This window comes from Rhinopithecus roxellana, chromosome 5 (genome assembly GCF_007565055.1).
Source record: "Rhinopithecus roxellana isolate Shanxi Qingling chromosome 5, ASM756505v1, whole genome shotgun sequence".
Lineage (NCBI taxonomy): Eukaryota > Metazoa > Chordata > Mammalia > Primates > Cercopithecidae > Rhinopithecus > Rhinopithecus roxellana.
The window spans coordinates 7,769,172-8,243,447 of NC_044553.1; the positions used below are offsets into that span (position 1 = coordinate 7,769,172).

Below are 474,276 nucleotides of genomic sequence, written 5' to 3' on the forward strand. Positions count from 1 at the left end.
TTTAGGGAGAAATAGATGAGAACAGACAAAGTTGATTACACAGAATAAGGACAAAACAACTCTGAACTTTTAACCTGCATGAGTTGTCAGTAGAATCTCAGAATCATAGAATTCCAGAGTTTACAGCAGTTGGCTCAACATTGGCTACACGTCAGAGTCACCTAGGGAACTTTCCAAAAAGTACAAAATACCAGGGCTGAGCCCCAATCCCAGATATTCTGTCTAAGGAAAGAGCCTGGCATCAGGTATGTTTCAAAAGCTCTCTGGGTGATTCTTATATGCAGAAAGGATTGAGATTCACTGGTAGAAATAAGATGCAAGACACATACGTGATTTAAAATTATCTAGGAGCCAAACTAAGTAGGTAGAAACAAATGAAATTAATTTCAATAATATATCTTAACCCAATATGTCCAAAATATTATCATTTGAAATGTAATTAATATAAAAAACTAATAATGATTTTTTTCACAGTAAGACTTTAAAATCCAGTGTGTACTTTACACGTGTAGAACATCTCAATTCAGTTTAGCCACATTTCAAGGGTTCAATAGCCACATGTGGCTAATGACTGTCACAGTGGACCATGTAGTTCCGAGTGATAACAGTAGTGCTAGTCTATGAAAGATAGGTTTCCACCCCTGGAAAACAAAATGATTGTCCATTTAAAGTAGAAGAGACAGTTCAGAAGATAATGAGATGTAATTGAGTATTATTTCTTGCTTGCAAACAGCCTCTTAAAATCATCGCGGAAGTTCAATGAAGGGGTAAGATTTAGAAAGTTCGCAAAATTTCTTCCAAAAAGGGAAATGTCTGGAATTTACATGACAGAGGCCAACCCTTAACGTGGTGCTATGTTAAGGCATATAAATGAATACTGTGCTGAGTTTCTCAGCAAACTATGGTGTTGGGAAGGGCTGATCTTCTGACTTTGATCTAGGAATATAGTCATTGGCTACATTTTCTTTTCCTCTCTTGGAATCAACCATTATGAAGAGCAGGCATCTTTGGGGATTTTGGTGTCTGCACAGCTGAATCAGCATCGGAATCAGGAATGTGCGAGACTAACATTCTGCGGCTTGGCATTCCTGTTTCAATTCCTCCACTTCTTAGAAAAGAAGCGTCACTCACTGATATTCTCCCAAACCAGCTGTGGAGTATAATGAAGACCGTCCTCTTAGTATTAACATTAGATTGGATTCTTAGGATCTAACTTTTACCATGGGATTTTTCCCTAAAGAAATTAGAGAAATCACTTAGCCATTGGCATGTGTTAAACTGTAACCAGGTCATGTAGCTCTTCTGAGCCTGAGGCAAATAAACAGAAAATCTTAGTGACATGTGCTGAGAACTAGGTTAAACAAATTTCTCAGGATGGGTTGCAGAGTAGTTTGATAGTGCTGGCACTGAAGTGTAGAGGCACTTAAGAGGGATGGTTTCTCCTTTCTCTTTTTACCAAAATGTCTTTGCTTCCCTCATAAGCAGTTTCTTCCCAAAGCCGACCATGTTTTTGTTTGCTTATTTGTTTTTTGAGGCAGAGTTGCGCTCTTGTTGCAACAGCACAGTCTCGGCTCACTGCAACCTCTGCCTCCCAGGTTCAAGTGATTCTCCTGCCTCAGCCTCCTGAGTTACAGGCGTGCACCACCACACCCGGATAATTTTTTATTTTTATTTTTAGTAGAGATGGGGTTTCGCCATGTTAGCCAGGCTGGTCTCAAACTTCTGACCTCAGGCAATCTGCCCGCCTCAGCCTCCCAAAGTGCTGGGATTACAAGCGTGAGCCACCGCGCCCGGCTCTGACCATAGTTTTATAAAGAGAAAACGTTGAAAATATAATTTGTCTTTGGTCTATCTAGTTTCTCCATTTTGTACGCTTCTTTCACCTTTGCCAGTAATACCCTTTTCTCTCAGAAGGCCCTGGAATGTTTCTCTAGTGTCAAAATTCACCCCACCAAAGAGTTGTGAACTTAACACCAAAGAGTAACCTGTTTATATCACAGTGTGAATTACACAGAACTATCACTCTTCCAGTGCTTTTGTGATAAAGAAATAAAGCATTATCAGAACAATATCATGCGTCCGCTAGGTAGTAAAGATTTTTAAAAAGTGGGCACAAAATTAGAACAAATGGAACCCTGAAACCGCACTACATAGGCAAATAGCTGAGTACAGATTGAAGTTAGAAAACCCTCCAGGGGTTAGGTATGAATCTGCAATTATGATAGGTGGCCCTCAGGGGGCACTTCAGCGCCTTGGTTGTGTGGTCAAACGATCAGGTTTACCATAATCAGAAAATAAGATAGTTTTTACTTCTTTAAAATAGAGTAGTTTAAATAAAATTATCAATTAGGGTTTAAAGATTATTTATATGAGCAAGTTCTTAAATCAAAGGCAAGGAAAAAATGTGCTACCTGCCTCACTATGCAGTTTTAGTAATTCAGGGTGGCCTTGTTTATAGCCCTAAAATATAGTAACCATGTTCCTTCTCACTCTGATTTCTTATTTGGGAACCATATTCTTTTATTGGGTTAAGGGAGAATTTTTTTTTTTTTTTTTTTTTTTTTTTTTTTGAGATGGAGTCTCACTCTGTTGCCGGACTGGAGTGCTGTGGCACGATCTCAGCTGACTGCAACCTTTGACTCCCTAGTTCAAGAGATTCTCCTGCCTCAGCCTCCTAAGGGAGAACTTTTAAAAGGGATTTTCGCAATTTCAATAGCCCAGCAGTATCCTCTCACTCTTTCTTCCTTTTCCACTGCTACCTGAAATGGAAGGAGCTGCTCGCTGTGTGAAAATGTGGAGATTATTCTGTAAATTTGAATATGAAGAATAGTGTCTTAAGCCATTCTCTCATTGTTATAAAGAAATAACCTGAGACTGAATAATTTATAAAGAAAGAGTTTTAATTGGCTCTCGGTTCTGCAGGCTGTACAGGAAGCATAGTGACATCTGGTCCCAGGGAGGCCCCAAGAAGCTTACAATCATTGTGGAAGGCAAAGTGGGAGAAGGGACATCACATGGCAAAAGCAGGAGCAACAGAGTGAGGGGGGGGGGGCACACACTTTTAAATGACCAGACCTTCGAAGAACTCACTCATTATCTCCAGGACAGTCCCAAGGGGATGGCACCAAACCATTCATGAGCAATCTACCCCCATGATCCAGTCACCTCCCATCAGGCCCCGCCTCCAACACTGGGGATTACCTTTCAATGTGAGATTTGGGCAGGGACCACATCCAAGCTATAACAAGTAGTTACTTTAAAACAAATGAAGTAATCTTAGCTGATATCTGCAAGATATTATAAGGGCTTTTCAGGTCAAATTACTCTGAGGTTCTCATGAGAGAAGTCTGACACATGCAAGATAAAATGTGTGAGGTTTAATCCATCTGAAATTCTACAGTGCTCCTCTTTGCTTAAAGATTAGGTATAGATTATTCTGTCTAATATGATGAGTGTAGGACTCACATAGTGGATTAAGTTAATGCTGAGTGGTAAGGTCAAGACATATACATAAATCTTAACGTTTGACTCAGGAGATTGCATTTAACTTGGCAACTGGTAGGAAACCATTGAAGGTTTTTGAGTAAGAGGGGTGGCATTCATGGAGTAGTGCTTTAGTGTCAGGGGAAATAGAAAGGAGGGAAAAAGCTCAAAAGCTTAGTGGAAGTGGAATCCATAAAACTAGGTAGCAGATCAAATGTAGAGACTAAAGAAGAAAGATGAGTTAAAGATGACTCCGATGATGAGCAGGAGGATGATAGTGTCCTGAAAGAATGGGGAGGCCAAAAGTTGGAGAGAAATATAAACTTGACCTTCAACATGCAGAGTTGAGAATCAGATAAAAAGGTGTATGTGAAGTGCTTGAAAGGGGCACAGGACCATTGTCATGTAATAATGCCATTTAGTAAACACAAGGCAAGTATTTTATGTGTATGATCTCAGATACAGGCTGTGCCCTCATCGTCAGGAAAATGATCTGTAAGTACAGGATAAAGAACTTTAGGGCAGAAGGATAGACTATATCCTGGACTTTTTTTTTTTTTTTTTTTTTTTTTTTAATCAGTTGGGGCAATGAAAAGAGGCAATGAGAAAGCGGCAAAGAGAACATAACAAGTGAAACAACAGGAGGTCACTCTAAATAGCCCAATGACTTGGAGATGACAAGCTTCAATGTGGTAGAAAAGACAATGGGCTTCAAGTAGGACTGGCTGAGTTCGAATTCAGACTCCACAAGTTAACTAGCTCACTTATCGTGGGCAACTTCACCTCTGCATGCTTCAATTTCTCTATCTGTAAAATGGCACTATTTAAAGTATCTGCTCATAGGGTTATTGTGAGGATCAAGGGAGATCATACTTGAAAGTGCTAAAAATAGTGCCTGGAACACCGCCACAACTCAAAAACTGTTAGCTCTCAGTAGTAGTATCTTGGAAGTTAAATCAGAGAAAAAAAAATTTAACTATTATTTTAGGTTCGGGGTACATGTACATGTGTGCATAGGTAAACTTGTGTCACAAAGGTTTGTCGTACATATTATTTCATCAGCCAGGTACTAAGCCTAGTACCAAATACCTATTTTTTTTCCAATCCTCTCCCTCCTTCCATGCTCCATGCTCCAATAGGCCCCAGTGTCTATTGCTCCCCTCTTGTGTCTACGAGTTCTTATCATTTAGCTCCCACTTGTAAGTGAAAACATGTAGTACTTAGTTTTCTTTTCCTCCATTAATTTGCTAGGGATGATGGCCACCAGCTCCATCTACGTTCCTAGAAAAGACATGATCTCATTCTTTTTTACGGCTGCATAATATTCCATGGTATATACGTACCACATTTTCTTTATCCAGTCTACCATTGACGGGCATTTAGGTTGATTCCTTGTCTTTGCTATTGTGAGTAGTGCTGCAATGAGCATATGTGTGCATGTGTCTTTACGGTAGAAAGATTTATATTCCTTTGTGTATATACCAGTAATGGAATTGCTGGGTTGAATGGTACTTCTGTTTTAAGTTCTTTGAGGAATTGCCGCACTGCTTTGCACAATGGTTGAACTAATTTACATTCCCACCAGCAGTGTATAACCACTCCCTTTTCAAATCAGAGACAATTTCAAGGAGGTGGTAGATGATGCCAAACTTTTCTTAGAGTGGTGACGGTGGAGGGCAAAATTTGTCTTTAAAATGTGAAATTTCAATTAGAAGATTAGGGTGATTACAATAGCAGTAACAACAGAAACACTAACTCACATTTATTTCCTTCAGTGTGGCCTTCTGATTGAATTTGTTATACATTGGGGAAATTATTTTCAGTCTTCCTCATGAACATGAAAAAAGTCTGACAAAAAAGTAACAATATGTAAAAGAGTAGGTGTTTAATATTTATAGCATTAAGTAGCATGTTTGCTTTTTCTCAGAAGAAAATTTAACAGTATAATTTGCCAAGAGGAGGTAATCTAATTATCATGTCCACCCTGAATAGCATACTGCCATGCCTAGGACCTGTGCTGGTGAACATTTAAAAATATTTTCTCAATGCACATCTTCTAAACACTGTGTATCCTGCTATAATTTACCCTACTGTAACACTTCCCCTAGGATTTATACTAGGTATAGGTCAGAGATTTAATTACATTTTTTAAATGGATGCTATTTTTAGGATCCTCCTGAGCCTTTAAATTCTAGTTGACTATATGTTGTTTAAACTGTAGTAGTCCGTTCTCATGCTGCTCTAAGGATGTACCCAGACTGGGTAATTTATAAAGGAAAGAAGTTTAATTGACTCACTGTTCCTTAGGGCTGGGGAGGCCTCAGGAAACTTACAATTATGGTAGAAGGGGAAGCAAACACATCCTTCTTCAAAAGGTAGCAGGGAAGAGAAGAATGAGTGAAGGAGGGGAAAGCCCCTTACAAAACCCTCATATCTCATGAGAACTCATGCACTATCACAAGAACAGCATGAGGGTAACCACCCCTATGATTATCTCCCACTACGTCCCTCCCACGACACATGGGGATTCAAGATACAATTCAAGATGAGATTTGGGTGGGGACTAGCCAAACCATATCACCCACCCCTAACACCCCTGTTTGCTTCTAGACCTATAACTATAGACTCAGGTCCTGGCAGGCCCCTGGAGGTGAGGTTCAGAGGAGGTGTACTATGCTTCAAAATAACTGCTTGAGTTGTCTAATTTATATAAGCAGAAATCTGGAGAATAGGAATGGGAATGGATATTAAGGGTGTGGGATAATGGTGAAAGGAACATAAAGTTGGATCAGGCTGAATTTATTGATTTGGGCCCACTAAGCAGGGATTCTGCATTTAATGTTGCAGTGTAGGGAGTTACATAAAGGTTCTAATAGTTTATTTGCTTGGTTAGCTGAAATATAGATGAAAAGATGTCCCACTGTGAGTGACCTAGAAATGCCTGAGCTCCCTTGGTTTAATGTAGAGGAAGGGATCTAAAGGCTTAGGGATATGGGAATACTAGAGTGGGTTAGTTCTCCTCATCCCAGCTGGGAGAGTCCAGAAGACATATCCTTCACCAACACCTTGTAAAACAAATTTGTGAAGGAGGCACCTGCTTCCTTGAAGAGCTCTGTGTTTGTTCTCTATATGCCAGATCTTATAGTGGGAACCACGGTCATAATTACAAAACTTAAATAAAATGGGAATAATTGAATCCCACAGTAGCTGGGGCCAAGTGGCAGTACTCAACCTTCAAAGGCAAGGTGGGCGTAGCTGCCATAATGGACAGCAGAGGCAAAGCGGCAATCAGAATAGTCTGACTCATGTAGAGCTCTGGCATTGGCTAATTAATCACGATGTTCCAGGAAGTGAAATTGATAGGAAGCCTGCTGCATTCTTACTTAATTTATAAGCAGAAAACTTCCAGGTTGAGTGGACAAAGGCTAATTTGAACTATAAAATCAGAGAATCATGGCCCCTCAATGAATTTCAAGACTTGAATCGGTTTACAGACCCAGAACGTCTTGAATGAAGGGGAGGCCAGATCCCCTTGAGGAAGGACCCCACTACACTACTGATAATTTATGCTGTTAATCTTTCTCCCATCCTTCCCCAAGAGACCACTGGTCTTTTACCAGAGCAACTACACTGGGGAAAGGGGAATGATCAGAACTTTTGGGAACTGCTGGGCACTGGCTCTGAGTTGACACTGATTCCAGGGGACCCAAAACGTCACTGTGGTCCTCCAGTTAAAGTAGGGGCTTATGGAGGTCAGGTAATTCATGGAGTTTTAGCTCAGGTCTAACTTACAGTGGGTCCAGTGGGTCCCCAGACTCATCCTGTGGTCATTTCCCCAGTGTCAGAATGCATAATGGGCATAGACAGTCTGTCATACTTAGCAGTTCACAGAACCCCCACATTGGCTCCCTGACTGGTAAGGTGAGGGCTATTATGGTGGGAAAGGCCAAATGGAAACTATTAGAGCTGCCTCTACCTAGAAAAATGGTAAATCAAAACCAATATCACATCCCTGGAGGGATTGCAGAGATTAGCACCACCATCAAGGACTTAAAAGATGCAGGGGTGGTGATTCCTACCACATCTCCATTTTATCCCACCACATCTCTTTTATTTGGCCTGTGCAGAAGACAGATGGATCTTGGAGAATGACAGTGTATTATTGTAAGCTTAACTAAGAGGTGACTCCAATTGCAGCTGCTGTATCAGATGCGGTTTCATTGCTTGAGCAAATTCACACATCTCCTGGTACCTGGTGGGCAGCCATTAGTTTGGCAAATGCCTTTTCTCCATTTCTGTCCATAAGGCCCACCAGAAGCAATATGCCTTCAACTGGCAAGGCCAGCAATCTTTCACTGTCCTCCCTCAGAGGTATATCAACTCACTGGCTTTATGTCATAATCTTGTCTGGCGAGATCTTGATCACTTTTCCCTTCCACAAGCTATCACACTGGTCCATAACATTGATGGCATTATGATAATTGGACCCAGCAAGCAAGAAGTGGCAAACACACTGGACTTATTGGTGACATAAGTGGACATTTGTGTGCCAGAGGATGGGACAGAAATCTGACTAAAATTCAGGGATCCTCTACCTCAGTAAAAGTTTTAGGGGCCCGGTGATGTGCGGCCTGTTGAGATATTACTTCTAAGGTAAAGGACAAGTTGTTGCATTTGGTCCCTCCTACAACCAAGAAAGAGGCACAACGAGGCCTCTTTGTGGGCCTATTTGGATTTTGTAGGCAACATATTCCTCATTTGGGTGTGTTACTCTGTCTCATTTATTGAGTGACCCAAAAGGCTGCCAGTTTTGAATAGGGTGCAGAACAGGAGAAGTCTCTGCAACAGGTTCACACTGCTGTGCAAGTTGCTCTGCCACTTGGGCCATATGACCCACCAGACCCAATGGTGCTCGAGGTGTCAGTGGCAGATAGGGATGCTGTTTGGAGCCTTTGGCAGGCTCCCATAGGTGAATCACAGCAAAGACCTCTAGGATTTTGGAGCCAGGCCCTGTCATCTTCTGCAGATAACTACTCTCCTTTTGAGAGACAGCTCTTGGCCTGTCTACTGGGCTTTGGTGGAAATTGAACATTTGACTATGGATCATCAAGTCATCATGCGACCTGAACTGCCTATCATGAACTGGATGCTTTCTGACCCATCTAGCCAAAGTGGGGGCATTTACAGCAGCATTCCATCATCAAATGAAAGTGGTATATACGTGATCAGGCTCAAGCAGGCCCTGAAGGCACAAGTAAGTTACATGAGGAAGTGGCTCAAATGCCCATGGTCTCCACTCCTGCCACCCTGCCTTCTCTCCCCGAGTCTGCACCAATGGCCTCATGGGGAGTTCCCTATGATCAGCTGACAGAGGAAGAGAAGACTAGGGCCTGGTGCACAGATGGCTCTGCACGATATGCAGGTGCCTCCTGAAAGTGGACAGCTGCAGCACTACAGCCCCTTTCTAGGACATCCCTAAAGGACAGTGGCAAAGGGAAATCTTCCCAGTGAGCAGAACTTTGAGCAGTGGACCTGGTTGTGCATTTTGCTTGGAAGAAGAAATGGCCAGATGTGTGATTACTGATTCATGGGCTGTAGCCAATGGTTTGGTTGGATGGTCAGGGACTTAAAATGAAGCATGATTGGAAAATTCAGGACAAAGAAATTTGAGAAAGAGGTATGTGGATGAACCTCTCCGAGTGGTCAAAAACTGAAGATATTTGTATCTCATGTGAATGCTCACCAAAGGATGACCTCAGCAAAGGAGGATTTTAATAATCAAGTTGATAGCATGACTCATTTTGTGGACACCAGTCAGCCTCTTTCCCCAGCCACCCCGTCATCGCCCAATGGGCTCATGAACAAAGTGACCATGGTGGCAGGGATGGAGGTTACACATGGGCTCAGCAATGTGGACTTCTACTCATCAAGGCTGACCTGGCTACAGCCACTGCTGAGTGCCCAATTTGCCAGCAGCAGAGACCAACACTGAGCCCTCGATATGGCACCATTCCTTGGGGTGATCAATCAGCTACTTGGTGGCAGGTTGCTTATATTGGATCTCTTACATCATGGAAAGAGCAGTGGCTTGTCCTCACCAGAATAGATAATTACTCCAGATACGGGTTTGCTTATCTTGCACACAATGCTTCTGCCAATACTACCATCCATGGACTCACGGAATGCCTTATTCACCATCATGGTATTCCATACTGCATTGCCTCTGACCAAGGCACTCCCTTTACAGCTAAAGAAATGCGGCAGTGGGCTCATGCTCATGGAATTCACTGGTCTTACCATGTTCCCCATCATTCTGATGCAGTTGAATTGATAGAACGGTTGAATGGCCTTTCAAAGTCACATTTACAAGGCCAACTAAGTGACAATACTTTACAGGGCTAGGGCAAAGTTCTCCAGCAGGCTGTATATGCCCTGAATCAGTGTCCGATATATGATACTGTTTTCCCATAGCCAGGATTCACAGGGCCGGGAATCAAGGTGTGGAAGTGGAAGTGGCACCACTCACCATCACCCCTAGTGATCCACTAGCAAAATCTTTGCTTCCTTTTCCCATGACAGTATGTTCTGCTTGCTTAGAGGTCTTAGTTCCAGAAAGAGGAATGTTGCCACCAGGAGACACAACAATGATTCCATTAAACAGGAAGTTAGGGTTGCCACCTGGCCACTTTGGGCTCCTCCTACCTCTAGGTCAACAGGCTAAGAAGGGAGTTACAGTGTTGGCTGGAGTGATTGACCCAGACTATCAAACGAAACCAGTGTACTACTCCACAATGGAGATAAGGAAGAGTATGTGTGGAATACAGGAGATCCCTTAGGGTGTCTCTTAGTATTACCATGTGATTAAGGTCAATGAGAAACTACAACAACCCAATCGAGGCAGGACTACAAATGACCCAGACCCTTCAGGAGTGAAGGTTTGGGTCACTCCACTGGGTAAATACTACAACCTACTCAGGTGGTTGCTGAAGGCAAAGGGAATACAGAATGGGTGGTAGAAGAAGGTAGTCAGCAGTACTGGTTACGGCCACCTGACCAGCTGCAGAAACATGGACTGTAATTGTCATGAATATTTCCTCTTTATTTTATTAAGAACATGTTTGTGTGCATGTACACACTTGTACTAAGAAAATATATTCATTTTATTTATGAATTCATGAGTTTATAAGCTCAGTGTCTCCAACTTTATTTTTCCTTTATTATGTGACATTAGATTTATTGACTCCATACCAGCATTTAAGTGTTGTTAACTTTATGTAAATTGCATTTAGGTTAAGGATTAGTGCACTTCCAGTTGTACAAAGGATAGCTGTATTATGTTAGGTGTAAGTATGACCTTATTATTGTATTTATTTGAAGATTATGTATGATTTCAGGATATGTACATGGGTTCAAGTTGACAAGGTTTGTACTTGTGATGGTTAATATTGACTGTCAACTTGATTGGATTGAAGGATGCAAAGTATTGTTCCTGGGTCTATCTTTGAGGGTGTTACCAAAGGAGATTAACATTTGAGTCAGTGGACTGGGAGAGGCAGACCCACCCTCAATCTGCATAGGCACCGTCTAATCACCTTCCAGGGTAACTAGAATAAAGCAGGCAGGAGAAGATAGAAGAACAGACTTGCTGAGTCTTCTGGCCTTCATCTTTCTCCTGTGGTGGATGTTTTCTGCCCTTGAACATCGAACTCCAAGTTCTTCAGCTTTAGGACTCTTGGATGTACACCAGTGGTTTGCCAGGGGCTCTCAGGCCTTTGGCCACAGACTGAAGGCTGCACTCTTGGCTTCCCTACTTTTGAGGTTTTGGGACTTGGACTGATCCCTTCCTTGTTGGCTTCCTTGCTACTTAGCTTGCAGATGGTCTATTGTGGGACTTTATCCTGTAATCGTGTGAGTCATTTCTCCTTAATAAACCCCCATTCATATATACATCTATCCTACTATTAACAGTCTGTCCCTCTAGAGAACCCTGACTAATACAGTGAGTGGTGAGGAGAAGCAGCATTACCTTGTCTGACAACTGCCTCAGGGGAGGTCATCACTGTTGCCTCAGGCAGTACAGGGTTTATCTCCTCAGATAAAGGTGGAAAGGCTGATGGCAGCCTGGCTGGAAGAAGGGATGTTGCCCCCACTAGGGGTGGGGAAGCTGTTTCCTCTGGCAAAAAAAGGCTCAACAGAGTTTATAAGCACAGCGTCACCAGCTTCATCAGGGTCCTCCCACACATCCCCATTCCAAGTTGCAGGGTCCCCTTCTTTTCCAATCAATACCCTCACTTTGCCAGTAGACACCTGGTGAGACAGAGTGTACCTTTTGGTACAGGTCAGCCACTTGCATGATAAGAGCTTGTGTCTGATTTTCCACATTTTCAGTCCTTTGTCTATGGGAGATAAGACTCTCACTCGGCAGTTCTACAATAGGCTGTCTGCAAGCTGAGGAGCGAGGAAGCCCATGGTGGATCAGTCCAAGTTCTATAACCTCAAAAGTAGGGAAGCCTACAGTGCAGCCTTCAGTCTGTGGCCAAAGACCTGAGAGCCCTTGGCAAACCAATAATGCAGGTCCAAGAGTCCAAAAGCTGAAGAACTTGGAGTCTGATGTTCACAGGCAGGAAGCATCCAGCACGGGAGAAAGATGAAGGCCAGAAGACTAAGCAAGTCTGCTTTTCTATCTTCTCCTGCCTGCTTTATTCTAGCTGTGCTAGAAGTTGATTGGATGGTGCCCACCCAGATTGAGGGTGGGTCTGCCTCTCCCAGTCCACTGACTCAAATGTTAATCTCCTTTGGCAACACCCTCACAGACACAACCAGGAACAATACTTTGCATCCTTCAATCCAATCAAGTTGACATTCAATATTAACCATAACAAATAACAAAATCTGATTTCTTGGAATATGAACATTTACTGTTATGGTTTGCTAGACTTGCTTCATTTAGAAAATGTAAAACTAGGCTGGTCATGGTGGCTCATGCCTGTGATCCCAACACTTTGGGAGGCTGAGGCAGGAGGATCACTTGAGGCCAGGAGTTTGAGACAAGCTTGAGCAACACAACCAGACCTGTATAAAAAATCAGCCAGGCATGGTGGTGCCTGCCTGCCATCCTAGCTACTCAGGAGGCTGAAGCCAGAGGATCGATGGAGCCCAGGAGTTCAAGTTTGTAGTGAGTTATGATTGATTGCACCATTGCACTCCAGCATGAGTATTAGAGCGAGACCTTGTCTCTTAAAAAAAAGAAGGAAGTATACTATTATCATGCAATAAATTATTGTAAGCAATTTGGTATTTTTTTCAGACTTGTTTCCATATATTTCTTTTTATATAGTTGTAATCATTCCACACATGTAATATTGGTGCTGTTCTTTAATATGAAATTATTAATAACTTTTATTTAACTACATGGTCTTCAGAACCATGACTTTAATTATTATATATTAATTCATTAAGTAGCTATATTATGATTTACCTCCTATTCCCTTCTAACTGGACATTAGTTTCTTACTTTTTTACTATTAAAATGGCAGCATTTAACATATTTAAGTATGTAGCTTTTTCATATTTAATATTTTTCCTTACACTTAGAAGTTCAGCTGAGGATGAAAGGGCACAAGCATTTTTATAGCATTTGGTAAACAACGGCAACTTATTTCCCAAATGGACACACACACACACACACACACACACACACGTATGTGTTTATGTGAGTGTATACTTTTGCTAAGAGAAAAAAATGCCTTGTTTTATTTTGTATTTCTCTGATTTATTGTAGGTTTGAATACTTTCCTAATTGCATCTCTCTGTTGTTCGCTTGTTCAGCTCTTTTGTGTTGGTCTGTTTCTAGGAAAGTGATTCTTTTGTTTAAAGTTAATTTAAGATGGTTACACTAAAGTTAGATTATTTATTACTTTCTGATACTCCTCGGTCCCCAACAAAATATGGACTTCAGTCTAAAGATGTGCTTTTGAAATGCAACATTTTATCAGTGAGCTTTAAAAGGGCTTAATAATGTTTGTACTTAAACAGAATAAACCACCTGAAATACTTCCTTAAGAAAAACCCCAGAGGTCCTTAAGAAAAGAGAGATCTTCAAGAAGTAAAGCTTGAGATGATACACGAGTAGCACAAACTACTTACAAAAAATCGTGGGCCCATTTCACAGCATTTATTTAAAATAATTAGGTATTGATAGACATGATAATCTAAATGCAAGATTCCTTAGCATCTCATACTTACCTAGTTTCTTTTCCTTCCATGAAAACTGCATTTTCTTTCAAATGAAAGCACAGAGGGAGAAAATGGAAAGTCTGAGGGAACAGTCAATGACCTGCGAGTGTGTTGAAAGTTGTAGCATTTGCTCCCTCCTGTCTTTGACTCATCCATTACATACCTCTTGCCCTGGTGTATTAATCTGTCTGCAAGGAGCAGAAACCAATTTTAGCAAAAAAAAAAAGCAGGGGAAAGAGAGAAAGGAGAAGATGTATTGGTGGAGTATGGAGTTATCTCAGGACTCCAAGTTGAGGATGAAGCTGGGCCCCAGGGGGACAGTCAGGGATGGGGGTCTTCAGGAATGCCTCATTTCTCTCAGTTTCTGTCTCCACTCCTCTCACAATGCCAACTTTATTCTTTTTTTTTAATTTTTTTTAAAATTTTTTATTATACTTTAAGTTCTAGGGTACATGTACATAACGTGCAGGTTTGTTACATATGTATATTTGTGCCATGTTGGTGTGCTGCACCCATCAACTCGTCAGCACCCATCAATTCATCATTTATATCGTGTATAACTCCCCAATGCAATCCCTCCCCCTCCCCCCTCCCCATGATAGGCCCCGGTGTGTGATGTACCCCTTCCCGAGTCCAAGTGATGTCATTGTTCAGTTCCCACCTATGAGTGAGAACATGCGGTGATTGGTTTTCTCTTCTTGTGATAGTTTGCTAGGAATGATGGTTTCCAGCTGCATCCATGTCCCTACAAAGGACGCAAACTCATCCTTTTTTATGGCTGCATAGTATTCCATGGTGTATATGTGCCACATTTTCTTAATCCAGTCTGTCACAGATGGACATTTGGGTTGATTCCAAGTCTTTGCTATTGTGAATAGTGCTGCAATAAACATACGTGTGCATGTGTCTTTGTAGTAGAATAATTTATAATCCTTTGGGTATATACCCAGTAGTGGGATGGCTGGGTCATATGGTACATCTAGTTCTAGATCCTTGAGGAATTGCCATACTGTTTTCCATAATGGTTGAACTAGTTTACAATCCCACCAACAGTGTAAAAGTGTTCCTATTTCTCCACATCCTCTCCAACAACTGTTGTTTCCTGACTTCTTAATGATTGCCATTCTAACTGGTGTGAGATGGTATCTCATTGTGGTTTTGATTTGCATTTCTCTGATGGCAAGTGATGATGAGCATTTTTTCATGTGTCTGTTGGCTGTATGAATGTCTTCTTTTGAGAAATGTCTGTTCATATCCTTTCCCCACTTTTTGATGGGGTTGTTTGTTTTTTCTTGTATATTTGTTTGAATTCTTTGTAGATTCTGGATATTAGCCCTTTGTCAGATGAGTAGATTGCAAAAATTTTCTCCCATTCTGTAGGTGGCCTGTTCACTCTGATGGTAGTTTCTTTTGCTGTGCAGAAGCTCTTTAGTTTAATTAGATCCCATTTGTCAATTTTGGCTTTTGTTGCCGTTGCTTTTGGTGTTTTAGACATGAAGTCCTTGCCCATGCCTATGTCCTGAATGGTACTACCTAGATTTTCTTCTAGGGTTTTTATGGTATTAGGTCTAACATTTAAGTCTCTAATCCATCTTGAATTAATCTTCGTATAAGGAGTAAGGAAAGGATCCAGTTTCAGCTTTCTACTTATGGCTAGCCAATTTTCCCAGCACCATTTATTAAATAGGGAATCCTTTCCCCATTTCTTGTTTCTCTCAGGTTTGTCAAAGATCAGATGGCTGTAGATGTGTGGTATTATTTCTGAGGACTCTGTTCTGTTCCATTGGTCTATAGCTCTGTTTTGGTACCAGTACCATGCTGTTTTGGTTACTGTAGCCTTGTAGTATAGTTTGAAGTCAGGTAGCGTGACGCCTCCAGCTTTGTCCTTTTGACTTAGGATTGTCTTGGCAATGCGGGCTCTTTTTTGGTTCCATATGAACTTTAAAGCCGTTTTTTCCAATTCTGTGAAGAAACTCATTGGTAGCTTGATGGGGATGGCACTGAATCTATAAATAACCTTGGGCAGTATGGCCATTTTCACGATATTGATTCTTCCTATCCATGAGCATGGTATGTTCTTCCATTTGTTTGTGTCCTCTTTTATTTCACTGAGCAGTGGTTTGTAGTTCTCCTTGAAGAGGTCCTTTACATCCCTTGTAAGTTGGATTCCTAGGTATTTTATTCTCTTTGAAGCAATTGTGAATGGAAGTTCATTCCTGATTTGGCTCTCTGCTTGTCTGTTACTGGTGTATAAGAATGCTTGTGATTTTTGCACATTAATTTTGTATCCTGAGACTTTGCTGAAGTTGCTTATCAGCTTAAGGAGATTTTGGGCTGAGACGATGGGGTTTTCTAAATATACAATCATGTCATCTGCAAACAGGGACAATTTGACTTCTTCTTTTCCTAACTGAATACCCTTGATTTCTTTCTCTTGCCTCATTGCCCTAGCCAGAACTTCCAACACTATGTTGAATAGGAGTGGTGAGAGAGGGTATCCCTGTCTTGTACCAGTTTTCAAAGGGAATTTTTCCAGTTTTTGCCCATTCAGTATGATATTAGCTGTGGGTTTGTCATAAATAGCTCTTATTATTTTGAGGTACGTTCCATCAATACCGAACTTATTGAGCGTTTTTAGCACGAAGGGCTGTTGAATTTTGTCAAAAGCCTTTTCTGCAGCTATTGAGATAATCATGTGGTTCTTGACTTTGGTTCTGTTTATAGGCTGGATTATGTTTATTGATTTGCGAATGTTGAACCAGCCTTGCATCCCAGGGATGAAGCCCACTTGATCATGGTGGATAAGCTTTTTGATGTGCTGCTGAATCCAGTTTGCCCGTATTTTATTGAGGATTTTTGCATCGATGTTCATCAGGGATATTGGTCTAAGATTCTCTTTTTTTGTTGTGTCTCTGCCAGGCTTTGGTATCAGGATGATGTTGGCCTCATAAAATGAGTTAGGGAGGATTCCCTCTTTTTCTATTGATTGGAATAGTTTCAGAAGGAATGGTACCAGCTCCTCCTTGTACCTCTGATAGAATTCAGCTGTGAATCCATCTGGTGCTGGACTTTTTTTGGTGGGTAGGCTATTAATTGTTGCCTCAATTTCAGAGCCTGCTATTGGTCTATTCAGGGATTCAACTTCTTCCTGGTTTAGTCTTGGGAGAGTGTAAGTGTCCAGGAAATTATCCATTTCTTCTAGATTTTCTAGTTGATTTGCGTAGAGGTGTTTATAATATTCTCTGATGGTAGTTTGTATTTCTGTGGGGTCAGTGGTGATATCCCCTTTATCATTTTTTATTGCATCTATTTGATTCCTCTCTCTTTTCTTCTTTATTAGTCTTGCTAGCGGTCTGTCAATTTTGTTGATCTTTTCAAAAAACCAACTCCTGGATTCATTGATTTTTTGGAGGGTTTTTTGCGTCTCCGTCTCCTTCAGTTCTGCTCTGATCTTAGTTATTTCTTGCCTTCTGCTAGCTTTTGAATGTGTTTGCTCTTGCCTCTCTAGTTCTTTTAATTGTGATGTTAGAGTGTCCATTTTAGATCTTTCCTGCTTTCTCTTGTGGGCATTTAGTGCTATAAATTTCCCTCTACACACTGCTTTAAATGTGTCCCAGAAATTCTGGTATGTTGTATCTTTGTTCTCATTGGTTTCAAAGAACATCTTTATTTCTGCCTTCATTTCATTATGTACCCAGTAGTCACTTAGGAGCAGGTTGTTCAGTTTCCATGTAGTTGAGCAGTTTTGATTGAGTTTCTTAGTCCTGAGTTCTAGTTTGATTGCACTGTGGTCTGATAGACAGTTTGTTATAATTTCTGTTCTTTTACATTTGCTGAGGAGTGCTTTACTTCCAATTATGTGGTCAATTTTGGAATAAGTGCGATGTGGTGCTGAGAAGAATGTATATTCTGTTGATTTGGGGTGGAGAGTTCTATAGATGTCTATTAGGTCCGCTTGGTGCAGAGATGAGTTCAATTCCTGGATATCCTTGTTAACTTTCTGTCTCGTTGATCTGTCTAATGTTGACAGTGGAGTGTTGAAGTCTCCCATTATTATTGTATGGGAGTCTAAGTCTCTTTGTAAGTCTCTAAGGACTTGCTTTATGAATCTGGGTGCTCCTGTATTGGGTGCATATATATTTAGGATAGTTAGCTCTTCCTGTTGAATTGATCCCTTTACCATTAGGTAATGGTCTTCTTTGTCTCTTTTGATCTTTGATAGTTTAAAGTCTGTTTTATCAGAGACTAGGATTGCAACCCCTGCTTTTTTTTGTTCTCCATTTGCTTGGTAGATCTTCCTCCATCCCTTTATTTTGAGCCTATGTATGTCTCTGCATGTGAGATGGGTCTCCTGAATACAGCAGACTGATGGGTCTTGACTCTTTATCCAGTTTGCCAGTCTGTGTCTTTTAATTGGAGCATTTAGTCCATTTACATTTAAGGTTAATATTGTTATGTGTGAACTTGATCCTGCCATTATGATATTAACTGGTTATTTTGCTCGTTAGTTGATGCAGTTTCTTCCTAGCCTCAATGGTCTTTACATTTTGGCATGTTTTTGCAATGGCTGGTACCGGTTGTTCCTTTCCATGTTTAGGGCTTCCTTCAGGGTCTCTTGTAAGGCAGGCCTGGTGGTGACAAAATCTCTAAGCATTTGCTTATCTGTAAAGGATTTTATTTGTTCTTCACTTATGAAACTTAGTTTGACTGGATATGAAATTCTGGGTTTAAAATTCTTTTCTTTAAGAACGTTGAATATTGGCCCCCACTCTCTTCTGGCTTGTAGGGTTTCTGCCGAGAGATCTGCTGTTAGTCTAATGGGCTTCCCTTTGTGGGTAACCCGACCTTTCTCTCTGGCTGGCCTTAAGATTTTTTCCTTCATTTCAACTTTGGTGAATCTGGCAATTATGTGTCTTGGAGTTGCTCTTCTGGAGGAGTATCTTTGTGGCATTCTCTGTATTTCCTGAATTTGAATGTTGGCCTGCCCTACTAGGTTGGGGAAGTTCTCCTGGATGATATCCTGAAGAGTGTTTTCCAACTTGGTTCCATTTTCCCCCTCACTTTCAGGCACCCCAATCAGACGTAGATTTGGTCTTTTTACATAATCCCATACTTCTTGTAGGCTTTGTTCATTTCTTTTTCTTCTTTTTTCTTTTGGTTTCTCTTCTTGCTTCATTTCATTCATTTGATCCTCAATCGCTGATACTCTTTCTTCCAGTTGATTGAGTCGGTTACTGAAGCTTGTGCATTTGTCACGTATTTCTCGTGTCATGGTTTTCATCTCTGTCATTTCGTTTATGACCTTCTCTGCATTAATTAGTCTAGCTGTCAATTCTTCCACTCTTTTTTCAAGATTTTTAGTTTCTTTGTGCTGGGTACGTAATTCCTCCTTTAGCTCTGAGAAGTTTGATGGACTGAAGCCTTCTTCTCTCATCTCATCAAAGTCATTCTCTGACCAGCTTCGATCCATTGCTGGCGATGGGCTGCACTCCTTTGCAGGGGGAGATGCGCTCTTATTTTTTGAATTTCCAGCTTTTCTGCCCTGCTTTTTCCCCATCTTTGTGGTTTTATCTGTCTCTGGTCTTTGATGATGGTGATGTACTGATGCGGTTTTGGTATAGGTGTCCTTCCTGTTTGATAGTTTTCCTTCTGACAGTCAGGACCCTCAGCTATAGGTCTGTTGGAGATTGCTTAAGGTCCACTCCAGACCCTGTTTGCCTGGGTATCAGCAGCAGAGGTTGCGGAAGATAGAATATTGCTGAACAGCGAGTGTACCTGTCTGATTCTTCCTTTGGAAGCTTCCTCTCAGGGGTGTTCTCCACCCTGTGAGGTGTGGGGTGTCAGACTGCCCCTAGTGGGGGATGTCTCCCAGTTAGGCTACTCAGGGGTCAGTGACCCACTTGAGCAGGCAGTCTGTCCGTTCTCAGATCTCAACCTCCCTGTTGGGAGATCCACTGCTCTCTTCAAAGCTGTCAGAGTCGTTCGCGTCTGCTCAGGCCTCTGTTGCTTCCCCTGTTGTTTTTTTAGCTGAGCCCTGCCCCCAGAGGTGGAGTCTATAGAGATAGGCAGGTTTCCTTGAGCTGCTGTGAGCTCCACCCAGTTCGAGCTTCCCAGGGGCTTTGTTTAACTACTTAAGCCTCAGCAATGGCGGGCGCCCCTCCCCCAGCCTCGCTGCTGCCTCACAGTTAGATCGCCGCAGACTGCTGTGTTAACAATGAGGGAGGCTCTGTGGGCGTGGGACCCTCCCGGCCAGGTGAGGGATATATTCTTCTGGTGTGCCCGTTTGCTTAGAGCGCAGTATTGGGGTGGGAGTTACCCGATTTTCCAGGTGTTGTGTGTCTCAGTTCCCCTGGCTAGGAAAAGGGATACCCTTCCCCCTTGCGCTTCCCAGGTGAGGCGATGCCTCGCCCTGCTTCAGCTCTTGCTGGTCAGGCTGCAGCAACTGACCAGCACCGATTGTCCGGCACTCCCTAGTGAGATGACCCCAGTACCTCAGTTGAAGATGCAGAAATCACCGGTCTTCTGTGTCGCTCGTGCTGGGAGTTGGAGACTGGAGCTGTTCCTATTTGGCCATCTTGCTCCGTGACTCCTGCCAACTTTATTCTTTTGCTTAAGATCTTTCAGTCATGGACCAAAAATTCCTAGGAAAGGAGCTAACTGGCCTAGCTTAATATAGGAAGCTACCCATGTCCCAGTTGACTACAGCTGTGAGGTCAGGAATTCCACAGTCTGGAGACATGGTATTTCCTACTACACTTATTTGGGTGGTGTGTGAGTAGGTAGAGGCAGTTTCTAGAAAAGAGATGCTGAACAAAAAATTAAGTAGCATGCTTACTATGCTGGCTACCCTATTCTCCTTTGTGCCAGCTAGCTGGACCTCAGCTCTGCTGGACCTCTTAAGGTGCTCTAACTTGTCTATTCCTCCAATGAGCTACATATTTGCACTTCAAAAAATATGCACATGATATGCAATCTTCTTTTTGTATGTTTATGTTCATGTACAAACAATGTATTATAAATGCCTGTGTGTTTATCTTGTATGTATATATAGAGAAAGAAGTATTTCTTCAATTGTGTTTATGAGAAGTTTCTAGGGAAAAAAGTAATGTTGTCTGGTCAGATAAGTTCTAGAAGCACTGAACTAAAAAAAGATATACAATTTCTTTATAGCATGACTTCTCAGGTTTAGTGGGCTAATGAGTACTACATATTCATGAGAGAGAGAGAGACCATTCAATTTTCCCTAAACTTATTTAAATATATGTATATATGTGTGTGTGTGTATATATATATATATATTTTTTTTTTTTTTTAATTTGAGGAATATTTGTAAACATATTGGTTATTATGTAGAATGCAATTTGGGAAATGCTGGCTTGGGTTTGAAGATAAGCATACATTTCCCTTTGAAAAAGTAAGAGACAAGTAGATTGTATGCAAAAAGAGATGAAAATGTGTTAGTATAAAAGCTCAGAGGGAGAGGCAAGTGGAAGAAATAGGCAACTTTGGAAAAAAATTAGCCAGGGGAAGACATGGGTTCTAGCCCTTCCATCTCCCATTGACTTTTCAAGACCTCCAGTAAGTGATGGACTCTGCTTCCTCTAGTGTAAAATGTAAGATTAAAACATTTTCTTTTTGGAACACCAACTGTATTTTTCATGGTGTTTGTGTTGATTTATGAAATACTGTGCCTCAGAATTTAGCACTCTTTGGACTATGTTTCTATATAAGTTTAAAATCCAAATCTAGTTCAGAAACAGCAATAGGTCTAGCCACCCTCTTTAACTAAAATTATTGTATCATTATAACTGGTAAGTAGATTGTTAACATTTTAATTTCTCTTTTCTTTTTTTCCCTGTACCAGATTCTTCCTTCTAAATCAAAAGCAGTGGTTTTTTTGTTTGTTTGTTTGTTTGTTTTTCTTTTTATTAATGCTAACATTCCATAAGGCCAGCTGACAAGGATGTATAGAAGTTTTGGATATCTTTTTTTTTTTTTTTTGAGACAGAGTCTTGCTCTGTTATCCAGGCTGGAGTGCAGTGGCGTGATCTTGGCTCACTGCAAGCTCTGCCTCCCAGGTTCACACCATTCTCCTGCCTCAGCCTCCCGAGTAGCTGGGGCTACAGGTGCCCACCACCACACCCAGCTAATTTTTCCTGTATTTTTAGTAAAGATGGGGTTTCACTGTGTTAGCCAGAATGATCTCGATCTCCTGACCTCGTGATCCACCAGGCTCGGCCTCCCAAAGTGCTGGGATTACAGGTGCAAGCCACACGCCCAGCCAGAACTTTAAGATATCTTTACCATACCTTAAAAGAGTTTGACTAAGATTGTTTGGTGAGGACAAAACAATCATCCATCCATCCACCATTTATTATGCCCTTTCTATGGACCTGGCTCTGTTTTAGATACTCAGGCTGTGACCGTGAACAAGACAAAGCCAAGTCCTGCCTCCATGGAGCTTCCATTCGAGTGTGTGTGCTTGCACATGTGAGTGTATGTGCATGTGTGTGCATGTGCATGTGTGTATGTGGACTGAGTACAATAAATATATAACATAGTGTCAAATAGATAAGTGCTAAGAAGAAAAATAAAGCAGGCTAAAGGGATAAAGAGTAATTGAAGGTGCTGCGTTAGAGAGGGTGGTCAGGGAAGGTCTCTTTGTTCAGATATCTGAAGCAGACACTTGGACTAAGGGAGTGTGTCACGAGGCTCTGTAAAGGAAGAGAGTTCCATCTGGAAAGGCAAGTGCTAATGCCCTGGGGTGCTCATGTGCTGGGTGTGTCACAGGAGCAACAGGGAGGCCATAGTGGCTGGTGTCTGGTGATGAAAGGGGAGGGAGAGATGGGAGAGGAGTCAGAGCATTAGTCGGGGGAGGGTGTGTGTGTGTGTGTGTGTGTGTGTGTGTGTGTGTGTGTACATGGAGGGGGAAGGGAACCAGACAACAAAAGGCCTTGTTGGCTATAGGAATAATTTTTTATTTTATTCTAAGTGTGATGGGATAAAATAACCAGAATACAAAACAGCAGGAACAACATCATCTATGTTCTTTTATTACTCTTTCATCTCAATCATTGTAGCCAAAAAATTCTTACGTGAAAGGAAACGAAACACTTGTACTATCTGGCAATCACTTTAAGAGAAGGGACGCAAGGAAATAGCAGTACAGCATGGGGGAGAGCCATGATGAATTAGCCCTTTTTAAATGGGAGGGGCACCACTGCTGCTTTGGGGGTCATTTGTTGTCTATAAATATCACTGTTAAATACAACCCATTAACTTGGTGACTGCGTGAAGAAAGGCAAGTAGCACCAGGCTGGAACTGCCTGCTGGTGAGTCAGAATGCTCTGCTCCTACCTGTATGCCTGAGGTGAATGGAAAGCTATTTGTAGGTAGAGGCATGCTGGCGCAAGCTGGGAAGACGCATAAATCAAGTGACACTCAAGGCTTACTTGTGTCAGAAGCAGCGAGAGCTTTTACTGTACCCTCAGAAATCCATTTAAGATATAAAGAGATTAGGTCAGAGGAAGTAAACAGTCCTCTGTCTTCCTTGTAATACACCTATTAGGTGGATTTCAAGCAGGTTGCTCTGGCCTGACTCCTGGGAACATCTTTTTTAATGGCATTTAGAAATGTAACAGATTTCAGGTGCCAGGGCCTGACAAAGTGGCTCCTCAGTTGCTCTGAGCTTCGTAGCTTTAAATTCTAAGTCTGCCTTATCCCTCGAGGACTCTATGTATGAGTGAGACCTATTATTTCCTCTCTTTTTCACCATCTCAGGTGTTGGAACTGGAATAAACCTGTGTTCCAGTTCTAGCTCCAGAACTTGGTTGCCATGTGTCCTAATTAGCAGGTACATGATCTTTTCGTGCCTCAGTTTCCTCATTTATAAAATAGGGACAGTAACACGTAGCTGTTGGGTGAGGATGTAAAGTGCCAGCGAAGAACCTGGCACTCAGAAAGCGCTTGAGAAATGCAATAGACCTTGGAGTGCAGTCGAAAGGGATCTGAACTTCCTGGAGCTATCACTTGATGATTGGTTGACTTGAGGGTCATTTTTACACATTGTTGGCATTCAAAAAATTGAAATTCAGCTATACAATATATGTGGTCCCTATTTACACTTCATCTAGATACTCTTCCACTCTTCCCTTTCCTACAATCCTGCCCAGTCACAGAAAGGGAGAGGAAGCAAGACTTAGTAACCACCTACTGCAGACAAGGCATTTTACATTATCTTGTCTCACTCTATCCTCATAACATTTTAAGTAAGTAAGTGTGTATTATTATCTTCACTTATTGATTGAGAAAATAGAGCTCTGAAAAGTGGAATTAACAACTGACAAAGTGGCAGAGATGGAGTATCAACCTAGGTCTGCTTGAATCCCAAATGTGAATTCCTTCCAGGACCCTGGGTGATCTACTGAGAGCACACTACCATCAGCAAATAGAGTGCTGCACCAGAAGAATCTCCTAAACACAAAATAGCAAGGGAAACTGGAGCCAGGTGAATTTTACCCTTCTGGCCTAGTCTCTGCATCTCACTGGACTATGTGAATAATTAATGTCCCAGAAATGGGGCCAGTCCTTTTGTGGATAGTTGAGTATAAATCTATCCTTAGGCAACATGAAGCAAAGATACTTCCGGCCTATTTTTAAAAATCAACTCCCCTGCTTGACAACCAGTCCTAGGGTCTTATAGCCCTTATAGATGTCCTCATTTTGAGCCTCAGTCGCCATCATGGGGGGCCACCATCACTCTTATAATAGCTCTACCCAGATGTGAAGACAGATCTTCAATCTCACCATAGGCTTCTCTTTTATGGAATGACTAACCTTTAGGTTTCTCATATGACCTATTTCCTTGGCCTTTTAATACTTTTCACAACTGTTTTCTGGACACTTTCCAAACTTTCTACTACTTGTCAAAGTTACTGAGTCAAAAAGGAGACATGAATTCTAACAGAGCTCTGAGAAAAGCTGAATTTAAAGGACATTCCCCCGCCCCCATCTTACATGCTTGCCTCCAGCTTCCACGCCCCTGGGGTGTGCTCCGTGTCTCTGCTGCAGCACTAAAGGATCCAGTCATTTTTCCCGTGGTGAAGAAATGCCAACTTTGAAAACAACAACAACAACAAAAAAACAAAAAACAAAACATTAAATTAGAAAGCCAGGGCTTCTGACAGTATCTGATAGAGCTACTGTTGCTACTATTGTAATGAACAATCCTAATATATATCCTTTTTAGTTCTAAGAAGGGCATACATAAAAATGAGTATGTTTTCCACTAGCATCAAGAACTCACAAAGGATACCAAGGAAATGGATCAATTAAATGCCCTTTATTAATATTCTTGGCCTAAGAAGAGGAAAATCCTTAGTTAATAAACAAGTGGGAAGGTACTCATAGCAGGCAAGCAGATAAGATTAAAAAAAAACTTTACAGCACAAACTGTTTCAAAGTTTTTAAAGTACCAAGATTTGGTCTGTCTTTATAACTTTTGGGGAATTTAAAAGGAATTACTTGGAATAAAGAAGCAGCTAACGCTTTTAAAAATACTTGCTCACATATATCTAGCCGCAGGAAAACATGTTCATAATTTGATATTTGAAGTTTCAGTATTTGAATTGGTTAATTATTTTGACAGTTATCAGTTCATTAAACATGTGTTTCAATTCAGTTTGAGGATTAGAAGAGCTTTCAGAATTCTTACATGTGATGTCTTTGTTGCATCTTTGATCAGTATTTTTTTCCCCTTGAAACTATATTTTCTGGTTTTAAAGAGTCAATGAAAAAAATGAATGATTCAGTTTGCAGAAATTTTGTACCTAACAAATCCATCAAAACAAACAGACAAATCTGGCTACAAATCCTATCTCCCACACTGGCAAACAGTGGAACATTGAGAAAGTGATTTAACTCTCTGTGCCTTAAGTTTCTGTGACGATTAATACATATGCGGGTCTTAATATGGGCTTAGAACATGATCACAGCTTAGAAAACATCTGTGTCCCTTACATCTTTGTCAACTTCTATTTGTTCAGTTAATTTGAATTCTAATCCAGTCCCTCAAAGTATTAGTTATCTTGCCATTTTAACAATCTCATCATTGGTAAAAGTATTGAAAATGTCGTTTAAATTAAACTTTTTGAAAGTCCAACTGAAATGCTGTTTATAAAATCAAATTATTTTCTGGCTTTTGTGTTTTTGACTTTACCTGGAAAAAGTCCTTATCATTTCTTCATGAACCGTATTAGCTTGTAACATTTCCACTCCTTGTAAGGTTTTCGTGTGCCATATGTCTATGTTTTTTGTCATCCAGCATGTCATAATTTTCACCTGTGACACAAGCCTTCCCCTGTTGCATATGTACCCCTTGCTGCCCTGTGGTTCCAGGATAGTTAACTGTTGTTTTTGATAAGAACTTCTATTTTCCTGAATTTATTTACCCATAACATTTTTTTCCTCTCATAGAGCTTTTTTCCTCCCTACCATTTTCTTAAGCCAACTTAAACATTAGGAAACATTGGTATTAAGTTTCTGGCTTAAAAAACTGGAGGAGTGGGCAAATAATACCAGTTCTCAATTTTTATCTACTAATAGAGAGAGACAAAAGTTACCACACTCTGTGGTAAACTCTTAGTTTGGTGACTCCCAATGAACCACGGCTCTCGGAGGTCTCACCCTTGTGTAGTCCCCTCCCACTCTGGGCTTTATCATGGAGCCATCTTTGGCCAATGGGACATTTAGCAAGTATGATGCAATGGAGGCTTGATAAGTGATTTCATATTGAGGCTTGTTTTCTTGGAATATTTGCTCTTGGAACCTTGCTGCCATCTTGTGAGAAAACCCAAGCAGCCACACAGATGGATCTATGTGGAGGAGGAGAGGGGTCTCTGGCCAACAGTCCTAGTTGAGGTCTGGCTGACAATACAAGCTTGCCAGCCTTGCGAGGAAACAATCTTGAAAGTGAATCCTCCATCCTCAGTTGAGCTGCCTCAGCTGATACTGTATGGAACAGAGACAAACTATCCCTGCTGAACCTTGACCAAACTGCAGAACTGTGAGCAAATCAATGATTGTTGTTATTTTAAGCCACTATGTTTTAGGATGGTTTGTATGTGGCTGTAGACAATGGAAGCATAAAATCACTCTCATTCCTAACCTTAAGTGCAAAAATCAAGAGAAACTGACAGCAAATTGACAGTGCTGTGTTGATGCCAGATCAGTATAATTCTCCCCCATCTAAGGCAGAATCAGACTGAGAACAAGGAGGGGTCTGAAGCTCAGATGAGCATCAAATGGCACTTTTCTAGTAGGAAAAGTTTTAATTGTTTCATTCCTCCCTTTTTTCTTCCTTCTCCTCCTCCTTCTCTCCCTTCTCTTTCTTCCTTTTTGACACATACTTATCAAGCACTTGGCAGCCAACAAGACAAACACTAGCTCTGACAGAACTTGTTTATCTTCCTACCATTTTTATTCTTTACCAGATGTCATAACCTGTGATACACTGAAGTGTGACTTCCTCTCTTGTCCATTACACAATGCTAAATTGTTGAAAAATGACCAAAAGATGGTTGGCCAAGTAGGAGGAACAACTGGGACATTAGCTCATCTTCAAAGAATGACTGATACAGATGAAAGAAGACATGAGATTATGTGTGCTACATTCATACTTACCTGGTTAATTCTTCCCAACACATATTATCTAAGGGTAGAAGAGCTCTGCCCCCTTTTTTTCTTTAGTGGGTGGTGTGTTTCTCAACAGGTGTAAAAACTCCAGACTTGCCTGTGGAATGTTTCCTGGCTCCCCCTTGCTGGAGGACATGGTTCTTTTCAGCACTCATAAGATTTATGAAGCCTCTGCACATGCTGCATCCTCCTCGCTGTGTGAGAGAGACCATAGATTTTAGAAACTGGGGCTAAGTCTCTTTCTCCCTGCAAAGAAAAAATCAAATGGGCAGTAGGCTTCTGGTTCCTCTTATGCTGAGCAGCTGACAAGAAGACAAGTTTCAGAAATCCTGCAAAGGAAGGAAAAAGTGAAGGAGATTTGTTGTGATATACTTTGTTTACTCCAAAGCAGAGGAATCACTGGTCATTTCATCAGGCAACTGAAGATTAAGATGTTGTCCTTTTTAATCTGTAGAGAGATAGCACAATGTAATAGTTTAAGAATAGGCCCTGGGGTCAGATTACTTGGGTTCTTAGTGATCTTCTGCATTGACCTTAGTCAGGTTGTTTAGTATCACTCAATTGTCCAAATTTGTAAAATGAAGAAAATAATAGGAACAACCTTAGGAATTGTTGGAAAGAGCAAATGTGTATAATAAATGAGCAATAAATATTAACTATTAGTTTTAGCTAGTTGGTCCTCAGAAACTTAGCATTTTCCTTCCACTGATTGAACATATTCTTAATTCTGCAAAACAGGAAGGATTATTTTAAAGAATCTATGGACAAGCTGTTTTGAATGTATTCTATTTTAGTTTTCTCACAAGAAATGTTGCTGCAAATTTGAAACTTCAAGCTTCAGAAAAACTTAATTTAATCTAAAAATATTATAAAGCTCTATCTCATGAGTCTTTTCATTTGTAAGCATTTAAGTAATCTGCGAAGTCAAGATTTTAAAGTAATACATATCCCTCACAACTCATTACAGTATACAATATACAATGTAATACAGTATACAGTATATAAGTAAGATTTGTGAAGTAGCTTTAAGTTATCTCTGCCTGTGGAAAGTTTTTGATCATGTATTCTTTTTGAAAAAGACTATTCACTATGGAGAACTAGGACCACTATTATATATTCAATCTTCAAAGAAGTTCTATGTTAGGATTTTTATTGTCAGGTCAGCCAAGTTCATCCATAGGCACACACTTCCATTTACCAATAGAACTTAACAAATACTACATTTCCTTTTTCTTTCTTTTTTTTCTTGTAGTGAGAACACTGAACATGGGATCTAACCTCCTAACAAAGTTTTAAGTCTATAATACATTACTGTTAACTAAAGGCACAATGTTGTACAGCAGCTCTCCAGAACATAACTTGCATCACTGAAACCTTATACCCATTGAATAGCAACTCCCAACTTTCTCCTCCCTCCAATTCCTGGCAACCAACATTCTACTCTCTGCTTTCATGAGTTTGTCTATTGTCTTAGTTCATTTTCTGTTACTTATAACAGAATACCTGAAACTGGGTAATTCATAAAGGAAAGGAATGTATTTCTTATAGTTATGCAGGCTGAGAAGTCCAAGGTCAAGGGGCTACATCTGGTGAGGGCCTTCTTGCTGGCAGGGACTCTTCTGCAGAGGTAGTACAGGATATCACATGGTGAGGAGGCTGAGTGTGCTAGCTCAGGTCTCTTCTTATAAAGCCACCAGTCCCACCCTCATGATAACATATTAATACATGAATGAATTAATCCATTCATAAAAGCAGGGCCCTCATGACTCAATCACCTCTTAAGGAAACTGTCTCTCAATACTGCCATATTGGGGATTAAAGTTCAACATGAGTTTTGAAGGGAATAAATATTCAAACCATAGCAGCTATTTTAGATATCGAACATAAGTGAAATATACAGTATTTGTCTTTCTCTGACTGACGTCTTTCACTTAGCATAATGTTTCTCTAGGTTCATCCATGTTGTTGCATATTACAGGAGTTCATTCTTTTTAAAGGCTGAATAATATTCTATTGTATGTATGTACCACAATTTCTTTATCCATTCATCTATCGATGGACACCTATGTTGCTTCTACCTTTTGGCTACTGTGAATAATGCTGCAAGGAATGTGGAAGTACAAATATCTCTTTGAGACCCTACTTTCAGTTCTTTTGGGTATATACCCAGAAATGGGATTGCTAAATCATATGGTAGTTCTATTTTCAATTTTTAAAGGACCCTTCTTTTTGCCTTCCATAGTGGTTGTACCATTTTACACTCCTACCAACAATTCCAGTTTCTTTTTTTTGTTGTTGTTGTTGTTGAGACGGAGTCTCACTCTGTTGCCCAGGCTGGAGTGCAGTGGCCGGATCTCAGCTCACTGCAAGCTCCGCCTCCCGGGTTTACGCCATTCTCCTGCCTCAGCCTCCCGAGTAGCTGGGACTACAGGCGCCCGCCACCTCGCCCGGCTAGTTTTTTGTATTTTTAGTAGAGACGGGGTTTCACCGTGTTCGCCAGGATGGTCTCGATCTCCTGACCTCGTGATCCGCCCGTCTCGGCCTCCCAAAGTGCTGGGATTACAGGCTTGAGCCACCGTGCCCGGCCGCAACAATTCCAGTTTCTTTACATTCTCACCAACGTGTGTTACCTTCTTTTCTCTAATAGACATCTTAACACTCTAATGAGGTGATATCTCATTGCGGTTTTGATTTCCATTTCCCTCATTATTAATGATGTTGAGCATCTTTTGTTTGTTTGCTTTTTGAGATGGAGTCTTGCTCTTGTTGCCCAGGATGGAGTGCAGTGGCACGATCTTGGCTCACTGCAACCTCCGTCTCCCAGATTCTAATGATTCTCTTGCCTCAGCCTCCTGAGTAGATGGGACTACAGATGCCTGCCACCATACCCGGCTAATTTTTGTATTTTTAGTAGAGATGGGGTTTCACCACATTGGGCAGGCTGGTCTCGAACTCCTGACCTCAGGTGATCCACCCGCCTCGGCCTCCCAGAGTGCTGGGATTACAGGTGTGAGCCACTGCGCCCGGTCAAGCATCTTTTTATATAACTGTTGACCATCTACATGTCTTCTTTGGAGAATGTCTATTCAAGTATTTTGCCCATTTTTAGTAGGGTTATTTGTTACTATTTTATTTTATTTTTTGCTATTCAGTTATAGAAATTCCTTATACACTTTGGATATTACAGTAATCCCTTATCAGATATATGGTTTGCAAATATTTTCTTCTATTCTGTAGTTTGCCTTTTCACTCTGTTTCATTTGCTGTGTGAAAGCTTTCCTTGCCTTTCCTTTCCTATTCCCTCTCTTCCTTCCTTTTTTCCTTTTCCTCCTCCTCCTCTTCCTCTTCACTCTTTCTATCACTATTTCTCTCTCTCTCTCATTGAGACTTGCATCATTTTCCTCCTGATTTACTTGAGACTGCTGAGTTGGGTTTTGTGTGTGTGACCTAGAACAAGTGGCAGTGAAAGATATCTAGGTAACCTATAAACTTTACCTTGTGAAATGGGAACTTGTCCCCTTCTACTCTCCATTCAAACCGTGTTGTAAGGGCTGAGGTGGAACTGAGTGTCTTCCATCCCCCTTTCTTTTGGTAATTGATGTTATGGCACATTATTGATCTGGTTTACTTGGTTAACTTAGTCGATCATAAAACTGTTTGGAAGGCCTCATGCCCATTAGGATGGCAAGCCTAAAAACATAAAATAACAAGTGTTGGCAAGGATGTGAAAAAATTGGAACCCTTGTGCACTATTTATTGGTAGGATTGTAAAATGATGTAGCTGCTATGGAAAACAGTATGGTAAGTCCTCAAAAAATTAAAGATAGAAATACTATATGATCCACCAATTCACCTTTTGGGTATATACCCAAAAGAATTGAAAACAGGGTCTCAAAGAGATGTTTGTACACCCATATTCATAGCAGCATTTTTCATGGTAGCCAAAATGTGGATGCAACCCAAGTGTCCACTGATGGATGAGTGAGTAAACAATATGTGGCATCTACATACAATGAAATATTATTCACCCTCAAAAGGAAGGTAATTCTGACATGTGCTACAACATGGATGAAGCTTGAAGACATTATGCTCAGCGAAATAAGCCAGACACAAAAGAACACATATTCTATGATTCTATTTATATGAAATATCTGGAGTAGTGAAATTTATAAAGACAGAAAATAGAATAGTGGTTTCCAGGGCCTGGGGAAAGACACGACGGGGGAGTTATTGTTTAATGGAGGCAGAATTTCAGTTTGGGAAGATGAAAAGATTCTGGAGATGGATGGTGGTAGTGGCCATAGAACAATATGAATGTACTTAATACCACTGAACTGTAGGCCTAAAAATGGTTAAGAAGGTAAATTTTATGCTATGTGTATTTTACCCCAATACAATTTTTAAAAAAGATAAAAAATAATAAAACTGTTTGAAAGTCTTATTTTGTTTCTTGATGGTTGGAAAAATCCTTGTTATAACCCTAGCACCCAAGTTTTGCAATATTGTTTTAGGCCCAGCTACTGAAATTGGTTTTCTTGAGCATTTTTAAAAGAGAATTAAGGTAAGGACTAGACCCACTTAATTTTATTCAAATAAGGAAGTGAAAGAGACACAGGTATCTACTTCTAGATAACGATAAAACTTTAGAATAAGTTGACCGTAAGTACAGCTTTGTTGTGTCTCTGTCTTGGAGATATTAAAAATGAATCTAGAAAAACAAATGACACCAGATGTTTCTCTCCAATTGATTTGTATCAAACACCATAGGTTTACCTCAGAATGTGGACTAATTCCAAGAGCTGAGCGCTAAATGTGAAGCGCCTTAGATATACACTCACACACACACACACAAACACACACATGCAGACACGCATCACACACACACACACACACGAGACCCATGCACTACGTAATTAGAAAACTGCGTTCCATTTTATAACCATAGCCAGTCTTCATCAGTTATATCCACATCTGAACCCTCTCAGTGGAGATTTGCCTGTTCGGTGCCTGATCTTGATGTTTTCTAGTCCTAATATTTCCAGCAATGGGCCAAGTGTAGGTGCCAGATAATAGTAGAATTAGAACTTCAAATACTCGTTTTGACCAGAGATACCTAAAAAGCACAAATCCTTCTGTTTCTTCATAGGTCTGCTCAGACGGCTGTGCCCAAGCAGTCAGTGAGGGTCCTGGATGTTTCTGGCTTCCCATACGTGAGAGGCGTCCTGTTACTAGCAATGAACCAGAGTCCTGGAGCCTGGAAAAGCACTTTATATCCTCAGTGATCAGGTGAGAAATGGCCAATTGATGGTGCTGGAAGGTGAAGATGTTTAATTATTTCCATGACGGTTTATATCAATATTTAACAGAAATATGCCATGGCTCATTTGATATGAAGTGCATGGTAAAATGATAGATTTTTTTTCTTTTTAACTATCTAATAGTCTATGAATTTCCCCTCAGGAAAGAACCGTCCAGCCTAGCACTTAGCACAGTGTCTTGGCAGCAAGTAAGCAGAGCTGATTGCTTGAAGGAATGCATGCTCTGTCCAAAGCCTCATCAATTATCACCTAATAAATGTAATAAGTTCTGTGATGAAGACTCTTAAGTTCTGGTGTTGGCGGAGAATGCATTTCTAGAATACATCTCAGGATATTCCTTCAGAGTAACATGAGGTTCAACCCATCTATGCTTTTCTGCTCTCCTGGGATCCAGTGAGACGTTCCCCTGGGGTGTGGAAATCTAGGTTTCCTGGATATGGAAAGGTTTGGAGGGGAGGCTCCAAGGAAGATCATTGGAGAATAGTGGAGGGGGGCCACTCCAGAGGCCTGAGATCATGGCTAAGGGTGGTCCTGGAAAATGCTTCTCTTATCAATCATGGTAGCTACTACAGGAATGGATATTTGGTGGAAGGAAAAGAAAGCAAGTGAAGAAATTTGTGTTTACCTCTTCTATGTGACTCAGAAGTTGATCCATAATTGACATCTGTGAAAAAGAGAAGCAAAGCACCTTCTCCTTTCAGGACCACCTTGAGAAAAAAAAAAAAGAGGTGTTTTTAGCTTCCTGTTCCCTGTTTTTCTTTTGTATACAGTCTAGCCTTCTCATTGTATACATGAGGAAACTGAGAATCAGGGCAGCAAAGTGACTTCCCAAAATTATCTAATCAGTGCAGGGCTGGAGCTAAAATCCAGGGCTCGCGACTCTGCAGACCACCATTGTTTTTATTACTTTCCCCTCTGTCTTCTACCTAGTCCTCTTTTCTCAGAGCCCCCTCTCCTAGCCCCTCACTATTATCATAACTACAATTTATGGAGTGCTCACTATGTCTTAGGCACTGTATAATTTCCATGTATTTTATTTAATCCTAGCAGCTTTATAAGGTCAATATTATGATAATCCCCACATCATGGATGAGCCTGTTGAGGTTTAGTAGCTTACTTGGGGTTCCATTGCTGGTGGTGATTCCAAAGCCCATGACCCAGAATTCCCACAGAAGACTTGATTTGTTCATAGTCTCCATTCCTCAAGACTAGGAAAGTTACAGGGCTCGTTTTTTTTTTTTTTCCTACTACCAATAATTCATGTTCAAGTGTAAATAGCCTGTGAATTACTTTGCTAGGGCTGCCATAACAAGGTGCCACAGACTGGGCAGCTTAAATAACAGAAATTTACTTTCTAATAACCCTGGAGGCTAGAAGTCTAAGATCAAGGAGTCCCCAGGACTGGTCTCCTCCAAGGCTCCTCTCCTTGCCTGATGGATGGCTGTCTTCTTCCAGTGTCTTCACACGGTCTTCCCTGTGAACAGGTCTGTGTCCCAATTTCCTCTTATAAGGAGACCCATCATATTGGATTAGGGCCCACCCCAGTGACCTCATTTAACCTAATTACCTCTATAAAGACCCTGTTTCCAGATACAGTCACATTTGGAGCTACTGGGGGTTAGGACTTCTATGAATTTTAGGGGGACACAATTTAGTCCAAAACAACCTGATACGTTGCCCCTGGCAAGAGTATTTTTATTCTGAAAGAAGTTTCTTAGATACAAAAATGCGTAAGTCCAAAGGAATAAGCTACGGTAGGTGTTCCAAACACCAGACTAGTATAGTAAGTACTCTGTTTAAAGGGAGGTGGGAAGAATACAGGTTTTACCTTCACTTTCTACAATTTTGGCCAGTCCTGACTCTCAGATCATATGTGTGAATTCTCAGGTCATTTTCAGAGGCTTGGATTATAGGAAGAAAACAAACTGGTGGTGCCTATTCATCGAACCTCAGTTGACACCTCACATTTCTAATAATCATCCCTTTTGGAAAAATCTGTAATTCTCACGATTTAATGTAGTTAACAGCTATTTTCAAATTCCAGAGGTGCCTCGGGTGAATTCCCAGGGTCAATGAATGGCACAGCCCCAGAGCCATTTACTGTTAGCTTGGGAGCTATTTGCTTGGCGTGCAAATAATTCCCTGCCTCCTGACTGAAGAGAGGCCAATTCCTCTTTCTCAGGAAGGCCCTCAAGTACTGTTGATAAATCCTCTTTTATCATAAAATCCAGACACAGAGAGCCTGCTGTTAAACTCTGGCTACTTCCTGTAGTGAAGTAAAATCAGGGATAGGACACAGGGACAGTTGATGTAACTGGATGTCTAAGCCCTGCCCACCTGGGACTCCTGGAATCAAGAGTCAATAAGGAAATGAGGAAGAGGCGCTGCAGGCTGCAGAGGATGGGACCTCCTGGGATCCTCCTTTCCTGAGGGATGTGGGGCTTACACAGGGGCTCTATTGTTCATAAAAGGATGAGGTGCCAGACTCCTGTCCTAAGAAAGAGGAGAAGCGTCCCCTCCTCCCTTGCTTCCTGTGCTCTCCCTCTTCTCTAGTCACCTTGGCATTTGAACTTGCCATTCAGGTCAAACAAGTTGGTGCAGATGGCAGATTATTTTATCTGACATGTCTAACCTGTGTCAAAAAGGTGTCTGTTTGGTCACATAAATGCTGCCTGATGTTACCCTTCCCCTCATCCCCACCTCCTACTGTTCCCAAAGCCCTGGCTTTATCTTCTCTTGAAGAGTAGCTGGATCAAAGTTATTCCCTCTGATTTAAACCCATCCATAGGATGGCAAAACACTACAAATGAAATCCTCATCCTTGGTATTGAATCCCGACTCTTCTGCTCATTTGGCATGACCCATGTGAGTAGTCTGACCTCGCTAAGCCTTAGTATTCTTCTCTTTGTACAATCATCTCTGAGTTCCCTTCTGACTCTCTCTGACTCTAGTAAGAAAGGAACAAAACACCTCACTACTGACCACCAAGCTGAAGGGCTTGTGAGAGCAAGCCAGGCTGTCTTTGACTCTGAGGGGCACCGCTGGGCTGCTTCCTTCCACCTCTTAGGGTGGGTGAGCAGGCAGAGCCATGTGCTCCCAGCCTCCCTCCCAGAGAATCCCCTGTGGGACAAGTCTGGGCTTCACCCTGAGTGCTCCTGAAAGCAGGTCAGAGCCTGAGAGTGCAGACGGGTGCGAGGGAGGGGAGGCTCCACACATTTGTTTTTGATCCTCAGAACACGCCAGATGGACTTAGGATAACTTGGGATCTGTAAGTGAACATTCTTGTCAGGGGGCCAAAAAGGACAGCGCCAGGCCCTTCTGGGCTAGATTGTGTCTAAGGGTGATGCTCCCTCTCCCAGGCTCGGAGGCTGAGGGCCTGCTCTTTGCTGCGAGGGGAGGCAGCTGTGGTGCAGAAAGCTACAGGGTTTTTATTTCCTACTTTTGTTTCTAGCTCTTAGGCACCTTGGCTAGCAAAGAATCCATCCAATCTCTCCTTCCTTCTTTCCCTTCCTTCCTGCCTTTTCTCTTTCTCTCTTCCAAAAAGGCATGTATTTTCTCTTTTCAAAGCCATAACAAAAAGGCATTTATTTTCTCTTTTCAAAGCCATAACAAAAATGTTTATTGTTGTTTCTAAATAAAAGGGTGAAACTACAGTGAAAACATGTAGTTCCTGCTTCATATAACATCCTTTCTCCAGAATAGTCATCTGTCTCACACTCCAAGACCCAGTAACTTTTGTTAGGTCATTAACAACTTTTTAATACACATTATTCAGAAAGCCTGGGAAGATAAAGATTTTCGTGTTATAGATTTTCCCATATACTTGAGAAATAATATATTCCATGGCCTAGAAATTTTTTAGGCGTGTATGCACAGTCACAAATATACTACTAGTTTGTAAATAACACGAATATTTGTTCATGGAGGTGGAAGGGATGTTTCACATGATTCATAACCATCTGGTTATAGAGCAGGAAATGAGGTGTTTGGCAAATATTCTGGGTTTTTTTTTTTTTTTTTTTTGCCAGTGAATTATTTTTTTCCCCAAAGAAGTTAAACATGTGCTCCATGGCCTACAACCTGCAAGAGGTCTTGTACTGTTTATTGTGATAATCTGTGGGTTCGTGGTGCCTGTGCTGCCATGGAGTTGTACCGCCACGGAACACAGCTGCCTGAGGTGAATGATTCAGGAGTCACCATCTGTGCTGAGTTCTGTCTCTTTGGCATATACCACACAGACACGTCCAGAGGTGAAGGCAGTGCTTACACTCACAAATTAACATTCCTGCTCATCAGAACAACTTTCCAAGGAGAAGGCCCAGTCTTCTGAATATTAAAACTTTAAGTGAGTCATTAGAATCTTATGTTTGGGGAGTCTATGGGCCAAATTAGTCAGCCAGACAGTGTGACAAGTTGAACACGAATATATGTAACTGGACAAGCTACAAGGGCCTTACTAATCAGTTAGCTAGAACAGCCTCCTTTTTTATATGCAGATCCAATTTTCCAGTTCAGTTGTACAGAAGGGGCTATTCTGTATCCCTGTGGTTAAGGCTAAATGTTAAGGCATACTACGCAAGGGGCAGGGAGGATTTATCCCTTGCTATAACTGTTCTTAACTTACCTGTGTGAATTCTCTCCTAGAAGTGGGTAGGGTGGGGTCCTGGAGACCTGGGCAGGGAAGATCTGTTCCTTGAGTTTGGTCAGTGAGGAGCAGAGAAGGATCCAGAGGTGGTATCTGATCTGCAACAGGAGACTGGAACATAGATCCAGGCTCCCTGCCCAGTGAGCTGTCATCATAGAAGTCTTGGGCAGAGAGGCAGAGTCTATATATATATATATACACATCAGGAAGGAAACTGAGGCAGAAAGACAGCATTCCAAATAGAGGCCAGGATGCATGTCCAGTCTGGAGGGAGTTCTCCTTCATAGGGCACAGCTGCAAGCCCTTTACATAAGGTATTTGTGGCTTCTGCCATAGGTGGAGAAGAAAAGGTTGAGATCAATAAGTTTGCTCAGACACCTTCCCTTTGACACCACAATATGGGAGGCAGGTACATACCTAGAGCTTGAGACAAGAGATGTGAAGTTTTCAGAAATTTGGAAACACTTGCAAAGTATATGTTGTGTGTGAGTAACAAAGATGATTTGTGGGAGAGAAAAGCGATTTTGACCTACTAGTCTTTTTTGCTTTTCTTCAAAAGTTAGGGGCATAAGTGTGTCGTACTTTGTACCTGCTTTGTTAATAAATTGGTTATGTTTGATACAAAGCTCGAACAACTTGAATTCCAAACTCCAAAATCTAAAATGCTTAATATTTTGAGCACTAACAGGGGGCTGCAAGTAGAAAATTCCACACCTCGCCTCGCACAGTGAGTCGCAGTCAAAACACAGTCAAAACTTTGTTTTGTGCTTAAGATTATTTAAAATATTGTGTAAAATTATCTTTAGGCAACGTTGATAAGGTATATATGAAACATAAATGATTTTTTTGTTTAGACTTGGGTCCCATCCCTGATGTATCTCAGCATATATAGTCAAATATTCGAAAACCCAAAAGTATCCAAAATCTGAAACCCTTCTGGTCCCAAGCATTTCAGATAAGGGATATTCAACTTGAATTTAAAAATGTGAAGTCCTAGAAAAGAAGTTTAGACACATAGGCAACATTTGTTTTTTTTTTTTTTTGTCTCTAGAACCAAAAGGGGGAAATGTCTTAGGAGAAAGTTGTTATACATATTTACTTGGACATACAAAACAATTATAAAAGTGAAGATTTTCCCCTCAGCATTAGAACTGGTTATGTGCGTATTTTGAAACTAGTCATTTAAAGCTTTGGTCTATTTCCTTGCTTCTGACATAGAGATGTTGGTACTTAGGTTTAAATTACAGGGGCCATTCTGAGAATCACTGTGCCTCCCCACCCATGATCCCTTCCCATGAACACACAGAGGCGGCTGTATTCATTTGGGTGCACATGTTCCCAAGGTAGAAGTCATGGTCTTCAGACAAGGCAGAGCCAATTTTCTTTAGTTCTATTCTTGGTGGTAAAATGCTCTTAGCAACTTACTCAAGAACAATAGATAGGCAATTTTTCAAAGAACTTTCTCTCATCATCTATATAAGAAAAATATATCGATGTCACAACAATGTTAATTAAATAGCCAGTATTTATAAGCTGAGAAAATTGCATTTTTTTTGCGTATTTCACCATCTCAGTAGAGATTCTTAGGTTATGAAAAGAGCACTAAAAATCTCTAACAACCAGTCTTTTGGAACAAAGAAATAATGATAAACCTAATTTCCTACTGTCATTCAAAAAATTACACCCTGATATGCTAATAATCCTCTCTGAAGACAGCCAGCAGGTAAACAGAAAATTGGGGAAAAGAGTCTCAACCAGTGACAATAGATTCTGTAATTTTTTCAGTGGTCTCCAGGTTTTCCCAACTCCAAATTATCCTATCTATTGTCACCAAAGACAGTGCCCCAAACCTAAATCTGCTCACTCCCTGGCTCAAAATACGTCAGCAGATCACCAGTGTGTACAGAATAAAGCCCAACCTCCCTGGAATGGCCTCTAAGTCTCTCTAGGATCAGGCCCTAGCCTGATGCTCCAGTTCTGTTTCCCACACACTTATTGTCCCCACCCCATATCGGCACACCCTAAAGTCAGCAAACTGCTCACTGCTCCTGGCCAAGCCCTTTTCCTATGTGTCTACCATTGCTCATGAGCTCTCTTCTGTTGATACCCTGTCCCCAGCTCTGCTCTTGGAAACCTTACCCTTTCTTCCTTCCCTGAGTCAGAATTTACCACTCCCTCTTCTGCCTTCCTTAAACATTACATTCAGCAGGTCTTCCTTCTTCTCCCCTTCTATCTTTAAGCGTGTCTCACACTCGTCTGCCAGGCTACTGCATTAAGGGACTATTTGTAGTTAATGGTTCACCCATTACAGTTACTTGAAAATATTAAGGGCTCAATAAATGTTAAATCTACTACTTTCCTCTCAAGTAGACACTAGCCACCATCTGAATGTGCCCCATCTTTCAGTAGATACATGAGTGCCTAGTAAAACCTCACTAATCTAGATTAAATTTCGGATATAGTCTGAGTTAGAAAAAGGTCTTATTATTAGAATATTGTTTCTAAAATATAACTTTATTACTTTTGAGTGCCTGCAGTTATGAGAATTAGGCTGAAAAGTGTTGTTCATCATTGAATTGATTCTGAGAAGGATTTGAAATTATTATATCACAATAGACTTAGCAGTACTTCTTCTGTGCTTCAAATTTAGTCAAATTATTGATACGTAAGTGGGTGCTTCCAAAGTGTTTCTCTATATAAGAGAGCTGTTTTCTTAGTATTTTTATTCTGGTTATATTATTGACTGACTCTCAAAGAAGAAACTTTAGACCAACTCTTGTCAAAATTAGTGAAATCGTTGAATTGACTAAGTAGATATAAGAGGTTTTGTTAGATAAGGCAAAATACAGGATAATAAGAAAGTGAGAATTTTTGAATTTATCTTTTATGCTTCAATGTGCAGAGAATGTTGTTTGTTTTAGTTAGCAAGTATACCTTTTTTAAAAAAGTTTTATTTTTAATTGACAAAAAATAATTATATCTATTTATGGGCACAATGTAATGTTTCAATACATGCATACATTGTGGAATCATCAAATCAAGCTAATAAACACAGCCATCACCTCAAATATTTATCACTTCTTTGTGGTGAGAACATTTAAAGTCCTCTCTTTTAGCTATTTTGAAATGTAAAACGTATTATTATTAACTTTAGTCACCATGCCATGCAATAAGTCACCAGAACGTATTCCTTCTGTTTCTAACAGAAACTGGTGCCCTTTGACCAATGTTTTTCCTTCCCCCAATGTCTCTACTCCCAGCCTCTGGGAACCGTTCTACTCTCTACTTCTTTTTTTAGATTCTACAAGCAAGTGAGGTCAGATGGTAACTGTCTCTTCATGCCTGGCTTATTTCACTTGGCATAATGTCCTCTAGGTTCATTCATGTTCATACAGATGACAGAGTCTCCTGCATCATTACCAATTTCTCCCCTAATATTTTACTCGTGTCCATTATCACCTAATTAGTCAGCATTTTTAGTTTTTGGCAACTCAACTTTATCCAGTCTTTCTAAAAATTTCAATCTGGATTTTGGAGAAACAAAAATCTCTCTTTTGTAATTCCATTGGTGTATATACTTTTTAATAAAATTATATAATTACAATAAAAAACTGTAACAGCATAAACAGGTTTGAGAACAAACACACCTGATTCTTGGTGAGCATACAACTCAACTACTGGGAATAAACGTGTGTGGGTTAATGAAAGACAGCCTGCAGGCTGTGAGCACTCAGTGTGCTGGGGCATTAGACGGAAGTTTATTATGTAAAGAATGGAGAGTTATGGCTAATCCAGAGGGCTATTTAGGTTTTAAGGAGCACTTCTACTACACAGTAATTTATTTAGCCAATTTCCTAGGTTGAACATCTTAACAGTTTTTCTCCCACTCACTGTTAAAAGTAATTCAGCATTAAATATCTATGCAGATAATTCTTCAGCCACTTCCATAATTATTCCTAGAATTGGAACTACTGGGTAAAATTATATACATTTTGAAGACTTTAAATATGCACTTTCAAATTTTTCTCCAGAAAGGTTTTCCTGAATTTTTAAGTATTTTAAAACACAATTTAAAATAATAAGAGACCTTTTAATAGGAGTGTCTAATTAAGCAACCAACTCCATTTTTCTGCATGTGGTAGGACTTTAAATCTGATCCCTTTATCCTAAAACAATGACTTCACCTCTTCCAAGACATGGCAGAAAAACACCTTCTTTTTGTTTTCTGTGACAATAGCAACAGTTCCATGGATGGAATTTATTTTTCATCCAGCAATTCAACCCATTTTGTTTTAGGATGTGGCTAGGAAAAACTGAGCCAAATATGCAAGATTAAGGCAACTTGATTTTTATGCTGTGTGTACAGTTCTGCTTTGGGTTTGGCGGACACAAACAGTTTCCATGGTTTGGGAGTTTTTGTTGTAGCAACAAGTTCCTTGGGCAGCAGTCTGTGAAATGCAAGGTCCTTCTGCAGGAACATTTTGAACTCTGAGAGTAAAAGGATCAGATCAGGTGATATCTTGGATGGATTCTCTGGAATGCCCATCCTAACCCAAGCTCAGGGCAAAAGTAAAACAGTCTTCAATTTCTCTGAAGACTTTTTCCATTGTTTGGAACTTCCCAATAGGAGTATTCAACTTGCTAAAGTCAACAGGGTTTGAATGGGACACTGACAGAGGCACATGACTCAGACTAATATGAAATCACTATACTGTGATGAATTTAAAGAAACTGCTCTTCCCTGGACCTTCTCCCCATGTATTTGGGAAGAATAGGGGGTACCCAAGAGAACCAGACTTGTTCATCCCAAGAGTTTCTGTCAGGGGAGATCAAGGCACATGAGAATTGAGAATATATATTTGAAAACAGGCCATGGAGGGAGTGCTGAAGATTAAGTTGAAACACTTGGCCCAGCCAGGCCTCCTGTCACAAGAGCTAGACAAACAGCCAGAGCCAAGGAACTGGGCCAAAACGAGGGAGTCTGAGTAACCAGAAAAGCTGGTGGGCCAGTAATATGAGGTCTGGGCAAATTTAGCAGAGACTAGATAGCAGTGTCCCTGGGGTTTTTGATATACTCTTGGCAGATATCTGTGTGGATAAATTCTGTTCATATAAAAGGCTGGGATGAAAAGAATCATTATGGCCTTGAAGAGAATGCCTGCAAATGGAAGTAGGAAGGTTGGGGAGTTTATTTGAACTCCAGGTTTTAAAAAGAGATGTGAGAGAACAAGAAGGCCAGAGAGACTATCTCTGGCCAGGCAGCTATTCCACAAACCCATATTTTGTGGTTCGGCTCTGTGTCCCCACCCAAATCTCATTCCCACGTGTTGTGGAGAGACCCACGTGTGGGAGATGACTGAATCATGGGGGCAGGTCTTTCCCATGCTGTTCTCATGATAGTGAATGGGCCTCATGAGATCTGATAGTTTCAAAAGCAAGAGTTTCCCTGCAAAAGCCCTCTCTTTGCCTGCTGCCATCCACGTAAGATATGACTTGCTCCTCCTTGCCTTCTGCCATGATTGTGAGGCTTTCCCCAGCCATGTGGAATTGTAAGTCAGTTAAACCTCTTTCATTTGTAAATTGCCCAGTCTCGGGTATATCTTTTTTTTTTTTTTTGAGATGGAGTCTCGCTCTGTCAGTCAGGCTGGAGTGCAGTGGCGTGATCTAGGCTCACTGCAAGCTCTGCCTCCCGGGTTCACGCCATTCTCCCGCCTCAGCCTCCTGAGTAGCTGGGACTACAGGCGCCCACCACCACGCCCGGCTAATTTTTTGTATTTTTAGTAGAGATGGGGTTTCACCGTGTTAGCCAGGATGGTCTCGATCTCATGACCTCATGATCTGCCCTCCTCGGTCTCCCAAAGTGCTGGGATTACAGGTGTGGGCCACCGCACCCGGCTGAGGTATATCTTTATCAGCAGTGTGAATACAGACTAATACACCACAGGTAGGGGAGGCAGGAATATTCCAATAATCCCTCTTCAATCTCTCTCCCAAATGCTTATGAAGGCTTGAAATTCTCCAGTAGAAATTCATTGTTTTGGAGAGTATATGATGCTTGAAGGTATTTTCAAAATGAAAGATAAAAAGTAGATATATAAACATGTATAAGATAAAACAAATAAAAATACCATCTACCTGGTTTAAGAAAAATGGTTCATCCTTTAAGTCTTCTGTAGGACCCCGTGGACTCTTTCTCTTTCAGAGAAAATTGTTATCCTGATTTTTGTGTCAATCATTGCCTTGCCTTTCTTTAAGATTTTACCTTTTACATTTATTTCCATATAAAACATACTGTTTAGTTTTACCTATACTTGAACTTTATACAAATGGAATCAGACTATATTCTGCAGCTTTTATTTTATTTTATTTTATTTTATTTTATTTTATTTTATTTTGAGACAGGGTCTCACTCTTTTACCTAGGCTGGAGTGCAGTGGTATGATCATGGCTCACTGCAACCTCTACCTCCCTGGCTCAGGTGATCTTCCCACTTCAGCCTCCCTGGTAGCTGGAACTACAGGCATGCACCACTGTGCACAGCTAATTTTTTGCATGTTTTGTAAAGATGAGATCTTGCTATGTTGCCCAGGCTGGTCTTGAACTCCTGGGCTCATGCAGTCTGCCTATCTCAGCCTCCCAAAGTGCTTGGATTACAGGCATGAGCCACCATGCCCAGCCTTGCAACTTTTGAAAATCAATATTATGTATTAAGTTTTATCTGTGTTTTTATATGTACCTGTAGTTCTCATTTTATTGGTATATAAAATTGTATTGAATGAATATGCCACAAACTTAAACTCTACGATTGATGGACATTTGGATTTTTTAAAAGGTTTTTGCTATCACTGAACAGTGCAACTACAAATATTCTTGCATGGGTCTTCTGGTACCAATATTTCTATAGGAGAGAAGACGTGAAATTATGAGATTTGTGAATCTCCAAATTTATTAGAAAGTGCCAAATTATTTTCCAAAGTAGCCGCACCAATTGGAATTTCCACCAGTGGTGTATAAGTGTTATATACCACATATACATGTTATATATGTCATCACTGATTCTTGTTATTTTTAGAATTTTTAATTTTTGTTTTACTGGTAGGCTTGAAATACTATTGTATTGTAGTTTTAATCTGCAGTTTTCTTAATACTAATAAAATTGATATTTTTACATTTATTGATGTGTTTTCTCTTTTGGAATATGTTCAAGCTTTGACCATTTTTCTTTCTTGCATTTGCTGAATTTGTTTTTATATATTCTGAATATTAAACGGTAGTCAGTTGTATTTGTTGCAAATATTTTCTCCCAGTTGGTGGCTTGTCTTTTTACTATGTTTACGATGTCTTTCAATTTGTAGTACTTAATTTTAATACAGTTAAAATTTGCCAAATTTCTCAAATTTCTGTTTTATGGGTTGAACTTCTAAGTCTTATTTTAAAATGTTTTCCTACCTAACAGTCATAAAGATATTCTTCTATTTTTTTCTCTAAAATTGTTAGTGTTGTTGGCATTCTCCCTCAAGTCTTTGATTCACCTAAGAATTGATTTTTATATAAGCTGTAACGTGGAAATCCAATTTGATTTGTTTTCCTTATGGATAACCAATTGTTCCAGTACCATGTTTCAAAAGTCCATCCCTTTAGTATTCTGCAATGCTTTCTCTGCCACAAGCCACATGTATGCTCTCTATTCTGTTCTACCACTGACTCACACTCAATTGTTTTGGTTGATATACTATATTAATAATTCTTTTTTAAAAATTTATTTTAGGTTTGGCAGTACATGCAGGTTTTTGTTTTTTGTTTTTTGTTTTTTTTTTTGAGATGGAGTCTCGCTCTGTTGCCCAGGCTGGAGTGCAGTGGCGTGATCTTGGCTCACTGCAAGCTCCACCTCCCAGGTTCATGCCATTCTCCTGCCTCAGCCTCCCGAGTAGCTGGGACTACAGGCGCCCGCCACCACAGCCGGCTAATTTTTTGTATTTTTAGTAGAGACAGGGTTTCACCATGTTAGCCAGGATGGTCTCGATCTCCTGACTTTGTGATCCTCCCGCCTCGGCCTCCCAAAGTGCTGGGATTACAGGCGTGAGCCACTGTGCCCAGCCGCAGGTTTGTTATATAGGTAAACTTGTGTCACCAGGGTATGTCATATAGATTATTTAATCACTTAGGTATATGCGTGTCACCAAGGTATGTAATACAGATTATTTAATCACTTAGTTAAACTCGTGTCACCAGGGTATGTTGTATAGATTATTTAATCACCCAGGTATTAAGCTTAGTATCCGTTAGTTATTTTTTCTGCTCCTCTCCCTCCTTCCACCCTCCCCCGACATGTAGGCCTCAGTGTCTGTTGTTCTCTTCTTTGTGTCTATGAGTTCTCATCATTTAGCTTCCACTTACAAGTGAGAACATGTGGTATTTGGTTTTCTGTCCCTGCCTTCGTTTGCTAAGGATAATAGCTTCCAGCTTCATCCACGTTTCTGCAAAAGACATAATCTCATTCTTTTTCATGACTGTATAGTATTCTATAGTATATATGTACCACATTTTCTTTATCCAGTCTGTCATTGATGGGCATTTAGGTTGATTCCTTATCTTTGCTATTATGAATAGTGCTGCAATGAACATTTGTGCGCATGTGTCTTTATGGTAGAATGATTTATATTCCTCTGGGTATATCCCAAGAAATGGGATTTCTGGGTCTAATGGTAGTTTTGTTTTTTGCCCTTTGAGGAATTGCCATCCTACTTTCCACAATGGTGGCTGAACTAATTTATACTTTCATCGACAGTGTATAAGTGTTCCCTTTTCTCTGTAAATTCACCAGCATCTATTATTTTCTGACTTTTATAATAGCCATTTTGACTGGTGTGATATGGTATCTCACTGTGATTTTTATTTGCATTTCTCTAATGATCAGTGACTTGAGTTTCTTTTTTCAAATGCTTGTTGACCGCATGTATGTCTTCTTTTGAAATGTTTCTGTTCATGTCCTTTACCCACTTTTTAATGGGGTTATTTGCTTTCTCTTGTATATTTGTTTAAATTCTAGATGCTGGATGTTAGACCTTTTCTAGATGCATGGTTTGCAAATATTTTCTCCCATTCTGTAGGTTGTCTGTTGACTCTGTTGATCGTTTCTTTTGCTGTGCAGAAGCTCTTTAGTTTAATTAGATCCCTCTTGTCAATTCTTGCTTTTGTTGTGATTGTTTTTGATGTCTTTGTCATAAAATCTCTGCCTGTTCCTATGATCAGGATGGTATTGCCTAGGTTGTCTTCCAGGGTTTTTATAGTTTTGGGTTTTACATTTAAGTCTTTAATCTATCTTGAGTTGATTTTTGTATATGGCGTAAGGAAGGGGGCTGGTTTCAATCTTCTGCATATGGCTAGTCAGTTATCCCAGTATCATTTATTGAATAGGGAATCCTTTCCCCATTGCTTGTTTTTGTGAAGTTTGTCAAAGAGATGGTCATAGGCGTATACTCTTATTTTTAGGTTATTCTGTTCCACTGGTCTATATCTCTGTTTTTGTACCAGTAGCATGCTGTTTTGGTTACTATAGCCTTGTGGTATAGTTTGATGTTGGGTAATATGATACCTCCAGCATTGTTCTTTTTGCTTAGGATTACCTTCACTATTCATGCTCTTTTTTGGTTCCTTAAGAATTTTTAAATAGTTTTTTTCTAGTTTTGTGAAGAATGTTATTGGTAATCATAGGAATAGCATTGAACCTGTAAATTACTTTGGGCAGTATGGCCATTTTAATGATATTGATTCTTCCTAGCCATGAGCATGGAATGTTTTTCTATTTGTTTATGTGTTTTCTGATTTCTTTGAACAGTATTTTGTAATTCTCATTGTAGAGGTCTTTCACCTCCCTGGTTAGCTGTATTCCTAGGTATTTTAGTCATTTTGTGGCAATGGTGAATGGGATTGCCTTCCTGATTTGGCTCTCAGCTTGACTGTTGTTGGTATATAGAAATGCTAGTGATTTTTGTACACTGATTGTTATACTATATAATAATTCTTGAAATCTAATTAGATCCTCCACTCCAGCCTAATTATTCTTCAAGATTATCCTCACCACTTCCATATGCATTTGTAAACCAAGCTTGTCCAAATATATACATAACCACATGCATACATAAGGCAGTCTTTTAAATATTGCTTTGTCATTTTCTCTATGGAGGCCCTGTGCATCTTGTTGGATATATTACTTTATATTTTTAATGCTATTGTAAATAGTATTGTTTAAAATCTCATTTTAGAACACCTTGTTGTTGGTGTTAAAAAATGCAAGTGATATTTACATATAGATTTTTGTATTAGACAAATTTGATAAACCGTTACTAGTTCTAATTATTTATTTGAGCATTCATTGAAACTTTCCACATGGATAATTATATTAACTGCAATTAATGTGAATTTTTTTCTAAGTTTCCACATTTCCTAGGACTGACTGGAACCTCTGATAATAAGGAAAATGTATAATATAATTTACCACATTGTATTAATTGATTTTTTAAAAAATTTTAAATTAATTGTAATTGTAACATCCATTTTATTTATTATTGTATTTGATTAGCTTATATTTTGTTTGTATTTTGTGTCTATGTTCATCAGTAAGATTGGCATGTATTATTCTTTTTTCATATTATCTTTGCAAAGCTGGATATCAAGGTAATGCTAACCTCATAAAATGATGAAAGGTATTTCTCTTTTTCAATATTCTGGAATAGTTTCTGTAATTAGAATTATTTTTTCTTGAATGTTTGGTAATTTTTGTTAGTGAAGTCATCCAAATCTTGGCTTCACTAACAAATATTACCAAACATTAGAAATTGGTGAAAAATAAAATTTCACCAGTTTTATTTGTGAAATTTAATTCTTTTCATAGGTATAGAATCATTCAATTTTTCTATTTCTTCTTGGGTCCATTTTGGTAATATACATTTAAAAAGGAATTTGTCCATTTTTTCTTTTCTCATATGAATATTTATTACTGCTTTCTATTTTTGGCAAGTAAACTTAAAAATTCAGTTTAAAATATTTTTCTAATTTTCATTTTGATTTCTTCTTTGAACTATAAGTAATTTGGAAGTGTTTCTTAATTTCCAAACATGAGGATGTCGTCTCATTATAATTGTATTGTTGATTTCTAACTTAATTGCCTCATTATCAGAGAACATGAGATGTGCTTTATGGTTCATTTAATTTGGGCTAATTATCAAAAATGCTTTGTATGTGCTTTGGCAGTTTGTATATTTCAGTGAATTTTTCTACTTTAAGTTCTCAAATTTATGGGCATAAAGTCTATAGCATTCCGTTATTGTTCTTTAGGTAGAAGACTGTGGCTGCTCTTAATACTTTCTTTTTATCTTTAGTGTTCTGGAATTTGACTAGGATGTCTTAATCTGTGGACATTTTAAAACTTATTTTAACTGGGGTTTATAGAGCATTCTGAGTCTTCACATTGCTGTCTTTTATTAGTATTGGAAAATTCTCAGCTATTCTTTTTTTTTTTTTTAGAAATACGATATCACTCTGTTGCCCAGGCTGGAGTGCAGTGGTACAGTCATGGCCCACTGCAGACTCTACCTCCTCCTAAGCTCAGGTGATCTGCTCACCTCAGACCCCTAGTAGCTGGGACTACAGACATGTGCCACCATGCCTGGCTAATTTTATTATTTCTTTAATATTGTTTTCTCCTCATTTTCTCTCAACTCCTTACTGTCCTTAAGGAATACTGCTTGAATTTATGTTAACATATACCATAGTTTATGTTACGTAACTCTTAACTTCTCTTTTGAAGTTTCTATGTATTAGTTTCTATATGTTGTATTCTGGATAATTTCTTCTGATCTCTCTTCCAGTTTCCTAATACTCTTTTCAGCTCTGTCAAATCAACTTTTCAGATAGGCTTAGTCATTTTTGTAGTCTCTTGCCTTTGACTCATATTGCAATCCCTTTATATCCTCTTCTTCATAATCCTTTTAGAGTCTCCTGCTCATATTTTTAAGGTTATCTTTTAGTTCTTTAAACATGTATTTTCTATTATGTGTCCGATGATTTTGATATCTAAATATTGTGTATGTCAAATTTTCAGTTCTTTATTTTTCTTCTTCCTTTAATGGAAACTTGTTTTCTGGCATTTGGGGGGTTTTTATTTTTATTTTTATTTTTATTTTATTTTATTTTTTTTTTTGAGACGGAGTCTCCCTCTGTCGCCCAGGCTGGAGTGCAGTGGCCGGTTCTCAGCTCACTGCAAGCTCCGCCTCCCGGGTTCCCGCCATTCTCCTGCCTCAGCCTCCCGAGTAGCTGGGACTACAGGCGCCCACCACCTCGACCGGCTAGTTTTTTGTATTTTTAGTAGAGACGGGGTTTCACCATGTTAGCCAGGATGGTCTCGATCTCCTGACCTCGTGATCCACCCGTCTCGGCCTCCCAAAGTGCTGGGATTACAGGCTTGAGCCACCGCGCCCGGCCCTGGGGGGTTTTTAATATGAGCTCCTATTTTGAAAACTTTATCTTTGGCAACTTTTTGCACAAGGTTCTAAATGGTTTTCATCAGAGAGGATTTCGTCAGGTTCCTGGGCTACTACAAACTTTCAACGCTTTAAAAATTCACCTTGAGGATTTTTGGACATCCTAGGTAGCATGAATGTATACAAAATCTATAATAGCTTTTGGCTAAGAATACTCAACAGGGACTTTTTTCCTTCTCACCCATCCCACAGATTGAGAGAGACAGTTTTTCTCACATTTCACAGGGATGGGGGCAGGTTTATTTTTAGTCTACTCCTTAACTGAGCATGAACCTCTTGTAAGCATTCATGAGGATCTCTTATTAGCCTTCTAACTCTCTGTGTGCAGATCTGTGCTTCTTCTTCCTCCAGTCCTTTGCAATAGGAAAACTAATGCTCAGTTTCACCTGAGTTGACAAATCCCTCAGAGCAAAAGCCAGCCTAAGTGCTCTACTTACTCTTCTGGATTCTTGTTTTAAATTAAGGTTTTTGCTGTTTTTTTTTTTTTTTTTTTTTTTTTTTTTTTTTTGGCCTCAGAGCATGTCTTGTTTTCTGGATAGCTTATCAACTATTCTAAAAAGATGCTGAAAGGTCTTTCATTCAGGATTTGTAGTTGTTTCCAGCAGTAGAATTGGTCAAGGTCTGTAGCCCACCATGCTATGAGAAGTGGATATCATCTTTACTCCTCTAACTTCAGGATTTAATCCTTGTTAAAATGCAAATGCCCATGCTTAAAAGCATGTTAAGGCAGTATTTCTTTTCTTTCCTGATTTTTTATTTATATTTTTTTGACACAGCGTCTCACTCTGTCACCCAGGCTGGAGTGCAGTGGTGCAATTTTGGATGACTATAGCCTCAACCTCCCAGACTCAATTGATCCTTCCGCCTCTGTATCCTGAGTAGCTGGGACCACAGGCACACACCATCACGCCCTGCTCTTTTTTGTATTTTTCATAGAAATAGGGCTTTGCCGTGTTGCCCAGGACTCCTTGGCTCAAGTGATCCATGCACCCCAGGCTTCCAAAGTGCTGGGATTACAGGTGTGAGCCATTACACCCGGCCCAAGGCAGTATGTTTCACAGTACCATCTTAGATCATCTCCTTGAAAATCATCTGGCATGCTTGCTAAAATGCTGATCACAGGTCACATCTCAAACTTTTTGAATACAAATCTTGGGATGGAGGAAGGGAGAAGTTTTACTCAGTGTTCTAATGGAGAACTGCTTTGTTACATTGCTATCTGTCTTATGCTTTTGTACAAATCAGTTTCAGATCTTTCTCTGACACAAATTTTCATAACAAAAAAGCTTAGGAATACTTGGTAGTTGGAGGAAAAAGTCTTCCCAAAATTGGCATTAAAAAAATGGCTTTTCTCTGTAAAGAATCTAGCATTTGCTGTTTCCGTGTCCCTGACCACTACAATGTGAGTACTGCCTCCTGTTTTCACTGGTATCTATAGATTATTTAGTCTCAAAGCCAGAAGTCAACTTGTTTTACTGAATTTTCTTTAGATTGCCCAAGGAAATGTAAAGGAGGCTCATTTTTTTGTCATACCTACAGAGAAACCATGGATCCTCAAAAAATGCTTACTTTTTTCTAGAAGGAAAAGAACCCTTTAAACTTTCATGTAAAACTATGTTTGAACAGAACTCCAATTATACTCTTAGGAGAAGTTCTTTGAAATGGATTTACTAAGTCAGAAGGCATGCATATTTTAAGACTCCCTGTCCCTTAATAAAAATAGCTTTATTATCCTGATTATTTAAAAAAGCAGCACATGTTCAAGGTCAGATATGTGAAAATACTTTAGAAAGATTTTAGGATAAATTAAAATTACCCCAAGTCTACCACCCAAAGAAAACCATGGTCAAACGTGTTCATATATTATATATCTTGTCAGACCTTTTGCTCATGCATAAATACTTCTTTTTTTTTTTTTTTTTTTTTTTTTTTTGAGACGGAGTCTTGCTCTGCCGCCCAGGCTGGAGTGCAGTGGCCGGCTCTCAGCTCACTGCAAGCTCCGCCTCCCGGGTTCAGGCCATTCTCCTGCCTCAGCCTCCCGAGTAGCTGGGACTACAGGCGCCCGCCTCGTCGCCCGGCTAGTTTTTCGTATTTTTTAGTAGAGACGGGGTTTCACCGTATTAGCCAGGATGGTCTCGATCTCCTGACCTCGTGATCCGCCCGTCTCGGCCTCCCAAAGTGCTGGGATTACAGGCTTGAGCCACCGCGCCCGGCCGCATAAATACTTCTTTATGTTCCAAAAGTGGAATGATTTTGTACATGCTCTTTTGTAGTCTGATTTGTTATTAACATTGATATTGTGGCTCTTTCTATGTCTGTGTGTAATGTAATATCTATGTATGAATATGAATTGTAGAAAACTTAACAGTGTTTTGTTGGTGGTATACACTGTGTGCTCAGCATCTAGCAGAGCATCTGAGACTATTAATAGTAGGTTCTTTGTTTATTCATTTAACACATATTTCTGACCCCTCCTGCTGCGCCTGTAACTCTCCGCAGTTAGTTAACCCCTGTCTTTGTAGAAATGGCAGGCATTAGGCGTTTATGTTTTATACCATGTGTTCTCTCCTATCCTCAGTCATTGTCTGTTGGATGAAGGGTAAGAAGAGACCCCAAAGCAGCCACTGCACAGGCTGGCTAATGACCTAATGAGTGATCTCATAAGCAAAGGCTGAGCTAGTTAATACAATTCAATTTCTTAAGAATTTGAATTCAGAAATACTTAAGAGGCAGTTGGCAGCAAGAGAACTGAAAACAATGCAAGACAGGAGAGGTCATAAAGAACCAAATTTGGGGGAATATTTACCAAAAAAAGCAGAAACTGGGAAGTAAGGACAAGACATGGAGGGGGAAGGAGATAACTGGTGGGGTGCAGATAGAAGCAGTCGGTGGAGGGGAGCTGAGTCAGTTCATGCTTTGAGCACTAAGCAAAATTCACACTCTCAGGCTGCTGGTCTCTCCCTTGGGGAACCTCCCCCTTACATTGGGGGCAGCCCACTTGTAACCATTGCTCACTGCAACCTCTGCCTCCTGGGTTCAAGCAATTCTCCTGCCTCAGCCTCCCGAGGAGCTGGGACTACAGGTGCACGCTACCACGCACAGCTAATTTTTTATTTTTTATTTATTTTATATTTATTTCTGTCAGATTCCATTTCCCTAATACTCCACCTATCATTACAATTGCATGCATCAATCTATGCACCTATGGTTTGATAGTTTGAATGAGTCTCTGTTCTCTGAAGCCTCAAGAATATACATAGCACAATTGTTTTGATTTAGACCCAAGAGTTACTTAAGAGGGTGGATTTTTCGTTTTAAGTTTATAATTGGCTTGTGTGCATGTGTGTGTGTGTATATATGGAAATTTTTTGTTTAAATATCTTATTTCTAATTTTATTACAATATGATTAGGTAGTGTAACCTGTACAATTTGTGCTTTTTGGAATATGAGGTTTCCTTTGTGGCTGAGAATCATAAGCATTTTTACATATGCTAAAAGGAACCCGTGCTCAATTTGAAGGTATAACATTTTAAATTAACTTTATTAAATACATCATTGAAATACTGTAAATCTTTATTTTTGGCTTCTTAATCTGTCAGGATCGAAAAAGTAATCTGTTAAAGTCTTCACTATGGTACTGTCTCTATCTTTTTTCCTTTGCTTCCAGTTGGCACCTTTTGTAGTCTGATGTAATTTATTCCTTAAGTCTTTTTTCTATTTAACATCTATTGCCTTCACAGTTTTTGTCGGATGCTAACATAGCCACTCTGCTTTCATTTTAAATATATATTTTTGATATATCTTTAGTCATCATTGTATTTTTTTCTTTTTTTGTTTTGTTGTTGTTGTTGTTGTTGTTGTTGTTTTGTTTTTTGTTTTTGTTTTTTGAGATAGAGTTTCACTCTGTCGCCCAGACTGGAGTGCAGTGGTGCAATTTCGGCTCACTGCAAGCTCTGCCTCCCGGGTTCACGCCATTCTCCTGCCTCAGCCTCCCCAGTAGCTGGGACTACAGGCTCCCACCACCATGCCTGGCTAACTTTTTGTATTTTTTAGTAGAGACAGGGTTTCACCGTGTTAGCCAGGATGGTCTCCATCTCCTGACCTCGTGATCTGCCCGCCTCAGCCTCCCACAGTGCTGGGATTACAGGTGTGAGTCACTGCATCCAGCCTCATGCTTGTATTTTTAACTGTTCTGCATTACATTTTTTGTTCAAGTGTGTCTCTTGGTGAAAGTATAGCGATTCTGTTGATACTTTTGTTTGGACTGTCAATCGAGAAAAATGATGTGACGAGTCTCAATCATTTTAGAAGGTTTGTTTGCCACAAAGTTAAGAATGTGCCCAGGAGACAGATGCCTTTCTCTGAAGATGATTTTGAGAGCTCCAAATACAAAGGGGAAAGGGAGGGATATTGAGAAGTACACAGTTTTCATGTAAGAGGGGGGTAGGGAAGAATAGTCATTCATGCTTTTGTCTGGCTCAGTGAATCTGCATTTTTTTAACATAAGATAACATAGAAAAAAATGGGACGGAGGAACAATCAGATATGCATTTGTGTCTGGTGGGCTGCAGTGACTGCACCTGTAAAGATAAGCTATCAATTTACATTGCCATTTTTTTTTTTTTTTTTTTTGTCAGATGGAGTCTCGCTCTGTCGCCAGGCTGGAGTGCAGTGGGGAGATCTCAGCTCACTGCAACTCTGCCTCCTGGGTTCAAGTGATTCTCCTGCTTCAGCATCCTGAGTAGCTGGGACTACAGGTGCACGCTACCACGCCCAGCTAATTTTTTTATTTTTTATTTTATTTGTTTGCCTTATGGTGTTGCTTTATTCTGAGGTTTTTCTTTTTTTTAATTACACTTTTAAGTTCTAGGGTACATGTGCACAACATGCAGCTTTGTTACATAGGTATACATGTGCCATGTCGGTTTGCTGCACCCATTAACTCGTCATTTACATTAGGTATTTCTCCTAATGCTATCCCTCCCCCTGTCCCCCACCCCATGACAGGCCCCAGGGTGTGGTGTTCCCCGCCCTGTGTCCATGTGTTCTCATCGTTCAGTTGCTGCCTACGAGTTAGAATATGTGGTGTTTGGTTTTCTGTCCTTGCAATAGTTTGCTCAGAATGATGGTTTCCAGCTTCATCCATGTCCCTGCAAAGGACATGAACTCATCCTTTTTTATGGCTGCATAGTATTCCATGGTGTATATGTGCCACATTTTCTTAATCCAGCCTATCACTGATGGACATTTGGGTTGATTCCAAGTCTTTGCTATTGTGAATAGTGCCACAGTAAACATACATGTGCACATGTCTTTATAGTAGCATGATTTATAATCCTTTGGGTATATACCCAGTAATGGGGTCACTGGGTCAAATGATATTTCTAGTTTTAGATCCTTGAGAAATCGCCACACTGTCTTCCACAATGGTTGAACTAGTTTACAGTCCCAACAACGGTGTAAAAGTGTTCCTATTTCTCCACATCCTCTCCAGCATCTGTTGTTTCCTGACTTTTTAATGAGCGCCATTCTAACAGGTGTGAGCTGGTATTTCATTGTGGTTTTGATTTGCATTTCTCTGATGACCAGTGATGATGAGCATTTTTTCATGTGTCTGTTGGCTGCATAAATGTCTTCTTTTGAAAAGTGTCTATTCATATGCTTTGCCCACTTTTTGATGGGGTTGTTTGTTTATTTCTTGTAAATTTGTTTAAGTTCTTTGTAGATTCTGCATATTTGTCCTTTGTCAGACGGGTAGATTGCAAACATTTTCTCCCATTCTGTAGGTTGCCTGTTTACTCTGATGGTAGTTTTTTTGCTGTGTAGAAGCTCTTTAATTAGATTCCATTTGTCAATTTTGGCTTTTGTTGCCTCTGCTTTTGATGTTTTAGTCATTAAGTCCTTGCCCATGCCTATGTCCTGAATGGTATTGCTTAGGTTTTCTTCTAGGGTTTTTATGGTTTTAGGTCTAACATTTAAGTCTTTAATCCATCTGGAATTAATTTTTGTATAAGGTGTAAGGAAGGGATCCAGTTTCAGCTTTCTACATATGGCTAGCCAGTTTTCCTAGCACCATTTATTAAATAGGGAATCCTTTCCCCATTTCTTGTTTTTGTCAGGTTTGTCAAAGATCAGATGGTTGTAGATGTGTGGTGTTATTTCTGAGGCCTCTGTTCTGTTCCATTGGTCTATATACCTGTTTTGGTACCAGTACCATGCTGTTTTGGTTACTATAGCCTTGTAATATAGTTTGAAGTCAGGTAGCATGATGCCTCCAGCTTTGTTCTTTTTGCTTAGGATTGTCTTGGCAATGTGGACTCTTTTTTGGTTCCATATGAACTTTAAAGTAGTTTTTTCCAATTCTGTGATGAAAGTCACTGGTAGCTTGATGGGGATGGCATTGACTTTATAAATTACCTTGGGCAGTACAGCCATTTTCATGATATTGATTCTTCCTATCCATAAGCATGGAATGTTCTTCCATTTGTTTATGTCCTCTTTTGTTTCGTTGAGCAGTAGTTTGTAGTTCTCCTTGAAAAGGTCCTTCACATCTCTTGTAAGTGGGATTCCTAGGTATTTTATTCTCTTTGTAGCAATTGTGAATGGGAGTTCACTCATGATTTGGCTCTCTGTTTGTCTGTTATTGGTGTATAGGAATGTGTGTGATTTTTGCGCATTGATCTTGTATCCTGAGACTTTGCTGAAGTTGCTTATCTGCTTTAGGAGATTTTGGGCTGAGACGATGGGGTTTTCTAAATATACAATCATGTCATCTGCAAACAGGGACAATTTGACTTTTTCTTTTCCTAATTGAATACCCTTTATTTCTTTCTCTTGCCTGATTGCCCTGGCCAGAACTTCCAACACTATGTTGAATAGGAGTGGTGAGAGAAGGCATCCCTGTCTTGTGCCAGTTTTCAAAGGGAATGCTTCCAGTTTTTACCCATTCAGTATGATACTGGCTGTGGGTTTGTCATAAATAGCTCTTATTATTTTGAAATACATTCCATCAATACCTAGTTTACTGAGAGGTTTTAGCATGAAGGGCTTTTGAATTTTGTCAAAGACCTTTTCTGCATCTATTGAGATAATCATGTGTTTTTTGTCATTGGTTCTGTTTATGTGATGGATTATGTTTATTGATTTGTGTATGTTCAACCAGTCTTGCATCCCAGGGATGAAGATGACTTGATCGTGGTGGACGAGCTTCTTGATGTGCTGCTGGATTCAGTTTGCCAGTATTTTTTTGAGGATTTTCGCATCGTTGTTTATCAGGGATATTGGACTAAAATTTTTTTTTTTTTTAATTGTATCTCTGCCAGGCTTTGGTATCAGGATGATGCTGGCCTCATAAAATGAGTTAGGGAGGATTCCCTCTTTTTCTGTTGATTGGAATAGTTTCAGAAGGAATGGTACCAGCTCCTCTTTGTACCTCTGGTAGAATTCGGCTGTGAATCTGTCTAGTCCTGGACTTTTTTTGGTTGGTAGGCTATTAATTACTGCCTCAGTTCCAGAGCCTGTTATTGGTCTATTCAGGGATTCAACTTCTTCCTGGTTTAGTCTTAGGAGGGTGTATGTGTCCAGGAATTTATCCATTTCTTCTAGATTTTCTAGTTTATTTGTGTAGAGGTGCTTATAGTATTCTCTGGTGGTAGTTTGTATTTCTGTGGGATCAGTGGTAATATCCCCTTTATCATTTTTTATTGCATCTATTTGATTCTTCTCTCTTTTCTTCTTCATTAGTCTTGCTAGCGGCCTATCTATTTTGCTGATCTTTTTTAAATATCAGCTTCTGGATTCATTGATTTTTTGAAGGGTTTTTTGTGTCTCTATCTCCTTCAGTTCTGCTCTGATCTTAGTTATTTCTTGCCTTCTGCTAGCTTTTGAATGTGTTTGCTCTTGCTTCTCTACTTCTTTCAATTGTGATGTTAGGGTGTCAATTTTAGATCTTTCTTGCTTTCTCTTGTGGGCATTTAGTGCTGTAAATTTCCCTCTACACACTGCTTTAAATGTGTCCCAGAGATCCTGGTATGTTGTGTCTTTGTTCTCATTGGTTTCAAAGAACATCTTTATTTCTGCCTTCATTTCATTATGTACCCAGTAGTCATTCAGGAGCAGGTTGTTCAGTTTCCATGTGGTTGTGTGGTTTTGAGTGAGTTTCTTAATCCTGAGTTCTAACTGATTGCACTGTGGTCTGAGAGACAGTTTGTTGTGATTCCTCTTCCTTTACATTTGCTGAGGAGTGCTTTACTTCCAACTATGTGGTCAATTTTGGAGTAAGTGTGATGTGGTGCTGAGAAGAATGTATGTTCTGTTTATTTGGGGTGGAGAGTTCTGTAGATGTCTATTAGGTCCGCTTGGTGCAGAGTTGAGTTCAAGTCAAGTTTATTTGTGTAGAGGTGTTTATAGTATTCTCTGATGGTAGTTTGTATTTCTGTGGAATCAGTGGTGACATCCCCTTTATTATTTTTTATTGCATCTATTTGATTCTTCTCTCTTTTCTTCTTTATTAGTCTTGCTAGTGGTTTGTTGTGATTCCGGTTCTTTTACATTTGCTGAGGAGTGCTTTAGTGGATGTCCTTGTTAGCCTTCTGTCTTGTTGATCTGTCTAATACTGACAATGGGTTGTTAAAGTCTCCCATTATTATTGTGTGGGAGCCTAAGTCTCTTTGTAGGTCTCTAAGGACTTGCTTTATGAATCTGGGTGCTGCTGTATTGGGTGCCTATATATTTAGGATAGTTAGTTCTTCTTGTTGAATTGATCCCTTTACCATTATGTGATGGCCTTCTTTGTCTCTTTTGATCTTTGTTGGTTTAAAGTCTGTTTTATCAGAGACTGGGATTGTAACCCCTGCTTTTCTTTCTTTCTTTCTTTTTTTTTTTTGCTTTCCATTTGCTTAGTAGATCTTCTTCCATCCCTTTATTTTGAGCCTGTGTGTGTCTCTGCATGTGAGATGGGTCTCCTGAATACAACACATTGATGAGTCTTGACTCTATCCAATTTGCCAGTCTGTGTCTTTTAATTGGGTCATTTAGCCCATTTACATTTAAGCTTAATATTGTTATGTGTGAATTTGATCCTGTCATTATGAGGTTAGCTGGTTATTTTGCCTGTTAGTTGATGCAGTTTCTTCCTAGCATTGATGTCTTTACAATTTGGTGTGTTTTTGCAGTGGCTGGTACTGGTTGTTCCTGTCCATGTTTAGTGCTTCCTTCAGGAGTTCTTATAAGGCAGGTCTGGTGGTGACAGAATCTCTCAGTGTTTGCTTATCTGTAAAGGATTTTATTTCTCCTTCACTTATGAAGCTTAGTTTGGCTGGATATGAAATTCTGAGTTGAAAATTCTTTTATTTAAGAATGTTGAATATTGGCCCCCAGTCTCTTCTGGCTTGTATAGTTTCTGCCAAGCGATCCACTGTTAGTCTGATGGACTTCCCTTTGTGGGTAACCCGACCTTTCTCTCTGGCTGCCCTTAACATTTTTTCCTTCATTTCAACCTTGGTGAATGTGACAACTATGTGTCTTAGGGTTGCTCTTCTCAAGGAGTATTTATGTGGTGTTCTCTGTATTTTCTGAATTTGAATGTTGGCCTGCCTTGCTAGGTTGGGGAAGTTCTCCTGGATAATATCCTGAAGAGTGTTTTCCAACTTGGTTCCATTCTCCCCATCACTTTCAGGTACACCAATCAAACCTAGAGTTGGTCCTTTCACATAGTCCCATATTTCTTGCAGGCTTTTTCATTTTTTTTTTTTTTTTTTACTCTTTTTTCTCTAACCTTGTCTTCTCACTTTATTTCATTAATTTGATCTTCAATCACTGATACTCTTTCTTCCACTTGATCGAATTGGCTATTGAAGCTTGCACATGCATCACATAGTTCTTGTGCCATGGTTTTCAGCTCCATTAGGTCATTTAAGATATTCTCTACAATGTTTATTCAAGTTAGCCATTCGTCTAATCTTTTTTCAAGGTTTTTGGCTTCCTTGCGATGGGTTCAAACATCCTCCTTTAGCTTGGAGACGTTTGTGATTACTGAACTTCTGAAGCCTACTTCTGTCAGCTCATCAAAATCATTCTCCATCCATCTTTTTTCTGTTGCTGGTGAGGAGCTGTGATCCTTTGGAGGAGAAGAGGCTCTCTGGTTTTTAGAATTTTCAGATTTTCTGCTCTGGTTTCTCCCCATCTTTGTGGTGTTATCTACCTTTGGTCTTTGATGTTGGTGACCTACAGATGGGGTTTTGGTGTGGATGTCCTTTGTGTTGATGTTGATGCTATTCCTTTCTGTTTGTCAGTTTTCCTTCTAGAAGTCAGGTCCCTCAGCTGCAGGACTGTTGGAGTTTGCTGGAGGTCCACTCCAGACCCTGTTTGCCTGGGTATCACCAACAGAGGCTGCAAAATAGTAAATATTGCATAACAGCAAACATTGCTGCCTGATCCTTCCTCTGGAAGCTTAGTGCCAGAGGGACACGTACCTGTATGAGGTGTCAGTCGGCATCTACTGGGAGGTGCCTCCCAGTTAGGCTACACGGGGGTTAGGGACCCACTTGAGGAGGCAGTCTATCCATTCTCCAAGCTCAAACACTGTGCTGGGAGAACCACTGCTCTCTTCAAAGCTGTCAGATAGGGATGTTTAAGTCTGGAGAAGTTTCTGCTGCCTTTTGTTCAGCTATGCCCAGCCCCCAGAGGCGAGACTACAGAGGCAGCTGGCCTTTCTGAGCTGAGTTTGAGCTTCCCCAGCTGCTTTGTTTACCTACACAAACCTCAGCTATGGCAGATGCCCCTCTCCCTGCCAGGCTGCTGCCTCACAGGTTGATCTCAGACTGCTGTGCTAGCAGTAAGCAAGGCTCCATGGGCTTGGGATCTGCCAAGCCAGGCTCTGGATATAATCTCCTGTGTGCCATTTGTTAAAACCATTGGAAAAGCCCCGTATTTGGGTGGGAGCATCCTGTTTTTCCAGGTACCATCTGTCATGGCTTCCCTTGGCTAGGAAAGGGAAGTCCGCCTACCCCTTGCACTTCCCGGGTGAGGCAATGCCCCACCCTGCTTCAGCTCACCCTCCATGGGCTACACCCACTGTCCAACCAGTCCCAGTGAGATGAACAAGGTACCTCAGTTGGAAATGCAGAAATCACCTGTCTTCTATGTCAATCACACTGGAAGCTGCAGACCGGAGCTGTTGCTGTTCAGCCATCTTGGACTAATTTTTGTATTTTTAATAGAGATGGGGTTTCACCCTTTTGACCAGGATGGTCTCAATTTCTTGACCTTGTGATCCGCCTGCCTTCGCCTCTCAAAGTGCTGGGATTACAGGCGTAAGCCACCACACCCAGCCGTCATGGTCAAATTTTAACAGAAACAGCTTAAAAGATCCTACAGCTCACTAGGAATTTCCTTGTGGGCAAAATATGGGGGAGGCATGTAGCTTTTCATCTTGTAACCATTTTATTTAGGAACCAAATGAGGGAGGCACGTTTGTGTGACCCAGTTGCCAGCTTGACTTTTCCATTTGGCTTAATGAGTTTGGGGTCCCAAGATTTAATTTCCTTTCACAAGACCTATCTGAAAGTCTCTGAAATTAGTAGAATGATTTCAGACACTATCTACCCATCTCCAAGCTTATCTGATTGTCTTTCAAAGAAAATGCACAAAGGTCTACAATCTCTTATGTTGTTGGATGTTGCCATGTGACTTCCTTCCCTTGTTACGTCTAGTCATGTGAATCCCTTCCCTCATTAGGTGTAGTCATGTGATTTCCTGCCCTTGTTAGGTGTAGTCATGTGACTTCCTGCCCTCATTAGATGTAGTCACCTGCCTTTGTTAGGTGTGACTGAGTTCTGGCTAATAAAATATGGTGAAAGTGAAGTACATTCACTTCCCAGGCATGTGCTCTTTGGTCTGCATGCCAAGGCCCAAGGCAACCTTGTCACAGGTAAAATAACAGATTCTTTATCTCTCAGGGTCCCTGAAGAACTGCCTGGAACAAAGACTGTATATGAGAGAGAAATACACTTCTATTACGTAAAGTCACTCAACTGCTATTGTCACAGCAGCTAGTATGAACTAAAGCAAGATGTAATTTAAAAATTTGGGCACTATAACAACAAAAACTAAAACATACAGTACTGTCTTCATAGTTGGAGAGCAGGCAGCCAGAAAATTGAGACTGAGGGTTAGAAGGATGGAGACTTATGATTGGTAATGGCAAAACATTTGGAAAAATGTCAGTGATAACTTTTAAGTTAGATAAAATGCTTATTGGGCTTATAGTTCCAAGGAAAGAAATGGAATAAAAGAATATTAGTACATTTGGCCCTCCATATCTGTGGGTTCCTCATCCGTGGATTCCACCAACCACAGATCAAAAATACTTGGAAAAAAATGGATGATTGCATTTGTACTGAACACGAACGGACTTTTTTCTTATCATTCCTTAAACGATACAGTGAAACAGCTATTTACATAGCATTTACATTATATTAGGTATCATAGTAATCTAGATAAAATTTAAAGTATAAAGGGGGATGTGTGCAAATACTATACCATTTTATTTTATTTTATTATTGTTTTGAATGGAGTCTCGCTCTGTCACCCAGGCTGGAGTGCAGTGGCGCAATCTCTGCTCACTGTAACCTCCACTTCCCTGTTCAAGTGATTCTTCTGCTTCAGCCTCTCAGTTAGCTGGGACTACAGGTGTGCTCCACCACGCCTAGCTAAATATTTTTTTGTATTTTTATTAGAGACGGGTTTCACCATGTTGGCCAGGCTAGTCTTGAACTCCTGAGCTCAAGTGATCCACCCACCTCACCCTCCCAAAATAATGGGATTATAGATGTTAGCCACTGTGCTGGCTATTTTTATATTAGACTTGAGCATCCATAGATTTTGGTATCCATGACAATCTTGGAACCAATCCCCTGCAGATACCAAGGGACAACTGTACTATTTATGTGTTGACAGCAGCTACATTTTGCAAGGCTTTAGGAGAAAGCACTTAAGCAAAAACTGCCCAGCTCAAAAGCAGAAATGAAAGAAAACAGAGTTCAGGAATCTGAATATTGAGAAGTACGAAAAGCTGACTGCCACTGGAGTGAAAGCAGCAGGAAAATAAGTTGAAAAAAGATTTTGAGCAGTTAAAGCCCTTCAAGACTCAGTCTTAAGGCCAAGACTTCATTAAGGGTGTGGTGTTCCCTCCCAAGCCTCTGCAAGTCACCACCATTGAGTTGAAAAAGAGTGGAAAAGAGTTAAGTGAGAACAAAATAAATTAGTCTTGAGAATTACATCTAGGAAAGAAATCTGGGTGTGGTTCTGGATGTAAGGAACTTCCTGAAAGCAAATCAATTAGAAGCTATTAAGAATTTTGAAAGAATTGTGCAGCGAAAGAACCATAAGAGCCTGAATGCTATAGGGAACCTCCTCTCTGATCTTAAAATAGAGCACTATAATTGAAGTGACACATCTGTGTCATGATAGAGCAACCTGGGCAGAATGGCCAAAGACTAGGGCCACGGTGAACTCCTATTTCCAGGCAGTCTCTGCCCTGAGTTTGGTAAAGCTGCTGCACAAGAGGTCAGGTTCTAAACATCATTGGCCCACACATCAGGAAGAGTCCCACAGCATGAGGAAGGCAGCCCAGGCCTGCGACTTTCCCCTTGTTCTGTTGGCACTTGGTCCCAGACCTTCTGTGTAAAGCTTCTGGGTCGTGCCGCTGATCTGCAGTAGGAAGTAGGGTTCAGGGGAGCTCGCCTCATCCATCTATCTCACAGCTGTTTCTTACCTCCAGCCCTTGGCCCTCCAAACTTAGGAGAGTTACTAAGGTTCCCTGAGGCTCACTTCCCTTTTTTATTTCTTTTCTTAAAAAAATTTTTTTAAACAGCTTTATTGAGATGTAATTTACATGCCATAATACAATTCACCTATTTAAATTATATATCATCATCATAAAGCTGAGATTGTTCCCTGAATTAATTCAGGGTCTGTTAACATAGTTCTGATTGTTATTGCACAATATGGCCTTTGAAAAGACTTTCCCCCTTACCTATCATTATTGTCATCATCAACAGTAGCAACAGTAATGTTTTATTGAGCACTTATTATGTAATGGGCCAAGGATGGCAAACGGTATTTAGGAAATGATATTTATATATCTTAAGTTTTCTTTGCTATAATTAGGACAAAAAATTAAACTAATATCATCTATTGAAAATTCCTTAATAAACAAGTACATGACTGATAAAACAATAAATCAATACATTATTGATTACAAATTGAATGATTACAAATAAAAAATTCTATGAAGAAAATTAACAGGGAAAAGTAAAAGAGGACAAGAGGGAGGAAACTACTTAATTAAAGAGATCTGGGAATAATTATACAAGGATAATTTTCCATTTAATCATTTATTGCAGTAAAATTGATTAGTAAGGTTTAAAAAACATTTTATACTTAACTCTTTTCATATTTTGGAAACATTTCAATGATGACCTAAAGTCAAGCAGGCAAATCAGTTTTCAATCCATTTTGCATTCCTGGAGAAAAGATTTTTTTTATGGTGAACAGGTGGGTCAACACCCAAAGGAGGTTGTGCCCTGGGATAGGATGAAGTTATTAGCGCTGTTCACAAATATTGCCCTCTAGAAACATGGTAGGATTGTACTTCACTGCCCTTTTAAAGTTAGGCATGGTCACATGGTTTGCCTTGACCAATGAGATGTGAGCAGAAGTGATGTGCGTCGCTCTGGGAGGAAGCTTCAAGAGCCAGTACTCTAGTCGCATCTTTCCTTTCCACTACTACATGAACATGGAAGTCTTCCCCAGCCTGGCTCCCTAAGTGGTATGGCAAGCTGACTTCTGCCAACCTGCTTTGGGCTGTAGTGTAAATGAGCTAGAAACATTTGCTGTGCTAGGCCACTGAGATTCTGTAGTTGTTCAGCTTATTCCGTCTGTTTCAGCACCTAAGTCTCAGGATATGGTCACTTTGTAAGATCAAAATAAACCAGTCCTTTCTAGGATTCATTTCCTTCCCCACATCTCACAAGTCTCCAAGCTTCTAGTTCTCATGGCAGAGCCTCCCAGGCCATTTCCTTACATGGGGGCACCCAGCTGTCACTGTGTGAAGGATCCATGCACTACAGCCTTCCAGGACTGAAAGTCCCCCTGCCTTGGAAAGGGACTTCTTTTCACTTTGTGTGTAGCTCCTCCTTCATGTAGACTCTGAGTCTCAGGCACTTTCAGATGGTAGTGTTACTATGACCAGTAGCATTTGCCTTGGCACAGGAACTGAGCTCCTGAGATGGCTCAGCCCTTCTCTTTTCACTTTAGAGCAACTTTACATCTTCTCCTTCTCACCCTTTAATAGACACCCTCCCAGGTGGTTCAACTTCCCTGTCCCAGACCCTTCTATACAAGCTGTCCTGCTCCCATGTGCCAGGACTCTCTGGAAGGTTCTGCAGCTTGTCCCTGTCATCTCACTGAACCAGAGCGTGATTCTGACCATACTCCTGTTTCTTTTGTATCAGCAAAATTTTACCAATTTCATCTATTTATCTGACATTTTTGTCTCCCCTTTGCATTCTTACTGCACACTTCTTAGGGCTTTAGTAATAAGGTTCCTTACATCTGGAGAGTTGGGCTGTTACTGTAAGTCGATATGTATCTAGCAGTCTCCCAGAGCTTGATATAGGAAAATTTAGGAAGTAAAATGTATAATTATTGAATACAAAATGTCTACAACCTAGAGAAAGAACTTGTGTATGTAAAATAATGTGTGAATGAAGGAGTACTGCATTTGAGCATTGTATATATAACAGTAAATCGTATGTCATATGGTTTAGACAACTGAAAAATTAGGCAGTAATTGATTAGGTGCAAACTGCATAGTGATCATTTTATTAGCAAGGTATATAAGACTTGATGAGGTGTTGAAGAAAAAGACTGCTGCATTCTCTTTCTCATCCTCTCGGGTGTGAAAGAACAATAGTTAAAGGGGAAGTAGAAGGTAAAAGCCACTGATGAGATCAGCAGAAATGTGGAAATGGGACACCTTTGCTTCATTGGATGACAGAACCTGTACTGAGATGAACCTCCCAAGTTCACAAGTGGATACAGACAAACCAAACATTTACTGAAACTGTTTTCTTGAGATTCTATGAGAATTAGCAAGAGAACAAGTGAAAACCATGGCAAAATCAATCCTTTAAATTCATATCCTTGATCTTCAGTGTGAAGGTAGAGAATGCCTTTTAAAGCTACAGAGACTACAGAAATTAAAGGCTGTACGTCAGCTGAAAGGCAGAAGCAACCAGTTTTGTTAGCCTCCTGTGGATACCCAAATGTATCCCAGAAAATGTCCTCTCTTCTAAGGAGATGTGGCTTTTGGTACATCCCCCTCTTCAGGGAGTCCCACAGCATCGATGCAGCTAAGCTCCTCCCTGTGGCTTTGTTGTTGTCTGAAACAGCATTCCAAAGAGGAATTTCTGTCTCTCATTCTTGCAGATGTGAAAAAGTTGGTGTGTATTGTATTGCTCTTTAGCAACAATCAACAAAACTTCTGGGAAAAGAAAAGGTCTCCAAGAAGGGGAAAAAGTGTGAGAAAAAGCAGCTGTTATCACACTTTTATCTTTTCTGAGCCATTATTTAGTTGTAGATTTCTCCAGATCAACTCCCTTCTCTAACCCTGCTCTACTCACTCATGAGAGGACAGAAGGTCAGCAGTTCCTGTGAACACATGGTGCATTTTGACTTGGGCAGGACTAGCTTTCATACAAAACAGCTGAGACAGGGAATTCCGGGTCATGATTCTTTACCACCAGGCCCATTGCATCCACTCCAGCTCAGGCAGCATTTGCTCCCAGCCCTTTCCTCCTTTTGTCTCCCAAGGCTCCATCCTCTGCCCTTTCTGGCACCAAGCAATGCTGCCCATGCTGTTGTGCAATGGATGGATGGGACTTTGGCTGGGCTGGATGCTGCCACCCAATCTCATTCCCTGCCCTGGTCTTGGCTCCCTCCCTGATGATCCTCGTCCTTGAGCCCCTGAAGGGCTCTTTATTCTCCACCACCTCGGTTCACAAGCTGGACCTGTGACCCCCTGAGGATTCCCGGGACTGACCCTGCACGCCCCAGGATTCTGTTTGTGTGTCCATGTATCCTGTGTCTTGTGTGTCCATACATCTTCCATCCCTCTCCCTGGCAATCCCTGCCAAATGACCACCTCCATGCAGGTGATCCTCTCTTCTGAGCTTGTCAGCAACTGCTTGACATCTTCTTCTGGGTGCCCGGTGGCTCCTCATCTGTAATATGTCTCAAACTCACCTTCTCTTTTCCAGTTCTCATATTCCCTTCTATCACTTCCCCAGTTCAGGTCTCAGGGTCTTTTCCACACAGCCTCTTCTTCCTAGAATGTGTCCCCTCTCCCTGTCTCAGCCACATTCTGTGTATGGCTGCAGCCTCCTCATCCCTCTAGGATCAGCAGAATGTTGCCTGCCCAGATAACCTACCCCAGACCACCCTCTCTGAGTAGGTCCCTCCTCTTGTCCTCTCCTATCACTCTGTGAACTTCCATCACGACATTTCCAACTGCACTTGTAATTGTTTCATCTTTTCTTGTCTCTAGTCTGATTTCCTGACTATCCTCTATGCTCTGTCAGGCAGGGATGAAATCTGTTTTGTTCAGCACTGAATACTCTGAGTGCGATGCCTAACACATAGCAAGAACATAGTGATTATGTGCTGGATGAGTGGATGGATCTTCCTGGTCACCCTGCTCTGAACTTTGTATATCTATTTTTTCCTCTTTTATGCTCTCCAAATCCAGTCTCATAACTGTTAACAATCTTGTTCAATATTGGCCCTCATTTTTGGATTCTTGTAATGGTTTCCTAACAAGTCTCCCATTTTAGTGATTCCCCCTGCTGTCTCTGTCACCATTACTGCTTGGTGACTTTTTCTTGAAGTATTTGTCATCATGGTTACTCTTCATATTCAAAAACCTTCTACTTCTCTTGGAACTTAGCCTGGCAATCAGGATTTCCTGATTGTGTTTTCCATTCCATCCCCTCCAGATCCTCCACCTAGTCACGCCATGTCTCAGTCTCACCATTCGCACTCTCTGGCTGTGCCTGCGTCTGTGTGTCCTTCCCATCCACCTGCAAGCCCCACTCCCTCCTTGAATTAGATCCTGCTCTCTCAGAAGTCTCTACTTTTGTCTATGTTCACTTACAACACATGACTTTCTACCTTGTACTATAGTTTGTTTTATATACACTCTATTTTTGTAAGTGGATGGCAAACTTCTCAAAGAGAAGACTATATATATTTCTGCACTTTATTTACTCAATGCGTAGAAAATTTGGACTTAATAAATATTTGCTGAACGAATACGCAAGTAATATATAACCTAGAATACAGATAAGCTACACTAAGTAGGATAAGAGATGGCAGGTACCGTGAGATGAGAGGAGTGGAACAGAGAGTCCAGAGTTTAAGACCTTTCTTGTTCTCTCAGAGAGGGCTCACTTAGTGTGGAGAACTTTCTCTTGAACTCCAAGCTTCTCTGTTACTTTCCTTATTAGACCTTGAAGTGGCAGTGAGGACCCTGGCTCACAGGCTGTTGTCAGGAATGGGATGGGGTCTGACCCCTGGCTTGGCCTCCTGTTGTTTCACCCCCACTGCATTAGCTTAGAGCAGACAGAGTGGAATTTGCCTGAATCCAAAATGATCTCAAGAAAATAGGATCTGGATTGGAATTAGCCTACTGGAGAATGGAACAGTTACCAATTTTTCTTTAACTTTCTTTTCTCCCCTCCTCATCAGATATGAGAGTCTTAAGTCCTATTCAAATGGTAAAACTTTTTTTTAAATTAGGAAAGTTAAAATAAATGCTTTCTGAGACCTAGTTGGTATATTATTTTTTTCCTTGAGGCTCAGGACCTTTTATTAGCAGAACTTAGAGCAAAGTGGAAAATCGGTTTATCTCATGGGCTAGTTCCAACTGTGGGGAGGTTCCCTAGAGCACCTTTTCCTCAAATTATTTATCCTCTTGTATACAAGTGTCATGACCTGTTACTGTTGTCTGCCATGCATGCAGGAGGAGGGAGTGGAGCGCATACGTTATTTTATTTGGCATATGCCAGTCACTTTGCTCATCACTGGGCATATGGGTCCAAAAGAAAGAGGAACAATTTGGCTTCCCGTAGCTCAGGCATTTGAGGAAGGCAGACAATTAAATTATGAATGTATGAAGAACCTTATGGAAGGGGAAGCACATAGAACTTTGGGAATATGTGATTGAAAAGAAACGGGAAAACTTAACCCCTGAAGTGGTACTAGTATTGTCATCCCCATTTTACTTATGCAAACATTGAGACTTAGAGAAGAAAACAAATTTGTCATGGGTCACATGTTGGCTGTAAGTTGCAGAATTAGGATTTTCACCTAGGATAGCCTTTCTTTAAAAATGCTGTTCCTGTGTTTCTCGCTTCATATAGAGATGTGAACATAAGCGAGCATATAGTGGTATACTTGTTAGCTTGTGCTGTCTTATGAAAGGTAATTGTACATTTTCAGGAATTTTGCAAGCTTTCTGATATTGTGCTGAACTTGAAAGCAGTCATGGTTGGGAGTATCTACACCATAGAAATTGGCACCCACTATACATCAAAGATTTTTCTTCCCGAAAGAGCTGGTTGTTGAACACTGGCCAGCAAACAATGGATGTACCATACTACCACATGCTTTAAAAACTCACAAAATATAACTAAATTTTTACAAAGAAGTAAATCCAGTGGATGTGAACTTTTTGTGGCATGGGAATCACTTTGGGAGGTGGGGGCTTGTTAAAAGGAGTTCGGGTTGAGTAAGTCTGGGCTATGAGAAGAATCTATATTTTCAAAAAGATCCAATGTGAAATGATAACACACTTTCGGACATACTCAAACTTTTCAAGTGAGTATTTTCCTTTTCTTGTGAACATTAGAGGTGCCAGGTGAACTTCCTAGGTCGGTGATTCAACCCTGACTATGCATTAGAATCACCTGGGGAGCTGATAAACCCTCTCAGAGCCCAGGCTGCCCCCCAGACTCGATTAAACCAGGACTTGAATCAAGGAACTGGTGTCATGTGCCCAACTATTTCAGAATTGCCATGTACAAGTGACTTCTGGGATTCTCGTTGTGCCCCTCCCACTTTTGAACTTGAGTGTCTACTGCAGTGATCTCAGTGTGGTCGTTATATGTTGGGTATATGGGCCAGACAACTCCAGTCTCCAGATTACAAGTCTTCAGATGAAGAGGAACTGTATTCAAAGAAACATACCTGATAGCTTCATATGCACCAAGGCATGATTTAGAAGATGAGATCCTGGACCTTCAGTCTGAGCCTGTTGCTGTAATGAGATAAGAATCTTGGGGGTTGTAGGAGAGAGTGAGTGAACTTTGAATGTGGGAGGAATAGGAATAATTAGTGGCTAGAGGATGGGCTACAGCAGATTAAAGATGGCTACAAATTCTTTGATACCTCTCCCACTAGGAGGTGGGATTTATTTCCAATCCTTGTGGGTCTGGGCTGCCTGACTGCTTTTGCCAATAGAGAGTGGCAGAAGTAACACTAAGCCTGGTCTTTAAAAAGAGTGGCAGTTTCTATCAGTTTCTTGAGTCTCAAGCTATCTTTGACATATATGAAGATATTCCCTGAGGCTACGTGGAGACAGAGATGGGGAGAGACAAAGGGGGAGATAGAGGGTGGAGGGAGAGGGAGGGGGAGAGAGAGAGAGAGAAGAAAGGAAAGGGAAAGGGAAAGGGAGAGGGAAGGAAAGGAAAAAAAACAGGTAAGCCCAGATTTTCATTTGTTCCGATCAAGGCAGCAAGTATGTGAATAAAGCATGTGAGTGAAGTCATCTTTGATTCTCCAAACCAGTTCAGCTGCCAGCTAAATGCCACCGAGTAATCCCAATTGACACCACAAGGAGCAGAAAAATCACCTGGTTAAGATTTGCTCCAATTCCTGTTTCTCAAAATTGTGAGCTCTCATGAAATAGCTGTTGTTTTCAGCTACTAAATTTTGTTGTGGTTTGTTATGCAGCAATAGATAATCAGAACTGTCCCCCAGGTGATTCTAATGTGCAGCCCAGCCATTCAAAAACAGTTTCACCTGGGTAGTCATGAAGTTTTTTTTCTGTTACCCTCTAGCCCATTATCCACATATTTACCCAACCATTTTCTTCTCTAATTCTGCAATTCCCTCGTTGAACTTAGTGGACCACAGGTATGATGGCTCCCTAAGTAAACAACTTTTATGTGGCTAAGGACATCTCATGCATTGGAAAGAACGATCCATTTCCCCCATTTAACATTCAGTTAAGTGTTGTGGGCTTTTAAAAGAGACCAAGCACTGGACAGGAGTGAGGAAAACTTGACAAAGTCCCGGCTTTGATATTACTACCTCTATGACCTTGGGCAAGTCATGTATCTTTTCCCCATCTTATTTTTTAACATTTATAAAATGAGGAAGTTAGATTACTTGTCTCTCAGTTGCCTTTCACTTGTGGGACTTTGAGATAGTGTAAGGATGTTGAATAGTAACAATGGGGAGAAATTCTTCTCACAGAAAACACACAACTCGTCGTCAATTTCCTCTTGATTGCGCTGACTCAGTCTAGATATATACCCACCACCTTGGGGTGAAAAGTTGTGTCTACATCACTAGTAACATCCTTAGGCACTTAACTTCCTGAGGACGTATGCCCACTTTCAATGCACGAAGCTCAAGAAGAAAGAAAAAGAAATAAAATTGAATTCAGCATCCATTCTTTCGTTCCATAATACTCAGTAGAGGCTTTGTGTTCCATGTGATTATGCCAGGAAAAAGATGTTCAATGCCATGGGCTGTTCCAGGGAATGAGAGGTAGAGTAATGAAATTCATGACATGTAAGTTTGGATTTACAAGTCAACAACAAATCCCTCTGTAAGTTTTCAGAATTTATCCACCTCAATGTTAAAAGCTGAAAGAAAGAGTTCTTTGTGTGGAAAGTGAAACCATACTCCATCCTAGGTCTTTAAATATAGTTGCTCACTTCCTTCAGCTCCAGTTAAGCACTGCTGACCTTTCCCAAAGTATTCTTTTCTGGCCTCCACTAATAGCAGAAGATCTAACCCACTGCTGTTAACAACACACATTACAGGATTTTGAAAGCTGAAAGTAGTAGCTCCATGCAAATTGGAGGGTTTTTAAAATTCCTTTATTTTAAAAGTTTAGGCATAATCTGGGGTGGAAGTTCATGTGTTCCTGGTAATTAAAAAGTCTAGGTCAAACTCTGCATGCCACAGGGAATCATAAAAAAAAAAAAAAAAAAACCTCTGTTCTTCCTCCCCCACCATCATAAATCAGAACCAGAGAATTCCCCAGTGAGAATATATCTCTCATCTTTCACTCAGAACAAAAAGCAGCAGTACAAAACATGAACTGCATGGTGTTTGCTACCCTCGGGTGTCAGCTGCTAGCATGAGCATTGCCATTTGTATTCAAGGGATCTTTTATTCCCAGTTGCATGAGCCAAGCCACAGGGCTTGCAGGAATGCTTGGGATGCTTCTTGTGGACTCAGGGCACAAAGAATCTGTGGTGTGGCTCTGAAGTGGGAACCACTAAAGACAGAAGAACTGAAAGGGATGTTTATTATGTTAGTAAGGACATTGCAATTCATGTATGGAGTATGTATGTATGCAGAAGATTGTGTGTGTGTGTGTGTGTGTGTGTGTGTGTGTGTATGAGGATACGTATATGCTGACTTTTAAAGTCTCTCTCTTTTTTTAGACAACTGAGGTTATTGTTTTCTACATATAACCCAGAAGAGTGTCAAAATGGCTCAATGGGCAGCGAGCCATCATACCTGTGGTTGGCCAAATTCAACAAGGGAATTGTAGAATTAGAGAAGGGGCCTGTGTTTTTCTTATTAATGGTTAAGCCGTTGCCCCGATAAGAGACTTTCAAAGTTTGCAAATAGGAAACTAGTCACCCAAGCTGGAAGTTCTTCCAAAATCAACTCCCTATTTCACTCGGTATTGAGCAATTTTAGTATGCCAGTGGCTCTACCAGAAATTGTTTTCCATGAAACATGCAAATTGGTATGTTTTCAACTCATTCTCTCTCTCCTAAAAACACTGCAGAAAAGTCACCCACAATACTACCCGGTACAGAAAGGGAAAAGTTTGAAACATCTTTGTTTACATCAAAGTCAGGGAAACCGTTTCATACTCTGAATGTTCTTGAGATGATTAATGCCTGCATTGATAGCACCTCTTTCTTAACCAAGGTTGCAGTGAAAGTGAACTTGAGTTTATAGTTCGTGGTTCGTAACTGAAACCTCATAGATTCAGGTCTACAGAAATAGAGCTGATAATACAAATGAGACCTTGAATTTTACCTGAAGTTGGTGATAGACTCCCCTTAGCTATTTTCCCTTTGTTTATTTTTTCCAAATTACAGATGAATTTACTAGCACTTTAGGGTAAAGGAGACCCTAAGGATAGGTCAATTTTTCTTAATCCCACGTAACTAACAAATAGAGGTCATATGCAAGTAGAATAGCTTTTAGGTGTCAGGCTAAAAGAGTTCTTGATGAGATTGCTGATGTGGAGAGAAAGTACCCCTTTTAAAGTCATCCACTTTGCAAGGGTGCCATTGAGCTGTGTGAGCTAAATAAGGCTTGTACAGTTACTGCATTACTTCCCTTCCAGCCCTGGAGACTACAAGCAAAGGAAGATACTTCCTTATTTAATTTGATAATGGTGCTAAATGAAACAAATAACACATAACGACAAGCTCTTTTGAGTTAGAGAATCAAAAGAAGACAAGATGTATTAATAGCGGAAAACATTGAATTAAGATACAGTAATGACTGTATTGTTCAAATTGATCCAGTTCTTTATTTACAGTATTGAAAAGATAGAGAGTAGTGGAAATGTTGCCTTTGGTGACGGTTCAACCTCAATGGATCAAATCCAGCTTCATTCATGGCCTGACCATATACACGGAAATGATGTCTAATGTAAGGCTCCCCTGGCAGTACTTATAATTTACAAGATTGATTTGTTTTTCCTCTGAAGAGCTGTTAAATGTGATTAATTCAACTGAAACTCAGGAAAATTCCCCGTTTTCTTTTGCAAACAGAGGTAGAGGAATTCACAATGATCTGGAACACAGAATCGTCAGTCATAAGGTCAGTCCCCTGCTTTGACCTTTGCCAAATGGTGAGTTGACTGACTTTTCCCAGTATGAAACATGAGGCCCAATGCCTGACACTCAAATGTGAAGATACCCAGGGCCCATGTTAATTGTTAACTTCGTGATTTCTACACCAAACACAGGGCTTACTTTTAAGCATCTGCAGAAAATGATCTTTATTGTCACAGGAAACCTAAAAATAACCATAACCTTGAATACTCAGATCGTTGAGCTTGGTTAAGACACCAACCAAACTGCGGTATTGCGGTCACGGACAGCCTCTGGGAGGAATAGAATTCTGTCTGCCCTGGGTGCTGGGTATATGAATAGGGCTGGGAAAGTGGGCAAGTCTAAGGTCTCCGTGGAGCTCAATCCAGGGGACAGGGCCTATCCTGGGAGCCTGATGTGAAAGTTTCCTTTCTGTTTCTGTTGCTGGCTTTGCTTTCGTGAGCAGACAATTCACAACAAATGAAATAGAGATGGCCCTTAAACATGAAACTTGTTCACACTCACTCATAATTAGAGGAATACAATTAAAACAACACTGAGATACTATTTCTTGCCTGTCAGGCTGGCAAAAATTAATAAATTTTACAACATATTCTGTTACATGCATTGCTGGTAGGATGTCAAGCTGGTACAACCTTTTAAAAGTGAAATTTGGCATTACTTTACAAAGCTACATGTACGTTTACTGTTTGACTCAGAAATCTCATTTTAGAAATCTAGCCGAAAATTTACTTCCAATGATGTGACAGTACATATATACAAGATTGTTCATTGAAGCATCATTTGTAATTGCAAAATATTGGAATCAATCTAAATGCCTACAGATAGAAGAATGATTGAATAAAACCATGGCTCATTGATACATGGAGTACTATGTACCTGTAAAGAAAAAAAAAAATGAGGAAAGTCTCCTAAAATAATAGGTAGTGATTTTCCAGGACATACTTTTAAGTGAAAAAAGTAAAATGCAAAGAATATGTATAGTATACTATGCTTGATGTAAGAAAAAAATGGAATACTAAAAGCATATACACATATCTGCTCATTTGCCTAAGTATGCTATGCCTATTTACATACAGCTTCACTAATGGAATGTATTGTAAAATTTATTAATTTTTGCTAACCCGACAGGGAATATATACAGAAAAAATAAGCCAGGGGTAATGAGATTGGTTACCTACAGTGGGTAGATGGAAACAGGGTGGAAAGAATGGGAAATAAGAACAGAGTGGTAGGAGCAAGGTATGAGCAGAGCAGCACTTTTCTGAATATGCCTTTACTATATAGCTCTGACGCTTAGAACTATGGGAATGTCCCCCTCTCCCATTATAATTAATTACATTCAATGCAGATGCTGAGGGAACCCCAAATAGAACACAACAGTAAGAAAAGTAGCGTTGGAAATAGTATTTTGACTATATACTATAGCACTAAAGACTACTGTACACAAGTATTATAAAACAAACAGTATGCAAATATCTTAATCTATTTGGTAAATACTCATGGGGATATGCTTTAGCAATTCTGAAGCTACATATCTACTAGGACTGAACAAATAGATAAAAACATTATGAATAATGAGAGCCACATTTTTCTTTTTCTTTTCTCTTTTTTTTTTGTTTTTTTTGAGATGGAGTCTCCCTCTGTAGCCCAGGCTGGAGTGCAGTGGCCGGATCGCAGCTCACTGCAAGCTCCGCCTCCCGGGTTCACGCCATTCTCCTGCCTCAGCCTCCCGAGTAGCTGGGACTACAGGCGCCCGCCATCTCGCCCGGCTAATTTTTTGTATTTTTTAAGTGGAGACGGGGTTTCACTGTGTTAGCCAGGATGGTCTCGACCTCCTGACCTCGTGATCCGCCCGCCTCGGCCTCCCAAAGTGCTGGGATTACAGGCTTGAGCCACCGCGCCCGGCCGAGCCACATTTTTCAAGTAGAAGAAATAAGTTAAAACTAAGGAAGGGGGAGGAAGCTAGAACAAACCCTATAGTGTTAGAATAGGAGGTATCAGCATAAACTCATGATTTTTATTATGTACACAGATGGCATAAAGAAGTAAATATAGATGTATATATACATATGTAATATACAGACACATATTTCCTGTACCTCATGACATCCCACTAGCAATGAGCACGTCTAGCATCTATATTTTGGTTATTAAATGCCATTCTTCAATGAAATGAACCAGAGTTCCTTGTAGAATTGGTTGACTCCAGGATTGAGCCAGTGAAGTGATAAGAATAGTCTGGAACATCTTGTGGTGCCAGAAGGTAAGGAAGTACTCAAAAACTGATGGGGACGTGCTGGAAGAATGTAAGAAACTTGAAGGGGTTCCTTTTGTAGTAAAAATAGGAACAATTTGAGCAACAACAATTAAAAAATTGTAATAATGGATCATACTCAAAAAATTAAGTATCTATGGCTCTAAATTGATATAAGTAATTGAATGAATAATTAAGAGGGTGAGAAAGGACAATTCTTTCTTACAGTAGGATTCTGATTAATAAATGTAGAAGAAATTATTTAAATAAAAATTATTCTTAGGCAAATAGCAATAACTGTTTAGATAAGAACCATCATTGGGCACTGAAATTAATGAGCAAAAATATAAGAAATAAGACTATTTGCATAGTCTTAGATTTTCTCTCCTAATGATTACAAAGGGAAAAAAAAATGTCTTTTTGGTAGAAAAACCTGGTGTGCATCACCTTACCCAAGTCATCAAAGTTAATATCACCTAATATTATATATCTCTTGATATGGGACACTGGGAAGGGCACAACATCTCCTCTATATCTTGCAAAAAAGTATAATTATGAGAAATTATCGATCAAAATCTAGGGAGATTTTTCAAAATAACTGGCTAGTAGGCTTCAAAACTGTCACTGTTGTAGGAGACAAAAAAGAGTAAGGTGCTGTCACAAATTAGAGAACACTTAGGACTCATGACAACCGAATACAACGTGGAATCCTGGATCGTACCAGTAAAAAAGACATTAGTAGAGAAACTGGCAAAATTATTTCAGTAGGGTCTACAGATTAGTTAGTGGTATTGTATCAATGTTAATTTCCTGATTTTGATCATCTTACTAAGACTATATAAGATGTGGTCAGGAAAACTGGGTAAAGGATATCAGAGATCTCTGAACTTTGCAACTTTTCTCTAAGTCCAGAATTATTTCAAAATTTAAAAATCAGGCTGGGCATAGTGACTCATGCCTATAATCCTAGCACTTTGGAAGGCTGAGGTGGGAGGATCACTTGAGCCCAAGAGTTCAAGACTAGCCTGGGCAACATGGCGAAACCCCATCTCTATTTAAAAAAAAAAAAAGAAAGAAACAAAGTGTAAATATTAAAAAGAAATAGCTGGTAAAGAGGAACAAAGGGAAGTACAAGTAAACATTTGCTTTTTATTAGACACCTTAAGAGTCCAAGTCTTGAATTTTTACTACTGAAAACAGTACGAACTACAAACGATCATGTTTAATTAACTTAAATCATATTCAAAACTATTACTAAATAGTGCTAACTAGAACCTGGGAAGGGTAGAGGAAAGGGGAGATAAGGAAAGGTTTTTTTAACTAATACGAAATGACAGCTAGATAAGAGGAGTAAGTTCTAGTGTTCTATAGCACTGTAGGGTAACTATAGTTATTATTTATTTGATATTTTTGATGGCTACAAGAGAGAACTTTGAATGTTCTCAACACAATAAATGTTTGAGGTGACACTAATTACCTTGATTTGATCATTATGCATTGTACACAGATGTTGAAATATCATACTGTACTCCATAAATATTTACAATTATTAAGTGTCAACTAAAGAAGACTATTCATACTAAGAAAATGCTCTTAAAAAATGACTCTGAGTATTTTGCCTGCTTCCTGATGAGCGAAGAGACCGGTGATCTGATTCTTGGACTACCTTAGCCACATGGCCCCCAAGCACCTGTCTCCACTCCTGCCTCAAATGAAGAAACCAAGACCACCTCTTGCCCTGAGGCCAGAGAAGACATCGACCTCTGCAGGCTTGCCAAAGAAAGGAGAAAAAGAAGAGCAAGAAGCAGTTGAACACATTGATAAAGTACAAAATGAAATAGACAGACTTAATGAATAAACCAGTGAGGAAATTTTGAAAGTAGAACAGAAATATAACAAACTCTGTAAATAATTTTCTCAGAAGAGGTCAGAATTGAGTGCCAAAATCCCAGATTTTTGGGTAACAACATTTGTCAACCATCCCAAAGTGTCTGCACTCCTTGGGGAGGAGGATGAAGAGCCACTGCATTATTTGACCATAGTTGAAGTGATGGAATTTGATGACATTAAATCAAATTGCCAAATAGATTTTTATTTTGATGAAAATTCTTACTTTGGAAATAAAATTCTCTCCAAAGAATTTCCTCTGAGTGAGAGGGGTGATCCATCTTCAAAGTCCACTGAAATCAAATGGAAATCTGGAAAGCATTTGACAAAACTTCAAGTTAAACGCAGAATAAAGCCAGCAGGAAGCAGCAGCATGCGGAATTAGAGAGCTTCTTTACCTGGTTTACTGACCATTCTGATGCAGGGCCTAAAGAGTTAGGAGAGGTCATCAAAGATGATATTTGGCCAAACCTTTTACAGTACAACTTAGTTCCCAATATGGATGATGAAGAAGGAGAAGGAGAAGATGATGATGATGAAGAAGAGGAGGAAGGATTAGAAGGTATTGATGAAGAAGGGGATGAGGATGAAGGTGAAGAAGATGAAGATGATGAAGGGGAGGGAGAGGAGGATGAAGGAGAAGATGACTAACAGAATACTGATAGATTCCAACCTTCTTTTTTAAAATTATTATACTTTAAGTTGTAGGGTCCATGTGCACAATATGCAGGTTTGTTACATAGGTATACATGTGCCATGCTGGTTTGCTGCACCCCTCAACTTGTCATTTACATTAGGTATTTTTCCTAATGCTATCCCTCCCCCAGCCCCCCACCCCTCGACAGGCCCCGGTGTGTGATGTTCCCTGCTCTGTTTCCATGTGTTCTCATTGTTCAACTCCTACCTATGAGTGAGAACATGCAGTGTTTGGTTATCTGTCCTTGTGATAGTTTGCTGAGAATGACAGTTTCCAGCTTCATCCATGTCCCTGCAAATATTCTATCTCCTTTTGAGATGAAGTCTCACTCTGTCACCCTGGCTGGAGTGCAGTGGTGTGATCTTGGCTCACTGCAACCTCCGCCTCCCAGGTTCAAGCAATTCTCCTGCCTCAGCCACCCAAGTAGCTGGGACTACAGGCGAGTGCCACCACACCCAGCTAATTTTTTGTGTTTTTAGTAGAGACAGGGTTTCACCATGTTGGCCAGGATGGTCTCGATCTCCTGACCTTGTGATCCGCTCACCTCAGCCTCTCAAAGTGCTGGAATTATAGGCGTGAGCCACTGCACCTGGCCCCAACCTTCTTTTTTAAAAAATTTTCTCCAATCCCTGGGAGCAAGTTGCAGTTTTCCGTTTACCCTTTTTTTCCCCTCTTGTGCTCAATCGCCCGGTTCTTGTGGACTCTTTTCTCTACACCATGGTTCTCAACTTATTTTGGGAGAAATACCTTGAGCAGAATACAATGGAAAAAGTGTCTCTACCCCTTTCTGTTGGAAATTCATTTTCATCCCTTCCTGTCTGAACAGAAACTGTACAGAATCAACACCATTGGGCTCTGAGGGAAAAAAAAAAATCTGTTCCCTTTGCTCTGCTGGAAGCTGGAAGGTGCGAGGTCGCTGTGTAGCAGTGCACAGAATTCTAGCTTCTTTTCTCCTTTCTCTGTACATTGGGCTCAGAGAGTACACTGTGTCTCTATGTGAATATGCACAGTTAGCATTTCCCAACATGCATCTGTCTACTTTATTTTGTTTAAAAAAAGACAAAAAAGCTTTAAAAAATGGAGTTTTAGAAGGTCAGCAAAGCGTGAGATGTTTGGGCGGGTTAAGTGGGCATTTTGACAGCATGGCTTCTCCTCTGGCATGTTCAACTGTGATATTTGACAGACATCCTTACAGTTTAAGATGACACTTTTAAAATAAATTCTCTCCTAATGATGGCTTGAGCCCTGCCACTCAATGGGAGAATCAACAGAACCTGTAGGATCTTATTTGGAATTGACATTCTCTATTGTAATTTTGTTCCTGTTTATTTTTAAATTTTCTTTTTGTTTCACTGGAAAGGAAAGATGATGCTCAGTTTTAAAGGTTAAAAGTGTACAAGTTGCTTTGTTACGATAAAACTAAATGTGTACACAAAGGATTTGATGCTTTTCTCTCAGCATAGATATGCTTACTATGACCTTCCAAGTTTGACTTGTATAACATCACTGTCAAACTTTGTCACCCTAACTTCATATTTTTTGATACACACTCTGCAGGAAAACCTCAGGGCTATGTGGATTTAGTAATGGGAGTTGAATCAATCTATTAATATCTCCCTACCTGGGAAACATGGGTACAATTCGTCATTGGTTTCTGATAGTATTCACATCATTTGGGATACCAGAATGCTCAATACTCAGTTCTGAGTACGTTGTGCCCTTGACTTTTAATCTCCAGGTGGCAGTTTTTAAAATTCACCTTTCACCAGGATATAAAGTAATAGTGCTTGCCACCACCATCAGATAGACCTGGTGCTTTAATGCCAAGTTATATATGGGATAGTTGCTGGCATGTCTTCATTGGCTATGTAAAATGTGGCCAAGAAGATAGGCTCTCAGAGTAAGAAGTCTGTGTTAATTAGGAGTGACTGTCCCAGCTCTCTGGTGTAAAGTTCTCAAATATGACTGTATAAATCTGGGTGGGGTAATGGACTCAGCTCTGTCTGCTCAATGCCATTGTGCAGAGAAGAAGTGTAATGTGTAAGCTTTTTAATGTTAAAATATAATAGCTGAAATTAAATGCCACTTTTTCAGAGGAGAATTAATGGACAATCTGGTGAAATTCAAAGCTTTTTGATGTATAAAACTTGATAAATGGAACTATCCCACCAATAGGCAAAAGTGTAACAACCTATCTAGATGGATAGTATGTAATTTCTGTACAGGTCTCTGTTTAGTAAATACATCACTGTACAGGGATCAGGAATCTGGCTCCAATAAAGGAACATAAAGTGTTTTTTGGGGAAAAATGACTCTAAGAGATTGGCTCATTTTTCCTCACCTGGTGAAGCACAGCTAGAAATAAGAGATAAGCCAAAGAGACATTTTATGCATATGTCTCAAATTCTGTGCACGCAAGGCTCTTTGCTTTATTCCAAGGAGGTACGTCAGTCTTTATTCAGAACCTTTTCTTTCTTAATTCATATAAAGCTCTGTCAAGGTTGGCTTTAGGTTTTTAGTTCAGAAGAGAGTAATACTGCATCAGACTACTATGAAGGCAGGTCCACAGTAAGTGACCTGCTAATGTGTTCACCAGGTCACATGGCTTTGTAAAATTTCCAAAGGAAAGATATCTTAATCACAATTGGTTCAGACTGCCTGCGGCCACTCTGACTTGCCCTCCAGCACATATCACCTCATGTCAGATGGCAATGAAGAGGCTGCAGGCATTTTTTGAGCTATAGCTAAGTAGAAGTCAATTAGGGTTTGTTGGAATATATATGTATATTTTATAGTTACTTCTGTGTATTATTGAATTATTGCTAGCTTAACCAGAGTAGGAATGTCTTCCAGGAGTATGCCCACTGTCCAATTTGGTATCTAATTTTGTATTTGTAATTTTGTATCTTTTTTTTTTATAAAGAGTCCCTCCCTCCAACAACCAACAATTGTATGAGCTTCGGTTCCCTAAAATTTTGGATCCACCCTTGGCATTATGCTAATGTTTGAAGGAACAGCCAGTTAGAAATGTTAAAACAAGGAATTAAGCAGGCAAATAACCCCTTGTTAATTAGTGTAAACAAAAGATAAGAAAGCACAGTGCCCTTGATCTATTTAGCATGCGGATAAGGAGCTAACAAACTTCAGCAATCCTGAGGCCATCACTGTGGTAAAGCATGTGTGATAACTGATGTTAGTAGTGATGATCTTGAGTCATGAAGGAAAACTTAAACTGCTGAATATACTTGTTAAAAATACAGAGAAATGTATAATTCACCTTGGAAATATTTTCTACAAATGTTTGAAATAGAAATGGTGGTGCTTACACATTTAGATTTTCAATGATCCGGAAACACACCGAAGAACAATGAATTATCCAAGGGTTTAGCTGGCCTGGGTTTTATTCTGGTTTGGTTACATAAAGCTGAAATGGTGGGTTATGATCTTAATTCCAAAAATCAGAGTAGTGTGTGCTGGACCAATCAGTTGAATTAAACTTCCCTTGTGCATAACTGCACACATGTTTAGCACATTTCTCAAAGAATCATCACCAGTGAGGTAGGCCACTCTTAGAAAGTGCTGGAGAACTGAGAATTTTGCTAAAGGCACTTTGTGAAGGCAGAATAGTGTCAAGAATGGGCTATAGGCCATAGAGCCAAGCAAATGTATTTATACTTGCTTAAAGAGAGAGAGAGAGAGAGAGGGAGACAGAGAGAGAGAGAGAGAAGCAATAGTTGCCAACATTTATTGAATACTTACAATGCGTCAAGCACTGTGCAAAGTATTGCTTCATATAAATCATGTGTCTGAATTAATCAGCCTAACAACTCAATCAAGAAGCTATTTATTAGTCTCATTCTTCAGATGAGGACATTAAGGCTAAGAAAAGTTATGAAATTTGTCCAAGATCAGAGAGCTTTCTAACCCTGGCACTATTAAGATTTGGGGCTGTATAATCCAAGGGAAAGTTCTGCAACTTTTAGATATTTAGAACATCTTTGGCCTCTACGCCTCTACCCACTTGATACCTGTCGTGGCAAATAAAAATATCTTCAGATATTGCCAAATGCCTCCTTGGGATGTGGAATCATCTTTGGTTGAGAATTATGTTTACCAACAGGTGTGGAGTCACTGCTACAAACCCAGCCTCCACTGGTGCTCCTTCTGTGGCTGGAGCGGGACCTCCTCTCTGCTAGGCCTCCTGTGGACACATTGTATACTAAGTAACAGGCAGCCTGGCCAAATGCTTCACAACCTGGAACTGGACACAGGGAGGCTTTCCGGCCCTGCCCACATTTCCAGACCCTGACACTTCCATCAAGCAATTGCTGGGCCACCCCTTTTGGAGAACTCCATATCCTACCAGAAATCTATAGAGGCTTGTGGCTATTCTTGTGCCTTCCCTCATTTAGGTCCCACTTGCACTCTGCTTAGCATCCAATCCTCAGAAACTGAGGTTTTGGGCTGTATCCTACTTTCACTAAAGAAGGTGGATTGTCAATTTTTAAATGTTCCATTCTTTCAAACTTTTATGTGCCTTTTGGGAAGGGAATTGAACCAAAATTCCTCTATTCTGTGATCCTTACTAGGAGCCTTGGTCCAGTTTTAGTTCCTGTGTCTCAAATCTGTGAGAGAGAGGGAGAGACAGATGGACAGAGAGAATACAGGTGTCTAAATGTAAACTCATGCACGTAGAGTTTTAACATTAGCTACCCTTCTTCCTAAATTGATGTTGGGATGAAGCTCCAAGAAGGTACATAGAACTCTTCTTAGAACTGTACAATTTCAGAAAAACATTAAAAAATCTTGTTGTGGGAATAATATAATGATGCAAAATTGCTTTGAAAATTATTGTAAATATGCAGTGACATTAAATATGCCTGAAAATTATATACTACTTAATGACATAATTAATCTTTTATATCTGTTTACTGAGATGAATACAAAAATATGCTCTCTTCTTTATTCAAAGACCTGAAAAGTCAAGGTTCTTGACAAGCCTTGCAGGCTTGTTATCATGTGTGTGTGTGCTCAAAACTTCATACCATCAGACAGCCCAGGGGAGTGCCAGCAGTCGTAGTGTAAGGATGGTTTTTATTTAGCTTGTTTTGTGAAGCACATTAAATGTTTCTCATATACTTAGAAATCGTAAAAGCATTTATGGATGACAGTGACTTTAACAATTCTGAGAGGAGAACGTGCTCAGTAGTTTTGAGCATTGGGGGATTCGATGTAGGTTAGAGATCTCTTCTCTCCTCCACTCTCTCTTGTCCTTTCTTTTCCTCCCTAATCTTCCCTCCTCCTCTCTTTCTCTTTCTCTTCTCTCCTTTCCTTTCTCTTCTCTCATTCTGTTTCTCTCTCTTTCTCTCATATATACACATGTACTCCTATCCGCCTTTTTTCAAAGGTTTTTAACTCCATCCCTCGATGAACAATTTTAGTAATTGCCCAGTGATAGTGCTAATTAAATTAGACCTCCAGAGGGAAGGCTACTCTTGAGTCTAAATGGCCCTGTGAGTTTTCCTGTCTCTAATTTTACTCTATCAAACTTCTAGAAAGCCTCTTCCTTACTTGCCTTTAGTTTTACTATCTTCTGCTTAAGTATTTATCTCTTACCCTCCTCTCCAAATATTGTAAGCTCCTCAGGGCAGAAACTATGCCTTTTAAATGGATGCTATTCTAGTGACTACTCAGGAAATGTTTGTTGATATATTTGACATGTTGACTCTCCCAGGTCTATGGCTGCTAACAAGACATTGCTGGTCACTTCTTCCTCCTCTTGGGCAGCCCCCTTTAGGGTAACTATATGCCAGACCTCTTTAGTATATTCATTTTGGTATAAAACATGTTGAAGCTTTATGTTCCACCTCAGAAGAATAGCAAGAAAACCAACAGAATGATGCATCATTTCTCAAGAAACCATGGACTGCAAAAATAGCAGAAATCACCAGTGCCTGGCCTTATGCCTGGATGCTTTCTGAGCTTAGATTCCTGGTGCAGAAATCACTGCATGACTCTGGCTTCCCCATACTTGAGGTTGTGAAGGCACCAGGATGGGGAAAAACCCCGTAGGATTTTAATCTTACGTGCGTCATCCATAGGCTTCTCCCCCTTCTTGCCTCTACTGACTCAGGACACACACATAATTCTATGAAATAAAACATATTTGTTCCCTATCTTTCAAACAGTCTTTCCCAATCTAATGTATCAAAGACATTCAAAAGTTTGAGCAAAGGCTGTTCTTTCTCTGACTTTGTTTCATCACGGGCAAGTCTGCTAAGGAAAACAGCACATACTGGCCAGAAGAAGAACTTGAAAAAGTCCAAGATGTATAGATTTCTTATTTCTGTCTCCCAAATCTTTCTATTTATATTCTCTGAGTGTCAAAATGGATGACTCAGCTGTGATACACCAAAAGATGAGGTAGCATGTAATTCAACCCTCGCTCTCTCTCTCAGCATATGGCAAGGTTTATGGCTGCCAGAAAATGCGCAGGCTCTTGCCTCCAAATACGAATGAACAAAAAACCCTGTGCTTTATGAAGCCAAAGGCCACATCTCCAGCAGCTTGCACTGGATATGCAGTCTTTCTGGGCCTGACCAGGCTGAAGGTGCAAACGATGCATAGGATGAGGAGTTGGTCTTTCCCATGTGGGCTTTGTGCCGTAATCTCTCTGACAGCCTGCCTCGCTGCAGCCTCCATCCCCATCTTCCAAGAGAAACTGTACAGAAGATCTCTCTCCCCAAGTCCTTCTGAAGTAGTCTCTCCTTTAAAAAACAACCAGGACATTGTTTCCTGAGCATTTGCCAGGAATGCCAGAAGAAGGCTTAGCTCTGCCCATAGAGAAAGAACAAAGATGATTCCTTTTCAGAAAACGTTGCATGTATGGATGTATATTTGGGGTGAAGGTAGGGAGAATGAATTATCCCTTTCAAGCAAGTTGTGAGTTTTGTTTTGTTTTTCTTCTCTCGTTGCCCAGGCTGGAGTGCAATGGCATGATCTCAGCTTACTGCAACCTCCGCCTCCCGGGTTCAAGCGATTCTCCTGCCTCAGCCTCCCAAAGTAGCTGGGATTACAGGCACCTGCCACCACAGCCGGCTAATTTTTGTATTTTGAGTTGAGACAGGGTTTTGCCACGTTGGCCAGACTGGTCTCTAACTCCTGACCTCAGGTGATCCACCCGCCTCGGCCTCCCAAAGTGCTGGGATTACAGGCATGAGCCACCACACCCGGCAGTGGGTTATCTAACAGATTAAGTTTTTCCTAGTGAGTGCTGGTCCCACTGGCAAGAGGCTTCATGGTAATTTTGTTGCCGTCAGAAGCTGAGATTAGTTCCTGAGCTTTGTCTCTTGAGGACTCCCTGGGGCTGGGAGGTGAAGATGGGAACTGGCATGAGGTTGTACTGAGAGTTGTTTGTACAGGGTTGCCATGATATGAAACTGGGGTTACACTGCAATTAAGTTTTTTCTATCCTGTTTTCCCTGGATAGTCTGCAACGAATCCATTGTTAGCAATATGTATGGTCAAGCATTTAGTAAAATTCCAGCCCATTCTTGTGGTGCTGATGAAAACTGAGAGAGAGCAAGGGAATTTGGACTCCTGACTCATCTCTGTTAAGCAATTTGAAGGCTCTGTCTGCCTTGAATGGTGATGGCAGGTGGGGTTGAGAGTCAGCTCCTTCTTGGCTCTGGCAAGAAGTCATGGAGTCCTATACCCTTAGAGTTTTATTCTTCAGATGTCTAAGTTGTTTTTCTAAATTGCTTTAGCAAGAAACCCTGTGCAACTGATAGGGGGTGGAGGTATCTGTGTGCTTGAGAGCTCCTGGTTGTCGATGTTGGTGTCTAGAGAACCCATATCCCGGTCCATTCCCATCTGGCCCAAGATGAAGCAGCTCCTCAAAGCTGTTCGTTTTAAGTTCTTCCCCCACCTCCTACCTAATGCACTTTACTTGAAAACTTAGTCGGCGATATAATAGTAATATAATGATCATTGAAATGCCTCAGGAGCCTGGAAATGGCTCAACTTTGATCAACTATTAATTTTTTTTTATTTGTTCAACGGACCCAGGAAGAAAGAGAGGGTCTGCTGCCATCCAGTTGACCATCAAAACCTCAGTGAATCTTGGCACAGATTTGCTCCCTGCCAAGAGAAGCTGGACTATTGCCTGAAGCAGCAAGAGATGAATTGTTCCTTCTGTAGGTCCTGGCATGAAAACATCTCATTGTTCTATCCTGGTCTGTGGAGGCTGCGACTGGGCCCCCCTCAGAGACCTCAAGCACACCAGCCTCCAGGAGAGTCGCCTGCCAGCTTCCCAAGTCTGAAGAGAACATTCCTCCCTCTTTCCTGATGTCATCAAAGCCAGTGGTTGGGTCTGGGTTGAGGAGTCTCGGTTTTTCCTCTTTTGTGACCTCAAAAATAAGTCCCCATGTTTCCTAGTCCATGAGAAGAAGGGTGGAAGAAAAACCCCTCAAACAGAAAGGCAATTTTTTAAAAAACAATCAAATCTCCATGCTCATAAAGTTATATAGTGTTAAAGCTAGATGATCAAGTAGCCAAACCATCTGGCTTTGCAGTTGAGGAAACTGAGGTCCAAAAGGATTAGGGGAGATGCTTAAAGATTTGATACCTGCTAACACCTCATCAGAGACACCTTACAGTATCAAATGTAATAGTGAAAAAGTGAGAAAAGAATACCTTTCCAAGTGATATTGTCTCCCCAAGTGCTACTCAACTTTGTGCCCTCAGCAGTTTGCACAAAGAAGGCTCTGTAAATGCTTTCAATGAGTAAGAAAAAGTGAGTACCTAGCACACAATTGTCGTATGTTGTAATTTTGCGTTTACCCATAATTAGCTCAATAAATATTTATTAAATTATTATGACAGCTAATACTTCTTGCATGTACTACATAGCATGTTACATACCAGGTATTTTGCATGTATTTTCTCAACCCTCTCAGAAGCCCTATGTGGTAGGTAACATCACTATCTCCATTTCATAAATAAGGAGGCAGAAGCATCTAGAGGTTCGGTACTTAGCACTGTCACAGAGCTGAGAGTGATGGAGTCAAGATTCAAGCTCAGGATGACTGGCTGCAGAGCACATTCTTAGCTTCTACACTATCTTGCAGAAATTAGTTATACGCCTAGCACTGTGCAAGGAGTTGTAGAAGATAGTCAGTTTTCTTAAGAAGTTTGCATTTTCTGGAAAAAACATGATCTACATTGCAGCAGAGCTTTCAGCTGGGGCAGTGGTAGAATAAACCAGAGGAGTGACTGTGATGGTTTTCCCTGTGCTCTGGCTTCGCCTTTTCATCTTTGGGAAAATGTACCCTATGAATGCTGAGAAAGTAGAGATAAGCTTGAAGATTCATAAGAGACTGCTGCTGCCCAGGAGTATATGAGGGAGCAAAGAAGGAAAATACTATGGCCCCAGAGGAGGGTAGTCCTCTCTTGTGTACACACACACACACACACACACACACACACACACACACACACATGCACGGAAGTTGAGGTTGCCTGTATTGGGTTCTTGCTTTCATATTTTTCTAAGTCAGTCACACGTCCAAAGAAAGATGAGTTGGATGATCTGAAAACCAGACAATATGGTTGTCGTTTTACTTATTCTTTCAGAAGTAATTTAGTGAATGTCTGTCATGTAGCCATAGTACTCCAGACCTTGTGAATATTGGCAATGATCAACAAGAAATGGTCTTTGCCCTCAAGGTACTCTTGTGAGGCACTGGTGAAGTGGTTTACAGTGCAGTGAAATAAAACCTGTGATTGGGGTGAGTGCAGGTACTTTGCCAAATCCTGACAATATTAAAATGATTAGGATGCAGTCCTTTAAGGGAAAGACTGAAGCTCTTTTCCTTGGAGAAGACAGACATAGGAAGAAATAAGAGTTGACCTCTTGGAGAGAAGATCCATTGTGATGACATAGGCTGTGATCCTCTGGGTCCTGGGAGAGTTTGGGCAGGAGGGGATGAGCTTTGGCCACAGATGTACAGGAAATTCCACACAGACTGTGAGGAAGTACTGAATGACCTCAAAGGCTCTTGGAGACTCCAATACTTTATAATACTCTGTTCCCACATGAGTGGGCAAATGCAGGCAGAGGTGTAGGACTCACAAGGAATCCTTTACAGCTCCTAACTCCTTGCATTTCCATGGCATGGAGTAGAGAAGTATAAATGAGCAGTGGGCCTGCAGGGGTGTGGGGAGCAACAGCAAGGCCACTCTGGGGTGCAGGGAGATGTGGAGGGACTTGTAAAACGGTGTTTGACCTTCTCAGGCTTAGGATTGTAATAGGTCCCTGATGCCCTTGGAAACCACATTGATTGTATTCTGGAAGAGCTTTATCAACCTTGAAGCTCCCATGTAGCTTACCTGTGTGCTGCCTGTTCCACTCACAGGAATCAGTGTTCTTGTATACAGTCCAATGCACAAGCCTGAACACCAGGAAGACATCGTACTTATGGGATGCAGCTATTAGAGGCATTCTATTGCCTGAACATACCATAGGATGTCCATGTGGGCCTCTAGGCTATGCTTTTGCTCAGACTGCACCGTCCGGAGCACCTTTTTTCTATCCTGTTTTCCCTGGACAGTCTGTAACGAATCCATTGTTAGCAATATGTATGGTCAGGCATTTAGTAAAATTCCAGCCCATTCTTGTGGTGCTGATGAAAACTGAGAGAGAGCAAGGGAATTTGGACTCCTGACTCATCTCTGTTAAGCAATTTGAAGGCTCTGTCTGTCTTGAATGGTGATGGCAGGTGAGGTCAACTTCCGTGTGTGTGTGTGTGTGTGTGTGTGCATGTGTGTGTGTGTACATGAGAGAGAAGGACTACCCTCCTCTGAGGCCATAGTATTTTCCTTCTTTGCTCCTTCATATACTCCTGGGCAGCAGCAGCACTGCCTCAGGGCAGCAGATACAAATGTGCAGACTCTGCCTTATGTAAGGCCACCAAGCTGAAGAGTCCAGAGGAATTGGCATCTTGCCTACAGCCTACACTCTGGGCACGTTGAGCATAACTGCATTGGATTTGAGGTAGGGCCTTTTCCTCATTTAAACAAAGGGATCCTATCACTGGCTGCAGTCCTGTCTCCTCACTCCCCAGCTGTCTCAATCCTACTCACACCTGTTCCATTCCCCACCCCCAACACCACCATCCATGCACAATTAATGCTCCTCCCTTAACTTTCTCAGAGCACCTTACTTATAACTTTAAATCCCTATCATGGCCAAAATTATTTTATTATTGCTTTGAGGTCATATGATTCTAGCTTGGCAGTTATGTACTGTCTTGAAGATACTGCTCCTCTGTCTTTTCTGGCTTAATGCTATCATGGAGAAGCTAGTATTGTTCTAATTGCTCTTCTTTTGTAGAAAATGTGTCTTTTCTCTTTGGATACTTTTAAGTTAATCTCTTTGTCTTTGGTGTTCACAGTTTCACCATGATGGATTGTTTGCAAATTTCCTTGTACTTAATCTATTTGGGATTTTTTGGAATTCCTAATGTTTGAGAAATCCTCAGTTATTATCTCTTTGAATATTATTTCTTGATCATTCTCTCTATCATCTCCTTCTAGATTTCCAATTATATAGATAGCAGACATTCTTACTGTATTCTCCATGTGTCTTGAACCATTATAGCAAAATTTCCATTGCTTTTTATGTCTGGGTTGCATTGTGGATAATTTATTTGCATTCATGTTCCAGTCCACTAATTTATATTTAGGTGTGCCTGTGTCTAATTCCATACGTTAAAGTTGTAAGCTCCTTACAGTGAGGGACTGCATCTATTTCATCTTGGTTTCATGTCTAGTACACAGCCAGTGATAAAGAAGTGTTTGCTGAAATGAATTTGTTGGCATGTCTGAGAAGCAATTGTTAAGCTGATCTTCCTGTGTAATCCAAGGTAGAAATACATGCTGAAATATAAGTTAGTTACCCATTGGCAAGGAAAGAGGGAACCATTGGCACGGAAAGAGGAAAAGACTCATTTAGCGCTTACAGTAATGGCATATGGAACTGGTTGGCTTGTACTGCTCTGTCTATAGTTCAAGGGCAGGTTAGGTCAGGCAGATTCATGTGACAGGTGTGTTCAAAAACCATGGCCAAGCCAGGGTCTCTCTTCTTCAAATAAAACTCCTAAATACCATCCCACTTATGCAATAAAACTTGGGGCAGGAAATGAAACTTTTGAACTGGTTACCTCCCCCAGCTTGATGTGGGTATAATCTTGACATTCTCTCTCACTGAAAAATGCATGAAGAAAGGTTACCACCAAGGAAAAGGAGTTTGGTAAGCCTCAAAAAGCTTGTTCAGACTAGTCGTGGCACCTCGTCTCAGGCACCAGGTAAATGGGACAAGGGTAGGCAAACAGTGCCTGTAGTCTGCCTTTAGAAAAACCTGATGCTGCTCTTGATCACGCAGCCCATCATGTTTCATTAAAATAAAGATTCATCTCTGCTGTTGTCACAGAGCAGATGTCTGCTCCTCAGTGGCTGTACCCAGCTGCTGGCGGTCACAGTCATGCACAGGCAGGGTCACAGTCCAGAAAAGATATGCATGACTTCAGAGGGAGTTTCCCGCAGTGTTTTTGGCAAGAGGGAAAGGGATAGTGGGAAGGGCAAGCTCTCCCTGTGGCAGTCAGTGTCTGGCATTTAGCCATTCTTCAGTGGGAGGTTCTTGGGGAGAAACATGAAAATCAGTCTTCAGGGTAGTTCAACATAAGAGCATGTGAGCATGTGGTGATTTTGAGATTCCACCCCATGAGAAAGGAATCTCAGTGCACAGTGGATTTTCCCATCACAGCTTATGGGATTATCAGGCTAATCTGCACCTTCTCTTGTCTGTCAGTGCTGCTGCAGAATAGTTCCAAAGCCCACTGTTCTAGAGAAGGCCATCTGAAATAGGAGGAGGCCCTGACGTCCCTGTTCGGAAATCCTGAATTGAGTATATTCGGTGGTATCTGTAGTGATCCCAAAGAGTGTCACCAAATTCTCTCAATTAAATTAATTTTAATTAACTCTATTATTAATAAAAAAATTATCAGAAAGCATATCGTAGCAGTATCTGATAGAGCCAGACATTCAAGAGTGACTGTGGAAGCCTGGAAGTCAGGAACGTTGGCTGAATTAAATCCAATAAAACACAAACCCACAGCTGATGGTTCCTGGGTCCCACAGGAACCCCCCAGCTCTCGGGTCCACGTAGGGGAACAGATGGCAGCACCAGTAGGTCATACTCTGATTTCCTCTGCCTAGAAATCTGCTCCTTTATCACAGCTGGGGATTTCAGCTATTCCCGATGGCAGCGATTTCCATCTGGGCCTGTGGTGAAAAATAAACTTTTCCTGAGCCATTAAAATTCATAAAGCTGTGAACAGTTAAGACGTAAAAAGCTCTTGAGATGTCTTTGTGCATGTGGTTGTTGTCCGTTTTCTGTGAAAACAATCATACCTGTGGCGAAAATTCAATATACTTATAAAATTGAATCTCTCATGTCAAGACCCTGTGACTTACTGCCACAGAGGTAAGAATAAAATCAGATAGCAGTGAGGAAAGTGCTAGTTTGAAGATGATAGTATCACTACCATCTTCTCTTAGAGCTCTTCAGGGAAAATGTATGAAAGAAAATTTCAGATAAAATTCTCTGAGTTTCAAAAATTGAGGATAGGAATTACAGCATACAAATTTAGATATTAGATAGCAATCTAGACAGAAAACCAGACCAGAATTTTTTGGTCAGTGTGGGTTTCTTGTTCACCCTAAACATTCTGGGACAATGAAGTTGCTCTCTAAACCATCAGTTTACTATTTAAGGAAGAGCAAATGCCTAGAAGCTCCTCCAAATGAAGCTCAGTCAAAAGATTCTGCCAGCAGCTCCCTGCCAGGGTCCAGGAGGGATGTAGGCTCTGAGTGAGATGTGGGCTGAGATGGTAACAGGTGCTCTCTCATGAGGTCAGCTACCACACAAAATAGGAACCTAACGTTTCCAGATATTTAGATCTCTCAAGAGATTCCAGAATTTGGGATTTTTGTATGAGATCTCATGATTTTTAAACATTGATATATAAAATATAAAAAGCCATCATGTGGGCCAAACAAACCATGACTAGGGGCTGGATTTGACCTTCTGGCCACCAGCTTGCACCTCAAATACATAGATAAATTCCACAAACGTTTGTTGAGGTCTATCTTATGCCGGGCATTGTCTTAGATGCTATGGACACAGAGGCAAGGAGAATGCTGTGTGTACCCCTATGAACTTGGCAGCCCAGAGGAAAAGACTGACCTGTAAGGAGATCATCTGCGTGCACTGTGGAGGGTGATCTGGGTAACAGCTAACCCACCTGCAGAGTGGGCATGTCATGGAAGACCTCCTGCAGGTAATGGCACTGGAGAAGTTGAGTCTTGAACCTCAGTTGAATCTTGAGGAGTTCGCCAGGTGACAAAGGGAGATGAGGTAGAGATAGGACATGCCAGGAAAAGGCCACAGCAAGAGCTGAGGATAAGCAGTATAGGTACCTACATAAAGCTCAATGCATGACACAGGTGAGGCCAGGGTTAGGTGGACCATTGATACAGTTTGATATTTGTTCCTCCAAATCTCATATTGAAATTTGATCCCCAGTGTTGGAGGTGAGGCCTAGTGGGAGGTATATGGGTCATGGGGACAGATATCTCATGACGGGCTTTGTGTCATCCCAGCAGCAATGACTGAATTCTCACTCTATGCATATATGTATATACGTATGATAGAGTCTCGGTCTGTTACCCAGGCTGGAGTGCAGTGGTGTGAACTCAGCTCACTGCAACCTATACCTCTTGGGTTCAACTGATTCTCCTGCCTCAACCTCCCGAGTAGCTGAGACTTCAGATATGTGCCACCATGCCTGGCTAATTTTTTTGTATATTTTTTAGTAGAGATGGGGTTTCACCATGTTGGCCAGGCTGGTCTTGAACTCCTGACCCCAAGTGATCTGCCTGCCTCAGCCTCCCAAAGTACTGTAGTTACAGGCGTGAGTCATCACACCTGGCCTCTCACTCTATTTAGTTTGTGCAAGAACTAATTGTCTAAAATCGCTTGGCACCTCCCCCACTTCCTCTCTCACCATGTGATGCCAGCTCCACTTTTCCTTTTGCCATGACTGGAATCTTCCTGAGGTCTTAACCAGAAGCAGATGCTTGTGCCATTCTTCCTGTACAACCTGCAGAATGGTGAGTTAAATAAATCTCTTTTCTTTATAAACTACCCAGCCTCGGGTATTTCTTTATAGCAATGCAAAACAGATGAAGACACCCATGGAGGACTTTGACATATCAACTTGTGTGGCCCAAGCAATGGGACGCCCATGGAATGCTTTAAGCAGGGCAGAGATGGGGTGACATTGGTGTTCTAAAATTATTCTTTCAGCAGTTGAATACAGCATACATCAAAAAGGGAAGAAAACTGACAGTGGAGAGAATACTCAGCAAGCTAGGGTAACAAAACTGGCAAGAGATGGTCAGGGCATGAGTGAGGGTTGGAAAGAAAAATGGGAATTTAATAACTAGGAAATTAAATTAGCAGGACAGGCAGATAGAAGAAGAGGATGAAGGGGGCCCAGTCAAAGGTGGCTCTAAGGTTCTAGGCCCAATGATGGGTGGATGGTGGTTAGGGAGACCATCTCCATTTGCCTGGATTGTGACAGTTTTAAGACTGAGAGTTCCACATCCTCAGAAGCCCTTCAGTCCTGGGAAAATAGGGATGGTTGGTCACTCTAGTGATGGTTTTCCAACTAACATGAGGAATAGCAGAAGAAGCTGTAAGTTTGGAATGTTGAGGAGATAATAAGTTTGATTTGGAGCATATCGACTGAGGTGCCAGTGGGCATCTAAGTTAGGATATCAAGAAGTCACTTGGAATGAGTCTACAGCTCAAGAACAGGAGGACTTCGACTTGGATAGAGTATATTTGGGAGCCATCAGCATAAACAGAAGTGGATTAAATCACCCAAGGAGTAGCATAAAAAGGGAAGTGAATCAAGAATAAAACGGTGGAGAATGAAACATTGGAAACTTCCATGTTTAAGGAGCATATCTAGAAAGAAGGGCCAATGGAACAGGCTGAGATGGAGCAGTCAGAGTGCAAGAAGGAAAGGCTGAAAACAGGGTCTTAGAAGGCATAGAAGTAGAGTGTCTCAAAGCATGAGCAGTCGTTAGGGTCAACGGCAAGGAAGATATCCAGTACTTTGAGAAGTGAAGACGATGTCTCATCATTGGTAATCTTTGCAGAAACCCTCTCAGTGGTTTGACTGTGGGAGCCAGGTTGCTTCCAGGGAGAACGGAATGTGACTTGAGAAAATGGAGACAGTGAGTTCAGCCTAATCATCTGAGAAGCCTGAGGAAGAGGGAACAAGAGAGATAAAGCAATAACCACATGACCATGTAAAGTTAAGGGGCAGTAATTTAAGATGAGTGAGAACTGAACAAGCTTATAGACTGACAGGAAAAGCTGGGGAAAAAAAATAGAGAATTAAAGATGTGGTGTCCAAGAGAGGTGACTAATGCATCAGGGGCCTTGGGGAGATAAAATGATAGGAGATGGATTCAAAACCAGAGAGGAGGATCTTGGCTTTGAGTCGGGGGCTGGCAGGGAGGACCTCACATACTCTGGGACTATGGGAGGGAGGACAGGTTAGGGTAGGGGAAAGAGCAAGAACAGCCTGAACTGGGAAGCTGTGAAGCAAAGAGCTGTGGTTAATGTCAGGCAGAGAAGACTGAGAAATGAGGAGGTATTGATGGAAATGATGGACATGAAGACACCCTCAGCCGCTACTTTTTTTTTTTTTTTTTTTTTGAGACGGAGTCTCGCTCAGTTGCCCAGGCTGGAGTGCAGTGGTGCAATCTTGGCTCACTGCAAGCTCTTCCTCCCGGGTTCACACCATTCTCCTGCCTCAGCCTCCCAAGCAGCTGGGACTACAGGCGCCCGCCGCCACTCCTGGCTAATTTTTTGCATTTTTAGTAGAGATGGGGTTTCACCGTGTTAGCCAGAATTGTCTCGATCTCCTGACCTCGTGATCCGCCCACCTCGGCCTCCCAAAGTGCTGGGATTACAGGCGTGAGTCACCGCGCCCGGCCAGCCACTACTTTTAAGTAGAATGATAATAGTCCAAGATTCAGAGTACTTTAAGATACAGTGGATACACAGTTTTTGGGAAACTTTAGTAAATAGATACTGTAGAAGTGATGGAATGCATGTCGTTTGATTGAGGGGATTATCAAATTATTCTCTTTAGAATTGAAGGGCCGAAAGAGAACGATTTGATAAATATTAGCTTTGTTTCACACATGCATGCACACATACACACATATGTGTGCACACACACAGACACACTCACCCCTTATATGTAAACAAGGTACAACCTGCTCAGACTCCAAAATAGGCATTAAAATACTAAAAGTACTGCTTTTAGACACAGTTAGGCTTGTTTTTAGACACAGTCAGTTTTTGCTAGGTGGGAGGCTGGTGTATAAATACAGAAAGGCAACGTCAAGCAATTTTTTTCCAATTAAAGTTGTATATTCAGTTAGGTTGAGTTTAGAAATCATGGAGGAGCCATTCAAAGCCCACTCAAGACACATGCTTTAAGAGGAAATTACCAAAGTCGATGAAGCAGGGCTCTGCTCTGCGCCAGTCGGTGGGTGAAGCCACAGCAGCACAATGCCTACCAGAGAGAGCTGATGCCCCACCAGCATTCAGCAGGGAGGCCTCTACACGCTGCCTGCGTGAGTCATTCATTGATCACAGCCTAATGCCTCCCTTGGCACAGGGAAATGCCATGGCATTTCATTAGCTCTGCTTATTTTGGTCAACGACTGGGAGCGGAGCCACATACACGATGCTTTCCAGGGTATGTACTTTACCTTCTGGCTTAAAAAATTTTTTTAAACATAACTTTGCTCTGGCATAAAAGCAATGCATGTCCTTTGCAGACATTTTGGTCAACGGAGAAAAAAATAGAACAAAGACCAAATTACCACTTCAGTGTCAACCACAGTTAATATTTTGGTGCATTTCCTTCTTGCCTTGCCTTCATGCTGATGGGTTTCAGCATGAAGAGGACTGAGCTCTTCCGTTCTGAGAAGAGCAGATAATTCCAGGACAGGAAAAATTTCCTGGCAGATGAACCAAAATATCTGGGTTCGAATCCCGGCCCCACCACTACTTAGCCTATGGGTTTGGCAGCTTCCTGGTTTATGAGATGTTGGAATCTATTGCCAGCCTCTAGTGCCTCTTCCAGCACTCAGGTGTTATGGGCCTGTGATATTCTGCCTCCTCAGAAAGATGTGCTTTTGGTCACGAAATCTTCTTGAGCAGTTATAGCTCTTACTCCAAAACCCAGAGTCTTTGGAGTTGTGACTACAGGACTGCAAAGGAAGGGTCTTAGAATGATGTGATTACCCTCCATTCCTTTTGTTAGGTCCTATAAATTTTTTTTTTAAATGAATGCACTGAATGAGGATGCATTTCAATGCAGAGCATATGTCAGAGAATCTAATGGCACAGGATTTATGATCATCCCATGAATTGAGTAAAGATAGTAGTTTGGTTCATTCTAGCTAATAATCAAATTTAAAGAATCAGGAGTTTTTAAAAACCTGTTAAATAAACCTAGCTCAGAATTTCCCAAACTGTGTTCTCAGGACAAATAGGTAATCTGTTGAGAGAAAGAGAGAGAGAGAGAGAGAGAGAGAGAGAGAGAGAGAGAGAGCGCGAGCGCAAGAGCCAGCAAGCAGTAGTCAAGTAAATTTAGAAAAGATTAGGTTAAATCAAGTGTAACAAGTTCTTTACTATAGGACTTCTTAGGACATTAAATATACTTAAATGCACTGGGAATCCCAAGGGGGATATAGAGTATGCCTCCTAAGCTAACCTGATTATGAAACTATTTTGTCAAGGCATACTAATTCACATCCCAAGAATTTAATTTTCCATAGAACATAATTTGAGCAATACTGTTCTAGCTTCTTCTAGCAGTTCCCAAGGAAGTGGTTTTCTTAAGGCACCATTATGGATCTTTCAATAATTATCCGTGACTGCTCTTGTCATTGTGGTGATAGCTTGAGCTGAGTTTTTAAAGCCTGTAACCTTCTTGACCTTGGATACTATATTTATGGGTTTTGTCAATTCTTGCATTTGTCGGTCAGTTTTTATTTCCTCAAATATAAACTTATCATTGTTAACCTGTCCCCGACACTGTAGCAGCATTTTTAGCTCTGAGTTTTGCCATTATCAATCTGTGTAATCTTGGATGAGTCACTTAGCTGCTTTCGGTAGTCAGGTGACTTGGGTTAGGGTCCAGGAGCAGGAGAATACTGGGCGGAGAATACTGGGCAGAGAACAGCTTCAAACTCAGGGTTAATAGTCATAGGATTTAGGAGATTTGGAGGAAAAGCAAAGGTCTGGGAATGAGAGGAGACAGCATAGAATTCTGGCATGGGGAGGAGGCGGTAAAGGGAGAGGTAGGGGAATTGGAACTCTCCATTGCCGAGGGCAGGCCTCCCTCTAAGAGCCAAATAGATGCAAAGATGGGGGAAGGTGAAGTTCAAGGTCAGCAGAGGCCTAGTCTTCAGGGGGAAGATTAAGGATTAAAATTCAGGAGAAGGTCTTGGACCTGTGCCTGATTTCCCTGTTATTTTCAGGCAGTGGGTGGGCGGGGCCTGCAGGATCCAAGGAGAGGAGCAGTTCCTTGCATCCGGACGTGGATAAAGTCTTAGGAAGCACTGGGCTTGAGGGGGCTCTGGGTGGGTGTTTGTTTCTGGCTGAATCATCATCCTGTGGGAAATATTTCATTTTCTCTTTTTTCTTTAAACATTTTTTATTATACTTTAAGTTCTGGGATACATTCTGTGGAACGTGCAGCATTGTTACATAGGTATACACATGCCACAGTGGTTTGCTGCACCCATCAACACGTCACCTACATTAGGTATTTCTCCTAATGCTATCCCTTCCCTAGCCCCTCGCCCCCTGACAGGCCCCGTGTGTGATGTTCCCCTCCCTGTGTCCATGTGTTCTCGTTGTTCAACTCCCACTTACCAGTGAGAACATGTGGTGTCTGGTTTTCTGTTCTTGTGTTAGTTTGCTGAGAATGATGGTTTCTAGCTTCAGCTATGTCCCTGCAAGGAACATGAACTCATACTTTTTTATGGATGCATAGTATTCCATGGTGTACATATGCCACATTTTCTTTATCCAGTCTATCATTGATGGGCATTTCTCTAATGACCAGTGATTATGAGCTTTATTCATATGTTTGTTGGCTGCATAAATGTCTTCTTTTGAGAAGTGTCTGTTCATATCCAGCAATGCTCCAAAACTGAAATCAGTATATTGAAGAGACATCTCCACTCCTGCATTTATGCAGCACTACTCACAATAGCCAAGATATGAAATCAACATAAGTGTCCATCAATGGGAAATGGATAAGGAAAATGTGGCGTATATACACAATGGAATACTGAGCCAGAAAAAAGGATGAAATTCTGTTCTTTGCAGAAACATGGGTGACCCTGGAGGACATTAAGTAAAATAAGCCAGGCATCAAAAGATAAATACTGCATGTTCACAGTGTTATATGGAATCAAAAAGTTGATTTCATGCAAGTCTAGAGTAGAATGTTGGTTACTAGAGGCTAGGGAGAGGAAGAGAGAGGGAAATGAGGAAAGACTGGTCCATGGGTCCAAAGTTACAGTTAGGCAGAAGGAATATATTCTAGTGCACAGCAGGGTGACTATGGTTAACAATTTTGTATTATATGTTTCAAAATAGCCAGAAGAGGGAATTTAGAATGTTCTCACCACAAAGAAATAATAAATGTATGAGATGGTGAATATGCTAAATCCCCTAATTTGATTATTACACAATGTAAACGTGTATCAAAGCATCACAATGTATCCCATCCACATGTACAATTATTGTGTCAGTTAAAAACAAAATTAAAAAGAGCATTGAAAACATGGAGAGACAAATAAAAGCTGAAAACCATCAAGTATATGATGACTAGAAAAAAAACAACAAAACAAAAAGAAAAACGAACCAATGACAGAAGGGTGGGCACTGTGGTTGATGAAGCATTTTTGTAAAAAGCAGATCTGGGAAGCTACAAGTCCCTGTGATTTCAGGTCCTTGCTTTGTAATCTTATTTTCCATTTGAAGCTAATGATGTGGCAAAGAGTTAGAGAAATGTCCCCCCTTTTTCCTGCAGATGATCCTCCTGAACATCCACCATTCCTAAATATTACACCTGAGCTGTGCTTTCTAAGATGCTCCAGTTATGCAGGTGTTAGGTGTAGGTTCCAGATATTAGAAACCGAGCAGGTCACATCGTAGCACTTCACTGTAATTGGGTGAAGAGTCTAATCAATAGGTCAGAGAATATATTTATGGGAACTTTCAATAGAGCAAAATGATTGGCTTATAAAAAGCACGTTGCATGGAGCATCTTGAGAAAGTATGTGTTAGGAGGCTGTGACGGTGTGTTTTCGTCTCTGCATTCCTAGCACCTACTGCATGAATGCCTTAACGTAGAATGGATGTTTACTAATGGGGAGCACATGGACCGAATCATTAATATTTAGTCAATCCTGGTAGTAGAAGAGGATCTTGAGAGCTCAACCTGTGCCTGCTCTGTGATCAGCTTGGGTTCTGATGTGATTGTTTGTTTATTAACCTTTTTAAGGCACCTTGGAATGTGGGCCAGATAAAGGAAGTAAAAAGCAGACTTGCATTCCATATGAAGAACTTGATTCCTTTGTTTCCAAAATTCAGTGGTTCACTCTTTGACCTATCTGGCTTTGTATGTTGTCATTTTTAATGATTTTGGAAGAGTAGAAGAAAGTTGTGTTGATATGATACAAGAGAGCAATACCAGTTATTAACTGTCCCTTTTTCTTGCATGGCCCCTTTCCCATCTCCTCTCACCCCTACCCCAATCTCTTATCAGTCCAGGGAAATGTTTGCCCAATGACTGATTAGATTTTCACAGTAAATTGCATTTTTTGGGAGATGATCCTGATAGCATGTTCACAGCTTCCATGGAAGGTTTTGAGATTATGTATCTTATCTTCAAGCTGTTCAGTGTCTTTAGTCTATGCTGCATTTTATCTCCAAGGGTTTTTGTTGCATTTTAAATGGATTAAGTCCTTTGAAGTTTGATAGACAGTCCTTTCTGGGTCTTCCTAAATTCAGTGAATTCCTCAATACTATCTCTACAGACCATTAGTGATGCAATTCCAGAACCAATTGGCTGTTTGATTATTTATAACTAGGAAAACTAGAAGATAAGCAAAGTGAAAATGAAGAATTGAAAGGGCACCTGGACTGTGTTCTAGTCTGCAACCTGATTATTTTGGTTGGACTGGTGTTAGGGTGAGCAAAGGGTGAATCACTGTGTCCAGTCATTTCCAGTATGACCAACTGTGGATTTTGCTTCACAAGCCATGATGTACTCTTGGTCTTACTGATGAGACATCTGCAGCTGCTTAAGCTATGTAGAGGGCTGGTGATGGAAATGAAGGAAGGTACTTACTAAAACACTCAAGCTCACTGGTACTGGAAGCAAGGCTGTGGCTTAGTGGCTTGGGCTGCCAGAAAGAATGAGAGCTTCCTCAAATTAGCAGGGATAGCACAGGTTGTTTGGACTAACAACCCCATCCCTCCATCGTACCTGTCAAAGGGTACGGAGCACCAGAGATTCACATGGCAGCATAGTGAAGTGCTGAACGGTGCTGGCCTCTAGTTCAGTAGTTTTCCCCTTATGTTGACCCTTAGATCTATTTACCTATAACTGAAATCCATTGGTTTTACTTCTGTTCTCTGTAGCAACAAAGAGCAAAAATCACTTTCTCTGACAAGGCCTCATGCTCCTCAGTCATTTGCTATTTTTCCTAATTCTTCTAATCTCTCAAAGATGACCACTGGTGTCTCTGAAATTCCTGTAGGCCCTGGAATCCAATTCACATGGGCCTGGATTCTTGAGGCCACTTGAAATGACTTGGCCCTCTCTCACTAACCTCTTGCCTATCTGGCACTGAAATTTCCTCTTTATATGGTTTGTTCAAAACCCTCTTTAGGTTAAACACCAGATTTTCTGTTGACTAGGACAGAGGTAAAACAGTCACTGGGGATTTCTGCTTTCTCTCTTCCCTTTCCCAAGCCATACTCTTTGCTTTTCTCCTTGTTTCAGTTATACCTTTAAAAAGCTGACACATATAGCTGACTTAAAATTACTGACTCTCGTTTTTATTTACAAGCTTTGGCTATGGCTAATCTTTTAGCCTTCCTGATACTGTTCTGATAAGTTCTTGCTAAACGAAGTAAAATGGTACTCCTTATTTAATTACTCTTTCCGTTAATACAATCTTGCATCCCAATTTTGTCACTTGATATGACATCATGAAGTCTTTCCAAGTCATTAGAATTTATTCATATATAATGTGTTTATTCATTCAACAAACATTTATTGAACAGCTGCTATATGCCAGAAATTGTAACACGTGTTGGGAAAATGTTGGAGAAAACAATTAGAAACAGGGCCTTGTATTAGAAATACATTAAATAATTACACAGATGTTTATTTAGTCAAGGAAACACGCATGAACCATGAGAGGGAACTGTTGGGGGAGCTTGACCTTGTCTGGGATGTAAGAAAGAGGAGCTTCCCTGAGCAGCATGGAACACAATTTGCTCTACATTCTTCCCATTCAGGGACTTTGCATTGTTTCTAGTCTTTGGTTATTTTCAGTCAAGCTACAATGAACACTTCTGTGCATGTGTGCTTTTATTTCCATAAAGTAGATTCCTAAAAGTTTAATTACTGACTCCCTCTGTGCATAAGTAATGTTTCCTTAAGGCAGTTTCCTAAAAGTATAATTACAGGGTCAAGGATGTGAACATTTTATGGCTCTTGATACATATTGTTTAAAGCCTTCTAAAAAATCAGTAGAGTTTTGAAACTGGCAAAGGGTCTTGGACCACCACATCTTAAAACACCTTCATAGAAGCATCAGGTTGATTTCAAGAAATCAGTTAAATTATTAGTAAGAGCAAGTGATATGTTTCCTGTACATGTTCTGAACTGGAACTACTCAAGGTGTAGTCCTCTGGAGTAGATCCTGGAGATGTTGATTAGTGGTCTGTGAAAAGTACAAAACAAAGATTGAGAACTAAACATTTTAAAACTGTGGTAATAAGATAAAATGATTTTATGTTTAAAAATCTGGATATGTATACTGTATGTTCCTTTTTCATTTTTCGTTTAGTAATTTATTTTTGTAAACATTAGAAGTATTGGCTTATGATGGAGTGAGAGGAAAAAACAAGTCCTTCCCTACATATAGTTTGCATAGAAGGTAGTGGAAACCCCTTGGTCAAATTCGCTTTTATAGATCCAAAGACCCACAATGCTATAAAATGACTTTTCTCCCTTTCACAAGGGAAACCAATAGGATTAGCAGATTTTGACTACAGACATGTGTACTTGAGTTAAGCCACTCGAGAGCTGTGTATACCTTTCCCAGAAAGATAAAGGACACCTATTACAACAAATGAGACATGTGCTATTTAAAGAATTTCTGTGAGAAATTTCTCAGCCCAGAAATGACAGTTGCCTGTGGTTTTATTTTTGCTTTTAGACTACAGCAAGGTACTTGACCATTGAACTTACCTACGATCAGACAACAGAATGATGATTAGATGCTACCACTGCCAGTCATTTCTTCCAGAGGAAGTAATAAAAGGTGCCAAAAAATTTCCACCTCTGAAACCTTCCACCAATTGTGTCCATAAAGTTTAGCTATAAGTTAAAGGCTACTTCCTTTGTGTTCCTATTCCCAATAACAGAGATCAGAACTGTTCAGATATTGGATAGGTTAAAGAAATCTCACCAGTCAAGTGCTGAAACCAATATGAATAATACCTGAATGTCATTTAGCACTATACTGAATAGAAAATAAAAGGAGTTACTGGTCTTTTGATGTCCTTAAAAAATAAAAAACTTAGCTCAGACAAAGGGCTCATCCATATTACTGATGAGGGCTCCAACAGGTGAGAACTATGTTTTCCTAAAAGCTCTGCCTACCACCAATTTGCTGGTCAATGCAAGAATCAAGCAATTTTCTTTGCTCATTTTGAATAGAGATGGAAGATAGTGATGAATTGGAGAGAGTAGATTCTGAGGTCAGACTGCCTGGGTTTAAATCCTAGAGTCTACGTGTTACTAGCCAACTGGTTGGTGTTACTTCTCTATCAGTATCTCAGTTTTCTCACCCTCATATTGTAGATAACAGTAAAGAGAAAATCCATGTAAGGTGCTTAGCACACAGCAGGCACTCAATAAATGTTAGCTGTTTTTCTTCTTGTAATAAAACGTATCAGAAGAAATTCCTTAGGAAGGGAGACAGGAAGGGAGGGAAGGAGGAAGAGAGGAAGGAAGGAAAGAAAGAAGGAAGGAAAGAAGGAAGGAAGGAAGGAAAGAAAGAAAGAAGGAAGAGAAGAAACATCTTTTAAAAAGCAGTGGGACTAATTCTTCCTGTGAGATGTTGGAGAAGAGTGTGGGATTGGATAGAGTGGACTCTGGCTCTGGTCCTGGCTGTGCCATTTACTAAGTGTGTGATCCAGTCATGTGACATTGCTGAGATTGAGATCCTCTTCTCTTTTGTAAATGGGATGATGTCAATAACACCTGCCTCAGGGGGTTGTGAATACAAATGAGTTAATGTATGGGGAGATGCTGTGTAAGTGGTAAGAAATTATATGGGCATGGTTCACCTGCTCCCAACTCTTCCTTTGATGAGACTGTGCTTCCTGCTTGTGCCTGCTTGAACTGGCTCCTGGCGTAGGCAGGCCCTTCCTGAGTTTAGTACTGGGACTTTCCCCTTCTTCCGGGCTTCTGTGCAGCAATTATTCATTGAGATCAAATGGGTAGACCCCACCTTTCTGGTTCCTGGTAATCAAGAGGTGAGGGTTCCTGCTGGGTATTAGTGTATGTGCCTCCAGAATTGCTCCATGAGAACCCTTTAACTGTAGATAAGGAAAGGCTTGGTCTTGGGCCATTCTGCATTTGTTCATAAGATTAAGCTTCTTTGGAAATTGAATTTTGAAGATCCATAAGATCAAGTGTCAAAATAAAAGAGAAGGGAAGAAAGAAATAAGGGAGGGAAGGAAGGAGGGAGAGAGAGAAAGTGTGTGTGTGTGTGTGTGTGAGAGAGAGAGAGAGAGAGAGATAAAGGGAGAGAGAGAAAGGGAGAAGGGTGACTCACAGATGAAGAAATGAACTAAAAACCCAGAGGCTGAGAGTTCTAATCCTCTCTGTGCCACAACTTGTTATGTGACATTAAGCAAGTAACTGAATCACTTGGTGGCTTCATTTGCTTGTCCATACAATATGGTATGACAGTACTAACTACCCTTACTAGATTGTTATAAAAATAAAATAAGTATTTGCCACTTATACATATTCCAGTTATACACTCCTTCCTTGACTCTGTGGTTTGAGGAAGGTTGAAAACATGAAAAGAACAACTTTCCCTATGGCATTTAACCAGGTTCACTAGAAAAGAATATTTTGCTCTTCTTGACATGAATTTTCTCAATTTCATTCAGGTAGTCATTCACTAAATAGCATTAATCCACTGACTGAAAGTATTTGCTTTTTCTGGCCCTAAAGGACATGCTATTTTCGAATCAAGAATTGGTCAAGTCTGTGAAATAAAGTGGCAGAGTATTTGCATATTACCTATGCACATCCTCCCATATGCTTTAAATGATGTCTAGATTACGTATAATACCTACACATCACGTAATTTGTATGGATTCAGTGTAGTACTTGGTGCACAGCAAATTCAAGTTTTGCTTTCTGGAACTTTGTGGAGTTTTTCCCCAGAAAATTTTCAATTTGCAGTTGGTTAAATCCATGGATTCAGAACCCATGAATATGGAGAGCCAATTGTAAATGCCCAGAACATACCCACAGGAAAGGCCCTGGGAAGCTCTAGAGAGCACGGAACAGGAAGTAGAATTGGCAAGGCCAGAACCTCTTAGGAACTGTCTTAACACAAGTATCAGTGAAGAGTTCCAGTGAGCACGCTGCAGACAGGCTCCAGTGCCTCCGACACCTGGCACTCTACCAGACACGTTGTAGGCCTTCATGGAAGATGTATTGAGTCCTTACCCACAATAGTTTTTTGCATGTCAGTATTAAAATACAGTTAAAAATGTTTTCCTGAGCTTTTCTTTTCTTTTCTTTTTTTGGGGGGTGATTAGGGGGACAGGGTCTTACTTCTTTGCCCAGACTGGAGTGCAGTGGCATGATCATGACTGCCTGCAGCCTTAGCCTCCCGGGCTCAGGTAATCCTCCCACCTCAGTCTGTCTGGTAGGTGGGACTACAGGCATGCACTACCATGTGTGGTTAATCTGTTACAGAGATGGGGTTTCGCTATGTTGCCCAGGCTGATTTTCAATTGCTAGGCTCAAGCTATCCTCCTAACTTGGCCGCCCAAAGTGCTGGGATTAGAGGTGTGAGCCACTGCACTGGTCTGAGGTTTTAAAGAGTGCAGTTATACTCATATTTATCTCTACTCCAACATAAAACTCAACTCTAAAGATAGTGAAGGAATAAAATATTCCAGCACAACGAGAACAGCAAAAGAAATAGCAGAGGAGGTGGTGTGGGGAGAGAGAGCATCAGGAAGAAGAGCTAATGGGTGCTGGGCTTAATATCTAGGTGATGGGATGACCTGTGCAGCAAACCACCATGGCACACATTTACCTATGTAACAAACCTGCACATCCTGCACGTGTACCCCTAAACATAAAAGTTGAAGGAAAAAATAAAATAAAAAAACAGCAGAGGCGAGGTAATAAATTTCTGGAAGACAGATGAAGTGGTCCCTAACTTAGAACAGAGAGAGCAGAATGTAGGCTAAAGCCAATTAATCTAGTGCAGGAGAACCCTCCAGTTATTTCTCCAGGTATCTCTGAAGGCAGGGATGGGGTAGAGCTGAGAACAGGAGAACTGGGTTAGCAAAAACTACCCCCACCCCTGCCCTGTTACTCTGGGCAACAAGAAAACTGGCCTTCCCCATAACAGTAAAAGACGGATATCCGCTGCAGGAGGTGCTGTCTAAGGGGCTCAGTTCTGGGGCTTTCAGACAGAGTGTAGAGTAATAGTGAGGTCGGGGTCTGTAAATAAGAAGGAAGAGCTGCATACTCAATGGTGAGGTCTCTTACCCATATTGACCCCCGGAATGCTGCCAGCCAGGTATATATACCTGAAGCAGGGGGCTGGAGGGTTGCTCTTTAGAGGAACGGACAAGCCCAAGAGAAATTGCATGCAGAAACTGAAATTTAGGAGCCCTCCAGCATAAAAGCTGGATCTCTGCTAGATCAACAATTTATGAAATATTCAAGGGAATTATGCAGCTCATTCCCTGCCACATACACAGGCTTCCAATCAGCCAAGAACCACCAGAAATTAAAAGAATGGCTCTTAATATCAAAAAAGGAACCTAAATAACAACGAAAAGGAAAAACAGATAATGCAGGGGACAGGTGGAAAATAGAAAAATGTAATGAACATTCTTAGAAAATGAACACAGATAGGCCGGACGCAGTGGGTCACGCCTGTAATCCCAGCACTTTGGGAGGCTGAGGTGGGCGGATCACGATGTCAGGAGATTGAGACCATCCTGGCTAACATGGTGAAACCCCGTCTCTACTAAAAATACAAAAAACTAGCCGGGCGAGGTGGCGGGCGCCTGTAGTCCCAGCTACTCGGGAGGCTGAGGCAGGAGAATGGTGTGAACCCGGGAGGCGGAGCTTGCAGTGAGCCCAGATTGCGCCACTGCACTGCCTGGGCGACAGAGCAAGACTCCGTCCGTCTCAAAAACAAAAACAGAAAAACAAAAAACAGCTTTTGGTTGCGGTAATTTTCTCTTTTATCTATCTATCGTCTATTTTGGTTATTTCTGCTCTTATCTTTATATTTTTTGCTCTTATTTTTATCATTCTCAGATTTTAAATTTTTCTATTTTTATCTTGTATGCATTTTAAAGCTATTTTAGCTGAATTCCACAAATTTTGGTACATTGTATTTTCATTCCGTTCAAAACATTTCTTAGTTTCCCTTGTGATTTTTGTCTTGACTTATGAATTAAAAGTGTTTAATTTCTAGATATTTATGGGTTTTCTAGATGCCATATTGTTATTGATTTCTCATTTAATTCCACTGTGGCCAGAAAATGCACTCTGTATATTTCAATTAATTAAAATTTATTGATTTATTGTCCAGCATATGGCCTATTTTAGAAAATGTATTATGTGAACTTGAATAGAATACATATTCTGCAGTTGCTGGATGTTTGTTCCATAAATGTCAATTAGATAGTGATTGATAGTATTGGCATACCTTTAATATTTATGTAGATGTTTTATCTGGTTTTTCTATGAATTGCTTACTAATGGGGTTCTAGAATCACCTGATACAATTGTGGAATCTATTTCTCCCCTTAATTCTGTGAATTTTTACTTCATGTATTTTTGGGAACTGTTATTAGATGCCTATGCATTTATAATATTTATGTCTTCCTGATGAATTATTCTTTTTATCATTATAAAATTCCCAGTGCTGTTTTTAACGAAACATTTGGCATTCTTGGGAAATGAAGACATGGTAAGTAAAATTTAAAAATATGTCCATTTAGAAAAGGTTCAGATAATAAAGTTGAAGAAATCTCGTAGCAAATGGAACAATAACAACAAAGGAAACAATAGTGATAGAAAATGGTAGATAAATGACAAGAGTCCAAGAGGATTGCTCTAGGAAGTCCAGGATTCAAATAATAAGAGGGTTTGAAAAAAGAAGAAGAAAGAAAGAAAAAGAAAAAAAAAAGAGGAGAAAATTACCCAAGAAATGATATAAGAATATTTTCCCATTTTATGCCCTTATAAAGGGCTGGAGGAGGGAATTTGTTCCTTTTGCCCTTCTGCCTCTGTCATGTCAGGACACACTGTCCATCTCTCTAGAAGATGCAGCATTCAAGGTGCCATCTTAGGGGCAGACCCCAGACCTGTGAGGCAGCTGAACCTGGTGATGCCTGATCTTGAACTTTCCAGCCTCTAGAACTATTAGAAATAAATTTCTTTTCTTTATAAATTAAAAATATGCATATATTTCCCCTAAGTGAAGGACACAGTTTACCAACTTCAAAAGACTGACATAGGACCCAGCATAATGAAGGTTAAAGAGCTACACTAAGACTCAAAGACTCATCATTGTGAAATTTCAGAATGCTGGGTGTTCTAGGGACTTCTTTCTTTGACTCAATTGCTGAAGGAATTTATTATTATTATTATTATTATTATTAAGATGGAGTCTCGCTTTGTCACCCAGGCTGGAGTGCAGTGGTGTGATCTCAGCTCACTGCAAGCTCCGCCTCCCGAGTTCACACCATTCTCCTGCCTCAGCCTCCCGAGTAGCTGGGACTACAGGTGCCCGCCGCCACGCCCGGCTAAGTTTTTGTATTTTTAGTAGAGATGGGGTTTCACCATGTTAGCCAGGTTGGTCTCGATCTCCTGACGTTGTGATCCACCCATCTTGGTCCCCCAAAGTGCTGGGATTATAGGCGTGAGCCACCGCGCCTGGCCTGCTGAAGGAATGATTTCAACTGTGAGAGAAAGACTTATTCAAGGAGAACAAACAGGGAGCCTCCTTTTCAGTTCCTGAGTCTTAGCCTCAGCTCACCTGAACTTAGCCTCACAGCTGAAGCACCCTGTCAAAAATTCCAGGCAGCCCTGTTCCCCTCACCCAGATTTCTGGTTCATGTGAATCTTTGAAATGCTCCTAGTACTCAAACACTTGGGTGCCAAGAATCTTTGTTTAGCCACCCTACCAAGTTAATCCCCAAGGCTGTGCTTTAAGTCCGTTACCAGATTTAATTGAGAATAATGTAGTGTATCCTTCCTTCGGAGAATATTTGTCCCTACATGTGATAAGACTTAATGGTTACCCCTTGAACACTTATTAGTTGATACCCTTGAGCAGTTTGGGAAATAATTTTCAAATGAGGTATAATGAGCTCAAGTCTTTTGGAAGTCATCCAAATGAGGGTGCCCAGGCCAACAGGAAAAGCACTGGGAACAAAATGAGAGCTGAGCTTGTGCCCCTGCCGGTCCTGCTGCCTATGCTTCTCAGGTAAGGATAATGATTTACAGCCAGAGTTTTCTAGGCTGTACTAGCCTTGGAGACAATCAGGATATGGCTTTAAATTACATGTGTATGTGGTCTCAGCTACCTCCCAGTTTTGCATTGGTTCTAATTCATGGCCTGTCTCATTTTAAAAGGCCAGTAAAGGCTGATCTTGACCCAGCCATTTGCTGGTCTCTGTTGCAGTTTCTAACTAACCCTGCATGGCCACCATCACTACTGCTCCTCTGCTGCCTCAGCTGACTCTGAACCCAGCAGACAGTGTTTCTCCAGAGGTCACAGCTTCTGACCAACCAAAAATGGCCTGGCCAGTAAGTGAGCACCACTCTTTATGCTTCTAGAAGCAGGCCTGTTCTTCCTGTTCTACACACCCTCCATTGAGGAAATTTGAACAGGTTGAAACTAGTACACCTTTCATATGAAGGTATTACCTGGAGTCTCACCAAAAACCTCTCTTGCTGATTCTGGACCTGTGCCCCAGGTTAGGGCACAGGCTTCTGGCTCTGTCTCAGGGAGTTTTCTGCCTTTTGAGAGCAGTACTTTCTCCGCCTACCCCTTTCTCTTATTCCCAGCCCCACCCTTGAGGCAGGAGCATCTTTGTCTCCCACTTATTACTAAGGACTTGTAGTCCTGGTCTTGGAGCTAATTTTGATGCTTTCTTTCCTTTTTTTTTTTTTTTTTTTTAAGAATCCCAAGATGTCTTAAAATCCTATGCAATTTCTCCTGACCTAGAGCTATCCCAGCATTCTCAAAGCTGCATGACTCAAAGGAAGACATCCCCTGGAACTCTTCTTATTAATTATAGTTAACATTTATTGAGCACGTATCACATTATCTCATTCATCATCACAAAAACCCTATGAAATCTATATGTTACAGATGAGAAAACTTGGCTTAGGGAATCTATGTCACTTGCCCTAAGTTTGTAGATAAAAATAGCTAAGCAGGGGTTTAAACCCAGCTCCCTCTGTATCCAGGGCCCATTCTTTTAATCACAGCATTGCTTCTAGGTCTGGATTTTAACAGTGTGGACAGATTTCAATTTCATTTCAAGTTGGGAAAATGCTGGGGTGCTTCTTTGTCATCATCGCTGTGATTAGCAAAGTGAGAATAGAGACAGGAGTTAGAAATTTCCCTGCGCTTAGAACTCTGAAAGACCAGACATATACAAAGCAGTTAAACACTACATCACAAAATTTCATTATGCTTAGATAACAGAGAAGAGAGTGGAGTGGTAGCAAAGTCAACAGGAATTTACAGTGGCAGTTTGGGACCGGCAGGAAAGATTTAGGCCTCAGAATCCTAGGCAGTGCATCTGAAATGCAGAAATCAGTGGAGCTGGAGTTTTCAGAGAGCAGGGTGGGCTTGAACTTGCCTTTGGACTACTGAGATTTTGGTTTGTAGAAAGGAAGAGAGAATTCTCCCAGGTAGAAGACAGCTGGAGCCAAGGGAGACAGGAGAGAATGAGTGTGGGTATTTGGGATGGCATCAGAGTGGGCCAGCCCACACTGGGGAGTGATGCAGGGTAAGTTTGAGAAGGATCTTGAGAGAGAGATTCAAAAGCTTGGAATTGAATGTGAAGGTGATGGGAAACCACAGAAGGCCTTTGGACATGGGAGAGATGGGCAAACAAAAATGATACAGAATGTTTTGTTCACAGCATGACTCATTTTGCCCTATCAAACAGCTGTAACTGGAGTTAAGCTATTAACACTGCACTAAAGATTTAGGTTCTATTATCTGCTCAGCAATAGAATCATGTTCTTTCTGCAGAGATATTGTTCTAAACAGAGGGAAAGCCTTATATGAAAAGCCAGAGGTTGCTCACTGGCTCAGAGAAAAGGGAGCTAGATGATCTGAATAATAGAGTCATCAGTTGTGATAATCCCCACTTCCAATGTAGAACTGTACCTGCCAAGAGAGTGACAATGCTTGTTTCAGCTAGCCAAGACATGCTCTCTGTCTTAGATGGTGTCAGAATACACAAATTTGTATTCTGTGGTCCCTCTTTTCCTAGATTCCAAGCCAATGATGTTTTCCATTATTTCCTCATCCAGGAGACTATGCCATTTATTTGGGTATACATTGATTTACATTAACAGCATTTGAACCTGAGGATATATGTGGGTCACCCTGGCTCCTGATTAGATTTAAGAAATGCCTTGTTTCTCATGGTTCAATGAAGTGAACAAACTGTCCTCTTTGCCGTAGAGTTAGGAAGCCCTATAATGTCAGGAGTAACTTTTGCTATGAGCTGATTTCACCCATTCCGGATTGATAATACGTTCAACTTCAGAGAGTGTTCTTAGCCCCAAGTGGCTGTGAAGGAAGGCTGTGGCCACCTTGGATCTTGCAGCTGTCTTTTCCCCTTCACATACAGCATGAGCCATTGGGATGCTATTGGTGTATTTCATGGTTTCTCTACTTGTTGAATCGATGAGCGCCATGAGGAAATCTCTGTTCTCCCCTTTGTGTTGGATTCAAAACCTAACATAGATATGCTATTATGGTTTACCTGTATCATTCTAGCTAGCAACATTTAAAATTCTCATTTATAAACTTTCTAGATCATCAAAGGAGGAAACAGGTAATAACTGAGATACCTTTTCTCAAACTTTTTGCCAAAATGCTCATGAAATTACATAAAAATCGTGAAAAAGGGAAGTACAACAAGCTGTAAATTTAAGATAGAGAGAAGCCATATGCTGAGGTTCACAGAGAATGTCTACTAACGTAACTGTCAATGGAATGGATTGAGAAGCATATTCGTAAGATTATATACCATGTGCTTACATGCTGAACCAGAGAAGCCCAGTTGGTGCTGAAAGATAATAGAAAACAAGTGTACCTTGCCTTCATCATTTGCCCCTGGCTATTTTAGGACCCTGGGTCCTGCCATGACCAGAAAAGTAAACAGTTCAACTAGGAAGAAACTACCTTCTGCACCAACAAAAGTCAAATCCAGAGTCACGCCTTCCACTCAAACTATCAATTTCTCTCTTTCCACATCTATTCGGAGACTATGGCTCCCAGACGACAGCTAGGCCTAAAGACAAGCAGAGGTGTGTTGCATCCTAGAATGGATGTTGTGTAATAAAAAGGACTATAACAGAGAGAGAGAATAAGGCAGGGGCCAACGCATGCTGGGAGGGAATGTGGTCTTTTATGTGCTGCTGTCTAAAACAGGACCGTCGACTGCCTCCCAGTCTTTCTCTTACCAGTCAGAAATCGCAGCAGTTGGAGCAGGACAGACCACAACCCAATGCTCAGACACCTGAACAAGCCAAATCTCTGTGGACTTTGTAAATAGGTAGGAACTCTCTTCACTAGTTTACCCTTTATACCTGCTTTGCTTGCGCTCAAGAGGAGAGCGAGGGAGTATGAAGACCGTTTAACCAGTACTCCGCTGGCAAGTGCCGGGCTTGAACATAATGTTCTCTTTTCCAGTGTGAATAGGTGGAGAAATGCCCAAGGAGACCTATGAAAAGAATACTGCAAGATAAGGGAAAAGCAGCTTTTCCATTAAAACTTGAAGCAAGACTGTGTGTATTTGAAAATAAATTTCTCCAGGAAAGAGACTATTTCAGTAGACATATTTTTGGTATCCTTAAGAAAACTGAGAAGGCATAGCCCCTGTGAGATGGGAGTCAGGGGCCATCAGGAGAAAGCAGATTGGGATGCAGGCAGATTTGCAAAGGTTGAAATAAGAAATGAGGGCAAATATACCAAAACTATAATAGCAGAATTAAAACTTCTACTGAAGAGAGTAACTATAGGGAAGACTGCAGAAATCAAACCAGTAAAGTAGAAGACAAACTAAGGAGTGAAAGGATTAAGATGAAAATGTTCAGCGAGAAGACAGACAACACAGATCTAATCTAGGGGTTTCATTTGTTCCCAATGAAGAAATTGAACAAAATACTAGAAACAATGTTCAAACATATGGCAGAAGAAAACTTTCCTGCCTGAAGAAGAGATCTGAGATGAATTAAAATTACCAGACTCACACAGAGACATACCTTGTAAAGTGCTTTGATTTTTCCAGATTAAAGAAAGAATCAGGGATTTATACAGAAATAAACAGGTTACTCACAGGGAAATGAGCACTAGGATGGGATCAGACTTCTCAACCCTTAAGGCTAACACCATTTTAGGAGACAAGGTGGTATCTCAAGAATTCCATGTTCTCCCAAAGTGATGTTTATGTGCAAAGGCTGTAGGAATTCATTTTCATATTTATAAGAAGACAGAAAATACACCCCACACAGTCCCTTCTTGAAAAAAAAATTTTAATTTGCAGTCCAATTGATTAATAGGTGAATTGGCATGAGGATACAAGGGGCGAAACAAGTAGAGAATGACTTGCAGTGAGCGTTGGAGACTATTAAAAATATAATTGCCTTGCATGTGATTATAAAACTGTATTCAAAAGCTGATAGGTGCTGTTGAAAAACTATTTAAGTATTATAAACTTTAAATTGGGTGAGCAAAAATTGATAAATGGGAAAAGAGCAGTATATTTCATGTACTCCATAATGAGCTAGTGTTTTTTTCTTTTTCTTTTCTTTCTTTTCTTTTTTTTCTTTTGGAGACAGAATCTCACTCTGTCACCCAGACTGGACTGCAGTGGCATGATCTCAGCTCACTGCAACCTCTGTCCCTGGGGTTCAAGTGATTCTTGTGCCTCAGCCTCCCAAGTAGCTAGGATTACAGGCACGTGCCACCCTGCCAGCTAATTTTGTATTTTCAGTAGAGACAGGGTTTTGCCACATTGGCCAGGCTGAGCTCGAACTCCTGCCCTCAGGTGATCCACCTGCCTCGGCCTCCCGAAGTGCTAGGATTACAGGTGTGAGCCACAGTGCCCAGACTGTCTTTTTCTACAGCATGTTATATGACATGTTATATCTTTCCCCCTAATTAAAAAAAAATGAAATAATGTTTTCTGTAACTGAGTGATTTTAGTTTGAAAATGACTTCTGCAACAGCATGCTTTTCAAGCCAGCATGTCTGTAAAACTAAAATTATTATAGGATCACATGGGTTGTGTATCTGGCTTCAATTGGCAATGAGGAATCCTAATAAGCTGAGGCTTTAAGAAACTGCAGAAAGATACAAGATACATTGTATAAATTTTTTTTCCTTCTCATTAGATTTTTTTTTTCCAAGTGAAGAAAAGCACTGGCATCAGTGAGAGTGAATAGTAGTCAGTGGAAACGTAAAGTAGAATGACTTTGGTAAGATAAGTTTTCTAATTTGATATTTTGGTTAAAAAGTATCTATTTTATTGCTTATGAGAATTCACTCAGGAATTCATGAATTCTAACTGAGCCAACGTAAGAATTTTGAAATGAAAATTTTCTCTATGGTGTTGGCCTTTGTTGAAGCATTGATCTGAAGTGTGAGAGAGGAGGAATCTTGTGAGTTCCTCCATGTGGTGTTCCTCAAAGGATGGGTGTGGGAAAGAGAAACTGGAAAGTATGCCTATGAAGAATGGAAGAAATAATTATGCCTTTCAAAAAATACTATTTCAGGAAAGGGACTATTTTAGCAGACATATTTTGGTATCCTTAAAAAAACTAAGAAGGCATAGTCCCTGTGAGATGGAAGTCAGGGGCCATGAGGAGAAAACAGATTGGGATGCAATCTTCAGTCCAAATCATAGTCTTTTGTCTCCTTTACATTGATAGTTATACTGTAATATTTATCTTTAATGAATTTAGGTCTATACCCACCATAGTTTTTCAAAAGAAAAAAAATGTGACAGAGGAAATTTGGAGAAAACCCATAATATTGTGGTACAAATACTTGGTTCCTTGGGAAAATTTTGCTGCCACCTGATTTTTAACAAAATCAGAAGACCCAGGTGTTGGCCAGGGCAGAATTAACATCCTCCCCTTCCTTGTAACCCTCCAAAAATGTTAGTTAATTATGTCATTAATTACTGACAGCCCATCTGTGATTTCCAATCTTTAATATTTCAAGTGAATGAGAAGATGGATGTAGTGAGAGTAACTTAGAAAAAAATCACTTAGGGCCATTTTTAGACCATAAACTCCCCCAAACCATTCATCACTGTGCTCTAAAGTGTTGGTTTAGCATTTATGTGCACACTGTATAAACGTGATCACTCTTGTAGGGTAGAAATTTTACCCTACATGGTCACTCTTGAAGGGTAGAGATGCATAACATCGCCATGTATAAATGACCACCCAACAATACTAACCGATCACTTATACTGCACCCAGCACTCTGCTAGCTATGTAGGAGGCACAGGATAAATATGAGCTTAGTCTCTGCTCTCAAGGAAGTGGAAAGCTAGTTAGAGAGATCCCACAAAATGATTAGCAAACAATCAGGTGTTAACCAGAATTGTCTTCTTTTCTGTGCCTGTGTTTCTTCATCTGCAAAACAGGAATAATAACACAATTTAACCCAACAGGATATGGTATATAGTAAGTGCTCAATAGAAGCTAGCTCATCATTACTATCATGTAAATAATTATTCACTTTTAATAGGAGGTAAGAGAAAGAAGTGAAAGCTGGCTGCTGCAACAGTAGGGAAAGTTTAATAATAGAACTGAGACTTGAGCTGGGCTTTTGAGCAAAGGGTACAATTTAGAGAGCTGGATACCTGAGTGATTGGGAGGTCATCCAAGGTGAGAAAAATAGCAGTCGTAGAGGCATGTGCTCTTCAGTTAAGCTCACAGTGACTCAGTGATTGTGCACTGACTTTGTGGGAAAGAAAATTGAATAGACAGGGTGGGGTGTGATCATGAAGGCTTCACAAGTCAGGCAAAGGAGTTTAGATTTTGATATTATAGGCAATTAATTATCTATACTTCCGTGAAAAAAAGTCTGGTAGCAGGATGCAGGATGCTTGGAAGGAGTAGATCACTGAAGTCCGAGAGGCCCCAAGAGAAGGCCGTTGCAACATCCCAGTTGAGCTATAATCAGGGCTTGGCTTACAGAGTGAAAAGTAAGAGATGGAGCCAAGGTGCTAAGAAGGAAGAACCAACAGGCCCTGGGAAAACAGCAGAGCAATGAAAAACAGCACAATTGCATTTTGGGATCCGGTGCCACATTTTCCGAGTCTACCACAGGCTCGGAAAATGCATATTTACTGAACAATTCAGGCTGAATAATTGATGAAGTCAGTGAAAATCTGAGATTTATGGGGATCACAGTATACGGCCAGGCAGAAAACAAACGAACTGGGAAAGAATATGAAGAGAGGAGTATCCTCTCCAATGTTCTTTTAGCTTATTTTTTAAATGAATCTGTATGCCCAGTGTATAGAAAATTAAGATCTAAAACATTGTTTTAAAACATTGTTTTAAAATTCCAGGACTGGAATCATCTATTTGCCTAAATGTATCCTCTATGTGTCTCTGTGGTTCTTGAGGGTAAGAAGGCATTATGTTTATATACAGTGACTACATTGATTAGGGGAGCCTTATGTCCTATCTACGTTCATATCCTGACACCGTACATCTAGCTGATGTCTCTGAGCGAGTTCCTAAGCCTCTCTATACTTTAGTTCTTCTGGGTAAAATGAAATAATAGTAGTATCTACCTCACAGTGATATTGTGAGGCTTAAGTGAGCTATTACCTGCTAGGTGCTTAGAGCAGTGCCTGGCAAATGTTAGATGTTACCTGGGAGAAACTGTGAAAGTAGCTGTGGCAGTAGTGGCGGGTCGCAGTCATGGTGTGATGGTGAGGGTAATAGCTCACTTTACCTCAGTGAATGTAAACATTGTGACCCATTGTTCAGTAAATGCTCCTCCAAAAGATATGCTGAAAGCATAATTGTCAAAGGTAATTCCTGTAAAACCACATGTAAAATACTAAGAGTAAAGAGCAAATATTTAGGGGGTATCTATTAAGACCAAAACCCTAGGTTGCAGGGAGTATCACCCTTACCCATCATTCATGTAAAGATCATTTCATGAAAACAATGTGGTGCAGGTTTCGTACTTATAGATACAAAACTTAAAGGTAAGAGTGAAAATATGAGGTATGTATTAGTCTGTTTTCACGCCGCTGATAAAGATATACCCAAGACTGGATAATTTATTAAAAAAAAAAAAAAAGAGGTTTAATGGACTCACAGTTCTACATGGTTGGGGAGGCCTCACAATCATGGCAGAAAGTGAAAAGCACATCTTACATGGGGGCAGACAAAACAGGATGAGAGCCAAGTGAAAGGGAAACCCCTTATAAAATCATCAAATCTCGTGAGACTTACTACTACGAGAACGGTATGGGGGAACCGCCACCATGATTCAATTATACCCCTCTGGGTGCCTTCCACAACACATGGGAATTATGGGAGCTACAATTCAAGATGAGAGTTAGGTGGGGACACAGCCAAACCATATCAAGGTGCCTACTATTTGCAAAAGTATCCTGTGTAAAGGACACAGACACCTCACTTAAATGAATATCACTTGGGTTCCAGGTTTCTTTCAATCACCCAAGCTGGCTATTATTACCGTTCTTACACCACAAGCAACTTATATTCCAGGCCCTGAAAAGGGGCCAGCTTGGTTGGAACATCAAGTGTGGACTGTCATAGGAATACTCTGTCACTTGACTGAAAATTGGAAAGCATGAGAGTGCTTTCTGGCACACGGGCCCCTCCAAATGCTTCCTGGAGTGGCTATTTTGCCAGTAGATCAGTAACAGAGATTAGGGCATAAGCAGAGCAGGCCCTGTTGTTTTTCCAGGAACTAGCCTTAATTTGTATTATGTTTTGTTTGTTCAAATTGCATTTTATAATTTACAATTACATTTCCCCCTGGGCATAGCAGAAGGCAAGCAGTATGGTTATGGAAACCTCAGCGCTTATTGTTTTTCAAAAATGTTGGAAGTTTCAGGGACTGAATAACGGGGATCATTTCAATATAGAAAAGAAAAAGATGTCTAGCAAAGGGTAACAGTCTCAACTTGGTTAGTATTTTCCATAACATAAAAGTGGTGCTGCCTCCAGTAGAATTATCTGGCTTTACCTGACTTTGGATTTGACTTCAGATGTTCCTTGAAGCTATTTGCTGACCACCTGGAATGTTAAGACTAGGGCTTATGTCATGGCACACAAGCAGAGTACAGGGCCTCCTGGAGCCAGCCCTCACACATTGTGTCATGGAGACTGCAGAACCCCACACCCACTTTGGCTGAAGGCCACACACAGTCTCCAGGGCCAACGAAGAGGCTTCTCAATTCATGTTTCTAGAACAAAGCTCAACCTGCAGTGAAGGAGTCTGGAAGAAGTGCTCCATGGGTGTTTCTATAACCTGTCTTTACCAAGGAGTCAGCATTGTGCCTTTTACCCCCTCTATCTCTGCTTGGAGAGAATAATTGGGAATAGTGAAATTCAGGAATGGTGTAAAAATCCTTACAAAGTGGGAGAATCTATCCAAGGGTCAGAAATAAGCATAATACAACTATATCTAAGAAAGAGAGAGGTACAATTAGAGAAGGAGCTTTGCAGGAATTGTGTGTGTGTGTGTGTGTGTGTGTGTGTGTGTGTGTGTGTTTAGTTGTGTTTGTTTGTTTTTGAGATGGAGTCTCACACTGTCACCTGGACTGGAGTAAAATGGCATGATATCAGCTCTTTGCAACCTCTGCCTCCTGGGTGCACTCAATTCTCCTGCCTCAGCCTCCCGAGTAGCTGGGATTATAGGCACACACCACCACACCTGGCAAATTTTTTGTATTTTTAGTAGAGACGAGGTCACTATGTTGACCAGACTGGTCTCGATCTCCTGACCTCATGATCTACCTGCCTCAGCCTCTCAAAGTGCTGGCATTACAAGCATGAGCCACTGCACCCGGCCTTGGTTTGTTTTTAATGCTTCCAGTGATGTTTTGTCCTGTTCCAGTTCTTAAATTTTTTTTGAAAACTAGCTATATTTTTTGCTTATTTGTATACTGGAATACCTCTAGTGATACCAGTAACAGTTCAATTTTATGAAGCATTTTTCTTTAAACCATTATCTTCAGAGATTTTTGATTGAAGAATTCATTCATTCAGTAAATACATATTGCATATCTTTTATCCAACGGACAACTTTCTGAAAACTGGAGATGCAATGATGAACAAGAGAATTGAGGTCTCTGCGCAAATGATGCAAGTACTTACGTTCTAACTGGAGAGACCAGCAATACACACACAAACAAAAAAGCACCAGGTGGTAACAAGTGGCACAGAAGATTACAGCAGGAAGCATGTGTTCAAGAATGAACGGGGGATGGTGACGGGGCATTTAAAGGGAGTCCTGCATGAACAGAAGCAGACGTGAGAAGTTCTGGAGGAAGGGCATTCCAGGCGTGGGGAACAGCCAGGGCAAAGTCTCCAAGATTGGCACGAGCTTGGCAAAGTGCAGGAACAAAAATGGTACCCGTGGCTGAAATGTTTTACAGGAGAGTTTGGAGAGTATGGTGAAGGCTGGTGAAGGCCTTATAGGCTAAGTAAGGAGTTTGAATTTTAGTCTAGGTGCCACAGAAAGCCATTGTAGGGTTTTAATCAGGAAAGCGATAAATTTCATTTGGAAACAGTAAACCAGTACTCAATACTATTGAGTATTACTCAAACTATTTCTTTAAAGTCAATATTTCATTTTTACATGTTTTAAGGAAAACAAAAGATAATGAACACTTACAGAGCATCTTTTATGTAGAAGTTATAGTTTGTTTCATGTAACTTTTAGAATAACCCTAGAGGTAATTATTCTTCATATCTATATTCATCCAGATGATAAAACTGAGGCTTGCAGAGATTAAGTAACTCACCCAAGGCCATATAGCTGGGGCAGAGTAAGAGTTCACTTCTTTATGAAGAGCATGTGCTATTTCCATTATACCATGTTGCCTCAGCATCTGAGGTCTAGAAAAGCACCTTGAACATAGATGTTCAATAAATCTGTTAAATGTATAAAAAATAAGCTTTTCCATTAAAAAATCTATCTTAAGTCATAAGTCAGAGAACATCTTTACACAGAATTGAGCATGTTCAAAATTGTTGGAAAGGCTTGGGTTGGGGGATGTGAGGCTGGGATTCCAGATGATTTCAGAATGAATCGCTGATCTGACCTGCCAGGGAAACAATCTCTGTTTCCTTCTGCTATGGCCAGGAACAGATTGTGAATCAGGAGGCCACTGATGAAACTGCTAACTCCAAGAACAAATCACCTTCGCTGCAACATAACCATCAAGAAAACTTCACTACCACCACCAGAATAGCCACTCAACAGTCACCCAGTGGAGACAGGGCCCTGGAACCCTGCTGTAGAGAAGCTCCTGCCTCCACAAACCTGTTTGCAAATAGCAACAGGAGAAGCAGCAGGAAAGATAGTCCCTCCCTCACGTCCATCTTCCAGTTCTCCCATGTGCAACTAATTTGGAGGACTGAATTGTAAGTCAAACCCTGGCTGGAAGAGAGCCTAGGAAATGCAGTTTTTAGCTTTCCAGCCTCTGAACCATGGAGGGAAAATGAAGTGGATGATGAGTGCCAGTTTCTCATATTCACATCTCCCACTTCCTACCCAACTGCAGTGTCCACCACTTGGCAAAGCAATTTTGAAACTTTGAAAGGCAGTCAACCTGGGGTAGAGGTTTTGGTTGACATTAGTTGAACACAGCTACTCTGTGTCAAAGGACTGTACTAGTAGCTTCTTGGGTGAGGAGCTTTCTGGGCCTGCACTTGGCCTATGATGTTTCTGCCTCAAAGATAAATGAGCTGAGGATTAGTTTATACCCTGCGAGGTCCTCCAAAGAACACAGCATGATTGAAGTTAATGTGTTTTCTTCATAAGCATTTAACCAAGCTCAGAAGTATCTGTGGACAGTTGGCTTTTAAGGCGTCTGAGAACACGGGTTACAGAGGGCCTCTCACCAATCACCAGCTTCTAGAGAAGCCCATGTGGGATGGGGATGCCTCCATGGCCTTTTCTCTACTTTGCAGCTCACCTACACAAATCTCATGTCAAGTCAACTCTGCTGGTCACGTGGGTTTCTTCCTGTCTTTCTGTGTTTCTTCTCTTCTTAGAAGAACACCAATCATTAGATTAAGGCCTACCCTAATCCAATAGGACCTCATTTTAACTAATTACATCTGCATGACCCTATTTACAAATATGACCACGTTCTGAGGTTCCAAGTGGACATGACCTTTGAGGGAATACTACTCAACCCACTATAGTGACCCTTTCAACTGTGCACTGTGCAGAAGATTTGTGTTTTCTTGGTAAGACAAACCCTAGATCCAGTATACCATTCCTGTTTGAGGAACAGTACCTGTGACTATCACTTCATCCCAGTCTCACTCCCTAACTCAATCCTTTTCAAGATGATCTGTTCCTCTATTGGCTTTCTTATTCATCAGTCACCTAAACATAAATTCTGATGTGCCCTTGGATTCATCCCCTGTCCTCACTCTTTGACTTCCCTAATTTCCTAATGCAACCAGCCTTCAATGCCCATGCATCCTCTCTCCTAAATCTGTTTCTTTTCTTCTTAGAATAACATCAGTCATTGGATTTTGGGCCTATCCTAATGCAATAGGACCTCATTTTAACAAATTACATCTGCAAGACCCTATTTATAAATAAGATCACATTGTAAGGTTCCAGGTAGACATGACTTTTGAGGGGACACTACTCAACCCAGTACAATGACCCTTTCAACTGTGCACTGTGCAGGAAGATTTATGTTTTCGTGATAAGACAAGCCCTAGATCCAGTACGCCATACCTGTTTGACTAACAGTGACCTGGAACAGGACCTCCCCCAGTTTCCTAGTGCAACCAGTCATCAATGCCCATGCATCCTCTCTCCTAATCTAAGTTGAATCTATCCCCATCTCTTGCTCCCCACAGCCAATGTGAGCCACCAGCACTGCTCCCTTAGACACTGTGAGAGCCACAGACTTAGGGTCCCTGGCTCTGGTCTTGTTTTCCTGTTCCTAGTCTCCATGTTGCCTCCAGGACATTCTTATAAATGAAAACCTGGTCAGTGACTAAATCTAGTCTCTCAGCAGACTTCCACATACATGCTTTACTACTGCCACTATAAACACCCTGCAATTTGCTGAGCTTGCCATGCCTCTCCTTACCTCCACACCTTTTAATATATTGCTTACACTTTCTGGCACAATGTGCTTCATGGAGCCTGCCTGGTTCACATCTGTTCATTTTTTTCAGACTTACCATAAACCTCATTTTTATTTTTGAAGCCATCTCTGATGCCCCACGAGCTGGGCTAGGTAAGCCCTTCATCAGTACACATCTTATTCACCTCATCTATGCACACAGGTGGCATAATCCTAGATTTTCTTGTTTGTCTCTCACACTAGACTCCTTCACAGTATGTACCTGTCTTCTCCACATTTCATATAGCTGTATCACAGATATCAAACACAATACCAGGCAAATAGAAGATTTATTAAATACTTGTGTAGTGAGTGAAATTAGGTCTTCCTGATGGAGTTTAAAACCAGTAATTAGCTAAATCAGGGCCAATGTGTGGCTCCTTCTTACATAAAATGTAGCTCTTAAAGATTTCTAATTTCTGCATTTGAAATATCTGCATTTCTGTTCATTATGTGATCTTCTAGGGCATAGTCATGTCATCCTTTGTTTGGTGGTGATCACATGTGTGGTTACAGAATCATGGGCATGGCTCAGTTGAAGATTATATATGCTGTATATATGTCTTCATATTTTATTTATATGGCTGTATTTTTCTACCTAAGGGAAAAACCTTTTCAATAGGTTAACTTTCCTGAGGTGAGGAAGTCCAAACCCAGAGCATTTTAACAACAGGTGACATTTATCAGGCACACTACAGTCAAGCTGAGGGATGGCCAGGGAACTGCCTCAAAATCCCAGACCTGATTCTTGCCAGACTTCCCTTCGAAGTTCCAACCATACTTGCAAGTTTGCAAGTTGGATTACTTTCTTTTTTTTCTTTTTTTCGTTTTGAGATGGAGTCTCGCTCTTTCACCCAGGCTGGAGTGCAGTGGAGCGATCTCGGCTCACTGCAAGCTCCGCCTCCCGGATTCACGCCATTCTCCTGCCTCAGCCTTCTGAGTAGCGGGGACTACAGGCACCCGCCACCACGCCTGGCTAATTTTTTTGTAATTTTAGTAGAGACAGGGTTTCACCGTGTTAGCCGGGATGGTCTCCTGACCTCGTGATCCACCCGCCTCGGCCTCCCAAAGCACCGGGATGACAGGCGTGAGCCATGGCACCCGGCCTGCAAGTTGGATCACTTTCTTTGTGGGAGTCCGATGGACTAAGGAGGCTATCTAACTATGAAGCACTAGCAGTATGCAGTATGGTGCCGCAGTTCTGTATCAAGAATTCCTGTGTAGAGTTGTTATGTGCATTCAATGAATTGATGCTTTCATTCACTGACTTTGTAGGCATTTATGAAGTTCTTACGGGATACCCCTTATCATAACTGGCACTGAAAACATAGAAAAAATAAAAGACCAGAATAGTTCCCAAAGGAATCAAATTTCATAGTTGTATCTTCATGGACACTGATACAATACTAACCTCTTTCCTGGTCAGTCCAGAGCTTTGTCGATCTATAGACTCAATCACAAGATGCCTATTTCAAGTTGAAAGTGGATGATTCTGGTTGTAGGGATGCTTGTCCTTACGTGGAAGATGCCAATTATTCTCCTTTTTGTCATTTTAACATATGTTGTCATATCCCTAAAGATCTCTGACCTTGCAGCCCTTAAAAAGAATGATGCAATGCTACATATGCTAGGCATGGAAAGATGTCCTAGATAGAATATTCAGTGAAAAAAGCAAGTTTCAAGATAGTATATACGGTATAAAACCATTTTTTTTGCTTTTAAAATACTGGAGAAATGTTGTTCTGGGACCAGCAGCATTGGCATTACCTGGGAACTTATTGGAAATGCAAATGCTTAGGCCTCACCCCAGACCTACTGCATCAGAAACTCTGAGTATGGGTTTGGGAATCATGAACATGACCCCCAGGTGGTCCCAATGAATGCTCAAGCTGGAGACCTGCTGCTCTAGTGTGTACAGTGGCCCAGTATTGTTTGTTACTGTATATAGTATCCTAAGGTCTAGTGTGAGTTTGTCACAGCTTTATAATTGGTTTATAGTTATAGTCCCTGTAAATGAATCGCTTGTGTTTAGAAAGGATTTTGATTACATTATTTCTGGCTTACTGTATTTGTATATACATATCCTTTACAAAATCAGTAAAATACAAAGTCAACAAATTATAGGTACTTTAAAAAATGCTAGTGACTATATGAAAAAAATCTCTAGATGGCTGTACATTAAGCTGGTACTTTTCAGGCTCTGATTTACATACAGATCACTTGGGGAATCTTGTGAAAATGCAAGACTGGATTAAGGCCTGAGGTCCTGCATTTCTAACCAGCTCCAGGTCAAAGCTGCTGTTCACATTTTGAATAACAAGCCACTAAAATGTTATCCATGGTTATTGTCGGAAGGTCAAATGGTGGGGGGTTATGCTTTGTACATTTCACCTTTGCGCATTATTTTTTAAAAATATTCCTTTTACAAATAACTATATTCAGAGAAAGGATGAAAGAGTTTTAAAGTCTTTCACCAGAATTTGCCTTATTTTGACATCTCTCTGTTATGCAGGCTTAGCCTTAAATCACGTTTCCAAGAGTGAAGAAAAAGGAAACATTTATTGGCCCTAGAAATCCCCCCACTGATATTGTAGATATGAATGTTAAAAAGCAGTGCTGTTAGGTATAGAGGGAAGTAGGAAGAAATTCATATTAGCTGGATTTTTTTTAGTACAAGTATTAGAAATCTAATTGAAATGGGCTTAAGGAGATAAAGGACATTTTTAAGAAATCCGAGGGCAATGCTTGCTTTAGTCATGGCTGAATGAAGTATTCAAATGATACCGTAACAAGATCTGCTTTCTTCTGCAGTGGCTTTATCTTCAGGCAGTTCCTCTTTCCCCAGGGTGGCCACCAGCAGCCCTAGGCTCTGTTTCTATGATTAGAAACCACAGCAGAATGAGAACCTCCCTTCCCAGCAAAAATTCCAGGGCCGACTCCCATTGGCAGGAGCCCATCTCTGAAACTTTCACAGTAACTTTGATTGGCTAGACTTGGCCACAGGCCCACTTCTGAAGAAGTCTGGGGGTGGTATCAACCGCACCCATGACAGCTGAGAGGAAGGGTGATTCCCCAAAGGAAAATCAAAGTTTTGATCCAAGAACAAGATGGAATCCATGTAAAAGTGAGAAGTGGTGTTCTGTTATTATGCCAGTCTTCCAGCCCAATCCTTCCATTTTGCTTATTTGGAAATCAGGTTAAGGGATTTATTCAAGGTCACATGGGTAGTCAACAGCAGAGCAAGATTTACCAACTTCTGCCCTATTTCTGTATCCTCTCTACTGTAGTACTGCCAGCTTCTTGGAAACTAGGAATGAATCAAACATGGAGCTTCTATAATGCTAGCCTTATATTTGAAATGTCTTCTGAAATACTGTATTTCATGGTATTGAATTTAAAGGAACTCTAATTGCACATCTGTCATCTTTGACTCTCCTACATTGACTGCCTGGAGTAAGAAAACCACATTCTTTCTGTGATAGTAATCCTTGCTACTCCTTTCCTCTTTGGGGAAACAAGTCAAAGCTTGACAAAGTGTGGCTGCTGATCTGTTTGAACGAAGTTCGATCCCTAACCAGTGATCCCATGAGTGAGGTGGATGCCCTATGGATGGAGAAGCTCACAGCAGCCTCTGCTTTTTTTGTGGTATATTTTATCCCGAGAACTTGATTAATAATTTAGACTGGGTCCTCCCTTTGGGTGGGTATGTTGCCCTCCCAATTTTCCCAGGCACAGCAATATCTCTGTAGACAGGTACGGGCATGCATCAGAAATCTGGAGGCTCGCCCAAAAAGTTATGTCTGCTGTTTGTGAAGGGGCAATGTAGCAATTACATGAGTAATGCAGTGGCAGATCTTCTATGAGAAATTAAAACTGGAGAAAGAGGGCTTTCCTCCTTGAAGGAAGGGTGTTGGGTGAACTAACACTGTTTCCTCCTGCCCTTTCCCCCAATCTCAATCCCTTTCTCTCCAAACATTCTTCCTTGAGCACCCCACTCTGGCACTCAAAAAGCCATGGGAATGGGAAAGAAGTGGCTGGAAGTAAACAGCCTGCTTACTCACAGCAACTGAAAATTTTGTTTCGACAATTCTGGTTCCAGGAGCAGGAGCTGAAGATTAACACCTGGAGACTGCCCCATTCTGAGAGCAGCAGCCTGGCTCCTGGTGGCTCCAGCAGCAGGTAGGAAAAAAATGTTTCTTCTTACCGTTTTTTATGAAATATAATCTGAAGACAAATTTAATGTTAAATTCCAGTACAATGGGCACAGTGGAATCCAGTACAATGGGCACAGGTTTAAATAATTTGATTTGTCTGCAAACCAGCCCAAACTGCCGAGAGTTGGTTCTGCTGCTGAAGCTGATCTGTCTCATGATTGATTCTTTAGGGAAGGGGGTATGTTGGGTTGTCCAATGTAACAGCCACTGCTGTCAGGGCTAGGAAGAAACTCACGTCTTCATGACTTGACGGTGCCTGTGCTTTCTGTACTTTTGCTTACAGCGTGTGTGTTTATGTACATGTGTCCTGTACTCCAGACACACACTTGCCTTTGTTAAGAACACTCTCAAAAACACAGCTGATAACCTGACCAGAAGACAGGCTCCTTTGATGCACCGTTTTATTCTAAATGTTTCAAGAGTCCAACAATGACTTCTTGTAAGGCACCATCATAAGTTCTTAAAAAGGAAGTTATTAAGAGTCTGGGAAACATTAAGTAGGTGTCAGTTACATTAGTATCAGTTACATGCTTACCCTCTGGGTTGGAAAAGGAGACATTTACATATTTTGGGTTCCTGCACTTCTTTTATGAGGGGTATAACTTAGCAAAACTAGACAAGAAACTGTAAAATGAATACAATAAGCTGTTACAGAGTTTGTCATAACCGGATCCCAAGTGTTGTAAAAGTAAAATATGATGCATGTGTGACAGAAGGAAGTGATAAAGGGAATATGGAAAAGAACAAAGTGGAGTTTTATGAGAATTTCTAGGTCTACCTTTTAAAAGCAAACTAAGTTTGTGAATCAGCAACCAGGCAATCAGTTCTCAGAGAAGCTTCTTATGAACTGTGTCATTGCATTACTTTTAAGATGGCCAAATATTGAGGCTATCTGTTGTTTGCCATTGTGAGTGTATGTCTGTGTTTCTGCATGTATATTTATGACAGAGAGAGAGACAGAATATGAGAGAGGGAGAGAGGAGAAACTCTCATATACTGGCTTACAGACAAATGCTGGGTCATTTTAAAATGCATCTCTGTAACCACTTGTTCTGGAAACATTAATCACCACCTTCTGTGTTTTGGGCACAGTGCTAGGTCCTGGCTGTATATGTGTGTATAGTGTGTGAGGCACAGCGCTAGGTCCTGAACTATACATGTGTGTATAGTGTGTGGGGCACAGTGCTAGGTCCTGGACTATATATGTGTGTATAGTGTGTGTGTGTGTGTGTGTATAAAATGCAAAATTTCTTCTTTATAACCTTTACCTACCTCTTATTAGTGTTGCCAACAAAAAGACAACTGCAGAGTTTTAGTGCAGTTACCATAGCAGAACTCCTAAGGTGGCTTGTGTACTGACCTGCTATAAAAATATATATTGTCTATATATATTTGGGAATGACACCCTGTTGAAAATAAATACTGTGTTCCTCTCAGTATTGGGCTCAAGCTTCCTTAAAATCCAGTTCTCCAAGGCCAAGAATAGTGAGAGCACTGCTATTAGATTTGGATCCTGTTTGTGATCCCTGAGTTCCCTGGGCACGGGCCGGGGTTCTTGACTAAGGGCAGGCTCTAAGGCAGGGGCCAAATACCTTCTCTGCCCTGCCCTCTTCCCAAAACCCTGGGAATGAAGTTGAATGGGGAGTGGGGTGGGTGGAGCCCCTTCCCCTTTGGAAGACTCTTCCCTGGGTGTCTCCAAGGGAATCTTCTTTTCTCTTTTGCATCGATCTGAATGCCCTAGGCTCTCAACAAACATTCTTGAACCTCCTTGCATGTTAGCATGGGGCTCTCACCTGCCCTAAGAGGCTGACTCCTTAGCTGGACTGAGGCAGGCCCAGAGGCAAGGTTGATGTATGTAAAGGTCACCTCATTACCAGCACATGTGCCTCCTTTTCACTGCTTCCTTACAGTTGCTTCTCTTGGTTGCTATAAATAGCATCATTCCCCACTCTGGAAAATGTCTGAGTTTGTCATTGATGGTCCCTTAGCTCCTCATGTCTCCTAGTTCTGGTGAGAAATGCTGCCCAGGAGGAAATGACAAAGCAGAGGAAGAAATCAGCACCCAATAGCAATAACAGCACCCAGCATTTGCTAAGCGCCAGCTTATGTGCCAGGTACTGTGCTAAAGGTTTTAGATACCTGATCTAATTTATTATTTACAATAACCCTGTGAGGTAAGGACTACCGGTATCCCCATTTTACAGAAACAAACAAACAAACAAAAAACCAAAACGGATGCTTAGACTTTTCTTTGCTGCTGGGGCATTCAAATCTAAGAGCCTGACCCCAAAGCATTCGACCACAGCCTGTGATGAGAGTGAAAATCAAATTCATCTTGCAAGTTGGCCAGGAGAAGACAGTACAGCCCTGTGAGGTGGGCACTTAGGCAGAATCCCTTCTGGCCCTCTTAGCTCCCTTGCTCTTCCATGGAGCCTCTGGAAAGGTCTGCTGGAGACCACCAGGGAGACCAAAGGACTTCCTCTGCTGCCTGTGACTTCTCTCTCCAAGTGGCCTGTCGTGCCTCCCTTTGAAGTCTGGCAGCTGACATCTATCTTGGTCTTTGTTTACAAACAAGGACAGTGCATCCTGTTCTTTCCTTGCTGTTCAGGGCTGACTTTAACTCTGCAGGAGCATATGTTTGACTTCCACTGTGCTGCTGTTTCCGGAGACAGACTCCTGCTTTAAGAGGAGTCAGGAGGTGTCCACACTCGCTCTTTTCCTTTCCTTGACTTTCAGCTAATATATTCCCCAGAACCTACCTAGAACCAAGAGTTTTCCTTTTGGGACGAATTCCTGGTACCTGTTTGAAACTACTCTCAGGTAGAGTTTGGGAAATCTCTCACCTGTTTGCCTGTGACCCCACAATTAACTAGTCATGTGATAGCTCATTCCCAAGCTGTCACAACTGTCGCAACTCGAACCTGTTCGTGTGTGTAATCTATAGGCAAATCTTCAGTAATGTGGGTCTTGTCTCACAAGACTAGGGATGCCAGAGGAGGGCCAAGGTCAGCCTCCTTAGCACCAAGACCATTGGATGAGTCTGGTTAACTTGAGCAGCACACCGAGACCTATCCCCTTAAACATCTTAGAAACTATTTTTATGTATAACTTGGTAATGAATCAGTCAGGTATCATCTTCTTTGATATTTAGTCTGAAGTTGCTTATTTTCATTTTCAAAGGATTTCTCTCGTTTTGAATTTTTTTAAAAAGAGAATGAAAAAGATTGCAGATTTGAAACAACAAAAAGGGAGAAGACTAATATTAATTGAGCAGGTACCTGTGTACCCAGTGTTTCACTCTTTACATGTGATACACCATTTAATCACGACAGAGCCTGACAAAGTAGAAAGACCCATTTTACAGCTGAAAACACTAAGTTTCAGTAAAAGTTCAGTACTCGGAGTGATGGAGGCGGCATGTAAATGGGGGTCATAATTTGAAGCTCAAGTTGTTTCCCTTATTCCATGCTGCCTCCACTGTGGTGCCTAGATTATAAACTCCTTCCCAGTGGACAGGGTGTGCTCAGATGGTTCATCTCATTTCATCTTCACAATTCTGGGATATAGATACATGACACTGATTCAGCAGATGGGGAAACTGAGACTCAGAAGGTGCTGCTGTGTTTATTTAAAACCACTTCCTATTATGGCTTTAAAAAGTTTCCTCCTCATTTCAAAGACACCTGACTTCCTGGGAAAATGGTGTTTACATGAAAAAATTTAATCTCCCAGATCCTAATCAACAATCATCTATTTGTATCACTTTAGATTTTTCAAAACCTTGATCTTAGCAATATGTGTTTACTACTTTGTTCTACTTTATTTCTAACATAATTTTATTTCATAGACACAGGTTGATATGGTTTGGTTGTGTCCCCACCCAAATCTCGAACTGTAGCTCCCATAATTCCCATAATACGTGTCGTGGGAGGGACTCAGTGGGAGGTAATTGAAACATGAGGGTGGGTCTTTCCTGTTCTGTTCTCGTGATAGTGAATAAGTCTCACGAGAGCTGATGGTTTTATAAAGGGGAGTTCCCCTGCGCATGCTCTCTCTCTTCCCTGCTGCCATGCAAGATGTGATTTGCTCCTGCTTTGCCTTCTACCATGATTGTGAGGCGTCCCCAGCCATGTGGAACTGTGAGTCAATTAAACCTGTTTCCTTTATAAGTTACCCAGTCTCAGGTACGTCTTTATTAGCAGTGTATTTATTAACTAATACACGGGCAAATGTCAATGAAGTGACATAATTGTCATTTACTATATGAACATAGTTTCCTATCCTATTACTCAGGCCAATTCCTTATTATTGAGCTTTTGAGATAGTCCAATGAATGCAACTTTTTAACTTTTTCCTTTGGATTTTTCTTTTGGACATGTCAGTCTGTTCAGGCTGCTATACAACAAAATACTATAAATTTGGGTGGCTTATAAACAATAGAAATTTATTTCTCACAGTTTTAGAGGCTGGAAAGTCCAAGAACAAGGTGCCAGCCAATGTGGTGTGTGGTGACGGTCTGCTTCCTCACAGATAACCATTGTCTTACTCTAAGTGATGGAAGGTGCTAGCTAGTGGGGGTTCTTTTTAAAGAAGGGCACTAATCCCAATTATGTGGATTCATAAGGATTTCAACCTATGAATTCTTGGGGTAGACAAACATGCAGACAATATCATTGTCCCAGTCCCCCAAAATTCATGTTCTTCTTTCATGCAAAATACATTCATTTCACCCCAATAGCGCCAAGAGTCTTAACTTATTTCAGCATCAACTCAAAAGTCTAGGGTCCAAGGTCTCATCCAAATAGCATCTAAATTAGATATAGATGAGATTCAAGATATGATCCACTCTGAGGCAAATTGCTCTCTAGCTATGAATCTGTGAAACCAAATGTGTTATATGCTTCTATGATACAGTGGTAGGATAGGCATAGAATGGACATTCCCATTCCAAAAAGGAAAAATAGGGTAGAAGAAAGGAGTAACTGGTTCTGAGCAAGTCTAAAACCTTAAAACTCAGAAACAATCTTTGGCTTGATACTGTGCCCTCCAGGCACACTGGGGCAGAGACTCTGCCTTCTGGATCCACTGGAGTGGTGGTTCTGCTCTCACAGATTTGTTGGGCAAAGCCCATGCCACAGCTGTCATGGTTCGGAGTTGTGTGCTTGTGGCTCTTCAGGGCTGAAATGCACACCTGTGGCAACGTCTATCTAGGGTCATGGGGGCAGCCTCACCCCCATGGCTCCACTCTGCATTGATTTTTGGTACCCTAATAGTAATCTATGATAACCCTGTGCTTGACGGGCCTTTTGCACTTGGGCCCGTGATGAAGGTGGCAGCCCTAATATTTTCTGAATTTCCTTCAGAGCCATTTTTCCATTGTCTTGGACAATAGGTCCTGATTTCTGTTTTGATAGTTGACTAATTTCCTTGTCAACTATCATTGTCATTTGGCCACACTCTTGATGTTTTCTCCCAGATATACTTTCTCATTCTTTACAATATGGATAAGCTGAGAATTTTCTAAATCTTTCAGCTCTCCTTCCATCTGGATTAACAATTTCATCTTTACATCATTTCTCTCTTCTCATATTTTGGTATAGTCAGCCAGGAGAAGCCAAACCATACCTTCAACACTTGACTTAGAATTTTTCTCAGCCAAATATCCAATTTCACTGCTCACAGGTTTTTCCTTCCACAAAACACTAAGACAAAGACACAATTCAACTAAGTTATTTGTCACTTTGTAACAAGGATCACCTTTATTCCATTGTTTAATAACACGTTTCTTGTTTCCCTCTGAGATCTCATCAGAATGGCCTTTCATATCCATATTTTCACCAATATTCTGTTCACAACAACCCCACTTATATAGTCTGTAAGAATATTAAGGCATTCTCTACAGCTTTTCTCTTTTCTTTCTGAGTCCTCACCAGAATCACCTTTAAGGGTCTATTTTAGGAAGACACAAAAGTTCAGACCATAGGAGGGGAGTATGGCCTCCAAAGAAGAAATCACTGAGTCAAATAGAATGACAAATTTCATAGCTCTTCTGGCACATTGCCAGACTGATTTCCTCGGAGACCAGCAACAAATACAAGTATTGTTTCCCTACAATCTTAGGCTGCCCTGTTCTTTATTAAGTTGAATTTGTTTATAGTTCTCCTTCCGAAAGCTTTGGGTGCACTGATCTTAGAGTGTCTTTCTCCCTATCACTGAGCCTTCTAACTGAGGACTGACTGCTGAGCCAGCTAACAGCAGCGATTCCTCCAGTCAGGGTAAGAAGACGTTAAATGCCATGTTCCATGGCCTAAAGGAATTGGAGAGGTGGAGGAAATGCATGGGATGAATTGAGAAGGAAAGAAAACTAGGTGAAGAAGCATGATAAACAGAGGTGTAATGGATGATATGGGAAAATTAACCCCTTGGGGTTCTTAAAATAAAGACCAAGATGTGAACTATATGTATTTATTGGTTTAGGTGGTTGCCAGCCTCCAAGATAGCCCCTAATGATGACTGCCTCCTGATATTAGTAACCTGTGTTGCCCTACCCACATTGTATAAGGGTTGGTCTGTGTGACTGGAATACAAGATAAGGGATGATATGTTACTTCTGTATTACATGTGGAAGATGTAGCAGCTTCCATCTTGGTCACTCATTCTTCTCTCACACTCTTGGATCACTCACTCTGGGGGAAGTCAGCTGCAAGTTGAAAGCAGCACTGTGGAGAGGCCCATGTCATGAAGAGCATGGTGGTGACAGTGTTCCAACTGCAGCAGAATCTCAAACCACATCTTCACCAGAAAACCTGTACCATCTGCTCAACTAGTTCTTTGTTCAACTGAATAGATTATATCAGTTATCTGTTGCTGTGGAACAAAGCACCCCAAAACATAGTGGCCGAAAACAACAATGATTTCTTGTTTCTCACACTTCTTTGGGTTAATTAAGTAGCTCGCATGCTGTCATCTTCCTATATTTACTCAGTGTGACTGCAGTCAGCTACAGATTTAAGAGGGTGTCACTCCCATGTCTGGGGCCTCAGATAGAGATGGTTGGAATAGCTGGGACTCTAACTCCTGTGATTTTCTTACAGGCTTTCGCACAGTGCAATGTTCTCAGGGTACCAAGAGGATAACAGTAAAAACTGCGAAGCCTCTTTGGATCTGGGCTTGGAAGTTGCACAGCATTACTTCACTTCTGCCACATTCTATTGGGTAAAACAAGTAAAAAAGGTTAGCTTAGATTAAGAGATGGGGGAATAAACTCTGCCTCTTAAAGAGAAGATTTGCAAATAATTTTTGGTCACTTATAATCCACAAGTCTACCATCTGGAAATAATTATTTGCATTCTTCCCATATGCAAAATATACTCATCCCTCCAAGACACTTAAAGTCTCATCTAATGATTGTGTCAGGTTCAAAGTTCATGATTTTATGATCTGCCGTCTGGTCCAGACATCAAATTTCTCACATGTAGTTTCTCTTCATCCAGAAATGAGATTTGCCTTCCAACATAGCATATCCTGGCCCCTGTTTGTTTCCTCTAAATTATGCTTACAAATTAAACCATAAACCCACCATACAATGTTGAAACAGGGACATGGTAACCTTAATAGATATCCTCATTCAAAAAGGAGGGTAATGGGAGGCAATAGCAGTAATTGGTCCATAGTAATTCTGACATATATATCTGGGCACATATTTTCAGATTCCTCCACTCAAGCAGGCAGAATTCCTTGATTAGAATATGGCTCTACTTTTGAGTCAACCCTCTGGGTTCTTGATTCCATCTTCTGAAATAACTTTTTTTTTTTAAGGAATGACCTGGCCAGGGCGCGGTGGCTCAAGCCTGTAATCCCAGCACTTTGGGAGGCCGAGACGGGTGGATCACGAGGTCAGGAGATCGAGACCATCCTGGTCTACACGGTGAAACCCCGTCTCTACTAAAAAAAATACAAAAAACTAGCCGGGCGAGATGGCGGGCGCCTGTAGTCCCAGCTACTCGGGAGGCTGAGGCAGGAGAATGGCGTAAACCCGGGAGGCGGAGCTTGCAGTGAGCCGAGATCGCGCCACTGCACTCCAGCCTGGGTGACAGAGCTAGACTCCGTCTCAAAAAAAAAAAAAAAAAAAAAAAAAAGGAATGACCTATGTTTGCAGCCAAGTATCCTTCTCAGCCTGTTTCTTGCTTGTAGAAAGTTGGGAGCCCAGAGGTCTCTTATCATCTAAACTGTTATTTATATAAACCTGTTCTTTGATCTGATACAACTCCTTTAAAAACTTTATGGGTTTTCCATGTATCATATTATTATTCTCTCTATTAGACAAAATCTGTATCCATAATTCTTTCTGGGACAGGCCTGTCTCTACAAATGCTCTCTCCATAGTAATGTTACAACAGAAATATAATGAAACCCACATGTGTGAATCATATACGTGGTTTTTTGAAATCCTTATAGCCACCTATTTTAAAAGAGTAAGAAGAAACAGATGAAATTATAATATTTTATTAGATCCAGTGTATCTAAAATATTATCATTTCAACATGTAATCTGTATAAAAATTAAGATTTTTAAACTTTTCCATATTACATTTGAAACCCAGCATGTATTTTACACTTACAATACATCCAATTTGGACTAGCCATATTTCAAGTGCCCAATAGCTACACATCACTAGTGGTTACCATCCTGGGCAGCCCAGCTCTATATTACCCAGGGATATTTTGGGATGAGGCTTCTACCAATCTTAGAAGCCCTTTCATCCAGTTGAGAGTCTACTCAGAACTTCCTAAAGTCCTTTAGAGGCCTTAATACAGGATTTTATAGCCACACTCTAGATTAATCTTTACCCTGAAACCATTTCTTACTTTGAGAATCCTTTGCCAGCTGGAGAAAATGGAAATGAGGAACAGTCTTACATTCCAATCCAGCAAGTCCTGGGACCTGCTCATTTCCTCTATGTTCTGCTTGCAAACTAAATGATTCCTTCTTTAACTCATCCCTCTTTCTGCTATACCTTATCAGGCAGTGTTAAAAAAAACAAAACAAAACAAAAAAACCACTGTTTTAGCATTTTGTGTAGAAATCGCGTTAGCCAGACCCACAAGTTTATCAGGTATGGTTTTTGCCTTACAGGTTACCACAGGAAATTATTTTGCTGATTGTTTCAAAAATATGGGTTGCCTTTTTTCCAGACTCCAAAAATAATTTCCTCTCTTCTCTTCCAGCCTCTGCCCACCATGTGGTCCCAAAGCCAGTGCCACATATTTGAATTTTTGTTTTGTGGCAGCACTCCACTCACCAATTTTTGTTTTTTATTCATTGCAGAGTCACAAATGATTCCAATGCTTAGTGACTTAAAACAATAATTTGTTATTTTTCATGATTCCATGGGTTGTCTGTCTAGTTTAATTACTACTGGTATTACCTGGGCTTATGCACAAGGCTGCCTTCAGCTGGAAGATCAACTGGGGCCTGGGCTCAGCTGGGACAGCTGGGCCTCTCTCTGTCCATCTGCTCTTTCATCCTTCAGGAGGCTAGACTTTCTCATGTGGTGGTGGCAGTGTTCTGAGAGTACAGTACAAGCTTCAACAGGCAAGCATTTATTGAGCTTCTAAACATGATCACATCTACTGATTCCAACCATGTGACCAAACCCAGCATTGCGTGGGAGGAAACTACACAAGGGCATGGATCCTGGGAGGCATGATGAGTTGGGGAATAATTAATGTAAAATCTACCACTCGATCTCATAGGTATTTTATGTATTACATAAGGTATTTGTATCTAAAGCACTTTGTAACCCAGTCCTACTGCTCTGCAATTTGCCCAACATCCCACAAACAGTGACTGAATTTGGTTCTAATGTTGCTTTTACTTTACATTTGGAAATATTCCACCCATGCTTACTCAATCTAACAAGAAACAGTTGAGCAGATGGGACAGGTTTCCTGGCAGAGGTGTGACTTGGAATTCCTCTGCAGTTTTCAATACAGTTAGTTCTCACACATCGAGACCTCACATGATCCCTTGCAGTAGATGATGTTCAATAAACACGTGTTTCTTGATGCTCCTTTCCTTCCAGAGATGAACCTTGCCCTCCTTTAGCAGAGATGTTGACTCTCAGCAATGATAGCTGAGCCTGTAGTTTTTCTCTGTTCAAAGTTGTCTCCTGGCCACTCATTAATATACATGAGAAAGCAGAGAAAGAGTAATTGAGGTATGAATGGCCCAATTTTCTTTTCTATATTTTATACTAAAACTTCTATGGTTTTGATAGAATGTCAGATTTCCTATTTAAAGGAAATCGGCTAACATTTATTCAGAACTTTTGTGTATATATAGAAGATTATATATGTATATAATATATATAGAAGATTATATATATGGCCATAGAAGATTATATATATGTGAATATATATATAAATATATTTTTATATATGTGTATATATATACACACACATACATATAATGGGTGTGAGTCACATGTGGCTTAAGTATCTTGAGTTGGAAGCCCATACGGTGAGCAGTACAGTGAGTTGTTTCTAAGTTAATTTCTATGGCAAGTGTCAACGATCTTAAAAATGTTAGCCTAATTAGGAAGCAGTTTTGATCTTTGATACTGCAGGGATTTTGCCATAAATAGTTATGGGAAACTTGCCAGCTTATCAGGGTGGATTGGCATTAAGAAAGCTGGTGCTCAGTTTCTCTGTTCCTCCTTCCTAGCATAAATCATTTCCTCTACTCCAAAACTCTAACAATTGGGCTTAGAATTGTACTATGTACTGAATAAGAAATTGGAAACAGAAATTCAGATTCTCTCCATGCCCTGTTTCCTCCTGTCTTGCTGGCTCATTTGGGATGTTATGTCATTTTCTTTTTTCTTCAACTTTTATTTTAGCTTCAGAGGTACTTGTGCAGGATGTGCAGGTTTGTTGCATAGGTAAATGTGTGCCATGGTGGTTTGCTGCACAGATCATCCCATCACCTAGGTATTAAGCCCAGCATCCATGAGCTATTCTGCCTGATGCTCTCCCTCCCCCAACCACCCCCTCCTGACAGGCCCCAGTGTGTGTTGTTCCCCCACCATGTGACCATGTGTTCTCATTATTCAGCTCCCACTTGTAAGTGAGAACATGTGGTGTTTGGTTATCTGTTTCTGTGTTAGTTTGCTGAGGATAATGGCTTTCAGCTCCATCCTGGTCCCTGCAAAGGACATGATTCTGTTCCTTTTTATGGCTCCATAGTATTCCATGGTGTATATGTACATTTTCTTTATTCAATCAATAATTGATGGGCATATAGGACGATTCCATGCCTTTGCTACTGTGAATAGTGCCACAATGAACCAGTTCATGCATGTATCTTTATAATAAAATGATATATATCCTTTTGGATATATACCCAGTAATGGGATTGCTGGATCAAATGGTATTTCTGCCTCTAGGTCTTTGAGGAATCACAACACTGTATTCTACAATGGTTGAACTAATTTCCACTTCCACCAACCGTGTAAAAGTGTTCCTTTTTATCTGCAACCTTGCCAACATCTGTTGTGTTTTGACTTTTTAGTAATAGCTGTTCTGACTGGCATGAGATAATATTTCATTGTGGTTCTGATTTGCATTTCTCAAATGCTCAGTGATGTTAAGTTTCTATTCATATACTTGTTGGCCACATGTATGTCTTCTTTTGAGAAGTGTCTGTTCATGTCCTTTGCCCACTTTTTAATAGGGTTGTTTTTTTCTTGTAACTTTAAGTTTCTTATAATAGCTGGATATTAGACTTTGGCAGGTGGATAGATTGCAAAATTTTTTCCCATTCTGTAGATTGTCTGTTCACTCTGATGATAGTTTATTTTGCTGTACAGAAGCTCTTTAGATTCATTAGATTCCATTTGTCAATTTTTGCTGCAGTTGCAATTGCTTTTGGCATTTTTGTCATGAAATCTTTGCCTGTGTCTATGTCCTGAATGGTATTGCCTAGATTTTCTTCTAGAGTTTTTATAGTTTTGGGTTTTACATTTAAGTCTTTAATCTATCTTGAGTTAATTTTTGTATATGGTGTAAGGAAGGAGTCCAGTTTCAATTTTCTGTATATGGCTAGCCAGCTCTCCCAGCACCATTCATTAAATAGGGAGTCTTTTCCCCATTGCTTGTTTCTGTTAGGTTTGTTGAAGATCATATGATTATAGGTGTGTGTTTTATTTCTGAGTTCTCTATTCTGTTCCATTGGTCTATGTGTCTGCTCTTGTACTAGTACCATGCTGTTTCGGTTACTGTAGCCTTGTAGTATAGTTTGAAGTCGGGTAGCATGATGAGTCCAGTTTTGTTCTTTTTGCTTATGATTGTCTTGGGTATTCAGGCTCTTTTTTGGTTCCATATGATTTTTAAATAGATTTTTCCAATTACTGTGAAGAATGTCAATGGTAGCTTAATGGGAATAACATTGAATCTATAAATTACTTTGGGCAGTATGGCCATTTTTACAATTTTGATTCTTCTATTCATGAGCATGGAACGTTTTTCCATTTGTTTGTGTCCTTTCTGATTTCTTTGAGCCATGGTTTTAGTTCTCCTTGAAGAGGTCCTTCACATCCCTTGTTAGCTATATTCCTAAGTATTTTATTTTCTTTGTAGTAGTTCTGAATGGGAGTTCATTCATGATTTGGCTCTCTGCTCACCTATTATTGGCATATAAGAATGCTAGCTATTTTTGCACGCTGATTTTGTATCCTGAGACTTTGCTGAAGTTGCTTATCAGCTTAAGAAGCTTTTGGGCTGAGACAATGGGGTTTTCTAGATATAGAAAATATTCATAGTGAATACCATTCATAGGAGTGGTGAGAGAGGGCATTTTTGTCTTGTACCGGTTTTCAAGGGGAATGCTTCTAGCTTTTGCCCTTTCAGTATGATATTGGCTGTGGGTTTGTAATATATGGATCTTATTATTTTGAGGTATGTTCCTTCAATATCTAGTTTATTGAGAGTTTTTAACTTGAAGGGATGTTGAATTTTATCAAATACCTTTTTTGTTAGGTGTCTATTCTAAATAGGCATCTATTGAGATAATCATGTGCTTTTGTCTTTAGATCTGTTTATGTAACTAATCACATTTATTGATTTGAACATGTTGAACCAACCTTGCATCCCGGGGATGAAGCCAGCTTGATTGTGGTGGATAGGCTTTTTAATGTGCTGCTTGATTTGGTTTGCCGGTATTTTATTGAGGACTTTTGCATTGATGGTCATTAAGGATATTGGGCTGAAGTTTTCTTTTTGTCATAGCTCTGCAGGGTTTTATTATCAGGATTATGCTGGCCTCATAGAATGAGTTAGGGAGAGTTTCTCCTTTTCAATTTATTGGAATAGTTTCAGTAGAAATGGTACCAGCTCTTCTTTGTACCTTTGGTAGAATTCAGCTGTGAATCTGTTTGGTTTTGGGCTTTTTTTGGGGGGGGGTTGATAAGCTTTTTATTACTACCTCAATTTCAGAAATCATTATTCGTCTATTCAGGGATTCAATTTCTTCCTGGTTCAATGTTGGGAGGGTGTATGTGTCCAGGATTGTATCCATTTCCTCTAGATTTTCTAGTTTATGTCATAGAGATGTTTGTAGTATCTTCTAATGGTTGTTTGTATTTCTGTGAGGTCAGTGGTGATATCCCCCTTACCATTTCTGATTGTGTTTATTTTATTCTTCTTTATTAGTCTAGCTAGGTTTCTAGCTTTTTGTTTGTTTTTCTTTTAACAGTCAGGCTACTCTACTATAGGGCTGCTCTGGTTTGCTGGGGTCTGCTCCAGACCCTAGTTGCCTTGGTTTTTACCATACCTGGAGATGTCACCAGTGAAGGCTGTGAAACAGCAAAGATGGCAGCCAGTTCCTTCCTCTGGAAGCTCCATCCTGGGGGTACTGACCTGTTTCCAGCCTGACTGCATCTGTAGGAGGTGGCTAGAGACCCCTGTTGGGAGGTCTCACCCAGTCAGGAGAAACAGGGTCAGGCACCCACTTGAAGAAGCAGTCTGGTTGCTTTTTGATAGAACAGGTGTGTAATTTTTTTGTGCTGGGCTGGAGATGTGAGTGAGGGACAGCTCTCCGCTTCATTTTTCAGTCGCTGACACAGCAGCTCATCTCCAGACCAGGAAATCCTTATTCTGGTCTGACTAGAAATTGCTCCTTTTTCTTTTAACCCTGTCTACTTTTCTCACAGGACCTCTTCAGATCCTCTTTCTCTGATGGTTTAAATCAGATCCTGCTACTGCTACCTGGTAACACAGCTCTGTCTGGGTCCAGAGAAGCAAATGGGTACTATCAACCACACAGGCTGTTCCAGAACAATTGCATTCCATGTTGTGGCACAGCAGGCATGAATCTGTGATGGAGGCATCACACTCACCCAAAGAACAGAGTAGGCTACAGTTGCTCAAGTTTATTTTACAGGGTTTCTGTTTAAAGTTAGACAGCAGCTGCCTGTCCTTTCAGTTGAGCTCTTGCCATCATAGTGGAGAAGGCAGTCAGCCAACAGCATGGCACAGCGCCACGCTCCTATTCCTCCTCAATTCGTAGGCTTACATCTGGCTCTTGGGGAAGATCTCAGGTGAAGAGCTATCTTAAGGCTCACTGTCCAGTTAGGAATTGTTCCTTGGGTGGCTTTTACATCTCCAGTAGGGAAGCAGAATCCTCTATCCAGAGGTAGGGTTGGATGATGCATTGTTGGTAGGACTAGAGAGAACTTAGAAAGGCTTTCTGTCCCCCGAATATTCCCCCAGAAACTTGTTGCACTATTAAGGAATCATTTATTTGTGTTAACAAATACTCTTTATATATTTTTAAACTTTTTTTAGAGACAGGGTCTCATTGTGTTGCCTAGGTTGGTCTCAAACTCCTGACCTCAAGCAATCTCTCACCTCAGCCTCCCAACAAATACCCTTTTAGACATGTTTATTATTTATACCTAAAAATAGATTGCTTGTTTATCAAATTTTTACATTAATTGTAAAACAAGCTGGGCACTTCCTAGAGAAGGGAAAGGGGCTCACAGGTCAGGGACAAGGACAAAGGGGTTGTCTAGAATAACAAGGTATCATGCGTGGATGGAGGGGTGGTGGGGTAGGGGTAGAACTTTTGGCAATCAGTATGTGAATTTTGAGTACCAGTGACTCCTACATCTGTATTCACAGTCCCAGATTCTCTCCAGAGTCCCAAATCCATATTTACAATTTCCCTTTCAATAGATCCATCTAGAGTCCAACAGGCACCTTAAATGCAGCATGTTCCTAAACCTAAATCCATCCTTTCTTCTTTACTGCCCATACTCATACCTTTTCTCTACTCCAAGCCTTTTTGAATTTTCCCCCCACTCAATCACCCTTTCCAAAGGCTTTATCTCATACATTTCTCTGCTCTAAGCCCCCACTGCCCGTGGCTTCTTTCTGGCTCTCAGTTTCTTCACACGGCCAATTGCAAATGGCCTTTTTATTGGTCTTTCTCCCTTCATCTCCCTCTTTCTACTTTATTTCCTCCTCCATACCACTGCCAAAATTAACTGTCTGAACACAAGTCTGATCACCATTCTCCTCCAAAAACCTTTCCTGTAACAATCTGCCATAGCTACAGAATAAAGTCTAAACTCTGAAATACACTACACAGAGCTTGTCTCCGTCTAGCCACTCCACCATGTCCACCACTGGAGCACCGGCTTTGGTGACATTTCTTATGCTCTTTCCTCTGCATGAAATGGCCTTTTCCTATTCTAATCCTTTCTTCACCATTCCATCAGATCTAGCCTTCTCTGCAAAGCTGTCACCATTCCATCAGATCTAGCATAATTATTGCCTTCTCTGAAAAGCTCTCTCTAGCTTCCCCAGGCCTCCCTCTCAGTGCCCAGAACATTTTATACAGTACAGCTCCTATAGTTGGAGCACTAATGTTTGACAAGTGTCTGTACACAGGAAGTGCTCAATTAATGTTTACTGTTAAATGAAGAGGATGGTGGTGAAGAGAGGCTCCAAGAGATTACAGAAGGTGCCAGAGGGAGAAGAGAAAACAGTGAACATCAAGTTAAAACAGCAAATGAGCTATGCCATATACAATCATCAGACCGGAAGAGATTAAAAAGACTCACAGTGCCCAGTGTTGAGGGTGAAGGAGGAAAATGGGTGTTTTCATTTGCTGCTGGATGCTTGATATCCTGATCGAGACTGTGGAAGGAAATTTTGACAGTATGCACTTTAAAAAGATGACAGGATTTGACCCAGCACTTCCAGGCTGAAGAATTCCCCTTAAGCAAATGATCTGACCAGCATTTAATATTTATATAAAGATCCCTGTTTATATCAACAATAACCTAGTGACTGCTGAAACATCTAACTACAGGCAATTGATTAAATAAACCACAGCACATTTTTACCTTAGACTGTTAAACAGTCATTAAAAGTGATAATATGGATCTATATTTATTAACATGGAAGGATAACCTTTGTGATATATTGTAGAATGAAAAAAGCTGGTTATAAAAATATGCATATACTATGATCTCGCTTAAAAATATTAACATTAAACAATCATGAGGAATGTGTATTATAATGTTAATTGTGCTCATTCCCAGTTGGTGGTTTCTTTATGCCATTCTATATTTTCTGAATTTTTGAAATGATCAGAATTGGTTGTATAGTCACACACACACACACACACACACACACTGCAATAAGGCTATTTCCATTAGGAGAAAGAGCAGAGAAAGCAGCCTTAGCGATGGTCGGCTAACGCTGACTTCTGGTTCCCACTGTCATAGCAGCTGCAGGGCAGCCTGGCTGGTGCAGATGCTGAAAGCAGCAGAGTCCTCACAACCCAGAGGGAGCCGAGTTGAGGACAGACTAAGCATTGCAGTGGTGACAGTGCTAAGTGAAGATCCAGCAGTGTGGCAGCAACATGTGCTTCCAGATCATTCCCCAAAAGGCATGAGTCCCATGCCGTTTCTGTTAATATCCAGGCTAGCTCAGAACCCACTGGAGGATATCTGGAAGACACTAGGAGCTAAATTAGGTAGAAACCTGAATAATTCATGGCCACAGACCTTTTCAAAATTCTACTATAGGGGAAAATCATCTTTAAAAGTCTCTGTATCAGGAATTCCAGTCTGGCTGAGCTAAATAAAACCTAGCGGGAAGCTGGCAGTAGCTTCTGAAGCAAAGGACCTCCTCCTCTTTCCCCTCTCCCTTCCCCACTAATGTGTTTTAGTTCATAGAGTGCCTGCTGATTTCCAATTCCACTAGAAGTACTCCAGAGTGAGTGTTTGTTGAAAACACAACCCAGGGGAGCTGAAAGGGCTTGGCTGGGCATTGCAGTGGTGACAATGCTGAGTGAGGATTCAGCAAATGTGGCAGCAACAATTGCCTCCTGATCGTTCCCCAAACCCAGAGGATGGCTTTTTCTTGGTGATGGAGAACAGGGACGCTCTGCCTTCCAAAATGCTCTGTGCAGCTTGAAATGGCATGATCCTTGCCCGATCGTGGGAGCCCCCTCATCCTTTGCTGCGCCTCCCCCTGCTACTGAGTGTGCCCACTCAGGCTCCATCGCAGACCCTGCAGCCTGCTACTCCCCTCTTCAGCCCCTCAGTCTTCCCTGCAGCTGCTAAAGTGGCCTTGGCCCGGGCAGTGAGGCGGATGGAGAGCACCCCCCAGCCGTGCTCACAGCCACCTCTCCCACTAGGTGACCCCATCCGGCCCTGCCTGTTGCTACTCTCCATGTCCTTCCCCCACCCCTGGAGTGCTCCCTCCTCTCGGCTGCCCACGCTCATAAATCTAGAGGGCCCCAGAGGCCGGCATTGGCAGCAATTTAGCCAGAGTCTGTCCCCAGAGCAAATTGTCTGGGAGCTCTGCCAGCTTCTGAAGAAAATCTGCTTTGTGAACAGGGGAAGAAGCCTCTTTTATACTTTCTGCTAATCACGTTATTCACATAAGAGAGCCCCGTGTGTTTCCTTTCTTTCCCACAAGTCCTCACACTCAAGCCCCTGCTTGTCCTGGAGCCTTGAGGAGATAAGAGCAAGATGTGAACAGGTGGTCAACTATTGTTCAAAATATGGAGAAAACATAAAATACGTGTCCTAAAACTCGTTCGGTTTCTCAAAAGGCTAAGGCATTTTATTAAACACATTTTCTTAGTAAGGAGAAAAATAAGGCTCTAGCCCAGCTGGAAAATTTGCTGTGGCCCATCCTGAGCCCTCCCCTCTCTTCACAAAACAAATAGTCACATGAATTGCGTCTTAAAAAGCAAACTATAATTATAGTCTCTTGCCTATAAGCTTGATTTCTCTGTGATGTTTCTAAGCTAATTTGATGTTCTCTGCCTTGACTTGTCCTTTCACTTTTGGCCTTTCCCTCTCTTCCCACCCTTTTCTTCAAATGCTGGTCTTTTCCTGTTTCTCTCCTTCCCAGACTCCCTACCTCAAAAGCCAATGGAGTCCAGCAGATCAAGAATGACTATGAATGACTGAGGCTCATATGTTTTAAAGAAAACATGGTGAAAAAGTCAAGCTTAGGTGAGGGATATCCTTCAAGTCATGAGTTCAAGAAGTTATGCCTTAACGTCGCTGCTCATCATCATTCAAAATGTTTATACAAGGCCTCACTTGGAATTGCCCTGAGGGATGGTTTACAACACACACAAGAAAATCAATCTCAGTACCATAATTTTTGTCCCCACTTGGTTACATTTCTTCTTCATCAGTCTTGGCTCTAAATGACAAATCCTAAATGAAAACAAAAGTCACTCTAGAAGGACAAAGGTTTGCCACCGTTAACAATGCACATATGTGTATATACTTTATTTATGTATTTATTCTGAGATGGAGTCTCACTCTGTCACCCAGGCTGGAGTGCAGTGGTGCGATCTCGGCTCACTACAACCTCCGCCTCCTGGGTTCAAGTGATTCTCCTGCCTCAGCCTCTTGGGTAGCTGGGACTACAGGCACCTGCCACCACGCCCAGCTAATTTTTGTATTTTTAGTAGAGACGGGGTTTTGCCATGTTGGCCAAGCTGCTCTGGAACTCCCGGCCTCAGCTGATCCACCCGCCTTGGCCTCCCAGAGTGCTGGGATTTCAGGCATGAGCCACGGGATTTCAGGCATGAGCCACAGCCCGGCACATATGTGTACATACTTTAAATAAGCCCTGAGGACAATCCCAATGGAGTCGGTCCAAGATTATTTTGTGAAAACAGGGCAATCTTCCCGTCAGGCGTAGCACCCTAGGGCAGCCATTTTGGAGGAAAACATTTCAGTTGGATGTCTAAATTCAGAAAAGTTGTATGTTGTTTATTTTCAATCCATCTTGTTGCCATGGAAGGAGGCAGCTGTGGCATGTGATGTGCACTAATATTTATGGAGTGTCTCCTACAATGAGCCTAGCTCTGAGCTGAGCATTCAGTGTACAATAACTCATTTATTCTCCCAGCAACTCTGTGAGAAAGCAGAGGCTTTGAGAGGTAGGTAACCTGAGCAAGGTCACACAAGGAGGGAGTAGCAGACCCAGGAATTAGATCCATTTTGCTGACTCCAAGGCCCCGTTTACCAACTCATCCACCTGAGGCAGGCTACTGATTTTCTTTGTGCTAACACAACAGATGGTCGAGAGTGTCAACTAAGACACTGCCCATAAAAGCACATATGAATGCTCAGGTTTAAATATAGGAGTGTTCATGCCTTCCTTGTGTGGTTCTTTCTTTTTAACTTTCAATATCCCCTGACTTTTTTTTCTTCAGGAACTTGGTTCCCTATTTTTCCTGGATTGTTACTAATAATTTCTAAAAGAAATCCAATATATTTTATTGCTACAGATTTTTGTTCTAACCCATGACTTCACTTGTAGATGTTTCTCATGAAGGGGTGGCCTGCCCCTCCACACCTGTGGGCATTTCTCGTTAGGTGGAATGAGAGACTTGAGAAAAGAAATGAGACACAGAAACAAAGTATAGAGAAAGAAAAAGTGGGCCCAGGGGACTGGCGCTCAGCATACAGAGGACCCACGCCGGCACCGGTCTCTGAGTTCCCTTAGTATTTATTGATAATTATCTTTACCATCTTACAAAAAAGAGAAGTAGCAGGATAATAGGATCATCGTAGGGAGAAGGTCAGCAGTAAGACCTATGAATAAAGATCTCTGTGACATAAGTTTAAGGAAACGTGCTGTGCCTTGATATGCATATGCAAACATCTTCATAAACCTTTTTAGTGCATAAAGAGCAGCATTGCGCTAGCAAGTCCCACCTTTCACCCTAAGGCGGTTTTCTCCTTTCTCAGTAAACAGAACATACAATCGGGTTTTACACCGAGATGTTCCATTGCCCAGGGATGGGCAGGAGACAGATGCTTTTCTCTATCTCAACTGCCAAGAGGCCTTCTTTCCTCTTCTACTAGTCCTCCTCAGCACAGACCCTTCATGGGTGTCAGGCTGGGGGACGATCAGGTCTTTCCCTTCCCACAAGGACATATTTCAGACTATCACATGGGGAGAAACCTTGGACAATACCTAGCTTTCCTAGGCAGAGGTCCCTGTGACCTGTGGCAGTGTACATGTCCCTGGGTACTTGAGATTAAGAGAATGATGATGACTTTTACCCAGCATACTGCCTTCAGGCACTTGTTTAACAAAGCACACCCTGCACAGCCCAAAATCCTTTAAACCTTGAGTCACTACAGCACATTCTCTTGCAAGGACAAGGTTGGGGGTAGGGCACAGATTAACAGCATCTCAAATACAGAACAAAATGGAGTCTCTTATGTCTACTTCTCTCTATATAGACACAGTAACAGTCTGATCTTTCTTTCTTTTCCTCACATTTCCCCCTTTTCTTTTCAACAAAACCACCATTGTCATCATGGCTCGTTCTCAATGGTTGCTGTCTCTTTGGAACTGTTGGGTATACCTGCCGACTAACAGCAGACAGAACAGGCACACAAGGATTAATATGAAATTTACAACAGTAGTACTTTAGATGGTCTTAACCAAAGTGACAGGGTTAAGATTTGCGAGGCCATCAGCAACTCTTGCAATTGCCTCAGTTTCTGGTACCAACACAGAGATCACATACTTCACAAGGTAATAAAATATCACAAAGCTAATGGAAGCAGGATGAGATCACAGGATGGCGTTTAAATTAAAATTAAAATTAAAATTGCTAATGAAATTTCGGGCACGCCTTGTCATTGATAACATCAGGAAACAGGGTTTGAGAGCAGACAACCTGTCTGACCAAAATTTATTAGGCAGGAATTTTCTCATCCTAATAAGCCTGGTAGCGCTACAGGAGACCGGGGCTTATTTCATCCCTTTGGCTTCGACTGTCAAAGGTGGCATGCTTCCAAGGGGGTCCTTTATAGGCCTACCCTCAGAGCGCATTCTCTTTCTCAGGGATGTTCCTTGCTGAGAAAAAGAATTCAGCGATATTTCTCCTATTTGCTTTAAAAAAGAGGAGAAATATGGCTTTGTTCCGTCTGGCTCACCGGCGGCCAGTTCAAGCTTACCTCCCTTGTTCCCTGAACATCGCTGTTATCCTGTTCTTTTTTCAAGATGCCCAGATTTCATATTGTTCAAACACACATGCTCTACAAACGATTTGTGCAGTTAACGCAATCATCACAGGGTCCTGAGGTGACATATATCCTCCTCAGCTTACAAAGAAGATGATGGGATTAAGAGATTAAAGTAAAGACAGACATAGAAAATTATAAAAGTATTAATTTGGGGAACTTATACATGTCCATGAAATCTTCACATTTTATGTTTTTCTGCCGTGGCTTCAGCCGGTCCCTCCCTTCAAGGTCCCTGACTTCCCGCACATCTACACTTGATATCACCACTTTGTTCATCTCGCGAGTCAATGGTGGTCGATTTCGGTGTTTCCATCTCCGTGGAGGTGCAGAACTTCAAATGTTTAGTGGGTATCCAAACAGGAAGCTGATTTTCTCCTGGTGAAACACAAGCAAAACCTCTTCCTCAGGTTATCACCTTCCCTGTTTCCCATGTCTTATTTTTGTTGTCTTTCCACCAAATCAGTTTTCCTTCATGTGGGCTGTTCTTTTTACCAGTAAGATGTTGTTCTGCAGAAGTAGTAATCTGATTTCTATAAATGTTTAAAAATTTTAAAGTATAGAGTGCTAGATTAAGTTGCATCTGAGGAGTGGTACACTCCTTACTATCTCCCCCTTCTTTTAGTTTAAATAACTGAGTTTTGAGGGTTCTATTAGTTCTTTCAACTATGGCCTGTCCTTGGGAAATGTAAGGAATTCCTGTTGTTGTAGTAGCTTGAGTAGTTACATTTTGTTTATTTGAGACTAGGCAATTCTTTTTTAGATGACCAATTTGACCACAATTATAACATTTTCCCCCAAATGTTCTAACTTGTCCTCCTAAAGCAACTCCTGTGATTGCTTGAGCCATAAGCATAGCTTTATGCATAGCTCCTCCAATTCCATCACAGGCTTTAACTCTGAGATTACATCTGATCCTGCCGGGACCTTTCCTTTTAATGGCTTAATGGCTGATTGACAATCAGGATTGGTGTTTTCATATGCCATCAACTCCACTATGACCTTACGGGCATTCTCATCGGGTAATTGACTTTTGAGCAGCATCTTGAAGTCTTGCTACAAAATCAGGGTAGGGCTCTTTAGAGCCTTGTCTTATTGTATTAAAGGAGGGGCAGGCGGTTCCTGGGTCTTGGATTTTCTCCCAGGCCCTAAGGCAGATAGCCCTAATTTGCTCAGTGGCCTCATTTGGCATTATTACTTGTTGGCTAGCAGTGCTCCAATTTTGACCTATTCCCAATACTTGATCTATGTCTATGTTAACTGGAGGACTGGCAGTCCTATTTCTTCGGACCTCTTCTTGTGCCCCATCAATCCACCAAGTCTTAAATTGTAAAAATTGAGAGGGTGAGAGTGATGATTTTGCCAGAATCTCCCAGTCATAAGGAACGAGTCTATGTCCACGAGCAATGGAATCTAATAATGTTCTCATGTAAGGAGAGTTGGGTCCATACTGTTTTACTCCCTCTTTCATTTCTTTTAGCATTTTTATAGAAAAGGACTCATATCTGGCTTCAGCTACAGGAGGCTCTCCCCTCTTGGGCCCCTTCTTCAGGTGGTCTTGATTCTAATATTACTGGGAATTGCTACGCTTCAATATCTCCTTGTTTTCTTGCCTCATCAATAATTTTATGTAATGCACTACCCTGTGTACTAGGCGGTGCTGTAAGATTAAGTCTCATGGTGGGCGGCTGAGGATATGGTGCCCTGCCCTGTGGCACTGGAAACATTCCTGACTGTCCATACGGATTTTCTGGGGGCAGCCGATATTGAAGTTCGGCTGGCGGCCAGTATTGATAGGCTACTGGCAGCTGGGTCTTATTTTCTACCGGCTGATATTGTGGACACTGTATTTGGATTGGCATCACCATGACAGAGACTCTATCTTTTTCTATCTGATCTTCTTTTGGAGTTTGTACTTGTTTAACCTGCATTTGAGGTTGTAAAGTTACAGGCATCTGAGCCGCTGTAAGAGGAGTTGGCCATCATGGTTTAGACTCTGATGGCTCTGCTAATTCTGGACCTTTTTCTTCTAATTTTAACGTTTCAGGATATATCACCTCCTGTAATTGATTATCGTCAACATTTTGCGTTGACCGAGCCATTACCAGCTCTGCTACACATTTACAGCATGAACTTTCTGTTCCTTTCTGGGATTCTATCCCTGCCTCTTTTTCACAATCTACTGCATAGCTTTCAGGGACATCAGAAACTGGAATGCTATCTTCTTCTGTTTGAAACGGTTCTAAAGCTACTTTAATAATGACCCAATCATTCCATACTGTAAGTGGGATGATTTTACCTTCCCTACTTGCTTGTTTTAATTCTTTGCCAATTTTTTCCCAGTCTTTTAGATCTAAAGTTCCCTGTTCCGGAAACCACGGGCAAAACTGTTCTATTGTTTGAAATAGCATAATTAGATTTTTGGTAAAGACTTTAACTCCCCTTCTTTTTAGGAGAATTTTAATAAAGCTGTGATAAGAGGCAAATTTACTTTTAGTTTGCCCCATTGTTACCCTAGGTTCTTCCGAGTGCACAAGCTTACCGCAAGGCTGACTGTAGACGTATTCGGGAGTCTCTCGTGGACTTGTCCTCAATGACCACACTCGAGTGTACCTTCACCTTAGAGAAAAGCACCCATGTTGGGCACCAGATGAAGGGGTGGCCTGCCCCTCCACACCTGTGGGCATTTCTCGTTAGGTGGAACGAGAGACTTGAGAAAAGAAATGAGACACAGAGACAAAGTATAGAGAAAGAAAAAGTGGGCCCAGGGGACCAGCGCTCAGCATACAGAGGACCCACGCCGGCACCGGTCTCTGAGTTCCCTTAGTATTTATTGATAATTATCTTTACCATCTTACAAAAAAGAGAAGTAGCAGGATAATAGGATCATCGTAGGGAGAAGTTCAGCAGTAAGACCTATGAATAAAGATCTCTGTGACATAAGTTTAAGGAAACGTGCTGTGCCTTGATATGCATATGCAAACATCTTCATAAACCTTTTTAGTGCATAAAGAGCAGCATTGCGCTAGCAAGTCCCACCTTTCACCCTAAGGCGGTTTTCTCCTTTCTCAGTAAACAGAACATACAATCGGGTTTTACACCGAGATGTTCCATTGCCCAGGGATGGGCAGGAGACAGATGCTTTTCTCTATCTCAACTGCCAAGAGGCCTTCTTTCCTCTTCTACTAGTCCTCCTCAGCACAGACCCTTCATGGGTGTCAGGCTGGGGGACGATCAGGTCTTTCCCTTCCCACAAGGACATATTTCAGACTATCACATGGGGAGAAACCTTGGACAATACCTAGCTTTCCTAGGCAGAGGTCCCTGTGACCTGTGGCAGTGTACATGTCCCTGGGTACTTGAGATTAAGAGAATGATGATGACTTTTACCCAGCATACTGCCTTCAGGCACTTGTTTAACAAAGCACACCCTGCACAGCCCAAAATCCTTTAAACCTTGAGTCACTACAGCACATTCTCTTGCAAGGACAAGGTTGGGGGTAGGGTCACAGATTAACAGCATCTCAAATACAGAACAAAATGGAGTCTCTTATGTCTACTTCTTTCTATATAGACACAGTAACAGTCTGATCTTTCTTTCTTTTCCTCACATTCTCAGTTACCTTGTGAAGGAGAGCTCTGTAGAAATATTTATCATTGGTATACCACAAGCAGTTTGTGTTATTTTCTTTGTAAACCTTATATGAAATCTGAATACATAAACTTAGCATGTCATGCATTCACCAGAGCCATCAAAAATGCCTGGTAATTGGTCTTTACATCCAGAGCTTGGAAATCTACCTGTCCCTGGGGAATTATACCTCCAAGGCTAACACCTGAAGGATCCGTCTCTGCCACCTTTAGTTTTCTTTTCCCATAGGCTTTTGCAGCAATGATGTGTGTGATGCAGTTTTATCCACTTGTTTCTTTCTATTATCTCCAACCTTTTAGGATGCATATACCCTGCTCTGTCCTTCTTCCTTTCCTCTCTGCTAAGGGTCCACTTGAGGCAGTGTCTGGCTCTTCTTTCTTTTGCTCCCCGCCCTCACCAAGAGGCCTATAACCCAAAGCAAAGCTTGTAGGGTTGCTCAGTAAAGCTGTCTCATTCACCTACAGCCCTGCCCCAAGTCTCTCTAAGTGGCCCCACTGCTTTCTAACCTACTCCCCAGTGGCTATTACCAGATAAAACTTACTAAATGAAAAACAGATATTCCCCACACAGAAGACAGACAGAAACAGATTTTTAATCGCTAATAATTTTTGGTCTTGACTACAGTTATTTACTTGTAACCTTGGCGGCAGTTTTTGTACCGCTTTCCAAAAAAAGAAAGATGGTGACTGATTCAGATAAGATAGTATAGAGGCCAGTGGCCATGAACTGAAATGAAGAGGAAAGAAATTCTGATAATATGAATAACATCTTTGATCATGAAAATTCTTCAGGGCAAAGTGATGTATTAGGATAACTCATTTCAAATTGTGGGGGTTTGCTGTAGTAACTGGGAAATACAGATACTTGTAGTTGTAGAACACATTGGTTTACAAGCCATCAATGCTCACAACAAAGGAATGTAAGACATTGGGGAACTCTATTATGTCACCATTTTATAGAGGGAAAAATTGAAACAAAAAGAAGTTAGGTTTCTTGGAAGGGAAAAGATTGATTAAGAACACAAGAGCAGAAAACCAGACATCGTATGTTCTCACTCATAAGTGGGAGTTGAACAATGAGAACACATGGACACAGGGAGGGGAAGATCACACAGCGGGGCCTGTTGAGGGGTGGGGGGCTAGAGGAGGGATAGCATTAGGAGAAATACCTAATGTAGATGACGGGTTGATGGGTGCAGCAAACCACCGTGGCACATGTATACCTATGTAACAAACCTGCATGTCCTGCACGTGTATCCCAGAACTTAAAGTATAATAATAATAATAATAAAGAAATAACAATAAAATTAAAATAAACAAGAAACAAAAGATCTAGGGTTAATATAATATTTATAATAATTAAATGACAAGTTTAATGGACATTTTCTCTTTTGGTAATAATACTTCATGGTGTATGTATGCATAGGAATCATATGATGTTTTTCAATCACTTTAGACCTATTCAGTCCAGAACTAGAAATGAAGAGTGCTAACTTTTGGATCTTGCCTCTGTGATGAGCTCAGTCACTGAAGTCTAGCCAGGCTATCCTTCAACTTCTTTATCTTTAAAGGATTGGTATGCAGCTGGGGGTGGTGGATGGATAATAGTTATGCATATGAACGTATTGTGGCGGTTTAATTAATATTTATAAAATACTTGAAGATCCTCAGATGAAAGTGATCAACCAAAGAACAATTATCATAGGATCCCTCCCTGCTCCTGCTTCAGATTTCTGGGCCAAAATAAAAGGAGTTAACCTAGTCTGGAAAATCCTGCCACTAGAATTATGATTAAGGGTGTAGATGTTAAGCTTGTCACCCTAGTGCAGAGTGATGGTTTATTTTGGGTTGCTGAAATGCTGCTGCAAATCATTGTATCCCCAGGGACAACGTCGTATCTTCCATCAAGGCTGCCACTGGGGAATTTTCTGCCTCAGCAACTCCTTGCCCTTAAAGCTAGCCCATTCAAGGAAGCCACAACCTCCTTCTGATAGCTGGTGTAATGTGTCTTTCTCTCTCTCTCTCTTTTTTTTTTTTTTTTTTTTTTGAGATGGATAAAAAGAACTAAAGTCTGGGACACAGCACAAATTTGTGGGTTCTAGCAGCTGTGGAGGAGAGACGTTAAGAGAAGGAGTAGTCTGTATGTACCGGATTCTTTCCCCCAGGCTGGAACTAACTCAACTCTGGTCATGTGAGAAAAGCAAGGACTGGGGCTCAGTGGTGAGGTAACTTAGAGATCTTGACATGGAAGGGGCTCCTGTCCGCACTGCCTGGATGTCTCCTGAGATTGGCCATGGCAGCACTGACCACTGAGGCACCTCAAGGGCCTCCTTCCCAGCAGTGAAAAGTGCCTCAAAGGCACTCCTTCCCAGCAGTGGAAACTGGCATGCCTGGGCAAAAGTAGCCATTCAGAGGAGACAGAGAGGCTTTCCACCCACACTCTCTCAAAATTAGGAGACTCTAGTCTGATTGAGCCCTGACCATGGTAGGAAGAGAGTCTCTATGCCAGACTTTCCCAGAGTGCCCCACCCCCAGGGCCATCTACATCACTGGAGCAGCCTTCTGAACCTGGGCCTAGGACTCTGCATTCCACAAGCTCCCAGGTTTCTCTGAGCTGGTACTGTCCCCTACCCCACTCCTTGCTGATCCAAGTCCTAACTGAAAAGTTGGTCCCAGTGACCAAAACAGGCTGCATTTCCTGATCTCTCAAGAAGAGAAGAGCCATTCCTGCAGCTGGCACATTGGGTTGCTGTTGCCTCCTTTGAGGACATATCTTATATATTTCCATTCAGAGAATGCTGAGGAACAGATCCCTTTGCCATTCCTCTCAGGCACAGCACACAACTCGGCCAAGCCATCAACAGCTACTAAGTAAGAATAACCCAGGCCAGGCCTTTCTGCCAGTGGTTATTTTGGCTTTACAATTTAAAGTCTGGATGGCAGAGACTCAAGGCAAATGCTCTTATGCTTCCAGAGAAAATGGTACACATTTGATCAATGTTCTTGGATGCTTCCTGAATCTCTACATTTTTTTTTTTTTTTAAACTAAGGGAGTGTTTCTGTATTATTTAGAGCTTCTCTAATGACCTGAAGTGAGGTCTGGGTGTCAAGCTAAGACAGCGTAGTCTTTGACCTGGGCTCAAGCCTCTCTGAAATTCCATATGTCTCCCTGTATCCATCCCATGCCTTCCTTGTCTTTTCATGACTGGGCCCTGGCATCTCCTCAGTTAAGGCCTATCTCTCCTCTCCAATCCTGACTGGAGGCAAGAGGCATTTAAGCTTCCCCAGCTCCCATGTCTAGGGAGCTTAGACTAATGGAGCATTGACTAACCATGGGATACCAGAGAATTACAAACCTCTCTAAGTCTTGGTAACGTTCTTTGTGAACATGAGAAGAATAATTCTTCCCTTGCCGGGATTAAATCAGATTATGTATGTTAAGTGTCTACACTTGTGCCTGGCACGTGGAAGGTGCTCAATGAGTGGCCTAATGTCACTCTTATCACCTCTGGGCTCTTGTAATCCCTCCCCCACATGACTCTTCCTGCTCATTTGACCCTGGTTACAGCTAAATTGACCAACAGATTCTCAGGCAGGAGGTCGCTGGGTAGAGAGACAGGGATAGTTCTCAAAGTTCTCCCCTATGCCAGCATATTCTTCAAAAGTGATTCTTCTCTACAATTTTTAAGATAAAATGTTAATGAAAACAAATGACACAGGGAGGGGAACATCACACACTGGGGCCTGTTGGTGGGTGGAGGGCAAGGGGAGGGGAGAGCATTAGGACAAATACCTAATGCATGTGGAGCTTAAAACCTAGATGATGGGTTGATAGGTGCAGTAAACCACCATGGCACATGTGTACCTATGTAACAAACCTGCACGTTACCCCAGAACTTAAAGTAAAATAAATTTTAAAAAAAGGATAAAATGTTAGTAAGATCGGTTAAGACTGCAATTGGACCAGGTGCAGTAGTTGTGCCTGTAATCCCAGCACTTTAGGAGGCTGAGGCAGGCAGATCACTTGATGTCAGGAGTTCTAGACCAGCCTGGTCAATATGGTGAAACCCTGTCTCTACTAAAAACACAAAAATTAGCTGGGCATAGTGGCGCATGCCTGTAATCCCAGCTACTTGGGTGACTGAGGCAGGAGAATTGCTTGAACTCAGCAGGTAGAGGCTACAGTGAGCCAAAATTGCACCACCGCACTCCAGCCTGGGCAACAGAGTGAGACTGTCTCAAAAACAAATAAACAAACAGACAAACAAAAAAACTATGATGACAAGAAGGGAGAGGAAGCAATATGAGATGCAAAATAGATTGAGAAGGTGGTTGTGGGTATTGCTTTTTGTCTGTGTGTTTTAACTTGTTTTCTCTTTCATCAACCAGTAGTAGAGTTTTCACATACATCTCGATTCCCTACCCTCTTGTTCAACCATGATGGTGTCCCCAACCCCATCCTAGAACCTTGTTATGCCTCTTTCCTACATTGTGCTACAGGGTGGAAGCAGAACCACATCACACATTCCCCTCTCATTCAACCCTTTCTTAAATGGTTCAGTTCTGCTAATGGACCTCCTGCTTCTTGGTTCTAAATACCAAGGCAGCTTGCCCTACCCCAGTTCTCATTACCAAGATCATTTCTGCCTTCATCCCTGTGTCTGGATGCTTAACTCCAGAACATAACTCAGTCCCCTTCTACCACTCAGACCTATCTCTAACTAGTCCCTTTGCCCAGTGGCAGGACCTCTATTCTCCATCCATCACCTTTTGATGCCTACTGGCCGCCTCCCTGAACTTCAGTATATCTGCTGCTTCAATTCCCCATGGCTAGACTCTGTGTATATATTAGGCCCCCACTTCTAGTGCAACTGGTACCCCCATTTGTTGGAATCCCATATGGAACTATCTATGCTCCCTGGACATAGTATCTTGCTGTGGAAGAAACTCCACTGTCACCTGGGCCTACCTCCTACCACCTGTCTTGCCCCTTGATGATAGGTTTCCTCTTCCTGCTACATGGTCTTTATAGTGACCAGCAGTAGCCAGGACACCAATTTCTGGGAATAAACAGCTAATGGAGCTGAAAGAACATCATCAGGAGACAGGATAACAGAGCTGCTACTGATGTTTCCAAGGAGACCCATCCGTTGGACTTGAATAGCTGTGTCAAGGAGAACCATTGAGGAGGTTGAGTTTTTATCATTAAATTACATACAATCTTTACCTAGAGCCAAGTCAATGAAGTTTGAATCCAAGGAAAAACCAGCTTCCAATACAAATAGAATGTGAGACGTTTTAGAAAAGCAGGGCTTTAAGGGGGCTGAGACACTGCAAAGTAGTTACTATTGTAATGCAAAGGGGTTGAAGGCCAGAAGGAGGCACTTTCTAACCTTCTGGGTGTTCTGAACCCCTGAACATCAGGGCAGTTTGGCTGCTGTGCATCTTAACTTCGTCTCCAAGTTCTGTGGGGAGAGGGGAAAGTGCTTACATGGTGTAGTGGGGGAAACTGGAAATTTCTCCTCCTGCCAAAGAGCTGCCCACTGGTGAACTCCTTGCCTTGAATTCTCTCTTCTAAGGACTAAACACAGCTATTATGCATCCTAAGACACACTCACAAAAAAACAATGTGTTCCACCTGAGTTGATAAATTCTCCATTTACAGGGACTGGTTTTTAGGTTAGCTTTTACCATCTAGGTAATTAGACATAAGGCGGGTCCATGCGATCAGAGACTAGTAGGAGGAAAGAGTGCAGTGATGCATTGATTAAAGCATCCACTTGGGAATATGACTCTGGAATAGAAGACATCAGACTCGGATAGTTAGCCAGGGCAGAGAGAAGCCAACACAAACAAAATGGCATCTCCACATAACTTCAGAAAGGACCAGAGTGAGGGGGTATATGTGTGTGCACATGTGTGTATCTTTCAGAGTGAAATAGATGAAGTGAATTTCTAGCTGCCATTTGTCTGTATTCACAACCCTTTAGAGCCCTGTCATCTTGAGTATGTAAAAAAAATAAGTGCTTGTGCTTCCCTGAATACAGGCAAATTCTACTGATTCTTACTCTCAAATAAACATAAAAAGCTGTGGGCTTAAAACTCAGCTTATTTATTTATTTTGATGGCACTTAGAATGAAATGTTCCAAATTGAACCTTTAAAAGAGAACAAACAAAGTAACCCATTATGCAAATGGTATTATGGGATGTCGAGTCCCTGGGCAAAGGAAGACAAATGTATTTATAATTGTGTTTTCATCTTCCCTGCTGGAAACAGTTCCTTGCCTCTTTTAATCTGATGCCAATCTTTGAGTCAAGAGATGGTGACTTTAATCTAGAACTTCGTCAAGATGGCTATCAATTGCCTTGGTTATAAAGAATCTTATAATTTTGCCTCCAAATTGTAATGTCATTTTCAATGCCCTTTGTCATTACAAATACATGTTCTGTTACAAAATAAATGAATGATGAGCTTTGTTGTATACTTTAAGTGTTATTTTTATGAAAAATGCCTAAAATTTGGAACTGGGAAATAATAGAAATAATTAAGGAAACAATCTGTAATTGACATACTCCTCCCTCTAAATTACATTTTCCAATGGTTTATTTATAAAAGTTGACCAATCCGGTTTGGTTATTTCCATACATACGAGTCTGTATCTCTCCCCGAGGAGTTTGCTGGCAGACACGCTAGAAGCAGTAATGAGTTTTCCAATCCAGACCAGCTGGAATCAAGGCTCCAAATACTTTATTCTGTGCAAAGAATGCACCACTTGTCATATAGATATAAAAATCCTTAGTGAAGCATTAATAAAGAGAGCTGTTTACCCTTTGTGTAGCTATTATAGAAACCAATAAGAATCTAGAAATGTAGGTGTTTGAGTAAGATAAATTTAATTGTGTTTTTCTCAGTCATAACTCTCCACTGTTGGTGGGGAAGAATAGAATCTCAAGTTCTGTTAAATTACCTAGCTCTAATCCTGAACAAAATCAGTTTTCCTTCCTTAAGACCCAATTACAAAGCCTATAATTATACCATTGTCATCCAGGCAGAGGCAAATGCATTTTATCTTTGGCAAAGCAATGGACTGAAATGTAATTCTGCTGCAAGACTGACAACAAACCACAGTTATTTCAGAGTCATGGCCATGCTTGCAATTGAAGACCATCCTCCAGATATAAGCTGGCTCTCCAGTATGGCCTGATGTGATAACTCACAGATGGTACTCCTAGGAGGCTTGAATGGGGGTGACGAGTAGCTCTTCAGTCCTCCTTCCCAAGTTCCTGTCTACAGCTGTCAAGCCTCATTGTCCCTCCAAGCATGACCCAGCCAATGAAATTTTTGAATAGTCTAAGCAAAGGAGTTCCTCTTGGACAAGTATAACATACAAACAATTAAGGAAATTTTGTCTAAGAGAAAAAAAATTATCTCAGCATATTACAGTTAACCTATTTTAAATAACATTTGCATAGAAAAAGGAATTGGAGGCTTTACACGGAGTCATCCTTGCAAGGCACCTATCCCCATGGAACTGGTGAAGTATTATATTAAAACTTAATCAAAACTTGAGATCTATTTAATATGAATCAAAGTGTACCATAAAGGATATACTGTTGTAAAGACAATTTATCTCATCTCATGGCACAACAAACGAATATTACTTAGAAATCAAAGACACAAAAGAAATGTAGATTTAGATGTAGACCACCATCCATGGCACCCTATAAGCCAGGGGATTTTTCTCTAAGGGCAGTGAAAAAGAATGCTGGAGTCCCAGCTAGTCCACTTTGCTGAGCTGTGAAATCTTGGGCAAGACATTTATATTCTCGGAAGCACATTTCCAGCTCTATGTAATGGGGATAAGTGTACTAATGTACCCTGTAACTTCCTCCCAGGGGTGTTGTAAGGAGTCAGTGAGAAAACGCATATGACACTGTTATAAACTGTACTAAATACTATTATAATGGTGGTCAATCTTATTTTTATTATTAATTTTACCTCTGATATAATCTAAAGAGGAAGTATTTTCCTTGTGACCTTTCTCATTTCTGAGGTCCAGTGCATTTTCTCTCATTTTGGAAAATTTTAACCACTAGAAGTCAAAATGATGCAAGCCTTACTCCAAGTATTAACTGACTTCCCACCTGGGATATTGGTGGGAGATTTGGATTATGTTGTTGCCACCATAACATTGTTTTACCCTGAGTGACTGTGGCTATTTGATTATAGCTCTCTTATAGGAAATTATGCATGTAATTCTGAATAAAACAACCAACAGCTTCAGAATTACTCAAGCAAGCCAAGCCTTTGGCACTTCATTCATGCATGCATACAGTCATTAACTAAATTTAATACATATCGATTTGTCGGCACTGAGTGCAGGGAAATGAACAAGATAGTCTTGCCCTCAAGATGCTCACTATTTCACTAACAATAAACTAAATGATTTAATATATGGTACCCTAGATATTTCTTGCATTTCTAACACAGTGCTTGGGATGTGGTACATTTTCCCAAATATTTTCTTTTCTCTTCCCACCCCCGCCACCTGCCACCCCGATGGAGTCTTACTCTGTCGCCCAGGCTGGAGTGCAGTGGCGCAGTCGTGGCTCACTGTAACCTCTGCCTCCCAGGTTCAAGTGATTTTCCTGTGTCAGCCTCCCGAGTAGCTGGGACTACAGGCGGGTGCCACCATGCCCAACTAATTCTGATGGGGTTTCACCGTGTTAGCTAGGCTGGTCTCGAACTTCTAACCTCAGGTGACCCACCCACCTTGACCTCCCAAAGTGCTGGGATTACAGGTGTGAGCCACCGTGCCCAGCCCACATTTTAGCAAATATTTTCTGAAAGAAATGAATAAAATATAGCTCATCAGTGTTCTGAGAGTTAGTTTTCCTAGCAGAAAGGACAAACTCATTCAGTTCCAATTTTGAGAGGCTAGAAGAAGCTTGAGTTTTTTAACTTAGATATTCCTGTTCTTCCTGAAATCCAGAACAAACCCAACTTTTCAATTACTTTCTCCACTACAACAAGGAGGTCATGGTGACCCTTACACTGTAATGAAATAGTTTCTGTACTCATTGCTGACTCACTTTGTGCAGTGAAGAAGACTTTCTGTGGAAGAGCATTGGAGAGATTAGAAAGGAATGAGGCAGAGACTCCTGGTAGCATAAAATTTGGGGGTCCTATCACCAGTAGGTCTTGTGCTAGATAAGCCCAGGGACTCTTTACCACAGATACATTTCAGTCACTATAAAATGGGCAATACAATTTGATTTGGCACTGAATTTTAAGAGACATTCGCTCCACTCATTAGCAAACCTTGTTTGTACATGGATGTACCCATTGTGCCCTAAGGAATGGTATTTCAAAAATTGCTCTGTGAAAGACACCACTAAGAAAATGAAAAGGCAAACAACAAAATGGGAAAAAAAATATTCACAATACCTATATATGTCAAAAAATTTGTGTCAGGTGTATATAAAGAGCTTTTGCAGCTAAGTAATACAAAGACAAACAACCTAATTTAAAAATGGGCAAAAGACTTCAACAAATACTTTGCCAAAGAAGATATATGAGTGGCCAAAAAACACATGAGAAAATGTTCAACCTCATTAGTCATCGAGGAAACACAAATTATATACCGCAATGAAATATCATTATACACCCACTGGAATGGCTAAAATTAGAAAAGGTGCAGAGCAACTTACACTGTCACACACTGCTGATCGGAATGTAAAATGGCGCTACCATTCTGGAAAAGAGAGGACATTTCACATCAAGTTAATCAGTATTATTCTGTGATACAACAATTCCTCTCCTAGATATTTTGTTCGATATAAGTAAAAATATATGTCTACACAAAATTTGTACACAAATGTTTATAACAGCTTTATCCTTGATAGCCAAATACTAGAAACACCCAAATGTCCATCAGGAGGTGATGAATATACAAAGTGTGATATATCTATACCATGAAATTAAAAATCAACATTTCAAACAAGTAAACTGGCGGGTGCGGGCGGTGGCTCACCTCTTCCATCACTCTAGAAGGCTGAGGCAGGTGGATCACTTGAGCCCAGGAGTTTGAGACCAGCCTAGGCAACATGGCAAAACCCCATTTCTACAAAAAATACAAAAATTAGCCAAGCATGGTGGCACGTGTTTGTGGTCCCAGCTACTAGGGAGGCTGAGGTGGGAGGATAACCTGAGTCTAAGGAGGTCGAGGCTGCAGTGAGCCATGATCATGCCACTGCACTCCAGCCTGGGCAATAGAGTGAAACCCTGTCTCAAAAATACACAAATAAATAAATAAAATGAGTGAACTATTCATCTATGAAACAACATGGATAAATCTCAAAGATATTATGCTGATCATTAAGAAAACATAGATGCAAAAGAATGTACATTTTATGATGCTGAAAAAGACAAATCTAATCTATAGTAATAGAAAGCAGATCACCAATTATCTGGGGCTGGGGGAGGTTATTATGGTATTATATAGTCATTCAAGAGAGCTTTATTGAGGTGACGAAAATGTTCTGTATCTTGACTGTGGAGATGGTCACACAGATGTATACATTTGGTGAAACTGTCCAGTAGTATAGGTGTATTTTGTTATATGTAAGTTGTAGTTCTGTAAGGTTAATTTTAAAAGCTGACATGAAGCAATATATGTAAATACACTAAAGTAAAACTCAACTTCAAAACATTTATGTTAAGTACAAATTGTATTAAAGCGTTTTTATTATAGTGTAATATAAACAGCTAAAATGAGATTGGAGTATACAAATTGAGAGTAGGATTACCCGTATATTCTTTTAACAGTCATATAGTGATATGTCTCAGAGAATATGAAACACAATGTACTTAAATCTCCAGAAAGCATTTACATATTTATGTCTTTTGTCTTCCAGTAGAGAACAGTAGAGAAAGTATAGCTCTAAAAAAAAAAAAGACTGGTATCATTTTTATTTAAATTCATGGAAGAGAAGCATGCATTTCTTTGTTGATAGATGTGGACACGTTAAGAAATTTAAATGCAAAAACCCTATGCAAGAAATAGGTCTTAACCCCAACCAAAAGAAGAAGGAAGGCAGAAAAAAAAAAAAAAAAAGGCTAGCAGGGGCTATATTGGGATTATAAATTTTCATGTAGGAAGCTTAATACATATTGTGGAATGGCAGCTCTTATTTCATCCCTAAAATTTTATTTCTCTTCTTTAACTCACCAAGATAAATTTGTGATGAGCAGAAGTGATATTTATGTACCATAAATTCCTAGCTTTGAACAAATCATATTTGTGGTCACATCTGGTTTCAGGCTACATATTTATGTAACCCTTTCTCAGAGCATTGCAGAGAGCTTACTTAAAATGTAATTGAAAATGTGGGTATAGAATGAATACTTTTAAATGTAGTAATCATTTAAAATGTACCAGGATTAAAGGTTATTTAAATGACTCATCTCTGGAAACATAAAGTGAAAAGATAGAATTCTTAATTTAGCTGTTCCTTAGATTTGTTTTTTAGCAGAAGTTCAAAGTGGCTTAAACGTACCTCATACTGATTTATTCAAGACCACACATTAAACCATAAGTGAATTCTTACATAAAATGTCTTATTTCTAAATACCAGAAAGTAACCTCGTCTTAACCTCAAAATTTTTAGGTTATGAATGATATGCAAACAATATCATTTTTAGCTGTGTATCTTACATGTGGTTATTTACATGTGATGACATAAATCTGAAGAACAGGGACAGGGGTAAAATAACAAAATGATGGTCAATTTAAACTTAACCTTTGCAAATAGGCTTTCTATTTTTCAATTAGCTTTGTTGTTTGGGTTTCTGTCTATCATATTGCTATTATAAAACCCTGCAGCGGCCGGGTGCGGTGGCTCAAGCCTGTAATCCCAGCACTTTGGGAGGCCGAGGCGGGCGGATCACAAGGTCAGGAGATCGAGACCATCCTGGCTAACACGGTGAAACCCCGTCTCTACTAAAAAATACAAAAAACTAGCTGGGCGAGGTGGCGGGCGCCTATAGTCCCAGCTACTCGGGAGGCTGAGGCAGGAGAATGGCGTGAACCCAGGAGGTGGAGCTTGCAGTGAGCTGAGATCTGGCCACTGCACTCCAGCTTGGGCGACAGAGTGAGACTCCGTCTCAAAAAAAAAAAAAAAACCCTGCAGCACCATGTTTGGTAGGAGCAGCAACATAATGAAAATGCCTGTTTTCCCTTCCACTTTTTAAAGAAAGTGCTCTAGGAAATGGAGCATGAATTTAAAATTCAGTCACATGTATCTGCACCTCAGCATCATAAAAAAAATCATGGATTTGACAAATTTGCACAAGTGTCCCTTTTTAGGGATTTGAAAAGGGAATGTTGCATTTTCTTTTGGATTGAAAATTCTTCCTATGTTGGAAATTTCTTCAGTAACTACAGCAAATTAGATTTGGCCTAGAGGAGTCAGACCTAAAAGAAATCCTACTTTGGGCCGGGCGCGGTGGCTCACACCTGTAATCCCATCACTTTGGGAGGCTGAGGCGGGCAGATCATGAGGTCAGGAGATCGAGACCATGCTGGCTAACACGGTGAAACCCCGTCTCTACTAAAAAATACAGAAAATTAGCCAGGCGTGGTGGCAGGCACCTGTAGTCCCAGCTACTCGGGAGGCTGAGGCAGGAGAATGGCATGAACGCGGGAGGTGGAGCTGGCAGTGAGCCAAGATGGTGCCACAGCGTTCCAGCCTAAGCAACACAGTGAGACTCCAAAAAAAAAAAAAATCCTACTTTGGACCAAGTTAAAATATAATACACATTGAAAATGCAACATATAATATAAACTTTTATGTATAGCACTTACTTCAGCAGCCTGAGTACTCAATTGGAACAATATGGGGAGATTAGCATGGCACCTGTGTAAAGATGGCATGCAAATCCTTTTATGCTTCACATTTTATAAAAATGTTGTTCATAGACATGATCTGCATGGGATTAAAAACTATATGGAAATACAACAAAATGGAAACACTAATCATCTCTGGGAATTAGAACTATTGTTTTTAAAACTCTCTGTAGTTCTAAATTTTCAACAATGGGGTGCACAAATTCATAATCAGGAAAAAAATCATTTAAACATAAAATGATATATTTATACAAGCTGACTATTTGATTAGCTGAAGATGAAAGCAGAATTTACAAAAGTGAATGAAAAGATAATGTTTTTCTTTAAGTCTTAATGCCTTGGGGAAGTAGCTTCTAAGCTCTTCTGAACAGAATGATTTTGTGAAAATAAAATATTATGCCAATTCCCAGCATGAAAAACAGGCAGAAAAAAAAATGCTGCCTTGGTGGGGTAAGATAAGAGCAGATGACCAGATGAGCCTTCCCCTCAGCCTCTGTGGTCTTGGAAGGCACTTACGCAGAACTGGGGCAATGCTGAATAGAGCTGGAAAGCAATCATCTGTGGCCAAGGATTGTGAACTCAGCTATGAACTCGAAGACAGAAACTCACACAAGTGATGCCTTGCTGTCTCACCCAGTGCTCATGACATGGTTGCTCCTGTAAATGTATATTGCTTGGCTGCCTGGCCATCTTATTTTCGTGGCCATCTGGTCTTTGTGATGTAGAATAGGATGGTGACAAGTTCAGGGTCCTTCCCACATTGTTTGCTCTGGAACTCCCCTAACACATGATAACTCATGCATGGGTCAAGGAGGCCTCTAGCACCTAAGTCTTGCTTGTGAAATGAGCTACTGAACACATGAACATCTGCAATTTGGGGCCAATTTAAATTTCGAAGCAGATTTATTAAAGTATTCTGTATTCAGTGTTATATGTTTGGAAGTATGCTCTATAACAATGTTGTTGACCAAATTGTTCATAGTAAAATGCCTATGGTGGAAAGCGTATGGTTATTACAAATATGATTTAATGTGTTTTCCAGATGATTTTGTGCTAGCAATATCAGGGATAAAGCCTCCAGAACAATGCAGGGTATGGGAAATGGCCCAGCTGCTTAGAACGTGCATGCAGCTTGCCATTTGATAACTGATCATTTTTGTACACACATACACAATATCTCATATCTTATGCACAAAAATATACAAATAGGTGCATGTTATTTGCAGTTAAGAATCTGGACCCTGAATCCAGCCTTTCTAAGTTCAAATCTTGCCTCTCTCCTTTACTAGGCATGTCCTTTGGGCAAGTGGATTTACTTTTCTGTGCCCCACCTCCTTCCTCGTTAAATTGGAGGTGAAAATGTAACTTATAAAGATTTTAAAATATAATATATATAAAGATCTTAGCATACTGCCAAAACATAGTCACTCAGTAAATGTTATGTATTATCATTTTATCATTATATCATATTTATTTTCTAGAAGGAATTATACATAACCGTAGTAGGTGTTTTGCGGGGAGAGGGACCTCTGGGGGCAAGGAGAGGTCCTTTCTATTCTGTGCTATTCTCTACCATTGGATTTGCTGTTCTTTCATATATATTACTTTTTTATTTTTATGACAAGAGGGGTTTCTTCGTTGTTTAAAGAAAAACTTTAGACAAATTAAATTTAACAGAGTTTAATTGAGCAAAGAACAATTTGCAAATTGGGCAGCCCCCTAAACAAGAAGAGGTTTAGAGACTCTGGCGCTGCCACATGGTTGGAAATTTAGGGATAGAAAAGGGAAAGTGATGACATATAGAAAATGGAAGTGAGTTACAGAAACAACTGGGTTGGTTATAGCTCAGCGTTCCCCTTATTTGAACAGTTGACCACTTGTGATTGGCCAAAACTCAGTGATTGGTGCAAGAGTAGGTTGCAGTCTGTGTTTATCCAAGTAGGTACAGTTCACTATGTTCAGAAAAGCCTTTAGGCCAAACTTAAAAGGATGCAGCTTTGGGCTAAACTTAATTTAACTTTGTGCAGAAAGATTTTTACTTATTTTTCTTTTTGTATCTCTCTATTAAAAAACACACAATCCAGGATTGTATGTTGGGTAGGTGGGTGGATGGATGGGTGGAGAGAAAGAGAGAGAGAGATACAGACAAATAGAATAGATAGATGATAGATAGATAGATAGATAGATAGATAGATAGATAGATAGATAGATAGATACAGATGATAGGTGGATGGATGGATAGATGGATGGATAAAGGTTTTTAAGTACAAACAGAAGGGAAAATGAATCTCAGACTTGTTTTTTAAAACACCCTTATTTATTAATAATTTATTTATTTTTATTTTTTTGAGTCAGAGTTTTGCTCTTGTCGCCCAGGCTGGAGTACAGTGGTGAGGTCTATGCTTGCTGCAACCTCTGCCTTCCAGGTTCAAGCGATTCCCCTTCCTCAGCCTCCTGAGTAGCTGGGACTACAGGTTTGCACCACCATGCCCAGCTAATTTTTTGTATTTTAGTAGAGATGGGGTTTCACCATATTGGCCAGGTCGGTCTTGATCTCCTGACCTTGTTATCTGCCTGCCTCAGCCTCTCAAAGTGCTGGGATTACAGGCATGAGCCACTGCACCCGGCGTTTTTAAAGACACTTCTTTCTTTACAAGATATTATACTTTTCACTGCTTAATTTTAATCCCTAGTAAATATTCTGGTGGAACTCTGTTTCTCCTGCCTCATCATTTTGTGTTAATTGCATCATCATGATCCCTGACCTTACTACTTTCAACTCATCTTCCATTTCTTCTGGAACACACACTCTCCCAAATACTTGCTATAGAGAGAAAGTTGTGAAATAGAAAAGATTCATTATTTTTACTCTTTTAAAAGAAGGTCACATGAGTCACTTGACAGGGTCCACTGTTAGGCACCGACTCTGCCCTCAGGAAGTTGACAGTCATTTGAAGAAGATGAATGAGTAACCACACAACAAGATGTTAAAACCACCATGAAAGGGATGAGCTCAGAGTCCTGGCGCAGCACGGGAGGCATCCGGAAGGAGGCTAAGGAGGTGACATCTATTCTGGAACACCGGAGAATAATACCAGTGAGCTGTGTCTTGTACAAGTCTGAGTAGTAAGCCATAAATTGATCTTCCCTACTTAACCAGTCCTAGCCCAGGGCTGCCCTGCTCTTGATAGGGACTATAATAGGGAATATACTCTGTAGCCTGAATTCTAAAGTTAAACAGCTGCTTAGAAACCAGAGCTGAAGGGATGCAAGAGAGAACAAAGTACTTGGCATTCACTAAATGATTTCCTTTAAAGGTGGGTCAGATATTGTCCCCAGCACGTATCTCCTCACCCTTATCACTGTGGTATACGGGAGTTGCACCTGCCACTGCCTGTTTGTTTGAAGGCTTTCTCTGGTCTCTGGAACCCATTTTGCTACCCACTTCACGAGCAAGAAATACCCAGAAACTAATATTCTCAGAAGAATCCCCCAAACAATAACTGACAGGAGTCAGAATATAAACATCTCAGCTTCCTTGCCCCTTGGGTGGGATGACTATGAAGTTTGTGTTTCCCCAGAAATGAGTTCCCATTGACCACAGTGATAGGTCACTGTCCTTCCCTTTTCTGTCTCACTTTTCCTGGTCCCCTAATAGTGCTCTTTTCACCTTCCAAATAAGCCTCTTACACTAAATTCTTGTCTGAGGCAACCCAACTTAAGACCCCAGAGCAAGCCCATTCGCAAACAAACACAACCACCACTTTTTATATTACCCTACATTCCCCACCACTCTCATCAGATACTGTCTCTGTTTCCACTCACGGACCTGTCACAGTGCTCAGCACACCACAGGCTTGCTGCTGTGTCTCTCTCATTGAATTGTAAGGGCTTTGAGAACATGGACTCTGTCTCTCATCTTTATATCTTCAGCACCTCAATAAATGCTTCCTAAATGAATTTCCTGTGGGCTCTACAAATTTCCTCAGGGAGAATGCCTCAGCTCAAGATATTTTACCAAATACCTGGCACGAAGGACAAGGTAGGTGAGTATGGGAATGATGTCCTAGAAGGAAGAGAGGAGAGAAGCAACCCTGATAATGTATCCCCAATCAAATGTAGCCCCTGCCCATGGGTAACATAACCACATTACTGTGCTTCAACATCTCTGTCTCTAAAGTGGAGATTAAATAACACTTGCCATGATTTAGTGTAGGAAAAGTGCTTTGAAACTGCAGAAAGGCTCTATATGATTAAAGTAGTAGCCACTGTTCCATTATTTAAATAATCTCATTGGCAAAGACCATGCATTAGTCATCACAGTACAGTTGTTTTATATTCACTGAACATCTTTCATCTGAGGACATCACCATGGTTTATAAACATCAACTCAACATATTTCTCATGACAACATCCAGACTGGTCCTTTACATGAATGAATAAACTGAGGACTGGAATGGCTAAACAGCTTATTCCCAAACATCCATAGTTGGGGCCAGGCAACAGGTTACCATGAGGCAAGTTAGTAATCAAGAGATAGCCTTATATAAATATTTGGGTAGATGAGACAAATAGATCAGACAGGCAGACCCATAAGGAAAATAGTACTCTCTCCTCCTTTCCCTGCTCCTCATAGAAACAATCTGGGATTCCCAATGGGGTCTATAGAAAAACCTCCACTGAATAACAGCTTTCATGAATTACAAAAACCCCTGCAAAATACGTCAGAGTTGCTTTGTGCTCAGCAGCTCCTCTGTGCATCCCATAGGAGCCTATCCAAGTGGCCCTAGATTTTTCATGCTTCTGACAATAAAACTAACTGTACCTTTCAGCCAGATAAAGAGGGAAGGCTGCTGCACCTTTATGAGAGACATATGGGTGAGGCATACATTAACATGGCTCCCATTGCAGTCAAATATGATCCCTCTGTTTCAGCATCTGGTCTGCAAACATACAAGGACTCCTTCATTGAGGCTCAGTGGGGCCAGGCTGAGGTGGGAGGATCACTTAAGCCCAGGAGTTTGAGAGCAACCTGGGCAACATAGTGATACCGCCATCTCTACAAAAACTAGAAGCATTAGCAGAGCATGGTGGCTCACGCCTGTGGTCCCCGCTACTCCAGAGGCTGAGGCCAGAGGATCATTTGAGCCCCAGAGGTGGAGGTTGCAGTGAGCTAGGATCATGCCACTGCACTCCAGCCTGGGTGACAGAGTGAGATGCTGTCTCAAAAAAAAAAAAAAAAAAAAGAAAGAAAGAAAGAAAGAAAACAGACTCAGCTCAGTGGCAAACCCCACTGGTGGTTAGGAGTTGCCAATTCCCACTTTGGCCAGTGGGTCATCCAGCTGAGGGGTAGAGCAACTTGTGTTTTCTCCCCAGCTGACCCTCAGAGAGCACCAAAATCAGTAATACCACAATGTGAAGCACAAAGCACCAGGAGCACTAGGAACAGGCAGATTTTCCATCTGGTTGTGCCTGCTGTTGTGGCCTTGGAAAAATCACTTTTCCCTTCTGCTTTTTGGACTCCCACAACTATAAGGTGAGGGATTTTAGCTATACCTCTAATCTTCCATATGTATCATTAAACCCTTGCATTCCAGAATTTTGGGGAGCCTATTAGAAGGTCCCCAAATGTAAAACACCAAGATCCCCAACCCAGCTACAACCAATGGCTTTATTTTTATCACTGTCTTTTATACATTGGGCTTCCATTTGAGATTGCATTGGGGAAAGAGAGTAGGCTTGTGTTTGCTGGAAAAAAAAAGTTTGAAAATCACTGGTCTTAACACCTGCTTTTTCTGACTTTGAATACAAAGAGGAAATCATTTGATAGTTCTGATATCCTGTGGTTCTTTTATATGAGAGCCGAATGGTATTGAACCATGTCCGTGCAGAGAAATCTTCCAGAATCAACAGCCTCTCACCCCTTAACATCCCCCACAGTTTCCTCCTGCCACTAAGGCTTGGCAGAGCTTTCCCATCAAAGGGTGCTAATCTCTCTTCTTCTGTTAACTTAATTATAAAGCATCCTCTAGTCTATGAGCCACATATCTCCTCTCCCAGGCAGACACTTACTCTAACTATCGTAAGTCACTCTTTCCAAGGCACACAAGATGAATAGTTGGTCCTGTGGGACATGCTGGCAGAACAGCCCTGCAGACCTAGAAACATGGTGTTTTGTGTTTTCAGTTCATGCCTTTCCTCTAAATGGAGAAGAAAATACTTTATAGTGTCTGAAAGCATATATTATGGTGCTAGACTTCTTGGGCTTAAATCCTAGTTGTACTTCTTACTAACTTTTTGGCCTTGGGCAAGTTTCTTAACTTTTCTGTGCCTACATTGACACATCTATAAAAAGAGAATAATAATAACCATGAAAATGCCTATCTACTTTTCAGGATTGCTATGATAAATAAACGAGCTTATACATGTGAATGCATGTAAAGTGGTTGCCATTTAATAAGCACTACAGAAGTGTTTGCTAATTAAAAATACATACACACATATTTATCATTATACACACACACACACACACAGAGAGAGAGAGAGAGAGAAAGAGAGCACACCTACTATTGTTCAGGCACTGTGCTGCCAGGCATTCTATCAATATTGCTTTTATCTGTGTATTTCTTATATATCCAGTAGCAATCATTTCAACCTAGTGGATCAGGAAAAAGAACTGAAATTTCTGCTTAAGCAAGTAGTAAATATAAAATCAGGAATTTTGTTCCCTAGTCCCAGCATCTCACCATAGACCTCCCTACCTTAAGAGACACGTGTCTTAAACATCTCACCTGGCAAAAGCACCTGAGGTGATATCTCATAACAGAGAACCCACACAGCCATTTTTATCCTTTCTTCCAGTTAAGGTGAACATTTCCTATGACTGCAAATCAGTTGGCTATGGATAAAAGACTGGCACAAACTAACAAAAGCACGTTCTGAGTATCAGTTCATTTGTATGGCTTGTGACAAGAATCTAAGAGAGAGTTTCATTCTCATTCCCAGCTTTGTGATAAGATGCCCTTGGTGGCCGTCTGGCTACAGGCAATAATGCCTGCAATTGTGGGTTGGAGCCAGCTCCTACAAGCTCATGAGAGACAGCTGTTAAATCTCAGGATGATTTGAGGATGTTAAACACAGCCACTGCATAGTGATGAGTTACTGCATCTCTCTTCCCAGCTCTGCTCTCCGTGACATCACACTGGAAGCTGAAATGGGGCCATGGTTGGAATATTTATACTACAGAAACTGGCAAATGCCACAAATCAGAGTTAGGTTTATTGTTTTGTTGATCATGTAGTCTTAAGAAAGTAACAGGTAGACATTAATAAGGTAGATTAAGTGTAAAAGTGTGTTGCATCTACCTCAATATATTTATTTATTTATTTGTTAGTTACTATTATTATTATTTTAATTTGAGACAGGGTCTCACTCTGTCACCCAGACTGGAGTGCAGTAGTATACTCTCGGCTCACTGCAACTTCCACTTCTGGGGTTCAAGTGATCCTCCTGCCTCAGCCTCCCAAATAGCTGGGACCACAGGCATGCACCACCATACCCAGCTATTTTGATTGTTTGTTTGTTTGTTTTTAATTGTAGTAGTCATGAGGTCTCACCATGTTGCCTAGGTTGGTCTTGAACTCCTGAGTTCAAGTGGTCCACCTGCTTCAGCCTCCCAACATGCTGGGATTACAGGCACGAACCACCATACCCGGCTGCAAGATATTTATTAATTAGAAAAGGACAAACAGTAACTTTACAGTTCAGCATCCTGGCAGATACCACCTTAACAAAGACATTGTCTTAGTCCATTCTGTGCTGCTATAACAAAATAGCTGAGACTGGGTGATTTATAATGAACACAAATTTATTGGCTCACGGTTCTGGAAGTTGGTAAGTCCAGTGCACCAACATCTGACAAGGGTTTTCTTCCTGCTTCTTCTCATGGTGGAAGGGTAAAGAGGGTGAGGGAGAGCAAAAGAGTAAACTAGTGGCCTCAAGCCCTTTCATAATAGGCATTAACCTATTTATAATGGTAGAGCCTTCATGACCTAACCTCCTTCCTTTAGGCCCTACCTCCCAACACTGTTGCATTGGAGATTAAGTTTCCAACATATGCTTGTTAGAGGACACATTTAAATCATAGCAGTGATTAAGGTTATCACCAGTAATAAGATATATCAGCATCATGTACCCCTTGATAATGATGTGCTTAGAAAGGCACATTACTTCTGAAATATTCTTACATGAAATGAATAACTCTAATATAATCATGAGAAAACATCAAACAAACCAAAATTGAGGGATAGGCAACAAGATAACTGACCATTATTTTCAAAAGTATCAAGGTCCTAAAAGACTAGGACATACTAAAGTATTATTATCACTGCCACAAGGAGAAATGCCAACTAAATGCAATGTGGGACCCTGAAAATCTGAATAAAGTCTGCAATTTGGTTACTAGTACTGTGCCAGTGTTTATTAGTTTTGATCATTATAACTTAACTGTGGGTCTAACATATTTCAGAAGAAAAATGTGTTGCATCTCAGCCATTGCATAATGAACAGCACAAAAAATTGAGGAAATATTCTTCCTGTACTCAACAACTATTATCAAGTTCACTTTGACAAAAAATTTTTCCGTGTTATTATTGAACAAGTGAAGTTCTTGCGAGGTCTTTGTTGTTTTACTTTTGCTTTACTCATTAACATTAATGAAAATACCAATCAATATTCATATGAGAAATACATTCATTTGTCAATTGCAGCCATAAGTTGGCTATGGATATGAGACTGGCAAAAATCAACAAAAGCACTCTCTGAGTATCAGTTAATTTTTATTGCTTGTATTAGCATTTGTATATATGCTATTCATCTATTATCTCAGTAAAATTTATAATAAACATATACTTCTTTTTCAGGGAGTCAGTTGTTAAACATTTACCACCACATCACTGAATATCTGTCAAAATTATTCATCCTTTCTTCTCCAGGGCTTTTTAAAAGAAATTATTGGGGCCAGGCAAGGTGGCTCACGCCTGTAATCCCAGTACTTTGGGAGGTCGAGGCAGGTGGATCACGAGGTCAGGAGATTGAGACAATCCTGACCAACATGGTGAAACGCCGTCTCTACTAAAAATACAAAAAAATTAGCTGGGCGTGGTGGAGGGCGCCTGTAGTCCCAGCTACTCGGAAGGCTGAGGCAGGAGAATGGCGTGAACCTGGGGGACGGAGCTTCCAGTGAGCCGAGATAGCACCACTGCACTCCAGCCTGGGCGACAGAGCGAGACTCTGTCAAAAAAAAAAAAAAAAAAGAAATTATTAAATATGTATTTTTCATATTCTGGTCTCATATATTGGTGATTGTGTCTAGGAATCTTCTTGTGATTTTGCTGACAATAATTATATTCATTCAGATTGAAGAAAATGAATTAAATATCTTGTGCCCACACCAGAGTCCATGATACCTCACTGATCACCCACTACTGATTATATTAGCAGTCATTATGTCTTTGAGCCAATTTTCCAACCAGTGGAAGTGTTGACACAAAACATGATTTGAATTAGTAAAAATTTTGTTTTGTGTGCTTATTTCATAATTTCCTGACTCTGAAAATGTCCTTCCTACATAAGCAACCACCTACATTGACCCAAACTCTTGAGGACAGAGTTTGTACTTAGTTTTGTCATTCTTTTCAGAATCATTTTTCTCTTTTTGGGTTACAAGCTTCAAATCTGGCCCACAAACTGACCTTCTCAACAGTGATAGTAGTGAGGAGACAGAGCTCAGTCCTAAGTTATCCTAACGCTCATTCAACCCCATTTTGTAAATCTTTGTCAACCCAGTGCTCAGCACATGGCCTGGCACTTAGTGGAACATCAGTCAATGTTATCAGTGTCATCCAGCCCTTTGAGGGCTGCAATACTGCTATTAGTTCACTCTGAATAATGTGTCTTTAGAACAGTCCAGAAATTGTTTTGTCCTACAACCAATAACGGTCCCTGCCTCCTCCATGTCTTGCCAAGTGCTTGGGTCACATACCTTTTGCAGCTCTCTTGATTTTACCTAAGTGTAGCCCAATGGCAAAGAGAGCACCATTCAGAGGAATTATAATGCCAGATGAACAAAGCCAAGACCTGCTTAGGTTTTTTCTGGGCTTCAAAAAGAGTCTGGAGTATCTTCTGGTGTGGGGCAGGTTGATGGTAGGGAACTGCTCTGCTAGAGAGGCTTTGGCAATTACTCAGAGATGTTTACAAGGATTTATTTCTTAGAGTGGTTTGATTTCCAGAAAAATTGCCTTAAAAAAGGCTGGATAAAACAGGTTCCACATTACACTTGTATGAGTTGTCCTGAATGGCATAAATTATTTTTCCTGAGGCTATTAGCTCAGAGTCTGGGCAACACACTGGTATTTTTACAGAAGTCTAATGCATAGAGATCACGGCTGACTGTTTTGTATAATTCCTGACCCAGTACTGAGTCTCACCAAATGTTGATGATCTTCAACTCATTCAGCAACCGGGAAATAATCACATTCAGACATTTCTGCCTGGCTTGTCCCAGCTACTAATGCCATCCTTTAAAAAAGAAATACCCTTCTGAACCCTATCAATAAATGTCATGGTCTCAAGATGACATTGCCAGGCCCTTAGACCCAGGTTTCCTGTTTCCTCCTAGGATGCCGCCCCCGTCCCACTTTCAGAGAGCATCTCTGGGTCTTGGCTGAGGTTGTACCTAGTGAGTTCTTGTCACTGCACACTGACAACAATTCCCCTCACTTGCAGTTTTCCTTGTGGGCTACTTTCTTCAATGTGGATCCTTTTATCTCTTTCAATTATAGTAAGACCAATAGGAGGAAAGTCTTTTGGGGAACAGCAGAACTGTAGCTTCTAGGTGGGTGGGGAAAGAACCTAATTCACAGCCTTGGGTTGACTGGTTGTTGCGTGTACCTGGGCAGCTCTGCCAGCACCTTGCACAACCAAGGAGGCAAGTCTATGGAGGGTGGGGGTACACAGGGAACTCACCCTGCTCCTGTCTGCCTGTAGGGACTTGTCCACATAGTTCAAATGGCTGTACGTCTCAATTCATCCTAAAGTCTACTAAGTGGTTATGTTTTCCTGAACCACATGCTTAAACCAACTTCTTCCACGTAAGCAAGCTTTTACCCATATGATATCACTATTACAGGAAGAAAGGATTTTGTCACTCTACCCATGGTACGATGTGATGTAGTCATCAATCCTCAAAGCTTAGTTACAACGGTGCTGCATGATTGGAGAGTGACTTGTTTCTTATGATGGTTGATTTTTTATTGGACAAGGGCTTAGAGCCTAGCTATAGGAAGTTGTTTATTTTGGATATAATCCTAAAAGTTTTCCTTTTAAAACATTCTTTCTACCTTTCCTATTTTCAATACCCATCAGTTGTATGTAAATATTGCCATCTCTCTCTTCTTTGCCCAGACAGCCATCACACTATTTAGCTTTTCCTTCTATAACATTCTACTTAAAGAGGTTGTCAGTGTCACTTTCCCTTCTCTAAAACTGGGGATTAAAATTCCCAGCCTTCCAGAATGGGTAAATAATTGCTTTGTCATGAGAAAAATCAATATCTGCCACCACAGGAAGTGGGGCAGGAAGCAGTTGGACAAAGGCCTGCACTTCAGCTGCGCAGCAGAGTCATTTATGTGACCCCAAAGGTTATGCTTTCCTGCTTGTTTTACTAAAAGCTGATGAGCCAGGCAGAGGAACCAGAGCCCAGAGAGGACTAGAAGTGTGTGCCAGGTACTCTCCAGTGGAGAACACAGGGCCCTGGGGCAGTTGCTCAGTTAGATGTATTGTTGACCCAAGGTGAGACTCAAGAGGAGATAAAGACTCCCCTTCAGGGAAAGGAAAGAGCAGTGAGCAGTTCACCCGCATTCCCCATCAAAAGTGAACTACTCAGATATTTTGGAGTTTTCTCTTCTAATGCTCAGGGAACTACAAGGACATTTTGAGCCTGTTCAGTCATCTTTTGATTGAAATCAGGGAAACTCAGTACTCCCATGGCTTCCAGAGTCCTTGAACCTTTCTAGCCCCACTTAAAAAAAAATAGCGGCTGGGCGCGGTGGCTCAAGCCTGTAATCCTAGCACTTTGGGAGGCCAAGACGGGCGGATCGCGAGGTCAGGAGATCGAGACCATCCTGGCTAACACGGTGAAACCCCGTCTCTACTAAAAACTACAAAATACTAGCCGGGCGAGGTGGCGGCGCCTGTAGTCCCAGCTACTCGGGAGGCTGAGGCAGGAGAATGGCGTGAACCCGGGAGGCGGAGCTTGCAGTGAGCTGAGATCCGGCCACAGCACTCCAGCCTGGGTGACAGCGCGAGACTCCATCTCAAAAAAAAAAAAAAAAAAAAAAAAAAGCTTATTGAAATATAATTTACACACGTAAAATTTGTCCCTTTAAAGTATATAATATGGTGGTTTTTTAAATATATTCACAGTATGTATAACCATCACACAGTCAATTTTAGAACACTTTTACCACCTCAAAAAAAAAACCCTGTATTGTTTACCAATCATAATCCTATTCTCCCATCACCCCATCCGTAAACAGCCAATAATCTATTTTCTACTCTATAGATTTGCCTATTCTAGACATTTCTACTTTCTATCTCTATAGGTTTGTCTATTTTGGACGTGGAATGTGTATAGTCTTTTGAGACCAGCTTCTTTCACTTAGCAAAATGTTTTCAAGGATTATCTATGTTGTAGCAATATATTAGCACTGCATTCCTTTTTATGGCCAAATAATATTCCATGATGTGGATATACCACATTTTGTTGATCCATTCATCAGCTGATGCACATTTGGGTTGTTTCCATTGTTTGGTTACTATGAGTAATGTTTCTATAAACATTAATGCACATATCTTTGTGTGGATATATGTTTTTAATTCTCTTGGGATGAAATTTCTGGGTTATATTTTGAAACACTTGACAAACTTTCCCAAAGTGGCTGCTCCACCTCACAATCCCACCAGCAAGGTATGAAGGTTCCAATTTATCCACATCCTTGTCTACACTTATTACTGTCTGATTTTTTTATTTTAAGCTTTCCTGGTGGATGTGAAGTGGGTCTGATTTGTGTTTCTTTTGTGACTAATGATGTTGAGCATCTTATCATGTGTTTATTGACCTTATCATAAAACACATCTTGTCATCTGTTTATTCTCCTATGTGGTAAAATCTCTACTCAAATCCTTGCCCATATATATATATTATATAACATGTATTATATATTATATAATACACCTAATATATATATTATATATATATTATATATTTATTAATATATGTTATATATATATGTTTTTGAGACAGGATCTCACCCTATTGTCCAAGCCAGGGTGTGGTGGTGTAATCATGAATCACTGCAGCCTCAGCCTCCTTGGCTTAAGTGATCCTCCCATCTCAACCTCCTAAGTAGCTGGGACTACATGCATATGCTGCCATGCCTAGCTAATTAAAAAAAAAATTGTATACACAGGGTCTCACTATGTTACCCAGGCTAGTGTTGAACTCCTGGCCCCAAGTTATCCTCCTGCCTCAGCCTCCCAAATTGTCAGAATTATAGGCATGACCCACTGCAGCTGGCCTCTTGCCCATATTTTTGAAAGTTTTTAAAAAACATCTTACCTTCTAGTTATGATAATTCATAAACCAGCTGAGCAGTTTTAGGGAGAACACTTTACATGGTGGAGTGATATGGATAATGGAGTTTTTAATATATTTGGGTGGGTTTCTTTTAAATAGGCTTTTTAAAAAGCAGCTTTAGGTTCACAGGAAAATAGACAGAGGAAGGTACAGAGATATCCTAACTATCCCCTGTTCCCCACACATGCACAGCCTCCCCAACTATCAACATTCCCTACCAGAGTGGTACATTGGTTACGACTGATACATCTACATGGAGACATTATTATCAAAGTCCATAGTTTATATTAGAATTCACTCTTTATATTGTATATTTTATGGGTTTTGACAAATGTACAATGATGAGTATCCACTATTGTAGTATCATACAGAATAGTTTTACTTCCCTCAAAATCCTTTAGTGCTTTGCCTATTCATCCCCTCTCTCAGACATTGATCTCTCCGTAGTTTGCATTTTACAGAATGCCATCTAGTTGTAATCATATAGCATGTAACCTTTCCAGAATGGTTTCCCTCACTTACCAATATGCATTGAAGTTTCCTCCATGTCTTTTCATGGTTCAATAGCTCATTTGCTTTTAGTGCAGGGTATTTCATTGTATTGGATGGACCACAGTTTTTCTTTATGCATTCACTTACTGAGGGCTATCTCGGCTGCTTCTAAGTTTTGGCAGTTGTGAATAAAACTGCATAAACATCTATGTGCAGAATTTTATGTAGACTTAAGTTTTCAGTTCATGTGGGTAAATCCCATGGAGTGTGATTGCTGGATCATATAAGGGTGTTGTAAGTTAGTTTTGAAGAAACAGTCAAACTGTCTTCCAAAGTGGCTATCCTATTTTGCATTCTCTGTAGCAATGAATGAGAGTTCCTGTTGCTCCAGAACCTCACCAGCGTTTGGTTTTGTGTTTTGGATTTTGGCCATTTTAATAGGTGTGTAATACTACCTCATTGTTGTTTTAACTTGCAATTCCCTAATAACGTAGGATGTTGAACATCTTTTCATATGCTCGCTTGTCATCTGTACATCTTCTTTGGTGAGGTGTCTCTTTATCTGCTCATTTTTTCCCTTGGGATGTTCGTTTTTTATTGTTGACTTTTAAGATTTCCTCATATATTGTGAATAACAGTTCTTTATCAGATGTGTCTTTTGCAAATATTTTCTCCCAGTCTGTGGCTTGTCTTTTTTTTTTTTTTTTTTTTCCGAGACAGTCTCACTCTTGCCCAGGCTGGAGTGCAGTGGTGCTATCTCCACTTAGTGCAAGCTCTGCCTCCCGGGTTTACGCCATCCTCCTGCCTCAGTCTCCCAAGTAGCTGGGACTACAGGCGCCCACCACCACGCCTGGCTAATTTTTTGTATTTTTAGTAGAGACGAGGTTTCACCGTGTTAGCCAGGATGGTCTCGATCTCCTGACCTCGTGATCCGCCTGCCTTGGCCTCCCAAAGTGCTGGGATTACAGGCGTGAGCCACCGCGCCCGGCCTATGGCTTGTCTTTTTGTTCTCTTGACAGTATCTTTCACAGAGCAGAAGTTTTCGTTTTAATGAAGTCTAGCTTATCAATTATTTCTTTCCTAGACCATGGCTTTGATCTTATATATAAAAAGTCATTACCACACCCGAAGTCATCTAGATTTTCTCTTGTGTTTTCTTCTAGGAGTTTTATATTTTTGCATTTTACATTCAGATTTATGATCCATCTCGAGTTAATTTTTGTGAAAGGTACAAAGTCTGTGTCTAGATTCATATTTTTGTTTGTGTTAACTTTGTACATTTTAAAATTGGGTTGTCTTTTTTATTGTTGAGTTTTAAGAATGTATATTCTAGTTATAAGTCCCTCACTTGATTTATCTACGAAACGAGAATATTTTGTCCCATCTGTGGGTTTTTTACTTTTTCAATGGTGTACTTTGAAGCACCAAAATTTTTAATGTTAATGAAGTTCTATCTGTCAGTTATTTTCTTATGTCATATGTGAATGTGATGTCATAGCTAAGAAATCATTGCCTAATCCAAGATCAGGAAGATTTACTCCTATGTTTTCTTCTGAAAGCTTTATAGTTTTAATGCTTGTATTTAGGTCAATTATATGTTTTGAATTAATCTTCATATTTGGTATGAGATATTGGTATAACATCATTCTTTTGAATGTAGATATTCAATTGTTCTGGCACAATTTATTACAAAACTATTCTTTCCCAATAATATTCCTGGCACCCTTGTCAAAAATCAACTAGCCAACTAAGGTAACAGGGTTTATTTCTGGACTCTTGGTGCTATCCCATTGATCTGTGTGTCTATCTTCTCAGCAGTACCACAATGTCTTGATTACTACAGCTTTGTGGTAAGGTTTGAAACTGAGAAATATGATCTCTGCTTTTTCATTTTCAAAATTGTTTTGCTATTCTGAGTACCTTAGATTTCCATATGAATTTTAGGATCATCTTGTCAATTTCTGCAAAGAAATAATCTGGGATATTGATGGGGATTGTCTTGAATCTGTAGATCAATTTGGGGAGTTTTGCATTCTTGGATGGTTCATTGCTAGCGTTTAGAAATACAATGGACTTTTATATATTGCTCTTGTACTGCCAAAACCTTGTTGGACTCATGTATTGGTTTTAATGGGCTGCTTTTATTTTTAATAGATCCTACTTCCACTTTGCACTACTCTCCTCATCTCTGAATTCCACCGTTTTTTATCTTTTTAAATTTCTCTAACACACTAAGCTCCCCCTTGTCACAGGGCCTTTGCACATGCTGTTTTCTGTCTGAATGTCACCCTTCTGAATTATTCCACCTGGTTAACTATCTTTCACCTCTCCCTCCCTGAGCTGCTGCCACCTCAGTCCATGTCTGGTCCCTCTGTGGAAGCTGTCATAGTACTGTGTTTCTTCTCAACATTTACCTTAGCTTATGAGCTCATTTGTGTTATATTTTGACCAATGTCAATTTCTCCAGCAGACAATAAGCCTCTGTTTTTCTCATTATTATATTTTTCAGCATCTACATAGTGCCTGGCACGTAGTAGATACTTAACGAGCATTTTTTGAAAGAAAAAATGAATAAATAGCATTGGGAAAATTTACCTATCATAAACAACTTTGGGCAGGTTGGTGGGGGGAGCAAATTTAAGGTTGGGCATACCACCTGTGTAACCAATTCTGGCTTCCTTCTGGGCAGTTACATTCCAGAATGGAATGTGATTGTCTGGGAGAGCAGAGGCATTGAGTGTATAGCCAGTGACATGGTTCCCCCAACCCCCACCTTTCACTCTCTACTAAAGTTTCTTGCCTGGTCGTGGGAAACCCCGAAAGAAAAATTCAGCCATCTGAGTCATTTGCAGATGACTTCTTTGTCTGCTTCTTACCTTTCCTGAGGTACAGCTGACTTATGAGGGTGGGGGGAGTAGAGGAAGGTGGAGAGTTGCAAAGATTCATTTACTTTCCTTACCAAATTAATTCACTCTAACAAAAATAGGGAAATCCCCAACCAGCTGTTCCAGTGACTAGCAAGAAAAATATTCTCTTGGAACACTCCAACAAAAGACACACTTTGTGTTCCGGCTGTCTTAAAAAGAATGCTTTAGAGCCTTCCAACTATTGCCCACCCTGAACGCTTTATAAATATCAGTGGCAATAGTTAGAACGTGCTTTTTTTTCTTGATTGAAATTCTCTTAAAAGTCTAGGTTCAGCTCTGGTGCTTTGGTGATGGCATAGATCCCCAGAATCAGGAGAAACATTGAGGGCGGTAAAGAACCAAGAAAAGACTAGCTCAGGGGCCAAAAAAGTGGAGCCAAGATTTGGTGGGGCTGCCACTTGTCAGTGTGTGACAAACTTTCTGCCCTATTCTTGGAATCCATGTTCCAGTTGTCAGGCTAGACAGAAGGAAAATGTTTGCATACAGAGAAAGAAGGTTGGGAAGTAGATATTTCTCACTGTGATCCATATTTTAGATGTTCCTTATGCATCTGAAATGGGGTTTTGCTTCAGGTGTTTTGAGACCTTTTACCCATGGAGAAACATTGTATTGTGAAACTGCAAGCCCATCATGATAGGGGCCGCTCTGTTTTGTCTTTGGGTCTTCATTGCCTACCACAATGCCTGGCTTAGAGTAGAGGCTCAGTGAAAATTGGACAGAATGTCTTAAACAAGAGGATGCATGGCAAACTTACTTTGCAAAGTAGATTTTACAGCCCTGTGAAGTAAGCTCACTTCCTGCATTTTTTATTTTATCCTGATGCTCATCCTTTTTATCTTCTGTGCCACAAAATACAAATATTTATAGGACTTAAATTTTAGTTGTTTAGAGTAGATAATTATAAATAGATTCCATAAGCAAATAAATGAAATCATTGTTTTGCTGTCAATAAAATTTAAAGGAAAATGATTCAAAAGTGAAAAATATAGCTTACTAGCTGTGGTTTTTTAATGCTTTGTCAAAGGAAATTTAAAAATACTAGGAATTTATATTGAAACAAGAATGGAAAAGGAAGTTTATGAAAGCACAATACTCAAATCCATTTACTTTCTTAGACTAATATATTAAGGTAAACACCATGCAAGAGCTACCCTCTCCTATCTTTCCTCTTATTTCAGAATACTTCTCTAATAAAAGAACAAAATTACAATTTGAGTCCCTTCTTCTGAACTCTCCAAACCCTGCCGGTTGTGTTGATGTGGGGTGTCTTAGAGCAGAGGTTTCTGAGTACTCATGGGCAAGTTTCCAGTTGCTTCCTAACAATATTGCCTGGGACAAAATAGAGACAGACTTCAAAGTTGGGGTGACTTGACTTGAGTTTAATAATTTTCAAATTGTTACATCTCTAAATGGGTCAAGATCATTGAACCTGGGTTTTCTTAGATTTCCTCCATTCTCAAAGCTTTGCTTATCATTTACATGCTATTTTGATTCCATAAATATTCATTGAGCATTGACTGAAGTACTCATCTAGGTTCTGGGAAAAGGGCAATGAATAACACACAAGGTTCCTCTTCTCATGGAGTTCATATCCTGGTAGAGCTTATTATTTTCCCCATAGTAAAATGAAATAAAAACAGTATAAATCTCACAGCACTGCTCTGAGGATTCAATGAGGGTAGAGTAAGGAGGTGGAAGACAAAAATTGAGAGACAAAACATCCACCGGATTTTCAAGGATCTTGGCTGTGTATGGATGTGAGAAAAGGTTAAGGGAGACCCATTGTTAGGATGCAGACATGTAGGCATGGTTTTTAGCTGGAAGGGAGGGAGCACTAGAAACAAAAATTGTTGAAAACATGAGAGAGAAGAAAAGAATGAGATCAACAGTATAGGAGAGATTAACCTTGATCGGGGAACAGAATGGTGACTCCAGATGTCACAGGAAGAGTTCTCAGTGGAGAGACTGAAGGTGTTTTTATATAACTAGGCCCTGGAGACGTGTCATTTAAAGTTGTGAACGGTTTCCCATATTAAGAGGTAGGAACTTTGAAGGTTAATGTGTGATGTCCCTGAGGCATTTTCCTTGCTAGATTATATGGTATGAGGTTTTTCTTATGGAAATAATTTAAATATCCCTAGAAACAGTACACCAGTGTTTCTCAGAGTTTGTTCCCAATACCACCTGCATCAAGTTACCGTGGAATTTATTAAAACTACACACTCCTAGGCCCCATACCAGGTGCTTCAAAATAGGATCTCTGGAAGTTGAACTTTGAAAGTTTCATTTATTATTTTGGTAAAATGCACACACAAAAAAGTTCCCATTTTAAAGTATAAATTCAACAATAGTATATTCAGTGTTGTGCAACCTTAATCACAATCTGCTTTCAAAAACATTTTATTACTGCAAAAGGAAATCCTATACCCATTAAGTAGTCACTCCTCATTCTCTCCTACCCTTAGTCTGACAGCTACCAATCTGCTTTCAGTATCCATGGATCTACTCATTCTGGATAGTTTCTATAAATAGAATCATATAATATGTGACCTTATGTGTCTGGCTTCTTTCACTTATCATAATGTTTTCAAGATTCATCCATTTGTATCATAATCCAGTGCTTTCTTCCTTTTTATGGCTGAATAATATTCCATAGTATGATATACCACATTTTCCTTATTCAGTCATCTGGCAATAGATATTTGGGTGTTTCTTTCTTTTGTGTATTGTGAATAGTGCTTCTATGAACATTTGTGTACAAGTTTCTGTTTTAACACTTGTTTTTCATGAGTATATACCTAGAATTGCTGGGTAACATGGTAGTTCTGTGTTTACCTTATTAAGGAAATGCCACACTGTTATATACAGTGGTTGTACCACTTTACATTTCCTCCAGTAGCATATGTGGTTCCAATTTCTCTGTGTCCTCACCAACACTTATTATACTCCATGTTTAAAATTGTAGCCATTCTGAGTGAGTGTGAAGTCATCTATCACTATAGTTTTAACTCTTGCATTTTCCTAATGACTAGTGACATTGAGCATCTTTCCATAAACGTCTTGGCCATTTGTATATCTTCTTTGGAGAAAATTCTATCCAGGCCCTGTGCACATTTTTTAACTGCATTGTTTGACTTTTTGTTGTTGGGGTATAGAAGTTCTTTACACAATTTGCAAATATTTTCTCCCGTTCTATGAATTGTCTTTTCACTCTGTTGATAGTATCTTTTGATGAACAAAAGTTTTTACTTTTGATGAAGTCTAATTTATCTGATTTTTATTGCTTACAGAAGGGTACCCAAGTTGATTATGATTTTTATGACCATGATTATAGCACTAAAACAACCAATCTTGCACTGACAGTATTACCAAGATCCTATCTGTTGAGGATAGTATATTTCTGATAGCTAGATTTGCTTTAGGTGTATATATGTAAGAGTATCAAAAATTATGCCCATTTCATTTACCTGTGTCTTCTTCAATTAAAATATACTTTTTATTAACATAAGTATTTCATCTTTAATTTTGATTATAAATAAACTTCATGCTTTATTTAGAAGGGTTAAAGCAAAATAAAAAACAAAACTGCTAAGTAAAAATTGTTTAGCTATCATGACTTGCCTGTTGTAGTTTCATTGGTCTAAACATTTACTTTTATATAATCTGTTTGTATTTCACATTTATTTTGCTCATCAAAAATTTATTGAGCATCTACCACATGCTTGATAATATGCTAAGCACCAAAGATAGAAAGACCTGATCTCTGTACTCATGGTTTTTACCGTCTTGCAGGACACAAGAACACAGATGCTGAAAAGATTATACACACACAGGACATTTCTATAGGAGAATGAGACTAAAGTGCTGTGAGATCACAAAAGAAAGAATTCCAAACTGTGTTCTTTTGGTGATGGGAACTCAAAAGAATTATTTTGGGCAAGGAAGTTCCATGAACTCATTTAATTTTTTTGAAATGTAATTCTGGCAGCAATATAAGGGTGGACTGGACTAGAAGAGACCAAAATCAGACAGTGAAGTCAGTAAGAATGGGTACTTTGGCAATGAATTTGCACCATACTCTTGTTCAGCCCTTAGAATTGTTCTAAAGTGTTTCAGATATTGCTGTGACATAGGTTTCTTGAACTTTTATTATGGAAAGTTTCAAACATATAAAAAATTATTTCGTGTACCATCAGCACAGCTTCAACAGTTATCAAAAACATGGCCAGTCTCATTTCATTGATTGCCCCCATGGCCCCTTTCCCAGGTATTTTGAAGCAAATCTCAGACATTATATTATTTCATCTGTGAAGATTTTTATGTAACTCCAACAGATAAGAACTCTTAAAAATATATCTCAATACTATTATCCTATTTAAATAAAGTTAATAATACTTTATTAATGGTATGAGGTTTTTAAAACTTAAGGATTTATGTAAATATTCACATATAAAATTCTATATTATTTCTTATGGAGAATTTTTTTCCTTAATACCTTTGGTAAGGCATGCAAGAGTGATTTCTTTAAAAACTAAAATCATGCTTCTTCAAATACATACAAAATATACAGTCCCAGAGCCACATCAGTTATTAGCTCTTTTATTACATGTGTATAGCAGGGAAGTTTCTACTTTGTTATGCACTCATAGTTTGAAAGCAATGTGTATAAGTTGAGCTGTTGAGGAATTTTCCTTTGAGATTTTTTTTTTTTGTACTCAATAATAATTCCTCACATTTGTGTCATGCCTTGAATTTTCCAAAGTGCTTTCATGTCTATTATCTAGTGAACTCTGAGAGTTCTGCTGTGCAAAGATGTCTATTATCTACTGTTTACAGTTTTTTAAATCAATTTTACTTTGTTGTGGCTTTTGGGCTTGGAATGAAATAATAAACAATATATGCAAAATCCTCTACTTATGAGCCAAGAAAGACTTTGTAGTCAAGCCTGCATGAAGATGAAAGGAAATTAGTGTAACATCTCAACAGTTATACTTAATTTTCTGTAGTATGGGAATATTTGGCATTTCTACATACACACACTACACACACATGTGTATAAGGATTTTAAATCCTTAATTACAACTCACTATTTTCCATGGGCTCAAAACCCACCCATAAATTTCCCAAACCTCTTGGAAAGGGTTGTATTAATAGTAAGATTAAGAAACATGGCAACACATAAATTAGGAAGAGTTTGGGGCTGAAACATTCCCAGAGATCACTCATAATTGATGCTCCATCCTTTTTATCATTCTGTAATATTTGTTAACATGCCCAGACACGCACTAGACACAGTTATCTTCAAAATATTCTGTAGCAGAATAGCTTGGTGTCTGTTAACCAAAGACAGTGATACAAGTGTCATATTTAATATTGATTTTTGCTCTTCACCCATAAAATATAAAACATTGAATTACTCTTTTTAAACACAGCAAAAATCTGCCCCAGGATTAGAAAGGAGTACAGCGGTTGACATTCTATTCTGTACTCCAGAGGTGTGCTCTGGAGTAGTACAAACTTGGGTTTACAAACTGCTAGAGTTAAGGAAGCTGCATGACCTGTCTTCCAATTTAGGTTCCTCCAGTGGTGCACTGGAGTCTGTTTTACCTGATCTCAAGAGCTGATTGTTAAATATGCAAGAATTTTGCAAACTAGTATTTAAACTGTCAGTTGCTTGAACCCAGCCAAGGTGGGAGTATTTACACCACAAAAATGAGCCAACTTCAATCTGGCTTCGCCCCTCATCCCCCAGAGCCATTTTACCAGCACACCACTGCCTCCCAGGTAAGTTTAAGGATAAAACGAGTTAGCTTATGTAAAGCACTTTTCATAGAGCTCCCTATAGAGAAAGCATTCAATAAATGCTAGCTACCATTATTGTTATTATTATTTGCCATTGAAAATAAATGCAGCCAACTCTCAACTGTTCATCAGACTGATAAATCATCTATGTCCTATGTTTGTTTGTTTTTGTCCCTAATTGACAATTTTACTAGCAGCATACAAAGGAATATGTTCAGACATAAGAAAAAAGCAGTGAAAACCTAATCAACCCATGGTAGTGCTTATTATTATAGCATCGTGATCTTGATAAAATATTTGCTGAGAGAGAAAGAATTAAAGTTCCAAAAAAAATGAAAATGGGAAATTATATCTAAATTTAAAATATCCACTCTACTTTTGTCCTCCTTTAAACAGCTCATTGAAATTCCATTATAAATAGAAAATGATAAAATAATTTTGAACACTTGTAGAAAAATATGACAAGTCTGGATTTCAGTAATAATCATAGAATTCCTGACACACATTATCTTAGGCCAAAAAGGGAATTGTTGGTTCTTGTAAATCAAGGTAAAAATCAAGGGATAGGTCTGAGTTTGAACACAACTTGATGCAGGATGACACCAGGCCATGAGTGATCGGTTTCTCTGGCTTCTATTAGATTATTGCTATTTCCAGTCTCCACGTGGCAGCCTCAGCAGCTCCAAACTCTGCCTTTAAAGTGGAATGCTCTTCCCAAAATCATTTCTCTCAGGAAAGAGAAACTCTTTTTTTTTTTTTTTTTTTAATAGTTCCTGTAAAATTCCTGAAGTTTACTTTGATTGATCTGGTTTTGGCCACACACCTGATGCCTATTTGGGAGAATATCTAATGGGGTAAAGGTAATTTATTTTTTTAAAAAAAAACACTGTAAGAGTGTATCTAACAGGCTAAAGGTAATGTGTTCCCCCTCCCCGTCAAAAAAAAACCTGTGGCGTTATTACACTCAGATAAAATGGATGTCATGCAACCAAAATACAATTATCTACTCCAAATAATCTTCATTGTAATTGAATTCATGTTGATGGCAACTCATGTATACATGTAGAGCTAGCACACTGCTTTCTCTTGGAACCAAGTTCTGATAATAACCTTCTCAGATCAAGTTTCAGCCCAGGGCACTTCTGAGGCCATTAAAGACCCTAGTCATAAAGAAGCAAAAATAGAGATAGTATCACTACAGGAACTAATTTGAGAAACCCAGGTAAAAAAGAGTGTTTTAAAAAGCAAATGCTAGCCAAAAAATATTTATAACACACCTCCTGCTAGGCAAAGTTGAAGTTTCAGCTAATAGGAGAATATTCCTGGTATGATCTCGGTGCCTGCCTTAACCAAGAATTAGAGCCCCATGGTACAATGACCTTAGTAATTTTGGAAATAGTGGCACCAGGAAAAGTGAGAGAGGTCAAAATGCTGTGTGTTCTGTAATGGACACAAACCTGTTGGCATTTAGAAATTCCACAGTGTTTTGCTGTCAAATTTGTTTTAGAATTTCATTTCAGGAAAGTAAGTTCTAACTCTAATGTTATGGAGAACTTTAAATATTTATACCAGAAAAAATAAAAAGCACAAAACCCTCTACCCCAGAGTCTCAACCATTGACAAGTTACATAATTCTAACGAGTGTAAAGTATCAAGCTCTGTGCATCTTGTTCTCTGCTGGGAAGGTGATGCTTCTGTTTCTCTTGGCTATAAGTTTGTTTGGCCTGAGCTGGATGTCAGTCTGATTCCTAACCCTCCTCATGGAGTCACAGGCTGTAATGCATGAGTCACAGAGGTTAAAACGCAGCCTTTTCTGATTTATATTGTATGTGGATTCTGTAATAATCTTGGAATAGTGTTCCATGATTCATATCCTTCTCTGGTACGCCTTAGCCAAATGCATCTTCTGGTCCTGGTGATGTATATTGAGAGCCCTACGATGCTTACTGAGTATGGAGTGATTTAAGGAAATCATTTTTTCTGTTCCCTTCTTTCTTATAATATCCCACCCAAATGTGATTTGTTTAAAATATTGTGGTGCTCACCTTTATCTTCACCATTAAATATGTCATACTAAATAATCTTGTGACCATACCGAGGAAACATCAAATATAAGAAGAGCATTTATTTTACAAAAAAAGAGGAGACATACCTGTAAGCATTTTGGAGGGTGAGCATATTTCCCAAAGATCTTGAGATTGGATGGATGTGGGCACCCTGTGTGGCCCTGAAAAAAACAAAACAAAACTATCTTGGGTCTTTTGTAATTGAACTAGAAACTGTACCAACCCAGAGTTATAAACAGTATCATATAACATTTGTTTTGAAATGTACAGAAAAGTTAATGAGGTGATGGCTGTGAAATCATCTTTTACTAAGACATACAATGTGTGCCCACATCAAACAGTGGAAATAATTACCAATTTATTTTCTCCTATGAAAAAATGATACTCAAAGATCAGTGGGATCTTAGAAAGGGATCCGTGTTATTTGTGGAAGTACCATTAGGGCTAAATAACTGTGGCACCAAAGGAGAGGCAGCATAATTTTCTAAAATACAGAAAAATTTAAAAGAGGCATTGCCAGAAAATAAATGAGAATGTTCATTCTCACTAAGCGCTCTGAGTAATGTAAACATATCTGGCATTTGTCCCCATTTTCTTCCTGGGACCTTTTAAATCAAAGTTTAGTAATTCATTCTTAATCACCCACAAGCTGTTAGCTACCCCGTGGCTTGTAGCCATCAGAATTAATTGCAGGTGCCCCTGTGGATCTGCAGCATGCAGTAAACATGATCATGATGGATTCCTAACACAACCTGGCTGGCTTAGGGTCATTAGCGCTGGATCCCCTCTTCTTGTTCTGAAGTGTGTTTAATTCTCAGTGGATTTCTGAAGCAATATTTTGCCTTTCTTAAGGAAAATTGAAGAAAGTCTGTGAAATAGAAAAATAATTGGACTAAACTCTCAATTTTTTGGAAGGGGAAATGTGGGGGAAACGGGGAGATGAGTTAAAGGCTTAAGCACTTCTGTGAAACTGTTTCTCTAAAGCAGGAAAAGAAAAGTGAATTTAGTGATGTTATATTTACCCTGGAATTTAAGAAGAATAACTTTGGTGTTCAGAAGTCCAGACTTATTGATGTACTGTAAAACCTTGCCCTTCTAAGTGTGGTCCTGGGACGAGCAATGTCAGCATCACCTGGAAGCTAATTAGAAATGCAAAATCTTGGCCCCTCCAGACCTGAATCAGAATCTGCATTTTAACATGGACCCAGGCAATTGGGATTCTTATCAACATTTGAGAACCATTGATGTAATCCATGCTTAGAATACTTCATTTATTTAGAGAGCTTATCATTCTGTCTAGAAGGCATTTATATTCCAGTTATGTTTGCCAAAAAGTCCCAGAAAAAAGCAGGTGCATTGCTATTAACTGGTAGAGCACACTCTGAAGGCAGCAGCCATGCCTCTCTGGTCTTTGGATTCCCAGCACCTAGCTCAGTGTATGAAATGTTAAGGTGGATGAATGGATGGGTGAATGGATGGATAGATGGATGGAGGGATGGATGGAGGGATGGATGGATGAATGGGTGGATGAAAAGCATGGTAAACCCCTAAAAAAAACGAAAGGTGAAGTGAATATTTTTAAAAAATCAGTTACAAGCAGATTTTTTTGTGTTATTCCATAGTATAGGCTTGCTTAATATCACAATCACAGTAGATTACATGGCAGGCTAACAAAGTCTTATTTTGAAAATTGGACAGTTCTAGGCCTCCAACAGTCTATGGAGTGAGGTTTGGTTTGTGGAAGGGTGTTCATTCCAGCAGAGAATACCTTCCCTCATCTCATCTGCTGCTGCATTAGTGCCCTCTATTGCTAAGTTCCTTTTTTCTAGCTAGGCCCTATTTCCACAGCTGGAGTATAAACCTTTTAAAGGCAGGACTCTGCCTGCAACATTGACTCCCCTGCCTCCAGCACATGTCCACTGACCTAAACCAATACCTTTTAAATTTTTGCATATTTTTAAATAATGCCTGTCCTTTGGTGCCACAGTTGTACAGCCTTAATGATACTTCTGCAAATAATGGGGATCGCTTTCTTTCTAAGATCCTGTTAATGCTGCTCATGCCACATTGGCTAATGCTGAGAGCTTATGACAACATGAAGAAACTCATTCCAGGAAGTAACAGTCTGTGTCCTCTTTTCTCATCCCTAAATCCAGCATTTCTTTTGGAAATAGGAATGATATCTTTTTATTATTTTATTTTTTTGTTTAAAAAATGACTGGTTCTGTTGTGCAGGCTGGAGTACTGTGGTGCAATCATGGCTCACTGCAGCCTTGACCTCCCTGGGCTCAAGTGATTCTCCCACCTCAGCCTCCCGAATATCTTTTTATTATTGGCTCATTTTATTATATTCAATGAATCGTTGGAAATTAGAGACAGCCAAAAATTGTATAAATATTGGGCTGCCTCTGCTTCTCTGACACTAGATGAAGATGGCATTTGTGCCTGTGTGTCTGTGGGGCCCTCAGGAAGCTTTTTTCCTTGAGAGGCCTTGCCAGTGCCAGCCTCATCAGAGGGCAGCTTGGGAGGAGACCCGCCATGCTTACAGCTTAAATGGATTCCTGAAATGATGTTTCATGGTGTAGAGGCAGAAGAAGGGTGGGACAGTGAGTGGAAGAAGCATTGGCCATGAAATCAGAAAACCTTGATTTGAATTGTAACTCTCCTACTCACTATTTGTATAATCTTGGCAATTTTCACCATGTCTGTGAAATACATTGTACAGTGTATGACAGGGAGTCAGTGTTCACCATTTGCTAGTTTCCCTTGCCTCTGAGCCTGTTTCCTCATTATGATGCATAAAAATATCACATACTTTAGTGCTTATCACATAAAACGTGCATAATGAATGCTTTTAATTCCCTCCCAGTTTGCTGGTCCTGGGTACCACTCACACTGTCTGGCACTCCCTGTTTCTCTGTGTTGGATCTTCTTAAAGTGTTCCGTTGGATGACCTTCACTTGTTCCTTGACACCATGGTCAGAAATCATGGTCTATCTGCCAGGTGGACTTTCTTCCAGCACCTTCAGTAGTTTCTGTCCATCCCTGACCACCCACTAGATCCCTCATTTACCCAGCACTTGTTTCTAGATCCAGGATCTCCCACTACTAAGTAAAAAAAAACTTGTGCTATTTGCCATGGGGAACTGATTTGAAAATATTAGAATCCAGAAGGTTTATTCTTGGGGCACTTCCTCTTCAAATTCCAGTACTTTTGGCATTCTTGAAGCAAATACAAATTTTATAAATTATTTCTTTAAAATTAACTTAAAGTATATAGATTCATCGTAGAAGAAAAATGGACTTAAATATAGATAATAAAAAGAAAGAAAAATAAGTTCAGTCATAATCCTATTATACACAGAGAACAATTATTTGTCACCTTGGTGAATAGCCTTTTAATTTTTATATATGACTCAGCATGGTGGCTCACACCTGTAATCTTAGCAGGTTGGGAGACCAAGGTGGTCAGATTGCTTGAGCTCAGGAGTTCAAGACCAGCCCAAGCAACATAGTGAAACCCTGTCTTTCCAAAAATACAAAAAATTTATCCAGGCCTGATGGTTTGTACTTGTAGTCCCAGCTACTTGGGGGGCTGAGGTGGAAGGATGGCTTGAACCCAGAAGGTCAAGGCTGCAGTGAGCAGAGATCAGGCCACTGCGCTCCAGTCTGGGTGACAAAATGAGACCTCTTAAAAAAGAAAAAAGAACCCTTATGAATATGTAATATTCATTATTAAAAACCTTTATAATGAATATATAATAAATGCATTTTATGTAAATATACAAATAAATGCATATAATATAAAATGCATTAGCATATATTATGTAAGTATATGTTAAAATATTTTTAGTATATAGGTATGTATTTGATCCATTGGCCTCTAACTATTCTATGTTTTCAGAAACCATCAGAAACACACACACACAGTCTTAATGTTCTTAGAGTTTTATGGCTTGTATTTTTTTCCACCTGATTACCCCCTGTGCTATTGAATATCAATTATTGTTTAAACAAATCAGTATCTAGAACATTGCTTAGCCTGTGGTAGTGTACAATGAATAAATATTTTTAGAATAAATGAGAAAACATATCCTAATGTAATTTCTGTGTTAATTTTGAGCTTTCAATGTTGGATTTTCTTTTAAATGGGGTAAATCTGTTGATAAATTGTTACGAAAGGGTCACATGGAAAAAAAGCTTAAATGGATCCTGAAATGATGTTTCATGGTGTAGAGATTAAGATAGATCTTTACTAACATCTGTTGGTGAACCCATCTGCCATAACTTTTTATTTTAGAACTGCACAGTGATTTAGCACTGAATCCTATTTGGACTAATTTAACCCTGCGAATCTGAAAATGATCTTTCCTTTAAAATTTGAGGGCTTCAAGTGCAATGTTTTTAGGGATTGGACAGTTACAAGAGGGACGAGTGCCTTTGAATTCCCTGCTAGTAGGCACAAACCCCGACGCCCCTAGGGGCTGGCAATGATTTCACAGGTTAAGTGGTGCAGACGGGAACCCACTGCAGTCACTCTGCAAAATTGGAGTGCAATATATGACGGAGAGTCAGCGTTCGCCCAGTGCTAGTTTCCAAAGGGCAGCCACTACTGAACTTTCATGTGGCAAGGTGGGGTCCAATGGCACCAGCTTGTTTTCTTTCTTCAGGAGAAGTAAAAAAACTTGAAAAATTACGTGAAATTCTTGATTCTGAAATAATAGCAGCTCATTTAATTTAAAATATGAAACTATGCAAGCAAAACAAAATCCACCTGAGAACAATGAGCCTCTGGGTTAAACTGAGGAACTGTTTATAATTGCCCCAGTTACTCAAATGCCAGGTGGAAGACTGCTTCAAAAGACTGGCTGGGTCTGCCTTCTTCAAGGGTGCAACACGTTGCTCTTGTGAGCCAGATCTAGGTTCTCAGTGGCTCCTGCAGGAAGTCATAAGTAGATGCAAGGAGTCCCAAGCTGGCAGCCTGCCAGGCGATTCCCGTAGGTAATGTCAATTCAAATAGAGGAGACTGCCATACCTGTGACCTGGCACAGTGAATTGGCAAGCAGATCTGAAAGAAGTCTTAATACATTGTGAATAAGTCCTGATTTCTAGAGAGATCTCTTGGGCTGAATTATTTAAAACCCTCACATTTACCTTCTCTTGGAGCTCTATTGGAGTTAAAAGTCTCTACTGAATCTTAAAAAGGAAGCAAATGTCAAAAACAGACAAATCCCAGCCAAGTGATGGGAAATGTCATTTCGGGATAATAGTATCTGCACATTGGTCATTAAAATACATTATTTCCAATGAATGCCCTTACCTCTGCAGGATGGGACCATAGCTTTAATCAAACAGGTTCCCAGATCAGAGTACATCAAAACACGAGCAGCAGATTCTGTGCTGCCTGATCAACAAAGGAAAGAAATCCAGAACATTTTCTTTTACATTTAAAATGCTTTATGAGGGAAATGGGTAGTTAGTCATATTTATTATTGAGCATTTACAAGAATACTTGCTTATTGTTTTATTTCCTTATTATTTATTTTGAGCTGAGTTTCTGGTTATTAAGAAAGGGTCCTCTTTCTTGAAGGGTAGATACCTGATTTTGCAGCTAAAAGGAGCTAAAAGGTACATCAAACTGAAACACCTGCCTAGAGGTAGGAAAAGGGATCAGATTTTCTCTAGGGATACCTACTGATCAGTTCTAAGAGACACAAGTCCCTGAAGGACTTTGTTTTTCTGGTGGCTTTTTCTAATGCTGCTTTGGTCCTGAAGGAGTTGCAGGTAATGAAGAACTAAGAGAAGACGGTGGAGTTTATTGAGCGGATGGGGTGAATTTAGTAGGAAAAGAGAAATGGATCTGGGAAAATGTCTAGGAAGATAGGAACAAACTTGTACCTGAACATCAAAATAGCATCCTAATATCTTATTAGCAACAAGCATACCTGGGGCCCAGGTGTTGATTTCCAAGACCATTCTCCAATAAAAAGAGCCAGGGATTCTTGGAGACATGAATGATTCTAAGGCTGGAGCAAAAAATATACAAGAGGAACCTAGGGCACCCTGTTGAGCCAGAAAATAAGCAAGTTCTAAAACAAAACAAAGACCAAAACGTACGATGATGAGAGTATTCAAAGGAACACAGGAGCCAACTGAAAGAGCTCCCAATGGCCAAAGCTGGAACAATTTGACAAATAAAGAATTATTTGGATTATAACTCAAAATACAAAATAAACATCCATGAGTCCATGTTATAAATAAATGACTGAATAAATAAATAGTATAAAAGAGACAAATCTCCCAAGCAGAAAAATTCCATATTTTATGGAGATACTCTGGCCTCAAGGAGACGGAATGTAACTCCCAATTCCTTAATCGAGGCTGTGTATAGTAACTTCTTTCCAAAGAGTATAGTCCGGGAAGAAGCAAAAGAGTAACTTTATAGTGGGGAAACCTTACAAACAGTACCTCAGCTGGGTGCTAAAGATCACCAGCACAAGTCATGTTGATGCTATGCTATCCTTGATATGATGTGATGAAAATGGCATCTGTGGAATCTGTGACTTTCTCCCCAAAATCCATAACCACAGTCTAGTCATGAGAAAAACATCAGACAAATCCCAATAAAGGGACAGTCTACAAAATATCCGACCGGTACTCCCCAAAATGACTGTTCAAGTCATTGAAAGCAAGGAACACCTGAGAAACTGCCACAACCACGAGGAGTCTAAGGACACATCCAATTTACATTCACATCCAAAATGGAATCCGAGACAGAAAGAGGACCTTAGGTGACAACTAAGGAAAGGGGAACAAAAGTATGGACTGTAGTTAGTGACACTGTGCCAATTTTGGTTCTTTAGTGCTAATAAGTATACCTTATGTAAGATGTTAATAATAGGAGAACCTAGCACATGGTACATGGGAACTCTGGGCTATTTTCACAATTTTTCTGTAAATCTAAACTGTTCTGAGAAATAAAGTTTGTTTTTAAAAGAGCTATCCTGGCCTGCACTAGGAAATACTTACTCCATACATTGTGGACCCTTCCTCCAATACAAGATTTCTCAAGTAGCTTTCTTGGTTAAAAGGGCAGTGATGTAAAAACAGGCATCATTTTACCAAAGGGCCACCAGATGGCTGTCATCTGGCAGAAGTCTACTTCCTGGGCTTTCTAGATGCATACGTGTCTATCACCGGGAGCATTCAATCTCCAAAGAAGAGTTCTACTAATTGTCTGTCTAAATAATGTGATAAATTTAAGTTTCAAGTGATAGCAGTTCACATTGTAAATATACAACTCAGTTTGTTTGTACTAAATTTAAACCAAATTGCCTACTGTGTCCCAGGAAATATTTCAGCCAGTTACCTTTGATTTTCACAATTGGGCTATGTAGAAATTTCTTTTGGAGCCAATTAATTGGAAGCACTTATAAGTTTGTAGCTTTAATTACATACTGCTGTAGTCTGCTCCTGGTTAAAAAGGCACCCGATAGGCCGGGCACAGTGCCTCACGCCTGTAATCCCAGCACTTTGGGAGGCTGAGTGGAGCAGATCACCTGAGGTCGGGAGTTTGAGACCAGCCTGACCAACATGGAGAAAGCTCGTCTCTACTAAAAACACAAAATTAGCTGAGCGTGGTGGCTTATGTCTATAATCCCAGCTACTCGGGAGGCTGAGGCAGGAGAATCACTTGAACTAGAGAGGCAGAGGTTGCGGTGAGCAGAGATTGCGCTATTGCATTCCAGCCTGGGCAACAAGAGCGAAACTCTTAAAATAAAAAAAAGCCCCTGATAAATAGTAGTGATATGTTAAAGAAAAAAATGCTACTGTTGAAATTGCTGTTAATTACATATTGGGTACTGCTTACTTCCTATGTAAGGTCCAAATTCTTTGGATGATTTGTTCAAAGGTTGGAACAAGAGATATGCAGAGGCACTTTATAATCACCTCTTGCCTTCTGAGGTAGTCATTTGTACCTACCTCAGCTACTCATAAGCTCCTTCAAAACTAGGGCTAAGTATTGATCACCTTTGTATTTCCCATGCAATGGCCAAAGGGCCTTGCCTCAACACATTTTTGGTGAATTGGTTAAACAAGGTACACCTCTGTGGTTCCTATGCCTTAACTGGAGGCTTAGACTGGAATCACAGAATAGTCAGAATGTGCCATCTTGATTACTGCTTCCTTTCTACCCACAGACATCAATGGTAAAATGAGACACTTTTGTTCTCTCAGATTTCTGTATTTTAATGCACTATAAATTATGTATTTTAATGCACTGTATTCATTTTTCATATTAATCACCGAATAATTAGAAGGTATTTCTTCTTAACAAGTGTCAAAACATTTCATAGCCCCAGTTTACTTTGTAGAATTTTTTTTTTTTTTTTTTTTTTTTGAGACGGAGTTTCGCTCTGTCGCCCAGGCTGGAGTGCAGTGGCCGGATCTCGGCTCACTGCAAGCTCTGCCTCCCGGGTTCACGCCATTCTCCTGCCTCAGCCTCCTGAGTAGCTGGGACTACAGGCGCCCGCCACCACGCCCGGCTAGATTTTTTTATTTTTAGTAGAGACGGGGCTTCACCGTGTTAGCCAGGATGGTCTCGATCTCCTGACCTCGTGATCCGCCCGTCTCGGCCTCCCAAAGTGCTGGGATTACAGACTTGAGCCACCGCGCCCGGCCTACTTTGTAGAATTTTACATTGTGAGTAGGTGAGAGCCTTAGTCATCAGAGTAAAACCTTAAGTGCTAAAATCCGCTCTGTGGTGACATTTACTTAATTGCTTTATAAAACTGAGGCTCAGTCAAGTTTGTCTTCCTCAGCAACTCTTCTTTTTTATCTTATTATGCATTTAGATGGAGTCCCTGGTAGGCCAGGGGACAGGGGTATTGGCATTAGACATGGTTTCTATTCCAAAGGAGATTTAGTCTGTTATTATGTCTAAACTTTCCAATTCGTAGTCCATTCTAGTTTTTAGGAGGATTAACGTACATCTTATCTGCAATATAGTAATATTAGCCTTATCCATCATTGGAGAGTGAGTTCACCACCTAGTTCTTTCCTGAGCTGCCCCGTCTCCTTTTCTACCCCTTCCACCATACTCCATAGCTTCAACCAAAACTTCTACTCAAGTGGCTTCCAAATCCAGATCTAAATCTCTGACCTTTATTCTAAACCCAAGATGCCTACTTTTCCAGATTCACGAATTTTACTTTTTGAGGAACCATATTATTTTTTCCTGACACTTATCATGATGCTTTGTAGGCTATAAGAAAGTAATAAACTGGGCATGGTGGCATGTCCCTATAATCCCAGCTACTCTAAGGCTGAGTGGGGAGGATTGCTTGAGCCCTAGAATGTGAGTCCAGCCTGGGCAACATAGTAAGACCCTGTCTGAAAAGAAGAAGGAAGAAAGGAAAAAAGGAAGGAAGGAAATGAGCAAATGAAGCTTTATTCACAATAGCCAAGATATGTAATCAACCTAGGTGTCCATCAGTGGATGAGAAAATGTGGTATACACATATATATATGTATGTGTGTGTGTGTGTGTGTGTGTGTGTGCGCGCGTGCACGCGCATTGGAATATTATTCAGCCTTTAAAAAGAAGAAGGAAATCCTGTCACTTTCTTTTTTTCTTTTTTTGAGACGGAGCCTCACTCTGTCGCCCAGTCTGGAGTGCAGTGGCGCGATCTCAGCTCACTGCAACCTCCGCCTCCCGGGTTCAAGCGATTCTCCTGCCTCAGCCTCCTGAGCAGCTGGGACCACAGGCGCCCACCACCACGCCTGGCTAATTTTTTGCATTTTTAGTAGAGACGGGGTTTCACAGTGCTAGCCAGGATGGTCTTGATAATCCTGTCACTTTCAATGACGTGGATGAGCCTGGAGGACATTATGCTAAGTGGTATAAGCCAGGCACAGAAAGCCAAATACAGCATGATCTCACCTGTTGTAGAATCTAAAAAAGTAAAACTCAACTAGTGGAATCGTGGTTATCAACGACTAGGGCAAGGCTGGGGCAGGGTGATGGTAAGGAGAGGGATTGGAAAATGTTCTTTAAAGGATACAAAATTTCAGTTAGACAGGAAACATAAATTCAGGACATCTGTACAACATGGTGACTAGAGTTAATAACAATGTATTGTATACTTGAAAATTGCTAAGAGAATAGATTTTAAATGTTCTCACCACAAGAAAATAAGTACGTGAGGTAATAGATATATTAATTAGCTTGATTTAGCCCTTCCCCAGTGTATTCGTATATCAAAATACCATGTTGGGACACAAAGAAGGGAACAACAGACACCAGGATCCACTTGAAGGTCAAGAGTGGGAGGAGGGAGAGGATGGAAAAACTACCTTTTGGGTGCTAGGCTTACTAAGTGACAAAATAATTTGTATACCAAACCTCTGTGACACACAACTTACCTATATAACAAACCTGCATGTGTACCCCTGAACTAAAACAAAAGTTTTAAAAAAAGGACAATTGGTAAGGAAAGTACAATTATTATTTGGGGCTTTCATGAAGATACCAAAAGATATAAAGATGATTTTTGGTTAATAATTTGTTTACAACTGTATAGTTGTCTTTTATTCTCAATAAATTATTGAATTCCTTAAAAAATATGTTGTACACCATTAATATATACAATTTTCATTTTTTAATAAATGCCTTTGTAAAAATTAAATGAGGCTGGACACAGTGGCTCACGCCTGTAATCCCAGCACTTTGGGAGGCTGAGGCGGGTGGATCTCCTGAGGTCAGGAGTTTGAGACCAGCCTGGCCAACATGGCGAAACCCTGTCTCTACTGAAAATACAAAAATTAGTCAGGCATGTTGGTACATGCCTGTAATCCCAGCTACTCAGGAGGCTGAGGCAGGAGAATCGCTTGAACCTGGGAAGTGGAGGTTGCAGTAAGCTGAGATTGCGCCATTGTACTCCAGCCTGGGCGACAGAGTGAGACTCTGTCTCAAAAAAAAAAAAAAATATTAGCAAATGAATAAGTATATAACATGGAAAACAAAAGCAAACTCTCTTAGGAGCTAAAAATTTTAGCCATTTTAAATGAGAAGTCTCCAGAAATGTCATAATATAATTATATAATTACACACCTTTTCCAACAAAATCTACTAAACATAATTTAAACTTTTTTCTTTTCATTTTCTTTTTTTTTCTTTTTACTTAGAGACCACCCTTATGAATATCAGTTACTATGTAACATGCGATAACATAGTAGCCCTTAGGTGTTTTAATCAGTTGAGAAAATTTGCCCTCCTCTAAAGGAGTTCTTTTGTCAGCTTTTCATATTCTTCACTGTCAGGATGCCAGCTGTCATTTCTTGCTGTCACTGGTGTCTGTACCTCCAGCATCAGCCCCACCCTTGTTCCCTGATTGTACCACTCCTTGCCGAATTTTATGACTTAACCGCTACGGGTTAGGAAACCCTATAGCTATGTTTGTAGACATTTCTAAACAAAAAGTAAGGTCTAAGCAAGGCCTTGAGGAGTTATTTTATGAGTACAGTGTGTGGATTGGTTTCAGTCCATTTTATCCACACTGAAACAGTTTGTTGCTGCATTTCTTAGTTTAACTGTCCTAGATAAATGAAGTTGCTAGATGAGAGAAAGTTGCGTATCAACATACCCTGGCAAACAGGCCTTCATTTGATTTGATACCTACTCTCTGATTCTAGAGAATATACTAACTCTCACTCAGAAAAGAAATAAGATCTGTAAATGTAAATTCAATAGGAAAATATTATTTTTTCCACCCATCTCCCTACTTCAAGTTCATAATTTTTGCCTTCTTCTGCAAGACTTCAACCATCATTGTTTGAGTGTTTCTCCAAGTGTGGTCCTTAGACCAACTGCATCAGAAACACTCAGATTGCATGTTAACAAGCAGATTCTTTGGTCCTACCCTCGGTCAATCCAATCAAAATCCTCCAGTGGTGATAGTATATTCCAGGTTTTTTTTTTTTTTTTTTTTTTTTTTTAAGCAAGCCCTCCTTGTGGTAAATTTCAGGCATATGAGAGTTTATATCACCAAGCTAGAATGACTCCTCTGACATTCTTCATAATTCTCTTCCACCAACCCTTCCTCCTATCTCTATGCTTTCTTTTCCAGTTTCATACTTGCTGCTTATCCACTTTTTCTTGAATTTTCTCTTCTCCAGACCTCCAAATTCAGAACCTTCCTTTGAATATTTTATGTCCATCAATCTTTCCCTAATCAAGAACAAATAAGGTAATCATTTTTTTCCTGAACATACAATTCCTGCAATATGCCTATCCCCTTCCCTGAGCCTGCAAGATTGATAGATGGATTATACAAAGTGATGGAAACACTTTTTTCTGGGAGTTTTTTCAGAAGTGAGTGTAAGCACAATCATGTTCATAGGTAGAAAGAGAACTAGATGACTTATAAAGCCATTTCCAGTCCTGCCTAGAGTCTTCACATTGTAAATACTAACTTAATTTTTTAATTTTCTGTCCTTTCCTTTTTAAGACGTTTCTGCTGGTCTTTTGTCTTTATATTTTGAAGCTTTTCTATTCTAGGACTATGCTTTATAATCATGTTGTATCTCTTATAATAGTAGACACTAGCAATCTGCAATACATTTATGGACATGGAATAAATCCATATTGATCTATACTTTGCATCCTTGTTTTCTGTACCACAATTGAGGTGTGAGAAGGCAGAGTCTCACCTAATACAATGAAATAAACATCGCCCAACACAAAATTGAATTAAGTTTTATGCTTATTTAAATTTTCTCTGATAAGAAATTCTTAAAATAAAAGGTTTTATATCAGTGTCATATATTTATGTACCAAATTACACCTTGAATGGAGTAGTAATAGTAATATTCATGTAGGCCAGCAACAGTGTTTCAGCAGCTGCATGGGAGACAGACAGGCCTGGTAACAGCCAAGCGGGCAGGTGATCTCTGTTGACATCCACTCCTTTGCATTGATCCTACTTTGTTTGTTTGTTTGTTTTTTGAGACCAAGTTTCGCTCTTGTTGCCCAGGCTGGTGTGCAATACCATGATATCAGTTCGCTGCAATCTCTGCCTCCTGGGTTCCAGTGATTCTCTTGCCTCAGCCTCCCAAGTAGCTGGGATTTCAGGCATGTGCCACCATGCCCGCCTAATTTTTGTATTTTAGTAGAGACAGGGTTTTACCATGTTGATCAGGCTGGTCTCGAACTCCTGACTTCAGGTGATCCAACTTCCTCAGCCTCCCAAAGTGCTGGGATTACAGGCGTGAGTCACCACACCTGGCCGATCCCACTTTTTAGGTACCCAGAGTCCTCTCAAAGGTGCCCTTCCTACGTCCTACCATGACCTGTTCACCCATGAATTTCTCCAAACTCCAAAATTACTCTTGGTTTCTCTTTAATAAAAGTTTCCAGTCTATCATATTGGTATTAGGGAGAAAGTAATCTGATGTTTGCATTTTATTTAAAAAGTTTATTGAATAAAATTAATGTCGGATTATTGACATCTATATGGTCCACATTCTTAAGCCCCTCTTCCTGCTGTCGGAAGACTATGAGTTAGTGACTTGCTATCCCACTTGAAAATGTCTTGGTTTGGGGAAGACAGAGCTAAATTGTGAGTACAGAATATTTGCCCTTTGAATCTAGGTAACTTAAGATGAAGTGTTTCTGTAGGAGGCAGTTACACCAGCTGCCTTTCAAGGATGAATCAGGATTCAGATGAATTCAGCCACACATGATTTCTTTATATCAATGACAACATTAATTTCTCAGACTATCAATATGGTCTTTCTCTTGTGGCCTCTAACCCTAACCCTGTTACAAAGAAGGCATTTTTTAATCACTGAGGGCTAAAATATAGAATTGAATAAAGGCAAGCAATTCCATTTGGAACGTCCCATCAGCATTGGAAGGGACCTCCTTTGTACTGCAGCCTGTTGTGGCTAAGCACTAAGAATGTATTGTGAACTACCAGTGCTCAGAGAGCAGCGGGGGAAGTATCTTCTCTAGACAACAACAGCTGAAGCTGTGAATCATGCATTTAAGTAACAGAGTTGTAGGCAAATACAGTAGACTTGTAAGCAAAGATTATATTGAATTTGACAACAGGCTTGGGTGGTTTATTTATTTATTTATTTTGATGACTTCAACCTGATATTGACCTGATGAGCTCAGAAAAACAGTCTTGAGCTGAAAAGCACTCACTTCCCAGAAGAGGTTTCCATGTTAATGGACATGTCAACCTTATTCAGTGAAAAAGAAGGTCAAGGGCATCCGAATAATACATATAACCCTTTCAGGCTATTTTAATTGAGTTTTTCAGTATCATAATTCACTAAGAAGAAAAAGGGAAGACATCAGCTCAGATTCATTTTGATTGTGATCCCAATTGAAAAAAAATACATGTTTAGTTTATCTTTGCTAGAAAATCTGATCTTGTAGAACGATCCTGGTGTTAAACCATTTTCTAAAACTAAATTTTCAGAATTAGCCAGTTCAGGTTCTTTTTCTATTCTGTAGAATTTGGCCAGAATGAAAGATTCCCACCCTAGCTTTGTTATCTGCCTTTTAGGGTCCAAGTCTGTCATCAATTGCTCCTTCAGCTCCAAGATGACTTGAGCGATGAGTATTTGAGGAAGCAAAGAGCACTGCAAAGTAAATATCCATCTTTCACCCCCACATTTCTATCCTGCCCATCCCTGCATCTGCAGGCTCCATGATCAAAAATAAATACCTTGCTTCCTTAATCAGAATTTAGGTATCAACCAAAGATTGCCTGGATCCAGGGACTAATGGGAGTAGGTCACAGGAGATTAGATCTAGATCTTACCCAGATGGACGAACTCTATCTAGGAGGTCATGCATGGTACCATTTATCAGGAAGCAGAAGATAGCATGCATATTGCTCAGGCCACATGGCACCCTGGGATCTTCAAGCTGGCCCAAGTATATGTACTGTGGAGACACAGTTTTGTAAAAACTCTGGTGCCAAAGTAGTTCAGAATGAGTAGGAGTGGGAAGTCAATCATGCATGGGGACCGCATGAGCCCCCTGAAGTGTTAGCCTAGATAAAGCTTCTCCAGTTTATTTCTTGGCAAAGAGTATTCCCTCACTCCAACCCAAGGGCGATTTCTATACAGTAGCTAAATATCTAAACAGGTTATCATAATGGATTGGGAAAATATATTACCAAGAAGATCTGAGTCAGGACAGCTTTCTTCCAGCATGAGACTTGATAACCTGAATTAAATTAAACATGATGGGTTAATTAAGAAGCACAATTTGCATGATAGTAATTATTAATTGCTCCAGTTACTATTGCTGCACAAGAAACCACCCCAAAACTTAGTGGCACAAAATAGACATTTATGATACTCTTGGATATAGAATTCTCTGCTGGTCAATAATTCAGACGAGACACAGAAAGGATAGTTTGTCTCTTTGCACAATGTCTGGGACCTCAGCTAGGGAGACTCATGACCTGGGGGTGATTTGATGACTCAGGGCTGAACTGATTTTGAGGTTTCTTTCTGCCATGTCTGACAGTTGATGTTGACTGTAGGCAGAGAGCACAGTAGACTGCTGACCGATGTGTAGCACCTCCAGCATGGCAGCCTCAGAAGAGCCAGACTTCTTCCATGGTGACTAGCTCCTCCCAGAGCGAGTATCCCAAGAGAACCAGGAGGAAGCTTTATGACCTTTTCTGACCTAGCCTCATACAGCATCATTCCCATAGCAAAAGAATTATCGCTTACAAGTCCAGATTCAAGGGGCAGAGTGAAAGACCCCATCTCTCAATGTGTCAGATAATTTTTATATAAGATTTAAATATATTTTCAAATTGCCTCATTCATATAAGGCATAGCCATCAAGAGCTAGAGCCATGGTAGGAAAAAGCTTGTTGGCCAGGCGTGGTGGCTCATGCTTGTAATCCCAGCACTTTGGGAGGCCGACGGGAGTGGATCACTTGAAGTCGGGAGTTCGAGACCATCCTGGCCAGCATGGCAAAAACTCGTCTCTACTAAAAATCCAAAAAATAACTGGGCATGGTGGTGGGTGCCTATAATCTCAGCTACTCTGGAGGCTGAGGCACGAGAATCACTTGAACCTGGGAGGCAGAGGTTGCAGTGAGCTGAGGTTGTGCCACTGCACTCCAGCCTGGGCAATAGAGCGAGACTCAGTCTCAAAAAAAAAAAAAAAAGAATAAAGAAAAAAGTTTCTGTGGTTGCAACACAACTTTGATGTAATGCGTAGCTCAGTAACAACTCAGAAGTGAAGAAAGTATACAGAAGGTCTATGATTATACTAATGGCTATGAAAAATGCTTAATATAATCAAGCTTGGAAAGTCCATTTTTATTCACTGATAGTAAGGTTTCTAACTATACACTTAGAGATATTTAGAAACAATTTTATTTTCAGAATTCCCACAAGATTAATAACTTTGTGATCACAAGTCATAAACTTTCAAGTTCTAACCACTTTTACCTCTTGAAAACAATTGTTTTATTACCATTTCTAAACTTTTTATTACGGAAAATTTCTTTTCGGGTATGCAGCTAGGTACTGATTTCATTTATTACAGCTCTAGTCACTATTTATCCTACTCCTTGTTCAATATTACTTCACACCCCCACAGAGGGGCCCGATTTCCTCCACCGGCATCCCTTGGTCATGTTCAAGTTTCACACTGCATTTGATTGAGCCTCTCTTTACGCGGTACTTATATTTGTCGTTACTTTTAAACATGTAAATTCCTAAGCTTGGAGAGTCTTCTCATTAGGGCCAGGGAAAATGCATTCGTGTTGCTGTCTTTGATCTCTGAGGTAGTATGTGATTTAAGTTTGCCTCAGATCCTCAGTTTCCTCTCTACAATAATGAATTTGGGCAGAAACCTGTATGATCTAGTTTTAGACAAAAATCTCTTTTTTAAAGGTTTTAAATGAGATGAAAAAGAAATTGGCCTCTTTGAGAAGAGAGGAAGTAAAAACGGAGCGACTTGAAGGGACCCAGGGAGATTAAGTGGCCTCCATTTTGAGCAGGCAGCTCTGGGGTCTGAGAGAGCTGACCGAGGGCGGCTTTGACAGAGAGAGATTATGGACAGCAGCAACTCAGAATAAGAGGTGGTTTAAAGGATATAATTAACAATCCTCTTCTGAAAAGCAGCACAACAGCCTTAGAAAGAGAGGTCAAGGGCCCTTTTGGAAAGGCCTCAGGGCAACAACCTCTTCTAAGCAAATGTTTAAATAAGCAGTTCTCATAACAGTTAAAGGGTGACTTCACCTGCATGTAGGAGCTTGTATTTGCTAAAATCAGGTACCATGTCACTCACAGAAAGAAGTTTAACAACACGTGGGATATTTTCCTAATTAAAAATACAGGAAAAGAAACGTATGTGCATTTTCTATGTGTATATATTTAAAGAGAATCAAAAACACAGGGAAGTGATTTTTCACGACGGTAATAATGGCAGACCTGTTCACAATGCTTTACTTGCCACGGTGTACTGTCCAGCTTGCATTCATTTCTGTTTGTAAAACCCATGAAAGTCTTGAGCGAAAACTTCCTTGGAAAAGCTTTTATAATTCAAAAGTCATCAACTCAAAAGACCGGGTTTGGCTCCTTGGATGGCACTGCCTCAGGGCCTCCCCGCTTTGTTCTTCTGTGTTCACAGAGAGAGGAGGTGGAGCCAAGGAAGATGAAAGTTCTTGACACTAATGCCTAGCAGGACAAGTCTGGCAACTTTCAGAACAATGCAAACTGAATGGCCAAATTAGACAGTTTTTCCCAAACTGAAATGACTTCTTCACAGAAAGTTGTAACACTTGGCTTACGCGTGCCAAACACTAGTGTAACCCACTTGGGGGCAGCTGTAGTTGAGCTCTAGTAAGCTTCTATGTGCTGCTAGAACGGTACCGGATTAGCCCACTGGGTTCAAGTACCAAGAATTGATGGTATGAGGTGAGGCATGCTCTTCTAGGCTTCTTGCCCAAAGGTAGTTTGGGTTTGTTTTTAAATATTTGAAAAGAAACAACCCTTTTCACTTTCAGTCTTGAGCAATAGACAGAGGTTTCTGATGGGGGTGATGGTGATAGTGGTGGTGCTGGTGGTGGGGCGGGTAGTTGTGGGTCGTCCTTGTTTTGTTTAAATGAATCACCAAGAGCCAGACAATGCCATGGTAAAAAATAGGCTCTGAAGATCTAGCCCAACCACCTCCATTAACAATGAAGGAAGTGGGGCCTCAGGGAACAGCAGCAGTTCTAGAGGTGGGAGGCCTTCGATGGAAGTCATGAATTGGGGCACATTGTGTTGTTATGTTCCCTCATTTGAGGATCAAAAACCAGGAAAGTTTAATGAATCTCTCCAAGTTCACAGAGCTGTTTATTAAGAGTCAAGACAGTGGCAGGGCGCAGTGGCTCACACCTCTAATCCCAGCACTTTGGGAGGCCAAGGCGGGCAGATCAAAAGGTCAGGAGATTGAGACCATCCTGGCTAATGTGGTAAAACCCCATCTCTACTAAAAATACAAAAAAATTAGCCGGGCATGGTGGCAGGCACCTGTAGTCCCAGCTACTCAGGAGGCTGAGGCAGGAGAACGGCAGCAACCCAGGAGGAGGAGCTTGCAGTGAGCCGAGATCATGCCAGTGCACTCCAGCCTGGGTGAAAGAGGGAGACTCCATCTCAAGACAAAGCCCACTGGGCTAAAGAAATGTATGCATTTAGGATAGTCAAATGAACAAATGAATGACCATTCCAGTACCAGCATGAAAACTCATTCCAAATTGAACACACGCAGCTTGCATTGACCAACCACTTGGATGCGCCCTACATTTCCTCAGCGCAAACAGTAAAGAATCGATTGTCCACAGTAAAGACCCATACAGATGTATCTGGCTTTATAGAATACACAGTGCTACTTTTCAGGTAGATTTGACCATATTTTAAATATATATGAACAGCTCTGCTTTGAAAAATTCTTTGTAAAATAGGGACATTTTCTGAAAAATCTGATAAGCAACCTCAATTTATCTGCTTTTCAATCCGAATTTTCCCACGTAATATTTGTTTCACCTGGGTCTTTTTAAATTCGTCGAGCTGCAAGAGTTAATGAAGCTCCAACCTTCCTGCACAGTAGCCAGGCAACCCACCATCCTCGAATATGCATTTTGAGTTATTATCCCCAATGTATCCAGTTGGTGCAAAAGTAATTGCAGTTTTGCCATTACTTTTTACCGCAATTGCTTTTGCACCAACCCAATACTTTCAAAACCCAAAGTTAAACTGTTTGCGTGTGTTGTCCATGATAGTTTCCTCTCTAGACTAAGAAGAAAGTTTTGTAAAGTATCCTTCTGTGTATAAGTTGTTTTGCCTTGCAGAAGTTGGACTGAGAGGGCAGGATCGCTTGTTTTCATAGAACTGGTTGAGGTTGAGCATTTGTCACAGGCCCCCTATGTAGGAGGCTCTGTTAATGCACAGCAGGGATTGAAAACGCCCACAGGAGCCAGACATTTGCTACAGATGAGCAAAGCAGCAGGTTGAGTGAGAGAAGCAACAGGAAGTGGGATGGGAGGTGGGGAAGGAGTAGTTAGTGCCCCATCTGATGGGATGGGTGCTACTTAGCTCCAATTCATGCAGAAACATAGGCCAGTTACCATGCAGAAACACAGGCCAGATTTTGACAGACTCTTCATTTTTTAAAAGAAAAAAATGTATTTTAATGTAAAATCTTCCGACTTGTTAATGTTGACAACTAACTCAAATTTGTTTTAAAATGTGGGAAGGTCAAATTAAAAAGTCCCTTGACCCTCTGGTTACCAGTATGAGACTTCTAGACGCTACCATGACTACCCATCTGCTTTTGTTTATGTTTTCTTTTAGGGACAAGGTTTCCCTCTGTCACCCAGACTGGAGTACAATGGAGGCATCGGAGCTCACTGCAACCTCCAGCTCCTGGGCTCCAGTGATCCTCCTGCCCCAGTCCCCTTAGTAGCTAGGACTATAGCCATGTGCCAACATGCCTGGCTAATTGTTTTGTAGAGACAGTGTCTTGCTTGCTATGTTGCCCAGGCTGATCTCAAACTCCAGGCCTCCAGGCATCCTCCTGTCTTGGCCTCCCAAAGTGCTAGGATTACAGATATGAGCCACTATGCCCTGCCCCACCCATCTTTTTGTAGAAATCGTATGCATCCTTTATTCTTTTTCTTAATCACATACTTAAAGCTATCCCCAACACGCTGACATCATACATCTGTAGGTCTGCATTGCACAGTTAATGCGTAACTCTCTCCTTTCTTTGTTTCTAATTATTTCTTGTGTACAGATTCTGTTTTCAGACTTGATCATAAGCACTTCCAGAACAAGACTCATATCTAATACTTCTTTTATAGCTGTCTCAAAGCTCAATAAATGTTTACAGTTGGTATTTTTCTTAATAAAGGGAAAAGAAAATAGTCTTTGCTGACACACAAATACGTAGTTATACTAGGAATGAGTTTCGTGTCTCGAAGTTCCTGAATTTCTAGCCTAGGCAAGATAACAAGTTAACATCTGTGGGCATCTTGCCCTGATGAGCTGAGAAGCGCTGGCTTGCCATAAATGTTTAAGAAGAAAGCACTTGGCAAAATAGCTATGAGTTCATTTATGTCTTTTCTAGAATAAAAATATCATAGGCTATATTTAGTCCCATGGAGGTGATGTTGTTCCTTACAAGCCTTGACTGTGAATGAGAAATTTTCTGAGCCAATTCCTGTCTGCAGGAAACCTTCCATTGATTTAGGCATTAGAAGAATGATAGGTCCAGCTAAAGAATGTCAAGCTCCTGTTTTGTATTCACAAGTCAGAACTCTCTGGGCCTTCTTCTTACAGTGTTTTGGAGGAGTACAGTGTGAGCTGTAAGCAGTGTTAATTCAGAAACAGGTGTAATGGGAGGAGAAATGGAGCAAGCATTGAAGCTCAAGAAATGAGTGACCACTATTTTTGTCCCTGTATGGAAGTGAGGAGGGGTGACTAAGAAATGGCAAACACTGCAAGGCCCGTTAAAGTTATCTCTCTGTGGCCAATAGTAGGCCAAAAATCCAGAACAGCTGGGCATGTGTGCCAGGCTGCCCAAGGATGGTTCTGGGAGTGGTTTGAATTGTCCAGCACCATTTGTGAGTGAAGAAGTATGGAAACAATGACCTCTACAGATCCCTAAGTCCAATGGGCTTGATATGATAGGGGATCAAGAGGCTACGGTGAAGGGACCAGCTCTGGTATGAATTGATTGCCTGACCAAAGGAAAACATTGTATTTCTTCCCTTACCTGGAAATGCTAATAAAATATCCAGAAAGACTTTTACTTTTTTTTTTTTTTGAGATGGAGTTTTGCCCTTGTTGCCCAGGCTGGAGTTCAATGGCGCAAGCTCGGCTCACTGCAACCTCTGCCTCCCGGGTTCAAGCAATTCTCCTGCCTCAGCCTCCTGAGTAGCTGGGATTACAAGCCTGTGCCACCACGCCCGGCTAATTTTTGTATTTTTAGTAGAGACAGGGTTTCACCACGTTGGCCAGGCTGGTCTTGAACTCCTGACCTCAGGTGATCCCCTGACCTCTGCCATCCAAAGTGCTGGGATTACAGGCATAAGCCCAGCCAGAAAGGTTTTTACTGAAGAAGCCCTATCTTCATACTAGCCCTCACAAACACTACACAGATGTGCCTCTCAGACATTTCTTTATAGTTCTCAGAGTTTCCCAAATTGTTTGGTAATCAGAAAAAGAAATAAATTATCAAATAAACAGACAACAGCCTTGCATTAGGAAGCAGACTTTGGAACGCCAAAAAAAAAAAAGAAAATGATAACCAAAATACTTTTGTTACTAAAAATAGTGCCTTAACTTAGGCAAACAATACCAGGGTCAGAATAAACACTAATTAACATTGTTTAGAATATTTTATTGTAATTCTGACATTATTGTCACTTTCTATTTAATAATAGAATTTATTGTTGAATCACAAAATTTTCTTTTCTTTCTTTCTTTCTTTTTTTTTTTTTTTTTGAATCTCACTCTGTTGCCCAGGCTGGTGTGCAGTGGTGTGAACACAGCTCACTGCAGCCTTGACCTCCCGAGCTCAGGTGATAGTTCCACCTCAACCTTCCTGGGAGCTGGGACTACAAGCATGTCACCCTGCTTAGCTAATTTTTGTATTTTTTGTGGAGACAGGGTTTCACCATGTTGCCCAGGCTGGTCTCAAACTCCTAGGCTCAAGTGATGTGCCCACGTCAGCCTCCCAAACAGCTGAGATTACAGGAATGAGCCATCATGCCCGGCCAGAATTTTCTTTTTAACTTGTCACATTGTTAGTCCAATTGCATTTTCTTCATCTGCAAATGAGTTCAAGTTGCTAATAAACATGATGGAGAAAATAAAATTGATGTATCTTTGAAATGGTGGTGTTTAATCTGTCTAAAAGTTAATGCTAATTATAAAAATAGAGAAATTTATCTTTCTTTTCTTGATTGTTCCTTTTTTTCTCAACACACATCTATTTTTTTCTTATGAAGCTTCTTCTGATTGGAAATTTGTCAAATTTCATCAGGTAAAAATTGCTAAATGTGAACCTGTAAACCTTGTTTAAAAAAAAAAAAAACAACCCAAGTTTAAGAAATCTAAAGATGGTGTCAGTCTTGGACAGATCTCTGGACTGTAATCTGGGAAAGGTCAAATAAGATCTCCAATCATGTGCAATTCCAAATACGTTTGAGAGCAATGGGTCTAAAAATGTGGTTCCCAGACCAGCAGCATCAGCACCACGAGGGAACTTGTTAAAAATGCAAGTTTTCAGGCTCTCCACTGTCCTTTAATAAACTTTCCAGATACTCTGATGCACGTACAGTTTTGAGAACCAGTTTTAGATAGGTTTCATGGACCAAAGGAATAGAAAATATCTCTCTAGGTTGATGGAATTTAATGGACTTAATGTTTCTTCCTTTCTTTTCTCCACTGCCTTTTCTTCCTTCAGGTTCATCCATTCCTCATTTAGCAAGCTAAAGTTTGCTTCATAAAATCACACATTATTCCAAACATACTGTCTTTATGACAGCTTAAATTCTAATATGAGACTCCATCAAAACAATGTGTTCAGTAGAAATTGTCAACTAATGAACTGATTTCTATCCCTTGTTAGCTTTGAGAAGGAAAATAGTCATGGAAGACACATCTATAAATGAGTGTCCAGCTACTAAGATGGCTGCCTTTTATAATTAACATCCACGGCATGGCTGGGCATGGTGGCTCATGACTAACCCCAGCACTTTGGGAGGCTGAGGCAAGAGGATCACTTGAGGCCAAGAGTTTGGGACTAGCCCGGGCAACATCGTGAGACTTCATCTCCATAAAAAACAAAAAATAAAAATTAGCCAGGCCTGGTGGCACATGCCTGTGGTCCCAGCTACTTGGGATGCTGGGGCAGGAGGATCACTTGAGCTGAGGAGTTCGACACTGCAGTATGCCTCTGAAATCATTTGTAAAGGATTGTATTGTCCTTTATGAAGGATTTATGTTGTCACACAAAATGTGATTCTGTCCTCTTGTAGTGTTTAGGGTATGCTGGAGTTCTCCACACTATCCAGTATCACCAGTTCTGAAAACGTTTAGCATTTATGTGAAAGGTTAGGGAAATTTCCTTCTCCTGAAATCTTTGCAAATTGATGATGTGTTTTGCTTTGTACGTTGAATAGAGGTTAGGGAAATAAATCATCTTTCAAGATCCTCTTCTGGTCCTTTGATCTTCTGTACTGGGGTCACCCAGCTGGCCTTCTGGATTTTGCTCCAAGGGCTTGTGAACATTAGAGGAGCTAATAGCAGGCACTATTCTGTACTCTCCTAGCACTAAGGATAGGCTATGAATGATGCTTTTCCGTATTTTATCATGTCCCTAATTCTATCTGGCCTTATGCTGGAGTGCCAGCAATGGCCAAGGAACTAGAAGAGCAGAGAACAGGGAGGTGACATAATAACAAACCTTCATAGAAGATAAAACATAGTAGTGGTGGTACTGCTGGTCTAGTGAGGATGAGAAAACTTACAGGTAGGTAAGCCATGCAAAAGAGAGATACTTGATATCTCCCCTGTCTGCTTGTTTTTAATGAGACCAAGTTTGATGTAACCTTTTTGAATTTATAAATCTATTAATAAAATATTTAGTCATGGCTAATATTTATTAAGCCAGGTACTTGCTAAGTACTCCTGGATTATCTGCATTATTTTTTAGAGCAATCCTCACTAGTACAGTCTATTAGTATCTTCATTTTATAAATGAGGAAACTGAGTCTAAGAGACTCTGATACCTACTTGTCAAGAAATATGTATGATTTGGAGAAGAAATCAGCATATCTTTGCAAACTGTTATATATGATTAGGAAATCTCATTCTAGCATAAGTTGAACTATTTCATAGCATATGCTGAAAAGGTACAGTTACATCTATGACATATTGCCCTGTACATGGCTTTGGTGAGAGAAGGGAGACAGAGAGAAAGGGGATTCTTAGAGGGGAGGTATGTAAAACATTAGGATTAAACAAGTGTCCAATAAACAAGAGATTTCTGAGTTTGAATTAGTGACACAGAAAAATGAGAAACATCTGGAATCTGTTCTTCTTTTGCCAGTCAGAAACACAGTTTTGAGTTCCTTTGTTGAATCATTTACTTTGTAAAGACTTATTAAAAATGAACGCCTAAGGTGGTTGAAAAGGGAGCATATTGAATTCAGAAGGCCAAGGCCTTTAAAGGAATCATTTCAAAGAGCTTTTACTTTCCATCAACTAAGCTTAATGCTGTCTCCTCAAACTAGTCCTTTTGTTCTATTTCAATACATACTTGAAGAGTCAGAGGCTTATAGACCCACTTGAAATTTAACAGTAAATTTTTGGGGAGAGAGAGAAGACTAATCTTCACATTCTTAGGTTTTATCATATGATACTTTCATAGACAACACTTTCCCCATCCCAGCCCCACTCACAAAAATCATCTGAGAGGAGGGGATCTATCTAGACAACGGTCCTTCAGACACAGCTGAGGTATAGAAATGAGGTTGTTTTCTTTGTTCATTTTGGGGGAAGACTCGGTTGCCCTTGATAGTCCTGTGATAGGCTTCTAGCTAAGACAGACGATGGAGGATAAAGGGGGTTATGCATCACTTAAACCCCACTTTGTCCTCAGTCAGTGCTTTCAAATGCTCTTGCTGGGTCCCATAACTAGCCACTTACTGGAAGAAAAGCAGGGGTTATAGGCCAATAAGGTGACCTGGTGTTGAAATTCTGAGAAGACCACTGACATTTCAATGCCTGGCTGGCCCTGTTATCACCTCTTATGCCAATGTGAGACCAAGGAGCAGGAGAGAGAGAGAGGGGAGGAAAGAAAGGTGAAAAGGGACAGAGGAAATTTCTTAAGGTGAAACAGATATTCCAGGAATACACTCCTCCCTCATCCATTTGCTACTTTTCCTTAGTACATACAAGAAAGTAAATATTGTGAGGAGCCAGATCTCAGGGAAGGCATAGAAAGGAATCCTACATTAGGCTGAAGCAGTATTTATGATGCTCTGCTGGCATACTGAATTCTTAGGATGCTACTGTGGAGTCAACATCACGCTGGTCTTTTGTATTCAAGTTATGGTGATGAAGATAGTCCCTGTGTCTCAAATCTCTATGTCCAAGTTATTAAATTCGGCAGACTGGACACTTACCTTAAATGAAGCAAGGTAGGAGGCAGAGGACTACTTACCAAGACCATCATTTGCAAAAAGGAGTCAAAGAATCACCATGTATCAGTCAGACCACAGGGCTGCTTGTCTCTCTAACCAAGGAACCTGATGCTATTAATACAATGACAACTAGGGATATTTAGGGAAAGAAATAAGGCAAGATTGCTTTTTAGGAGGCATTCCCAGAGTCCCAAAATAATTAGTTATTACTAAATTCATCACCTTCTTCAACCTATTTTTTTATTTTCTGTGAAGCATCTCTTGGGTAACAGTTTTCATAGAATTACTAGCCACATGGTGATTTCATGTGTCCTTTTATTTGTGCTAAAGCCACCTTTGATTAACCCTCAGGAGGGTCTTCATGTGCTTGCCCTGCCAGCCCTGCCAGCCCTGCCCAGCCCTTATGGTTTTGTAAACATCAGTCCTCTCTGCCCTTAGCCACCACCTTTTCAGCATGAAGGGTGCAATAGGCTCTCCCTCTCATTGCTCAGCCTTTCTAGTCTCTTCTGATTTTGCCCTGGAATTTATTGGACCATCGTCTTCCAAGCATAAATCAGGGCACATGCAAAAATAAAATCTAAATATCCACGGAGGCTTTAAAGCTACCCTGATAAGAAATCTTCTTTTTTGAGATTTATATTAATTTTGAATTATTAAAATACAATATAAGTGTCCATCAACAGACAAATGGATAAAGAAAATGTGGTACGTATGTACAACGGAGTACTATTGAGCCATCAAAAAAGAATGAGATCCTGTCATTTGCAACAACACGGACAGAACTTGAGGACATTATGTTAAGTAAAACAAGCCAGGCACAGGAAGACAAACTTCACATGTCCTCACTCATTTATGGGAGCTAAAAATTAAAACAATTGAACTCATGGGTATAGAGAGTAGAATGGCCGGGTGCGGTGGCTCAAGCCTGTAATCCCAGCACTTTGGGAGGCCGAGACGGGCGGATCACGAGGTCAGGAGATCGAGACCATCCTGGCTAACACGGTGAAACCCCGTCTCTACTAAAAAAAAAAAAAATACAAAAAACTAGCCGGGCGAGGTGGCGGCGCCTGTAGTCCCAGCTACTCGGGAGGCTGAGGCAGGAGAATGGCGTGAACCCGGGAGGCGGAGCTTGCAGTGAGCTGAGATCTGGCCACTGCACTCCAGCCTGGGCGACAGAGCGAGACTCCGTCTCAAAAAAAAAAAAAAAAAAGAGAGTAGAATGATGGTTACCAGAGGCTGGGAAGGGTAGTGGGTGGGGTGGGGGAAGTGGGAATGGTTAATGGGTAAAAAAATATATAGTTAGATAGAATGAATAAGATCTAATATTTGATACTACAACAGGGTGATTCTGATCAACAATGATTTATTGTACACTTTAAAATAATTAAAAGAATATAATTGGATTGTTTGTAACACAAAGAAAGTATAAATGCTTGAGATGATGAATGCCCCAGGGGGCCACCTGGCTCTGACTTTCTCCTGCAGATGCAGGTGCTCCTTGGTTGAGGGGAGTGGAAATTCCCTTCTGGGGTCTCCCTAGGTAAGGCCATTAGAAAGTGTCAGAGGAGTGTGTGTGACTGTTTTCTGTTTTTGTGAGATATTGCAGAACTTTAAGTCTGCTGCTCATAAATGTTTTCTTTTTGAAATCTTTAGAGATTCTTTTCTTCTTTGTCACAATGGCAGGAATACAGAGATTCCTCATGATTTCTTAACGGGATTCAGCTGCCTATGCTGCAGTGCTTTCAGCTGTATTTGAGAATGCGCTATGTTTCTGCCTTGTTTTACATTTGCAGATGGCTGGAACTCTCTCTGTCTCTTTTTCTCTCTGGTCATGACCAGCAAGAGCTCATGGGCCATGAGCTGCATCTTTATAAACATGAACCGATTAGCAGGTATTCCCAAATGGGACAAATGCTACCTTATTGCAGACAGTTTCCAGTATAGTCCCACATTCTTTGAGAAAGTAGGTGGAGACCCCATCAGAACCAGGCTACTGGCAGCAAGTGGTTATAGCTGGGAGCCAGAATAGAGCAAGTCCAGCCGGAGCCTGTGGTTGGCAGTGGAGGAGAAGAGCAGACCGCAGACCTGAGGCAAAGGGCAGCCTGAACAACCAAGAACCAGAGCAGCCCTGGCACCTGACACCCAGAAGAGTGGGCCACAGGAAGAGGATCTGAGACAAGAGCCCACAGAGTCTGCAGAAACCAGAGGCACAAGGCACGAGGAATCACAAAGCAAACTTAAGTGCCAACATCAAAGAAGACATTCTCACCCCATTTCCTGTTTCTGGGTTTCTCCACATTCCTATAGCCTTACAGACTGTAAGCCCAGTATGGTGGGAACAGGGAATTGAAGTGGAAAGCACAGGCCAGGGGATCTGATGGGTCACTTAGATCTCCTGGTAGCGCATGACAACATAGAGAAAGAAGAATCCTTTAAAAGCATTCAACATAACTAGTTTGCCCAGACAGTTCATGCAGACTGAAACCTCCTCTGTCTTCTGAACTCGGGCATGCCTATCTCATCTCTTCTTTTGAAGCAGAATGCTTTAAAGTTTTCTTTTTATCCTGTGAACTTCAACATGCTGCCTCCTTCTGTGACAGAGCTTTTCTTTCGGTCCTCCATGAGTGGATATCACCTTGTACTCCCCTTCACCCCTAAGCTCATGTTCCTCATCTTTTCTTTGACCCTCAGCATGTTATCCCTTGACCCATTCTTCAGTGTGTTCATGTCTATCATCTGCAAAATCATTTCTGTCTTCATAGTACTTAGGAGACCAGATATACTCACTCTGGGGAGAGGAACCCCTCAATATCAAATTAGCCACTTGGGCCATCTTGTCTGGCACGTTGCTTAAATGTTGTATGGAAGACAGGTCTTCCTCCCAATTTTGTTTTCCAGTGGTCACATGATGTTAGACAAGTCTCTTTCTCTCCTTGAGCCTCTCCTGTCTAATCCAATGAGTTGTAAGAATCAGGTGAAATAATAGAGGGGAGAGGATTATACATTTTAAAGCACTATGCAAATGTAAGGTGTTGTTACAATAAAATATGGATCATGGTTTATGTTGGGGTGGGGCTGAGCCTCCTTCAGTCATTCTTTCAGCTTGTTTGTGTAACCTCTGGTGAAATTTTAATAACTGTTGCAAGGCATAGGTTTCAGCACATTCTTTGTTTCTTCTGTTGGTATTCGCAAGGCAGTCACATCTGCCATGAGCTAGTCCTTCTCAGAAGGGAGTGGGTGGGAAGACATGTAGCTAAAAAGGGCTTAGGAGCCCTGAGACATCTTAAATAGGAGTCATTTAACTACTCCAAAAAAAAAAAAAGAATAGCAAAAATATCACCAAACTCATGGCACAAACAGCCAGTAGCTCAGCACTATGGTTCTTACCATTTGAAATTTCCATTCAACCATGTTTCATCTCCAGCCACTATCATCATCATGATCATCAAATTTAGCTGAATTACTAGTTCAATGAAGACTCAATGTATAGTTTTGTATATCAGATATGTGCCAAGCCCTATGCTAAGTATACAGCCTTGAGTAATTCACAGATTCTTCCATAAGAAACTCACATACAAATAAACACACATAAAAATAAACAATGTTAATGTGATAATTGCTGTAAATCTGGATAATTGCTACATATAAAGTACTATGACAGTACCTAGGATGGAGCAACTAACTCTGCGTGGAAAGTAGGAGAGGAGGTAACATGTGACCTGGCCCTTCAAGGATGAACAGAAGCTGGTCAGAAAGTGAGTACAGAGTTATACTCATTGTGTATATAGGCTCTGGGGCCAGCCAACCTAGTTCAAATCCTAGCTCGGCCATTTCTTTTTTCTTTTTGTTTTTAATACTTTAAGTTCTGGGATACATGTGCAGAACGTGCAGGTTTGGTACATAGGTATACACGTGCCTCTGCTATTTCTTTATGTAACTTGGCTAGTTACTTGATCTTTTGTTGCCTCAATTTCTTCATCTCTACAACAGGCATTATACCAATAGGGCCTACTCACAGGTTATCATGAGCAGAAATGAGTTTAGGCATGTAAAGCACTCCTAATAGTTCCTATCCTATGGTTAATCACTCAATAAGCAGAAGCCATCATTGTTGTTATTATTGTTCTTAGCCAAGTCAACAAGCAGGAAGGAAATTCCTGGAACTCTTAGAGACCTGGTCTCTGAATTTAAGAGACTGATAATAGCATCATTGTCATTATGAATAACAGTAAAGCTACCATTGATGCCAGGCACTGGATTCTTGACATCTGTGATTTCACTTGGTTTTCGTAATAATCCTGAGAGTCAAAAAACTTACACTGAAATATAAATAACACCACAAAGAATATAAAGTAAGTGAAAAATAAGTGGCACAAAGTGGCCACTGGGTGAAATAGAATTACATAAGAAGAAATATTTACCATCTAAGTAATGAGGCAAAAGTCAAAAGGATTCCAAAGTGGTAGGTTTAAACCAAAGGAGGTCCAAGGCATTTTTGTTTGTGTATTTTCATTTTTGTTTCTGTGCATGTTCATTGCCTCTAAGCAGAGCATGCCCTTTCCTATTTGCTCTGGTTCTCACCACTTGTGTGATACCCAGCCCTGAAAACACTTGAGTATTGAAGTTTGTGACATGCAGACAAGGATCTAGAACTTGAGTTTTGCAAATGCTTGCGTTTGTTGATGTTTTTTGTGCCAGGAACTATGCTGGGTACTTTCAGACACATGATCTGCGTAACATCCTGAATAAGATATTATGATCCCCAATTTATAGATGAGGAAACTGAGGCTTGAAGAGGGCAAGACTAAAAAGAAAAACAAGATCAGAGAAACCCAAGCAGGGAGGTACATATCATGTTCTGCAATCCATTTGACCAGAGAAGAGGACCCATGCGTGGGGAAATAGTATGAGTTTGGGTGGAAGAAGTTAATTGACCTTGAAGGCCAGGCTTAGGAATATGAATGTGGCTATGGGAAGGTAATACATGATAGGTTTCCTTTTCTTCTTTACAGCTTTATGAAAACCCACCCACAGCAAACATATAGGCTGGCACAAGGTTTGCTCTAAAGAGGAAGAGATGCTAGGTGGGGCTGAAGATGTATCACTTCTCTTTGGAGAGTGCCCTGCCACAGGCAGGGACAATCTTTCATCTCTCATAAAGGAAAACATAAGGGAGGAGGCACCTTCCAGTAAATATCCTCAGTTGAGTTTTCATATTATATAAAATATATTCAAGGAAACAACCACCCAATTTCCCTCCCTGGATTCCAAGCCTTTAGATATAACTAATATTTAAGTTTTACATTGCAGAGTGCCCTGATAACAAAGAACAATTTCTTTAACCTTTGATCCTAAGATCGTTTTTATAATATTGCTCCTGTTTACCTCTCTATCCTCACCTCACTTCACTCCCACAGTCTACCCCAGCTGTGCCGACCCCATGGCTGTTCCTGAAAGCACCAAATTTTCTCCAAGACAATTTATCAGACCACATGACACCCCCTCATATCCATAATGCCTTGCACTTACTACTAGGATATAACTTCTCACCAATAGTGTGTTTATTTGTTTCCTTTAGATGATAGCTCCATGAAAGTAGGGATTCTGTCTGGTTCTTTGTTGAATACCCTGCATTTAACACATTCCAGCACATAGTCAATGCTCAAGAACAATTTTTCAAATGAAAGAGTAAATGATTCAGTGAGAGAAGACATGGTATGATTCTCTGGTCCTTGCTCATTGTTGAATCCTGCTTTTCAGCTTGCCAGTGTATTCCTCCTCTCTCACTGTTCACCTGACCCTAGACCCCTCTCCCCTTGCAACTTGATCTTTGATTTCCAGGTCCCTCTCCAGATCTGACATATTCTCTGCCCCATTTACAATCTGACACATGCACACACTCACCACCACTAAAAACAACAAAACTGTCTTATCTCTCTTTCTTGGGCTCATCCTTTACCAAACACCATTGTTATCTGCCAGAGCTCCACTGTTACCCATGAAATGTTCTGGGGACTCACATATCCCCCATTTCCCTCTCAAACTCAATAATGACATTTGAATGGACTAGACTGGAGAAAGAGACAGGGAGGGAAGCCCTAACAACATCCTGATTTTGTGGCATTGTTGTTAGAAGTTTCTGAAGTAAAGGGGAAGTTGTGTGCACCGTGTGTGTGTGTATTTTTGTGATCTGTCAACCCATAGCTGGGGATTATCTGGTTAACTCTTGTGGAATGAACAACCTGGGAGGAATGTGGACACCTGCCCTGCTTATTAGAAATGGACAGGCTCTGAATGGGCAGTCCCAGCCGTAGGGGCACAGGAGGAATTCTGCCCAGCAGGCTTTACCTGGAAGTCCAGTATCAGCACTAATAATTTAGTAGCATAATTGCAAACACCTATGAGCACTCCCTATGTCACTGTGCTAAGTGCTTTACATAGATTATCTCAATTATTTCTTACATTAACCCTATAGGGTAGGAGCTCTTATGATTCCCATTTTACAACTAAGGAAAATGAGGCACAGAGAAGTTAAATAGTTTGTACAAGATCACACATTAAGTGATAGAGCCAGAATTTGAACTCAAGAACTGCAACATCAGAACCCTACCCAATATAGAATGGTTCAAAATAGGCACCCTTTGATTTTTGAGAGTTAGAATGTGGAAGCATCACAAAAAAGCAACACAATTTTTTCTGTAATATAACCCTCGCAGACTGAGGAAAATGAAAGAATCAGGGGTTCTTCAGGACTATGTAATGGGTAAAGAGGAAAGATAGTTAAAAGTATTTCTCAACATGTTGCACTTCCAGCAATTTATCAGTTTGTAAATGTATTTCATTACAAATATAGGGAGAATGAGGGAACACAGTGCTATCATGCACTGTACTGGATCTGTAACTGTTCCTGTGAGTTGTGCAGTGTACAGCCTGCTCAACTTCACATGGTAGCCCAAAAATGCAGGCTTCTTTATATCCATAAATTAATATAGGAACTAAATGAAGACCTATTACTAGAGCTTGAGCTAGTGTGGCCTTCAAAAATTAAATAAAAGAGAAAAGATGTGGAAATGATAGACTGGCTGCCACAGTACCATAGAAAGCAGATATATTCACCAATGTGGCCACAGAGTCTTTCTGCAGCCTCCTCTGCCAAAATGCGTTTCGGTTCAACTACACTAATGCTATGTAACCTGCCCCCATTCCCCAAACATGCATCTGCCCACACTTCCCACACTGTACAAATGCTTCTGTCTCATCCTCAGTCTCTCCGCCATCTTTCTTTATCCACTACCTCCTCTCCTTCAAGACCTAGACATTCATCCATGCCTCATTCATACATTCATTCAACAAACATTTCTGGAGCACTTGAGGTAGATTCAGAAGTTACGAAGATGAGTAAGGCAGTCCCTACTCTCAAGTTTCTAACAATCTAGAGGGAAAATTAAACAAAGTGAGTACTCTCCAAGAAGTTTCATAATCATTCTCCTCTTTCTTCCCAAGCTAGAAGAAATTCTTATCTTTTGGAGGCATTTACAGTGCATATCCTTATCTGTCAAGTACCAATTCAAAAGACTTAAAGCAAAACAAATACATGGTGGAGAAACATAGAAAATATTTTGAAAACTATAAATCACTAAGTTTATTTGTCTTTATCTATTCTTGGTTCATTTTGTGAAGAGGCAATAAAATGCTAAGTTAAAGCTCAGTTGATTTTCTCCAGATACTTGCCGAATTCTTGGCATCACATTCTACCATGTTTCTAGGATTCAGTGTCTAAGCCGTGCTGGTGAAAAGCTCAGTTGAGCAAAAGAACTTTGTGTTTTATTCTAACCTGGAAATGCTTCCCCTTCCCCCATTAAATTTGTGGAGCTTGAATCAGACAGCTATATATAGGGTGAAAAGAGTGTCATCCCCAAAGAGTAGCAAATCATCATAAGGGAACCACAATAGGTGAAAGACTTTGAAAAAAATCCTCTGTTGTGAATATTAGATCCCAGCTGTCCATGCATGTTCCATTTTGAGACAAAAAGGGCTTATCTTTTATCTTAGTAGACTGTAAGCTCCTTTAGAATAGAACCTGTCTTATTTATTTCTCTAGCCCACGCTCCTAGCATAGGGCTCAATAAATATTTGTGAAGACGTCATCCATACCGACTAAAGTGGAAGTCTATGCTATTTTCTAATAGCTTGTCATGCTCCCTAGTGTTCTAGAGAAAGAGTCGCTAGAGTTTGTTTCCATTTTGTTTGTTTCTGTGGGGAAGGGCAGAAGGAGAATTTTTTTGCTTTGTTTTTGAGATGTGTTCTAATCCAGTAGAGATCAGGATGAGAGCAATGACTTGTCCGTCAGGACAGTCCATCATCCCACTTAATGAGGAAAGATGTTGGATGATATTACCTTCCTTGTGATCATCACTCAAGAAAATAATTGCACACTCAGCTTTAGTCCACATTACTTTGGAGTTTTGCTGTATTTTCACCTCCGGCATTGTAACCACACCATTTTATGGCTCCAGACCCACCATGGCATCCAAAGGCTGTGCAGAATCATTCGGAAGCTACAAGCCTTCCCACTATCCCACACTGCTGCGGCAGTATGCATTTGTCTGGATCACTGGCGAGATCAACTTGCAAACAGGAACTGGCTTATGAAGCCATGCTTGCTCTGAGAAACATAATGGTCATCTCACTACCAGTGGAATATAATATTTGATGTCATGACACCCTTCCTGTCCAACTTGGCATTGGCAGTTGGTTTGACTTGGTGGTGAGAAGTACAACAAAGTGATGAGAAATTTTCCTTCCAGAGCACTTCTTAAGGGAGCTTGGTTGCTTTATTGGAAATTCATACTGCTTAGCTTTCATGAAATGCCCCTTTGGTACATTAGTGAGAAGGTTCAAGGCAAAATAAACGCATTTCATCTTGACCATATTTGGAACTCACAATATAAAGGAGTCAAAAGGTAAGATGATGAAATAAGAATATTTTATCATTTTATTCCATAAATAGTTTTTACTTTCTCCCCTTTCCCGCAATAACTGCCTCAACATGATGGCACTCATATGCATTTTCAAGAGATTTTCATTTTTTTATGTATTGAATTATATAAAGTAGTGTCAGTAAATCCATTAGAAATTCTCATTCCCAACTCTTAGAATTCAGCTGTAAAGAGTCAGAAAGAAACCAAGGCATTAAGGAGAAGCCAGTGCCTGCAGCTGCAGGGTCTTTATTATGTTTGTTTGTGTCATAATTCTCTTTATTTGCGGAACTAAAATGGTTTAAAGTTGCGGTGCACCAGGTAAGGCCTCCCTTACTGTCTTCGGGTGTTTGTTTAGAATAGGTTGGTTTGTTGGTTTGTTTGTTTAGGAATAGCTGCTGTGATGCTTTGAATTCCCTTGCCAGGACATGAAACCATAGAAAATAGTGAAGATCCTTGCTGTTTACTTGGGGAGACATTATCTACATGCACGAAACAATTTAATTCTTAAGATTTATTTGAAATGTGTGAAATGTGGTTACAATAATAATAATAGATGATATTTACAGAGCACTTACTATGTACCTGGAGCTCTTCCATGTGTTTTAACTTGGAATATATTAAACTTCACAACAATCTTGCCAAGTAGCCACTCTTACAATCCATTTTACACATGGTGAAACTGAGGCATAGAAAGGTTAACTAACCAGCAGCTCGTAAGTAGCAGAGCTAGGATTTTACTCCAGGCAGTCTGGTTCCAGGGCCCAGGCTCTTTGGCTACCATGTGTATATACTTTCTGAAGAATTACAATGGTGCAGCCTGGAGTCACTCAGGAAAGCTGTCAGTGGAAGACAGCAGAACCTTAATGATGGCCTAAGGTTTTGGCTGTGGAGAGGATGGAATTGTAGCAAGAGTAGCAGAAAGAGAAGCTGGGGTTTAGAAATGAATGAGACATGACAGGGGAGGAATGGCTATCTTGTAAAATGGTGTGAGAAAACTTTTATATAGAGCCTTGAGCACCAGGTTTAAAGCTTGAAACAGAAATCATAGGCAGGTATACAGGCAAGGAATTCATTCATTCGTACATTCATATACTTAAAACACTAGAAGGACCTTAGAGAGCCTCAATGTCAACTCCTCCTTTTATATTTGTAGAATCTAAAGATCTAGAGGGTTGAAATGACTCCCAGTGTCACTTACCTAGTGTCAGCACTAGAATACAGCATAACTCTTCTGATTCATCATTTAAGCTTTAAGGCTATTTCCAATGTTCCAGGACACTCTGAAAGATTCTCCTGGCATTTGGTTCAGCCTGGAAGGGAGAGACAAAAGGCAAGGTGACCTGTGAGGCATTATTGCAAAATCCAAGTGAAGTACAAGAGGTACACTGGGCTCAGTGAAAATAGTAGAATTTTCCAGAGAGGATTGAGAAAGCATGATAGGATGTCAATAATAAAGGAACTAAGTTGCCTCCAAGCTGACATAGCTTTGGCAGAAATAGGGAAATTGGTCAATGGTACCACTTGGGCATAGACAGCATCAGTTCAGGTTTGGTACCTGTGAGAGGAAGTTGGCTTTATTATAATTACTTCTGTGTGGTACCTTCTGTAACATGATGATCACATTCCAAGGCCCTTTGCAATTTTTCCATTAAGCAGTTGACACCATCATCAGCGTGTGAGCAAGTCCTTGTCAACAGAGATGGAATTTAACACAGTGTTGCTTTAATATCCATTAGGATCCATCCTGGTCTCTCCTTTTCTTAGTTTCTTTCACTGCCAATCAGACTCATACATGTTCACTTTCCTCAGAGTCTGTAAATTATAGTGGTAAAGGGTATACGCTCTGAAGGCAAATGGCCTAAATTTGAATTCTGGTTCTACAACACTTGTGTGACTTGGGCAAATTTCATTCTTTTTAGAATTAATTCTTTGTGGCTCAGTTTCCTCATTCATAAAAAGATATTGTGATTAGTACTTATCTTCTAGCAAGAATGTGAATATTAAATGAGTTAACATACATAAAGCCCTTGGAATGATCCTTGCATGTAGTGAACACTCAATGCGCAGTAGCTGTCATTGTTGCCATCCTATCATTCCCCTTTGCTGCATTATAGTTTCGGGGTGTTTTTTCTCTAGGACAGCCTGGCAAGATGGAGTTCTTCCTTTCCACTGGGCACCCTGTTCCTGTGACTGCTGTTGTAACGTTAGCATGTTATGTTCACTCCTAGAAGCCCCTCCTGTTTCTCCAGCAAAGCTATCCTAGGCCCCCAGTTCCTCACTACATCTGAGTCTCTCCCGAGTAAACCATCTTTCACCTTCATACATATGCACATACAACTTAAATTTGTCCCAGGGGAGGGAGGGAGTGACCCCTTTCTCCTTTTTTTTTATGCAATCTCATAACCTGAAATTGTGATTAGGCTACAATTTAAGTGTTTACCCAATTTAAGTGCTTACAGTTAGTGTTTACCCAAGAACTCTCAGATTTAGCATATCCTAAATTCTCTGCTTCTGAAGCAAGACCGAGAAGGGAGTAAAAGCAAAAACTTGAGAGGCAGCTGGACCTAGGTTCAAATCCAGGTTTCACATTTATTAACTATGTGACGTTAGATCAAATAACACCTGAGTCTTGGTTTCCTCATCTATAAGGTAGGAATACCTATCTTGCATGTTGTAAGGATTAAAGGTTATAAGCTTTATAAAATAGGTAATTTTTAACCTCTCACCGAATTCCCACCCTCTCACCTTTCATAGTCTCCAATATCTATTATTTCACTCTGTATGTTCATGTATACCGATTATTTACCTTCCACTTGTAAGAATATGTGATATTTGACTTCCTGTTTCTGAGTCCTTTCACTTAGAATAATGGCCTCCAGTTCCATCCATGTTGCTGCAAAAGACATTATTTTATTCTTTTTGTGGCTGAATAGTATGCCATGGTGCAGATATACATATACATATTGTATATATAATATGTATATATATTAAATACATATACATGTATATATATTATATATAGACATTATTTTATTCTTTTATGACTGAATAGTATGCCATGGTGCAGATATACATACTATATATAATATATATAATATGTATACATATTATATACATATATATATTATATATACGTGTGTATGAGAGTGTGTGTGTGTGTATATATATATAACATTTTCTTTACCAAACCTTTGTTGATGGGTACTTGGATTGATTCCGTGATTCTGCTACTGTGAATAATGCTGCAATAAATATACAATGCAGGTGTCTCTTCGATATATTGATTTCTTTCCTTTGGGGTATACACCCAGTTGTGGGATTGCTGGTTTAAATGGTAGGTCTATTCCAAGTTTTTGAGAAATCTCCATACTGTTTTCTGTAAAGGTTGTACTAATTTACATTCCCACCAACAGTGTATAATCATTCCCTTTTCTCCACATCCTCACCAACTTCTGTTGCTTTTAGACTTTTTAATAATAATCATTCTGGCTGGTATAAGATGATATCTCATTGTGGTTTCAATTCGCATGTCTCTGGTGATTAGTGATGTTGAACAGTTTTCCATATGTTTGTTGGCCACATCTGTCTATGACTTCTTTTGAAAATGCCTGTTGATGCCCTTTGCCCACTTGTTAAAGGTTTTTTTTTTTTTTTTTTTTGTCTTGAGTTGTTTGAATTCCTTATGGATTCTGAATATTAGCCCTTGGTTGGATCCATAGTTTACAAATATTTTTCCCGTACTGTAGTTGTCTGCTTTCTTGACTGTTTCTTTTTGCTGTGCAGAAGCTTTTTAATTTAATTAAATCCCATTTGTCTATTTTTCGTTTTGTTGCATTTGCTTTTGAGGACTTGCTCAAAAATTCTTTGCCTTGGGCAATGTCCAGAAGACTATTTCCTGGGTTTTCTTCTAGGAATTTTATGGTTTCATGTCTTATGTTTAGGTCTTTATCGTATTATAATTATTATTATTATCATTATTTTGGAGATGGCATCTTGCTCCATTACCCAGGCTGGAGTGCAGTGGCATGAACATGGCTCACTGCAGCCTCAATCTAGATTCAAGCAATCCTCCTGCCTCCATCTCCTAAGTAACTGGGACTACAGGCATGCACCATCACACTCAACTAATTTTTATATATATATACTTTAAGTTCTAGTGTACATGTGCACAATGTGCAGGTTTGTTACATATGTGTACATGTGCCATGTTGGTGTGCTGCACCCGTTAACTCATCATTTACATTAGGTATATCTCCTAATGCTATCCCTCCCTGCTCCCCACATCCCATGACATGCCCCAGTGTGTGATGTTCCCCACCCTGTGTCCAAGTGTTCTCATTGTTCAATTCCCACCTATGAGTGAGAACATGTGGTGTCTGATTTTCTGTCCTTGCAATAGTTTGCTCAGAATGTTGGTTTCCAGCTTCATCCATGTCCCTACAAAGGACATGAACTCAATCCTTTTTTATGCCTCCATAGTATTCCATGGTGTATATGTGCCACATTTTCTTAATCCAGTCTATCATTGATGGACATTTGGGTTAGTTCCAAGTCTTTGCTATTGTGAATAGTGCCACAATAAACATACGTGTGCATGTGTCTTTATAGCAGCATGATTTATAATGTGTCTTTATAGCAGCATGATTTATAATCCTTTGGGCATATACCCAGTAATGGGATGGCTGGGTCAAACAGTATTTCTAGTTCTAAATCCTTGAGGAATTGCCACACTGTTTTCCACAATGGTTGAACTAGTTTACTGTCCTACCAACAGTGTAAAAGTGTTCCTATTTCTCCACATCCTCTCCAGCACCTGTTCATGATCGCCATTCTAACTGGTGTGAGATGATATCTCATTGTGGTTTTGATTTGCCTTTCTCTGATGGCCAGTGATGATGAGCATTTTTTCATGTATCTGTTGGCTGCATAAATGTCTTCTTTTGAGAAGTGTCTGTTCATATCCTTTGCCCACTTTTTGATGGGGTTGTTTGATTTTTTTCTTGTAAATGTGTTTAAGTTCTTTGTAGATTCTGGATATTAGCCCTTTGTCAGATGGGTAGATTGTAAACATTTTCTCCCATTCTGTAGGTTGCCTGTTCACTCTGATGGTAGTCTGATGGTAGTTGCTTTTGCTGTGCAGAAGCTCTTTAGTTTAATTAGATCCCATTTGTCATTTTGGTTTCTGTTGCCTTGCTTTTGGTGTTTTAGTCATGAAGTCTTTGCCCATGCCTATGTCCTGAATGGTACTGCCTAGGTTTTCTTCTAGGGTTTTTATGGTTTTATGTCTAACATTTACATCTCTAATCCTTCTTGAATTAATTTTTGTATAAGGTGTAAGGAAGGGATCCAGTTTCAGCTTTCTACATATGGCTAGCCAGTTTTCCCAGCACCATTTATTAAATAGGGAATCCTTTCCCCATTTCTTGTTTTTGTCAGGTTTGTCAAAGATCAGACAATTGTAGATGTGTGGTATTACTTCTGAGGGCTCTGTTCTGTTCCATTGTTCTATATCTCTGTTTTGGTACCAGTACCATGCTGTTTTAGTTACTATAGCCTTGTAGTATAGTTTGAAGTCAGGTAGCGTGATGCCTCCAACTTTGTTCCTTTGGCTTACACTCAGCTAATTTTTTAAGAAAACTTTTTTAGAGACAGGGTCTTGCTATGTTGCCATGTTGCCCAGGCTAGTCTTAAACTCCTGGGCTCAAGTGAACCTCCCTCCTTGGTCTCTCAAAGTGTTAGGGTTATGGCCATGAGCCATCACTCCTGATCCAAGTTCATCTTTTTCTATGGTGAGAGGTATGGGTCCAGTTTCATTCTTCTGCATGTGGCTATCCAACTTTTCCAGCACCATTTGTTCAATAGGTTGTCATTTTCCCAGTATATATTTTTGATGACTTTGTCAAAGATCAGCTGGTTGTTAGGTATGTGGCTTTATTTCTGGGTTCCCTATTCTGTTGCATTAACCTATGTGTCTATTTTTACACCTGCAGCTAAATTTTAATAGTAGATCGCGGTGGCTTCTCTGAAAATACAGATGAGGTAGCAGTGACACCTCTAAGTGTCACCTCCTCTTATATGGAGTTTAGTTTTATTGAGGGCAGACCTTACACATTCTTTACACCAAGTTTTATAAGCTTGGGTTAATCATACGGCTGCGGTGGCTGGCACGAAATTGGCCAACTCTAAATATTAGTATAGCTTAAACTTTCATTTATTACTAAAGATTTATCACTGCTGTTTCCCATGGGGGTGTGGTTGAGCAAGGTGTTTTGAGCTGCGTTTTTGTGTACTTGATACCTTCTCCTTTTGATCTGGGTGATCTAGAGGGCATTTTCACTGGGGTGGGGATGCTTGCATGTGTAATCTTACTAAGAGCTAATAAAAAGGCCAGGACCAAACCTATCTGTTTATGGGGTTGTGCAGACCCATCTAGACATTTTCAGTGTTTTACTTTGAATAGTTAAGTTACATTAACTGTAAAAATACTTAAGTATAAAATTAAAATATGAAAAAGAAGTAAGTGGTCCCCGTCTCTGAAAGTAACATTGAGGGACCTTCCTACTGACATTAGCTGCAATGATGTTCTTATCACTGCTCTGTGCATTCAATTGAACAAGACAAAGTTTAGGGTTACAGCATGATGGAAATGAACTCCCATGACCCCTGAGAGTCAAGCGCTGTTTGGGTTAGGATTTTAGCTATTTTTCACCCATATTTTCTTTCTTTTTCATTATGTTCTCTGGCATTGCTATAGTCTGAATTACTGTGCTATTTCATATTCTCTCTTCTAATTTTGTTTTAGACATGTTAAAAGATGAATTTTTATTAGGTCTTAGCAAAACTAGCACAGAGAGAAGTTTAAAAGAAAAATAGGTGTTCTGTAGATCTCTATTTGATTATGTAAGAAAATTATAAATTATAAATACAAGGAGCAGAAATACCCTCCCCTGCTGAAATATCTTCTACATCTACAGGAATATGACCCAAATGGGGACCATGGTTCTCCCATTCCCTTTGAGACAAATTTTAGTGATCAGCTTGAATGCTCACATGAGGAGAGTTTTAGATCTCCTAAAACGACTTCCACCCCAGGCTGCCCCAACCTCACACTCTGATATGCCACCATCTATGCCTAACAGGTCTCAGTTGAAAGAATTCTGGCTACCTTAAACTGTAAAGCATTAAATCAAAGAACACAGAGAGGCTCACAGACTCATGGGAAGGCCAGAGAATCAGACACAAAACCCACATAGGGAACAAAGGAAACTCATAAAGTCTCATGCCACATGAACAGTGTGGTTTGGTCACTGCCATTTCTGGGGACTATGCACCATGGCTGATGCCATTGTCACTGAGCAGTGGCTGCACCATGACCACCATGAGCCCTAAACTGTTCAGGCTTCTCTGAGTCACTCACTCTGATATTAAACACCCATGGGAACATGCAGTTGACTTTCTAGCTCACAGCTGATAATGGGAAGGGGATTCAGATGATGGAGAGCTGGAAAATGACAAATCTTTACTTACCTTCCCATCCTTCTCTACCTGCTCACATTATACCTTGAATTAAGTATGGAACAAGCTTTCATTCTTTTCCAAAAAGAGTTTTTAGTCCCTACAGCATTATCAATCCCATTTTACAGATGGGAAAACCACAGGGTAAGTGACTATAGAAGGTCCTAGAGAGTATTTATCACTCCTAGATTTTTGTTTCATGTACAGGTTTTAAAACACCACCACCCAGTATTGTTTTGTTTTGGGTTTTTTATTGTTGTTTTTGTTTGTTTGTTTGCTAATGGAGTCTTTTTTACTTTTCTAATGAAACCCCGCAAGAAACTGTAACATCTAAGGCAGATCAAAGCAGATCTGCTTGGGTTGAAGAAGGGTGAGGGAGAACAGAGCCCCATCTGCTTGGCCTCACACTCCTCATTTCACATACACAAAACACTCTCCACTGAAGGATGAAAATGCTACTGCCAGCCTCAGCCAGAGAGGCTGATCATTCCTGGCTCATTTTCTGTTACTACTCCTCTGGCTCTGGGGTTGGGGACAGGAAGTAGCTCTGAGTTCAAATAGAGTTGGCTGTGCATACCCAATTGTGTCCATGGCCGTGGTCCAGCATTTCTTAAAACAAGTTCCATAGAACACAAGTTAGTCCAGATATCAATAAATGATCACGTAACTGAGGCTGTGCATGGTGGCTCATGCCTGTAATCCCAGTGCTTTGGGAGGCCGAGGCAGGTGGATCACCTGAGGTCAGGAGTTCGAGACCAGCCTGGCCAACATGGCTAAACCCCGTCTCTACTAAAAATACAAAAAATAGTGGGGCATGGTGGCAGGTGCCTGTAAGTCCAGCTATGCAGGAGGCTTAGACAGGAGAATTGCTTGAACCTGTGAGGCGGAGGTTGCGGTGAGCCAAGATTGCGCTATTGCATTCCAGCCTGGGCAACAAGAGCGAAACTCAAAAAAAAAAGAAGACCAGGTAAGTGAGAATTTTTTTAAAAGTTTTGTTAATGTTGGATTTCTTACCTTATCTAAAAAATGTAGAAAACAATAGGTTTGTAAATCCCAGTAAATTGAAAACATTGCTTACCTACAAGGAAGGACTCCCTGAGAGTGTCATGACACTCTAAAGAAGCAGAATGATGTTTAGATTTTTCCAAACATTTGACCAGAGACCTATTTTTCAAGTTCTATTTCTCAGAGGCAGCCTCTTGGATTTTTTTTTGGTTTGTTTTTGTTTTTAAATGCCTATCAATATAATTTGGCTATTTTTGGAGGCAGGATTAATTGGTTTGTACCCAGTCATTTTTTTTTTTTTTTACAAGTGTTCCTCTAAAGCTTGTAAATCCAAGAAGAAATGCTAAATTCACCCAGGAAAGTTAAACCCCTCTGAGTCCCTAATATCTGAAGGATCTAGTTTATGCAACAGCATTTCTCTGTCAAGTAAGAGTACAGACTGTGTGGCTTACAACTCAGAAAAATCCTAGGCCCAGATACTCTCAGAACAGTAACAACAGTAATTACAACTCTCTAAAAGGGGTCTGTAAAGTTCAATTACAAAAGACAGTGAGGTGAAGGGATATTTGCTTTCAGACACACTTTTTAAAAATCCTAGTGGCTATATATTTACTCCTCAAGGGAAATGGAGATGTCTCCAAAGATCTGATCCAAATGCAAAAGGTGACCAAAGTTTTGGAGAAGAAATAATTTAACTGGTTGGAAGGCATCCAGCTGCCCAGAGCAATCTCTTCCAGGTGGACAGCTGTGACTTACTGTTTCACTCTGTGGAAGTTTACGTGTAGCCTGATTTAGATAAACCTCGCAGTCCCCTGTTGCCTTTTTCTTCAGAGGAAACCTGCTCAGCCTGGATTCTAATATCTTCCTCAACTGCATCTTTATCTCACCAATTCATTCTCAGCTTAGATAAATCACTGACCCAATGGGAGCTGCTGTGGGGGTTTTTTTGGTTCATTTCGTTTTGTTTTGTTTTAGTATAAAATTGAAGCAATCATAACTTCTCTGTCACCTCTGAGGGCTGTGGTGAGAATCTGTCATGTTGACCAGGGCCAAGGCCAGTCTATACTGCATCTTTGTGTAAATTAGGTAAAGGCAGCCCTTCTGGAAGTATGTGGTCTGATGGCTTGGCTTAGGCTAGCAGCATAGGCTTGATTACAGCCCCACACCTCAGCAGCTGGTACAACTTACCCAGTTGCATGCCTCGTGTCAATATATGCAAAAGGACTTTGTAAGCTGAAAAGTGCTTTCATTGGGCAGTATTGTGAAGCAGCCAAGGGCAGGATTACAGAAACCAGGGTTTTATTACAGGCTCACTACAACATCTGTGTTGAGCCTCAGGGTCCTCATGTGTGAGACGGAGATGACAGCAAACAAGGTCAATGTGAAGATTAAGTGAGATAATGTCTGAGAGTACCTGGAACATAGTAAGCTTGCTATTGGTAATAGTAATAGTATTACTATTATTACTAAAGTGTGGGAAAATGGACTTTTTGATATTATTGTCATTTTATTTCTAAGATCCTATATTCCAGCCATATTAGTTTTCTCCTTCTTCCCAACTTACCCACATACACTGGCCAATCCCTGGGCTTTCCCTATGTTGCTTCTTACTAGGGAGCACCTCCCTCTTTACCAATCTATGGCTCTCATTTTACCATTCCCCTGGTGTTTCCCCAGTCACATAAATTATGCTACGGCATTATTGGAGACTAGTAATAACAGGGATACAACTTTATGATATAAGGCTAAGTTAAAAGAGCAAGTACAAAATTATATATTCATGATCTCAATTTTGTAATAAATGTCTGTCAAGTTGTCCATGTAGACTGTTCACATTTTGCATGGGTCCGCAATGCATGCATTTTTGTTACCATGAGTTAAATAATGCCCATTTCACAACAACACAGTTCACATTTCAGTTATCTCAGTATATTAACTGAGTAATTGCACAAACTTCACTGCTAGCAATTCAGTCCACAGATCACTGTGGGAATGACAGATGCACATCATGATCGGTGACCAGTCACATCCTTGTTTTCTCAGTCGGCCTGTGATTGGTCAGACTGGGTTAGTGCCCCTCTGTTATTCAGTTCCGGCACAGACAGCACCAGGTTGCCTCCTTCTCTGCCGGTGATAACCCTACGTGGCATTTTTTAAAACTGGGCGATCAAAACAGGAAATTGGTCAACAATGATGAAAATGCAGCGAAGAAATGAAAAGTGACAATGGTGGAAGTTAAATATGAGTCTGATGTAAACAAAGTTATGGCAGAATTAGCTGACCGTGGAAATCTGGACACCACCACCCTTTGAGAGACACTAGACATGGAACCCAAGGAACTTAGTTAAGGTGAAATTGACAGATAAAGAAAGTGGTGGTGTTGAAAACACACAGAAGAAGTGACGCTAGCAAAAAAAAAAAAAAAAAAAAGAAAAGAAAAAACACGCTTTACATTAAAGGAACTATCAGAGATAGTTCACATCATTGAAAGTGCAAAGGACAAGTGCTGGAAGCTGATCCAGACTTAGAAGTATGACAATTTGCAAAAAAGATGCTTGCTCCATATTGTAAGTTATACAATGAAAGATAAACCAGCATTATTCAAACTACTTCTGGTAAATTTTTTACAAAGAAATAAAACACTTTAATTCTCAACATTTCTATATTTTAAATTCAGAGTACTAAAGATTAATTTTACTATTTTTTTCTTTTCTTTCTTTTTCTGAGACTGCTGGAATGCAGTGGTGCAATCTCAGCTCACTGCAACCTCTGCCTTCTGGGTTCAAGCAATTCTCCTGCCTCAGCCTCCCAATTAGCTCAGATTACAGTTGTGCACCACCATGCCCAGCTAATTTTTGTATTTTTGGTAGAGACGGTGTTTCACCATGTTGGCCAGGCTGGTCTCAAACTCTTGACTTCGTGATCCACCCTCCTTGGCCTCCCAAAGTGCGTGAGCCACCACATCCGGCCACTATTTTTTATTTTCTTATACATTTATTAACAACAGTAAGAGAGGTTAATGACAAAATAATTTTCAAGGTTACAGAACAATTGGGTTTTCACCACTGATTGTTAAGAACTTTGCATGATTCTAGCTTTCGTGGTCATTTTTGCAGTCTCACACTATCATGCAAAGTGACAACTGCCCATGCCTATAGGAAAAAAATGACTGTTACAAATACACCAAAAAGTTAGTATAGGAGTTGGAATTATAGCTGGTTTTAGTTTTATCTTCTAAAATTTTCATATTTTCAAATGTTCAACAATTAGCACACATTGCTTTTGTGATCAGAGAATAAATTTTGATTTACAAAAAGACTTTGTTTAAAATTCAGCTCCATTGAGAGTTGTAGACCCCTTTGGCTCTCTCCTCGTTTCAGAGCCCTTTGATCAAAATATGGTTAGGATGCCTTGTTGCTGAACTATAGCTCTGTAAAGGCATTTGGGTTATTGCGTGTGTTTTAAAAATTAACTAAACTAAAATTTCTCGTGTATAGAAATGATGTATTTATATGTTATCCTTCCCATCCCTGGAGCCCTGTACAATGTTTAAATAAGTAATAAGTGCTCAATAAATAGTCTAATCTATCTCTCAAAAACTTGCCAGCAATTGCTGAAAAAATTACCCAAAGAGCATCAAGGAACACATTAGATGCCATTTGAACACAATGTAATAAATTTCCTGTAAAATTACTTGTGTTCTACTCATTTAATTAAAAATGTAATTTCCCTTCTTCAAACAACATAATTATTGAGAAGCTAGAGGCTCCTAAGTCATAATGGTTACAGTTTTTGGTTTCCATAGTAACTGTAATTCAGCCTCAGAGTCTTAACACATTCCTTTAGATTACAGCAAATAGGGTTAAATTTTTAATCTGTATGTACATATCAAAGCAAAGTTCTGATTTTTATAGAAGCCACAATTTCTATTTTTTAAATATTCATTTAAAATTAACAAAATATCTTACAAATGATTTTTTTTAAATGCATGCCCTTTGTTAAAAACATATGAAGTGCAATAAAAGACCAAACCTGTGCATTCCTCATTGTAGCACCTATTTTTAAGGCCTCCCTAGCTGAGTCAGCTCAGTCTTTGATGTGAGAGGAAAGGGATAAAGGCAGAGCTGATAGTTATGTGATGTTATTTTGTCACTCAGTTTAGTAAACAATGCCTTTTGTAGTTTTTACCTAAACCACCTTCTTATTTTTTATGGCATCCTGACGAGCTGCATTTCATTGCAGGGTCCTCGGTGTAGGTTGATGCTACTGATGGGATGTCAACACACCTGCACCTGCAGAGGGAAGTCTTGTGGGTGTGGAAAGTAGGCAAGGGACTCTGCAACGCTGCCCTAGAACAGCTCCAGACTTCCCTTCTGACAAAGAGAGGGTATTTGTAAGGTAGCCTCTAATGCAGCCAAAGAAACACGCTGACTTTCTTCTTAGATTTTAGCATTCACCTTTTCCCGAAGAATGTGAATAAGTAGAAGCAAAGACAAATCCTAATTTCAAAATATATCTAGAATTTTTAGCTCCCCTCCCACAGCTTTTAAAATAAATGTCTCCCTCCTTGCCAGCTTACTAAATTGTACCTGTGACAACAGGCAAATGAATGTCAGCAGAGTGAGCTGTGTCAGTACCAGCAGACAGTCGGCTGCTGCACGTATATTCCTATGCCTCTGAACGATCTTGCTTCACATCCTCTGCCCTCAGCCTTGTGAGACTGTAGTGAGCACATGACTGGGCCAGACGGGGTGAACTTGTGCTTTCTAATGACGAATCCAGTTGTTTTGATTCTGTCTTCTCTGCTGGAATTCATGGGCTTCATTCCCAAAGAGAAGAATCTAGGTAAACCCTGACTCCCATTTCTGGATACCAGACTACTTTGATATAGTAAGTACAAAATTGAAGATGGCAATTTGAAATATGTTGTGTGTGTGTATATATATATATATAGTAAGACCAAATGGCTTGGCATATACAGATGTACTCAGAGGGACAGCAGAACAGGGTGTGTGAAATGGGAAAGCCACGGTGAATTGCTGATGGAACCTAGATGAACTCACGGCATTGCTTATACCCCCTCCAGAGATTTACTAAGAACGAGAAATGAGTACATTTTTGTTTGTTTGTTTTTGAGATGGAGTCTTGCTCTGTCGCCCTGACTGGAGTGCAGTGGTGCGATCTTGGCTCACGGCAACCTCTGCCTCCTGGGTTCAAGCGATTCTCCTGCCTCAGCCTCCTGAGTACTGGGATTACAGGCATGCGCCACCATGCCCAGCTAATTTTCATATTTTAGTAGAGATGGGGTTTTGCTATGTTGGCCAGGCTGGTCTAGAACTCTTAACCTTAGCAGATCTGCCTGCCTCGGCCTCGCAAAGTGCTGGGATTACACACATGAGCCACCACACCCGGCCATAAGTACATGTTTTAACCCTTGTCCACCCCAAGGACCCAACTCCCCACTGTGCTTGGAAATGGGAAATAAAGCGGGAAGAGTCCCTGTTATTTACAGGTAGCAAGACTTTGGCCAGAATTGTTAAGCAAGAGCAAAACTGACTGCTTTGAATACTTGTTCTTTCCTTTGGAGATGGTGTCTTCAGGAAAATTACCAGAACATATATAGAAGAGAAATAAAGAATGATGAGCTGTTGGGTTAACTCTGGATGCTCAGCCTCAACAGAAGGGGTGGGGAGTCCTGGACTGTGCTAGACACCAAAAGAAGGAGCCTGTAGTTCTCATCCTCCTCTGTGCTAGGAGACCACATGGACCAATGAGCCAAAGCTGTCGGAATAGGTGGACTAAGTAGATGCTTATGCAATGTGATTTGAGAGTGACGCATCCTGCCAAAGCTGCATCAGTCCCCTCACTCTGAGTGCTTGGAATTCTGACTTTTAGAGTACCACTTTTAGGCTAAGGCATTATTGCCAAAAGATCCCTTTGAACTCAAATCTGTACCCTGAAAATATGATGTATTTTGTTATTAGATCCCATTTTCTCAGATTATTCTACAAAACACTTTAACATTTCCTAGAGTCTGGGAAACAGGATACTCTGGAATCAGGGAACATGGGACTGGTAAACTTTGATTATGTTGGAAAGGTAGAGACCAAAATCTACTTCCAGGGTAGACAGGGATATGAAAGTATTGTTAACAGTGTGAAGGCTCATCTCTGGAGTGAGTGAAGTGTCAGAAAGAGAAAGAACATCTATAGGGGAGTACATAGGGTGAACCCTGACAGCATGAAATCCAGCCACATCTGCCAAATCAGAGATGGCAAGGGGAAGCCCTTCTGTTTCATAGAAAAGCCAATTAATGAGGATGAATTGAAGATAATATTGTAGATCAATTACATGCTGTAAAATATAATGTACTAGCTTTTCCATATGGCTATAGACTATGGTTCATTAAATTTTTTCAGTAAACAACAGTTTGCCTTCTTTAGAGTCTCAGGCACTAATGAGTCTTCTCCATTCTGGTTTTATTTTCAAACTAAACTATTGTCAATAATTAATTAATGGTATTCTAATGTAAATAGAATATAAGTTTCACAATCTTGCATTTATATTTCTTCTTCTTTTGGGTATGTAGGGTTTTATATATTTTGGTTTGTGCTGATGGAAAAATGTTTGACTTCTGCTGTTGAAATCATGGCCACCCACTGTTTTCTATAGTTATGAAATATTATAAGTCTTGTCACTTGCAGAACTAATGTTCCCACTGAGATGCCTCTCTAGCCTTTTTGATTAAAAAGCAGCAACAGCAAAAGACACAGCCTGGGACTGAGTGGCCTATTATTTTTGTGTCTCATTTGGTCACAGTAATTCTCAACCCAGGCTTCACATCAGAATGAACTATGCGGTTTTTTGGAATTGTGGAATTTCCAAGAGGAGAGCCTGGTGTGTGTGTGTGTGTGTGTGTGTGTGTGTGTGAAATTCCACAGGAAATCTGATACGTAGCCAGAATCAAGCACCCTCACATTACTAATTTCAGGGAATATTGCACTGTGAACCATGTAAGCCTGAGGTTGGGAGGTGATTTAAATTCTATTATAAGCTGATACTTATGATCTAAGACCCTGTCAAATGATCAGATCAAAATATTTTGTGTTCATTGCTCTCTCTGCCTCATTGTTTCTCTGGTACTTACATGAAAATTAGAAAAAGTGTACTCCTTCATAAGTTTATCCATGTGGCTGAGTGTCATCAATAATGACTTTCAGTGTGTAGCTTTATATATGGGAGGAAGTGTTTTGCATCCTGAGGGTGGTGGCCTGAGCTGTGGCTGAGTCTCAAGGCTCATGGTTAAGCGGTGACGCTTCTGTGGCCTGTGAATACCACTTGCAATGTGGGCACATTGGTGGGTGAGAGTTACTCTGAGCAGAGCCCCACCGCCTGGTTCAAAAGTTCATGGGCCCAGAAAGGGCAATGATGGTATAGAGACTCAAGAGAAAAGCTGTCTTTCACACAAGAGCATGCAGAGAAGATATGCAATGACCAGCTCATCCAAGGCAGACAGCACCCTGCATGTATACATGGGGTCCTCAGATCTGCTGCTCTGTTGTTGCAAGTTTACACATCACACATATGCCTCCTCACTTAGGAAAAACTGCATCACATTTGACTAACACATGTAAATATTCATTTTATAAATATGCAATTTTATAGGAGCCTGATTGCAATGTGTAAAAGAGGGAATTTGCTCATGAAGCAATGTTACCTATGATGTGCATATTCATTCACACATTTTTCCTACCATGTGGTAAATACAGCAACAGACATTATTTAATGTGTGCCACAGAATGCACTAGGTGATATGGGAGCTGGGAGATCATCACACATGCATTCTACCATAGAGAGCTTATCTTATGTTTAAAAAAATGAAATACATGCATACATAACTAGAATGCAGGGCAGAATGTGGCACATGCCACACAGTACAATGGAAGTACTTTGCTATTTCAGCATAAGGAGATTGACCCTAGCTAAAGGCAATTAGGAGAAGCTCCCTGGAGGAGATAGCATCCACCCTTCATTCTGAAGGCTATATAGGATTTGGACAATGCAGAGCTTAGGGGAGGGACCAGGTGTGGAGGCTTTCCAGGCAAAAGGAATAGGAGTGAGCAGAGGCATAAGATGGAGACCTAGAGCCTACAGCAAGTTTGGCTGGAATGCAGAATGTGTGACGAGGAAAGGCAGCTATGCCACCCTGTAGAAGGCCGTCCTGGTCAATGAGTCAACCTCTCTGTGCCCCAGTTTTTCATCTGTAAATGGGGATAATGGTGCCTACTTGATAGGGCTGTGTGATGAATGAATGAGCTAATATATATAAACTACTTAAACCATTCCTTGGTGCATAGTAAGTGCTCTATAAATGTTCAATCCAAGTTATTAAAGAAGGCGGTAAAGAAATTCCAAGACCAGATGATCTCTAAGATGGTTCCATTTCTAAGGATCTAGCACTCAGGGCCACTGGAAGTTCTGAGTGGTCTCTGAGGGTAGCGTGCAGCGCCCAAGACTGCCGTGCCATTAAACCTGATGACAGTTTGGAGAACAGTGTGGGAAGAGAGTGAGGTCTAGAGACAAAGATGATTCAAAACAGATGCAGATGGCTGCCCCCAACCATCAATTTTTGCTGTTAATATTAATATGGAATTTGAAGAAAAAAGTAAGAGGCCATTTTATGCCATTCCCTGATTTCTCCCCAGTGGAAAATTCCCTATTTTCAGTTGCTTTCAACTCTCTTTTGTGTTTTCATTGACAATAAAATTATTTAAAAAGAGTGAGGGAAAAAGAGTTTTGCTCTAGAGAGGAGAAAAAATAAAAGAAAAATAATCTCTCCCCCTACGCCCCCAAAAAACCAAACCAGAAATTAACATTATAATCTATAGTCACTGACACAGAAAGTGGTCCCAAGAGCCAAACCTCATCCATTGCCTTCCTGCAGAAGCACCCCAAGTGTGATTGAGAACAAATGAGGGGAGTTGTCAGGGTATGTGGTGAATATCAGTCTGACTGCTTATTGTTGCATGTCATTGCCTTTCTTCTTTTTAAAATAATTTTAACTTTTATTTTAGATTCATGGGGTACATGTACAAGTTTGTTAAGTGGGTATATTGTGTGATGCTAAGGTTTGAGATACGAATGATCTCATCACCCGGGTAGTGAGCATAGTACCCAATAGGTAGTTTTTCAGTCCTTGTCTCCTTCCCTCTCTCCCCATTCTGGTGGCCTCCAGAGTCTACTGCTGCCATCTTTATGTCTGTGAGTACCCAGTGTTTAGCTCCCACTTATCAGTGAGAACATGTGGTATTTGGTTTTCTATCTCTGTGTTACTTCATTTAGGTTGCATCCATGTTTCTCAAAGAACATGATTTCATTATTCTTATGGCTGTGTAGTATTCCATGGTGTATATATACCACATTTCCTTTATCCAGTCCACTGTTGATGTGCACCTAGGTTAATTCTGTCTTTGCTATTGTGCATAGTGCTGAACACACAAGTGCATGTGTCTTTTTAGTAAAATGATTTATTTTCTTTCAGATAAATACCCAGTAATGGTATTCCTGGGTCAACTGTAGCTCTGTTTTAAGTTCTTTAAGATATCTCCAAACTGCTTTCCACAGTGGCTGGACTAATTTACATTCCCACCAGCAGTAAGCATTCACTTTTCTCAGCAGCCTTGCCAGTATCTGTCTTTTTTTTTTTTTTATTTTTATTTTTTTACATGATAGCCATTCTGACTGGTGTGAGATGGTATTTCATTGTGGTTTTGATTTGCAGTTCTCTGATTATTATGATATTGAGCATTTTTTCATGTTTGTTCGGTGCTTATATGTCATCTGATCTTCAACAAAGTTGACAGAAATAAGCAATGAGAAAAGGACTCCTTAGTCAATAAATGGTGCTGGGATAACTGGCTATCCACATGCAGAAGAATGAAGCTGAACCCCTCCCTTTCACCATATACAAAAATTAACTCAAGATGGATTAAAGATTTAAACGTAAGACCACAAATTACAAGAATTCCAGAAGAAAACTTAGGAAACACCATTCTGGATATTGGCCTTGGGATAGAATTTTATGACTAAATTCTCAAAAGCAATTGCAACAAAAACAAAAATTGGCAAGTAGGGCCCAATTAAACTGAAGAACTTTTGCACAACAAAAGAAACAATCAACAGAGTAAACAGACAACCTATGAAATGGGAGAAAATATTTGTAAGCTATACATCCAACAAAGGTCTAATATCTAGAATTCATAAGAAACCTAAACAATTGAACAAGCAAAAAGCAATTAACTTCATTAAAAAGTGGGCAAAAGACATAAACAGACTTCTCATTGCCTTTCTAAGGCAGGCACAGGCTTCCTTAGTTGTTCTGGCTCTTTTTTCTTCAAGCTTTGTAGCCAGGTTCTGAATGAAAATCATCTCCCAGGTAAAATTCCTTGTTAAATGCTGAAACAAATACCTTTGAGACCCTCTGACTTCTCTGTGCCTGGTTCTTTTTGCATCTAGTGTGGCCTCTGAGTGTACCCATGGAGGCTCCTGGGTCCTCAGAGTCTGGACAGGGAGCCAGGAGTCCTGGCCTCTATTTCAGCTCCCGGTGGCCAACCTGGGCTTCAACCACCACACAGGCTCCTGACTACTCCTACCCAAAAAGAGTTGTTGGAAGACTTGAAATCACAGATCTGACAACTCCTGCACTTTGTAAATTCAAGATGACATTGTTACTGTTCTAATTTTTTTAAATTATAGCACTCTCACTTTTTCTCCAAAAAAGGTATAAACAAGAAGGCAGTTTGACTTGTTTACCTGAAGCTTTCCTTGGAGTTGCCAAAGGGAGTTAGTTACTTGAACACAGACACAGAAATACAGTCGATAGCAAAATAAGATATGCTGAGCTCAGGAGCTTCAGTTTTTTTCTGCATTGAGTAACATTTCAGAAAAGCACCTGCAATTGGGACATAATTTATTTATCAACAGGAATTCAGAATACTCCCTTGCAGTTGATTTTGGAAATCCCTGTGACCCTAGCAGAGTGCTATAACCAAGGTGAGAAAGGCTAGAAACAGACGTAGAATTACAACTACCAGAAGGAGAAGAGTTCATTGTGAATATTGAACACACACTGGCATTTGGCCACCAAACTCTGGGTCTTCCTTCAAAGTTCCTGACATACCCATTTATAAAGGAGGTTAATAATCACTTTGTACACACACCCCCACAGATACAGCTAAATAACAATTTTCATGATAAGCCTTTATTTTTCTGCAACTTAGAATTTAAGGCAGCAATTTCATCTACAATGTTTAAGCCCAGAATTTATTTTTGGCCCTTTCAAAAGAAAGTTGTACTCATTTAACTTTGGCTGGCAATATAAGAGAAAAAATGTTTTTAAAAGTACAGATTTTAATTAACTAGGCAATTTGCCTTTCTCTGAACCATCAAACCCTGGCCATTGCCAAAGGCAGGAAGCCAGACTAAGCAGAACCATGGTTAGATACAGGGAGGCAATGTCAAGGGCTTGCAGCAAGCAGCAGTTGCCAATAGCCTGGGTTAGTAATGTGCATATTATGTTAATATCCTATTAGCGCTTGGCTTTGAAATGAAAATTGGATGATTAAAGACAAAGATATTTCGGCGACAATTTTTAGAACATAGAGGTAAGATGTGTTTTTCACCACTCACTTTAAGCAGCACCCTCATGCCCAGATGTTGACCTTTAAGCTACCTCTCCTAGCTCTGGGATTTCCTGGCATTTCATGGGCAGACCTGTCCCCCAGCGTCCCCTGTGCTTTGGGTAGAGCTGAGCTCCAACTTTTGAAGCCTCTGGTCAGGGTTGGATGGATGGCAAGCAAACACTGCCACAAGAGAAAACCTGCTGGCTGGCAGCTCCTAGGTCAAAGCTTGTTTTAGTTTCTCAAGACCACCTTTCTATGAGACCTCAGTGAAGAGTTTTACTGTCCCAGGGGTTTAGGATGTGATTTTCAGGAAAAAAGACTCTTGCAACTTCAGTCTGGGTAACTTATCTTTCTTTGTCTACCTGGTGAGAGGATACCTTTGCAGGAAATGCTTTCACATCAACCCTCCATTGCCCTATTTCTCTTTGCCTGTCCAAGGGTTACCTTGGAGTTAGTGGTGAAACTTCCAGGTTCAGTCATGTGCTAAAGGACTCATGAATGCATTTTGTTTGGAGCTTCGCAAATCTCTAGAAATTTAGTAAATGACTCAAGAACTCCCTCTAAGCTCAAGTTGTTTAAATTTTATTTTTCTTTTTACCATTTATGCACAAGTAAAACCATGAAGTAGTGACCTCGACTGGATCAAAGGCTTAAGACCCTGAGGATATTGTGAAGCCATTATCCATAAGAGGAAGAAGGCAAGGTCCTGTGTCTATCAACACGCAGACAAATGTCCCTGACTGCCTAGGCTTGGTAACATTGAGCAATTATTTTTGTCCTTATCATAATTTAGTTATTTAATTTCTTTATCATTTTCTTGGCAGTTAATAGCCTCTGGTTTGAATTTTTATTTTTTCTTGTACCACAATTGTTCTGCCTCCCTGATTGTAAGCATCAGTAGATAAGTCATCTTAGCCTTCTTGGCAAGCCTTATAATACCAAAATCAACTTCCTAAATGAAAAGCTGGGTAACCAGTCACTCAAAAATGTTTTCTCCAGCATTCCGTTAGCCTCACTGGTGCATGTTCTTTTAAATGGAAATTATCAAAGGGAGAGTTGAGCCCTACTAATCACTCTTTAATGTGAATTAATTCATTCAGATAATCAGATGCTCCAAGAAATAGAATTAAACAAAATAGAAGTAATACTTGAACTTATGAAACTCTGGGAGAGGGTGGCCAGCTTACTAGGGCAGGACTTTGGGGTAATCAGGAGTATATGTCCCTGTATGTGTGTGTGTGTAAATCCAGGAGAAGGAAGGGTTGGAAAGAGAACTCTCACAGTTCTGTAACTTTGTGGCTAGAAACAGTCATAGACTTAGGTCTCTAAGGATGAATGGATGATTTGGAGCAAGGAAAGGCCAGTCACTTGCTTTTGTATGGCACACAGACTAAAGGTAGTTTTCACATTTCTAAATGATTAGAAAAAAATCAAAAGAAGAAGACCGTTTTATGACACATAAAAATTATATGAGAATCACGTTTCAGGGTCTATAAATAAAATTTTGTTGAAACACGGCCATGCTGATTCATTTATGAATTGTCTATGACTGCTTTTGTACTATGACGGCAAAGCGGAGTAGTTTCGACAGAGACCATATGGCCCACAAAGCCTAAGATATTTACTACCTGCCCCTTTACAAGAAAAGCCTGTCAACTACTGATCTAGAGCAAAGTTTTTGTTTCTTTTTCACTTTCATACATCTGGGCTAACAGTTTTTTAACACTTAAAAAATATTTCTTCCCTTTCATAAAATATTAGAATGTACAGAGATAATTACAGAGATGTTTATCCCAATATCATTAATATTCTTACAAAGAAACAAAACTTCATGCTAACCATGTGGTACTGGTGAAATTATGGTATAGTTATACAATTGATTGCTGTGGAATCATTTGTTGGTGCTATCGTCTAAATATTTGCATCACCTCAAAATTCATGTGTTGAAATCCTAACTCTCAAGGTATTAGGAGATGGGGTTTTTAGGAAGTGATTAAGTCATGAAGGCTGAGCCCGCATGAATGAGATTAGTGCCCTTATAAAAGAGGCATTGGGAGTTATACCTGATATAAATGATGAATTGATGGGTGCTGACGAGTTGATGGGTGCAGCACACCAACATGGCACAAGTATACATATGTAACAAACCTGCATGTTATGTACATGTACCCTAGAACTTAAAGTATAATAATAAAAAAAAAAAAAAAAAAAAGACTCCGGAGAGCCAGCTAGCTCTTCTGCCACATGTGGACACAGCAAGAAGCTACCATCTATGAACCAGAACTCCAGCCCTCACCAGACACTGAATATGCCAGCACCTTGATCTTGGACTTCCCAGTGCCCAGAACTATAAGAAATAAATTTCTATGATTTATAAGCCACATCGTTTATGATACTGTGTTATAACTGCCTGAATGGACTAAGACAAGTGGCATAAAAACCATGTTTCCAGTTTTAACTCTTTATGTAACATGAACCCATAAAAAATGTTTCAATCAAAAATATCATCAAAGAGCTGTACCAACCTTCAGATATGTGGTATCTGAGTGGTGGATTACAAGTGACTTTTTTTTCTTCTTTTTGCTTCTCACTATTTCTTAAATGGTTTTCAGTGAACAAATATTACTTTTATAAAAAGGAAAAACACATAATGAAAAACTTTTTCCTTTGATACTAGAGATGGTTAGAAAAAATAGAACAAAATTATAATATGTCAGATATTTTTTCATCCTTCCCCAAGGTAAAAATGTTCTCCTGGGAGACAGTGGAGCAAGGGCCTTGGCATTGAACTGCTCACTGGGTTGAGAAACCAAGACTGCCAATCACTAGTTATGTAATCCGGACTGAAGTGCTTACTATCGCTGAGCCTCAGTTTTCCAAGTTCTCAAATAAGGAAAATAACATCCTCTTAGGGCTTCTTCAAGCGTTAAATAAAATCATACTTAGAAAACAACTAAGTCACATGGTGACAGGCACAGAAGCACTAAAAAATGATTAATTTTCAACATATTTTATGTATAATATTTGCCATAAGATGTGCTGCCTTCCATGGTAATTTCTCTTGTGATACAAAAAAAAAAAAAAAAAAAAAAGACCCTAAGGTGAAATATATGGAGTGAGGAGCAGGGGAAGGTGAGGGAGCGAGTATCAGAGCAGTGAGGAGACAGATGCCAACTATCCTGAGCGTAATGGAAAATGGAGCAGTTCAGAAGAGCCACTGGCTTTGTCATTTGGTCAGGAAGCTTTCATTACTACTCGCAGTAGTGAGAGATCGCTAGATTGCTGGGCGGAGGCAGAATGTCTGCATGTGTGTGATGGTGCAGGTCTGGGAGGAAGCTTTTTCCAACAGTTCACAGTATAGTTCCACAGTTTTGAACACCCATTGTGTGAAAAGCACCAGGGATTCCAAGATGTGTAAGATACAGTACATTCCAGAGTGAGCTCTGGCCTTGTGGTGGGTTGGAAGGAATTGCTTTGGAGTAAGGCATTGAGCAATCACTTGGAATGTTACTTACTTGAACTGGAAACTGTACTTTCCAGATTATTCTCATTATTATTATTAGTGTGCTTTCAAGATTATTACTTGAAGCAATTCATAGCAAGAAGGAAAATTCTTACTAAAATACTATTAAAATCATCATGTTTTATGGAAATCATTGGATATAATTGGGCCAGAAATAAAAAGAATCACTAAAAAAATCTAATGATAAGATGCGGGAATAAATGCTAAGAGCTTAAGAGAATGGGAAGAGATGAAGAGTAAGTTCTATGGCCGATTGTATTTCTTCCACCAGACGCCAAGGAGCATCCCTTGGATAGGACAATGTCAACTGGAAACTATGAAGTGTGCCATATTCTTTTCATCCTCCTTGTCTATCTTCTTGTCCGGGGAATACTAACTACTCCAAGAGTTCATTTTCCACCTTTATGCTCTTCCAGGCCCTCTCCACATCTCTGTACTCCCAACCTCCTCAGGGGCCATGCTAATCTCTGTATCATTTCAATTTTAGTATATGTGCTACCAAAGAGAGCACTGCTTACTCTTGATATTGGCAAGTGAATATATTCCAGTCCTGAGATCATATCCTTGAAGTGTAATGGCCTATATGAGCTGTGATCTCAAGATACATGAGGGGTAAAACAAAACAGAAACCAACCAAAACCACACCATTACTTCATGAAGTTCCATGTATCTCCACCCCTGCCTGACCACCTATCTAATTTGTTACATAGTCATTATTTTTTTATGCTATTTACTGCTCTGCAGGTTTCTTTACATGTATTTGCATTACATTATTCCAATTTTAGGATGGGTTTGAATAGGCAGGCTTTTGTTACATCAAGTAAGTGAAAGAAATCATTCTTTCTCAATGTCTCTGTACCTGAAGTATTTGGAGGCTCTATAATTATGTTGCTTATGTCTTACACCAAAAGATGTATGTTCTACTTGAATATCCCTCATGAAAATGCTGAGAGAGAATATATACCTTAAAAGGCACTTCAGGGAGGTGTCATGCCCCCATCTGCAGAAATGGCATCCAGCAGATCAAGACTATACAGGATTAACTTTCTATTGGATCTGGAATATGACTCTTTCTATCATTGGAAATGGTATGTGCAAAGGTTGGTAACAGGATGTGGGCTATACATTTTGAGACCTGTTGAAAGAGAAGGCAACTAGAGTCACAAAATACCACTTTATTCATCTGTAAAGGGAATTCAAGTAGTCAGATCAGGCACAGCTGTACCCCTGAGTCCCAGAACTAATGTCCTTCCTACTGCTGAGGCTGGATACACTGAACCCACTCCACTTTATTACCGAGGCTCCATGCTGTTGTCTTCAGAGGGTCAGACAAAGTGGTATCTTAATTGAAAATTGATAATGCAGCCAGAAGTACGATGGGTTAGTTTCCAGAGGCTAGAGAAAGTGTGTTCTCTCCAGGGTAAGGTAAGGATTATCCTTTGCCATGCCTGTGCATCACAGTGAGATGCCAGGAAGTTCTAGGGGGGTGGGGGTAGTCGAGAATGTGACATCAAGTCTTCAAGCACTTGGTAGCATCTCCTTGGCCTTCTGGCCTGGGGAAAGAATGATCCATTCCACACAAATATAGTCACACTCACCAATTCACACACATGTAATACACATGGACAAACATTCAGAAATACACAGGCACAGCCATACGTACAATAAGCACATATATAAATGTACATACATAGTCACACATACAAATATGCACATGCACACACATATATGTGAGACACATACACATCCTCACATACACATGCATATATGTACACATCTGCTGGGCACTCTGCAGGCCCTTTCCAAGGAACAATCCCTAGTCCCCAGCCCTCTCCCATCACCTCTGTCCTAATGATGCTCTGACCCTGGGATAATACGTAGGTGACCCTGGCTCTCCTGGCCTCAGTCCATTAATTATTTCTATCCCACTAGCTCTAGGATTGAGTGTCTGAAATGAATGCTGAAAAGTAGGGAGGCTGCATGTATTAGTTGGGGTCCTCCAGAGAGACAGAGTCAATAGGATAATTATAGGGAGAGATATGAGAGGGGATTTATTACGGGAATTGGCTCATGCAATTATGGGGGCTAGGAAGTCCATGACACGCCATATGTGAGCTAGAGACTCTGGGATGCTCAGGAATGCTGACCTAGCATGGCTCCGCCCAAGTCCTAAGGCCTCAGAACCAGGGAAGCCAAAGGTGTAATGCTCAGTCTGAGGCCAAAGGACTGAGAACCTGAGGTGAGGATGGGGCTGGGGTAAGTTCTCCAGACCAAAGGCTGGCAAGCCTGGAATTGTTGTCCAAGAACAGGAGAGGAAGGGTGTATCCCAGCTCCAGCAGACAGGTCTGCACATTCTTTTCTGTGTTTGTTCTGTCTGGGCCCCCCCGTAGATTGAATGGTGCCTGCCCACACTGAGGGTGGGTCTTCCCCACTACTCCACTCAGGCCCACATGCTAATCTCCTCTGGAAACACCCTCACAGACACATCCAAAATGGTGCTTTACCAGGTTTCTATGTATTCCTTAAGCCAGCCAAGTTGACCCTTATCACTGGCCATCATGCTGGTGTGGGGGACAGTGGGAGAATGGAAGCAGGGGGTGACTACCCTTTCTTCATCCATACACGTGCAGGATCAGACAACTTCTTCCGTCTCTTCTGACTCACACTATGAAACTATCAATATTTGGTACCTTAGGGTGGAAAGTGTATTATTGTGTATCCAGTTTAAAACTGAGGGGGCAAATGGGTATGGTCATGAAGACCAAAGAAAGAATTGGCCCTGTCACTGAGGTGCTAATTCTAATGTTGACTGACAAAGAAATGACCAGGTTCAAGTTTCATGTTGTTTTCTTTCTCAAATTTATTTGACCATTTTTCATCATCCAATAATACGTGATTGCCATGTGAGTAGTATTTCCGAAATACAGGTAAAGCCAAGGTCTCCCTCCCTCCCCCATATCACTTGCTCCTCAGGGATGATGGCTGGCAGCAGGAAGTGGATGGTCTTCCAGTCTGCACGCTTTGTTGGGCTTTTTGTCCTAACACAGATGGTACTGCACCACATGAATCATCTTAAAACTTGCCATTTCCCCTGCTTAATTATATGTCTAAATGGGCTTTTTATTAAGTGACTTTAAAATGAAACAAGTCACTGGCCTTCCGAGTGGGGCCCCTTTCCCGGTTTCTGCCGAGTGCCACGCTGTGCTTGCGGTTGCGGTTCCGTCAGGAATCCCTGATTCTGGGTTCCTGCCTTTTCCCATCTCATAGTCACAGCACTCGCTTTGCAGTGTGTCTGGGCTCCTGGCTGTCTGCTGTGGCCACGTGAAGGAAGTGGAGTCGTCTTACTGTAATTATTTGAGGCTCTGGGCAGTTTTCTGTGCATCAGATCCAGTAACACAAAACAGAAGAAAACCATTATTCCCCAAACCCAGCTATTTACTCTCTCCCACACAGCTTTTTCTGGGAAAAGGAGACTGCGGTGATCTGGGAGAGAGAGCTGTGCAATCCCCAGCTAGGAGCCTATGAGCTGTGATCTGCAGAGAGTGCTCTGGGCACCCAGGACTGCCGACCTAGGCAAAGTGGAATAAAATATGAGAGGCGGCTCAAGCCTGTAATCCCAGCACTTTGGGAGGCCGAGACGGGCGGATCACGAGGTCAGGAGATCGCCATCCTGGCCAACACAGTGAAACCCCGTCTCTACTAAAAAAATACAAAAAACTAGCCGGGCGAGGTGGCAGGCCCCTGTGGTCCCAGCTACTCGGGAGGCTGAGGCAGGAGAATGGCATGAACCTGGGAGGCGGAGCTTGCAGTGAGCCGAGATCCGGCCACCGCACTCCAGCCTGGGCGACAGAGCGAGACTCCATTACAACAACAACAACAACAACAACAACAACAACAACTATATATACATATATATATATATATATATATGTATGTATGAGAGGCTCGGCTTGGGCTCCTTTGCCAGAGAGAGTAGCCTGGTGATAAAAACAACACAGACATAATTAGACTTTTCCCTTAAATCCTGGTTCCATGACCACCAGCTCTAGAATCTGAGGTCAGATACTTATTGTTTGTACACCTATCCTTATCACCTAGAAAATGGCTGTAGTAGTAATTACAACTTTATAGGGTTTTGTGGAGCTTAAGATAATACATGGAAAGTCCTTAACACAGTGCCTGGCATGAAGTCATTCCCAAGGAAAGATGAAATCCTGAGTGACCTTCCACCTCCCCTTCCTTCTCTCAGGATTTTTCTTGGTGGTTCAACCCCTTGCATCTGCCCAGTCACCCTTTCCCTGTTCAGCTATGCTTGCAGTAGCTGTGAACCTGTCTACTCCCCTTAGCCTGGATCTTCCCTAGTGTCCCCCAGGGATTTACCCTCATTCACCTTTTCCTTGTGTTCTCCAGGGATTTACCCTCATTCACCTTTTCCTCCAACCTCAGCAAAGCTTCCTTTCAACCCCCAGCCCAACTGAAGTTTGCCTTCACTCCTTCATACACATTTGTCATTCATTCTTTCAATACACATGTACGTTAGTACACAGGATAAGTGATGGGGAGGAAGAGACAGTCCCTGCTCCGAGGAAGCCCAGCCTATGTATTGGGAATTAGGGATCCATAAAATGGCTACTACAATGCAGGGTGACAAATAAATGCACTGGTGAGAAGGAATGTCCTACATGTTACAAGGAAGGCATGCGCACCAGCCTTGGGGGGCGGCTTCTCTACTTTCTGGGAGATTTTTTCCAACACTATCTTCCAACCTTCCTATTAAATTCTTTATGTCATCAGTTACATTTTTAATTGCAAGTATCCTTTCTTGTTCTCTGATTATTCTTTTTTCATAGTGGTTCTTAAAAGATGTATAGGAATCAGAACTGTACATTTAAACCAGGACAGATTCTAACAACCTGAACAGGAAACCTAGTTATGAATATCCCAGTCTCCCAGGGTCAGGTTCTCTGTAAGATCCAAGAGACAATTGGCCAAGCTAATAAATGGAGTAATTCATTCCTCACTGGTTGCATCAATATTATTATTGTCTGTTATATTCCAAGTTATGGTTTGGAGTGGTGAGGGGCATGGTCTGCGCTTTCAAGAATTCACAAACAAGTGGAATAGAGCAGTATATGAGCAAACAATGTCTATACCAAAGGGTGAATTCCACAGACATTGGTGTATGGATTGCTCAGGAAATGGTTGAGGAGAACCACCGGGAAGGAGGGAGGGGGCCACAGAGGTGATGTTATTGCTGAGTCTTAAAGGATAAAAGCAAATTCACCAGGCAGAGAAGGGACAGAGGAAGTGGCAAAGGAGGAGCAACATTCCTGGCAGAGAGAAAGGCATGTGTTCAATCAGAGCGAGATTAAAGAGCTTACAGCATGTTTGAGATGGGATGAGAAGTTCTGTGGCTGGAATTTAACGTTCACTGAGTAGGGGGAGATGGGGGAGAGCCGACTGGCAGGAGATGCGGCTCAAGAGAGGTTGGTTAGTCTGGACTGTGTAGGGCCTCACCTGTCATGTTAAGGATTAGGGTTTTGTGTTTGTGGTTCTTAAACACTTAACATGTACCCTTTCGAAAATGTGATGAACATTATGGATCTTTTCATCCAAAATATGCACATACACACAAAGTTTCAGGGCCTGAAGAGTCTGAAGCCCATTCCTCTACCCTGCTCAGTCGGCAGAGAAAGCACTGAAAGTTTTTAAGCCGGAATGTCATGTTCAGATAGAGGATTGAGCTCTTCCGCATCCGGCTGTATGTGGCTATAGAGTCATCGCTGGTGCGAGCATCACGTGCCTGCAGTCCGCCTCTAGTTTCATCTGCAGTTGTGGTGGACAGTCCTGTACAAGCGCTGACTTGTCCTTCAGCTGGCAATCCTACCTCTCTTGACCTAGGCACAGGCTCAGTCCCAGGGCAGCCCTCGACCTATAGACCCATGGGAGAAGGAGGTCAGTAAATAAACAGCACAGCCTCCTTTCTACAGGTCATCATTCCTCCAACCACTCCTATCTTCTAGAAATTCTCATATCTCTCACAAGCCGATAACTCCCATCCTACTTTTTTATTCCTTTAAAAAAAAAAAAACTGCAATCTTTGGTGACTGTCAAACAGAAAAAGAGATAAATGCTTGTATTTGGTTGGTCATTATTAGCTAAACATCTGTTTTTTTTTTTTTTATTCTACTTAGAATAAAATGTTTAAGATATATTTTAAATAAAAACAATTATTAGAAACCAAAGGAAAAATTGAAGGGGTTAAAAATGGGAGGAGAGGCCGGGTGCGGTGGCTCAAGCCTGTAATCCCAGCACTTTGGGAGGCCGAGACGGGCGGATCACAAGGCCAGGAGATCGAGACCATCCTGGCTAATACGGTGAAACCCCGTCTCTACTAAAGAATACAAAAAACTAGCCGGGCGACGAGGCGGGCGCCTGTAGTCCCAGCTACTTGGGAGGCGGAGGCAGGAGAATGGCGTGAACCTGGGAGGCGGAGCTTGCAGTGAGCTGAGATCCAGCCACCGCACTCCAGCCTGGGCGACAGAGCCAGACTCCGTCTCAAAAAAAATTAAAAAAAATAAAAAAATTAAAAAAAATTAAAAAAAATGGGAGGAGATTAGAACCAGGACTCCTAACATTCCTACAACTGAGTTTAAAGGTTAAATAATTTTAAAAATCACTTTTAATTGATAAGTCTAATGCCAGATTCTTACGGCTCCATCATAAAATTCTCTACGTAAGTCAAAATATTCAGATTATGTGGTATGGTCCTATTTTGTGTAGAAAAGGGAAATAATACTGTAACTCTCAGTTTTAAAAAAGTATGTTTTCCCCAGGTCCCAGGATTAGAAATTGTTAAACATTCTGCAGGACTTGAAAGCATTCCAAGTTGACTCGGGTGTTTGTTTTTTCAGTGGTCAATTGATGGAAAAGAAAATCAGAAAAACAACTGATGGCTATGACTTTGACTTTTCTTTCAACCTATGGTTGTGCCATTGTGTAGACAGAAGCAGTTTCCAAATCCCCTGACTGCTTAAATACAGGCATAAGAGAAATTGGATGTGGGTCTTGCAAGCAGGAGAATGTGCCAGAACAAATATAATTATTGAGAAGAAATCGAGTAATCTTTCTATTGCTTCTTGGCTCTGCGATACAGGAAAACCAGGCTTTGTGGTCTCCAAGCAGGATCTCCAGAGAGTGTCAAGCCAGGAATCTCTTTGGAGAGAGGAAAAATGGAGAGGAGGAGCAGAAAGGAAAACACAAATGGGAAATATAAAGAAATTTCTTAACTTAAATTTCCTTAGAAGTATTGTGGGGTCTTATTTTACCAGAACTTCCCATAGAAATTCAGAGTTCTTCCTAGTAGAAAGAATTCTGGCACTAAGGAGAGTGGCTGTATAAACACCATCTAATCAGTTTGAGGTAGGGATTCTGTTCCTTCTTCTATGGCTCTTGAACACATTGAAATAACCAGGGCTGCTTTAAAAAAGAGTGATGCATGGATCCCACCTCTAGAGATTCTGATTTATTTAGTCTGGGGTGTAACCTGGACATTAAAATTTTGAAGATCTTCCTACAGTACAGTCAAGATTGAGAATCACTGTTTTTTCTCATTTCCTCTTAGACTTTACTGTGTCCACAAATCACCCAAGGATCTTACTAAGACACAGATTTGAATTCAGTAGGACTAGGGTAGTGCACAAGAGTCTGCATTTCTAACAAGCTTCCAGGTGATACACATGCTATTAGTCTGGGGCCCACACTTGGGTAAGCACAGGACTAGAGATCTCTAAGGTCCTTTTGAGCTGTTAATACTGTCATACTACCAACTAGCTGGATTTCGTGCCTTTATATGTCACTTTATCAAACAACTCCAAGCATTATGCCGTGAGTAGCTGATGGACTATTATGTAGCCATGAAACGTTATGCTAATGAAGATTATATAGTGATAATGGGGGAATGCTTATGTCATGATGTAAAATGAAAAGAAAAACAGTGGCAGAAAAATGTCCTATGATCACAAATATATCAAACAAAAACTGCATAGAGAAAACTGGGAAGAATTATATCACATGTTAATAGTAATCTTGAGGTGATCTTTTTCTTCTATTTATTTTTATAGTTTTCTATTATTCCATAATGAACACCAATTATTTTCATAACAAAGTATTTTCAGAAGAAATGCCTAAACATCTGCAAGTTGAAATAATATAGTGCACTTAATCCTTTCATATATCTAATTTTATGTTTACATCCATCCTTATTTTATATTAACAATAAATACAGGTAATTTAAATCTCTCCATTTAGTCAATTCTAGATGAGACTAGAGTAGTAATTCACAGAGCAAAGGATAAAACCAGGCTCATTATCATAATATGGTTCTTTCCATGGAAACACTCCATCTATTTGTATACAATACATCATCGTTGCTTCTGTTGAATAACTCAGGGAATGCTGCAAATTATAAATAGCAATGTGAGACAAGGGAAAGATGCCTAGGCCAACTATAAGAAGACCTGAATTCTAATTTTATCTTGCCAGGTAACCAGCCACATGACCTTGGGCCTAAATTGCTTACATTCACTGAGGCCTCATTTTTCACTTCTGTAAAATGGGTATTAGTAGAAATGCCTACTTCAAAGGTCATTATGAAGATGAAATGAGATAGCAGGCACTCACTAAGTGATGACTCAACCTCTGTAGGTCTCAATTTGCTCATCATGGAATGAGAAGGCAGACTAGAAGACCTCTAAGGAGCCTTTAGTCTCTAACTTATAAAGTTGGAGAACTGTACTTTTGAAAGATCTGCACAAACAAGACTACTTGGAATTTCTCTGGATATTAAATAAACTCCTACCAGTGCTCAGCACTAGGCAGCAAGGACCAAAAGTCACAGTCAAATAAATTCAATATAACATGATAGATATGTGCCATAATGGGGATAGAGTGCTGTGAGAGTCCAAAAGTAGCTGTAGTTGAGCTAGTGATAATGTGGGGTTTGAAAGCAAAGGAAAGGAAAAGGAATTCGGGCAAAGGGACACACAGGAGCAAAGGCTTGGAGGCATGAAAGAAAACCATGGTGTGGCTGGAATGTATATGGGAAGGAGAGTGGAGACGAAACCAGAATTGAGACAGTTTATGGAGGACTTTTTGGCCAAAATGAGGAGTTTCTAATTTAATCTTTGAACCAGAGAGTAATATAATCAGATTCATGATTTTAAAATGAACTGTAACAGCTGTGAGAAAGATAATGTGGAGAAAGAGAGGCAAGTTGGGAGGTTAAGACAATAATCTAGGCAGTGGTGACGAAGAAACACAAACAGGTATATTCAAGAGACTGATGGGTCTTAATGATTGTTTGCATGTGTGGGTGTGGTGAGGGAATAAGGAGAGGAGTAATTCAAAGATGCCTGTGACCCAGATAGAAAATGCAAGAGATGGAGCAGTATTGGGGTAAGAGGTGCTAATATGTTCAATTTGTAGGTGAAGAATCCAAGAAGACAGAGTGAGCAGATTTGGGGATATGTGTACTTCTAAGTCAGGAGGGAGAGATATTATGGAGTCTGTGTGAGTGGTAAAGTAATGAATGGGTCCATATGTATCTGAAAACACCAGCAATGTTAGAGGTTTCCAAGGCAGCACAACTCCAAATGTAATCCAAGGACAGTTTTGCCAGCATCACAGCTCCCCGGCACTGGGCTTGATTCAAGGCCCACTGAGACAGCACATGCAGCCTGAAAGATGAGCATTCACATCTTAACTAGTCCCTCTTTGCTCTAAGAAAAAGGGCCCTTTGAAAAACTGATGGAAGCCGTAGACCCAGTACCACCCAATAGAAATATAATGTGAGCTACATATGTAATTTTAGTTTTTTAGTAGCCATATTTTTTAAAGTAAAAATATGTAGATGAAATTAATATTAATATATTTTATTTTAGCCAGATACAAATATTATTTCAATATTAATCAATACAATAATTATTGAGATATTTTATATACTTTTTATCACTGTAGCTCAAAATCCAGTGTGAATATCACATGTACTGCACACCTCAATTGAAGCTACCACATATCAAACACTCAATAGCCACATGCAATAGTGACCATTACATAGGACAGTGCAGCTACAGGCACTTCCCACTCTTCTGCCCTGAAAAAAAACACATGCACACAAAATGTTCAAGAATTCTGGGGATTCTCATACCTCATGAAGCACATCTGTGCTTGGTTAAGAACTCTTTTTTTCTAGGAACTTTGGGTTGGTTGTTTTTTGTTTTTTTGTTTTGTTTTGTTTTGTTGCCTGATTCTGGAAATAGGTGACTTTTCTTCAATGTTGCAAGGCTTAAATATTCTAGTCACATAGAATACAGGGTAACGTACACTGTAGAATGAGAATTCAATCTTACAAAAAAGAAAAAAGATTTTCTTTTTGTTTCATAATTCTACAGTGGACTGTCTACTCTAAAAGATAGATTCTTACATTTTCACCGGTCACACTATTGGTTGCAGATTTGGTTTATTAACTCTGTGGTTATTGTTTCTAGGCTAAACAGAAACAGAGAGTTATATGCAATATTTTCTGGGTAGATAATTTTAAACAGGATTTTCAGTTCAGTGACTTTTTAATTGGTTTTTGTGGTCTCTCTTCCCCATGTATTGGTTATATACACATTTCAGATAAATGTCCTGAGGCACTACCACCTTCGAACTCCCATGTATGATTCCTTTAAAGCAGCACCCTCTTAAAGAATGCTTTTTTCTGGATCTCAGGCAGAATTATTTTTAGAAGCAGCACCATGTTGTAGTTGAAAGAATGACCCTTCCTGTAATTGGACTGCTGGGATGATTTGGTTGTGGTCTCACGTAATTATAGACCTGTGACAACAATCTAAAGACCATCAGCATATTTCCAATGCCTCTAAATCAAGGGTCTGTGGTTAATTGCTCACAGGTGTTTTCTTGTGCTTATGAATACATGCAGTCTATGAGTTTTACAAAACTTGGCAGAAAGAGAGGCCATAAGGTTGAGGAGTCTCTTAGATTTACTCAGTTAATTAATCAGGCAGAGTAGGGATTTGACTACTCTACAGAAGCATTTAGAACATGACTGAGGAGTAACCTGTACTGTACTTTTAAAGGAGAGTTTAAGAGGAAAATAAAAGGAAACGAAAACTTTTAGCAGCTGTTGCCACTAAAAGCTCAGTGTAGTGGCCCAGCCTGTTCTAGCTGCTCTGCAGAGGTAGGTCAGCACTGCCCAGCTGCAAATAAATGGTGGTGGATTCTAAAATAAAGCAGACTGTGTTAGGATATGACTTTTCATTTCTAAAACTGTATGTAAGAGACAAGCCACATTGTTGATTCTTATTTCTTCTGACTATTACTAATCATTATTGTCAGAGCAATGGCCTTAGAAATATGGAGATGCTAATGAGAAGATTCATATATTAGACTTGTTTATAAATTCATCCTAAGCAAGTAAACATGACATTATTCTGTGGCATAATATAAAATCCCAAATAATGTCCCAAGAATTGCCCCAGGTAACTTCTATAGCAGTTATCCATGGAAATAAAAGCACAGGGGCCTGCAGAAATGAAAATCACTTACAGCCAGTTAGACCACATCATCCTGCCCAAGAAGCTAGGTGGAAAATTGTTTTACATTCACTTCGACAAGCATATGGTGAGCCAGGTACTGCTGTAACAAAGGTGAAAATGACATGGTTCCTGCCCTCAAGGAGCTGATGTTTGAAAGGAAAGGAGCGGAAAATCAAAGGAAGAACCTCACTTGAAAATAATGTACAGAAGGGTCATGATCCACCCAGTGAATTCTAGAAACATTTCATGGAGGATGTAGCAACTGAGTCAAGTTATAAAAGATTAGTTCAGCTAAGAAGGCATAGTATTCCAGGGAGAATATAACCAGAGTACAAAGAATTAAGTGGGAAGTAGTTACATGTGGAACTAGAGACACAGGTAGAGGTGATGAGTTCCAAAGATACCTTTCTAAAGATTCAGGAGACTTAAGCTTGCTTATAATCTGAAAGGAAAGATCCAGTTGAAAGGAAGAGATTAGAGATAAAAGCAAGTCCTGGAAGATCTTGGAAGATATGGGTATAAAGGCCATAGTTTGAAGTGTTATCCTGAAATAGAAAGAGGGACATACCAACTGCTAAGACTGAGGGAAGGACAGCAGGTTGAGGTTGGATGTAGAAAGGCAGATGAGAGGATAGGAAGTTGAGATGTCTGTACTTTACAGCCTTCCATTTTCTGATGAAGTGGGAGGTGATGTCATTAGCTTCAAGTAATGGCTCTAATCCTCGGCTGTACACTTACCGGGGTTATCTAGGGAGCTTTTAAAAAGTACTGATGCTTGGATCCAGTGCCAGTGAATACAATTTAAGTGTTCTAAAATGCAGCCTAGGCACTGGGATTTTTAACAGATCCTGGAGTGACTGTAATGGGTTGCCCACGTTGAGAACTACTGGCTTAGACTAGATTGAAGGGTTTGGGACAGTTATGGAGGGGAATGGTAAAGGGAGCTGAGGATAAGCCACATAGCTGTGAGGCTGTCTTCAAGATCAGGTGAGTCTGAAGATCATAAACGTCTGAGAGTCCCAATCTGCAAGGGCTGCTCCTGTTTTCCTCCTCAGCAGCACTGTTATGCTGGTGAAGGAAGCTGGTTGTGGGGCTGATCCTAAGGTTTACTGGGCTGGGGTGGTGAAGAACACAGGCTCAAGGGAACTGAGGCATGAGAGAAGGTTCCAGTCACTTTTAGGCATTCTAGGCTGAGCCTGCAAAAAAACAAGACAGGAAGCAGCCCATCCAGTTCCACCATAATCCTATATTTCTGCTAATGGAAGTTCTAATGAACAGGAATATGAGCCAAAAAACAAACAAGTAAACAAGCCACTTGGAGAAGCAAAGGAGCCAGATATTCTACCACCTATATAATTAGCTGAGTAACCTAGAGGTGACTTTGTGTGCATGCTTACTATGAATATGTGTGACATTACATGTCAAGAACTGCATTTTATACACTTCCCTTTTTGAAACTCACCTCATATGCCCAAGAAACAAAAAGCCAGTATGTGGTTTATGATGGGTATGGCTTCCCCAATTGTCATACAAAGCTTCTGTAAAGCACCAGGAGTGCCATGTGGTAGTCCACTTGTTTTCCATAGGGACAGGCAGTGTTGCTCTTGCAAGGCAGTGACCTATTATTGAACTGTTTTGCATGTAACACAGTGAGTCATTGTTCTGGCAGAATTCCCTGCTCTCCACACACATTTTTACCTACCTTTGGAATGTGGGAACACTGACCTTGTATATGATAGCCTGGCAAAAAAGTAGCTCTGTCAGAGATTTTACTACTGAACAGCAGGGAGTAGGGGGAAGAGAAGAAAAGGTAAGAGAGAAGGCAGAGAGAGCAAAAGGGCTGGAGAGGTACAGGGAAGACAGGGAATGATGACCAAGAGGAACCAGAAATCATTCTTCCAGATGCAGTGTTGCTCATAATGGAAAACCTGCTTGAGAAAAGCTCAGTATGTTAGAATTGCTTGTCAGTGAGATAATGAACATGAATGTGGGTCTATTATGCAACATATATTTAATATGATATATTGCTGTGCATATATATTTGAGACCTTGGGTGAGTTACCTAACTAGTTTGTACCTCCATTTCCTTATCTGTAAGAAAAGGATGGTTATAATGCTACCTACCTCGTAGGGTTGTTGAAGGGATTAAATGAGTTAATGTTATTGGAACACTCTTGGCATATAATAAGAGAACAATACATTTTAATCATTATAATTATTATTATTTTCTATGAATTAGGCAGCTCTGAACTCAAGGACCTTAAACCACCTTTCCTAACTTATTTTTCTTCTTTAAACCTGTTTCACTGTCTGTAGAAGGGGGATAAAATCATCTGGTCAATATGTGCATGAATTTAGGGGTATTAGAACACTCATGCACTTTAAAATAAAACATGCAATATACAAATGCATGGCAATAATGATCCATTTACTCAGAAGTATTTAATGAAAATTTATTATATGCCTGCACTGAGTCAGCACATATGTGATATCTGCCCTCAGGGAGCTTGTAGTCTATGAGTGAAGTTAGGCATTATATATACGGAATTATATATCATATATACTAATGCAGATTGTGGTGAGGGTTTTGAAAGAGAAGAACCAGGTGTTATCTGTGAGAATAACAATTACATTCTCTGGGTACACTGCATTACTTGCTTTAGTCTGAGTGTAAAACTTTTCTGAGGATTGACATTTTGTTAGGACCCGAGGACAAAAAGAAACTGGTCAGTGTCTAGGGCAGGGTTCAGAGGAGGGAGAGGAAGGAAATGTTTCAGATCATTTTCAACACCAAAAGAAGTCTAAGGCAACTAGAGTATAGGGAGCCAACGGAAAAGCTGCAAGAGATCTAGAATTATGTGAAGGAAGTTGGAGACAAGAGCACAGCTTGCTCATATGATTTAAAAGGTCATTCTGGTTGCTTTGAGCAGAACAGACTGGAGAGAAACAAGTATGGCAGGAGCAAGACCTGTTGTGAGACTACTGATGAGTGGTCCAGCAAAGAAATGATGGTGGCTTGGGAAGCCTGGAATAAACAGAGACAGGAGGGAAATAGGCAGAGTCAAAATATATTTTTGAAGTGAAATAACAGGACTTGGTGATACGTTGAATGTGAAGGCTGAGGGCTGAGACGTATCAACAGTGACTCCCAGTTTTCCAGGCTCAGTTGTTGGGTAGATGGGATTAGCCCCTGGCTAAAATGAGGAATCTATAGGAGAAACAGGTTTGGGTGCGAAAATGATTACTTGTGATTTGCTTTCAGAATCATTCAATTGAAATAGAAATTATTTTAATCCCTTGCATTCAGTAAATTATTATAGTACAATTATAAATGTATTTCTATGAAGAATTGACAGTTTCATCTGATGGTGAATATATATTATTATATATATTTCATATATAATATATAATTACATATATTATAGATGTAATAATAAAGAAGTTCAGATGATTCTTGGTTTCCATATGTTTAAAGAATTTCAAATAATTTGTTGTAAGACAAAAAGTATAATCAATCATTGGGTGATTTAGAATTCCCTCAATTGTGTTTTTGGCAGTATTTCAAATTACTGCTCTGCACATAACAGAAGTTTTTCATGACAGAAGTTTTATACAAAAACGTCCTGGTCGTGACTCAGTCAAGCGCAAGTCTTCTTGTATTTACATGAAAACATGGATATACATAGTCTATACAGAAGCTGAAGAATATGAAGAAACACTTATTTTTAATACATGTGCAGGAGGCCAGAGTTCAACAAGTGCCCAATGGGTACAGTATCACTTACACAAAGACTTCTGTGGGTGTCTGTTTATTAAGTTAAACAGCATAACTGGGCTTTAAGGTATGGAAGAGGAGGAGGATAAAGGGAAAAAAAAGAGGAAGGGAAAAGAAGAAGAAAGGTCTTGGCTTTCACCTCTAACGGATCCGAGGTCAGCACGTAAACAAATAGTTACCCTTTGGAAGAACTGTCATAAATATGACCAAAAAGATTTCTTCCCAAATACCTAAAACAAACCTTCCTACGTCACCACCTCACAGAACCTTCCCCGATGACTCTGAAAGTACCAGACACAGATAAGAAACCGTAGACTACTCCACACTAAAAACATAAAGGCTTTTTGCTAGTGGACAGTGTATGACTGGAACCTAGGACCAGCTCCATCCCGATGTTCAGGGAGTTTTGTGCCTTCTAGCAGCTGGTCCATGGTACCTACCAAAATGAGGTCAGCTACTTTGTATGCCTTTGGAATATCTGAAATATCTCAACAGCTGGATTCCATGTGTTTTCTTTAGGGGTATAATATTACTCCATGAGGAAAAAAAAAAAGTGAGAAGTTGAAAAGAAAAATGAACCTGAGAATAACAGACAAGGCCCTTCCTTATGACAGCTGTGTTCAAGGTGTCGTAGAAGGCAACCGGGTAATTCCCCTGTAGTCTACAGAGCCACCCATACCTTTTTACTTTCAGAGGTGACCAGCAAATAGGTGTGAGATAGGACAAGTTAATTCACCTTTATAAACCCCAAGTGCCTTGTTTGTAAAATGAGGTGACTAAACTAAAGGTCTACATGAGATTTCTTCCAGGTTTGTCCTTCTACTACTTTGACTTGCCACCCTGGGAAATGCTGTGCTTAAGTGCCATGAGAATTGGCTTGACTTGCTCTGTGGAGGTCATCCAAACCTGACTTCCACTTAGCTTGGTCTGTGAATTCTACTTTAAAATTGGCCTGGGAACGTCTCCTCTAGAATTTATAACTGGATGAAATAAATCCATCAAGGGCAGCTAATTAGCACAAATACAGCTGCCAGCAGTAACTCATGAAGGAAGTTCTGTAGGGATGAAGGGAAAAGATTCCCCAGAACCACAAGGAAAATTCCACTGATTTGGTGCATGGTTGGGGATTGGGCACCAGAATGAAGGACAGAGGGGTGATGACTGAGTCCTCACCGAGAAAGGTATGATTCCAAAGTGGAAAAGGATAAATGGGCCCCTGTGTCCTTTTATGTAGAACAAAGTTAGACTACACCAGTCAGACGTTTTCTTGGGCCCATTACCACAGTGCTTCTAGAGCTAGCAGCCAAAAACTACCATCTCTTGACCCCTAGGAACGTCACCTTTCCCAAGAAGTCTTGCCCACTCCACCAGCCTTTCTCTGGATGGATGTCTTTGGCTTGGTGAGCAGTGGCAGTCCAGCCCCGGCAGGACCTGGTAAGACATGGCAATGCACAGACCCAAACCACTGACACTCCTATGGGCCTTGGCTGTTTCCAAGGGCTCTCTCACTGCAAGCTGCTATGGGCCAAGGTCCCCAAGCCATACTGCAGACATATCATTGGTTGCAAGCTGGCACCAGCCTTAGAGTGCCAGGCAGTGCACCACACTTGTCTTCAAGTTCTGATGTTCCCAGAGACCGTTCTCATGTAGGAAGTAGTGAATTCAGGGAGAAGCATCCAGGCCAGCTGATTTGCCAGAGTTTGCTGATAGAATCAACTTTGTTTGCTGCAATGGGGCTTTCACATCACCACATTCCAGGACTGATGTATAATTACCTTAAACACAGAGTGGCATTTAACCACGCCACTGTTTATGTGCCCAAAGCAGCATTCAGAGGAAGCTGCCTTTTAAACTTTAATTTTTTTATGATGAACTCGACATTGCATGTGACTTTGGCAGAGAAAATAAGCCTGGTTGTTTGTGCTTGATGTTATAACTCAAAGGCTCAGAAGTGGTGGAGTTGGATCCAGCAGTCAACCCACAATAGAGATGTCTTGACATCCTCACCGGTCCAGCCATGCAAACCAGCTTCTCATGGGGTGGAGCTTTTCTGCTTAGCTTTTCTGCCTTTCTCTTATAGTGATGAAGTGACACAGTGTGACCACCAAGGGCAAGTTGTTGCCCAGATACACTTCCTTAGCTCCACCATCACATTCAGATGCAATCAGCAACCCAAGGACAGGTAGCCAGAAGATCTTTTTAACTAGGCCTGAATGTCCTGCTGTTCCACCCTGTAGGTTGTTCAAGAAGATGGGTGGATCTTCATGAAAGCATAACAGAGAGGACTACATTTACTGGATTAGATGGTATTACTTACAGATTCTTGCCTCTCTAAATGACAGGCGCTGTACACACCAATGACTGGTTTTTTAAAAAGTCTAATTTATATGATACCAACACAATACCTTTAAAGAAGACAGAAAAGCACAGCAGAACAGAACATTCTTGCAACCCACTGTAAGTAGGTCAATATGATTACCCCTACTTTAAGATTGAGAAAGAGATTCTATCAGACCCAGCTGGGGCAGAAAGCCAGTGAGGGTACTAAAATTATAACTGAAATTCCTCGTCTGGCCCCAGCTTGTGTGGTCACAGAGGGGACCAACATAAATAGGGGACCACATCATTTATCGTGCAAACAAAGACTGTTTTTAGGAAGGGAATTATTAAAATGTAGACAAGAGCAACAGGCATAACCCAAGACTGTTCTGGCAAACCAGGACTTTTATCCAAGCCATCTTCCTGCAGCCTTAATCAGTGATACCACCTCTGGTTGAAGGAGGAAGCTGATGGAGTCTAAGCTTCAGGTCCCTCACTTGCACAGATCCCTGTGAGTGCTGGGAGTGGCTAGGACTTGTAGAATGTTGTCTGTGCAAAACAAAAGCCAGATTACAATAAGGAAGTGTTTCTATGTAAGCACGTCTTGTAAAGATATTTTAGGAGTCCCAAATTTCCAAGCATTCAGCAACCTGTTGTGATTTCTTTCCTTGCTCTAAATAATTATTCAATTTATATGTAATTTTGCATATATAATTTTTTATTCTTTTTCTTAAAGAGCATCCCCCTCCCCACTCCCTCAACTCCACCCAAATTGTGTAAGTTTCAGGCTTCATTCACACCTTGTGTTAAGGGCATCTGCTTGGGTGGGGCAGTCTGGAGAGAGAAGTAGGAATTTGCACCAACAGGGTGCAAATCAGGCTATTTCTCACCCTCACTACATTTATACCAATGAAATTAGAATAAAATGGTCACTAAAGGTAGCTCTAGAGAAGGAGCTGAGGGTCACCGATAAAAGAAATGGGGCAGGAGCAGTGCTGACTCCCTAGTCCTTGGTTATAGGAGGAACTAAAGAAGAAAAAGGTTCATTGTATGTTTGTGAGCTTCAAGTTCATTCATAGTACCAATGGGTAGAGTTATTTCCTGCCCTAGAGCTTCACTCGGAGTCAATCCTTAACCAGCCCCCAACTCACATACAGAGTGGCTGCCCAAGTCAGATTCCAGAGCATTTACTCTTATTCATAGTATCCTAAAGATTCACCCCAAACCAAGCTTTTGGGAGTCCTTCAATCTAATTATTTCTCCGCACCGACTCATTGTGTGGCTTTGTTTTTGTTTTTTAAGACAGGGTCTCACTCTGTCACCCAGGCCAGAGTGCAGTGGCACAGTCTCAGCTCACTGCAGCTTCAATCTTCAGGGCTCAAGTGATCGTCCCACCTCAGCTGGGACTCCTAAGTCACTGGGACTACAGGCACACATCATCATGCTTGGCTAACTTTTTGAAAATTTTTTGTAGAGATGGGGTCTTGCCATGTTTCCCAGACTGGTCTCGAACTCCTAGGCTCAAGGGATTACAGGCTTGTGCCACCAAGCAGTCGTGGCTTTGTTATTTGTCATAAGATCCTCCGTTTTCTTGGATGTACAATAAAAACAAATAATACTTGCTCCTCAAAAAAATAAGAGATCGAATTTTAAAATCAACTGGCTTCTGCACACACGTTAGAGCAACACCTTAGGTATATGGAATGTGAGAAAGGAATAGGTGGTTGTTAAAACAAAACAAAATAAAAATAATCTTGGTGGAATTCTGGATCATATGTTAAGAAATGAAATGAGATTATCACATTGGAGAATCTCTGCCTCAATGAGTTATGCATTTTGAACCAGCCTGTCATTATTTTTCCTGACTGCTAATCAAAGAAGGGGCCTTTAAAATGGAATCCTGAATGCCACAGATCCAAATGATTAGATTATGAAATCTAGACCTCTGGTTGGTCACTCTGAAAGCTGTAATTCTGCAAATTACTCAACTGTCTTCCAGCTCTGTTACCTTTCATATTTTTGAAAAGACACAGATTTTTCTCATGCTTCTCTGTGTTTGGACATGTTGTTTCTCCAAGTAGAAAGCCACTTTACATCTCAACCTGGATGGCTCCTCATCATCCTTCAAAGTTTTGCCAGATATCACAGTTTCCTGGAAGATCTTTCTAACCACTGCTGCCCCCTGTCACCATTCACACCTTGTTCCATTAGCACTATTGGTATCACAGCACTCTACCATGTGTTAGTGAGTTTTATTGGCCTGTCTCCCCGCACTAAGCTATGAACAATCTGAGTGTAAAGCTTGTGTTTACTCTAATTGTAGTAGACATTCAATACATGTTGAATAAATTGAACAGATGAATGAAAGCAAGAAGATGCTGTATGTCAATTATAAGGCAAGAACTGTGGTTTAGTGGTCCTGGAAATAGAGTCAAAGAATTTTCTGTGAATGTGGTACATATACATGGAATACTATGCAGTCATAAAAAGGAACAAGATTATGTCCTTTGCAGGGACATGGATGGATCTGGAGGCCATCATCCTTAGCAAACTAATGCAGGAACAGAAAACCAAATACCACATATTCTCACTTATAAGTGGGAGCTAAATAATGAGAACACATGGACACACAAAGGGGAACAGCACACTGGGGCCTACCAGAGGGCAGGGGATGGGAGGAGGGAGAGGATCAGTAAAAATAACGAATGGATACTAGGCTTAATACCTAGTTGGTGGAAAAATCTGCAAAATGAACCCCCTTGACAAATGTTTACCTATGTAACAAATCTTCACATCCTGCACATGTACCCCTGAACTTAAAAGTTAAAAATAAATAAAATTGCAAAGAATTTTATCTGAAACTTACTCTGGTGTTTCCTAGCTTAGACACTGTGTGTAGCCCATACTGGGAACATCATGTGAAAAATACTATTCAAAAATTAGATAAAGGAAGATTCCAAGGGTCTGGACGATCCTAGTGAAATATTAAAAGGGTAAATTGCACTCTCCAATTTCTGAACTTTCCCTTTCTTTTTTTCCTGGCTTTTAATATTGCTGACTTCCTAAAAACAAGATGAATTTGTAGGGTGCCTGGTATGAGCGTGTGATCTCATTGTGGAATTTCTATATCTAGCCCATTGCTATCTTTTATAAAATGGCCTCTGTACGGCTCTGCTTAGTGAGCAGACAGGAGTATCACCTGGAGCGGCTTCATTCTAGCCCCTGAAGCTCAGAGGGATGTTTTTCACTTGCCCTTCTAAACTGCAGAGCTGAGATAGCTAAACACCAGCACCAAATTTTTTATGCTCAGCAAGTTAGTAAAATGAGTTTTCTTAAGTCCAAACCAGAGCTGAGAGAGGTTTCTTAAATCCAAATGAGTTTTCTTAAGGCCAAACCAGAGCTGAAAAATGTGTCGGGAAGGCTAACTTGCCGGCTTAAAACTCACTAAAATAACTGTTCACCCCAATCTTGTACAAATTAAAAACTGTGTAATTAAACACCTTGGGAAAATGTCAAGTTGTCCAGGTAGAAGAAAAATTGTAATGATAATGAAAGTTATATTGTATCTAGAAACCATACTTGAAGACTGCACAGTTAATACTCTGTTCCCCGTTATGCTAAAAGGTGGCAAAATTATCATAATTTTAAAACAACATAATTTACTGCCCACTCTGTCTTCAGCATAGTATAAGCCAGAAGGGAGTGAAACAGGGCAGTCTGGGGACACCTTCATGACCTAAATCTCCATTTTGAATACTTGGCATATTACTTCCAGCAATCTGCATACTTAGAATGGGATGAAAATGTGTGTGTGTTAGAGGTGGTGGTGGTTATATATTTTTCTTACTTAGCAGAAACTAATTCAGAAGAGGTCCAATAATTTCTACTGTTGCATTTTCAGAAAATGGATGAGTGAAACTGAAAACAGAACCCAGGAATAAATTCAGATTTCTAAGCCTATGTGTGTCCCATGGCCCTTTTGGGATTCCCCTTATCTTTTTGTTGTTGTTAATGATGGTGAAAAAAACAGACATATTTCTACTCAAAGCGGGAAGCAGTACGTGGATAACTTTTCCCTGGACCCTGACTGGAACTGATTTTTGTTAGTATCGCAGTGAGCTGCTGTAAGATAAATTGATATAGCCTTCAAATCTTTCTGCTCCCGAGCACAAACCCCATCACTCTATGCAGGTCCTCGTTGTTCCCTGATCCAACATGCTCATTCCAACCTCGAGGTCTTTGTAGAATGTTCTTCCCTCACTTCTCTGCTTATCCAAACCTTGGTCTACCTAGATCTCACATCATTTGAGGAAGCTTTCCCTATTCTCCTCAGCTCATGTTAACTGTGCCCCTCTCTAGATTTCCCTAGCATTTACTGTCTGAATAATTCTTTTTAGAACTTAGTACTCCACCATGTGTTAGGGAGTTTTATTGACCTGTCTGTCTCCCCCGACTAGACTATGAACAATCTACGTGTAAAGGCTTGTGTTTACTGTAGTTGTATTAGACGTCCAATAAATGTTGAATAAATTGAACAAATGAATGAAAGCAAGAAGATTGTGTATGTCAATTGTAAGGCAAGAACTGTGGTTTAGTGGGCCTGGAAATAGAGTCAAAGAATTTTCTATGAAGGTGTTAAATATACACCATAGAATACTATGCAGCCATAAAAAGGAACAAGATCATGTCCTTTGCAGGGACATGGATGGAGCCGGAGGCCATGATCCGTAGCAAACTATTCTATTCTCCTTTTCTCTTACTCAATTTTGAGATCCAGAAGAACAAGGTCCATGTCTTATTTTGGAGGGGTTGTCATTTCCTAGGTTCCAGCTAGGTATTAAATAGGGAAGATAAATATTTGTTCAAGAAGCTGAAAAGTCATCAAATTCTTGGTGGTACTCCAAGGTTTGATGAAGAGCATGACAACATGAGGGAAAGCACATGGATTTTGAGTCAGACAGAATTTTCTAATTCCCCTTGGTCCCAGTTATGTTTGTTTGTTTTCTGCTCTTTTTTCCTGTAAATAGGAATAAGAACACCTACTTTGTCAAGTTATCACGGTTAACAATAATAAATGTGAAATGCCAAATACAGTGCTTACTATATAGCAGGCTCTCAATAAACAGAAGTTGCTATTTAACTAAGGGTGACTATTTTTGAAGAATATTTATTATCCTGAGTCTATTACTCATGGGTCTAGTTAGACCCATGGAGTAGGGATTGAGGACACTGGGTTTGGAGTCTGAAAGACCTGGGCTTGAATCCTGGTTGTGCTACTTATCAACTGCCACTTTGAACAGAGACCTCTTTACGTCTTTTCTCATCTACAAAATAGATAACTATTATACCTACTTCAGAGTCATTGTGAAGATTAAATAAGGTGTCTGGAACATCACAAGTACTCAATAATTATTAGTTATAATTTGTAAAGTATGATAAGCTTCAGGAAAAAAAGAAACCTATATAATTCTAATGCCAATTATTCAACTGGCAGATAGGCCTGAGAGGGCATTTTCAGTTTTAAGGAGGTTTTAAAACTACTTTCACTTTTAAAATGTACCATATGCCTAATGATCCGATATTTAGTTGATTCACACAATTTCTGATTATTTTTTATATGCCTTTAGAACAGCAACCACCAGTATTACAAATGTATCATATTTATCTGCATGAGATAGTGCATTCTCCCTCTTTACAATCTTACTCTGAAGTACTATGACTGGATGAAGTTGAACGGGAGCATGATTAAAATGTCAAGCCCTGTGCTAGCCAAACTTCCCTATTCTTTGAGATCCTAAACCACACTTATTTTCTTCAATAACAAATTGCAAATTGATAATCTCAACTTCTTATGTATGTTTGTGGATGAGACTAGAAGGGCATTTTATAAGTGACTGAAAAGTAATAATTGAAAGACAAGGTTTTCCTTGGCTTGAAATGTTGCATATAGGGATTATGCCATGTCAGAAGAAGGTCTAGCCAGAGAGGACACCCTGGTATACAGCTGATTGAGGGACCAAGAGATGAAGCAGCACAGCCCAGAGGAGACTAGAAATCAACATAAAACAGGAGTGGGAGAGCACTGGGCAGAGACAGGCTGCTGAGCCAAGAGAGGAAATGGCAGGATGGACATATTGGGTGCTGGTTGTCAAAAGATCAAGCAAAGCAAGCACACTCCATTTCCATTCCTGATGCTCAAGAGCAGAAGCAGCTTCTGGCCTGTGATCATCTCCCTGTGCTCTATCTTTGGTTCTGCTGTTACCCGACCTGCCTCTCCCCTTCACTCACTGCTCCATGCCTTACCCAATTAGAAAGTTGGAGCACTGGGGCTGTTTACCATCAGAGTCACAGGACAGTGAATAGTCATCCCTCTGTATCCTCCAGGGATTGGTTCCAGGCTCTCCCCTCCCTCCCGCAACTGCAGATACCAAAATCCACAGGTGCTCAAGTTCCTGATATAAAATGGTATAGCATTTACATGTAACCTACACACATCTTCCTCATATACTTTCAATCATCACTAGATTATTCATAATACTTAAAGCATAAATGTTATGTAAGTAGTTCTTAAACTACATTGTTTAGGAAATAATGACAAGGAAAAAAGTCTGCATGTTCAGTATAGATGCAATTTTTTTTCCAAATATTTTTCATCTGCAGTTGGTTGAATCCACAGATGCAGAATCCATGCATATGGAGATCTGACTGTATTGGAGCTAAAAAGTAGATATGTGCCTATTTCTAAGAGTACAATCTATGATATTCTCCAGTCTCTGGATGCTACTTTCTATATGAAGATCATTTTATGAATTATATAACAATAAATATTCTTTAACAACTTGAGGTATAATTGACATACTATAAAATTTATCCACCTTAAATGTATAATTTAATGACTTTTTAGTACCCTTTTAGAGTTGTGTAATGATCACCACAATCCACTTTGAGAACATTTCCAACATTCCCAAAGTAACTCTCATGCCTATTTTCAATCAATCCCCATTCCAATTCCCAGTCAACCATTAATATACTTTCTGTCTCTATAGATATCTGTAATCCTGTAATCCCAGCACTTTGCGAGGCCAAGGAAGACAGATCACTTGAGGCCAGGAGTTCAAGAGTAGCCTGGCCAACATGGTGAAACACCATCTCTACTAAAAATACAAAGAATTAGCTGGGTATGGTGGCACACTTGGGTGGCTGAGGCATGAGAATCACTTGAACCCAGGTGGCAGAGGTTTCAGTGAGCCAAGATCATGCCACTCCACTCCAGCCTGGGTGACACAGTGAGACTCTGTCTCAAAAAAAAAAAAGCAACATAATTCCTAAGAGCAAAATTCCTAGGTAATATTATAGGTCTAACTTTTTGAGAAACTACCAAATTGTCTTCTAAAATAAAATATATTTTACATTTCTACCAGCAGTGTATAGGGGTTCTAGCTGTTCCACATCCTTGCCGACACTTCTTATTGTCTGTCTCTTTAATTATACTCATTCAATGGGAACATAAGTATTCTACGGTGACTAGAGTCTACTTTTCAATTTGAAACATGCCCTTTGATATCTGTAGAAGCAGAAAGGGATGCTTAGTTGCTGTTTCTTGTGTTGGTTAAATAATTACAATAAATAAAAAAGAAATCTGGCACTTCATGTGGGCAGGCACACAGGCTCAGTGCTGACTAGCAGTCTTCTTTCAGCCAGCTGGCCAGTTGCTACTAGTTAGTGATATGTAACCTGGTAAAGCCACATAATTGCTTCAAGTCTCAGGTTTTTTTTCATCTATAAAATGAGAACATTGGATTAAATTATCTATATGTTTCCTTCCAGCTCTAAAACAAGGAGTCAATTCTGATTATTCTTCTTCCAGAGGCTACTGGCTGTTAAGCTGCTGTTGCTGCTTTCTTTTTTTCAAATGAGACACAGGGCCTTGCTATGTTGCTTAGGCTGGTCTTGAACTCCTGAGCTCAAACTCCTCCTCTGCTCCAGCATATTGAAGTAGATTCCTTTAGGATAAGCCTCTCATGGCCTATGATATTATTTCAAAGAAAACAAGCAAAATCAAGAAAGCCTTTATTCTTTATTTTCTTCTCAAAATGATGGGATTTGGTGGCAAGTTATATATGCAGAGGAAAAGAGAGGAAAGCAAAGAACCCAACATTTGTTAACTGCCCATATACTAGATATGAAGTAGACATTTTCATGTTTTTAATATCTTTAAATTCATAATCCCTGACATAGTTCTATAATCACCACTTTACAGGTAAAGAAGCACAGGAACAGAGGGTAGGCAAATTGCATAATGTTACACAGATAGTGAGTGAAGCTGGGATTCAAGCCCATGTCATCTAGTTCCAAGTTGGATTTTATTTCATTATGCCAACTGAGAATTAAAAAAACAAAGAAGAAATATTTTAGGCTGAGTGCAGTGGCTCATGCCTGAAATGGCAGCACTTTGGGAAGCCAAAATCAGGGAACTGCTTGAGGCCAGGCGTTTGAGACCAGCCTGGGCAAAAAAGCAAGACCCTGTCTCCAGAAGAAAATTTAAAAATTAGCGAGGCATGGTGGCATGCGCCTGTAGTCCCAGCTACTTGGGAGGCTGAGGTGGGAGGATTGCTTGAGCCCAGGAGTTCAAGGCTGCAGTCAGCCATGACTGCACCACTGCACTCCAGCCTACGTGCAAAACGAGATCCTGTCTCTAAAATGTACATAAATAAATAAGCCTTAATGAGCAGGGGGAAGGCGCATATAAATGTCAACTAATGAGAAAATGTAACAATGGGATTTTACAATGGGCAATTATTACACCTAAATGACACAACCAATAGTTATCTTGTAGTACAAGGCTTCCACTCATTTCCACACTGTGCCATCATGCTTCAAACCCTGAGGACCAAGAGTCAAATTGGCAGTTTCAGGAGGAATGTAGAGGATTGGGATTCCTGCTTATTGAAAAGGCATTTTGATTTTCTCCCACTAAGAAAGCATTGCTCATTCTGAGTACTTGCCCAGATAGTGCAGAGAAAATCCACAGAGACAGTTTTGCTACCCAAGGTGAGAAACTGAGAAGTACCAGAATTAAACTGGTACATTTTTTGAGTAATAGTTGTGCTTCCTTGGGTAAGATGAATCTTTACTGATGTCATTGCCACCCACCACCACCTGGTATCTCTGCATGGTGGAAGCCAGAGCAATATATAGAAGGAATGGAGCACTTACAAGAAGTTACAGGGCACTTGGAGGAATTCTCCCAAACACACACATTTGCAGATTCCACAGTGAATGCCTCCTTAATCTCTGCCTTTAGGAACATTTGATTTATGTGTCTCACACTCCAATTTTTTAAAAATGGTTATATGGTCATCAAAAGAGGAAAAAATAATACTTTTTATCTTTAGAATGTCTACTTTCATTAGTTCTGTTCCTTCTAGAATCAAGCTAAGGAGCTAAGGATTGTTCATGCTTAGGTAGAGAAGGTGGTAAAAGGGACAGGGAATGGAAGGTGCAAATATGAGTAATATGCTGTGAAATCACTTTTTCTCTTTAACATTGTCAACAAAGATTCTGGTAATTGGGGATTATTTGAATTTTTAACAATTCAAATAACACTCAAGTAAGATTTTTAAGTCTTCAAATTTTAGGGCTTTAAATGAAATCCTAACTGGCGGTAGATTTTACTCGGCACATATCGTGTATTTAGTATCACTTACCTTTGAATGGGAATAAAAATACTAGTTAACACTACAGGGTCTAAGAGTGAGAGGGAAAATTAGCAAAAGTGACTACCTGGTGTTTTGTCACAACAAATTCTGATTGGTGTCCCTAAGAAAAGCAGTAATAATATTAGCATAGATCAGTGTTCTTCCCAAACTGTGCTCCAAGTGATATGATTTGCCTGTGTCCCCACCCAAATCTCATCTTGAATTGTAGTTCCCATAATCTCCACGTGTGGAGGGAGGGACCTGGTGGGAGGAAATTGAATCACAGAGGTGGTTTCCCTCATGCTATTCTTGTGATAGTGAGTTCTCACGAGATCTGATGGTTTTATCCCTCTTTGTTTGGTTCTCATTCTTCTCCTTCCTGCCACCCTGTGAAAAAGGATGTGTTTGCTTCCCCTTCTGCCATGATTCTAAGTTTCCTGAGGCCTCCCCAGCAATGCTGAACTGAGTTAATTAAACCTCTTTCCTTTTAAAATTAGCCAGTCTTGGGTACATCCTTATAGCAGCGTGAGAATGAACTAATACACAAGAGATATTAATTAAGGTGATCTGCTTGGGATGGAACACAACTCCATAATCAAATACATTTGGGAAACACTGAGTAAAATTTCTTTGTGGAACTCCAAAGAGTCTTTAATACAGTATATTCAATGTGCATTATGAGCCTCCAAAAGGGAGATGCTGTGTGGTGTGCCACTTGAGCTGCTTGAAAAGAAAAACTTAATCTCAGAAATATTTTATAGAACATTTTGGGGAAAGATGGCCCAGAAAATGCATAGTTCCTTTAGAAGGATGGTTTCCTGGCTATCTACAGTTCTCTCCATCTCACCCCTCTCCATCTCACACCCATCCTGTCTTTCTAAGATCTCCAAAAAGAATGTGGTCTGATAAATCCATAGAGCATGGAAATATATTGAAAGAAGAATGTCCATGGCCCTTTCTTTCTACATCTGAATTGTCTTCTAGAAGCCTAGAGGGCCAGCCTGATTGAGGCACTGGTTAATGGTAGTTTCAGGTAAAAGGGGAATTCTTTAAAAAACAAAACTCACTTGCACAATAAACTAAAGGGAATGCATGGAACTTGTTTGGACCTGAATTCCAGCAAGCCAACTGTAAGATGACATTTTGGGGACATGGAAATTTCGAATGCTAAGAAATTATTATTAAATTTGTTAGGTGTGATTATGGTATCCGGTTATATAACAAAATGGCATTAAGAGGCAAACTCATGCATTTCATGTGAAATATCAAGATGTCTAGTATTTGCTTTAAAATATCTAAAAAAATAGATGTAGCTAATAAAGCAAATGTTAATAACTGTTCAATTTAATGGGATATGTGAGGATTTTTTTAACAAGTCTTTTTATAGTTTCAAATTTTATATGATGAAAAGTTTTTTAAATACAGATTTCTTAGCCCCAAATCTACCAAATCAAACTCTCTGGAGATTAAGCCTGGGATTTTGTTACTATTTACCTGCTCCTCTCTTGCTTTTTAAAAAAATTATTATTATTTTTAAAATCATATTATCAGGGTTTTTTTTGGCTGAGTGCGGTAGCTCACGCCTGTAGTCCCAGCACTTTGGGAGGCCCAAGTGGGCAAATCTCTTGAGCCCAGGAGTTCAAGACCAGCCTAGGCAGCATAGTGAAACCCCGTCTCTACAAAAAATACAAAAATTAGTTGGGCATGGTGGCTCATGCCTGTGGTCCCAGCTCTTGAAAGGGTGAGAAAGGAGGATCACCTGAGCCTGGGAGGCGGAGATTTCAGTGAGCTAAAATTATGCCACCACTGCACTCCAGCTCGAGCAACAGAACAAGACCCTGTCTGGAAAAAAAAAAAAAAAAAAAAGTAATTATTTGTCATAGCTTAAGGTAACCATAAAATTATAATAAAAAGCAATGTTTTGTTTTAGAAACAAGACATTTTAAAGAAAACAATACAAATAATAACTCTAATCAATTTCTAACCTGTATACCCAAATATAAGTTCCTTAGAGTGGAACTGTTTGTGATTGGCATAATAAAGTTACGTATTATACTTCACATACTAAATTACTATCAACTTTCAGAAGTGACAATTTGATGTATCTTTTAAATGATGCAGTGATTGACACAGAAATTCAGTACATGCAGAATCCATGCTATTAATCCATTTCTTCGGTACTTTCAAAAATCCATTATCATCATATTTTTAAAATGTGATGGCAGAGGTTTACAAAACATGCCTGTGCATCATGCATGTAGTTCAAACAGTCTGCAAAAAGCAGATCAACAGCATGATCAGCCATGTCCTAAGATACAACATCCACAAATATGGATTTGTGAACTATCATTTTTCTACACTGAAATGACTATATAAGTACATCTTCATACAATGAAGTATATCTCATTGTTTTTTTAAGTGCTTGTCTGTTATCACCCCTAAAATCATGTGGCATACAACAAGTAGTACTCTTACAACACGCTGGGAGATATTAACCTAATTTAAGACCAGAAAGAATACATCAGATTCTTTGCTAATAGGGAAAAAGGAAAAAAATATTCCTCAAGGGGAAGAACTTTGCCATAATTACATTTGTATGACCTGTACCTAGCACAGTGTCTAAAATAGGCAGGCAATACATGTCTGTGTGAATTAATGAATGAATGCTTATCATATCTCTGAATTATCTCTATCCCCTATTCCCAAAACCAATTATTTGTCAATGTGAAGGCTTTGATGAAAGCTCTTAGTCCATGAAAATTAAACTGCTGAGTTTGACCCCTGTGTAGGAAATGTAAAATCATGAAATTCAAGTACTCCTGGGAAATCCAAACACATTTTCATTTACCAATGTCTATAAAAAAGGCAAAACAACGGACAAATGTACTAAAATACATAAATGTTAGCTTTTGACTTTTTTTTGTTGTTGTTGTTGAGACAGAGTCTCGCTCTATCACCCAGGCTGGAGTGCAGTGGCCGGATCTCAGCTCACTGCAAGCTCCGCCTCCCGGGTTTCCGCCATTCTCCTGCCTCAGCCTCCCGAGTAGCTGGGACTACAGGCCCCCGCCACGTCGCCCGGCTAGTTTTTTGTATTTTTTAGTAGAGACGGGGTTTCACCGTTTTAGCCAGGATGGTCTCGATCTCCTGACCTCGTGATCCGCCCGTCTTGGCCTCCCAAAGTGCTGGGATTACAGGCTTGAGCCACCGCGCCCAGCCAGCTTTTGACATTTTTTAAAACACTGGAAAAGGAAATGGAAAATTCCCTCTCACAAATTTGGAGGCAGCTTAGTATAACTGCGAGAATGCAGTCAGAAAGGCCAGGCTTGAATTCTGGCCCCGCCACTAGTTAGTGATATGTACCCTGGTAAAGCCACATAACTGCTGCAAGTTTCTGTTTTTTCATCTATAAAATGAAAACATTAAATTATCTATATATATTTTTTCCAGGTCTAAAATAAGAGTCAATTTTCTGGTTATTCTTGTACCAGAGGCTACTGACCAGTGCTTGGTTGTTAAGCTGCTACTTTTTTCTTTTTTTTTTCAAATGAGACAGGGTCTCAGTATATTGCCCAGGCTGGTCCCGAACTCCTGGACTCCAGTGGTCCTTCTGCCTCAGCCTCCCGAGTAAGGCTTCAACTTCTTTACCAGTATTAAGCAGGCAGAGACCGGGTACTGTGGTTCACACCTGTAATCCCAGCACTTTGGGAGGCTGAGGTACAGGGGTCACTTCAGGCCAGGAGTTTGAGACCAGCCTGGGCAACACAGTGAGATTCCACCTTCAATTCAATTCAAATAAATAAATAAGCAAGCAAGCTGGGTATATTAGCGTGTGCCTGTGATCCCAGCCACTCTGGAGACTGAGGCAAGAGGATTGTTTGAGCCTAGGAGTTTGAGTCTGCAGTAAGCTGTGATTGTGGCACTGCACTGCACTCCAGCCTGGGTGACAGAGCAAGATCCTATCTTTTTAAAACAAAACAAAACACAGAGTCTAGCTCTGTGCTATTCAGAGACCCAGTGCCATTCTGAATTACAGGAGCCCAAGTACTGGCAAACAAAATCTTCAGCTTATCAGTAAAAGCCCTTGGTTATCCAATTTTTTTTAAAGTAGATTTAGGAAAAAATTTTAAGTGCTCTCATTTAGTTTAACGTTTCAAGTAAGTTTTACCATAAGGCAGGTTATTTAGCTTTTGAGAACATATTCTCTGCAGTCAGACTGGGTTGAAATCTGGCTTTAGAACTCAGGACAAAGGACTTCTTTGTGTCTCCCATTACCTCATTTTTTTTTTTTTTTTTTTGAGACGGAGTCTCCCTGTGTCCCCCAGGCTGGAGTGCGCTGGCACGATCTTGGCTCACTGCAAGCTTCGCCTCCCGGGTTCACACCATTCTCCTGCCTCAGCCTCCTGAGTAGCTGGGACGACAGGCGCCCACTACCGCGCCCGGCTAATTTTTTGTATCTCTAGTAGAGACGGGGTTTCACCGTGGTCTCGATCTCCTGACCTTGTGATCCACCTGCCTCAGCCTCCCAAAGTGCTGGGATTACAGGCGTGAGCCACCGCGCCCGGCCCCATTACCTCATTTAAAAGTGATAACTAAAAGAAATAGATAATGCCATCTGCTTCACGGATTTGTTGGGAGGTAGAATAAAAAATACTTGCAAAGTACTCTCCTAAGTAGGAGACTACCTGACATGTAGTAATCACTCAGTAAAGCAGCTATAATTTATCTTTTCCACAGAGGCTTTATGTAGAAAAACACTCTTATTTTCCTGCTAAAGAACACAATAAAACAATCCCATAGTGTATACCTAGTCTTTACTCCGTCCTATTAATACTCACATTTGCAGCATGAGTGAGTTCTGCAGTGGGCAGGTCTATGCAAACCTACCCCCAAAGTCCAAGAAAGCAGAAGGCAAAAAGAAAGAGGCTGACAAAAAAAATTTCTTTTCTTAGGAAGAAACATTTAATAGGGACTTAGGAGCAGAAGTTGTATCTGTGTCTTGGGCCTCAGGTGGTGGTGAGACAAGATGGTGGATCCCCGCCCCATGACTCCCCAGAGCCAGGGAGCCAGGGTTTACATAGGGAAAGGGTATGCATGATTCAGATGTGATGTGACGGACAATTGAGGTTTGATAACATCAAGGTTATTTTGACCTGCGGGCAGGATTTATACAAATAACAAAAGATAAACTGGAAATCTCAGAGTCCTTCCCAGAAAAGGTTTAGTCCTTAGTCAACATGGCAGATTAGCATCCAAGGGAGTTGCTTTAGCCTTTGTGAGGAAGGCTGGTGGAGATCACTGTCTGACTGTCGGTCCATATTCCTGCCCTGAAGTTCTATTCCTTTCTGCCAATAACTAAATTGCTTTGGCTGGGCAGCTGTAGGGAAGGAGCCCTGTGAAATGCTGACTTGTGTTGAAGATGGCTCAGGAAGTCCCTGTACTGCCTAACCTCCTCCTGTTTTTGTGAGGCAAATGAGATAATGCCGGTGGATTCAAAACTATAAAATGCTGTCCGAGTGTTCGTTATCATATGAAAGGTTAAATTTGATGATAAGGTTTAGAGGGGAAAAGACCAGAATGTGGGATGTGACCCCTGAAAGGTCTTCGTTGTTACAAGGTAAGGGGCTTGTTTCCCGGGGCCACAGAGTTGTTGTTTACAGGTTCCCATTAAGTACTGTGAGAGGGGTGACAGGAGGGGAGAAGCAGGAAGCTCCTTTCCCAAGAGGGCTAAGAAAGAAAAGTTAAGAGTGAGGCCACTGCAGAGAAAAAAGACCAGATTCATTCTGAAACATCTTCTCACATTAATAAACATTTTAAGTAAATCGTAATTGTAGGCTGGGCACAGTGGCTCATACCTGTAATCCCAGCACTTTGAGAGGCTGAGATGGAAGGATGGCTTGAGCCCAGGAGTTTGAGACCAGCCTGCGCAACATAGGGAGACCCTGTCTCTACAAATAATAATAATAATAATAATTAGCTGGGCATGATGGTATACACTTGTGGTTCCAACTACGTGGGAGGCTGAACTGGGAGGATTGCTTGAGCCCGGGAGGTCAAGGCGGCAGTGAGTTGTAATCCTGCCACTGCACTCCAGCCTGGGTGACAGAGCGTGACCCTGTCTCAAAAAAGAAAAAAAACTGCATTTCACATTTAAAAAATAAATCTTCATTTTTCTTTAAAATAATTGGCAGAAAATTCTACCAAAGGAAAGGAAGAACGTTTTAAATAAAAACCATTACATCAAAATCCTTGAAAAATTGATTTTACTCTGTAATTAATTTATATGCTCCCATATTTAGTATGTAAATGAGGCCAAATATATGTCATTCTTTAATTTTAGGAACACTGTTGATACACACAGGCACACACACACACACACAAACACACACAACACATATATTTGGAAGTAACAAGCGTGCTACCACTGGCTAGGAATAGTTAGGGGAGGGGGTAGGAAACAGACCTAAAGCAAATGGCATGTTATCAGCACAGATACAATTAGCAACATTTTACTGTATCACACATACTTGCAATGCAGTGTATCTAAAAACAAACTTAAAGGAAATGGAGAACAAGGAAAACATTTTCCCCAGTTAATGCCCATAACAAGTCACAAGGAGGATTTCATTATAAAGTAGGAATAACAAACAGTGGGGGCAAAAAAGTAAGGAATAAAGATTACATTCACAAAACAAGTTGATATCTTTACGTTTTCATGACTGTGATCCATAAATCCAACTAAATCAGTTTTTTCAAATGCATTCCAATTTAACTCATCTTCTCCAGATCCCCCCAAAAGATTTTAATGGCTGGCTTGTCTTGAAACTCAGGGACCTTTATTTGTGAGTTCTCCAAGATGCTGAGTAACATGGCAATCTTTAAGAAATAAAGTCTGCCAAGTGCGGTGGCTCAAGCCTGTAATACCAGCACTTTGGGAGGCCAAGGTAGAAGGATGGCTTCAGCCCAGGAGTTCGAGACCAGGACCAGCCTGGACAACATAGTGAACCCTTGTTTCTACAAAAATTTGCAAAATTAGCTGAGTGTGGTGGCATGCGCCTGTAGTCGTCACTACTTGGAAGGCTGAGGTGGGAGGATCGTGAGCCCAGGAGTTTGAGGTTGCAGAGAGCTATGATCACACCACTGTATTCCAGCCTGGATGACAGAGCAAGATCCTGTCTTTAAAAAAAAAAAAGTTTGCCAAATTCTTTCCACGGGTAATAAGCTGAGTGAGAGAAGACAGCATAGTGCCCAATCCCCAGTGCGAACAGTAACTCTGTCCCTACTACTCCATTGAGACTGGGAGCCTCCAGATGTGGGTGGTTCCGCATTGTTCACATTCCTCCTGGAGACACTTACTGCCGGGCTACTGCTCTGGGAGCCACAGCTGACAGATGAGTCTCTTGTCCATGCTAGATTTTACAACCTGGCTCCAGCAATGATAGGGACTGAAGGCAAAGGTGATTCCAGGGGACTGCCAGTCAGCTCCCCATTTGTGACCTGGATTGTCCAACTTTCTCCTTTGTGTGTATGGCTCAAATGAAGCAATGAGAAACTTGAAGGACAAAAGGTGAGTTGCAGATGGAATACAAAGGGGTGTAGCAACCTATCTGAGGACTTTGATCATTCTTCCTTTAGTCTGATCAATTTAAGACACAGTCGAGCTTACACTGTTGGAATGGAAGAGGTGTCATCCAACACTGCGCTATTGACTCCTTCTTGCCAAATGACTTCACATAATTCCTTATAATTATTTTTAAATGTTCTACCCACTAGAAATGTGCTGAGAATTTTGTTCCCAGCCCTTCAGGTTCCATATACCTATCTAAGTTTGAATCAGTTTGAGGAGGGACATATCTTGGGTTCTCTCCTGGTTTTCTGATACACAGTTTGCTATCTGAAAACCAGCCACTCTCTGCTAAGAAACTGGACACTTCAAGTGTCAGGATATATATATATATATATATATATTTTTTAATTAAAACTAGGTGTTTCCATTTTTTTTTCCACAGGACTTTTCTTTTCCTTTTTTAAAAAATTATTTACATACTTCTCTGCCGAGTTCATACACAAAAATAATCACTACGAACTCCACTATTAATAAGCTACTAACTTTGGGTAATTTGTCTGTTTTCTGGTTTCATTATTTGTAAAATAGGAATTATGATGGTACCTGTTTCATGAGGTTGCTGTTATGACTAAATTAGATAATAAACTTGGCATGCACCTAAAACACACAGTAAACAATAACTGATCAGCTGTCATTATTTTAAATGATTATTTCAAATGCATTGCATTCCTGGAAACCACCCTTTTGAACTTGTCATTCATAGAATAAAACAGTATCTATCAATGCAACCTAGTATTTATCTATGAGGCATCACCTTCCAAAGCCCTGAGCAGATCAGTACAGTGGAGATGAAATATGTCCCTATATATACATAAAATATAGAGATGTCTATAAGGCAGCACCAAAAGAGCAAGCTATGAATGGGAAGGAGTGGAAACTGGGATGCCTGTATACCCTGTTCAGTCTGTATTCCATTTTCTTTGAGCTGCTCTTCAGCACATTTATGGAAATGTTAATTAAGAATATGATTCCTTTATACATTATTAGATTGATGTAGAAGTTCCTGGGGACTAGATGCAATTATGTTATTCACTAAGACTCGTAGGTTCCACTGCTTTCTTTAGTTGAATGACTTCTTATTGACCAAATTAATAATTACAGTTTTAGTTATTCCATTAACATCCCAGAAAATTAAAAACAGGCAGTCCTTCCCCAATCTAAATTAGATGCACTAATGTCAATGTCCTTATTGTGACAAAAAGATTACTAATCACATTTTACCACATTCCTCCCCCCACATTTTTATTCCTTGGAAGGTAGGGGTAGAGTTGCAATACCTAAAGCATTTTGGGGCTTCAAATTAAACATTTCAGAAATATTTTAGATCTGGCCTCTTCATTTAAAACTTGTTTTAGGGGGGAGGAGGGAGGGATTGCAGTGGGGAGTTATACATGATATAAATGATGAATTGATGGGTGCTGACGAGTTGATGGGTGCAGCACACCAACATGGCATAAGTATACATATGTAACAAACCTGCACGTTATGCACATGTACCCTGGAACTTAAAGTATAATAAAAAAAAAAACAAAAACAAAAACAAAAAAAAAAACTTGTTTTAGTATAAGCATCAGCAGGGCAACTACCTATATGTCATGAATGGGTATCAAAATCATTGGGACCTTGTTTCTGATGTTTTAATTGGAGATTCCTGGCCCTGTTACCAGTTCTTAAATGGTACTGATACATTGCCAAGTTTGGAAACCACTTTCTAAAAGCAATCAGCTAATAAGTCTAAGTGGAAATCAAGCAATATTTGAAAAAGGTGCTTAATGATCCCCTGTTTACAACTATTCTTCTTGGGTTTTGCCTTCATGAGAATTTGAGTATATTTGAATTTGTAATTATATATTCCTTATTGTAAATGCTAGTGATGTGATGAACAACAGCAGTATAAAAATAAGAAAATGGCTTTAATCAATATGAATCTGATCGGTTTGATTTATACAAACAATTCTTGATAGCCCTAATAATCATTTCAATGTTTACTTCTACATATTTGGCAGTAGCTATTTGTTTAAAAAGCTATTGTTTAAAACACACATAGTTACATCTATTAAATACATTTCTACTAAACCACTTAAAAATAAAATTTAGCAAATTATTTAAGTTATTATAACTTTCCATGGTAAGAGCTAATATTCACTAACTTCTGGTTAAATTTTGGAGTTTATACTTTATTAACATAGCTTTCCATTTTTTTTTTTTCTTTTTTGACAAGAGTCTTGCTCTGTCGCCCAGGCTGGAGTACAGTGGCATAATCTCAGCTCACTGCAACCTCCACCTCCCAGGTTCTCCCAAGTAGCTGGGATTATAGGATAATATCCTCCCAAGTAGCTGGGATTATAGGTGATGCCAACACATCCAGCTAATTTTTTTGCATTTATTTATTTATTTATTTTAGTAGAGAGGGGGTTTCTCTATGTTGGCCAGGCTGGTCTTGAACTCCTATCCTCAAGTGATCCATTTGCCTCAGCCTCCCAAAGTGCTGGGATTACAGGTGTGAGCCACCATGCCCGGCCTATTCTCCTCCTTTAAGACTTAATTTTTGTTCAATAAATTGATTCTTCACTACTATTAACTTAAGTGAAAAGCTTGGGTTTCCAACTTTTTTCTTCTGGGTCTTCACAATTGTTTAATTGGGATTAAGATAAATCTGATCCTACCTCTGTTGAGAAAGAGTCTCCTATTTACCTTTCCCCTCAAAATCTCCACATACTAAAAAAGAAGGTGATCTAGGACGAGATAAAACGTGTACTGAATGTCTTGGGGCTATGGGAAGATCCAAACAAAGTGAGGGGAAGGGTGGAGGCAGAAACTGAGTCCAAATATCTCTCTCTAGGTCCCAAAGACATGATCCTTCACCTCCAGCAACTTTTCAATAGATGCTTGGCAGGCTCAGCCAGCACCCCCAGATACTACCTGCCCTGACTCACAAGGGCACCTCGATGTTCTAGTCAAGTTCACCCTTTTGATCAGTGGCTTTCAAGTCGGGGCAGTAATTCTTTGTTGTGAGGTTCTGTCCTGAGTTGTAGGATGTTGAGCAGCATCCCCAGCCTCTACAGGCTAGAAGCCTACAGTAGCACTGTCCATCCTCCCCACTTCCCCCATGAAGCTGGGACACCAAAAATACCTCCAGACACTGCCAAATGTTCCCTTAGGGACAAAATACCCTCTACTCAAGGGCCACTAGAAGTGACAAAATATGGCTTTGAAGGGTCCCTTGTCTCACGATTATCTCCCACCTTTCAGATGCTAAAATTTATTAATAAGGCCACGCATCTTTTGTTTCACAGTCATACACTAAAAGGCTTAAACTGTAGGTACTAGTTTGAGGTAATTTTGGTGGGATTTCAGTGAAAGTACAACTAGTCAGTCATTAATGGCAAACGGTTAGTTTTCAGAACCTTTCTGGGTCTGCTCAGAAGGGAACATAGTGAGAGAGGGTTTTTGACACCTGAAGTGGGCTACTTTTTAGAAAAAGGAGGCCAGAGGTCGGGCGTGGTGGCTCACGCTTGTAATCCCAGTACTTTGGGAGGCCAAGGTGGGGGCATCACCTGAGGTCGGGAGTTTGGGACCAGCCTGGCCAACATGGTGAAACGCTGTCTCTACTAATAATACAAAAATTAGCCAGGCGTGGCAGAGCATGCCTGTAATGCTAGCTACTTTGGAGGCTGAGGCAGGAGAATTGCTTGAACCCGGAGGTGGAGGTTGCAGTCAGCTGAGACCGCGCCATTGCCCTCCATCCTGGGTGACAAGAGTGAAACTCCATCTCCTAAATAAATAAATAAAAGGAGGCCAGAGACTAAGAACAAACCTCCAAACCTTGATTACTTTACCTGGAATTATTTGTCCCTCTGTCAAACATGTTCCTGGTACCTTGTCAGGTGTGGTGCTAGATGTAGTATAAAATATACAGTCACTTCAGCATTTCTGTAGGAGGAAGAGGGCCTAGGGCATGGTGAGATGTTAAATATTTTAGAGGAATAATTTGAATGTAAAGCTCCAGGACTAGATATTAGGTTTTGTTTACCTTTGTCCCTAAGACCTAGTACACAATAAATACTTAATAAGTATCTGCTAAACGAATCAAGAAATCAGTGATGGAGAAGGCTCTAGGAGAGCCAGGGGAGCAGGGGATACAGAGCTTTGGTAGGAGGAGATTAACTGAGAAGATTCAGGAGAGAATGGCCTAGGAGAAAGATATGGAAAAATCTGTAGGTGGAAAGGACTAAAGCTCTAGGGAGAAAATGCCTGACCAAGTCTGTACCAGAAGCAAGGCAGTTTAGGGACAAAGGGCATGAGCTTAGAGTCAGATTTCCTGGGTTCAGATCCAGGCATCACCACTTCTTTTCTTTAAGAACTTGGGCATCTGTAAACCAGGGATAATAATATCTTCCTCAAAGGGCTGTTGTGAAGATTCAACAAGGTAATACATATAACCCTCCCAGATCAGTGACCAGCAAGAGTAAGGCTTAGTTGACCATGGGGAGTGGCAAGATTTCAGAGTGGGATGAGGAACCTATGGAGAGCCATAAACACCTGAACAGTCACTGTGTGATGAAAAGGAAAGAGCCAGACAGGGATGAATACAAAGTTGACCCAACAGCTATGAGTGTTTCACTGACCAAACTGTTGTCTCGGTGATGTGACTAATCAACTCATTTATTCAATTTTCTTTAGGCTTCTTCAATGTCTTTAAAGCAAAATGTAAGAAAACGGATGATTAAGTTGATCTGAATTTTGGGATTGTTAAGAAAGGTGGATTAGAAGGTCAAAGGGATTGGGACACGAGACTACCCAGGGATTAAACTGAAAAGGAAAGAAGTCAAGCCAAAAAACAGCTAATAAACTGAAAGAACAGGGAAGGGCTTGGGGACTGAAAGTCTAGTGGGAGATGGTGGACAAATGGCAGATGTGGTGGATAGAGCAGTTTCCAGTCCAAAGGTTCAGAGGTGGAGCAGCTACAGGAAACACAAACCTTGCATGAAGGTGGTGGAGGCTGAGCAAATGGAGGCAAAGCCACACGTTTTTTTTTTCCCTGTTCAACTCAAACTATTCTGTTCCCAAGTGTATCTCATCAAAATGTTTTGTGAGCAAAGAATTCAACAATAACCACTCTAGTAAAATCCTGCTAATAAACTTCTTAAAATCTTGAAAAGCTGGAGGATGTATAGTTAAGAATAGTTTCTCTTTAGTTGAATGACTTCTTATTGACCAATTTAGTAATTACAGTTTGTTATTCAATCATCACAGAACATCAAAAATAGGCAATCCTTCCCAAATTTGAATTGGATGCACTGATATCAATACAGGGGAAGGCTAAAAATAGAAATAAAATATATAATAAGGAACACCAATAGATATAGAATCTTGATTATACCATATATTGACACTTGAAAAAAATAAACATTATGTGAACTGAGTGACATAAGGCATCCCATTCAAATCAACCAAGTCTTCGTAAGGGATAGATCATTTCTCATCAATACCTGGGATATCTGGCCAAGAAGCTTCTCAAAAAATGTTAATCCTTTTCTGTTCTCATCTCAGTGCATCTCGCCCTTCACACACACATCCTCTCTCTCTCTCTCACACACACACATACACTCTGTCTCTCCCTCACACACACATACTCTGTCTCTCCCTCACACACACATACTCTGTCTCTCCCTCACACACACATACACTCTGTCTCTCCCTCACACACACATACACTCTGTCTCTCTCTCACAGACACACTCTCTCTCTCCACTGATCTCTATGTGTAATTTATGCGATTCATTCATTCAACAAATATGTGTCAGATACTGTTCTAGACGAATGGGGCCATAGCACTTAGAGAGATTTTAGATCTGTGCTCACATGAAGCTTAAATTCTAAAAGGAGAGACAGTTAACAGATTCACAAATCAGACAGTAAAATGTGCTATAAAAATAAGTGATGTGTAATATTTTACATTGATTTGTATATTCTGTATTGTACACAAAACTATCATATATTAATGTATCTCATTATCCTTTAAATTGGGGTATAAGTGTGACAAAATGATCCAATATGGACTATTTGTAGAATAGAAAATCACTAATAATGCTGATTCTGTTTTTCTGCTCAAGAAATCACATGGAATGTTTGGTTTAATTATATAGGAATAACAAATACGTAAAAATGTTTTTACAAGAGAGAGTATTTCTCTGCCCCCAGTCTTCCTTTCAAAGCTAAATCTAGTTAAGAATGCTATCGGTCAGTACTTTCTTTTCTCCATACATGTCAAAAGTAAACATCTGAATCTGGGGTCCTTTGAGACAAATCTTCCAATCCATAATTTCTAATTCAGTCTCCATGGTCTAATTAGTAGAGTTCTTTCCTTGAAGAACTAAAGTATAAGAAGTCTGTTTAGGCTAATAGAATAATTTATTAGGATACCTTTGAAAAAGAAAAATCTAACCACTACCTTGCCTATAGAAAACCTTCTTAAGATTTTCTGGCATTTGGTTTCATTGCCAAGCCAAACCAAAGTGAATGCAGATTTTGTTTCTAACCTAGAATCAGGTGAGAGGAGAAACAGGAATCTAATGTCAGGTGTTTCAAGGTACTGTCTTCCTTTCATCCAACCAGTTAGTATATAGCTAGCACATCAGAACCTTGTTTTATAACCAAATCCCAACCACCATGGACAGGTGGGGTGTCCCCAGAGGCTGCACCAAGTCCTTTGGCCTCAGTGAACTTCCCATGAAATTCGAGAGCTAGAAAAGCCTTTTTTTCTTCTTCTTCTTGGACAGTGTCTTGCTCTGTCGCTCAGGTTGAGTGCAGTGGTGTGATCACAGCTGACTGCAGCCTTGACCTCCTGGGCTCAAGTGAACCTCTACCTCAGCCTCCAGAGTAGTAGCTGGGACTGCAGGTGCAAGCCACCCCACTCAGCTAATTTTTAATTTTTTTTTTTTTTTTTTTTTAAATAGAGATAGGGTTTCACTATGTTATCCAGGCTGGTCTCGAACTCCTGGGCTCAAGCGATCCACCTGCCTTGGCCTCCCAAAGTGCTGAGATTACAGGCATGAGCCACCGCATTTGGCTTAGAATACCTTATTTGTCATGATTCTTTCTTAAGCAATCAAAAACAAGTTCAAAGGCACATTTGTTATGCTTATAACCTACCCAGGGTAACTAAATTAAAACAGAATGGACAGGTTTCATAATTCTCTTTGCCAGTGGAACTTTTGTTGGTATTCTCAAGAAAGCCAGCATTAGCCAGGCTGTACATACATATTCTGAAAGACAGATGTTCACCCCTCCCACTGTTCCAGTTCAGTGTGTCTTAGGCACATGTTGGTAAGATATCACAAAAGACTGAAGAGAGGCCGGGGGCAGTGACTCAATGCCTGTAATCCCAGCACTTTGGGAGGCCTGGGCAGGTGGATCGTGAGGTTGGGAGATCGAGACCATCCTGGCTAACACAGTGAAACCCCATCTCTACTAAAAATACAAAAAATTTGCTGGGCGTGGTGGCGGGCGCCTGTAGTCCCAGCTACTCGGGAGACTGAGGCAGGAGAACCGCTTGAACCCAGGAGGCAGAGGTTGCAGTGAACTGACATCACACCACTGCACTCCAGCCTGCGTGACACAAAGAGACTCCATCGCAAAAAAAAAAAAAAAACCCATCACAGAAGAGAACCTCAGTGGCCTAAGACCTCCATAATGTTATTACTAGTGTTTGAAAGGACTCCTCTGAGAATATTATCTCAGATAATCACAGCGTGCCTGAGGCATAAGTCAAAGAGTAACCAGTCTGTCACCAGACAGATTGCTGCTTCCTTTCTTCTCACGTATCCTAATGGGAGCGGAGGGAATTGTCTCCCAACTCTGGGGTAGGCATTTTTTTCCCCCAGGTTTTCAGTGAGTAACCAAAGAATCAGAGCTGCAAAGCTACTCTGGAACCTTTAAGACTCACTGTATAACACACAAACAGAATACATGAGTAAGTTTCATATTGTAGGGAATCCACCCTTTCCTGCCCTTCTGCTCAACATTTTTCTGTACTAGAGCTCTTCTATCCTCAGTCTTCTGTATAAGGTAAAGTCTCATGCATAAGGCAGCAGTCCCATATTTATACATAATTCCTCCACTATATTTTAGTTAGTAGCAGTATCCCTTAACCTAGCACTGCCTTGCCACTATGCCTTTCAACTCCAAGACGCCAGTGCAATTCTATAAGATGGGCCCTCTCTCCTACATTGTGCAATACCTTCCCAAGAGCAAGGGGCCGGGTCTGGCCCTTCCAGCCTTATCAAACCTTTCTTCTTACATCTGGAGTATTCTAGTACTCAAGCCCTCAAGGAATGGGAATGTGATATTTGTGGTGAAACTAAAGCCACAACAGAATGGAAACAAAGTAGTTCTTTAAATACATCCCCTGTAAACTGTATTAAAATGAAACTTTGACCCTGGATAATCAAGTTATTCTACTTTTACATATTTTTTTTTCCAAAATTTGATGATCAGGAGAATAGAATTTAATGAATTTAATTTTTTCAACTCTGTATTTCTATAAATTGTATAAAAGTAAATCTTTTTGAGTTAGCTTGCTACATAAAATTAAGCCCCGTGCTATGCTGCCTCTGAAAAATAATTATACATATTCCTGGTTAGGGGCTCCTTGTGTATGGTAATTAGACAGATGGATTAAATGAATGATAATCAATTTTCCTGATTTCTCGTCTCTTTGGGTACTTTATTTTTACTAGCTGAGAATAATAAAAAGAGCATTTTAAATGTTAGGCAGTGAAAACCAGGACTTTATCACTAAACTATTTAAGTTTCCATGTGAGATTATTTTCTTTCATTAGCCACAGGGACATCTAAAACCTTAAAGTAGGACTTAATTAAATTTGTTTTTTTTGTTTAAAGTGCTTTTTGTTTTGCGTTTAAAATGAATCTCAGTAATTATCAAAAAGAAAAATGAACTTAATTTCTTTATTATGACTTTCAGCCAGAATGATGAACGGTATTTAATTCTGGAAAAGTATTCTTTAAAAGCCAGTATGTTAAATTACTGACTTCTCTCTTAGACTAGAAGTTACATATCAGCATTAAAACATACTCTGAATCCTGGATAACCCTGAATTATTATTATTATTATTATTTATTTATTTATTGAGATGGAGTTTTGCTCTTGTTGCCTAGGCTGGAGTGCAAGGGCACGATCTTGGCTCACTGCAAACTCCGTCTCCCAGGTTCAAGCGATTTTCCTGCCTCAGCCTCCTGAGTAGCTGGGATTACAGGCATGTACCACCACTCCTGGCTAATTTTGTATTTTTAGTAGAGATGGGGTTTCTCCATGTTGGTCAGGCTGGTCTCAAACTCCCGACCTCAGGTGATCTGCCCTCCTCCGCCTCCCAAAGTGCTGGGATTACAGGCATGAGCCACTGCGCCCAGCCAATAAGCCTGAATTATACAAAAGATAAAAATAATTATTTTTTTTCTTCTAATATGCTAATCTTGTCAACATACTATCCTGGTATCTAGAAAATACCTGTAAAGGAATGTGAATTACAGCAGTTCTCATCTCATTTTCTATATTATTGTGTTCTTTACACCAAAATGTACAAATACCACCTACCAACGTTTACACCTCTCAAAATAAGGCTATGGCCATCATGCTTTAAAAGCATGGGTCTGTGTGCTTGTTCACTGTGTCCTCTGCCATATGCCTACACTTAAAATAACCTGGGGATATTTAAAACATTCCAAAGCCCAAGCCATACCACAGACCAATTAAATTATATGCCTGAGATACAAGCATCAATAATTTTTGAAAGTTTCTAGGTAATTCTAATATGCTTGCAAGTTTGAGAGCACTGTCTCAACCAACTTGTTCTCAGGCAAACTTCTGTTCATCCTTCCCTTCTCAGTTCACAGGGGATGTCTGATGCTCTCCCTCCCTAGGCCTTCTCATTATTCCTCCTGTGTATCTCTACCATGGCATGCACTATGTTGTAACTGTTAACTCACATGTCTGTTCCCCAATCTACTATAAGATTAAGGAGTATTTTTATTTTTGAATCTCCGAATCTAACCCTTTGCCTGGTGCATGGCAGTACCCAATAAATTCATAGAGTGAATAACCTTTTCCTAAGAAAAACAAAAGCAAAAATGTAGAGTTGTGTTAATATTTAAATGCTATGGGGAAAATAATTGTTTAGGATGTGTTTACAATAATGTTTCCCTGGTGGGCAATGTCCCATATTTAGAAAAACACCATATCAGTGAAAATAAAACATCCCAACATTAAGAAGAAACAAAAATATAACTTTGAATTATTACCCACAAAGTTGCATTTATTGTAATAAGCACAGAAAAATGTTTCCTGTGATAAGAAATATCCAAAACAACACATGCTTTCTCAGCTCCCCTTCCATCTTTACTAGATTATGTATTACTTTCCAAATCAGTCCTTTCAGAATTCGATGATGTTACAGGAGTTTACATACCTGATTTTAAGAGTTTAAAATACATGGTTTACAAAATATTTTTAGTCTCTGTTTAATGTGGTATTTGTACTGTTAATATCATCACTATGATTCAGAAAATATTCACATAGTGAATTTTCCTACAATCTAATTCTGGACAATAAGCTGGTCTTGAACTCCTGGCCTCAAACAATCCTGTCACCTCAGCCTCCCAAAGTGCTGGAGTACAACTAATTTAAACATACTTTTTCTTTTAAACTGTTCAAAATATTTTGCTCTTTGTTTTACCTAATTATATTTGCAGCAATGTTTCACAGCCTACCAATATGTTGTTTATCTGTTAGATTTTGATTCATGAAACCTGAAAATAAATCAGATTTAGGAACTGTTTTCCAAGATAGTGATATATTATTATCTAACGTATCTTTACACATGAAATGCTGGATGAGCTTAGTAGATATCAAATTAATTTAAGACCTTACCAAGTAGTATTCAATATGCACTCATTCTGATGCATATAAAAGACAAAAATGAGTAAAAAGTGAAATCCTCTACTTTTAAATGCCTACACTGTCCTCAACTATTGTTATCCAATTTTTAATTTTAGTACACTAAGTACAACTCAATTTTTTTTTTCTTTTTCAGACAGTCTCACTCTGTCACCCAGGCTGGAGTCCCGTGGTGTAATCACAGTTCACTGTGGCCTCAACCTCCTAGGCCCAAGCCATCCTCCCACTTCAGCCTCCTGAGTAGCTGGGACTACAGGCATGGGCCATCATGCCCGGAAAATTTATTTATTTTTTATTTTTAGTAGAAACAAGATCTGGCAGGCTGTCTTGAACTCCTGGCCTCAAACGATCCTGTCACGTAGGCCTCCCAAAGTGCTGGAGTACAACTAATTTAAAAGGCAGTCATTGAAACATATTTCTTGTTCTCTTTTCCATAATGGAGTCATGACTTTAAGTCGTAAGTACAGTATCCTTAGAAACTGCCCAGCTTTATCAGAAATAAGTTCTGAATGTATTGTCAATTGTGAAAAGACAAAAGATCATAGTTCCTAATATTCAGTTCTAATGGTATGGTTCCCAAAATGTAAAAGTTGTGACTGAGGCAATTATTTCAAGAGAGCTACAGCTGTAAATGAACACAAAACTGAATTCCTTTGCCATGCAAACAAGAGGCACACTTTCAACCAGTAACAGCTGGCTTCACATATTCATCTTTGGATGAAAAGAGCAGGGCAGTTTTAAAGTTGATTTCTGAGAGCATCAGATTTTGGATAGTGTCCTTTCTCAGGTCCTGTTTTCTTGTCTCCTCATCCCATTTTCAAAGCCAGACAAATAAACCCCCTCACTCCTTTAGCGAAGGGCTCAGTGAGGGCGTTTTTGCCACCCATGGCCGGGGTCATTGGGTCAGCAAAGTCAGAAGAAGCCTTGAAAGGCAGCAGGCCAGGAGATTGACGCCCTGCGGGACTAGGGGCCAGGTGCTGGGTGTCTCTCCTTTCGTCTGCGGTCCCCAGCAGCAGGTCCTGGTGGGCGCAGACTGACTGGAGAGGTGCAGCTCGCCCCCAACCCAGACCCCGAGGTGGCAATGAAACCTCCATCTCCCGGCTTAATTCTTAGTGCTATAAAAAATCTTCCACTGGCCCTTTGCATCTCTAGCCCTCCATCCCCCAAAGCCACTATCGGGAGGGACAAAAATAATTTCTGAGGGGCCACGGGCACTAAAACCACAGCAGACAGAGGCTGTGTCTACCTGAGGAACTGGAGAGGCAGAGTTAGCGGGGGAGGCTGGGCCTCCTCGGAGGCGCCCCTCCATCCAGCGTGAAACCCACGAGGCGCGGCGTCCCGAGTGGCGGGCGGGCAAGTGGCTGCGGGATTCACGAAGCCTCCTCCGCTGGGGACCGCCTCCTCTCGGAGTGGCCTCCCCTCCGGCGTTCCGCTTTAGTAAGACGACGCTCAGGCCAAACAGCCGCCCGGGCCAGCCAGACTCGGCTCCGGAGGGAGCGCCCCGAGGGAGCCGAGCCGGCGGCGGAGAGGGCCATTCGGCCAGAAGGTGGGGAGCCGCCGGGGTCACCTCGCACCTCCGTCTCCACAGCACGGGGAACGGCCCTGATCGTCGTGGTCTACACCACCGCGTCCACCTGAGGCTCGCCTCGCTTCCTGGGTGCCCAGAAGGGTGGCTTACTCCGTTTTCTCCTGCCCCCAAGTGGCCGCACCCCTCCACGGGACGCTTGGTTGGGTCCAGGGCGGGGCAGACCGGCGCTCCCTGTACGGTCGCGAGCTCGGCGCTCAGCTCCGGCTGCTCTGCCGTCCCCGCGGCCAGTTGGGGGCGGGCCGGGGGCGGGGTCTCAGGGGGCGGTGCCTCAGGGGGCGGGGCGGGAGGCGTGGGCGGGGGGCGGGGCGGACGCGGAGTGCTCCTCTGGCTGGCGGGGCCGAGGGGCTGAGAGGAGCGGGGCAGGCTCGGCGCCGGCAGGAAGACTCAGAGGGCTGACCACGGAGCCCAACGCCTGGTGCTCAATACTTTCTCCGAGGTACGAACAAGAACCCGGTGTCTGGGCCCTTTCCGCTCGCTCCATCGCCCAGCCGCCGCGCCCCGGACGCCCGCTGTGCCCCCTGCCGGCGGGGCGGCGGCGGGACGGGGTTTCGGGAGGGTTTCTGGAAGTCGCGAGTCCCAGCGAAGGCAGTGGCCCCGCTCTCCGCCTCTTTCTTCGTCTTCTTTTCGCTCCCTTAGCTCTGGGTGTCGGGCACCGGCGGAAGGTCGCTTTTCCGCGAGTCGGAGCTCGCCCACTCCTGGACAGGCGGACGAGGCCCTAGGGCAGCCGAGCCTGGTAGCGGGGGAGGCGTGGAGCTCGGGGCCGCTTCAGCGGCTGGGGCGGGAGGCTGGTCCCGGCTGCGGACTGCGCGCCTGGGCTCCGTGCGCCGCGCCTGGTCCTCTGCATCGCGGAGGTCGTCGGATCACAGAGCTCCCTGGCGGGCCCCGGCGCCCAGGTCAGTGTCGCTGTGGCTGGGCGCCGGGACCGGCACCCGTGTCCCGCGCTCCCGGGGGCTGCGCCGTGCCGCCTGTTGTGCGCGCGCAGAGGCCGGACAGCTCGGCTGCGGGAAGGGACCCGAGCGCAGGGTCTGCCCCGAGTCCCAGAAAGTGCCCAGTCGGCGGAGCTGGAGGTTGAGCTGGGGCAGATCGGCGCCAGACTGGGGCCTGGGTGATATACGAGTTGGGGGCGCGGCCTGCAGAATTTGGGTTTTTGGAGGAGCTTGCGGTGCGCTGGCGGAGCCCCAGGCGAATGGGACCAGCGGATTCGGCTCCGGAAGGGCCAGGCACTGTCAGGTATGGACAGCTGGTGTCCACCCGTGTAAGTGTAAAGTCTACAGGGATTACAACAACACCTCGAGTCCTGGGACAGCATAGCCTAATGGTGCGGGCGTTTTTTTAAAAGGCACGAATAGATGGGAAAATGTCAAAATAAGCGTATTTTAAAGTTGAAAGCTGGCAACTTTTTAGGCCGTTCAGTTGTGTAGCTAGTGTCCAAAGAAATATTATCTCGTTTTCCCCCTTAACACCCTTTTCATTTTTATTGTTTAAGCAAAATCTCTTTTGCCAGTATTTCCCTCAGGAGCTGTGCATTGCTCACAGCAGAGAAGGAAAACTTCAAGCGTTCTCAGGTTGCTTCTGACTTCCAGCCTGTGCTCTCCAGCATTTCTGAATGTGGAGAAAAAGTATCTCGCTGGGCTTTCCGAGTATGATTCCCTTCTGTTCTTCTCTGGGACCGGGCAATGTTTGTTTATTGGTTTTATAAGCATCTATTTAAATTTAGTTTTTGCACGAAATACTCCCTCTTGCCACAGGGTGTAGTTTGGGGTTTAGAAAATGCTGTTGGAGAAAGCTGCTAGTGGCTTCATTTTCCAAGAATGTAAGTCATTTCCTTTCTGTGATTTCAGGGAGTTGATATTTCACAGCATCAAAACTTTGTGGGGAAAATTTTCCGTAATACATCTGTCATTAAAGAGGCTTGTGACTTTTGGGTTTCCTTCTTAGAGCAGTGCATGAATTTAGGTTCAGCAGTGTTAAAGGATGAGAATTTTTTTTTTTTTATTAGAATTTAGAGCATTATGAGACTATTGTAGAAATTTTAACAACCAGGACCTACAAATGGCCTGCAGGATGGAGAGTGGGGGAGGGGAGAAGACCAGAAGAGAGGCAGGAAAACAGATGCCTTTGCTGATGTCCTTTGTAGTATAAAACTTAACGGCACCTAATCATTTTCTCAGGTGTGGCTTTGAGAAATAAACGTTTTATGTTAAAAATGAAAATACTTCACAATGTGAGACAGCTGGCATTTGAATACTTTTCCCAGTATGTTTGTAAACATATTGGATTCATATTTCATATTAAAGTGGACATTTAGTAGGATTATTAGATGAAAAGGATCCCCCAGGGGATATCTAATATCATGTTATGTGCAGGACATCTTCTCCAGAAAGCAGACTGACTGTAATATGAACTAATTTTCCCCTCTTTGAGTTGCTTGCAAGAATCTCTGAGATCTGACACTGATGGGCTACAGTAATCAGCAGTTCTTGCAATACTCAAGACATTTTAAGGGGCAGGAAATCTTTCCTATTTCCAGTATCTTCTTTTTGCGGGCAACAAGGGTAAGCTGCTAGTTTTAAGTACATAATTTGAACTTACAGATTTGTGATGCTCCTGGCTCTACAGGAAAACGCCTGAAAACAGCATGGGCCTGGATGAAGACGCTACTTTTGAAAGCAAAATGCCAATGTGCTAGGTAACAGTTTTTAGTTACAAATTCTTAAAAAAAATTGTTACTCAACTAGGTTAGTTGAATTGGGGGGGGGTCTTTTTTCTAGTTTTTGGATTTTGTTTCCACATTTAACTATACGTATAAAGCTTTTGGCTTTCTGAACTTATGATGTAATAGACTGCATAGCTTTTTGTGGCAGATGCTTGGAATGAAAGTTTCAAACAGAATTGTTTTTGACTAAGCTGTCAGGTTCAGAGTTGAGTATAAATGAGTCCTGTCTCACAACTAACTTTTATGATAAAGAAATTCTTTATAGTTTTCGATTTGAATGTTGCACATTTTGATTTCTAAAGTTGTGGGTTTTTTTTTTTTTTTAGAAAAATAAAACCTGCAAACAATTATTTTATTACATGAAAGCCAGTACCAAGAAAAGATTAATTCAGTCCAGATGTAAAAATGTATGTGAATTTTAGATTTGGATGATCTCAACAAGTTTTCCCTTTTGTTGATGGGACTGCCTGGATCCCAGATGGCATTCACAAATTATCCCTTAGGTGGTTTTCTGAGTTGAGAACGAAATTTCTTGGGCTTTCCCTAAAGTCGATTTAATACTAAGTCTTCTAAAGGATAGAAAGTTTTTTGCATTTGTACATTTTTCTGTTCATTAATACAAACCTCATAAATGCCCTGGTTTGGTAGATAAAGCGTATTTCTTTCATAAGTGAGAAAACAGGAGATATTCGGTTAGTGTATCCTTATGGGTAAAGCATAGAAGCTTTGGCTTTCATTTTTGCAATTTCAACTTTCTTCTTTTAAAGTAAAAAAAAAAAAAAAGTTTTAAATGTGTTTACAATCCTCAGTAGAATCCTACCACAACACAGTTTGTGGTTTCAGATATAGCAATCTGTCCTTGTTTGATGATCCCCTACCTCCTCCCCACCCCCAATGAGGAACAACAAACACTATTTATTTAAAAGTCAGTATATTTTTAAACGTGTACTCCTAGTACTAGAGTTATAAAGGCTGTTTGTGGCACACATTAAAATTATGTATTTTTAGGAAGTCTTTGTATGATTATATCATTACACATTTTGGGAGTGTGTTTATGTCATGATTGTGTATAAAACAATGGAGAGTTAGGAGAGGGGAATGGGAAAGATTTAGCGAAGGGGTTTTATGAGTAGTGAAATTTCATTTATAATGTATGTTCCGTAAAACCCAAACAGGCAAAATGTTATTGTTGGTCTCTGTGGTTATACTTTGATGCAGAGGGTAGTCGAGAGGGCTTTCTGAGTTGCACATTATCCTGAGGAAGAGGCTTTGGGGGCCTTTAAAAATAAATAGAAACAAGTTAAAGGGATACATTGAGAGGAAAGAGGAAGTAGAATACTGGACATTCTATTGCAAGGAAAACTTAAAGTTAGAAGGATAAGTATTTAAAACAAGGCCAAAGTAGAGAGAACTTACTGTTTCAAAGTGTAAGAATAAGGTATTTTTAGCTGAGAAAAAAGGATTAGAATGATTAGAATTAAGGTGCCCTATAAGGTCTGTATACAACTTGAAATAGGACTGCTAATTGATAGTTATCCTGGAAACTGCCTGTCTTAGTGTTGAATCACTAGTTTGGTGTTAAATAATGTGCAGGGACTGGATGCTTATAACTGTATCCCGTACACTCCAAAAGCCACTTCCCATTTCAAAGACCGGAAACGTTTTTTGTTTAAGTACCAATGATTCTACAAATAATTAGTCCCCCAATATTTGAGGAAACTACTACTGTCTACCTCCCATGCTGTGGGACCAGAGGGTGCTCTACAGCAGTAATGGCTGAAGTTATTATGAAGTTTTAGGTAAAAACAAGCAATCTGTGCTTCTCATTACCTTATGTGATTTAGTGGTGTAATTCTGATGCAGGTTTGTGTATGATCACTTTTTATGTACGTCACATGGAACGGAACAGTCATGCAGTATATATACCATATTGATCAAAGATGAATTACAGAACACTGAGAAGGGGAAAGAAATCATTGATCTCTCAGCTGATTGTATTACTTCAAGTCAAGAAGAGAAAAATGTGCTGAAACAAATTCACAGATGAACCAAATACAGTCCCAGGAGAAGGCAATATTTTCCTGGGGCTTCCTTGGAGTTGTCTGTAGCATAGCATTTTCTTTTCTTTTCTTTTTGTTTTTTTTTTTTTTGTTTTTTTTTTGAGACAGAGTCTTGCCCTGTCGCCCAGGCTGGAGTGCAATGGCGTGATCTTGGCTCACTGCAACTTCCGCCTCCCGGGTTCAAACGATTCTCCTGCCTCAGCCTCCTGAGTAGCTGGGAGTACAGGTGCCTGCCACCACGCCCATCTAATTTTTGTATTTTTAGTAGAGATGGAGTTTCACCATGTTGGCCAGTCTGGGCTTGAACTCCTGACCTCGTGATTTGCCCGCCTTGGCCTCCCAAAGTGCTGAGATTACAGGCTTGAGCCACCGCCCCCGGCCAGCATAGCATTTTCTTGAATATCTTTCCCACCTGTACGGCCTTCTTAGCTAAGTTAAATCGATACAGCAAGAAACTAGGTAGTGATTTGGTCATTATCCAAGTCATTGCATTAATGTGCTGATAATTGGAATAATTCTGACCAAAAATATCTATTTAGACTCTCCGTATTCCAAATGGATCCTCTTGGGGGGTGTTTTCAGATTTTTTCCAACAACATTATCTTTGTACATGTTTTATACAACTTTGAGCAACAATGTTTCACTGGTATATGAAGACAGAAAAACAATATTTTGTATTAATTTATAGCCACAGTTTCATGTGAGGGAGGAAATCATTTAAAAAAATTAAGCAATTTCTTGATGCATATTTTAGGAAATATAATGAAGTTTCTCACTTAACTTTTCAGGTGATTTTCTCTCTGATTGGGTTAAATAAAATGTGATTAATTTTCTCCCCACAGGTAGTAGCACTTGTGTGTACAGTTTCAGTAGATGACTTTTTTTTTTGGTCCCTGTAGCTTTATTTCTTTGAACTTGTTGCTGAATTATACACAACCAGACAAATGCACAGATCAGGAGTGTACAGCACAAAATGATCACATCTGGACAACTAGCATCCAAATCAAGAAACAGAACATTACCAGCCTCTCTTTACAGTCATCATCCTTGTCCCCAGGATAACTATTATTCTGACTTTTATTGTCACGGATTAGTTTTAAGCTGTTCTTGGACTGCATTTAAATGCAATAAAATATACATTTTTTGGTCATCTTTAGCTCAACATAATGTCATGTGATACATCCAAATTGATGTAGGTAGCAGTAGGTCTTTTTTCTGTTATTTCTGTGAATGAATATGCCCAGTTTATCCATTTTGTTGGTGGATATTTGGGTAATTTGAGGACAGTACATGATAGATGACCTTTTGATGGCCCTAAAAAATGTTGAGCACTTTGGGGTTGAAAGCTGAGTATGGTCTTAAGATTGAAAGAAAAAAGGAACGTCAGAAATAAGATGTGAGAGGAAAAAAAGCATTCTTAAGAACACTTTAAAGGTTCGACTCAGTCACCGTATCCTAAGGATATAGTTTGGAATATACCAACTAGATATTACCAGATTTCAGCTGACAGTTGGTAAGAGGAAGGAGGCCTTAGGTGACATCTAGCCAGCCACATCATTTTTCAGAGATGGAGGCACTGCGGCCTCAAGAGGTTGAATGACTATACAAAGTCTCACAGCTAATGACAGCACCAATAGTACAAGCTGCTCTGACTCTCAATCTTGTCTCCTCTAGTGCCACGTGCTTGTTGGAGAGAGAGAAGGCAAGATCAGGGCTACCAACTGTAGCTGTGCAGGTTTTGCCATGCAAGGTGGGTCTGAAAACCACCTCCCTACTATGTCGTCCAAGCAGTGAGTCCATCGGGGGGCTCACTGCCTGGAGGATGGGTACCCTTTTCTGATTCATGCAAAGGTGTTCTATGGCTCTGTTCAGATAGACTCAGATCTGCCCAGAGGAAATGGATCTGTAGCCCAGTGAGGCAGAATTTTTCTTCATTCAGCCTGCTGTACCTCTGCCCTCCATACAGAGCTCTGTTGGGGCTTGCCTTTTCCCTGTTTTCTCTCTCTCCCTCACTTCTAGGGCTTTCTAATGAGACTTTGGGTTATAAGTATCAAGTAGGAGATCTCTTGAGGTCCCTCTTGATTCACTCTTTTGTTAATCCATAAATGATCTAGGATGGACCCTAGCTTCAAAGGACTGTTTTGTCAATATTTTTGGAATAATTCATCCGTAAGAAAATGTCTCAAAAATTCATTTTTTGGACTCCTCCTGCCTTTATGCTTCTCCCTCTTTTCTCTCTTTTTGTGTCTTCCTTCCACCCCCATCCAGTTATCATTTCTTAAAGATCCCTAGAAACATCCAGTCTTTATCTACTGAGAGCAGCAGTGAAATTCTGACACCAAAATCTGTGGCAGTCTCTAGGAAGTACTTACTGTAAAACATAAGATAATGATTTCACTGAGATATCTAACAGATAAAACAAAGCGCTTGCAAAGGAAAAATATTCATGTATACATTTTCTTTTATGTTTCCCTAAAGAATAGAGGGCAGTTTTATTATTTAAGAAAAGACTCAGAGCTTCAGCTTAGGCTCACTAAAAAGGTGAAGAGAAGGTAAAATTAGAGAATTTTATAAGTATGTAGTATTTATATATCCTACCTGAATAAGATACTGCTTATCGCAGCAAAAATTTAGCATATGTAATGTTAACAAATAAAAAATATGCTGACCATAGGGCCATAGCTCTGACAAGTTGCTCAGTGAAATTACTATAGAATAGAGTAATCCATATTGAAGACAGCATAGAAGAGGGATAGTAAAATATAATGATAGGAATGAGGGCTTTGAGATCAGTCCCCTGGGGCCCAAATCCAGACTCCAGTATTCTCCCATGTGTAACCTTGGGGAAGTTACTTAACTCTCTACACCTCTTTTTCCTCATCAGTAAAGTGGGAGATAATTATAATAACTATCCCGCAGGATTGTTCTTATTTTTAAGTGAAATGGTACAGGTAAAACAACTGGTGTGGTCTTTGATATATAATAAATGTCTTAAGTGATGTTAGCTGTTGCTGCTTAAGACAAAAAGAAGTGATGTGTAAAAGGACTTACAGTTTTATGGGAGGTTCCCAAGCCTTCATTTATAAGCATTTCATGAGATTTAACTTTGTTTTTTGACGGCATTAAGCAGGCAACAAAACCTGGTATTTCTCAGTTACAGATACTGGGAAGTCTGTGTTGCTACAGTAGGGGCAGCTGGCCTGTCGCACTGATTACTAATTGATCGAGTTATTTTTCCTAATTCTCTTCTAATTTCCAGCCGTCTCAGTCTTTCAGCTTCTGTCTGCTAGATAATTGTTTCTTTCCATATGCCAAAAAAGCCAGCCTGCAGTTTTTAAAAATTTTCTTTACGGTGACTGATGTTGTGCAAAGTTCTTTTAAACTTAGAGAATACCACTGAGTGGCCCATGTCTTTTGCCCATGTTCCCTGCATGGCTTCATGTGAGTACTTTTGAAGAAAGCCACTGTTATTGATATAAAGCAGTTCTTTATTCCCACCCCCTAATCATTGGCACAGTTTATGTAATGTGGGTCAGAACCATTTGTGATTTTCTGTTATGAGGGCCAGAGTTTGAGATGTTAAATGATTCATTCAAAGAAACTTAAGAAAGACACAGTTAAGCACCTTAGAAAGATACATTTTCATCTAACTAGCCTAAGTACAAGCTCAGCTGAAAACGGTACAGGATCCTCTAGAAGACTCGCGCTGTATCATTCTGATCTGTTCATTCAAGGGCAGGAGACCTAGTCCGGATAACCCAGTTCCCGTTGTGATTGTGCGTGTAAAATCTTGAGCTTAGTAAACTTAACACTTTAAAAATTTTCACTAAGTCCATTAAAAACCAGGTTTTATGTCTTTATGAAGTATTCAGGACTGTGCTGAATACTTTGTGCAATTTCTGCCGATGTGTTTCATGTCTAGTTGGGGGAACAAAATACATGGGTGTGAAAAGATACTAGATGTTTCCAAATGAGTGTGAAGTTGAGCTTTGGTTTTAGGGTCCAAAATCAAGGATGGTCAGACATGGGATGTTCCCACCCTTCCTGGGGCCACCGGATTTATACTGGATCGTGAAGTCAGGCTGAGATTTTTCTATCCTTCAAGCCCGTAGAAAAGGGGCTTTTGTAGGAGCAACAGAAATGTACAAGATCTGGTAAAAATCTCAAATATTAAAAGACAACTATGAAATTAAAATTATTAAATGTTTAAATTCATGCATTCAATATAATGTATGCCTAGTACATGCCAGGCACTGGTCTAGGTCTGAGAGATGTCAGTGAATAAAATAAAGGGGGAAAACAAAAAAGAAAAAACAAAAAAAAACTCTGCCTTCATGGACCTTATATTCTATTAGGAGGCAATCAGCATAACAAAATAAGTGTTATAGTATTTTAGAAGGTAATAAGCCTGATGGGAAAAAGAAAAAGTGGAGCAGGCTAAGGGACAGTAGGAGTGCTGGGGAAGGGAGGCAGGGACTTTGCGATTGGAGGAGTGTAGTCAAGGTAGACCTCACTGAAAAGAGGGTTTGAAGGAGGAAGAGAGCCACACAGAGCTAGCTGGGGGAGAAGTGTTCCAGCAGAGGGACTAGTGAAGGCATCAGGTGAAAGCATGCCTGGTGTGTTCCAGGAACAGGGAGAAGACCACAGTGGTGGAGCACTGAGAGCAGGGAAAGAAGGAGTAGTAGACAAGGTCAGAGATGTTTGGAGAGCACATGTTTGGCTTGCGTGGACTGTATTCAGGGCTTGACTGTGAGTGGAATGGGGAGCCATCAGAGGGTTTTGTGCAGAGGAGTGAGATGCTTTGATGTGCATTTTAATAGAATCACTGGTTGCTGTAGGAATCTGGAATTTAGGGAATAGGTCTAGGTTGGAGATACAAATTTGGAAATTGCCAACAGAATTTGGATGAGATCACTTGGGAATGTGTGTAGTCAGAGAAAGAGGCTTATGGACCAAGCCTTGGGGCATATCAGTATTTACAGTTTGTAGAGAAGAGAAGAAATCACACACATAATACAAGAAAGTGTTTTAAGCACATTTTTCCAACATAGTGAACCCAATTAAGTGTCTCCATTCCTTGAGTAACAATGTTATCACTAGAAGATACTGTTAACTCTGTTGACCTACACAGTGGAAGAATGAACTATGAATTGTTTTTCTAATTGTGATGTTGGTCTTGGGCTAAACCTGGATGCTTCATCTTTTAGAGGTTGTGTTGATAAGGAAGAATCAGTAAAAGAAAATTAAGAAGGAGCAAGCAGAGGATAGGAAGAAAATTAGAAAAATGTCCCTGTAGTCAAAGAAAATATCTCCAGCAGAAGAGTGGATCAGTTAGCTCACATGTTGCTGAGAGGTCAAGTAGGGTCAAGACCAAGAGTTGCTCATTGGATTTAGCAACCTGGGGAGTCATTGGTGATGATGACAAGAGCTGTGTCACTGGAGGAGTAGGGATGAAAACCTTATTGGAGTGGGTGCAAAGAGAACAAAAAATTTCTGAAAGATAACTATTACTTGTAATTCAGTTTTGTATATTACAAATACTTAATATTGGATGTGGGTACATTTTAATATGCCTGATGGGATGTGCAGCGGGACTTTGGAAATGGGAATGTTGGAGGCCATGCGTATCTTCAGCAGGCTTTGTCAGGGTTAGGAAGCCTTTGACCTTTTCCCTAGGTATTATTGGTAGGGCGCTAGTATATAGGTTGTAGTTCGTATATTTTGAAATAGAGAAACAGTTCTATGCAGTTTTTTAGTTCTTTATTAAATGTCTTTGGATGAGAACTGTATCTTGAAAATACTCATACTTTGTTTAAAGACTTTTTCATTTCTAGTAAAGATGTGTTCTTTAATTCAACCTATTGATCCTTGTCTTAGATTGTTTTTGATACTATAATGGAGTACCACACATAGGGTATTCTGTCCATAAAGAATGGAAGTTTACTATTAACATTCTTTACAGAACTAGAAAAAAAACTATTTAAAAAGTCATATGGGACCTAAAAAAGAGTCTGAATAGCCAAGGCAATCCTAAGCAAAAAGAACAAAGCTGGAGGCATCATGGTACCCAACTTCAAACTGTTAGAGATACGGTGACCAAAACAGCATGATACTGGTACCAAAACAGACACATAGAGCAGTGGAACAGAATAGAGAGCCCAGAAGTAAGGCCACACACCTGCAGATGTCTGATTTGTGACAAACCTGACAAAACAAGCAACGGGGAAAGAATTCCCTATGCGTTGAATGGTGCTGGGATAACTGGCTAGCCATATACAGAAGATTGAAATTGGACCGCCTCCTTATACCATATACAAAAATTAACTCAAAATGGATTAAAAGCTTAAATATAAAGCCCCAAACTGTAAAAACCCTGGAAGACAACCTAGGCAATACCATTCTGGACATAAAAATGGGCAAACATTTAATGATGAAGACACCAAAAACAATTGCAACAAAGGCAAAAATGGACAAATGGGATCTAATTAAAGTAAACAGCAGAGGAAACTGTCAACAGAGTGAACAGACAGCCTACAGAATGGAAGAAAATATTTGCAAACTGTGCATCTGACAAAGTTCTAGTATCTAGCATCTATAAGGAACTTAAATTTACAAGAAAAAAATCCATTAAAATGTGGGCAAATGACAGGAACAGACACTTTTCAAAAGAAGACATACATGCAGCAAACAATCATGAAAAAAGCTTGTCATTGATATTGGAGAAAGCAAATGAAAACCACAATGAGTTACCGTCTCACACCAGTCAGAATGGCTACTAAAATGTTAAAAACAATAACAGATGCTGGCTAGGTTGTGGAGGAAAAGGGAATGCTTATACACTGTTTGTGGGAGTGTAAATTAGTTCAACCATTGTGGAAGACAGTGTGGTGATTCCTCAGAGACCTAAAAACAGAAATACAGTTCGACTCAGCAATCCCATTACTGGGTATACACACAAAGGAACGTAAATCATTCTGTTATAAAGACACATGCATGCATGCATATGTTCATTGCAGGAATATTCACAATAGCAAAGACATAGAATCAAGCTAAATGCCTATCAGTGGTAGACTGGATAAAGAAAATGTGGTACATATATACCATGGAATACTATGCAGCAATAAAAAAAGAATGCAATCATGTCCTTTGTAGTAACATGGATGGAGCTGGAGGCCATTATCCTCAGCAAACTAATGCAGAAACAGAAAACCACATACTGCATGTTCTCACTTATAAGCGGGAGCTTAATGATGAGAACACATGGACCCACAGAGGGGACACACACTGGGGCTTACCAGAGGATGGAGGTTGGGAGGAGGGAGAGGATCAGGAAAAATAACTAATGGGTACTAGGCTTAATACCTGGGTGACAAAATAATCTGTACAGCAAACCCCCATGACACAAGTTTGTCTATATGACAAACCTGTACTCATATCCTTGAATTTAAAATAAAAGTTACACTTTAGAAAAAGGAAGTTCATTCAGCTTATGGTTTGAGGGCCCTGAAGTCCAAGAGCACGGTACCAGCATCTGGCCCAGGTCATCCCATGGTGGAATGCAGAAGCAAGGGCAAGACAGAAAGCACAAGGGGCCAGACTGGTTTTTATAACAACCTGCTCTTGTGATAACTACATTAATCCACTCATGAGGACTTGACCTTCATGACTCAGTCACCTGTTGTTAGACCCCACCTCCCAGTGCTATTGCATTGGGGATTAAGTTTCCAACACATGAACTTTTGGGGGGCTCATTCAAACCATAGCAGTCCTTTTACATGAAAGGTGAGACATGTGCTTTGACTTGGCTTCTTTTTCAGCAATGATGATAGGTTTGGTCTGACTAGGCCACACAGCATAGTGCCCCATTGGCCTGGAAGCCATCATTCACAGAGTAAATGGCTCGGGTTAGTGAATCCCACGAGCCAGAGCAAATTGAGTAATAGAAAAATTGCCTCTTTAAAATTTTAAATACCTTGTTGATGACTTTCATCATGAAGTATTATTTCAAAGCATGTGATGAAGCAATTTTCATAGTCCTGTATTTTATAATTATACACCAAGAATTTTCTGGGAACTACCTTTGAATTTTGCTGTCTGTAATACTGTCATCAAAATGAATCAACAAGTATCTGATACTAATTATCTTTTCTTTCTCTAAGCTTATTAAAATGCTAACACATAGGCCTTTAATGCATAAGTATTGTTTTTGGATAGTTAAAAGCTTAGAGTGATTGGTAGAATGAAAACTTAGTTACATATATTTTAGTGTTTGGTAATACCGAAGTGTAGTATTAGTCTTTAGAAAGTTGCTAATTTAGAAAACGCTGGAAAGGGCAAAGACTTTCCTTTGCAGTGGACTAGGGCACAAGGTTTCTGAGAAGTGGAGCTCTGGTGATTGTATGTGTGTTTCTAGTGGGTTGTGGTACATGCATATAATGTCAGCATTCTCTTAGGTACTGGTTTGCCAGCACTGTTTTATTAGTATCATTTTGAATGTTTTTTCAGCTGAAACTTGTAAGTTACTCTACAGTTAGTTAAGTTACGGTACAGTTAGTTAGAATATAATTGGCTTGTAACTGAAATACACCAGGCCAATGTGAAGTAATTTCCCAGTGCTAAGGCTTTTACATTGTAGATACTGGAGTATGCAGAGGTATAAAACTGAGCAAGTTTTGAAATAAATGTTATGTCACTTGTCAGTGACTACAGAATAAAGTCCAGATCTCTTAGGGTGGAATTCATCATGCCAACCAGAGTTGCAAGCCTGTGGCCCACCAACAAGTTTGGCTGCAGACGTGTTTTGGCTTTTAACACAGTTATTTGCCAACATTTAAAAATAGACAAATTTTACATTAAAAAAATTGAGTTTCATACCTTCTCTAGAAAAATTTGAAGGCCTGGCAAGGTCTGTTGTAGCAACATAACAGCTTCCCCCTTTATACAGGGTGTGTGCTCTGCAGTCTCCCACTGTCCCTGGCAGAGACTCTCTTGTCCCCAACATTGGGGCCAAGACACTGTAGGCATTTTTCATCCTACAGGCTTCACTTCTTTGCTCCTTCCCTGGTAGGCATGTGAGTTTGCTAACCTTGTGTTTAGATACTTATTTTTTTCTCAAAGTTCCTTAAATCTAGCCAAATTGTTCTTCCCATTGACGTGTCTAATGCATACACACTTCGTCTACCTCATGTTTCTGCTTCTGGCTTCTCCTTCCGCTGCATCTGAGCTGCATATTGCCTGTATCACATCATTGGAACCTAGCACATTTCTAGCTCCCCAGCTATACTAGTTTCTTGAAGACAATGATTATTTAATTTACTAACACCTAGCAAATTTATTTTAAATTTTCTAGGTTAACTATTTGCTATGGTTTGGCAGTGTCCCCACCCAAATCTCATCTTGAATTTAACTCCAACAGTTCCCATGTGTTGTGGGAGGAACTTAGTGGGTGGTAATTGAATCATGGCAGCATGTCTTTCCCGTGCTGTTCTCGTGATAATGAATAAGTCTCACAAGATCTAGTGGTTTTAAAAATGGGAGTTTCTCTGCACAAGCTCTCTTCTCTTGTCTGCCGCCATGTGAGTTGTGCCTTTCACTTTCTGCCATGATTGTGAAGCCTCACCAGCCACATGGAACTGTAAGTCAAATAAACCTCTTCCTTTTGTAAATTGCCCAGTCTCAGGTATGTCTTTATCAGCAGCGTGAAGATGGACTAATACTCTATTGTTAGATTTAACTTCCAGTGGGCGATAATCTATGATTATAGTGACACTTATAGAAGAAGTAGAACGTAATCAAAATCTTATGTGAAATCTACTTCCTCACATAGTGCTTTCTTAATTTACTATGCCATTTCCTTTATAGCTTTGTAGTAACATTTATATAATCCATTTGAGTATTAATTCACTAAGCACCTCATTTATTGCCATTTCCCTAGTTCTGTTACATAGATGGATGATGCTTCCAGATGAATGAATGGCTCATTACTATGTGCCATTTTATTATTTTAGATATGCTTCTTCCTAATGACTAATACTGTTTTAAATGTCTTATCTTTTTATTCGTTTGGTAAATAGTATGTCTACTGTGGTACTTTCCCTTTTGATGCTTTCACTTTTTAGCAGGAATGGCAGATTTAAATAATGGAGTACATAATGACTTAATTTCAAAAAGTGTTACTAAGAAGTAGAGGTGCTGTGAGACTTTAGGGCAATCTGATCTGGTCTAAGAGTGGGGACTGAAGTGGGGATTGTAACAGGACTGAATTCTGAATTCCTTAACTTTCTCATACATATTCCATGGCAGTTTGTGAAGTAATTGGAATGTAAAAATTTAACCTTACAAACAAATAAAAAGGTACTTTTGTAACAAAATAATAGTTAAAAAGTTTTTTCACTGAGAACTTAACTTGGCTGTTGTCATTGCATTAGTGATAAACAAAATTATGATTTATAGCTCTAGAATTTATTGTTTGGTACCTGAGTTGAACTCTGTTTAAATAAGTAAACAAAGGACAAATGGGAAATTGGGCTAAAAATTTCAGATATTAGCCTGGCACAGTGGCTCACACTTGTGTTCCCAACACTTTGGGAGGCTGAGGCAAGCACATTGCTGGGGCCCTGAAGTTTGAGACCAGCTTGGGCAACGTGATGAAACTCTGTCTCTGCAAACGATACAAAAGTTAGTTGGGTTTGGTGATGCATGCCTGTGGTCCCAGCACTCTGGAGCTTGAGGCGGGAGGATTGCTTGAGCCTGGAATGTCATGGTTGCAGTGAGCTGTGATCATGCCATTGCACTCCAGCCTGTCTAGCCTGGGTGACAGAGCAAGATCCTGTCTCAAAAAAAAAAAAAAAAAAAAAAAAAAAAAAAAAAAATTCAGATATGAATAGCTTACAAAACATCTTTTATTTTATGAAACTATAATTATTTCAAAGGTATTTGTAATGAGGAATTTTCTCATGGCTTTCAGAAATAGGATATAAAAAATAAACTTAGTAATCCCCCAACAGTTACTAGTGGATAGCACCTTTATTTAATACTGCAAGCCCATAACTGAAAAATTAATACTTTATCGCTTGGAAGAGTGAAGTAATATGGTATCCTGCAAAAAACTCGGCAGTAAATTTATTGACACGTGTGACCCAAAATATAGAGTGGAATTTTGTGTGGTTACGTATGTTTTATCACAACAATCAGAAATGTTTTATGTATTTTCTTCCAAAGAAAATAGAATTCTATACTTAACCCATCTAAATATAGTGGTAAAGTTAATTTTTTGCATAGTTTAGTGACACACTGAAACAAAGGTCAGCTGCAGTGGTGCCATTTCAGAAATCTCTTTTGAGGAACTCACGTTACTTATAATTATAGAAGGAGATTCAGAAAAATTGATATGTTTAAGGGTTTTACTTCAAAGAAACCCAAGATTTTCAAGTGTAATATTAAGGATATTTAAGGAAATTAAAATCAGGAACAGTTTTTAATAAATGTTGTCTCATCTAGAATTTAAAATAAATTCTAATTAAATCTTAAAAATAAAATATTTTAAAACTCAAGTACTCATTTTCTGAACCCTCATTCATTTTAAATCTGTGGGAGAGGATGTTGAGAGCTAATGATTTGTAATTGACTAAATTATTTGTTTCTACAGGTGCCTAAAAAAAGTAAAGATAAATTTTCATGAAATATAAGTTGTAGAGTAAAACCTAGCAGGGAAAGCTAATTGAAGTTATCTAACTTATAAAACAACATTTCCTTTAATTACTGCCTTACATATTCTTGAACTAGGCTCGTGTTGCTGATGAGTAAATTTTCAGGAAATTTTTAATCAGTGTATTATAGATAATTCACATTATCAGTCATTTGTTCAGAGCAGCTGTTACCCTGGAAAATCCTCTTATTAATTTATAGAACTGGTTAGAAAAGGGAAGTGAAAAGAAAGGTGTTTTGAAATGATTACACATTATACATTTAAGGGTAAGATACTAAGGACAGTTGCTTGATTTACTCTTTAGAAGTTATTTATTTATTTATTTATTGAGACAGAGTCTTACTCCTTTACCCAGGCTGGAGTGCAGTTGCACAATTTCAGCTCACTGCAACCTCCGCCTCCTGGATTCAAGTGATTCTCCTGCCTCAGCTTCTGAGTAGCTGGGATTACAGGCATTCACTACCATGCTTGGCTAATTTTTGTATTTTTAGCAGAGACAGGGTTTCATCATGATGGCCAGGCTGTTCTTGAACCCCTGGCCTCAAGTGATCTGCCCACCTTAGCCTCCCAAAGTGCTAGGATTACAGGCATGAGCCACCGTGCCCAGCCCAGAACTTAAAGTGTTTAAGTTAGAATGCAGAAGGCTGTGAAGCTCGAATGAAGTAATGCTGGTTTGTTTTTGTTATTGTTGTTTTGAGACTGAGTCTCCCTGTGTCACCCAGGCTAGAGTGCAGTGCCACAATCTCGGCTGTCTGCAACCTCCGCCTCCCGGGCTCAAGTGATTCTCTTGCCTCAGCCTCCTGAGTAGCTGGGACTACAGGCATGCACCACCACACCCAGCTAATTTTTGTAATTTTTTAGCAGACACAGGGTTTCACCATGTTGGCTAGGCTTTTCTCGAACTCCTGACCTCAAATGATCCACCCACTTCAGCCTCCCAAAGTGCTGGGATTACAGGCATAAGCCACCACACCTGCCCCAAATCAGCTTTTTAAATGATTAATCATATACAATAAAAATAAATAAATTTTAAGTAAATAATTTGATGAATTTTGACAAATGTGTATATCATCATGTAATCAGCACTGCGGTCAAGATACAGAGCATTTTTGTCAAGCCAAAAAGTTTTCTACAGCTCCTTTTTAGTCAGTCTCCTCCCCTGCCACTCTAGATGCTTTTGCATCTGGCATGTTTCACTTTAGCATGATGTATTCATCCATTTTGTTGCACATATCAGTAGTTCCTTTTTATTGTTGGGTGGTATTCAGTTGTCACAGTTTGCTTATTCATTTACCTGTTTGTGGATATTTGGATTGTTTCTAGTTTGGAGCTATTATAATGAAGTTACTGTAAGCATCTATGTATTATATAAGTCTTGGGACATAAGTTTTCATTTCTGAGTTGTATGGTAAGTGAATGTTTATAAAAAATTGTCAAATTCGTTTTCAAAGTGGCTGTATCATTTAACATTCTCACCAGCCACGTCTGAGAGTTCTAGTTGCCCTGAGAGTTCTAGTTGCTCCAGATTCTCACTAGGATTTGCTGTTGTCAGTGTTTTTAACTTTACCCGTTCTAGCAGTTGTGTAGTGATATCTGACTTAGATTTTTATTTGCATTTTCCTAATGACTAATAATGTTGAGTATCATTTCAAGTGCTTATTTGCCATTTGTATATCTTTGGTGAAGTGACTGTTTAACTTTTTTGGCCATATTTTTAAGAGTTGCCTTGTTCTTCAGTTGTAGTATTTATATATTTTTTGATTTAAGTCTTTAATCAGATATGGTTTTTATTTTTCCAGATATGCTTTAAAAATGTATTTTCTGTTCTGATGATTTCTTTGTCATTTTTTAAGTGACTTTCAAAGAGCAGAATTAAAAAGCAAAATTTTTGTGGTTCACGTTTTTAATGCCCTAAGAACACCAGGGCAACAAGGATCTTCCTTTGTAAGTTTTCTATGACTTAGAGTTTTAGCTTTTCAATTTGAACCTGTAATTTCTGTATAAGGGCTGAAGTAGATTGGAATCAGATTGTGGATGTTTACCAAAAAAAAAAAAAAAAAAAAAATGCCTGGGATTTTTAAAAACTTTATTTTGAGGTAATTTAATTTAATTTTAGTTTTTTTAGAGACAGGTCTCACTCTGTTGCCAAGACTAGAGAGCAGCGGCATGATCATGGCTCACTGCAGCCTTGACCTCCTGGGCTCAAGCAGTCCTCTGCCTCAGCCTCCTAAGTAGCTGGGACCACAGGCATGCACTACCACATAAAGCTAATTTTTTGTTTTTTATTTTTTTGTGGAGATGGGAGTCTTACTATGTAGCCCAGGCTGGCCTCAAGTGCTCCTCCCACTTTAGTCTCCCGGAGTGCTGAGATTAAAGGCATGAGCCACCGCACCCGGCTTGAAGTAATTTTAGACTCACAAGAAGTTGCAAAAATAGTGTAGAGTCTCCCAATGATAATCAACTGTAATCTGTTTTCAAAACCAGGAAAGTGACATTGGTACAGTACTATTAACTAGCTTTGGATTTCTTCAGTTTTTATGTGTACTCATGTTTAATTGAACTTTGGTTGTAGTTGCATTGAACATATAGATTAGTTATGGGAGAATTGATACCTTAACAATGTTGAGTCTTCCTGTTGTACATTTTTATATATTTAGTTACGGGTTTTTGTTTGTGTTTTTGTTTTTGAGATGGAGTCTCACTCTGTCACCTAGGCTGGAGTGCAGTGGCGCAATCTCAGCTCACTGCAGCCTCCACTTCCTGGGTTCAAGTGAGTCTCCTGCCTCAGCCTCCTGGGTAGCTGGGGTTACAGGCACACACCACCACGCCTGGCTAATTTTTGTATTTTTAGTAGAGATGGGGTTTCACCACGTTGGTCAGGCTGGTCTCGAACTCCTGACCTCATAATCCGCCCGCCTCAGCCTCCCAAAGTGCTGGGATTACAGGCATGAGCCACCACACCTGATTAGTTCGGTTTTCTTTTTTTTTTTTTTTAACTTTTTCTAAGAAATATTGTTTTTCATTGTATTGGTCTTACACTTTGTTAAATTTATCACTAAATATTTAGTATTTTTGATGCTGCTATAAATGATATTTTAAATTTCAATTTCCAATCATTGGATAGTATTTAGAAATAAAACTGATTGTTTTTGGTGTATTGACCTTCTGTTTTGGACCTTCATAAACTTAATAATAGGTTTTTTAGACATGTCTTAGGATTTTCTACATTGACAATCATGTCTGCAAATACAGATAGTTTTACTTCTTCCTTTCTAGTCTGGATGCCTTTTCTTGTCTTATTGCTCTGGAGAGGAGCTCAATAGCATGTTGAAAATGGATAGTGAAAGCAGACATCTTTGCCTGTTTCCAGTCTTAGCAGAGAAAAACATTCCATCTTTCACCATTTGTGTAATATTAGCTATAGATTTTTCATACATATGATTTACCAGATGGAGGAAGTTCCCTTCTATTACTGGTTTGCTGAGGGTTTGTATATTTTTGTTGTTGTTTTTTTTTGTTTTTTTTTTATAGTCTCACTCTGTCACCCAGGCTGGAGTGCATTGGAACCATCTTGGCTCCCTGCAACCTCCACCTCCTGGGTTCAAGCAATTCTCCTGCCTCAGCTTCACAAGTAGCTGGGATTACAGGCACCTGCCACCACTCCCAGGTAATTTTTTGTATTTTTAGTAGAGATGGGGTTTCGTCATGTTGACGAGGCTGGTCTCCAACTCCTGACCTCAGGTGATCCACCTGCCTTGGCCTCCCAGAGTGGTGGGATTACAGGTGTGAGCCCCTGCACCCGGCGGTTTGTATGTTTTATCATGAACATATGTTAAATTTTATCAGCTGTTTTTCTGCATCTATTGAAATGATCATATAATTTCATTTTTTCATCTGTTATGGTGAGTAACATTGATTATTGAATATCAAACCAATCTTGCCCTCCTGGGACAAACCCAACGTGGTCATCATATGTTATCCTTTTGGTATATATTGCTGAATTCAGTATACCAAATTTTGTTAGGAATCTCGTGTTATGTTCATGAGGGATATTGGTCATTTAAAAAATTTTCTTATAATGTCACCTAGTTTGGGAAATGATGGCCTCATAGAAAGATTTGGGAAATATTCCCCTTTCTTTGGTTTTCTGGAAAAGCTTGTGTAGAATTGGTATTAATTTTTTATTTGAATATTCATAGAGTTTACCAGTGATGCCATCTGAGCCTACAATTTTCTTTGTCATAAAATTTTTAACTAAAAATTCAGTTCATTTAGTAACTGAGGAATCTTCAGAAAGTTCACAGAAAATGCATATTATGCAGGGATTTCAGAATGGTTTTGCACCGAAATAAACTCATACTAACATGTTATAAGATACCTGAATAGAATCTAGTTTGAGGCACTAAAAAGGGTAAGGCAGCAGTTTGAAAAGAACCCCTCTCAGAGCAACATGAATTCTCCTGAAATTGAGGCAAGAGTAAACATCAAATTTGTGGTGAAGCTTGGGTGGAAGAATAGTGAAATCATTGGTGCTTTACAAAAAGTTTAGGGAGACAGTGACCCAAAGAAATCAGCAGTTTACAAGTGGATAACTTACTTGTTTTAAGAAGAGACGAGCAAATGTTAAAGATGAAGCCTGCAGGGGCAGACCATTCACACCAATTTGTGAGGGAAAAAATTCATCTTGTTCATGCCCTAATTGAAGAAGACCAATAATTAACAGCAGAAACAATAGCCAACACTGTAGAATCTCAGTTGATTCAGCTTACACAATTGTAACTGAAAAATTTAAGTCGAGCAAACTTTCCACTAGATGGGTGGCAAAACCATTGTGCCCAGATCAGCTACAGACAGGAACAGAACATTCATTGGAAATTTTAAGGAAATGGGATTAAGATCCTGAAGCATTTCTTGAAAGAATTGTAACAAGAGATGAAACGGGGCTTTACCAGTATAATCCTGAAGACAAAGCACTATCAAAGCATTGGCTACCAAGAGGTGGAAGTGGTCCAATCAAAGCAAAGGTCAGGGCAACAGTTTTTTGGGATATTCAAGGCATTTTGCTTGTTGACTGTCTGGGGAGCCAAATAATTGTAACATCTGCTTATTATGAGTCTTTTGAGAAAGTTAGTCGAATCTTTAGCAGAAAGATGCCTGGGAAAACTTCTCTGGAGAGTTTCTCCACCACAACAATGCTCCTGCTCAATTCCTCTCTTCACACAAGGACAATTTGGGGAGAGTTTTGATGGGAAGTCATTAGGCATTCACCCTACAGTCCTGATTTGGCTCCTTCTGATTTCTTTTTGTTTCCTAATCTTAAAAAATCTTCAAAGGGCACCCATTTTTCTTCAGTTAATAATGTGAGAAGACTGCATTGACATGATTAAATTCCCAGGACCCTCAGTTCTTTAGGATGCGTGCACTAAGTGGCTGGTATCATTACTTATAAAAATGTCTTGACCTTTTAGAGCTTATGTTGAGAAATAAAGCTTATATTCTTTATTTTTATCTTTTGATTCCATTTTTTCCATGAACTTTTTGAAGTCCCCTCATATAGGGCTATTCAGGTTATCTGTTTCGTCTACAATGAGCTTTGGAGGTGTGTCTTTTAACAGATTTATCTATTTTATCTATGTTTTTGAATTTATTGTAAAATTATTCATAATATTCTTATTATTGGGTGCTGCATTTTGACAGTTTGGGCTTCATTCTAGAAGGATGAATGAACCCATTCATTGGGTTCCATTTTTCATGGAGGATAAGTGTAGGTAAGTTACTTGGGCATTAAAGAGTTTGGACCTTATTCTAGCATGTAAGTAAGTTACGTGGGATTTAAAAAGTCTGGACTTTATTCACCGTGTGGGTAAGTTACTTGGGCCCAGTTTGATCCTTTTGAGGCTTGCTTTTGACCTTCTTTAGAGTTGGTTCAGGGCAGCCTTCAGACTAAAGCTTTACTTGCCCTACTGAGGTGATGTCCTTCAGACTAACCTGTCTGATGCCGTAGATACTACAGGATTTCTCCTCTTGCTAGTGGGATGAGAACTATGCCCAGCTCTGTGTGAGCTTTAGGAATTGTTTGACCTATTGCTTGTGGAAGATTCTTTCCTCTGCCTTGTGGAGTTTTTTTTCCACATAAGCAGAGATCAATAGTTAGCCAGTGTTTCAAGGGAACCTCTCTGAAGATCTTTGGACCTCTCTCTGGGTTCCCCTACTTCTTCTTTGGGATTCTGTGCTGGCCCCCAAATTCTAGCTGCCTCTGCCTCCCAAACTTTCCTCTTTATCTTCTTAATTCAGGGAATCTTCTCCGTTCTGTTTGGATTCCTTTCCTCACTGTGGGCCAAAACTGCCTCCAGTCATTAAGTTTGGGGAATCATTAGGCTTACCTAGTTTGTTTTCCTTCAGTGTCTAAAAACCATTTGATGTGTTTTATCCACTTTTCTAGTTGTTTATGGCAGAGGACAATTCCTGCAGCAATTCATATTTAATGGCCAAGAACTGAAAGTTCCTGGATGTAACAGGTTATTTTTAAAAACTCCCCAAAACTGGAAGAAATGCTTTGAAAAATGTGGGGGGAAAAAAAGTACAGAGGTGTTTTTTGCATAATTATATGTGGAATATGGTGCTTTTTATACTCATTCTGAGGAATGGTTCCTGAAAGTAATCACTTGCCAGTGAAAGTTTGTAGATTGTCCAGAGTTTGTGGTGCATTAAGAGTCTGAGAGGAAGTATTTTTTTTTTTATCAGAATCTTTGCTTTTAATGACTTTATTCACTAAAGTGTATAACTTAGACCTCAGCTACGGTTTTCAGTTATTATACATGGAAGCTTAGAAAATATCATGACGACTTTTACTTTTGGAGAAAATAATTTCCAAATCCTGGACAGACGACTTTCAATTGGAAGATGCTTTTGAAAGAAAGACTCATTAGGGGGAGTTTCAGGATTTTGTCTCCTGGTTGTTGAAACTTGTACTGAAGGTAAAAAGCCAATAGATAATTTACAACTTTGCAAATCTTATATCTGAAAAAAAGAATCCAACTTTTCCTAGAAAGCCCACTACAAGGAGCAACACCAGGTTTTCTTAATTCATTCTTCCAAACGTGAAAATCATGAAGGAATATAGGCGCTCCTCTCAATGAGTGCTGTTTAAATATTTGAATGATTTTGCCTGTGGGTCAGAGATAAGGTGATTCTAAGGCAGTTAATTGTAGGCAATAGTCTTTTCTAGGGTAGGATTGAGGGAGTAAGAGGTAACGATGAGCCATTGGTGTTGAGCAGTGGTCCTGCCATGCCTGTTGACTTGGAATAGTCTGCTCCTTGAGTTTCTCCAGGATAGATGTTTATGGGTCAGTCTCAGTACTTCTGCCTTTCCAGTATGTTTAGAGCCATATGAAAAAGCAGTGCTGAGCAGAGGTAGGATGGTTTCTGGTTTTTGTTTGTTTGATTGGTTTGGGGTTTTCTTTTTTAACTCTAACCTTCAAGGTTGAGGTATGGGTTCCATTTTTCATGGAAGATTAACCCTATTTGTGTAGGGTAAGGTGTAATTCTGGTTTCCTTCCCCCACACCCTTTAAAAAGCATACTGTAAGTCTCTCTCAAAACATCAGAGGATGATTACTGTAAGAAGGAATGTTCTCTTTTGGTAATATGGAGGGGGACGCACACCGAACAACCGGATGATCCAGTGAATAGGTAGGTCAAATGGAGGTGACTGGACTGGGCTCTTCAGTGACTCACTCCTGCTTTTCGTTGACTTCACACACCAGAGAGACCAGAGGTTCACTGTTAAGTGGCTTTATTTCTATTTCTTTTAGAATAGACAGATAATAATTGAATTGACCTTGGTTTGTATCTTATTTCAAAACTCTAGTTGAGAAGAGTTACAGAAATAACGCCTGTGAATTGGCATATGGGAAATAGAGTGTTACTAGATAGGTAAGTACCATTGAAAATGAGATTTTGGTGTAACTGCCAAATTAATGGTAGTTATTTTCTAGAAGTAAGGTAGGAGAATGAAACACTGGGTGACAGTAGAAGAGGCCAGCTTCTGACTGAAGATTCCCCTGGGAGAAGCATAAAGGATACAGCCATCCCTAGCTCCCAGTTAGGTTCCCAACAGCTACCTTAGCAGTCTTGGATCCATGTTTCTCTGGAATAACAGAAGGCACCTTGGTCTCCTTGGAGCACATTGGCTAAAGATTTGATGACTCCCCAGGGGAACTGTAGATCTTTGATTAATGGAAGGCCTTGTTAGGATAGAAGTGTCTTTTAATGTGTTGGAGACAGAATCTGTACATGCAAATGACAATGGTAAATATGTTGTGAAACTATAATAAAGCCATATATAAAAGAAACATTTTTATCATTTCTCTTAAGGGCTTTTAAAACTGTATAATGTTTTGTCTTTATAAGTTTATTTAGCAACTTGTCTCCAACTTGTGTAATCACTGCAAAACAACTCAAGGGGGTGTTAAATAAGGACTTTTGTAGCAGTAGAAAGTCTTGCTAGACTGTCCAGAGAAATCTTTTACTTTGAAGTCTGTAGATTGCGCTTTTGATCTTCTTTACTTTAAAGAGTACCTGGCCTTGGAGCCTCACTTTGCATCATTCTGCACACGTACTGTGTGTGTGTGTGTGTATGTGTGTGTCTGTGGGTGTCCCCACAGCAAATGCTGCTGCTTTGAGTGTTTCTGGGTAACAACATAATCTTAGCCACATAATTTATGTAGGGTAAAAATTAAATCTAGAATCTCAAAAACCCTTTTCTGGCTTCATAAAATTTTTCACATACAATGAAAGATATCAAGGTAAAAGGCAGGTTTTATTAGCATTTGGGTATGTTTAATTTAGTAAATTATTTTAGCATGCTTCTTAACTTTCATTTAAAAATATAAAATATGAACTTTCTGAAAAGATACTAAGCTAAATTGTTTTTTACCCTTGGGAGTTTTGGAATATAATTTAGGAAGAAAAATCCCATTAAGGAAAAGCACACCAGGGTCCTACAGCTGACTCTCATCTTGGCCAAGCACATTCTCTCCAAGTGCCAGTTTCTTAACCTATCAGCTTAAAAGGTTGGATGAAGTCGTCTCTAAAATCTGATACAGTGATACATTTTTCATTTGATTGCCCTTTGTTACATTTGTTTCCAGTTAGGAATAGATAGAAACTCAGAAATTATTTTATACCTGTCACTAGATTATAAAAATTACAAGAATTCATTAACAATTCTAGGAGCTCTAAGGCTTTTCTTAGTTTCAGATCCCTGAAAACAAATCATGTAGTAAGTGAAATAACATTTTATAAGTACATGGTACATGGTAGTTACATGGTAAACTCTGCATAGGATCCGTAATGGATTCATCTTATGTGAAATGTAGCAGGCAGTTACAGCAGCATTTCATACTTGTCCTGCCTTATGTATCTTTTTAAAATTAAATTATCGGAATGTGATTATTCCCAGCATTTTCAACCTCAGTCCTTCTGACATGCTTTACAGAGTTGTGAAATGTACACATAGAAGAGTGTTTGTGATGTCTGTACATTTTAAACAATATAGTGATGAAAGAACACCATTGTATTCACTACCAAGTTTATGAAAAAAAATTTCTCTAGAACCTTCGAAGTTCTCTGCTCCTTCCTGAATATATCTCCTCCTACCTCCAGCCTCCCCCACATTATAATTTTGAAGTTAATCGTACCTTTGCCTTTCTTCACAGTCTTATCACACATATATATGCATCCCTAAATGAATCATTCATTAGTTTTGCTTATTTTTGAACTTTCCTTTTTGGTTTATTTTTGAACCTGATATGTGAACATATGAACTTCCTATTCGTAGAAATAGAATCTATCATATGTATTCTTCTGTTACTTTTTTTCCTTAATGTTGTTTTTTTGAGATTCGCACTTGTTAATGTGTGACTGTAGTTTATGATTTTTCACTGCTTAATTGTTTTAATGTACCATATTTTATTTAGTCTGTTGTCAGTGGGCTTTTGCGTTTCTAGCTTGTACGTTTCCTTGTTGTTGTTAGGAGCCATTTGATGATGTAGAAAATCCTTTTGCAATGTTACCAGAAAGCTAGCAACTTCTCAAATATTTAGTTCAGTCTTTGTTGGAGGCATTATGCTCTCTTTGGGAAGAAGTATTTCAGGGGAAAATAAGTAAAGTTCATGTTAAGATTCATATATTGCTACTAGATAATGAGAATTTCACACCAAAGTCATTATCTAGAAAACTGCAGTTCCTGTGTCAGAGGGAATTGAGTGCAAGTCCGATGAATGAGGGAATCAAAGATTTCATTGTGGAAATTAGAAGCAGATGCTTCTAAGTTGGAGGATTTTTCCCTGAGAACAGCACTTTTTGTTGGCAATGTCATGCTAGAAATTCATCTTGGTTGAAAGGAATTTTTGTGCCTGGTTGCTAAACCTGATATGACTTTTGAATACAGATGGCTGTGAAAATAATTTCTGTGGTTTAAAATTCATGAATTTTACCATTGCCTTTGTTCTTGTTGGTTGCCTAATGTCTCCTGTTATCCCCCAACTTCCCAGAGGTACCCAAGGTTTGCTTTTGATGTCCGTGTGCTTCAGGGGAAGTTAACCCACGGCCAAATCTAGATGTGGGCCCTAGGTGGCTTAGGTTAATTCAACTATTTCTTGCGCCCATCAGGTGCTGAAGGACTTGTGAACTCTCTAATCAGGGAGCGTTTTGGTATTCTTGTTTCCTTCCACATTCTGGTTGATGTGGCCACTCTGAGAGATGCCAGCCTTAAGATGAAGCTGATTTCAGGTTGCCAGGAGAAACTAGGTTCTGCGTGACAATGTGAGCCACCATACCAAACCTCCTGTGGGCCCACCCATTTCACTTTAGGCTCCAAGTTACTCTGTTTATAAATTTCCCTTATTTAATTTAACTAGTCCTGTTGTTTACTAATAGTTAACACTTATCTAGTGCTTACAATGTGCCTTATAATACCCTGTAAAGTATGTACTGTTATAATTTCCATTTTACAGATACAGAAGCTGAGATAGAGAGGTGAAGAGACTTGTCAAAGGTCATACAGTTAGTGTTAATAAATAGCTGGCTAAGAGTCAGACCCAGGCAATTTGGCTTCAGAGTCCAGATTTGAGTTGGATATTTTTGGTACTTGCAACTTAGTGCACCCCAACCAGTGTGTCTCCTTGTGTGTTTGCTTTCACATAAGTTGGCTTAACCTGACACACGTGGAGACTTTTGCAGAAACTGTATTTTGTGGACAGTGTTGGAGGATCATATTCTTGCATTATGTCCACTAAATGTGGAGACAAGAAAAAATGTACACGTTTCCTCTATAACTAACATGCAGAATATTCAAGAAGCTCTGACCAACACTGACTCCCATTGTGGGGGACAAGTGTGTCATAAAGGAACATTATTTTAATCTTAGTTGCTAGGGATTTATTCACATTTCTGGTAAGTCTAAATCGTGTATGTAACAAGTCCTACTGGATACCTATACAGAACCAGTACTACCCCGGGCATTAGTGACATAAAGATACTGACAGCCTACCCTGGAGGAGACCCCAGTCCTCCATGAGGAGCAGGAGAAAAACCGCTGTGCTGCCTAGCAACGTGGAGGCATGATTCACAGACCAGCATCTTGAGTTTCCAGGGAGAATGAAGATATTTTGTGATTTCATTTTGTTCTTTTGGAGTGGGTGGGTGGGTGGAATAATATGTAAGGGATAATATTCTAGGCAGAGGGAACAGCATGGTCAAAAGCATACAAGTATGAGAGCAAGAATTGTTCAGGGATCCATGAGGAAAAGAATTGCAGTAATTCAGAACATGAATTGGAAAATGCTCACACTGAGGAGGAATGGGACTCGATGGTGAAGGATTACTATGCTTTAGTGTTAGGTGTTGTCTTGTGGATGTGCTGAACTGTTAAAGAATGTGAGCAATGATGTGATATGTGTGATCAGATATGTAATTTAAAAGGTCACCCTGGCAGCATTGTGGGGGATGGCCTTAAGGAATGAGACAAGACAGAGAACATTTAAAAGTTTAGGTGAGAACACAGGTTGTATAGTAGAGAAGAAAGCTGTTAAAAAGACTAGACAAAAGGATATTTTTTCCTTACTAAGATTATATAAAAATATATGTGTGTGTGTGTACATATATGTGTGTGTATATAAAATATATATTTGCTATATATAATGCATATTATATAATATGTATTATGCATATTATATATAATGTGCATATATATAATGCATATATAGCAAATAATATAGAGAGAGTAAATAATTGTCCCAACCTTTCAGTCATTGAGGATCACTTTATTTTATTTTATTTTATTTTATTTATTTATTTTTTGTTGTTTATTATTCTACTTTAAGTTCTAGGGTACATGTGCATAACGTGCAGGTTTGTTACATATGTATACTTGTGCCATGTTGGTGTGCTGCACCCATCAACTCATCAGCACCCATCAATTCGTCATTTATGTCGGGTATAACGCCCAATGCAATCCCTCCCCCCTCCCCCCTCCCCATGATAGACCCCGGTGTGTGATGTTCCCCTTCCCGAGTCCAAGTGATCTCATTGTTCAGTTCCCACCTATGAGTGAGAACATGCAGTGTTTGGTTTTCTGTTCTTGTGATAGTTTGCTAAGAATGATGGTTTCCAGCTGCATCCATGTCCCTACAAAGGATGCAAACTCATCCTTTTTTATGGCTGCATAGTATTCCATGGTGTATATGTGCCACATTTTCTTAATCCAGTCTGTCACTGATGGACATTTGGGTTGATTCCAAGTCTTTGCTATTGTGAATAGTGCCTCAATAAACATACGTGTGCATGTGTCTTTATAGGAGCATGATTTATAATCCTTTGGGTATATATCCAGTAGTGGGATGGCTGGGTCATATGGTACATCTAGTTCTAGATCCTTGAGGAATTGCCATACTGTTTTCCATAGTGGTTGAACTAGTTTAAAATCCCACCAACAGTGTAAAAGTGTTCCTATTTCTCCACATCCTCTCCAGCACCTGTTGTTTCCTGACTTTTTAATGGGTGCCATTCTAACTGGTGTGAGATGGTATCTCATTGTGGTTTTGATTTGCATTTCTCTGATGGCGAGTGATGATGAGCATTTTTTCATGTGTCTGTTGGCTGTATGAATGTCTTCTTTTGAGAAATGTCTGTTCATATCCTTTGCCCACTTTTTGATGGGGTTGTTTTTTTCTTGTAAATTTGTTTGAGTTCTTTGTAGGTTCTGGATATCAGCCCTTTGTCAGATGGGTAGATTGCAAAAATTTTCTCCCATTCTGTGGGTTGCCTGTTCACTCTGATGGTAGTTTCTTTTGCTGTGCAGAAGCTCTTTAGTTTAATGAGACCCCATTTGTCAATTTTGGCTTTTGTTGCCGTTGCTTTTGGTGTTTTAGACATGAAGTCCTTGCCCATGCCTATGTCCTGAATGGTACTACCTAGGTTTTCTTCTAGGGTTTTTATGGTATTAGGTCTAACATTTAAGTCTCTAATCCATCTTGAATTAATCTTCGTATAAGGAGTAAGGAAAGGAACCAGTTTCAGCTTTCTACTTATGGCTAGCCAATTTTCCCAGCACCATTTATTAAATAGGGAATCCTTTCTCCATTTCTTGTTTCTCTCAGGTTTGTCAAAGATCAGATGGCTGTAGTTGTGTGGTATTATTTCTGAGGACTCTGTTCTGTTCCATTGGTCTATATCTCTGTTTTGGTACCAGTACCATGCTGTTTTGGTTACTGTAGCCTTGTGGTATAGTTTGAAGTCAGGTAGCGTGATGCCTCCAGCTTTGTTCTTTTGACTTAGGATTGTCTTGGCAATGCGGGCTCTTTTTTGGTTCCATATGAACTTTAAAGCAGTTTTTTCCAATTCTGTGAAGAAACTCATTGGTAGCTTGATGGGGATGGCGTTGAATCTATAAATAACCTTGGGCAGTATGGCCATTTTCACGATATTGAATCTTCCTATCCATGAGCATGGTATGTTCTTCCATTTGTTTGTGTCTTCTTTTATTTCACTGAGCAGTGGTTTGTAGTTCTCCTTGAAGAGGTCCTTTACATCCCTTGTAAGTTGGATTCCTAGGTATTTTATTCTCTTTGAAGCAATTGTGAATGGAAGTTCATTCCTGATTTGGCTCTCTGCTTGTCTGTTACTGGTGTATAAGAATGCTTGTGATTTTTGCACATTAATTTTGTATCCTGAGACTTTGCTGAAGTTGCTTATCAGCTTAAGGAGATTTTGGGCTGAGACGATGGGGTTTTCTAAATATACAATCATGTCATCTGCAAACAGGGACAATTTGACTTCTTCTTTTCCTAACTGAATACCCTTGATTTCTTTCTCTTGCCTGATTGCCCTAGCCAGAACTTCCAACACTATGTTGAATAGGAGTGGTGAGAGAGGGCATCCCTGTCTTGTGCCAGTTTTCAAAGGGAATTTTTCCAGTTTTTGCCCATTCAGAATATTAGCTGTGGGTTTGTCATAAATAGCTCTTATTATTTTGAGGTACGTTCCATCAATACCGAATTTATTGAGCGTTTTTAGCATGAAGGGCTGTTGAATTTTGTCAAAAGCCTTTTCTGCATCTATTGAGATAATCATGTGGTTCTTGTCTTTGGTTCTGTTTATATGCTGGATTACATTTATTGATTTGCGAATGTTGAACCAGCCTTGCATCCCAGGGATGAAGCCCACTTGATCATGGTGGATAAGCTTTTTGATGTGCTGCTGAATCCGGTTTGCCAGTATTTTATTGAGGATTTTTGCATCGATGTTCATCAGGGATATTGGTCTAAAATTCTCTTTTTTTGTTGTGTCTCTGCCAGGCTTTGGTATCAGGATGATGTTGGCCTCATAAAATGAGTTAGGGAGGATTCCCTCTTTTTCTATTGATTGGAATAGTTTCAGAAGGAATGGTACCAGCTCCTCCTTGTACCTCTGGTAGAATTCAGCTGTGAATCCATCTGGTCCTGGACTTTTTTTGGTTGGTAGGCTATTAATTATTGCCTCAATTTCAGAGCCTGCTATTGGTCTATTCAGGGATTCAACTTCTTCCTGGTTTAGTCTTGGGAGAGTGTAAGTGTCCAGGAAATTATCCATTTCTTCTAGATTTTCTAGTTGATTTGCGTAGAGGTGTTTATAGTATTCTCTGATGGTAGTTTGTATTTCTGTGGGGTCCGTGGTGATATCCCTTTTATCATTTTTTATTGCGTCTATTTGAGTCTTCTCTCTTCTTTATTAGTCTTGCTAGCAGTCTGTCAATTTTGTTGATCTTTTCAAAAAACCAACTCCTGGATTCATTGATTTTTTGGAGGGTGTTTTGTGTCTCTATCTCCTTCAGTTCTGCTCTGAACTTAGTTATTTCTTGCCTTCTGCTAGCTTTTGAATGTGTTGGCTCTTGCCTCTCTAGTTCTTTTAATTGTGATGTTAGAGTGTCCATTTTAGATCTTTCCAGCTTTCTCTTGTGGGCATTTAGTGCTATAAATTTCCCTCTACACACTGCTTTAAATGTGTCCCAGAGATTCTGGTATGTTGTATCTTTGTTCTCATTGGTTTCAAAGAACATCTTTATTTCTGCCTTCATTTCGTTATGTACCCAGTAGTCATTCAGGAGCAGGTTGTTCAGTTTCCATGTAGTTGAGCGGTTTTGATTGAGTTTCTTAGTCCTGAGTTCTAGTTTGATTGCACTGTGGTCTGAGAGACAGTTTGTTATAATTTCTGTTCTTTTACATTTGCTGAGGAGTGCTTTACTTCCAATTATGTGATCAATTTTGGAATAAGTGCGATGTGGTGCTGAGAAGAATGTATATTCTGTTGATTTGGGGTGGAGAGTTCTATAGATGTCTGTTAGGTCCGCTTGGTGCAGAGATGAGTTCAATTCCTGGATATCCTTGTTAACTTTCTGTCTCGTTGATCTGTCCAATGTTGACAGTGGGGTGTTGAAGTCTCCCATTATTATTGTATGGGAGTCTAAGTCTCTTTGTAAGTCTCTAAGGACTTGTTTTATGAATCTGGGTGCTCCTGTATTGGGTACATATATATTTAGGATAGATAGCTCTTCCTGTTGAATTGATCCCTTTACCATTATGTAATGTCCTTCTTTGTCTCTTGATCTTTGATGGTTTAAAGTCTGTTTTATCAGAGACTAGGATTGCAACCCCTGTTTTTTTTGTTCTCCATTTGCTTGGTAGATCTTCCTCCATCCCTTTATTTTGAGCCTATGTATGTCTCTGCATGTGAGATGGGTCTCCTGAATACAGCAGACTGATGGGTCTTGACTCTTTATCCAGTTTGCCAGTCTGTGTCTTTTAATTGGAGCATTTAGCCCATTTACATTTAAGGTTAATATTGTTATGTGTGAACTTGATCCAGCCATTACAATATTAACTGGTTATTTTGCTCGTTAGTTGATGCAGTTTCTTCCTAGCCTTGATGGTCTTTACATTTTGGCAATGGCTGGTACCGGTTGTTCCTTTCCATGTTTAGGGCTTCCTTCAGGGTCTCTTGTAAGGCAGGCCTGGTGGTGACAAAATCTCTAAGCATTTGCTTATCTGTAAAGGATTTTATTTCTCCTTCACTTATGAAACTTAGTTTGGCTGGATATGAAATTCTGGGTTGAAAATTCTTTTCTTTAAGAACGTTGAATATTGGCCCCCACTCTCTTCTGGCTTGTAGAGTTTCTGCCGAGAGATCTGCTGTTAGTCTGATGGGCTTCCCTTTGTGGGTAGCCCGACCTTTCTCTCTGGCTGCCCTTAAGATTTTTTCCTTCATTTCAACTTTGGTGAATCTGGCAATTATGTGTCTTGGAGTTGCTCTTCTGGAGGAGTATCTTTGTGGCGTTCTCTGTATTTCCTGAATATGAATGTTGGCCTGCCCTACTAGGTTGGGGAAGTTCTCCTGGATGATATCCTGAAGAGTGTTTTCCAACTTGGTTCCATTTTCCCCCTCACTTTCAGGCACCCCAATCAGACGTAGATTTGGTCTTTTTACATAATCCCATACTTCTTGCAGGCTTTGTTCATTTCTTTTTCTTCTTTTTTCTTTTGGTTTCTCTTCTCACTTCATTTCATTCATTTGATCCTCAATCGCTGATACTCTTTCTTCCAGTTGATCGAGTCGGTTACTGAAGCTTGTACATTTGTCACGTATTTCTCGTGTCATGGTTTTTATCTCTGTCATTTCGTTTATGACCTTCTCTGCGTTAATTAGTCTAGCTGTCAATTCTTCCACTCTTTTTTCAAGATTTTTAGTTTCTTTGCGCTGGGTACGTAATTCCTCCTTTAGCTCTGAGAATTTTGATGGACTGAAGCCTTCTTCTCTCATCTCGTCAAAGTCATTCTCTGACCAGCTTCGATGCGTTGCTGGCGATGGGCTGCGCTCCTTTGCAGGGGGAGATGCGCTCTTATTTTTTGAATTTCCAGCTTTTCTGCCCTGCTTCTTCCCCATCTTTGTGGTTTTATCTGTCTCTGGTCTTTGATGATGGTGACGTACTGATGGGGTTTTGGTATAGGTGTTCTTCCTGTTTGATAGTTTTCCTTCTAGCAGTCAGGACCCTCAGCTGCAGGTCTGTTGGAGATTGCTTGAGGTCCACTCCAGACCCTGTTTGCCTGGGTATCAGCAGCAGAGGTTGCAGAAGATAGAATATTGCTGAACAGCGAGTGTACCTGTCTGATTCTTACTTTGGAAGCTTCCTCTTGGGGGTGTACTCCACCCTGTGAGGTGTGGGGTGTCTGACTGCCCCTAGTGGGGGATGTCTCCCAGTTAGGCTACTCAGGGGTCAGGGATCCACTTGAGCAGGCAGTCTGTCCCTTCTCAGATCTCACCCTCCGTGTGGGGAGATCCACTGCTCCTTCAAAGCTGTCAGACAGAGTCATTTGCGTCTACAGAGGTTCCTGCTGCTTTTGTTGTTGTTGTTGTTTAGCTGTGCCCTGTCCCCAGAGGTGGAGTCTACAGAGACAGGCAGGTTTCCTTGAGCTGCTGTGAGCTCCACCCAGTTCGAGCTTCCCAGCAGCTTTGTTTACCTACTTAAGCCTCAGCAATGGCGGGCGCCCCTCCCCCAGCCTCGCTGCTGCCTTGCGGTTAGATCGCAGACTGCTGTGCTAGCAATGAGGGAGGCTCCGTGGCCTTGGGACCCTCCCGGCCAGGTGTGGGATACAATCTTCTGGTGTGCCCGTTTGCTCAAAGTGCAGTATTGGGGTGGGAGTCACCCGATTTTCCAGGTGTTGTGTGTCTCAGTTCCCCTGGCTAGGAAAAGGGACTCCCTTCCCTCTTGCGCTTCCCAGGTGAGGCGATGTCTCTCCCTGCTTCAGCTCTCCCTGGTTGGGCGGCAGCAGCTGACCAGCACTGATTGTCCGGCACTTCCTAGTGAGATGACCCCAGTACCTCAGTTGAAAATGCAGAAATCACCGGTCTTCTGTGTCGCTCGCGCTGGGAGTTGGAGACTGGAGCTGTTCCTATTCGGCCATCTTTGAATTTAAGTCCGAGGATCACCTTCATTTATCATTTACCCCATCTTCCTCAGGCCTTATGTTTGGAAAGATTTTCTGTCAAAACAAATGAAGTCATTTGTTTTCTTTTTTTTTTGCTTTGGCGTGTAAAGCTAAGTGTGCTATCAAAATAAGTGCCTGAAAATAATACTAATATTACTTCAGTGAAAGATCTTTTAATTTCCCTTGAGATATTACTGTGGGAAAAGATGCCATTTCTGTCAGGCTTTTTGAGATATTTAAAGATCTCCATCACTTCTTTTATGGACTTCATTGTAATAGTTGATTAACGGAATTATGCTTATTACTGTTCAGTTTAGAAAGGATATACCAGACCTGTGCTTTGGAGAAATGTGTTTTTAATCTCTAATGTACGACAAGTGATATTTTCATTTTCCCAAGTACGTATTATCATTAGCCTTTGCTTTGCCTCTGTAATCAAATAAATAACATGAGTAGAGTGGTAGCAGAAAATAATGCCAAAAAAGGGGGAAGGGTTGAGTCCGAACAACACAGGGTGCAAAACTGCGGCTAACGCTAGAGAAGGCCATTCATTGGTTGAGTTAACAAAGAACAAAACTTTGAAAAACAGTCCATGGTGTACGATACTATGTGCCATGAGAGCAAATCTTGTTGGAAGCCTCTCGGGATACTGAAGAAAATGCCATGTATTTCAGGAGAAGGCTCTGAAACCAGGCTTCTCATCCGTTCAGTGTGAGTGTGTATGGGGCAGCAGCACAGGCCCAGGCCTCTCCACCAGGGCCCTATCTGTATTATTTCCCACCCTTGCAATTCTTTTCTTCTCCCCGGAACATAGATGCTGTTAACCTCCCTTCATGGAATCTTTCCTGAATGGCACGCTCCTCCCAGTTCTCAGCCTTTTCTCAAATGCCACAGCCTTGGTTTTACCACATAGTTTAGCATTTAATTTAAGATGTAGTTGTATTACTTCCTATTGTTTCTACTCTATTAATTTTGACTCTTGAAAGAGTATAAACTTTCTAAGGGCTAGAATTTAGAAATGGTGTTGAGAGACAAATATGTATGAACTACACTTTAACAAGTGCTGGAGTTGTCAAATACCAGTTGGTTTATACTTGTTCATTAACTAACAGAATTATCATGGTCTTTTTCTTGCTTTTATTTTTTTCCTCTTTGATTTAGCAGCATTCTTTATTCCTGCTAGTCCTATTCTAAAATTATATAGTGAAAAGATAATGTTTGGCTATAGTGGGTATTTGTGATTTAGGGGATGATGTGCTCAATAAACATTTTTTATTATTGATGTTATTTTTTGTATACTATAATTTACTAATCTGTTCCTGTCTTTCCCCTATTTATATTTTTCTCATTTTTTACTTTGATAAATAGCACTTTAGTGAGTACTTTTGTTCAGAAATGTTGAATGCTTTGTTTGAATTATTTTCTTATACATTCCCTACAAGTGGGATTATTGGGTGAAAAGGTATGAACATCTCTGTGACTCTTACTACAAGCAAAGCCAAATTGGTTGCAGTGATTTATAATGCTAACCACAGCTTATGATTCAATTTCACTAATTTTTCTCTTTATTGCAATAGAAAGTTCTTTACTGGTCTTCTTATATTCTCCCTTTTCTATAGCTGAGGACTAGCCACATAATGTTTTTCACTAGAATATGATGAGCATTACTTGGCACCAATTCAAGTCCACTTTAATTGGAAGGTTCTTTTTTATTCCTAACCCCAAGCTTAACTCATTGGTTAAATACAGAAGTTAAATAATCTGTTAGCTACCAACAGGAGAAAAACACCATTTATTTAGATTTCAAGATATGATAAAATAGCATAGATAGTGACCACTACATGTTTGCAAACACCAGTGTTTCCACTTGCTTTCCACGATGGGTAGTAAATACAGTAACACATGCTGTGTATCAAGCTCTGTTCGAAGTGCTTCACATGTGAGTAACCCACTTAATAATCTTCACACGAACCTCATGAAAGGTGAGCAAAATTGACACAAAGAAGTACGGAGACTTGCCCAGGGGTATCCAGGTGGGAAGTATCAGAGCTTGGGTTCAAACCCAAGCTGTTTGGCTCCAGAGTCCAGGCTCTTAATAGCCTATTATACTGCTTACTGCCACACAGTATTTCCTCTTCCAAAACTTAGCCTTTCTGTTGATTCAACAACTAGCCTGCATTTCAAGTGACATACACAGCCACGTACATTTGTTTAGTATAATAATGTTACAGTCAGATTACAGTTTCTTATATTGCATTTGGTAATTAGCTTAATGATTTTCCCCTTACCACATTTATAAAATATGCTTGAAATTAAAGCTATTTTTACTAAAATTGCTATGAGTACACTGTTAACTGATCAGTTTTCAAATTACGTATCAACCATGCTTTCCAGTTATTTTGTTTACAGTAAAAGCATTTTTTTTACAGCTACTCTAATTTGTTACAAATGTACAATACAATAAAAGCATATTCAGCATGATTCTGTAAAACACATTGTGGTATTTAATAAGAGGACTATTCACCCACACATTAGTATTCAAGATGAGATATTCCTTTGTTGCTGAAAATTACTGTTATGAATTAATTGCCCAATATGCTTTGTTTGCCTTAAATGAATTTTGCATTATTTCCATGAACTATTTACTGTGTTAGTGATTTATTTTGAATTATTTTCTTCTTATGTATTCCCTATAAGTGGGATTATTGGGTGAAATAATAATTTACTATTATTTTAACCCAACCACCTAAATTTTTCAGCTACTCAGATTTTATCCCCCATCTTCTTGGTCTTCTCTGCTTATGGTAAATAGTAACTATTCTGTTTTTGGATTGGAGAGAAACTTTAAAACTTAGAGCGACTTTTTTTTTTTTTTTTTTAAGTAAAGTAAATACCAATGTTGGTATAGCCAGAGATAGTAAACAGTGAATTAAGGAATGAATGTATCAGGCAATCAGTCAGCTTCTTGTTTGGATGGTCTGTATTAGAGAGGACTTACTCAGTTGCAAGTGGCAGAATTGGCTTAAGATAACTTGCTGGCTCACTATATGAGAATTTCTATGGTTGGTTTCTGGCTTCAGACAGCTAGATGCAGCAGTTCAAATGATGCCATCGGGATTCTTTCTGAGCTTCTCTTTCCTCTGTGATGATGTCCTTCTCAGGAGATTTCTTACCATGTGGCATCAAAGATGATTGCCAGCAACTCCAGGCTCATACTATTTTCACAAATAGCAATACAAAGAGAAGAGCAGCTCTCTCCTTCCCAGCGTTTATATCACAAATTTCATGGAGGAATTCTGGTTTTGCTTGGGTTGCATGTTCACCATGTAGACCAAGCACTGTGGTTGGAGAATGAACCCTGTTTGGCCAGCTCAGAGTTACATCCCTCTCCTACATCAACCCCATTAGCCAGGGTGGGGACAAGACATTGTGATCAATAGCCCCACTGGGAAGATGGTGCCAAGCAGACTAAAAAGGTGTCCTCTACCTTCCATTCTTTGGTCAGCCAGCACACATTTCAACCCATACACCCATACGCACTGTCTTTCAGTACATACAATTTCAAAGGAGTAACCACCTAATATAATACCACTTTCCTATTTACAACCAACACTATGCTTAACTTCTCTACGCAAAAGTAGACTTCCTAAAGTTTAACTCATTTGCTACATCTGGCTGTGAGGTCTAGATCTCTGTATGAGTGTATTTTTGTTAACCAGTTCTAGACATTCCTTCTCATGACCTGGCAACTCATGACTAGTTTTTATTTATTTTTTTTTGTTTTTTGAGACAGAGCCTTGCTCCTTGCTCTTGCGCAGGCTGGAGTGCTGTGTCACAGTCGTTGTTCATTGTAGCCTCGATCTCCTGGGCTCAAGTGATCCTCCTGCCTCAGCCTCCTGAGTAGCTACGACTTACAGGCATGTGCCACCATACTCACCTATTTTTTTAAAAACTTTTTTAGTAGAAACGGGGTCTCGCTGTGTTTCCCATACTGATCTCAAACTCCTAACCTCAAGAAATTTTCCTGCCTTGGCCTCCCAAGGTGCTGGGATTACAGATGTGAGTCAGTGTGCCTGGCTTTGACTCTTATTTTAATGAACAATCTTTCCCACCCAAATAACCTCATAGCTAATACTTATATCCGTTATCTAATTTAACCCTTCCAATGGTCTTAGGAGGCCGGTACTACAGATTTTACAGATGAAGAATCAGATTTAGAGATCAGGTAACTTACCGAAGGTCACACAGCAGGTGTTGTGGAATCCAGATTAAGATCCAGATTTGACTGATTGAGAAAGGGTTATTTCACCCTTAAATCTGTCTTCTTACTCAGTAGTCTGTTTGTATTGTCTCTAAACATGAGGTTAAGCCATATCAAAGGCGATCTTAGCCTTTCCACAGTGCCTCATTTGTCCACCAGAGCAATGGTTGGAAGTGGGAAAGAGACAGCAACAAAGAATCTGATGTTCTTTCCAGAGTATTTGGCTCCAGATGGTTGATAGATGTCAACTACTTTCTTTATAGGTAAAACAGTAACTGTAAAACAGGCCATGACGCAGAGACTGTTCAATTTACTTCTCACTTTAAGTGAGAAAAGTAAATCTGTTTCTCCTAAATTTTTTTTGTTTTCTGTTTTTTTTTTTTAAATAAATAAATGACCCTTAAGAAAAAAAAAAACCCTCATAATACAGAGTATGCAGGCAGATTAAAAATTAGGTGTCAGTTGTTTCCTGGTAGGTTTTATATTTTCAGGTACTGTTATCAAAATAAAGAACTCTTCAGGAACAAGCAGGTGGGAATTATGGAAGAGTATTTGTGTGAGAAGTTCGGCTATATACTGCACTAAATATTTAAGTTTTAAGAAGTTAAACTTCAAAGCTATTCCAAAGCCAGAGGCCACACACATTCAAGAGGTTGAAAATTTTGTCTTTAAAGTTCAAGCCAGATTTCTGAGTTTGGCGCTCAGTTGCTGATCTTTAGTTGGAAAATGTATTTAGTAAGAATTGTATTATTAAATAAAAAAACAGCTGGGTGGTAAAAAGTAGCCCATAGTGTCTCTATATGGCAACGTGTAGAGCACTAGTTCTCAACCATGGGTAATTTTGCCCCCAGGGAACATTCGGGAATGTCCGCATTTGGGATTGTTACAACTGATGGGAGAGGGGCTCCTGGCAGCCAGTGAGTAGAGGCCAGGGCTGCCGCCGAACATGCTACAATGTGCAGGATTGCCCCCCACTAAAAATAATATTTGGCCCAAAACATCAGTAGTGGCAAGTTTAAAAAGCCATTCAGTAGAATCTTCGTGTATAGTAAGACAAACAGCTAACATTTAATGAGCATATACTGTGTGCCTGTCATTGAAGATTAAGCAAAATGTATAGCTAGTGAAGTGACCCTCCTCTGAGAAGAGCTAAGTAGAGGAGACAGACAACTGAGGAGTACTTACAAGGAGTATTGCACAAATAGATTATCCACAAGGAAAAACTTCTTACTGAGCAGGAGTTAGTCTCAGGGCCAGTCCAGATCCGGGGAGAGGGGAAATAGATCCCACCTGTGAATGGGAAGCATGCGAGTGAGTTCACAGGTTTCTTTAACATACCATAAGTACTTAACGGTGCCTGGAACATAGTAAGTTTGTAGTAAATGCTAGCTATCATTAGCACTATTATTTTGCCTCTTCTGAACAATAAGTGAGTCTTGGCATGGAAAACTCTTGCCTGGAATGGATGGATGCATGGATGGATGGATGCATGGATGGATGGACGGACGGACGGAAGGAAATTGCATCTCTTTCTTCATTTAGATGTTTCCTTAAATATTGACTCATTAGAGATGCTTGCCTTGATTACCCTACATGAAATAGCATCCACACCACAAACATATCTCCATCAACTCTATCATCTACTCTGGGCTTATTTTTCTTCATAGTACATATCACCATCTGCATCATGTGCTTATTGTCTGTTTCTATTAGAGCAGGATATTTTTGTTAGCGTACTCGGCACATACAGCAACATTTGGCAGACAGTAGGTGTTGAATGAAAGAATGAACAAAAACTAATTTTGCTAAAGACATTTTGATACCACTTTTGGGATAGGATACTATACATTAAAGATGACACACTGTTTATTCCAGAATGATCTTAGCTACAGTATTCATAGCACAGTATTTGTATACTTAATACTGTTATCCATTATATCTTCCTTTGAGGTTGGCATGAGAGTTGCCCATCAGAGTATGTGTGCTCTTAGAAATCAGGGACAATACTATCATTTTAATCTTCTTGGCAGTGATATGTCCTTAACTAGATGGTGAACTCATAGGTGGAGGGGGAATATGTAATACTTTTTGTATTCTGCTTTTCAGCAAATAAATATTACCGTACTGTGTGTGTAACAAGAGCTATATGAATGTATGATGATTAAATTAGAAGATAGGATTCTCTGCAATCCAAGTTTTCTAAGATAAATTTTTGCCTTGTTTTTGTTAGGTGATAAAGATACCATATTGACTGTTGATACATGCCTACTTAGTCATGCTTCACTTACAGTCATCTTATCAAATTACCAGCTTTTTACTTTTTTAGAGAGACAGTCCCAGAATTGAGAATCCTCCTTTGCCTACATTCAAAATGAGACTGTATTATGTGGGTAGGAAATTTCTGGAGACCTACTTTTAATTTTAAAATAAAAAAAAAATTACCATAGTTTTAGATTTAGAAAACAGTTACAAAGGTGGTATAGAGAGTTTCTGTGTACCACACAGGCACCCAGTTTCCCCTGTTGCTAACATGTTACATGATTATGGTGTATTTGTCACAACTAACAAATCAGTATTGATACATTATAACTAAACTGCATACTTTTAGGGGTAGTGACCCAGTTTTAAAGCTTTTTTCCCACAATTTGTTAAAAATGACAATCAGTATTGAATGCCCATGGGTGGTGCCTTCCTGATTCTTAAAAGAAACTGAGTAATTTTGTAACCATTGGGACTTATCAGGAAAAAGGAACTTATAATAGTGTGCGCTTAAAGTTCCAGGGGGGAATTGTATAGCTTAATGTATTGTTTTTGTAAGTTGGGTATTAATAAATAAAGAGGCTGGGTGGAACTTGATCATTATTAAAACTGATTTTTTTTTATTCCCTGGCAAATATATTACTACCACATGGTCTACTCTTCATAGATAATTGATCCTAAGATAATTGGGCAGAAAAGGGTTGCCCTGTAGTAGTAGGAAATGTGTCCTCCTGGGACTGAGTTGAGATTTAGTGTAGGACACAGAATAAGTAGCCAATGGCTGCTATGAGGTTGACTTCTGGAATTCAAATTGGTATAAATTTAATTAATCCTTTTCCCCAGGACTGCCCAATTTTAGATTAAAAGTTTTGTACTGGCACATATTAGAGATATGGCCATTTTACCATTTCAGTGGAGCCTTTTAATCAGCTTTAATACTGTCTTGGGTAAAGTAAAAACTTAATCTCTCTCTTGAAGCGCTTTTCTAGTTTGCCATCCTCAAAGCAGAAAGAGTAGCAGTGAAGCAGCGCTGCTTCATATAGACTCTGCTTTTATTAAATTTGCTTCAATAATCCTCTTCCAGTCATCTTTTGTGCTGCATATTTGAACCATAAAAGAAGCAAAAATTGTACCCAAATGAAAATTTCAAGTTATTTTAATGAAGCTCTGGAAACATCCCACAGCTCAGAAGATATTTTTTCCTAGTTTATTTTTTAAATTCTGGGAAGTAGGTCAGTAGACATACCCTGCTGTAATTGGTTTAATTAGAAGTGAAAAATTATAGGACTAAATTTGAAGTATAGATTTAAATAAGAATTATACTGGGATGAATATTACTTAAGGGTTTGAATTTAAGATGCATTTAATCAAAGCTTATAATTTCTTCTTGTAAAGATTTATATTGCAAAAAGGAAGACTACGTATTGGAATATATCAATATATGGGGAAAATTTTACCATGAAATATAATATTTGATAAAATAATTTTAGAATTGTATCTCTCAGTGGTATGCCTAAGAATATTGTTCTGTAGGACCTTAATAGATATGCCTTGGGGGAAAAGTATTGTGTGCTTATGTAAGTTTGAGAAATAATGCATTAAATATAAGAAGTTGCCTGCAGGACTTCTCAGAGCCTTTAACACTTTCTGAATTTCTAAGAGAGGACATATATAGGGTACAGTACTTTGCAAACCTACGTATCCCTATACTGCCTAGTAACATTTTTCAGGAAAATGTTTTGAGCACACGAATTTGACCTATTGTAGGAATTTATACCTTTGACAATGTTGAGGACCTTGTTTTTCCTATTATAATGATGTGATATTCACATATATTACTTTTTCCCAATTCTTTATCCTTAAGATATTTTTCCAATGTATTATATTCAACCCTCTACTCAGTGCCTTCCTTCTGCTAACTAAAGTGGTTTCCATCTGTTGCTACACATCAGAAATACCTGGCCCTGACCCTGGAAATTCTGTATGAATAGAAATGCTGGAATATCTGCTCAGGATTCTGTATTTATTACAAACACCCAGGTGCTTCTGATGCAGCCAATGCTGGTCCTCCAACTGATGCTTTGGAATTGTTGAAATAAAAGCATGCATTTTTTCCTAGATGGATGAGTAGATTGGGGCGTAGTTTGTGGTCCTAGAACAACACATGGGTTAACCATCCATCCTAGTGAGAACGATAGCACAGGCCTCCGATGACCCCCCACGAGGTGATGTACTGGCTATAATCTAACATGAAACAATTATTCTTTAAGAAAAGCAGAATATTTCTAATTGGGCTTTTAGCCACCTTCCTAATAATGAAGTACCATACATATGATTACTATGTGTTTTAGTTTCGAGTAATTCCCTTGTGAATGATGTTTTATTTATTCTTTAAAAAGAATACTAGATTATATTTTCTAAATGTGCCAACTATCTAAGAATATATTCTTTCCCCTCCTGCTGATAAGAGTTATACATTTAACCTTAAGCAAATCGGCCAAGATTCTATTTCATTTATGCTTTGATTTATGTGAGTATTAATGCATTTTCTATGAAAATTGTATGGTTATATATACTCTCCACCTAGTGAAACAGTTCCATATTCCTGGAAATGGTCTTTTACATCCTACAAATGTAGCTGGAAAGAAATAATATAAATACTAATGGTTTGAGAGACAACTAGTCTTGACATATTTTGGTTGAATAGTGTTCTATTAGCAACAATATATGAAATACTAGACACACCCATTAAAGGTAGAAAACACCCACTACTGTTTTAAAATTATTCTGCAAGATCTCACCAATGCAATGAGACATAAAACAGAAATAATGGGTGTAATTATTGAAAATTGGAGATAAAATTTCTATTACTTGCAAACAAAATTCTCTATATTAAAAACCTGATAAGTTAAACAATACAATATGTTTAATAGAACTAATTAGATATGAGAGGCATCCAAAATCCATCCCTCTTTTCTATACAAACATGATTTGATATACACAGTCTTGTTTTATCTGTGTATTAATTGGTTTATGAAATAATAAATGGAAAAATCAAGTTTGCATTATCAGATTAAAGAAGCAGGAGAGACAGAGCCATAAAAACTAAGAAGAATGTTGTAAGGAGGGCTTAACAACCAGGGTAAATGTCGTAGAGAGATCAATTAAAGTGATGGCCTAGAGATCACGGGCTTCATTTGGCAGAACCATGTTGGTGAAGTGAAGGAAGTGGAAGCCAGACCACCATGGTTGAAGAATGAATGTAATGTAAGAGCCAAGACATTTATTTGAGTTTGGTAGTAATGAAAGAGAAAGAGAATTTTCTTATTGCTGTTGTTTTTGTCATTTCATGTTCAAAACCCTTTATCTCCCATGTGGAACGGAAAACTCCTTCAAGACAGGATCTCTGTTTCTGTTAGGCCTGTAGTGCTTAGTACATCCTTGAATGCGTGAGGCTCTCATTGGTTATAAGTTTAATTCTTGACTGTGGATGAAAGCTTTAAAACTTTGTGGGCAAAATACAGAATGAATTTCAGTGAGTTCCCATGTATTAAACAAGGTGGTGCTGGCTGGAGACATGCTGTCTCTGTGCCCACAGGAGTAGTAGTGCTGTGTTCATCTTCCCAACCTGCTTTTCACAGTCTTCACCACCTTTCTTCAGGAGTCTCCCCTTTTTGTCTTTTTCACAGCTATGAAACCCACGTAGTCGAACACCATGATGCTTCTCCTGCAGGGCGTGTGATGAGGAGGCGAGCTTGGCTTTGGAGTGCTGGGAACCTGAGGAATTGCCAAGGACCCAAAGCCCAGCCCTGACCACCAGAGAGCCCAAAACACAATGAACAAATTGAATTTCCATAACAACAGAGTCATGCAAGACCGCCGCAGCGTGTGCATTTTCCTTCCCAACGATGAATCTCTGAACATTATCATAAATGTGAGTAGATTGAGTTTTAGAAATGTCTAAATATTATGTTTTCACCAGTGACCACATTCAACTTATGACTTGATTAAGGGTGAAATCTTTACAAAATTAGGGCAGTAATAATGTGGCAGAATTGGGTTGTCAAATAGTCCATACATATACATTCACTTAGCTTTCTGGCTTGTGTGCAGGTGCCTTCAACATTCTCTCACCTGGGTTAGAATTAGAGGACTGTGGTTACTATATTGAAAAACAAACATTTGCTCTTTTTAAACTTTTGATCGAAATATAACTTCTATTGAAGTATATGAATTTGTGTCTTAAATGCTTAGAGTTGTCACCCGCACACATGAAATGGTAATCATCGCTGTTAGGTTGGTGCAAAAGTAATTGTGGCTTTCGCCATTGAAAGTAATATCAAAGACTATGGTTACTTTTGCACCAACCTAAATAGGTTTTTTTGAGACAGAGTCTCACTCTGTCACCCAGGCTGGAGTGTGGTGGCGTGATCTTGGTTCACTGCAACCTCCATCTCCTGGGTTCAAGTGATTCTCCCGCCTCAGCCTCCCGAGTAGCTGAGGTTACAGGCACTCACCACCATGCCCGACTAATTTTTGTAATTTTAGTAGAGACGGGGTTTCACCATGTTGGCCAGGCTGGTCTCGATCTCCTGACCTCAGGTCATCTGCCTCAGCCTCCCAAAGTGCTGGGATTACAGGCATGAGCCACCATGCCCGGCCTTAGATAGCTTTTTAATATGCATCTTGATTTTAAGAGTAGCCGAAGTCTAGCCAATTTCCAGGACTAGGTGCATAGGCTGAACATTTGAGCACTAAGCTGTCGCTTATGATTTGTCAGTCATAGTCAACTTGCTTAGATAACCTGAACATTGAGGAATATGATTTTTTTAACTTTAAAAAAAAAATTGAGTTATAATTTACATACTGCAAAGTATAGAAACCTTATGTGTGCAGCTCAATGAATTTTTACAATTGTGTACATCCATGTAACCATCACCTGTTTGAGATATAAAACTTTGCCAGCACCCTAGAAAGATCCTTTGTGACCCCTCCTAGTCAATATCCTTCACCTAAAGGGTAAAAACTATTCTGATCTCTGTCACCAAAGTTTTGCTTGTTTCTGAATTTCATGAAGCTGAAGTTATGTGATGTATTCACTTCTGAGTTCTTTTACTCAACATTTGGCCTGTGAAATTTATTCATGTGAATCCATGTGACAATAATTACTTCTTTTCCATTGTTGTGTGATATTCCATTGTACGAATAGACCCAATCTATTAATCTATTGTTGATGGGTAGATATTAGATTGTTTTAAGTTTTTGGCTATTGTAAAACTGTTATGAACATGTTATGTGTATACACATGTGGAAATATTTCTCCGTTTCTACTGAAGAGTATTTGTGAATCATAGGTTACACTGTGTTTAGCCTTGGTAGAGACTGCCAAACAATTTTATGGTAATCAATGTCATGCCTAACATTTTTCAACCCCTCTCTGTGTTATCAACTTTCATACTCTTTCTTTCATAGATTGTATTCTGATGGAATTAGAGGAAAAATTGCCTTAGTGCATGACTTGAATTAGTTTTCTTTCCTATATGTTACTATATTTTTATTTATTTATTTTGATTTTGATTTTTTTTTTTTTTTGAGACAGAGTCTCTCTCTGTTGTCCAGCCTGCAGTGCAGTGGTACAATCTTGGCTCACTGCAGTCTCTGCCTTCCAGGTTCAAGTGATTCTCCTGCCTCAGCCTCCCGAGTAGCTGGGACTACAGGTGCCTGCCACCACGCCTGGCTAATTTTTGTAATTTTAGTAGAGATGGGGTTTCACCATGTTGGCCAGGCTGGTCTCGAACTCTTGACCTCAAGTGATCCGTCCGCCTCGGCCTCCCAAAGTGCTAGGATTACAGGCGTGAGCCATTGTGCCTCGCCATGTTACTATATTTTAAATCCAATTGCTATATAAAAGAATATTTGCAAAATTATGCTGAAATGTATATGACATTTAAATAATTTCATTAAAAAGTTTAGCTAAGAAAAGTTTCTGCTTATTACCATAGTCATTTTGGCTTTATTCTGACAATCAACACCATTTCTTAATTTACTGCTGTATCCTCATTTTGCTTATAGGGGTTGTCTGAGGATCCAACAGGCCTGCCTATTGGATGAACTTTGTCATCTTTTGGGCAGAATTTCCAATGATTAGCTACATTGCTGCTTAGGGTAACTGAAATTGTTTTTGGATGTGTGAAGTGGTGGGCTATTATTCTGACAGCATTTGGTTTTTTAAACTGAATAAATATCGACAATATATCTCTTTTTTCAGTGTGGGCACTAGCAAAATAAGTTATAATCTAATCCTACTTACATGTGTGAATATTTTGTTTTACTTTTTATACAGTTATATAAAAGATATCCACTAAATTTTAAAAATATACATAATCTAGGACATATAGCATAAGCACTTAAGAAACTTCTCTCACTTTCATTTGTCTCTTTACCTGGTGCAATATGTGTGTGTATGTGCATGTGTGTGTACACACACGAACAGGTGTGGAACACCTTACTAACCACATTTAATGAAGGGAAGGCTAATCTGACTTAGTGAAGAATACTGAAAGCTGACTATAATTTTCAAAGAAATTAATTTATACTAAAATCTCAGCTGAGGAAGATAGTTATAGAGAACAGATGGGAAGGTAGCCAGTTCATTTGTTCCTATGGATCAGCAGTTTTGAAACTTGAACGTACATCAGAATTATTTGGGGCAGCTTAGTAATATTCAGATTGTATAGTCTATGGCCATACCACACTGAATGTTGCCTGATCTCATGTGATCTCAAAAGCTAAGCAGGGGCGGGCCTGGTTAGTAATTGGATGAGAGAAATGCTGATGTAGTGAGTCTGAGGTAGGATGCAAGGATCTGCATTTAATAAGATCCCCTAAATAGATGCTATAGATACTCTAGAATTTGAGTGAAACAGGCAAAGATCTACGTGCCAGCATCACCTAGTTTCTTTCACTCTTTGGAATTCTGGTTACTCGACTGTGTTTTTGGCACATGTCACTGGCCCAGCTCTTAGAACAGTACGTGATACGTAGTAAGTGCAAAGTAAATGTTGGTTGTTAGCAATAATAATATAATTGTCATCGTTACTGAGAAAAAGACTATTCATATTTTGACTCTACAGTTCACTAGATTTGTGACCTTTGGACAAGTTGATTAAGCTTACTCACTTTTTTCACTTGTAAAAGCAACTTGCCCAGTACCTGGTATGTAGTGGGTACTGAATTTGTATTAGCTTCATTTCTGTCTTCCCTTTATAGAATAATTGAGGAGTAGTATGGAAGTGAAAATACATGGATATACTTAAAACACACAGACCTGAATTCAAATCTCATATCTGAATGACTTTGGGAAAGTTAATTATACCTCTTTCAGCCTCAACATCTTCACCTTTAAAATGAGAGTAATACTTACGCTGCAGGGTGATTGTGAGAATTTAGGATTAACACTCAGCATAATTTCTGATGCATATGTAATAGCTGCTATTGTCATTTTAATCTCTAGGCAGAGATAAATTATATTTTTTTAACTCTCCTCTTTTACAATGTTAGTATGATAATCTCTGAGATGGTTAGGACTATGATCATGGACTATGAGGTCATATATCACTGTTAAGGTGGGTTTTAGAGCCACAGGGACCTGTGTTGAAATCCCTGCTCCACAACTTTGCAATCTAGGGCAAATTTTCTAGTTGTTTTGTTTTGTTGCTTTGGTTTCCTCATATGTGAAGTAGGGATAATCTTACCCCTATGCACAGGGACATTGCAAGGATTTAAAGATGTCACATGCATGAAGTACTTAGTGAAGCACCTGGCATATATGAATTACTCAGTAAGTGAGCCCTTGAGTATCAATTTACTTGTTTTTATTTCCTGGAACTGTTTGTTCATTTCATTAATGTACTCTGTTAATAAACCAAGATGAAGAGTCTGAATCCCATGTAGGCCTGTAAGATTTCTTATTTCAGGGCAGGTCTAAGGTAGGACACAGGCATGTAGACTCTTGTTATGCCCAAACTCCTCTCTAGTAAGCGGTCGGACCAAAGAAGGGACTAGGTTAAGTAGGATGGAGGCTTCCCCACTACCAGAAAAACATTTCATGGCTGCCAAGAGGCCCTCACTTTTTACAGTGTTATCTTTGTGTTCAGAAAATAGCAGTCAATGTGTATAGAGTTTGAGTGTAATAAATTAACTGTAGTGAGAATGATTTTATTAACTAATTTTTTTCATAATTTCTCTCTATATATTTTTAGCAATGAAAGATCGTTCCCTGACAGGTGTGGTTGATAGAAAGTTGCCTTTTTGTATATGGAATGAATTTAGTGTTTTGGTCATTCTGAATTCCCTGTGAGTTGCATTAATAGAAGCCATTTTAAATTATTTTAATCATCAGGCAAATAAGGAAACTTGGGACAATTTTGGAAGTAAAACCATTGTAAATGTGGGAGCCATAAAGATTTGATTGATATGAATTGTGGCCACGAGCTTATATGTCTTCACTAAGACAAAACAATTCTTTTTTTTTTTTTTTTTTTTTGAGATGGAGTCTCGCTGTGTCGCCCAGGCTGGAGTGCAGTGGCGCAGTCTCGGCTCACTGCAAGCTCTGCCTCCTGAGTTCATGCCATTCTCCTGCCTCAGCCTCCAACATAGCTGGAACTACAGGTGCCTGCCACCATGCCCTGCTAATTTTTTTGTATTTTTAGTAGAGACGGGGTTTCACCGTGTTAACCAGGATGGTCTCGATCTCCTGACCTTGTGATCCGCCCCCCTTGGCCTCCCAAAGTGCTGGGATTACAGGCATGAGCCACCGCGCCCGGCCAACAATTCTTTTTTTCTAGAGTATATTTTAAACATTCTTGTACAATAACAAACCTTTAACATTTAGGATCACATGCTGTTTTAAAAGTCCATACAGAGGCTGGGTGAGGTGGCTAACACCTGTAATCCCAGCATTTTGGGAGGATGAGGCAGAAGAATCATTTGAGGTTAGGAGATTGAAACCAGGCTGGACAACATAGTGAGACCACAGTCTCTACATAAAAGTTAAAAATTAGCCAGGCATGGTGGCACTGCCTGTGGTCCTAGCTACTTGGAAGGCAGAGGTAGCAGGATCCCCTTAGTCTGGGAAGTTGAGGCTGCAATGTCCCATGGTTGTGCCACTGCACTCCAGGTTGGGCAACAGAGTGAGACCTTGTCTCAAGGAAAAAAAAAGTCCATATAGAGTATATTTTTAGATAAAGCTTTAATTCTTATTCTTAATACCTCATACTATATAGCACTTTTTAACATTCCCATTGCTCCTGAAGATTAAAGAACTTGAGAAATTTCACAGTCAGCTAAAATGTAGCCTTAAAGACTCATAATATGGAAATACAGAAAACTCAAGCTTGTTTTCACAGCAGGCAAGACTTCAGAGCCATGGCCTTATTTAATTATAGTTTTTGAATAAGAGCATTGCTTACTTGATATTTGTTAAAGAGCTTTGCCAGTAGGCTCCAAATACTTGATTTAAACTAGCAGAAGAATAATAAATGTATGGGCTGCATGGAGGAAATATATAACGTTATTTGGTCTGCAGTCACACAAGGTTAAAACAGTTTATTTCCTATACATTTGGTTTGTGGTTTGGAATTTTAACTTCTCATTGCATTTTATCTTAGCTGCTTTGTGCCCAACATTTTTAAATACAGTCAAACTAAAGATTAAAGGTGCTGTAAACAACATGACATTCTAATTCACAAATTTGTAGTATATAGTTCAACTTCAGAATTTTATGACATTTGCTGTGTTCTGCTCTTTTTTATCATTGCTTAAGCCTCTTTGTAAAGCAGAATTATGATGATATGGAACTCAAAATCAAGAGGCCTTTTAAAGTGGAAATGACATAGGACTTCTGTAGGACAGAAATCTAGGATGTCAGGTGATTCAGGCTAGCTGTACACGGAGAGAATGATAATGATTTCCCACTGGCAAATGTGTTCTCCAGTGGTGTCGGTGCATGGGTTTGCATTTATATAGTTTTCCTAAAATGCCGAGTGGCGTATTTATAAAATGGTTTGCTTAGTAATTCGGGGAATGGTCTTGATCTCTACTCATGGAATAGAATGAAGGTGAGGAGGAGCCCACAGGGAATCAGATTCCTGGCTTTCATTCATCGAGCATTTACTGAGTGCCTACTACATATTCTGAATGTAAAATAAGACACTACCCCTGCATGAGTTCCTGGTACTTCCAAGCAGCTCACTTGATGCTACGTTGGCCTTAAATATCTTCTGCTCTTTCCAGTGGGTAAGATACTTTAGGTTGGTTGCTATTCAATAATGAATGTGGAAAAGAGCAGTAAACCCATTCTTACTATAGTTGGAATTATCACCAGTTCTGAATTGTTTGACTTTCAAATTTCAAGGGATCTTGGCATGTCTTTATTTTCCTAATCTGAGTTTCATATTAAGATATGATAAAGAGTCATTAATTCAGAGTTAATTTTTAGAATTTATAATAACTTAAACTCATTGTCATCCTTATTGAAAAAAGGATTTGAAAGCAAATAGTACTAATAAAAGGGGAGATGCCATATGTAATGTGTATAGGTAAAATGATAAACTGTCATGTTACAATATTTTAATACATATATTTAATAATTAAAGTATTTTGATACACAAATAAGCTGTGAGTTGCTGCCTTTGCCACTATTAGTGATATGACTTTAAGCTTTCTGAGTTTTATTTTCTGCTCCTATAGAATAAATAAATTGACCTGGGTGGTTTCTTAAAGTCTATCCAAACTCTAATAAACCTTGATAATTCTGAAGTCAACAAGATAGAATCAGCAGAATTACTGTCCCCCATAATACTTCTTTAAACATTTAAGAAAGCATTATTATGAGATTATAATTATTTATAATAATAATTATTTGATATAATATTGGTATGATTATTATTGATATATAATTGATATACATATTGATTATTATATAATTATTGATATACAATAATTATATAACTATGTTATTATTTATAATAATAATATTGATAAAGAAAATTGTATGTTTCAAAGACTATCAATTAACTTTTGACTTGTCAGAATAACTTATCTCCAGAGTTCCAAATTAATATGGTTTTATGATTGAATTATACTAAGACCCAGAAAAGGAATCTGGTTTAGGCACTAAAAATATATTAGACAATAACAGTGATAAAAGCTAGGCAGGCTGGACATGGTGTCTCATCCCTGTAATCCCAGCACTTTGGGAGGCCAAGATGGGAGGATTGCTTAAGGTCAGGAGTTTAAGACCAGGCAACATAGTGAGAGACCCTGTCTCTGCAAGAAAAAAAGAAAGAATTAGTTGGTTGAGACTCTGTCTTTTAAAAAAAAAAAAAAAAAGTCTAGACCAGCTCATTGTACAGTAGATGAGTTTTTGGGATAGACTATTAGGAGGAAAGCTTTCCTTGAAAAGATACTTGTTGCCCCGTGTAGACGTTCCTCAAAAGGAGATGCACACAGGACCAATAGGTATATGAAAAAATGCTCAGTATCACTAAATAGCAGGGAAATGTGACATGGCTGCTAGAATGGCTATTATCAAAAAGACAAAAAATAACAAGTGTTGACGAGGATGTGGAGAAAAGGGAACGCTTGTACACTGTTGCTGGGAACGTAAATTAGTAAAGTCATTATGGAAAGCAGTATGGGGGTTCCTCAAAATGTTAAACATAGTACTACCATATGATCCAGGAACCCCATTCCTGGGTATGTACCCAAAGGAGATGAAATCATTATGTCAGAGAGACATCTGCACTCCCATGTATATTGCAGTATTATTCATAACAGTCAAGGTACAGAATCAACCTAAGTGTGCACCAGTGGATAAATGGATAAAGAAAATGTGGCACATATACACAATGGAACACAATTCAGCCTTTAAAAAGAGGGAAATCATGTCATTTGCAATAACAGATGAACCTGGAGGATGTTAGGTTTAATGAAATAAGCCAGGCACAGAAAGACAAATCCTGCATAATCTAAAAAAGTCTGACTCAGGGAAGCAGAAAATAGAATGATGGTTACCTAAGACTGAGGAGGTAGGGGGACTGGGGCTATATTAGTAAAAAAATACAGTATATCAGTTAGGAGGAATAAGTTCGAGAGATTTATTATACAACATGGTGACTGTAGTTAATGATGATGTATACTTGAAAATTGCCAAGAATGAATTTTAAGTGTTCTCACCACAAAAAATGATACATATGTGACGTGATGCATATGTTAGTCTGATTTATTCATTCCACAGTATATACATGTATCAAAACATTATGTTGTGTACTATAAATATATACAATTTTATTAGTCAATTAAAAACACAAATGAATTAACTTTTTTTTAAAAAAGATACTTGCCAAATAAATATTTTTGGTAATGTGAATAGGCTATGCTGCTTACTTTCTGAAACTCATTTATCATTTATCATGCACCATGGTTTCAGAACTTTGTCCATGTATGGTAAGATCTGTGAGTCTTGTGTTTTATTACCATGTTGTAAAAACTGGTACTGTGATCATCATTACTGAAACACAACCCCAGGTGAAAGTGATTTGGATAAAGCAGCAGTTGTTTTCTACTGTCAGCTCGTCCTTTCAAGGAGTATATTTACGATGCATTAAATTGCCTGATTGTGGTTCCCTGGGTGGACTTAGTTGAATTGTTATTTCACGTCATGCCTTTCCCCCCTGCAGGTTAAGATTCTGTGTCATCAGTTGCTGGTCCAGGTTTGTGACCTGCTTCGGCTAAAGGACTGCCACCTTTTTGGACTCAGTGTTATACAAAGTAAGTCTTAGAGCCCTCTCTGATGGATTTAGCCAACTATTCCTGAGGAAATGACATCTTATAGCTGTAACTTAAATTGGGCATATTGTTATAAAACTGTGGTTGTCAAAATACCCATGGGCTGATCTTCATTTTTAGTGTAGGTGTAGTCTTTATGTTTTTAATCTCAATTTCTGTGTATTTTTTTTACAATATTTAGGATTTTAGGTATGTATTTGTTATAGTCTGAACTTAAAAATTGATTCCTCTTTAGAAATCTAGATTCCTTCTATGTGTTTGCTCTTCCATGTTTTAATGAAGCAAGCTTGATTTTTGTTTCCTTGCATTCAGGGAGTAGCTGGAACTCTTAGGAAAGTAATTTAATTTGTTTTATAATTTTTGACTTTAAACTGACTTCTCTTTTCATTTTCTCTTGCTATTAACTATATAGTATCACAAAGTAATTATTAATTTAATCTTATTTTCTATTTTTCTCTCTTACCCCTTGTCTTTTTTCCAGTCAGACTATATGACTTGGAAATATCGGGTCAGTTTCTTCTATATTCTTTATGAGGAGAAGATTTTTAAGTAAAGGACTTCATATAAGCTTTCTTCTCTCATAATACCTTAGAGTTAAATTTCTGGGACTTCTCTAAAGCCATTTATTATAAGCTTTCTTCCTTCAAATGATATTTTTAAATTTCTCTAGTTTAGTCTTCTATATATCTTTGCTCATTTTGTCAAGAAGAATTTTTTTTGGTGTGGTGTATTTAATTCTATCTTATACTTGAATATGGTAAATTTAAAGGCTTAAGATATCTTGGAAATCTGGTCAATACAATGACATGCTTACACCTGCCAAGTTGGGAAGTATGTCAGTATAAAGTTGGTCAGCTGATAAACAAAGCCCCTTTACCCGAAAATGTAAACTGTTTTCAGTTGCCTTTTTAGGAGAGGCTAAAGAACATGGAGCAGGGAACACATCAGGACCTTGTGAATCAGCCCTTTGCTCTTCAGTTTCTTCCTGTGGTAGTTAAAACAATAAAACACAGTTGCTAAGCTCCATCCTTCTGTTAGTGCATACTTCAGTCATTCTTTCAGGGAAGAGTCTGAGAGCCATAAGAGGCTCTATAGATTCTAAGTAACTTTTAGTATTCCATGCTCAAGGTTAATTCTTCTTACTACAACTACTGCTAGATCCTTGTTGTTCAACAAATCAGTCCAATAAAACCAGTTTACAGCTTCCTTAGGTTTCAAACTAATTCTTAAGATGTCCTTTTTAAAAAAGAGATAGTAGTATGGTGAAAGAACATTGGAACAGGAATCAGTTGACCTGGTTCTAATTCCAGTTCCACCACTAACTAGCAGTGTGGCTTTGGGCATGCCACTTGACTTCCCTCAATGTCAGTTTTTTCACGTCAAATGGAAATTACTATTCCACCAGCTTTGCAGGATTAATGTGTGTTGAGAATTCTTAAGGTATAAATCTCTGGTCAAACTGTAGGTGGCAGAGGTATAGTGGCAGTTTAGAAATATATGTATGTACTATTATGGTGAACAGTCTTAATTCTATTCATTATGTTGCTTCTTTAGATGGGAACTCAAGCCAAACACAAATCAGTTTCGACAGGAAGATTGTCTGGTCTTGTCTATTTCATGTTTAATCAGTGATATGAGATGGGAGATAGTGTTAGTTGACCTAATAACTGGATTTAAGTAGCTATTCCTTTTTTTTTGTCTCTGGGATCTCTTTCCTAACCCTGTCATTAAAATTGGTTAACTTAATGTCATTTATAACTGAGTAACTTTACCCTTCCTATTTTCTTCTGGCATGTTTCCAGTCAAATCCCAGTATTCAGCTTGGAGTCAAAGTGTAGCAAAGTGTGCACATCTTTGGAGTAGTCAAAGAGACACACTTCCAGAACAGGTACATTTTTATGCAGAGCTTTCCGTGAAGATGTCTCCTTAGTGATAGAATAAAAGGAATCTAGAAAAGACTTAAAACTTTGTATGATATAGGAATGCCAAAGACTTCTTTTGTGAAATATCTTTCTCTTTTAAAAGATTATCTTTGGGAAATATGAAAATGTTTGTTTTCTACCAGCTTCTTTTCATGTGTTTAGATCACTTTAGCATAGGTTTTAGCAGTCTTATTTTCTGTTCACCTTATGAGCGTCATCCCCTGGAAGGGATGTTTTGGCATTCATACTTGTTTTTCATAAAATTTTTCTTCTCTTCTCCATGAAACTGATCCCAAAGGCAGTGTGAGTAAGGGTTTATCATTTTGTAATGCTGTGTTTTGCTGTGTGTGGAACACAGACAAGAAATAGTCTTAAAGATTAGTCTTCACAAAATGTGGGTCAGACTTCTCACTTGAAAATGAGCTGATATCGTCAGTGTTTTCTAATTTCTTACATGTCAATTAAGATGGTGTTTCTGCCATGCTTTATTATTTTGTACCTATGAGAGCAGTCTTCTTTGAGCTGAATGAAAGCATGTTTTCTTAAGACTAACACCCACAGTGTTAGAAGTTAGATTATAAGTCGTAATGACCCTAGAAACTAAGTAAAAGCAGAAGTTGGCAACTAAGATTTCTTCTAAATATTGTATACTTTAATAGTATGTGTTCTGTATTGCAAAAGCAAAATAATTCACAAGTATCTCATTAATGTCTAGTTTACAGGACCTTTTATCTGCTTGAGTTTTCTAATATGGGAATTCAGACTACATTCACACATCTTGAAGCTTTAAAAGAAACTTGTTTCTTTCTATATTTTTTTTATTTTAAAAATCTTTTCTTTAGCATCTGGTCTCTCTTTTTTTTTTTTTGATGTACAGATAATGAACATGTGTATATGGAGATGTCACAAAAGCTTTACAAATATTGTCCAAAAGAATGGAAGAAAGAGGCCAGCAAGGTACGACAATACGAAGTCACTTGGGTGAGATTACATTTATAAGCAAAATTATTTTGATTTTTTAAAAAAATGTTTATTTTAGCTGTTATACATTAGAATAAAACTATAAGTAATACTTTATATAGTAGAAAATGGGAAAAGAAAATTGTAAGTTCTAAAGTGTCACATTAATCAAGTATTAATAGCTTATAGCAAATAATAAATAGAATCTAGATTATCTGTTAAATAATGTTGGATAATAACTTTAATAATCTTGGAATAATGCTTTGAAATGAAAAGTATGGAAAAATTATTTGCTCTTCTCTTATGGCTATGCTAGGTGTCAAAATTGCTGTTCTAGAAGTTATTACTAATTTTTAAATCTACTTTTACTGTACTTGCATTTGATGCTTTGTCTGTTCATTATGCTGGTGCTTTATTTCACAAACATTAATTTCCTTTACATGAGAGAAATTAATAGAGAATTCACTTCGTGTTTCCAGAACCTCCCTAGTAAGTCAGGAATAGTAATCCTAGGTCCTCTAATTTGTATTTAAGAAGTCTTGGAATAAACTAGAAGTCTACTTCAAAGCCAGCTACAAAGTAAAGAACATGAATGTCTAAATAAACAAACAGCATATTAGAATTTGCTATGTGGAATGTCAGAGGAACAAGAGAACATTTGTAACAAGGAGCAAATGGTCACCACAGGGAACAGAGCTGAGCGAGGAGCTGGATCTCAGCTAGAAATTTCCACTGGCATTTATTTTTATCTTCCCTTATGTTGTCATTGGCATTACAGTGAATGAAAATCAGATAGCGGGATGGTGCCCTGTTTTGCTTCATAACTTCCTAATTTTATATGAACCTGGTATCTATATAGGACAACTGTCTACTTACTACAAGTCCCCACTCATTATAAGTAAATAAAACCTATTAGTGATTAAAAAGTATCTTGCAAATAATCATTGTATTTTGGTTGCTTTTGAAACCCATTTTCAAAGTAACTAGAAATAGCTTGATTTTTGTGTGTGCTTTTGTTTTTAGGGTATCGACCAATTTGGGCCTCCTATGATCATCCACTTCCGTGTGCAGTACTATGTGGAAAATGGCAGATTGATCAGGTAAGAGGACAGGGAGAGATTTCCCACCTTCCCCACCCCACCCACTCCCCCCCGTAGCACTTTTTCTAACATACCAAATAAGTTGCTTGTCTTTATTCTTTGTCTACACCTGTTAGGATATAAACTCTGTAGGAGCAGCAATTTTTTTATTTTTAATCTTTTTGTACACTGGTATATTCTCAGTCCCTAAAAGAGAGATACAATAGGCATTCAGTAAATACTTGTTAAATGAATGAATGTTAGACTATTGATGAAAATATTAACAGTGTCATTGGCCCACATTTTCTCCACTCCACGTTTTCATAAACAGATCAGTCTCCAAAAATATACTTATTTCAAGAAGAAACTAGCATTTTGGTGAAGAGTGAGGAGATTGATTAAAAGATTATGTTCTTGTCCAGTGGTAAGGTGGGAGTGGGTCAGAAGCAGGAACTCTCCTATAAAAGTGGATGGGTGTTTATATAGTCTGTTTTCTTTTCATGTGTGGGGTCTTGCTTATATTCTTGGCAGTAGCTTTAAACCAAAATTAAGCCCAGTGAAGCTATCCTAGGTGCAGTTGGACAAGGGCAGGTAATTGATTCTTTTTCTGGAGGTGTGTGCATGAACACTAGTAGGCTCAGGATAAATTCAGAATTCACCATTTCTGAAGCTCAGTCTGTATAGGAGGATTTAGTGCTAGAAAACTTTCAGAGGTGATTTCTTGGCCAATAGAAAATACTAGAAATATGTTTTGCTTATATATTTTTAAACTTTGAGAAGCTCCATGTGAAAGAAAACAAAATACATTTGGCTAGTGTGTTATATGTAAAATTAGCTGTTGATATTTTTATCAATGCCAGATGCAAACTAAAAAGTAAAAATATTAGCCCATAAGGGATTTTTTAAAAAGGCTAAGACACTTTATTAGTTATTTTCAGTTTACATACAATTTTTACTTATTTTACCTGGTAAGTGTGGCATGACCTGGAAAGAAGGAATACATATATTTAACAAATAGTTAACCCCCTGGGGCTAAGTTTTAATGTATCCCTATACTTCTGCCCCTTTTTCCCAGGCATGAACCAGTCTGGACCATCTGTGGTTGGCATTATAAAAAGAAGTGCTCTGAAAAGTACTCTGTCCTAAGGGGGGAAAAATTACATAAATGCTTTATTTTTAAGCTCTTTCTACTTAAACATGGTCTTAGTTTAAATAAACCCATATGTGTTTTCTACAAATGATATCAGCTATGAATCTCAGGTAAACATTCAACCTGAAATAATGTAGAGGCAAATGAGCTCATTAAAATATGTACACGCACATTTTTACTTTGATCACAAAAGCATCCTATTTGCCAGTAAATATTTTTTGGAGCTTTTACCATGTTTTCCCCAGTCAACATTTCTTAACGTATTTAATGGTGACTGTGTTTATTTCTGATCTCAACAAATTGTAATGAGTGTGCCCTGTTAGTATTTCCTTTTGTGGGGAGTATAATAATGGTCATGACATGTGCCTGTAAAAGCATGCCAATAACGTAACATTCATTTAATAAAAAACCTCAAAAAGAAGATTTAAGGAAAGCATTCATTTCTTTTTGGAGAAGCTTAAAAAAAGGAAGAGAACACTTTTGTTAAGCAAATTTTTTTCCAGAAGTAATCCCGGCACTTTGGGAGGCCAAGACGGGCAGATCACGAGGTCAGGAGATCGAGACCATCCTGGTTAACACGGTGAAACCCCGTCTCTACTAAAAAATACACAAAAACTAGCCGGGCGAGGTGGCGGGTGCCTGTAGTCACAGCTACTCAGGAGGCCGAGGCAGGAGAATGGCGTGAACCCAGGAGGTGGAGCTTGCAGTGAGCTGAGATCCGGCCACTGCACTCCAGCCTGGGCGGCAGAGCGAGACTCCGTCTCAAAAAAAAAAAAATGAAGCAGGATTGCTCCTCATATTTTTCCTTATTTATGTCACGTGTGCAGCATCATTGTAGCAAAATCAGTACAGATTACACATGTCTAACTTCTATTCTAACACTTGTTCAGTGAAATAGTTACCATTTTAGAGTAGAATGATTCAGACGTTTTTCTTCTCTGAACGAATCAAATGCTGTAAGCCTTAGGAAATGTTGTTTTTGTTGTCTGGATAGTGTGACTTAGGGCTCTGACCCCCTGCAACCTCAGTGAGGCAGCTATCAGATGTTAGCTACAACCGCTCCCTTTTCAATGAGGTGGGAGGGAGGAGCAGGAACAGAAGGGCTCCTGTCACCAGATGGAGAGCAGGATTTGGGTTCTGTTTACATGTCATTGGATTGTTCCATGAAAATGTGAGTTCTGTTTTCTCTTATTTTCCTAGTGACAGAGCAGCAAGATACTATTATTACTGGCACCTGAGAAAACAAGTTCTTCATTCTCAGTGTGTGCTCCGAGAGGAGGCCTACTTCCTGCTGGCAGCCTTTGCCCTGCAGGCTGATCTTGGGAACTTCAAAAGGAATAAGCACTATGGAAAATACTTCGAGCCAGAGGCTTACTTCCCATCTTGGGTAAGCACTGTTTTCAAATTTGAAAGAGTGTTTTCTTTCGGCATTTCTAGTTCGTAGTGTTGCCACTCATACTCTTTTAAGAAATGGGAACACAAATGTTCTGTGGCCAAATTCTTCGTGATGCCCAGATATTTAACACTTAAAAACATGGTGCACATCATTTCTTCATGTACTCAGTCTTTTTATGGTGAATGGGGGAGAGGATTGCCATCCATCCTGATAATACGGTGGAGCTTGGAACTTGCCAGCCTCCTTTTGGCATTGACATGTCCTTGACCTTCTTGCCTACTCTTACTGAGGCAGAATTTTCTCCCTTTGAAGGCAGAAAAACATAACTCTTTAAAAAGTAAGATTATCCCTCACTTTCCTTTGCTGAGAGAACAAGTATGTCAACTTCCGGCTCTGGCCTACATGTCCTCCACTCTTGGGAGAGCAACTGACCCCTTCTTTCAGCAAGAAAATGTGGGTTTTTCTAACGTGAACTGTCTCAGCTGCCCTTTCTCTACTCTACCTTGTCTGTTTCTCTCCCCATCCTTCCTCCAGGTCTATGCTGTATTTTCTCTCTCTTCTTTATCATTAGCCCCTCCCCAAACTAACTCTTCTTCAGTGAGGACATACAAAACATGTTTGGTTCTCACTCACCCATCCTGGAGAGAGAAAGGCGGAGGGAAAGAAGAGCTACTACTCTTGTCTTGCCTTCTCAGTAAAGCGTCTTGAAAAGGTAGTGTGTATTTGATTTTTTCAGCTTATTTGCTTCCCACAAGTGTTCCTCAAGCCATTTCCATCTGCCTTCTTTCCCCATCAGTCCACTCATGGTGCTGCCCGTTTTATATCAATATAGTAATGAAGTAAAAAATTAAATATATACTACTTTTGCTTTATATTGACACCAGTTGCTTTATATTGACATATCCAGTAGACTCTTTTCACTAAATTTTGTTGCCGTAAATGACACTTAACCAGTCGCATCTTGGGAGATCTCATCCAGATTAATGCTTTTAACGATCACCTACGTGAAGGCAAGTCCCAAATCTGTTTCTCTTCCCTTTATCCATAAGGTAGCTGTTTACCCATAGGCCCTTCAAACTCAAGATGTCCTAAATCAAATTCATCTTCTTGCCACCTCAGTTCTATGTATTCCTACCTCTGAGTACATGAGAGTCATACGGAACTCTGCGTTATCACCATTCCTTCTCCCTGTCCTGTCCCATCAGCTGAAACACCCTGTAATCTATGTGCTTGAGTACCAATCACCCAGCTTAAGAAATAAAATTCTTTTCTATTTTTGTTGCCATTAGCCTTCCTAAATGTCCATTGCCTCCTCTCCCTGTCTTAGTTCCTACTGTTTCTAGGTTCCTGTTCTCAGCAGCACTGTTGCAGAAGCTTGTCCCTGCTTCGGTCTTTACTCCACAGCTTGCAGATGAGATGATTTTGCTTCTAACTTAGACTTTCAGGGCCTCCTCCGTCACCTGTGAAGCCCAGGCTCCCATGCATAACCTAGAAACTCTCCAGATTATAGTCCCTGCCAACCATTCCAGCTTCCTTTCTGGTTGTCCTGCACCTTGAACTTTAGGCTGTGGCAACATTCAGCCATTGGTACGTCTCCATACTTACTGTGGTGTTTCATGCTTCAGGTCTTTCTTCTTGCAGTTCCTTTAGCCGGTGAAGCCCCTGTCTGTTTCACCTGGCTAACTCCTACTCATCCTCCGAGACTCTGCTCCTTCTGGGCAGACCATCTAGGTGCCCAGTGTTCAAGAAGAACCTGGGTATAGTGTTTCACATCTTATCTTAAAATGATTTATTTCTTGCTCCCAGTAAACTGTTTCTTAGTGTGTTCTGAAAGATGGGCATAACCTTAACCTTTTCTATTTCATCAGCTCTTCATATTGAGGTACTCAGTAATTTTTTGTTGTGTGACTTACAGTGCTTTATTTGTTGGAGAGAAATCACAATGTCTGTCAAACTATTGCTGTCTGTAGCATGTTTGCATTCTCTGGTTGTCATCAGGTGCTCATTGAATATTGATTACTGAAATCCAGTTAGTATGCCAGGGCAACCAGTGTGCTGAGATACCAGTTTCCCCCACCCTTGGGATCACCAAAACCATCTACTTTAGTGCCCTTACAAATACTATTTTCAGTGTGCTTTTGACCTGAGAAAAAAGTCGACAAATAACTGATTTAACTGATTACCATGTGAAAAGAACCTGGAAAGAATAATCTGTAACTTGAGTTCTTAGCAGAACTTGACACTGACTATTAATTCATCATATTTAATTCTTTGTAAAATATTCAATAGGAAGAAACAAAATATCAATATAAAGACATTTTAAAACCAAAAATTATGTAATTTTTAAATTTTGATTATTTTGAGCATGATTCTTTTGCTCACATTCATAAGTCCTTCCATCTATTGTATTCCTTATGGAATCAGCTAAGACTTTAATCAACACCTTTCTCTTAGCCTGCAGCTGCTGGATACTATATATTTGACATCTGAAAGCCCGGAGTACTGTCTGATGAAAATCTAAGTCACAGTGAATCACAATGAATGTTTGAATGAAACGGTTTTCTCATAAGTATTCCGACAGTGTTCATATCAGCCTCTCATGCAAGAACCAAAATTAGAGAATTTCTCCCAGTCCCCTGCCTTCTTTTGATTAACATTTAGAACCTCCCACTCTGTGGCTGTAATTTTCTTAAGAGTTAGGTAGGATCCAGAACCTGAAGATGTACCTACTATAGATGTATTTCATGGTACCAAGTATAAACTTGCAAGTATAAAGAATTACGTGTACAAAATTATGAAAGTTTGTATAGTTTTTTTTTTTTCTTGGTGACTTTAAAGCAAAGATAACTTATTTTTCCTATTTGTTGTGATTTTTCTTCTTAGGTATTCAGCAGTACAATTAAATTGACTCTATAGCTTCTAGTATTAGCTGATTCAGCCCAGCAACATAACAGATGGTGAAAACAGAATGAAAGTGGGAATTTTCTAATGGAAATCAACCAGTTTACATGGCTATTTTAGATTCTCATTCTTTCATCATTTTGGGGGTGGGGATAGAGCTTACATCTCTCCAACAAATGTTGCATTGCACACCCCTTGTATCCCAACAGGTTGTTTCCAAGAGGGGGAAAGACTACATCCTGAAGCACATTCCAAACATGCACAAAGATCAGTTTGCACTGACAGCTTCTGAAGCTCATCTTAAATATATCAAAGAGGCCGTCCGACTGGATGACGTCGCTGTTCATTACTACAGATTGTATAAGGTACGAAACGGCAACTAAGTCTTCAGCTTCTGAGAAAAAAAAACGTCATCTCAATAGGATTGAGAAGGAAAACCTTAGGATTTCATTTCCATTAAAAATTATTTCATTTTTTACACACTTTTAAAAGAGTTTCATTGAACTGCTTTTTGTTATTGCAGGTCAGTCTTGGAGGCCATGGTGTTTTTCCTCTGGCCTGGAAGCAGGATGGAGTATTTTTTTTTTTTTTTTTTTTTGAAACGGAGTCTTGCTCTGCCGCCCAGGCTGGAGTGCAGTGGCCAGCTCTCAGCTCACTGCAAGCTCCGCCTCCCGGGTTCACGCCATTCTCCTGTCTCAGCCTCCCCAGTAGCTGGGACTACAGGCGCCCGCCTCGTCGCCCGGCTAGTTTTTTGTATTTTTTAGTAGAGACGGGGTTTCACCATATTAGCCAGGATGGTCTCGATCTCCTGACCTCGTGATCCGCCCGTCTCGGCCTCCCAAAGTGCTGGGATTACAGGCTTGAGCCACCGCGCCCGGCCGATGGAGTATTTTTTAATGGTTCTAATAGTGAGATGACAATTGGCTATAAAATGTTAATCTGACTTTTTCAGTGATTATGGCATTGTTATTTCTCTCCTCCCCAAATCTGCTTTTCTGCTTTGGGGAATAGCATTTGCAACTTCTTTGATAAATAATTTTTAATATTCCTCAAAGTGAAGCTATACCTGCATTGTATCTGTCAATTACAAGAACATTACCACAACAGGTAATGTTTATGGAGGCCTGTGTTTACTGGGCACACTTTATATTTTTTTAATCCTCATAACTTTATATGAAAGGTACTTTAATCTCTATTTTACAGACCAGGAAACTGAGGCCTAACGAGATTAAATGAATCACCTAAGATCACAAAACTAAATGGCAAAGCCAAGATTTAGTCAAGGCCTTCTTGATAACACAAGCTGTGTGCTTAAGGAACTGTATTACACATGTTCCTCACTCTTGGAAGTTATTCTCCTTTGTGTCCCGTGTATCTCTAGCCTCGTTTTTCCATTCTGGGGCAGAGGTCACACACCCAAATAACAACTGGGGCCATGCTCTGCAGAAATCACTCACAGTACTCTATATCATCTTGTCTTCTCTTCCCCTCCTCCTCCTAACCCCTTTCACTATTCCACAAGTGCCACTTTGCTGACAAGAACTCCTGAATACCCATTTAAGTATTCAAACGTATATTCTCAAACCAAATGGATGAAGTGGTTAAGAGCACTGTCAGTTGAGCCTAACTGCCTGTGATTGAATCTCAGTTTGACTTCTTACTGTGTGACCTCAGGCAAGTTACTTACTTAACCTCTGTGTACTTCAGTTTCCCCATAGTTAAAGGGGACAGCAACATACTTGCCTTCTAGGATTGCTGGATACTAAAGGAATTGTTGGATGAAAAACTGCTTAAAACAGTGCCCAGCACATGTTAAGCATGATGTTAAGTCTGCCGTTGTTACCATTGCCATTGTTAGTGTTATGCTTGTTATCTCTACTATGCCTTTTGTGGTAGGATTAGCATAGCTAGACCATTGGAAACTGGGCTTTAGTTTGGATGTATTGCTCAGTAATCTTTTTAGCTGGTTCAGAAAACTTAAGGGACCAACTGATGTTTTTTCTGTCTCTCTTCTATGCTTAAGAGATGCATTATGAATGCCCCATCATCCTTGAAAGGCATAATTGAGTTCCATAAGATCTCTTTGGCTAAGTTCCTAAAGGACTGAGTTGTAATTTTGTTTTTAGCCTTAAGAGATTTCATTTGTGACACCTCAGTTGACACGAGAAGATGCAAATAAATGACAGTTTTGATAATTAGTTTATATTTTTTAATGTATTAGAAGTATGAATGATATGTTGGAAAGAGTAAGAGTGTGGCTTTGGAATCAGATGTCAATTAGAAACCCTATGTCACTACTTGCTATAGCTGGCATCCTAGGCAACTATAATCCTGAGCTGTCTATTAAGTGGGGATGATACAATATGCTTCACAAGTTTGGGAGGCTTCGGTGAGATAATGAATCTGAAATAATGAGGTGGAATACCTGGCACATTAGTGAGTGCTCAATAACCATTAATTGCTTTTTGCCTTATTTGCTGGGGAAACTTGCTATTTTAAAGAATCCTATTAAGAAATAAGAATATTTTATTGAAGTAGATATCCCCAATTTATCTTCTGTGTAAAACTTAATTTTCAAGTTTACTTAAAGTATGGAGCTTCTAAATTGCATAGAAAATGACTCTTATCTGCTGAAAACAAGATTTTTAATAAAAAGGTAACAGAATGAAGTGGGAGAAAAGATATTGGCTGATGCACAGTTTTTATTCTTTGGAGCAATTCAGTGGCAGCTGTTAAATCTGCTTCATTTAGGGGCTGCTCATACTGGAAATAAGGTAGACAAAGGATAAGGGAACATTCTGGGAAAAAAAAAACATTTTGTGCCCCTTTTCCACCAATATATACCTTATACTTGAAAACCAGCATTTTTACGAGCATAGCCTTATTCCAGAAAGTAGTTAGTACAACCTTGAAAGCGAAATTGACCAAAACTCATATAATGATGGATTAGTTTCTCCACTTAAAGCTTATACTATATGTATCTTTCTTGATGTAAAAATATACTAGTTGGAAAGAAACAGCCTAAATAGTAGAAATAGGCTGTGTCTTATAGTTATAATGCCAGTGAGGATACATTTTGTAAAAATACTTTATCCCATGTTTCTGGGGAAACTGGCACTAAGCTTAAAAAGATCTCTGCATATTCATTGTGTTTATTGAGAAATCTCATAATGAGAATATTTACTTAGTAATTTCATTTCTCTTATATTTTGAACTTTATACACTATATATACTTATTACAGTTGAACACTTACAGGATGTGGCTGAATTTTAAAGTACATTTTTAATTGTGGAGTTTCTTTTTCCCTTACGCTCGTTGTAGTTTATTTTCTACAGTTTATGGTTTAGCTGGTAGACTGTGTATCGTATTGGCAAGTGATCATTGAACTTCTTAAAAATAAGTATTTCCAAACTCACTGAATACAAAGCTTGTACAACTTTGTTATCCTCATGAGAGAGCCTTAAATATTTGGTCACTTGCCCCTAATTTTGACTTAAGAGCTGGAAGATGTGCCCAGTTTTAAACATATAAAGTCTTATGCATCTCAGAGTATAACTATTACATTAGATTTAAGATTCTAACATCTGAGAAAAGAGTAATTATGAGATAGAAGGTTAAAAAAATCAAATGATGCAAAAGCAGCAAAAATAGCCTTATTTACTGGAGTTTTCAATAACAAGTGTTTAGAATATTGTCAGATACAAAAGTGTATGTAATATAGTAAAAACACTAAACCTTTGAAATCTCAGAAATTTAAAAAGTAGAATATACCATTCTTGATTTAATATGTGCCCATGGTTTTCTTAATTCTTGTAGGAAACTAGGTATGTGGAAAGCCTTGAGCAAAGTTATTTTAAGTCCGAAAGTTTTCAGTCCTGAAATGTTTCTTTGGTGCTAAATTGTCCACTGTAGAAAAAATATGTAGAAACATTTAATTTTCTATAAAATTCTATTCCTACAGGATAAAAGGGAAATTGAAGCTTCGCTGACTCTTGGATTGACCATGCGGGGAATACAGATTTTTCAGGTTAGTAAATGAGAATTAAGTGTCAAATGCTGTCGGCCATGTCTTATGTTTACAGCATGCCTCTGTGGTCCTGCCATAGCTTCAGTAGTTCATTTTTGGCCACTGGCTGGTCATTTCCTATTTGTCTAGCACAGATGTGGATGATGTAGGATGGGTGAAGTGACTCAGCCTGATTGTTGACAGTAATAAGTCCTCTATAACAGAAAACAGTAAGCCAAAGATTAGCCCAGGTTCATCACTAACAGATCATTAATATCCAAACATTTCTGTTTGTCATTGATTTTAGATATTCTTTTATCCTTTGGAGCATTTGTAAGTGGAAAGAAAAGCAACATTTTGATATTGTGCCTGACCAGACGTTTTAATTTCTGTTACACTTTTCTGATAAAACTTATCCCTTAAATAAGTAGTTACTGTCACCCTTTAGCAGGTGGGACAGTGTTATCCTGCAACCATCAAAAAGGGAGACAGATACCTCTCTCTGCAAGACACAGGAAAGTAAAAGCATGTCTTATCCTTGGTGTAGGCAAAATATCCAATTATGAAAGTCTGAGCGCCTTACTGCATCTCTTGAATGCCTGGGTCCTTTGGACTTTTTATTTAAATTTAGGCATACACCAGAAGGGAAAAGATTGCCTTAAAAGGGTTAGTTAATACAGTCACACAGGAACCAAAAGCCACAGAATCGTTATCACGAAATCTCTTAATTACTGTCTGTATTTCTCCAAAGAGATGTGAGGGCTTTTTTCAGATTTTAATGACTGTGTTTTGGTTTTCAGGGAAAGAAGTTAGAGCCATTTTACAGTATCATTTTTCCCATTAACTCCATGTGCATATTCTTTTCACAGAATTTAGATGAAGAGAAACAATTACTTTATGATTTCCCCTGGACAAATGTTGGAAAATTGGTGTTTGTGGTAAGTTTAAAATAACTGGCTTAAAAGAAAAGTCCCATTAATTGCTTATTTTTGTGGTTTTTTGTTATTTTTTTGTTTTTAAACAATATTGTCTTAGGCTCAAAAGCTGCAATGTTTAAGAAGTTGACACTGAAGATAATTGGCTTTCTTGTATTTTAATGCGTGTGCTATATATTCCATTGTCACGCATATCAGTGGTGAAATTAAAATCAAAGAATCTTATAGTGAATAATCTTACAGCAAAAGAAGTTAGTAATTTTAATTTGTGTTTGGTCCCTAGCACATGTCCCTAAGTTATTCTAGTTGCAGAAGATATTTCATGTAGAGGTTAGCCAGTTCTTTTGAAAGTTACCTCTTTTGAGCAAAGAATAAAGAATTATATAAAAAGAGGTTTATATTAATATTTGACTATTTAAAACTCGTTATTTTAAAGAGAGGTCTGCAATTCTTAACCGGAAAAATACTCTTACAATATTGCGAATGATACATTTTCTTTTGTTAGAGCAACGCCTTGATTTTTCCCAAATATTTCTCTCTTTTGCCAGCTGTATCTATTTTTTTGGTAGGTTTCAAAGAATTAGTAATGTGTGCATTTGGTCATAAAAAGTCATAGTTCTGGCTGGGCACAGTGGCGCAATCCTGTAATCCCAGCACTTTGGGAGGTCAAGGTGAGCAGATCACCAGAGGTCAGGAGTTCGAGACCAGCTTGGCCAACATGGTGAAACCCTGTCTCTACTAAAAATACAGAAATTGTTTGGGCATGGTGGTGGGCCCCTGTAATCCCAGCTACTCGGGAGGCTGAGGCATGAGAATCGCTCAAACCTGAGAGGCGAAGGTTGCAGTGAGCCGAGACCACACCATTGCATTCCAGCCTGGGCAACAAGAGCACAACTCCGTCTCAAAAAAAAAAAAAAAAAAAAAAAATTCATAGTTCTGCTTTGTTCAGAAATTACTGAAAAAAAATACATGAAGAAAGGAAGATAAGGGTTTGTAGACATAGGCTTCTCTCCTGTAAGAAAGATGGCCTATGTAAATAAAGGGCTATATTGCAAATAGAATGTGGGCATTGACTCCACACTGCCCTGTAAGTCAAAAGATTTGTTTCTGACTTCACATTACTTTAATTACTTGGGCACAATTCAATCTGATTTCACTTTACTTATACTTACACGGGGCCTAACCTGTCTGCTCCTAACTCGCTCTTTTTTGTTTCAAGCTATTTGTGAAAGGATCTGAGCTGTTTGAAAATGAGCAAATTAAGACCCACTTGCCCCTTTCATGCCCCAAATTAAGTTATAATAAAGTACATTTATGAAATTGAGGGTTTTTTAGGGTCCTGGACTTGGTGCTTACTGAATCTATTTGTGTATTGCCCTTATCTGAGGAGCTTTTTTTCAAGATACGTATTTTTGGACCTCATCATCTTCCTCCGGGAGATTTTTGACTCTGGGTCTGGAGTAGAGATGAGGAATCTATTTTGACAAGTTTCTCAGATGATGCTTCGTGCAGCCAACTCAGCCCTGTCTAGCTGTATGACCTTAAGCAAGTTACATAAACTCTGTGCCTTGGTTTCATTCTAAAATGTGGATAATTAACTCTCTCCCTTGACTTGCTATGAGGATTAAATGAGTGGATACATGCTTAGTGCTCAAAAAATGTCAGTTGTTACTATTTCAGTATTGGGATCCACTGGTAGTCCCTTTAAAATGAGGGAAAGCTCAGAGATTTAAAAAAACAAAACACCTCCACCTTGTCCCTATCTGGGCTACACAAGCCCATATTGCTCCGTACAGACTTTAAGTGTGTAGTTAGAATATGCCTCCGTCCTTGCGTTACCTCCACCCTCTGGCTGAGAATCATTGTATCTGAAATACTCTTTTTTGTATTTCAGCTGCCCTATTCATTATTAGGAAAGTTGAAAGAGTTCATAATATCCCATAACTGTAAGAAACTTTGTCAAAGCCTTGCCCTCAACTTAGGACTTTATCTTAGTGATCACGGACTTGAAGAAGGAGATTCCTTATATCTCTACTGGTAGCTGTTCTTGCTCTTTCCCATCTCATCCCTCCAACTACCAGCTCTCTCTGTCCAGCTAGGGAAGTTTTCCATTTCTTCTAAACCCTAAATAGGTATCCTGTATTGTTCACTATCTAACTCCTTATTTATTTATTTCCAAGAATTTATCATAAACTGTAATTATTGTGTGTGTTTCTTTCTCCTGCTGGGATATATAGCTCCGTGAGGGTGGGAACCTTGTCTGTCATATTCACTGCCTATTTTTTTTTTTTTGTCAGTGCCTAGGAAGGTGTTTGGTACATATTAAGTATCCAATAAATATTTGAATACATTAGTCTTTTTTAGAATTGGTCACCTTGTTGCTGCGTTAGGGTGTTGGGATTACATTTGATGATTCTTTTATGGTGGACCCTTCTCTTCTCCATTACAAATAACCTGACCAGCCAGAGAAACCAAAGACACTCCTCAGCTGTTTTGGATAGTGAGTGTTTACTGACAGATCCTTGTGGCTAGATGCTTTCCTGAATTTCTGGTCATCCCCTGTCCTATGACATTTTTGAAAGGGAAAACAATAATTTATCCCACAAGGAATTTTAAATGAAACTTTATACATTTCAGAATCTATAATCTTCCTTACTAAATAGAAAATAGAGGGGATTTTGGCAAATCAGAGATTTTTCTTCCTGAATTTGATTCATGGTTTCCTTCCAAAGGGTAAGAAATTTGAGATTTTGCCAGATGGCTTGCCTTCAGCCCGGAAGCTCATATACTACACAGGGTGCCCCATGCGCTCCAGACACCTCCTGCAACTTCTGAGCAACAGCCACCGCCTCTATATGAATCTGCAGCCTGTCCTGCGCCATATCCGGAAGCTGGAGGAAAACGAAGGTATCACAGGGTCTGGGATGTGGAAGCACATTGTACCTTTGCCACCCATGGCCTGTTACTTTGAATGGGGGTTTTGAACTCCTACAGAATTGAATTTTGGGACTGGGACTCTCCAGATTGAGAGCAGCATTACTATTTACATCTCAGTATTTCCAGAAAGCAAAGGGTTAGGCTTGAGCCCCACCTACCATAGCACCTATTCAAAATATCTGAGGTGACTCCATTTAGCTATCTCTCAAGTGCAGTCTCTAAGGTTTTCCCATGCCTGACTTGAAAATCCTTGCAAAAAGCCACCTATAAAGGCACAGGGCAAGGGTTTATCTGCAACTCAGATTTTATCTGCATTTTAGAGCTTTGTATGTACACTGACCCACCTTAGTGCTATTATCCACAGGTGGTCTGGAATTCTTTCCAATGTGATTCTTTCTTAGGGTTAGAGTGACAATAAGGGTGGGTCACAGATGTGTCTCCAGCCTCCGATTGACAGCTGGGAGGCCCCCAGGTCTGGTCTAGCAAGAATGCCAAACAAAGGAGAAGGAGGTCAGCTAGTCCTTTGGGCGCTTTGCTGAGATGCAGATGAAATAAAGCAGTCTATCTGGGGGCCTCAGAGTACTGGGCCCTGAAAAGGGGAGCAAGTCAGGGTGGGAAAGAAGGCAGTGTTAAGGGTCTGTAACATCTGGCTTCAACTTTACAACATTAATCTGATAGCCTTTTATCTTGAGTTGTGGCACCCTGGATTTCCTCCATTTAACACAACCCAACCCTAATCCTCAAAACTGCTACATTACGTATTTGGGTTTTTGTTTTTTGTTCTTTTGTTATTTTTTTAAAATGCTTTGGGGTTTTGTTTATGCTTTCAAAGATTTTTTTTGCAAAAATTAGTTTTACAAATTGTAGTAATATCTAACAGTAATTTGATTAGATTGGATTTGGTGTTTTTGTGTGAATATCAGGGTGAAGATTCATGTTTTAGGTTCATGTCTGAGACAAGTTTTGACACCTCAGACCTCATCTTTCCTGTAGAAACAAGACAAGCACCCATCCTTTCTTAAATAAACAAAAGACCTTATAGAAGTTTGTGCTTCTGATTGATTTCTCTCAAAAATTCTCTCTCAATCCAAATGAGACCCGGTTTGGCAATTCTCTTGTAATTTAGTAGCGATTAGAACATGAATCATTCCTCACTGTCTGCCACAAACTGCATGTGTCTTCAGAGAGAATTGGTATAACTGTCAGGTGTATTGGCTTCTGCTGCTGCTAGACTGCCAGTTCTTCCCCACCATGACTCATCAGTGTTACAAATATCTCTCTCCTATGCTGACATGAATATTAAAAGGAATTCAGATGGGAGCAGGAAGAGGATGAAGAAGCAGGAGAACCTGTAAGAATAGGTGACATAATTAGGTGCAGAGCCCATAATTTGCCAAGTCAGCTTCATTCCTCAACGTCTAACATGGCACCTTGAAAAGTTGATTTGTTCTATCAGCTTTCTTCTGCCTGCAGCATTTTAGTATATTTTTTGTTCAGATGACCTTAAGAGATCCCTTTAGAGCCTAAAAGAATTAATGGCCTTCATCTATAGGTTCTAAGGTAAAAATTACAAAGAATTTTGAGTTTTCGAAGAGACCGAGCTTTGTTCATTGCCAACCATAGTACCAAGTATATTTGGAGGCTGAAGTGAGTAGGTGTCTTAGTTTGTTTTGTGCTGCTGTAACAAAAGACCACAGACTAGGTAAGTTCTAAAGAACAGAAGTTGATTTCCTCACAGTTCTTGAGGCTCGGAAGTGCAGGATTGAGGAGCCAGCATCTACCAAGGGCCTTCTTGTTACTTCATCCCATGGTGGAAGGTGGAAGGGCAAAGAGAGGGTGAGAAAGAGTAAAAGGGGGCCAAGCTCCCCCTCTCATAATGAACCTACTGCTGCAATAATGGCACTAACCCATTCACAAAAGCAGATCTCTCATGATCTAATCATCTCTTTAAACTCCCACATCGTACTACTATGATATATGATATCATATGACTTATGATAGCAATTAGATTTCAACCTGAGTTTAGGAGGGAACAGACATTCAAACCATAGCAGTAGAGGAATGAAGGAATGACACATACTTAGTTTCTTCTACTTAGAGGTTTTCCAGGTCTGAAAAAGGCCTGAAATTAAGTTTCTCTGGGTCAACTTTGGCCTGAATCCAATGATCTCACCCCCATTTTAGGGCTCTATCATATTAACATGAAAAGCCCTTTTCTGGGCGTTAGTTTAGCAAAAAACAGCATAAAAAGAGTCTGTGTTTTTCTTAATTTTATTTAGAGTCACCTTGTCTGAAACACTATGTTAGCATTTTAGTAGAAAATGATCAGAAGGATTTTTCTATAGGGTTTAGAACAGAAAGAAAAACATGCCTCACGTCATTAAAAAAAATGTTTAAGCCTAACTTTATTCAAGAGCTGGAGCTTATTCTTAGGGATAAGTAGTCACATTTACTGCAATATTTTCTAAAATAGTGTATGAAAAACCTCATTGCCTCTGATCTTTTACAACAGAGGGAGTAAAAAGAGCACAGGCATATTGATGATCTGTACTGTTGACACCAGTGATTATTAGGTAGATGAGAGGCTGCATTTTACATTTCTTAGAAAACATTTCAGAATTATTTAATGTTTCTCTCAGTTTGTGACTGAATGGTGTGAAGCTTCTTAAATGTCTGGAAAGGGTGTGATACAGCACTAGGGAGGGAACAGAAGCCAGCCATGTGGAACACCCAGGCCATGCTAACATGTAGTCAGGAATAGTTAGAAAACAGGCTGGCAAGTACTTGTATACTCATTAGTATACTAGTGAGTATAGAGGAGCTATACTGACCTCTGAACCTATCAGGAAGTTGGGAGTAAAAAGGCTATATGTAAAGATGCAGAAAAGCTTTTAAATGATTAGGTCCACAGTTCCTAATTATTTTAGAACAATGGAACTCCAACAACTTACAGACTTTTACTTTTTTCTCTTCACTTACCACTCATCCAAGGGCCACATGGCTATTACTGTGAAACCACAGTGAATAGGAACTACGGTAATTTTTGCAAACTGCTTTGGCTGTCCACCTTCATCTTACACCTGCTGATTCAGAAGATGGGGATCGTTAGGCCCCAGGCTGCTCCTGAATGACAAGTTGTACCTGGAGGCATTTTTGTTGTGATGATGTGTGTGTGGAGCTCTGGTATCTGGTTTCAGCCTGCTTTCTGTGTAGCAACACATACTCACCTTTGTGTTTCAGCCAGTTCCTTAGAAAGATGTGAATGGGCTGGAACCTGGAAATGTGTACATAGCCTTCTCCAAGCATTGTTTTGCATTTTGCATCCTAGAAGGTGCATCTTTTCTTTCTCTTGCTGCTCATTTTCTCTCTGGGGACCCTGTGATGATTATACTTCTGAGCTGGATTCAGACATCAGGCATGCAAGTATTTTCACTTAACCAAGAAACAAGACAATTAAAATCCATTAACAGGCCCCTGAGAACCCAATTAGTCTACTAGTTAGCAGTTTCTAAAATTAGATCAACTTAACAGTCCCCAAATGCACTCTCCATTTTTGACATTGTTGTATTGTATTATTTCTCACCAGTATTAAAAAGGCAAGGAATCTAAACTTCTTCCTTGTTTTACATTTCTGACCTAAAAGACAAAAATAATATTTTTGTGTCAGTCAAGTTGTAACTGGCAGCTGGGTTGTAACTTTGTGCCTTAATGGAATGGTTAGTTTAGTATGTAATAAAAGAGACTTTGCAGTGTTGTGTTTTTGATTGCGTTCAAGAACAGCACTGACATGTTAAATAAAAGAACAGCTTTACCAGTCGGAGTTGGAAATCATCAAACCAGTAGTGATTACTGGTATTTTCTAAGTAGATGATAAAACCTCACTAATTCAGCCTAAGTGGAGAAAATCAATCTTGTATTAATGAAAATCCAAATTTTAGAATCTTCACAAGAAATTCTCAGAAGAATAGTTTTATATTAAATTGTATTCAGCAGCTAGAGCTAAGCTAACAATGGAACAAATTGAACAAATGAACAAATAAAATGAATGGCAATTAGCATAATTATATTTATTAAGTAGTCTTCTAGAGCAGTGCTTCTGAAATTATCTGCAGAAAAGGGCCAGATTTTTAAAATATTTAATATGCTGTGGATACTTTCGCAAAATACAAAATCACATTGGTGGCTGTCATGGCAATGTCACAAAGCTCTGGAAGTTTCTAAATGTTCATATCACTCACTGAACTTACTTCACTGTGGACCAATAAATTTGCAGAAAAGACGTGGTCTGTAACTGCACTTTAAATACCACTCTTCTTATACTGCTTGAATCTTTAAAAAAACAGTAATTTAAATATCCCCCTCAAATCTGTTGCACTGGTTTTTATTCATTTTTCAGTCTTCTGAAGTCAAATTCCTATCTAAATTATTACTACTTTCCAATCACTAGATTCTGAACCTGAAGTTATCCTTGTTCTTGGCCTGATGAGTCACTTAAACTCACCAGCCGTTCCTTCTGTCTTGGTTGATGTAATAATGAGCTGTGTTCCCCACCACACAGAGAAGAAGCAGTACCGGGAATCTTACATCAGTGACAACCTGGACCTCGACATGGACCAGCTAGAAAAACGATCGCGGGCCAGCGGGAGCAGCGCGGGCAGCATGAAGCACAAGCGCCTGTCCCGTCATTCCACCACCAGCCACAGCAGTTCCCACACCTCGGGCATTGAGGCAGACACCAAGCCCCGGGACACGGGGCCAGAAGACAGCTACTCCAGCAGTGCCATCCACCGCAAGCTGAAAACCTGCAGCTCAATGACCAGTCATGGCAGCTCCCACACCTCAGGGGTGGAGAGTGGCGGCAAAGACCGGCTGGAAGAGGACTCGCAGGACGATGGTAACAGTACTGTCCTCATTGGCTCTCCGTTTAGTCTCCCAGTTTTTTCAAGCATTGGTTCTACAGAACTGGTGTCTGGAGAGCAACTTTAGGCAGTAGTAATAGGGTGGAAGAGGTGTCTTGTCTTCCCCAATGACTTGGTTGAGTTGCTTGTGTTTGGCTGTGAACAAAACATCCCTCTAGTTGTGATCCTTTGCGGCCACAAGATTGGATGGTTGTGGACTCAAAGTCTTAGCTGTTTCTATGAAGTAGATTGGAGATTAGTCCTGCAGCCATTGTGTCTGTATTTCTAATTCCCAGATTAAATAAAGCAGTGGTTAGGACAACACAGTGGAGTGCAGTGATAGTGACAGAAACATCTTGAACTTCTGGACCCCCCCCCCACAAAATAAAAATTGGAGTCCACACCATTGAGTTACTTAGTAATGTTTTTCTTAAGTGCCTCCCACGTAACCAGAACTATAGAGAAGATAAAAGAAATGTAGCACCTGGCTGATAGGAACTTACTGTGTGTTATGGAGATAAGATGAATCCTATGGCTTATCTCAGCCAAATTTAACATTTGTGGCCCTCTTTTATATTATTTTTCTGTCTCAAATAAGTGCTGTAGCATTCAGGCTTAAGGGAAAAGATAAGACTCAGTTAAAGAAAAGTGCAGACCGTCTGTTTGGTTTCTGTAGAATTTGTGTGGATCTCAAGTCACTGAGTGCCCTTGAGAGTAGGCAGCTGTGGACATGGGGGCTTTGTGAACTGCTCATCTGCCTGTGTCAGTGAGCCTTGCTTTGGCATCAGGCAAAGGGCCCATCAGTTTCGGTTTGCCCTTTGTCATTGCAGCAAGGTAGTGTAGTTTTTCTTCCTAAAAAATACAGAATAATTGGCAAATTATAGTATTAGAAAACATGTAGGTGATGCAGCAGTCCTATAAGAAAGAACAAGTAGGCTGGGCGCGGTGGCTCACGCTTGTAATCCCAGCACTTTGGGAGGCCGAGACAGGCGGATCACGAAGTCAAGAGATCAAGACCATTCTGGCCAAAATGGTGAAACCTCATCTCTGCTAGAAATACAAAAATTAGCTGGGTATGGTGGCATGTGCCTGTAATCACAGCTACTTGGGAGGCTGAGGCAGGAGAATCGCTTGAACCCAGGAGGTGGAGGTTGCAGTGAGTGGAGATCACGCCACTGCACTCCAGCCTGGTGACAGTGTGAGACTTCATCTCAGAGAGAGAGAGAGAGAGAGAGAGAGTAGCACCTGCTGAAAATGGTCTCTGGAGTTTCCTATTGGAGTCTCATTAGCAAATTTATTTTCAAATATGAATAATTACATAGCCACCCTCAAAATATGGTCATATATTATGATGGTCATTTCCCTTTTTGTTATTAACTGTCTTTTCCGTCTTCTGTGTCAGAAATAGAGATGTTGGTTGATGACCCCCGGGATCTGGAGCAGATGAATGAAGAGCCTCTGGAAGTCAGCCCAGACATGTGCATCTACATCACGGAGGACATGCTCATGTCGCGGAAGCTGAACGGACACTCGGGTGAGCTCTTACGGGAAGTTACTCTTCCTTGGCAGCAGGTTATCCAGGACTGAAAAACACGTGCCTCAGAAAATAGAAGGGGTGGGCTGGGGGCTCTCGATCAGAGACTGGACTGCACTAAGAGGTTCTTCGGGTCAGTGCTGTAAACTGCAGGATCCTGTGCCTTCTGTGGAAGGAAGGGAAGAGGAAAAACACCCAGGATTGGGAATTAGCATTTTCTGCTCCATGCTTTGGACAAAAGGTAGTTGTGCAATAGGGTTCTCTTTATGTTATGCTGTGTCGAGAATCATGTAATGTATCTGGAAGGCCTTGTAGACTCCTTCAGTCTGGCCTCCTTTTTACAGATAGTTAACCTGTAGTTCAAAGGACAGATTCTGCATGGCTAGAAACAGAAGTAGGCCTCCAGGTGTTTGTTTGTTGTTGTTGTTTCCGCACTGTATTATACTGGTAGAGGAGTCTGGGAGGACAAATGTCAAAATAGGTTGACCTAAAAAGACACTCTTAAATTCCATATTTGTATGAATTCTTCTAGAAAACATGCATTCACTCTAATCCTATTATAGCTATATAATACACAGTATGTATTTCTGTCACATGGAAGATACTATCTTTAAAAAATGGCAGCAGTATGAGTTTTGTTTATAGACAGCAGTCACATCTGACTGCTTTTGTCACACATCATGAATCAGTCTGTTCTTTAGAGAAATATGCCTCAGGAATGAGCACTATTGAAATGGCCCCTTCCAGCTTTCATTGAATGAAGAGCCCGACTGGGGTAGCCTGTCCCTGCTCTGGCAAATCCACACCTCCTGATGTTCATCGACTCTCTTCCTCCAGGTGCCAGGCACTGGAAATCAGAGAGGAACCAGACCGATACACAGTCACTACCATCCTGGCACTTAGTCTTCAAGAGCAGGAGACATCTTTTATTTCAGGATTCTGTTTGCTAACCCGACAGAACCCTGGCTTCCCAGACCTGCCTGTGGCTGCAGAGAATCATCTCTCTGACCAACGCTGACTCATTAGGCTGCTTACTCTAAACATGCTTAGAGGTCATATACCAAACTTTGCCCCTTTTTGCCCATTTACTTAATGATACTGAATTTTCTCTTTACAATTACATTTTAATTTAAATTAAATATAAATTCACAATTATATACACATTATAGGTCCATGTATATAGCTCTATGTATATATGTTTGTGGAAAGGAAATGGTCTAAAAACAGTGTATGCTACAGTGCCTCTGGGAAGGGAGGTATGAGGTAAACTGACCTGGACTTTCAATTTATATATTTATGCATTTAATTTTTATAAGACTGTTAATTTTAAATAGAGACAAAATTTAAGTAAAAACTCTGGCTGTTTAAGAAAATTTATATATAAAAAATGTTTATTGAAATGTTATAAAAATAATTAAAGAACCAGTGGTAAGGCCAAGTGTGGTGGTTCAGCGCCTGTAATCCCAGCACTTTGGGAGGCCGAGGTGGGTGGATCACCTGAGGTCAGGAATTGGAGACCAGCCTGGCCAACATGTTGAAACCCCATCTCTACTAAAGATACAAAAAAAAAAAAAAAAAAAAAAAATCAGCCGCAGGCCTGTAATCCCAGCTGCAAGGGTGACTGAGGCAGGAGAATCGCTTGAACCCAGGAGGCAGAGGTTGCAGTGAGCCAAGATCGCGTCACTGTACTCCATCCTGGGCAACAGGGTGAGACTCTGTCAAAAAAAAAAAAAACGAACGAGTGGTTAAATTATACCATATTCATTATTCATGTGGTACATAACCATTAAATTTGAGATTTTTCAAACAAAATAACATAAGAAGGATAGTGACGGTAAACAGTAAAAAATTACGTAAAATGTGATCTAATTAAAAACAAGAATATTTATCTGTATATTTAAAAAACATAAAATTGTTAATAGCCTTTTCTTTGGATGTTAGGGTTATAGATATAGATGATTTTATTTTCTTTCTTATATCATCTTAGTTTTCTAAATTCTCTATAATTTGAGCATTTAAACATTGCTTATAAAACATTCAGCTAAGTACTCGACTTGGCAGCACATACACTAAAGTTGCAGTGATACAGAGAAGATTAGCATGGCCCCTCTGCAAGGATGACATGCAAATTTGTGAAGCGTTCCGTATCTTTCCAAAAAAAAAAAGAACACTCAGCTAAGATTGAGTAGTCATGAAGTATACCACTCTGTCTTTCATTCTTATAGAGTGTGATAGGAGTTGGTTAAGTGTTTTGAGCACCATCTTGGTGCTTACTTTTCCAGTGGTGGGTCTGGATTTGGAGAAGACTCTTTACAGGCATGATAGCCGAGGGCACTTTTACCAGGAAATTCAAAAGGAACAATGCCAGTTGCCAACCAGTGCACAAGTCCACATGTCTCTATGATGATTTGTGTAAAGGTTTAATGCTCTTTAGAAGATAAAGATCATTCTAGATCCTCTCCTAAAGCAATTTGTACTAAACCCTAAAACATGAATATCCCCTGAGTTTTTAAAGTGTCTACTTATAAACCAGGAATGTCTTCATATTTCATGTTTCAATTGAACTAATTATTGAATGCTTAATATATTTATGGCATATGCTAGACCCTGAGTCATTATGAGATGCTTCTAAAGAGTTAAGGGATAGAACACAAGTCATTCTGTAGACTACTAGCAGTAGTTGAATAAGAATCACATTACTTAAGGTTTTTTTTTTTTTTTTTAAGAAGCCATTTGGCTTTATGGATCTAGGGCTTGACCTGTAGTACACTTGCTTCATCCATTGGCAAGAAAAATTTCAGCGGTGTTCACTTATACCTCTAGTTCTTACTGGTAATTTTACCTTCTGAGACATGTTTCTACTCAATGCTTCACTGATATGCTGGTCACATAGGGAAATGTCAGCCCTGGATTTCTGCTCCCGAAATTTTTGCTGGTTTCCACTGAGTGCTGAGGTGATTAGGTTAGGGGCTCTGTTGTTCTTAAAGACCCAGTACTGAATTTTCACTGTGGCCTCCCAGTTTGTCTCCTACCGGGGGGATCTGCTGCAGGAGGTATGTGCCAAGTATCCCATCACCCAAAAAGAGCTGCCGTGAACTGAGTGTATCCATGTATAGTCTCTGTACCTTACCCTTTTATGCATTCACTGTGTAATTGTCATTAAAACTAGCGGGCAGGTGCTGTTATTGGCCCGATTTTATACAAGAAGGAGATTGAGACACTGGGAGGCTAAGTAACTGGCCAGGATACATGGCTAATTAGTTGTCTGGGCCAGGATCCAGCCAGATCTGTCTGACTTCAGAGGCCAGAGCCCCCACAATTCACCAGTATACATCCAAGCCGAACCAAATCTAGAAGGTGTGTGTTCAGTAAGGGTTAAGTTGAATGTTGCTGCTGTATAGAAAGGGGAGGAGGGGAAGCTTTATGAGATGCAGTAAAGAGGCGGCTTTACACCAATGGTCTTTGCTTCTTGTCTGTAATGTCATTATAAATAGCTTAATTAGAAGTTTTAGAAAATTCAGACTCTAAACATCTTCCTACACTCTAACTCTACATTGACTCATTAATCTCTATTTACTGTAAGATGAGAGAGTGTGTGGGCTGTCCTGGTTGTCTGCCACCAAAGAGTCACAGTGAAACTTTTTGGTAATGGTTAATATTTGATTTTTTCATTCCTGATAGCAGTATGTCAGAATATATGGCAAGAGGCATGAATAATTTGAAGTATTTATTTCTATCTCTGTGTTTTATTTCAGGGTTGATTGTGAAAGAAATTGGGTCTTCCACCTCGAGCTCTTCAGAAACGGTTGTTAAGCTTCGTGGCCAGAGTACTGATTCTCTTCCACAGGTATTAAAGGGATTGAAAAATACCAATTAGGAAAATGAAGTTATAGAAAATTTTAGGTAGTAATTTATACTTACATTTATACAGATGAGCAAAAATAAAAACCCTAAGGAAATGATCCTTCCTAGATACATACATTCTAGCTTTATTCTGAATTTATTTCCATCTTATTTGCTAGTTCTGCTTATCTTTGAGTTGATTTTTACTTAGATAATTATATATTTTGCTTCACACTTTATATGGTTGGGAAGCCTCTGGTCCTTGGGCTTCCGTCGAACCACGTGTGCACGTGCACGTGTCTGTGTGTGTGTTACTTGTCCTCAACCTGGGAGAATAATATTTTTTGTCAGGGTGTTCTGGCAGACATGTTTCCACACTCTGGTTATTCCATTCAGATTGAATTTTCAAGGTATGCTGAGCCTAGAGCATTTGACAACCTGTGATCATTGGTTAAACTATTAAATGTCCAGCGATATAGATAAAATACCCTGAAACTCATGGTTTCAGCATTTGGATGTAATGTGTGACTGATAGCCCTACTTCCTGAGCACATCCTCCCTCCTCCTGCCTTTCTTTCTTGGGCTCTCTTTGTGTCTTGTTTTTTTCCCTTCTGTGTATGTTTCTCTTTTTTCATTTGCATTCTGGCTCTCCTTGTCCCCTACTTTTCTCCTCCTCTTTCCTCCCTTTTTTTCTCATTTGTCTTTTCTTTCTTACTTCCATTGAAGTAACCATAATGTGAAAATGATGTTTATGAAATATTTTTCTGAAAACTCCAATGAGTAATCTACTCTTAAGAGATGTTTCTGGGACACAGCTGATAGTTAGATTCCACACCCACACTATGGGGTGAACATTGTGTGCCTTCCTTGAGAGTCTGTGGGGATGACCAGATGATTCTATGTGTGAAATCCGAATGGAGCCTGGGAAGACTGCATCAGCACAAGGAGTCACTCATATGTGACACTTCCTAGTGAAACGTGCTTTTGGAACTTTTGCCTCTAGCAGAAATTGTATCTTATTCTAACAGGGTTGTCCTTTGTGGTGGTAAGCAGCAAAATTTAAAGATATAATGCCTGGTTTCCTTAAATAACCTATTACATACCTTCCATTCATGTAATTATCAGAATCATTTTTAACCTATTTCTAATACCACCTCTTGGGTTAATAAAAAAGTCTGCCCCCTGCTGTGTACAGCATTTGGCAGAACCCCGCCCCCAGCCCCATGTTCGGGAATTTAGTCTTGGTGCCTGCCTCCCAGCCTCTTCAGCACCAAAAACGCCCTATATCCGACCCAGCACCAAGGACACTTTATATTCAACCCAAGAATTCTGGGCTTTTAAAGAGCAAAACTGTGTTTCTTGATAATAATTGGTTTATTTTCTTATTTCTTATTAAAATAATAACAGACCTTGGCCTAAAAGTGTTGCCACATTGAATTGCCATATCCTAGTGAAAAAAAAAACAAAAAAACAAAACACAAAGAAACCATGTCTTTACCTATATGACCTTATTTCAAGATAATTACTTGATTTCTGAAATGCTAGGGATAGTTGGATTTCTGTTGTATTTGCACCTCTGCGTTTTGGATTATTTATCTGTAAAATGAGAAGAATGATAGTGCCCGCTTCCTAGGACTGTTAGGAAGATTGAATGAGTTAATACATGCCGAGTATTTACGTCGGGGTCTGGAACATAGTAATTACTCGGTAAATATTAGCTGCTATTATTACTGGTGCAGGTGGTGTTGATGATATATTTCCTCATAGGGCTCAGAAACCACAGATTGGAAACCACTTTCTAACATGTAAGGATTACTTAACCTTTTGTGGTTCTGTGGCATCTCTCTTTACAAGGCAGATATTCTAACCTTTCACTTTAGTCTATAAAGTTGTTTCAACCTTCCCTTATCTTGCAGACTATATGTCGGAAACCAAAGACCTCCACCGATCGACACAGCTTGAGCCTTGATGACATCCGACTTTACCAGAAAGACTTCCTGCGCATTGCAGGTCTGTATCAGGACACTGCTCAGAGTTACACCTTTGGATGTGGCCATGAACTGGATGAGGAAGGCCTCTGTTGCAACAGTTGCTTGGCCCAGCAGTGCATCAACATCCAAGATGCTTTTCCAGTCAAAAGAACCAGCAAATACTTTTCTCTGGATCTCACTCATGATGAAGTTCCAGAGTTTGTTGTATAAAGTCCGTCTGTGTGCAGCTGTACAGGCAGCTTACTGTTTGCTAGAGGATGCGAAAGTCATGGGTTCTTTACATATTACTTGTGCCATATCTTCTTCACCCTAAACATAGCTCTTTCTTTATAATATTTGTGATGATGGAAACAAAAGCCTTGGAACAATTGCACTTTAAGTATTACACAGAAGTAAAAGAACTACAGAAAATGTACAGCAAGACAAGTGCCCGGAAGTTCACTGATCCATCGGAAGGAAATGCGCTTTACTGATTGCAAAGCCTTCAGAATATTGGAGTGTGGTGTGTTTGCTCATCTGATGCTTTTTAGTTCAGTTACGTGTAACATCACATCTTTTTTATCACGTGAACGATGTTAGATTTATTTGTTTGCTTGTAAATTTTTCACCACTCCCTCATAAAATGCTCATGGTTTGGGAGAGGAAAGAGGGAAGATTTTCTCTTCTTTTAACAGAGAGACGGTTACTCTATATACCCATTGCTTCCTCCCTGAGGCTATCCCAGAGTGAACACTGATGGAGTGGTCAAAATCATGAGGTTGTAGCAAGCCAAAGATACGTATGTGACAGAAGCACCTGTGCAGTCAAGACATGAATTAAGCAATAAGCAGAAAACCAGAAGTGCGTGCTGTGATGTCTGTGACTCCTTCACCCCGCTCAGTGCCACGTTCTTTTCTGTGATCTTCCAGAAAGCTCCAGGATTCAGTTGAGTTCCACATCCAAGTAACAAATGAATTATATTTGTGTTGTAATGCATTTTGTGGAGTTTACAAAACCAGTGTCTGTTAAAACTATGGAAAATGTCTTAGAAAACGTTGGTGCTTGGTGATGCTTTATTTGTTTAATTATCAAGAACAAATTATGGCAATGCTAGTTTCTGCCTAACCAAAATACTCTATGTATATATTATACATATATAAATACATGGGATTGTGTATGTTTATATGTGTTTAAAGCTTACTATGTCTTCATTTTGGCTTCCATGACTATCTTTTATAGATGGAATTCTTTAAGATTGAGAATGTGTCACTGAGTGAGTGATACCTGCAGACATCAGTTGATATATGTAGAGTTCAGAATGACTGTTTCCTCATGTGCCTTTGGCCATGATTCTCAGCACTGATTGTATAACAGAATTTGGCAGGGGAGCTTTTAAGAAATAATGACTGAGTCTCCCACCAGACAGAGTACATCATTCTCTTGTGGCGGGACCCAGGTACAATTGCCTTTTCCTTTAAAGTTCTCCAGATGGAGCTAATATGCAACAGAGTTGAAAACCACCCATCCTGGGGGTGTCTTTTGTTAATTTTGAAGTAAAAGTGTACAGAAGACGTAGTGTATGAGAAAGGGCCATTTTTAAGACAGTTACCTGCTGTGCTGCTGTTACAATATATAATGAAACCAAGTCAGGGGAGTGAACTTATCAATCTTTTGATGTACAGTAAAAACGTTGCTCACACTTCAGGAGAGAACTTCATAGCACAATGTCTTTCTATAAGATATTTTTAATGATTTAGTATTTTACAACATTTGTTTACCATATTTTGATATACCATTTTTTTCTATCTGCCAGGTTTTATTAAAAAAACTATATATTATTTTCTAAAGAAACAATCATATTTTTATACAAAATTATGTTTTCAGGTAACGAAATAGATTTAGGGTACAGCGGAACATAAGCAGTGTTACCCATGGCTGGGAGTCAGTATTATTACAACAAATGGTGAGCTGGAACATGCCCCGCCTGTGCTGCCCCTCCCGTGCTGGGTCGCGGATGTGTAGGCAACATTGCCTCATCATGTTAGGTTCACCTGACACTTTAAAAGGAAAAAAAGTTCCGTAGAGTTCTGTGATCAAAATTATTTTGCTTTTATCAGATACTTTAATAGAACCAAAGTTGTAGATATTGGAATGTATGGAAGTATCTCAGTCTCTGCATAAAAGGATTAAAGTATGAAAGGATCATTTAATGACTGTTTTACTTACAAGTCATTAGGTAATCCACCATTTCTTATGGATGATGCTTAAGCCTGGTGAAGTTTGTACTCTAAGGAGCCCAGATCATAATGCAGTGCATTTCCTTAGCCCTTGGAGTTTCTTGCAAACATTAAAAAAAAGACATATTTAAGAAGGAAAGATAAAGAAAAAACATATTTAATTACTGTAAACAGGTACTGCTTTATTCTTTATTTTCTTTCTACTTCAACCAAAATCAGATCTTTAAGGTTTTGCTGACATTGTTGGTGGTTTTGCACACGCTCTTTCTAATTGGATTTATGAATAGTCCTATGGGTTTTCAAAGATGAATCATGCTAAGAACACTTTTGCTTTTTGATCCACTGTTTGCAGCAGAATTATATATATGTATATGAAAAATCCACTTTGAATAATCCATATTTTGTATTTGGAAATTGTTTTTAAAAATAAAAAGAAAAATATAAAGCTGTTATTTATTCTGCATTTCTTACACATCTATCGCTTGTCAGTATACCCGTTTGGTATATATTGCCTCTGCACATCTACATTTGTATTTGCAACAGTGAGCTTTATATCTACATAAACTGTAAATAATCCTTTCTGTGAAAGGATCATCATATCAAGATGATACCAAAAGTATGTAAAAAAAAAAAACCCACATTATTTTGTAATTATTTCTTATAGATGTTTCATGGTAAGTTTAGCAGTCAATAAAGTTACTTTTTTGCCTTTAAATTGCCTTTTTGATTATTAGAGCTCTCCAGCAAGAAGCATTAAGGAGTGACTGTTTTCTTCATGTTCTTTGCCGTAATGGAGCACAGTGAAGAACAACAAGGTTCCATGTGATAGAATTCCAAGCAAAACAGTCCTGGTGGTGATGATGGTAATAGCTGATGCTGAGCACTACCATGTGCCAGACCCAGTTTCACGTGTATTCAGAGTTCATGTGTTCAGTCATTTAATGCTCATATCCCCCATAAGGCAGGTACTTTTCTTCTTAGTTGCAGATGTGAAGGAATCAAGCTTCCAGGAGGTTATAGTAGTCAGCCACTGTTGAGTCCAAATTATGGGGCTGAAAAAAACTCTCCTTTAAAAAGAAATATTTTAATTAAAATAACTAACTTAAACCCTGAAAACCATCATCATTGGACTGTTGCTTTAATCATAAAATAAACAAATGGTTGCATTTAAAAGCATGCATTCACAAGCCTGAACGTGAGGGCAGCGTGGCATTAAGGAAAGAGCCCAGAGCTGAGAGTCAGTCAACAGGATTCTGAAAAGCCCCAGCTCTTTTTCTTAAGGGAAATCCATTGCCTTCTCTTTGCTCCACTTTTCTTGGCAATAAAATGGAGATAATAACTCAAAGGACTATTTGGAGAATTAGATAACGGAATGGTTTAGTATGCCCCTGATGACTAGGTGGGAAAAAGGAGGGCTGTCAAGTCTAACATTTAACTTTTGTGAAATAGAGCCATTTGGATTCACACAGTCCAAAACAAATTTTCCAGTCGAGTGTTATGAATTTTGCAGAGTATCTGGTAAATTGTAAGTTGGAGTCCAGGAAAGAGAATGCCTGGTACCTACTATGTGTCTGATATCACACACAGCATGTCTAATCACAGCCCTTCAAGGAGCTGTCACCCTTACTTCACAGCTGAGGAAACAAACTTGCCCGCGATTCTACAGCTAGTGAATGGTAGAGCAGAGTTTTAAACCCAGGTTTTTCTCCAAAAGTCTTGCTTTTTTTTTTTTTTCAACTGTATATACCTTGTTACTCACTGCCCTTAAAGAAAGATCAGAACCTAATAGGGAAGACAGACTCCAATTTTGATAGTGTGATAAATGAAATTTATTTGCTAACTTGGTTATGTTTTCTGAGCATCTACTGTGTGCCAGACATAGAGAAGGCTTACATTGGCATTGCTTTGGCCAAGAGGCAGTCAAGACCTGGGAGGTGGGGCATGGGAGGCAGGAAGATCAGAGAAGATTTTACTGGAAAGACAACTTTACTTGCATGGGGACTTACGGCAGGATGGAGTAAGGGGCAAACTATTCAGGCAAACGCTTAGAAGGTGGAGATAACAGTGGTCAGTCAAGGGCCTGCAAGAGCCTCAAGGGGCCTTTTGGCTTGAGTAATCATGCTCCAATCTAGCCATGAAAGCTTTGGACACCCAGATGAGAACACTTGAGATTTTTTTCTGGATGGAAGGGAGCTATAAAAGGACGAGACGTGTGTTTGGGGCTTGAGAGAAATAATGGGATTGCTAACAGAAGGTGGGGAGACAGTTGGAAGGTGATGAGGGTCTGAATTGACAGTGTGGTAGAGAGAAAAGGAAAAGATTGAAAAGCAGAACCAAAGGACTATGTTACACACAAACAGAAGGTTGTCATCTCCTAAACTAAATACTATTACCAGAGAAACAGGCAATCTTCCCTTACTTGGCAAAGTCTTTGGGAAGACTACTGCTTTATAATATGAATTAAAATCCACTCTTGATAAATTTGTTGAATGTTAAAAATTGGCACAATGGCAACAACTGCTGTAGTCTATAGCAGCAGTTCTCAACCCTGACTGGATATTAGAATGACCTAGAGAGCTTAAAACAGTATAACCTGGGTCCCAGCCCAAAGCTTCTGATATATTTGGTCTCAGGGTGGTTCCACAAGTGATGCTAATGTGCATCAGGGTTGCAACCCATGGGTCTGTAACATGAGCCCGAGCCATACAGACCAGCCAGGGTATCTGCTTCTGAACTGGTATGATCTACAGTTAGGATGGGCTAGGTCTCCAGAGTGTCCAGGTATATTGCATTTTGTTAGAATGATGTTTTCTTTTGCCAATAAAGCTGTCAGAGAGTGGACCAATGTTTGAGTGGGGCAGTCAACTCAGCATTTCAGAAAGTCTGAATACACCCACATTCTAGAGATCAGGGTGTTACGTATGACTGTTTGGCTGAGTATGAGGGTGGGGATAATGTGAGTACAGTAAAATATTTAAAAATCTCCTCCCTATCATTCTTGTATTTGCCTTGTCATTTCTCTATTGCTTTATACAAGCTGATCCCCACACAGAGGAATAATGAAAATAAGAAAGCTAAATTCCACCCAGCCCTTATATTTTTAAGACATGTATTTTGAGTTAATGGAGAAGCCTGACCTCTGAGAAGTCCTGCTCAGATGCTCAGATGAGCCATTGTAGGGGATAAAGTTATATATTCTCAAGAGATTAATTGAAGGCCTATGAACAAGGCACAGCTATAATTAACCAACTCATTACTTAGGATGGGTGTTTACCCATCTGGTGTCAACTGCAATCCGCTGAGGGCTCCTCAATTTATTACTGTCATTACTGCAAGACAGATTTCGTAAGAACAGATAGTTCCCAACTTAGGAAGACTCAGTTCCAAATTTGCTTCTAAATTGGTTGGTTGACATTTAGAACACACGTCCCCAGCCTCCCTAACTAGCCCATAAATGCCTGTTCAACCCACAGATATTATTAGAGATGATTTTTTTTCTGTGTATTAGTAATCATCTGTCAAAGAGGCAGGCCCCAACATAAATAAGGTAGGTGGAGTGACCCCACAACCAGATGGAGTTGATAGCACCCCCTGTAGACCAATAGTTCAATCTTCTGGTTTTACTTCTCATAGTACATTCATGCCCTACTATGGATAAGAGTAGAAGAAAGCTTCAGGCAAGCCATGCCAAGATGAAGCAGCTCTAAGCCAGTTTTCCCTTGGGGTTCCATGAGGGATACATCCATTGTTTTCTCATCCATACCCTGTAGTCCAGAGCTGCTCAAGCTGCTCTGCCATCATGAAAGAGTAAGCTAGAACAGGCCCTTTTCTCCTGACCTGCAGAGGTGGGAGGAAGAGGACAGGTCTAGAAGCTACTCTAAGGAGCAGAGTCCCCAGGGTCTTCTTTAGACTCGCTGAATTACTAGAGTAAGAAGAACATGCTTTAAGAGAGAAGGGAACGAGCCTGTATTGGGGCCTTTAAATGCAACATCAATAGGAATGTGTAAGACCATAAAGTGCACTGGAGGATTTCAAAGAAGACTGAAATAAATTGATATACCCTATTCCTAAAAGGAAAGAATGATATAAGTGTCAAGTTGTCCCATCAATTCCAATCAAAATCCCAAATGAAACATTTCAGCCATGATGGAAGGATGGGGATTACTTTTACCCTCCCACCTTAAATAATTAAAAACAGAAAAAATATGAATGAAAAAAATGTTTTTTAGACATTTGACAATAAGTAGAGCAGTAGAGTAGCCCCCAGAGAAGGAAACTAAACAAGGTGAACATGATCAATGCCTCATCTCACAGCCTGAGAGCTCCCAGGCCACAGCACAGACAGAAGGAAATTAAATGGGTCCCAGCCGTCTCCCTGAATTGAGAAGGCAGAGTTGAGAATTTAGGTCTTGATCAAGACCATCCTGGCTAATCCGGTGAAACCCCGCCTCTACTAAAGAAAAAATATATATATATTAGCTGGGTGTGGTGGTGGGCGCCTGTAGCCCCAGATACTCAGGAGGCTGAGGCAGGAGAACGGCATGAACCCAGGAGGCAGAGCTTGCAGTGAGCCAAGACTGTGCCACTGCACTCCAGCCTGGGCAAATAAACGAGACTCCATCTCAAATAAATAAATAAATAAATAAATAAATAAATAAATAAATAAATAGAGGCATAAGTGTTAAAATAGAATAAAAAACTTAATAAACTAAAAAGAAGGCACACAAAAAGGGAAAAAGGGTCAAAAACAAATACGACAAGTAAAAAAATAGAAAACTGGTACATTTAAACCCAGCCATATCAATAATCAAATTAAATGTAAAATTTACCCCAAAGACATTACAAGGACTAGCCAAGAATATTTTGAAATATAGTCCCAATGAGGAGGTATTTACCTTTCCAGATGCAAACACATTATAGGGTTCCTGTTATTAACGATACTAACACAACAATAGCCATTTAGGGAAAGGACTGGCAAAGTTTTCCCATAAAGGACCAAAGAGTAAATATTTTGGACTTTGCCATCATACCGTCTATGTTGCAACTACTTTAACACTGCCATTGCAGCCTGAAAGCAGACATAGTCAATATATAAATAAATGAGCATGGCTGTGTTCCAATAAAACTTTATTTACAAAACCAGGCAGCAGGCTGGATTTAGCTCACAGGCTGCGGTTTGCCAATCCCTGATTTAGAGCAATGTAACAGACACAGAATCCAGGAACAGACTAATCTACAAATGGGAACTAAGTATATGAAACACACAGCATTTCAAATCATAAAGGGAAAGATAGATTATGCAATAGTTAATGCTGAAAAAATTAGCTTTCTTTTGAAAAATAAAATTAAACCTCAACATTTACCTTACACAAAAATAAAGAACTAAATACTTAAAAATTAAAACTATCAAACTATTACAGGGCAATAGAGAAAGTTTAGGGCAAGAAAATTTCCTAAAGTCCATACATTACTCCCAATCTCACAAAAATGTTTGATAAATTTGAGTGCAAAAAAAGGCTGAAAAACTCTTTATGCCATTACTTGAAGATAGGTGACATGGGGAAAATATCTACAACTTTTACAAAATGCAAATAATTGGATCTATAGCATATTAAGAGATTCTGCAAATTCCCAAACAACACAGTAGAAATATTAGAGGGATCTATGAATGGGCAATTCACAGAGGAAGAATTTTAAAACAGTTTATAAATGTGGGAAAAGCTGTTCAACCTTACCAGTAACAAGGTAACCAAACATTATATACTGATTTTTTTGTCTATCAAATTGGCAAGTTAAAATGATTGATAATATCTAGTGTTTGTAAGAGTGTGAAGAAATAGGTACCTTCACAATTTTTTATCATAGTATAAATTAATACTGCGTTTTTATAGGACAATTTGATAGTTTCTATCAAAATTTTGAATAAAATTACCTTGCAACTCAGCAATTTGATTTCTAAATATTTATTCTATAGAAATAAACATAAAAATTTAACAGTATTAGTTTGAAAAGAGAAATGTTATACAATCTAAGTGTCAAATAAACATTGGCACAATCTTATTATAGAGTTAAAAATAATAAATGATTCAGATATACAAATATTAATATATCTTCAGCATTTGTTATGTACAAAGAGAAAGACAAGATGCAGTTCACTAGTGTAGAATGAAAAAATAGAAGATACATAATTATATGTGTATGTTTAAATGTAAGTGCATGAAAAATGACCTTGAAAGACATCCAACAAACTAAACCATTAAAGTAACTCTGAAGAAGGGAGTATTAAAGAAAAGAGGGGAAAGGGAACTTGCCTTTAAAAAAACAAAACAAAACAAACAAACAAAAAAACAGAACTCCATCTTCTCAGGAAAAAAAAAAAGCACAGCTTATGCAGAAAGTAAAAAACTTCTGGAGAAAGCAACCTCATAATAATATTGTCAGAGAGATAGAAAATATTGCACTCAGAAAATTGGAGAGGACTGCTATATAGATAGAATTATGAGCTCTTCGAGATATAACAACCAGAATAAATGTTCCAGTGGTAGAACTGGAAGATAAAGGAAATCTCTCAAAAAGCAGAACAGAAAGACAATGAGATGAATAACAGAAAGGATAGGAAACGAGAGATTCCCAACATCTAGGGGGCAAATGTTACATACGTGCGTACATAGAGATAGGTAGGCAACTTATGTACATAGAAAAAAATAGTGGAAAAAAAGTGTTAACAAGGAAATTCCTCAGAATTGAAAGCCATGCATTTCCAAACTGGAAAAACAAACAAACAAAAACAATGCAAGGAACGCCTAGAAAATGAGGAATAAAGACCAGTCCAGGACACAACATCATACAATGTTAAATACTAAAAATAAAGAAAAGACCATAAAACTTTCCACAGACTTTTTAGAGAAAGAGAGAGGTTTTACAGTTCTCTGAAGAAAGTGGGAAAAGTTGCTGATGCCTACATAGAATAACTGAGCAAGCAAAAAGAGGAGGTTATTAACTCTTAGAACAAAATGTTGAAAAAAAACATACAATCATAGTATAATATATGGGTTAACAATGAACAAGACGGCTGGGCACAGTGGCTCAAGCCTGTAATCCCAGCACTTTGGGAGGCCGAGACGGGCGGATCACGAGGTCAAAAGATCGAAACCATCCTGGCTAACACGGTGAAACCCTGTCTCTACTAAAAAATACAAAAAAAAAAAAAAAAAAAAACTAGCCGGGCGAAGTGGCAGGCACCTGTAGTCCCAGCTACTTGGGAGGCTGAGGCAGGAGAATGGCGTGAACTCGGGAGGCGGAGTTTGCCGAGTGAGTGAGAGCCGAGATCGCGCCACTGCACTCCAGCCTGGGTGACAGAGCGAGACTCCCTCTCAAAAACAAACAAACAAACAAACAAACAAACACAATGAACAAGACTTGTAAATCATAATGTAAACACTATTATAATGTCGACTTATTAAAAGTTACATTGTAACTTTAAAAGTTACAAATTAAATTAAAAATTACAACTATAACATAAATATGGGAAAAGAAGGGAAATTCTATGTGGATAGTTTGAGAGGAGTAAATGTGTGTGAAAGTGCTATATTGTCATTTTCCACAGTAGGAAGTTGATAATGTCCCAAATTGAAAAAACATGAAGAAACAGTACATAAATATAAGACTATTACTTAGAAATATGAAGGTTAATGCATTTCTGCTAAAACCACTTCAAGAGTTGAAGGTGTCAGTGCTTGGGGAAAGAAGGAAGAAAAAACTGCTTTTTTTGTTGCTTGTTTGAGGCTTTGTAGTATATTTGACTTTTAAGTTGTGTAGACGTGTTGGATAAAAATAAAAAGTTCCTTTTTATAACAAGAAGATAAAAACTATTTGGGTCACTAGCATAGACTCCTGTTAATAACCCTGGGTTCCTGGAAACCATAAAGAGAAAAGCACCAACAAATGGAAGGAAGTGGGGATGAGTGGGTGTTCGGTCTCTATTTTGAGGAGTGGGCTGTTAAATTTGTCTTGAATGAACAGAGGATGTGGGCGCCCAGCCAGGAGATGGAATGGAAGAGGGAGGCTGCTGTTCCTTTGGAGTGGGCTCTTGCTGACAGCCCACTCAGGCTGTTCTGGGAGGTGTTAGGCTATTCATGAGAAGGCTTTGGGGAGCCGTCTGGGACCTGTTTGTAGTGAAGGTGCCAGAAGGTGAGGCGGATCCTCTTCCCCCCTGCACACGGGGACACGTGGGGTTGACACCCAGTAAGAGTGATCTGACTCCCGTTTCTTTGGAGAGAACAGCCAGCAGATGGGTGTCTGGTAACCCAAAGCCTTTGTTGAAATGACCCAAGTCAATTGCTCCACCTGGCACTGGGGCTGGGGCAGACTCCAGTTTCAGCCACAGGCCTCTAGGGGCTAATGACAAAAAGTGGAGTGAAAGACCAAACCTGAGGCTGGCGTTCAGAGGGAGGGGTTGGAGACACAGAGAGTGGGGAGTTTTGGAGTCAGGAAGGGAGGAGAGGCTAAGCAGGAGATTGTTGATCAGTCTGGCCCCTAGTTCTAGGGTGCACAAACTTAAATGATTCTCAGAAGCTCTAGAGGAGCTTTGTGAAAGTACAGATTTATTTCCAGGTCTTAGCCCACATCTACTGATCAGAACCTCTGAGGGTAAGGCTGAGGGTTCTGATGCACCCATTCATTCTTTGACCTCCCTTGGGAGCCAGCCGTGCCAGTTCCAGACCACCCTGCCCATTTCCCAAGGCAACCCTCTGCCTATTTGAGCTCTTTCTCTTCATCCCCCTTCATTAGAATTTCAGATGCAAAGAGAACTTTCTGAAACCCAGTGTCTGCGAGAATACTGTTAAAAAGTTGCTTTTTGCTAGGGCGTTGACAGCATCTGTCAGTAATAAACTCATGCTATCAGAGAAGCAGGTGCTTTCCGGGAGGGGTTGTAGCAAAGCTTCACACAGATTGTTGCCATTTTTATTCCCATCATTCATCTTCAGTGAGAACCTCTGAAGGGCAACTCAGAGGTTCAAAGACAAATATTTCTTGCCCCTCCCACAGCCTCCAAGGTGTGGAAGGTGTGTTGTGGGGAACATCAAAGGGCCAAGCTGCTGTGGTTTTGCTCAGCACCAAGAGATGCTACCAAAAATGAAGATACCTGAATGGGCTGAAAATAGAGCTTTGCTTTTGGAACTGAATTTCTTTTCCAGAACACAGAATAGTGGGATAGTATGAGGAGAATGCTAGAGGAGAAATCTTACCCCTCCAAAATGGGGGGAAGGTAGTAGATGGATTTTTAAAATTGGAGCCACTAGATGCTGTATTCAGCTGCCTGGGACCTGCATTGCTGATTTTCTTTTTGGGTTTTGATATTTGTAGTCACAAAGCCCTCCCCACCAAAGCCACCCTAATTCAAAATCCAGAATATATTTTTTCTTTTCTTTTCTTTCTTTTTTTTTCTTTTTGAGACAGGGTGGCCCAGGCTGGAGAGCACTGGCGCAATCTAGGCTAACTGAAGACTCAACCTCCTGGGCTTAGGCAATCATCCCACCTCAGCCTCCTGAGTAGCTGGGACCACAGGCATGTGTCACCATGCCCAGCTACTTTTTGTACTTTTTGTAGAGATGGAGTTTCACCATGTTGCCCAGGCTGGTCTTGAACTCCTGAGCTCAAGCAATCTGCCAGCCTCAGCCTCCTAAAGTGCTGGGATTACAAGCGTGAGCCGCAGCACCTGGCCCAGAATAGATTTTCTATGATGAAGAAGATCCAGGCCTTTAGAAATTGAGGGTCGGCAGAGCTTTAGCTTTCATTAAATAACAAATACACCAGGTTATAAACTTCATGAGGGCAGAAGCCATGTCTCCCTCGTTCTCAGCTTCATCCTGAGGAACTAGCACAATGCTGCATGGAAAGGGTGCCCAATAAATGTAGAATCAAGCAGTGAGTGAAACTTCTGCACCTGTGCCGGGATGCCAGGTGAGTCTCGTGGAAACCCCCAAATAAGTCCTCCTTACCTGTATTCTTCATTCTGACCTCAGTTCCATGACCCCTCCCTAGAAAGTTCTTCCATGACCACCCATTCCAAAATTGGTTCTCCAGTGTGTCTGTACCACAGAACCCTGTTTATTTGTTAACACCAGCAATCACAACTCTGATTCACTAATTCATTTATTGATTATTCTTTGCCTGCCTCCTGTACCATAATGTGGACCTGTGAAGGTGAGACCCTTGTCCATCTAGCTTAATCTAGCTTAACATACGCTAGTACTTTGGGCAGGTTCTTGGCACAGCAGGCACTCAATGACTTGGGGTAGAATGAATACAGTAACACTGGATCATTAGAAGAGGAGAGAAAACTTCCTCAATGCTAAAATGCACTCTTTATCTGTTCTGGAAGGGGGCTGCATCTTCCATTGGATATGGATATTTAATGTCATATTTCACTCCCACTCCTCTCTGAAAAGTTGCTAGTACAATCACGTGGTAGATTGCGTCTTAGCACCAAGGAAGGACGACAAACAAGGATTATTCTGGGAAGGGAGCTTAGCTGCCTCTAAATCCAGGATGCTTTTTCTGAGCAATAAGGAGGATGGAGGCATATCAAAGGGGACAGAATAAGGAAACCAGTGCTCAGAAATGATGAGAAGGAATGTGGAGTAGGAAGGCATCTGGAGATGGCAGGACCAGCCTGCAGTGGTCTTCATCCTGCACAGAGCAGTATGAATTTTCCTTCCTCCTAGCTTGGGAGTGGATGGGGCCAGGAGTAGCTGCCTCATTTCAGGTGTTCCAGCAAGCATGCATTCAACGGCCTACAGGCCTGAGGTAGCAGGGCACGTAGGCCTAATCCCATCTCCTGCTTGAGTCTCGGGTATGGCACAAAACCAAAGTCTGTGCTTAGCGACTGCCCCAGGTTTGAGCAACTGCATAAAGGATCATCTGCTCAAAGTATAGCCTTGCACCACCAACGTCAGAACCTCTCGATAGAGCTTGCATAAAATGCAGGGGATTGGGCCCAATTCCCAAGCTGCAGAACCGGCCTTCACAAACAAAGCCCAGGAATCTGCTTTTTTTTTTTTTTTGAGATGCAGTCTCGCTCTGTCACCAGGCTAGAGTGCAGTGACGCGATCTCGGCTCACTGCAACCTCCACCTCCCGGGTTCAAGCAATTCTCCTGCCTCAGCCTCCCGAGTAGTTGGGACTACAGGCATGCACTACCACGCCAGCTAATTTTTGTATTTTTAGTAGAGACAGGGTTTCACCATGTTAGCCAGGATGCTCTCGATGTCTTGACCTCGTGATCTGCCCACCTCGGCCTCCCAAAGTTCTGGGATTACAGGCGTGAGCCACCGCGCCCGGCTGAATCTGCTTTTTAATCAGCTCCCTGCTTCGCGGGATTCTTAGGTGAGTGGTTCTTAAACCTACTAAATGGAAGTGGGGGATGACTCATTCAGGAAGCTCATTCTCCTCCGCTACGCCTCCTCCAGCCCTCTTAGATGTCTCTTCATCTTTCTTCTGCACCTTCAGTTTCTCACACTCCAGGCAGCTGCGGGTGTGCCTGCCCGTGTCAATTACAGAGGAGAAAGGAATCCCACAGGCCCCTGCTGGGCGAGCTTGGGTGAGTCTGGGGGAGCTCCAGGCGTGCCCCATAGAGCCTGGGAGGAAGTAGGCCAGAGCTCTCCTTTGGGGACCTACTGCCTGTTCGTAACTGCAGCCTGACCTCTGGTGGTCAGAAGGGAGTCGTTTGGTAGGAAGAACCCAGAAAGTTGTCTTTTTGCGATTGGCGGCTTGGGGGAGGAGGAAATGTAATCCTTATAAACTCCATCTCTACTTGCAGAGGTTCCTTTGCTAAGCCTGGGGTTATCTGAGGAGGGGGTGGTGTGCAGTTTATGGCTCTTCCAAGTTCCTTGTTTTGCCTCCGTTGCACACTGACTTGCCAGCTGCCCTGTACCTGAACATTTGTGGGAGCACTTCAGCTGCATTGCTGCATTTCATCTGAGGGTGCAGGAGAGAGAGATGGGCAAGAAAGGAGATGTTGGGTCTTTTCATGTTTTCACAGGTGTTTTATTTGTTTGTTTTGTTTTGTTTTTTAAGGCGGGGTGGCCAAGGTTGAAAAGCATAGCAAGCAGACACAGCTCTGGAAGGTGTGCCTGTGGCCTCCATTATTCATGTCTTGACATTCCTTCAGCAGCCAAGTGCCCACTCTGGCTCTCACTTGGTTGGGGCACCTGAAACCGCTGAGGCCTGAGAGCTCTGGCTCCACAGCTGCAGCAGCCCTTCCTCTGCCCCACCAGGCCCAGGTGTGGCTTTTCTGGCATCCAGATCCTTAACCTGGTCACCATGCTAAAGCTCAGTCACGCACAGGATGAAAATGGCTATAAAAACACTTAGAGAGGCCTCTCTGGCAATAAATCACCCTCTCCTTTCCTTTTAATTCTTAGGAATTAATTAACTTAATTAGTAGCTAATTAATTAATTATTAGTCAATCAATTAACTAGCAGAACTAGATCACCTGACTTCCATGATAAACAATAATGTGCTTTTGCATTTCCAGAAGCAAAATATAGTGACCAATTCAAGGAAGTGTTACTCTTTAGTAATCACAAATAGTGTAACAATATTGGTAAACAGGGAAGGCTCGACCAAGAAAGGTAGTGCGGTAGAATGGGAAGTGCACAGTCTGGCAGTTGGGAGCTGGAGCTATGGCTGGGTTGACTGTGCAATTCATTTATTCAGTCATTTAACAAACATGACTGAGAGCCCTTGATGAAGCAGGCATTGCACTGAATGCCAGGAAGACCAAGAAAAGCAAGACATATGACCCCTCCCTCCGAGTTATTTTCAGTCTTGTGGGAGGCAATTGAAAGACATATTAACTGTTCAGACCATGAATCTGTCTGGCATATTTAGCTCCTCGATTCGCTGCACGGTCTTTATCATTGTCAATCTCCTTCAGAGAATGCATGGAATCTCATTCAGTTGTCGCAATAATCCTCTGAGAGAGGTCTTCTTATCATCCCCATTTTATACGGAAACTGAGTCCTTAGAAAGATCAGATAGTTTGCCCAAGGCCAAATGGCCGGTAAGTGGTGGAGCTGGCACTGCAGTCTAGGTCAGCCTGACTCCAGAGCCCGTGCTGGTGGTCACCAGGCTACACGGTTCTCCAAGGTCTCCCACCTCTAATCTTGTTTCACCTGCTCTCTTGCAGAGTCCACTTCCCGCCCTCTCACTTAACAAAGTCATCTCTGCCCATCCACCCAGCCTGATGGTCTTCCCTCCAGTCTCAGGACAAGGCTCACACCCTCCTGCAAAGCCCATGCACCTCCCCTGAGCCTCCCCCAGCCCTCTTCGGACCACGCCTCTGCATCTTCCTCCTACACCTTCAATTTATCACACTCTACTCGTTTCTTCCCCCTCAGTCTGCAAATGTGTCAAGGGCCCTCCTGTTCTAAACAATCCCACGAACACAACAAAAGAGCTTCCTTTGTCCTGTACCCAGCTGAACCCTGCCCAGTCCCCACCCCACTAGCTCTACTTCACCAGCCCCACCCCATCACCTCTCTCCTCTTCCCATCCAGTGCCATGCAGAATGTAATTGCTCTCCCCATCTCTCCTTCCTCAGCTTCCATTCACTCTTCAGTCCATTACCCTCTGACTTCTGCAGCCTTTTCACTGCCACATCCCATGGAGAGTTTTCAGTCTTCACCTCGCTGGGTCTCTCTGCTGTATTTGAAACTGTGGGCTCCATCCTCTCGAGGGTCTCTAGTCACTTGGTGTCTAGGGCAACACTTTCTGCCTCTCTTTATACCTCTCTGACATTCCTTCTCCCTCTCCTTTATGGACTTCTCTTCCCAACAGCTTCTCTCTGCCGCTTATCCCGTAAATGTTGATGTTCCCAGAGTTCTCTCCTTGACCGCCTGCTTTTCTTCCTCTTCACCTGCTTCTGGGGCAATTGCATTCACTCTCCTGGTTTTAACTGCACCCAACCATTGGTGTCTCCCAAATCAACGTCCCAAGCCCAAGCCCTCTCTCAGGCTTCTGCTGTGTATTCTACCTGCCTGCTGGTCACCCCACCTAGAGGTCCTCCGAGCACCTCTGTCTCAGCATACACAAAACCATTTTCATCACCAGGGTTCCCTTCTAAACCAACACTTCCTTAAAAGTCTCTATTTCAGGTGGTGATGCCATCATCTCATTTCTTTAAGCTAGAAACTTTGAAGCCACCCTTGACACTTTACATCCAACCAGTTGATGGGGTCCTCCTGAGTGGGCTCCTAAATGCCCCCCGTATCTTGTCCCGTACCCTGGCTCTGACCCCTTTTGTCTCCTTCCTGCATTACTGCAACAGTGCCCCCCCAGTGGTTTCCCTACTTACAGGAACAGCCTTCCAAAATATCTCCTCCACCTTAAGGGTTCAGCAATCTATTTGAAATATGAACTGTCTTCATCAAACCCTTGAGCGACCATCCATCACCTAGAGCAAGAGCCCCAGCCACTTTGAATGGCGTACAAGGCACCCTATGACCAATATTGCCTATGGCAAGAGCCTCTCCATTACTGACTCTCCTCCGTGCTTCACTCTCTCGCAGGACAGAGCTGCCTGTGGTTTCTTGCTTGCATTTTGTTGTTTCTCACTTCCACCCCTCAGGTACTGCTCTCTGAGGAGAATGTCTCCTCACCCCAGCGCCCCCTCCACCTAAGCCTAGCTAAGGTGTGAGCCACCGCACCCTGCTCACTTCTGCATTAGGGTTCATCACTAACCGACTCTCCCCACCCCCTCAAGAGTTTATATTCCGATTGTTCGTCTATGCATCTGTATCACATTTCCTCGAGACCTAAAGGGAAAGATGGTGATTCCCAATTTAAGCGCAGAGCTTCTAGTTACTTTAGGTAATCAAAATATTCTTCTGCTTGAAACATGAGGTTTATGAAATCCCCACATTTGGGAGCCAAGCTGGTGGATCACTTGAGATTAGAAGTTTGAGACCATCCTGGCCAACATGGTAAAACCCCGTCTCTACTAAAAATACAAAAATCAGTCAGGTGTGGTGACACACGTCTGTAATCCCAGCACTTTGGGAGGCCGAGGCAGGCAGATCCCCTTAGGTCAGCAGTTTGAAACCAGCCTGGCCAACATGGTGAAACCCCATCTATACTAAAAAAAAAAAAAAAAAAAAATACAAAAAATTTAGCCAGATGTGGTGGTGCATGCCTGCAATCCCAACTACTCGGGAGGCTGAGGAAGGAGAATTGCTTGAACCCAGGAGGCGGAGCTTGCAGTGAGCCGAGATCACATCACTGCACTCCAGCCTGGGCGACAGAGCGAGACTCCATCTCAAAAAAAAAAAAAAAAAAAAAAAAAGATTTATGAGTTCCCAAGGAGTTTAAAATGCTTTAGGTGCCACACGCTGCCCTTCACAGCTGTTTACATTCCAGGTGAAAAGGAAGAACTTGGAAAGAAGATGAGAACATGTCAGCAGAGGGCCCTGGGGCTGAGGTGCTGTGGGTAGCCAAGACTACTTTAGCTCAGACCTTGGTGTGTCTGCGGTGGGATGGAGATTAAAATCCACTCTGTCTCCTGATACTGGCATAACCACAACAATAAGTGATGTCTGAAGTGGACGTGCAGCAGCAGAGAACATGCAGAGACATGTAAAAAACAACAACAAAAAAACCCTGTGCCCTTGATATTATGGGAAAAGAAATAAGGAATACACTCACATCTTTATGGAAATAGAGGAATTCATAATTTTAAAGCCTGGTCAAGGCTCAGATAGACTCGATCAAGGGCAGAGACCCCTAGGACAGTTCATTTTGGAGTTCTGAGCTCTGGCAAGAATGTGAACAAAGAAGAAGGCAGCAGCAAGACCTAGTGCAAACACCAAGAAGGCAAATCCTACAGCTTCCAAGCACCTCTACAGGGTCTGTCTACTCCAGTCTTCCCTTCATCCCTAATCCTCATGCCTTAGCAGTCTCCTTTTGTGTTCTTTGGTTTATGCTTACCATTTCAAGGGTGACAGAGACAACTTTTAAAAATATATTTTCATCTTAATTGAAACGTGCCAGGTTGCAAAATTCCCCTGCTGCAGGTTTCTTTTCTGAAAGAAGAGAGTCGTGTGCTGCCATCTTGTGGTTGAGGGCCGCCACAACAACAATTATGTACTCCCAACATCCAGCCCAGTCCAGTGTGGGGGTGGCGGGGGTGGCGGGGGCGGGGGCTGGGCGGGGGAAGGTGATGCGGTTTCCAGGTAGAAAGCTCTGGAAAGGGTTCTGCTGCAGGCACAGTAGCAAACAGGGAATGACCAGTGGAGACACAGGTTTCACACCGGGGACTGACCTGGTAGTAATGAGTAGCACTGGAATAGGGTCCAAAGGGATTTTCCCTGGTCCCTCAACCAGTGTGATTACATCTCTAGGGGCCATTTCCCCTAATTAATAGATTCTCATTAGTGGTGATTTTTAAAAATGACCTTGTGCAGTGGCAGCAACACCAGACTGAGAGTTAAGACACCTCTGCCACAGACTACCCAGGTAAACTAGCAACAGGATAATAGAAAAATTATTGACCTGGGACCAGGAAGTTTGAATTCAAGTGTCATCAGTCTGGTGTGTTACCTCAGGGAAGCTGTTTCACTGAGCACCGTCCTGTGCCAGGTACTGTCCTAGGTATTTTACATGGTTTTGTTTGTTTTTTCCAGTTTCTTACTCCAGGATAGTGTTCTACAAGTGAGGAAACTGAGGCTCAGCACGACTGAGGGAGCTGTCCAAGGTGTCACGAAGCCAGTGAGTCAGGATCTGATTCAAAGTCTGACTCTAAAGTATATGCGTTTTATTTATTTATTTATTTAAGACAAAGTCTCACTCTGTTGCCCAAACTGAAGTGTAGTGGCGCGATCTTGGCTCACTGCAACCTCCGTCTCCCAAGTTCAAGCGATTATCCTGCCTCAGCCTCTGGAGTAGATGGGATTACAGGCATGTACCACTACGCCCGGCTAATTTTTGTATTTTTAGTAGAGACGGGGTTTCATTATGTTGGCCAGACTGGTCTTGAACTCCTGACCTCGTGATCCGCCTGCCTCGGCCTCCCAAAGTGCTGGAATTACAGGCATTAGCCACCATGCTTGGCTGTGGTTTATTTTTTATAATTATTTTCCCTTCATAATTGTGTATCATATGAATATGATACGTATATTCATGTGTGTGTGCAGGGGTTACACATAGGCCAGATGGCTTAAATTTATTGCATCCTTTGAAGGTAGGGCAAGCCCAGTTTTCACAAGTGCTCAACAAAGCTACAGATGCTTATGCTGCTGCTTTTTAATTTCCTGTGCGTTCTCATTTTTCCCAGTCTAACGTTGTTTCTAAAGGCATTTAAGAGATCTAAGGACTCTAGCTTCAAAAGTCATGTTCTTTGATTTCTGAAGATAAAAGGGACGACCTAGAGAGGGAACACCGCCATTCTGCTGAGGGATCAATCAGAAAATTAAGTTCCTTACAGGGAAGACAAGACACTCTTCATGGCGTTGATTTAGTGCTTTTCTTGGGGTTGTTGCTACAAGATCTCGCCTGGCGCAGCAACCTTGTGAGGTGTGTGTGATTCTTACTTGACCCTTGAGGGAACTCAGGTGCAGAGAGGTGAAAACACTTGAGATTACACAACTGTGACTTGAAGACAGACCTTTATCTTAAACAACTTTATTGAAGTATAATTGACATACAATAGACTGCATGCACGTATTTAAAATACAAAATCTGGTCTTTGATCAGTTTGACAGTATAAACCCATGAGACCAGCACCGCAATCAAGATAATGAACATATCCTTTATCCCACCCATTTCCTCATGCCCCTTTGGAATCCCCCAATCTCCACTCCCATGCTGCCATGCCCAGGCAACCATTGATTTGCTTTCACTACAGTTTTCATTTTATACGAATTTTATATAAATCGGAAACATACAGTGTATATACATTTTTGTCTGGCTTGATTTGGCATAATTATCATGAGATTCATTCATGTTGTTTTGTGTATTATTCCATTTTATTGTTAGGGAATATGTCTTTACATGGGTATGCCACTATTCATTCTCTTGATGATGGACATTTAGATTATTTCTACTTTGGGGCTATAGTGAATAAAGGTTCTATAAACAGTGATGTGAAAATATTTGCAGCAGACCTAAGTTTTCACTTCTTTGGGATAAAAATCTAAAAATTGATTGTCTGCATTATTAGATCAGTATATGTTTAGATTTTTCACAAATAGCTAAACCGTTTTCCCAAAGTGGTCATACCAGCATGTATGAGAATTTCAGCTTCTCCACATCCTTGCCAATACTTGGTATGTTTAGTCTATTCCACTTTGGACACTGTAATTGGTAGTAACATCTCATTGTGATTTTAATTTGCATTTCCATAATGATTAATGATGTTGAACGTATTTTCATGTGCCTATTAGTCATTCAAATATCTTCTTTCGTGAAGTGTCTGTTCAAATCTTTTGCCTATTTAAAAATTGGGTTGTTCGTTGGCCTATTATTGAGTTTTGTGAATTCCTTATATATTCATATAGAAATATTTTATCAGATATGTGATTTTTCAAATATTTCCTTTCATTCTGTAGATTTCCTTTTCGTTGTCTTAATAGTGTCTTTTGAGGAGTGGGTGTTTCAAATTTTAATGACATCCGATTTATCAAAAACGTTTTTTGGATCACGTTTTTAGTTCTGTATCTAACAAGTCTTTGTAACCCAAGGTCACAAGGATTTTCTCCTATATGCTCTTCTAAAGGTTTTGTAGTTTTGGCTTTGCTTTTAGGTCTATGATTTATTCTGATTAATTTTTCAAATGATGTGAGATGTGTATTGGAGTTGTTAAAATTTATTTACTTTTTGTTTCAAATGGATATCTAATTTTTTTTTAGCACCACTTATTGAAAAGACTATCCTTTCTCCCCTGAATTTCCTTTGTACCTTTGTTGACTGTCAATTGACCAGATATATGTAACTCCATTATTATAATCTCTATCCTGTTCCATTGATCTATTTGTTTATTTTTATGCCAATACCATACTGATTACTATAGCATTATAATAAGTAGTTCTGAAATCAGGCAGATAAGCCCTCCAACTTTGCTGGTGTTTTTCAAAGTTGTTTTGACTATTTTTGGACCTTTGCATTTCCTTACAAATTTTAAAATCAGCTTGTCAATTTCTATTTAAAAATGTCTGAGATTTTACTTAGAATTGCACTGAGTCTATAGATTGTAAGGCTCACCTCATTTTTTACCATCTCTCAAGTGTCACAGAACTCTGTTTCCTGTTTTCCATGTTTTGAAAAACATTCTTTCACTTTTTTCCCCCTAGTTTTGTGGTTGTTTCAGGTAGGAATTTTAAATCTCATTTCTATTACTCCATCTTGGCTGGAAATAGCAGACTAACCAAGGACTTTAGACCCCAGATCCCACGTTCTTTCCATAAGAAGCCTCATGTGAGAGAAGAAGGGTCAAGTCTCACCTTTAAACAAAGAAAAAGATTTTATAAAAAGGTGAATGTTACCAGCCTTGAGCAGATGCTTACAACGCTGATCCCTAACCCCTAATAAGACTGGGTGACGACACATTAATTAAAAAATTCTCGAGTTTTGCTTCTCATAGATCAAATCTTTCTTTCGTTCAGCTCTTTATTATGTAAAGCCACAAAAACCCTCATCTCATGGCAAATTTACTTATTGGGAGAAGATGGACAGGGTCTGTTTCCTCTGTAATTCTGATACTTCCCAAGTGATTTCATAATACATGAATCAGAGGACATGGCTGTGTCCTCTGCATTTAGAAATAGGAATTCATTTTTCTGATAAATCCCCTTGTGTCCCCAAACAGAAAGTGGAATACAAGACTATGGGATATTGGTGACTGTAAGCAGAAACCCTAATGATCTACCATATATGCTTAGCTTGACTTCATTAACTTTTTGAAAATGAACCTGCTGGGAAGACAAATCTAATGTCATCCATTAAATAAGAAAAATAAAAATTAGATCATAAAAGTGAATGTGGCTGGTGTGAAGGCAAACAAAATGAAAAATGTTTTATTACACTTCCTTATTTCAAAGCAGCCTTTTAATTAACATTTCCTCCAACAGCAAAACTAATTTGATAAGTTTATACAGCCAGCACATTTCAATTTACCCTTTCAGAAAGTGGCTCTTTTTCACTATAAGGCATTTATATACAATCTCCAGGAAGAAAATAAGGATAAAGGCAAAGGGGCACACCTCTAAGTGGGATGTGAAGATTCTTCCTGTCCAGGTGGAATAGAGTGAACAGTAACATTTTCCATTTCTTAGACTATATTTTATCCTGTCTGTTTTTCTCATTCCTAGCCATTAGGCTGGTGCAAATGTAACTGTGGTTTTTGCATTGTTGAAATCCTGCTGTTTGATATTGGAATACATTCTTAAATGTGGTTATGTTATACATCATTTTAATGCACATTTCTTGCTTTATGTTTTTTTTCTAATGACTTATTACTTGCTGTTTATTTTATGTTTATTTCAGACTATGGAAATTATATTAGAGAAAAAGCAAATTTGAGCAATTTTCTTTTCCGAGTTCAAAATGGGTCATAAAGCAGTGGAGACAACTCGCAACATCAGCAACACGCTTGGCGCAGGAACTGCTAATGAATGTACAGTGCAGTGGTGGGTCAAGAAATTCTGCAAAGGAGAGGAGAGCCTTGAAGATGAGGAGTGTAGTGGCTGGCCATTGGGAGTTAACAATGACCAACTGAGAACAACCATCAAAGCCAATCCTCTTACAACCACATGAGAAGCTGCGGAAGAACTCAATGCCAACCATTCTATGGTTGCTCGACATTTGAAGAAAATTAGAAAGGTGAAAAAGTTCGATAAGTGGGTGCCCCATGAGCTGAGCAAAAATTTTTTTAAATCATCGTTTTTAGTGTCATCTTCTCTTAGTCTATGCAACAACAATGAACCATCTGTCCATTGGATTTTGACATGCAGTGAAAAGTGGATTTTATTCAACAACCAGCAACAAACCAGCTCTGTGGTTGGACCGAGAAGAGAAGCTCCAAAGCACTTCCCAAAGCCAAACTTGCATCAAAAAAATGTCGTGGTCACTGTTTGGTGGTCTGCTGCCAATCTGATCCATTACAGCTTTCTGGAAGAAAAAAAAAAAAAAAACACGTAAATCAATGAAATGCACCAAAACCTGCCACACCACACCTCCAACCAGCATTGGTCAACAGAAAGGGCCCAATTCTTCTCCACAACAACACCTGACTGCACTTCATACAACCAACACTTCAAAAGTTGAACGAATTGGGCTGTGAAATTTTGCCTCATGTGCCGTACTCACCTGACCTCTCGCCAACCAGTCACCACTTCTTCAGGCATCTCGACAACTTTTTGCAGGGAAAACGCTTCCACAACCAGCAAGATGTAGAAAATGCTTTCTGAGAGTTTGTCTAATCCCAAAGCACACATTTTTATGCTACAGTCATAAACTTATTTCTCATTAGCAAAAAAGTGTTGATTGTAATGGTTTCTATTTTGATTAATAGAGATGTGTTTGAGCCTACTTATAATGATTTAGATTTCACAGTCCAAAACCTCAATTACTTTTACACCAACCTAAGAGTTTGAGAAATATTGTTGGAGGCATCAGGCTAGCTCTGGATTTTATCCCTCCTTGGACTTGTTTATGGCGGTGGGGTTCTGAATACCAGTAGCATTTTCAGTTGCCAGTTTCCATGAAAATGGGGCAGCATGCATTTGGTAACTGCTGAAAGTATCAATTCAAGCTTTACCTTGATAGCCATCACTAGAACATATAGTACTGACCCAGCTTCTTGGCTGTCTTAGAAGTGACCTAATTACACAGTTGAATAGCTGCTAGACTCAGTCAAAGATATAGGGGGAAATGACAGTTAAAGGAGAAACAAGGCAAGATTAATTTGTGGTCTAACTCATTAAGATCTCCTGCTGCCATCTTTTGCCAAACCACTGAGCCTTCAACTTTTTAGAAAATGATCACATACCTCCAGCTACTCTTATTAGTTCTCTTGATTTTGCAGAAATCACAACAACCCCAGATGTCATTAAAAGCACCTGGAGCATGTAATTTGTTCAGCATGGGGAAAGCCTTCCCAGAGAGACAGGGACTGGTCCACAGGGCTTTTGCCCTTCTCTCTGATGGTGGTCCCAAGTACCTCTTGCATTCTTTCCATTCTTCCCTCTTCCTTCTCCTACTTGCTCTTCTCTCCTCTTTCCATCTTTCTCCCTATCCTTGTCTCCCTCTGGCTGCCATGTTGAGGCTAAAGATGGGGTATCAGGGACATAGATCTGCAGCTACTTTCAATGTTCTTATTGAGCAATCTGTATCCATTATCTCACTTAATCCTTACGGTAACCTTGAGAGGAGGTATTTCTCCCCGTTATACAGGTATAGGAATTGAAGCTTAGAGAGGCTATGTAATTTACCTAAGGTCATTAAGCCATTTTCTTTCTGTTGCAAACCCGCCCTTTGGTACTGTGCTTTGTGATGCTGAGGTGGGGATTCTGCAAACCACATTTCTGTAAGGTCAGCTGGCTGGTGTTTTGTTGGCATGCCAGAAGGACTTTGAGGCTGGATGAGGGAGAGGAGACTTGCTCCCTCCTCTTTGCCTCCTGTTTCTGTCTGCATCATCTCAATAATGGTTTTTCACCTCAGCAACGGCCGTTTTCTTTCTTGTTAAACTTTTATTTTATGTTTGAGGATACATGTGCAGATTTGTGATATAAGTAAACTCATGTCAGAGGGCTTGTTGTACAGATTATTTCATTATCCAGGTACTAAACCTAGTACGCAATAGTTCCTCATCTGCTCTTCTCCATCCTCCCACCTTCCACCCTCAAAGAAGCCCCCGTATCTGTTGTTCCCTTCTTTGTGTCCATGAGTACTCATCATTTAGCTCCCACTTACAAGGGAGAACATGTGGTATTTGATTTTCTATTACTGCATTAGTTTCCTAAGGAAACTAATCCATCCATATTCCTGCAAAAGACATGATCTCATTATTTTTTAAGGCTGCATAGTATTCCATGGTGTATATGTACTACATTTTCTTTATCCAATCAGCAGTCATTTTCTACCCTCCCAGAATGAACTCCTCAGAAATACCAGCTCCAGTCCACTGGCACCTACTCCCCAGAAATCCAGGTCCCAATTACAAAGTGTTTCTACTCTAAGCCTCTGGGTTCTAATAACCTCATCCTCTTCTCTTCAGTTCCCCTTGCCCTTTTTGGAAACAAGTGCTCAGTGCCACAAAGAAGAACCAGCACTCAGACAGAGAGCTTCTCAGCAAGGCAACTTTACTTCTGCAGAAGGGTGCTGCTTGTGTCCATAACAACTGCAAGAGCACACTGAACAAAGGAGATAAGGGATTTTTATCCCTAAAGCAGTTCCTGTTTCTGTGTCCTTTCGTTATTGGCTGGGGTTGGACCACACAATCTAAGCTGATTGTGATTGGCTAAGACTTAAACTTTTCCAAACAGGGTAAATGCACAATTTTCAGGAAAAGGAGGTGAAAAGAAGAGGGGGAGAGAAGAAGATGGTAGGGATTTATAATGTTGCAAATTATGACCAGGAAGTTGAGTCTTTGAAGAGGAACTTAGTTATTCCCAACATCCCAGGGGCAGTAGCTGCTTCCTGAAGTTATGATCTCTTTGGTGGCCCACTGTCCCCTTTTTGTCTTCAATACCAATTTAACCAATTCCCTCTATTAAGCTCTTTTCTGTGAAATTACTGGCTTGATTTCCGTTTTTCTGACTAATAACACACAGGAGCAGTAGGATTAAAAAATGAGTATGTCTGACTCCAAATCCAGGCCCTTAATTCCTACTCTTCTCCCATTTGCAGCCTGGCATTCAAACAACACTTTAAATCAAGTATGATTAGGAACTCAAGTTATATTCTTTGCTTGCATTCCTTGGGGAAAGCCCTAAGCATTGTCATATTGGTTACTGAACATTTTATCCACTGTCAAATGGCTTGGAAAGACCTGACATGCCATAAGTAAGTATAGTAGCATCAACCAAGTAAGACAGAACTCTGATTAACATATTCCTAAAAAGATCACAGAGGCTGCATGCAGGCCTGGAGTGGCGGGTGAGTGCAGGGCCAGCATGGCTATGGGCTGTGGGGCAGCAGAAAAACAATCCTGTTTGCTGTGTGGAGAGTAGACTGGACAAGAGGAGGAAGTGGAAGCCTCCATGGAAAGCTGTTGCAGAATCCCAGGATGCTTCCAAACCAGTCCCTGGGGGCCAACCAGAGCACAGACTGACCAGGTACCTGGGTGGAGACCTTAGCAGGGAGAAGGTGTACCTGGAAGGAAATTACAGAGGAGATGGACATGGAACAGAAGCCCCAGGACAGCAGGAGAGGCCTCACCTGCCGAGAGGTGCTCTTGGCGGCTGGGCTGCTGCTGGCCACGGCCCTCGTGGATAAGCAGTGCTACCTCTGCCCCGACCACTTCTTCATTGCCCCTCGATGGTCTGTGGCAGATGCCAGGCACTGTCCCTGTGGCCACTTCAGGATAGGACAGAGTCAAAAACTGCTCACCTGGGCTGCCCTGTGAGGAGCTGAGAACAGAGGTGAGGCAGCTGAGGTGTGTCAGGAAAGGAGCCGCAAAGAGGATGAGACTGGTTTCACTTCTGGTCACCGTCGTGGTGTTATCCCAGTTAACACAGTGTCCTCCAGCTCCACCCTTGCTGCCACGAATAACAGAACTTCATTCCTTGTTATTGCTAAAGAGTACCCCATTGCGTCTATGTACCACATTTTCTTATCCATTCATCTGTTGATGGAGACTGTGGTTGACTGCATATCTTGGCTATTGTGAATAGTGGTGCAGTAGCCGTAGGGTTCAGTCTGTGGGAAGCAGCCCACCACCCAGTGTTAGGAGACTTGTCTGCTCTGTTTCTGTCCTTGAGCTCAATAATCTCAGGTGTGGGACTTTATCCTAATAAAATAATCCAAAGGCAGGAAAAAAGCCAAATGCAAAAAGGAACAGTATAGTGATTAAAAATGAGAAACAATAACTTTAGGGGACTAGTTTGTCAAAGTAGGTTCTAACCACTTGACAGAATATTCTGCAGCCATTGTGTAGTTAGGAACCCATGTGATAACATGAAGAAAACCTTATGATGATAAGTGAATAAAATAAGATACAAAATTGTATACTATACTATTTTCAACTGCAAAATTATACATTTATGTAGAAAAATACAGAAATGTCAGAAATTGTGCTAGGGTGAAAGGGAAATTATGGACAATTTTTTTTCCTGTTTCTAAAACTCTCTGATGGTATTATACTGATTCTTTAAAAATTATTTTCAATTGACACATGATAATTATACATATTTAGGGAGTACATACTGATGTTTCGATACATACAATGTGTAGTGATCAGATGAGGACATATCCATCATCTCAAACATTTATTGCTTCTTTCTCTTGGGAACATTCAGTACCATCTCTACTAGCTATTTGAAAGTATATAGCCGGATGTGGTGGTTCACGCCTGTAATCCCAGCACTTTGGGAGGCCGAGGTGGGTGGATCATGAGGTCAGGAGTTCAAGACCAGCCTGGCCAAGATCCTGAAACCCCGTCTCTACTAAAAATACAAAATTAGCCGGGTGTGGTGCTGCTCACCTGTAAGCCCAGCTACTCGGGAAGGTGAGGCAGGAGAATCACTTGAACCCAGGTGGCAGAGGTTGCAGTGAGCTGAGAGCACACCACTGCACTCCAGCCTGGGCAACAGAGCAAGACTCTGTCTCAAAAATAAAAATAAAATAAAGTATATAATACATTGTTTAGTCATCCTATAGTGCTATAAAACACTAGAATTTGTTCCTCCTGTCTAGCTGTAATTTTGTATTCTTTAACAAATGTCTCCCTGTCCTTGCCTTTCTGCTGCCCCTCCCAGCCTCTAGTAACCTCTGTTCTGCTTTTTATATCTGAGTAAACTTTTTAAAATTTCTACATATGAGTAAGAACATGAGGTGTTTAACTTTCTGTGCCTGGCTTATTTCACTTAACATAGTGTCCTCCAGTTCCATCCGTCTTGCAGTGAATGACAGGATTTCATTCTTTTTAATGGCCGAATGGTATTCCGTTTTGTATATATACCACATTCTCTTTTATCCATTTGTCTGTTGAATACTTGGGTTGATTGCATGTCTTGGCTATTGTGAATAGCACTGCAATAAACATGGGGTGCACATTTTTAAAAATCACAAAATTGACATATTTGCAAGTCAAAGATGTAATGGGAACTTAGCTCTCTGCATTTCTGCTGGAAATCTAATTTCTCTAAAAGCAGAACATGCATTTTTGACCTTGTCTTACTAATAATTTTATTTTGCAGGAGGAAGAGGAAGAAACAAAAGTAACTTCTCTCCTAGATTTAATTCTGACCTACCAGGAAGAACTGGTTGTTGAAGCCGAAGTACTGGAGTCTCTGGAGCCAGTGAGTCCGAGAATGTCTTTCACAGCAGGGATTAAAATGCCCAAGGAAAAGCATTCTGGAAAGGCTCTGATGTGGGTTCTAAATGGGTACACAGTTTTCAGAAGGTCAGAGGAAATTGCAGTTTGATCCCATAATCAAACAATCTGAAAGAGAAGACAGAATAAGAGAGATGGGAGGATCTCCAAAATGAAATCCTGAGAACAAAAGAGTATGAATCTTGATAAGAAGTAAAAGAGTTTGGCTTCAAAAATACCAGTGTGACTAGCAGAGAGCAATTTAACGAGCTTAATTTGTCAAAGGGCTGGATGGTAAATGGAAGTTTACAGCATATAATCTGTGAACGTCTCTTTGTTCCAGGAACTCTCTAGAAGTGAACAACCCAAGCTGCTTATACTATAGTGGAGGAGACAGACACAAAAGCCAATAAATAAGCAATGAACCAATACATATAGGAAGTATGACAGGCAGTGGTAAGCACAATAACATTATATGTGTGTGTTGAACCACTTGGAATTGACAATATTTACCTTTTTTTTTTTTTACCTACAAAAATGGCTATTTCAGGCCAGGCGCCATAGTTCACACCTGTAATCTCAGCAGTTCAGGAGGCTGAGGTGGGAAGATTGCTTGAGCCCAGGAGTTCAAGATCAGCCTGGGCAACACAGGGAGACCTCATCTCTATTTTTGTTTTAATGGCAATTTCTTTCTTCTTTTTTCTTTTTTTTGAGATGGAGTTTCACTCTTGTCGCCCAGGCTGGAGGGCAATGGTGCAATCTTGGTTCACTGCAACCTCTGCCTCTTGGGTTCAAATGATTCTCCTGCCTCAGCCTCCCAAGTAGCTGGGATTACAGGCACCCACCACCACGCCCAGCTAATTTTTGTATTTTTAGTAGAGACGGGGTTTTACCGTATTGGTCAGGCTGGTCTCGAACTCTCAACCTCCTGATCCACCTGCCTTGGCCTCCCAAATTTCTGGAATTACAGGCATGAGCCACCGTGCCTGGCCTTAAATGGCAATTTCATTTGATACAACCTACTATATTGTCAGAAGGGTGAAATTTGACACAAGGAGTGAGAGACGACCTCTCAGAGAGAGTGGCATATGAGCGAAGACCCAAATAAAGCGAGGCAATGAGGCATGTGCAAACTGTGGGAAGTGTGATCCAGGATTAGGGGAAAGCAAGTTTCAGGAATGTGGGGTAGGAATGCTGGGTGTACGTGAGGAACATCCAGAGGTCCAGTGTGGGTACAGTAGAGGGATGGGACAAAGAACAGCAGGAGGTGAGACAGGAGTGGAGGCCAGGAGCAGGTCCACAGGGCCTTACGTGACCTGCAGGTCATGACAAAGACTTCAGGTTTTTTTCTGGGAATAAAATGAGAAGCCCTTAGAGGGATAAGGACGGGGGTGATTTGACTGGATTAATATTCTCAAATCCTGGAAAGCCTGTGGAGATAAGACTACAAAGGGCCCAGTGAGGAAGCCCCGTAACCATTTGTGGGACCAGTGCAGGAATCCAGGAAAGATCTGATAGTGACATGGGAAGGTTGTGAACAGTGAAGGAGGTGAGAAATAGTAGAGTTTTCAGGGTATATTTTGAAGGTAAAAGTGACAGGACTTGCAGATTGAATTAGACATAACAGTGGAGAAAAAAGGAATCCAAGATGACAGTAAGAATTTTGGCCTAAGCTACTAGATAAATGATGGAGCCATTTACTGAGCTGGAAAGAGAGGAAAAGGTGAACATTTACTTGGGTAGAAAAAAAATCTAAAGTTTGATTTTAGACATGTTGACTCTAACCCTCTTCTCAGGCATCCGATTTGAGATAGTGTGTAGGCAGTTGGATCAACAAATTTAGAATCAGAAAAAAAAGACAGGAGACATACATTTGGGAGTTATTAGCATACAGGTTTATTTAATGCATGGGACTGGGAGAAATTACCTGGGAAATGAGGTCAGCCAGACCAGAGAAGAGGTCTTGGGACAGAGTTCCAGGGCCCTCCAACCTTGAGAAGCTGTGGGGAAGGTGATCCAGTGCAGGAGTCTCAGGAGGGGCTGGCAGTGAGGACAGAAGGAAATCGCAGCAGTTCTGACACCAATTGCCAGTTCTTGTCGCAGCCTTCTTAGGAAGAGGAATCTGTCAGAAGGCATGGGGGAAGCTAGGGAAGGACCCGCTGGAGACTTGTCCTATAGCATCAGTTCAAATAAACATGAGGGCTCAATTCTAGAAAGCCACATCCTCTAATGAGAATGAACCCCTGCACTGTCCCTACCTCTTCCACCTCCTCTTCCTCACTCCAAGTGACGAAATGGTCAGTTCTCCAAAACAAACATGATCAAGTCTGTCGACCCAGATATTTGAGGTATTAAAAAACCTCTTGTCTTTCAACTGTCCACAACAATTATCACTAACAAATTCTAATCAAATGCTCATCACTTTCTGAAAGGTCCTTAGAAAGCAACTTACCTCCCATGGTGTGAAAAGATCTGAGTACAAGGAAAGCCAGAGGATAAATTCTTAGAGGGGGGTGTTGGCAAAAGTAGTAAAAGACTAAAGACAAAATTAATCTGGGGACAGGAGGAAGAAGAAAAACAGGAGAATCCAACTAGATTATCAAAAATGGGTAACTTACAAATAGAGGACCATTCTGGGCAGTTCTGTTTGGGGACTTTCTCTAGAATACATGGCTGCCTAGAAGAATAAGAGACTCACAGCAAGAGAGGGGCCAGTTAGGTACTTGCCAATCAAAACTGCCTCCTGATTCAGGGCATTTTCACCAATTGCAAATGATAGTTTTCATTCTAAGTATCTCTGGAAATGGATAGGTAGGTAGGTAGATAGATGATTGTTAGATAGATAGATGATAGATAGACATAGAAAAATGCAGGTCCTGAAGGTTATAGATTTGTATAAAAGCTATTCAGAGTTGTTGGGTTTAAAATTTAATGTTCGCCTTGTGCATTGCTGGTAGGAATGTAAAATAGTGCCATTATTGAGAAAAATTGTATGGCAGTTTCTCAAAAAATTAGCCATGGTATTTCCACACAATCCAGCTATTCCATTTCTGGGTATGTAGCCAAAAGAAGTGAAAGCAGAGCCTTGAACAGATACTTGTATACCAATGTTCATAGCAGCATTATTCACAACAGCCAAAACATGGAAGCAACCCAAATGTCTAGTAACAGATGAATGGATAAACAAAACACGATATATTTATACAATGAAAAAGTGTTCAGCCTTCAAAGGAAAGGAAATTCTGACACATACTGCAACGTAGAAGAACCTTGAAGACATTATGCTAAGTGAATTAAGCCAGACACCAAAGGACAAATACTGTATGATTTCACAGACATGTGGTACATAGTTTAGTCAAATTCATTTTCATAGAGCCAGGAAATAGAATGCTAGTTGCCACGGGTAGAGGAGGGTGGGTAATGAAAAGTTATTGTTACTAGGTACAGCGTTTCACTTTAGGAAGATGAAAAATTTCTGGAAATTGATGGTGGTGACGGCTGTACAACATTGTGAGTGTACTTAATGTCACGGAATTGTACACTTAAAATGGATAAAATGGTTTTTGAAATGGTGATCAAAGATTATACAATTAAGAAAGATCGCTCATTAGGCAATGATGTCTCTTAAAGAATTATTAAGATTGCTTAGCTAGAAACAAAAATTACATTAATATGAAAGAGGCTGCCTTTTTAAAAAAGTGCAGGGGTGTGTGTATGTGAAAATTGATGTATATGTGTCAGCACATAACCATTTTTGTGTGGATTACTTTCAAGATTTTCTCTCTATTTCTTCCCTTTGTATATGTGAGAGCTATAAATTCATCAATGAAAAATTGTAAATCTCAATATAATTCTGATAGCTGGAGGATAGTGTATTTTCAGGTTTGCTGGAGGAAAAAAACTGGACTTTAAATAATTAAGCCAAAATGATTGTATTAATTAACTTCTATCCTTAATCACTAATTTCATTTTTTTACATTTCCCTTGACTTTTTGGGGAGAAATAATCTTTGTCTCAAAAGTGGGCTTTAGTGACCTATGGGTTTGATAAAGCAACCAGAGATAACGAGACAAGGATATTTAAATGGCAACATGCCAGCAATTATTGTTAGTTAATTGAAAGCTTTTACGATTTTGGCCTGGGGCCAATGCTTTTCCCCTCCGCTGGGCTATAATGTGGGTAAAGGAGAGGAAAAGCTTTGTTTTACTTTTTAAATAAAAGTATTAAGTAACTTTGACATTTTTATAAAATTAAAAGATAGTAAAAACAACTATTCTAACAGAATTCAAAACCTGTTATGCTTCAGTTAAGAGATTATTCAAGATAAGTCCATTTGAAATTGGGAGTAAATTTCTACTGCAAAGTTTGTCGGTGATAGCTATACACTTCTGACAAAATACGAAATGGGGGGTATGGGCGCGTCATATCATCATGGTGCAGATACGCAGACGTGTGCTTCCAAACAATAGTAACCTAACTCACTGTGCTGGAACCATACAAAATACCTAAGACTACTCAAAAAGAAAGGGAAAATTGTATGCAAAAATATATTTGAAAAATATTAAGCTAATATAACATGAATGTGGAATTATAAGTGAGGTATTGTAACTCACCTACAGATGTGTTTTTTGTAATCAGTATTTATGGACTCAGACTACACTATAAAAGCTTACATAGAAATCATTTTATATAACTTTCCAAGTATGAAAGCAACTTTGTATGCATTTTACTCCATCTTTATATGAATTTAAATCACATTTCTAAGTGCCTTACAGTAATCAAATTAAGGTTAATTTGTCATAAGGAAGATGCAAATTAAAACCACATTGTAATATCACTACACACCTACTAGTATGGTTAAAAAGAAAAAAAAAAACCAGAAAATATCAAGTATTGGTGACAATGTGGTGCAAATAGAACTCTTTTTCAATAATGGTGGGTATGTAAAGTGGCACAAAGACTTTGGAAACCTGTTTGGCATTATACTATACTAAACCTGAACACATGCATTGTTTATGACCCAGGAATTCCACTCCTGGGAGCCAACAACAATGTATGTATGTGTTGCAGATGTTCACCAAAAGACATTTACAAGAATGTCGATAGCAGCACTATTTGAAATCGCTCCCCAAGTGGAAACTGCACAAATGTTTAACAGTAGGATGGATAAAGTATGGTATATTTATGCAATATAATATTATACAGAAAGGAGAGTGAGGGATCTGCAAACTAATATGCAACTGTCCAAATGAATCTCACAAATATAATGTTGGGTGCCAGAAACCCAACATCACAACCCAACATCACAAATATAATGTTGGGTGCCAGAATTCATTTGCACCTGCAAATGAATACATGCTGTATGATTTCATTCTTTTGAATTAAAAAAATTAGTTACATGAAGTTTTGCTATTAGAAGAGAGTGATTTGGTTGGGAGCAGGGGTAGTAACAGGAAGGGAGTTCAAGGAGATTTCTCGTTGTTAGTTATGTTCAGTGTATCAATCTAGGTGCTACACAGGCGCAATCAAAATTTTAGAATTCATCAATTTGTACGCTTATGACACATGCACTTTCCTGTATGTGTATTTCAATAAAATGTTTTGAAAAGTAAAATAACAAAAAGACACTACTAACAAAAATGACACTATTATATTAACTGTTATATTAAGGAAAATATAAAAATGAGTTCTATAATGGGGGCTCTGCAGGTCATGTGGTCATGCTAAGAACCATATGTGCTCAAGATTCTCATGACCTTTTGGAAGGAGGTTGGACTTTTCTTTCCTTCCTTCCTTCCTTTCTTTCCTTCTTTCTTTCTTTCTTTCTTTCTTTCTTTCTTTCTTTCTTTCTTTCTTTCTTTCTTTCTTTCTTTCTTTCTTTCTTTCTTCTTTTCTTTTCTTTTTTCTTTCTTTTCCTTTCCTCTCTCTCTTGTCTTTCTTTCTTCTTTCTTTCTTTCACAGGGACTCACTGTCTCCCACACTGGACTGCAGTGGTGCAATCATGGCTCACTGCAGCCTCAAACTTCTAGGCTCAAGTGATCCTCCTGCCTCAACCTCCCGAGTAGCTGGTACTACAGGGGTGCACCACCACAAGTGGCCTTGTTTTTCTTTTCTGACAGCTGGTGCTACTCTCCGATAGTACCAACCAATATATGATAGACCTCTGCACTATTTGGATTTTATTCCAGGACACCTGAACTGAGGGTAGAGAAGGAAGGAAGAAAGAAGAAAAAAAGAAAAGCATGACTACCATACTCTCCTGTGAAAGTTCTAGCTAATGGATATATTGTTTATAAATCATGTAAATCAGCCTATAACCTAGAATGAAACCACCAGTGCACCACAAATGCTCTTTTATGGGGTGGGATTAATGTCTGCAGTTCTGGGCAGCATTGTAGTTTGAATACAAGATTTGGTGTGATAATATGTAACAGCAAATGTCAAATTAGGTAGGGGTGTGTACACGCTATTTCTCTATGTATATAAGTATGTATGAAACAGTTGGAAACTTACCTATGTAACAAGATATTTTACAAACAGAGGGAAGGACCCAGAGCAGATGGTTGAAAGCACCAACATGAGCTAATGCTCCATGAAACGTGCTCCATTGCTCATAGGCACATTTCTCAACATCACTTATCCATTCAGAGATGAATAATTCTTTGTGGTAGGGATGGTTCTGTATATTGCTCTATCCACTAGATGCCAGGCATGCAACCCCCTGTTCAGGTTATTTTAGAGTATGTGTATGAAAGGACAGCTGTTAAGGAAGCAAGCCCAATTCCACAGCTTCAGAAAGTGGATGCCTAAACCTACAGAATGGGAAAAAATTTTTGCAATCTACCCATCTGACAAAGGGCTAATATCCAGAATCTACAAAGAACTCAAACAAATTTACATGAAAAAAATCAAACAACCCCATCAAAAAGTGGGCAAAGGATATGAAAAGACACTTCTGAAAAGAAGACATTTATACAGTCAACAGACACATGAAAAAATGCTCATCATCACTCACCATCAGAGAAATGCAAATCAAAACCACAATGAGATACCATCTCACGCCGGTTAGAATGGTGATCATTAAAAAGTCAGGAAACAACAAATGCCGGAGAGGATGTGGAGAAATAGGAACACTTTACACTGTTGGTGGGAGTGTCAATTGGTTCAACCATTGTGGAAGACAGTGTGGTGATTCCTCAAGAATCTAGAAACAGAATTACCATTTGACCCAGCCATCCCATTATTGGATATATACCCAAAGGATTATAAATCATGCTACTATAAAGACATGTGCACACATATGTTTATTGCGGCACTATTCACAATAGCAAAGACTTGAAACCAACCCAAATGTCCATCAATGATAGACTGGATTAAGAAAATGTGGCACATATACACCATGAAATACTATGCAGCCATAAAAAGGATGAGTTCATGTCCTTTGTAGGGACATGGATGAAGCTGGAAACCATCATTCTCAGCAAACTATCACAAGGACAGAAAACAAAACACCACATGCTCTCACTCATAGGTGGGAATTGAACAATGAGATCACTTGGACACAGGACAGGGAACATCACACACCAGGGCTGATCAGGGGGTGGGGAGTTGGGGGAGGGATAGCCTTAGGAGAAATACCTAATGTAAATGATGAGTTGATGGGTGCAGCAAACCAACATGGCACATGTATACCTATGTATAGCTCATCAAACCTGCACGTTGTGCACATGTACCCTAGAACTTAAAGTATAATAATAATAATAATAATAATAATAGAGTGGATGCCTATTAATCAAGAACTAACTACAATTTAGCAAATTTATTTCTAGACTGGGGAATGAAGCTGGAGAGTTGGACACAAGAGTCAGTACTTAGCTCTGAGAACATCTCAAAACCAACCCTCCTTCACCTCAAAAATGCCTTCTAGCTTCTGTCCTCAAAAATATCCTCCATTTCTCGACCGTTGAGATAAGGGGAAAGAAGACAATAAAACAAACATCTTGACAACTTTGTGGGGCTTGGCCCAGACTCCCTAGAGAAACTCTTTTGACCAGAAGGCTGTAAATTGCTTTCCAAAATGGGTTTTTTTTTTTTATTATACTTTAAGTTCTAGGGTACATGTGCATAACGTGCAGGTTTGTTACATATGTATACTTGTGCCATGTTGGTGTGCTGCACCCATCAACTCGTCAGCACCCATCAATTTCAATTCGTCATTTTTATCAGGTATAACTCCCAATGCAATCCCTCCCCCCTCCCTCCTCCCCATGATAGGCCCCGATGTGTGATGTTCCCCTTCCCGAGTCCAAGTGATGTCATTGTTCAGTTCCCACCTATGAGTGAGAACATGCGGTGTTTGGTTTTCTGTTCTTGTGATAGTTTGCTGAGAATGATGGTTTCCAGCTGCATCCATGTCCCTACAAAGGACGCAAACTCATCCTTTTTTATGGCTGCATAATATTCCATAGTGTATATGTGCCACATTTTCTTAATCCAGTCTGTCACAGATGGACATTTGGGTTGATTCCAAGTCTTTGCTATTGTGAATATTGCTGCAATAAACATACGTGTGCATGTGTCTTTATAGCAGCATGATTTATAATCCTTGGGTATATACCCAGTAGTGGGATGGCTGGGTCATATGGTACATCTAGTTCTAGATCCTTGAGGAATCGCCATACTGTTTTCCATAATGGTTGAACTAGTTTACAATCCCACCAACAGTGTAAAAATGTTCCTATTTCTCCACATCCTCTCCAGCACCTGTTGTTTCCTGACTTTTTAATGATTGCCATTCTAACTGATGTGAGATGGTATCTCATTGTGGTTTTGATTTGCATCTCTCTGATGGCCAGTGATGATGAGCATTTTTTCATGTGTCTGTTGGCTGTATGAATGTCTTCTTTTGAGAAATGTCTGTTCATATCCTTTGCCCACTTTTTGATGGGGTTGTTTGTTTTTTTCTTGTAAATTTGTTTGAGTTCTTTGTAGATTCTGGATATTAGCCCTTTGTCAGATGAGTAGATTGCAAAAATTTTCTCCCATTCTGTAGGTTGCCTGTTCGCTCTGATGGTAGTTTCTTTTGCTGTGCAGAAGCTCTTTAGTTTAATTAGAGCCCATTTGTCAATTTTGGCTTTTGCTTCCGTTGCTTTTGGTGTTTTAAACATGAAGTCCTTGCCCATGCCTATGTCCTGAATGGTACTACCTAGGTTTTCTTCTAGGGTTTTTATGGTATTAGGTCTAACATTTAAGTCTCTAATCCATCTTGAATTAATTTTTGTATAAGGAGTAAGGAAAGGATCCAGTTTCAGCTTTCTGCTTATGGCTAGCCAATTTTCCCAGCACCATTTATTAAATAGGGAATCCTTTCCCCACCAAAATGGGTTTTTGATGACTACAGAGTGTACTGTCACATAGTAAATGTGGACATTATTTATGTCCCTGGACAGCAGCCATTTGGATTTTCCTTTGGGAAATTCATCCACACGTTTTGGTCACATATTTTGGTTCAATGACCTAGTCTTCAGCTCTAAGGGATTGCCTTAAGTCAGTCAGCACCTTCCATCTTCTCTGGCCACAGTGATTAGTTCAGAGATGAGTGTGTTGCCCAGTGCAAACCCATGAGACAGAGTAAATACTAGGAATTGTTGAGAAGATGAGGATTGATCAGAATGTGGTAGCCACCTAGGTGTTGCTGAGTGAAGTTCTGAGGTTAAGAACTGTGGCAGTCATGTTGCTGCCATGAAGGGAATGGGCCTGATGGAAAGAAAGCGCTAAGAGTTATGACCAAGACTTACCATTTGATTCCTGGATCAAACTGTACCTGGAGTCAGGGCTCAATCTGGACTATTCAGTTATATAAACCAATTCTTATAATGTTTTATTTTTAAAATTTTACCCAGAATATAAATTTTCTATCACTTGCAACATAAAGCGTCATAAGAAATACTGTATAGGCAGATTCTCTGTGAAAACCTCTTCTGGAGGATCTGATTTGGCAGGTCTGAAGAGAACCCAAGAACCTGGCATTTTTGAAGTTCTCTAGCTGATTCCAATAACTAGCCAATTTAGTACATCTTTCTGTGGCATGATTCTCAACCCTGGCTCCATGTTAGCATTGCCTGGGAAAGCAAAGATACTCGCAGAGCTTCCAAAAATAGATCCTGCCCCAGAAGAATTGCATAAGACTTCAAAGAGTAGTGTCTTATCAAAGCTTTGCAGGTTAACATTTTAAAAATTGGATAATACCAACTGTTGGAGAAGTTGTATGAGAGCAACTGGAACTCTCCTACATAGCAGATAGAAATAGAAATTGATATAGACATTTTAGAAACCTTTGGCAGTATTTACTGAAGCTAAACATATGCCTTCCTTATGGCCCAGCAGTTCCACTCCTAGAATTCAGTGGATATGATATGTGCAAGATTGTTCACAGCAGCTTTATTCATAATAACCAAAACATGGGAAAATCCAGATACCCATCAATAGTAGAATGAATAAACTGTTGTTGTGTATGCATTCAGTAAAATACTACACAGTATTCGTTATATATGTCATATATAATATAAAAGTACAAACTACTTATAAACAGCATCAATGACTCACACAGACATATTCAGCAAAAGACACAGATATATAGGAATATAGATTGTATGATCTTATCCATATGAAGTTCAAGTGCAAGCACAACCAGGCCATGGTGACTGAAGTCAGAACAGAGGTTACCTGCAAGGAGGGCTTCCGGGGAGCTAGAAATGTTCTAATATCTTGGTCTGTTGGTGTATCCAAGTAGGTGTAAAAATTCCTCAAACTGTCATGTAAAAATTGTAAAAAAATCCTTGTAAAAATTCGTTAAGCTTTACACATAAGACTAGTGCACTTTACCAGATACGTCATATCTCAATAAAAAGTAAAAAGCAAATAGGAAAAAATATGACGTGAATGTACAGCCAGAGTTGAAAAGCCTTGCTCTAGAACCTCCAGCTTCAAAAGGGCATTTAACAGTAGGTCACACTCTGCTTGGTTTCTAGAACGTACCTTGTCCCTCTTATTTCTCTGAAGTCCTTCTTTCAATGGGCCGCCATGACGGGCCTTCCTGTGTCATTCATGCCCCCTGGCCTGGGGGCAATGGGAAGGAGTAAATTAAATGCTCTAAATATTAAACTACTTGTACACTTCCATTTTTACTTATAAGAATTTCTTATGCAATGATAGCACTGGAAAATATAAATCCAAAATTTATCTGTGTATCTTCCTTTCCTGTGATATTTTCTAAACTGTAATACGGATGGTATGTTGCTTTTTTTTCATATTGAACAGTGAAGAAGTTTCTGGCATCCTAGGCTGAAAGTGAAATTCATTTTAAAATACCTCTTCCTGCCTGCAAATGATGGTCACAGCTATCTGACTGGGAAGCCAATTACATTACAGCCCCCACTCCAGTACGTCTTAATAGAGTCCTTTACCTCAGCAGGCAACCAAAGTGCAGCTGCCACTCCTGGCCCAAGGCTGGCAGAGGCTTCTCAGCCCTGCCCAATGCCAGTATCTGAAACAAAAACGAGTAGTTAAATCTTCCCTTCAGACTGAAGATTCCCATCCAGTTCCTAGAATGAATTAAAATCCCATTCAAGATTGAGATTATACAATTCTTAAGGTTTCCACTATTTATGGTTGGAGCCTTCTTTTTCAAGTAATGGGTTTATCTCTAACTCTAGAAAATACCCTTCTCTTTATTTTGACAGTAATTATCACAAGCTACTCTGTGCAAAGCAAGATTTCAAAGCAAGTTAAGGTCCAGCTTTTATCCTAATGAGATTTATCAGGGATGCATGACATCTGCAAAAGGAAACATATGGTACAAACTATATCAGGAGTTTTTTTTTTTTTTTAAAGGGAGTTCAAACAAAGTGGCCTGAGGGTTCAGAGTGGTTGAGATCACTTCCGATCAGGAGGAAATAACCAGAACCCCCCCTTGCCAGTCTCTGCCCATATGCCATATTTACATAAAGAGCAGTGAGAGGGCAAGAATGATGGAAAAGCAACTGAAACCCTACTGGATCCTCTGGGAGAATGTCAAAGGAAATACAAGAGATTGGCTGCAGCAAATCCCATCCTCCTCCATTTCTCTCTATCTGCCACACACTCTGGATAGAGAGTGGGAGAGGCTGCGATGACCCCAGGCTAATTACTCTTGTCCTGTAACAGATGGCTTAGATCAGCCTCTACTGTAAACCTTTGATGTTGTTCCTCCCCATTTCTCTCCATTCACCAAAACAATAAAAACTCTAAGATCTGGAGCTTAGAGTCTACTGATGATGTGATTAGTCTAAGTATTTTATCTTCATTTAATTTTCATCACCACGCTCTGAGTTGGATTTAACTCATGTACAAGTTACAGATGACGGAACCAAAGCACAGAGGAGTCAAGTAGCTTGCCAGATTCTCACAGCTGGTATATGGTAGACCCAGAACCTTATGCTGGACTCCAAGCCCATGCTGAGATTGTTAAGTGTAAGCTCCATGGAACCTTTCTCCAGAAACAGAGCTCTGGACTACAAAGACAACCCTCCAGATTATAGCTGTCCAGGGCACTGAGGCTGAAGAAAGATTTCCATGACCACAGGAGCTCACACAATCTATACTCTCACTTAGCCTCAAAGTATTTGATGGTAGTATGTTGTCTTCTATTTTTATTTATATCTATTCGTGTCTGTGTGCCTGCCGTCCCTGCACCCCCATCATAAGCTATTGAGGACAGAGACTGTGACTTCCAGGACCCACTAGGTATCTGATACCATCAGGCTGCCTTGACCAGAGTATGGGTTCAATAAACACCTGATTCCGTTTCCTATATTCCCTTTTGTACAGCCTAGCACAGTGCTATACACATACTTGGTACTCCAAAAATATTACGTGAATCAAAGGCAGTAAGGACACAAATTTATTTCAGAATTTTAGGCATACGTTCTACATACCACTTTCATTTCTCTATATTTTGCATATTTTGTGCTGCAAAACAAATAATAAATAATGGCAGTGAGGCTTATTACAGAACTTTCAGATGAATTATGGCAGACTAATAGCAATCTTGCCCCAAAGCATCATCTGATCTAATGCATTAGTATAATTACTCTCAGCCTTTGAGTGAATTTAAATCATGCTTTTCTTTCTCTCTCTTAGTAAGAGCAATGATTAACCTGTTCATGAAACAAGACAAATAGAACTGGAAAAATAAGACTCACAAGCCACAGAATATGACTCATGACCAGAGGGGGAGAGACTAGCAATACCCACAGAGGTCTGCCCTCAGCTCGCAATTCATTACCTTAGCTCATCCCCGCTTGCCCTCACTACATGGTCTGTGTGCTTGAGGATCTGTGCTCTGTCATATGTAGCAGGAGTTGCTGGGTCTCCTGCCCAGACTCTGCTGCTGTAAATCATTGCTCCTGAGAGCTGAGTGTTGTGTGCCAAGATCGGAATCGCCAGTATCCAAAATCCTGCAGACAAGCTTCTGCCGTAGACTTCTCCTTTGGATCTGAAAAGTGCCCTTGTAAAAAGGGTATTTCGGTATTGGGAGTCCAAGGCTTGATAAGATGAGGGTTGCAACATGACTAGGTAAATGGAACCTCAGATGACTGTGAGATTACCTTACAGGGCATGGGATGTGGGTTCCCACCTTACAGAAACAGGGGTTCTATGATAGGAGGAGCACTTCAGAAGCTGAAGAAGCACTTAGACACCCTCCCCTGAAATATTCCTCATTAATCAATTAAATCAAGGCATTTTGGTGCAATGGCAACTCCTTAGGGATTATATTGTTTCTCCTAATCTCCCCTGCCCTGGAGCCTAAACCCTAGGCCTCACCTGACTTCTTTGCGTTTTGCACCAAACTAAGAGCTAGATCCACCAAATACTACTACTAGTTAACATTTATGAAGCACTTACTAAAGCCAGGCACTGTTCCAGCTCTTTGTATTAACTTATTTAATTCTCACAACAACTCTCTAAGGTAGGATTTATATTTCCCTCTAATTTATGGTTGAACAAATGGAAGCACAGAGAAGTCTGGTAACTTGCTCAAGCTCAAAGAGTAGGTAGTTGAGATTCAAACCTAGATAAGGGTAGCCCTGGAGCCCACTCCTTAAACCCTATAATATGGCTATGCTGAGAATGAACAGTAGGTAGAGATGTCAGCAGAAGAGTCAAAGGCAGAGGTATGTAGAGAGAGAGGGAGAAGATTGCCACAGCTTCCAGTTGCCACTCCTCGCTTCCAAAGATGGAGTCCATATGGGCTGGCTCCGTGACTTGCTTTGACCCATAGAATGTGGCAGAAGTGACACTGCGTATGTCAGAGGCCTAAGCTTTAAGAAGTACAATAGCTTCTGCTTCTTCCCTTTTAGAAACCAAGGATAAGAATGTTTAGGTTATCCTGCTGGAGAGAGAGAGCATGCCGAGGAGCCCTGGAAAACGAGACAGCTCACAGAGCAAGAGGCCATGTGGAGAAGGCCTGGAGATAAAAATGCCTCATGGAACAAGAGGCCACATGCAGAAAGCCTGGAGGATGAGATGCCCTGTGAAGTGAGAGGCCACGTGGAGAAGGCCTAGAGGAGGAGAAGCCTTCTGGAGCAAGAGGCCAAATGGAGAAGCCCTGGAGGGTTAGACACCTTGTGGTGCAAGAGGCCACGTGTAGAAGTCATGGAAGTGAGAGGCCTTATGAAGCCAGATGCCTTGTGGAGTGAGAGGCCATGTGGAAGAACCCTGGGACTCAGCAGCTAATAGTACAAAGATCCTGTTGTGTGAGAGAGGCCTTCATGAACTTCCTGTCCAGCCCAGCTAGAGCCAAATGGAGTCATATGTGTGACCCCAAGTGAGACCAACAAAAGAACGACCCAGTGACCCTGAGAATTGTTAGAAATGCAAGGCACTAAGTTTTGGGGTAGTTTGTTACATAGCAATAGATAACTGATACAGATGGTTTGAATTACTTGACCTTAAAGTTTCTTCTTACCCTGGAAGTTTATGGCTCAGTAAACTGAATTAAGCACATTTGACTGAAACAGAGAGATGGTATAGGAAAAGACCAGAAGGTAAGGGTAGGGCAAAGTGAGGAGGGCTTTCCGTGCCACGATAAGGAATTTGAACTTTAACTGGTAGGTTCTGAAGCTGTCCGAGGAGGAAGTGACATGAGAAGATAGTTTTTTAGGAAGACCCACGTCGGAGCAGCATGTAGATCAGACATGTGGGCATACAGAGCAGATGCGAGAGAGAAGGAGGCGTGGAGACCTGATTGCTGAGCCAAAAAGATGCAGCTGAAAATTATGGAGCAACAAGCTACTGAATGCAGAATTAAACATTTAGTCTTCAAGATACAGATGCAAGCTGCTTTAACTACAGCCTTCTCTGTATCAACTCTTCACTTTTTCCAACTATGATGTTTTCACTTTCAAAAATCCATGCGAGAATACATGGTATGTGGTTAAGAGCCTGGGATTCATAATAAGAAAGACTTAGTTTTAAACCCCTTCTCTCACCTTCTAGTTGTATAACTCTGGACAAGTTACTGAACCTTGCTGTATCCCAGCTTCTTCATTTGTAAAATGGATATAGTGATACTTGCCTCGCAGGAGTAATGCAAAGATAAAAAGCAATTATGTCTGATACATTTACTTTTGATAAATGGCTAAATGCTCAAGCAACATAAATACTCAATGAGTATTTCTCTTTCATGTAACAGTTCAGGTTGGGAGTGTCAGGTTGAGGGGGTGGCTCTTTTTCACATCTTCTTGAAAGAATTCATGGTAAAAGCTGTCTTCAGTTTATGCCTTCCATGGTTATTCTGGCCATCGCCATTCCAGAAAGAAGAGAAGAGAGCATAAAGGAGCCCGCCTAAAATGTTTTATGGGGCGGTCTCAGAAATGGCGCACACTTCTACTTGCATTCCATTGGCAAGAACCCACGGCACGCTGGCTGCCCACGGGGCTAGGGAATCCCAGCTAGAATTCCGTCCAATAGAAGACAGAGGGGAGAGAAGAGTGGGGTATTGGAGAGTGTCACAGAATTGCTAAACCAACCCGATTGCACATATCTACCACCAGACTGCACACCATTCCAGTTCAGTCATCATCCCTTGGGATGCAGCCTGGGCATTACAATGTTTTAAATCTCCTGAAGCGACTCTAATGTGCAGCAAAGTTTAAGTACCACTGGCTTAAGCCACCATTACTTGGTTTTTCTATTGCTTGCGGCTGAAATAATTTTTAACGTATAGGTTTTCAGGAGCAGTGCTTCTCAGCCTTGTCTGAACATTAGAATCATCTGGAAAGGTTTAAGAACATTTCAAGCCTGGGCAACAGGGTGAAACCACATCTCTACAAAAAATTTAAAAATTAGCCTGGTGTGGTGGTATGCCTGTAGTCCTAGCTACTTGGGAGGCCAAGGGGAGAGGATTGTTGAGACCAGGAGGTTGAGGCTGCAGTGAGCTGTGATCATGCTACTACAGTCCAGCCTGGGGGACAGAGCAAGTTCTTGCCTCAAAACAAAAAAACACAAAACATTTTAGTGGCAGGCCACGGATAGTGGGCCAGTAATGTTGGTATTACTGCTGTAATCCCAGCACTTTGGGAGGCTAAGGCGGGAGGATTGGTTGAGACCAAGAGTTCAAGACCAGCCTGGGGAACATAGTGAGAGCCCCATCTCTTCAAAAAAAATTTTTTAATTAGCAGACATGATATTTGGGAGGCTGATACAGGAGGATCAGCCAGAAGGTTGAGGCTGCAGTAAGCCATGATCATACCATTGTACTCCTTAGAGCAAGACCCAATCCCTAAACAAACAAACAGACAAACAAACAACTTTCAATGCCCAGGCTGCACTCCATACCAATCATATCAGAGTTTCTAGGGGTGGCACTCAAGCATCTGTAGTTTTTAAAGCTTTTCAGGTGATTCTGATGTGCAGGCAAGTTTAGGAACCACTGTGCTCAAAAAATGGTTAAATTGTTGAGACTTACTTCCTGTGCACCTCTCAGTCTTATGGGTTAAGACTACACTTCTCAACCTGGCACAGTGGCTTATGCCTGTAATCCCAACACTTTGGGGGACCAAGGCAAGGGGATTCCTTGTGTTTCGGAATTCGAGACTGGCCTGGACAACATATTCAGACCTCATCTCTACTAAAAATTTTAAACATTAGCCAGGTGTGGTGGCACACACCTATAGTCCCAGCTACTCAGGAGGCTCAGGCAGGAGGATTTCTTTAGTCTGGGAGACAGAGGCTGCAGTGAGTCATGACCTCATGACAGAGCAAGACCTTGTCAAAAAAAAAAAAAAAAAAAAAAGACTGCACTTCTCAAACTGCACTGAGTATAGGAATTTTCTGGGGTCCTTGTTAAAATGCAGACTGTGATTCAGTAGGTCGAGTGTGGCACCTGAGACTCTGCATTTCTAGCAAGCTCCCAGGGGAGGCTGGCCTACTAGTACATGGTCCACACTTTGAGTAGCAGGGGGTTAAGCAACCATAAGGAGTTATGTAACTCTAAGTTGCAATTTAGCAGTTAGTTACATGAATAAAAATGTTTGAAAATCAGTGAGGAATATACTTTCTTGTTCCTTCCTTCAAGGGAACTATCATCCCATAAAAATGTAATAAATACTTGCATATTTCAAGCTGTCTAGAGGGCTGTTTCAAATTACCCCATGAGACACGTCAAAAAAGAAATAATCCTCTCTCAGTACTCAAGGGGAATTGGTTCCAGGACCTCCATGGGTACCAAAATCCACAGATGCTCAAGTCCTGGATATAAAATGGTATAATATTTGCATGTAATCTATACACATCGTCCTGTATACTTTAAATCATCTCTAGATTACTTAAAATACCTAATACAATGTAAGTACTATATAAATAGTCGTTACGCTGTATTTTGTTTGTATTATTTTTTTTTGTATTAATATTTTTTATTAATTTTTCCCAAATATTTTTGATCTGCAGTTGATTGACTCTACAAATGTGAAACTGATGGAAACAGGGCCAACTGTATTCGACAGATATCCTCTTTGAGGAAAAAATGGCTTGATCTTTTGTCCAAGGAAGTTAGAAAACTATAGGCAGAGAAAGTCTGTGTCATCAGTTTTTTAAATTTTAAACTAAATTTTTTTACTTTAACAAATGTATCTGTCGTTAAACTAATAGCAAAGTGCTGACAATAACTTCCAGAAGAAAATGCAGGAATGCTTTCTTAAAGAGGACACAAAATGAGGACAAACCACAGAGGAAGTGGATACACTTCACTATCCTGGAATGAAAACATCCGTGCATCTAAAGCTCGTCAAAACTGAAAACACAAGCAATATCAATTTTCTCTTATCTCATTCTTTCTTGAATTTTCTCCAAGCTTGCGCTTACCAAGGTCTGACGACCTGCCCTTTGAGAAACCCAGTGTTCAATGCCAGGCCTCCGCTAACTTTACCCTATTCTCCAAAAGCTATGTTCTCTTTATTTACAGAATACCTCTCAGTTGCTCTTTTCTTATTACCTTTTTAAAAAGAAATACTATATGCACATACTTAAAATTGATTTGTATATAGAGACTTATAAATGAAAAAAAACCAAAGCTCATTTTCCCCTCCTTACCTCTCCTGATGCCTGTTCCCCAATGAAAACAGATGCCTATTCCCCAATGACAACTGCTTTCCACTGTTTAACTTTTTCTTCTAATATTTAAGTGAATAATACCTTTTTACTTTTTGGCTGGGGTGTGGTGGCTTATGCCAATAATTCCAGCACTTTGGGAGGCCATGGCAGGAGGATCACTTGAACCCAGGAGTTAGAGACCAGCCTGGGCAACACGGGGAAACCTGACCTCTACAAAAGATACAAAAATTAGTTGGGTATGGTGGTGCATGCCTGTAGTCCCAGCTCCTTGGTAGGCTGAGGTGGGAGGATTGATTGAGCCCGGCAGGTTGAGGCTACAGTGAGCCTTGATCACACCACTGCACTCCAGCCTGGGTGACAGAGTGAGACCCTGTCTCAGAATAAAAATATATATATATTTTTACTTATCACTTTTAGATATCTGGCAAAGATAGGATCTGCCACATCTCTTCCTTGTTATAGAAAAGTCTCTTTGCAATAAATAAATATTCTGCACAATAATATTATCTGGTCCATCTGCAGCCTGTTACCTGGTAAACAGTTTTATTAATGGCATTCATTGATCCCTTCTTGCCTTAATCAGTTATTACATTGGGGTTGCAAATGGTTATTTTTCTATCTAAGTTCATATTTCTTATCTGGCATGTTTTCTTTCTTTTCTTTTTTTACATTATGTCAATATGTTGGCATTAGTTATACTAATTGTTATTTTTGATGCTTTAATTGTTCCAAATTTGTCTAATGGGAGCCCTTCAAGTTGCTTCCTGTAACTTTTTGATATGATCCCATTAGTTCTTATTTCCTTAATTTCTGGAACAACGAGATGTCAAGGTTCACCTGTACTCTACCTGCCCTAGACTTGAACCTAGCCATTTCCGCCAAAGAGCCTTAATACCTATTCGTGGAGAATGCTTTTTTGGTTTTCTTATTATAAAAGTAATACAGGCTTATTGTAGAAAAAATAGAAAATAAAGGAAAATATAAAGAAGAAAATAAAAACCATATATTTCTCTAGCATCTAGAGTTAACCTCTCTTAATTCAATGTACTTATGTCCAGGCTTTTTTCTATTAAAAAAAAAAATAGAAATTTCTCCTCTTCTACTTCTTCCTTGCTAGGTGAGCATGGGAATGTTATTTAACTGCTTGTAACTTACTTTTCTCAACTGTAAGATGAGATTAATAGTAGTTCTCCTATATAGCATTGTTTAGGCAATTAAATTAAGTAATAAAGTGTTTATTACAGAGTCTATCACACAGTAAGGGCTCAATTACACTATTAGAATTATGATTTCAGGCCAGAATGGTGAGTAGGATTTGAGCTAACATTAATGGGAGAGGAGGATTTAGGCTTATGGTGGTGAGATAGAGACGCATTCTGAGAGAAAGAAAAAAATCATAGCACAAGATCTATTGAGCAAACCTGTTGAGCCAGAGTTATGAAGATTAAATAAAATTGCTGTCATGGCTGGGTACGGTGACTCATGCCTATAATCCCAGGATTTTGGGAGGCTGAGGTGGGAGGATCACTTGAGCCCAGGAGGTCAAGGATGCAGTGAGCCATGATCACGCCACTGCACTCTAGCCTGGGTGACAGAGCAAGACGTCTCAAAAAAAAAAAAAAAAATTGCTCTTGGCCAGGCATGGTGGCTTACACTTGAGGCAAGGAGTTCAATACCAGCCTGGCCAACATGGCAAAACTCCATTTCTACTAAAAATACAAAAATTAGCCAGGTGTGGATGGCACACGCCTATAGTCTCAGCTACTTGGGAGGTTGAGGTGGGAGGATTGCATCTACCTGGTTTCAAACTCTCCCTACTCTGTGTTTTCAGATCTGATAAATTTAGTTTTTATTTTATGTATTGATTTATTCTTAGAGACAGGGTCCACTGTGTCTCCCAGACTGGAGTGCAGTAGTGAGATCATAGCTCACTGCAGCCTTGACCTCCCAGGCTCAAGTGATCTTCCTGCCTCAGCCTTCCAAGTAGCTGGGACTATGGGTGTGACCCAGTATGCCTGGCTAATTTTTTCTTTTTTGTAGAGATTGGGGTCTTGCTATGTTGCCAAGGCTGGTCTCAAACTCCTGAGCTTAAGTGATCCTCCCATCTCAGCCTCCAAAGTGCTGGGATTACAGGCATAAACCACTGTGCCCGAACCAGATCTGATAAATTTCTTAAAGGTACCCTGGGCACACTAAGATGGTTATAAAGTATTAAGCATGTATATACGCCACTTCTAGCTGTGTGACTACAGAAAAATTACTTAACTTCCTTCATTATTTAGAATGAGATTTACAAATATATATATATTATAAGGTCATTGTAAGAACAAACGCAATGTCATATATGTAGCAGCTAACACCATGCCAGCCAGTCCTGTATGCAGGACAAACAACAAACAGTAGTGTTTATTTATGATGATACAGTTGAGACTGAAAATCTTTCTAGTTTCAGTGTTCAGAACCCCCCACTGCCCATCATTATGTTGTTTCTTATTAAATTTGTAAGCTAGAATCCCCATCAGATACACTGCCTTAAATGTGCAGAACATACATATTAAAAAAGACTCTCTTGTCTATTCCCACCACAGGTGCCCATGCAATTCATCCATTTATTCCTCAAGCATGTGTTGAGCGTTTGGCGATGCTTCATGGTGTTGGACTCTGGGCATCCACAGATGAACACATCTCACAAAAGGTGAAAATGTTTAAATCACCTGGGATAGAGAACATTCAGGGTTGAAAGTCGGAATATATGTTTGGTTATAATACTGCTTATTAAGCAAGTAGAAAATTAGAGTAAATATCAGAATTCAGCCCTTTAAGAAGACATATCTTCCAGAGAGCCTCAAAGGCAAGGTGGGCATTTGATGGCTTTATCTGGGTACATACACTGCAGGTTCACCGTGAGCAGGTGAGAGACATGGTTATACCTCTGAAATGCTGCAAGTTCATTTTTGAAGGATTTGTCATAGTGAAACAGGAAAAGTTCCCTTATCCCCCTTGCGGGGCGTGACAGGGGGAGTGGCTCGCTTCTTCCATGCCCTGCAGCCTAAACCCTTAGGGAGAGCAGCAGACGGGCAGATAGTGGGGAGCGTGGGCTCCAACCCTACCGCAGCGTCTAGGGTTGAGTGTTTACAGTTCCCGAAGCCCGGGTGAGCGGTGTGTTGCAGTGTGCTTTTTCAGCTTAGCCATCTGCAGGCGACTTGTGTTAATCAGCTCAATTAGACCCTCTGCCTTACCGCAAGGATAGAGGGCTTTTTGTATCCTGGGGTTCTTGCCTAGTGTACTGGAAAAATCTGATCATACATGGGCTTGGAGAATGAGTGCAAGGTTTTACTGAGTGGTGGAAGTAGCTCTCAGCAGATGGATGGGGAGCCAGAAGAGGGATGGAGTGGGAAGGGGTCTTCTCCTGGAGTCAGGCCGCTCAGCAGCTGGGCTCTCCTCTGACTGCCCTCTGCCAAATTTCCCTCAGCGTCTGCGTGGTTCCACCGTCGATGGCCTGCCAGTGTTTTTCTGCCAGTGTGTTCCTCTTGATGCCCAGCTGCTTGTGCGTATGCCCACTAGGGTCTCTCGGGTTTTTATGGGCACAGGATGGCGGGGGTGGGGGCTCAGGTGGCAGGCCAGGGTGGTCTTGGAAAATGCAACATTTGGGCATGAAAACAGGAGTGCCTGTGCTCACTTAGGTCCGTGGGCACAGGCCTGAGGGTGGAGCCCTTGCCAGAGACCCCGTCCTTCTCTACCCAGCACCTTCCTGCCCCCTCCCGTATCAACAGCAATGATGAAAGACTCAGGCAGCCATCTTTTCAGGAGCATGTGACAGCCTCCATGACTGGAGCCAATAGTGAGTGTTTAAATTCTGGGTCCCCAAGCGGTATTTTGGGAAGGGCCCTCCTCTATCCCACAGCTTTTAAAAATGTTCTGTGCTTATGGTATTGGCTCAGGTTTTGAGGATGTGTTTCTGGGATAATTCAGTGACCTCAGACAGGCTACTCCAAGTCTCCCTGGACCACCTGCATGGTTCAGCCATATTCAACAATGAGCACTTAGATAAGAAAAAGAGGACAATTTATTGGATATAACTGGGGAGGGAGGACAGAAGAGATACAAATGGTGCTTAGTCATTTCTAAGCCAATGGATTAAGCCACTTGCTAAGCACCCCGCCCCCCTCCCCGCCCACCTTATCCATTCAACACATAGTTTTGAGTCCTTTTTACAGCTAAATAAACCTGCCACATCTCAAGGCATTCCCCTCCTTGGGACAAAGTTATTCAGAGACACAGAAAAAATGGCTCCTGCCAACCGCAGACCATGCACTGGGGTCTTCACCTTTATGGTCCCAGAAGGGACTGGGAGAGGGTTTGAGGGCATAGAGGGTATCAGCCTATGAGATACCAACTGCAGCAGCCCAGTTCCTATTATGAAATAATCCACTGTTCTCTCTTCCTCAAGTCTTATCAGACGCGAGAATATTATTTTTCATTGACTCATTTACCCTAAGATCACACGAGAGGGAAGATAATCTGTGATTATCGGCTTGATTTCTGTACCCTACTTAGGGACACAAGTTTAATAAATCAGAGCATTATTCTAGTTGGGTCAGATTGGCCTAGGTAAAATGAACAGTTGCTTCAGGACACATTTTAGGCTAGACCATTCTCTGTGTCTTCATTTTCTGTAAATATACTTTCAGGGGTGAGTAACAAAAACTTCAACTCAAACTGGATTAAAAAATAAAGAATTTGGCGGGGTGTGGTGGCTCATGCTTGTAATCCCAGCACTTTGGGAAGCTGAGGTGAGAGGACTGCTTGAGCCTAGGAGTTCGGGACCAACCTGGACAACATAGGGAGACCACCATCCCTGCAAAAATATTGAAAAATTATCTGTGTGTGGTGGTGCACACCTGTGATCCCAGCTACTTGGGAGACTGAGGTGGGAGTTTCGGTTGAGCCCAAGAGGTTGACACTGCAGTGAGCCGTTATCATACTACTGCACTCCAGGCAGAGTAAGACCCTGTCTCAAAAATAAATAAATAAAAATAAATTTGCCTTGTTGCTGAACAGGACACGCAGGGGCTAGACAGGCATCAAGGCTGGCTGATTCCACAGAGCAAGAATGTCAACAAGGATCCAGCTTATTTTTGCCTCTTCACCCCACCATGTCTTGTGCCAACCTCATCCTCAGGAAAGTAGGATGCAACAGTTCCAGGTACCAAACCTGGACACAACAATATCCACAGGAAGGAGAGAGAGACTCTTATTGTTGCTGTATCATGGGAACCTTGTCCCCGATGCTCATCAGGTTTCATCCTCCCTCCATGCTTCATTGATTCCTTAATTCAATACTGGCAAGGAAAATGAAATTAAATTACCCTTGGCCATCAATGCCACCCCCAACCTAGAGATAGGGTCAGTGTCACCTGAGGCACCTAGCTGAGTGAGGAAGGCATGGAGTGCTGAACAAACTGGGGTTCTTATAGTGTGGAAGTCAGGGGAGTGGATGCTGGCTGGGTAGATTACATTTAGTTGCAGGAAACAGAAAACCTGACTTATAAGTGGCTTAAGTCAAAAAATTATTTCTCTCTCATAATATAAATTATTGCCTTAACTGGCTGCTGGCAAAGTTTCAGTGGCTTGATGATGTCATGGTCAGCAATCTGGTGAGACTCTTGACCTTTCCCTCATGCTTGTGACCTTGTGGTTCCAAGGTGGGCTTCAAGTTTCATACATCGTGTCTGGATTCAAAGCAGGAAAAGGGGGAAAAGGGGTATGGGCTGTATAAAACACTACGTAAAATGTGCTGGAATCTGAGGGGCGTATGCAAAAGTAGATTTAATTTCTCCTCCTTACAAGGGTCAACTATTTATATGGGAAGGAAAAACACACCCGGCAACTACAACCCGATGTCAGTACCAAGAACAGTATGCGAATGACTATTACGGGTGCTCAGAAGCTTCACAATGGAATGGAAGTTGCAGCTGCCTATACCCGCACCCACATCAGGTCTACCTGCCTGCTGTGTCACAGCCTGGCTGCATTACTGGGCTCACTTCAGCTCCAAGAAAACTTCCAGAAATCATGGCAGGCACACCTGCAGTGAGCAGATCTGTGTCTACTTGTCCTTTAAGTGGACACCACTTTTCTGTTGGGAGCACAGATCAATGTGTCAGACAGAGCTCTCGGATGACAATATTGTCATGGCAGGGATCCAGGGTGGCTGGGGATAGAGAGCATTAAATGAGTCTGGCGCAGAACAGTTGAGATGTGACTGGATGTGACAGAGGATGGCATCTCTTTGACAGTGACATTATGTGAGCTTGGGTGGGCTCTCGGCTCAGGTTTCAGGTGGCCAGGTATCTGTTGCTGGCCGTCATTCAGTTGACATTTTACATTTTGTGACCATAAATTAACTTTGGAAGAAGTTGGTAGAAAAGTAGGTCATTATTTGGGTGTTCCTGTGTTTCTCATAACATTTTAAATCCAGTCAGGGCAGAAAATATCTATGTCTTTCCTTTATACCATTACCCTAACCCCTGGCACATGGTGGGTTTCCTCTTGACTTTAGTGGAACATGCCTGGACCTTAACAATCCCAACACCCCACCATCCCTGCAACCCTGTCTTCTTCCCCATCTTTGCAACTGGCTTCCTGCCTTGTTTTCTCCTCACACAGATTTAAAAGATGCTCTGAGCCCTGCAGTGCGCTTCAGTTCTATTCTCTGCACTTGCCGTGGCACTTGGCATCATTAATTGCAAGTTCTCTCTGCCTTGACTTCTGTACCCCACTCTCCCCTGTGTGTTTTTTTGCAGGGGGGTTCTTATCAGGCACCTCTTCTTAAATGCTTGTTTTCCTTTGAGCCCCGTCCAAAGCTCTAGGTTCCATTTTCCACTTTCTACGTTCTACCTGGTCCTCCATTCAAATTCACAGCTCAAATCTCTGCTTTTGCCTCCAGCCTAGAGGCAATCTCAATCTCTCTCTCTCTTTCTCTCAAACTCTACACAACTTGAGACATCTCCACTCACATATCCCACAGGTACACCGAACTCAACATGGTCAAAACGGGAGACAGTCTCTCACCCCAAAATAGAATTTCTCTCTTTTTAAAGGACACCAGCATTTGTAAGCCAGAAGCCAGTGAGTCATCCCAGAATCTGCCATGTATAGATTTCATGTGTCAGTCATACTGCAATTATTCTTATTATTAATTATTATTATTAGTTTGAGATAGGGTCTTGCTCTGTTGGCCAGGCTGGAATAATGCAGTGACAAAATCATTGCAGCCACAAACTTCTAGCCTCAAGCAATCCTCCTGCCTTAACTTCCCAAAGTGCTGGGGTTACAGGCAGGAGCCACCGTGCCTGGTCTACACTTATTTTGAATCCTGCTTTTCTACTAAGAATATCCTAATCTTTTTATATTGTTAAATATTTATTGTATTATTATGAAAAAATGTTTTCATTCCTTCTTACAAAACAGATGGCTATGGATGGGAGATAATTTGATAAATACAGAAAGCATAAAGAATAAATAACAGCTATAATCCCACTCCTCAGAAGTACAGTTATTAATATTTTACAAGTTTATTATACTCTCTAAAATGCCTTTTCCATAACTAAACTACATTTTATACTGCTGCAGTTTCCTTCAGGCATTATGAAGTTAGAAACACTTTCTTGTGCTGTTTAAAATATTTCCCAAATAATTTTTACTAATGGCGTAAATGCCCATTTTATGGTTGTTCCATAGTCTATTCAACTACTCCTCAAATGTTGGACTTTCAGGCTGTTTCCACTTTGTTATAAGTTGTTGTAAATAACATCCTTACATATACTTGTCTGTGTTTCATAATGTAAATTTCTGGTAGTGGAATTAATCTGTCAAACTAGATGAATATTTAAAAGGCACTTGATGTATATTGTCAAAATGCCTTCCAGAAAGCTTTTATCAGTTCGTCCTCTCACCAAATAGGAGAAGGTATTTCTCACTGAACTCTCCCCCAACACTGGGAAAGTTACTATCTGACTTACAAATCTTTAAACACACACACACACACACACGCACACACACACACACACATCTGACCATTGCTTTAATTTTTATTTTTCACTTAAAATGAGATTGAAGACTTCAGCATTTTTAAATTGTCATTTATAAATTGGCTTTATATAATAAATTGTTTATGCCCTTTGGGATATTACTTTTTACAGAAATGTTACCATTTTGTTGATTGATATAAGTTCTCAATATCAGAACATTAACTTTTATTGATAGTTTTCGCAAATACGTTTTCTTAGCTTAGTGTTTACTCTTTAATTTTCTTAATGACTATCTTTATATATAGGAGATTTTACTGTTTATGTAGTCTACCCAATATTTTCCTTTATGGCTTCTTCTATTGATTTTAACCTTAGAAAGTACCTCTCTATCCATAAATCTCTTCTATTGATTTTAACCTTAGAAAAGGCCTCTCTATCCATAAATCAAATATTTAGCTACCTTTCCTTCTACTATTTTTATGTTTTGTTGTACTTTTACATTTAAAGCTTTTATCCACTTGAGTTTATTTTGGCATGTCATGTGAAAAAAAGACCTAACTTGATTTTTTTTTCCCCTGAGAGTTAAGCAGTTGGGTAAGCATCATTTTTATAACATTATAATATTTTGCATTGACTTGCATTTCAAGACAAGATTGCTAAAAGGAAGCCAGGATAATGTTTCTGATGAAGTAAACCTTATAATGTAATTTAGAACATGAGTGAAAGCTATGACATCCCAGGAGGTGGGGAGAGGGTGGGCCAAGTATGAGTTAGGCCTTGGTGGCAGGAATGAGTCCTATTTCTGGAAATATCTTTGGCTGGTGCAGGTGCAAATAGAAAAAGCAGGAGTGTGGTTATGGAACCTCTCAGGCCCAGGAGCATTCACACATACGAAAGATTGATTTAGCAATGCCTAGATATGATGTTGCCACTTACATTTCTTTGGAGGCCTATAAATACAATGAGATGGGAATAAGAGAGAGCGGATGGGGAAGATGTAATTTTAATTTGCATCATTTCATACCCAGACCTCAATCCTGACCCTATGTTAAACAATGACTCATTTCTCTGCAAATTGCTAAATGTTTTAAAGAATATAAAAATTCTATATAAACGGAATGCAAATGTGTCTGCAAAATTCTAGGCTGCCTTATTAATGTGTGCAGTTCATAAGTTTACTCAAAAGTCAGGGGTGACTTTTCAATAGGAGAGGAATCACTAATGAGGCCATTCCCTTCACCATGGGTGTGGACCAAGAGTGTCACATGTCACAGGACATGTGACGTTTGTCTGCCTTTGGTTAATAGATCTGGATTTTGTCTGGAAACTCAAGTGTAAGACCTAGCGCCACCTGCCAAGGCCCTCTGCTTTGCCTCGATAGGCCAAGGTAAGCTACCGTATGCACGGTCCTGGGAAATTTACGTTGTTCTCTTTTTAGTTATAATATAATGACTTTATTTCTCACAATATCAGCATTGCCATGCAGAACTGAGGGCATACGAGAACAAAAGAAAGAGAGGGAGACGGAACATACTGCAACTGCGCACACACACACACACACACACACGCACACTTGGCTCAGCTTTACTGATGAGATCTTGACTTAGAAATGAAACAATCTTGTAATTCATGCAATTTATGAAACAGACCAAAAAGCATCACTAAATAAGTAGTTGTCACAGAAACGTAACAAATCCTCAAGTTATCCAGCCACAGCCTATGTGGCTATATAGGCTATGTAGGCTACGCAACCTATGTAAAAACCAAGATTTTTCTCCAAAAAAAATGGTAGAATATTCAAGCTGGAAGCAACTCAAACCGTATTGTAGTGCAACTCCTTTCTGTTACATTTTGAGGTTTTCAACTTGATTTTACAACATTTTCTTATCATTTACTAGTTGTTTCCTAATGACCATTTCTCAACTTGCTTTTTCAGCCAGGTTACAAATTCCTTGAGCACAGAGGCTGTGTCACCTCCTCACGCCCACAAGCCTGGCTCATTGCCTTGCACATGAGAGGTGCTCATGCAGAGGATGGTACTGGTGCTGCACACACACCTTTCAGTACAATCCCTGACAAGAAAATACTGCCACTGCATTCATTCTGTGTTGTCGGACGGCCCTTAAGGATGAACGCGGCAAGCTTGAATTATAATCATATATGATGCTGGCAAAATTAACTGGCACCAGGCAAAACATGAGTTGCTGCCTTGTTTTTCAAGAATGTTGTTCTGATTTATGGCTTGTCCAGGTCCCTGGCTTTTCTCACCTTGGAAAGAAGTGAGAACAGAGGAATGCAGACCTGTCAGTCTGGGCGTTAATGCCAGTTTCTTGTAGCAGTCTGGTCAAGCACAGGTTGACCATTGGCGTGAACTGCTCAGAGCCTCTTCTCTCAGAGTGTTGTCTTTACTCATGTTTTTAAAATAGTGATTACAAATGGAAATTTCGTTCACTAGTGATTTAAAGAACTTGAGCTGGAGCTGTTAGCTTTTTAAAATAGTTTTTGTTGAGGTATAAATAAAATGATCCAGCTTTAGAGCATTTCTGTCACCTCAAAATGTATCCTCATGCCTGTCTGTAGTAAATCCTGGCTCCTACCCCCAGCCCTAGGCAAACGCTGACCTGTTTCTGTCCCTACAAATTGCCTTTCCTGAACACTTCATGTAAGTGGAATCATACGTATGATAGGCTGTTTTGTATATCCGGCCTCCTTCACATAGCATAATGTTTTCGACGTTCACTTCTGTTGTGGTCTGAATCCGTAGTTTTTTCATTTCAATTGTTGAATATTATTCTGCTACATGGATTTACCACATTTTGTTGGTCAATTCTTCAGCTGATGGATATCTGGAAAGTTTCCAGTTTGGTCTATGATGAATCCTCCTCCCATGAACGTTCATATCTGTGTCTTTCTATTGTACATGTGTTTTTTCTCTCTTGTAAAAATTCCTAGGAGTGGAATTGTTGGATCATACAATAAGTTTGTTTAACTTTTTTTTTTTTTTTTTTTTTTTGAGACGGAGTCTCGCGCACAGGCTGGAGTGCAGTGGCCGGATCTCAGCTTACTGCAAGCTCCGCCTCCTGGGTTTACGCCATTCTCCTGCCTCAGGCTCCCGAGCAGGGGTTTCACCGTGTTAGCCAGGATGGTCTTGATCTCCTGACCTTGTGATCCGCCCGTCTCGGCCTCCCAAAGTGCTGGGATTACAGGCTTGAGCCACCGCGCCTGGCCCTGTTTAACTTTTTAAGAAACCACCAGGCCAGGTGTGGTAGCTCACGCCTATAATGCCAGCACTTTGGGAGGCTGAGGCAGGCAGATCATGAGATCAGGAGTTCAAGACCAGCCTGGCCAATATGGCGAAACCCTGTCTCTACTAAAAATACAAACATTAGCCAGGCATGGTGGTGTGCACCTGTGGTCCCAGCTGCTCAGGAGGCTGAGGCAGAAGAATCACTTGAACCCAGGAGGCAGAGGTTACAGTAAGCTGAGATCATGCCATTGCACTCCAGTCTGGGTGACAGAGCAAGACTCTGTCTCAAAAAAGAAAAAGAAAGACAAAAAAAAAAAAAAACCACTAAACTGTTTTTCAAAGAAGCTGTATCATTTTACATTCCTACCAGTAATGCACGAAGCGTCCAGTTCCTCCACATCCTCACCAACATGTGATATTGTCTGTCTTTTTGATTATGGACATTCTACTGGGTGTGGAATGGCATCTCATTGTGGCTTTTATTTGCTTTATCCTAATGACTGATGATATTGAACATATTTTCATGCTCTTACTTCTGTTCCTATATCTTTTTTTATGAAATGTCTGTTTATAGATTTTGCCCGCTTAAAAAAATGTTTTTTAAAATTATTGAGTTGTAAGAGTTTTTTTTTTATATATCCTGAATACAAGTTCTTTATCAGATTATGATTTGAAAATGTTTTCTCTTAGTCTATGGTTCATCTTTTCATTTTCTTGATAGTGTCTTTTGAAGCACAAGTCTTTTATCTTTGATAAGGTCCAGTTTATTATTTCTTTTATGCATCATGCTTTTGATACTGTTTATATAATGTCAAGATAAGAAATTTTATATAAATACAATACTTAATATATGTATAATGTATAATTTTATGTGAATATATTTTCTATTAAATATGCTATGAGGAAAATTAATACCAAAGCTTTCTCAATTATTCCTCCTGACCTACTTTGTATTTTGTCTTTGTTTTTTGAGACAGGGTCTGGCTCTGTTACCCAGCCTGGATTGCAGTGGTGTGATTTCAGCTCCTGTAATCTTCACCTCCTGGGCTCAACCCATCCTCTGGCATCAGCCTCCTGAGGAGCTGGGACTACAGGTGTGTGCCACCACACAGAGCAATTTTTTTTCTTTTTTTGTATTTTTGGTAGAGACGGGGTTTAATCATGTTGGCCAGGCTGGTCTCTAACTCCTGGGCTCAAGCGATCTACCCATCTCAGCCTCCCAAAGTGCTGGGATTATAGGTGTAAGCCACCGCACAGAGCCATACTTTGTATTTTGAATAGAAGCAACAGTGGTGATGGGATTCATACTCCAAACCTCAGCATCACACAACATTCCCCTGCAGCAAATCTACAAATGTATCCTCTATATCTAAAATCAAAGTTGAAATGTTTTTAAAAAGAAGCAATGGTAGCACTCTGTTTTAAACCAATGTTAACGTTTTCAAAGCCACAGTGAAAGAAATCCATTACACATCACCTAGAACTGGAGATCTAATCTGAAAGGTGGGCCACAGTACTAATAATGCAAGCACCATTCCTATACAAAATTTTATTGAACTGTGTTAGTTGAACAAACAAAACTATACAGACGCTCTTCTGTCTGCCTTGTTCCTTCTTGTACTCGGTTTCCTGTTTGTGTTTTTGGCATTTCCCTTTATGTGTGTATGTGTGATTTTCTTTCCTGCCTTTGCTAGAGTTGTCACCATGTGGATAAGAGACCCTCAAATCACCAGACAACTGGTCTCCCAAAGGGTTGCTGGATTTGTTGCTTTTTCATTGTGCCAGCAAGAGCATGTGCCTGCCTTTGTTGAGTGGTAAATACGTGTTGGAAGCAAAAGCATCACTAATATAATGCTTTATGCTGCTAGGGCAGCTTTCTCATTAGTGCTCAGCATACTGAGCAAAGAAGCTGGGTTCCAGAAATAAATAGAAACGTGCTGTTGACAGCATGAGCAGAGTCCCCTTTTTACATGGCAAGAAAGAGAGAAAGATCTTAATTCTGAATACCAAATTAAAAAGCCTTTAAAAGAGGCATCTGGAAGGATTTACTCCTCCTTCTGAATCAGCCATCAGTGGGCAGCAAGAGCTGAGAAATGATGCTGTCATGCATATGAGAGAGTGATAGGAAAAGGGGGAGAGTTAAAGTCTAGTGAGGCTGAGGGTTGCAGGAGAGCATGCAGAGCCAGCAAGAGTGGATGGCTGAAGGTACCATGGCCCTTCCTATCTGCAGGTTCCCAGACAGGGATCAAAAACAGATATTAAATAAATAATGAAAACAATTTTAAAAATGCAAATTTTGAAAAGAAAAAATATAACAACTATTTACATAAGGTTCACTTTGCATTAGGTATTATAAGTAATCTAGAGATTATTTAAAGTAATTGGAGGATGAGTATAGATTATATGCAAATTTTAAGTCAGTTTCCATGAGGGACTTGAGCATCTGTAGATTTTGATGTTGGTGGTTGGGAGGCAGGGGTGGTCTCCAGAACCAATCCCCCACCTCGTGAATATTGAGGAACAACTGTATACATGCCATTAATCATGCTGAGTGCAGTGATGCGGGTGGCAGAATGGAGGCATTGACCTGAAACAGGGACACCTCATCCTCTGAGATGAAGGGGTAAGAGGGAAGAAAGGGTGTGGCTACAGATAAGCTAGTTATTTGGATGGAGTAAAATACAGAAAGAAATCACACCTGATGGGACCAATCGTACTTGCTGAAGTAGGAGATGAGGTCACCTGAATTGTTCAAAAGGATGAATTAGAATGGTGAAGTTTTGGTGAAGAAGAGACCCGAGAAACCAAGGATAAGTTAAAAGACCCATAAATAAGCACAGCTGGGATTAGGCACAGAATGAGATGGCTCTGAGGTTTTCTCCAGCCATGCTTGATGGCTAGTACTTAGGAGCATTGAGAAGATGAGTTGACACAGATCCGAGGTTTCCTAGGGGAAGGAGTGAGACTGACACAAGGATGCAGGTGGGAGGTGTAGTTCAGGTAATTCACCACACCCTCCAAGGTGGACAGGAAAGGAAGGGAGGCTAGACGGTGATAGCAGCAGTTCCCAAACTTATCTGTATGTAGAATCATCTGGGGATCTTTAAAAAGTTCCACAGCCCAAGCCACATCCCAGGTGAATTAAATCACAACCCCTAGGAGTAGGGCACGGGCACAGATGTCAATACTCTTTAAAGTCCTCCAGGTAATTCTAACATGAAGACAAGTTTGAAAAATACTGGGCACATATACTAGAACAGTGCTTCTCCAAATGTAGTCCCCAAACTAGCAGTATCAAAATCACCTGGGAACTTGTTAGAACTGCAAACACTTGAGCTCTACTCCAGACTTATCAAACCAGAAATCGTGGGAGCAGGGACTCAGCAATCTGCCTTAACAAGCCTTCCAGGTGATCCTGATACCTGCTAAAGTTGGACAATCACTGAATTAGCAGGAAAAGAAGGAATCCTGGTCCCGGTGATCCCTCTGAGAACAGATGTAGTGAGAAAGCTAGGAGTGGTATTTTTTGATGTCATACAGTTCCAGACTATAACTAGCTCAGCTTTGAGCCTTGAGGTCAAAGAATTAAAGCCTTGATTAGTGTGTTGGATGTTCATCCATGCATATGTTTACATATCCCAGAATTACACACAATGGAAAAGCAGCGCCGTGGAGCTGGATGAATCCTGAGCCCAACCTGTGCCTCCAGTCTTGGGGTGTACTGGGGAAACAGCAGACTCCAACGGAGAGGGAAGCAAGAGATGGTGCACCTTCAAGGGAAGGTAGGCTTCAATGAATGGTGGTGGAAGGATACTGCAAAGAGGAAAACCTTGAAGTGTTTATTCTCTGAGGGAATCGTGGAAAGATTAAGAGCTTGGAGAGAGAGTCTGAGAGCGGGAGGACCCAGGAGGGAGCATAAAGCTGAGGAAGATGAGAGAATAACCCGGGATAGATGTTTGGGTTGTAGAAGGTCGGGGGAAGGCAAGCACTATATGCCTTGGGGGCAGTGGCCGTGCATTCTTGGGATGAGAGACCTTGGTAGAACCGACTAGCTTCCTCGACGTGAGTTATTTGGTGCCACTATGGCCGATTGTGCCAGACAGTCCTGCCACCATCCTCAGGGGAGCTGAGTCACTGTGTGGTGAAAGCCACAGTCTCTGGCAAGGCTGCTTTGTCCTGGGCAGGGAAGCTGCAAGGACCTGGGGAAGCCACCTCAAGGTGAACAGGAGGTGGCAGAGCCTGGTCTGCGGTGAGTGCTTTCACACAGGCGGTTTCTCCTACTTCCCTGAGCTCGGGATTGTTTCCCCCAGCAGGGAGCTGTGCCTGCCTGAAAATGGTTCCAGGGCATAATTGTTATCATAAAGGAAAGCAGGACCAGAAGAACCTTGACAGCCTTTTGATATTGCTTATCCTAGCTCTGACTGATAAGGAGTCAGGAGGAAAAAAGGAGGAAGGAATAAATCAAGGAGATAATCACAAAACAACAAGGAGATAATCACAAAAGCAGAAGAAAACATGTTGTTTTCACTGGGCTGAGTGGTTGGCTTATGATATCTGTCTGAACCATGGTCACACTGAGGATTCTGGAATGCATTCTAGCCAGGTATGAATTAGGCATCCAAACAGCCACAAGATGTAGCTTAGTTTACAGACTCATGAAACTGCTTGGGTTGGTCTAAGGCCGGACTGTGAAGCTGGAGAAATTTGTTTCTAACTCTACTATTTTCAGGCCTCTTCTCCTCCCCAGAAACCCTTCTCCTTGGTTTTTCCTGCCCCTATAGCCCTACCCTCACCCTTCAGGAACACCCCAGGGGCTCAGGGCTGGGGACAGCAGAGGCTTACCCCCTCTATATCCCCGCTGCCCGGCAATTTGACGTGCAGACATTATAGGCCCTCTCTGTCTGAAGATATTAGCTCTCTTCCACCGTCACACTCCCCAAACACTCTTGTCACCATTCTTGGGAATGCCAAGGTCCACAGTGATGATGCTTTGGATTCCTTGTTGCTCAGGAATAATATACACAATATATAACAAGTGGGTAAAGGCACTGATCGGTGCAACAGACACCAGCTGTGAACACCTCAGTAAGGCAGCAAGACACATGCTGGCCGAATAGCTGCATCCTCCTACCCACTTAGCCTTTCAGTCCTCCAATGACCTGGTCCTCCTGTGCCTCAGCTGTCCACTTCCAGGGGTATAGCCTAGTCTTGTTACCATCCATGGCAGCCCCTTCTCAGTCATCATCTGCTGCTTTTCCATCTTATCTCCCCGACTCCGAAAGTTCTTTAAATCGAACAGTTCTTGGACATGCCTACAAGCTATTGATCATACCAGCTTTTCACTGTCCCTTACAAGGCCCCCAAACCCTTATTCCCTCCTTACCTAGCTCAGATTCCAGAGCTCATCATCATTGTGTCCTCATCTTACTTGTCTTTCTTTCGCTCCAGGGTACTCACGTGTCAACCCCCATTCTGGCTAAACCCAACTCATCACCTACTACACACCTGAATTTGCGTAACTGCAGAGTCAATTCATGTCTTCTTTCCACTCGCAGACTCTACATCGAATCCATAGCAAACTTTGCTGGCTCAACTTTCAATATATATTCAGCCACTAACCACTTCTCATCACTACTTCCACTGTTGTCCAAGCTGCCAATGTTTCTGACCTGAATTATTGAAATAGCTTCTTAATAAGCCTCCTTGCTTTCATCGTTGTCCCGTCTCCAGTCAACTCTCATTATCGCAGCAAAAGTGCACCTTTTCAAACATAAGATTATGTAGTTCCTCCTCTAAAATCCTCCAAAAGTTGTCCATTTCACTCAAAATTTCAGTTCAAAAGCTAAATAGTTAAAATGGCTGACAAGGCCTGACAGCACGAGCTGTTTCTCCACCCTATTCGTCTCTGACCCCGTGTCCTGCCTCTCTCTCCTTTGCTCATGCCACACAATGGCCTCCTTGCTAGTCCACAAATGCACCAGGCATGCTCTAGCCTCAGTTTGTATACTTGCCATGTTCTCTGCTTGAAATGCTCCTCCTCCAGATCTCTGCTTTGCTAGTTCCCCAAATCCAAAAATTATTTTACTCCAACAGTTTTAATGTCACATTCCCAAGGGCCCCTGCATTTAATATTCCTATAAACCTCCTCTTCCTTTGTGTTAGCATGTTCTAGCCGCCTCTTTAAAAACATTTTTTGCCAACACCTAATTATTATCTAACATGCTGTATTTATTTGTTTATTACATGTCTCCCCAGTAGAATATAATCTGCAGGAGGATGGGACAGGAATTATTGCCTGTGTAGATCACTGCATAGTCCCCAGTACTAAGAACAATGTCTGGCACATGTCCCATGCTCAAAACATATTTTTCAAATAAAAGGATGATATAAATGAAAAGGACAGCAAGGGACGCCTTGATCCATAAAAATCTAGACTATCAGTATCAGAAACCACAAGCAATAGGGAGAACTATGGTAATAAAAAGGGGTCATGAAAGCGCTATATGTTGTTTGAGCAACCAATTCTGAGAGAAGGAAGGGAAAAGCTCATTTCTTTGTAGTAGTTAGAAATTATCTGGCACTTTTTCCTTCTCATCTCATGGTCTGTAAGGAAGTGGACTTCAAAACAAAATTCACATTTGATATCACTAGAGAAGCCCTGCTGTAACTGAATTACTTCATGACCAATGCCAGCATACTGTTATTTTCAAAAATAAATCACAGTCTAACATCTAAAAAGTAATCTAAAATCTTTGATGAAGTCTCATAAAGTGAAACCAAAGTGAAATACATTATACAATATGCAGCGTAATTCCTAAAGATTCTCTTCTCACTGTCAAAAGTATTATTTGCAAAATCTAAAAAAGAGAATTCCTATACAAATACATAGTGAGCATATGTCAAAGTTTTAACTCATTACAGTGATGGGGAGGCTGGGCATGGCAGTTTATACCTGTAATCCCAGCACTTTGAGAGGCCAAGATGGGAGGATCGCTTGAGCCCAGGAGTTCGAGACCAGCTTGGACAACATGGCAAGACCCTGTCTGTACAAAAAATACAAAAATTAGTCAGGCATGGTGGCACACACCTGTGGTTTCAGCTACTTGGGGGGCTGTAGTGGGAGGATCACTTGAGCCCTCAAGTTCAAGGCTGCAGTAAGCCATGACTGTGCCACTGACACTCCAGCCTGGGCAACAGTGAGACTCCGTTTCAGGAAAAGAAACAAATAAAAAATTTAAAAAATGGTGAAGCTACCTCAAATGATGATAAGAGAATATAATATCTATATATAGTCAATGAAAGCAAACAGTAAATGGAGAAATATGATTGTTAATTAGATGCAAAACTATTACAGGGCAATAAACAGCTATCTTTGGGGTTATCTTCTCTACTTTAGAAATAATTTGCATCTCTATAGAGCAAAAATTATTCTCAATGTCTTAGCTGGACTTTCATAACAAAATATTATAGACTGGGTTGCTTAAACAATAGAAATTTATTCTCTCACAGTTCTGAAGGTTGAGAGGTCCAAGGTCAAGGTGCCAACATGATCAGTTTCCATTGAGGGTTCTCTTTCTGGATTTCGGATGGCTGCCTTCTCCCTGTGTCCTCACAAGGCAGGCAGGGAAAGCAAGTTCTCTAGTGTCTCTTCTTATAAGACATTAAAAGGGCCCCACCCTCATGACTTCACATAAATTTAATTACCTCTGAAAGATTCCATCTCCAGTTACCATCACATTGAAGACGAGGGCTTCAATATATAAATTAAGGGGTTTTAGACACAGAGCATAGCAATAGGCAAAAATGGTCTAAAAAATACCTGTTAGTAAGTCAGACAATTTTACACACTTCTGAATTCAGATGACCCTTAAGCCTACTAGACAGGGTCTTTGCATAACAAGGAAGGTACACAATCTATTTTGCCTTTCAGAGGTTGGAAAAATTTTCTCAACGTTACAACTTACTTCTCTATAGATCCAATTAAGATTAAAGCTTACGGGGCCTAAAGTTTATATAATTTGGGGGGTGGGGCACGGGTGCTCTGAAAAGAAGAAAGATATATAATGAATATGTAAAGACATTATTCAGGTCTGAGGGACTTGGAGGGAGTCAGTACCAGTGAGAATTTCATGGAAAATCTACCTCTGGCACCTCTTCATAGCAATTTTCACACCACCCCCAAATCTCTCTTCTAAACATTCTATGAAAACCTTCATCTTTAATGGGCTGTTTCCTTTTTCAACTTTTTCCCAGTCCCTCTTTGTTCATGAATTTCTTCTACTGTAAATCACTTTACCCTCTCTAGATGTCTGCTAGTTCATCTAGTTCTTGGCAACCCATTATCTTTTCAGGAGGAGGCAAAGAGTCCTCCTTAGAACCTGGAGTAGGGTAAGACTGTGAATACAAATATATAATAATAACATTTGCTCCATTACACTTACTCTTTAGGAGAAGTGCAGATGCCTCTTCAAAAGGTGGAGATGCCAGATAAAGCTAAATGTGGACCATCCTAAGGAATTTTTAATAGTGCTCAAGAAGTCTTAAAGGGATGAAAGTTATAATTTGTGGAGTAACAGACAGATATAATAGAAGGACGTGATTGCTTGAGGGGCATAGAAATGGTAACACTGATTTTGGGAATGGGAACCCACATTCTACAGACTATCACTCACGTGTCACTATAATCAGTTCGTCACAGCAGTATTGCTGTGTACCATCTGCCGCGATCACGAATGAAATTACTTTCACATAAGAACCACCAACTTTCCCTGTCATTGCTTTCTCCTTTACAATGATATTGGTGGCCATATCAGTGGTAGGGGTCATACAGTGTTTCCATAGCTTACAGTAGGTGTCTTGAGATCCATTCAACAATAGCATCAGACTGCCCTTGAGACAGCCTCATCATGCAATACCAGCTGAGTTAGTAAACATGGCCCCTGCTCTCTGGACAATTTCTAGAAAAGACCAAAAAACAAAGGCAGACAAAATGATTGGTGGGATGTTGCCTTCATTCAGTAACTGCCTTTGAAATACATAACACATTGAAGCTTTTGGAGATGGGAGAAGAAGGGCATTTTAAAGGCTGGCAGGAGAAGATGACCTGGAATTGTCTCAGAGGATTCCTGTCTATTAACTAGTGCAATGCAAATGCCTCCTTATCTACACATTAACATTCCCCCAGAACACCCCAAGGCATTCAGCACTTGGCCTCCCGAGCTGTGGTGGCTGGATACCAGCACTGCAATGGCTTCCATCCCTGCACTTGCCTGGCTTCTGCCTGCCACAGACTCCCCTGCTGAGGTCAGAGCCACATGGAAATGAGGCCTTCCTTGGTGACTGAAAACAGAGCTTGTCGACCAGCTGGGAGACAAGTGTCAAGTGCTGGGTACAGGTGGCAGATGAAAGGCTGGCGAGGTGCTAATGTTATTACCTCCAGAGGGTGACAAGTCAGAAGACAGCTGCCTCTGTCTTATGCTCCTATGTTCCATGGATCCCAATGCCACTGGGTCCTGGGTAAGGAAAGGCACTCGCCCTCTCAATACTGAGGTTGCTAAAGCCATTTTTAATTTCCAGGAGGATCCTTTCCATGGGTAAGAGGGAAAGCATTGGAGACGTCACCTAAGTGAATCTGGGAACACATCTAGTGCTATAATGCATGCAAAGTTGTTAAGTACCTGACCTGAAGTTGAGTACCTGAGCTGAAGTTAATAGAATGCAAATATTCTGGAAATAGATTTTGTTTTCCATTCCCTTCAGGGCATTTGATTTATTTGTGCTATGTCCTGCTCTGAGTTAGAATACTTTATTATATACCTGGTTTAAAGATATCCTAAATGTCTACCCTACTTCTATATAAATGTATAAGGATGAAATTCTGTGCTAAAAGAGTTGAGGGCTCTGAAGGTCAGCTCCTTTCATGCCCTCTCTGAGGAACTAGCAAAAGAGAAGACAAGAGAAAGCTTCTAGGTTAACCTGATGTTTATGAATGGCCCCCAGCTCAGTTGAGGTGAAAGTGAAACTGAGAATCAATAATTACTGTAAGAAGCAAGAAGCAGCAGTGAACTAATAGAATCACAGAAGAGACATAAAGGGCCGGAAAGTAGGAGATGAAGAGAAAGACTGGGCATCTAGACTTTTGACTCTTTTAGCATCTAAACCTACGTTCTTACTCCATTTCTTTCATCTTGAGAAGGAGAAACATTACTATTTATATGCAGACCTCAGTTCTCCCAGCTGTCTTTAGCTATAATATTTCAGAGGTCCAAGGCTATACAGGTAAATAAGATAGCTGTTTTCAAACTGTCCTCCCCAGTTGCCTCTCCCCATCTCTCAACTTCAACAAAAACCCACACCACCCCCTACCTTTGATTTGAGATATGCTGACCTAGCATGTCAAAGTCTAATCCACTCCTGAATCCCATGTTCTGTGTGCCTCTGCAAACAGCCAAACAGATGCATCTAGAAAACCATTTTAAGGTAAATGTACAGGATCATTCACTGCTCCCCTCACCTACAACTTCTCAATAAAGAAAAGACCCAAATTTTTGAAGCTCCCAAAGCCCAAAGTATCTTCCTTTTAGAATTGAGAATAAATGTAAACATTTAACAAAGTAGAAAAATTTAGCAAAAACTATATTTTTCTTTTTCTTCTCTATTGTAAATATTAGTCTCATTACTAATTTTCAGGTCTTTTGCTGGGAGGGACTTTAAGGAAGCTTTAAATGTCCAGTCTTAGAAGTTTCAGGATAAGGGCTTTACAGGGAAACTTATATTACAAATAGATTTGGTAGGTATCTTAGTTCAGGATGCTATTCAGAACACTATAGACTGGGTGACTTAAGCAATAGAAATTTATTTCTCACAGTTTTGAAGGCTGAGATGTCTAATATCATGGCGCTGGCAGATCTAGTGTCTGGTCTGGGTTCTCTTCCTGGTTTGCAGAAGACTGTCTTCTTACTGCACCTTCATTTGGCAGAGGAGAGATCATGATCATCTCTCTCCTGTCTCTTATAAGGGCATGAATCCCATTCAGGAAGGGTCCACCCTCACGACCTGATTATCTCGCAAAGACTTCACCTCCAAATGCCATCACACTGGGGGTTTAGGCTTCAACATATGAATGAGTGGGGGAATGAAAACACCCAATGCATAGCAGTAGCTAGGGTGGTGGTCATGCAGTACCACAGGGCAAGCACTAGATTTGGAAGTGGTCTCTGTTCTATAAAAGTCACTAATTCATTGATTGACCTTGAGCTCTTTGAGCCAGTATTCTGTATGCAACAGAAGACTCTATTTTATGATGTTGCTTTGAGGGTTAAATAAGATAAAGTATATGAAAATGCTTTTAAAAATATAAAAAGTCACACAAAGTTTTATTGCTAATTTTTAATATACCACCTGCCTCATTAGTGTCCTCTCCCCTCGCCACAACTTTAGCAAGCACCAGTATGCCATTTACCGCTGGCTTTGCATAACCTAACCAAAATCTATTAAATCTAATGTACTTCTTCCCCTACTCCATTCTCCTCTACACACCCTTAAACAAATGCACCTGGAAAAAAAAAATCATAAAGCAAATTTATAGGATTCTCTATTCCTGCTCCTTACAACTTCCCAATTAAAAAAAACCTTAATGCTAACTTATCATGAAAAGTTTGTTTTTATAAATGGAATAAAATATTTTCAATATTACGATTTTAAGTGATCTCATCTTTTTTTTTTTTTGAGACAGCATTTTCCTTTGTTGCCCAGGCTGGAGTGCAGTGGCACGATCTCGGCTCATTGCAACCTCTGCCTCCCAGGTTCAAGCAATTCTCCTGCCTCAGCCTCCCAAGTAGCTGGGATTACAGGCGCCTGCACCACACCTGGCTAATTTTTGTAGTTTTTAGCAGAGATGGGGTTTCACCATGTTGGCCAGGCTGGTCTCGAACTCCAACCCCAGGTTAGCTGCCTGCCTTGGTCTCCCAAAGTGCTGGGATTACAGGCATGAGCCACCGTGCCTTGCCTGATCTCATCTTAATGTTGATGAAATAAAACAAAAATAAATTGGAAAATCAGTTGTGAAAGAAACATACCTCATTTAATATTATTTCCCATACCTAGATATAGGGAGAAAAAAGTTGGGATGAGAATAAAAGCTAAAATTTATCAAACACTTATTATGAGCAAAGCACTCTGTTAATTATTGCCAGATACAAAGTTAAAAGTATAACTCAGCCAGGGGCGGTGGCTCATGCCTGTAATCCCAGCACTTTGGGAGGCTGAGGTGGGCGGATCATCTGAGGTCAGGAGTTGGAGACCAGCCTGGCCAACATGGTGAAACCCCGTCTCTATTAAAAATACAAAAAAAATTAGCCGGGTGTGGTGTCGCATGCCTGTAGTCTCAGCTACTTGGGAGGCTGAGGCAGGAGAATCTCTTGAACCCAGGACGCAGAGGCTGCAGTGGGCTGAGATTGTGCCACTGCACGCCAGCCTGGGTGACAGGGCGAGACTCCGTTTTCAAAAAAAAAAAAAAAAAAAAGTATGACTCATTCAAATATAAAGGGAGCACAAGTCAAAGGTTTTTTAACTTGTTAATGAAGGAACCAGCAGGCAGCTGAAATAGGAAAAACAAGTATTTATAGAGGCTGAAAAGCAAAGAAGAATGTTTGAATAAGATTCATAATTTAGATAAAGATTGGTTCATGTCCAGAGGGCAAATAATAGTGTAACCTTGGAGTGATATTTCCAACCAAGATATTTTTATCCCTCTGCGTTGCTCTTTGACGAGAATTATTTGCATTGCTAACAGTTTCCTATGAATTAACTTTTATACTTAGAGTTGTAAAATATCCTCGTCAGTAGTAAATAGCAAGGCAAACAAAAGTACCCACCTGAAGAATTAGATAATCACCCACTCAGGTCTATACATAAGCCGCACTGACACTGAAAAGACTTGCTAATTTCCATGTCTTGGATAATTGTAAACAGTACTTTATGCATATTATATGGGAGAATTTAATATTCACTATTTTATGAGAGCTACACAATTCTGAAAAGCGTTTATTAACACCTGTAATCCCAGCACTTTGGGAGGCTGAGGTGGGCAGATCACCTGAGGTCAGGAGTTCAAGACCAGCCTGGCCAACATGGTGAAACCCCTATCTCTACTAAAAATACAAAAATTAGCCAGGCATGGTGGGACGCACCTGCAATCACAGCTACTCAGGAGGCTGAGGCAGGAGAATCGCTTGAACCCAGGAGGAAAAGTTTGCATTGAGCCAAGATTGTGCCACTGACTCCAGCCTGGGCAACACAGCGAGACTCTGTCTCAAAAAAAAAAATAAATAAATAAAGTGGTTCTTAATCCCATTTACACAGATAAACTGAAAATCAAGGAGATCAAGAAATGTGTCCAAATCCGACATAACAAATGATTACCCAGATCTGTTTACTTAGGAAGTCCTTGTTCCACTTGCTACAAATGATATATTGACAAAAAGAAAAGGGTTTTAAATTTTTTATTGAGATACAGCATTCATATGGTAAAGTGCAATACTCCCTAATAAACTCACGTTTATATATACATCTATCCTATTAGTTCTGTCCCTCTAGAGAACCCTAGCTAATACAGACCCCATCTCTACAAAGAATATAAAAAACTAGCCAGTTTGGTAGTGTACACCTTTAGTCCCAGATACTCAGGAGGCTAAGGTGAGAGGATTGCTTGAGACTGGGAGATCGAGGCTGCAGTGAGCTGTGATTGTGTCACCACTGCACTGCAGCCTGGGCAACAGAGTGAGACCCTGACTCAAAAAAAAAAAAAAAAAGCAAGACACTCAGCAATAAGTGACCCACTGGCATGTCCATCCCAGGGATGAATCTCCATTACGGCATGCCAAGTCAAGTAACTCAAGCCCAAAAGGCCACCTATTGTAATGATTCCATATATTTGACATTCTGGAAAAAGCAAAACTATACAGATTGTGAACCCCAAGTATCCGAGACAGGTCTCAGTCAATTTAGGAAGTTTATTTTGCTTAAGTTAAGAACACACCTGTGACACAGCCTGAGGAGGCCCTGACGACATGTGCCCAAGGTGGTCGGGGCATAGCTTGGTTTTATACATTTTAGGGAGACATGAGACATCAATCAATATATATAAGATGAACATTGGTTCAGTCTGGAAAGGTGGGACAACTCGAAAGAGGGAGGGGGCTTCCAGGTCATAGGTAGCTAAGAGACAAACGGTTGCATTCTTTTGAGTTTCTGATTAGCCTTTCCAAAATGAGCAGAGGGGTGACTTTGAGTTCTGTCTGTCTTTTGTCCTCAAGGAAATTCCTTGTGAGGGAGGTACGTAGCTTTTTAATCTTAGTAGCTATCTTTTTAGGAACAGACTGTGAGGTAGCTTTGCCCTACACAGTTCCCAGGTTGACTTTTCCCTTTGGCTTAGTGACTTTGGTGTCCCAAGACTTATTTTCCTTTCACAAGATAAAAACATCAATGGTTGTCAGATGCCAGGGGTTGGAGGAGTTAACTACAAAGGAGTATGACAGAATTTTAGGGGTGATGCAGCTGTTCTATATCTTGATCGTGGCAGTGGTTACATGATTGTGTGTGTTTGTCAAACTCACATAACTACTTTAAAAAGGGTAAATCTTGCTATATGCAAATTATGCTTTAATTTTTTTTAAATGGAAAAAGAGCAAGATGTACCATAACACTTAATTTTTTAAACAGATTTATTTTTAGTCATTCAGTACAAATATGGAGTCCTGGAATATATGCAGAACCATGTCTATCTTCATGTTATTACCATTCTGGGGTAGATCTCCAACAGTCTTGCAACTTCAGCGAGTTGTAGGATGCTCCTGGGGAATTGGTCTTTGATTAACTGTCTTGCAATAAGCGTTAGAAATGTGTTGTAGTTTTGTATCAGTTACTTGCATCTGGCAACCAGGATACTGTGAAGGACTCCAGAAGGTATGAAAGTACCTGTAAGAATGGGCAGAGGTGAGTTTCTCATGCCTAGTGAAATCACTGCTCCACCTGGGCATCAATAGCTAGATGTCATCGTAGGAGCTGGGAATATGGAAGCCTGCACCTCGGTCTGGGAGCATGACACTTTGTCTTCTCCTTTACTCCCAGAACTTTCTTTCTTTCTTTTCTTTTCTTTTTTTTTTTTTTTTTTTTTCTGAGACGGAGTCTTGCTCTGTCGCCCAGGCTGGAGTGCAGTGGCGGGATCTCAGCTCACTGCAAGCTCCGCCTCCCGGGTTCCCGCCATTCTCCTGCCTCGACCTCCCGAGTAGCTGTGACTACGGGTGCCCGCCACCGCACCCAGCTAATTTTTTGTGTTTTTAGTAGAGACGGGGTTTCACTGTTAGCCAGGATGGTCTCAATCTCCAGACCTCGTGATCCGCCCGCCTCGGCCTCCCAAAGTGCTGGGATTACAGGTGTGAGCCACTGCGCCCAGCCAACACAGAACTTTCTGTATCCCTTATTTTATGATTAAAAAACTTTATGTTCCTGTACAGTGTCTGTTGCATCGTTCCATCAATCATGTCCCCTGTGACATCTATAAAATGTTCCACACAAAATCTACCTCCAACAGAGAATCCAAAGTAGCTCCTTGAGCCCATTTGTCCTCCTCCCTCTTTACTGGGCACAGTCTTAGTTCTCCACCCTGGATGCAGTCCCCACAGTTGCCCATTTCCCAGTTTACTGAGAGACTTCTCTCCTCTGTAAACACCTCACTTCTGTTCTCCCTCTTCTACTGGTGCCCCATTCTCAAACTCTCTGCACCTTAAATTTTGCTTCTCAGCCTTGTGCCTGGATTGTCACTCATTCCGTTGCCTCAGAATATTTCCTGAGATAGAGCGTAAGGTGTTTTTGGACTCAGGGAATGGATCAAGAGAGGAATAATCTATTTCCATCAATCTGCCCATAGGTCAAACAACCAGGAGAGTAGCCTGACCTTTCAGAGCCCTGTAAGTGACTGCCTTTTAGCACATCTGCTATGATTATATGGCAGAAGACAACCCCCTCCTTTCTTTTATATCAGTTAGTTATGTTAGATAAGCAAATCCCTGAAGCTTCTCCTACCTTACAATATGCTGATTCCTAAAGCTTGGTTTAGTCCCTCATGTATAATGCTACAACAATGTACTATCTTTCACCACAGCAAATCTAGATTAATTGGAGCCTTCATGTATCTGGTAATTTTTTTCCAAGAGTAGAAGTCACAATCATACCATGAGGAGTGACCACAAATGCATAATATGAAACCCAAGATCAACAAAATACTATGGTTGGTCAGTTTAGCAAGTAAGAAAATGGGTAGTTATACAAAGGTCCATAACTAGCAGGCAAAGAAAACCCCAAACTTACAAATGGAAGAAAGTGCAAGAGAATAGGAGGGAAAAACAAGGACAGCACCACAGGAGACCCCCACATTTTAAGTAATGGTTCCCAAATGTTACTCCGTGAATCAGCTGCAACAGGCCCCTCTCCAGACTGACTGAGTCAGAATCTATGGCAGGGGGCCCAGGAACCTAGACTTTAAAATTTCTCCCCAGGTGATTCTGATATTTGACCAGGTTTGGGAACCCTATGTTTAGAGGCTCCACCAAAAAAAAAAAAAAAAAAAAAAAAAGCCTGGTACTGTTTGTTCTATATGAATTCATATAATTCTCACTGTAATCCTCTAAGGTAGATACTATTTTTCTCTCCATTTTACAGACAAGAATCCCAGAGCATAGAAAAGTCACACAGCTAATTAAGTATTGGAGCCTGGATTTGAACCCAGGTAATCTGGCTTTGAAGTCCACAATAATATTTCAACAGAACCATTAAAAGGAAAGAAAACAAGCAAGCAAAACATTAAGGCACATGAAAAGAGAAGAGAAGGAAGAGATGAAAGGCAGATGAGAAAAATCATTTTGTAGAAAACAGGAAATTATTGTGAAATAGACATGACTTCCAGCATATAGAGGTAGGTATAGATACAAGGAAATGCCTTTCTTTGGGGCCATACAATGACAACTGTGATCTTAATGACAGTTCCAGGCAATGCAGACTCCATCAAGAAAGAAGAATAAATTGTGTCCTAATAGACTATGCATGAAAATTATATTATTAATATATTTAAGAAAGATGTTTAATATAACTGTTTACACACAGCTACCCAGAAAATCCCATCAAGGAAAACAGGCTGGTCTCTGAACATTCTGTCTAATGAAGTTTCTAATTCACTGTATGTTATTTTCCTATTGTCAAGAGGGCCTCCTTTTTAGCTCTCCTAGATGGTTACTATGATGTCATGCTTATTTGCCCTCTCCTGACCTAAACCATAACAAAATTGAGATCCTTGAAAAATCATCCTATTCAGAGCCAGCACACTAAAAGCTTATTCAGATATGAGACTATTGTCCTGATAATATCTAGTCTAGACATGGGGATTCATGCAAGAAGGTACAATTAGAATCTTTTAGTCTGGCGTTGGTGTCTTGAAATACATTTTCTAAAAATTTGATTTTAATACATGTTACTTTGTAGAGAGAACAAGGAAGCATCTTCCCCAGGTCTATACCAGAACAGTTCATTTGTTTCTTCCTTCTGCATCCTCTAGAGCTGTCCAAGTTGTGTCCAGCAATAATGGAACCTATGACGGCAGGCAGAATTTCTTTTGCAGCAGCCACAGGGCTCCGCACACACAAATGGAAGTGCTCAGAAGCTGGGACACCTACTGTCCCAGTTCCAGAGTAGCTTTTCCTGAGGTCCCACCCCAATGGTCACAGACCTACTCAGGGCCCAAAATTTATTTAACAAGATGGTTGGTTGGCCTATGTTACCACAAATGGCCTGTGTGTGACCCTTTTTCAGAGTACAGTTATTTGCCAGAATTTTTTTATTTTTATTTTTTGAGACAGCATCTCACTCTGTTGCCCAGGTTGGAGTGTAGTGGCACAATCTCAGCTCATTGCAGCCTCTGCCTGCTGGATTCAGGTGATTCTCATGCGTCAGCCTCCCCAGAAGCTGGGAGTACAGGCACACACTACCACACTTAGCTAATTTTTGTATTTTCAGTAGAGATAGGGTTTTGCCATGTTGTCTAGGCTGGTCTCGAACTCCTGACCCCAAGTGATCTGTCCTGCCTCAGTTTCCAGAAGTACTGGGATTACAGGCATGAGCCACCACACCTGGCCTATTTGCCAGAATTGAAGAAAAATTTTCTTCTCCCTCTGGAGAACTCTGCTGTTAATCTTGTTGCCACTAAGGTAGCAGGCTGAGATGTTGCAGCTAAAGACTGCAGAAGAGACTAACAACCCAATTAAGTTATAATTAGCTGAACTATTTCAGGTGTTTTTAATCAATGCCCTCCTCACCGTAAATCATAGGCAAGGTCTTCAGGGGAGAGGGAAGAAATGATGCTTCTATATTAATGCAAATGTATACTTGTTGAAGGGCTGGATGAAGGCACAGACATCTACTTGGTTGTCTCACTCTTGGAATTAATGCTGACCTCCTCTTTCTTGCTCTTCTCTCCCTGTTACCTCCTCACAGACATACCCAGACACCTGGCTGCCAACTGCTATAGAAACCCCTCAAATAGAACAATGAGAACACACGGACACGGGGATGGGAACATCACACATTGGGGCCTGTCGGGGAGTCAGGGGCGAGGGGAGGGAGAGCATTAGGGCAAATACCTAATGCATGTAGGGCTTAAAACCTGGATGACAGGTTGATGGGTGCAGCAAACTACCATGGCATATGTATACCTGTGTGACCTGCACGATCTGCACATGCATCCCAGAACTTAAAGTTAAAAAATAAAAACCTCAAATATTTTGAGTGTGTCCACTCTGCTCCTGCCCTCAACCCTTCTTTCAATGCCTATTCCACACTGTCACGGGGCAGTCTTTCCAACATGCAAACCCGGTCACATCAGTCCCCTTGACTAACATTTTTAATGGTTCCTTATGTTTCCATTTTGATCAAATTGCCATGGAATTCATGGGGCTCAGTTAACCCCAGCCCACCTCTTCAGTCCACCACACCCACATACCCTGGCCTTTTGGTCCCACTATGCCAAGCTATTCATGGCTCACAGAATAAGCCATGCTCTGCCCCAACTCATGCTTCTGAGCAGCCAGTTGCCTCAGCCTGCAAGGCCCCCTTTCTCTTCCCCAGCCCTTGGCCACCACCTTGGTTTCCACCACTGCTCTCAAGACTCTCCTGGTGACTCAGGCAAAGGAAATGTATCTCCTTTCTGTGCATCTCCCAGCTGTGTGTTCTCTTCTCAGTTCACTCTGCTCCCCCCTACTTTGTTCATGTGGCTTTCCCAGATACTCAGCCAGTTTGATTGAAGACATTCAATTTGTTGAGGCAGAAACATGGAGCAGTTTTATCTTGCAAATAGCTGCTACCAGCTGTACGTTCCTGTTATTGAATCTCCTTTCCCTCTAGGGACCCAGTCCCCTTAACAACATTTGATTCTATGTCATAACTCATAAGTCGTCACTTGTGTTTATTAAAACAATCTGGTCTGGTTTCCCATCTCATATTTGGTTCAAACTCTCTTTCCCCAGGGTAGGCTGGACTAGGCTGGGTAGGGGGCAGATCTTATGTCTGAGACTCTCCCCTTGTTACTCATGATGTCACAGAGGAGAGGAAGAGGAGGAGGAGTTTCTCTAAGTCATTGTTTTCTTCGTTGGCTTCAGTGGTGCTGAAGTTGCTGGTGACTCTGCTGTTGTTGACAGCTCTGTGTGTGTGTGGGTGGAGAGGAGTGTTGTATAAAGAGTTAGTATGCTCAGATGGAAGCCCCAAAACCTCCACGGAAGAGGACTCAGTTCCAAGAAGGTCCCCTGAGCATTGGTGGTTCCTTCCCAGGAGAACCTACCATAGCTTCCGGCTGATTCCCAGCTGGAGGCGCCACACCATGGCCCTCGGTATCTGTTCCTCTTCACCTCCTGCCACATTTTTTTTCTTTTTTTGAGATGGAGTCTTGCACTGTCACCCAGGCTGTAGTGCAAAGTGCAATGGCACAATCTTGGCTCACTGCAACCTCCACCCCCCTGCAACCTCTGCTTCCCAGGTTCAAGCGATTCTTCTGCCTCAGCCTTCCGAGTAGCTGCGATTATAGGTGCAAGGCCACCACGCCGTCTAATTTTTTGTATTGTTGGTAAGGATGGGGTTTCAGCATGTTGGGCAGGCTGGTCTCAAACTCCTGACCTCGTGATCCTTCTGCCTTGGCCTCCCAAAGTGCTGGGATTACAGGCATGGGCCACTGTGCCTGGCCCTCCTGCCACAATTTTTATTGAAACAACTTGGTGCTCTTGCTTTGATTTAAAATAGATAAAAGACACCGAATTTATTGTGAATTCTTTTTTTTCTCTTGGCTCTCTTAAAAATCTGTTTCTCTATGGGCTAAATTAGTGTATCATATGGGCCAAATCACTTTTTCAAAATATGGAATTTTCAATCATTAATAAAGGCTGGTGCAGTGGCTCATGCCAGCACTTTGGGAGATTGAGGCGGGTGGATTGCTTGAGTCCAGGAGTTTGAGACCAACCCGGGCAACATGACGAAGTTCTATGTCTACAAAAAAAATACCAAAATTAGTCGGGTATGGTGGTGCGCATCTGTGTGGTCCCAGCTACTCAGGAGGCTGAGGTGGGAGGATTGCCTGAGCCCAGGAGGTCGAGGCTGCAGTGAGCTGAGATCATGCCACTGCACTTCAACCTGGGTGACAGTGAGACCTGTCTCAATAAATACATAAATATCCATGGATCTTTAAACTATAATTAGATCTTAGAGACAATCTTGCCCAGCATTTCTCAAAGGATGCTCTGAAGAACTACGAGTGATTCTGTGAAAGCAGTACTCAGTGGCCAAATATGTTTGGGAAATGCCACATTCTTATTCTGTAGAATTCCCTCTCAGAGAGTCATCCCAGATATCAGAATATCAAAAGCCCCGAGAAGTCCCATGGTAAATAAACCTGGTCAATGTTCTTGAACCTAAGATTTTGAAAAATGATTTGAGCTCTGATTTCCCCATCCGCACTTTTTACCCTGTGTGCCACCTATTGATCCAGTTTGGGACATGCTGACCTGAGTGATGAGGCAGTGGTACATGCTGGAAATAATATTAAGAAATGGTAGTTACAGGGCTGGATCCATCCTCTTTGTGTTCTGTAGTCCCCTGGGCACAGAGCTTTGTCTGTCGACGTCACTGCTCCAGCATTTATAAAACGTGGGACACTGTAGTTCATTGCAGCTTCTACCTTTGACAAGATAGGTATCACAAAATGACCTCGTGATTCAGCAGCCAAAAATTAACAGTAAAGCACCTGTAACTCTGTGTGAATCCTACTCGATTCAGTTTTTTAAATGTATAAACCATTTGTCAAAAGGTAGAAAGGTGGATATTGGAAAAGGAAAAACAGATTAATTTTTTTTAAACTACTTGACTCAGATATAATCATGAAAAATCAAGGAGGTGTGTTATCAACCATTTTAGTTTTTGTATATATTTGGAGTAATATAGAATATTTTTTACATACAATTTTTTTCACACACAAGTGCTCTTCATGCATATTACTAAAGACAGATATTACCCAGGCTGTGAAACCCATAGAAACCTGGATTAACCAACTTTTGTTACGTGGTTTTATCAAGCTGTTACAAATCAATTTTAAAAAGACAGGAAAGCATTTAAATTTGTTGTTAATTCTCTGACGTTGTTGAATAGAAGTAAAAATCCAACTTCAACCCCATATTAAATTTGAGCATTTGGAATCTTAATCCTAAAATTTAGAACTATGAAAAGAAGAACATTCTAAAAAAATGTCTGTGAGACCTGTTTTTTGCTTTGTTTTCTACCTAACTTAATTCTGCTACCCAGATGAATATTTCAGGTTTCCTTGGTGGAACGCAGGCTGAGTGCTGAAGGGCTCTAGCCACCTGAGAGTGGCATCTGCCTTCCCGTCACCATGCCAACACCCCTGGCTACAAGAAAAGGGATTTCCCCTTTTTCCAGTCTTCCCTCCCATGTGGGACAGGTGCACGCACCTCTACTCCGGGAAGGGCACCATTCGTAATTACAATTGCTTCCTTCCCTCCACTTTGGTGTGAGAGAAGAAAGCTTGAGATGCAATCCTTTGTCTTTTCAAACATGATTTTTTTGGTTTTGTTTTTTGTTTGCTTGCTATTCTTACTGACGTCTTTGTGTGGTGCAGCGGCTGGGATCCCACTGCATCTACATGGCAACCAGGAAATCAGTCATTCAGAGTTGCCATGGTAACCAAAGGGGGGAGGGGAGGAGAAGTCCATTTTATCATGGTAGGCTGTGTCCCTTCCTGGAAGCCTACAGAATTTTTAGACAGAGGTCATTATGAAATCAACAACAACAAACACCCTTTAGCATCAAGACAGGCCTGTGAACTGGCATCCCCAGGCAAGATGCAGACTGGGAGGGTGGGAGTGAGCATGCAGCCGACCCCACCATGAGGCACAGGACGTCGTCACCTTCTCCCCTCAGCACAGATGAGAGGTGACAAATGCCACTTGGTCTCTGCAGCGTCTGTAGAGGGAAGTCTGTAAGCGGGAGTGCCAACTCCAATGGGCAGATTCTCTGACACTTCAAGTCTGCAAAGGAAAGCAGGTAACCGACGTTGTGTAAGAAGTGAGCCTCTTGGTTTGGGTGGGGGCACAGCTCTACTTTTATGGTAAGAGGAGCCCTGACTGCGGAAGTGGGCTGAGGGGTGCTGTCCCAAGAAAAACGGAAGTATCTGCTAAGTCTTGTTTCCTGTCACATCCTGGAGCTGAAGGTAGTCACATTTCAAATTTAAAAAAAGAAAGTCATGGGAAGTTAACTAGTGAGATTATCTTTTACAGGCAGGATAATTAGAATCCTCAGTGGTGTAAAATCTTCCACCTATAGGCGGGTTGAGTTTTGTCACAGACAAGAGGGGCCCTGGACCTTCAGAAGGCCTTAGCTCCTGGATTTATTTAGTCTGATCTTTGGAGAGCAAATTACCAACAGTTGATCACACTTCCAACTAAAATTGAGAATGTGTTCCTTGATTTTAACGTCTTCTAATGGCGATATTCTAATAGGCCAGGACATAGTGATGTTACTCTATGAACACAGTCCTTTTTTTTTTTTTTTTTTTTTTTTTGTAAAGTGAAAAATGACTTCTCATCTTCCTTTTAAACAGTAGAAGGTTACGCTTTTCCTCTTTTGAAGTTGAGATGAACAAATTCTTGATTTCCTCCCCTCTTCCCTCCACACTGCCCCCTCCACTCTCTTGATTCCATCCTAGTAAATAGCTCCACCAGTCACCATTCACTTTGGAGTCTTCCTCCCCCTTACTCTCCTTCCCTCACATCCAAGTCAGCAGCAAATTCTTACAGCCCTAGTTTCAAAATAGAGCCTGAATCCAGTCTCTCCCCATCGCCTTTACTATTCGTCATCCTATGCCAAGCCAACATCATCTTTCTAAATTTCAAAAGGCCCTTCTCATTGTTCTGGTTTCCATTTTGGCTACCTTCATTCTGGTCTCACAGCAAGTCAGATCATGCCATGCCCTTGTTCAGACCATTTCCCACCCCATGGCTGTACATCACACTCAGAATACAACCATGACCCACAAAACTCGATTAAGTGTAGCCCTCGACTACTGCCCCATCCTTATACCCTATGTGTGCATTCTGCTCCATCCATGCTGACCCCTCCTTGCTGCTTCTGAACACGCCCAACTTCCGCAGTCTCGGGAGGGTATTGTGCACTTGTTGAAATACTCTTCCCTAGATGTTAGGAGGCCTCCTCTCACTGCCTTCAGGTCTCTGTCTAAATGTCTTCTCCTGCAGGAGGACGTTTGTATCAGCCTGGGTATTTTAGGAAATAGAAGGCGCACCATTTTTAGGAGAATGAAGGGAGTGTTTACCGAGGTATGTGTGGGGATCAGGAAACCAACAGCAAGATCTGATGCCACATCTAGGCTTGAAGGGGCTAGTGTTGTAGGAATGCAAAGAGTTGCAGTCCTGGACACCTGTGGGGCTGCCCAGAAGAAACTGTGGTTCTTGAGGAAGGAAACCAGGACCAGAGAACAATGCTGAGGAATGGACACACTGACCTCACTTTCTACCCACTGGTCTAACACAGATGGAAATCAGAGACTAAGGGAGTTGGAGTAATGAAGTACTGGGTACTATTTAAGTTATCTACTGTTGCATAACAAATGATCCCCAAAACATAGAGGTTTCATATAACATACTTTTTTTCTCTTATAGTTTCTGTGGGTCAGGAATTTGGGAGCAGCTTATCTTGGTATTTCTGGCCCTCAGTCTCACTTGAGGTTACAGTTAAAATGTCAGTTGTTTGAAGCCTTGTCTGGGGTGGAGGATTCATTTCCAAGGTGGCTTGCTTACGTGGCTGGCAAGTTGGTGCTGGTTGTTGACAGGAGACCTAAGATCCTCCCCAAGACCTAAGATCTTATGGGAGGGGGCCTCTCCCTATGTGGGCCTCTCCACAGGGCAGCTTGAGTGACCTCACAACATGGCACTTGGTTTCCCCCAGAGCAAATGATCAAGGAGGCCAAGGTGGAAGCTACAAGGCCTGTTATAACCTAACCTTGAAAAACACACATTGTCATCTCAGTCGCATTCTATTAGTCACACAGATCAGTTCTGAGTCAGTGTGGGAAGAGACTATACTAGAGTATGAACAGTAGAAGCCCAGAATAATTAAGGGCCATCTTGGAGAGCAAAGCAAAGAAAAATGGAGAATGAATAGAAAACGGTGAGGGAGGAGATGGCAATCAGAGAATAACCAGCACCCTTCCTTGATCATCCAATTTAAAATATTGTATGCATTCCTGCTGCTTTGTTCCCCTTCACTGCTTTATTTTTCCTCTCCAAATTCAATGCTACCTGACATATTTATCTATTAATGACTTTATTTTTGGATTCCCTCACTATCATATAAAATCCATGAGATCAGAAACACTGTTTTGTTTCCTTCTGGCATCTAGTAAACTTCCAATACATATTTGCATATTCAAATGTATGAATTACACCCAATTTTAGATACAAAGCAAATGTTTTTTTTTTTTTTTTTTTTTTTTTTTTTTTTTTGAGACAGGGTTTCACTGTGTTGCCCATGATGGAGTGCAGTGCCATGATCGTTGCAGCTCATTGCAGCCTCTATCTTTTGGGCTCAGGTGATCCTCCAACTTTAGCCTCCCAGGTAAGTTGGGACTATAGGCGGGTACCACCATGCCTGGCTAATAAAAAGTAAATACTTTTATATGGCCAATTCCAGTAATATCCCCATCCTTTTTAAACTAAAAAGTTGTTCCTCCCAACCCAACTCCATCCCTAAAAAGACTAATTACTAATCATGGAATTATAACTTTGTTTCTGCGAGTTTTGGAAGCAGCATAGTTGCCTCTTGGTCCTTTCTCTTTCTTTGGCTTCTGTTGTTTTCATTTGGCTGTTCCTTGGAGATTTTTATTTTTGTTTTTTGCACTCCCACCCCTTAATTTTAGAAGTAAGTTTTCATATTTCTCCCTCTTAAAGTAAGTTGCCTCTTATGTGGCTGTTAAAATTGTTTATGTGGCTCCCATTTGAGTTCTCTTTGCAGCACTCTTATTTAAAACATAGCTCTCATGAAAAAAATAAACCCCTCCCTCCTAATCTTCTCCCTTATTCTCTTTCTTCTGTTTATTCCTGAAATCTACCAAATGTACCAGTGAAAATTTATTGTCTTCTGTGGCACATATGAGGCTAAAAAGATTGCTGACCTATGGTTACTGATGGTCGGAGGAAAAGAACAGGTTACAAGCAGAAAAACCTTTCTTCTGGGCACTGGGGAACATGTAGAGTCCACTCATGTAGAGTCCATTGTATTAGGCTGTTCTTGCATTGCTATAAAGAGATATCTGAGACTGGATAATTTATAAAGAAAAGATGTTTAATTGGCTCACCATTCTGCAGGCTGAACAGGAAGCATGGTGCTGACATCTGCTCAGCTTCTAGGGAGGCCTGAAGAAGCTTACAATCATGGCAGAAGGTGAAGAGGGTTCAGGCACATCACATGGCAAAAGCAGAAGCAAGAGAGAGAGAGTGGGAGCGGGGTGCCACCTGTTTTTAAGTCATCAGATCTCCTGTGAACTCAGAGCTCACTTATCACCAAGAGAATGGCCCAAGCCGTTCACGAGGGATCCACCCCCACAACCCAAATACCTCCCACCAGGCCCCACCTTCAACACTGGGAATTACAGTTCAACATGAGATTTGGGTGGGGACAAATATGTGAAGTATATCACCTGCATATGCAATGCCAACCCACCGTGGAGCTTATGTACACAATGTTATCCCAATCAATTGATTATAAGAAGAAGAAGGCAGCCTCAGGAACATTTGCACCCTAATCTAGAGAGGGTGGAAGGATGATTTTTGTCCTCCATCGGCCCTAGAAACCAATGATAAATTAACACCTTTCCAGATACCAAGTGGGAGAAACCAGCCCCTTAGGTTATAAAGCAGGTTCCCTTGGAGCAGGGGAGATAATCTGGTTGTCAAAATACATAACTTGGCTCCCCATATGCATACTCATCATTCTACACAAAATCTACACAGGAGTCTTCATCATAAACCCTTTGATCATAAGATGCCCTTCATATCACCATCATCTTTTGACCCAATGGTACTAGAGCAGCAGTTTTGACTCTTATACTAAGAGTACATACTAACCTCATCATTTACCTATATCATAAATGGGAATAGTGAGTTTCCATTGTTCTTATGGAGTTCATTTACTCATTTGACAAAGATTTAGTGAGCACTTACTGTGTATCAAGCACCATCAAGACCCTGCCTAATCAAGCACACAGTTGTTGTCTTCCTACAGACTTAAGGGTAGAAAGATGTTTTTATTTTCCCATCTGATGATTGTCATAGATGGTGAGTCTTTGAAGAGTTTCCTTAGACTGTTATTTCATAATAAAATGGGAGTCTGTCTCACTAATAAATAGATTAAGCAAATATATCCATTCTGAACACTGTAATTTATTCCTTAAAATCTTATCTTTTTTCTGGTGGTGCCTTCTCAGCTGTGGGGCATAAACAACTTTTTTCTCTCTTGTCTATGTTATTTGTGGTTATTGCTGTCATGTCGTTCAGATATAAAAGCATTGATATATGTAATCCTTAAATAAGGGTGCATGTAATGTCATTTTTCCACTTTTATATCAGCTCTGCACCAAGTGTGTTGATAGGATTTTGGCAGGATTTACTTAAGTCATATTATGCTGTTAATTTTCAGTTTATGCAAATCTACTTTCTAGATGTAAAAATTTAGCAGTGAGGGATGTACATAAATATTTTAATAGTAAATAAATGACTTGGCTGTGGTCTGGGTAAATTTCAATATTCTGAACTAGGAAGGAATCAATGACCATAACTGATCTTGAACATGTAACTCACTCTTTTCTTTGGAAAATAAAATCATAAACAATAATGTATAATGAACAAACTTGCCATACTAACAGATACTATAGGACTTTGTTAATATTTTAAAAATAAAAAGAGCCCTACAGAAATTTGACTTATCTCCCTCCTCCTAAAATGAATATCTGGACCTTACTTGTCATGCTCTTGCCTTTATTCAAATATGCAAATAAGATTTATTGCACACCTACTGTGTCCTATGCACTGAGCACTGTGCAAGGCACCAGAGATACAAGACTGAGTAAGACATTACCTGTGAATTCTAGGATTTCACATGTGGTTGAAGATAGAGGTAAACATGCAATGATAATACAATGTGATAAGAGCTATAACCAGGATAAAGAAGTGGTAATTTGTCGGGGCAAGGGAGGGGAGTTATAAAACTGCACAAAAAATAGTAATTTGCTAAGGAATCTTAATTATAGATTATTTCTGCCAAGTCAATAATTTGAGACTTCCAGTTTTACTCTATACTACATAATTCTTCTCTGTTGAAATTTCCCTGTGTAATCATACAAGTAATACTTAAAGAATGCTGAATAACTTCTTACAAAAGTAATGGAAATCATTTTAGCAGCATTTCATGAGAAGTGTTTTGCATTACTGCAAATGCACCTTCAGAGTTCACAGATTTGCCGGAAGAGCAATCAATTGACAACACTTTGCTTCATAAGAGTTTTCTACATATAGTGGGACTTTACTATCATCTGAGTAAAGACAGATTTTTTTTTTTTTTCCTGCTGGTTTAATGTTATTACTTGGTCGGTAACTTCACGGTCTTTCCTTTTTCAAAATCACTATCACATTTACCCCCTTGCTACATCCTCTTCTCATTTTTTGATTTCTGGGGACATTTTTGGTAATATTTTAAGCAGTCTTAGTAGTTATTCACTCATTCTCTTAGATTCTTAGCTGATTTTATAAAATGTTCTGGTATTTTCAAAATGGTCAGTAGTGGTCATAACTTTCTTCCACAGGATCTAATTGTTTATATTCAGTTAAAGTTAACAAACAAATACTAAGTGCATGCAATGTGTCAAGTGCTGTGCGAAGTAGGTGCTGAAGATGCAGAGATGTGAGACCCAGCCCTTGCCCTCAGGGAGTGGCAGGTCTAGTGATCACACTCTAGTGGACTCTGATGGAAGGGATACATTCACAAGCCATAGTTCCCTCCACTGCTATGGTTCTGTTCGTGAAATTCTGTCATAGAAAATTCAAAATGAGAACCTGAAAACTTAGGTACAGAACAGAGGCAGGGGAGCCAAGGAAGGTCACAAGCAAATTTATGAAAACCCCTTCCAGTAGGGAAATCAACAAAGACACAAAGAAAAATGCCTTTAAACAGCTCCTTTAATTCCCTATCCTCTCTTGCCAACCTATTTACTGACAAAATAGATCACGCTGTCCAGTCTACATTTTTGGCACAGAAAAACTAAGTCTTGCCTTTCTGCCTTGCCTATAAATTATTGGAGTTATTATTGTATAGCTTTTCTTTCAAGATACTTCAAAATGATTTACATGTGTGATATTAATCTTGCAGATTTGTATCCTTTAATTCTGACATTCCTTTTAAAAGGCTATTTTTCCAAGGCTTTGTGGGTGCACAGTGTTCTCTAACCTCTGTCACACTTCACTGCAGACTCCCTCTTCTTGATCTTGTTGTTTGTTTCCTGTTGTCCCTGAATTTCTTTTTCTTCCCTTTTTTTGGGGGGGGGGATAGAATCTCACTCTGTCGCCCAGGCTGGAGTGCAGTGGCACTATCTTGGCTCACTGCAACCTCTGCCTTCTAGGCTCAAGTGATTCTCCTGCCCCAGCCTCCTGAGTAGGCGTGCACCACCATGCCTGGCTAATTTTTGTATTTTTGGTAGAGATGGGGTTTCACCGTGTTGGCCAGGCTGGTCTCAAACTCCTGACCTCAGGTGACCTGCCTGCCTTGGCCTCCCAAAGTGCTGGGATTATAGACATGAGCCACCATGCCCGTCCTGTCCTTGAATATCTATATTGATCTTCAGGGACTTTTTGGAAGCAAAAGTTTTACTTCGCAGAATCACTATTTCTGTTTTTATGGTAGTAACACATTTGGTTTAAATTCTTTCACCTGACCCCAGTCAATAGCCCAGCTCCAACTTTTGCTGGGGTTTGGAACAGTTTCTGCTTACTGGGAAGACCAGAACTTCAGAAACATACAAGGCAGCCCTGGTTTGGGGGTGTGGAGCCCTTGTTCCTAGTAGCCTGGTCAAACTCTCTCTGGGCACAACTGTTTGTTTCCACAGCAAGGCCTCCATGACTCTTTTAAAAATTTTTTATTTTGTTTGTATTTTTATTTTTTTAGGTGGAGTCTTGCTTTGTTGTCCAGGTTGGAGTACAGTGGCGCTATCTCGGCTCACTGCAACCTCCTCCTCCAGGGTTGCAAGCGATTTTTCTGCCTGAGCCTCCCAAGTAGCTGGGATTACAGGCACCTGCCACCACACCTGGCTAATTTTTGTACTTTTAGTAAAAAATGGGGTTTCACCATGTTGGCCAGGCTGGTCTTGAACTCCTGAACTCAAGTGACCCTCCTGCCTCGGCCTCCCAAGGTGCTGGGATTACAGGCATAAGCCACCGCACTAGGCCAGCCATGGCTCTTTCTTACCTACTTCCAACTCTACTTCTGCCTCCCTCCTGTCTTTTGCCTTCTCCCTGCCCGTGTCCCTCTGTGCTACTGTCCTCTTCAGTAAGACCTCAGGCTTCATGGTTAGCCCTCCTCCAGCCCCCTTCTTCAACTTCCATCTACTCTTGGCCTCCTTACCCATCCCCTTCCTCTCCTCATCAACATTTGTGTTTGTTTTCTCATGAGGGGTTAGGAAAGCAAGCATCTTTAACTCATTCATCACCGATAGCCTCCCCAGGAGTATGTGTATATCTGCAACACACACATGTATTATGTGTGTGACATTTCAGGCAATATCAGAGAAGGATCTGGGGGGCTTCACACTACTGGCTGTGCCCAGAGCAAAAGGAGAGAACTCATGGTTCCAACACATTTCTCTCTGATGAAAGAGTTGGCTATTACTCTTCATGTCCCTTGTCCCACTAGCTTTCATGCTGGGCCGTGAGACAGAAACTGACATTTTTCATTAGTGAAGGCCAGCCACTCTCTCTCCAGAAAGATTAGTTCTGCCCACCCACCCCCTGACTCTCTTCAAGCCAAATATGATTCAGTCTTCTTGGCTCCTAACAGCTGGGCTTAGGCTCAGATGTCTGGGGGTAGGGAATGATCCTGTGACACACAGATCAGATCATGATTATATCTTTTTGAAGAACTCTTTAAAGAGGCTTCTGTTCCCTTTAGTTGATCCAAGAAATGCCTGGAATTCTAGCTTTTCTGTGATAAAATAACAGCTCGGTAATTTACTTATTCTTGATTACTATTCAGCTGAACAATTAAGTAAGCCATTAAATGTACCATCAATGTAAAAGAGTGGACAAGATTTATGACTACATGGATTTACCTTTTTGTTCCCATTTACTCTTCCTTCTTCCCTGCAGCCCACACATGCACTCAAGGGGTGGCTTTGCTGGCACAGCTGATGGCTCCTTTCTGATAGGCTCCTTTCTGATTGGAAACAGAGAGAGAGAGAGAGAGAAAGAGAGAGAGACCAACTGACCGACCTACCTACCAAAGCTGAGACAGGAAAGAAAAAATAGGGTGGGCTCTGCCAGAGAAGGCAAGTCAATCAAAAAATAACTAGGCCGGGTGCGGTGGCTCATGCCTGTAATGCCAGCACTTTGGGAGGCTGAGGCAGGTGGATCACCTGATGTCAGGAGTTCGAGACCAGCCTGGGCAACATAGCAAAATGCCGTCTCTACAAAAAAATACAAAAATTAGCTGGGCGTGGTGGCGCACGCCTGTAATCCCAGCTACTCGGGAAGCTGAGGCAGGAGAATCGCTTGAACCTGGGAAGTGGAGGTTGCAGTGAGCTGAGATTGTGCCACTGCACTCCACCCTGGGTGACACAGCAAGACTGTCTCAAAAAAATAAAAAAATAAAGAACTAGCTGGGCATAGCGGGGGAGGAGAGAGAAGGAGGTGTACAGCATTGCAGAGAGATTAGGGAGTTTGGGGATTTGGCATACGAGATGCTCTGGGACAGTTGGGATGTGGCAAAGATTTGAGAGTACAGAAGGGGATGTGAGAAGTGTTTCTAGCTTATTCATCAGTCTCTTTAAAGTTCCTACAGAGATACAAATAAAGAATAGCTTTCTTTTTAATATTTATTTTCTTTATTGATGTTGTTGTTCAAGGCAGAGTCTTGCTCTGTTGCCCAGGTAGAGTGCAATGGCAAAATCTTGGCTTACTGCAACCTCTGCCTCCTGGGTTCAAGTGATTTTCCTGCCTCAGCCTCCTGAGTAGCTGGGACTACAGGCGTGCACCACTACACCCAGCTCATTTTTGTATTTTTAGTAGAGATGGGGTTTCACCATGTTGGCCAGGCTGGTCTCGAACTCCTGACCTAGTGATCTGCCTGCCTCAGTCTCCCAAATTGCTGGGATTACAGGCATGAGCCACTGAGCCCAGCCTTAATATTTATTTTCTAATTACTTTTTTGTTGCCAGATTATGCTTCTTTATAAGAAGTTCAATGCAGAAATGGAACTAGGAGTTGTCCTAGAATTTTTTAGGCTTGCCCATATAACAAATATTAAGTTGCGCATGTGCCATGGATTTCTATAGAAAATTTGCAAAATATATATAGAGAGAAAGAGGAATTATTGTTTCTTACCCCATGACCAACTTCTTGTTTTTGAGACTTCCTTTTTCTCCCCTCACTCAAAGGAATGGAATTTCTGCCAATGTTGCCTTTTCATTATACAAACATCTGTTGACTACCTACTGTGTGACAAGCAAACGTGGACCTAACCTTAATGGACCCAAATACTCAGGGGTGAGATGCACATCTAACAAAACATGAAAATAATGTCCTTAGTGCTGAAATGGAAGTAGAGGCAAGGCACCAGTCACACTTACAGAAAAGGAAGCACCTGCTTAGTTTCCACGGTCAGGGAAGGCTTCTGAGAAAAGCTGAGTCCTAAAGGATAAGTAGGGGTTTACTAGTAGGCAAAATAGATTAAGGGATAGGGCATTTCTGGCAACAGAAATAGCATGTGCCAAGATGCAGGGAGAAAACAGCACAGCCCCTTCAGGAACCTGCTGTGAAGGTTGTAGCATATAAGGCTGCAACAGGCACTAAGGGAGAATGTGGAAAGGTGACATCACAGAAGGCTTTGTATGCCATGCAGAGGAATTAAGGCATATATCCTGTAAGCAACCTGGAGGGAGATACTGAAGTATTATAGTAGGGAAGTGATTTGATCAACTCTCCATCTCAGCAATGTACTTCTGGTAGGGATGGCTTTGAAGAGAGACTGGAGGTAGGAGGACAAAGTAGAAAGTATTGTAATTGCACAGAAAAAAACAAAGCATTTGTGAAATAAGACAGTGGCAAGAGGAAGAGAGAGGAGGAGTTTGGGCAAGGAGATAGTTTGGTGCTGAGAATGAAAGGAGGAGGAACTTTAAGTCAGATTGGGATAACAAAGATAAAAGGTTTGGTGGTTATTCTTATATTCCTGATGTGGGCAAATGGTTTGTATTCCTCATTAAATGAAATGGAGAATATAGAAAGAGGAACAGGCTTTGGATGAAGGTATAGTATATAATTTGCGGATTATTAAACATAAGAACTCCAAGGAACATCCAGCTAGAAAGCTCAATAACATAGGAGAGACATCAGGCCGAAATTATGTCCTCTTCATTACCCAACCTCCGCTACCAGTAGATGTAAGAAATACAAAGTATTAATGCCTGCAAATACGGCCATGCATGAATGTTAGAGTATTTTACAGACTTTTGTTTTACCCAGTGATAAAATGTACTGGGATAGTTCATGGTTAGCAATTGATGCATAAACTATTAATGGTGAGATGTCATTTTCCTAAGAAATTAACACTTTGCAAACTTGGTAGGCAAACTTGTGTTAAGAGCTCTAAACTGGATTAATCTATCCTGGCCAAGCTATATACCCCAACACTTTACTTTTCTCTCCTGAAAAAGAGGCTATTAGGATCAGTTGAAAAGCAATGAGGTATTAATGAGAGACAGAGAGATCTTAAAATCTAGTTTTTAGCTTTGTATAGAGTTTTGTTGGCACCTCCTAACACTGGCAATTAACCTACTCTGAGTTTTATAAGGGCCAGAGATGGAAGAACTGATTAGAAGGCAGCAGGCAAAATTCCTAGAGATTTTATTATTTGAAAGAGGTTTTACTATATAGGCTTAAATATAAATACCAGCCACTCTCTGATGGTTGAGAGAGAGAGAGTGAGTTAGAAACAAAAAGACACAAAAAGTTGCTGTACTTGAATCTAGAGTTAATGCCAGAACCTACTGGTCTAAAATTAACCATAGTCTTGTTTCCAACCATTAATAACATGCTTCTCATTTTTCTTAGACTTGGCATCATGCATATTTAAATTTACATTTAAAAGCTCCTGGTAACCTTTGGCACCAGGGTTCCTGGTGTGGAGGTAACTCACATGTTGGTGGATTCATGCCCAATCCTCTCACTACTGCAAATCTATTTGCTGGTGGATCGAAGGTAGTTGCTCATTTTCAATCTTAAATCAATCCATTTTGTAGTTTTCAGGTGTGAGTGAGTTGACATCAGGGTCCTATTTGATGATTTGAAAGATTTCCTTGAAAAAATAAGCAAACTCTGTTCATGGAACATCAAATCGAAACAAAGGGTGTTTTGGGACTGTCTCAGAACATTTCATAGAAATTAAATTCTGTACCTTCTAGCTTAATGTGCTGTGGTCCCCACAGTGTGTTTGGAAGGCTCACCTGGTGAGTTATTCTCCATCAGTCCTAGATTTCTAACATTTCCTGTTAGTTTACTTGCTGGAGGATTAAGGCAAGACTGGATTAAAAAGGAGGAGTTGGGGAATTAACTAGTGCCTGGCAAGATTAGCTTTCCAGGCACTGATTCCTGAGAAGAGGTGTTTTTTTTTTTTTTGTCGTTGTTTTTAACTCCATAGTGTTGCCTGGACACTAGAACAGGATTCTCCTTCCCTCATCTCATGTTTAATCTGTAGCTTCCCCAAAGTACCTTGTGTTAGTACTGGGGGGAGAATGACTCACACGTTGAATAAATTGTTATTAAAGCATCCGGGTACAGTTGTGAACATACTAATAGTGAGGAATTGGAAAACCAAGTACTGGTGAGAGTTTGGCTGCTGACTGCCGAAATCACTTGCTGAATGTGAGGCCCAACGTCCTCTGAAAATAATAAGTTATTATGTGCCAAATACTTCCTGTGTCCCCAGAACTATTTTGTATACCATCTCATTTAATCCTCAGATTTCTACTGTAGAGCATGACTATCATCAAC

General features: G+C 40.3%; 1 protein-coding gene, 1 long non-coding RNA gene, 1 other non-coding gene and 2 pseudogenes across 7 annotated transcripts; 3 read left to right on the forward strand and 2 right to left on the reverse strand.

Annotated features, from left to right (window-relative positions):
- The first annotated feature begins 78,046 nt into the window (after positions 1 to 78,046).
- On the forward strand, positions 78,047 to 78,933 carry LOC104672903 (annotated as a pseudogene).
- A 48,375-nt stretch (positions 78,934 to 127,308) lies between these two features.
- FRMD6 (FERM domain containing 6) lies at positions 127,309 to 383,611 on the forward strand. 5 transcript variants are annotated; one of them, XM_030931057.1, is made up of 15 exons: positions 297,145 to 297,191; positions 299,350 to 299,444; positions 341,968 to 342,212; positions 351,019 to 351,109; positions 353,927 to 354,030; positions 355,033 to 355,109; positions 357,439 to 357,625; positions 360,745 to 360,900; positions 364,498 to 364,563; positions 365,412 to 365,480; positions 368,210 to 368,384; positions 372,973 to 373,308; positions 374,715 to 374,846; positions 378,602 to 378,693; positions 380,606 to 383,611. In XM_030931057.1, exons 3-15 carry the CDS (start codon positions 342,114 to 342,116, stop codon positions 380,888 to 380,890), a joined length of 1,869 nt encoding a protein of 622 aa, XP_030786917.1. In that variant the 5' UTR covers positions 297,145 to 297,191; positions 299,350 to 299,444; positions 341,968 to 342,113; the 3' UTR covers positions 380,891 to 383,611. The 5 variants fall into 5 exon arrangements, with proteins under 5 accessions (XP_030786918.1, XP_030786916.1, XP_030786919.1 ...); XM_030931058.1 differs by lacking the exons at positions 297,145 to 297,191; positions 299,350 to 299,444 and adding an exon at positions 127,309 to 127,565; XM_030931056.1 differs by lacking the exon at positions 299,350 to 299,444 and having other exon boundaries at positions 297,052 to 297,191.
- LOC104672904 lies at positions 189,632 to 244,566 on the reverse strand. Its single transcript, XR_749456.1, has 4 exons — positions 244,441 to 244,566; positions 226,651 to 226,762; positions 190,709 to 190,890; positions 189,632 to 189,823 (listed from the first exon to the last, which is right to left on the reverse strand). It is a non-coding gene; the product is annotated as an uncharacterized LOC104672904 (long non-coding RNA).
- On the reverse strand, positions 249,626 to 249,687 carry LOC115897838 (annotated as a pseudogene).
- LOC115897785 lies at positions 376,892 to 376,998 on the forward strand. The gene has a single exon (XR_004057580.1). It is a non-coding gene; the product is annotated as a U6 spliceosomal RNA (small nuclear RNA).
- Positions 383,612 to 474,276: the final 90,665 nt, after the last annotated feature.

What these genes read in the sequence shown, in the direction of transcription:
- FRMD6 (XM_030931058.1), top strand. Translation starts at nt 342,114, where the DNA reads ATGAACAAATTGAATTTCCATAACAACAGAGTCATGCAAGACCGCCGC. An exon ending in CTCTGAACATTATCATAAAT is followed by an intron (nt 342,213 to 351,018) that starts GTGAGTAGATTG and finishes TCCCCCCTGCAG; the next exon opens with GTTAAGATTCTGTGTCATCA. An exon ending in GGGGAATACAGATTTTTCAG is followed by an intron (nt 364,564 to 365,411) that starts GTTAGTAAATGA and finishes TTCTTTTCACAG; the next exon opens with AATTTAGATGAAGAGAAACA.